The following is a 513,914-nucleotide window of genomic DNA, read 5'->3' on the forward strand; positions in this document are numbered from 1 at the left end:
AAGGGATTGTTTCAATTACCTACTGCATTAAAAGCATTCTTTTGGAACCAAACTATCTTTTAAAGGAACTAGTAAAACAAATTTTGATGTACCACCTAGGGCTGTGTTATGAAATACCATAGACTTTTGGGATTTCCCTGATGGATCAGGCAGTAAAGAATCTGCCTGCAATTCAGGAGACCCAGGTTCAATCCCTGGGTCAGGAAGATCCCCTAAAGAAGGGAATGGCAAGCCACTCCAGTATTCTTGCCTGGGAAATCCCATGGACAGAGGAGGCTGGTGGGCTACAGTCCATAGCATCACAAAGAGTTGGACAAAACTGAGTGACTTTCACTTCATTATAGACTATGTTTTTTTAAATGATACAAATTTATTGTCTTACAGTTCTTGAGGCTAGAAATCCAAGGTGAAGGTGTTAGCAGAACTGGTTCCTTCTGAGAGCCAAGAGGAAAGGATCTCACCCAGGCCTCTTGTAAATGGTGGTCTTTGTCTCTGTTCCCCTTTCTTTAAGGACACCAGTCATGTTGGATTAGGGCCCACCCTTATGACCTCACTTTAACTTGATGGTCAATGTGAAGACCATGTTTCACATTCTAAGTTACTAGGAGGTAGGATGCCAATGTATCTTTTAGGGGGAGATGCAGTTCACCCCAATACCCCGTACAATGGAATTCTATGCAGTCAGGACAAAGAAAGGAGTGTGTCTGCATGTGCTGAGACCACACATATTATGTGAAAAAGCCAGTCTTTATGTATTTATTTTATCGAAGTATAGCTGATTTACAATGTTGTGTTAATTTCTTCTATATAGCACAGTAATTCAGCTGTATATATATACACATACACATACATATACTATATATATATATATATATATATTATATTCTTTTCCATTATAGTTTATTACATGATACTGAATGTAGTTCCCTGTGCTATAGAGTAGGACCTTTGTTTTTGGAGGTGGGGTATCTGAGAGGTAATTAGGCTTAGATGAAGAAGTAGGACCTTCTTGTTTATCCATTCTATATATAATAGTTTGTATCTGCTAATTCCAAACTCCCCTTTCATCCCTTCCCCACTCCCCTCCCCCCTGGCAACCACAAATCTGTTCTTTATGCCTTTGACTCTGTTTCTGTCTCACAGATAAGTTTGCCTGTGCTGTGTTTTAGATTCCACATATTAGCAATATCGTATGATACTTGTCTTTCTTTGACTGACTTACTTCACTCAATATGACAGTATCTAGTTCCATCCAGGTTGTTGCAGATAGCATTACTTCCTTCTATTTATGGCTGAGTAATAGTCCATTGTCTATATGTGCCGCATCTTCTTTATCCATTTTCATCTATTGATGAATATTTGGGTTGTTTCCATGTCCTGGGTATTGTAAATAGTGCTGCAGTGGAAACTGGGGTGCATGTATCTTTCTGAATTAAAGGTTTGTCTGGGTATATGCCCAGGAGTTGGATTGCTGGGTCATATGGTAACTTTCTTTTTAGTATTTTGAGGAACCTCTATACTGTTTTCCATAGTGGGTACACCAACTTACATTCCCACCAACAGTGTAGGAGGGTTCCCTTTTCTCCACACCTTCTCCAGCATTTGTTATTTGTAGTATGTCTGCATATTTTGACCCCTCTGTAAAATATGTACAAGTGAGTGTGCGAGCACTGATATTGACACATATAAGTGTAGTTCTTTAATTTCTGGAAGGAATCAAGACAAGTTCACAATAGTTATCTTGTTGGAGAGAGACCTGAAAAAGAAAGGGAAGACTGACTTTTGTATTTTATTGACTTTCTATTTCTATACCATCTGAATCTCATGTGTAGATACACATACATATGTGTTGTGCATGTATAAACATATATATATATATAACATATATATATATATATATATATATATATATATATATATATATATATATATATATATATATATATATGGGCTTCCCTGGTGGCTCAGCTGGTAAAAAATATGCCTGAAATGCAGGTTCAATCCTTGGGTTGGGAAGATCCCCTGGAGAAGGGAATGGCTACCCACTCTAGTATTCTTGCCTGGAAAATTTGATGGACAGAGGAGCCTGACTATCTACAGTTCATGAGGTTGCAAAGAGTCGGACATGACTGAGCAACTAAGACTAACGTACATATGTATATATGAAGAGACTTCTTTTCTTTCTTACACTTTTCTATATTAACAATGTAAGCTATGTATTGCCATTTTAAAAAAATAATTTATTTCAATTGGAGGCTAATTACTTTATAATATTGTAGTGGTTTTTGCTGTACATTGACATGAATCAGCCATGGTGTACATGTGTTCCCCATCCTGAACCCCCCTGCCACCTCCCTCCCCTTAAATATGTGAGTTGATTTTTTCTCAGAAATAGGTTTTATATGTCAAGCATAACCTACACTCTGTGTATGTGTCTGTAGTGGTAAGCTCTTAAAACTTATGTTTCTTCTTGTCCTCATATGTGGTACTTAGCCAGAGCGGCCAAGAAATTAGGTCCTTTCTAGTGTTCTGGAGACAGTGATAGGGAGGATGATGGCAAAGGAAATCAAGGTTGGTCCTGGATTGGAGGCTGGATAGAACTGCTTCCTTGGACGATGAAATAAAGGCTTTTTTGTTAAATACCAGAGATTCATCCAGCAAAGCCTTGGAGTTGCCACAGGCTCTTACTCGATTCTGATGCCTGTGGTGTTTTTGAAGCTCCAAGAGAAATTTCCTTGGAAGGAATGAGAAGGCTGAGATGCAGTGCATCATTTTTTTTTTCTTTTTAAAGACCTCTTTTTAGGTCAGTTTTTTCTCAATCCTAGTTCCAGGAGACAAGTAGACCGGGTATTAAAAAGCAGAGACATCACTTTGCTGACAAAGGTCTATATAATCAAAGCTATGGTTTTTCCACTAGTCATGTATGGGTGTGAGAGTTGGACCAGAAAAAAGGCTGAGTGCCAAATAATTGATGCTTTTGAACTCTAGTGCTAGAGCATCTCATGGACAGCAAGGGGATCAAACCAGTCAATCCTAAAGAAAATCAACCCTGATTATACATTGGAAGGACCGATGCTGAAGGTGAAGCTCCAATATTTGGCTACCTGATGCAGAGAGCCAACTCATTAGAGAAGACCCTGATACTTGGAAAGATGGAGGGCCAGAGGAGAAGGGGGCATCAGAGGATGAGATGGTTGGATGACATCATCAACTCAATAGGCATGAGTTTGAGCAAACTTTGGGAGATAGTGAAGGACAGGAAAGTCTGGTGTGCTGCAGTCCGTGGGGTTGCAAAGAGCCAGATACCACTGAGCGACTGAACAGCAGCAGCAGCAGCAGCAGCAAAGTTCACAAACACACAATCACTTGTAGAGGATGCACAGACATGAGACACATGAACTAACTTAGATGATGAGACAAAGGAATGCACTTTGCATCTTTGAAAGTTTGCAACTTGAAGATTCATATGTAGGAGACTTACAGTAAATAAACCCAAGACTTCAAAAAAGCATCATTTGCTTCAGCCTGCAAGTTGAAAATAGTTTAATTCACAGAAGCAAGTGGGAAAGAAAGAAGTCACAGAAACGAAGGGTTGCACAAAAGAGCATCTGAAAAGGCTGGTTTCCATTTACCTTTTATATGAGGTGATCATTCAGGCAGCCATGTGCCTTTTATAAATGAAAGTTCACAGTTCTAATGGGTGAGAGTTGTAAATCACATAGGCACTTGCCAGACATCCAAATTCGTGTTATTTCCATAGCTAATGCCATTTTTATAATTGTCTCATTTCTGTTAAGTAGGTGTATGTAGTTTCTTCTGCTGTCAATACCAGCCACAGGAGGAAAGGCAGGAGATACTAAATAAGTTTCGAAAACATCTTCTTTTATATCTTTTGGGGACAGGCAGTTTTAATTTTTTCAGTTATGTGAGACAGCCTGTGGGGCAGGGAGCCTGGCTTGCGTTGAGATGGCTCTCTGCATGGAAAAAAGAGTTCTGTCCTCAGCCTGGCAGTGTCTGCCCTGACAACACTGACGAACAGTGTGTTATTGCAAAAGGTAACCCGAGCAAACTTGGGTCCTGTGACTCTGAATGTGAGGATGACATGCCCGTCAGGGAGGGAGCCTTAGATCTGTAACCTTCCGTCTGTCATGACCCCGAAGCCACGTGTGAAAAGACGAGGTGACTCTGGGTTTGGGGACAAAGATGTCTATTCACTCTGAATAGAGAAGAAATAACAACTTCCTCTAGGAAAACTTAATGGGTCTTCCCAGTTGAAAACTGGACAAAATTCTGCTGACTGTTAGGAATTTAGTATTAAAAATGGCCTTGCCACTAATCATCAGAACAGAAAATTACCATATGGAAAAGTTATCAACGTGTCCTTTTTGGAAGCAGGAAATCACTGCAGTATGTTCAAGCATCAAAAAAAAAAAATCCATTAAACATGTTTCTGGGCATTTTCCCTCCCATTGGCGGTGGGAATAGCATTCCCATTAATGGCAGAGTGAATATTCATGTTCTCAAAAGGGGCAGCACGCTGATTGCTTGCAAAAGGAAGGATATACATTCAGCTCAAGATCTGGGGCCCGGCTCTCACACCCATGCAGGCCCCATCCTATGGGTTCAGGCGCTCAGATGGAAGCTTTCCTTCTTTATTCCAGAAACCCTAGTGGGTAGCCCAGGCCCCGTGCATGGAGGGGCTGGATAACTATAATTTCCCAGCAGTGTCTGTAACCTTCTCCCAGATCTGACCGTCAGGGAGTGGGAGGAGCAGGCCGCAAGCGGTGGGGGTGCGAGTCAGGGTTTAAATCAAGCTTCATCTCTTGAAATCAGCCTTATTTTCTTTCTATGGTTCCAGGGCTTGGCAGGTCTTTTCCGCTGATCCTGTTAACAATTGTAGGTAAAGGGTCAAGGTGTGATACTTAATCATTGCTTCCTGGGGCATCTGTCAGGAGAGGGAGACTCACTGGGATGAGAGGCTGGGGTGGAGGGAGTGAAGGTACACACAGCCTGCGCCATCCCACGAGAGCGCAGCGGTAAGGGGCTGGCAGGCGGCTGTTCTGGGGTTTCGGGGTGAATGTAACCTTGACAGTCAGGGTTTCTGAGGGACTGGCGCTCTGCTCCTCCTGGGTCTTGCGTTGTTCCCGTTTCAGTTCTATTCTAGTGAAAACATGCAGAATGTCCCCGTTCTTTCCCTCCACGGGGTGATAAACGCAGCTGGGAGAGAGGACTGCTGGAAAAAATCTGGGAACAAAGACAGAAGGGGGCCCAGAGAGGGGTTCTGAGTGGGAAAGCCCTCCAGCCAGTGGCTCAGAACAGACGGCAGATAATTGACATCTGACGTCAAAGTCCTGCCCCAAGAGCCAGCATCCCAACTCCGGGTACCAGCTGGGCATGCTCTGCTCCGAGCTGAGAACAAGGCCTGGGCCACAATTCACCCCTGAATACCTAGGATGTCGAGGGTTTGTTTGGGTCGCATGCAAGCCTGAGATGCTTGGCCCCAGGGAAGGGACAGAATGTAGAATGATGCTTTCCAGCAGCTTGAGGGACAACAGTAGCTCTTGTTTAATGAGGATAGAGCTTCAGTTTGAGAAGATGAAAAAAGTTCTGGAGATGAATGGTGGTGGTGGTGGCGGCTGTACATCATGAATGTAGTTAATGCCACTTAAAGATGACTAAAATTGTATATTTTATGTTATACATATTTTGCCATGAAAGTGCTTCCCTGGTAGCTCAGTGGTAAAGAACCCACCTGACAATGCAGGAGATGTGGGTTGGATCCCTGAATCAAGAAGATCCTCTGGAGGAGGAAATGGCAACCCACTTCAGTATTCTTGCCTGGGAAATCCCAAGCACAGTGGAACCTGGCAAGCTACAGTCCACAGGGTCACAAAGAGTCCAGTGCAATTTAGCAACTAAACAGCAACAATAACAATGTGTATCTATGTATAATATATTTATAGGTATGAACTGCATGAAACCCTTTGCATTTGGATTGGGGTGACCAGGGATTTTTTAAAAGTCTTTATAGAATTTGTTACAATATTGCTTCTGTTTTTTGTTTTGGTTTTTTGGCTGGGGAGGCATTGTGGGATCTTACTTAGCTCCCTGATAGGGATTGAACTTGCATCCACTACATTGGAAGGTGAAAGGTGATGTCTTAACCACTGAGCTGCCAGGGAAGTCCTGGTAAGAGGTCTTTCAGCTGGGTCACTGACCCCCAATTTGTCCTCCTTCCCTACTAAAGAGGAGTTGAAGAATGTAGAAAGCCTTTGGCCTGACAACCAGACAATGGACCACTCAGGCCCACCCTGTCCCTTTTACAGACTCAGAGAAGTTAAGTCACCGGCCCACTGATCCCGGTGCTAAAAGGTGACATGGTAATAATGGGACCTGAAGCTATGCTGGTTTGCTTCTAAAGCACTTGATCTTGCCACAGGCTCTATTTGGCCCCTCAGGCAAAATATATCACCTCTCCTGAATTCTCTTGCAAGAGAACTCTCTTGCCATCATCTCCCCAAGAGCATCCAGAGTTCAAGTTGCATTTAGACTGAATCAGTAGCCTGTGTGACTACAGGCCTGAGTCATGCACTGCCTGACCTGCGCAGCTGACTGCTGGAGTCCTTGTTACCACTTTTAAGTTACTTTAGAAAGATAATTCAGGGACTTACCTGATGGTCCAGTGGTTAAGAATCTGCACTTCCACTGCAGGGGGCACAGGTTCAATCCCTGGTCAAGGAACTAAGATCCCACAGGACACATAGCCACAAACAAACAAACAAACAAACAAACAAAGGAAAGAAAGGAAATCTAGCAGTTAACCAATATGTTACCAGGATTCCTTTACAGCGGAAAACAGGGCCTGGCTTCAGCCGGACACTCCAAGGCCTCGGTGCCTGCTGTTAGGTCTGACATGAAACCCCCAAGTGGACTTTCCTGCCCCTTTCCTCTACCCACCCCCACTGGCTTCTCTTTCTCTCAATAATAAATACAGGACTTAAGCGGTGCCTTGGGGATTCCTCAGTTCATTCATTTATTTCAATACCATTTCCAAAAAGTGCTCCTTCTGCCCCCATCCCAAATCCTAGCTTTAGCGAATCTGAACCAGGACAGCCCTGATCACAGCTGGTGAACTGCTGGTGACCTGGGAGGAACCAGATATGGAGGGGTCGTGGTCAACCCCAGCTCCTCTAAAAAGGAAAACGAACCTCCCTGGAGACAAGTAAGGGGGGAGATACCCTGTGGAGGTTCTCAGACTGGGGAGGGGTCGTGTGGGCTGGTGCCACCAAGCCCCCCAGTCCCTGGGGCTTCAGAGGAAGAGAGAAAGACAGTGGACGAGCAGCTGAGAGGTGGAGGGGTGGTGGTGATGGTGTCCCCAGGGAGGCGGGGACCAGAACGCAGGGAGGCTGGGTGCCTGAGTCACACCCAGCTCCCGATGCCTCTGCTGTCCTGCATACATGGGGGTAAGCCGGGCAGTCACTCCTCCACTCCCAGTCTCAGCTTCTTGCCCACAAAGGGGAAATGCCCATTGCAGGAGGCAGGAGGAAGATTCAGTGAGAATATCCTAACACCTGGCCTGTAGCAAGAACTCAGGGATTCTTTTTAATTTAAAAAAATATATTTATTTATTTATTGCTCTACTGGGTCTTTGTTGCTGCCTCGGGGCTCTTTCTAGTTGTGGCAAGCAGGCTTTTCTTGTTGCGGAGCTCAGGCTCTAGAGTTCCAGCTCAGTAGGTATGCTCATGGGCTTAGTTGCTCTGTGGCATCTTCCTGGACCAGGAATTGAACCCATGTCCTCTGCATTGGCAGGTGGACTCTTAAGCACTGGACCACCAGAGAAATCCTTTAGGGATTCTTAAAAGGGTCTCTAGGTCTCCTCCATACAACCAGTAACCACGTGTATACTGCTCAAGGTCCCCTAGGAAAGGAAGTCATCCATTACTTCTCTGACCCTGAGACGCTGCAACAGGTCATTGAACCTAAACAAACTCTTAAGATCCTCAGCTCGGTGTCTAGGATATAAAATATGAGCTCTGATCTACTTGGAAACCCCTGACAGTGTGTTGGGATTTTTTTTTCCCCTCTTCTTACAACAGGGTATTAATTTTTACATGAAACATCTTTTCTGTCAGTTTGGGAAAGCTACAACAGTCCCTACTTAAATATATATATAGAAGAAGTTATTGAAATAAAATGTTTCACTCTCAGACACAGTACGCTTGCATCCCAAGAAGCACATGAGGTTTAATTTAAGATGAGACATTTAAGTATGAGCTGCGGCAGGAAAGGCTGTAAATTCTGCATCTTTGGGATGCCATCCTTTCCCTGCCAAAGCTGAGAGCCAGGACATTTCCTTTGCCAAAGGCAAAGAGGGGTGTGTAAGGCTCGAGTCACCACCTGGGCGCCATCGGCGGACAGTGGACAAGTAGACAGGACAGACAGTCGTATGCTTGGCTACAGGGCAGACTGGAGGCTGCGGACGCAGAGCTGTTTTGGTCCTTACATCCCAAGTAACCTTATAACAACTGGAAGATACTGGGTTATCAAAATTGAATATAGGCATCACCTGGTGGTCCAGTGGTTAAGACTCTGTGCTGCCAATGCAGGGGATGTGGGTTCAATCCCTGGTCAGGGAACGAAGATCCCATATGTTGTACAGGGCAGCCAAATAAACAAAAATTTAAAAAAATATGCTGTATGCAGTTTAAAAAAAAATTGATTGTAATAGTACATTCAATTAGGGGCTTCCCTGGTGACTCAGTGGTAAAGAATCCACCTGCCGATTCAGGAGATACAAGAGACACAGGTTTGGTCCCTGGTCCGGGAAGATCCCATGTGCCATGGAATAACTAAGCTGGTGTGCCACAGCTAGTTAGCCTGTGAGCTGCAGCTACTGAAACCCCGTGTCACAACTGCTAAAGCCGCACATCCAGAGAAGCCACTGCAGTGAGAAGCCCGCACGCTGCAACTTGAGTAGCCCCAGCTTGCCTCAGCTAGCGAAAAGCCTGCACAGCAACAAAGACCCAGCACAGCCAATAAATAAATAAATAAAATTATAAATTAAACATTAAAAATAGTACATTAATATACTATTAATATATATATGTATATGTATTAATACATATAATAAATACATAAAATACATAAAGTAAAATAAATATATAAAAAAATATATACATATATAAAATGCATATATAGCATATGTAAGAAAATATATATATATATATGCTTGTAAATGTCAGTATAATTTTTCTATGCACCTGACAATATCAGTGAGGAAGAAGGCCTCTGGGATGACTTTTTGGTAGCATACAAGCAAGACCTTGGTGGAGAGAAAGAATTTCAGCAGAGCAGGGAGAGAAAGGCGAAAACAGAATTTGATGTGGGAATAGCACAAGTCATAAACGGGTGGGAGTGCAGAGTAGGGAGTGATGTGAAATAGACCAGGGAGCTAGGCTGTGATCAGGTTAAGGCAGGTGGGTTCTGAGCATGCCAAGGAGTGTGGATTGGGTTTGGCGGCCATGGGAAAGCGCTGAAATTGAGGCCCAGTGGTGTAGGGTCGGAGCCACCTGGCTACATGATAGCATGGCCTTCTTAGGACCTCTGTGTGGTGGGGAGCCTCAGGCCATCCTGGGGAGCTACCGGGCCCTTGTGGGGGCAGTCAGGGGGCTCAGCACAGTGGCTGATTACCAAGGAGCGCAGACATAGTTTGGTATGTCCACCCCTGGTCTGGGCTTCCCTGGTGGCTCAGTGATAAAGAACCTGCCTGCCAAGAAGAAGATGTGGACTCCATCCCTGGGTCGGAAAGACCCCCTGAAGAGGGAAATGGCAACCCACTCCAGTGTTCTTGTCTGGGAAGTCTCATGGACAGAGGAGTCTGTTGGGCCACAATCCATGGGGTCACAAAGAGTCAGACACAACTTAGCGACTGCATACATATTCACCACTAGTCTAGATGTCCTCGTGTCCACTGGCCTAAGACAAGAATGCTCTCTAAACCCTCACCCTGGGCCATATGTGTCAATTTCCCCAAGATGAACTGCTTTGTTAACTCATGGGTTTCTTTCCAGGCCCCTGGGTTTCAAGTTATTTTGTCCAACTCTCTTGCAAAATCTCCTGCATGAAGTTCAGGGCAGAGTTTTGAAGCCCTTCCTTAGGTCATGACTAAGGTTCCTTTTCTTCCACAACTCATATTTTGTAGTTACTTCTGGCCAGTTAGAATAGTTAGAATGCGAGTGAGCCCTCCTAAATAGGACTGAACCACAGGAGAGAGAGACAGCAGGCCCGGGAAGAAAAGAAGAGTGAACGAAACACTAGGAGATGAGCATCCATCAGGCTGTCACTGAACAACAAGAGCAGATGAGAGAGGAAGCATCTCAAGACAGACTTCAGTTTTCAAGTGCAGGTAAGCGGAAGAAAGTCATGTCATTCATAGGACTAGGGCAGCTGGGAGAACGATCTGGGGTGGGGAGAAAGGGGGAAAGGAAGAATCAGAGTGGTTCCAGGCAAGTGAAGTGGGAAACATCCACACGGAAATATCGGCGGGCAGTTGGCAACCTGGCTGGAGAGCTGTCAGAACCTGAGATACAGATTTGAAAGGCTTTGAAATAAGATCCACAGAGTTGGATTCTCCCAAGAAAGAAGGAAAAGAGCAAGAGGGTGAAGAGAGAACCTTGGGGGCCTTGCTCACTTCTGGGGCCACAGGAAGATGTGTAGGAAGAGGAAGGGGGAGGGCTGTGGTGGGGAGAAGGCAAGATGCTGAAAGGATGGATGAGGCTTGAAGAAGGAAGAATTAGGCATATATTCTTAATGGATTTTTTTCTTTTTTTCTTTTTTAGTAATTTTACTCAGACATAACTCACAAACAGTACAATTAACCCACTTATTGTGTACAATTCAGTGGGTTTTAGTATATTCATAGAATTATATAGTCATCACCACAATTTTAGAACATTTCATCACCCTGAAAAACCTGTTCTCTTTATCCATGATATCTTAAACTCAAATGCCCCCTACAGAAGGCAAGTATATCTGCTTTCCACTTCTAGAGCTTTGCCAGTTTTGGAGTTTCATATACATGGAATCCTCTGTTATTAGTCATTAGTGACTGCCTTCTTTCACTAAGCATAATGTTTTGGAAGTTCAACCAAGTCATAGCACGCGTCAGTACTTCATTCGTTCTTATTCCTTGCCAAATAATATTCTGTTGTTTAGACAGAACACATTTTGCATAGCCATTCATCAGCTCATGGACATTTGGGTTGCTTCCTGTTTTGAGCTGTGGCTCCTCACGTGAGCATTCGTGTACAGGGTTTTGTGTACACACCTGTTTTCATTTTCCTTGTGTATATACTTGGGAGCGGGATTGCTGGATCAATGGTAACTCTATGTTTAACTTTATAAGGAAATGCCAATCTGTTTTCCTAAGAGACTGCACCATTTCACATTCCTACTAGCAGTCCAATTTCTCCACATTCTCACCAACACCTGTTTATCTTCATTTTTTGTTTTATTGTAGAAAATCACAGACTTATAAAATGAATTTATGGTTGACGGGGGAAAGGGAAAGTTAGGAAGTTTGGAATAGTCATATACACACTGCTATATTTAAAATGGATAACCAACAAGGACCTACTGTATAGCACATGGAACTGTGCTAAATGTCATTTGGCAGCCTGGATGGGAGTGGCATTTGGGGGAGAATGGATGCATATATATGTATGGCGGAGTCCCTTCGCCATTCACCTGAAACTATCACCTTACAACATTGTTAATCGGCTATACCACAATATAAAATTAAAAGTTCAAAAGCAAAAATAATAATAGCCAACCTAGTGAGTATGAAATAGTATTTCCTGTGGCTTTAATTTACATTTCTCAAATGACTCAGGGTATGGATTCTCTTTTCATTGCTTACTGGCCATGCGAATATCTTCTTTTGAAGAAAAATCTATTCAGATTCTTTGACTATTTTTAAAAATTGATTTATTTGCCTTCTAAGAGTTTTTTTAAAATAATATATTCCAGATATAGGTCCCTTATCAGATATATAACTTGCAAATATTTTCTCCCATTCTGTGGGTTGTCCTTTTACTTTCTTGATCGTATCATCACACGTTTTTACTTTTGATGAAGTCCAACTTGCCTATTTCCCCTGCCTTTAGTTGCTGGTACTTTTGGTGTCATAGCTAAGAATCCTTGGATAAATCCAAGGTCGTGAGGGTTTACCCCTATGTTTTCTTCTGAGAGTTTTATAGTTTTAACTCTTACCTTTATGCATTTGATTCATTCCAAGCTAATGTTTTATATATAGTGTGAGGTGGGGGTCCAACTTCATTCTTTTGTGTATTGAGTCCCTTGTTCCAGAATGATTTGTTACAAAAGACTATTCTTTCCCCATTGTCTTGGCCTCCTTGTTGAAATCAACCAAACTTAATTGTGAGGGTTTATTTCTAAGCTCTCAGTTGTTTTTCCTTAATGTTTTATACTTGCCATTCATGCACTGTCTTCATATTTTTATGTTACTTTAGAGTACAAATGTCTATTTCTTGACTGGTTGGCTCAGGTTAGTATCTTAGACCTTAGACCTCCAGCGCCCTCTGAGTTCAAACAATGCCTACAGACCCCACCTTGGACACCACAGGCACAGCTCTCTGTGTTTAACGGCCATCCCCGTCTTGAGTAAAGGGCATAGTAACTTAATGGTCCTCCCTGCCAGTTTTGCTTTCTCTAAAGACCACAATCAAGCCAACTGGCTTTCAACACAACCTGAAGTCACCAGGTATTGGCTCAGCTCAATGCTTCAGATTTGGCCAGGATGGACTCTGATGAAGCGCCAAATGGGAACAAAGTTAAAGATGAGATGTAATATTTTAAAGCAGTTTATTTCCATGGAGCAAGAGGTAGAGAGTGAGAGCGAGAAAGAAGAGATGACCAGAAGATACTGAGAGAAAGGGAAGGAATGAAGAAATAGGAAAATGGGGAGAAATCTTGAGGAAGGGGCTTATTCTCATCAGTCACCTGGGTGAATGTGCCCAAGGCCAGCAGAAGGGCAGGTGGTCAAAGCGTCGGCGTGGGCACCAGAGGCCCCCATTTCCACCCTGCCCTGCTCCCTGCTAGCAGCGGTACCTGTGCAATAATGTAACCCTGCCTGTCCCTGTTCCATCATCTGTCAAAGGGGATGATAAGAACACCACCCTCAGAGGGTGTCTTTGCTCAGTCACTCAGCCGTGTCCAACTCTTTGTGACCCCATGGACTGTAGCCCGCCAGGCTCCTCTGTCCATGGGATTTCCCAGGCAAGAGTACTGGAGTGGGTTGCCATTTCCTCCCTCAGGGGATCTTCCCGACCCAGGGATCAAACCCGTGTCTCTTTCATCTCCTGCACTGGCAGGTGGATTCTTTACCACTAGTGCCACCTAGGAAGATATTGATGCTGGGAAAGATTGAGGGCAGGAGAAGAAGGGGGTGACAGAGGAAGAGATGGTTGGGCGGCATCACCAATTCAATTGACATGAATTAGAGCAAACTCCTGGAGATAGCAGAGGAGAGGGGAGCCTGGCATGTTGCAGCCTACAGGGTCACAAAGAGTTGGACACGACTTAGTGACCAAACAACGGCAACAACAATAGGTTTAGTTCAAAATTTCTGAAATGCAAAAATACAGTCAAGCCCCATTGCCATGAAAAAAGCATTTATAATTTCAGGGCAAACAGTCCTTTGCCTTGAAAGGAAGAAATCCAGAGAGACAAGCAATAGCACATTTCAAAAACATCGAGTGAGGTTGTCTTTATTCAAGAATCATGCTCACTGTCAATGCAAGTGTTAGACCAAAGCCATTGAGAAAAGCTTCTTTCTCACCTAAACCTTGTAACAAAGCATACTGAGAAAATAATGCTTGTCCACACAGGAAATGCATCTCTTCTGCCTATTTGGGAGGGATTATAAATAGATCCTTGGAGAACATTTTTCTATCATTAGCTTTTCACTTCAAGTGAACTCTCTGTAATGAATTTCGGATCACTAAATGTTCTTCCTGGGCAAAGTACGTGGTAGATTATGATTATGCATCTGTTAGTATAGAAACTTAACTATTCCAACAGCATTGCGCCCAAGTCAGAGAATCTTAAAAAGAGACAGAAATGGAAATCAGTCTGAGAAATGAGCTGAAATGCCCATTTTAAGCAGACACATGTAGATACATTAAGGGGGCTTCCCTTGTGGCTCAGTGGTAAAGAGTCTGCCTGCCAATGCAGGAGACGCAGTTTTGATCACTGGACTGGTAAGATTCCCTGGAGAAAGAAATGGCAACCCGCTCCAGTTTTCTTGCTGGGAGATCCCATCAACAGAGGAGCCTGGCGGGCTACAGTCCATGGGGTCACAAAAGTGTTGAATATGACTTAGCAACTAAACGACAGATACATTAAACGACTTCTTCTTGTTGTGGTTCAGTAGCTAAGTCCTGTCCAACTCTTTGTGACCCCATAGACAGCAGCACGCCAGGCTCCCCTGTCCTTCACTATCTCCCGGAGCTTGCTTAAACTCATATCCATTGAGTCAGTGATGCCATCCAACCATCTCATCCTCTGTCGTCCCCTTCTCCTCCTGCCCTCAATCTTTCCCAGCATCAAGGTCTTTTCCAATGAGTCGGCTCTTTGTGTCAGGCGGCCAAAGGATTGTTGCTTTAGCTTCAGCATCAATCCTTCCAATGAATATTCAGGGTTGATTTCCTTTAGGATGGACTGGTTGGATCTCTTAGTGGAGTTCAATGGGACATGAGCTGAGAACAGTGAAAGACAGTGCCCGCTGTGTGTCAACACAGCTGTCTTTCTGCCCTGTTTAAAGGGTGTTTCCCACACAGGTTGGAGAAGCACGTGTCTCAACAGTGAGCCAGTCCCTTTGGAAGTGATTCCTTCTACCCTGTGTGTGCTTTAGCTCTGACTCTACAGTTGCTTCTGAAATCCACTCGGCTAATTGCAGGAGCTGAGAAACACCCCCCATTCCTTCTGGCGCATTTACAGCCCACCCACATTTGCATCCCCAGCACCTTCTGGCCTCCAGCTCCTGACACCCTGTACACAAAAGACTGTCTCTCCATTCAGTCTTCTGTGTCCTTTGAAGCCCCTGTTCCTTTCCCCATCTCCCACAGGCTAACCACTTGGTACAGGTGAAAGGTGTGTACTATGTAGTGCTGTGTGTGGTGCTGAGTCATGTCCAACTCTTTGCAACCCCATGGACTGTAGCCCACCAGGCTCCTCTTGCCCATGAAGTTTTTCAGGCAAGAAGACTGGAATGGGTTGTCATTTTTCTCCTCGAGGATATCTTCCCAACCCAGGTCTCCTACATTGGCAGGTAGGTTCTTTACCACTCGCACAACCTGGGTTGTTTTAAAACTTCCTGGGAGCAAATTTGAGCTGAGCATCTCCCCCCCACCCCACCTCCCAAAAAATCTAGTTCCAGTGAGAAAGGCTACATCCCCAGCCGCTGACGCTACCAGAAGGATGACCAGACATAACAGTTGAGCAAGGCCTCCACCTTGGATTGGCCCACCCTGGTCCCACTCTCATGGGCCAAGTGAAGGAAGCTTGACTGTCACTCAAACTCACTTTCATAGGACGAATCTGCTTTCATTCCCAACCTGTATAACCTAGAGCTGGTTTGAAGACCACACATGCTGACCAAAGGACACTCCCATCCAGGCCATCACCAAAGTTCAGACACTGCCTGCCCTTGATGAGATGCCAATTCGCCAGTAACACTACATATCGGCCCAGTGAGTTTCTTTCTTTCTGTGGCTTATCAGGACCAAGTGTCGCTCTTTTGCCAACCCCAAGCCTTCATCCTGGATTTCTATTTCAAGTGCTTGGAAGAGAGCTGATTCAAGAGTGGAGTGAAGATATATTAATAACTGATGTATTGAGAGTAGTACACGCCTGCTTTGGCACCAGTTCATTATCCAGCAAGATCTCACGGGGAGTGAATGATGCTGCAAATATCATCCTTGTGTTGGCATTTTGCACAGCCGAGAGCTAGGTCTGCTGGGAGGAAGGACCATGGGAGCAGCAGTCTTCAAGCAAGGATCAAACCCTGCTCTGCCACATATCTGCCAACACACTGAAGGTACCTGGAGCGGAAGTCAGATTTCTTCTCTGTTGCTAGGAAATCCTAAATCACTTTTTTATAGGGCCTTCTGAAATGAGGTCACGTAAATACCTGGCATATGTTAGACAAATGTTACCTGTTATTACGGAAAGCACTGTTTACTAAAATGTCAGCTTATTTTTCCAAGTCTCTTATTGAATTTATTACAATATGGCAATATGGCTCTGTTTCTTGTTTTTTTCTTTTTTTTTTGTTGGCCCTGAGGCTTGTAGGATCTTCGCTCCCTGACCAGGGATCAAGCCCACATCTCCTGCATTGGAAGGCGAAGTCTTAACCACTGGACTGCCAGGAAAGTCCCTAAAATACCAGTTCAAAAAACTTCTTATCCAGACAACATAATATTATTCTGTGCTGAAAAGAAATGAGCTTTATGAAAAGACATGGAGAAAATTTAAATTCATTTTAAGAAGCCAATATTAAAAGCTAGATATTGTGTGATTCCAACTATATGACATTCTAGAAAAGGCAAAGTTATGGAGGTAGTAAAAAGATTGGTGATTGCCAGGGTTTAGTGAAGATGGAGGGATGAGCAGATGGGACACAGGATATTCAGGGCAGTGAAAACACTCTGTTTGATGCTATAATGGCAAAGGCCCGTCATTATATGTTTATCTAAAGCCAATAGTCCACCCTGATGTAAACTATCAGTGTTAGTCGCTCAGTCATGTCCAACTCTTTGTGACTTCATGGACTATAGCCCACCAGGCTCCTCTGTGCATGGGATTTCCCAGGCAAGAATATTGGAGTGGGTTGCCATTTCCTCCTACAGGGGATCTGCTCCACCCAGGGATCAAACCTGTGTCTTCCTCATTGCAGGCAGATTCTTAACCATCTGAGCCACCAGGAACACCCTGAAAACTATAAATCTGGTGTTAACAATGTGTCAGTGGAGGTTCCTGGATTGGAGCGGATGTACCACTCTGGTGGGCAATGTTGACTGGGGGCTGGGGGAGGGGATTGGAGACTATATGAGAACTTAGTACTTTCAGATCAGTTTTGCTAATAACCTAAAACTGCTCTAAAATGAATTTGAGCAAACTCCAGGAGATAGCGAAGGACAGGAGAGCCTGGTATGCTGCAGTCCACGGGGTTGCAAAGAGTTGGACATGACTTAGTGACTGAACAACAATAAAACTGCTCTAAAATTAAAGACTATTTAAAAAAGATCCTCTTAGGAGAGGAATGGGACCTAAAATCAAACTTTTGGGCTTCCCAGGTGACATTAGTGGTAAAGAACCCGCCTGCCAATGCCGGAGACAGAAGAGACCCCGGTTTCATCCTGGGTCGGGAAGATCCCTGGGAGGAAGGCATGGCAACCCACTCTAGTATTCTTGCCTAGAGAATCCCATGGACAGAGGAGTCTAGCGGGCTACAGTCCATAGGGCCACAAAGAGTCGGACACGACTGAAGCGACTGAGCACACATGCAAAATCAAACTTTGAGACTAGGTATGTGAAGGGACTTCTTGGGGTGCTTAACTATAAGGAAAGATTATTTTCAAGTGCCCACATTATCAACAGTCTTCCCACCTCTTTTTCCAGAAGGGGTGTGTGTGTGTGGTGTTTGCACACTCGCACACATACCATTTCCTCCTGTGGTCTTGGAAGCACTGCAGTCAACTAGCGGGGATTAGCTGAGGCTTTGAGGCTTTGTCACCTCCAGACTCCGCCAGCCCAGATTTGTCCCTGGGCCCTCCATGCCAGCTTTGTAAGGAAATCTTACTGGGTTCTTTGGTTTGCCAACCACATGATCTAACAGGCAGCAATGCCAAGTCCAGTCCTCACTCTCCCAGGCAAGTTGCACAAGGCCTGGATTCTTTCCTGGGAGATCCTCAGGTCGAGCCTACTGCAGTGACTGAATCCCACCCAGCACTTTGCTCTCGCTGTGAAGCTTCTGCAGAAACAAGGCATTCACATTCTAATCTTGGCATTTCAAATTCAGGTGGACATTCTTGAATCCTTCTTCCCTGGGTGCTCATCAGCCCTGGCCTTTGTGTATTTGATTTCCAGTTATGGGCTCTGAGGTCTCTTCTTCATCCTCACTCTGACCCAACTTCCCCTTCTGCCTCAGTTGTAACCGTCTTCTTCCCTAGCATGATATTCTATTAAGTGATGCATAGAATTATGTTTTCTTTTAATTTTAAGTGAAAACTGCTACTTGGAGGTGAAAATCCATAAAAGGGCTCTGGGTATTCATTAAAAAAAAAAAATTTAAAGACCCTTCTATCTTACAATTAGTCCCCAAAAATGTAATTATATCATCTGGCATGGAACACGGTCCTTGGTGTTTTTCCTGAAGTGTGAGTTTAATTGACTGACTTTACATGTCTGGGGGTGGCACTTCTGGTAAAGAACCCACCTGCCAATGTAGGAGACACAGGAGACATGGGTTCAAGCCCTGGGTTGGGAAGATCCCCTGCAGAAGGGAATGGCAACCCACTCCAATAGTCTTGCCTGAAGAATCCCAAGGACATAGGAGCCTGGCAGGCTACAGTCCATGGGGTCGCAAAGAGTTGGGCGTGACTGAGCACGCACACACAACTGTATACATGTCTAATGTGGGTCCCAGATTTGAGCTAGTACTATAGCTCCTGTAATCATCCACATGTTCTCACCTGTGTGTAGTACCATATACAGATACTTCTACTGTATATATTTTGAGAATTTAATCAGCTAAATATTTTTAATCAGGAGATGCCACAACTTCTATGAGAGAAAAGAATATCTGATTAGACTGCAAAAACTTTAGATTGTTTCTCTGTTACCTTTAAAGATTGATATAACCAACTAGAATGAATCGTTTCCTCTCCCTCCCACCCATAAATAATCATTCTTTGAAAAATGGGTTTCCTGGGGTTCCTGGGATTCCTAGGGTTCCTGGATATATCACTGCAACATTCATTCATTTAATAAAGCCATGTTCTTTTAAAGGACAAACCAACTGAGACTTGTGAATTTCCCCAAATTGGCAATGCAGTTTTAAAATAGTTCCTTTTGCTCCAGGCTGTACATTTTGAATAATGTGCAGATTATGATCCAATGTGACTTTGTTATCTGGTTGGTGAAAAATCCTAACAGTAATGTCACTTCCTCCAGGAAGCCCATCCTTATTCCGTCTCTTGAACGCACGTCACTAGGTCTTTTGGCACTCACCCTATTGGCTTCCTCTTTATCCCTACCTCCACGCTGTAAACCCTTCTTGTCCAGACATAATCAGCTGTCAAGTTTCCCTCCATTGCTCACAGGACAGGCCTAGCCTGATTCATGACAAGCCTTCAACAAATACCAGTTAAAGGAACTGAATTGCCAAATGCAGAGAACGAACAGGAGGTAAACTTCCCTCTTCGACTCTGCTCGGGTTCTGACTGGGTTCTCTGCTGCAGATCCGCTCCCCTTTATGCTCAGACAGGTGGAATTAACACTAGGAGACAGGATGGCGTCTGGAGTAAGTACAACCACATATACAACATCTCCATGATCAGAAGGCAGGAGCCACACATTTAATGGGATATCCTACCAGGCAACAGGTGAAAACAGACCCTAGAGAAAATACCTGCTGCACTGTGGGGCTGTTTGCACCCGCTGTATTATTTCTGTAGGCCATTTGTTTTCTAAAAGATCATTTAAAGATTGTTCAGCTGGCTCCCAAAAGGGAGAAGGAGGAGGGAGCTGAAATCTCTTTCAAAGCAAGAAAGGAAGGGAGGTGACTTTAAATTTTGCATTAAATCCGGTTAAAAGCACATAACTTTATCCTTTAGTAGATATTAGTCATAGCCTCACTCTAAGGGCAGGGTGAAACCTACTTGCCCGAAGGAAAGGGAGGGGGTAGAAAAACAAAGCAACATAAAGTTTTCAAATGTTCTCCTTTTGGAAAGGGAGGGAGTTCAAAACCACAGCGTGCCAAATGCCTCCTCCTCCTCCTTGAAAAGCCCTACAAGCCTAAGAATAACAGCTTCTCGGGATGCGCAAAGCTCCTGAGGGCTGATTATTTTTCAGGAGGAGAATTAGACAAAAATAATGCAAGTGGGAAATAAAGAGAATGACCTACTTTACAGGGGGGAAAAGGGAGGTCTGCGTGAACGTTTTGATCTAATTGACGGTGCCGAGTTGCATGCCCAAATAAGGCGCTGTGGGTCGGGTCTGCGCTGGAGGGGATTTGTCTTGAGCTCGGAGAAAAAAAAGGCAGGGCCCTGGAGCCGAGTGGGGGACCCGTCTGATGTTCTGAGAGGCCTGAGAAGATAGTGTGATGGGACGGGACTGGTGGAGGCACTTTCCTCTAATTGTACAAAGGACTCAGGGACATCCGAAAAAGGCTGCTGGGCTCCAAGCGCTGCGCCAGGCAACATGCCTCTGTGAGGTCCCAGGGGGGACCTCGCGGGGATGGGAAGCCTATCGCCTCTTTGGGGCTTCTTCCCTGGCGCCGAGGATGGACAGGGGTTTATGAGTCTAGAGGAGCCGGGACACCGTTCCGGGCCCCGGCGGGGCGCGTGGTCTCTCTTTCCCACCCGACTCTGTCTTGGAGCCCCGCAGAGGTTGCAGCAGCAGCTGCAGGCTCCGCGGGCTGATGATGCGCACGTGTCTGTGTTCGCTGTTTGCGGGAACCTTGCTGAATGCCTCCTTGTTTTCTCCTGCACGCCGCTCCAGCTTCTTCTCTTTTTTTGGATTCTCGCCTGTCTCCTCCCACAGAGAGGGAAAAAAAAAAAAAAGGTCACGTATGTTTGGAAAAATATGTAGGTCAGTGGAACATTTCCTGCACTGGTGCAAAAGGAGAGGAGGGCAGCGGGGGAGGGGAAGGAGCCGCAGCTTGGAGCTCCGGGTGCGCGCTCCTGGCCGCGGCCCCCAAGCCCTATAGGAGGGGCTCTTTTCCATCCTTGACCCATTTTCCGGACCAGCTACGTTCGCCTCGGAAGAAACAGTGATCGTTCCTCCCCAGCAGGCGCCGCGGTCCTCTGAGCTCGCCGGCGTCTCCCTGATCCCCGCCCGCAGCTCTTCGGGAAAGCGCAGTGGTCGGCGCGCAGGGCCGCCCCACGAGGACGGCGTGCTGGGGGCCGCGGTGGCGCGCTGGCCCCCCAACGCACTGGACCGCGGGGTGGCAGGGAGCAGGGGAGGGCGATTCCCCGCCGCCCCCACTGACAACTTGAACGGGACCTCCACTGGCCTCTCCTTCGGACAGTTCCCCTCTAAGCACACCCTGTCCCCGCCCCGCACCCTCGGCCGGACCATGCCGCGCGCCCCCGGCAGCAGCCCTGCAGTGGCGGCCTTGGGGCGCGGGTGTCTCGGCCGCTCAGGGAAGCTGGGGGGTGGGAGGTGGGTCCAGGGTTTCATCTGCTTGTAGGGAGCGCAGGGTGCGGGTCCCAGGCTGGGTCGCGGCCAGGGTCCGGCGTGCGGCCAGGAGAGACCCGGCCGGCGGCGGCCGCGGGAGCGCAGGGAAGGAGGAGGAGGAGGAGGACCGAGAGGAGGCGGGAGGAGGGCGGGGGAGGAGGAAGAGGCGGCGGCGGCGGCAGCGGCGGCGGCGGCTCCTCTCCCCGCCGGCTCTGCGTGCGGAAGAGTTTGCCGCGCGAGCAGCCGGCCTCCCGCAGGAGCCTAGGGACGCGCGGCGGCGGCGTAGCTCTGAGACCCGCAGCCGCGGCGGCGGCGTCAGCAGCGAGAGCAGCGCCTCCCGCCGCCGCCCGGGAGGAGCTCGCCGCGCCCGCTCGCCGCCTCGGCTCCCAGCGGCGGCGGGAGGCGCGTCTCCCGGGCCCAGCCCGCGCCCGGCCCCGCGGGGCCGCCCCGGCCCGCTCCGAGGTAAGGGCCGAGCCCCGGGACGCGGGGCCCCGGGGTGGGAGGGCGCGCGCGCAGGGTCGTGGGACTTGATCACCTGCCTGCCGCTGCGGTGGACGCACGGAGCAGGGAGGGACGCCCCGGCCCAGGACTGCGCTTCGCGGGGGGCCGGGGGCGCAAGGCTGTTGGGTCCCCACCGCCAGCCCCTGGTCCTGCGGCGGGGACATCTAGTCCTGAGGGATCGCGGCGGCGGCCGGGCGGGTCGTCTCCGTGTGCGACTCGCCGTAGGAGGCAGAGGATGAGACACCCCGATCCGGGGTGCTCAGAGAGTACCGTCGGGGTGGGTGGAGGCCGTGCCAGGGTAGCAGCCTCGAAGGTCGCCTAGAGGCTTCCCTGAGCCCCATCGCGCGCTCTCCAGAGCGTGGGGCGCCGGGGACCCCCGAAGAGGGTGACATGCGCGCCCCGGGCCCACGATCTCGAGGGGTCCCTAGATCGGAATTGGTTCCGGGCCGTCATGGGTGCCGAGCCGGCCTCCTGGACACACGTAGCCGGCCCTGCTCGCCGCCTCGCTCCCCAGGTTGGATGCCAGCGCCTTGTTTTGTTGGAAGGTGTGCTCCCTCCCCCGAGCCGAGGAAGGAGGCTTACCTTTGACCTTTCCAGAGATCCGCACGGGGCGGGTAACCTGGGGGTAGGGCCGTGTACCGAAAGGCCAAATTAAAAACCAACCCCTCTTCTCTATCTGCCACTCCTTAACTGCTTAAGGTAAGAAAGTTTGTTTTCAGCCCCGTGATTCATAAATAATTAGTAACCAGCTCTGTTGATTAAGCAAGATGGAAACCTTAAAAATACACACGCACTTCCAGAAAGTCTAAAAGCTTCCAAGGTTGTATCCGGGAGGGTTTAGTCCGCAAAGTTGAAAGCCCCTGGGTTCAACAGGTGTTCAGAAGGGGTCTGGAAAGAGAGAGTTCGGTGAGTTTGGTCTTTAGTGCCTACTCCTTTGATTCATTATATTGATTGGCCTGTTTCTTTACAGCAAAATATGGAGTAGTTATTAAATTAACGTAATTAGCAGAGACGAACTGGTCATAATTGATCATTTAGAACCGGAACCTTTTTTCCCTTAATAGGAGGGTTTTCCCCGTTTGGACTTTGCAGTTAATTAGTTCTAAGGCAGTTCCTGGCAGCGTTCAGCTCTGTCCATCCCTGTGTCTAGGAGGCACAAACTAACTCAGTCCCTGATCAGTGAATTGACCAACTCATTATGAGGTGCATTAAAAACACAGCAAGTTTTAATTGTTCTTCCTTGGGAGGTGCAAGTTCAAAATTCAAGGGTAAGTTGTAACTCTGGCTTTCTGTTCAGATGATTTCTTAAAGGCGAAGTTTGCCAAAAATTAACCCCCAAATGTATTTAAAAATAACTCTGCAATAAATATGATGTTTAAAAGAGCTATTCAGGCTTGGACCACTATTTTGCAAAAGCAAAAGATCTGTTTGATTGCACAGCTAAAGTAGGACCGGTAGAAGTATTGGCGTTTCTCAGCAGTCTACTTAAAGATTTAGTTAAAAATAAAGTGTACGCAGCAAAGGCTTTCAATAATCGTCTTCCGTCTCACAGAGAGATGCGAAGTGTGGCTTAGAAGAATTGTAAGTATGCTGCTTTTAGCCATTTTCTCCTTGGAAATCGATGCATATATTTATCTGCTGATCTGTCCCACTGCAGCAGATGTAAAATCAGTTTGATTCTCACTGCTCCTGGTAGTGACTCCCATGGAGGCCAGAGAAGGGAATATATTCTAGAGGAAATATGTTACTAATAAAATGTTACCTCCCAAAGAGTTAAACATGCCCAGAAAAAAATCAAGTGAGGCTTCACTAATTAGCCAGTTGAAAAAAAAAAAAAAAATTGCCCGATTGGAGAAGTGAGTGTTCAGATGGTGGCTCAAGAATTCATCTTTCTGTAGAAAATAACAATTGTTTTTAAAGCTCATTTGATTCTTGTTAAGAGTTTGGGCCCTTTTTACTATTTCTGGCTATGTAATAATGAAAATGATAAACAAAATAATAAAAATAGTTTAAAATGACTCATATCATCTGTTATATGTCATGATGAAGTTGAATTCATCTTATTTTTTGGAACAGTCTTTCTTAACTCTTGGTAATCTTTATAGCTGGCTTGTTAGTACTGCTACTAGTTTTTAGGTTACACGTTCAAAATTAGTGATTTCTTTCAGATTAAAATAACAATGCATACATATGCTCTTTATATCTTTATATGATCCTTTATAATATAAATAGATGGGGAAACAGTAGAAACAGTGTCAGACTTTGTTTTTTTGGGCTCCCAAATCACTGCAGATGGTGACTGCAGCCATGAAACTAAAAGACACTTACTCCTTGGAAGGAAAGTTATGACCAACCTAGATAGCATATTAAAAAGCAGAGATATTACATTGCCAACAAATGTCCGTCTAGTCAAGGCTATGGTTTTTCCAGTGCTCATGTATGGATGTGAGAGTTGGACTATGAAGAAAGCTGAGCGCCAAAGAATGGATACTTTTGAACTGTGGTGTTGGAGAAGACTCTTGAGAGTCCCTTGGACTGCAAGGAGATCCAAGCAGTCCATCCTAAAGGAGATCAGTCCTGGGTGTTCATTGGAAGGACTGATGCTGAAGCTGAAACTCCAATACTTTGGCCACCTCATGCGAAGAGTTGACTCATTGAAAAAGACCCTGATGCTGGGAGGGATTGGGGGCAGGAGGAGAAGGGGACGACAGAGGATGAGATGGTTGGATGGCATCACCGACTCGATGGACATGAGTTTGAGTAAACTCCAGGAATTGGTGATGGACAGGGAGGCCTGGCGTGCTGAGATTCGTGGGGTCGCAAAGAGTCGGACACAACTAAGCAACTGAACTGAACTGATGGTCCTTTATGTGGTCCTCAGTATACCTATATATGGTCATTTCTTGGAAGCCTGGCTTTTGAACCTTAAGCCTCTAGAGGGCTAAGTCCTTTTTCTTAATTTTTAAAACAAGCATATATTTTATTCTTTCCATGAAAAGTTGGCTTTTCCATGGTGATCCGAGCACTGACTGTCCCATGCTGATCTCAAGCACTGAGTGGCATTTCTTTCCCAGGAGAGGTCAGATTGTGAGGTGCTGAAAATAGCCCAGTAACACCGTATTCTTGGCTTTCTTATGGCCACGTGGCTGCATCAAAGAAGCATCTGAAGGAATTTTGCATGTAAGTAGTGACAATGATACACATTACTTGCTTACAGAAATGTTTGACTAGCAGGTTCCTGATCTTTACTCTCTGTGTAGCAAAGATAGGAGGCCACATTCATATTCCATCCAGCATCTCATCCCTAGGAGGCCTTGTTCATCACTGATGCTCAATAATAAGTAGGTGTAGGAAACAGGCTGACTTGTGGATGACAGTTATCCAAAGGGTAGAAATTGCTGAATGCTAATGGGGTACTTAACTCTGAGTAATTCTAGTTTAATTCTGAAGATGATTAATAGCACCTTAGATCACTAAATAAACACTTATTAAATGTGAACATGTTTAAAGGGGGAACGTCTTTAATGCAGTCTTTAAGACACTACTGTTTCTCACTGAATTCTTTGAGGTTGGGGACCACTGGCATTTTAAGCAATCTCTTTGGGGAAGTTCCCCCAGAGATCACTTGAACTTCTGTGGGTCATAAGATAGTGTGTCATTTTCCATAAGATGATTCAGAATAGAAACGAGACTTTAATCTTCTATGTTGATGTGAAACAAAGCACAACAAAAATGTATTTAAAAAGAGGAGGGTACAGAAAGATGGTATGTCAAACTTTATAGTGTAGAGTAGCATTGATCGTCTGGGGACCTTGTGAAGGGCAGGTGCTGACTCAGCAGGTCTAGGTTGGAACCTGAGAGCCTGCATTTCTTACAAAGCTCCCCCGTGCTCCAGAGATGACACTCTAGAAGGTTCTGGAATATTCTCAGTCCAGTTCAGCCTGTGTAGCATCTACTGCATAGGAGGACCAGGTGATAGAAAAAGAAAGAACATGGGTCCTCCCTGCCCTCAAGGAACTGACACTGAGGAAGAGAGAATCTCTCTAGACGGAACTGAGGCTCTGGGACACTATTCTGCAGTGTGGTGGCAGCCTGAGAGGGGCCCAGCAAAGAGGTTTTTTCTGGTAGGGCTCCCATGCTGGCCACCCTTGACCTCTAGTTTTCATTGAGAAGCTCTGTGACTCACCAGGAAATAAAATGCAGATACTGAAATCAGACAGATCTGTGGTAGCCTTCTTGCTCAGCTACCGTGTGACTTGGGGTGACTTTTACTTTAACCTTCCTGAGCCTCAGTGTCCTGGTTAGAAGAATAGTGGGAATAACGCTTACCTCATCAAGGTAGGTAGGATGACCAGTGAAGGAGACACATCAGAAATAACAGAAAAGTGTGTGTTAGTCACTCAGTCATGTCTGACTCTCTGTGACCCCCTGGACTGTAGCCTGCCAGGTCCTCCATCCATGGGATTCTCCAGGCAAGGACACTGGAGTGGGTTGCAGTGTTGCTTTTATTACTGCTGATGGGAGAAGGGAGGCTTGCTAGGCATGGAGGAAGAAGAGGTTCCTAAAAATATTTTTGCACGTAGTTCAGCAATTAGAGATTCCATTTGGTTAATCAGCAAACCCAGGGCTGGCAGGAGAGAACCCGGCCTGGGGCTGGAGGGCGGGCAGCCATGCAAGGTAATGGATGCAAAATGGGATGGTGAGGAGCACCCACATCTCCACTCTTCTGCAGGACCCCGGCTTCTGGTGAGCCCTGATGATACCCTTCTAGCAATATATTTACCTGAGGCTGTTCCTGGCACTCAGCCTGTAGGTTCTGTTGATCAAGACCGACTGGTGGTGGTGGTAATCAGGCACGCCTTAATATGTTTCGTAGGGAAGGGCATTGGTGTATCCCTTGCTGGGCTCTTTTAAGGGTCAGAGCCATTCATCAGCCCTCTTCAGTTTAGTGGGAGTTCCCTGAAGGCAGTGCAGGATGAGTGGGAATTCACCACTCAGCATTTTATACTTCATGCTCTGAGGTGATTACTTCCTCCTGACTTCTGGGGAAGGCAGATGTTCCAAAGTAGACGTTTCCTTCACCCTGATTTTAGGGGGAGTCATCTGGATTTCCCATTTGGCACAAGTGATAAAGAACCTGCCTGCCAGTACAAGAGATGTAAGAGGTGCAAGTTCGATCCCTGGGTCAGGAAGATCCCCTGGAGGAGGAAATGGCAACCCATTCCAGTATACTTAGAGCCTGGAGAATCCCATGGACAGAGGAGCCTGGAGGACTGCAGTCCGTGGGGTTGCGAAGAGACGGACGCCACCAAAGTGACTTAGCATGCAAACTGGGTGGCCCTCAAAATACCTCCACCACTATTGCTCTCTTGTGTATGTTTGTGAGTTCTGCTTATTATTTACAAAGGAGACATCTCTGCTCCTATTCCCACTCCATGCTCCGCCAAAATAAACCTTGAAAACCAAGAGCGAGAGAAGGGCAATGGGCTTGTGACCCTGTGATGTATGTGAGGGAAGGACTGGTGATTGAACCCAAGGCCATGAAGTGGGGTTGAGGGGGAAGTGTCAGGGAATACTTAAAATGGAAACCAGAGCAGAGGCGGGACCAGAGGGCAGGAGAGACCCAGGGTTCCAACTCTGTGGATGTTGACACTTTACTGAAACCATGAAGGATTATGTCCCAGGTCACTGAAAATCATCCAGGCTTCCCGTGGACACAAGCCCCCCTAAAGGAAAGCGGGTGACTGAGCCCAGCTGAATGATCCTTCCAGCCTCTTCTGAACCAAAACCCATACAGGGCAATGTCATGAGGAATCTCTGTACCCTGTGAAAGTCATAGTATTGAGAACTGGAGAACACCATAAATATTACTATTTTTTCTGTTTTAAAAGTATACTTACTTTTTGGCAAATATAGAAAAGATTAAAGAAAGTGAAGATTACCCACAATCTCAAGGTGTATTATCCTTCAGTCTTTTTTCTATGCATTAAAATGCTTTTTTTAAATGTTAAATTTTAAAAATAATATAATCTTATAGAATTTTCACACAATCCAGAACCACTTCTAGTAAAAGGGTCCCCTTCACCCTCTGGCCCTACTAATGTTGTTCAGTCATCAAGTCGTGTCCAACTCTTCTTGACCCCATGGACTGCAGCACGCAGGGCTTCCTTGTCCCTCACCATCTCCTGGAGTTTGCCCAAGTCCCTGGTCCATTGAGTCAGTGATGCCATCCAACCATCTCACCCTCTGTCGCCCTCTTCTTTTGCCTTCAATCTTTCCCAGAATCAGGGTCTTTTCCAGTAAGTCAACTGTTTGCATCAGGTGGCCAAAGTATTGGAGCTTCAGCTTCAGCATTGGTCCCTCCAATGAGTATTGAGGGTTGATTTCCTTTAAGACTGACTGGGTTGATCTCCTTGCTTTTCAAGGGACTCTCAAGAGTCTTCTCCAGCACCACAGGTCCAAAGCATCAATTCTTCCACACTCTGCCTTCTTTATTGTCCAGCATCTCTTCTGCCTGGTAGAAACTTGATTTAGCTCAGGGCCTACTCTCCTCCACGTGTCTCGGGTAAATCCTGATTGACTGAGCAACTGCTGGTGGGCCTGCAGTCCCACCAGTGATTGGCTTAGGGTAAGCAGATGGCCCTCCTGTTCAATCAAACATGAGGGTAACTTAGTGGACAGCTTTCCTGACTCTTAAAAAAAGATGTAGTAGGAACCAGCTACTTTTTTTTCTTCTGGACACAATGCCTGTAAGTGGGGCAGCTGTCTTCCAACAGAATGGGCTGGGCCAGGTCCCAACTGACCTGCCAAAGAATGCAAAGCTGAAGAATGGGGCCTCCACAGTGCCCCTGACCTTCTGAATTACCCAAGAGGAAGCTCTGATTTGAGACCTTCCTAACCTCTTAAAGGAGGTCAAGTTAGGATTTTTTTGTTAGTTGTAACCAAAAGCATCCTAACTGACCCATCCCTCAGCCTTCCCCGCTATTGGAGAGTTGATTGGTGTTAACCATGCGGTGTAATCTGCTAGTCATTTTCACTGCATTTACATGTATACCATGTATGTACATTTTCTTTTTAAACTAACATAATTCATTTTGCACATTTTATTTAGTAGCTTTTGTGTGTGTGTGGCATGAGATTTGGGGAGGGTCATTTTTTTATATCTACTTTATTCTTTTTAAAGGTTACATAGTAATACTCAGAGGTATGGCTGACACATAATTGATTCAACCCATTCCCTATCGTTAAAACATTTATCGTTCTTTATTTCTTATCATTCAGTTGCTCAGTTGTGTCCGACTCTTGATCCCAAGGACTGCAGCATACCAGGCTTCCCTGTCCTTCACTAGCTCCCAGAGTTTGCTCAAACTCATATCCATTGGGTCAGTGATGCCATCCAACTATCTCATACTCTGTTGTCCCCTTCTTCTCCTGCCCTCAATCTTTCCCAACATCAGGGTTTTTTCCAGTGAGTCAACTCTTTGCATCAGGTGGCCAAAGTATTGGAGCTTCAGCTTCAGCATCAGTCCTTTCAATGAGCATTCAGGGTTGATTTCTTTAGGATTGACTGAGTTGACCTCCTTGCAGTCCAAGGGACTCTCAAGAGTCTTCTCCAGCACCGTAGTTTGAAAGCATCAATTCTTCAGTGTTCAGCCTTCACTATGGTTCAGCTCTCACATCCATGCATGAATACTGGAAAAACCATAGCTTTGACTGTACAGACCTTTGTCCGCAAAGTAATATCTCTGCTTTTTAACATGCTGTCTAGGTTTGTCATAGATTCTCTTCCAAGGAGCAAGCATCTTCTTTTAATTTTATGGCCACAGTCACTATCTATAGTGATTTTTGAGCCCCAAAAAATAAAGTCTCTCACTGTTTCCATTGTTTCTCCATCTTTTTGCCATGAAGTGATAGGACCAGATGCCATTGATCTTTGTTTTTTGAATGTTGGGTTTTAAGCCAGCTTTTTCATTCTCCTTTTTCACCTTTATCAAGAGGCTCTGCAGTTCCTCTTCACTTTCTACCATAAGGGTGGTGTCATCTGCATATCTGAGGTTATTGATATTTCTCCCGGCAACCTTGATTCCAGCTGTGCTTCATCCATTTCGCCTGATGTACTCTGCATATAAGTTTAAATAAACAGGGTGACAATATATAGCCTTGATGTACTACTTTCAAAATTTTGAACCAGTCTGTTGTTCCATCTCCAGTTCTAACTCTTGCTTCTTGACATGCATACAGGTTTCTCAGGAGGCAGGTAAGGTGATCTGGTATTCCCATCTCTTTAAGAATTTTCCAGTTTGTTGTGATCCACACAGTCAAAGGCTTTTGTGTAGTCAGTGAAGCAGAAGTAGATGTTTTCCTGGAATTCTCTTGCTTTTTCTACGATCCAGTAGATGTTGGCAATTTGATATTTGGTTCCTCTGCCTTTTCTAAATCTAGCTTGTACATCTGGAAGTTCTTAGTTCTTGTACTGTTGAAGCCTGACTTGGAGAATTTTGAGCATTACTTTGCTAGCATGTGAAAGGAGTGCAGTTGTGCGGTAGTTTGAACATTCTTTGGCATTGGCCTTCTTTGGGATTGAAATGAAAACTACCTTTTCCAGTCCTGTGGCCACTGCTGAGTTTTCCAAATTTGCTGGCATACTGAGTGCAGCACTTTCACAGCATCATCTTTTAGGATTTGAAATAGCTCGACTGGAATTCCATCACCTCCACTAGCTTTGTTTGTAGTGATGCTTCCTAAAGCTCGCTTGACTTTGAATTCCAGGATGTCTGGCTCTAGGTGAGTGATCACACTATTGTGGTTATCTGGGTCATTAAGATCTTTTTTGTACAGTCCTTCTGTGTAATTCTTGCCACCTCTTCTTAATATCCTCTGCTTCTGTTAGGTCCATACCATTTCTGTTCTTTATTGTGCCCATCTTTGCATGAAATGTTCCCTTGGTATCTCAAATTTTCTTGAAGAGATCTATTCTATTGTTTTCTTCTATTTCCCTGCCTTGGTCACTTAGGAAGGATTTCTTATCTCTCCTTGCTGTTCTTTGGACCTCTGCATTCAGATGGGTATATCTTTCCTTCTGTCCTTTGCTTTCCCTTCTCAGCTCTTTGTAAGGCCAGGACTGTTTCCCAGAGAACCACAACTTTATTTCTACTTCTTGACTGTTTTGAACATTGTAGTAACTTCCTGATCTGTATATTTTCAGATACAATTCAGATTCTTCTCTGGGATTACTAGTGGAGTATTCCCGGGTAAAGAGCTATAGCTCTTTGAAAGACTGATAGACCCTGCCAGGTAGATGACTAAAACAGTGTCAACGGGTGCTGTGTCCGCATGTTTTAAGCCTATTTGCTCGGTTGTGGCCAACTCTTTGAGACCCCGTGTACTGTAGCCCACCAGGCTTCTCTGTCCATGGGATTCTCCAGGCAAGAATACTGGAGTGGTTTGCCATTTCCTTTTCCAGGGGATCTTCCTGACCCAGGGATTGAACTCCCATCCCCTACACTGGCAAGCAGATTCTTTACCACTAGCACCACCTTGGAAGCCATGTCTTAACCAAAATCCAAATCATTGAACATTAAATGTTTATGTAATTTTAATGGCTACATAATAGTCCATGATAATTGTTGTTGAAGTGTTTCATTGGCTTATGAAGACACACAAGAGAATATTGAGATGGAGGCTATGAAAACTGAATAGACATAATTAACCTTGCTATAATCTACAGAGAGTCCTAAAGTGGTGTTAGGAGACATATTCCTCCAGTGATCTATATCCAAGAAAACTGGAAGGAGACAGCCTTCCAGACCCTTTTCAATACGGTCAGATGGTGGGCTGCCCAAACATCTTTCTTTTTTTAAAATTTTTTAAAATTTATTTTTAATTGGAGGATAATTACGTTACAATACTTAGTTGGTTTCTGCCATACATCAACATGAATCACCATAGGTATACATATGTCCCCTCCATCTTGAACCTCCCTCCCACCTCCCATCCCATCCCACCCCTCTAGGTTGTCATGCCCAAGCATTTCTAAGAAGCTTTGTTGTTTCTGGGATCCACAGAGTTTTTAACTCTGATAGGCATTTGTTCACTGAATAAACAGTAGTCATTTAAACAAAGATTTCATGCATTGCATGAAGCATAGCTGAAATATGAGTTTGCTGTATGAAATTTTCCAGTTCTGTAAGAGAAGAGTGGAAAGCAAATGGGATGGATGAAACTCATAAGACATGCTAATCACATTTTTCCACTTTAATGCAGAGAAGAAAATCTAATGTTTCAAGGAAGTTCCCAGGGACAGGGTGATTCCATTTCAAGTCTGGTGCCTAATCATCAGTCCTCCAGCGGGCCTATAGGTCTTTGGAGGTAGTGTCACTATAGCCCATCTCAGTGAAATTCAGATCTGTCTTTATCTAGAAAATCCCAGTACGTTTTCAATTTCAGTCTTGGTAGCTTCGATTTTCCTCTGATTTTCATTCTGCAAGGTTAAGGCCTACTTGGAAATAAGCAACATGATCAGTGTGTTCATGTCACCGTGTGAACAGTCAGCCTGCCTGTTGTCAGTGTGGGGGAGGGTCAGACATTGCTGAGCCACCCGAGAAATTTTTGTGAGGAGGTGGGTTGGAGTGAGACAGGGAAGAATCCATCAGGCTGTTGTGTTGATCCAACAAATCGTGTATCTGTTGCATCACCATCTCCATTTGTGTGAGTGTGAGTGTGTGTGTGAGTGTGTGTGTTTTGGGGGGGTGTGCACATGCTCAGTCATGTCTGACTCTTTGCGACCCCATAGACTGCAGCCCATCAGGCTCCTCTGTCCACGGAATTTTTCAGGCAAGAATACTGAAATGATTTGCCGTTTCTGATTCCAGGGGATCTTCCAAACCCAGGGATCAAACCTGAGTCTCTTTGTCTCCTGCCTTGGCAGGAGGATTCCTTACCACTAGTACCACCTGGGAAGCCCACTGTCTACAAAAGGCATGACCTGTGGGGGAGGGGTTGGAGTGAGAGATAGATTGGGAGTTTGGGATTGATATATACACCCTGCTATATTTAAAATAGGTAATCAACCAGGACCTGTATAGCACAGGAAACTCTGCTTCAGTTCAGTTCAGTTGCTCAGTCATGTCCAACTCTTTGTGACCCCATGGACTGCAGCACGCCAGGCTTCCCTGTCCATCACCAACTCCCAGAGCCTACTCAAACTCATGTCCATCACGTTGGTGATACCATCCAACCATCTCATCCTCTGTTGTCCCCTTCTCCTCCCAACTTCAATCTTTCCCAGCATCAGGATCTTTTCTATGAGTCGATTCTTTGCATCAGGTGGCCAAAGTGTTGGAGTTTCAGCTTCAGCATCAGTCCTTCCAATGAATATTCAGGACTGATTTCCTTTAGGATTGACTGGCTGGATCTCCTTGCAGTCCAAGGGACTCTCAAGAGTCTTCTCCAACACCACAGTTCGAAAGCATCAATTCTTTGGTGCTCAGCTTTCTTTATAGTCCAATTCTCATATCCATACATGACTATGGAAAAACCATAGCCTTGACTAGACAGACCTTTGTTGGTAAAATAATGTCTCTGCTTTTTAATATGCTGTCTAGGTTGGTCATAGCTTTTCTTCCAAGGAGCAAGCATCTTTTAATTTCATGGCTGAAGTACTCTGCTTGATACTCTGTAATAACTGAAATGGTAAAAGAAAAAGAATAGATCCATGTATATGTATAACTGAATCACTGTTGTACACCTGAAACTAACACAACACTGTTAATCAACTGTACTCCAATATGAAATTTTTTTAAAAGGAAACTGTGAAAAATAAAAGAGAATTCCTCAAAAAAAGGAAAAAAGGATGGAATTAACAAATTAAAAGACATGGCCCCCGGGGTCATCATCATTAACTACATAAGATACCTGTTTCCCTGGAGATCGTGTTTGAATAAAACCATGAAGAAAATGTAAAACCCCCAGTGTTGGTGTGTTTGTGGCAAGGCTAGAGTGTTGCTGAGAATGAGTTGTTGGGTAGCTCTGGACTGTCAGTTCCTCCAAAGCAGAGATTACTCTTGACCTCACCAAGGTTTTCTTCATGGTCAGGCAGGATTTTATTTCTGTGGTCTATCCTTGCTTACCTTTTGCAGGGATGGTCAGAGAGACAAACCCATTCACAGCAAATTTGCATGGCAGTATTTATAGAGGTTTTACGATCTCTACAGCTAGAGAAGTTTCTTCTAGTTCCAAACTTGTGGAGCCCTTGGCTGATAAAAAATCTCTGGGATTTATAGCTCAAGACAAACTGATGTCTTCTGGGGTAAGAGCGCTTCCGATTTTTCAGCCACTTCTCGGTCTTCCCCATGGCGTGTCCACTCTGGCCTGTGGCTCTCAGCTCTCAACGCTGAGAGGGTGTGGCGGCCCTGCTCTGTGTGGTCCCAGGATCCTGGAAGAACTTGTCACCCCTTCACTCCCTCTTGGAGAATCTGTTGCTCACTCCCAAACGCCAGGTTTACCAACAGAGGGTGGCAGCTCGGGAAAAAACCTCCCCCCTCTGACTGTCGCTCACCTTCACTTTGACTGGACCTTGGGGAGTCTCACTTTTGGAGACTGTGTCCAGGGGAATCACAAGACCTCTCAATTTTAGAGTTAAATGAAGGTGGTGGCCTTGGTGAGCACAGACCCCTCCCCTGCACCTCACGGCCTGGTCCTGACTTCTCCACTGGCTCAGGCCTACTTCTTCACCTCCGTGGCTGGCATTCACCCCTTGGCATGCTGACTCTTCGTTCCCAGAGCCCCGAGCCCTTCACTTGCTCCCAGGTGACTAGCAGGATACTTCCAGGCAGGGCTGCAGCCTTCACTGTCTTACAGTGTTTTGGACCTAGTGGTCAAATCACCGCCCTGGTCCACATGTATGCGTGTCATCTTCGTGACTGAGCCTGAGCTCTGACTGGTGTGTGAGCCCTCTGCACTCCGTACCACCCACAGGCTAGCAGATAGGCAATCAGGAGGCTCAGTGGGAGGAACAAGAGAAGACTGTTGACGTTGGTTCTTGGCTGCTAAATACGTCAGATGTGGTCGGCTCAGCACCCAGCTTCCTGCACAGGGGCCTTTGGCAGCTTGGGTCCTCTTCCCACCTCTGGGCACAACTCCTTCGTCTTCATCTTGGGTGTCTGGGTGCTTCCCTGGGAGGTATTTGAGGCTGGATCTGCCCTGGCAGCCCCTCCCCCTCCTTGGCCAGGGCCTCCATCCCTCATGCTCTGAGAGCAGACCCCCACGTCTGGACAGCAAGATGTCCACCCCATCTGTGCGCACGTAGAAGGACCTGACCCGCTGGTTCATGTGGAGTTATGGCGTGGGGGTGGTCTCTTTCTCCGCTCATCTCCCTGGGCCTCGACTGCAAAACCTGGGGATTTGTGGGGGCTTCCCTGGTAGCTCAGCTGGTAAAGAATCTGCCTGCAATGCAGGAGACCCTGATTCCTGGGTCAGGAAGATCTGGAGAAGGGATAGGCTAGCCACTCCAGTATTCTTGGACTTCTCCAGTGACTCAGACGATAAAGAATCTGCCTACAATGCAGGAGACCTGGGTTCAGTCTCTAGGTTGGGAAGATCCCCTGGAGGAGGGCATGGGAACCCACCCCAGTCTTCTTGCCTGAAGAATCCCCATGGACAGAGGAGCCTGGTGGGCTACAGTCTGTGGAGTCGCGAAGAGTCAGACGTGACCGAGCAACTGAGCACACTCCATTTTACAAAGAAGAATAGTTCCTTTTGTGATCCTAGTTTCTCTGAAGTGGTGCTGAGTTTGCACCAGTCAGCGTTTCAGAGAGCTCCGCCGCCTAACCTCTGCTCTTATGGACCAAAGCCCTGGTTTCCGTGGGCGCCACGTGGCTGTGTTCCTGTCTTTTTGTTATGCAGCGGAGACTGACCTACCGGGCGGTGGGGTGGCTTCGTTAGGATGAACTCACGTGAGGCTGTGTTTGTGTTTTCTAGCAGCTGGGTTGGCAGCTGTTATGTATGTGTTGTGGTCTGTGTACATGAGGCCCTGTGAAAGCCGGAAGCCGTTTCCTCCCACGTGGCGGCGCTGACCTGTGACCCGATTTTAGATCCCAGCATGGGAGTGGTCAGCGCTGTGTGGGTCAGCAAGCATTTCTTTTTCTTCTTTCTTCATGGGTAGCTGATGTATAATGTCATATGAGTTTCTGGTGCACAACAAAGTGATTCGGCCATACGTATATACAGATTCTTGCTCATATTCTTTTCGTTTATGGTCTATTACAGATTACTGAATAGAGTTCCCTGTGCTGGATCTGAGGATTCGGTTGTTTATCCGTCCTATGTATAGTAGTTTGTATCTGCTCATCCCAAACTCCCACTCCACCCCTCCCTACCCGCCTTGGTGGTCAGAGGAGTCTGTTCTCTCTGTCTGTGAGTCTGTTTCCATTTCATAGATAAGTTGATTTGTGTCCTATTTTAGATTCCATAGGTAAGTGATGTCATGTGGCATTTGTCTTTCTCTGTGTGACTTACTTTGTTTGATAGGATAATTTCTAGGCCCATCCATGTTGCTGCAAGTGGCGTTTTTTCATTCTTTTTTATGGCGAGTCAGCATCATTTGACACTGACTTCGTGAGGACAGTTTGTGGCCAGTAGCAGAAAGTCTTGACACTCTGACACAGTCGCGGTGGCCGACTGACCGAGGCAAGTCACATGCACCCCAGAGCCCCATCTGCTCATCTGAACAGGGAGGCATTGGCACTGAAGGCTCAGGGAAGAGAAAGGATCTGCCTGCCAAACAGGAGATGCAGGTTCGATCCCTCAGTCAAGAAGATCCGCTGGAGGAGGAAATGGCAACCCACTCCAGTATGCTTGCCTGGAGAATCCCATGGACAGAGGAGCCTGATGGGCTACAGTCCATGGGATTGCAAAGAGTCGGACATGACTTAGCAAATAAAGAACAACACTGATACTGAGTGGGGAGAACCAGGAGAAGAGAATGTTTATGGAAGAGTTCCATAAAAATGAAAAGTTTTAGTACTGTTCTTGCTACTCACTGCTGTGACCAGCTTGTCATTCAAGCTTCCCCACTTCCAGCTGGGTACATGCCAGCCTCAAGGTGATTGTTTTTTGAATGAAGTGCTTAGTTTGTTCCCCCTCCTCCCCGCACACACACACAAGGCACATGCTAGCAATTAAAAACACAATATAGGCCAGTGTTCTCTTGAAAGCTAACGTCATGGGAAAAAGTGAAATCCTTCAACTATGATGCCAGACACTTAGGTTGTCTTGGCAGTTGCTTGGCATTGCAATTTGCTTTCGAAAGCTTTTGCCATTTATAAGAACAAAGTAGCCTGATAACCTTTGGTGTCCGAAAATTCAAACTAAATCAAATAGACTCTGTGTATTCCCATGAAATCTAAGATTTTATGGGATGTGTGGGACATTTCACCATGATAAATGTGATATGCTGTTCTTGTGACCTTTAGTTTTCTTTTTTTTTTTTAATGTAATTTCCTGCAATTTTATTTATTTTTTAAATTGGAGTGTAGTGCTTTACAATGTTGTGTTAATTTCTGCTGTAATACATTGAGCATCAGCTATACACATACAAATACATATCCCTCCCTAAAGAGGGCTGGCCAGGGGAATTGGGGCTCAGCTCTGACCACCCTGGAAGGATCCTGTTACTTTCTTCCCATGGCAGAATTTGTCACTGGACCAAGGAGTGGGGTGGGTTTAGTCACTAAGTCGTGTCCGACTCTTTGAGATCTCATGGGCTGTAGCCCACCAGAGTTCTTTGTTTATGGGATTTCCTAGGCAAGAATACCAGAGTGGGTTGCCATTCCCTTCTCCAGGGGATCTTTCTGAACCAGAGAGCGAACCCACGTGTCCTGCAGCTCCTGCATTGCAGGCAGATTTTTTACTCCTGAGCCACCAGGGATGTCCTAACAGACTGAGACGGGGCCTCAAAGATCATCCAGCACAAGGTAGCTCACCTTTTTCCATATGAAAATTAGAGGTTCTGAAAGCAAATGGGACTCTCCCTGTTCCCAGAGCCCGGATCCCGCAGCCTGGCAGACCTGCTGACGCTTCCAGAAGTTTCCACACTTCCCTTTCTCCCTGAGACCTGAGGAGGTTGCTTCTCAGCTGAAACCCAGGCAGTGGCAAGGATGAGGCTTTCCCTGGCCTCCGCTGGCGGTCACTGCCCAGAAGTCCTGGGAAGGAGGAGGCCTGCAGCCCGGACGGCCACCCTCACCCCAGATCTGTCTTATCTCTCTGGGCGCCACACAATCTGCCCGGGACAGTCAGATAAGGGTGTCAGCGTCCCGGGCTGCCAGGAACAGGGAGGGACAGGCAGCGGCAGGACACGGGCCGTCCACTTTCACTTCTGGAGCCCGCTCTGTCTGGTAGCTGCTGACATCCGACTTCCTCCCAGATAAAAGCGCAGGGCTCACTCAGGACGAAGGGCGAAACGTCTGCTTATTTGAACAACTTCCCAAAGGGCTTCTCGGGTCTGGGCGGCGGGGGGCCGTGTGTGCCGACCATGGTACCTTCCCACCGGAGAGTCTCGCCCTTTACCTTTCTCACCTGCACCACCTGGGCCTTCGTTTATCCTGTGTGCTGGTCGCTTAGTCACGCCCCGCTGTTCACGGCTCCACGGACTGTACCTGCCAGGCCCCTCTGTCCGTGGGCTTCTCCAGGCGGGAGCACTGGAGTGGGTTGCCGTTTCTTGCTGACCCAGGGATGGAGCCCGTGTGTCCTGCGTCTACTGTGGTGGCAGGGGGATTCTTCTCTGCTGAGCCCCCTGAGAAGTGCCCTCCTCGCCTAAGTGCTCAGCCCCTCTGTCCACAGACCTTGGCTCCTCAAAGCATAGTCCTCTCTCTTCTCACTTCCTACCCCAACCTGTCCGCTACAGACTTTCTTCTTGTCTTAACCCTCTCCAGCCCGATGTTCCCGAGACTTTATGGGTTAGAACCTCGAATCCCAGATCCGCTATCTCAGAGAACATCGGGTGCCTCTGAAGTCACGTGTCCCGGCACGGTGGGAAAAGGAACACTGCGAACCACATCCATCAGGGAAGGTCACACGAGCTGGGTGGGAAGAGCACGTGACAACAGAAAGTCTGATTCCATGTTAGTTAACATGCGTGAGAATGAAAGGAATGAACCTTCTGTCAAATAGATGCACGGGGGTGGCTGATAGTGGTGGATGGACACAGTGCTTACAAGTCAGGGGTTAGGGTGCGGTCGTGCAGTCACGTCCGACTCTGTGACCCTGTGGACTGCAGCCCGCCAGGCTCCTCTGTCCATGGGGATTCTCCAGGCAAGAATACTGGAGTGGGTTGCCATGCCCTCCTCCAGGGGGTCTTCCCCACCCAGTCTGCATGACTGGGATTGGCATAGGGCTGTGTAGGGGACAGGCTCGACCAGTGACTGGTGACTAGGTCAATAGTCAGACTGACCCTGCAGAACACCACCTAGATGCATGCATGTGCACACACACACACACACACACACACACACACACACAGAGGATTAAGCCCACAGGTGCCAAGAAAACTGGCGTGTGGTCTCCCTGGGTATTTACATGCCCAAAGAGATGGGAAATATCTCAAGGTCATAAAAGCCCAGACACAGGAGACTCTCTGACTCCTGGAGATATTATATTTACATTCCTGTAGGTCAAGGTAAGGACCCAGAGTTCTTTCCCTCCCATCTCAAGGGAGCAAAGATTTCTTTGCCTCCTTCCTAGAGGCAGAGGGAAGCGCCTACTTCTCTCCTGCACATAAGTAGGCAGAATCCTTGGTTTCCCCTCCCACATCTCTGGGGTATCATCTGCATGTGCAGGAAGTTCCCATCAGCTCTCATCACTGTGCCCTGGAGTTTGGGTCTGGGGGTGGACACTGCACGATGGATACTCTGGCTGTTGGTCTATGTGTATCAGCGGAGTACCTCTTCCTGGCCCTGGCTGCCTCTCCCACAGTGCTCATGTATATAAAGCACAGAACTGGGAGTGGGCAACATCTTAGACCTTGTCCTGTTTGACAGGCGGGCCCTTATAAATGGGTGCTATGCAGGCCCAGAGAACCCTGAGTCCCTGTCTGTAGGATGTGACCAAGGACCGAGGGAGCTGGCTCAGCACATGGGGTACAGGTGGCTCCGGGTGGCCTCACCTGTGTTCTTTCTTTTACCAAAGAGACCCAGACAGCAGTAAATAGCCAGGTTTTACCAGTCATAGCTGGATTCTTTAACGGTAAAGTACAGGCCTAATGAAATGACTCTGTCCCAAGCTGTTCATGAAAGGAGTGAAAAAATGCTGGCGTGTCCTGCTGTTTCCATTTTTGATCAGCCTCATCTGGGACTTTAATACGTTTTCTGATCAAAGTCCAAAGTCTCTGCTTTGCTTCAGCTTTAATCTTTGGTTATAAAGACACACACACACACACACACACACACACACACACACACACACACACCCAGGTTACAGCCAAACTGATTTCATTTGGAGGGTTGGAGTGGTGGATAGGGAATACATATCTAGATAAAGAGGTCATCACTGACTTCATGAGGGGAAGGTATTTGGACAGTGCAGGTAAATGTTAACCATGTTTTCAATGTGAAGTATTTGGTATGTTTGAGATTATTTTATTCTATATACTGCATTTTATTCATTGTTGATGTTGCCTGAAGCCATATTTTCTGTTAATGCTTATGTCAAGAAAAAGAAGGAAAATAAATTAATTCAAAAGCTTTTCAAACTCCAATATTAACTTCTTTTAATTAAAAAAAAAATGTTTGTTTCCCTTAAGGAAGAAGGTGACATTTATAAAAAGGAGTCTAAAGGATCCCTTTACAAAGGAAAATAGATGGACTTATGAAGGACTCCTGTGTGGCTGAACTTGGGTCTCAGAGCTTCCTTTATCTCACCCATCAGTGAGTTGTTTGGACCAGTGGGAAGACAGAGCCCTGAGAAGCTGCTCCAGAACTAAACAAGTCCAACTTCAGGGTCCTCCCTTTCCCAGAGGGAGACAGAAGCAGATGGTTCAGGAGGTTAGATAACCCCCAGAAGAAGAAAGAGATAGTGGCCTGCCTGACCTGGCACGACCAGAGAGGGCCATGACATTCGGATAGACAGTCGCATCAGCTTCCCCATGTGCAAGCACAGAGCCTTGCCATCTAATCTTTCCTTTTGTTGTTGTTTAGTCCCTCAGTCATGTCCAACTCTTTTGCGACCCCATGGACTGTAGCCCACCAGGCTCCTCTGTCCATGGAATTCTCCAGGCAAGAAGACCAAAGTGGGTTGCCGTTTCCTTCTCCAGGGGATCTTCCCAACCCAGGAACTGAACCCGCGTCTCCTGAGTTGGCAGGTGTATTCTTTACCACTGAACCACAGGGGAAGCCCAAATTTTTCCTTTAGTTCTGACCTAATTAATGTATGGTGTGTGTCCTTAGGTCCGTAGTCAATACAGTAGTTTAACTACCCAACTCACCCAGCATTTACAGGTTCCCACTGTCCCAGGTGCTGGGGTACCCCTGAGGGTGGGCCCCCACAGGGCTGGGATGAAGAGGCTTGGTGCTCAGAGGAGCCTAGGATGCTTGGAGACTCAGAGCAGCAAGTATTTTGTTGTTGTTGTTTGGTTTTTAATTTTTATCGTGTTGGTTTCTGCCATACAACAAGACTTGTCAGCCCTCTAGAGCCTCCTTCCTTTCCCCCCTCCCTCCCCTCTAGGTCATCACAGAGCACCCAGACTGGGCTTCCTGTCAGTTTCTCTCCAACTACCCACTTTACACATGATAGTGTATATATGTTGATGCTACTGTCTCCATATGTCCCACTCTCTCCCTCCCGCACTGGGTCCACAAGTCCATTCTCTACATCTGTGTCTCCATTCTTTCCCTGCAAATAGGTTCATCAATACCATTTTTCTAGATTCCATCAGTTCAGTTCAATTGCTCAGTCGTGTCCGACTCTTTGCGACCCCATGAATCGCAGCATGCCAGGCCTCCCTGTCCATCACCAATTCCTGGAGTTTACTCAAACTCCTGCCCACTGAGTCGGTGATGCCATCCAGCTATCTCATCCTCTGTCGTCCCCTTCTCCTCCTGCCCCCAATCCCTCCCAGCATCAGGGTCTTTTTCAATGAGTCAACTCTTCGCATGAGGTGGCCAAAGTATTGGAGTTTCAGCTTCAGCATCAGTCCTTCCAATGAACACCCAGGACTGATCTCCTTTAGGATGGACTGCTTGGATCTCCTTGCAGTCCAAGGGACTCTCAAGAGTCTTCTCCAACACCACAGTTCAAAAGCATCAATTCTTCAGCACTCAGCTTTCTTCACAGTCCAGCTCTCACATCCATACATGACTACTGGAAAAACCATAGCCTTGACTAGATGGACCTTCGTTGGCAAAGTAATGTCTCTGCTTTTTAATATACTATCTAGGTTGGTCATAACTTTCCTTCCAAGGAGTGTCTTTTAGTTTCATGGCTGCAGTCACCATCTGCAGTGATTTTGGAGCCCAAAAAAATAAAGTCTGACACTGTTTCCCCATCTGTTTGCTGTGAAGTGATGGGATCAGATGCCATGATCTTAGTTTTCTGAATGTTGAGCTTTAAACCAACTTTTTCACTTTCCTCTTTCACCTTCATCAAGAGGCTTTTTAGTTCCTCTTCACTTTCTGCCATAAGGGTGGTGTCATCTGCATATCTGAGGTTATTGATATTTCTCCCAGCAATCTTGATTCCAGCTTGTGCTTCTTCCAGCCCAGCGTTTCTCATGATGTACTCTGCATACAAGTTAAATAAGCAGGGTGACAGTATACGGCCTTGACATACTCCTTTTCCTATTTGCAACCAGTCTGTTGTTCCATGTCCAGTTCTAAGTGTTGCTTCCTGACCTACATACAGGTTTCTCAAGAGGCAGGTCAGGTGGTCTGGTAGTCCCATCTCTTTCAGAATTTTCCACAGTTTATTGTGATCCATACAGTCAAAGGCTTTGTCATAGTCAGTAAAGCAGAAATAGATGTTTTTCTGGAACTCTCTTGCTTTTTCGATGATCCAGCAGATGTTGGCAATTTGATCTCTAGATTCCATAGATATGTGTTAATATACAATATTTGTCTTTCTTTTTCTAACTTACTTCACTCTGTATAACAGGCTCCAGGTTTGTCTACCTCAGTTCAACTGACTCAGATTCATTCCTTTTATGACTGAGTAATACTCCATTGTATATATGTACCACATCTTCTTTATCTGTTGATGAACATCTAGGTTGCTCCCTTGTCCTGGCTATTGTAAATAGTGCTGCTGTGAACACTGGGGTGTATGTGTCTTTTTCAGTTATGGTTTTCTCAGAGTATATGCCTTGTAGTGGGGTTTCCAGGTTATATGGTAAATTTATTCCTGGTTTTTAAAGGAACCTCCATACTGTTCTCCATAATGACGATCAATTTACATTCCCACCATCAGTGCAAGAGGGTTCCCTTTTCTCCGCTCCCTCTCTAGCATTTACTGTTTGTAGACATTTTGATGATGGCCATCCTGACTGGTATTAGGTGATACCTCATTGTAGCTTTGATTTGCATTTCTCTAATAATTAGTGACTTTGTGCATCTTTTCATGTGATTATTGGACAACTTGTCTTCTTTGGAGAAATGTCTGTTTCAGTCTTCCACCCATTTTTTGACTGGGCTGTTTGTTTTCCTGATATTGGGCTGTATGAGGAGCAGAAAGTATTTTGATATTCTCCTTAAACATATTTCATACTTGGAACACCAATTTTCTGAGAATTAGAAGCAATAGGCATGCACAAACTCTCCTGAAAAGCTCGCCTTTCTTCGCTCACTCGGGCTCCAGTGGGGCAGAGGAGCTGATGCTTCTGAGTCTTGTTGTGCATGATTCCTGTAGGTTTTACAGGTAAAAGCTGTTGGGTATCATGCGGCTGCACTCAGGCCCCAAGGTGCATTTTGAAACAAATCTGTAATATCTTTCCTTTTCATTTAGCTCTCATGCCTGATGAGCACAGAGGAAATTCCAGTTGCTCCAATTCTAGATGAATGAGAACTCACCACTGACGCGTTGCAGGAAGATTACATATGTGATTGGGAAGTGAGGAACGACTGTCTTGTGACTATGTAGGGTTCTGCAGTTGCACCATTTTCCAGGGCTATGGCTCACCCTTTCATGGAAATGTGTTTAGCCACCTTATGCCACTTTGATTGGAGAGGCAAGGATGAGTTTGCTGTTCATTGGGCAGGGCCAGCCCCATTCTGGCTTTTAATTCACCTTTGGTAGTGACCGGCTGTGTTCATCACCCAAGGATGCCTCTGAGAATAAAAGAGTCACTTATGTGTCATCTCAGCCCTGCTCTCAGTCATGACATGGCAGAGGTTTCTCTAACCAGGAATAGAGTATTTTAGATAGCTCTGGAATTTCTTTAGCAATTCCCTCCTTCTTTAGTCAATTTCTTGCCACTCCTGGAATGCCATGGAGTTTGATGCCATGACCTCCCTGCTCTGGGTGCTTTATCTGGCTTAAAAAAGATGGATTTATGCCAAGTGGCTTAGCAGAGTCCGTGCCAGGCTTCAGTGCCACTGCTCCATGCTGGCAGGCTGTGTGGGGTCCTCCAAGGTGGCTCCCCTGTGCAAGTTTTTTTGTTTATATATTTGATGTAATTTTGCTCTGACATTTATGGAAAACTCCTAGGTGGTGACATTATGGATAACCAAAGACAATCCTGGTTTCTTTGACTTTTCTAGAATTTAAGAAAAGAAGTTTTCAGACTATTATAACATCATTTTATATCAAATGTGTTTAAAGTATGCAAGTTTATAAAAAAACTCTAAAAATATTATGTAAGGTTTTTTAAAAGACATCTGCAGGTTTTGAAGAGGGGATGGTTTTAAAACGCATCTGTTCCCTTGCCTTTGTGTGTGTTTGCACTTTTAAATTAAATGACATCCTTTGAGTGGAGGAGTTAAGTCAAAGCTGTCAAGATTTTTTCCCTCCTAATAACAACTGTTGTACCATTGACTACCAGGAATAACAATAAGCCTTTTCTTAAGTTTAAAAAGAGTATTTATTTTTATCACTGAAAGAACAACAATTGTTCATGTCTTTAAGTTATTTAAAGTATTTTTGTGAATTCTGAGAATAAGTATTTGGAAGTTCAGCCACACAAAATGAAAATGCTTTAAATAAACAGGTCCTCTACCTGAAATATTTTGGTTGGTGGATCGTGGCTTTTCAATAATAATAGTTAGCTATTTAGGGAGGACTAGTCCATGACGTTCATTGTTGGATATGCTTTAAAAATATTAACTCATTTATTTCTCATTTTACCCTCACTTTATAGTTTGTACACTTAGGACCAGAAGGGTTCAGCCACGTGTCTGAGGTCATGCCTGAGGTCACACAGCCACGGTTTTGACTTCAGTCATCCCAGGTGGGGTTAGTGATAAACAATCCTCCTGTCAATGCAGGAGACTCAAGAGACACAGGTTCGATCCCTGGGTTGGGAAGATCCCCTGGAGTGTGAAATGGCAAACCACTCCAGTATTCCTGCCTGAAAAATTCCATGGACAGAGGAGCCTGGCAGGCTACCGTCTGTGGGGTCACAGAGTTGGACATGAGTGAGTGACTGAGCACATCAGACGTCTACCGTAAGCCTGTGTTGACCCTGGAAGGTTCCACCTGCACTCTATAAAGGCATTTAGTTTCTCTCTGTTTTTTCCCCAAAACATAAATTTGGAGGGGTAAAGAAACATTTACCATTCATGTGTTTAGCTCAGAAACCTCCAAGCTTTTGAAGTCTAAGAAATAATGATCATTAGACCTTTTCTTGAAATTTGGCCGAACCATCACAGATATAGTTGCTGCTGCTTTTTGCTATTTCTAGACCTAAATCTGAGAAAAGGCAAATGAAAAAAAGGAGGATGATGGTAATAAAAATAATTGAGGATCATCTTCTTATCTTGGAATTCTGTTTTTTAAATAAGTTTCTGGCACACTCAATATTTTTTATTGTGGCAAAATACTTAACACTACTGAACTGTGCACTTAAAAATGGTTGCACTGCCACAAAGACCTACCCTACAGCACAGGGAGCTCTGCTCAATGTTTTGTGGTAGCCTGGATGGGAGGAGAGTTTGGGGGGAAACGGATACATGTGTATGTATGGCTGAGTCCCTGTGCCATCCCTTGAAACTGTTACAACATTGTTAATTGGCAATAACTCAATACAAAACAAAAAGGGTTTAAAAGAAATAAAGGAACACAATTTATAAATGTGAATACAGTGACCAGAATTAATTTTGCACTATTACATGCATTAACTAAAAAGACATTAATTTTCTCCATCTTTTAAAACATTAAAACATCTCACAAAAAAATGGTTGAAATGATCAACTTTATGTTATACATTTTACATTTTTATCACAATAAATAAATATATTTAAAAATGTATTTTAATCAAACAAGCTCGTTGATGACTCCTCAATAAGGTGTAATGTCTGTAGGTCTCACGGGTTAAGTTGGCTGGTGTGAGATTTTCCTCCGCGTGTTACTATTCTGTCTTGATCTCACAAGGAATGAGAAAGCCTTTAGAAAAAAGCCAAGAATAGTGTAGCAATGCCTTCTTTTGGAGCAAGAAGTGGCTGATTTAGTAGCTTCAAGAACCACTTCATTTCCTGCTGTGTTTGGGGAGTTACAAGAGCAGATAAAGACAGTGGGAAGAAGTATCCTCCTGTGCCCACAAGAAGGAAAACAAAGCCTTACTGGAGAAGGGGACCCCAGGCCAGAATTTTAAATTTTGATGATCTAGTCTCTTTCAGAAGTGAATGTCTTTAAGGACTTTACTCCCCCAAGAAGGAAGCACAGGTTCAGAGAGGAAGACTGTATAGCCATGATGGGCCCAGGAGATCAGCTGGGCTCACGTTCTTACAAGGATTGTCAATTTTGTAAGATTCTAGTTAGTAAGCCCCATGGGTCCTCAGCAGTCGGTGCCCACCCTTTTTTTTCATAAGCCCTGTTTTTTCATAGGGTGCAGTTTTTCAGGATCACATAGATCATATTGTAGAAGAAACATCTGCATCTTACTTGGGAGGGAAATGCCATGAAAAGTTCTTATAGTAAAAGGGAAAGGTCAAGATCTGAATCAGGGCTTGAGTCATTGCCATTCTGGGCTCCAAGGAAACTCAACAGACAGTGAAAGAGAATTTCCAGAGCCTTAAATTCCCCCCTCCCCAGCTTGGCAAAGGGCTAAAGCAGGTCACCTTAACATGGTCATCTCCATATCTACAGCATATGCTATTTTCAAAAGCATCCTGGAGAATGATAGGCGTACACATGTGCCATCACGGGTTGAAAAGTGATCTTTTGCTCAAATACGTGGGTGTTTGAGAGAGTTACTTGTATAATCGGAGATCATGGAACTGGAGACACCCAAGGAGACAATTTATTCCACTCAGTGAGCATGTAGATTAGAGCTGGGAATTAGTTTAACACTCATGCTGTCAAGAAAGGTGCTCCTTTGTCCAATAAGGCTTTCTCTAGTTTGTTTTTTAAAACATTTAAAAAAATATTTACTTATGCATTTATTTGGCTATATTGGGTCTTAAAGTTGCAGCACTTGGGATCCTTGTTGCATCTTCAGGATCTTTGTCTGAGGGTTTAGTTGCCCTGAGGCATGTGGGATCTTAGTTCCCGGACCAGGGATCAAACCTGTGTCCCCTGCATTGGACGGTGGATTCTAAACCACTGGACTACCAGGGAAATCCCTCTGCTTAACTTTAGACTGGATACTGATAAAAAAAAAAAATTCTGTTGGGGAAAAGCTCGTCGTTGTTTGTCCCAAAGTGCCCTGAAACCCCTTCCCTTCTTTGAGTCATTTTGTCACAAGTCTGTGGGCTGGGCAGATGGCCAGCATACAGGGCCACCTGTGGCGGGACATCTGGCAGCCTTTCCCAAGGTTTTCAGGAATATGAGTTTCCTGTACATTTTAATCTAAGTGTAACCTGAGTTTTGAGACCTACTGGGAGAGGAACATAGGCAGCTTCCTTCCCCATCAGTTGTTACATGGTACATCTTTTCTAGGTGGATTCTTCTCAAAGCATTGCTTCTAGACCAGTGGGGTATATCAGCTGGACATATAAGCTCTCCTTTCTCTGGTTTGGAGGGTAGTTACATATTTTGGTTTTGTTTAACTGAGCATGTGGACAAAAGTAATTAAGAGATGTCTTTAGATAAACTGTCACCTCCTGCTTAACTGTAACCGCCAATAAGTTCTGGAAAGGAGGGGATGATGGCAGCAAGTCAGTGGGGGAACACAGTTGTAAGCAGAGACCAGCTGTGAATTCCAGCCCCATCTCCCATTGTGTTGTGCTTGGCTGCTCAGTCGTGTCTGACTCTCTGTGACCCCATGGACTGTGGCCCGCCAGGCTCCTCTGTCCATGTGATCCTCCAGGCAAGAATACTGGAGTGGGTTGCCATTCCCTTCTCCAGGGGATCTGCTCCACCAGGGTCTCCCACATTCTATGTAGATTCTTTACCATCTCAGCCATATGCTGCAGGAATTTGAGCAGCACATTGTATGTCTCTAGGCATCAGTTTCCTCATAGGGACTGAACTACAGGTAGATGATTCCGAGGGTCTCTTCAGCTTTAAAAATCTCTGCCTCAACTGTCATTCAAACCACAAGATTCTTAGAAAGTGAGAAACATGACTTCATAATATCTAATATAACAGACTATCTTTAAGAAGCATGATTAGTTATTAGAGTGCATTTCCAAGTCACATGTAGAAAGAAATCAAAGTTATTAAATGGTTAACTTTGCTTTCAAGCAAGGTTGCAGAACTCTTTGGGTACTGGGAGTTTTCACAAGGCTAAAAAAGAAAAGTGAAAGTATAAGTTGTTCAGTCGTGTCCAACTCTTTGTGACCCCATGGGTAGTACATGGAATTCTCCAGGCCAGAATATTGGATTGGGTAGCCTTTCCCTTCTCCAGGGGATCTTCCCAACCCAGGGATTGAACCCAGGTCTCCCACATTGCAGGCAGATTCTTTACTAGCCGAGCCACAAGGGAAGCCCAAGAATACTGGAGTGGGGAGCCTATCCCTTCTCCAGCGGATCTTCCCAACCCAGGGATTCAACTGGGGTCTCCTGCATTGCATGCAGATTCTTTACCAACTGAGCTATCAGAGAAGTCCAAGATCAGGACAAAAAGGTTTTGAAAACCTGGAGAGAGTCAGGCGAGACGGATAGCACACACGGTTCTACTTGCGTCAGAGGCCCCACTGTCAGCTTAGGGTACAAGAAGGATGTCAGCTTTAAATTCTGTCTTTCAAAATTTGTGACCACGCTCTCTCTCACCTACACAAAATAATCTGTCCCTCCCTCAATGTCTCTTGATGCCTCTTTTAGCCTCCATCAAATTCCCTTCTTTCTTTGTGGTTGTGCTGGGTCTTTGCTGTTGCACAGGCTCTTTCTAGTCGCAGTGCACGGGATTCTGATTGTCGTGGCTCCTGGGCTCGAGAGTGCAGGCTCAGTAGTTTTGGCACGTGGGCTTGGTTGTTCCTTGGCATGTGGAATCTTCCTGGGCCAGGGATCAAACCCATGTCTCCTGCACTGGCAGGCAGATTCTTATCCACTGTGCCACCAGGGAAGTCCTTAGCCTCCATCAATTTTACCAGCAGTCATTAGACATTTTGGAAAACAAAATTCAGCATTGGTCTCCTCCCTTTGCCCTAAATAGCCAACTTCAATTCCAAATAAACAGTGAAACTTTTTCGAAAAGCAGGTGAAAAATAGAAAAAGGAACCCTTGCAAAGCTCTGAGGGTAAAGAATTTCTAAGCTGAGAAGAGCAAAAAGAAGTCGCAAAAGAAAATATTTTCAGATTTGACTTGAACTCCTGTGCTTCATTAAAAAGTAATAAAAATGTAAAGATGGATACATCTGGAAAAGATATTTGCAGTAAAGAATGAAATCTTCAGTATAAGGAAAACCTGAGGAAGAGATTTTAAAGCTAGCCCTCTAATCCAAAATTTTGCCAATTCTGGCCCAAGAAACACTTGCATCAGCACTAATTAAAAATGTAGATTCCCATCATCTGCCAAATGCTCCCATCAATTTCCAATGCACTAAAGGGGTTCATTGCCCTGCAAAAAAAGAGGCACAAAAGAGAATGGTTAACAGGAAAATGGTCCCTTGAGAATTGAGGAAGTGCAAAGCAACATGATGAGATCATTTTCCTCAATCAAGTTATCAGAAAGTGCTAAAAGACAATCCCCTGGGAGGTGAAAAGGGTGTCACTTATGAGATGAATGCAAGGAAAGCCACCTGTAGGAGGAGTCAAGAGAAATCGACGTCTTCACACCTTGAGCCCTTCTAGAACTTCTCCTAAGGCAATAAGCTCGACAAGAAAAGCCGTGCTCACCACAGTGTGGTTGTGTTAGCAAGAAGTTGGAAACCAAAATGTCTGGAAAGTTGGGTGTGGTTCAGCCAACCCTGAGAAACCACGGGGTGGAATAAAATGCAACTGGTACAAGGGTTATTTCTGGGGATGACAGAGTAACAGGGGGAAACGCAAATCGTGTTAAGTGAGAAAAGAACTCTACCCCGTGATAGCCACAGTGTGATCTCAATTCTGTAAAATGCACCCAGCCTTAGGAAAATAAATGCCAAATGTTCATAGTAGTTATCATGGGTCGTGAATCCTTGGAAGAGTTGATCTTTACTTCTCTACTTTCCTGGGTCCTCCAGGTGTTTGAATGGGTACTCTTATTTATAGGGGAGGAGGTGGGAACACCCTCAAAAATGACCCTCACTGAAATGAGAGTGAAGAAGTGATGACCTGCTGCTTGCAAGTCAGTGGAGGAGGCAGTTCAGGGGGTCTTGCATTATCTTGGCGGGGAGGGGGGTGGTCCTTGTGTTATGGACCAGGGTTCTCCCCCAGTCAGTAGAAACCGACAGTGGGCAGACGAGAAATTCAGGCTAGACTTCCTAACTGGGGCCTCGGCTGCAACAAGGGGAGCAAGAATAAAGCAACAGGTTCCCTTGCTTGCTCACTCCCTGGGGGCGGGGGGCGAACTGTTTCTATATGGGGTGAGAGTGGGGGTGTGTCCAGGGGTCGGGCTGGAAGAGTGGCTTGGGTGCTTTGTCCACCCCTTAGGTGTTATTGTGTGCAGGGGCCATGCCCAGTACCCTGCTTTTGCTCCAGGCTCTTCAAAATTGGCAGTTGGGGTTTTTGGTCTCTGTATTTTTTGCCCGGAATTTGTCCCAACTGCAGTTAGTTTTAGTGGCATACAGTTTCTTGGTGTTTTGTTGCTCATGGATAGGTGTGTCCAGGTGCAAGCATTGCAACTCTGCAGCTCTTCTGGTTTTTGAGAGAGTAATCTTATTTATATTGGGGCTTCCCTGGTGGCTCAGATGGTAAAGAATCTGCCTGCAATGTGGGAGACCTGGGTTTGCTCCCTGGGTCGGGAAGATCCCTGGAGAAGGGAATGGCAACCCACTCCAGTATTCTTGTCTGGAGAATCCCATCGACAGAGGAGCCAGGTCCTTGAGGTCACAAAGAGTTGGACACAACTCTTTGAGCAACTAACACTTCACTTCTTCACAATCTTATTTATAGGGGAGGAGGTGGGAGCACCCTTAAAAATAACCCTAGGTAGGCCACAGAGAATGCAAAGGAAGAGGTGAGGCGAATTCTGGGGCTGCTGGATGCTCACTTGAAGACGAGGACTTTTCTGGTGGGCAAACGCGTGACGCTGGCTGACATCACAGTTGTCTGCACACTGTTGTGGCTTTATAAACAGGTTCTGGAGCCTTCTTTCCGCCAGGCCTTCCCTAACACCAACCGCTGGTTCCTCACCTGCATTAACCAGCCCCAGTTCCGGGCTGTCTTGGGAGAGGTGAAACTCTGTGAGAAAATGGCCCAGTTTGATGCTAAAAAGTTTGCAGAGAGCCAGCCTAAAAAGGACACCCCACGGAAGGAGAAAGGTTCTCGAGAAGAGAAGCCGAAGCCCCAGGCGGAGCGGAAGGAGGGCAAAGAGGAGAAGAAGGCGGCCGCCCCTGCTCCTGAGGAGGAGCTGGATGAATGTGAGCAGGCGCTGGCTGCCGAGCCGAAGGCCAAGGATCCCTTTGCCCATCTGCCCAAGAGTACCTTTGTGTTGGATGAATTTAAGCGCAAGTACTCCAACGAGGATACGCTCTCCGTGGCGCTGCCGTACTTTTGGGATCACTTTGATAAGGATGGCTGGTCCCTGTGGTACTCTGAGTATCGCTTCCCTGAAGAGCTCACCCAGACCTTCATGAGCTGCAACCTCATCACTGGAATGTTCCAGCGATTGGACAAACTGAGGAAGAATGCCTTTGCCAGTGTCATTCTCTTTGGAACCAACAATAGCAGCTCCATTTCTGGGGTCTGGGTCTTTCGAGGCCAGGAGCTTGCTTTTCCGCTGAGTCCAGATTGGCAGGTGGACTACGAGTCATACACATGGCGGAAACTGGATCCCAGCAGTGAGGAGACCCAGACTCTGGTTCGAGAATACTTTTGCTGGGAAGGGGCCTTCCAGCATGTGGGCAAAGCCTTCAATCAGGGCAAGATCTTCAAGTGAACACCTCTTGCCATCGCCCAGCTGCCTGCACCTGCCCTTCGGGGAGAATGAACCCTAGGTGAAGGAAAATAAGGATGTGATGAGCTGCTGCCCGCAGGCCAGTGGAGACAGCAGTTTTCCAGAGTGATCTCAGGTGTCCCTTCACAGCAGCTGAACCAGGGAAACAGTTGTGCTCCCACCTTGAAGACGAGAAAGTGAGACTCAGGCAGGGTAGATAATTTGCCTTGGGTTCCTTAGCAAGAAAGAGTTTTGTGGGCTCCCTCCCCTCCATCCCACCCTGCCCCCACCCACCGGCAAGGGATCCTCTGGCCATTTGGAGGCAAGAATTTTTCCCTTGGGTCTCTACCCACCAGTGTCAGAACAGAACCTAATTGGACAGATGTTTGCAACTTCAGAGATTTCAGGGCAGCACATGGTAGCCCATCATACCCACAACCTGCCATCGCATTCAAGTAGGTAAGTGGGAACCTGTGAGGGGACATAGCCAGGAGGACATTCAGACCTGCAAGCTACAGATGCAATGGGGAGACCGGGGGCCTACTCATGGCCCTATGCTTCACATCTGAAGGAAACAGCAAGAGCATCCATTTGTGGTCTGTTCTCTTCAGAAGCCTCCTGGTTAGTTAGGACTGGTTCCTGGCACAGGAGTTCAGTGATGCAAAAACAGTACTGGCTCCATAGGAATTTCACTCATGATTTTTGCATATCCCTTAAAATATTAAGCACCTTGAAGCATTCATTTGCTCATGGAACTTCCTACGAGGAATAGGAGTAATCTGATCTGTGAGTTTTAATTACTTGTCTTATAAACGCCTTCTGCCGTGTGGGGCAGAGAGAAGAGACCCTCATCTATACCCCCCGTGGGATTCAAATGATCCAGTGCCTCAGCTTTCTCTGAAACTTGCTTGGGAAAGGATAAAAACTAATCAGGAGGGAGCGTGAATAAGTACTTAGCTTAATGATGGTTTCTACCAGACTTTATCGAAGCAAAACTCACATAGGGTGCCAACTTCAGTTTACATTTATTAGAATTCTCTCAGTAAGTCATCCTCTACCATGGGGTCAAGGCCAAGCCGGGCTTCATTCCCATAGTCCCCCAAGAGGCTGTTCACTAGGGACCTACGTGGCAGGTCATCGCTTCCTGGTGACCGGGCTTGCTCTTATGCTGGGAATATCTGTGCAAATCCCATGCGTACATGGAGGAGGGATCGTCATCTTTGTGTTTATAACCTTTGGCCTGGAACCGTCTCCTTTTGTGGTCAGCTGATTCGAAAAGGCCAGTGCTTCAGAATAGGCTATTCACACAGTTCATGAGGAGGCCAGTGGGATGCTGTGGTAGAAGGCAAACCAGGATACCATGCTGCTTCTTGAGGCAGGATGCATGAAGAGGGAAAGGAAGGGAGACACAGACACGTGGAGTCTGGCCACTGGGCCCTTTTTGGCCTGGGATGTGATCTTGGAGCTGGCCCTTGGCACGTGGTGGGAGAATGTGGCACTGAGTCAGAGTTGTGGCTTGGCCTGGATCATGACTGTCTATTGAGAGTGACTGAAACACCACTCAAATTATGAGTGCAGATGAGAGCAAGTACTGGAAGGATGTGGGATAGATCCAGAACTCACATAAGAAAGATCCCCAAATCAGGGTCACAGGGCTTGCTTGCACCCCCATCCTAGACAGGCTTTCCCTGGGATGGGGAGAACCCTCAGATCACACCCGCACAGCCCCAGGGGAGAGAGAAAGGCCTTCTCTCTGGGTCCTGGATTCCAGTCCCAGAGAAGGATTCTGATTGGTCTGGCCTGGTCACATGCCTGTCTCTTGGCCCACGGCAGTGGTGTGAATTTTGATTGGAAAGCCAGGGTCATGGGCTCAGCCTGGGAGTCAGGGGTTAGGCACTATGAACTAAGCCTCATCAGAACCACATGGCATGGGACTTCCCTGGTGATCCAGTGGTAAAGAATCCACCTTCCAATGCAGGGGATGTGGGTTTGAACGCTGGGAAACTAAGATCCACATGCTGCTGGGCAGCTAAGCCCACATGCTTCAGCTAGAGAAGCCCCCGAACCCCAGTGAAGACCCAGCACGGCCAATAAATAAAGAAAATTGTTTTAAAAAAGCTCCCAGGGCAGGATTGGCAGAGGCTTGAATAGACCTAGAGACTGTCATACAGAATGAAAAAGTCAGGAAGAGAAAAATACCTATTAATGCTTACATGTTGAATCTAGAAAAGTGGCACATGTGCTTAGGCGCTCAGGTGTCCAACTCTTTGCAACCCCATGGACTGCAGCCCACCAGGCTCCTCTGTCCATGGGGAGTCTCCAAGCAAGAGTGCTGGAGTGGGTTCCCATTCCCTACCCCAGGGGTACAGATGGACCTGTTTGCAAAGCAGAAATAGAGACACAGATGTAGCGAACACACTTATGGATAGCAAGGGGAAAAGGTGAGGGGGAGGACTCGGGAGATTGGGGTTGACATATACACACTGCTGTGTGTAAAATAGAAAACTAGTGAGAACTTACTGTGAAGAACAGGGACCTCTCTTCAGTGCTCCGTGGTGACCTAGTGGAAAGGTAATCCAAAAAAGTGGGGGTCTGTGTATACATATGGCTGATGCACGTTGTACAACAGACACAACACAACATTGTAAGGTAATTACACTCCAATAAACATTAATTAAAAAAAAAAAACCCATATGGCAGGAACCCTAAGGAAGTAAGAAGCCAGAGGGACTGAACCCCCATAAAGGGGCAGGCCCCAAACCCGCGCCCTCAAGTGATGCTCACTATTTGTCCATCTGTCCTCCTGGGTCTGTGCTGACAGTATGTGGCCGTCAGCTGCCTGCATCTCTTGAGCCCCTAGAACGTTGTGAGTCCGGACTATGTGCTGTGACTGTAAATTGCACCCCGGCTGTCAAAGATTTAACAGGACAAAAAGCGTGTAACTTTCAAAAAAATTATTACATGTTGAAATGATAATATTTTGTATGTTGGCTTAAACAATGTATATGATCAAAATTACCTCCCTCATTTTACTTTTTCCAAAGTGAAGTATGGGCGATGCACAATATTATGTAAGTTGCAGGTGTACAATGTAGTGATTCAGAATTTTTTTTTTTTGATTTTTTAAAGGTTTATACTCCATTTGTAGTTCTTATAAAATATTGGCTATAGTCCCCGCGTTGTCCAGTGTATCCTTGTAGCTTATTTTACACATAAATAACTTGCACCTCTTATCCCCCAGCCCTTTATGGCCCCACCCTGCCCCTCTCCCCGCTGGTAACTGCTAGTTTGCTCTCTGTATCTGTGAGTCTGCTGCTTTTTTGTTGTACTCACTAGTTTGTTGTATTTGTTTGACTTTTTAAATGTGGCCACTAGACATTTTAAATGATGTAGGTGGTTCATGTTATATTCCTCTTGATGGCACTGTTGCAGACTGTTGTTCTTATCTCTATCTCGGGGTGGTTCATGTGACAGAATAGCAGTTAATCCTTAAACTTACCACCCACAGGTACTTTTATTTTCCTTGAAATTATCTCCTGAAACTTCAGTGTGTGCTTCCTATTTGAATGTTTGGGGGTTTTAGTGAGTAAGTCATTGTTTACCCTTCATGATTTACGGACAGAAGTCTCCCAAATTGTTTAGTCTGTCTCCCCATGGTCCAGACTATGGAGGAAGCTGGGACCTCATTGGATTCAAGGGAGTAACTGTGACTGACAGATGTCCCAACTTATGTACAGAATCTCATTCTTGGATCCCGTCAGCGAAGGCTTGCATCTCCATTAAAACCACTAGTATTCTGGGAGTTCCCTGGCAGTCCAGCAGTTAAGACTCTGAGCTTCCACTGCAGGGACACAGGTTCAATCCTCGGTTGGGGAACTAAGATCCCACCAAAAAATAGAAAAACAAACAACGACAACGACAGCATTCTGAGTTGCTTTGTTTTTGCTGTTACGATTTTTTTAACCTCCTCTGTTGAGTCACCTCTGTAATTTAGTCTGTAATCTCTGTATTTAGCCTATAATCCAAATGTAAGAAGATGTTTCAGAGTTTAATCACAGTGGAAGCTCTCTGCCTGCTTGTAGGTCTCACTCTTACCTCCCTCTGTCCACGCATCCTTCCATCCTTCCACCCATCCACTTTGTTCACAAGTGGTCACACCCCAGCTGTTGCTCAGGCACTGGGCGGCCTTCTGGGAATACAATAGGGAGCCAGCCAGGGCATTCCCCACCTCTGTTTTCCTTCACATCTGGTGAATCAGTGACTTGAAGCTGATTTTCCCCAAACCCTTTGCAGAAAAAATACAGTGCCTCTTATAGCTCAACTGGAATGGAGAAGGTGAGGATAAGGGGAGGGGTCTGGGCTGTGTGCATGCTCCATCGATAAGTTGTGTCCAACTCTTTTGCGACCCAGTGGACTGTAGCCTGCCAGGCTCCTCTGTCCATGGGATTTCCCAGGCAAGAATAGTGGAGTGGGTTGTCATTTCCCCCTCCAGGGGAGCTTCCTGCCCTGGGGATGGAACTCGAGTCTCTTGCATCTCCTGCATTGGCAGCCAGGTTCTTTAACACTGTTGCTACCTGGGAAGCCCTCTCCAGGCATGTTTTACTTATTATATCTTCCTGTGATACATTTTGATTAGATGGATTAGAGTTAAGATCCCTACCTAATTAAGCAAAATTAAGGAGCTTTCCTGAAATTGACATATTGAGAGAAATAGATCCCCAAACAAAACGAAGCAAACAAAAAATGGATCCAGGTCTGTCTGGGTTCTTTGGAATGTTTTCTCTAGGATAGGCAGTGGAGTTCAGATAATTCTCCCTCTGATATGTGAATAACAAATAAAAATCAGGCAAGACTGTAAGTTAGGATATCTTTTAAGTGACACACATTTATTTGGCTTGCTATTACTCATCTTTCTTCTCCTGGATTAAACACATAGTTAATTTGCTCAGGTGATGAGAAGTGACTCATTAAGCTGGTACCCACTTTGGGAGCAAAAGTTCCTGATGCTGTGTTCTCTGCCTGCCTTTCCCACGAACCCAGGTCAGCTATACGGATCCAATCACAGGGCACCCTTTCACCTACTGGTGGAGGAACATCCTTTGGTAATATCAATATATCCCATTTAGACATCACTTTGCCGACAAAGGTCCATCTAGTCAAAGCTATGGTTTTTCCTAGCCAGAGTTGGAACATAAAGAAGGCTGCGGGCAGAAGAATTGATGCTTCTGAAACATGGTGCTGGAGAAGACTCCTGAGAGTCCCTTGGACAGCAAGGAGATCAAGCCAGTCAATCCTAAAGGAAGTCAACCTGAATACTCATTGGAAAGACTAATGCTGAAGCTGAAATTCCAATACTTTGGCCACTTGATGTGAAGAGCCAACTCGTTGGAAAAGACCCTGATGCTGGGAAAGAGTGAGGGTGGGAGGAGAAGGGGATGGCAGAGGATGAGATGGTTGGATGGCATCACCAACTCAGTGGACATGAGTTTAAGCACACTCTGGGAGATGGTGAAAGACAGGGAAGCCTGGTGTGCTTCAGTCCATGGGTTGCAAAGAGTCAGACGTGACTTAGCAACTGAACAACAACAACCCATGCTTGCAGTTTTGGACAAGAGGTGGGGATTGAGTTATGGGGAGGTGGCTTATTTCCTCTCTTTCGCTACGTCTCAAAGCTGTGGCTGCAACTGACAGTACTTCTCACCATAAAAGCTGCAGGTCACTGGCCTCAGCCTCTGTCTTCCAGGGTCCAGGGTTCTGTCCACATTTAAAACCTGCAACCTAGAGAAAGTGAGATCTGGAGAAAGAACGTGATTTTCCGGGCTACCAAGTGGTGGTAGTCTTTGAACTTGAACTTGGATCTCTGCCTTTGTGTTTATTAAATACTGTCTCCATTTTGTCCTCCCCTTTAGACTTTTTTTAAATACAGAGAAAAACCTCCTATTTCCAAAATATGCTTTTGCATGTGTTAATTACTTAACTTCCTCTCTGAGCAAAGACACTGTGGTCACACTAAGGTTTAACTGTGGAGGTAGCTGTTCTTGGTTCTCTCTGCTCTCCCTTTGTTTGGGGGGAAGGCTGACCTGATGGGGGTAGCTGAATGGAAGAGAGAGGCTCCAGAATCAAGGATTCATTCTAGAGAAGGTGATGGGAACCCCAGGATGCACATAAAAATTAATTACAGAAAATACATCATTAACATCAGCTCTCACAGGAGGCCCCAGGGTGACTCTTATGTAAAATTAATTAGTCTTACTTATTTTTAAGCCATCTTCTCTGTACTATGAAGAGTCCTAATTACTGATATCATGCATGCATGCTAAGTTTCTTCAGTCATGTCCTACTCTTTGTGACCCCATGGACGGTGACCTGCCAGGCTCCTCTGTCCATGGGATTTCCCAGGCAAGAATACTAGAGTGGGCTGCCCTCCTCTAGGGAGATCTTCCAGCTTCAGGGATCGAACCCACGTCTCTTATGTCTCCAGCATTGTCAGGTGGATTCTTTACCACTGAGCCACCTGGGGGTGGTAGGAGTTGGCAGTCTTCTTGGATGAGGAACTTTTCTTCTCCCTATTCACTCATTCATTTGTTCCTTTGAATTAGTAAGATTTCAGGGATTCCTGTTTTACTTAGTAAATCATTTTTTTTAACATAGTATTGACTTTTATATGTGCTATTATGTACATTTTTTAAATTTATTTTTTATTGGAGGATAATAGCTTTACAATTTTGCATTGGTTTCTGCTGTTCAACAAAATGAATCAACCATAAGTATATATGTATCCCCTCCCTTCTAAGCATCCCTCCCATCCTAGCCCTCTAGGTTGTCACAGAGCACCGGGGTCACAGTTATTTTTATAAAAATTTACTTATGTATCTGGCCACACTGGGTGTTAACTGTGGCACTTGAGATCTTCATTGCAGCACTCAGGATTTCTGGTTGCAGCTTGTGAACTCTTAGTTGTGGCATGTGGGATCTAGCTTCCTGGCCAGGGATTGAACTTGGGCCCCCTCTGCCTTGGGAGTGCAGATTGTTAGCCACTGGACCACCAGGGAAGTCCCAATAAATTACAATTTGGCTGTTCAGATTGCCCCCACGTTTGATCCCAGAACCTCTGGAGCTGGTTTTGTACGTGTCCCCATCGATCTTGAGTATGTCTTACTTTCTGGCAGGATAAGCTGTTGCAGGCCCACCTCATCTTTTCTCTGCTGCCTTTAAGCCAAGAGCATCCCACTAAATGACCCTGAGCCGCAGATTGGCCTGATCTGATGGGCATTTTAAAAATATTACTGTGGCGACCTTTGAGGGCTGCTGTGAAGGGACAGAAAAGAGAATCGGGGAGGCCCTGGAGAAAACTCGACTGTCGCTCAGTCTGGGGGCTCTGGCAAGATCATGACAGTACAGGTGGAAAATGCAGATGGGTGGAAGAAAGATTTTAAAGCTAGAACTGACAGCTGATGGTGGGATATGGGGAGTGACCCAGAGGGAGAATGGAGGTACCCTTTCCTGGAATAGGAAAGATGGGGGGAGTTCCCTGGCAGTTCAGGGGTTAAGACTTTGCCTTCCAATGCAGGGGGTGCGGATTCCATCCCTGCTTGGGGAACCAAGATCCCACATTGCCTTGGGGCCAAAAATACCCAAAACAAAAAACAGAAGCAATGTTGTAACAAGTTCAATAGAGAAAGAAAGGAAGGGAGGAAGAAAGAAGGAAGGAGGGAGGGAGGGAGGGAAGGAGGCAGGGTAGGAGCCGCCTTGAGCCGGGAAGATCACACACAAGTTCCTGTTTGGGTCTGAGAACCCGGAGAGCTCTGGACAGCCAGGGGAGGAGGCAACTACTCACGGGAGCCTGGGACTCAGGCAAGAGGGAGAGGCCTGCGCTGGACTGGTGGATCTGAGACTCAGGAATTTTGGCCACATGTCTGAGGGCCTGGTGGGTAGGCTTTGAATCGGGGCTTTCTGGTTGCCTCGGCATCTCCCTCAGGCTTCAATCTGCCTCTTTCTCTCTGCAGCTCTGGGCAAGCACTTGGCATTTTCACAACGTGGTTCAAAGCCCAGCCGTCTGTTTTCTGAACTGGCCTTTGATCCATTTATCAAAAAAGAGGAGTATAAACAGATTTCCTCCCCTGCAGTTACTGGTGACAACCTGACCCCAAGAGACCAGGGAAGGCATGCACTGTAGTTGTCACATTTTGTGTGTTAAGGGAACTATATACGTATTAAGGGGGGAAAAAAGAATGTGTGTGTGTCTGTGTACACATATGCATATATATAGAAAGGAGGAAAAGTGGAAACAATGACAGGTTTTATTTTCTTTGGCTCCAAAATCACTGTGGATGGTGACTGCAGCCACGAAATTAAAAGATGCTTGCTCCTTGGAAGAAAAGCTATGACAAACCAAGACAGTGTATTAAAAAGTAGAGACATCACTTTGCCGATAAAGGTCCATATAGTCAAAGCTATGATTTTTCGAGTAGTCATGTATGGATGTGAGAGTTGGAGTATAAAGAAAGCTGAAAGTCTGTTCTATACATCTGTGTCTCTTTTTCTGTTTTGCATATAGGGTTATCATTACCATCTTTCTAAATTCCATATATATGTGTTAGTATACTGTAATGGTCTTTATCTTTCTGGCTTACTTCACTCTGTATAATGGGCTCCAGTTTCATCCATCTCATTAGAACTGATTCAAATGAATTCTTTTTAATGGCTGAGTAATATTCCATGGTGTATATGTACCACAGCTTCCTTATCCACTCGTCTGCTGATGGGCATCTAGGTTGCTTCCATGTCCTGGCTATGATAAACAGTGCTGCGATGAACATTGGGGTGCACCGTGTCTCTTTCAGATCTGGTTTTCTCGGTGTGTATGCCCAGAAGTGGGATTGCTGGGTCATATGGCAGTTCTACTTCCAGTTTTTTAAGAAATCTCCACACTGTTTTCCATAGCGGCTGTACTAGTTTGCATTCCGGGACTCTGTGGGAGAAGGCAAGGGTGGGATGTTTCAAGAGAACAGCATCGAAACATGTATATTATCTAGGGTGAAACAGATCACCAGCCCAGGTTGGATGCATGAGACAAGTGCTCGGACCTGGTGCACTGGGAAGACCCAGAGGGATCAGGCGGAGAGGGAGGTGGGAGGGGGGATCGGGATGGGGACCACATGTAAATCCATGGTTGATTCATGTCAATGTATGACAAAACCCACTGCAATATTGTAAAGTAATTAGCCTCCAACTAATAAAAAAAAATTTTAAAAAATTATTTTTAAAATGTTGGTTAAAAAAAAAAAGAAAGAAAGAAAGCCGAGTGCCAAAGAATTGATGCTTTCAGATTGTGGTGCTGGAGAAGATGCTTGAGAGTCCCTTGGACTGCAAGGAGGTCCAACCAGTCAATCCTAAAGGCAATCAACCCTGAATATTCACTGGAAGGACTGATGCTGAAGCTGAAGCTCCAGTACTTCAGCCACCTGATGCAAAGAGCCAACTCATTGAAAAAGACCCTGATGGTGGGAAAGATTGAAGGCAAAAGGATAAGAGGAAATAAATTTAAAAACTAAAAAGGAGAACGGGGTGGCAGAGGATTAGATGATTAGATACCATCCCTGACTCAATGAACACGAATGTGAGCAAACTTCAGTAGATAGTAGAGGACAGAGGAGCCAGGTGTGCTGCCGTCCATGGGGTTGCAAAGACTTGGACACAACTTAGTAGCTGAACAACAACAACAGATGTGAATATATGCAGTATCTAAAATGATTGCTGTTGTCAAAAAACACATTTTCTTAAAATTAAGCTTGACAAAGGATTACTGAAAAACAGAATGTAGATAAAGAATCCCTAATAAGAAGACTGTAATCATGACTTTACCACCACCCATCAGAGGGTGAAAGGAAAATATTGGAAGCAGGCTGCCTGCCAACCATGGGAGGCCAGTGTCAGAACTAACACTACATAGATGCTTAATTTGCAGACATATGGTGGTTTTGTCACTCAAGACTTGCTCCTCAGACCACAAGGCAGGGAGCTGGCTTTTCATGCACTAAGTTCAGTCATCCCAGCGGAGACAGATGCTGTTTGTTTTGGCATTTTTGCTAATGTTTATGGAGTTATTTTTGCCTCTAAATCAGAAACAGCTTGTTTGACTGATGTTCATGGGGCTGCTTTTAAGTTTGACTTTTGTCTGAAAAGTGAAATCGAGAACTTTCAGCTCCTCTTAAGTTAAATTTTACTTTAAAAATCAAGGACTGGCATTAACTTCAGCCTAGTAAGCTGGCATCCTGGCTGGAAGGCTATGGCCATGCCTTGGCCAGACAGTTAGTGGTCCATGGAGAATGCGTAGAGGTGGAGGGGGTCCTAGGGATGCAGCCCATGGCCCAGTGATCAACTCTTCTGACACTTCCTTATCGTGACCTCCTGAATCCTTGGGAGACTAGGAGGGAGGGTTTCCTATTTTGCTCAGATATTTTACGTTGTCCATAGGCATCCTTTTTTCCTTAGTGGCTCAGTTGGTAACAAATCTGCCTGCATTGCAGGAGACCCAGGTTCAATCCCTGGGTTGGGAAGATCCCCTGGAGGAGGGCAAGGAAACCCACTCCAGTATTCTTGCCTGGAGAATCCCCATGGACAGGGGAACCTGGCGGGCTATAGTCCATGGAGTCACAAAGAGTCGAACACAGCTGAGCAACTAATACTTTCTTTCATGTCGCTCTTTTTCGGCAAGTCACAGAGTTACTGCTTCTGTGCACGACCCCTGCGCCGTGTGCAGGGTCTGGTTTCTAAGTATATTGGTTTGACTGGAAGATCCATGGGGAAGGATGGAGTCAGTGTCTCATTTACCCTTCTTGAGAGCCTCCCTTTACGGGAGTCACTGTGTACAGATCCAATTTTGTCCCTGCACCAGCCAAGGAAAGGCTGCTGTCTGGGCCCCACGTGACTGTCTCCTGACGCTGCCTGTTAGCAGCATTAGTAACTAGGAACAGCTACTTGTCAAGTTGTCAGTGAGGCGGTATTATCAGGTCATGGTCGGGGTGGGGGTAAGCTGGGCCTTGGGTTGGGATGACATCCTCTCTATCGGGAAAGGACCTATATAACACTCACTTCTCTAGCTGGGACGTTGGCTCATTCCCAGCATGTCTGGTTGTCCTGATGCCCCTGAGAGCATACTCTGAAATAGCGCACACACACACACGCAAAACAAGAGTGGGGAGCAGGAGGGACTCGTTTGTAGCTCATAGACACTTAGCACGAAGAACAGTCACGTGACTGCTAGTCAGCCACACTGATCTTATTCATGCAGGAAGCAACCACCACTGGTTGGTTGGTTGATAGGTTGCTTGGTGGCTTGGTCTGTTGGTTGGTTAGTGGGTTGGATGATGGCTGAGTGGGTTGGTGGGAGGGTTGGTTGATGGCTGGGTGGGTTAGTTGGTGGGTGGGTTGATTGATAACTGGGTGGGTTGGTTGATAGCTGAGTGGGTTGATGGCTGGGTTGGTTGGTGGGTGGGTTGGTTGATGGCTGGGTTGGTGGGTTCGTAGGTTTGTTGGTGGGTTGGTTTGATGAAAACCCCATGTGTTTACCCACAAGCCCCTTCCTGGGTTACTCATTGTGTCTCAGAGGGAGAGACTCTGGCAGGTAGAGTTCACATAGCTGTGAGCTCTAATAGCTTTTGCTAATACTGGGGGGCAGGGAGGGTGGTAACAGCTCACCCTGCTGGTTTTGGGGCTGCCCGGGTGGCACAGTTGGTAAAGAACCCACCTCCCAATGCAGGAGACTCAGCAGACGCAGGTTTAATCCCTGGCCTGGGAAGATCCCCAGAGGAGGAAATGGCAACCCACTCCAGTATTCTTGCCTGAAAAATTCCGAGGACAGAGGAGCCTGGTGGGTTGAAAGAGTCAGACCCGACGGAAGCAACAGTGTGCGTGCAAGTATCTGATCCTTCTAGAATTCCCCACAATCTGCTCTGTAGTGTCGTCATTGCTATGCACCTCCCTCATAGACTTTACCCCTCCTGAAGGCACACTCTGGACCTAAAAACACGTCTTAATTTGTCACACTCCCCGATCTAAACCGAACACAACACAGCAGTGAGAAAATTGCCTGAAATGAATGAGTGACAATGTTTCTGCTACATTAAGACTAGTCTTGTTGTGAAAATGCTTTGCTGAGATGTTGTCAAGAAGGGGTATGTATTGCACTTGAAATATCAGAAACTAGATGCTTTTAGTGGGAGTTTGGCTCTTATATTATTATGACTTAGCATCATATTTCTTTGAAAGTTATAAATAATTCAGGGCACATATGCAACCCCTTTTATCTTTTCTGGCTTGTTGATTTGTGGGTAGTTATTATGCCTAATAAAATATGAAAAGAGGAATAAGAACTTATCTGAATGTCAACTCAACATTTTGTGGTTGTTGTCTGAGTAATTATCAAGTTACCTTAAATCCTAGAGCCAGTAGCCCATCAAGATAACATATTAGGGGTATATCTGAGCTGCTCGTAAATCTCCTTGATATTTCCCAAAATATTGTGATATAGTAAGATTCTCTGCTTCCTAGGAAGATATAAATAAAGCCTCTACAGCATCCAATGGTGATGAATTGAGAATTATGTTCCCATATGACCAGCCAACAACTCCCTGGAATAAGTAATTCCTTGAGGACCCTGCTTTAGAACACAGGTGCAAAGTGTCTGGCTTTAAAATTATGGAGCCATTTCTGAGACAAAAGGAAAATGACATTGAAAAATGGTTGCTGAGCCTTTATATTTCTTGTTCATCTGCATAGTCCAAAAAGGTAGCACAGCACTACCTTGTGTTGTAAAGAGATGGCTGTTTCAGGTAACTGTCAGGGCTTGTAACCAGGATTTAGTGAAAATATAGAGTAGCAGTTCTCAGATTTATGGATCTTGGGTTCCCTTTACAGTCTTAAAAGCTAGTGAGCATCCCAGAGTTTTTGTTTATGTGGCTTGTATCCATGGATATTTACCATCTTGGAAATTAAAACTGAGAAGAATTTTAAATAATTTTTAACTCAGTTAAAAATAGCAGTGATAAATGCAGTGTATTATAATGTAAGAATAAGGTAACTATGTTTCCCCAAATGATATAACTGAGTAAGCAGAGTGATATTGAGTTTTTGTAAATCTTTTTATTGTCCAACTTACTAGAAGCGGGTATCAGCTGTTAATATCCTTTGAGAGAGTCCATGCCACACTCTTAAGAAAAGGATATTGAAAAAGACAATTAATGTCTTTGTATTATTATAAGATAGTTTTGACTCTGTTGTTGTTCAGTAGTCACTAAGTTGTGTCTGAATCTTTGCGACCCCATGGACTGCAGCTCACCAGGCTCCCCTGTCCTTCACTGTCACCTTAGAGTTTGCTCAGACTAATGTTCATTGAGTCGATGATGCCATCCAACCATCTCATCCTTTGTTGCTCCCTTCTCCTCCTGCCCTTCATCTTTCCCAGCATCAGGGTCTTCCAATGAGCTCTTTTCCAATGACTCTTCGCATCAGGTGGCCAAAGGATTGGAGCTTCAACTTCAGCATCAGTCCTTCCAGTGAAAATTCAGGGTTGATTTCCTTTAGGATTGACTGCTTTGATCTCCTTACTGTCCAAGGGGCTCTCAAGAGTCTTCTCCAGCACCACAATTCAAAAGCATCGATTCTTTGGTGCTCAGCCTTCTATATGGTCCAACTCTCACATCCATACATGACTACTGGAAAAACTGTAGCTTTGGCTGTAACAGCCTTTATCGGCAAAGTAATGTCTCTGCTTTTTAATATGCTGTCTAGGTTTGTCATGAGAGGGTTTGACTCTGTGGATCCCTTGAAAAGATCATGAGCACCCAAAGTGTCATTGGTCTCCTTTTTGAAAACTGCTAACATAGAGTAATTAGTTGAACCAGGACACACACACACATATCCACACACACACACACACGGACCCTGAACTAATACAAAGTCTATTCTTTGTGCCAAGGTGTTGGCAGTCCCCGGGAGGAACTGTGCTGTGCTGTTGGCCAAAGCTGAGGGGATCTTTTGGACGCTTTCAAACTCCTCTCTGTCCTGCGGACACAGTCTGGCTGCCTGTCTGCTTAGGGTGGTGTGAAGGCTCTACTGACCTGCTCTTGTCCTCTGGGGCAGCTCACATGATTCACCTGGTTCCCCAACCATGGACCACTGACCTGTTCTACTTTGTATGACATTTCTGTTTGGCTCGGGTAACCTAGTCACACAGATCACCACTGTGACACCAGTTACAATCAGAAGGGGAACTCTCTTTTTGTCTTCTTCTTCTGGGACTTCTATGATTCAAATGTTGGGGCGTTTCACACTGTCCCAGAGGTCCCTGAGGTTGTCCTCATTTCTTTTGATTCTTTTTTCTTTTTTCCTCTCTGCTTCATTTATTTCCACCATTTTATCTTCTACTTCACATATCCTATCTTCTCTCTCCGTTATTCTACTCTTGGTTCCCTCCAGAGTGTTTTTTATCTCATTTATTGCATTATTCATTTTTAATTGACTCCTTTTTTATTTCTTCTAGGTCTTTATTAAACATTTCTTGCATCTTCTCAATCTTTGTCTCCAGGCTATTTATCTGTAACTCCATTTTGTTTTCAAGATTTTGGATCATTTTTATTATCATTTTCTAAATTCTTTTTCAGGTAGATTCCCTATCTCCTCCTCTTTTGTTTGACTTGGTGGGCATTTTTCATGTTCCTTTACCTGTTGGGTATTTCTCTGCCTTTTCATCTTATTTAGACTGCTGTGTCTGGAGTGGCCTTTCTGTATTCTGGTGGTCTGTGGTTCCTTTTTATTGTGGAGGTTTCACCCAGTGGGTGGGGTTGGACGATTGGCTTGTCAAGGTTTCCTGGTTAGGGAAGCTTGCATCGGTATTCTGGTGCGTGGAACTGGATTTCTTCTCTCTGGAGTGCAATTGAGTGCCCAGTAATGAGTTTTGAGATGGGTCTGTGTTAGGTGTGACTTTGGGCAGCCTGTATGTTGACGCTCAGGGCTATGTTCCTGTGTTGCTGGAGAATTTGCGTGGTATGTCTTGCTCTGAAACTTACTGGCTCTTGGGTGGTGGTTGGTTTCGGTGTAGGTATGGAGGCTTTTGGATGGTCTCTTATTACTTAATGTTCCATGTAGTCAGGAGTTTTCTGGTGTTCTCAGGTTTTAGGCTTAAGTCTCCTGCCTCTGGATTTCAGTTTTATTCTTCCAGTAGTCTCAAGACTTCTCCAACTATGCAGCACTGGTAAGAAAACTTCTAGGTTAATGGTGAAAAGATTCTCCACCATGAGGGACACCCAGAGAGGTTCACAGAGTTACATGAAGAAGAGGAGAGGGAGGAGGGAGATAGAGATGAGCAGGAGGAGGAAAAGGGGGACTCAAGAGGAGAGAGACAGATCTAGGCAGTACTCTATTCCCTAAGTGTTCTCCATAGCCCAGACACCCACAAAGATTCACAGAATTGGATTGGGAAGAGAAGGGGAAAGGAGGAAATAGAGGTGTTCTGAGGTAGAAAACGGAGAGTCAAAAGTGGGAGAGGGTAATCAAGACACTCCTGAATAAAAATGGGAACTGAATATTGGATTCTTAAATGTCCAAAATTTATATCACATACTGAAAAACAAAGATTAAAAATCTAGAGTAGAGGTTAGACTCTTAAAAATACAATATTAAAAACAAAAATGCAAAAATTTTAGAAATATATATGAAGTTCTGTTTAAAAATAGGGCTTCCATTATACAGAGTGAAGTAAGCCAGAAAGATAAAGACCATTACAGTATATTAACACATATATATGGACTTTAGAAAGATGGTAATGATAACCCTATATGCAAAACAGAAAAAGAGACTCAGATGTATAGAACAGACTTGTGGACTCTGGGAGAAGGCGAGGGTGGGATGTTTCAAGAGAACAGCATTGAAACATGTATATTACCTAGGGTGAAACAGATCACCAGCCCAGGTTGGGTACAAGAGACAAGTGCTCGGGCCTGGTGCACTGGGAAGACCCAGAGGGATCGGGTGGAGAGGGAGGTGGGAGGGGGGACTGGGATGGGGAATACATGTAAATCCATGGCTAATTCATTTCAATGTATGACAAAAACTACTGTAATGATGTAAAGTAATTAGCCTCCAACTAATAAAAATAAATGGAAAAAAAAAATAAAAAAAATAAAATTTTACACCCAAAAAAAAAAAAAAAGAAAAAAATAGGGCTTCTCTTTTTTTTCTTTTTTGCAAGGTTGTAGAAATGAAAATGAAAATTAAGGAGTAGTAGAGGAGTAATAGAGGACTTTAAAAGAAAATAAGAGAAAAAAAAAAGAAAAGAAAAAAAAACAAAAAATTTTTTTCCTAATTAAAAAAATCAAAAAAATATATGAAAATGAAAGTTAAGGAGTAATGGGGGAGTAATAGGGAATTTTAAAAGAAAATAAAAGAGAAAAAATAGAAAAGAAAAAAATTTTTAATTAAAATAAAAGGTAAAAAATATATCTAGGAATTTCTCTGGAGCTGTTGCAGTCAGTGTGGGTTTGGTTCAGTTTCAGATAGCTCCTCGTTCCAGCTTACACTTCTCGCTATCTATAGGCCCCTTCTGGTGTAGTCGGTGTTACCTACAGGGATTTTAATCTGTTGCACCGGCCCTTCTGAAGCAGTTCCCTTTGTTTATTTGGCTTCTGTTTGCCGTCTCTTCAGTGTCTAATTTCCGCCCTGACACAGGCGGGCTTTGCCATCTCTTCAGTGTCTAATTTCCGCCCTGACACAGGCGGGCAGAGGTGGTCTCTTGTTCAGGTTCGCTAGTTCAGTCCTGCTGCGGGGAGGGCGGGGCGCTGCAGACAGATATGGCTGTGTGTGGGTAGCTCTCACAGAGTTCTGGCCACACTGGGTTTGCCCCGCTCACGGGTGTGTGCTCTCCCCATCTACGCTGCTCAGGCTCCCGGCTGCTCTATATGGAGCGTGCCCTGCGTTGCATGCGGTTCCGGTTTTCGGGTACTCCACAAAAGCGCGGACTCGGTTGCGCCTGCGTTTTGTGCCTTCCCCGGCCCGAGCAGCCCAGGCAGCCAGGAGCTTGATGGGCGCATTCTCCCTGGGTGCGGCATGCCTTCTCCCCTCTGAGGCCCTAGCCTCAGTTTCCACCCGCGCCAGTCGGGTGCGTGCGCCTTGTGTTTAGCCGCGACCAGCCCGATGGATGTCGACCATCCAGAATCTCAGGAAGTCTTTGGTTAGAAACTGGAGGCCTGTTTGCAGTGTGGTAGGGGATGCCATCCTTGGGGCCGAGCCTGCCCCTTTCCCCTCCCCCCTGCCTCCTGCCTCCGGCGGGGCTGGGCCGGTCCGCAGCCGGCTAGCTCCTCTGGACTTGCTCTGTCCCTTTGTTCTGCAAAGGGCCGGCAGTGTGTTCGGGCCGGTTAATTTTCTCTCTCTCTTTTGCTGTCCCACAGTTTAAGTTGGTTTCTCACAAAAGCTCCCTCCGATTGCCCTCAGGGCACTCAGGCCCAGTCCTTACCCTAAGCAATGCCGCCCGCTCCTCTCCGTTCCGCCCCCACTTGCTGGTGGCGGATGCGGGCGTCTGGGGTACTTTTCTGCTGGGAGTTGCTTTTAGGCACGTAATCTGTGGGTTTTATTTATTTTTCCTCCCAGTCAGGTTGCCCTCCGAGATTGGAAAACTTCCCCCAGAACCGCCAGTGCAAGGGTTTCCTGGTGATTGGAAACTTCCTCTATTAAGACTCCCTTCCCGGGACGGGGCTCCATCCCTGGCTCTTTTGTCTCTCTTTTTATCTTTCATATTTTGTCCTACCTCCTTTTGAAGACAATGGGCTGCTTTTCTGGGCGCCTGATGACCTCAGCTAGCGATCAGAGTTGTTTTGTGAAGTTTGCTCTACGTTCAGTTCTTTCAATGAATTTGTAGGGGAGAAAGTGGTCTCCCCATCCTATTCCTCCGCCATCTTGCTCTTTGGTCCAGAAGGGGAGCTCTCAAACAGATGAACCTTAGTCAAAACCCCAGCTCTCAGACCGTGTCTCTGAGAAGAATATAGAAAGGAGGCCATTCCAGCTCTTGGTGCTGTTGACTGACTCTTCAACCAGCGTGCTCAAAGTCATGCTTCTGCTTGACTCAGCCAACCAAGGGCTGTCTGTCCAGGAAGGGCCACTGGCCTTTGGGGGAATAAGGACTGTCCCGTTTGGACCAAGACTTTGTTAGTTTTGAAACGCCAGACATGGAGCTGCAGAGGGGGACCTTGAGCTGCCTCCAGCTATAACTGTTGACCTTCCCAAGTGCTTGCCTAGACTCTGGGCCTGGTAACTGCTTATTCCTGCTTCTTCACTGACTTTAACTCCAGCTCCAACCCTCAGCCTTACTCCCCATGTTCCCTCTACACCCCTATCCACATTCACACTCAGTTCTTTACCTTATGAATGGACCATTTCTTTCCTCATTTCCTGCTGTCTAAACATACATTCAGCTGGAAGTGAGCTCTGCCATCAGCTGGGGCTAGAATTTTGGACCTGGAGAGAGCAGCATAACAAAGGAGTTGAGGCCAGAAAGGATGCAAGAGAACAGTTGGTCAGTGCAAAGTATTCTTGTTCATCATCTGCTTTTCTCCTTGGATGCTCCAGTTTGTCAAGAATAGGCCACTCATGAGTCACTTGTTTACTGTGTGATTTCATTCCCCTCCCTGGGAGAAAAACACTAGGCAAGTAGAGCTGAGTTCATTTTCCCTGTACCCAGCCCACTTTCTGCTTTTCCCAGCAAAGTTTACCGCCATTCCACATCCCAGATATTTCCATCAAGGAATCTCTTGGTCCAGCAGTCTCAGAGTTAACTTGGCTCACTGAGATGAACACAGATGCTGTGTGCTTTCTTTTTGAAAATCACGTCAGAACCTACAGGCAGGATGACTAGGCTACTCATTTGCCAAATGGAACATACACCGCAAAATGTTCAGGATTATCACAGTGCCCCAAGGAAAGGCGAGAGGACAGCTGGCAGTAGGATATCATTTCTGTTCATGTCTGTCCCCCGCCGTTTGAGCTTCTCAGGTGGCTCAGTGGTAAAAGAATCTGACTGCCAATGCAGGAGCCAAAGGAGGCTTGGGTTTGACCCTTGGGTTGGGAAGGTCCCCTGGAGAAGGAAATGGCAACCCACTCCAGTATTCTTGCCTGGGAAATCCCATGGACAGAGGAGGCTGGTGAGCTACAGTCCATGGGGTCGCAAAAGAGCCAGACCCAACCAAGCAACTAAGCACAAACATCCCATCATTCAAACATATTAACAGAGTGCCATGATGTGCCAGACATTGGTACATTGGTAAACAAGACAAAGATTCTTGCTCCCGTGCTATTTACGTTCTAGACAGTAATAAGTCATCATCCATCCAGAATTCTAGATGAAATACATCTTCTCTGTGGGTTCTCCATCATCATTTTGGTTGTTGTAGCTTTGATGCTGTTTCTTGTTTGCTTTGAGGGAGCTGAGTATGAGTGACGAGAACAGTGCTTGTTCTCTTCGTAACATCAGGTTTACAGATTTAGTCATTTTTTAACTAGTGTGGTATCTAGTCACCCTACAATGAGTTATATCTGAAATGGTTGCTCCAAATCTTCTGTTGAAAGTGAAAGTGTTAGTCGTTCAGTTATTTCCAAGTCTTTGCCACCCCATGGACTGTAGCCCGCAAGGCTCCTCTCTCCAGGCAAGAATACTGACTGGAGTGTACAGCCATTCCCTTCTCCAGGGGATCTTCCCAACCCAGGGATCGAACCTGGGTCTCCTGCATTGCAGGCAGATTCTTTATCGTCTGAGCTACCAGGGAAGCCCAAAATCTTCTGTTGGGAGCACTGAAATGCTCCTATATCTGAAATCATTTTGATATGAAATATCTGACTTTGCTGGTTACTGTTTCTACAAGTGGCCTTTTCCCTTGCACATTTTGTGAATTTCGACTGGGTTTATATTCCTCAGAGCTTGATCTGTGAAATGTTTTTGAAGCTTGAGTTAAAGTTACTTTCCTCAGAAGAGGATCCATGTTTGTTGTGCTCAGCACATGAGTCCTGTCAACCCCAAACTACTTGAAATTCTCTCTTGGGGATTTTCAAACCACACAGGGCCTGAAATCTGTTTGAAGGCCGTCTCCTGGTTATGACTGCTCGGGGGAGATTGTTTTTCTCCTTGGCGCTGAAAAAGGAAGACTTCTTGTCCATACTGTGTAATCCCTCTTGTTCCCATCCATGCTGATTAGAGCCCTCCTTTGAGATCAAGCATCACGGAAGGGTCTCCTAGTGGGTCTCAACATGGACAGGGTGTGCCACTTTCCTTCCATCTCGACCTGCATAGCATCATATCAGCGCTCCAGGTCGCCGGGATTCACCTCCTGGGACAACCTGACTTCAGCCTCATTTACTCCCAGGACCCCTGCCTCCACTGTGTGTTTGGTCTGCACAGACTCCTGTTGTCTTATCAGTTCAGTGATAATTCTGGTATTTTCTTTAATCCTTCTTTTATCCTTCATTTTAGTTGACTTTAGCAGAGGGTGGTCCAAGATGTCTGGGCGTAGAACCTGTATACAGGTAACCAGCGTTCTGTGAAGGCCGAGGGTCTCCCTCTGGTCTGTCACAGATGCCACGTCCACTGTCCAGCTGCTCGGCCCAAGGGTGATGTGGACAGGCCCCATCGTCTTCCACTTTGCCTCACCCAGGCTGGAGACATGGTCTCTGCTTCACCAGGGAAACTGGAAATTCTTATGCAGCAATCACAGTCTTCAAAGATAAAAATAAAGTAAGACATCAGTTTTCTGCAAGTTTTCTCACAGTCCTGTGGTGTGGTCAAGGCACAGAACGCCCAGAACCACAGGCTGGCTCCTAACCTAGAATTTTAGTTGCTCTAATACCAGGTTCCAGGCCGTGGCCCCAGGGAGGGGTGGTGGTGGTACAGAGTGGATGGGCCCTTGTGACTGTGTGGGGAGCCTTCTGCTGGACAATTTGTCAATTAAAATTGTAGCTATTGAAAATGAGTATGGAATCCTAGACATGTTGGCAGGTTGAAAAGAATTATTTTCATCATTTGTAGAATCAGAAACTTAAGCACATGTGCCAGGTACATGGAATATTTTTAAATTTTGTTTATTTTAATTGGAGGGTACTTGCAATATTGTGATGGTTTTTGCCATCCATCTACATGAATCGGCCATAGAAATACACGTGTCCTCTCCACCTGAACACCCCCCTCCCCACCATCTTCCTCCAGCCAGAGCACTGGCTTTGGTGCCTCTGTCATACATAAAACCCTCACTGGCTCTCTGTTTCACATGTGATAATGTGTATGTTTCAATTCTCTTCTCTCAAGTCATCCCACCCTCTCCTTCTCCCTCTGGATCCAAAAGTCTCTTCTTTATGTCTGCCTGCATGGGAATATTATGCAGCCATGAAAAGGAGGGAAATTCTGACACATGCTGCAGCACAGATGAACCATGAAGGCATTGGGCTGAGTGAGAGAAGCCAGATGCAGCAGGACAGTATTGCACAATCCCACCTCTGTGAGGTTCCTGTTTGTCAGATTCACCGAGACAGAAGATACAGTGGTGGCTGCCCATGGCTGGTGGGGGGAGGGGTGGAGAGTTACTGTTTAATGGCCACAGAGTTTCAGCTCTGGGTGCTGAAAACATTCTGGAGATGGTTGATGATAGTGATGCAACTGCGTGAATGTGTTTAATGCCACTGAAATATGCACTCGAAGGTTAAGATGGTAAATTTTATGTTATGTATGTGTGCGTGCATCCTCAGTCACTTCAGTGGTATCTGACCTGATTCTTTGCAACCCTGTGGACTATAGCCTACCAGGCTCCTTTGTCCATGGGGATTCTGCAGGCAAGAATGCTGGAGTGGGCTGCCATGCCCTCCTCCAGGGGGTCTTCTCGACCCAGGGATCGAACCCACATCTCCTGTGCCTCCTACACTGCAGGCGGATTCTTCACCTGCTGTGCCACCAGGGAAGCCCCATGTTATGTACATTTTACCACAATTGGAAAGAAAGCTTGAGATCACACACCCTCGATATTGTGGGGATCATGCAGGTGTGGTTACCAAACCTCATTACGTGGGTTCTCAGAACGGTGACCAGGGCTAGCCCCTTTCTCGAGGCTGGACAGACTCAGGCCTGTGTGACCCCTGGAAGTGTCTACACTTGTTGAGACTTGGAAGTGTGGGCAGGGCTGTGTTCTGCTGGCTTTGTAGACCGGGGGTCACTTACTTTGGCATTTTTAACAAAGATTTAAAGCTTAGGGAATTTGCCAGTTGGCCTGGTCCTAAGGCCCCAGTGAAGCTGCGTGTACTTGTTTTTTTTACTTAAATACAGAACAATAGCAGACGGCACAAAAGCTCTCCCAGGGCTGTTTTTCCCTTGAAGTAACACAAAGGAAGACGGATGCAGGAAAAAACACCCACATGGAATCCAATACCGCAGAAAACACATTTCACCCCGCATGATGTTACCACAGAAGGAAATGGAGACGGGTTAAAACCATGTGAAGTGCAGAAAGTTCAGGAGTGAGGGCACTTGAGCTATTTTTAGCATCAATGATGCTATAAATCCTGTTTTCCAGCGACACTCTGATGAATTGAATTATTCGCCTTTCTCTGCATTTGCTATACTAATTGTTGTGTGTGATGGAATCAGAGTGGGCCTGGCTGAGGGATGCTGACCCCAGGGGGAGAGACCTCCTTTGGGGTCAGCTGGGTATCGCGGGTCCACTGATACCATCTGGGTATCTGGTCCTTGGAGTGCCATACCGGACCCACAGGTGCGCTTTTCAGCATTTCACCAGGGCAGTTGGGACAATGGAAGTTTTTGAACCAAAAGATCCCCTGGAGGAGGGAATGGCAACACACTCCAGCATTCTTGCCTGGAGAATCCCATGGACAGAGGAGCCTGGAGGGCTACAGTCATGGGCTTGCAAAGAGTCAGACATGACTGACAGGACTGAGCATGCACGCACATGGTTGGTACCATTTTTGCCAGACCAGAATGTGCTGCCTGGAGAAGTGTGTGGTCTCAGGCTGGCCACGAGGGGTGTCTCTGCAGCTTTGGATGCTTGGTCAGTGGGGGTCTCTGCTTCCCTCCCTTCTGCTGAGTCCTCGGGGCATGTGGAATCAGGTATTGGCCTGGCCTCTTCCTTCCGAACCTGGCTCCCTGACAAGGCTCAGAATCTCTCAGGGACCCAGGACTCTGTATTTTAGTGGCTCTCCAGCTAGTTCCACTGCCAAGGGAGATCTGGGAATCACAGCTTTCATCAGTTCTTCTCCTCAGTGGTAATGAATAAAGAGCTTAAATGGGAAGCCGATGGGTGGTGGGTGGGGTGGAGTGGTTGGGAGTGGAGGGTGGTTACGGGGGCGGGAGCGGCCCGTGTGCTTCTGGCACAGCTCAGGTCTCAGCCCTGACATCCATCTCCTTGGCCGCCTCACCTGCCTGGAAGTGTGTTAGTCGCTTCAGTCATGTCCGACTCTTGGTGACACCATGGGCTGTATCCTGCCAGGCTCCTCTGTCCATGGGATTCTCCAGGCAAGAATAGTGGAGTGGGTTGCCATTTCCTTCTCCAGGAGATCGTCCAGACCCAGGGCTCAAACCCAAGTCTCCTGCATTGCAGGCAGATTCTTTACCATCTGGAACACACGGCCAAACAGATCCCAGGGTCACTTGCTGAGCTCCTCGGGCAGGCAGAGATCTCAGCATTGGAGGAGGCAGTCACCTGCTCAGGGAACAAGTGCTGCAAAGGTGGGCAGGGTGCCCAGGGACCAGAGAAGCTGATGGCAGAATAAAGAGGCTTGGAGTTCCAGGGACACTTGACTTTGTACTCAGTCACCAGCCAGGAGCCTACTCCCAGAATATCCCGTGTCACAATCATCTTGACGACCCTGGGCCGCCAGGTAGAGGTCACAGGTATGTTCACTTCATTCCTCGGAGGCCCACAGGAAGGTGTGGGATCACTGTGGGAATTGCTCCATACAAAAGGGATAAAACGAGAGAACTTTCTGCACCGGTTTGGCTCTGAGGGTTGTTCTCCTACACAGCTGAGCTTCGCAAGGGCTGGCCCGCAAAAAGCCATCAGCCTTCCTGGCCCGGGGGGCCCTGCAGCCCCGAGCCTTCCCAGCTTCTCATTCGAGACCAGCTGCAGCCACCATCTCACTATTTCACACGGAGCCACGTCTCCTGATGCTTCTACACCCTGTGACCATAGCTCCAGCCTTCAGTGGTGACTTATGTCATGAGCCTTGGTTCAGCATCTTCCTAACATGTCTTAGGGAGTGCCTTCAATTTACTTAAATTCAACTTTATCTTCAGTAGGTGAACCCTCCTGATTTTGCTCCATGAACCACCATGGAAGAACCTTAGGACAATACCAGAGACCAAGGAAAACGGATTTATTAAATGTGGCTGAAAGCCAGAGAAATGTGAAAACTCTTACAGCCAGGGGACTTCAGAATTTTTCAGTTAACCGGTGGTACAGCTAAGCCCAGAAACACTGTGTGTTAAGGCCCTCTGGACTCCTACACAGACTGCAAAATGTGATGACTCTTCAGAGTTACCTGGCGTCCATGGAAGGTTCTCTGGCAGCAGCTGAGAGGGGCAGCCCCAGAGGACCGTCTTCAGGAACCAGTTGAGTGCAAGTGGCTGTGCAGGTGTCAGTGGCCACTGGACTCCGGATGCTAAGGAAGGCTGAGCAGGAGGAAGAGAGAACTAGAGGACTGTCCCCGGAGCTCAGCTAGGAGATGGGAGCAAGAGAGGCAGTTTTCCTAACATTTATGCACGCTCAAGTGTTCTGCAGGCCGAGAGGAGGTGGGGTCACCTATGACAAAATGGGCATGCTTTGAAAACAGCTGAGAGCCCAGAAAACTAGTAGCTCATCTTTCCAACTCTGGGTGAAAACAAGAGATAGATCCACAGCCACCAGCTACTGGGAAAAAAAAAAAAAGCTACCTGTAAAACTGTAAAAAGAAGAAAGGAACAGATTTGGCTGCTGCTTTTCTTCTTTAACGATCACGTGGCTTTAAACATCATCTGAAATGTGCCTTAGGCTCCTTCAGTGATCCACCAACAGTGTCAAGGTAACTGCCTTGCTTTGTTTGTGAGAAATCTTTGCTAATGTTGTTGGTGTTGATTTTTGTTGATCCTCGTTGATACCCATCTGTAAGTGTTTACTTGTTTGAAATTTTTCTGAGTTCAAATGATGTAACCTGGGTTTTAAATGCTCGCCACTGACTTTTTTTTTTTTTTTAAAGGAAGGGATTGTGAATTATTTAGAGGAAAATGCCCTCTAAATCTTTTTGTGGAAGTCAATAGAAAATATCTCTGGGGCACATATGGATGGAGAGGAATAATTTGCTTCTTTGATGATACTGGAATTTTCACAATGTTGTGGATCATGTTTAAATGAATTTAAGTGAATTTCAGTTCAATTTAAAACATAATAGTCTGATCTGAGTGCTGTCATTCTGTGTAGCTCTTGAACACATAGAATTAATGAGTAGAAGGCCCGGGGCTTAGGGGGACGGGTATTTTGGCTTAACAGGAAGAATTTTCTAGTAAGTTCAACTAACAGGATCTAGCAGAGGCTGCCAGAGACCGTAGTGCGTCCTGTTTCCATGGAGACGGACGGCACTGGCTGGGATGCTGTGGGTGGCATTCAGTTTCCAGAGCAGGGGTTCTCCCCAGCAGTGGTTCTGGGTGCATGGGAATCACCCCTTGAGGGGAGAGGGTGGTAGAGTCAGGCAGGGCCCACCCCCAGAGGGCAATTAATGTTAATACCATTGGTCTGAGGCACAGCCTGGGGTTCCAGACCAAGGAGCCCCAGTGTCCGCCTGCTTTTGGTGGAAGCAGGTGACACTTAGCATCCCTCCTACCACTCATGCCCAGCAATCTTGATACACCTACAGCTTCATACCATGGGGAGCTGCTTAGGAATATAGAACCTCAGTCCCACCCAGACCTACCTGCTCAGAATTGCAGTTTAACAAGATTTCAGGTGATATGGGTGTCCATGGGCATCTGAGAAGCACTGCCATAGACCTTGATTTATAAAGCATTTTGGACTGCTTTTTCTTGTTTTTTATTTATTTTAATTAATTTATTTTTTGAGCCAAGCTGTGGGTCATGTGAGATCTTGGTTCCCTGACCAGAGATCGAAAATGTGCCCCCTGCAGTGGAAGCTCAGAGTCTTAACCACTGAACCACCAGGGAAGTCCCTGCTTTTTCTCATTTTATCTTGTGACGGTGGCGTTCATGGTAAAGAAACTACCTGCCAATGCAGGACATATGAGACGTGGGTTCAACCCCCTGGTGGAGGGCATGGCAACCCACTCCAGTATTCTTGCCTGAAGAATCCTTTGCGACCCCATGAACTGTAGCCCGCCAGGCTCCTCTGCCCGTGGGGTTTCCCAGGTAAGGATATTGGAGTATTCCAGGCTTAGGAGAGGGTTGCCATTTCCTCCTCCAGGGGATCTTCGGAACTCAGGGGTCAAACCCACTCCTCCTGCTTGGCAGGCAGATTACTTTCCGCTGAGCCCCCAGGGAAGCCCTTGCTATTTTACCTCTTCAATATTATTAATAAATTGCAGACAGACGGGTTAATTTTGTTCAATCCTAGTCCAGACCAAGACCCCCTGGGTCCAGATATAGTCCTCGGTGTCAGGGTTGATGCCAGGCCACCGGCACACTCGATCACAGGTGGCGCAGATGGGATCCCAGGACCAGACTGGGCTCACGGCCTAGTCCTCGCCGCTGATAGACCAGACGGCAGGTCTCTGACCTACGTCTGACTCAGCGGCAGAGAGCCGCAGACCTGAACTTCAGGCACTCCCTGTTCCAGAGTCTCAAGGATTTCCGTGCACAGTTAAGAGCAGAGCGGACTAGCACAAATTGTCCAGATGGCCACCATGGCACAGTCATGGACAGAGAACGCCGTCGTAGCCGGGCCTCCCCATCCTATCTCCTTGTCACCTGTCTGGACCCCGGGGCAGGTAATTCACACGCAGAAGGGCACATGGGCAAATTACTATCCTCAAGTAATCAGAAGACCACATTTTTTTCCTACTTTAAACTTTTTATTTTTCTATTGGGGGTCTAACTGATTAACAATATTGTGATAGTTTCAGGTTAACGGTGAAGGGACCCAGCCATACGTATAGCTGTATCCATTCTCCCGCAAACTCCCCTCCCATCCTGGCTGCCACACAGCACTGACCAGAGTTCCATGGGCTCTACCGGAGGACCTTGTGAAGACCACATTTTTAAAAGTTGAAGTGTAGTTGACTTTAAATGTTGATTACTTCAGTTTGTTGTTGTTTGGTCCCTAAGTCATGTTTGACTCTTTGTGACCCCATGGAGTGCAGCACGCCAGGCTTCCCTGTCCTTCACCATCTCCCAGAGTTTGCTCAGGCTCCTGACCATTCAGTCAGTGATGCCATCCAACCATCTCATCCTCTGTCGCCCCTTTCTTCTCCTGCCTTCATTCTTTCCCAGCATCAGGGTCTTTTCCAGTGAGTTAGTTCTTTGCATCAGGTGGCCAAAGTATTGGAGCTTCAGCTTCAGCATCAGTCCTTCCAGTGAATGTTCAGAGTTCCCTTAGGGTTGACTGGTTTGATCTCCTTGTAGTCCACAGTTTTATTTACACACACACACACACACACACACACACACTTTTTTATATTCTTTCCCCTTACAGTTTATCACAGAGTATTGAATAGAGTTCCCTGTGCTGTACAGTAGGACCTTGTTTATCCACTTGATATATAATAGTTTGCATCTGCTCATCTTGAGCTCCCCATCTGTCCCTCCCCTACCCCCACTGCCCACTTGGCAACCACAGGTCTCTTCTGTGTCTGTGAGTCTGTTTCTGTTTCATAGATAAATTTGTTTGTGTCATATTTCAGATTACACATAGAAGTGACTATTTTATTTGTCTTTGGCTTGCTTAGTATGATCTCTGGGGCCATTTATGTTGCTGCATATAGCATTATTTCACTCTCTTTGTGGCTGAATAACATTCTACTTTGTGTGTGTGTGTAGGGGGGTGGAGGGCCGGCCAAAAAGTTCATTCAAGAAAACCCGCATCATCTGAATATACCACATCTCCTTTATTCATCTCTCAGTGGATATTTAGCTTGTTTCCATGGAGAAGACCACATTGTATACAGTATTTTATTACAAAGTTATTTGTTATTCCGCCAAAGGAAGAAACCACAGTTGGAAAGAAAAGCAGGAGATTGCCTGAGGTCATCCAGCCTGTCAGTGATGGGGCCGACCCCAGAGTCCACAGAATCCTCTTGGTTCCACGTCCCCACTGACTGAGCCCCCCCCCCACAGAACAGTCTTCCTGTGTGGGCCTGGAGGGTGGCACGCAGCCCTCATCATTTTGTGGTTTGTGGGAGGCGGAGGGTCAGCCGCTGGTTCCATGGGAACACCCCCCCCCCAACTCCAGACTCCTCTCTGCTCATCCTCCCCGCTACCCAGGTCCCCATAAAACAGGCAGGCCCTTGAGAGAGCTGGATTCTCCTGGTTCTGGATTCCAAACCAACTCTGGTTACATGCTTGCTTTTCAGTAGAGAGAAGTCGCTCAGTCGTGTCTGACTCTTTGTGACCCCCAGGACTGTAGCCCACCAGGCTCCTCCGTCCGTGGGATTTTCTAGGCAAGAGTACTGGCGTGGGTTGCCGTTTCCTTCTCCAGGGGATGTTCCTGACCCAGGGGTTGAACCCAGGTCTCCTGCATTGCAAGCAGACACTTTACCGTCTGAGCCAACAAAGAAGCTTTTCAGTAAAACCATATTTTTCGGGCTTCCTTGGTGGCTCAGTGGTAAAGAATACACTTTCCAATGCAGGAGACTCAAGAGACACGAGTTCGATCCCTGAGTTGGGAAGATCCCCTGGAGTAGGAAATGGAAACCTGCTCCGATATTCTTGCCTGGGGAATGCCATGGTCAGAGGAGCCCAGCAGGCTACAGTCCATGTGTTACCAAAAGGTGTGTGTGGGTCAGCTGCTCGCTGCCCAAAAGCCAATTAACAGCCCAGATTGATGGAAAGGAAATTTGCTTTATTTTCAGATGCTGACAACTGGAGGGGAGGGGTGGCAGACGTCTGTCCAAAGGCCAACTTTCCCCCACCACTGGCAACCAGTTGGGCAAGAGATTTTATAGACAGAGGTGGGGCGGGGGGAAGTACATGCAGAAACAGCACAGTCAGCTCTGACAGTCAGCTCCAAATTGGTCATCGGTGGTTTGACCAGTGCCATCTTGGTTGTTTTAAGTACAGTTAATCTTCAGTTCCAGGGCCCATTTGTTCCCATTTCTTTGAGGTCACTTCTCTGAATTGTGGCAGCTTGTGCCGTGGGTACAGTCTGGTCGGCATGCAGTAAGCTCTCCACCTGGGGTTTCAGTCTCTGTAAGACAGCTCACAGGCTGTGGCTGAGAGTATTATCTATAGCCTTGAGAAGGAGCTGAACCCTTGAGAAGTCAAGGAGCTCCTTGACTATGCCTAATGACTACCTTGTGATTGTTTGGTCTCCTTTTACTGGTTTTCTTTGCATGTTCTCGTTTCTCTGATTAAACCTATAATTCGACTAAAGTTTTCCACGGACGAAAGGCAGGCTGAGAACATGGGGGTGGGGGCATGGTGGATTCCACCCTAGGTGGATTCCCTAGGGTCCTGCTCCATTTCACACGGGGTTGCAAAGAGTCGGACCCAACTGAGCACGCACGCACGCACGCACGCACACACGATATTTTTCAGTATTTTAAAGTTTCCATGTGTCTCTTCTTCCCGGATTCAGTTCCTTCCTCTCTAAATCCTTGTCATGCTCTCGCCTTCTCCCTGTGGACATATGAGGGCACTTAGGAGCTTATCAGAAAGCAAACAGTACCTCGGGAAGACAGAACGTTCCTTCATTGCCTTGGTTGCATCTGTTTTTCTGCAGCCAAGATAAAGGGACGACAGAAAGAGGAAAGCAGGTGCTCTGTGCAGCTCGTCAGAATCCTACCTCTGATCTGGACGTGTTCTTCCTGCCCCTGGGATTCTTGGCCTCACGGCGCTATGAATCCTACAGTGGTGCCGCCTTATCGTGTTGCCATGCAACGCTTATGAGCACGTGGGTGCATGCACACACATACACAAAACCACACATTGTTAAAGTCATAGCTGAGAAAGGCTTTGTTGTTGTTAATTTAATTTTTCATGACCTCAAAATGTTAGCATGTGCAGGGCTAGGAACAGACTACTCAGTGTGAGCTGGCCTGTCCCTCTGACACAGACGTGAACTTGACTTCTACTCTGGAACACGGCAGAGTAAACAGTCGAAATCACGTGAAGGAAGAAAAAATTTTGAATTTGAGTAATTCAGTGAGTATAGGGAAAAAACAGGCAATATTTCTAGAAGAAACAGTTCATAAAGATTTTTTTTATTGTTGTATATTTTAATACTTATATTTGTTGTTCAGTCACTCAGTTGTGCCCGACTCTTTGGGACCCCATGGACCACAGTACACCGGGCTCCTCTGTCCTCCTCCAGCTCCTGGAAAGAAAAAGTGTTAGTCACTCAGTCTAGTCCAACTCTGCAATCCCGTGGACTGTAGCCTGCCAGGCTCCTCTGTCCATGGAATTCTTCCAGCAAGAATACTGGAGTGGGTAGTCATTCCTTTCTCCAGGGGATCTTCTCAACCCAGAAATTGAACCCAGGTCTTCCTCGGAGTTTGCTCAAATTCATGTCCATTGAGTCAGTGATGCTGTCTAACCATTTCATCCTCTGCCACCTCCTTTTCAATAATGAACTGGATTTTACCTAATGAAAAATGACCTAAGATCTTGACTTTTTCATTCTGAAAGAAAGCAGGAAGAGATTACTATAAATATGCATTGCTTCTCCCTCTGAAAACAATAAGATAGCTTTTTAATATTTTCATGTAAACTAGACCATCTACTTTTGTTTCATTTGTTGGTTGGTTTCCTTTTCTCTCAAACAAACTTGTGAAAATGAAACGCATTTCTGTTTATGTTTATAACATTCCCAAATCTGAGTGTGGCCTTGGAATAATGATTTTGTTCTGTTCTAAAGAATCTGATAGTTTTTTTCATGGACTCAAGAATTTAGCATATTCTAAGGGCTGGAGACTGCATGACCCAGGTAAAGATAAGAATATAGCACCAGCATGGAAAAAGAATTTGAAAAAGTTTATACATATATATATATATATATAACTGAATCACTTGGCCATATACCTGAAACTAATACAATGTTGCAAATTAACCATACTTCAATATAAAATGAAAATTAAAAAAAAAAAACCAGTGCCTTTACAAAGAGTATAATACCAGTAAATATACTGAATTGCTTAGTTAAGTAATCAAGTCATTGGAACATGCTTTGTGATAAAACTGCATTGATTAGTACGTTTATTGAAGAGTAGTTCGTACTAACAGGGTCAACTGATTTGAAGAGCTTTCCACTCTTCCCTTTGCTAAATTTGGCTAAACATATAAAATAAATTATTTAAAATTTTTTATTTTTTTAATTTTTTTTTCATTTATTTTTATTAGTTGGAGGCTAATTACTTTACAACATTGCAGTGGTTTTTGTCATACATTGAAATGAATTAGCCATGGATTTACATGTATTCCCCATCCCGGTCAAAGTATCCAAACTTTCTTCCATTTTACCCAGGATTTCAAAGCTTAGAAGTTGTTAGTTGTGGCCTCATGGAAGCCAGGTGTGTGATAGTCTGTTAAAGAGACTAAGGGGTGGTGATGAGCTTTGCTTTGCAGAAGCTTCTGGAAGAAAGGGTGGGACTCGTGCTCCTCAAGCGGGTGGGCCGAAAGCCACTCACACATGTAAAGCATGATTCAGTTCACAGAAATGTTGTTTATCACCTGCTCTTTGGGGAAAATACTGTTATGCAAGCTGATATGCCTGTATGGGAACCTTTTGGATTGCAAGGGATGTTTGAAAGGGCTTGCCTTGCAGGTTCCCTGGGAGCTGGTAAATATGTTTGGAATTTGAAAATGAAGCTAATTGACGTCCACGGTTAGCATCTGTTACTGAGATGAGGGCCAGCACCTTTTGAAGGCTTCCTGGATTGCTCTAATAATCCCAGCCATCTGAGCTAACCTGCCTTGCCCTTCTACTCCGCAGCTCCCCATCTAGGTGTTTGACAGGTATTATGTCCTTAAATCTCAGCTGCCCTGTGAAGGTGAGAGACGGAGCAGAGAGAGGTTCAGTAACTTGCCTGAGGTCACTCGGCGAGTTAAACCACAGAGTCACATTTTGAATGCATTGGATCTTCACTGTCGGTTGGGGGGCGGGGAAGGGGCGCCAGGGCATAGCATATGTGCTGAACAAGCATGTGAACAAAGACTTGAGGACTGTGTCGAGGCCCAGTGATGTTCTGACCTCTGCCTTACTGTTCTTGAGAAAATTTTTCAGAGAAGGTCATGGCTGAGAGAGTCTGGGTGAACATTCCCGAAGTCGTGGGTTTTTAGATATGAACATATCTCACAATATTCTTGACAAAACCTTCTGACGCCTCTGTTACAGAAATGAAACATGGGGGAAACAATGACCAACATCTTACACATCTGTGTTTACAGACCTGGTTTCCACCGGCCACAAGGCCACTGCTCTGCTGGGAAACTTCCATGGTGCCTCAGTCTGACTTGGGTCTGCTCCTGTTCGAGGGGCACCAGTGAGGTTTTTCTGGGGGTGAGCTAGGAGCCCTGTCCTTCCTGGGAGCCCTGGGGAGCAGGATCTGGCCCCCTGCCTGGGGACCCCAGCATCAGCCTCCAGGTTTGTGCTGAGACTTCAGACACCAGGACCTGGAAGTAGACTAGATCACCCAGGCCCTGGGGGAGCCTCCCTCCCCATTGTTAGATGCTTCGTCCAACTTCTGAGCCCGAGAGGCCGAAGGGGTGGCCTTTCCATCTGTGCAGCTGCAGCCTCACTGAGCACAGGCATCATAGGGACACTGCAGGGCCTGCCCTCCGGCAGGATTCAGGGCCCACCGGTCTTGGCACCACTGACTCAAGTCCATCCTTACCCCTAGAGAGTGCCCAGAGATTATCAGTAGTGAAGGGTGGAGGGAGCCTGCTCCTTGGATGGCTTGCAGTGAATGGCTTGACAACTTGACAACGTATGCGTTGTCAAGAGGGCACACTTTGTCAGAGCGCAGGATGGTGTCTGTTAGGGCCGTTCAGGGGAAAAGCATAGGATGAGACAGTCATGATCAATTAAGCTGACGTGGAAAACGAGAAGCAGAGCTTTTGTTGTTGTTCAATCGCTCAGGTGTATCCTACCCTTTGTGACCTCGTGGACTGCAGCACACCAGGCTTCCATGTCCTTCACCATCTCCCAGAGTTTGCTCAGACTCATGACCATTGAGTTGATGATGCCATCCAACCATCTCATCCTCTGTCGTCCCCTCCTCCTCCTGCCCTCAGTCTTTCCCAGCATCAGGGTCTTTTCCAATGAGTCAGCTCTTAGCATCAGGTGGCCAAAGGATTGGAGCTTCAGCTTCAGTCCTTCCAGTGACCATTCAGGACTGATCTTTAGAAGTGAGTGGTTTGTGCTTCACCTGAAGTTTCCATCACTAACTCATGCCCCAGGTACCCAGCACAATGCCTCCCAAAAGATGTTCTGGGACTGCTCTCTCTCACCCCTGAGACCCGGCTGAGCATCCTGAGGAGAGGTCATGTCTTGCCTTCTCCCTGACCCCCTGAAGCCTCCACCTGGGCTTCAGAGCTGTGAGAGAAGCAGCTTATTCCACCACAATTTTGTCTTTGAAGGCAGGGAAGTCAGGGTATACACTGTTCTCTTCCTGCAGGTTTTTTTTTTTTTTTCCAAGAACCATTTTCTCTACACTTGCTTTGAGTTTTCCTCATTCCCAGGTCTCTGTCTGAACCCCCTAGGCAGTGCCCAGAGCCTCCAAGGGCCTGGGAGGGGATAACCTGAGCGGAGGAGGGCTGGGAGGCACTGACCCTCTCGCTGCGGCCCTGTCTTCGCGTCACTGGTTCGTCACCGGGGAAGAACCATGTTGCTGAGCTGACCTACTTTTCCTGTTTGCCGACAGCAGGCTAAGCCTGTTTAGCACGGTCCAGAGGGGCCAGGCGGAGCAAGGAGCTTTCTGAGTCGTGCAGATGGCAATCTTCGGAGGAACGTGATTTAATCTGGTTGTCCCGTTTTCCGCTAGTCTAAAGAGTTAGGACCCGCGGCCTGAGATGACCCAGGGCCAGCCCCCAAACACAGGGCCGCCCAGCTCTGGAGACTCTCACAGACAGAGGAGCCTGGCAGGCTGCAGTCCAAGGGGTCGCCAAGCGTTTGACATGACTGAGCAACTAAAACTTTCACTTTCAAATTTCATTTTATTGCAGTAGAGTTGATTTATGATGTGTTCAACGTTTGCTGCACAGTAAAGTGATTCAGTCATACATATACAGACATTCTTGTTCATATTTTCCATTATGGTTTATCACAGGACATGAAATAGAATTCTCCGTGCTCTACAGAAGGACCTTGTTCTGTATGTCATATTTTGTGTCTGCTAATCCCATCCTCCCGGTCCAGCTCTCCCTCATCCCTCTCCCCTCCGGCAACCACAAGTCTCTTCTCTATGTCTGACCCTGTTTCTGTTTTGTAGATAAGTTCACCTGTGCCATATTTTAGATTCTGCATGTAGGTGATATCATATGATATTTGTCTTTCTCTTTCTGACTTAGCATGTTAATCTCTAGGTCTATCCATGTTGCTGCAGATGGAATTATTTCGTTCTTTTTGATGACTGAGTCATATTCCATTGTGTGTTTATATATATATAATGTCTGTATCACATCTTCTTTATCCCTTCATCTGTTAATGGACATTTAGGTTGCTTCCATGCTTTTACTACTGTGAATAATGCTGCAGTGAACATAAGGAGACATGTATCTTTTTGAATTATCATTTTCTCTGGATGTATACCTAGGAGTGGGATTGCTGGATCATATGGTAGCTCTATTTTTAGTGTTTTCAGGAACCTCCATGCTGTTTTCCATAGTGGCTGCATGAATTTACATTTCTACCAACAGTGTAGGAGGGTTCCCTTTTCTCAGTGCCATCTCCAGCATTTGTTACTTGTAGACTTTTTCATGATGACCTGTCACACTTTTATTCTTAGCTGCATGTCACTGTATTGCTGCTTATGGGCACAGGATGGTATCTCTTAGGGTCAACCAGGGAAAAAATGTAGAATGAAATAGTCATGATCAAATAAGTGGACATGGGAAAACCAGAAGCTTAGCTTTACCTGTGGTTTATGTCACTAACTTGTGTATCACATACCCAGTACTTATTCAGTCATGTCCAACTCTTTGCAACCCCATGAACTGTGGCACTTCAGGCTTCCCTGTCCTTCACTCCTGAAGTTTGCTCAGATTCATGTCCCTTGTGTTGACGATGCCATCCAACCATCTCATCCTCTGTCACCCCCTTTTCCTCTTGCTTCCAACCTTTCCCAGCACCAGGGTCTCCTCCAATGAGTCAGCTCTTCGCATCAGGTGGCCAAAGTATTGGAGCTTCAGCTTCAGCATCAGTCTTTCCAATGAATATTCAGGATTGACTGGATTGACTGGTTTGACTGGTTTGACTTTAGGATTGACTGGTTTGATCTCCTTGCTGTCCAAGAGACTCTGAAAAGTCTTCTCTGGCACCACACTTTGAAAGCATCAATTCTTAGGTTCTCAGCCTTCTTTATGGTCCAACTCTCACATCCATACATGACCACTGGAAAAACCATAGCTTTGACTAGATGGACCTTTGTCAGCAAAGTAATGTCTCTGCTTTTTAATATGCTGTCTAGGTTTGTCATAGCTTTTCTTTCAAGGAGCAAGTATGTTTTAATATGCCTCCCAAAAGATGTTCTGGGCCTGTGCTTTCTCATCCCAGAGCCCTGGCTGAGTGTCCTGAGGAGGGGTCATGTCTTGCCTTCACCCTGCACCCTGAAGCTTCCACCTGGGCTTCAGAGCTCAGGCAGGAGGGGTGTGGGGCCGGTGGACTATTGCGCATCACTTGGTGTCACATCCAGAGATTGCTGTCCAGGGATGGATGTGAGTAAGGACAGAGGTCCTCTAACTTACCATTAACTTACACCGTGAATAGCCAAAGGTATAAAACTGGAGCTTTCCAATCCTCCTGGGTTGATCATTAAACGTGTGAAAACCAGACATTTCTGATGCTCCGCTTGCTTGGTGAACAGGACTGGATCCCAGCCCATGGCTGTCGTCCTGCCCATGGCAGGGTCATCTCAGCCGAGATTCTTCAAGTCCCCTCTCTGGGGTACGGGAGGAGAGGTGGTTTGCTGGGGATTTCCTCCCTGATGTACTGTTTGCCTCTGTTCTAGGTCTCATCTTCCCTTCATATCCAGAGGGCAGGCCTTTCTTTAGACTTTGTGCAAGGGATCTGCGAGTGTTAAGGAGAAATGCAGCTGCTGGGACATTTAGGGGCTACCTGCGACCCACCTGTCCCGCACGCCCTGGCGTGCATTTCATAGCGGTGGCCAGGGTTGGAGACACAGGGTACACAATGTTTCTGGGGAGCCCCAGGGAGACTCAGGCTATTGCTGTGCTTTACCGTGGGGACATTTGGAGGGCAGCATCCAGCACAAGAGGGGACAACATGCTTCCTGTGTAAACTGGCCTCTAACCAAAGCCTGTGGCACGTTCTAAAACATGACCATGGCCACGGGGCCTTCCTGGGATGGATCCTTCGTCTCACGAGCCCAGCTGTTCACTAGAGGGTGGTACCACCTCCCTCATCAGAGGCTGCTCCCTGCTGAATGGGACCAGGGCCCTGGGGACAATGTGTTAAGAGCAGCGTGACCCCCAGCAGACACTCCACCAAGCTAAAGGCATCCACCTGTTTGGTTTTTTTCCAGTACAGACAGGTCTGGACATCAGTCACCATGACCAGTTTCCCAACCATGAGCTCCAGATCAACCCAGACTCTCATATCAGGTGGGGAAGGGTGTCCAGGTGGTGTGGATGGACCCTCCTTCTCTCATCCTAGGGGAAAACCCCGCCCCAGGCAGCACTGCTTCCCCCGGGAAACTGGGCTCAGCTGAGTTGTATATCAGGAACTGACAGAAGGAGCGTGGGATGATCTAACTTCACGGGTTACCTGTGAAATGAACACAGAAAGTCACAGTAGAGTTGGGAGCATCAGGGGAGTGTTCTGTGGGGCCCCTGGGCTCGGAGCAGAGGTGGTGGGCTGGAGCACCTTGCCTTTGCCGGGAGGGCAGTGCTCTCTGTTTAAACCATAAAGAAAAGAAGTGATTGCAATGATGGAAGAAAAGAGAAGATGATGCACAATAAGGCTACTTGGTGCCAACCAGGTGTGTGGCAGCTGGTAAGTCACCTGTAACTCTAAAGATGCTGGCCTCACCCCAAGGTCACCATGGCTCACTGTGCCTTAGAAAGGGGGCAGTTCACCTTTCTCACCTGGCCCGCCCTCTGCTAAGTGCAGATGAGCCATCCTGATGTGTTCTTAGGAGGACAGTGAGGGCTTATCCCCCACTTACAGATGAGGTCATCACTCCCAGGTTCCATCTGGACCACGGTGCTGAGTGAAGGAAAGAGGCCAGAGGTAACACAAACATAGATCTTGTTAGCTCCAGACTAATTTTTCCTGCTTCATTGGAAGGACTGATGCTGAGACTCCAATACTTCGGCCACCTGATGCAGAGCTGACTCATTGGAAAAGACCCTGATGCTGGGAAAGTTTGAGGGCAGGAAAAAAAGTGGATGACAGAGGATGAGATGGTTGGATGGCATCACCGACTCAATGGACATGAGTTTGAGCAAGCTCCAGGAGCTAGTGAAGGACAGGGACGCCTGGTGGGCTGCAGTCCGTGGGGTCTCAGAGAGTCAGACACTATTGAGCAATTGAACAACAGCAATAGTTACAGCAGCATCCTATACCTTTATTTAATATTCTTTATTTGAAGCCCTGATATCAAACCGCAAACTCCACAGCCTGGGTGTTCAAAGCAAATTTGACTTCTCCTTTCAGAACATCTTTTTCCTGTGCTCTCTTGGCAAACTCAAGCCTGTTAGGATGAGCGCTTCCAGGCGTGAAGGAGCGTGAGGACCAACTGTTTGGTGGACGGGGGTGCCGGGCTGCTGCAGCGTTTTGTGGATTCATTTCCGTTTATCTGTCGCAGCTCCCAACAGAGGCTTTCACTGACTCAGTTCCGAGCATGACTCACAAATCTCCTTTCCCCTCTTGGTGATTTTTATAGGCATCTTTTGTCCACATCCTGACCACACACCGACACCCATCAGATTCTCTAGTCAAGTCTGCTTTATGCTGTGCAGTCTGAACTCTTTAGAGAGGCGCTCCTAAAAGGAACCGTCAGTGATGAGAACATAAGTCCCAAAGGTTGCAAGAATCGCATGTCATGTTAGGATGATCCTTTGATCCAGGTTTAGCAGTGATTTCTGTCTTGGAAAGTCTTTGCTAACTGAACGATGTCATTGCACATTTGCTTAATGACAGACTTTCTAACTTTCTCCTTCCATTCCTTCATTGTTTATGTCACTGTTGCCCTGAATAATGAATCATCAGACCCTTGGAAAAAGGAAAATGTGAAGGGAGCATCATGATCTTAATAGGCAGATGAATCCTCAGCCTTGACCTTAGAGAGGCTTGGGGGGTCATCCTCATGGGGTCATCCTCATAGGTCACGGGACCTCACTGAGTCGGGGGCTCTCCTCGGTTTTTCCTAGGAGTCCAGCTCTGTGAGGCCCTGGCCAGCTGGCCAGGAGGAGTGGGGAGAGCTTTGGTGAAAAGTAGACCCATCCACCTCAACTTTCCCAAGTCGCAGAATGTGAGGGATGGTGCTGAGAATGGCCCCGCTTGACAAGAGTTGGGGTTGTAAGAGTGGGTGGCTCTAGGTTGGCACCATCCATTTCCTTTAAAAGAACTATTTTTTCCCCCAGTGAATGAATCATTGCAACTGAAACAACATGCCCTGGAGAGGAAGAATTAAAGTGTAGAAATTATTTCCTAGCCTCCGCCAAAGGACAAAGGAAGACAAGTCTGCACTGCAGTTCATCAGCGACTGTTTTTCAGAGCCTTTTTATTTCTTAAATATAACGAGGAAAAGTCACTGCTGAGCTCCCACATGGAAGATGCAGATGTTAATCCAAGACGACACAAGGTCCTCTTGCCAGGCGCTGGCTGGGAGGGCAGACGGCACTCATGCTCTTGACAATAAATAAGTCCCAGCCAACCGGGGATATATCTTTGGGTTTCCACTTGCTCTTGTTTGCAGTAGTTTTTCTATTTTTAAAAATTTTGTTTTATTATTGGAGTTAATTGCTTTCTAGTGTTGTATTAGTTTCTGTTGTATAACAAAGTGAATCTGCAGTATTTTTTATTTTTAATAACTGAGAGCCATCAGGTTTGGTTGGTATAGTGAGGAGGAATATTCAGATTTTCCAGCTACCTCGGGGCTTGTTATTCAAACCATTTCTCCAACAATTTGAAAATATCATGATTTTAATTTTAAAAAACATGGACCTTGCAATGCAATAGGCCCAGGGTAGCCATTTCAGAGGGAATTCACCATGATGCAGAATGACCCACTGAACCTCTCTAGGCTGGCTGTATAAAGAGTTCAGGATTAAAAAGATACTGAAGAGAAAGCCTGAGCACTGATTCTAGGAATTCTGTCTCATCACCAGTTTGTTGTTACAAATAGTTTTATTGGGACACGGCTGCACCTGCTCAATGACACAGCTTTGCACTTTCACACTATGATACAGCAGAGATTGGATGAAAAGTGAAAGTTAACACTCAGTCGTGTCCGACTCTTTGCGACGCCATGGACTGTAGCCCACCAGGCCCCTCTGTCCATGGGATTCTCCAGGCAAGAGTATTGGAGTGGGTCGCATTCCCTTCCCCAGGGGATCTTCCTGACCCAGGGACTGAACCCAGGTCCCCCATGTAGCAGGCAGATTCTTTGCCATCTGAGCCATCGGGGAAGCCTGGCATCTAAAATACTCGGCAGGCGGCTCTTTACAGAAAACCCTTGCTTCAGGGACTGACATACCTTACCGCGTGGGATGTTCACTGCCTTCTCTGAGCCCCAGGGGTGAGCTGCCAGCCCCCAGGGGGCCCTGTCCCCTGTGTGATGCATCAGCCCGGCCTCCCCGCTGACACGCTGCGGGGCTCGGGGCAGGTGGGGCCTGAGAAAGCAGCAGCAGTGCTGCTTGCCGGTCCCTGTTCAGAGGCCAGCGTGTGATCCACAGTGTAGCAGGAACCCCTGGGAGGCAGGGATTGCAGCTCGGTCATGGCGATGTCATCTGCAGACCTCATTTGTGGTGTTCTGTTCAGTTAGAGTCACGAGATATTCATCGAGGGCGTCCTCGGTCACGTCCCACTGCGTTCCTTTCACGCTGTCTTCCCTCTGCCTCTCATCCTCAGAAGGACCTAAGGTTCTACTGAATTACCACTGGCTGCTTCAGGCAGCACCCCTGTGTGTGTGTCTGTCTGTCTGTCTTCCGTGAGCACACAGAGGTTTTGACAGTGACTAGTAGGCAGGCACAGTAACCCCACTCTGCCCGAAGGCCTGTGATGGGCTGAAGTACCAGTTCCTATGGCTGGCCTTCTAACTCATTGTCACGGATGACACTGTTTAATGGTAGCTGGAATCTGCGATGTTCTCTTTGTGCCAGGGACAAACGAGTCAGGGACTGCACCGCCCTGCTCGCTGGCAGCCACAGATGGTCTCTGGAGGGGGTCAGGGTGGGAGCTCTTGTCTGGTTCTGGGGCTGGAAAAGCTTCCTCCCCCCCATACAGCACTTCCTTCCCTGATCGGGAGCACCCGCCTCTGAAACCTGCGGTCGGTGCGACCCCCTTCACGCTATGGTGGTGTTCTCATTGGGCAGAGTGTGTTCATTAAGGCAGACAAGGAGAAAGATGGGCTGGAGGGGGGACCAGAACCACAGCAGGAATGTAGAGGTCAGGGTGATCACCTGGGGCAGATGTGGGTGAACAGGACTCTCCTGATGCTTCTGTGCTGCGGGGCACACACTGGCCCTCCTTGTTCATGGGCATCTCTCCTTTATGTCTGACACGTTTCTATCTGGTGGCCTCCCATTCGAATGAGGGAAACAGACTCATGAAGTTGCAGAGATTTGCTTAAGGTCATGGAACAAGTGAGTCTGACCTAAAATTGAAGTTGGTGTGACTCTGTGGTCAGAGATCCACACATTCTTAGCTGGCGATGGGTCAACTGAAGGATACACAGCCTGGGGTCCCTGGGCGGCTTGGCCTTCCTGATTCCTTTAGGAGTGGAGACTGTGGCCCATTCCACCCACAGAGCTGCATGGAGATGAGACGAGGGTTTTCCTGAACCTGGTGTTGGTCGAGGGTTGGTAGGGGAGCCATTGGCTTCTCTTGAAGGTGCTGGTTAGAGCGAGTTTTCTCTTTTGTCAGTAGCGTGTACCCTCAGATGTACCTAGTGCTGGTACCCTGGGTTTACCATGATCGCTGAGGGGTCTGTGGGAGTTGGTATTCGTCGGTGTTGTGAGGATTCAGACAGGGTTTGGTCCGGGCTGTGTCCTTCCTCTCCTCCCCCATGCCTCCCTCCCTTCCTCCCTCCTCTCCTTCATTCCTCATGTACGTCTTGAGCACCTGATGTGGGTCAGGAGCTGGGCTGGGCATCGCGGCCTGGGTAATGGGTAAAGGCGCTTTGTACCGAGCCCCTGCCACCCAAGTGGGGAACCAGATGTTGAGGGTCTGCTGTGGACCAGGCTTGTGCTGGCGCTTTCATACCTGCCAACATAATTAAGCTCTTGAAGAGTCACAGCTGGGGACTTCCGTGGTGGTCCAGTGGTTAAGACTTTGCTTTCCAGTGTAAACGGGCTGGGTTTGAAGCCTGGTTGGGAAGCAAGATCTCACATGCCTTGCAGTCAGACCATACAGCAGAAGCAGTGGTGTAACAAATTCAGTAAAGACTTTAAAAATGGTCCTCATCACAGCCTGGATGCGAGGGGAGTTTGGGGGAGAATGTTGTCACTCAGTCTCTCAGTCCTGTCCTACTCTTGGTGACCTCATGGCCTGCGGCACATCAGGCTTCCCTGTCCTTCACTCTCTCCTGGATTTGCTCAAACTCTTATCCATTGAGTCAGTGATGCCATCCATCCATCTCGTCCTCTGTCACCGCCTTCTCCTCTGCCCTCAATCTTCTCCAGGATCAGGGTCTTTTCTAGTGAGTCAGCTCTTCACACGAGGGAGAATGAATACATACGGCTGAGTTCCTTCACTGTTCATCTGAAACTATCACAACATTGTTAATCGGCTATACCTCAATATAAGAAAATTTTTTTGAATATTTGTCCTCATCAAAAAAAAAAAATCTAAAAAAAAGTCACAGCTGTAGGTGGACAAGCCAGTCCTCTGATCCGAACCCCCAGTGCCTTCCTGTGTCACTCAGAGCAGAGGCCAGCTCCAGCCAGTCTCCCTGGGTGTCTCCCCACACTAACCCCACCCATCACGCTGCCCCCTCCGCCCTGCCTGCCCCTCACCACCTAAGTGCCGTGGGAGCCTGGAGTCTCGGGGAGTATCTGTTGAATTGTAGAAGATTGCACATGGGTGTTATCTTCGTGCTTCAGTAAAGACACTTCGGTGTGTCTGCACAGAGGGATGCTCCGCGCATGAACCTCAGCATTGTTACGGATCAGTTTTTCCCAAACTGATCTTTAGAGTCAACACAGTCCCAATAAGCATCACAGCAGCCATTTTTTATAGGCATGGACAGTGTCGATTCTGAAACTTCCATGGAAATGCAAAGAACTAAAATAACTCGGAATCTTGACACAGAAGAATGAAGTTGGGAACTCTTTATGCAGTTGAGAAGCGTAGCTGTCACCCCTCTAACTTCTCCATGGTTCCTTTGACCTGACCTCATGGGGCTTGTCTTCTTCCCCTTGCCCTCTTCCCTGTGTGCCTTGGGCTTCTCTAGCTCCTCCTCATCACGAGGTGAAAGAGTGACTCAAAAATACAAGAGGGGAGGGATCCACATGTTTCTCACAACAGTCAACAGGTGCAAGCAACCCAGTGTCCATGGACAGAGGGTGGGTAAACGGAAGGTGGTCTATGCATACAGTGGAGTATGATTCAGTTTTATAAAGGAAGGAGATTCTGACACACGCCAAGACAGGATGGACCTGGACAGTGTTATGCTAAGTGAAATAAACCCATTGCCAAAGGACAAATCCTGTATAATTCCACCTATGTGAAGGCCCCAAAGAAGCGTGTGTGTGATTAGTTGCTCAGTCGTGTCTGACTCTTTGTGACCCCATGGACAGTAGCCTGCCAGGCTCCTCTGTCCATGGGATTCTCCAGGCAAGAATACTGGAGTGGGTTGCCATTTCCTCCTCCAAGGAATCTTCCCAACACAGGGATCGAACTTGTGTCTCTTGCATCTCCTGTATTGGTAGGTGGATTCTTTACCACTGAGCCACCTGGGGATGAAGGCCCTAGAGCTGTCAAAATTGGAGACAGAAAGTAGAATGGTGGTTATCAGGCGCTGAGGGAGGGGAAATGGGGATTCGGTATTTAATGGGAGCAGATTTTCAGTTTTACAAGATAAAAAGAGCTCTGGTGGTGGATGGTGGTGCTAGTTGTATGGCAGTATGAATGTATTTAATGTTTATGAACTGTACACTTTAAAATGGTCAGTTTTGTTATGTGTACTTTACCCTGATTGGGTTTTTCAATGTGCACTTTACTTGTTAATTTCATTTTATATTGGAGTATGGTTGATTTGCAGTGTTGTCTTAGGTTTAGGTGTGCAGCAAAGTGAATCAGCTATACATACACATATGTCCAGTGTTTTTCCGATTCTTTTCCCATATTGGTTATTACAGAATATTGAGTAGAGTTCCCTGTGCTGTACATAAGGTCCTTGTTGATTATCTATTTTGTATATAGTTGTGTGTATATTAACCCCAGCCTCCTAATTTAATCCCTCCCCTCCCCTTCCCCTCCCTCCCCCAAATAAGTCAATTTGTATCATTATTTGAGATTCCACATATAAGTGATATCATGTCATGTTTGTCTTTGACTTACTTTGCTTAATATGATAATCTTAGGTCCATCCATGTCATTGCAAATCTTAGGTCCATTGTCATATCATTCTTTTTTTGTGGCTGAGTAATATTCCATTGTGTGTATGTACAACATCTTCTTTATCCATTCCTCTGTTGATGGACATGAGGAAGGCATAGAAGACAGCACTAAACAGGATGTCAGCACAGAGTTTATCGGGCAGGTTCTTCCAGGGAACTTGGCTCAGGTGTGTTCTGTTTCCCCAGGTGCAGTGGAGCCTAAGGGTCAAGTGACAGGTATCAGGCAAGGAAATGGGAGGGACAGGAAAGAAGAGGAAGTGGGTGTAGAGCATCAGGGCTTTGTGCATTCAGGACGTGTTTAAGGACACAGAGAGAGAAATCAGAGCTGCCAAGGTTGATACAGAATACCTGTTAATCATTTGTAGAAGTTATGTGTATGATGTTCAGGCTGGTTTTAGAAAAGGCAGAGGAACCAGACATCAAATTGCCAACATCAGCTGGATCATCGAAAAAGCAAGAGAGTTCCAGAAAAACATCTACTTCTGCTTTATTGACTACGTCAAAGCCTTCAACTGTGTGGATCACAATAAACTGTGGAAAATTCTGAAAGAGATGGGAATACCAGACCACCTGACCTGCCTCTTGAGAAACCTGTATGCAGGTCAGGAAGCAACAGTTAGAACTGGACATGGAACAACAGACTGGTTCCAAATAGGGAAAGGAGTCGTCAAGGCTGTACATTGTCACCCTGCTTATTTAACTTATATGCAGAGTACATCATGAGAAACGCTGGGCTGGAAGAAGCACAAGCTGAAATCAAGATTGCCGGGAGAAACATCAATAACCTCAGATATGCAGATGACACCACCCTTAAGGCAGAAAGTGAAGAAGAACTGAAAAGCCTAAGAGGAGAGTGAAAAAATTGGCTTAAAGCTTAACATTCAGAAAACTAAGATCATGGCATCTAGTCCCATCACTTCATGGGAAATAGATGGGGAGACAGTGGAAACAGTGTCAGACTTTATTTTTTGGGGCTCCAAAATCACTGCAGGTGGTGATTGTAGCCATGAAATTAAAAGACGCTTACTCCTTGGAAGGAAAGTTATGACCAACCTAGATAGCGTATTAAAAAGCAGAGACATTACTTTGCCAACAAAGGTCCGTCTGGTCAAGGCTATAGTTTTTCCAGTGGTCATGTATGGATGTGAGAGTTGGACTCTGAGGAAAGCTGAGCGCCGAAAAAATGATGCTTTTGAACTGTGGTGTTGGAGAAGACTCTTGAGAGTCCCTTGGACTGTGAGGAGATCCAAGCAGTCCATCCTAAAGGAGATCAGTCCTGGGTGTTCATTGGAAGGACTGATGCTGAAACTGAAACTCCAATACTTTGGCCACCTCATGCGAAGAGTTGACTCACTGGAAAAGACCCTGATGCTGAGAGGGATTGGGGGCAGGAGGAGAAGGGGACGACAGAGGATGAGAGGGTTGGATGGCATCACCGACTCGATGGACATGGGTTTGAGTTCAGGAGTTGGTGATGGACAGGGAGGCCTGGCGTGCTGCGATTCATGGGGTCGCAAAGAGTCAGACACGACTGAGCGACTGAACTGAACTGAACTGTGTATGACGAAGCAACCTCAGTTGTCCAATCAGGATTTCAGATCCTCAGCAAAGCAGGCTGAAGCCCGCATCCTCCTGTGAATGTGCTCTGTCCAGGGGCAGCTGGGGAAAGGCATGCCTTTTACCCTTTCCCTGTGGCTGGAGCCTAACTCATGCCCTCAGCACACAGACACCACCCCTTTCCTTGGAGTGCAGACCTGGGTAGCACATCATTAAATGAATGGACCACATTTTCCATGTCTCAAAGCTTTGAACAGATTCCATATGGGAAACATTAAGCAGATGCCTGTTTGCAGATGTGCTAAGCCCACTTTAATTATGATACAAGCCTCAACCACCGAATGGCGTGTCTCGCAAATCTATCACTAAAATATGCCTGCCGAACAGGGCTTGTGCATAAACAGTTGAGCTGTGGCTGCACAATTCCTTTTCCTCTTTGGCTCAGATTGGTGTCTGGGCTCACAGCAAATGAACGCCACACAATGAAATTATCTCAGAGCAAAGATTCATCTGTTCCCATGAAGAATTGTTATTTAAGGTTATCATTTTTATACATGGTTCTATTGGATTAGCTCATGTTTGGTTTAGAATTTTTATAGCCATGTTCATGAACAAGCTTGGCCTCTAATAATTCTTTCTTTTAATGTTCTTGTCACCGCCAGTGGGAAGCTACTGTTTAACACAGGGAGCCCAGCTCAGTGCTTGGACAACGTAGAGTGGCAGGATCAGGCCCGGGGCGGGGTAGGGGAGGAGAGGGAGGGTCAAGAAGGAGGGCACATATGCATACATACAGCTGATACAGCCCCGGGTTTGATCCCTGTGTTGGGAAGATCCCCTGGAGAGGGGAGTGGTAGCCCACTCCAGTATTCTTGCCTGGAGAATCCCTTGGAGAGAGGAGCCTGGCAGGCTATGGTCCATAGGGTCAAAAAGAGTCAGACATGACTGAGCAACTAACAGGTTTTTTTCCAACATAGCTGGTATATGTACACTGATAGCCGTACACGCTGTTGTGCAGCAGAAACCAATGCAACACTGTAAAGCAAGCATCTTCCAACTAAAAAATAAAGGGACCTGAGCTTGCAGACATGATACTAGATTGGAGGAAGTAGCATCTGGGTAACTTTATTGTTAAAAAAAAAATTGCATACTGTCTTTTTCATGAAATGAGTTATTTTCATTTAAAAAATTGTAATCTGGAACTTGGAATTTCAAGAGTAGACTTTAGTGCATTTTCAAAGTGTCAATTCTGGAGTCCTGCCGTCAGACCCTCTGCTTGGAGACCAGAAGCACATGGACCAGGGTGCCTCCATTTCCACGTGGTCCCTGCCCGTGTCTTCATCACACTTTGCCGCATGTTCCTGCCTCCAGTTCACCTAACTCTGGCCTAGGACATCCTGATAGTCTTTCTACATGGAGGCCTGGCTGGAGGGGGAGCCCCCGAGATAGAAGGGACCCTGGGGGGGCATGTGAAGGAAAGGGAATCGGAATGTGGCTCCAAGGATCAGAGGCTTGTGTGGAGAAGAGGACCCCTGGTCAGTGAGAGGCTTCTAGTGAGTGGCCTGGGAAAGTGAAGGCCCAGATGATAAGGCCATCTCTGATGATTTGGGGCTGTGAGAACGTTCTTGGATTGGTACTTTTCACATCTGTGTGCCTTGACTGTCTGGGGAGTGTATATGCCTTTTTTTTTTTTTTTTTTACATTTTTTTTTCCATTTATTTTTATTAGTTGGAGGCTAATTACTTTACATCATTACAGTAGTTTTTGTCATACATTGAAATGAATTAGCCATGGATTTACATGTATTCCCCATCCCGGTCCCCCCTCCCACCTCCCTCTCCACCCTCTGGGTCTTCCCAGTGCACCAGCACTTGTCTCATGCACCCAACCTGGGCTGGTGATCTGTTTCACCCTAGATAATATACATGTTTCGATGCTGTTCTCTTGAAACATCCCACCCTCGCCTTCTCCCAGAGTCCACAAGTCTGTTCTATACATCTGAGTCTCTTTTTCTGTTTTGCATATACGGTTATCGTTACCATCTTTCTATATTCCATATATATGTGTTAGTATACTGTAATGGTCTTTATCTTTCTGGCTTACTTCGCTCTGTATAATGGGCTCCAGTTTCATCCATCTCATTAGAACTGATTCAAATGAATTCTTTTTAATGGCTGAGTAATATTCCATGGTGTATATGTACCACAGCTTCCTCATCCATTCGTCTGCTGATGGGCATCTAGGTTGCTTCCATGTCCTGGCTATTATAAACAGTGCTGCGATGAACATTGGGGTGCACGTGTCTCTTTCAGATCTGGTTTCCTCAGTGTGTATGCCCAGAAGTGGGATTGCTGGGTCATATGGCAGTTCTATTTCCAGCTTTTTAAGAAATCTCCACACTGTTTTCCATAGTGGCTGTACTAATTTGCATTCCCACCAACAGTGTAAGAGGGTTCCCTTTTCTCCACACCCTCTCCAGCATTTATTGCTTGTAGACTTTTGGATAGCAGCCATCCTGACTGGCGTGTAATGGTACCTCATTGTGGTTTTGATTTGCATAAAAAAAGGACAGCATCAGTATCTTACAGTTTTCTGAGTACAGGTCTTTTGCCTCCTTAGATAGTTTTATTCCTAGCTATTTCATTCTTTTTATTGCAGTGGTAAATGGAATTATTTCCTTAATTTCTCTTTCTGATCTTTCATTGTTAGTGTATAGGAATGCAGGAGATTTCTGTCTATTAATTTTATATCTTGCAACTTCACCATGTTCATTGATTAGCACCAGAAGTTTTCTGGTGGCATCTTTAGGATTTTCTATGTATAGTATCATGTCATATGCAAACACTGACAGTTTTATTTCTTCTTTTTCAATTTGGATTCCTTTTATTTCTTTTTCTTCTCTGCCATGGCTAGGACTTCCAACACTGTGTTGAATAACAGTGGCGAGAGGGGACGTCCTTGTCTCGTTCCTGACCTTGAAGGAAATGCTTTCACCACACTGTCATACCGAGTGAATTAAGTCAGAAAGAGTAAAACAAATGTCATATATTACTGTATATGATGTGGAATTTAGAAAAATGGTGCAGATGAACCTATTTGCAAAGCAGAAATAGAGACATAGATGTAGGGGTCAAACATATGGACCCCAAGGGGGAAGGGGTGGCTTGGATGAATTGAAAGATTGGAGTTGACACATATACACTATTGGTGCCGTGTATAAAATGAGAACCCACTGTATAGCACAGGGAACTCTACCGATGCTCTGAAGTGATGTACTCATGAAATAAATCCCAAAAAGGAGGGGATGTGTGTATATGTATGGCTGATTCACTTTGCCCTACAGCAGAAACTAAGAAAACAGTGTAAAGCAATTGTACTCCAATAGATTTTTTTTTTAAAGGGCAGCAATTATACTCATCTGGGGCCCCAATTCCTTCAGGCTGCCTAAGAGGAGTTTGTATATTTGAAGGAACAGATAAATAATGTCATGAGCAGCTTTCAGGTTTAAGGCTTGAAATAAACAGATGCTGCTTTGAGCTAGGTCCAGAAAGCAATTCCCAAAGTGTGATCTAGGGAACTAGGGGGTTCCATGAGATCAAAATGATTTTCCTAATGTTTGCATATCATCTGTCTATTTACTCCCATGAGTATGCAGGGGACTTTTCTTTTTATTATTTTTGTTTGTTTTGATGTGGACCATTTTTAAAGTCTTTATAGAATTTGTTACAATATTGCTTCTGTTTTATGTTTTGGCTTTTTGGCTGCAAGGCATGTGCGATCTAGTTCCTTGACAAGGGATGGAACCTGTGCCCCCTGCATTGGAAGGCAAAGTCTTAATCACTGGGCCACCAGGGAAGTCCCTATGGTGGACTTTTCCAGAAATGCCTTAACATCTGTCAGCTACATCTCCCTGATGCCTAATGGACAGCATGCTTGTATCTTTAAGATTTTTCAGTTTTCACCCACATACACAAGAGCTCTTCAGAGTCCTCAGTCATTTTTGAGCATGAAAATTGTTGCTGGAACCAGAAAGTTTGAGAAGCTATGGACTAAAGCATGTGGTTTAATAGATCAGCCCCAAATGATGCTTAGTAGTAAAGAATTTGCCTGCCAGTGCAAGAGACCTGGAATGGATCCCTGGGTGGGAAAGATCCCCTGGAGAAGGAAATGGCAACCCACTCCAGCATTCTTGCCTGGAGAATCCCATGGACAAAGGAGCCTGGCAGGCTACGTTCCATGGGGTAGCAGAGTCGGACACGACTTAGGGACTAAACAAAAACAACAGTAATGATGGCAACCAGAAAGACCTGGGAGAAAGGTTGAGAATCAGACAGTCATCATCTGTTCTTTTTTTTTTTTTTTTTTTTGGCAGGAAAAACTGCAGAGACAATCTAATGGATGAAGATGAGAAAGACAGAGCAAAGAGGTAAGAGACATTTAAACCTTGCTTGTTCTCCCTCTGCAGAGAAAGGCCCAGTCAGAGATGGAAAATACATGCCCCATGAAATACTCCAGGCTCTGCCCCCAGAATTCATACCAGCTACCCCAATTCTGTTCCTTACCCTGAAGTTACTCAGTGTCTAGGACTTGCCAAGTTGTTTGTAGTTTTCACATGTCCACGTAGTGACCCTGTTGACCCAGTCCTCTTTTTAAAGGCTTCTGGTTACTGCGTTTCCAGGATGGACATTCCTTGGCCAGGCGGCATGACTGGAGCCAGGCCAGCCTGGGTTCAAATCCTACTTCTGCTGTCAGGAAGCTGTTGGTCCTGGACAGTAATGGGCATAATCAGCAGTTCACACCGGACGTGGAGTAACCGTCCTCACTGGGCTGCACTCTTGCACATGTGGTGTCTCAGCTTCACCACGCATCACGGCCAGCATCACGGCCGCTTGGCACTGGTTTGGGGTTGACCAGAAACCCCAGCTTGGTTTCTGGCACATCAGTGCTGTTATAACCATGTCCGTGCTTGTCCCTTCAGTGGACATTCAGTGAATCCCTCCTGTACATGGGGAGTCATAAAGTGGATATTTTGAAGGCAAAGCCTAGTCGGATGTTATCAATTTCATAAAATCAGCCCAAGTTGGCAGTTACTGCACCAGGCTCTGGGGATAGAGAGATGAACGGTAGGTGTCTTGCCCATGAGGGGTCCCAGGCAATGGTGGCAATGGGTAGGTGACCACAGACCATCAGCTTGCACGGACATGAAATGTCCTGTCTCAGGACGGTCTTTGCTCATGCCCAGCGGACAAGCCTTCCTCCTCCAGGCTCTTTCCTCTTTTGTTCGTCCTGCCACCGCCTGGCTGGCAGGTCCCTCCCCAAGCCCCTGAAGCCCTCTCTTCTTTTTTTTTTTTAATATTTATTTGTTTATTTTTGGCAGCACTGGGTCTTTGTTGCTGTGTGGGATTTCTCTAGTTGAGGTGTGAGGGTTTCTCACTGTGGTCACTTCTCTCGTTGTATGGCATGGACTTTAGGGCATGCAGAGCTTCAGAGGTTGTGGTTCCCAGGCTCCAGAGCCCAGGCTTAGGAGTTGTGACCCATGGGCTTAGTTGCTCCCTGGCATGTGGGATCTTTCCAGATTAGGGATCGAACTCGTGTCTTTTGCGTTGGCAGACAGATTCTTTACCACTGAGCTACCAGGAAGCCCCCCAACAACCTCTAACACACCCGCAGAGCTGAAGGGTCTGTCCGCCTCCCCTCACAGAGCTCACTGCCCAACTGTCGCCTACAAAATCCCCTGCTTGTAAATGACGGAGCTCTCAGAGGTCACCCAGCTCTGCAGCCCCAGGGGAGGCTGTCCTTCCATCTTGCCTGGTGGTGGGGGGCGGCCTTGAGAACCATAAACCCCCAAGCACTCAGACCTCCAAGACCCAAATCACAGGGAATGTTTGTACTGTTCGTTCACTTCCCAAAGATTTCCTTAAAAACATCAGGGAGCAGGGAAGTGGCCTGAGTGTAGACAAACTCAGACTGCTGTGGGGTGAGGATCGTTGGGGGCTCAGCATTTTCTAAATCTCTGCTTTTCCATTCGTTTGCAAGTTGTTCTGTAATAACCATTTATTTTTTAGATTCTTTTCCTGTGTATTTTTTTTTTTTATTATAGTTGCTTTACAGTGCTGTCCTAGTTTCAGGCATACAGCAAGGTGAATCAGCCACAGGTATTCATACATCCCCTCTTCCTCGGATTTCCTTCCCATTTTAGTCACCGCAGAACAGAGTTCCCTGTGTTATACAGCAGGTTCTCATTAGTTATCCATTTTGTACGTAGTATCAGTAGTGTCTGTATGCCAATTCCAATCTCCCAATTCATCCCACCCTGCCTTCTTCCCTTGGCATTCATATGTTTGTTCTCTCTGTGTGTAATAGCAATTTAAACATTGGAACTCCCTTTAAACCTAAGGAACTCCTCGGATGAGTCTAACAGGCCCTTCACTTGGCACTGGGCACCATGGCTGTCTTGGGCCACCACCTACACGGGTTGTAAAATCCACACAGGTCCCAAACAGCATGTAAATGAATAGACCAGACCAGACCAGATTAGAGTCCTGGCACCCTGTCTCACGGGCAGGCTTCCAGCTCTCCACTCTGGGGCATCTTGCCTCTTGGTGGACTCCCAGGATGCTGTGAACAGAGAGCAGAGACCCGAGCCACATGCTTGGCTGACCCTGCCCCACCTGCTGGATCCAACAAGCCCCTTCACCAGATAAGCTTCCACTTTCTCAGATGCAACACATGGGTCATCATTTCTGTCCTGCCCTCCTCTCATGTTAAAATACACCAAGAAGCTCTTATTTTTTTTTTAGAAGTATTACTTGCTATCTGTGCTAACTTGCTTCAATCATGTCCGACTCTTTGTGACTCTATGGACTGTAGCCCACCAGGCTCCTCTGTCCATGGGGATTCTCCAGGCAAGAATACTGTAGTGGGTTGCCATGTCCTCCTCCAGGGGATCTTCCCGACCAGGGATCGAACCCGAGTCTCATGTCTCCTGTATTGCCAGGTAGGTTATTTACCACTAGCGCCACCTGGGAAGCCTCACCTATATGTGAAGATGAAGAACATTTTACAGTAACACATTTATAAGCTATTCCCATTAGCGATAATGACAAGGTCAGCAGTGCTGACCAGCGTTCACTGGGCATGTCCTGAGTGCCCTGTTCACTTCTGGGTGCTCAGCACTAGGCTCAGAACGTTTCTCTGCATTATCTCATATCACCTCCTCCACATTCCTTTGAGGTGTGTGACCCTGTTATTACCATTTTACAGATGAAGAAACTAAGGCCCAATAAGGTTAAGCAACTTTTCAGATACCCTAAAGCTGTAATAAGTAGCAGAAGTTAAAAACAGCCTTCCTAAATGCCAGACTCTGTTCTTACTCCCAGACCACACACATATCTCATCATATAACAAATTCACTCTCTCTGGCAGGTCCAGTCTGTGTCCTAATGTGACTGTGAGTCCACAGGAGTTTGGCTTTTGCCATCATTATTTTTTTTTAAATTTTTCTTGGCTGCCATAGATCTTAGTTGTGGCTTTTAGGATCTTTAGTTGTGGCATTCAAACTCTTAGTTATGGCATGTGGGATCTAGTTCCCCAACCAGGGATTGAACCTGGGGCCCCCTGCATTGGGAGCATAGAGTCTTAGCCACTGGGCCACCAGGAAAGTCCCATCATCATCATCTTTCATGTCACCCCCAGGCCCCCAGTTTCAGCCCTGTCTCTCTACTACATGGCTTACCTCGCAATCTGGAAGAGGTATAAATGCAGGATGGTATCACTGACTCGATGGACATGAGTTTAAGCAAGCTCTGGGAGTTGGTGATGGACAGGGAAGCCTGGTGTGCTGCAGTGCATGGGGTCACAAAGAGTTGGACACAACTGAGCAACTGAACTGAACGTGTCTTTGTATGGCTGAGTCCCTTCGATGTTCACCTGAAACTGTCACAGAATTGTTAATCGGATATACCCCAAGGCAAAATAAAAAGTTTGCAAAAAGAAAAAATGCATATTTAGGGTCTGCCATCCTCAGAGATCATCTGATGTAATCAGAGACGTTTCAATAAAATTGTGGCTAAAAACTCTTAGAAATAAATCCAATCATAGGCAGTTTCCATTTACTCCCATCCCCATTTGCTTTGAGCCATGGGCCCCCACTCCCCTAAATTGCCTATTCAGAAACCTCCCAGCACAGGCAGTGGGAAGCAAAGCTGCTGGTCCTCACCCCACTCTCATCCTCAGATTGGGAAACGGGTTTAGGCTGTTTGGGGATACCCCGTTCTCTTTGCCAGAATAGGAGCAATAATGCAGTATTCTTCATAACACCTGGGGGGACAAAAGGACAAAATAAACACAATTCTAAAACTGTGTCACTTCCAAAGTCTCTAGCTGTGGGGTTTTTTAGCTGCAACATGGGAAGCCCTTCCCTAATCCCACCTGGAGGTCTGATAGGAATTGTTTGCACTCCTGATATTTTTGATGAGATTAGTAGAAGTGCTGAGCTTCAGATCAGAACTCTCGTTGTCTCCAGAAAACATGAGCTATATTTGGTAAGGTTTTCAAAGCTTTGGGGAACTCATAGTTTATTTGGATTGTTTGATCGAGTATTCTAAACCAGGACACGGATCCACTTTCTTCTTTAAATTTCCATGTAAATCCAGGGGGATTAATTGCATGCCCTATTGTGTATACAGAATGATGTGCTATTTTCTCTAGTGGAAGATGTAAAAACATGGTCCTTGTACTCAAAAAAGAAACAGTTTGGTTGAGAGACATTTGGATCCCTGGATAATGAGACACAGTTTACCATTTTGTGTTCCAGTCTTAAACATGTCTTTTTAACTCTGATGTGACACAGTTTTGTGGGGTGGGTGTGTGTGTGTGTTTCATCCAGGAAGTAGTGCAGTGTGGCAGGAAGTACACAGGCTTAGAATCGGAAAACCCCAGCTTTGATTCTTACCACTTTTACTTTCCGCCTTTAGATGCGCTATTATGCTAAACCTCTCCTAGCCTCAATTTCCTACTCTGTAAAATGGGGGTGTAAATGGCAGTATAGTCAAAGCAAAGGTTTTTTCAGTAGTCATGTATGGTGTGAGAGTTGGACCATAAAGAAGGCTGAATGCTGAAGAATTGATGCTTTTGAATTGTGGTGCTGGAGAAGACTCTTGAGAGTCCCTTGGACTGCAAGATCAACTCAGTCAATCCTAAAGGAAATCAACCCTGAATATTAATTGGTAGGACTGATGCTGAAGCTCCAATACTTTGGTCACCTGACTTGAAGAGCTGACTCATGAGAAAAGACCCTGATACTGGGAAAGACTGAAGGCAAAAGGAGAAGGGGGTGGCAGAGGATGAGATGGTTGGATGGCATCACCAATTCAATGGATGTGAATTTGAGCAAACTCCTGAAGATAGTGAAGGACAGGAGAGCCTGTTGTGCTGCAGTCCATGGGGTTGCACAGAGTTGGACATGACTTAGCAACTGAACAACAACAATAGCCATACCCTCTTCCTAGGGTTTTTGGGGGAAATATTAATAAATGGAGCTCAGTGGAAGCCCCTAGCACAGTGCACGGTACACAGTGCTGATAAGAAAAGTTGACATTTATGGGACACATGCTGTGTGTCTGCAGCATTTTATTTAATTAACTCTAAACCTTGACAGGTTGTTTTTAGCTCCATCGTGGCTCAGATGGTGAAGAATCAACCTGCAATGCAGGAGACCTGGGCTCGATCCCCGGGTAGGGAAGATCCCCTGGAGGAGGGCATGGCAACCCACTCCAGTATTGTTGCCTGGAGAATCCCATGGACAGAGGAGCCTGGTGGGCTACAGTCCATGGAATCACCAAGAGCCAGACACAACTGAGTGACTATCACGCACATTACACTGGAGAAACCCAAGACTGAGCGGGCAGGCAGGGATTCACATTTAGGCATCAGTTTCTAAAGGCTGGACTCCTGGCAGCTTCTTATGACATGACTCACCCACGTGCCCAAGGGGTAGGGACAGAAAGAGCAGATAGGAATCATCACTTTCCAAAGAAAACAAGTTTTTCTATAACTTGGCAGTATCATAAAATACAGCCCACTGCATTTCTTTTTCTTTTATTTGCTTGTTTATGGCTATTCTGGGTCTTCGTTGCTGCATGCAGGCTTTCTCTAGCTGTGGCTGGTGGGGGCAGCTCTCTGATAGAGGTGCTGTCTCCTCGTGGCGGTGGCTTCTCTAGTTGTGGAGCAGGGCTGAGAGCGCAGGTTCGTAGCACAGTGCGCAGGCCCAGTGGCCCCACAGCGTGTGTGATCTTCCGGGAGAAGGCGGCAAACCAGCGTCCCCTGCGCTGGCAGGGGGACTCCCAAACACTGGACCACCAGGGAGGTCCTCACTCCATTTCTTGATAGAACTGAATGCTAAGAAGAAAGGCTTTCATGTGAGCCTCTTCCTTTAAGCCAATATTAAATGGTCAATTCATTGGCATTAATTAAATTTACATTATTGCCTATCAGTGAAGGCCCAGTTCCATAACCTCATGCATTTTTATGGAGAGAGGGAGAGGGGATGGTGAGGTTAGAATTATTCTGCCCCTGCAGGACATTTGGTCCTGTCCAGAATGTTCAAGAGATGCTTGGTCCACAAGGTGCTTGGTCCTTGGATGGCCAATAAACACATGAGAAGATGCTCAACATTCCTAATTATTAGAGAAATGCAAATCAGAACTACAATAAGGTATCACGTCACACCAGTCAGGATGGCCATCATTAAAAAATCTACAAACTATAAAAATTTAAAAAACTAAAAATAAGAGATGCTGGAGAGGATGTGGAGAAAAGGAAACCCTCTTGTCCTGTTGGTGGGAATGTAAATTGATACAGCCACTGTGGAGAATAGTATGGAGATTCCTTAAAAAGCTAGGAATAAAACTACCATATGACCCAGCAATCTAACTACTGGGCATATACCCCAAGGAAATCATAATTGAAAACTACACATGCACCACAGTGTTCATAGCAGCACTATTTACAATAGCTAGGATGTGAATGCAACTTAGATTGTCCGTTGACAGATGAATGGATGAAGCAAATATGGTACATATACACAATGGAATATTACTCAGCCATAAAAAGAACAGGTTTGACTCAATTCTAGTGAGGTGGATGAACCTTGAGCCTATTATATAGAGTGAAGTAAGTCAGAGAGAAACAAATATAGTATATTAACACATATCTAAGGTTCTATGAAGACCTACAAGACCTTCTAGAACTAACACCCAAAAAAGACGTCCTTTTCATTATAGGGGACTGGAATGCAAAAGTAGAAAGTCAAGAAACACCTGGAGTAAGAGGCAAATTTGGCCTTGGAGTACAGAATGAAGTGAGGCAAAAGCTAAGAGAGTTTTGCCAAGAGAACGCACTGGTCATAGCAAACACCCTCTTCCAACAACACAAGAGAAGACTCTACACATGGACATCACCAGATGGTCAATACCAAAATTAGATTCATTATATTCTTTGCAGCCAAAGATGGAGAAGCTCTATACAGTCAGCAAAAACAAGACTGGGAGCTGACTATGGCTCAGATCATGAATTCCTTATTGCCAAATTGAGACTTAAATTGAAGAAAGTAGGGAAAACCACTAGACCATTAAGGTATGACCTAAACCAAACCCCTTATGATTATACAGTGGAAGTGAGAAATAGATTAGGGACTAGATCTGATAGAGTGCTTGATGAATTATGGACAGAGGTTCTTGACATCATACAGGACATGGGATCAAGACCATCTTCAAGAAAAAGAAATGCAAAAAGGCAAACTGGCTGTCCGAGGAGGCCTTACAAATAGCTGTGAAAAGAAGAGAAGCAAAAAGCAAAGGAGTAGAGGAAAGATATACCCATTTGAATGCAGAGTTCCAAAGAATAGCAAGGAGAGACAAGAAAGCCATCCTTAGTGATGAATGCAAAGAAGTAGAGGAAAACAATAGAATGGGAAAGACTAGAGATCTCTTCAAGAAAATTAGAGGTACCAAGGGAATATTTCATGCAAAGAAGGGCTCAATAAAGGACACAAATCGTATGGATCTAACAGAAGCAGAAGAAGAGGTAGCAAGAATACACAGAAGAACTGTACAAAAAAGATCTTCATGACCCAAATAATCACAATGGTATGATCACTCACCTAGAGCCAGACATCCTGGAATGTGAAGTCAAGTGGACCCTAGGAAGCATCACTACAAACAAAGCTAGTAGAAGTCATGGCATTCTAGTTGAGCTACTTCAAATCCTAAAAGATGATGCTGTGAAAGTGCTACACTCAATATACCAGCAAATTTGGAAAACTCAGCAGTGGCCACGGGACTGGAAAAGGTCAATTTTCATTCCAATCCCAAAGAAAGGCAATGCCAAAGAATGCTCAAACTACCACACAATTGCACTCATCTCACACGTTAGTAAAGTAATGCTCAAAATTCTCCAAGCCAGGCTTCAGCAATACATGAACCGTGAACTTCCAGATGTTCAAGCTGGTTTTAGAAAAGGCAGAGGAACCAGACATCAAATTGCCAACATCTGCTGGATCATCGAAAAAGCAAGAGAGTTCCAGAAAAACATCTACTTCTGCTTTATTGACTATACCAAAGCCTTAGACTGTGTGGATCACAATAAACTGTGGAAAATTCTGAAAGAGATGGGAATACCATACCGCCTGACCTGCCTCTTGAGAAATCTGTATGCAGGTCAGGAAGCAACAGTTAGAACAGGACATGGAACAACAGACTGGTTCCAAATAGGGAAAGGAGTTTGTCAAGGCTGTACATTGTCACCCTGCTTATTTAACTTATATGCAGAGTACATCATGAGAAATGCTGGGCTGGAGGAAGCACAAGCTGGAATCAAGATTGCCAGGAGAAATATCAATAAACTCAGATATGCAGATGACACCACCTTTATGGCAGAAAGTGAAGAAAAACTAAAGAGCCTCTTGAAAAAGTGAAAGAGGAGAGTGAAAAAGTTGGCTTAAAACTCAACATTCAGGAAACTAAGATCATGGCATCTGGTCCCATCACTTCATGGAAAATAGATGGAGACATAATGGAAACAATGACAGACTTTATTTTTTCAGGTTCCAAAATCACTGCAAATGGTGACTGCTGCCATGAAATTCAAAGATTCTTACACCTTGGAAGAAAAGTTATGACCACCCTAGACAGCATATTAAAAAGCAGAGACATTACTTTTCCTACAAAGTTCTGTCTAGTCAAGGCTATGGTTTCTCCAGTAGTCATGTATGGATGTGAGAGTTGGACTATAAAGAAAGCTGAGCACCAAAGAATTGATGCTTTTGAACCATGGTGTTGGAAAAGACTCTTGAGAGTCCCTTAGACTGCTAGGATATCCAACCAGTCCATCCTAAAGAAAATCAGTCCCGAATATTCATTGGAAGGACTGATGTTGAAGCTGAAACCTCCAATACTTTGGCCACCTCATGCGAAGAGTTGACTCATTTGAAAAGACCTTGATGCTGGGAAGGATTGAAAGCAGGAGGAGAAAGGGACTACAGAGGATGAGATGGCTGGATGGCATCACTGACTCAATGGACGTGAGTTTGAGTAAGCTCTGGGAGTTGGTGATGGAGAGGGAGGCCTGGCATGGTGCAATCCGTGGGCTCGCAGAGAGGTGGACGCGACTGAGTGACTGAACTGAACTCGTGAAATCTATAAAAATGATATTGATGAACCTGTTTGCAGGGAAGAATTGGAGATGCAAATACAGAGAGGAAACTTGTGGACACAATGAAGAAAGGAGAGAGTAGAACAAATGGAGAAAGTAGCATTGATATATATATACTACCATGTGTAAAACAGATAGTTGGTGAGAAGTTGCTACATAACACAGGAAGCCCAGCCCTGTTCTCCGTGATGACCTAGCTGGGTGGGATGAGGGGAGGAGAGGGAGGCTCAAAAGGGAGGGGATATATGTAAAATTATGGCTGATATGCATTGTTGTACAGCAGAAACCATTGCAATGTTGTAAAGCAGTTTTCCTCCAATTAAAAAAAAAAGATGCTAGGTTCTATCCAAAACATCCATGAACATATTTAGTCCATGCCAAATGGTTTTGGACAGTGCTAGAACATCAAGGGCCTTCTGGCATGACCAGATGTCTCCCTGGACATTTTGAACAGACCAAATGTCTGCTAACCATGTTGGTTGTTTTTTTTAATAGAAGTATAGTTGATTTACAATGTTGTGTTTGTTGCAGGTATACAGCTAAGTGATTCAGTTATATATCTCTGTCTTTTTCAGTTCCAAATCTGTCTTTTTCAGATGCTTTTGACTTATAAGTTATTGCAAGATATTAAGTATAGTTCTCTGTGCTATGCAGTAGGTCCTTGTTGTTTATCTATTTTATATATAGTATGTGTATATGCTGCTGCTGCTGCTGCTAAGTCACTTCAGTCATGTCCAACTCTGTGCAACCCCATAGACGGCAGCCCACCAGGCTCCCCCATCCCTGGGATTCTTCAGGCAAGAGTACTGGAGTGGGGTGCCATTGCCTTCTCCGAGTATGTGTATATATTAATCCCCCAATCCTCCTTTATCCATCTCTCCCTTTCCCCTTTGGTAACTGTAGGTTTCTTTTCTGAGAGTCTGTTTCTGTTTTGTAAATAAGTCCATTTGGCTCATGTTTTGAGATTCGGCTTGTCAGGGACATCGTATGATATTTGTTGTTTTCTGGCTTACTTCACTTAGTATGATAACTTCTAGGACCATCCACGGTGCTACAAGAGGCATTATTTCATTCTCTTTGTGGCCTTTTGTTAATAAGGATTAAGAATGTCAGGCGAGAGTAGCTGGTTCTCACTACAGAGTGAGTGCTGGTTCTGAAACACAGGCTAGCCCAGTTTATTATTCTTTGACTCTCATCCTTAGTCTCAACACCAATGAAATGGTGCAGGCAAGAGAGAGGAGTTAAAAACAATAAATAAGAGGCCTTTCAGTGCAGTTTTGCAGTAGCAGGCTTCTCAGAAGGAAAAGCTTCCCTCTTGGGAAGCTGATTGTTACTTTCCGTCCCCCGGGGGCGTTGGTTGATGTGGACCAAGGGCAGTAGCCATTCGATCACCGTGGAATCATGATCAGCTAACTAAGTTCCTGAGCAAGTGGAAGGTACAGAAAGGGATACAGAGCCTAACCCTGCCCTCCAAGAGCTTTTCAGCAGGTTGGGAGCATCCTTGAAAAACATGCATGGGGGAGAAAGAATACATCCCCAAGAGGTCTGTGTTGGGCAGAGCTGGGATGATGATCAGAATTTGTGAGCTCTGCTTTCTCACCCAAGTGCCCGTTTGTGGAGAGATAACTTGGTTGCTAGGAAAGACTGACCTTGTTGTTTCATTTCTCTGGATGTAAATTCTGCACGTCTACCAGGAAGGGCAGGCCATCACCATGAAGATTGTAGTGAATTCAGATATTCTGCTCTGTGCACACTTGCTGGTGTCCCTGTGTGCAGGCTTGGTGCGGAGTGAAAAAGCCTGGCCCCAGGCAATGTACGCTGCCATTCCCTATTGGAGCCCATCCATCATGCTTTCCTTTCATAGGCTCTTGACTGCATGTTCTGTACATTATCATAAGCCCACACACAGGGGAAAATGGCAGTTAAAAAAATGTGAGCTTTCCTTTCTGTCTGTTTTATTTGGTGATGAAGGCAGCAGCAGGCATAGCAGCGTCAGGACACACAATTCATTTCTATTAGCCTGGAGTTTCCAGATGAGTGACTCTGTGTTCAAAACAAAGGGGAGACTAGCAATGTGCTTGCGGGCAGAATGCTAATTCTTACTGTGGCCCAGTAAACAGAGACGGGAAAGGGGCCTCCCTCCAACTGGGGCTCTTGGCTTTCACCCTGGTGGGGTCCCTTGGTTGGCCAGGAAGACTTGTCAGAAGGAGAAATGTGTTCATGGTAGACCTAGAAACTTGGGACCATCCCAGCTCAGAGAGACCCAGAACCTTTCTGGGGGCATTGAAGACAAAGGGCAATTTCCTAAACTCCCTTTCAATCATTTTAATAAATTTTTTAAAGTTTTTATGTTATGTTGGAGCAAAAGAGTCAGACACAACTTAGTGACTAAACATAACAAGAAATAGTTGATTAAAAATGTTGTGTTAGTTTCAGGTGTATTCCAAATTTGCTGGCATATTGAGCACAGCACTTTCACAGCATCACCTTTTAGGATTTGAAATAGCTCAGCTGAAATTCCATCACCTCCACTAGCTCTGTTCATTGTAATGTTTCCTAAAGCCCACTTGACTTCACACTCCAGGATGTCTGGCTCTAGGTGAGTGAGCACACCGTTGTGGTTATCTGGATCATTTAAGCCTTTTTTTTGGGTATAATTCTTCTATGTATCCTTGCCACCTCTTCTTAATCTCCTCTGCTTCTGTTAGGTCCTTGCCATTTCTGCCCTTTATTGAGCCCATCTTTGCATGAAATTTTCTCTTGGTATCCTTAATTTTCTTGAAGAGTTCTAGTCTTTTCCATTCTATTGTTTTCTCTGTTTCTTTGCATTGTTTACTTAAGAAGGCTTTCTTATCTCTCCTTGCTGTTCTTTGGAATTCTGCATTCAGATGGGTATATCTTTCCTTTTCTCCCTTGCCTTTTGCTTTTCTTCTTTTCTCAGCCTTTTGTAAGGCCTCCCCAGACAACCACTTTGCCTTGTTGCATTTCTTTTTCTTTGGGATGGCTTTAGTCGTCACCTCCTATGCAGTGTTATGAACCTCCGTCCATAGTTCTTCAGGCACCCTGTCTACCAGACCTAATCCCTTGAAGGGATTAGATGAGGTGACAAATGGTTGTCACCTCCACCGTATAATCATAAGGGATTTGATTTAGGTCATACCTGAATATTCTAGTGGTTTTCCCAACTTTCTTCAGTTTGAACCTGAATTTTGCAATAAAGAGTTCATGATATGAAACATGGTCAGCTTCGGGTCTTGTTTTTGCTGACTATATAGAGCTTTTCCGTCTTTAGCTACAAAGAATATAATCAGTCTGATTTCGGCTTTGACTATCTGGTGATATCCATGTGTAGAGTCACCTCTTATGTTGTTGGAAGAGGGTGTTTGCTAATGAATAGTATAGTGAAGTGATTACATATGTGTGTACCTATTCTTTTTCAAGTTCTTTTCCCATTTAGGTTATTACAGAATATTTAGCAGAGTTTTCTGTGCTAAAAAATAAGTCCTCATTGGTTATCTCTTTTTTTAGTGAATTTTTATTGAAGTAAAGTTGATTTACAATATTCTGTTAGTTTCTACTGTACAGTAAAGTGAGTCAGTTATACATACACATATATCTGCTCTTTTTTAGATTCTTTTTCTGTACGGGTCATTTCAGAGTTTTGAGTGGACTTCCCTGTGCTATGCAGTAGGTTCTTATTAATTGTCTACTTTATATACAGTAGCATGCATATGTCAATCCCAATCTCCCAATTTATCGCTCCCCAGCTTTTCCCCTGGTAAACATAATGGTTGTCTCTTTTAAATATAGCGGTGTGCACACTGCAGCCCCTCACGCCCAATCTATTTTTTTTAATTTTTGTTTTTGGCTGCACTTGGTCTTCATTACGGTGTCCGGGCTTCTCACTGTGGTGCCTTCTTTCACTGCCAAGCACAGGCTCTAGCACGCAGGCGTCAGTAGTTGAGGTTTACCCTGGCTTCGTTGCTCCAAGACATGTGGAATCTTCCCGAAACAGTGATCGAATCCATGTCCCCTGCATTGGCAGGCAGATTCCTGTCGAGTGGACCACCAGGGAAGTCCCCTCAATCTATTTTAAATTGAAAAGCATGCTCAGAAATCACTATCTTGAAAACGCAGCCCTTTTTTCAGATAAACATTCCTGTTAGAGTTTCAGTGACAAGTACCTAAGGATTGTGCTCCCATGAAATCCTCCCCTCGGGGAACCGTTAAGTCAGAATCACTAGGAAATGAAGCCAGCTTCCCCCTTAAACCCCATCATTTCCTGATAACTCTGGTTAAGAGTCAAGATGTCCCTGATACATCTCGAGATGAGAGAACAGGCTCAGTGGAGTCCAATCATGCCCCTAGTGCTTCAGGGGGGCTGTACCATAGGAAGCAGGTGGAGTGCAGAGGTTTCTCTAAGAGATGAGGGTGGCACCAGCCTGACCCATCCTGATCCCTGTGGGGTGACTTCCCTGCCACAACAGATTACATCCTCTCTCTCTTTTTTGTTGTTGTGCCCTACTCTTTGCAACCCCATGCCAGGCTTCCCTGTCCTTCACTATCCCCCACAGTTTGCTCAAACTCATATCCATTGAGTTGGTGATGTCATCCAACCATCTCAGAAAATACAATCTGTCACTGTTTCCACTTTAAAAAAAAAAAAAATCTTTGGCAACACCCCACAGCATGTGGGGCCTTATTTCCCCAACCAGGGATTGAACCCACATCCCGTGCATTGGAAGGCAGAGTTTTAACCACTGGACCACTGGGAAAGTCCCTTGATGTTCTGTTCTTAAACAGAATTGCTGAAGGCTCCTGGTCCTGGCAGTGCTCCCAAACCCTGCTGCCTTGGTGTGTAGGGATGCTGGTGGTTATGGAGATGAGGAAAGGTGACCCAGGCCTTACATGAATCTTGCTTTAACACCAGAGTTTCCCAAAACTTGTTTTAGGAAACACTAGTCCCAGGAAGTACCTTTGGAAACTCGGTGCTGCTGCTAAGTCGCTTCAGTCGTGTCCGAGTCTGTGCGAGCCCAGAGCTGGCAGCCCGCCAGGCTCCCCCGTCCCTGGGATTCTCCAGGCAAGAACACTAGAGTGGGTTGCCATTTCCTTCTCCAATGCATGAAAGGAAAAGTGAAAGTGAAGTTGCTCAGTCATGTCCGACTCTTAGCAACCCCACGGACTGCAGCCTGCCAGGCTCCTCCATCCATGGGATTTTCCAGGAGAGAGTACTGGAGTGGGTTGCCATTGCCTTCTCCTTGAAAACTCATTGAAACTGCACTATTTATTGCTTCTCCCTTTTGAAAAGTTTCAGAGCTTCTTAGCACATGAAAGGTGCTAGGGTTGCAATTAGCACATGAGCAAACAAAAGTCTGTTTCATTTTATGTCAGGCTGCATTGGAAAAAAAAATTATCTGGAAAAAACAAACAAAAAATAGTAACAACAAAGCAAACTTCTCTGGCTAGTCTTGTCTGTTTCTCCAAATAATTCATAATTTTCCATGGAAGACCCTTAGCTCAATACTGTCTTATGTAGTAGGTATGTCAATTTTATCCTAGTAATTTGGACTATGTTTTCTTATACATAAACAACACCAAAACAACACTTGAAAAATACTGAAATGTTTAAAGAGATAATCAAAGATGATCTATAATCATGCCACTTAGGGGTATAGATACTGTTAATATTTTGACATATTTTCCATCATATTTTTTCTACATTTCCATCAATTTTTAAAAACTTTTATTGAAGCATCATTGATTTACAATGTTGTTAATTTCTGCTATAGAGCAAAGTGTCTCAGTGATACATATATATTTTTTTCATATTCTTTCCCATTATGGTTTATCACAGGATGTGGAGTAGAGTTCCCTGTGCTGTAGAGAACCACCTAGTTATTTATCCATCCTGTTTATAATAGTTTGCATTTGTTAACCCCCTCCCAATCCTTCCCTCACTTCCCCCTTGGGCACCACGGGTAAGCCTGTTCTCTATGTTTGTGAATCTCTTTCTGTTTTGTAGATATGTTCCTTTGAGTCACATTTTAGATTCCACATGTAAGTGATATAAGGTATTTATCTCTCTCATTATCACTTTACTTCACTTAGTATAATGATCTCTAGGCCCATCTATGTTGCTCCAAATGACATTACTTCATGTTTTATGACTGAGTAGTATTTCACCATGTGTGTGTGTGTGTGTGTGTGTGTGTGTGTGTGTGCGTATACCTATGTATATGCACCACATCCTCTTTATCCGTTCGTCTGTTGATGGACATCTAGGTTATTTCCATGTTTTGGCTGTTGTAAAGAGTGCTGCTATGAACATAGGGATGCGTGCCTCATTTCAGATTATACTGTTTTCCATAGTGGCTGTACCAACTTACATGACAGGAATACTCTTATAAGATCTTGGTTAATGTGGCTGATTAGACTCTAATTTATTCTCCGTGGCAGTTCACATGCATGGACAAGACTCTTCTTCATGTAGAGGACACTTAAGGTCGATGCTACTTCTGTACGTTGTGCATCACAGTGGCCTGTCTGGACATTGACAGTGAGCCCATATTTGGCAGATTTCAGTTCTACATGAAATTTGAGTTCCTTCCGCAACCACGCCCTCTGCTTCAAAGGCTGCAAAAGAAGTAGAAGACCTAATCTGGAAACCTTCTCAGACAGGTTTCTTCTGCTTGGTTTATAACACTCAGATTTGGGAGCCTAGTCTAAACTCTTTATCAGTTTCTCTTTTTAGTCTCATCCTATAATGTGGAACCAGTTAGCCCAGATAAGAAATGCCAAAACTCCCACCTGGAAGAAACTTGGGCATCAGTGAGCCCATATTTTAAGCATTAACTATCTGGGTATCCCCAGAATTTACAAGATTAATGCAAAGGCATAATTTGCTTATGGCTATCCAGGCTGGATGGGGCTTGGCAGGAAGTGCTTGTCCCTGTTCCTTGTGGTCTCAGCTAGAGCCATTCAGAGATGATGGTCAGAGACTTTCCTGATGGTCCAGTGGCTGAGATTCTGTGCACCCAATGCAGGGAGCCCAGGTTCGATCCCTGGTCTGGGAACTAGATCCCCAACTGAGAGTTGCCATGCTGCAACTAAAGATCGCATGTGCTGCAACTAAGACTGAGAACAGCTACATAGGTAGACAGGCAGATAGATAAACAGAGAGAGAGAGATGGATGATGGACAGAATCATCTGAAGATGTACTTGCTCCCATGGCTGGTGTGGATGTTAGCTGTCAGCTGGGACAGTGCCTTTCTACGTGGAAGTGGAGGTGTGGCCTTCTTGTGACATGTGATTGGGTTTGAGGATGAGCATTATAAGAAAAATCTGGGGGAGAAGAGGGAGCCGTGTCTCCCCTTAGTACCTGGTCTTGGAAGTCAGGTAGGGTTACTTTTGCCACCTTCAACCCACTAGACACAAGTTTCTGAGATCGGCCAGTCATTCTCAAGGGAGGGGAATTAGAACTTATCTTTTCATGGGGTAAGTTGTAAAGAATTTTGACTTATCTGGTTTATAATGACTCTATCAACTCTATTTGATATTCTTTAATAACCTATATCAGAGAAGACAATGGCACCCCACTCCAGTACTCTTGCCTGGAAAATCCCATGGATGGAGGAGCCTGGTAGGCTACAGTCCATGGGGTCGCAAAGAGTCAGACACGAATGAGCAACTTCACTTTCATGCACTGGAGAAGGGAATGGCAGCCCAGTCCAGTGTTCTTGCCTGGAGAATCCCAGGGACGGGAGCCTGGTGGGCTGCCGTCTATGGGGTCACACAGAGTTGGACACGACTGACATGACTCAGCAGCAGCAGCAGCAGCAATACTCTATATGGGAAAAGAATCAGAAAAAGAATGGATATATGTATAATTGATATGTATAATTCACTTTACTGTATACCTGAAACTAATACAATATCGTAAATCAAATATGTGTTGTTTTTCAGTCACTAAGTCATGTCCGACTCTCTGTGACCCCATGGACTGCAGCACACCAGGTTTCCCTGTCCTTCAGTGTCTCCCGAAGTTTGCTCAAACTCATGTCCATTGAGTCAGTGATACCATCCAGCCGTCTCATCCTCTGTTGCCCCCTTCTCCTCCTGCCCTCAATCTTTCCCAGCATCAGGGTCTTTTCCATTGAGTCAGCTCTTCCCATCAGGTGGCCAAAGTATTGGAGCTTCAGCTTTAGCATCCATCCTTCCAATGATTATTTGGAGTTGATTTCCTTTAGGAGTGACTGGTTTGATTTCCTTGCTGTCCAAGGAACACTCAAGAGTCTTCTCTAGCACCATGACTCAAAAACATCAATTCTTTGATGCTCAGCTTTCTTTATGGTCCAACTCTCGTATCCATACATGACTTCTGAAAAACAATAGCTTTGGCTACACAGGCCTTCATCTGGATGTCTCTGCTTTTTAATATGCTGTCTAGGTTTGTCATAGCTTTTCTTCCAAGGAGCAAACATCTTTTCATTTCATGGCTGCAGTCACCATCTGCAGTGATTTTGGAGCCCAAGAAAATAAAGTCTGTTACCATTTCCATTTTTTCCCCATCTATTTGCCATGAACTGTTTCCAATGGTCATGTATGGATGTGAGAGTTGGACTGTGAAGAAAGCTAAGTGCCAAAAAAAGGATGCTTTTGAACTGTGGTATTGGAGAAGACTCTTGAGAGTCCCTTGGACTACAAGGAGATCCAACCTGTCCATCCTAAAGGAGATCAGTCCTGGGTGTTCATTGGAAGGACTGATGCTGAAGCTGAAACTCCAATACTTTGGCCACCTCATGCGAAGAGTTGACTCATTGGAAAAGACTCTGATGCTGGGAAGGATTGGGGGCAGGAGGAGAAGGGGACGACAGAGGATGAGATGGCTGGATGGCATCGCTGACTCGATGGACATGAGTTTGAGTAAACTCCGGGAGTTGGTGATGAACAGGGAGGCCTGGCGTGCTGCAAAGAGTCAGACACAACTGAGCGACTGAACTGAAGGAACTGGATGCCATGATCTTAGTTTTTTGAAGTTGAGTTTTAAGGTAGCTTTTTCACTCTCCTCTTTCACCTTTATCAAGAGGCTCTTTAGTTCCTCTTTGCTTTCTGCCACTAGGGTGGTGTCATCTGCATCTCTGAGGTTATTGATATTTCTCTGAGTAATCTTAATTCCAGCTTGTGATTCATCTAGCTCAGCATTTTGTATCCCCTCTCTCTTTGACTTTCCTCCCACCCTACCCCCACCATGTCATCCATCTAGGTCATCACAAAATACTGAGTTGAGTCCCCTGTGCTATATAGCAGCTTTGCACTAGCTATATATTTTATACATGTTAGTATATATATGTCAGTGCTAATCTCCCAATTTGTCCCATTCTCCCCTCACGCCCCTGTGTCCACATGTCCATTCTCTGTACTTTTTTCATGTTTGGTCATCCTAGGGTGACACCTTCATGCCCAGGGAAGGAGGACCTGCCCAATTTATCTGTCATCCTCCTTGTCCCCCCAAGAACTACCCAGAAATACATTTCCTCAAGAGTCTACTGTGACTATTGTCCAGCTTGACCCTGTATACTTTCCTGCTAAAGGGCCTGTTTTATTTTCAGACCCTGCCATCAGGCTTTCAGAACCTTTTGATTCCTGTGGGTCTCTTACATACTCATTTAGAAAGTGTGGGGAAAGAATGAAATGATGCCACTGCAGCAACATAGACAGACTTAGAGATTGTCAAACTGACTGAAGGAAGTCAGACAGAGAAAGAATACTATCACATGATATGCCTTATACGTGAAGTCTAAAACAAGGATACAAATGAATTTATTTTCAAAACAGGAGCAGATTTACAGGCATAGAAAACAAACTTATGGTTACTAAAGAAGAAAGGCAGGGAAGGGATAATTAGGAGGTTGGGATTAACATATGCACACTACTGTTTATAATGTGAGTTCGCTTGCTGGTTTAGAAAGATCTCCTGGAGGAAGAAATGGCAACCCACTCCAGTATGCTTGCCTGGAGAATCCCATGGACAGAGGCGCCTGGTGGGCTGTAGTCCGTAGGGGTTGCAAAGAGTTGGACACAACTGAGCACGCATGCACTATGTATATGAAACAAATAACTAATAAGGACCTACTATATATTACATGGAGCCCTCCTCAACACTCTGTAATAACTTATATGGGAAAAGAATCTTAAAAAAAGAATAGATACATGTGTATGTATAACTGAATCACTTTGCTGTATGCCTGAAACTAACACAACATTGTCAAATCAACTATAGTGCAATATAAACTAAAAATAATTTTTTAATGTAATGGAGAGGCATAGCACTAGAATTATCAAAATAATTTTGAAAAAGAAGACTAAAGCTGGAGAAATCCCATTATTAGTTTTAAGGCTTACTGTAAAACTACAGTAATCACACAGTGCCACTGGTGAAAGGAAAGCTCCATGGGTCCTTGGAACAAAGAGAGAAGAGATAACCTAGAAATTGAATCTCATAAACTTGATCAATTGATTTTTTTCAAGGGTGCAAAGGTAATTCAGTATAGAAGAATCTTTTCAAACCAGTGAGCTTGGAACAATTGAACAACCATATGCAAGCAAAGGGCTTCCCAGGTGGCACTTGTGGTAAAGAACCACCTGCCAATGCAGGAGATATAAGAGATGCAGGTTCGATCCCTGGGTCAGGAAGATCCGCTAGAGGGCATGACAACCCACTCCCGTATTCTTGCCTGGAGAATCCCAGGGACAGAGGAGCCTGGCGGGCTGCAGTCCACGGGGTCCTACAGAGTCAGACGTGACTGAAGCAACTTAGAACACACGCGCACATGCAAAGGTTAGCCTAAACCTTACATGCTATAAAAATAACTCAAAATGGATCCTAAGTCTAAACGCAAAATGTGTAAAACTCCCAGAAGAAAACACGGAAGAAAGTCTTCTTGGCCTGACGTTAGGCAAAGGGTTCTTAGATCTGCCACCAAAACACAATCCATAGAACAACCACCACAATATTGGAAAGTAATTAATCTCCAATTAAAATAAATAAGCTAATTTAAAAAATAAAAATAAACCCCCCAAAAATGATTAACTTGGGCTTCAATCAAAATTTAAAAAATGTTTGCTCTGTGAAGACACTGTTAAGAGAGTGAAAAGGCAAGCTGGCAAAATATTGATGAATCACGTGTCTGACAAAGGACTTGTATCAGAATACAAAAATACACTGCCTTACATCAACAGTAAGGAAACAAACAACTCAATTTAAAAATGGTGAAAGACATGAATGGATGCTTCACCAAAGAGGATACACAGATGGTGGAAAAGGACATGAAAAGATGTTCAACATCATTAGACATTAGAAAAATGCAAATGAAAGCCCAATGAGAATTGTCTACTGCCGAGTCACCTGGGAAGCCCTGCACATCTCTTTGACGAGCTAAAATTAAAAGTACCGACAATACCAACTCCCCTTGAGGATGTTGGAACATCCGGATCCCTCCTACATCACTTGTAAGAGGTAAAATGGTGCTCCTGCCCTGGAAAACAGTCTGGTGGTGTCTTAGAAAGTTAAACATCTGTGTGATCCAGCCATCCTTCTCCCAAGTTACTTACTACAGAGAGCTGACATCTTACATTCACACAAAAACCTGCACACAAATGTTCATAGCTGCTGTGTTTATCATGAAGGAAAATGGGAAACAATCCAAATTGCCTTAAGCAGGTGAACGGATAAGCCAGCTGTGTTATTGATATACCCATGCAATAGAAAGCTACTCAGCAGTGAGAAGGAGAAGGTATTAGTAGGTGCAGCAACTTGGATGAATTGGGTAGAAGCCAGCTCAAAAGGTTACTTGCTAAAAGGTTACCTGCTGTCTGATTGTGTTTGTACGACATTCCCGAAAAGAGAATGCAGTGATGGAGAACAGAACAGGAGCTTCCAGGAGTTACAGAGAGGGAGAGAGTGAAGGAATTTTGGAGGGAAGGGTAGAAGCGGGTGGGAGAGTGCAAGCGCTCCATAGCACAAGCAGACCTTCTCCACCACTTCCTAGTCATGAACTTCGGCAGTTGTCCATCCTCTGGGTACCTCAACGTCACCTGTGAAAGGGGAATGATAACAGATCACTGTGAGGACTAAAGGCATTAACACACATAAAGCCCTTAAAATAGTGCTATTACGTAGTAAGTGCCCAGACAGTGTTAGCGATGTCAACAGTGTCCCCTGGGAGAAACTAGAAAAGAGAGAAAGATCAGACTGGGGCTCACCAAGCCCTACAAAATCAAAGGTGGAGGCTTGTATCAAGGTGTGTTTAACACACACATACTCCTTCCCTTCCTCCCAGACCACCTCCCTGTCTCTTTTTCTCTTTCTGTTAAACTCAATAAAAAGAAAGTGGGTGGAAGATTTGAACAGACACTTCAAAAAGAAGGTATGTGAAAGCGCGTTAGACACAGGAAAATCTGTTCAATATCACTCGTCATCAGACAACTGCCAGTTAAAACCACAATGAGCAATGGATGCATAGATATAGAGAACAGACTTATGGACACAGAGGGGCGGAAGGAGAGGGTGAGACAAGCGGAGGAGGATGGAGACATATGCACTACCATGTGTAAAATAGACAGCCAGTGGATATTTGCTGTGTGGCTCAGGGAACTCAGATCAGGACTCTGTAACAACCTAGAGGAGTGGAGGGGGGGGGGGCGCGGGGCGGGGGGAGCTGGGAAGGGGAGGGAGGCTCAAGAGGGAAGGGACATGTGTATACCTGTGGCTGGTTCATGTTGATGGATAGCAGAAACCAACCAATATTGTGAAGCAATTATCCTTCAACTAAAAATAAATAAAAGAACAACCACAATGAGATAATGCTGCATGGCTAAAGGGAAGAAGGATTGGTAATGCTAAGTGCTGGCATGGATGTGGAGCAATAGAACTCTCATACACTGTAGGTAGGAATGCAGAAATAGGAGAGCCACTTTGTATAACTGTATAGTACTATCTTACAATGTTACACATACACTTAGCATGGGAAAGTCACTCAGTCATGGCTGACTCTTTGCGACCCCATTGACTGTAGCCTGCCAGGCTCCTCTGTCCATGGAATTCTCCAAGCAAGAATACTGGAGTGGGTAGCTGTTCCCTTCTCCAGGGAATCTTCCTGACCCAGGAATCGAACCAGGGTCTCCTGCATTGCAGGCAGATTCCTTACCAGCTGAGCTACCAGAGAATCCCTACACTTACCATGAAAGTGAAAGTGAAGTCGCTCAGTCGTGTCCGACTCTTTGCGACTCTGTGGACTGTAACCCACCAGGCTCCCCTATCCATGGGATTCTCCAGGCAAGAATACTGGAGTGGGTTACCATTTCCTTCTCCAGGGGATCTTCCCGACCCAGGGATCGAACCCAGATCTCCCACATTGGAGGCAGATGCTTTAACCTCTGAGCCACCAGGGAAGCCCAATAGGACCCAGCAATTTCACACCTGGGTATGTACCCAAGAGAGACATATGCCTATGTCTACACAGAGACAGGGAGATGGATGTTCACAGCAGGATTGTTCTTTTTGTTTAATTTTTATATGGTTTTTAAAGGTTACTTTCCACTTACAGTCATTTCAGAGTATTGGCTGTATTCCCCATGTTGTGCAATCAGGGCAGCATTACTTTATTAACTAATGTAGTTAATGGCTGTGCTCAGTCTTCATTGGTACGCGCAGGCTTTCTCTGGTTGTGGTGAGTGGGGGCTACTCTTATTGCTGTGCAGGCTTCTCATCTCGGCGTCTTCCCTTGTGGAACAGAGCTTCAGAACTCAGGGTCAGTAGCTGTGGCGCATGGGCTTGGTTGTCCTGAGGCATTGGGGATCTTACCACATCAGGGATTGAACACGTGTTCCCTGCATTGATGGGTGATTTTTAACCACTGGACCACCAGGGAAGCCCCCAGCATTATTCTTAATACCCTCAAACTGAAAACAGCCCAATGAACTATGAATCAGCAGTCAAAAGGAATGAAGTATTAATATATACAATAACATGGATGAATCACCAAAACTTTATGCTAAAGTCAACTACATTGTGCTGATTGCATTTATGTGAAATCCTAGAAAAAGGCAAAACTTCAGTGACAGCAGACCAGTGGTTTCCCAGGGCTGTGATCCAGGGGAGATCAACAACAAAGATGCAGGAGAAAACTTTTTAGGATGGAGGAACTATCTGACAGCTGAATTTTTGTGGTGCTTATGCTGGCTCAGCTGGTAAAGAATCTGCCTGCAATGCAGGAGACTTGGGTTCTATCCCTGGGTTGGGAAGATCCCCTGGAGATAGGAATGGCAACCCACTCCAGTATTCTTGTCTGGAAAATTCCATGGGCACAGGAGCCTGGCGGGCTACAGTCTGTGGGGTCACAAAGTCAGACACAACTAATACTTTCACTTTTCACTTTCAGGCAATTACTAAGATTCACCAAACCACACACATAATATGGATGAGTTTCACTGAACATAAATAAGGCCTCAAAGGACAAAACAAACCCTAAGCCTGCTTGGTTAAGTGTCTTTCAACCTGTTTTCCTGATGCCTTATGCCTGGTGGTCTTAGGGCCTGCTGAAACAGCCTCCTTTATCAGAAATAAGGTCATTTAAGGCTTTCTTTTTTTCCTTCTTGGCTCAGAGCTGCGGATCCAACTGACGCTGACCGATTTCCAGTGGGCACCATCGTGTGTCCCAGGCGGAGGCTGACAGAAACAAGCTTGTGTTCCTGTCACTAATGATATAAGCCTTCAACATCGGCTCTGCCAGGCTGTGTTCATTGTCATTACACCCATTGAAGAAGAGAACAGAGTTATAATGAGCCGGGTGTTATCCGCTCACCAATGATTTATAATGGGCAAACTAGGACAGGAATAGAGCTTTTTCTGGCTAAGGAGGTTGCATGTCACTCTTCAAATCTAGGCTGAGAATTTATTTATAATGCATAGACAGTCACTCAGAAAGTTAAAGGCCTCCTTTGTTCTCTCTCATGGGTTTGAACACTATGTGTTTTACCCTGGGCTAGCACAAAGGCCCCTCGGTGTCTTACTGTCACACCTGCAGTCAGCCTGTGATCGGGAGGGAGCGTTCCTGGGGATAGTGACTCGGCTAGAAATGAGGCCTTTGTAGAAAGGCCTAGAGGATTTCAGGCCCTCCCAAAACTCTGAGCAGAGACAGGAAGGAGGAAAAGGTCAGGAACAGGAAGAGACCCTTAGGTAACAGTAGCCACCTTGCACTTTAGGTGAACTTCAAAGAATTGCCTTAGAAGTTCTCAGATAACATCCCAAACTGAGATGAAATCAGCAAAAGGTGCTGTATGAACGGGTGCGTTGAAATCAAGACAGGTCGAGGGACTCCCCTGGTGGCCAGTGCAGGGTGCAGGGGACATGGGTGTGATCCCTGGTCTGGGGAGATCTCACACGCCGGGGAGCAACTCAGCTCATGTGGCACGGGTACTGAGCCCATAGGCCACAGCTACTGAAGCCCGGGTGCCTGGAGCCTGTGCTCTGAAACAAGAGAAGCCATGGCGGTAAGAAGCTGATGCACGCAACTGGAGAGTGGCCCCAACTCGCCACAACTAGAGAAAGCCCACGTGCAGCAGCAAAGACCCGGAACAGCCAAAAATTTTAAGAATAAAAAGGGCAGGTCGTGTCTAATTGGGTAGCAACAAGCAGAATGTTTATGACCATCACGGTGTCTAAGGAAAGGGTATTTGGGGCGTGTGCCTAGGTTTCCAAGTGCTCTTGGGGAAACCTGAATCTCCGTGGATCCTGACACCTGTGGATATTGGTACCTACCCCACAGCATGTGAATCCCTCTAAGGGGAACCCACAGAGTTGTCATAAGCCACCAGCACCCTCCAAATCACTGTAGATGGTGACTATAGCCACAGAATTAAAAGATGCTAGCTCCTTAAAAGAAAAGCTATAACAAACCTAAACAGCATATTAAAATGCAGAGATATCACTTTGCTTGACAAAGGTCCATATAGTCAAAGCTATGGTTTTTCCAGTAGTCATGTATGGATGTAACAGTTGGACCATAAAGAAGGTTGAGCACCAAAGAATTGATGCTTTTGAACTGTGGTGTTGGGGAAGACTCTTGAGAGTCCCTTGGCCCGCAAGGAGATCCAACCAGTCAATCCTAAAGGAAATCAACCCTGAATATTCATTGGAAGGACTGATGCAGAAGCTCCAGTATTTTCGCCACCTGATGTGAAGAGCCAACTCATTGGAAAAGACCCTGATGTTGGGAAAGAGTGAGGGAACAGGAGAAGGGGGAGGCAGAGGGTGAGATGGTTGGATGGCATCCCTGACTCAACAGATAGGAGTCTGAGCAAACTCCAGGAGATAGTGAAGAACAGGGAAGTCTGGCGTGCTGCAGTCCATGGGGTCTCAAACAGTCGGACATGACTGAGCAACTGAACCACGACAACACCCAGCATCCTGTCCTGGCCACACATTGGCCGGTGACCTCCTGGTGGGTGACGAGCCGCCCTGGCACCTTGGTCCTGGGCCCCAGGCTGCCTGGACCAGAAAGTAGACTGAGTTTGATGGGCCCTGCAGCTGTGGTCCCTGTTCTCTCACGAAACTGACTTTCTAGAACAAATTCATCTGGGCTGAATTTGGGAGGGCTGAGTCTGCCTTCCCAGCCCTGGATCAACTTTAAGTAAGCTGGCTGTGGAGGAGGGGCTTGACCTGTGGAGCTGAGAGCCGGCCCCAAGCCTGTGATGTGCTAAGGATCAAGGCCTCTGGGACAGCCCTGCTTCCCAGGCTGGTAGAGGTGGTTGGGGCGGTGTGGGTGGTGGGGGCGGGGGGGGCGGGGTCTTTGTTTAATAGAGCAGCCCCTGCAGCCATGGTTTCCTCTCCAAGTTCCCAGGACCCTGGGGTCCTCAGAGCCTCAGTGGGAAGACGCCTCAAACTGAGTGGCTCCACATTGATTACTTCTGTAGTTGTGTGGTATAGTATGTCATTTTTTTTTAATATACTCTATTTTTAGAACAGTTTTAAGTTCCAGCAGGATCGGGTGGAAGGACAAAGATTTCCCATATGCCCTCTTTTCCCATATGCCCTCTGCCTGTATATATGCACAGCCTCCCCTGTTATCAACAACCCCCAACAAGGGTGGTTCATTTGCTGCAATTGATGATGCCGCATTGACAGGTTATTATCCCCCAAAAGACTATAGTCTACTTTCGGGTTCACTCTTGGGATTGTACATTCTATGGGTTTGGGCAAATGCATGCACCATCGTGATATCATACAGAGCAGTTTCCCATCCCTAAAAATTCTCTGGACTCTGTGTTTTCATCCCTCCCCCCTCAACCCCTGGCCTACTGATGATCTTTTCACTATTGCCATAGTTTTCCCTCTTGCAGAGTGTCATAGAGTGGGACCCTTGAATATGGAGACTTTTTAGATGGGCTCTTTCACTTTGTAATGTGCACTGAAGTTTCCACTGTGTCATTTTTTAAATTAATAATGTATTTATCACTTTTGGTTGTTTCGGGTCTTTGCTGCTGTGCACGGACTTTCCCTAGTTGCAGCAAGCGGGAGCTATTCTTCCCAGGCTTCTCCTTGCAGGGGCCTCTCCTGTTGCAGGGCACAGGGTGTGGGGCACGCGGGCTTCAGTAGCTCCAGCTCTCGGGCTCGAGAGCACAGGCTGGATAGTTGGGGCTCATGGCCTCAGTTGCTCTGCAGCACTTGGGATCTTCTTGGATCAGGGACTGAATCCACGTCCCCTGCGTTAACAAGCGGACTCTCATCTACTGCACCACTGGGGAAGTCCAACTGTGTCATTTTAAAACGGGTCCAGATACATCTAGCGGCTTGTCAGTCACGTGCAATCCCTGTCACGTTGGCTCTGGACCATGTGTGGCTTGTGGATGGTTTTGTGGGGGTGTGCCTGGACCCCCCCAGTAGGATGATGAGCTCTGGGGAAGGGGACGGGCTTGTGCCCTGGTGGTACTGGCTCTCTACTGAATGCTTGGGGTGCCTGCCTATCCTTTGTGGCTTGGTACCAGAAGCTGGGTGCTCTGGGTTAGAAGGAATCTGGTTTGGGCTTGAGGATGGGCTGTTACAGCAAACCCTTCAGGGCTATTTATATTGATGAAGAGTATGTCGTTCGCTTCTGGAGTCAGAGCATCTGAGCTCTGACCGTAGAGCCCATCTGTAAGATTTTGCACCTGAGCTTCCCACGTGGCTCAGTGGGAAAGAATCCACCTGCCAGTGCAGAAGACAGCTCAATCCTGAGTCAAGATCCCCTGGAGGAGGAAATTGCAATCTACTCCAGTATTCTTGCCAGGAGAATCCCATGGACAGAGGAGCTTGGCAGGCTACAGCCCCTGGGGTCACAAAGAGTCGGACACAACTGAGCAACTGACTGACTGACTGACAGGACTCATTAATACTGTCTCTCTTTGTGTCCAGGAGTCTGGCATAAAATTTTCTCTGTCCCCATCACCCAGCTCGGAAATATGACAAATGCTCCTTTCCCTGAAAAATTTCTATTGTTTGTTTGTTTTTGTTTTTTTAATTAGAATCATTATTTGAATATTTGTTTTCACTTATGTGGCAGCACCGGCTCTTAGTTGTGGCTCTTTGATCTTACTTGCAGCATTCAAACTCTTAGTTGCATCGTGTGGGATCTAGTTCCCTGACTAGGGATGGATCCTGGGCCCCTGTGTTAAGAGCACAGTCTTAGTCACTGGACCACCAGGGAAGTCCCTCCTTGAAAAGTTTTGATCAGATAATCTCAGCAGAATACACTCTGACCTAAAGTACCTTCAGCCCATAAGAAAACCTCCTGAAAGTGGACTGTTCCAGTAACCTGGGCCTTTCCTGCAAAGTGGGAGACCTGAGTTCCATCCTTGGCTCAGGAAGATCCCCTGGAGGAGAAGATAGCAACTCACTCCAGCTTTCTTGCCTGGGAAATCTCATGGACAGAGAAGCTTGGGGGGCTACAGTTCATGGGGTCGCAAAGAGTCAGACACGAGTGAGAGACTAACATTTTCACTTTTTGTGTTGACAGAGCTTCCCGAAACAAGTCTGAGAAGAAGCGTCGGGACCAATTCAATGTCCTCATCAAAGAGCTCAGCTCCATGCTGCCTGGCAACACGAGGAAGATGGACAAGACCACCGTGCTGGAGAAGGTCATTGGGTTCTTGCAGAAACACAATGGTAACCATTACCCTCTTTCCGTTTTTATTTCTCTTCCTGCCATTTCCACTTGACAACTTTATCAAGTTGGCTTCCCTGGTGATTCAGACGGTAAAGAATCTGCCTGCAGTGCAAGAGGCCAGGGTTCAATCCCTGGGGTGGGAAGATCCAATGGAGAAGGGAATGGCTACCCACTCCAGTATTGTAGCCTGAAGAATTCCATGGATAGAGGAGCCTGGTGGGCTACAGTTCTTGGGGTCATAAAGAGTCAGACATGACTAAGGGACTAATACTTTCACTTTTCTCTCACTTTTATCAAGCTTGTCTTCCTGGTGTTCTCAGGTTTGGGGCTTAAGTCTCCTGCCTCTGCATTTCCGTTTTATTCTTCCAGTAGTCTCAAGACTTCTCCAACTATACAGCACTGGTAATAAAACTTCTAGGTTAATGATGAAAAGATTCTCTCTGGTGAGAGACACCCAGAGAGGTTCACAGAGTTACATGAAGAAGAGAAGAGGGAGGAGGGAGATAGAGACGAGCAGGAGGAGAAAAGGGGGGACTCAAGAGGAGAGAGACAGATCTACGCAGTTCTCTGTTCCCAGAGTGTTCTCTGTAGCCCAGACACCCACAACGATTCGCAGAATTGGATTGGAAAGAGAAGGGGAAGGGAGGAAATAGAGGTGTTCTGAGGTAGAAAACAAAGAGTCAAAAGTGGGAGAGAGTAATCAACACACTCTTGAATAGAAATGGGAACTGAATATTGGATTCTTAAATGTCCAAAATTTATATCACATACTGAAAAACAAAGATTAAGAATCTAGAGTAGAGGTTAGACTCTTAAAAATACAATATTAAAAACAAAAACAAAAACACAAAAAATTTTAGAAATATATTTGAAGTTTGGTTTAAAATTAGGGCTTCTCTTTTTTTTTTGCAAGGTTATAGTGAAATGAAAATGAAAATTAAGGAGTAATAGAGGAGTAATAGAGGACTTTAAAAGAAAATAAGAGAAAAAAAAGAAAAAAGAAAAAAAAGGGAAAAAGAAAAAAAAAGAAAAAAAATTTTTTTTCCTAATTAAAAAAATCGTAAAAATATATGAAAATGAAAGTTAAGGAGTAATGGGGGAGTAATAGGGAATTTTAAAAGAAAACAAAAGAGAAAAAAATAAAAAAGAAAAGAAAAAAAATTTTTTTAATTAAAAAAAAAAAGTAAAAACATATCTAGAAATTTCTCTGGAGCTGTTGCGGTCAGTGTGGGTTCGGTTCAGTTTCAGATAGCTCCTCGTTCCAGCTTACACTTCCCGACATCTATAGGCCCCTTCCGGTGTAGTCGGTGTTACCTACAGGGATTTTAAACTGTTGCACCGATCCCTTCTGAAGCTGTTCCCTTTGTTTATTTGGCTTCTGTTTGCCGGTCTCTTCAGTGCCTAATTTCCGCCCTGACACAGGCGGGCAGAGGTGGTCTGTTGTTCAGGTTGCTAGTTCAGTCCCGCTGCGGGGAGGGCGGGGCGCTGTAGACAGATATGGCTGTGTGTGGGTAGCTGTCACAGAGTTCTGGCCACACTGGGTTTGCCCCGTTCACGGGTGTGTGCTCTCCCGGCTGCTCTATATGGAGCGTGCCCTGCGTTGCGTGTGGTTCCAGTTTTCGGGTACTCCACAAAAGCGCAGACTCGGTTGCGCCTGCGTTTTGTGCCTTCCCCGGCCCGAGCAGCTCAGGCAGCCAGGAGCTTGACGGGCGCACTCTCCCTGGGTGCGGTGCACCTTCTCCCCTCCGTGGTCCCAGCCTCAGTTTCCACCCACGCCAGTCGGGTGCGTGCGCCTTGTGTTTAGCCGTAACCCTCCTGGCAGATGTCGACCATCCAGAATCTCAGGAAGTTAGAAACTGGAGGCCTGTTTGCAGTGTGGTAGGGGATGCCGCCTTAGGGGCCGAGTTTGCCCCTTTCCCCTCCCCTCTGCCTCCTGCCTCCGGCGGGGGTGGGCCAGTCCGCAGCTGGCTAGCTCCTCTGGACTTGCTCAGACCCTTTGTTCTGCGAACGGCCAGCAGTGTGTTCGGGCCGGTTACTTTTCTCTCTCTCTCTTTTGCTATCCCACAGTTTAAGTCGCTATCTCACAAAAGCTCCCTCCGATTGCCCTCAGGGCACTCAGGCCCGGTCTTACCCTAAGCAATGCTGCCCGCTCCTCTCCGTTCCACCCCACTTGCTGGTGGCGGATGCGGGCGTCTGGGGTACTTTTCTGCTGGGAGTTGCTTTTAGGCACATAGTCTGTAGGTTTTATTTATTTTTCCTCACAGTTAGGTTCGAAAACTTCCCCTAGACCCGCCAGTGCGAGGGTTTCCTGGTGTTTGGAAACTTCCTCTATTAAGACTCTCTTCCCGGGATGGCTCTCCGTCCCTAGCTCTTTTGTCTCTCTTTTTATCTTTTATATTTTGTCCTACTTCCTTTCGAAGACGATGGGCTGCTTTTCTGGGCGCCTGATGTCCTCTGCTAGCGATCAGAAGTTGTTTTGTGAAGTTTGCTCAGCGTTCAACTGTTCTTTCGATGAATTTGTAGGGGAGAAAGTGGTCTCCCCGTCCTATTCCTCCGCCATCTTGGCTCCTCCTCCAAGTTTGTCTTCCTGCTCGGTTCTCCCCAGCAAACCAGACCTCCTTGGTCATAGGTTTCCTCTTTCCAACATACTCCACCCTCCAGAAAAACCGCATCTCCAGTAGGTTTGGGGCAGGACATGCCCAAATTGCTTTCTCAGCCAGCGGGGCAGACTCACAGGTAACATCTAGCCAAGCAGGGCAGCACAAACTTTGGGAGCATCTTGCTTAAAAATGTCTACAGCAGTCCTTTTCATTCAGCCCTCCAGGCACCATGCCCAGGTATTAATTTCCCGTTGACTTAAACTGTACTGATGTCTCCATTCATTTCCACCACCATCACCCTGAAAATCCCTGGCCTTCTGATCAACACCATGGAAAAAAGTAATCAAAAATAATTAAATGACTTAATGTCAAATCTGTTTTTTCAATGAGATGTAACTCACATAGCATAAACTTCACAACTTTAGAGTTTATAGCTCTGTGGTTTTTAGTACAATCTTTTCATGAGGTTGTGCAAGCATCAATACTATCTAAATGTATTGTCCCTCAAAGAAACCCTGTGGGGATTCCCAGCTGGTACTAGTGGTAAAGAATCTGCCTGCCAATGCAGGAGATGCAAGAGATGCAGGTTTGATCCTTAGATTGGGAAGATCCCCTGGAGAAGGAAATGCCAACCCACTCCAGTATTCTTGCCTGGAAAATCTCATGGACAGAGGAGCCTGGCAGGCTACAGTCCATGAGGTTGCAAGGGTCGGACACAACTTAGCGACTAAACCCACTCCATACACATGGAATCATACAATATGTGGTCTTTTGTTTCCAGCTTTTTTCACTTAACATCCGTATGTTAGCAACTACCTGTGTTTCATTTCATTTTATGGCCAAACAATATTCTATTGTATGGATATACCATTTCATGTATCTGTTTATCTTTTGACAGATATTTGGGCATTTTCATTTGGGGGCTGTTAAATAATGCTGATGTGGTACACTCCTGTGCTTATTTTTTGAGTGAATATATATTTTCAGTTCTCTTGGGTATGTATCTAGGAGTGGACCTGCTAGGTCAAATGGTAACTTGGTGTTTAAATTTTAGGGAAACTGACAGACTTTTCCATAGCAATTGTACCATTTTACATTCCAAACAGCAATGTGTGAAGGTTCCAGTGCCTCCACATCTTTACCAGTACTGTTGCCAGGTGTGTGTGTGTATGTGTGTGTGTTTATTGTAGCCTTCCTAGTTGGTAAGAAGTGGTATCTCATTGTGGTTTTGGTTTGCATTTCCCTAATACCTAATGATGTTGAGCTTTTCATGGACCTTAATGGCAATTTGTATCATCTTTTGAGGATGTCTGTCCAAATCCTTTGCCCATTTTTAATCAGGTTATTTATGTTTTTACTGTTGAGTTGTAAGAGTTCCTCATACAGTCTGGATACTAGACCCTTACCAGATACGTAATTTGCAGATATATCCCTCATTCTGTGAGTTGTCTTTTCAGTTTCTTTTTTAAAATACTTATTTATTGCTATTTTTTGCTGCACTGGGTCTCTGTTGCTGTGCGTGGACTCTCCCCAGTGGTGGAGAGTGGGGGCTGCTCTAGTTGCGGCGTGTGGCTTCTCCTTGTGGTGACTGCCCTTGTTGCGGAGCACAGGGCTCTGGGGCACACAGGCTTCAGAAGCTGCTGCACGTGAGCTCAGTAGCTGGCGACCTGCAGGCTTCAGAGCGCAGGCTCAGTCGTTGTGGCCCCTGGGCTTCGTTGCTGCATGGCTTTTGGGATCTTCTTGGACCAAGGATCAAACCTATGTCACCTGCATTAGCAGGCAGATTCTTAAGCTCTGGATCACCAGGGGAGCCAGACTTGTATAATATTAAGCTATAATTGAAGCATTTAGATAGAAGCCATAAATTAAACATTTAGATAGTTCGTCCATTTTGAGTTACTCTTTTGTATATAGAAAAAGGGAGGGAGTCAGAATTTGTCCTTTGACCTAAGATTATCTAGTTATCCCAGCAGTCCACTTAAAAAAAAAACAAAAAAACTTTTTGATGCTTTGTAAAGGTATAACGCACATACAGAAAATACACAGTCAGAACTGTATGGTTGAATTAGTCATCACAGAGTGAGTGCAGCCAGGAAACCAACACCCAGGTCACGAAATAAAAGCTTCCCCCGTAGATGCCCCTCCTATTTAACTCTGCTTTCCCCAAAGATAATCTCTGACTGCTTTCTTTCTATCTTCCTTCCTTCCTCTCTTCCTTTTTCTTTCTTTCTTTGCTGGTTTGATGCTGCACACAGACTTTCTCTGCTTGCAGTGAGTGGGGACTACTCTTCATTGCAGTGGTTTCTCTTGGTGCAGAGCATAGGCTCTAGGCATGCGGGCTTCGGTTGGTGCCGTTCTCGGGCTCAGTACTGTGATGCACAGGCGTAGTCGCCCTGCAGCATGTAAGATCTTAGTTCCTGGAGCAGGGATTGAACCCATGTCCACTGCATTGGCAAGACAGATTCTTAACCACTGGACCACCAGGGAAGTCCCCTCTGACCGACTTCTAATACCAGAGATGGGTTTTTTCCTGTTGGAGCCTTATTCAGATGAAATCGTATGTTCTGAACATCATGTTTGTGTGATGAAGCCATGCTCTTCCAGCTCGATGGCTAGTTCTTCTTCCTTGGTACCTAGTATCCCATTCTATGAATTTACAACCTGAATCCATCCTTGAACTTACGTCTTTCTCAAAGTATCCTCTCTTCATTTTACTCCCCTTCAATCCTTTTACCTCTTGGTCTTCCCAGGTGGTGCTAGCGGTAAAGAGCCCACCTGCCAATGCAGGAGATTTAAGACACGTGAGTTTGATCCTTGGGTCTGGAAGATCCCCTGGAGGAGGGCATGGCAGTCCACTCCAGTATTCTTGCCTGGAGAATCCCATGGACAGAGGAGCCTGGTGGGCTACAGTCCACAGACTTGCAAAGAGTTGGACATGATTAGAACAACTTAGCACACATGCAAATCGTTTTCACTCCTAGCGTTGCCCACCGTACACTACCGCTTGCCTGTGGATGATACCAAAAATTTTAAGAACAGTTAGGAGGATTCAGGAACTATTAACAAGCAGGTAGAACAGAATCCTTTTTTTTTCCTTAATCATGACACCAAGCAACCAAGCATATTAAAGTCAGAAATGTCAGATTATTGAGGAGATAATTACAGTTCTTCTGTGCTTGCCATGAGGCTTCTCCTTCACTGAACAGTTTCCCAGACAAGATGATTTCATGGGAGAGGGCACAGCTGGGACACTAGAAAGTTTCATTATACTTGTTATTCTTTTATTATTCCTGTCATAATTGTATATACCTATTACAAATGTGACAGTAATGATATAGCCTCCTTTTTTGTCCCCCCTCCACCCAAAGTTGCCCAGGGGAGAGCAAAGAACATGTTAATTGCTTTTGTTAAAAGTTGGGGGAGAACAATCAAGCCGGGATTGGAATAAAGTTTTGCAGCAGCATTTGATTGCCCCTAATAGTTTAAGCAGAATGGTTATATGTCCTAACTGATGATTTAGCTAAATGAAAGAGCAGGTTGGTTTGATTACCAAGATATTTTGTGCAAATTACTCAAACCAGGTCAGTGTCACCAAGAAATAGGACAGCCGGGATCAAGTTCATCTGTGTGACATTTATGCTGGGCTCTGCCCACTGTGGAATTACAGAATTGTCAAATCTGGAACCTGGAGAGGATGGGTCAGCAGAAATTCAGCCTGCTACCACCCGGAGCTCCTGTGTCCACCTCACCTTTTTCATAAGACTGAGCCCTACCCCACACGACCCACTGAAATGCAGAATCAACCCCAGATCTCCCTCATCCTTATCCCATACACAAAAGAAAACAGAAAATCCATAACAGATTTTATGAAGAGATATAGCGGCTGGACCAAAATTTAGATTAAAGCAAAAAACAAAAAACAAGCAATAACTTAACTTATAATCCAAATGGTTGTGAACTCTGCAGGCATCTTCAAAGGAGCATGGTCTGCATTCATTTGGGGCTCACCCTGAGCCAGCAGGAGCTGCTTAAGGCCTCTGCAGAGTAACTTGTGAAAAGTGCCAGTCACTCAGTTGTGTCCAACTCTTTGCAACCCTCTGGACTGTGGTCCGCCAGGCTCCTCTGTCCATAGAGTTCTCCAGACAAGAGTCCTGGAGTAGGTAGCCATCCCCTTCTCCAGGGCGTCTTCCTGACCCAGGAACCGAGCCCTGGTCTCCTGCATTGCAGGCAGATTCACCTAATCTGAGCCACAAGGGGAGCCCCATAGAATAATTCACCAGGGTATAACTCATAGGAGCCTCATGGTGGCCCTTTGAGTTTGTACCATTTCACAGATGAGGCAACTGAAGTGTAAAGATGTTAGGTCATTAACAGACAGCCAGGAAGGCACAGAATCTAAACCAGGCTGTTCTGTCTCCAGAGCCCAAGTTTTTAACATTAAACCCTACTGCTTCTCTACGACAGGTGATGTATGAGACTCTCTTAGATACAGACACCATAGCCACATTATAGCAATTCATTGGTGTGGCCATTTATGTTCTTAATTTGCTTATTCATTCATTCACTTTTCGGTTGTGCTGGGTGTCTGTTGCACGGCGCAGTCCTTCTGCGGTGGCAGTGAGTGGGGGCTATGCTCTGTTGTGGTGTGCGCGCTTCTCGGGGCAGTGGCTTCTCTTGTTGTAGAGCACAGGCTCCAGGGCCCTTGAGCTTCACGGGCTTAGTTGCTCCGTGGCATGCAGGATTTTCCCAGACCAGGGGGGATTGAAGCTGTGTCCCCTGCATTGGCAGGAGGATTCTTAACCACTAGACCCCCAGGGAAGCCCCAGTGTGGCCATTAACTCTATTAATTCTCACCCCTGGTGGCCCCTTAGAATCACCCAAGAAGCTTTTAAAAATACTTATTACTGGGTCACACCTCACAGACTAACACATCAGAATGTCTAGGGATGGAACCCAGGTTGTGAGCTGGGGCCAGTTTGTACCAGCTTGCAAAAGATGATTGTTAAATTTTTAAGAGTTTTGCAAGCCAGCTGATATCATGTTGGCAGCTTGAAACCAGTGAGGGTCTGAGTATTTATACCCTAGAAATAGGCAAACATGACTGATGTGGGGATGGAGAGCCTTCCGCCAGATCACCCCTGGGTCAGGCCTAAACATCCATGTTTTTAAAGATGCCCGGGTGAAGTCAGCATACAGTCAGGGTTAAGACCTGTGGATTTATACATTTTCTAAATTTATTGTTGACTGCGCTGTGTCTTCGTTGCTGCGCAAGGGCTTCCTCTAGTTGTGAGCAGGGACTACTCTTCATTGCAGTGTGCAGGCTTCTCATTGCAGTGGCTTCTCTTCTTGCGGGCCACAGGCTCTAGGGCACGTGGGCTCAGTAGTTGATATGGTGGTGGTGGTGGTGGTTTAGTTGCTAAGTCGTGTCTGACTCCTGCAACCCATGGATTGTAGCCCACCAGACTCCTCTGTCCATGGGATTCTCCAGGCAAGGATACTGGAATGGGTTGCCATTTCCTTCTCCAGTAGTTGATATGCACAGGCTTAATTGCTTCATCGCATGTGAGATCTTCCTGGATCGGGGATCGAACCCGTGTCTCCTGCATTGGCAGGCAGACTTGTAACCACTGGGCCACCAAGGAGGCCCAGAAGTGTGGATTTTGGTGTGCTTTCTGCCTTCATCCTGAAGGGAGATCACATGATACTTGAGCTATGCAGGTAGTCATTAAAATAATTTAGCTCTTTCATCCATCATCTGCCAAGCATCCCTGTTTTCTCAGTTTGGGAGATAAACCTTGACCCTGGAATGCATACTTCTGGAAGTAATTCCAAATCAAAACGAGCATCTGACCATGTTTCTCCATCGGGAAATGTGTCATCAGTATCTGTTACAGGAGCATGCTCAGTCACTAAGTCACGTCCAACTCCTTGTGACCTCGTGGACTGTAGCCCACCAGACTCCTCTGTCCATGAGATTTCCCAGGCAAGAAGACTGGAGTGGGTTGCCAGAGCTATTACAGAAGAGACGCCTCTAAGTTATGTCAATAGTAGGGTGTAGTGAGCAGCCTTCTTCACGGCCATCTGTCCCTTCCACAGGACCAGGCTGACCTGTGTGCTTTCTTCTTCCTGTGTGAGTCTCAGCTAGCTTGATGGCATCTTCTCCCAACATCATATCCCAGTCCTCACCCTTGGCCTTCCAGATGTCTGCCTTAGAAGGCGGGGGTGGGGTAGGGAGGACAGCAGAGCAAGGAGACATGTCCCTATTGGGCAGGGTGATAGTTACCCCACCAGCCTACTTTCTGCCCCATTTTCTAGACTCTTCCTTGACCATATATAGCCCAACATTGTCCTGCTGGTTCCTGTGGAGCACGAGCTATTGGAAGGCAGGTGTTCTAGGGCATAAGTACAACCTACGCGATGGTAGGCTTTGGGGGCTCCACTGTTAATTGCAATGCTTCCCTTAAAACTTGCTCCCATATGGCTGTATTTCCCTTGCTATTTAGAAGCCACTTGGACCATATTGCTCTGCTCATCCTGCCCAGTCACCTACAGCTTGTAATGTTGGTCCCATCAAATGCCAGTGAAGACTCAATTCAGTTCAGTCAGTTTAGTCGCTCAGTCATATCTGACTCTTTGCAACCCAATGGACTGCAGCACGCCAGGCTTCCCTGTCCATCACCAACTCTCAGAGCTTACTCAAACTCATGTCCATCGCATCGGTGATGCCATCCAATCTTCTCATCCTCTGTCACCCCCGTTCTCCTTTTTATTTTTTAAATGTTTTTCCTCTTCTCCACTTGCCTTCAATCTCTCCCAGCATCAGGGTCTTTTCAAATGAATCAGTTCTTAGCATCAGGTGGCCAAAGTATTGGAGTTTCAGCTTCAACATCAGTCCCTCCAGTGAATATTCAGAACTGATTTCCTTTAGGATTGACTGGTTGCATCCCCTTGCAGTCCAAAGGACTCTCAAGAGTCTTCTCCAACACCACAGTTCAAAAGCATCAGTTCTTTGGCGCTCAGCTTTCTTCATGTTCCAACTCTCACATCCATACATGACTACTGGAAAAACCATAGCTTTGACTAGACAGACCTTTGTTGGCAAGGTAATGTCTCTGCTTTTTAATATGCTGTCTAGGTTGATCATAGCTTTTCTTCCAAGCAGCAAGTGTCCTTTAATTTCATGGCTGCAGTTACCATCTGCACTGATTTTGGAGCCCCCAAAAATAAAGTCTGCCACTGTTTCCCCATCTATTTGCCATGAAGTGATGGGAACTGATGCCATGATCTTAGTTTTCTGAATATTGAGTTTTAAGCCAACTTTTTCACTCTCCTCTTTCACTTTCATCAAGAGGCTCTTTAGTTCTTAGCTTTCTGCCATAAGGGTGGTGTCATCTGCATATCTGAGGTTATTGATATTTCTCCCGGCAATCTGGATTCCAGCTTATGCTTCATCCAGCCTGGCATTTCTCATGATGTACTCTGCATACAAGTTAAATAAGCAGGGTTACACTGTATAGCCTTGACGTACTCCTTTCCCGATTTGGAACCAGTCTGTTGTTCCATGTCCAGTTCTAACTATAGCTTCTTGACCTGCATACAGATTTCTCAGGAGGCAGGTCAGGTGGTCTGGTATTCCCATCTCTTTAAGGATTTTCTGCAGTTTATTGTGATCCACACAATCAAAGGTTTTGGCATAGTCAATAAAGCAGAAATAGATGTTTTTCTGGAACTCTTGCTTTATCGATGATTCATCAGATGTTGGCAATTTGATCTCTGGTTCCTCTGCCTTTTCTAAATCCAGTTTGAATATCTGGAAGTTCATGGTTCACATACTGTTGAACCCTGGCTTGGAGAATTTTGAGCATTGCTTTGAGATAGCGTTTGAGATGAGTGCAATTGTGCCATAGTTTGAGCATTCTTTGGCATTACCTTTCTTAGGGATTGGAATGAAAACTAACCTTTTCCAGTCCTGTGGCCACTGCTGAGTTTTCCAAATTTGCTGACATATTGAGTGCAGCACTTCCACAGCATCATTTATGATTTGAAATAGCTCAACTGGAATTCCATCACCTCCACTAGCTTTGTTCGTGGTGATGTTTCCTAGGACCCACTTACTTCACATTCCAGGATGTCTGGCTGTAAGTGAGTGATCACACCATTGTGGTTATCTGGGTCATGAAGATCTTTTTTGTATAGTTCTTCTGTGTGTTCTTGCCACCTCTTCTTAATATCTTCTGCTCCTGTTATGTCCATACCGTTTCTGTGCTTTATTGTGCCCATCTTTGCATGAAATGTTCTCTTGGTATCTCTAATTTTCTTGAAGAGATTTCTTGAAGAGATCTCTAGTCTTTCCCATTCTATTGTGAAAGTCGTCTCCCCATTCTATTTCTCTGCCATCTCAGAGAAAAATCAGAGATTTGATTATAACACTGAATTCTTGGGATTTCCCTGGCAGTCCAGTGGTTAAGACTTTGCCTTCTAAAAGTTTCAGGTTTAACCCCTGGTCAGGGAGCTAGAATCCCTGGAAACTACCTAAGTGTTCATTGACAGATGAATGAATAAAGAACATGTGGCACATATACACAGCAGGTGATTACTTAGCCATAAAAAAGAATGAACTAATACCACTTGCAGCAATTTGGGGGCTTCCCAGGTGGTGCTAGTGGTAAAGAACCCACCTGCCAATGCAGGAGATGTTGGAGATGTGGGTTCGAGCCCTGGGTCGGGAAGATCCTGTGGCAGAGGGCATGGCAACCCACTCTAGTATTCTTGCCTGGAGAATCCCATGGACAGAGGATCCTGGCAGGCTACAGTCCATAAGGCTGCAAAGAGTCGGACAGTATTGAAGCGAGTTAGCACACAGCGATATGGATGGACTTGGAGGGCATTATGCTAGGTGAAATAATTCAGATGGAGAAAGAGAAATACTGTATGATATCACTCATATAGAGAGTCTTAAAAATACAACAAACTAGTGAAAATAACAAGAAAGAAGCAGGCTCACAGATGTAGAGACCGAACTGGTGGTTAGCAGTGATGGGGCAGACAATATAGGGGTGGGGGTATGAGAGGTTCAAACCGTTGGGTGTGGGGCAGGCTCAGGGATGTGTTGTACAACGTGTGGAATATAGCCAATATTTTAAAATAACTGTAAGTGGAAAGTAACCTTTAAAAATTGTATAAAAATTAGGGACTTCCCTGGTAGTCCAGTAGTTAAGACATTAGCTTCCAATGCAGTGGGTGTGGGGTCCATCCCTGGTCGGGGAGCTAAGATCCTACACACCTTATAGTCAAAAAACCAAAACATAAACAGAAGTAATATTGTAACAAGTTCAGTAAAGTCTTTAAAAATGGTCCACATTAAAAAAAAAAAACTTTAAAAAATTATATAAAAATTAAAAAACAAAGCAAGAGCATTGTAGGTTAGTCAGTGAACAACAACAACAAAAAAAAAGGTGAAATGCCCTGAAATTTTACGGTTCTGCTAAGAAAGAAACTTGATTGGTGTTTTCCCAAACTTGACAAAAATGCTAAGAATTTACACAAAATTGCCAAGTTGTAAAGCAGAAAGAAATTCTTCTAAATCATGAATAGGAAAAAAAAAAAAACAATGTCAATCAACTATTATAAAGAGGAAAAAAAACCCACAAAAGGGCAGGAAAACTAGAGTGTTTACAGAGTCCTGTGTAGACCAGTGACTATTAGATTTACAAATACGAATAATGTCTTGCGAACAAGGTAGTTACTTGAAACAGGCAAAGTACAGATTAACCCCAGAAAGTTTTAGGAAAAATAAATTCTGGCCTTCAAAGCAACTAATAAGCAGCATGTATTTATATAACGAATTATACTTCAGTAACTGGAAATGCTGAAACATACATTGCAATCTGCACAAATGCAGTAGGTTAGGAACTTCGTTCCCTAAGATGTTTCTGGAATTTTTAAAATCCCAGCTTGCTAAAGTATTTTGTTTCGCCTTGGCCATGAAGAAGCAGCTTAAGGACATGCGTCTCTACCCTGTCCTTGTTGCCTTGATAACCGGAGTGAGTTGCCCTTTCCTTCTCTGGGGGATCTTCTCCACTCCGGGATGGAACCCCTGTCTCCTGCGCTGCAGGTGAATTCTTTACCAACTGAGCCACCAGGAAAACCCAGGTGGCAACTACCAAACTCCAGCCGCTGATGATGGGCTTTGTCATGTGAAATTCAAGGGCGAGGTGCCACGTGCTAATCACAGGCACTACACCCAGTGCAGAGGGTGGGGTGCTCTCTTCCCAGAGACCTCATTAAAAGTCAAAAGGAGAAAACAGCAAGAGTCCGTTATCTCCAATGTACCCCATCCATGGAAATCAGAGTAGCATATGCCCTTACATCAGCTTCTTTTATTAAAATACACATTTATACGAAATTGCATAAAAATAACACGTGTGTCATTTCCTAATTCCAGTTTCTAGGTGTCTTTTCATCTAAAAGCTTGTTTGTGTTCTTTTTTTAGAAGTCTCAGCGCAAACGGAAGTCTGTGACATTCAGCCAGACTGGAAGCCTTCGTTCCTCAGTAATGAAGAATTCACCCAGCTGATGCTGGAGGTGAGGTGCACACTTCAATCAGCTTGATGGGTTGCGGATTAAAATGTAGCTGCTTGTTTCTGATAAGACCATGTGCCTGAAGTAAACAACTGGTCTTGACCCTGAAAGGAAGGCTGGGAACAGACAGACTCTTGAAAAAAATCTGCCTGCTGTGGTGTGTGTTTTGGCTACCGAGTGGGGCAGGAAAAGCCAGAATCCCCAAACTCAGTGTGAATGTGTCCTGTTGCCATGGTGACTGCAGGGCAGACCCACTCCAGCCTCCCAGCCAGAGGACACCTAGCGGGGGAGCCAGGCAGGGACGGAGCCGGCAGTAGGGAGAGCCAGGGTATTTATGTGAAATAGATATATGCATATGCCTTGGGTGCTATTGTGTCCGACCCTCTGTGACCCCATGGACTGTAGCCTACCAGGCACCTCTGTCTGTGGAATTCTCCAGGCAAGAATACCGGGGTGGGTAGCCATTCTCTTTTCCAGGAAGTCTTCCTGACTCAGGGATCAAACCCTGGTCTCCCTCATTGCAGGCAGATTCTTTGCCCTCTGAGCCACCAGGGAAGCCCAATGCAACAATTACATATACTTGGTAGGACACATTTTGAAAGCAAAAGTCTTCTTTTAGAATTATGCTTTTAACTTGAGGGCCTGTTTCATCAACATGGTGTATGGTATCAATCATACATGGCTATGCCCCGCCCCCGCCCCCACGACCCCCGAGTGTGCCCTCCCTGTGCGGAGAAACTCACATTTCTTCCTCTGAAAAGTTGTGTGCCTGTGCCCATCTGCTGGGCTGGATTGGAGGCAGTCTGGCTGATCTGAGTGCCTGGCCTGCCTCATGTGTCTCTAGGGGTGAGACTTCTCAGGACAGATGACGATGTGCTGTGTGCTGAGTCATTTCAGTCATGTCCGACTCTTTGCTACCCCATGGACTATAGCCCACCAGGCTCCTCTGTCCATGGGGATTCTCCAGACAAGAATACTGGAGTGGGTTGCCCTGCCCTCCTCTAGGGGATCTTCCTGACCCAGGGATTAAACCCGCGTATCTTGTGTCTCCTGCATTGGCAGGCAAGTTCTTTACCATGAGCCACTGGGGAAGCCCAGACGAGGATAAGCCACTGCAAAAACATCCAGCTGGTTCTGACTTCTAAGCTAGGGATAAGTCTGGGAGTGTTCAGATACCATGGCGGACATAGAGAAAGCCTCAGAGGTGGTGTGTCTGAACCCTTGAAGTAGAAAAAACCTGGGGTGGATGGATTCAGTCAAAAGAAGTTAGATGCTAGCTGTGTCACTGGTTCCCGGCAGGGTATCAGAAGGTGACTCTTTGGTCTCCAGCTTTCTAGATCTCGTCTTATGTGCCTATATAAGACTGATATAAACTTTAATTTACATAGATTAACTGCAGAAAACAGAAAGTTACTCGAGTAAGAAAATGCCAGAATGAAGCTGTCCAAATATTATGAAATATAAACGCATTAATGAACATTTGCATGAAATGAAAGATACTTAAATCTGCATGTGAACTATATTTAAAGAAAATACAGAACTTTCTCCAGAAGCAATGCATTTTAAGTATGTTAAATTTAGAGCAGCTTGTGATATACAAGGTTGAATTAATGTATCATTATGCTATCTCACAGAAGTCATTTTATCTTCTAATTCTTAGGGAAAAGTAATTAAAACATAACCCTATAGCACATAACAGTCTTTAGAAGCCTGTGGCACATTCTACCCTCCCCACCCCCAAGGGAGTTTCACGGTATCAAAGGTGTTTGAGAAAATAAGACTTTTATAACAGTAAAAATGTAGTTTCTTGTAGTAGTCTCATGGTGGCCTGTGTTTCAGTGGAGTCAGTTGTAACTTCTTCTTTTGCATTTCTGATTTTATTGCCTTGGACCCCCTCCCTTTCTAACTTGATGAATCTGGCTAAAGGTGTATAGGTTTTGTTTATCTGTTCAAAGAACCGGCTTTTGGTTTCACTGATCTTTTCTGTTGTTTCCTTAGCCTCTATTTTGTTTATTTCTGCTCTGGTCTTTATGATTGCTTTCCTTCTACCAACTGTGGGGGTGTTTTGTTCTGTCTCTAGCTGCTTTGGGTGTAAGGTGGTTGTCGTTCAGTCGCTCGGCCACGTCCGACCCTTTGTGACCCCATGGGCTGCAGCACGCTGTGCTTCCCCATCCTTCACTGTCTCCTGGAGTTTGCTTAAACTCCTGTCCACTGAGATGTAAGGTTAAGTTGTTTATTTCAGATTTTTATTGTTTCTGGAGATAAGCTCATATCTCTATGAACTTCCCTCTTCACACTGCTTTTGCTGAGTCCCATAGGTTTTTAGATTGTTGTGTTTTCGTTTTCATTTGTCTTTGGGTATTTTTATTTCCTCTGTGACTTCTTCACTGATCCACTGGCCATTTAGTAGCAAGTTGTTTAGTTTCCCTGTATTTGTGTATTTTGCAGGGCTTTTTTTTCTTTCTTTCTTTCTTTCTTTTTTTTTTTTTTTGTAGTTGATTTCTGATCTCATAGCGTTGTGGTCAGAAAAGATGTTTGACAGAATTTCAGTTTTCTTAAATTTGCCGAGGTTCACTTTGTAGCCCAGCATGTGGTCAGTCCTGGAGAATGTTCCATGTGGCCTTGAAACAAAATTGTACTCTGCTGCTTTTGGATGGAGTACTCCATAATCACCAATTATGTCCACCTAGTCTAATGGACTATTTAAGGCTCGTACTTCCTTAGGTTTTCCATGTGGATGATCTGTCTGTGGATGTCAGTGAAGTGTTGAGGTCCCACTATTATTGTGGTACTATCCGTTTCTCCTTTTCTGCCTGTTATCATTTGCCTTCTATATTGAGGTGCTCCTGTATTGGGTGCATATATGTTTACACTTGTGGTGTCTTCTTGGACTGATCCCATGGTTATTATGTAATGCCCTTCCTTTTCTCTTATAACAGTCTTTACTTTAAAAATGAAAATTTTGGCTGAACTGAGATTTAGAAGGCTGAAATTTCTAGAAAAAGACTAGTTTAGATCTGTATGGATATGCATTATGCACTTTCCTCTGCTCCTAGCGTAGACTCTTTGAAGCCAGTCTAAAGGAAATCATGCTACATAAGTGAATTGGATGGACCCCAAATTAAGCCTGTACAACAAGCAGGAGTTCTGGGTAAATTGCATCTTTGAGACATCTGGGAGACCATCCAACTAGAACTTTAGATTTGTCTCTGACTGTCTTAGGCTCCTCTTCCACCCTTTTGCTCCTCAGGAGACACGACCAGGTGAAGGGTGACAGGAGCCTCCTGTGCCTTCCTTGCGATGGTCCCCATGGGATGATGCTCTCATTTTCCAGGATGCAGCTTCTCCATGGTATGCATCCCATCTCAGCTGCACATCCCCCTCCTTTGTTCAGAGCCACTTCAGGGAGCATGAGGAATCCAGATGCCATGTCTTCGTAACTAGGAGTTTCCTTTTTAAAATGAAGATGAAACCCAGGACAGAGCCCGTCAGACCCCAGGGAATGGCACTGCTGGTGTCTTCTGAGTGTGAATCCCTGCTTCCTTCCTCTTCTCCCAAAAAGGCCCCAAACCAGACTCCAGGAAAACTCATACCATTGTGGGACTGGAAAGAATGAAAGCGACTTGGTCTCAGCCAGCCGAGCTGGTCGAGTGAAAGCTGCCCAAGATGGTAGCCACAAGCGTTAGAACAAGTAAATTCAAAGGAAGGGACACTCTCATTGACAGGCAGTTACGGGATATGCAGTATTTATGAATTTTGTTCAGAAAAGCTACAGCCATCTTTTCTTTTAGACCAGAGGTTGTCCCAGAGAAGACAAGAAACATTCTGTCAGAACCAGGGATTGGCAGAGAGGTGTCATCTCGTTTCCCTCTGGTGTGTGGCAGGTGTGAAACTCGGGCCATTATGGAATCTTGGGTGTCCACTGAAGGTCCTGCCAGAGTCCCCATTTCAACAGGAGGGGCACGCTACTTTTTAACCATGTCCTGTTGAGTCACTCTCAAATGTTGCCAGTGGGACTTCTGAAACCATCACAAGCACTCTTAACGCAGTGACTCAGCGTAATCCTCATGCGTCTGATGGAAAATGCCAATGGGCTGATGAACGTTATCTTCCATCCATAAATACCTCCTGCTTTTTAACACCCACTTGCTTTATAAATTCAAGAGGGCATGGGCTCACTGTGCAAGAAGAGAATTTAGACTGCTCCTGCTTTTCCCAATATTTCAATCTGCTGTTTCCAAAACCGTCCCGCTGATGTCATCCACAATGCCTCCACCTCTTAGAAAAATTCACCTCCAGGAGCACTGCTAATATGATTTCTTTTAATTTAGAAAAAATACTTAAGTGGAAAAGAAATAAAGGTCACCAGAATATTGGGGCTTCCCAGGTGGCTCAGCAGGTAAAGAATCCTCCTGCTGATGCAGGAGTCGCAGGTGATGCGACTTCGATCCTGAGTCAGGAAGATCCTCTGGAGGAAGAAATGGCAACCCACTCCAGTATTCTTGCCTAGAGAAGCCCAAGGACAGAGGAGCCTGGCGGGCTACAGTCCATGGGGTCTCAAAAGAGGCAGACATGACTGAGCAACTGAACACAACGGCAGGATCTACTTTGATGTTCATGATGACTGGTAAATCTGGTCCAAGATTTCTCCACCTCAGCCCAATTAGCATTTTGGACCTGATCGTTCCTTGTGGTAGGGACATACTGTGTATTGTGGATGGGATGTTTCAAAGCATCCTTGGCCTCCACCCACTAGATACCAACAGTGCCCGCCCCAGAAGCAACAACCAGAAAGGTCTCTAGACATTGCCAGATGTCCCCAATGGGGCAGAGTTGTCCCCAGTTGAAAACCACAGACATAATCAAAGAGAATGGGGTCCACTTAAGAAATGTGCTTTAATAGATGTTTCAGTCTTAAATCCTGCAGTGTGTGCCGTGTGCTAAGTCACTTCAGTCATGTTTGTCTCTGTGCAACCCTATGGACTATAGGCTACCAGGCTCCTCTGTCCACGGTATTCTCCAGGTAAGAATACTGGAGTGGGTTGCCATTTCCTCCTCCAGGGGATTCTTCCCAACCCTGCAGAACCTAAGTGTTAAATAGTCAGTGACCCTAGTAGTAATTTTCCCAGTGAAAAGAACTCTCTCCCACGGTGGTGTGTGCCGATGGTGGTACCCTTCTCCGCACACTTCTGGACTATTTCTGGCTCCTGTTGCCAGGCACTTAGCCGCATCCTCCTACCCTGAAAGAATCCATGCCCTCTTGGCTGCACAGAAGATCAGCAACACCCTGGGAAGATCGAGCTGAGGGTATACAAAATGTTTCCAAAACTTTCTAAACACATACTTCACTTTGGGAATTTTTTTCCCTCAAAGTAGAAAAATCCACACATTTGTGCAAGATGCTATTTCAACAGTACAGTCAGTGAGGCAGCAGTGATAGTTTACAGCAACCGCCTGCCTGAGCATCTTATGTCCTCGATTATTTGTTTTGGGGGAGAAAGGTTTTGTTTTTCATCTCTTCCCTTTCCATGGCAGGCCAGTATTGTGAGTTGCCCGGATGACCCCGTTCTCTGCTGGACAGAGTCTGAGTTTTAGAAATCACCTTTCTGTGTGACTTATGAAAGCATTGTGAGCACCTGATTAGGAACCCGAACACCAAACAGCCGGTGGATCTGTGAGAAGACACGAGGGCCCGTATCTTTTCTCTCATGAGCTCCGAGGGCAGTGCATCTAACCCACGGCAGACACTCGGTCAAAACTTCTAAGCAAATGAATTTTCCAGACATGCTGAAATATGGTTGGCCTTCCATGTCTGTGGGTTTCACACCCACGGTTGGCTGAATCCCAGAATGCAGGGCCCATGGATACACTGGCAACTCTGGGGAACTTGAGCATCTTTGGAACTTGGTGTCTGCAGGGGTCATGGGACCAGTTACCCATGGACACTGAGGGATGACTGCTCTTGTGGATCTAGTCGAGTAACCCAGCCTTTCCCCATCTGCCCTTACTTTTCCCTTTGGTGGATTAATGTGAATGTTCTTTATAAAGAGTTCCTTCAGAAGGTCTTTCTGTGGCAATGGACCAGCAGGCACAGTTTCTGCTTTTAATGCCTCTGTGAGCTCGTGTGTGTGTGTGAGCCGCTCAGTCATTCTGACTGTTTTTCAACTCCATGGACTGTAGCCTGCCTGGCTCCTCTGTCTATGGAATTCTCCAAGCAAGAATACTGGAGCGGATTGCCATTCTCTTCTCTAGGGGATCTTCCGATCCAAGGATCGAACCCATGTCTCTTGCGTCTCCTGAGATGGCAGGCAGATTCTTTGCCACTGACACCACCATGGGAGAAGCCCATGAGCTCCTGTATCTTTTAGTAAATGCTTACCACTGAATTCACAGTGGTAATGGGGATGGAGAACAGGGATTGTGAACTCTTCACTGACACCTTTTAATGGCAATTGTGATATTTCTGATTCAGCCCAAATGCACACTTATCAGTAAATGTACTCAGGTAATTTCTACCGCTGAATTTATTTCATGATACCACAGGTCCCATTTTCCACTAGGCCCTTTCATGCTTTGCAACCATTTCATCTGGGTTAGACAAGTTCTATGTAAGAAACCCACTTGTGTGCAAGACAGAAAAAAAAGTGCTGTGAGGTTAGCCATGGAAATATTCAAAGAGTTATGAAACGAAGTCATTGTTGTAACCCAGGGTCCTTGGCTTCAGTGATCCCCTCCTGCATGAAAGCATGACGGAAGAGCCTTCACCTATTGCATTTTTCGCAGGCCTTGGATGGCTTCATCATCGCCGTGACGACAGATGGCAGCATCCTCTATGTTTCTGACAGCATCACGCCTCTCCTTGGGCACTTACCGGTGAGTTTCTGCCCAGACGGCCTTTGCCAGTATGTGTGATCCTCATTCCCATTCAGGTCTCAGAGTTGGGGCACTGTGGGTCTGCAGGGTCTGTGTGTGAGGAGGGTCGAGGAGTCCTGACCAGGCCAAGGCCTAGCCCCAGGTGCTTCCAGACAAAGGGCAGATGCAGGACTGTGTCGTCCTGGAGTGAGTAAGACCTGAAACAGGGGCCATGGTGAGTCCCCACCCTCCACTGTACCGGAAACCGCCTGGAAGCCACGCGCCCACGACACAGTTGTCAGAGCTCAGAGCCTCTGTGGTGGCTGATGGACACCTGCAGAGGAAGATAGGGTCCCCCAGGGGCAGGTGTAGGAGTGTGCACCAGATGGCTGGAGATGGGGCGGGGTTTGGGGATCCCTGGAGATGTGCCTGGGATGCAGTATGTGTGACACTTGCTGGTGGCAAGGGTTCAGTGACAGGGATGACTGTGGGGGTGGGGGCAGTGAAATACTCTTGGAAGATGTTGGACCAGGAGGACCTTGGGGGACAAGGAGGATCTGGGCAGAAGGGCGAGCTCTGCAGTCCAGGGAGCCACTTGGGGCATGGAGTGGGGCGGTGCCATGGGCACTCCTCGCTTCTCTCTCCCCCTCCCTCCTTCTCTCCCTCCCCTCTTCCTCCCTTCTTCCCTCATCCTCCCCTCCTCTCCTCCTGAGCCTCTCCGGCTCTCTGGTACCTGCATCAGGATGCTCTTACTCACAGAGCAGCACTCAACTGCTGGAGGGCCCCTGGGGGAAGGGTGTCCTGGCCAGCCTCCCACCTCCCGCCACACCATCGTTTATTCCCAGAGTCTGGCCTGGAAGTACGCTGTATCACGAGCATCCTTTGTGACTAAAGGATAAAATATCATCTCTTCTGTCTCCTCCCAGGTGGTTGTATGGCTAGGACACTGACGGGGGGTGGCGGGTAGGGGGGCGCGTAGCAGCCAGCCCTGGGGTTCTGGTCATGGGAAATCATGGGCTGGGATGATACTGGAGGACCGTGGTGGCCACTCCTTAGCCGTGCCTGCCCTGGGAGCGCCATGGCCTTGCTCTGTGGGCAGCTCGCCCCCCTGGGTGCTAAGCCCAGCTTTGCTAACGGTCAGAACCCCACATTGTCCTGGGTCATGCTTTTACTCAGAAGCCATTCCCCCTTCTGCTGATGATGCTGGGTGGAGACCAAAGCCACTGTCCATGATTTTCCTTTGCAGGTCACTGCGTGTGGTGGCCCAGCATTTTTCATTTTGCAAGGCAGATGCCTTTGTATCACTCCAAATCCGTCTGACATTGTGGTTCAGCCCATGTCCAGGGTGTATGAGACTGGGAGTTGTCTCCCCCGAGAGCCCTTGGAAGAGGCTGGTTCTCACTCAGCCCTCAGGAGTCAGGAATGCATTTTCATCTTGGTTTTTGGGTCAGGCTGGAGTAGTGATGTGTGTGTATGTGCGTGCGCGCATGTGCGTGCGTGCATGCTCAGTCATGTCTGATTCTTTGCAACCCCTTGAACTGTAGCCCACCAGGCTTCTCTGTCCATGGGATTCTCCAGGTGAGAATATTGGAGTGGGTTGCCATTCCCTTCCCCAGGGGATCTTCTCAAACCCACATTTCCTTATTGCAGGTGGATTCTTTACTCTCTAAGCCACCAGGGAAGGAGTGATGAGACCCAGTGAAATCTGCATGGTTTCTTTGGGCTGATCTGAGGAGATGGGGGGCTTCTTCGGAGGAAGTTGGGTTTTGTCTTGAGTGGACAGGATTGAGCAGTGAGAGGCGCTGATGGAAAGTAAAGACACGTTGCCTCCAGAGTGGCCTGGGGTTGTGCCCAGAGCCATTTGGTGAAACAGGATTTGCACTGTTCTGCTTTCTGCTCTTGGTAATATCTGATGACTGAGTTGCCATGTGTGTCAGAGGGGACTTAGTTGATTGGGAATTCTTCTGATTTGACATTATGGGGCAATTTAGAGTCATCTTTATGAATTATTTTCTTTTTTAAAAAAGGGTAGAGTTAATATTTTATTGTCACTTATCAGATGGCAGTTAGGTATATAATCTTTATACTTGATCTTTCCTTTATGTATAAAAGAATTGCAAGTTTTAAACAGTCAATGGCTAGTAATGTCTTCAGAAAATATGATTTGATTAGATTAATTCATGAATGGTGGCTATAAGTTTTCCCTTGTAACTCCAGAAAGTTCACCCACCTTCTGTCCCTTTTAAAATAACTGGAAGGTTGGCGTGCATTTGGCTTCACACTGTGAAGCAGCATCCTGATGGCCATTCACATCTGCTTTGAGGAACAGCACATTGGAACACTTTTCAGCGAGAGAGTGAGAGAAAGGCTTGATCATTTTGCAAGTCCCACTGTGGGGTTGGAAAAGACTCTTGAGAGTCCCTTGGACTACAAGGATATCAAAGCAGTCAATCCTAAAGAAAACCAATCCTGACTATTCATTGGAAGGACTGATGCTAAAGCTGAAACTCCAATACTTTGGCCACCTGATGCAAAGAGCCGACTCATTGGAAAAGACCCTGATGCTGGGAAAGATTGAAGGCAGGAGGAGAAGGGGATGACAGAGGATGAGATGGTTGGATGGCATCACTGACTCAATGGACATGAGTTTGAGCAAGCTCCAGGAGATGGTGAAGGAAAGGGAAACCTGGCATGCTGAGGTCCATGGGGTCGCAAAGATCCAGACACGACTGAACAACTGAACAGCAACAGTAATGCTGGTTGTACAAGTGAAAGCCCTGGCCAGAAGTGCAAGGTCAAAGTGGACTATGGGGTCAAGGTCCTGGGGCAGGGGCCACAGCAGGGTGAAGAGGTCACAGAGAAGGAAGACAGAGCACCTGACTCATGATACCACGAGATGCAGTGCTTTCGAGGAAGCGTCCCTTGGCCCTCTTTCTCCACCTCCACCTGCCCTTACCTGCCAGGAGAGTCCACCTGATCCAGGTCATCTTGTCTAGGTGGCTCCAGGTCAGGGTGGACCTGGGAGGGTGCCCTGACTAGACAAGGGCCCAGCAAGGAGGCGTGGCTGCCCATCAGACTTGATCCCAGGTGAAAAGGGTCCAGGGCAGCTTTAGACTTGTTTGACTTTTCTCTGCCTTTTGATCTGTATTTATCATGCATGCAGAAGTACGTGTAAAACATATATTCTGGTTTTAAACTAATGATAAGGTGAGTGTCAGCACACATGTACCAGTCCCCAGGGGTAAGACAGACAGCCCAACCAGGCCCACAGAAGTTCTTCTCTGCTCCTTTCCTGACACATCATCCACCATGTTGAGATGGCCACTTCCAGATCATCCTGTCCTTGTTCCTCTCTGCGGCTCTGCCAGCTTGTTTTTTAACTATTTATTTTGGGGTCTTTATTGGGGCACACGGGCTTCTCTTCGTCGTGGCTTCTCTTATTGCAGAGCACAGGTGATAGGTACACAGGCTTAGGTTGCAGCCCTCGGACTCTAGAGCACATGCTCAGTAGTCGCTGCATATGGGCTTAGCTCCTTCACGGCATGGGAGATCTTCCCGGATCAGGGATCAAACCCATGTCCCCTGCACTGGCAGGCAAACTCTCAATCACTAGACCACCAGGGAAGACTGTTCTACCAGCTTTTCTGTTCATTCGTCATTAACCACTGTCGCTGAGCATGACCTTTGGTTTATCTCCATGGAGACAGAGCCATGGAACGTGTTCTCCGGTGACCTCTCCCCTCGCTTAGCTTTGCTGTGGCTGTGGTGTGTTTGTCCATCTCACACCGTCCAGAGTGGCCGGCGTTGGTTTGTCGTCCTTGCTGTGGGCACCTGCTACAATCCCTGCCCCCAGGTCAGCGTGGAGCTCTGAAAAAGAGCGTCTGTGGATGTCTGACTGTGTTTCCTAATGGACATTTGTGGCGTCCCTCAGAGAGCTGACCGTGTATGAGATCGCTGGCTCGTGGGGTGGCGACCGGTCACTGTTACTGGGTGACGGCATCGCTGCACCCTGCATCAGCGGGGGTGGAGAATTCCTGCTGCTCCTTGTCACCAGCACTTGATACTGTCAGAGCTGTCAGTTTTTGTCAGTCTAGTGTGAGAAGAAATCTTGAAATTTTGCTTTTCCTCCTGTTGTTGGTGTGACTGTCTTCATGTACTTGGTCAGCCATTGACTTTCCTTTCTTGTGACAACCTCGTTCAAGTATTTGCTCTTTTCCGACTAGATGGTCTGGGTCTTCCGTGCAGTAATTTGTGAGCACTCGCTCCGTGTTCTGTCGGGTGCTGTTTTATTAATAATTGCCTCCTAGTCACTCTGCCCTAAGGTGACAGCGATGGCCAGACACACCGCACCCAATGCTGGACAAGTGAGGCTGACAGTGGGTCAGTCACACGGGCTCACAGTCCCAGGGAGGAGGGTGCTCCGCGTCGCGCAGGCACGCGTGGGGGCTGCACCGGGGAGCAGAGCAGGGGTGGTTTGGGGGTAACAAGAGGGGGCGCCCCTCAGTTCCCACACACGATGTGCCTGACTGGCAGGGCACTGAAGCCCACTTCCAGGATGAGCAGTAAGTGGCCTGGGGGCCCCCAGTAAGGAGGTTTGTTTAGTTCAGGGAACCTGATTGGTGGCAAGAAGGATCTGTCAGTTGGGGTGGTGAGAGGGGTTCAGGAGTCCGGTCAAGGCCCTCTCAATGCAGTTAGATGACAAGGCCACACGTCACTCTGAACCCGCATCCCAGACGCACACCAGAGATCTGTGCATTGCAAATAACTGCTCTGGCTTGCGATTCACCTTGCCCTCTCTTTAGAGTCTTTTGATGAAGAGAATATGTCTTTAGAGTTAGTCCTTTTTATACCTGAATTCATCCCTCACTCCTCCTGGGTGGAAGATGTTGTCTGTACTGTCTTCAGAGAGTCTTCCTGGTTGGCAGTTGTCAGTTGGATTCTGAGTCTTGTTCAGTCGCTCAGTCGTGTCTGATTCTTTGTGACCCCACGGACTGCAACACACCAGGCTTCCCTGTCCACCACCAACTCCCAGGGTTTGCTCAAACTCTTGTCCTTTGAGTCGGTGATATCATCCAACCATCTCATTCTCTGCTGTCCCCTTTTCCTGCCCTCAATCTTTCCCAGCATCAGGGTCTTTTCCAATGAGTCGGCCCTTCGCATCTGGTGGCCAAAGTACTGGAGCTTCAGCTCCAGCATCAGTCCTTCCAATGAGTATTCAGGACTGATCTCCTTTAGGATGGACTGATTTGATCTCCTTGCAGTCCAATGAACTCTCAAGAGTCTTCTCCAACACCACAGTTCAAAAGCATCAATTCTTTGCTGATTCTGAATCTAAACTGAATCAAATAAGATCACACATGCATCCCATCTGGAGAAGGAAATGGCAAGCCACTTCAGTATTCTTGCCTGGGAAATCCCATGGACAAAGGAGCCTGGCAGACCATGGGGTGGCAAAGAGTCAGACAGGATGAGCAACTGAGCATGCATGCCTCCCATGCCATGGTCCTCCTGGAGATTGAACCCCTGGCTGCTTTCTGAGCCCAGTCCTGCCTCTGCTCAACATGAGGCTTCTTTCTCACCAAAATCTCCTTCTCACCAAGGCTGTCACAGACCTCCAGCCAGAACCGCTGGGTCCCCTTGGGCACATCCTGAGCAGGGTGTCCACACAGCCCGCTTCCAGCCCAGCTGGCTGGTCTGTGCACTTCTGTGCTCACTTAATTTTGCTGGTGCAACTGTCAGCTCAGAGACAGAGGACTATGCTTTCTGTCTGGTCAGATCCTCCGCAGGCTGTCATGGGGCATAGGGGACAACATAGGAGAAGTGCTGCTGGGAATTCATGACAGGCATTTAAAGTGAAGCCCAGAAAAGGGCACGATTCTTTTCTTGTTGTTGTGTTTTGTTTTTTAATTTATTTTAATTGGAATATAATTGCTTTCCCTGGTGGCCCAGGGATAAAGAATCTGCCTGCCAATGCAGGAGAAAGGCGGGTTCGATCCCTGGGTGGGGAAGATCCCCTGGAGAAGGAAATGGCAACCTACTCCAGTATTCTTGCCTGGGAAATCCCATGGACAGAGGGGCCTGGTGGGCTACAGTCCATGGGGTTGCAAAGAGTTGGACGTGACTTGATAATTAAACAACAGCAGCAATACTTGCTTTACAATGTTGTGATCGTTTCTTCTGTCTAATGAAATGAATCAGCTATATGTAGGTATACATCCCCTCCCTTTTGAACCTCCCCACACCCCACCCCACCCCCCTCTCGGTCATCACAGAGCACGAGGCTGGGCTTCCTGTGTTACACAGCAGCTTCCCATTAGGTATCTATTTTACACATTTCTGTTTTGTCACTCAATCGTGTCCAACTCTTTGCAACCCCACGGACTGTAGCACACCAGGCTTCCCTGTCCTTCATGACCCCCGAAGCGTTTGCTCAAACTCATGTCCCTTGAATCAATTATGCCATCCAACCATCTTGTCCTCTGTCTTCCCCTTCTCCTCCTACGCTCAATCTTTCCCAGCATCAGAGTCTTTTCCAATGACTCGGCTGTTAGCATCAGGTGGCCAAAGTGTAGGAGCTTCAGCATCAGTCCTTCAGATGAACATTCAGGGTTGGTTTTACACGTGGTAGCGTATATATGTCAATGCTACTCTCTCTGTCTGTCCCCTTTCCTTCCCCCACTGTGTCCACATGTCCATTCTCTACGTCTGCCTTTCTGTTCCTGAAGGGCAGATTGTTGATAAAGTAGCCAAGGGCATAGCAGCAAGTTGGCATCAAGAACCTTCCATCTGTAACACATAAATGATGTTCCAGATAATGTGATTCAGCTATGGGCTGGCGCCTCCCCTCCCTCATCTCTGGAACTGCCACAATTTTAATAAACAGAGCTCACTCCATGCATTCAAGGGACAGTACCATTGCAGGCATAATTTACTCTCCTGTGAGCACTAGTGTTTAAATTCTCAAATTGTCATTGTTTGTGTTGGTTTCCAGCACACGGAAATTGCATAATAGAAATATAACAGCAAAGACCCAGAAAACTTGCTCTGTGCCGAGCATGTTCTGAGTTCTCCTCGTGTGTCAACCCCCCCACGGCTTACCTCTCCCTCCCGCCTCCAGCATTCATCTTTGTCCTGGGCACAGCCTGTACCCTGAGGTGCCCCTACAGCCCTCTGACCTGCCAGTCATCCCCTCAGGAATCGCAAGGCCGGGCAGCCCCCCACCTCGCACCCTGCCACCCCACCATCAGGGGTGTGGGCTTCCAGCCAGCCCTCCGAGAAAAGACCGTGCGGTGATGTAGCCATTGTTTTCAAGGATCCAGGATGTCTTTAAGAAGAAAGAGTACTGTCATCTGTGAGCGTGAGTCATGCTCCAAAAAACTAAAGGGAGTGGGCTTAAAATAGAATCAAGAACATCGGAAGGGACTCGGAGAAAGCCAGACTGAGAAGATAATGGCACAGTGAGTACTGTGGCTGCAAAGAGATGAAAACAGGAGCCTCTAAGTGGGGAGCCCAGGACACCCTGGAGCCCCTCCCTCCATCCCTGCCCTTCAGTGGCCACCAAGCCTGTCCTCCAGCCCTGGAGCCCTGGCTGCAGGAGGGCAGGGACTTGCCTACTTCACTGTGCTGCTGGAAGAAGGGGCCAGAACACGGCACCCTGAGCTGGTGGCGGGCAGGTGGATGATGACGTTGTCAACTGAGCCCTCTGGACCCGGCCCCTTCCTCCGAGCCTCCCCTTCCCCGGACCTGTTACAACCACCTGGCTTCTGTGCTCCCTCCCACCTCCAGCCGCTAGAGGGTCTGAAATAAAAGCAAAGTCCAGCCCACCTTTGTCCATGTCCCCCAGTGGATGCCCTGGTACACAGGCTCAGCCCTGACTCCCCCAGCGATGCGAAGGCCAGACCCCGCTGCCCTTCCCCTTCCCTCTCCACCTCTCCTCTCCCTTGCTGGGCCATCAGGGCCCCCATCCCCACATCTGTTTGGGCCTGGACCCCTGCCTGGGGCACCCAGACAGCCTGGTGGACACTGTCTTGTCCTCAGACACCCCCTCTACCGTGAAGACCCCTCCCTCTGGGAACCGTTCCGGGAGATCCCCTATCCCGTCGTTATGGACTCTGCACCCTGTGCTCAGCATTCTCCAGGCACCTCATTTTTATTTCTGTTATGGTGCTAGCCACATGGTTCTTTCAGTTCATCACCGTGCTTTTCTTGAAGGCCAAGCACCATCCAATGTCAGGGGTACGGGTGAGGCAGGCAGAGAACCCACGTCATCACTTGAAAGAAGGAGAAAACTTAGGGTTGTGTCTTGCGTGATTAACAAGCCACCATCCTGCCTGGCACCTGCCATGTGCCCTTATACCAGCAGCGGACTCAAATCCGCTCCTCTCACCTCACAGTCTCCTCATTCTTCAGTGGAGCAAACTGCAGCTTGGGGAGCAGAGCTGTGCTCACATCCCACCTCGGGGGCTCCCAGCTGCATCCCCCGCCCCATAGGCCTTACCCCCAGTCAAAGGTGTGCCAAAAGGTTGGTATAGTCAAAGCTATGGTTTTTCCAGTAGTCGTGTACAGTTGTGAGAATTGGAACATAAAGAAAGCTGAACGCCAAAGAATTGGTGCTTTTGAACCGTGATGCTGGAGAAGATTCTTGAGAGTCCCTTGGACTGCAAGGATATCAAACCAGTCCATCGTAAAGGAAATCAACCCTGAATATTCATTGGAAGGACTGATGCTGAAGCTGAAGTTCCAATACCACCTGATGCAAAGAGCTGATTCATTGGAAAAGACCCTGATGCTGGGAAAGACTGAAGGCAGGAGGAGAAGGGGAAGACAGAGAATGAGATGGTTGAATGGCATCATTGACCCAATGGACATGAGTTTGAGCAAACTCTGGGAGGTGGCGATGGACAGGGAGGCCTGGTGAGCTGCAGTCTGTGGGGTTGCAAAGAGTTGGACGCAACTGAGCAACTGAAAAACAACAAAGATGTGGCCTTCCCCGGTGGGTACAGATGACACGGATACAGTGGCCAGAGGAGTAAGGGTGAGACGCGGGTCCTGTTGAGAGTGCGGGGCTGTCACAGGTGCTTTCTCAGGGGAGATGACTTCAAAGCCAGGACCCAAAGGATGCGCGGGAGTTGCTGAGCACCAGGAGAGGGTACAGAATGTTCCAGCCTGAGGGAGCAGCCTGGAGGAAGTCCCAGAGTATGAGCACAGCTGGCAACCTGGAGAAAAGACAGCTTGAGGGGCTGGAGAAGGTCTAGGGGCGGAGGGTTTGCTGAGCGGAGCCTGATGAGTGAATCAAGGTATTTGGGCTTGTCCCGGGGGCGGTCGGACAGTCAGAAGCCAACGAAAGGATTTCAGCGAGAGGGTGACTTGATCTGATACAAGGCTTCGGGCAGAATACAAATTGGGCAGAGGACAGAGGTTGATGTGGGAAGACCAGTCTGGCCGTTCGCCAGAGATGATGGTCTGGATGAGGGTGGAGGCCATAGAGAAAAAAAGGAATGGATCTGACAGAAACTTTATTAACTTTTTATTTGTATTGGGGTATAGCCGGTTAACAATGTTGTGATACTTGCAGGTGGAAAGCCAAGGGGCTCAGCCATACATACACATGTATCCATCTTCCCCCAAACTCCCCTCCCATCCAGGCTGCCACACAACGCTGAGCAGAGTTCCCTATGCTGTCCAGTAGGTCCTTATTTGTTATCCCCTTAAAATATAGCTGTGTGTATCTGTCCTTCCCAAACTCCCTAGCTATCCCTTCCCCACATCCTTCCGGCAACCATAAGTTCATTCTCTAAATCTGTGAGTCTCTTTCTGTTTTGTAAATAAGTTCATTTGTATCATTTCATTTAAGATTCCTCCTATAAGAGATGTCATAGGATATTTCTCCTTCTCTATCTGACTTATTTCACTCAGCATGACAATCCCTTGGATCGGAGAGAATTTGAGGGAGGAAAATCTCACAACATTCGGATACTGGATGTGAAGATGATAGGGAGAGGTCAAAGATGCCAGCTGGGTGCCGGGTGTGGGCAGGTGACTGCCTAGCAACACTGCACTCGGGGAGAGAAAATACAGGGGGGGAGGAGGATACGGCATCGGGGTTGTGTGTGGATCCGGGGTCCCCAAGGGCATCTGGGAGGCAGTTGGAAGGTTAAGCCAGGACTCCCAAGAGCAAGTTGCCTGCCTGTACAAATGTGAGAGTGTGTACAGTCCGTGCTTGATGCTGCAGGTGGGGATGAGTTTAGGGAGGGATGGAGGCACGCCTGTCTCCTCTCTCTGCCCCCTGTACTGGCCACATGCTGTGCTGTGCTAAGTCACCTCAGTGTCCGACTCTGCGACCCTATGGACTGTAGCCCACCAGGCTCCTCTGTCCATGGGATTCTCCAGGCAAGAATACTGGAGTGGGTTGCCATGCCCTCCTCCAGGAGATCTTCCCAACCCAGGGATCAAACCTGGGTCTCTTAAATCCCTGCACTGATTGGCAGGCAGATTCTTTACCACAGCCACCATAAATTTAAATCACCCCATGTGCTCTGACCACATGGGGTTATTTAAATTCAATTAGAATAATTAAATACAATTAAAATTCCATCTTCGGGGGAATTCCCTGGTGGTCCATTAGTTAGGACTTAGTACTTTCATTGCCAGAGCCCCAGTTCAATCCCTGATTGGCGAACTAAACTCCCAAGGGGTGGGTACAAAAAAAAAAAAATATAATATATATATATATATATATATACATCAGTTCAGTTCAGTCGCTCAGTCATGTCCGACTATTTGCAACCCCATGAATCACAGCCCGCCAGGCCTCCCTGTCCATCACCAACTCCCGGAGTTTACTCAAACTCATGTCCATCGAGTCGGTGATGCCATCCAGCCATCTCATCCTCTGTCGGCCTCTTCTCCTCCTGCCCCAATCCCTCGCAGCATCAGGGTCTTTTCCAATGAGTCAATATATATATATATATATATGTCTTCAGTCACACTAGCCCCATTTCGAGTGCTCAGAAGCCATGTGGCTCGTGGCTTCCCTAGTGGCCAGGGCAGGTTACAGACCACTCCCGTCATCACAGACCACTCTAGTGGCCAGCACTGGGTTCAGGCTCTCTTGGATTTGTGTCCATGGGTGCCCAGGTCCTCAGAAGAAAAAGTACAATTCCCTAGATTAGCTACCTTTGAGAAGTCAACAGGCAGCTGTTGGCTGGCCTGAAGGTCAGAGGAGGAGCCCTGCACTCTTCAAGGTACTTTGCAGGAGTGGTTGGCCTCACGCTCGGGCTCCACGTCAGCCACAGGGCCCAGCTAGAACCTGGGAGTCTCGGCACACGAGGCTCCTCTTCATGTTTGTCTGACCTAAGTCTGAATTCTTTCTCGGGCCCATGGGCAATAGCATGTTTGCATTTGAGCGAGTAAACCCTTCTAGATGACAATTCATGACCACAGAGTCTCCACAGAGAATCAGATCTGGAGCTTCCATTTCAGAAGTCAGTTCTGAGTCATCAAAAAGGTTCAGTTTCTGCTCTTGCTTTTGTTTTCCATCTTCGTGGAGTGTGTACCTTTGTTCTTTTCTTTTCCAGTCGGATGTCATGGATCAGAATTTGTTAAATTTCCTTCCAGAGCAAGAACACTCAGAAGTCTATAAAATGCTCTCTTCCCATATGCTTGTGACGGACACCCCTTCCCCAGAATACTTAAAATGTAAGTTTAACTTCACTGGTTTGGCGAGAGAGAAAGATAAGGATCTTATATTAGAAAGGAAGGTTAAGAGTCTACAGCCATACCACTCTTAAGGCGCCCAATCTAGTCTGATCTCAGAAGCTAAGCAGGGTTGGGCCTGGTTAGCACTTGGATGGGAGAAAGGAAGTTAGAATGAATTAAGAAGGGAGGACTAATTTTAAAAATAATTTTCCTTATGACTCAGAACATTTCCAAGATCCTTAGAGGTATATTTTAAGTTTAAAGCTAAAACTGGAGTTTGGAATATGTAAGACATTGAACTTTTATGTGGAAATTTTGAAAAGCACAGAGGTTTAGAATAATAACTTTGTGTTGCATGTGATAACAAGAGATTACCTTTTTTTCATATGAGAGCCTTTTAGTAATAAAGGATACAAAAATCACTGAATAATCTGTTTATTTTGGAAGACGCTAGAAAACTAGATTTGTATGATACCAAGTAACCAACTAAAAACTGAATAATTAGGTCAAAACTCTCTTCTGAGGCTGTCATCTGATTATTTATATACATTTGCAGATTTTACGGAATTTTAAAATTTTTATCAAAATCAGCAACTCGGATAGAAAGCTGGCCTGGTCACTTAATGAAGTGCGTCTTTTGATGATGATAGCAACAGTGCCTTATACTTATTCAAGCCTTAGTTCATTTTGCATGAATAATTTGTCCTGTTGTACATCTGATTTTCCTTCAAAGCAAAGTGGAAAGATTAAATTAAAGAGAGCAGCTCTATGTGAGCAGCTTTATTTTAATATACCATATGAAAACGACCAGAACTAATCAATGCCGACAGAACCAACCGCAGACATCTGTGATTAAATTAAGACTAATTGGCTCTGAGTACGGGATGCAAACTATCTATAAACTATGGAGCGGAAAAACCTATGTCGCCAAGGTTATAAAACCATGTCCGAAAGTCAGCTATTAACGAGACAACTAGCCCAGCCATGTGTTGACCAAACCCTGTGAGTTTCCCAAGATGCCTCTTGTTTAGTCTAGAATCATTGGCGTAATGCTTTTATTCCCTTTCTCTCCTTTTTTCCCTTAACGGCCCAGCTGACAACGATTTAGAGTTTTATTGCCATCTTCTCAGAGGCAGCTTGAACCCAAAGGAATTTCCAACTTATGAATACATAAAATTTGTAGGAAATTTTCGCTCCTACAGCAATGGTAAGCATTCATTGTCACAAAGTTGTGGTGGTTGTGTTGGCTTTTCTCATGCAGACCTGCCCGGGGGCGAGAGTGTCGCCGTGGGGAGGAGCAGGGAGAAGATGTGCCTTCCACATTTGCACGCGGATTTCTGTGTTCCAAAGATGTGTTTTTGTTGCTCGTAAATGGGTATCGCCCATTCGGGAAGAACACACCCCCACACCTGTTTATGCCAGCGCATTAAGTGCCGCCAAAAGGCACGTTATTCATTTATTTATTTTCAGACTAATGGAATAGTTCTGTGCTGCGAGAAACAAACAGCAGTTAATAAAGAACAGGCTCAGCCTACACACAGCCAAACAGGGCTTCGCTGTGACACGAGGATGCGCGACCTTGGTGCCTGCATTTTTATCCTCCTTTATACAGAAGTGCCTAGAGCCTGTTTTCAGAGCTTCAGTCCACGGGCCTTCTGGGCTTCCCTGGACCTTCTGGGCTTCCCTGGGGGCTCAGAGGGTAAAGAATCTGCCTGCAAAACGGGAGACCATGTTTGATCTCTGGGTTGGGAAGATCCCCTGGAAAAGGGAATGGCTCTCCACCCTAGTATTCTTGCCTGGGAAATGCTATGGCCAGAGGACCCCTGGTGGGCTAGTCTGTGGGGTCGCAAAGAGTCAGACATGACTGACTAACTTTTCACAGGGTCCTCATGTTCAATCTGGACGTGGTCCTTTTATAAGGAGCTGCCCACCTCCATTAGATGAATTATCAAACTGCATCAGCCAAGCAGTAAAATGATGCTTTCTGGAATTACCCAGATAACTCATTGTATCCAAACTCTCAATTAGACTTAACCCTTCTGTTTTACTTTTGACCCCAAAATGAGAACACAGGCCTGATGCCAGAGATTCAGAAACACAAGCTCCAGAACACAGCCCCCACTGAGGAGCCCGGCTCAGAGTGACCAGTCCTCAAAACCCTATACAAGACACCCAATTTTGAAAGCTCTAGCATTTCATTAAACAGCAAAGATGGGGAGAAAAAACAGAAAGCAGTGTTGACAGGAAATGGTGAAAAGAGAGCAGAGGGAAGGAAAAAGCACATACAAATACAGAAAGATAAGGGCGATGGGAAGGACGGATGGGCGGGTGGGTGACAGGGGGACTGATGAAGACCCCCTGACTGGTGCCGCTTCGTTTGCTGTTGGCTCTGACCCATGATCAAGTCTATCACCCCCATCGAATTAGTCCCAGAGTTTCCAATAGAAGCAGCCAGAGTTGTGACCCTGAGTCCTAATGCTGGGCTCGCCAGGATGTCTCCTCCAGCCTCAGAAGACCCCTGTTGTATGTTATTTGCATAAACATACAGGATTTGCTTAAAAGGCTGCAACGATTTGCTGACAGCATAATCCTCCAGGCCCAGCATTCAGGGCTGATTCCTGGTTGATGGGCTCCATGGCCAATTTGGGGCCCTTCTGAGAAGCTCTCCCATTCCTAGAGCTCAGGGTGTTTGAGTGGTTGGAAGTGGTAGCAGGTCAGCCTTCCCCGGTGTGTGTGTGTTAGTTGCTCAGTCGTGTCCGACTCTTTGCAATGCTATGGGCTGTAGTCCTCCAGACTCCTCTGTCCATGGGATTCTCAGGCAAGAACACTGGAGTGGGTTGCCATGCCCTTCTCCAGGGGATCTTCCTGACCCAGGGATCGAACCCAGGTCCCCTTAATTGCAGACAAGTTCTTTATCATCTGAGCCACCAGGGAAGCTCCAGGGAACCCCTAAATCTGGGCAAATCAGGGTGAAGTCAAGGCTCGCCCACGTCTAACCTGACTCATCTGAGAGGCTTTCCTGAACCACATGGGACACAAGCATAATGAGCCACACAACTAAGTAAAGAAACTGACCCAAGAGGCGCCCCATGACAAAGTCAATTTGGTGCCAGCTTGGTGCCCGTGTTTCCCTGGGCAAGGGAGCTTGTTACCGTGCAGATTTCCTGGGTGTCACTGGAAGATTCTACTTCAGGAGACCTGAGGGTGGGGCTGGGACTGAGCAGAAGGAAAAGAGCCTTGGGGTTCTGATACAAAGGGACTTTGAGAAACTGTCCCATTGTAATCCTAAAGTCCATTGTTTGCATAGGAACTTTTAAAATTTATTTATTTGTATTGAAGGATAGTTGCTTTACAATATGGGTTTGATTTCTGTCATACATCAACATGAATTAGCCATAGATGTATATATGTCTCCTCCCTCTTGAACCTCCCCCCTACCTCCCACCTTTTCCCACCCCTCTAGGTTGTTACAGAGCCCTAGTTTCACTTCCCTGAGTCACACAACAAATTTCCATTGGCTATCTATTTCACATTTGATAGTGTATATGCTTCTATGCCACTTTCTCCAGAGGAGCCTGTCTGGCTACAGTTCATGGGGTCTTAAACGGCCAGACACGACTGAAGCAGCTTAACACATGCTTCCATGCTACTTTCTCCATTCATCTCACCCTCTCCTCCTCCCCTAACCCTTGTCCATAAGTCTGTTCTCTATGTGTACATCTCCACTGCTGCCCTGCTTAGGAATTTTAATGACACTCCTCTTGCTTACAGAGCTCTTCCAGGCAACTCTGTCCTTGAATTAATAGAAGTGTTGGCTTGGATGTTGCTTAAAATGTGTGCAGTGGCCATAATGCCACCTGCTGGGGTAGCAGCTTATCCCCATTGGTTGCATGCAAGGAAGCACCCCCAGAGTGCCAAGACTATGGAAATTATGGGATGCTGCTCCCATGTGTCTCCATGACAACAGCACACATGCTGCCTGAAGGGTACCAGGTTGTGATTGGCTGGTGAGCAGTGTTATCCTGTGAATTTACATTTCCACGACTCTCATTAAGATGCTACTGAACACTGCTTTGAAGCTTCCTGTCATTTATCACATTTTAGAGGGTTTCAGGGAAATAGCCTGGCTTCATTGAGAATACCTGAGACTTTTCATTTTTTTTAACTAACAAGGTTTTATTTTCAAGTTGAGACAATGTTTGTTTGCCTGAAACAATGTGTGGAAATCATGTGTGATTTTTTTTATTTTGAAACTGTTGCTGCTAAAAACACACAGCATGAAAAGTGGAAAATTTTAAACCAAGAATCTAAAACCAGCGTGTCTTTCCAGAGCCTGCTAAACAAACCACAGTTAGGGGGTCTTTCTGGAAAAAAGAGTCTCCCAGTGTAATTGTGGAAAAGCTGAAGTCTAATTCTTATTCAGATTAAAACAGCAAAATATGTCAGATGAATGAATTTCTGAGATGGAACCCTATGTGTTCACCAACATCCAGCCATTTTTTATCTCTCAAGTAAGGCTTAATGTAAGAAATCATTCAAATTTGGTTCTGTAGGTTTGCTTCTCAATAAACATGAAATAATGGAATAATAAAATCAGCTCACCTTAGAAAGGTTTCCTTAGCCCCTGGTTCTGAACTCAGTCCTGACACTGGTCATCTCATTGAGTCCTGGCAGCAGTCTCTTGAGATTGTCCTAATGACATTATCCTATCTTTTTTTTTTTAATTGAAGAATAGTTGATTTACAATGTTATATTAGTTTCAGGTGTACTGCACAGTGATTCAGTAATACATGTATGTATATATATGTACATCCCAGGTGGTGCTAGTGGTAAAAAATCCTCCTGCCAGTGCAGGAGATGCAAGAGATGCAGATTGGATCCCTGGGTCAGAAAGATCCCCTGGAGGAGGAAATGGCAACCCACTCCAGTATTCTTGCCTGGGAAATCCCATGGACAGAAGAACCCGGTGGGCTACAGTCCATGGAGTTGCATAGAGTCGAACAGAACTGAGGGACTGAGCGTGCATATGTATGTGCATATATGGATTAAATATGTATGTGTGTATATATATGAATGTCCAAAGTGTTAGTCGCTCAGTCACATCCAACTCTTTAGAATCCCATGGACTGTAGCTCACCAGGCTCCTCTGTCCATGGAATTCTCCAGGCAAGAATACTGGAGTGGGTAGCTATTCCCTTCTGCAGGGTATCTTCCCAACCCAGGGATTGAACCCAAGTCTCTCACATTTCAGGCAGATTCTTTACCATCAGAGTCACCAGGGAATCCCTATATATGAATATATATATATTTTTTCTTTCTCAGATTCTTTTCCCTTTTGGATTATTACAAAATGCTGAGTATTATTTTTTATGCTATACAGTAGGTCCTTGTTGGTTATCTCTTTTATATGCAATACTGTGTATATGTTAATCTCAAACTCCTAATTTATTCCTCCCCACCACCAGGTTTCCCCTTTGGTAACCATAAGTTTTGTTTTCTAAGTCAGTGAGTCTGTTTCTGTTTTGTAAATAAATTCATTTGTATCTTTTTCTTTTTAGATTCCACAGATGAGTAATATCATTTGATATTTGTCTCTGACTTAACTTCACTTAGTATGATAATCTCTAGGCCCATCCATGTTGCTGCAAATAGCCTTATTTCATTCTTTTTATGGCTGAGTAGTTTGTTTATTTGTGGGTTTTTTTTCTTTTTTTTTTTTGGCTGTGCTGGGTATTCATTGCTGTACTGGTTTTTCTCTAGTTGCAGCAGATGGGGGCCACTCTGGTTATGATACACGGGCTTCTCACTGCCGTGGCTCCTCTCGGTTGCAGAGTGTGGGCTCCAGGGCAGACGGGCTTCAGTAGATGTGGCATGTGGGCTCAGTAATTGCAGCTCCCAGGCTCTCGAGTGCAGGCTCAAGAGTTGTGGTACACAGCCTTAGTTGCTTCACATCATGTGGGATCTTCTCGGAACAGGGATTGAACCTGTGTTTCCTGCGTTGGCAGGCAGATTCTTTACCACTTAGCCACCAGGGAAGGCTGGGGTGTATGTGCCTTTTCAAATTATAGTTTTCTCCAGATATATGGCATTATTCCATCTTAACAAAGGAGGAAATTGATACAGAAAAGAGTTAAGTCTCAGGCGCACAGGTGGGACATGCGGGACCCACATTCAGAACAAATCTAACCCAGAACTCATATTCTTAATTTCAGTGCTTTGCTGCTCCCAACAAATCTAGCTGGAAATTGCACATTTAAATGCAAACACAGGCCTCTCCCTGGCACCTAACATCCTGTAGGTCCACAATGTTTGTTCTTGTGCACATCAGGCATCCTGGATGTTTAGGTACCAGGATGTTTAAGAGTGCCTTAGACTTAAGTCAAATACAGACACACAGACATGGAAAGGACTGTGATGAGGGAATAGGCTTATACTCACAGATCCCTAGACCTGCACACCACGAGAGGCTCCAGGGCAAGCCAGGGGCAGAGGGGGTTGATGAAATGTGGGTGAGGGCCTCTATCGTGGTTTCTGTGGAAAAGAGAAGGTGAGGCAGAGCTTGGGCTTGGCTGGTTTGAATAGTTTCAGCAGGCTTTGGGGTGTAAGGGACTTCCCTGGTGGCTCAGGGAAAAGTCTGCCTGCCAGTGCAGAGATGAGGGTTCAATCCCCGGGTTGGGAATCTCCCCTGGAGAAGGAAATGACAACCCACTCTAGTATCCTTCCCTGGGCAAGTCTATGGACAGAGGAGTCTGGTGGGCTATAGTCCTTTGGGGTCACAAAAGAGCTGGACACGACTGAGCAACTGAACAATAACTTGGGGTTAAGGGCTGTCCCCATTGCCTGGTCCTGGTGTGATCTGGGCAGGTGGAGAGCGGCTCAGAGTGTGAGAGCCAGATGGAGATGTTTGGGGGGTGTGAGGACTGCATGGGTTGGTTTGCATCTGAAAAGTACACCAGAAGTGAGTGGTTTACTATCTCTGGTTGTTTGACCCTGAGAGGAGCAGTCCCTCTAGCTCAGTCAGGCCCCAGAATTCAAAACATCAAATACAGAAAGATTATTATTACACAGGCCACCCCACGCAACTTTCCCAAGGTCCCAGGCAGGCGCAGGGTGACAGCAACATGTAAAGGGTAGGAGGGATGGCATCAGTTAGCATCAGTTTTATTTAATCAAATACCTGCTCATACTTTGAGGAACTATTAATATATAGGAAACCCAACGTGGGTCCATTACCGTGGAAAGTCCTATTATTTCTGTAGGGCTGACTAATTTGAGAAGCATTGTCTGATTCTATTTGGTTTTTTAAATTTTTATTTATTTATATGTTTATTTAATTTTGGCTGCACTGGGTCTTCATTGATGTGCGGGTTTTCTCTATTTGCGATGAGCAGGGGTCACTTTTCGCTGCAATGCCTGGGCTTCTCATTGCAGTGGCTTCTCTTGTTGCGGAGCACAGGCTCCAGAGCCCTGGCCCAGTAGTTGTGGTCCACGGGCTCAGCTGTCCCGAGGCATGTGAGATCTTCCCGGACCAGGGATTGAACTTGTATCCCCTGCATTGGCAGGCAGATTAGCAGCCACTGAGCCAACAGGAAGTCCCTGGTGAATTCTTTTTTGATGCCTGGAAAGAGGAAATACTGAATTTACTCACCTGTGGACTCATCACCACCCTTCCCGGGCCCACACAGTCCATACCTGGCACATATATAAGTGCCTGATAGAGGCAGATTGATGTAGACTGAGGCTTCAAGTCCTCGGCCCTGGACACACAGGTGGTGGGGGAAGAGCCAGGGTTTAGGCCAAAGACTTCTGACTCGAGGGGAGCCGAGGACAGAGTACTCCTTGACGGAGCCGAGAGTACCCTCCAGAGATGGAGGGCGGCTTCCTGGAAGGCTCTAGCCACGTCTTGGGCCTTAAACCCAAAGTGAAGTTGAGATTCACTTTCATGTGCGCTGGGCAAAGTGGAGTGTGTATCTTCCCGTGCCCTGTGAGCTGTCTACACGAGCAGGCCTCCTGAGTAGTGCTAAGTGGTCAGGGACGGTGGTCCCTGGCCTCCATTCACTCTCCATTGAGCTCCCTTCCCAGCTGGGCTCTCCAGGTGTTGGGAGGCCTTTGGCCCCCTTCCTGACATCCTTCTCGGGCCCCTCACTTGCCCCCCCACCCCACTCAGAGAACTGTCCCTGACACCCTCTCCCAGCCTAGAGCTTGTCTCACCAACCATCTGATGCAACCTAGGCCGACAGGTGCTGACTGCTTCCCCAGGCTTGTATCCACAGGAACCCTCGGGCCTCAAGGCAGAAGGCCCCAGTGACATGTGTGGAGTGCAGGGTCAGGGAGAGAGGGTGGCGCTGAACCAGAGAGGAGACCCGCACGTCATGTCGATGAAGATGCCATCTGCTTACCTGCTCAGATCCTCTGGCCCTGTGACCCTGGGAGGCTGGAAGAGGGGAGGACACACCTTGGCCTTGGTTAACAAGCTTGAACCCTCTCACTGGATGTTTCCAGGTTCACACATCAATTGTGCTGTGTTTCCCCCTACCCCCCACCCCTGGACACAAACGTACCAACTGTTGCCTAAATGTGCTGTGTGCTAAGTTGCTTCGTGTCCAGCTCTTTTGCGGCCCCATGGACTGTAGCCAGTCAGGCTTCTCTGTCCATGGGATTTCCCAGGCAAGTATACTGGAGTGGGTTGCCATTCCCTTCTCCAAGGGATCTTCCCAACCCAGGGATGGAACCCACATCTCTAATGTCTCCTGCGTTGGCAGGCAGATTTTTTTTTTCTGTTCTTTTTACCACTAGAGCCAGCTGAGAAGACCAAATACTTGAGCAAAATGGCATGTCTTGGTCACTCCTTGAGACTCCATAATTTGCCACAGATGTTCTAGGGGACAGAGGGCAGACAGGACTTCCCATCTTTAACCTAGATTTTTAATCACTGTGAAGACCTGTATGTCAGGAAGTGAGACGAGAAAGTATCAGTCATTTTCTGCGAATTGTTTCACCATGGGCAGTTTCTATCCTACTCTGTGAGAAGTTTCCAGAAGGAATCTGAGCTGGGCAGTAAAATTACTCGTCTCATCCTGTCCCCATAAAAAGTCCACTCTCTGACCCTGGCCATGTGGCTTGGAGCCCTGGGGTGAACTTGGTCAGAGCAGCCTCCAGGCCACCTCTGCCCTGCCCACTGTTTCCAGAATAGAGTTGAAAGAAAATCACTTCATCTGGAGATATCTTTGTCCAGACACAGATTTTTTTTTTAATTGCTTTCAAATAAATACCGCCCCCCAACCCCTAACCAAGTCCTGCTGCCCAGCCGCACACACTGATTAGGGAGGAAATGCCCAGGTAAGTTTCAAAGGTGTAGGAGCAGTCTTTGCTGGAAGGGGTCCTAAGAGGCAGGTCCCAGTTCCTGAAAGAACTTGACGCCAGGAAGTAGGCTGTCCTCCCTGGGAGCCCAGCCTCCACCCCCAGATTTGGATCTCACTGTGCTTCAGACTGAAATCCAGAAAGCAGTGTTTCAGAAGTGGCTGGTGCAGCTCCAAATAGGTCATCCTCAGCAAACATTCCACTCTGGGTTTTCCACAAACCACATGGCAGAGGGTGCAAATTTCCCTGCCCTCATTTCACCTACTCCCCTCTAATCATGGGGCTTCCCGGGTGGTGCTAGTGATAAAGAACTTGCCTGCCAATGCAGAAGACCTAAGAGATGCAGGTTTGATCCCTGGGTTGGGAAGATCCCCTGGAGAAGGGCATAGCAACCTACTCCAGTGTTTTTTGCCTGGAGAGTCCCCTGGACAGAGGAGCCTGGTGAGCTACAGTCCATGGAGTTGCCAAGAGTTGGACATGACTGAAGTGACTTGTCAGGCACCCTGGCTGCACAAAAAACAGATTTGAAACGCTGGCAGAAGTGGACGCTTCCCAGCTTTCGACACGATGCCGGTCTGTGCCGTGAGGTTTCTGTAGGTTGCCTCATTTTCTGCCTTTGGCGTTTGGAGATTTTCGTTTGTTTGTTTTTTGGTTTTTCTCCTGAGCTGAACTAATTGAGACATCTCAGTGAAGGCAACCAGCCACCTGCCTGCCAGACCTCACTGGTAGTGGGGACGTGCGTTTCACACTAAAGGACAGCTTCCTGGAGGGAAGTCTGATCTCTCTGTCCCAGGCCCCCAAGAGTAAGAAACAGTATCCCTTCCACCCACACAGGGATGTACAGCGTCCTTCTCCGGAAAGATCAGTGCTGCCAGATTAGATTGCAAAGGAAGCAGGTTCACAATCAAGAACAAATTGTTACCCAAGGACATCATTCTGTGTGAGCATCTAATAAGATGGAGTGGTGAGGAATGGTCATAACTGTTATCAACCCCATCGCTCTGCTTATTTCAGCCCTGACAGCAGGGAACTTTGTATGGGTTGTGCAATAACTGTGATTAAAACACACACAAGATATGCACTTGGAGGATGGGACAAGGGCCTGTTCACTTCCACAGGCACCCAGTGATCAGGTCAACCATCTGGGGGAGATCTTGTTTATGCCCTCACAAGTTTCTGGCCCTGACAAATATTCATTTTAATTGATGAATACCAGGAGAGAGGAGAAACTCAAGACTTGTATTTGCCCATTAGGGTGATTTTTTTTTTTTTCAGTCCAGCACATTGCAGACCCCTGGTTCCCTCATGTGGCTCTCAGTCTTTCTCTGATATCATTTTTCCACATGCCAGACAGAACTGGCAGAAGAAAAAGAAGAAACCCCACATTACCCCCAGCAAGCTGGGTGGCGGTCCAGGCTGAAAACCACACAGCATTCTTCTGCCGCTGCTCTCAGAGCCCAGTCCACTTTTCAGAACCCATCTTGGAAAGGATGCTGTGAAGAGAGAAAGAGAGTCTAGAAAGATCGAGTAACTAACAGGAGACGACTTCTCATGAAAGTGCAGAAATTTTTGTTTTCCCTTCACATTCTAACACTCTAGCCCAAACGTTGTGGATGTTCATCACAAATGAAATTTAGGGACCTCATTGTTCCTTTAACAAACCTCCTCATTGACTGTTTCACATCTTCCCAGACACCTACCAGCCTTTTTTTTCATTTGTTCCAAGAAGTGCAGGGAAAGCTATTTGTCACTCTGCTTGTGTACGTGTGGGCTTCCCTGGTGGCACAGTGCTAAAGAATCCACCTGCTGATGCAGGAGACACGAGAGACACACATTTGATCCCTGGGTTGGGAAGATCTCCTGGAGAAGGAGATGGCAACACACTCCAGTATCCTTGCCTGGAGAATTCCATGAACAGAGGAGGGCTATAGTCCATGGGGCTGCAAAGAGCTGGACACAGCTGAGCACGCACGTTTGTGTGCCATTGGGCTTCCTAGGTGGCTCAGGTGGTAAAGAATCCACCTGCAGTGTGGAAGACCCAGGTTCAATTGCTGGGTTGGGAAGATCCTCTGGAGAAGGGAATGGCAACCCACTCCAGTATTCTTGCCTGGAAAATCCCATGGACAGAGGGCTACAGTCCATGGGGTTGCAGAGAGTCAGACACGACTGAGCGGCTAGCACTTGTGGACTGCTACTGTGTTTTCCTACAGCTGCTGCAGCTAAGTTATCATCGGCAGGCCATCTTCCATCCAAATTCTCCATGGTGTGGGCCTGATGGCCGAACCGATGCTGAGGAGACAAGTGTCTCTTTCTCTCTTTCTTACTTGTTGGCTGACCCTCCCTGTCACCCACTTCCTCCATCTTGCCCTTTGGAAGCACGTTCTTGTCCCCCCTGAGGTCTCCCTGCCCCCACAGCATCCTCATCTCCTTGTCATGACTGATTTGGGGGGCTCACCTCTGTCATCGCAGACTGGGAGGACAACCCCAGATGCCAAGACATCATCATTCTTTTTGTAAAAAAAATTTTTTATTATTAATTGGAGGATAATTGCTTTACAATATTGTGTTGGTTTCCGTCATACATCAACATGAATCACTGTAGGTGTACATATGTGCCCTCACTCTTGAACCTCCCTCCCATTTCCCTTCCCATCCCACCTCTCTAGGTGGACACAGAGCACCGAGTTTGAGCTCCCTGCGTCCTACAGCACATTTCCCCCACTCTCTATTTTACATACGGTAGTGTGTGTGTTTGAATGCTCTTCTCTCAGTGCATCCCTCCCTCTCCTTTCCCCACTGTGTCCACAAAGCTGTTCTCTCTTCTGCGTCTCCCCTGCTGCCCTACAGGTTGGTTCAGCTTTCTAATCGCCCCGTGTATGCACTAATATGTCCTCCATTGAACCTTGGGGCTCTCTTGGTTTTGGAATCCTGAAAATTTGAACCCAAGGAAAAATTCTTTCAGGATCTCTGAAATCAGAGACTTCAGTGCTGAACGATCTGTGAGCAAAGAAGGGACTTGCTAACCCCTTGATCCTTTCAACATCCTGCATCTCCCCAAGCATGAGGCCCATGACCAGTGCTTGGCTGTTTTCCACAGAGCGGGGATGCCTGTGTGTGCTGGCTTGCGGCTGCTTCTCACCCAGGCGTCCTTCTGACCAGTGTTAATGCCTCAGAGGGCAGTGAGCCAGCCCGAGCACCCTAGGACCAGAACCATGTCCGTGGGCCAGCCTCCCACAGCCCACAGGCCACCAGCAGCAGCAGGCTAGGCTGCAGAAGGGAAGCCAACCAGGATTCTCAAGGTCTGCGCATCGGTTGCTGGTTGGGATCTGAAGGTCTCTTCCCAGACTGGACTTGAAGCTGTGGTGCAGTGTGAGGTGGAAGATCATCTCGAGAGAGAGTCATAAACACGTGTGGGCAAGCCTCCTGCTCAGGGCTGGAGACAGAACCAGCCCCACCCAACCCCCGCCACTGCCCCAGTTCCACTAGCTCTTCAGCTTTGGGTTTTTGATGAAGATCACCTCTTTTTTTTCTGATACTATAAGAGTTATTTATTCACTATACACAGAACACGTTGTTGTTTAGTTGCTCAGTTGTGTCTGACTCTTTGTGACCCCATGGACTGTAGCTCCCCAGGCTCCTCTGTCCGTGGGATTCTCCAGGCAGGAATACTGGAGTGGGTTGCCATTTCCCCCTCCAGGGGATCTTCCCAACCCAGGAATCAAACCCACATCTCCTGCCTGGCAGATGGATTTTTTTACACAAAGCCAGCAAGGAAGCCCCATACACAGAACATGTCCCCTGTAAAATGTACAGAAAATCACTAAAAAATATAATTTGGTGAACATGTTCTCAATTATAGAACGTACTGATACTAAATCAGTTGGGAATAATTGTTTCCCTCAAAATAATCTAGTTATAGCATCCAGAGTCTCCTTTACATCTGATGCAAAGTTCAGAGGGCCTTCCCTCCTAGCTCAGTTGGTAAATAATCTGTCTGCAGTGCAGGAGACCTGGGTTCAATTCCTGGATGGGGAAGATCCCCTGGAGAAGGAAATGGCAACCCACTCCAGTATTCTTGCCTGAAGAATTCCACGGACAGAGGAGTATGGCAGGTTACAATCCATGGGGTCAAAAGAATTGGACATGACTTTGCAACTAAACCCCCAAACCACCACCACCAAAGTTCAGTACTGATTTTGGGGACTATTTCCTAATGTGTTGTATGAGGAGGCAGAGTTCACAATTAAATATGACTCTAGTATATTATGCAGGAGACCTGGGTTCGATCCCTGGGTCAGGAAGATCCTCTGGCGAAGGGAATGGCAATCCATTCCAGTATTCTTGCCTGGAAAATTCCATGGACAGAGCAGCCTGGTGGGCTACAGTCCGTGGGATCACAAAGAGTCAGACACAACTGAGCGACTAACACTACTACTACTACTAGTATATTACAGTCCCTGCACACAATAAATCAGTTTGTTACAGATGAGAACAAATCATTCTTTGATTATTTGTGTTAATGGGATGCAAAGAAATACTGGATAATTTTAAAAGGCAAATAACCACAAAATGACTTATCTTTGACAGTGTACTGGGTTTTATTATTACACAGGATATAAATGGGATACAATATTTTTGTGAATAATACATCTCAAACGGAACAATGAAAATGAGGCCACCCTGTAATGATTCACAGGATTGTACTCAGACCGCTTTTGAGTAACTCCAGGATGCGGAGCAGGAATTCATCACTTTCATATCTGTCATCAGTTAGTGCTGTGTGTCTGTTGGTGGCAGGAAAAGGAGTCTGGAAAGGGTCAGAAATCTGGTAAGACAGGACTTTGCCTTCCTTGAGTGGTTAATCCTTCTGAGAGGCTCTCGAAGCCAATTTTAATTAGATCTATTTTTTCCTATGACTGAAGTTGAAACAACTAATTAAGTCCTTAATTAATGTTTTTCAACCACCTTGGGAAGTGCCAGAGAAGTTACTCTAAGTGTTCCCTATTACTCAGAGCTCCCTGGGCACAGCCTGCTCTTGTTGACTCTAGGATATGCGAGAAAGCTCATGCTGGGAGTACAAGGCATTTCAGAGGCAACAGACAAAATGTTGACAGTGTCTTCTTCCCCCTGGCTTCCCCCAAGGTTTTCTCCTTGCCCTCTGTTATAACTTGCAGTCTTCATTTTTCACTTTGCTCAACACTTCATCTGCTTAAGGCTTCTGGGGGTGGAAGCTTGTTTAGAAAGGGAGTTTGTTCAGTTTCAAGTCCCTCTGTAAAATATCCAACTTACCAAGTGCAGACTCTGAGCAATCATGAGATGTCCCTCCTGGGGTGCATTTTCTTCTTTAAAGCCTTCAAAGTGATAAAAGGACTGATAAAAACCACCTTGGGAGGCAGTCAGGCCAACGGCAAGGTCTGCAAAACATCCACAATTCCACGATCCGAGGCTCTACCCCTTGAAGGAGTTATCGGGGGCTGGTGTTCACTACCCCATCCTCCTCACAGTAAATCACCCGGGAGGTGCTTACTGATGTGAATTTAGCAATCGAAAAGATCACTCAAACTAGTTCGTGGTTTGTGTGTGTGTGTGCTTCTGTCTGACTCTGCAGCCCCATGAACTGCAGCCTTCCAGGCTCCTCTGTCCATGGAATTTTCCAGGCAAGAATACTGGAGTGGGTTGCCATTTCCTACTCCAGGGGATCTTCCCAACCCAGGGATCAAACCATGTCTCCTGGCCCAGGCAGGCGGATTCCTTATCACTGCACCACTGGGAAGACCAGGTCATGGTATAGAGACAGATTCAAGAGATTTTCTCTTAAATTCTTGGGATGTCCTCGGATGTTCGTTTGGAAGGTCTTGCTATTCTGAAAGAGTCGAGAGGATTTTATTAGGTTCTTATCAGGCAGGCAATGTCTCTAGATTCAGGCAGAGAGGATCTTTCACATCTGGGAAGTTTTTAAATGTCTTTTTTTTAATGACGCAGATGTTCACATCTGCAGACCCTTCCCTTGTGTGGGTTTGTTTTCCTTTCCCCTGGTGACTTCCTTGGCCTACCCGACAAATTAATCTGCAATGATCTAAGCCAGAGACCGACAGATGTAAATTCTCTCAGGCCCACTCTGTTTTGTTTTCCTCACTTTATATTCATGTTTGGAAACATTTATTAGTATTTATGTGAAGGCATTCAGAGACTATGTTTGGTAAAATGAGTGTGTTCCTGTTGGTGGGTAGCCGACCACTATAGACAGACGACCTAGTATAGATGGATTCACTTAGAAACCTTTAAACATGGAAAACAAAAAATTACTGGAAAGCCAAAGAGAGTCTTACAGGTTTCATTTTAGAAAACAGTTTTCTGATGCTTTTTATGTTCAAATTGGAAAACATAACTATATGTTAACTTACAAGCTCAGAAATATGCAGGATATAATCAACTACATTTCAAAAAGAAAGAGGTAATGTAGATTATCTAGAATAGTAATCCTCAACGCTGGCTGCATGTTAGTAAATTGGGAGAGGTTTTCTTGTTTTTTTAAAGAAACATTTTAGGGACTTTTCCTGTCCATGATTAAGATTTGACCTTCCAATGCAGGGCTGCAGGTTTGATCCCTGCTTGGGGAACTAAGATCCTGCGTGCCTCTTGACAAAAAAAAAAAAAAAATCAAAACATAAAACAGAAGCAATATTGTAACAAATTTAATAAAGACTTTAAGAAAATAAAGAAAAAAATTTATTTTTGTACTGACTTTTTAAGACCCAACTTTATTTTATTTTTAAAAAATTTTTGGCCGCATGGCATGTGGGATCTTAGTTCCTGATCAAATCCACGACCCCTGCATTGAAAGTGTAGGATCCTAACCACTGGGCCACCAGGGAAGTCTCTGGGGAGACTTTATAAAATGTTGCTGCCCTGGCTTCACCCCGAGTTTCTGAAGTAGCTGATCTGGGCTGGGGGCAATCACATATCTGGTTCTGGGGAATCTGGAGAGAATTCCGTGTACCTGATAGGTTGACATTTCTCCTATTTAACTTTTTTCCACCCAGCAAACTCCACCGAAAATAGCAAGACGTTTTCTCTGGAAGGTAAAGCTGTTTTTCACAGTCACCCTGAAGACAGGTGTACCGCTCCTAGGGAAACGGCTATTGATGCCAAGTGGTACTTCCCCCAGGTCTCTGGGGGCCTGGTCTCAGCATCATGGTGGGCAGGAGCCCAGAACAGCCCCCTCTCCGCCCTGTTAGAGCCAGGACTTGGAGTCCTAAGACCTGGGTGGAGGCCCTGCTGCACCATTTCAGCTCTGAGTGAGCTCAGTTATTATACACATGCCTCCTAGACCTCGGGTTCCTCATTTATAGGATAAGGAAAGCCAGCCTTCCCCACCTGTGAGAACACATAAGACACAGTGAATGGGTTTTGTCACCTGGGCAGTGAATTCTCTTGTGGATTCTGTGTAACTGGGGGGGCCACTGTGAATCCCGAGCTATCTCCTGAGTCAAGTCCTGCATCAGCCTGGGCTCTGAGGCGGTTCAGGGCACAATCTCCTGAATCCCAGGTAGGCCAATCCAGGGTCAAGACCCACTGGTTCCCCTGTAGCAGTAGCAGTGTTAGTTACTTAGTCATGTCCAGCTGTTTGTGACTCTATGGACTATCGCTCACGCTCAACCAGGCTCCTCTGTCCATGGGATTCTCCAGGGAGGAGTACTGGAGTGGGTAGCTCTTCCCTTCTCCAGGGGATCTTCTCAACCCAGGGATCGAACCTGGGTGTCCTGCATTGCAGGCAGATTCTTTACCATCTGAACCACCATACTTCCCCTGAGGGCATCAGTATCAGACCGTCTGATGATGCAGCTCACCCTTAAGACACAGGCTGATGTGCACGTCCAAACCCCCTACATCGTGGGGCCATCTGCTCATCTGGCAGAGGATTTTTTTCCAGCGCAGTAACCTCCGTGGCTACAAGACTTGTGGCAGTGGGACTTGTGTGTTGTTGTTTAGTCACTGCATCGTGTCCGACTCTGCGACCCCATGGATGGTAGCCCCTGCCAGGCTCCTCTGTCCGTGGGATTCTCCAGGCAAGAATACTGGAGTGGGTTGCCATTTCCTCCTCCAGGGGATCTTCCTGACCCAGGGATGGAACCCACATCTCCTGCATTGGCAGGTGGATTCGTTACCACTGAGCCACCCAGGAAGCCCTGGTTGTGCGTCGCTGACTTGAATTCCAGCTCTGTCTGGCTTGTGCCCATTGCTTCCCGGTCTGAGCCTCAGGCTCCCACACAGTGGCGGTGAAAGTAACACTTGACATCCCCAAGTAGCTGTGAGAATGAAACAGCTGAGGGACCCGAGGCCGCTCGGTGGTGCCAGCGGGCTGGCCCCGCACCAGCGCGGGCTGACCTGTGTCTCCTCCCCCCAGCAGTGCCCAGCCCCCCTTGTAACGGCTTCGATGGCGCCCTTTCAAGGCCCTGCCGAGTCCCCTTGGGGAAGGAGGTCTGCTTCATCGCCACCGTTCGCCTGGCCACACCACAGTTCCTAAAGGCAAGTACCCAGAGAGAACTTATCTTGCAGAACAAGTACCCCCGAGTCACCTTGTGTGACAGCTAATTCCTTGTCTTCCTGGGAGAGAAGATGATTTCCATGAGCTCATCACCGACTCTGAAAATGTTCAGTATCTGATTTCTGTACAGCAACAGCCCCACAGACTCTTTCCCCAAGCTTCAGTTTCCTAAAAATACCAGGGTGGGCAGCCATTCCCTTCTCCAGGGGATCTTCCTGACCCAGAGATCAAACCCGGGGTCTCCAGCATTCCAGGCACAGTCTTTCCCCGGAAAGCCCCTCTTGCAGACTCCATGGACTGTAGCCCGCCAGGCTCCTTTGTCCATGGGATTCTCCAGGCAAGAATACTGAAGTGGGTAGCCATGCCCTCCTTGAGGGGATTTTGTTTGAAGGCAGTGAATCACTGGGGCAGAGATGGGTCTTCCAGAACTCTATAAAGTTTCCTACTCTTCACATCTATGTTGACACCAATCAGCACAGCAGAGGTAAAACCTATCAGACAGAGCTCTGGACTCCTGTCTGTAATTTCTTTCCCTTGGATGGGGTGAATGTTAAGTTACTCATTCAAATTCAGATGAAAAGCCATTTTTCATGTGTTTACCACATGTCTAGATGATAGGAAGGGAGGGGTATGACATTTTGGCTCTCAGAACTTTTTCCCCAGCTCGTGAAATAAATTTAGCAGCCGCTAATACTGAAATTAGCTGCTGATGAGGAGTTTTGGTCCAACACAACTTGGAAACTTACTCTAAGTGCTTTTAACTTCTGTTGCCGACTGTGCGTTCTTGACACAACCGGGGGTCGGGGGGTGAGAATCTGGCACCCCGAGTCATATTTTCCCTCCCTTTCAATACAGGAAATGTGCATCGTTGACGAACCTTTAGAGGAATTCACTTCAAGGCATAGCTTGGAATGGAAATTTTTATTTCTGGATCACAGGTTTGTGAAAAGAAAAACACATTTGGGTTGGGTGCTTTTTCAAGCGCTTGTTTCCAGGAGCCAGGCTCTCCCCGCGGGACAGAATTCAGACCTGGTTCTCTCTTGTGGTGGGGAAAGTGCTTGCTGGCCAGAGGGCTGGGGTCTCCCTCCAATGCACTTGTCCCATCTGGGGATATGTCCTGGGTTTGGGTCGGAGCATCTCAGGAGAGCTACACACCCCCGTTGGAGACATCTCTGGGACACCCCCACCTGCCCCACCCCCACCCCACTTGGGACCGTCGCCAGCTCCCATTAGGGAAGGCAAGATATGAAGGAAGCTCTCATTTTATTTCCTTCAACACCCTTCGTCCCTTTAGACCAATCTTCTTTCTTTCTTGTGTTACATTTTTTCACAGTTGAAGAACTAACAATCTCCCCTTCCTGCCCTTTGATTTTTTTTTATGACACTTTAGAATTGGGCTGACTCCATGCATAGCTGTTTTTAATTATTCAGCAGCAATAACATTTATGATCACTGGGGCCAGTTTAGGTCGCAGGAACCAAGTGTCTAATGCCGAAAAATGTGAGCACTTTGGAAAACACCGCCTCTCTGGTTTTGACCATTGCCAAATGCTTTTTTTCTGCACTTACTCTTGAGAAATGAGGCCCCTGGGTTGATCATGAAACATGTAAACTGCCCCCGCCTGTTGGCCACTACAGGAAGCCCGCAGGGCTGGTGAAGACCCCCCCCAACTGTCCTTGCAGAGCCCCTCCTATCATAGGATACCTGCCTTTTGAAGTCCTGGGAACCTCGGGCTATGACTACTACCACGTGGACGACCTGGAGCTCCTAGCCAGGTGCCACCAGCACCGTGAGTACCCCTGCCAACCACCCAGCTCCCCTCCCAAGGACCTCCATCCTCTCCCTGCAGCCCTGACAGTGGGACCCGTAGGCTCTGCAAGTCGACTTATTACTCGGTTTCTTCTGAGGCCAAGAATTTGAACTTCTCTGAGATGATGAAGTTGTGGTCCTTGTTGGAGGTCCTTGTCTGGATTCCCCTGGAATTGACTTTGATCCGTGTGCTTCCTCCCCCAGCCCCTTCCCAGCTCCCCTCAGCTATGCAAACTCTTTGATCTTTTTTTTGCTTTTTAAGTAGTCTGATAACTATTACTTTATTTATTTATTTATTTTGCAGCTTTCTCGAGTTGTGGCAAGTGGGGGCTACTCTCTAGTTGTGGCGCTCAGACTTCTCATTTCGGTGGCTTCTCTTGTTGCAGAGCACGGGCTCTTGGGCACATGGACTTTGGTAGTTGCAGCACAGGCTTCAGTAGTTGCGGCTCGTGGAGCTTAATTGCCCCATGGCATGTGGAATCTTCCCAGACCAGGGATCAAACCTGTGTCCCCTGCATTGGCAGGTAGATTCTTAACCACTGGACCACCAGGGAAGTCCCACAAATACTATTTTATTGGCAGATTCAGTGCCTCCTTTTGTTGCTTTGGTCTCCTGGTTAGGCTTTCTCTTGACCACTAGCATGTAAAGAGCTGAATTCCAGGCGCACCCCAGCTGCTCCTCTTCCCTGGACCCGTGGCCCAGCTTTCTGCCCTGCCCAGGCCTAACCCAGCAGCATCTGTGTGTACCGGGTACCTCCAGGGAAGCCACAACTTAACCATAGGAGCCCTGTGTGGTGGTCTGAGGTGGAAGCCCCTGTGACTGATCCTCTGTTTAGAGCTGTGTAGACCAAGGATGCTCGGCTGACTGGCAGCCAGAGCATCCGTCCGTAGGCTGCTGGCTGTCAGTTCTGTTTTTGGTCCAGTTCTCCCAGCGTCTGGATGGTCTCTCCCACAACTGCAAAGACAGTTCCAGCTGCAGCAGGATGGTGAGCCCCAGGAAAACCAGGGCTTTTTTTTTTTTTAATGCACACTTCTCCAACAGATTTATTTCTTTAAAGGAATGGATTTTGAAGAGAAAAAACATGGGGCAGAGAGGTATGGAATAGAAAATAAATACAAATGTAAGATGTTTTGCTAATTGCTTAACAACCACAAACTAGTACAGAGAATGCCCTGTACAAAACACAATAAATGTTCAAAGATGGAGGTGTTCCCCGAGGCAAGGCTGAAGACCGCAGTCCCTGGTATTTGGAATTTAGGCTGCAGTCCTTGTTTTTGGATGGATCACTGGCTGTGTGGCACAGTCCATGCTTTTAACCAGATTTGAACAGGAGGATGGCCACTTGGCCCAGGTAGGAGTAGATGAAGTGTTTGGTTTCATGTGTCACATCACTACCGAAGTTCCTCCCCATGGTGCAGGGCCAGGTGGGGTTGTACTTCCTGTCAAAATCCTTCTTGACATGGGCCACAAATGTCCTCTACATTTCTCCAATGCCTGAGTAGCACACTCCACCGAGTCCTGTTGCATCTCCTCCGACATACCGGCATTTTCGATCGTGGCCTTTCGGTCACACGTGGTCACCAAGGAGTGGGGCTGGCCGACTAAGACGGTCCCCAGGGGAGGGGCTGGCAACGCTCACGCCCACATAGGGAGGCAGTCGCTACCAAAGCCCTGGCACATCGAAAACCATGGCTTCTTTTTAATTAAACTCCCAGTTGAAGAATCTGCCCAGATTTAAGGCTCTCTTAAGCTTTTGAGCATTTGGGGAAGCAGGAGGATCATCCCTCATTGTTTCAGAATTCATGACCATTTCCTGTGATCTTTTTTTAAATTTCTTTCTCAACTGGAGGGAGATTGCTTTGCAATGTTGTGTTGATTTCTGCTGTTCTGCAACTCGAATCAGCCATAATTATGTACATGTCCCCTCCCTCTCGAGCCTCCCTCCCCACCCCCATCCCACCCCCTTGGTCATCACAGGGCACCGAGCTGGGCTCCCCGTGTTATGTAGCAACTTCCCACCAGCTATCTACTTTACACATGGTGCTTGATGGTCACTTAAGAGCCGTCACTACTGGGGAAATGACTGTGTGCGGCACTGTCATTTTGAAAGCTGGTGTTGTTAAAAGTGACTGTGGGAGGGAAGGGTCCTTTTGTCTTGACGCTGCTTATACCCGACTCCATCTTCCATCACAGTGATGCAGTTTGGCAAAGGGAAGTCGTGCTGCTACAGGTTTCTGACCAAAGGCCAGCAGTGGATTTGGCTCCAGACCCACTACTACATCACCTACCACCAGTGGAACTCCAAGCCCGAGTTCATCGTGTGCACACACTCGGTGGTCAGGTGCGGGCCAGGGGCTGGGAGGGTGGGCATCGTCAGGGGTCCCCAGCAGGTGTCTCAGAGCCCCAGCATCCTCAGGGGTCCCCAGTTCTGAGGAGTGAGCCCCAGGCCTGAGTTCTGCAGCAGGACTCTGCTCTCAGTGAGCAAACTAATCCCAAGAAGCCAGCTCCTTCCTAGCCCACACCCAGCCCTGGCTTCCTAGGGCCCCGCCAGGCCCCTCTGACAGGCTCACTGAGCTCTTCCAGGCAGCCAGGATGCTCCTCCGTAAATTACTGCTTCAGTGACCTACTTACATATTTTCCCTCATCTCCATCCGGCCCCCAGCCTTCCCTTGTCGGTGGTAGGAAAAGAAAATTAAAATTTTGCCTCTGAATAACTCAGAGACATAATCCCTCCCCCTTGCCGCCCCCCCCCTCCCCGTTTTTTGAATGCTTCAGAAACTACCGGTGGCAACCGAGGCAGGGTGGTACAAGAGCCAGGCTGCTGATAGAGCGTTCCTGGTGGTTCCCTGACCTCAGGCAGAGGTTACCTACCCCAGCCCCATGTGCGTGGCAGGGCTTCCAGGGGAGGAAGCAGATCCAGTGTTTCCTAGACACTGCCTGTGTCACAGTTTCCAAAGGTAAAGGAGAAATGCCGTTTGGGTTTTCTTCCCCAAGTACAAAAATTTTAAGAACATATATTAGTTTTGAGCTGCTCTAGAGGAGAGCTTTTGAGGAGAGCAACGAAAGAAAGGTTAGAAGGATCATGTTATATATATGTATCAATACAGAACAGACAGATGATAGATAACAGATATGTGAAAGATCATACATACCTATTGTTATGTACATGTACATAAGAAATGAATGATTGTCAGCAGATAATGGGTAGTTAGGTAAATAGATCAATAGATGATAGATAGATGGATAGATAGATAGCTGATTGATAGACAATAGATGATTGGTTGATTGATAGATAGATAACAGATGGATGGATTGATACTGTCCATACACACATGCTTATCATTTGGATTGGGCAAAACGTTCATTTTGTTTTTTCCATAAGATCTCTTGAAAACCTATACAAGCTTTTTGGCCAACCCGATACACACACACACTCACACACGTGTAAATCCCTCCTCTTTAGTAAGTGAGGAAAGAGGAAGGATAAGAAATGCAGGTATTTCTTGGCCAGTGACCCTGATCATCACATATACGCCCACCCCCAGGGACCTGACCATGACTTCCCAGCCCACCCCTGGGCACGTCAGCAGCCAGTGTTTTCTGATTCCATGTCCAGCACCCCCCGCACACCTCCCCCCACTGCCTGGACCTTTGCCAGGGGGTCCTTTTGTCCCCAGGTAAGACTGAACATCGTCAGCACCTTGCTTCTCAGAGTCTGATTTCTGGTCCATCTTCTCAGATCCCAGAATGAGATTCTCAGAGAAGGTAGGGAGCAACCAAGAGAGAAATGAGGTCACAGGTGTCCCAGAGACCCAGAAGCCACCACCTCTCCCCTGGGCCCCATACCCCCCCATCTCTATAGTCGAGGCAAAAGCCACAGCTGGGTCACTCGGCCGCCACCACTCTGAATTGATTTCCCCATGCCATTCAAAAAGTGGCTCCATAGACTAATTGGCTGTCTGGGTCTGGCTAGTTCTAGGTTTGGTCGAAAGGACACTTCTGGAAGTTTCATAGTCTGTAATCATAGTCTGTAATTACTAAAAAAAAAAAGTTGATGTATCACTTCCTCCAGTGCATAGTCCAAACTGAGTAGGTCTCCAGAAAGTCTTCTAATTTTTTGAAGGCTGAGGCTCATCCTATTAAAGAAAATAGGTTTCTAAAGATAATTGTGTGAGGGGGTTTCTGGGTGGGATGGGTCAAGATCAGTAAAAAGAGAAAGGAACAACAACAACAACGAAAAGTGTAGGCAACAACAACATCCTGGTAAGGAAAATGTTGTTTTTTATGTGTTTAAAAAAAAATTTTATGATTTTTTTTTTCTTTGGCCGTGCCCCACAGCTTGTGGGGTCCATTCCCTTCTCCAGGGGATCTTCCGAACCCAAGGATCAAACTAATGTCTCCCACATTGCAGGCAGATTCTCTACCATCTGAGCCGCCAGGGAAGCTCCTTAGTTCCCTGAAGTGAAGTCACTTAGTCATGTCTGGCTCTTTGCAACCCCGTGAACTGTAGCCTACCAGGCTTATCTGTCCATGGGATTTTCCAGGCAAGAATACTGGAGTGGGTTGCCATTTCCTTCTCCAGGAGATCCTCTTATCCCAGGGATTGAACCCGGGTCTCCTGCATTGTAGGCAGACACTTTACCCTCTGAGCCACAAGGGAAGTTCCCTGACCAGGGATCAAACCCAGGCCCCCTGAAGTGGAAGCGCGGAGTCCCAGCCCCTGGATCACCAGGGAAGTCCCAGAAAGGAAGTCACTCTGAATGTCACAGTAGAAGTGACTCCTGTGGAGTGTAGGCCCAGAAGGAAACCCCATCCCCAAACAAGTAACTGGGCCAAGCTTGCTAGTGGCTGCCCGGGGAGAGGGTGTCACACAGCCCTCTTTGCTGGTGTCATCCCGGGACATCCCCGCTCCAGCTGTGGTCTCTTGATTTCCGGAGCAGTTACGCCGAGGTCCGGGTGGAGAGGAGGCAGGAATTGGCGCTGGAGGACCCACTGCTGGAGACCGTCCACCCTTCGGCACTGAAGGTAATCTGATCCCCAGCAGAGGAGGAAGGCAAAGTTCGACTGAGTAGAATCTTTCATGAGCTGTCATCATAAGAATGGTAATGCTGAAGGGGCAGGTCATGTTTCTTGAGCTCTTGCTATGTTCCCAGTACTGTTCAATGTAATTTTGGGGGTGTTTGCTTACTTGCCCCTCATGCGGTTCCTGCGAGGTGGGCACGGTCACTGTCCTTCAGGTGAGGCTGAGCGTACCGTGGACGCAGATAACGTCTCTGAGGTCACGGAGGCTGGGAACTCACAGAGCTGTGCAAGGAAGCAGCCTGCTGACTCAAAGCAGGGTTTGGGGAGCTTCCCGCCTCAGAAGAATGACTGTGCAGGCAAGCCTCGGAGATCCTGCAGCTTCCAGACCACCACAGTAAAGTGAACATCACCACAAAGCAAATCCCATTACTTTTTTGGTTTCCTTGTGCACATAAACGATGTGTGGACCCTATTCTGTAGTCTGTTAAGTGTGCAAGTGGACGTGTTAGTCCCTCAGTCATGTCTGACTCTGTGACCCAATGGACTGCAGCCCACCAGGCTCCTCTGTCCACGGGATTCTCCAGGCAACAATACTGGAGTGGGTTCCCATGCCCTCCTCCAGGGCATCTTCCCAACCCAGGGATCGAACCCAGGTCTCTCGCATTGCAGGCAGGTTCTTTACTGTCTGAGCCACCAGGGCAACCCAATTGTTTTTTTTTTTAATGGCATACTTTAAAAAACTTTATTGCTAAAAAACGGTAAGCAGCATCTAACAAGACAGGATTACCATAAACCTTCAGTTTGTAAAAAAATCACACTCTCCAAGAAGTGTGATAAAGGGAAACACAATAAAACAATGTCTGCCTGTAGGTAAGTCCACTCTGTATCTCCCACAGATGAAAAGCGGGGGTTATTGCATCATCCCATCGAGGTGGGGCACAGTCTGTGCATCCTGTCCTCCCCTTAGCCTAAGTGCTGTACCCTTCCCTCAAAAAAAGCACCCTATAAGCTCATTGCCCCTCACACCCTCTATGGTATCGCTGGTGGGGTGTACTTGCCGCTTCTGTGTCTGGGGGTCTGAGCTGACCCCTGTGTTGGAGCCAGCCTGGCATCAGGGAGCCCTGAGAGGCAAGGGGAGGTGTTTCTCGTCACAAAGCCCAGAGCTCTTTCCTCTCTACCCTGAGTCCCTGGCACGGTCTGGCCAGGCAGCCCTCATCTCTGACAACTCAACAGAAACTCACAAGCAGACCAGAACCCTGTTCCTCAAAGGTCATTCTTCAAACAGACACACATGTTGGGAGGAAAAAGAGAGAAAGCAAGAAAAGGAATGTTGTATTTCATCAAAGCTAAGAAGCCATCAATTGTAAGATCTATCTCTATCTTCACTAAGAAAGAGAGAAAGCTGTCAGTCTGTGAAGTCAGGATTTCTTATTGTGAGTTGAAGGACGTATCCCAATTTCATTTTATGTCAAAATGTGGGAGGGAAGTTCATCTTAGAATTGATGAAACGCAGTTCAAGTTCCAGCCTGCCCATGACCTAGAATCTAGAGTCTCTGGCCAGAAATTGACACAACAGCAATGGTCAGTTTATCTTTTCTATGCGCTCGGAAACAAACAAACAAAATTAATGTGATTTGCTTTATTGTGATACTCACTTTACTGCAGTCAGTGGACCATAGATGCATCTCTGGTCCATTAAGAACTGAGTTAGGAAGAGGAGGAGATCCCGTTTAGGGACCAGAATGCATTTGCATCTTTGCTGAGCCTCTCCCACTGACAGGCAAAGTGATGCTGCATTGTGCGGTGATTCCTCACCAGCACTGTGGTACGACACCTCTGTCATTGTTCATGGACGTGTTTATCACCCAGCTCTGTCACAGGAATGCATCATATGTCATGTCCAAGGCTGGGATTAAGTTCTTCATAGGCAGGTGTTCAACACAGCTGAAGATCAGGCACACTGTGTCATCCAGTCGGAAATTCATTATTAAGGTTTCCTTTCGTTGGGAATATTAAAGCCCAGTGAAACTTCTCATCAACATGCACTTGTGTGTAAACACACAGAGGACTCTTGAGAGTCCCTTGGACAGCAAGAAAATCAAACCAGTCACTCCTAAAGGAAATGAACCCTGAATATTCATTGGAAGGACTGATGCTGAAGCTCCAGTACTTCGGCCACCTGCTGCGAAGAGCTGATTCACTGGAAAAGACCTTGATGCCGGGGAGGATTGAAGGCCGGAGGAGAAGGAGTCAGCAGTGGATGAGATGGTTGGATGGCATCATCAACTCAGTGGACATGAGTTGGAGCAAACTCCAGGAGATGGTGAAGGCCAGGGAAGCCTGGCGTGCTGCTGTCTGCAGGGTCGCAAAGAGTTGGACATGACTGAGCAACTGAACAACAAACACAAATACACTCTCAGGCTGTCAGATTCAGAAGTCCCTTTTAAAGTCACAGCTCCAAGACCGTGCTTTTCAAACTCTCAGCAGTAATGGACGATTTGCATTTTTAATTTCAAATCCGTCACTGATGGATGCTCTATAAAATGCAGATTCCAATGCTTGGGTGTGATATACGGCAGATGGCTAGAAAAGTTTCTCAGCTCTTCCTCTCACTTCCTGCACTTACTTGTCTGCCGACCGGGCACACAGAATTCTCCTGGACCCCACTCTAAAAGGTGGGATTTGGGGAAAAGCACTCTTCTTGCTTGGTCACGTAAGACCCAGTGGTTACATAGGTTGTGAGAGCTGGACTGTAAAGAAGGCAGAGCACCAAAGAATTGATGCCTTTGAACTATGGCACTAGAGAAGATTCTTGAGAGTCCCTTTGACAGCAAAGAGATCAAATAAGTCAATCTTAAAGGAAATCAACCCTGAATAAGCATTGGAAGGCCTGATGCTGAAGCTGAAACTCCAGTATTTTGGTCACCTGATGCAAAGAACTGACTCATTGGGAAAGACCCTGATGCTAGGAAATATTGAGGGCAGAAGGAGAAGAAAGTGTCAGAGGATGCAATGGGGATGGCATCATTGATGCAATGGACATGAGCTTGGGAAAACCCCAGGAGATGGTGAGGGTCAGGGAAGCCTGGCGTGTGCAGTCCATGGGGTTGCAAAGAGTCGGACATGACTGGGCGACTGAACAACAACTTCTTGCCTGGAGAATCCCATGGACAGAGGAGTCTGGTGGGCTACAGTTTATTGGGTCACAAAGAGTCAGACACAGCTGAAGCGGCTTAGCTCGCACGCACACTGTGACCAAGCAGTAGGGTCTGAAAATAGACACTGAACCCAGCAAACCCAGACACACCCTGCGATTCCATTTTGCACAAAGGCCTTTGTGGCTGGTAGCAATCATTTCAGGCCTGTTTGGGCACACTAAGGGCCTCCACCCTCACTGGAGGCCCAACTCAAAGGACAGGACTGTCATATAGACTCAGACACAGGGATTTAAGACCTGAGGCCAGGGACACCGGCCTGTCCAAGCAACCCAGGAATCTCACCATCCTTCTGAGAATAGGAAGGAGCCCAGCTCAGGAGAGTAATCATTATGTTTCTTCTTTAGCTTACAAATCACTAGAGTCATCTTCTTAGGCTGATGAGCCAGGTGGCACCTGTGATAAAGAACCCACCTGCCAGCACAGGAGATGTGGGTTCAACCCCTGGGCCGGGAAGACCCCCTGGAGGAGGGCAGAGCAATCCTCTCCAGTATTCTTGCCTGGAAAATCCCACAGACAGAGGCGCTTGGCGGGCTACAGTCCACGGGGTCGCAAAGAGTCGAACATGACTGAAGCGACTTAGCACGCATGCACGCGTGACACCTGAGCCGATGCAGGGTGGCAAGGTGGTTCCTCAGGGCTGGAAAGTCACAGCTGCTTTCTCTTCGTGCCATGCTCTTGAGGCAGAGGCCCCCTGGGGGCCCAGCGACAGTTAGGATCCCGGGGTCAAGAATTGGAGACCCTTGCCCCTCGGCCTGTTCTGCACTCGGGTGCCTTGAGACTGCAGAGGAAGACCAGTGGGGAGATGGTGTCCAGAATGGTCCAAAGGCATCTGTCTGATTGGAGTATTTATTTTTTTATTTTTTAGATATTTGTTTCTTTGGCTGCATCAGGTCTTGGTTGTAGTACCTTCGTTGTGGGATCTTTATTGCAGGCTTCTCTAGTTGCAGAGCTCAGGCTTCTCTCTCTTAATTGGGGTGCACAGGCTTAGTTGCCCCAAAGTATGTGGGATCTTAATTCCCCAACAAGGGATGGAACCCATGTCCCCTGCATTGGAAGGCAGATTCTCAACGACTGGACCACCAGGGAAGTCCCAGCATATTTTTCTTTTTTTAGATTTTTTTTTTAATGTGGACCATTTTTGAAGTCTTTAATGAATTTGTTACAGTATTGTTTCGGTTTTATGTTTGGTTTTTGACTGGGAGGCATGTGGTATTCTAGCTCGCGAGGCGTGTGAGCAGGGATTGAACCTGCGCCCCTGCATTGCATTGGAGGGTGAAGTCCTAACTGGATGTCCAGGGAAGTCCCTCATTGGAGTATGAATAACCCAGTCGCACCAGCAACCTTATTTCTAGAATCAGTCTCTCCACCCGCCTTCAGAGAAAGCCAAGATTCTGGGCTGCTGCTGCTGCTGCTAAGTCACTTCAGTCACGTCTGACTTTGTGCGACCCCATAGACGGCAGCCCACCAGGCTCCCCTGTCCCTGGAATTCTCCAGGCAAGAACACTGGAGTGGGTTGCCATTTCCTTCTCCAATGTATGAAAGTGAAAAGTGAAAGTGAAGTCGCTCAGTCATGCCCGACTCTTAGCAACCCCGTGGACTGCAGCCTACAAGGCTCCTCCGTCCATGGGATTTTCCAGGCAAGAGTACTGGAGTGGGTTGCCATTGCCTGCTCCGAGATTCTGGGCATGAGGTGACAATTTTAAGGAAAAACAAAATGCCAGGTTAACTATGAAAATCTAAAATATCAAAATAGAAGGCAAGAAAGTGTAATAAACACTGCTTACAGGCTGAAAAAAACCTGAAACTCAGTTGCTCAGTCATCTCCTACTCTTTGCAACCCCATGGACTGTAGCCCACCAGGCTCCTCCGCCCATGGGATTCTCCAGGCAAGAATACTGGAGTGGGTTGCCATGCCCTCTTCCAGGGGATCTTCCCAACCCAGGGTTTGAACCCAGGCCTTCCACATTGCAGACGGATTCTTTACCATCTGAGCCACCAGGGGAGCTACCAGGCCCTCAAAGATGCTAGATTATATATTTGTATAAGTAGTCCTCCTGAATGAGTTTGGAATTCTCTCCAAGCAGCTATAGTATTTTTCTCAGCATCCTTCAAGCTTTCCTACGTATTTAGAGGACAACTAAAATAACATAGCTCATTGCCATGGTCTTGATGCTGAAACACGGACTCTGGGTGTGTGTGTGTGTTTCAGGACAAGGGCTCCAGCCTGGAACCTCAGCAGCACTTTAATGCACTTGACCTGGGCACCTCAGGCCTTAACACCAGTCACTCACCATCGGCCTCCTCACGAAGTTCCCACAAATCCTCGCGCACAGCCATGTCAGAGCCCACCTGTAAGTGAGACTCTGCAGAGGGCAGGGCGGCTGGGAGTATACACAGAGTCCCAGAGGGGCCCCACATTCAAGGAGAAGCAGGGCAGTCCGTGGCATGAAGCTGAAGTCGCCATCTGGTCCCCACTCCTTGCTTTCTTTCCCTCCAGCTTCCTCCCCCCGCCCCACCCCAGCCTGCTGCATGCTCTGGTTCCTCTGCGGCCCCACGAGGCCGACATACGGCAGGTGTCCTGCAGACCTGGGGAGCCGTGTGATCAGGCAGGCGGCTGAACCACGCGGCGCACCTAAAGCTTGTGGGTGCTCCGCTGCCATCCCCCGGTTCCCCAGGCGAGGCTGGAGGCTGGCAGAACTTCCGGGCCTCTCGGAACCACCCCCACTGCTGCTAGGCTTCCTTCATCAGATTCCAAGCAGGTCCATGTTTCATGCACACCGTGGTCACCCTCCCCCTCGTTTTAAAATTTTTATCTATTTATTTATTTATTTATGGCTGTGCTGGGTCTTCACTGCTGTGTGCAGGCTTTCTCTAGTTGCAGCCAGCGGGGAGTCCTCTCCAGTTGCGGTGCGCGGGCTGCTCATTGTGGAGGCTTCTCTTGTTGCAGAGCACGGGCTCTAGGGCTCTCAGGCTTCAGCCGTGGGCCCAGTGGTTGTGGTGCACAGGTATCGTTGCCCCACAGCCTGTGGAATCGTCCCACACCAGGGATGGAACTTGTGTCCCTTGCCTTGGCAGGATTCTTAACCACTGGACCACGAAGGAAGTTCTCTCTCCCTCTTTTGATAAGACAGCTGTTAAGTGTGTGCAAGTCTGCAAGGTGCCATGTTTTCTTGCAGCCACTCCAAGCAAGCTGAGGGCAGAGGCCAGCACCCCGGCTTTGCCCAGATCGGCCCAAGAGCTCCCAGTGCCAGGACTCAGCCAGGCAGCCGCGATGCCGGTATGTGTGTGACCCCAAACCGTCCCCCTAGACTGTGCTACAGCACTGCAGGGGCCTGCCCGGCCACGGGACTGCAGGCGGCATCTTCCTAGAGAACACGCTCTACTTAGAGACTGTGGGTGGCGGGTGGGGGTGGGAAGCTAAGTAGCTTAATTGGCAACTAATTTGAAACACTCTGATCCCAAAATTAACATGGATGTATATCCACAGATTGCAAAATCCAAAGGAGTTTTAAAGCTTGAAACTTCAAGCCTGGGGGGGTCCCATCCCCAGAACCTCTGGGGGTACATGATCAGGACCCTCCCATTTTGGACCCCTATTCCCAGTGAAGGTGTCTAAGAAGCTTGATGTCAACAAAAATGTCCCTTGGCATATATTGGGCTGCCCAAAAAGTTTGTTTGGGTTCTTCCATTTCATCTTATGTAAAAGCCAAGTGAACTTATTGGTCAACCCAGAATCAGGCAGCATCCTTCATACATGCCAGGCCTCTCCAGGACTCATTGGAAAAGACCCTGATGCTGGGAAAGATTGAGGGCAAGAGGAGAAGCAGAGGATGAGATGGCTGGATGGCATCACTGACTCAATGGACGTGAGTTTGAGCAAGCTTCCGGAGATGGTGAAGGACAGGGTGTGCTGCAGGCCAGGAGTCCCAGTCAGACATGAGTGAGTGACTGAAGAACAACCACTCCATGATGTCAGGGAACGTGGCCTCCTAGAAAGCACACTGGCTGGATGCAGAGTCACTGATGTACCTACCATACTCCAGTGATCCATCACAAGCTGCCAACCACACCACACTCAGTGGCATGAAGCTACCAGGATTTTCCATGTTCACGGATTCTGAGTCAGAAGTTCAGAAAGGGCACAGTGGGGGTGACTCCTCTCTACTGCCTGGTGTTGGAGGGCTCCCCATTCAGGGCTGGAAGGTCCACATCCCTGGCCTGTGCCTCCCCAGCTGAAGGTGGGCTCAGCCAAGAGCATCTTCTGTTGACCTGCATGGGCGTCTCCATGCCATCCTCCCAGCAAGGCTCCGGGTTCCAAGACAAAGACTCTGGAGAAGGACCGCCCACGAGAGCCAAACACAAGCCACCTGGCCTTCCGTGCCCTCCCCTTCAAGTCCCAATACATTACCTCCACCATCCCGCTCGGTCAGAGTAGTCACAAGCTCACCCATGGAGTGGGACACAGACCTTGCTTTTGAGGGGGGAAGTGTCCCCAAATTTAGGGCTCACATTCAGATAGTTGCCAAGTACCTTCTTCCCATCCCTGGCTGACATTTTGGAGATGGGAGTGAAGTCACTGGGCTTTCCCAGTGGCTCAGCAGTAAAGAATCCCCTTGCAATGCAGGAGTCACAGGAGACCCAAGCTCAATCCCTGGGTTGGGAAGGTCCCCTGGAAGAGGGCATAGCAACCCACTCTAATATTCTTGCCTGGGAAATCCCATGGACAGAGGAGCCTGGCAGGCTACAGCCCATGGGGTCACAAAGAGTCAGACACGACTGAGCAACTGAGCATGCATAAGGGGCCAAAAAACGTGAGAGTCTTACTGTCTGAGCTCCTGGTCCCTGGAGACCACCTCTTTTCTTGAACACCTCTAAATCTTTCTTCATGGGCTTCCCAGGTGGTCAGTGGTAAAGAACCCACCTGCCAATGCAGGAGACACAGGTTCAATCCCTGGACTGGGAAGATCCCCTGGAAGAGGGAATGGCTACCCACTCCAGGGTTCTAGCCTGTTAAATCCCATGGACAGAGGAGCCTGGCTGACTAAAGTCCATGGGGTCACAAAAAAGAAACAACATCGCAACTAAACAACAACAAACCTTTCTTCTAAAGTGCTCCTCAAATTTTCCACTTGTTCAGGAATACTGAAAATGCAGTACGCATAGTGAAGCAAAAAGGCTTGGACTCATGCCACCTGCTTCAAATATCACTCACTTCATCTATTTATTAACTGTGTGGCTCTCAATAAGTTAACTAACCTGTGTCTAGGTTTGGGAATAATCATAATACCTTCTAGCTTGAGAAGTGAGTGAGTTAACACATCAAAGAGAGTACCAGGTGGTGGCAGAGACTCTAGAAATGAGCCACAGCTAGAAACAGTGATAGATGAGGAAGCTGAAACTCAGAGAGGTGGACAGAAGAGCTGTTTGAACTCAGGTCATCCAGTTCCAAACCTGGCTTTCTAGCCACTCTAGCAAACTGGTCTTCTAACAGCTTCGGGTGGCAGGGTTCCTCCACCCAGTTGAGCAATGGAACAAAATTGGGAGAATCGGAACCAGCCCCTAGGACTCTCATTCAAAACAAGCTGCTCTGCCCCCAGTGCTGTCCTGGGGGGCAACCTACCATTGGACTTGCTTTTCATAGCCCCCAGGGCCTGGGGCAATGATGGAATAGCTTCAAAAGAATTTTTTACTTTTAAAAATTCTCAAGAGCTTCATGAAGCTGAGGGTTGCGTTTCTTGTTTCTACACATTGTTCTCCCCCAATTCTAGTCCATCCCCCCACAGCCCCCTGCCCACAAGTTCTGGGATTCAGCTGACCTTGCAGGACTCGCTCCACCAGATTCCAGCAGTGTCCGGTGAAAATGCAGCCACAAACAGTGCCTGGGCAAGGCAGTGATAGTGTGCCGGTGCATCTGTCCACGTTAGTGTGAGTGTTGAGCCGAAAGGCCACCCAGAGCCAACACTGGTTATGAGTTCCCATTCTTTCTGCTGTACAGCATCACTGAGAAAGTGTCAGTTTAGGAAAAGACCAACCAAATCCACCAAAAATGGAGCCAAGAACAGGAGGGGAGGGAGGGTGGCGTGACAATGCCCAGCTCCAGCTGGTGGTGGTGATTCTGCAGAAAACACCATGGTGGGAACGTCGGGCCTGAGTGGTCCCAGGACCCCCACCCATTACCAGCTGTGTGTCAGCTCTGACTCCATTCCCTGCAAGGGTAATAGCCTGTGACCCCACCTTTTCAGGGGAACATATACCTTCCAGAAGTGAGCGATCCACTCTAGGGCCGATCCTAGATCCTAGATCCACTTCAAGGGCCTCCTTGAAGCCAGAGAGCCCAGCTGGCTGAGAGACGGTGCCCCATCACTTCTGTAATAACCCCGAGAAGCTTATATGTATCAAAGCCACCCTCTCTCTCTCCCCCAGGCCCCCCTGCCGGCCCCGGCGTCCTGTGACCTCACACAGCAGCTCCTGCCTCAGACCATCTTGCAGAGCCCACCTGCCCCGGTGTCACAGGTGAGTCTGGGACTCAGGGCAAGGGCGACCCAGTGAGGCACTTCCTTGAGACAGGATGCTGAAATCCACTGGAGGGTGTGGGTGCACTGGTGCCAACATACAGGCTCCAGACCAAGGCCCCCAAAACGAGACTCTTTCTCCCCACGTGCAGGCAGGGCCTGTTGAGTTGTAGACCCCCCCCCTTCCCCTGCCTCTCCCCGCTGTCCTCATCTCCGTCCATCCTCCCATTGATCTTCCCCGGCACCCATCTCTCAATCCTGTCAGCAATCTTGCTTCGTCTCTTGGCCACTTTTCTGTGTTCCTCTCATTTTTCATGACTCCTGATCGATCACAATATTTTAGAGAAGGTCTGAGTTAGGACAAATGTCATAGGAAGACTCTACAAGGATTTAAAAGCTCTGAGTCCAGTACTACAAATACCACATTTTAAAAAAAATAAAGGATCAGGGCTTTGCGGAGTAATTCCTGCTTTGTTTCAACAACATTCAGTGAGTTACTATTTGGGTCAGTCAGGGAGTGAGTGTGAAGGAGGCAAGGATGCTTGTCACAGGGCCCTCGCTTTTGGACTCAGAGTTGAAGGGAGAGATACTCATGTGAACAGAGAAGCCACCATGCAGTGTGTGTTTTTATAGAACCAGTTTAAAAAAATGTATATATATATATATACTGCCTGTGGAACTCCAAGAGCAGTTGAGCCGACTGGTCAGGCCTCGGATTTCAATTCTTTTATGGGATATTGAACTTTGCCCCCTCCCTGGCCACAAGGGGGTCCTGGAGGCAGTCTATCGTCATGTGCCCCTGGCCATACTCTTGCTAAAATGTAGAGTCTGTCTTGCTGCCAACCTGGCACCACTGATGAAAATCTTTTTAGAACATATGCCTGTCCCATTAACAGTGGCCTCGTATGTTTTCCTAGAATAAGAAAGACACATGCTAGCATGTGCCTCTTGCTAGAGTCAGGCTTAAGGAAGGGTGTAAAACCAACCCATGCAGAATTGACTAACACGATCTCTATTCATCCTCATTAGGAAAAAAAGAATTATTTTTCTGTCTTCAAATTCCCAAGGCACATTTGGTAGAAAGTAACTTCTTTTACCCACAGGCCCTTGAAATGAGAATTCCTTCAACTTGTGAGTCTTCCATAGGAAAGAATGTCTTTGTTTTATAATAAGTCATGGTGTGATGAAGGCCCTTTTGGAATTCTAATTTTTCATATATTGAACCTCATTTTAATTAACACTAACAGTTCTTAGTCTCTTAGGCATATTATACTTAATAGCTATATTCTTTAAGAGGTTCTTGCATAATGTTGTCCTTTCATGTCAGTTTTTCTCATGCCTACTCATGTGAAAAATGAGATTCTGCAGGTTTATCTTTCCCCTCACTGATGTTATCACTGAGGGACCCCATCAGGGAAAGGGGAAGTATAAAATAAAATCCAAACTCTGAGAAATTGGCTATCTGGGTAAGTGATGCTTTTGCTTCATGGTGTGTTGCTAACGTGTCTCTAAGTTGGGATAAAACTCTTTATCAAAAAGGCCATGATCAAGAATATAACAAGACTGGAGACTGTTATACAGAGTGAAGTAATTCAGAAAGAGAAAAGCAAATATTGCATATTAACATATATATATATGTATGGAATCTAGAAGAATGGTACAGATGGACCTATTTGCAAGGCAGCAGTGGAGACACAGACTTAGAGGATGGACTTGTAGATACAACAGGAGGAGGGAGTGGGACGAATTGAAAGCGTAGGGTGGAAGTATATACATTACCATATGTAAACTAGATAGCCAATGGGAATTTGCTGTATGACGCAGGGAGCTAACCTGGTGCCTGTGACAAACTAGAGGGGTGGGATGGGATAGCAAGTGGGAGGGACGTTCAGGACAGGAGGGAACATGTGTGTACCTGTGGCTGATTCATGTTGGCAGAAACCAATACAACATTGTAAAGCAAGTATCCTCCAATTAAATGTAAATAAATTTTAAAGAAAGAATATAACAAGAGATTCGTGTTTGGGGATTCCTGGAATGCCTTAGGAAAATAAGAATAATACTAGAAGTAATTAACACTCATGAAATTTGGTGCTGAGCCCTCACTGATGACTGCCTCCAACCGCCTCATTGTTTCCCTTGGGAGCCAAGGGGCAGTCCAGAGCATCCTCTCTGGACTTGGGTGTTATAGCCTGGACAGTCTCCAGACTTTAGGGAACCCAGCGCAGGAGCTTTTGTCTTTTGTTGTCTTAACTGAATACCTGATAGACCTTTCCTTTCTCAATCGAATTCTCTTTCAAAATCCTAGCTTGGTGTTTTGATCAGTGAGATTTTTGTGATACGGTTGGTATAGAGCAGATATTTTTAAACAAATGTTTAGGAGCAGATGTTTTAACCAATATTTTTTATTGAAGTGTAGTTGATTTACAATGTGTTAATTTCTGATACGCAACAAAGCAATTCACTTATATGTGCGTTCGTGCTAAGTCGCTTCAGTTGTTGTCCAACTCTTTGCAGTCCTATGGACTGTAGCCTGCCAGGCTCCTCTGTCCATGGAATTCTCCAGGCAAGAATACTGGAACAGGTTGTCATTTCTTACTCCAGGGGATCTTCACAACCCAGGGATCGAACCTGCGTCTCTTATGTCTCCTGCATTGGCAGGCAGGTTCTTTACCGCTAGTGCCACCTGGGAAGCCCATATATGTATGTATATATTCACATTCCACACGAATCCCAATGCTGGCCCTCCCAGACTAACAGTGCATTAGCTCCTCTGTCCGTGGAATTCTACAAGCAAGAATACTGAGGTGGACTGCCATTTCCATCTTTCAGGGATCTTCCCAACCCAGGTCTCCTGTATTGCAGGTGGGCCCTTTACTGTCTGAGCCACATATATATATGTGGGAAGCCCATATATATACACAGTTTATATGAATCCCAGAGCTGGCCCTCCCAGACGAGAGTGCAATGAATTAGACCTGCAGGTCCTCATGGGCCTGAGAAAAGCTCACAGGGGAGTCCCAGGGCCACCCCTACCCTTATCCAGCCCGTGCCCATGGGCAAGCTCCCCAGCAGTGGGTCAGGGATGCTGCAAAGGGAGGGAAAGGCCCTGAAAGTGCACGGGCCACTCAGAGCAACAGCAATATCCGTCTGCATGGCTGAAATAGCGCGCTCACTGGGTTCTGTGTCTTGACCCCACCTTCAAGTTTTCAGCACAGCTCAGCATGTTCCAGACCATCAAAGACCAGCTGGAGCAGCGGACACGCATCCTGCAAGCCAACATCCGGTGGCAGCAGGAAGAACTGCACAAGATCCAGGAGCAGCTCTGCCTGGTTCAGGACTCCAACGTCCAGGTGATGCCCCTTACTGGGCCAGCGGTCCCCGGGCTCTGTGCTCCCCACCGCTGTGTGATGTGTCCTAATCCACCCTTTCAGCGCAGCCAGGACTCCCTCCAAGGTTCACTAGGCTGCCTTACTGTGCCCTGCCTCCTGAACAAACTGAAACCTCTACCAGTGAACTGCAAGTAAGGAACCCCACCGCCACCATCCCCAGCTCCAGGCCAAACGTAAAATTCACATGACGGCCTTTTCACTCACCCCTCACTCTGTTGGGCACACATTTCCTATGCTGCCTGCACTTTGTTTCATGTGTTTGGTGGTTAGTCACCCGCACAGACACCAGCCTCCCTGCCATGGAGTTTTAAACTCCCCAGCACCTGTGTGACTGCTCTCCGAGCACCCAACCCAGGCTGCTGACAAAGAGATGGTCTACTCTTTGCTCCCATCCAAAACATGAATGCAGGGAGACACGAATCTGTGCCCATTGCCCCCTGCAGGGGGGTGGCCCAGGAGCCAGACACTGGAGGTCAGCACCCTGGCACCCCCAGGCCACCCCCATTGCAGCATGGCAATTGGGGTGCCCTCTGACAGCAGCTGCTTTTAATTGGAGCCCACCCCACCCCAACCCCAGATGTCACTTCTTTGAATCCTATCTGGAGATTCCTTTCTGGAGGGAAAAACCTTATATATTGGATCTCTTTCAAGGTTAAATTATTTTTACCAAGTTTCATTTAAATCAGTCCAGGACTGTTTTTCTTTCAAAGAGCATTCTTTGGCCCTAGGCTTTGATTGTAAATGTAGCCAACTTGGAGCCTGCCCTGAGTGAGGTAAGCCTTGGCACCCACCTAGGCGGGAGCAGATAGAAGCAAAAGAGACCCCTGAGGGAAATGGCTAGGGCACTAACCCTGCCGTCCACTCCACCCCCCACACCCTCACGATCCACACAACCTCTCCTGTGGACATAAGAACACCTTGAACTGAGATGAACACAGGGTAGTCCAAAAGTGTTGGGCAGCCTGGAGACTCCTAGAGCCAGCCATCCTGCCTCCCTGGGTCCCCACAGATGTTCCTGGTGGGCTTTACCCATGCTCTAAACCCGGGGCTGCCCTCTCTGCCCGGCCTGGCCCCTCCCGTCCTTGTAGGCAGAGGAGCCCAGTCAGGCTCACCAGCTCGGGGCCTCGGGACCGGCCAGCCCCGCCCACAAGCCTTCGCCCCGCCCACAGCCCTGTGCTCCGCCTATAACCCTTCGCCCCGCCCACAGCCCTGTGCTCCGCCTATAACCCTTCGCCCCGCCCACAGCCCTGTGCTTCCCCCAGCCTCCTGAGTGGCATCCCCAAGTTGCCAAGGGACAGTACTGCAGCACTTATGTGAAGACACAAGGGGTCAACAAAGTGCTTTGATCTTGATCCTCACCAATCCAGGGTCCAGGGACTAGAATTCCTGACTCCAATGACTTGAATAGAATTTTTACTTTACCAGGAAGAGGGCACTGAGCCAGAAACTGCTAAAAGCAAGGTGGGCGGATGAACATCCGCCTCGGAGCCCAGACTTCTCTATTTTCAAAGCTGAACTCTGAAGTGACAGGGACACAAGGCTATCTCTTTTGCTCGCTGGTATGAAGCGTTATTATTTTTCTTCCTCCTGACAGTACATTTTGTTGACCCCCAAGGTCAAGCACCTGAGCTTTGTGAGTGATGACGTGGGCAGCAGGGCTCCACGTGTTATTCCGCTGGTTTCTTCCCTTACCTTATCTTTGCAGTGGAATTTTCCAATGAGCTTGGAAATCCACAGTTAAACCAGAGAACGAGTCCTCAAAGAGTCTTTTTTCATGTATTTTTGCACGTTTAAGGATTTAAAGAGATACGTTCCGAAATGTTCAGCCAAAATGTGATTAAAAAAAAAAAAATAAGTGAGTCAAGCATAAAAGATAAGCAAGTAAAAATTACTCCAATCCTCCCAAAAAAAGTGGGAGGATAGATTAAATAAGAGCAAAACGTGGATAATTGCTGAAGCCTAGCGTTGATATATGGGGTTTCATTATACAGTATCTATTTTCTGTACTTCTGAAATGTTCTGTAATAATAAGTCTGTGTAAAGCTAAGCATATAAGAACAATGAAAACCACATGTGAGCAGTAGGATTAGTTTGGTGGAAAATTAAAGTTTTTTTTTTTTCTCAGATGACTTTGCCCACTTGAATCAGGCTTTCTATAAAACTGACTCCAGAGCACTGTTAAGAAGTCATCTTCTTAAGCCATACAATTCTCCTTTACAGTCACTAAAGCAGGGGCATGGATATGCACAGTAGCAAATCCTACCCCTTCCCCACTCCCCCCAGGTCCATTATTCCCAACTTCAGTGGATTTTTTCCTACCTATTCCATTGTCTTGGAGCTTCATTGAGTCTATGTAGGCCTGAGATGCTTGCTAAGTATATATTTTTTTTCCAAAAAAGATTGGGTTATGAGGGAGACGTTCTCAGGATGTGGTGTTTGCACCTAGATGGGATCATGAAGGGTGCTACATAGAGAGCTGTTCAGCTGAAAAGCAGCTCTCCTCTGCGTCCTTGGGAGAGCACCTCTTAATTTATTTTTGAGAGTACTCATGCCCTCTACTGGTGATGCCAAGAAATATAGAGAAGGACACCTGTGGCGCTGGCAGATGTGTTCTCTGATTGGTTCTTTCATCCATCTTTCTATCCGTCCATCCTTCCACCCTTCTTTCCATCCCTCTGTCCACACATCTATCCATTCATCCACCATACATCCCCCCATCCATCCACACACCACCCACCCACCCCTCCACCCTGCCATCCATCCATCCATCTAGCAGACACCCAGTATGTTGCAGGCAATTGGTTAGTACTGTGGGGACACAGGAATAAACAGAATAAGGTTTCTGCCCTCAGAGAACATACATCAATGGGACAGAGTAGCAGACCCAGCAGTCTCTGCCTTAATACAAACATAAACATTCTCCCTTCTTTGAGCAAAACTTGATTTGTTTGTTCGTTTATTTATTCTATTCATTCACTTCTAAGTTTTTTTCTTTTTTTTTTTTAACTGTATCTTTGCTGTGCTCAGGCCCCTCTCTAGTTGCAGTACACAGGCTTCGTATTGCGGTGGCTTCTCCTGCTGCAGAGATGGGCTCTAGGGTGCGAGGGCTCAGAAGTTGTGGTTGCACAGGCTTAGCTGCTCCATGGCATGTGGATGGGACCTTCCCAGACCAGTGATCAAACCTGTGTCCCCTGCATTGGCAGGAAGATTCTTACTCACTGGACCACCAAGGAGGTCCTCAGATAGTTTTCGTATGCCTAAAGAGGCAAAGGAGCAAAAGGAACTCCTTTTTTATTTTAAATATTGTTATCCCCTAACATTTATTGAGCACCTAGGGTTATGCCTCAGCATAAATCCCATTAAATCTTTTATGAGGTATATGGTGTTAATGGTACTGTTTTATTAATGAGGAAACTAACAGTCAATTTGAAGTTTTTGAAAATAGCCCAAGTTCATACCACTAGTATGTGGTGGGGTTGGAATTTGAACTAAAGTCTGTTGGATTTAAGCTAGATGATACTGCCTATCATAAATAAAGGTTGCATTTGTCTGAACTCTAATCAGAAGGTAAACTGTATATCACCAGAAAAATGTTTGTTATTTAGTTTGAATACTGGGTTTTTGCTGTAATGTAAATTACCTCATGTGCTCAGCCAGCTTGCTGAGGTGGTGTAAAGCACTAATTCTGAACATTCGGGTATTGGATCTGAGAGGACGGAGAGCCAGAAAATTCTTCTTAACTTCTAAAGTGACAAAAAGCCTTCAGTCAAAATTGCAGGCTTTTCTGGTGGGTTGGGGCAGAAAGGAAAGTGGGGAGACTCGCCTGGTGGTGTGGCTGGAGGGGCATTAGATAGTCATCTTGCTCAGGGCTTGACATACCCTATGGTGCAGATGCTGGAACTAACTGATTAAGCATCTGCCTGGAGCGATCCCACAGCTGTCGTTCCAAAACCACCCTGTCACTCAGCACGTGTCAGCATGTCAGTTCCATACTGGGTGTGAGGTTATGCCACCCTGAATGCAGGAATTCGGGGTAAAGTTCTAGACGATCAGAGGGGAAAGTCTTTCAACCCTCGAAGCTAAGGATCTAAAAATGCAGTGGGATACAGCTTGTCAAGAATCTGATACAGATAATGGAAGTGAAAGTGTCAGTTGCTCAGTCGTCTCTGACTCTGTGACCCCAGGGACTCTAGCCCTCCAGGCTCCTCTGTCCATGGAATTCTCCAGGCCAGAATACTGGAGTGGGTTGCCATTCGCTCCTCCAGGGGATCTTCCTGAGCCAGGGACTGAACCCTGGTCTCCTGCATTCCAGGCAGATTCTTTACCGTCTGGGCCACCACACCAGGAAGCCCATAGTACAGATAATACCAGTTTTTAATGCCCAAGAGGAACTTTTGTTAAAAAGAGCTAGTCACAGGTCTTAAGTTTAAAGTATGATAGAAATTACTAAAGTTCTCTTTCTTAAACCTTTACAATCAATCCACAGATTACATTTTATTTACAAATCTACTGACATGGCCAAAAATACCAGTGCTTTTACTTGTGTTCACATTCAACTAGTTTATAAATTTGACACATGGTAAATAACACTCATTATGAAAACTGTTAAGTTACAAATTTAATGTAGCCTAACCTTTCAGACAGTTCATGTTCCTGGCTAGGCAGACTTACAAACCTAAGAAGTAAAGTCTTTCTGGGCCCTTAAGGAATTCTCTTTAAAAAACTTTTTATTTCTGTATTATTTCTGGCTTTTCTGGGGCTTTGTTGCTTCAAGCAGTCTTTCTCTAGTTGTGGCAAATGGGGGCTTCTCCTTGCTGGGGTGTGCAGGCTCCTCACTGCGGGGGCTTCTCCTGTGGAGCACAAGCTGTGGGTGCATGGATCTCCGTAGCTGTGGCTTGTAACCTCAGGAGTTGAGGCTCACGAGCTTAGTTACGCGACGAGGCAAGTGGCATCTTCCCAGACCAGGGATCGAACCTGCGTCCTGTGCACTGGCAGGCAGGTTCTTTACCACTGAGCCAACAGGGAAGCCCTTGAGAAACTGTTTTAAATTGGATACACCAAATTTATGAACAGAGTAGACCAAGGTTCTCATAGCCTTTTAAACACTCTACGAACTGGATCAAATTCTCTTAAACCTTTGCCATTAGAACCACCAGGCTGGGCTGGTGCACTGGGATGACCCAGTGGGATGGGATGGGAAGGAAGGTGGGAGGGGGGTTCACGATGGGGAACACATGTAAATCCATGGCTGATTCATGTCAATGTATGGCAAAACCACTACAATATTGTAAAGGAATTAGCCTCCAACTAATAAAAACAAATGAAAAAACTAAATTAAAAAAAAAAACTACCAGGCTGATAAAGCTGTGCTTGTTGAATGTCTGAGACATACTAAATAACACTTAGATATTAGTGTGGTGATTGTAAAACTTTTCTTAAACATCATTTTAAAGTTCATGGACTTGATGTTATGTCATCCTTTGGAGTTACCTGCATTCTTGGGAATGCAGAGGCACCTCGTTAACCAGGGCAGAACTGCCCTCTCAGCCGGGAGCTGGATGGATGATACAAACCATAGGATGGGTACAGATGGTGGTCACTGGTCAGAGATTCAAGCCCGGGCATAGGTCCTACTGCCAGGACGATGTGTCCCCCACCACCAGTCAGCCAACCCTCTGCCACCATGATTGTGTTATTCCTTCCATTCACAAGATGTTTCTCCTTCTAATAAGAAAGTGACAAGCCAGTACAGACTAAATGAGCATGTCGAGGGGCATACCTGGGTCTCAGCATCTTTCACACTGTTAGACCCGCGTCACTAGACCAGAGCCTTCTTGAGGGCCAGGTCAGCATCCCTGCCACCGGCTGCCCCTCTCTGGTTCACACACTCTGCGGGTGGCCTCCCAGGCACTCAGTATCTCCACGTCCAGTGGGTGAACCTTCCCAGGCAGGTCAGTGTGAGTAAGAAAGCTGCCATTGTGCCCAGGATAGGCAGGCCATACAAAGAAGGGGCGGGCCTGTGCGGGCAGTGATCACAGCCTTACAGCCTTTCTGTTGTGCTTCCAGATGTTTCTGCAGCAGCCAGATGGATCCCTGAGCTTCAGCAGTGCCCAGCGGTCAGAGACTCAGCAGCAGCTTCAGCAGAGGTCCGGCCCAGGTCCCCAGCTTGTGGCCAGCCCGCAGCTTCCAGGGCAGATAGCCTCTGCCCAGGTCACGAACCAGCACCTGCTAAGAGAATCGAGTGTGATATCGACCCAGGTAAATGTGCTCATCTCCAGACTCAGGCCATGTCACCAGCAGATGGTCTTCACCAACCAGAAATCTACTCCTATGACCAGAGCTGGATAATCATGACGGGGTTTTTCTTGTCTTTGTCACTTTGAAGTCCCAAGTTCTACTGGTTCCCTTCTGTGTTTTATCACTATATTAAAATGCTTTCAAGGCATCATGCAGCTAGAACATTCAGCTCTGATTCTGAGCTTGGCTGGAGGTAGAAATGGCCATCTCTGACATGCATGCTGAAAGCCACACATCCCCACATATGGGGACACACATGTGTCCTTGGTGGCCATTATTGACCCTGGCTTGGGCTTCACACCTGCCAGTGCAGGAGACATGAGACAGAGGTTTGATCCCTGAGTCAGGAAGATCCCCTGCAGGAGGAAATGGCAACCACTCCAGTATTCTTGCCTGGGACATCCCACGGACAGAGGAACCTGGAAGGCTACTGTCCATAGGGTCACACAGAGTCAGACATGGCTGAAGCGGCTTAGCATGCATGCACACATGTGAGAACAGTTATCTACTTCTGTTTACCATCCCTTTCTGCAGAGTCACCATGTGCCTCCTGGTCCCCCAGATTCCCTCTCAAGCCCTGCCCTCACAGTCATTACCACTTCCTGCAAGCCACCAGTGACCTTGCATCTGACAGGGTCACCCATCCATCAGTGGCACTTGAGCCCAATGGATTCAAGAAGTTCTGAGCCCCTGCTTCCAGACCATCACAGCTTGTAAGGCTGGATCTAGCTTTTCCTGAAGCCTCTTTTATTTATACACATAATCATGGATTTGGGCTTCCCTGGTGGCTCGGCACGGAGAAGGCAATGGCACCCCACTCCAGTGCTCTTGCCTGGAAAATCCCACGGATGGAGGAGTCTGGGGTCGCTAAGAGTCAGACACGATTGAGCGACTTCACTTTCACTTTTCACTTTCATGCATTGGAGAAGGAAATGGCAACCCATTCCAGTATTCTTGCCTGGAGAATCCCAGGGACGGGGGAGCCTGGTGGGCTGCCGTCTATGGGGTCGCACAGAGTCGGACACGACTGAAGTGACTTAGCAGCAGCAGCAGGTAGCTCCACCTGCCAATAAAGAATCCACATGCCAATACAGGAGACATGGGTTTGATCCCTGAGTCAAGAAGATCCCCTGGAGAAGTGAATGGCAACCCACTATAGCATTCTTGCCTGGGAAATCCCAGGCAAGAGGAGGAGGAGCCTGGTGAACTACAGTCCATGGGGTTGCAAAGAGTCGCACAGGACTTAGGAACTAAATAACAAACCATCATGGATTCAGTAATGGCATGCCTGCCCCAAGCCTGGCACTGTCTTTTAAATCCCAAAGGGTTTAAAGAATCCTTGAGATGTTTACAGTCCAACAGGAAAGCCAGTCATAACACCAAAACATCATAATGATGGTCCGTGGGCCCTAAATGTTCAGAAAGGCCTAAGCGGGTAAAAGAAAGAGGTTCTGGGGAGGTAACACCTGAGTTGAGCTGAAGGTTTTCCTTTCTTGTCTCAATGGTTGCTCCAGGGTCCAAAGCCATTGAGAAGCTCACAGATGATTCAGGGGAGCAGCCTGACACCTCAGTTTAGCAGCACCACCCCTGCGCTCCCGTCGGCTCTGAGCCTGACCACGCCAGCTTCTGCCTCCCAGGAGGCCCCCCAGGGCCAACCCAGCCCGGACTTCAGCCATGACCGGCAGCTCAGGTATAGACTCTGTCCTTTTTGGAAAGGTAACTGAGACATAGTTTTACACTGTTCATCTTGGCTCTCTGCTGAAGATGGAGGCAGAGTTTAGACAAATAGACTCTAAATCCACTGCAGTTTTTTAAATTGAATTTTTAATTTTGTATTGGAGTCCCTGGTCGCTCAGCTGGTGAAGAATCTGCCTGCCAATGCGGGAGACCCAGTTTTGATCCCTGGAGAAGGCAATGGCAACTCACTCCAGTATTCTTGCCTGGAGAATTCCATAGTCAGAGGAGTCTGGCAGGCTATAGCCCATGGGGTCACAAAGAAACAGATACGACTGAGCAGCTAACACGTTCGCTTTTCTCATGAAGCTGATTAACAATGTTGTGATGGTTTCAGGTGGACAGCAAAGGGACTCAGCCACACATACACATGTGTCCACTCTCCCCCAGACTCCCCTCCCATCCAGGCCGCCACGTGACATTGAGCAGAGTTCCTTGTGCTGTACAGTAGGTCCTTGTTGGTGATCTATCCTAAATATAGCCGTGCATACATGTCTATCCCCAACCCCCCAACCATCCCCTCATCTTTCCCCCTGGCAACTCTAAGTTTGTCCTCTAAGTCTGTGAGTCTGTTTCTGTTTTGTAAATAACTCATTTGTTAATCAACTCTACAATTGATCTCAGCTCATGAAGTGACAGGACAGGGCTGGGGTCTCGATGGCCAGAGGAGGAGACCTGCTGCCTGAAGGATCCTCTGGAACAGAGCGGCAGGGGTTCTGTGGGGCCAGCCAGAAAGGGGCCAGTGAGGCTCGGCAGGCGCGGATTGGCCGGCGGGTCCACAGCTTGCGTACTGATCACAGTTTCCCATTTCTCTCCTCGTTGGCTCCAAGGCTACTGCTGAGCCAGCCCATCCAGCCCATGATGCCCGGATCCTGTGATGCGAGGCAGCCTTCAGAGGTCGGGAGGACCGGCCGGCAAGTCAAGTAGGTGGCCCAGGCTGGGGAGGGGTGGGGCAGAGAGCCACACTAAGTGGTCTCAGGCTGCAGGGTTTCGTCTGCCTGGACCAGCCACCTCCCTGCAAGTCGGGCATTGCAGGGAGGATCCACATGTGCCCACGCCTTTCTAAAGGGCTCCTCCCCTTTGCTGTTCTTCCTCCATTTCCTGTGTCAAGAGAGAAAACTTCATGTCAGCTTTCCAGGCTGAGAACAAGACCTGAAGGAAACAATTCTTTACATGCTAAGTTCACCACTGTCTTCCCATCTCTGCAGGTCTAAGGGGTAACATCCCAGGTAAACGGAGTCTTACAGAGCCTTGTCCCCCTTCCCCAGGGCCCTTGTGCAGCTCCGGCTGGCCGCCCAATGCTGGCAGATTCCCCCACACGAGGTTCCAGGGATGGGCCCTGAACTGTGACCCTGTGCAGACGTGGTGCCCTCCTGTCCCCCAGACATGGAGCCTTCTCTTTCTTCTTACCCCGGGCTCTTCACTTGCCACCCCCAGTACCTGGAGCAGCCATGCTGAGCCGATTTCATTACGAAGGACAGAGGTTTACTGGAACCAGAGGACTGAATCCTTGAAAAGCCACTGGAAAATAGTTCCAAGCCCTTTGAAATAAAGCAGACACCGTGGTCATATAAACACTGGTTTCATTTGCGTCAGAGGTTCAATGGGACAGGGCTAGCTAATGAGGCCTGCTGTGCCCAGACGCAGGGGCCTTCCATCCGTGTCCTGGGGGCTGCCCGCCTGGAGGCCTTCCTGTGTCCTCCTCCAGTAATAATAGTAACAGTGATGATCACTGAGCATTTCTGAAGATTGGGGCCCATATCTACATCAATGAAAACTCTATGATGGTGGGGGTGGTGGCATTGGGGGTGGTGGGAGCTGTATACTGCAAGGAAACTGCCTTTAAACTCTTGATGATGCTCCCAGTTGCCTGGAGGGGTGTGCGGGATGTTGGTTTTGGTTTTGGACTGTTCTTTCTAAATGATCCAGATAAGTGGAAACACAGAATCTTGTGACATCACTTTCCAGAGATGTTTCAAATGCAGGAAACTAAGCAAAAACAGAAATTCTTTCCTCTGAAAAATCTAAACTGTCATTTTCGGTCAACCCAGTAATTTATACCATCCACATCTCCCTGTTCATCTCCTCCAGACATGACCTAAGACTCTGTCTTCTAGGGCAGGTCACATTCTGCCTCCCACACACACAGGCCCCTGAAATCTTGGAATCCCCAGTGCCTGTTACCATAAAACAACCCATGTAGAGATAGAACACTTCTAAAAATATAAATGGACTTCTCTATAGTATCTTTTTTTAAAAAGACTTTTTATATGTAGACCATTTTTAACATCTGTATTGAATTTGTTACAGTATTGCTTCTGTTTTGTATTTTGGTTTTCTGACTAGGAGGCATGTGGGATCTTAACTCCCGGGGCAGCAATGAAACGCGCACCTCCTGCATTGCAAGGTGAAGTCTTAACCACTGGACCACCAGGGAAGTCCCCATATAGTATCTTTAAATATCTATTTCTGGGCTTCCCTGTGGCTCAGATGGTAAAGAATCTTACTGCAATGCAGGAGACCTGGGTTTGATCCCTGGGTTGGGAAGATCCCCTGGAGAAGGGAATGGCAACCCACTCCAATTTTCTCGCCTGGAGAATTCCATGGATAGAGGAGCCTGGTGGGCTACAGTCCATGGGGTCTCAAAGAGTCTGACATGACTGAGTAGCTAACACTTTTGATTTCTTACCTGGTCTGGATTCCAGAGTTCTCCCAAATGGCATGCCCCTTGTTACTCGGCCATTATCATCAACTACTCTTTCTTTTTAAAAAAATGTATATTAAAATTTCCCATTTTAGCTATATTTAATGTACAATGCTCTGACATAAGTACATCCACATATTTGTGCAACCATCACCACCGTCCATCTCCAGAACTTTTGCATCATCTCAAATTGAAGCTGTGTCCCCATTAAGCTGTAATTTCCTATTCGCCCTGCCACCAGCCTTCTGCTTTTTGTCTCTCATCAATTTGTCCTCTCTAGGTACCTCATATAAGTGGACTCATACAGTGTCTGTATTTTGTGATGGGCCTGTTTCACTCACTGTAATGTCTTGGAGGCTCACCCACGGTGTGACCTGTGTCAGAATCTCCTTGCTTCCTAAAGCTGAATCATACTCCACCGTCTGTATACACTGCACCTTGATCATCTATCATCTATCAATGAACATGGGGTTGCTTCCAGGTTTTCACTATTGTAAATAATGCTGCTACGACCCTGGATGTACAAATAACTGTTTCCGTCCCCACCTTTCACTTCTACCCAAAAGTAGAATCGCTGGATCACATGGTAACGCTAAGTTTAACTTTTTGAGGAAACTTCACACTGTTTTGCCCAGCAGTTACACCATTTTACCCTCCCACCAACAGCGCACCAGAGTTCCAATTTCTCCACATCCTCAACAATACTTGTTATGTACAATTTTTTTTTCGATAATAGTATCGTGATGAAATGATACCTCATGTTGATTGTTTTGTTTGTTTGACTGTGCTGGGTCTTTATTGCTGCATGAGACGTTCTTTAGTTGTGGTGAGCAGTGGACGCTGTTGCAGTGCCAGGCTTCTCCGTGCGGCGGAGCACAGGCGCTAGGCTCACAGACTCCTGGCAGCATGCGGGCTCACGGGCATGAGGCTCAGTGTTGGCAGCACACAGGTTCCAGAGTTGTGGTACACTGGAGTGGTTTCAGTTCAGTTCAGTCCCTCAGTCGTGTCTGACTCTTTGAGACCCCATGGACTGCAGCATGCCAGGCTTCCCTGTCCATCACCAACTCCTGGAGCTTGCTCAAGCTCATGTCCATTGAGTCAGTGATGCTATCCAACCATCTCATCCTCTGTCATCCCTTTCTCCTCCTGCCTTCAATCTTTCCCAGCATCCAGGTCTTTTCCAATGTGTCAGCCTTTCACATCAGGTGGCCAAAATATTGGAGCTTCAGCTTCAGCATCAGTCCTTCCAATGAATAATCAGGACTAATCTCCTTTAGGATGGACTGGTTGGATCTCCTTGCAGTCCAAGTGACTCTCAAGGGTCTTCTCCAACACCACAGTTCAAAAGCATCAATTCTTCAGCACTCAGCCTTCTTTATGGTCCAACTCTCACCTCTGTACATGACTACTGGAAAAACCATAGCTTTGACTAGATGGACCTTTGTTGGCAAAGTAATGTCTCTACTTTTTAATATGCTGCCTAGGTTGGTCATAGTTTTTCTTCCAAGGAGTAAGCGTCTTTTATTTTCATGACTACAATCACCATCTGCAATGATTTTGGGGCCCAAGAAAATAAAGTCTGTCACTGTTTCCACTGTTTCCCCATCTATTTGCCATGAAGTGATGTGACCAGATGCCATGATCTTAGTTTTCTGAATGTTAAGTTTTAAGCCAGGTTTTTCACTCTTTTCTTTCACCTTCATCAAGAGGCTCTTTAGTACCTCTTTGCTTTCTTCCATAAGGATGGTGTCATCTGCATATCTGAGGTTATTGATATTTCTCCTGGCAATCTTGATTCCAGCTTGTGCTCCATCCAGCCCAGGGTTTCTCATGATGTACTCTGCATATAAATTAAACAAGCAGGGTGACAATATACAGCCTTGACATACTCCTTTCCCAATTTGGAACCAGCCCATCATTTCTTGTCCAGTTCTAACTGTTTCTTCTTGACCTGCATACAGATTTCTCAGGAGGCAGGTCAGGTGGTCTGGTATTCCCATCTGTTTAAGAATGGGAATACTCTTCCACAGTTTGCTGTGATCCACACAGGCTTCCCTGGTGGCTCAGAGGGTAAAGCATCTGCCTGTGATGCAGGAGACCCAGGTTCAATCCCTGGGTCGGGAAGATCCCCTGGAGAAGGAAGTGGCAACCCACTCCAGTATTCTTACTTGGAAAATCCCATGGACAGAGGAGCCAGGTGGGCTACAGTCCACAGGGTCGCAAAGAGTCAGACACGACTGAGCGACTACACTTTCTTTTCTTTACACTTCTTTACACAGTCAAAGGCTTTAGCATAGTCAATGAAGAAGAAAGTGAAAGTGAAAGTCACTCAGTCATGTCCAACTCTTTGCGACCCCATGGACTATACAGTCCATGGAATTCTCTAGGCCAGAATACTGGAATGGGTAGCCTTTCCCTTCTCCAAAGGATCTTCCCAACCCAGGGATCGAACCCAGTCTCCCGCATTGCAGGCAGATTCTTTACCCGATGAAATAGATGTTTTTCTGGAATTCTCTTGCTTTTTCGATGATCCATTGCAGATGTTGGCAATTTGATCTCCAGTTCCTCTGCTTTTTCTAAATGCAGCTTGAACACCTGAAAGTTCACGGTTCACATATTGCTGAAGCCTGGCTTGGAGAATTTTGAGCATTACTTTGCTAGCATGTGAGATGAGTGCAGTTGTGCAGTAGTTTGAGCATTCTTTGGCATTGCCTTTCTTTGGGATTGGAATGAAAACTGACCTTTTCCAGTCCCGTGGCTACTGCTGAGTTTTCCAAATTTGCTGGCATACTGAGTGCAGCACTTTCACAGCATCATCTTTAGGATTTGAAATAGCTCAACTGGAATTCCATCACTTCCACTGGCTTTGTTCATAGTGATGCTTTCTAAGGCCCACTTGACTTCACATTCCAGGATGTCTGGCTCTAGGTGAGTGATGACACCATTGTGATTATCTGGGTCATGAAGATCTTTTTTGTACAGTTCTTCTGTGTATTCTTGCCACCTCTTCTTAATATCTTCTACTTCTGTTAGGTCCATACCATTTGTGTCCTTTATTGAGCCGATCTTCACATGAAATGTTCCCTTAGTATCTCTAATTTTCTTGAAGAGATCTCTAGTCTTCCCATTCTGTTGTTTTCCTCTATGTCTTTGCATTGATCACTGAGGAAGGCTTTCTTATCTCTCCTTGCTATTCTTTGGAACTCTGCATTCAAATGGGAATATCTTTCCTTTTCTCCCTTGCTTTTCACTTCTCTTCTTTTCACAGCTATTTGTAAGTCCTCCTCAGACAGTCATTTTGCCTTTTTGCATTCTTTTTCTTGGGGATGGTCTTGCTCCCTGTCTCCTGTACAGTGTCACAAACCTCCATCCATAGTTCATCAGGCACTCTGTCTATTAGATCTAGTCCCTTAAATCTATTTCTCACTTCCACTGTATAGTCATAAGAGGTTTGATTTAGGTCATACCTGAATGGTCTAGTGGTTTTCCCTACTTTCTTCAATTGGGGCATAGGCTTGGATTATTGTGATACTGAATGGTTTGCCTTGGAAACAAACAGATTATTCTGTCATTTTTGAGGTTATACCCAAGTACTGCATTTCAGACTCTCTTGTTGACTATGAGGGCTACTCCATTTCTTCTAAGGGATTCTTGCCCACAGGAGTAGATATAATGGTCATCTGAATTAAATTCGCTCATTCTATTTTCATTCACTGATTCCTAAAATTTTGATGTTCACTCTTGCCATCACCTGTTTGACCACTTCCAATTTGCCCTGATTCATGGACCTAACATTCCAGGTTCCTATGCAATATTATTCTTTACAGCACCGGACTTTACTTCCATCACCAGTCATATCCATAATGAGGCGTTGTTTTTGCTTTGGCTTCGTCTCTTCATTCTTTCTGGAGTTATTTCTCTACTCTTCTCCAGTAGCATATTGGGCATCTACCAACCTGGAGAGTTCACCTTTCAGTGTCACATCTTTTTGCCTTTTCATCCTGGGTTCATGGGTTTCTCAAGGCAAGAGTACTGAAGTGGTTTGCCATTCCCTTCTCCAGTGGACCACTTTTTGTCAGAACTCTCCACCATGACCTGTCTGTCTTGGGTGGCCCTACACGGCATGGCTCATAGTTTCTTTGAGTTAGACAAGGCTGTGATCCATGTGATCAGTTTGGTTAGTTTTCTGTGATTGTGGCTTTCATTCTGTCTACCCTCTGATGGATGAGACTAAGAGGCTTGTTGAAGCTTCCTGATAGGAGGGACTGGCTGTGGGGGAATCAGGGTCTTGCTCTGATGGGCAAGGCCATGCTCAGTAAATCTTTAGTTCAATTTTCTGTTGATGGGCAGGGCTGGCACTTCAACTGAACCCAAGTTCCTTTCTCTTTGGCTTCCTCCTTTTTCTGATCATTTTCCTTCACACATTTCAGGAACCTGTCTCGGCTCTTAGAGTGCTTAATATGCTCAGTACACACATTAATTCTCTTGGCAAGAATCTTGCCCTAAACTTTGTTTACAATGATGCCAACAGCATGCTGTTGACTGGGTAACGCTGTTGACTCCCCCAGTTTTGCCATGGCAACATTTGTGGGGATTGGTTTGCCCCGTGGCATGTGGTATGACCAGGGACCGAACGTTTGTTTCCTGCATTGGCAGGCAGATTCTTATCCACTGTGCCATCAGGGAAGTCCTCATTTGGTTTTGATTTGCATTTCCCTAATGACTCTTTTCACGTGCTTATTAGCCATTTGTACCTTTTCTTTCCAGGATGTCTACTCAAGCCTTTTGCCCATTTTTTAACCAGGTTATTTGCATTTGTGGTGGTGGTGAGTTGTAGAAACTGTATTTACATACAGCTGGATATCGACCTCTTATTAGATATAGGACTTGCAAAGGTTTTCTGGCAGCTTTTTTTTTGTTTCTGGCAGTGTTTTCACTGCATGGATAGAGTGATGCTCACAAAGTTTTAGCTGTGATGAAGTCCATCTGTTTTTCCTCTTGTCATCCATGTCCTTGATGTCATGTCGATAGTTTTTATAAAGGTCTTTCTTCTGTGTGTCACCAAACAGGTATCCGCAGAGCCAGGCCGTGTTTCAGAACCCGGATGTGCATACCACCAGCAGCGCCTCCACCCCTGTCCTGCTGATGGGGCTGCACCCCAGCTTCCCCACCTCCCAGCCGTCACCCCTGAAGCCTGCACAGGCCCAGCCACAGCCTCCGCACTTTCTTCAGGTGGGGCTGGGCTGCGCCTGGGGAGGGGGAGGCAGGGCCGAGCCCCCAGCCCAGGCCTCATGGGCCCTTCCTTCTGTTCCGGGCTTTCAACGGGGTTCTAGGCGTCAGTATCAAAATAAGCCTCAGACAGATTCATATTTGAAATTTATCATTTCTAAAGTTTATCATGCTCCAAGTTGATAAAGTCTATGTATATACATGTGAGAAACAGAAGCAGTTATTTTGCCTCTTGTGGTTATGCGCTAGGAAGGTCCATTTTTTAAAAAGTAATTTTTATTATGGTGTCTACACTTTCTTAGAGCAAAAATCAGACACTGATTGCCATGTTTGTTGGACTTGTTGGTATGTTTATATGCAGTATCTCATACAAGTGGAAAATTTTATCAAATTTAAAGATTCATCAAACGTCCTTTAAATGAATGAGATAACATTGCATGAATTTGAGGCTTTCCAGGAAAATGTGGGGCATATTTCTTTGTGGTCACTTCTTTTTTTTTTAACGTTTTATTTTACGTTGGAGTATAGCTGATTAACAATGTTGTGATAGTTTCAGATGGGCCGCAAAGGGATTCAGCCATACGTATACATATATCCATTCTTCCCCAACTCCTACCCCCTCCAGGCTGCCACTTAACAATGAGCAGAGTTCCCTGTGCTGTACAGTAGGACCTTGTTGGATATCCATTTTAAATGCAGCCATGTGCACATGTTCATCCTTAACTCCCTAACTATCCCTTCTCTCCCTTCATCCCCCCTGGGGACCATAAGTTCCTTCTCTTTTACGTCTGTGAGTCTGTTTCTATTTTGTAAATAAGTTAATTTATATGATTTCTTTTTAGATTCCACATATAACAGATGTCATACAGTATTTCTCCTTCTCTGACTTACTTCACTCAGTATGACACTCTCTAGGCCCATCCATGTTGCTGCAAATGGCATTATTTCATTCTTTTTAATGGCTGAGTAATATTCCATTGTATATATGTAATCTTGTGGTCACTTCTTACTTTAAGCAAGTGCCACATGCACTGGAAGGAAGGGGTGTGAGCCAGTGGCTGGGGGTTCAGATGGGACAGAAGTATCTGCTCAGGGTCTGGCCTTCCCTCCCACACATGCCCATGTACCCCTTCCTGTCCCAGCTGACCTTGTCCAACGGGGCCTCCTCCACAGCCTCAAGCCCCTACCATAAGGCACAGTGTAGGTTTTGCTCCCCCGCCCCCGCCTGCCCCACTTGGGCATCCTTTAAGCAATAGGTGAATGTGCGGGGTGCCCAAGATGCAGAGTCCTCCTCGAGTTCTAGATTGTAATTGAATTTCAAAGTAGCTAAACCAGCTATGGCATAGTTTTCAGATCTCCCTGACACCACGTCTTAGTGGGAGTTAACGCTGAACCTCAGCTTTGCTCCCTGGTCAGCTTGCAGGACCCTGGAGTGATCTGGGACGGGAATTGATGAGGGGAGAAGCAGGGAGAAGTCAGAGGGAGAGCTGGAGGCCGCCCATCTGTTCCTTCATTGGGAGCCACCAGCGTGCTTGCAGGTGCCTGTTCCACCCAGATGCAGGGCTAAGGATGCAAGGAGCACTCAGGGGCCTTGAGCACAGGGGGACAGGGGACATCACAGAGGGCTGCCAGGTCTGGGTCAGCACCAATGGAGCAGTGGGGCTGGGGGGCCGAGGTCAAAAAAGGCCGAGGAGTGGGGACCGAAACACTCCAAGTGTAGGTGGCTGAGTGTGAGATGTCAGGGGGACAACGTTTCAACAACAGAGGCAGCCTGAGATGAGGCAGAGCGGCAGATGTGTCTTGTGCAGCTTTGGAAACGGTGGACTGGGTTCCTTGGAGGGGAGATTTCATGGCTGGGAATAGTGCGAGGTGAGACTGAAGATTCCAGAGTTAGTGTTTGACCAGCTGAAGTGTGTCAGTTGTTCAGTTGTGTCTGACTCTTTGAGGCTCTGTGGACTGTAGCCCCAACCCCAGGCTCCTCTGTCCATGGGATTTTCTAGGCTTCGAGGATGCTGGACTGGGTTACTATGCCCTTCTCCAGGGGATCTTCCCAACCCAGGTCTCCTGCACTGCAGGTGGACTCTTTACCAGCTGAGGCACCAGGAAAACCCACTGAGTTTCTGAGCTTCAAATTAGGATGCTTCCTGGCAGATGGGAGTATTTGGAAGTGATTCTGGAAATAGGAACCAAGTGAAAAGTATGTGGACTGCAGGCCTTTTTGGATGCTGTGCCAGCAATGATGTACATGTGGTGTCAGGTTCCAGCATCCAATACCACACAGGCTACATGGGGGCTCCTGTGCATGTGTTCAAGAAACCATTTCCTGCAGCCTAGGCCCCTGGCCACTGGACCAGGAGGAACCCCTAGTGCTGGCCTGAGAGCTGGGCTTTCTTTCCCCCAGGTCCCCAGGCGGGGGAGCTGCTATTGCTAAGTCACTTCAGTCGTGTCTGATTCTGTGTGACCCCATAGACGGCCGCCCACCAGGCTCCCCCGTCCTTGGGATTCTCCAGGCAAGAACACAGGAGTGGGTTGCCATTTCCTTCTCCAATGCATGAAAGTAAAAAATGAAAGTGAAGTCGCTCAGTCGTGTCGACTCTTGGCGACCCCACGGACTGCAGCCCACCAGGCTCCTCCCTCCATGGGATTTTCCAGGCAAGAGTACTGGAGTGGGTTAATCTGAGGAGGATTACATCACCACCCCAGCCATTTAGGGAAGGAGTCCCTGAATCCCAGAACCTTCCCTGGAGCTGGTTCCTTTCTTTCCAGGTGCAGGTGCCAACCTCTCTGCACAGTGAGCAACAGGACTCCCTCCTTCTCTCCACCTACTCGCAACAGCCAGGGACCCTGGGCTACCCAACGCCGGGGCCCGCGCGCCCAGCCCGAAGGGTCAGCAGCCTGTCTGAGTCCTCAGGCCTCCAGCAGCCGCCCCGGTAGTGGCCGGGCACCTCGGTTGGGTCACATCAGCTTTAACCAATGGACAGACGAGGGGGCGGGTGGCCAGGGAGTTGGGGAGAAGAGTTTAAAGGACACCCCAACTTCCGTGCACGCCGCATCCATTTCAGAGCTCCTGGGTGGTGACCATGTCCAAGGGCGGTGGCCAGCATGGACATGAGTGAGCAGGGAAGCTGGCCCTGTTTCCCTTTTTCCTGTGCTTCACAGCCACACTCTACAACCATACCCGGACAGACCGACCGCAGTCCCCAGCCGAGCGCATCAGTGCATCACGCGGTTCAGCTTAGAGACAAGCATCTCTGCTGGATCGCCCCTCCCCCCAGCGTGGACCAGTCTCTGCGCCACGTGCGCACGTGCTCATTGGCCTTCACTCTCCTGACCCTCTTTCCTCGGAGAAGCACCCGGTCAGCGATGTCTTGGAAGGAGAGAAGAGATGATTTTTTTTCTCATTATTTTTAGATGATCGTTTCTGTCTTAATTTGCACAGCTGCACAAGGAGATAACTTAGGCACTTTCCTTTTTTTTTTTTTTTTAAAAAATCAGGTTTCCTGATTTCACACGGAGACCCCAGTAACAAAAACAGCCCACCAATCAGATAGCAAAGCTGGACATTATTAACCAGACTGCAGCCCCCCACCTCCCACCCCCCAGCCAAAACCCTAATGGAATGAGATTCTTCTCCTCACACCGTTCTGGTGATTGGCTTTTTTTTTTTCTTCTCCTGAATGTAACACTGGACTGTTTCCTGTTGACTTCCAGCGATTTCAACTACAAAGGTGGACTCAACGCAAAGTACAATCCTGCAGGTGACGTTCTGGGATTCTGACAGGACTCAAGGACTGTGAAGGGGAAGGTCTCACAGGCCAGGCAGGACCCCAGGAAACCCCCCTCCCCCACATGCTGGCCCTCAGAGTGAGGATGCCGCAGCTTTCTACATATCTTTCCTGACCGAGACCCAGGAGTGGATTTTCCTTTTCAAAAATGCACTTTGCTTTTTTTGTATGTTTTGTTGAGATGTTTCTAAAGAGAAGATTTTATGTAATTATAAGACGAAGTGTAGTGAATTGTACAGCCGTTGTAATAAGGACCTATTTCTATATAAAATAAAATTGTATGGATTCTGTGTAAATTATTTTGTATCTGAGACACCAGTCCTTTCCCAAAATATAAAAGGATAAAAGTTTTCTTGTGTATTTCTGTGAGTGGACATTTTGTAATAAATTAACAAATTTGTACAATTTCCTTTTGAGGCAGTTTCTGTACCTTGTTTTTGATGCATTCATACCTCTCGTCAGTAAATTTTTTTAATTTCAACACGTTTCTAAGGATAATCAAAAATGCAGAAAAGGTGGGAGCGAGCAACCAATAATCTGGGTAATGGTCTTAGGTTTTTGAGCTCACATGCATCTCAGCCTGTTGGGATCCTGATCTTTATTTTAAAGATTGTGCCAGAAGAAATCAATGGTTCTTTTAGAAATGATAGCAGAACAAACTGACAAAACCAGAAAAAGTTCCTGGAAACATCTCTAACTTAAGAGACATCGGTAATCCATAGAGATGGCTTTGCCATTATCGACAGAAGCAGTACAGCCCGTAATTAAGCTCACCTGGGCTGGGCTTCCATGGCCTCTTGCTTGCCAGCTCTCACGTATCAGTGATGCGCCCAGGGTTTGTGTGTCTGTGTGGGAGACCTGTGCACACATCACGTGGGTAGGGGAGATACAGCAGACGGCACCCCCTATCCCATGAGGCTTCAGCATGCTGGCGTGAGGGTGCCCTGGCACGCTGAGACAGAATCACTGAGATGGCAATGCTCAGCAGAGCGCTGGCCCAAGAGAACCAAGTTCCTCTCCTTGTTCCATCGCTGGAGCTCCAGGTTTCCACCTGCTTCCCTGTAAAAGAGAGAAAACTCCTCTCCATTCTCTGGCCAGGATCAGTTTTCAGTGGCCTAAGAGGCTGCCAAGCAAATACATCAAAAGGAGTTTTAATTATTCACACAATTGTGATTTGAATTACCTGAAGGAAAGGTAAGTCTAAATATTTTGCATATCTTAGGATCATTTACTCTTTCAAGGAATCCAAAATGGACCCTCTTTTTAAAACAAAAATTCTATGTAACACTAGATTACCTGTTTTGTAATTTAACTGTTTGGTAAATTCAAAGGTTTCCAGATCTGATCTTTCTGTAAAAGAATTTGTATTTTAATTGGCTGTCAGAACTGCATTTCTAAGTAGAACAAGTTTTTAATGGAAACAGCATATTTGTGGTAGGATTTTCCAGCCGGAAGCCATTAGAAGAGGGTGGACTACGTCATGCTGCTGAGTTAATTTAGTATTGCTTAAACTTTACACATGTTCACAGTCTGGGTAAACTCAGAAAACTCTTGTTGAGTAAATTTCTTTAAACCCATATAATGTCAGGGGAAGTTTAATTCTTAAACTTCTGATTCATTTAATTGTGCTGATTAAAAGACTGTTTTGCAAACTTGTCATGACCTTTCTATTTAGAAACTATAAAATCTTGGCTCATGAGAAGTGACTGAAATATGAATTCTGAAATACACCAAGTTTTAGAATATTTTAAACTACATCCACTAAAATGTAATATCTTGTCTCTAATGGCAACTAATGTCCATTAAATTACTTTTTCGGTTGTTTATACCGGCAATAAGGTGAACTGGTCAACTGTGAGATCATGCTAAGCCATGATATGTTGGACTCTGGCTGGAAATTATCTGGTAAAACGTGGGTGTTCGGTAAAAAATTGCTTAAGTTTCTCTCTTCACTTTATGTGAAGCCTGGAGGTTTTAAAGTCAGCCATTAGTAACCAAGACAAACAACTAATTTGGGTCTTCCAGAGTAATGGCATGTGTGGCTTTTTGGATACACATTTATGAACTTCATACAATGCCTATGTGCAGTAGTACAAACAACAGCATACTTCTGTAAGCATGACATGGTTGACTGAATGGCTGAAACACACAGCCTTGTGGTAACTGTGAAGCACCTTTATTTTCCCAGGGGAAAAAACTCATTAGAAAAAAAAAAGGAAAACCTTCTTTAGGATTTTTTGTTTTGTTTTTCTTTTTTCTTTAGGATTTTTGTCTGTCCAGCCAATGTCTAGCTATGGGAGAAGCAGGGTAACCCATCAGCGCATTCAGTAAAATAATACGTGCCTTAAAATATATACTCCAACTTGGATAACCACTTTATACACACTTAAAAAGTTCCTGAATTTAATGTAGTTTAATCCTTGAAAACCACCTGCCGCTCCCAATGTCCCCATCTCTTTCAGTGCGGCCAAGACCCCACCCATCCAGACCAACTGAAAAACTGTATCCTCCATGCTGGTGAGTCCATTTCTGTCAGAGGGGATTTGGGACATGGAAAGATACAGTCACCACTAACTGTACGTCATTTAATGTCCAATTTACTAATTTATGGGGCTTTCCTGGTGGCTCAGACCGTAAAGAATCTGCCTGTCAGATGCCTTGGAGAAGGGAATGGCTACCCACCTCAGTATTCTTGCCGGGAGAATCCCATGAACAGAGGAGCCTGGCGGGCTCTAATACTTTCACTGTAACATTTCCCTTATTAATCATATGCTACTTAAACAACAAATAAATCAATATTTAGGAATTTACCAAAAAAAATCTACCCAGTGATGAAAAGAGATTAGATATTAACACTTGTTACTAAAGTGTTGTCTGATACAGATTTCTTAAAAGTTGTACAAGGACCCACAAAATACAACAAAACTGAGTATCTTTACATCAAAACTAGTTGCAAAATATGACTATCACAGAGCTAACTTGTGTTTTTCTCCAGGCTTATCCTAACACCTCAGTGCTCCAGTTTTTGTTTTTTTCTTTCCTAATTGGAGAATTCTTTATAATTCTCATTATTTTCATTTCCTTTTTTTTAAACTCTTAATTTTATATTGGAGTAGAGCCGATTCAAAGTATTGTGATAGTTTCAGGCAGACAGCAAAGGGATTCAGCCATACATATAAGTGCTCCAGTTTTAACATACTATTCGAGGGTTTCAGTAACTCAACCCTCAAAATTTCTACATCCTTCCTAGGTTGAAAGATTTTACCATGCCCTTGCCCCTCCAAAAGAGAATGCAGTTTCTGATCAGCAGACGGAAGGTCCAGAGTTCTGAACCCGTGGGTTTGGCATGGGGACACCGGACTTGGCCATGAAGTCTGTCAACCTCCTGGCTTCAGGTTCCTCCCTTTTCATTTTCAAGGTACCTATTTTACACCAGGTGTTGGATAAAAGCGCTGCTTCCATTGCTGTTATTGGGTCATTTTGTTGTGAAAGAGCTAAAAACATATTTAAGGTCACGAAATCATAGATTTATCCAATATAATAGACTGCACATAGTATTTTACTCTTTCTAAGGTGATTTAATCAACTACTGTCTCCTAAATTGACATTTCATATAGTCAGTTACAAACTGGCGCTTTTAACTTCGAAACGCTTCTTGTGCAAACCTCTGCTTCTCCTCCCTCGTCGCCCCTAGCCTAGGCCCCTCTGCACCTCTGCAGCTAGCTGATCGCTGCCGCCGGAAAAGGCTCCCGGCTCCCTCCAGGTCGGCAGCCGCGTAGTCATCTCCGGGCTGCCCACCAGGCACACAAGTTCAGGCAATGCTGGCCGAATCACTGAGCGAGTGGGAAAACAGAAGAGCATCTCCTCTCCCTACCCTGGCCCCCTCCACCTGGGGACCAGGATCCCGTTTTCTCTGAAGATTTAAACGCGAAACCGCAAACCCCTCCCCGCCTCGCTCCCGCGCAGGAGGCGGGGACCAGCGACAGAAAGCTGCGAAGGAGAGCGCGACTCCCGAGGTCCCGCTCCCGAGGTCCCGCCCCAGAGGCCTTCACGCCTTTCCCCCCCGGCGCGCGCTGCTCGCGTCACAGCAGCGTCTCTTCCTTTCCCCACCTCCAGGTAACCCGGAAGTTGTACTTGTGAGGCTACTTTCCTTCTCCCACAATCCTTCTCGCTCTTCCTTTCCAACCACGGCCCTGCAGGGTGAGTATGGCTGCTGAGTCTCGCCTGCAGTAATCCGACGCCATCCTCTACCTGGATTGTGCTGACCAGGACTGCAGGCTCTGTCCTGAGCTGACTTGGGACCCCGCGTCCCCGGCGCACGGGAATCTACGCTGCGTTTAAGGACTCCCGGAGTCTCAGAGGGAGAGAAGCCAGGCTTGGGGAAACCCGAGCTGCAGGGGTTTCCGGGGCGGGGGCACCGGACACTTGGGCCGCGCGGGCTAGCCGGCTTGTCTCTACCCATACCTGGGGCTTCAGGGACCTGGCCGGACTTTCTGTCCCCGGAAACCGTAACGAGGGCGGCTGCGTGAGGCCGGGCCGGGAGGGAGGCCTTGACTTAGGTTTGACTCACCTGCCCTGAGCTGCTTTGTCGCCTGGGTTTGTTTAGATGGCTCCCGCAAAGAAGGGCGGCGAGAAGAAGAAGGGCCGGTCCGCCATCAACGAGGTGGTGACAAGAGAATACACCATCAACATTCACAAGCGCATCCATGGAGTGTGAGTACCCCTGCGGCCTGCAGCTGGCCCTGCTGTTGGGGGCTCCCGAAATCACGGTCCGGTGGTCTCTGAGTCTGTCTAGCCTGAAGGCTGGGTGGGCCAGAAATTAGGCTTTAATCCTGCGAAAGCTCAAGTCTGTATTTCCATGGACCCTGTTTAAGGTTTATAGGGTTTAAAAGGTAATGCCTCAGAGGTTGATACCTAGAAACGGGACATAGAACAGCAAGGTTTCTGGGAGAGCCAGCTTGGGGAGATGTGGTAGTTATTAAACCATTCCACTCGTTGCTTTGTCATTGAATAAAACCCTAGCAGGCCTGAAGGTTGTGCGGGAGTGGACGCTGATGTGTCTGGGTCTTTGTAGTCAAGTTCACTAGTTAATTGAAGCCGGACCTGCCAAGAACACGAACGCTGTGATACAGTTTCTTTAGTTCCCTGACCCACACAGATGGGTACTGAAACTGGGAACGTCGTAATGCTGGGAGTGAAACCGTTGTAGAGACCACGAAAGGATGTGTCGGTGGAGTTATTTGCTGGGAGGACACCTGGAGGTTGTGGATTGGTGATACACAGGAATATTGGGGGTGATTTCCAATGTCCCGGTTCTTGGTGGTGGTCTCTGGAGGCTTGGTTGTGGTGCCTTTCTTCTCTTTTCTGCGCATGGTGCTGACCAGTGATACTGGAGACTGCATCTTTTCTTGAATGCTGCTGTTTGGAGTTCTTTTAACAGCAAACATTGCCCTGCAAAAATTTCTTGACTGGCTTGGTCGGTCTCCTATATCTGGACAGCTGACTTTGTGAGGGACATACATGTGGCAGCGACCCCGCTGGGCCTGGCACTTGGGGCCAGGTGTTGACCATGCGTGAGCCAGGGAGTATTGTGTTGGTGGAGTCTTTCAGTTTGGGGCCTGGTGGATTCATGTGGGGAGCACATAAGTCTATCTTGGGCTCTGCGGGTTCAACGGGGAACCAAAAGATCCTACCCACCTAGCTTAGGAGGAGGAGGTAGGCAAGCATCCGGAGGAAAGGGTGAAGAGTAAGTCATAGGCTGATGTTTTACAGGCGCACAGTTAACCAGATCTTAGAATAGAGTGGCTGTGAGCCAGCGCAGGTGGATGAGTTTTTCAGGCATTTTTGTTACAAAAGCCCTAAGTGAAGACCTTCACAGTGATAAATGAATGGGTCGTTTTTAGTTCTTGATGGGCAACAATTGGCAGTTCTTTGTTCATTCTTCATTTTACTCCCTAGGATTCCACATTCTTGTGTTTTTCTTGCCTCTGCAGCTGCTCCTCCTTGATCTATGTTTCTTCTCACATCCCATCCTTGAGTCCAGTACTCAACCCTTCTCTAACTATGCTTAGTAATAGCAACTAGTTTTAGGGCCTCATATTTCCAGCTGCTGCTAAGATGTATACATGTGTTTTTTAATAGGCATTTCAAATTTTACATAACCCTGAACCAAACTCTTTGTGTCCACGCTGCCCACACACACACTTTCCAGTTTCCCTGCAGCCTTCCCTTTTTGTTGGCAAGTGAGCACGTCCTCTTGGGTCTGCCTTCCTCAACCTGACTACACTGGTCCCACCATCAAGGAGTTTCCTTGATGGGCTCCTGGTTCCTTCCTCCACCCCAAACACCTGGACTGCTCCCAGGCCCTCCACTGGCTTCCCATGTTGCCATCTTGAGAGGCCAGAGTTCTGTTCTGATTCTACACGGGTTGGCCACTTACTTAATCATAGCTGGCAAGTATGTGATTCAGGGCAGCAGTTTGAGCTTAGCCTACCACCCCCATAATGCTTTTTCTCACAGGTAGCTGAACAGGCGCCCTCATCTTTGGATCTTGACTTCAATATCTGTGGCCATCTTAACTTTAACATGCAGCCCCCTTCGTTATTCCTCTCCTTTCTCTGTAGGTTTTTTTTTTCTGGATGGTTAAATATTTAAGTGAAGCGAGCTTGTTTGATGGGTAGAGCGGGGAGGAGGGGTGGATATGGTAGCCGACATGGCTCTTTCTGACATTCACAATCTGTTTAACTTTGGGTCTCTGCCCCACTGGAATAGCCTTCACTTAACCAACTGCTTAACCATTTCAGCCAGTAATAGAGTTCAGCTTTCTCACATTTTGTCTTTAACTGAAAGCATGAAATTCAAGGAATCTATGTATCCATATCTAAACAACAGGTTAATAGTGCCTGACACATGCTGAGAAATCCGTAGCACTAATTGTTGCCTTCGTTTTTTGAGAGGAAACCGGTCCATTTCAAGTCCTTTGTCTTTTATCATAGACCAAGTTAATAAGGAACCTGTAAATTCGCGTTGAATGATTGCTGAAAGCTGATGACGTGTTTATGTCATGTGCTTTGTGTTCAAGCATATTCTAACATTCTTTGATTATATATTCTCTCTGGCAGATGGTATCAGAGCTTGAGGGGGTTTTTGCTTTATCAGGAGAGTGTTGACCAGTGTATATATTAGCATCTTTTAAGGATCATAGACAGAGTCCTTGTTCTACACTATTGAAACTAGATTGTGTATAGAAGATTACCATTGTGTAATAGGCAGGCATGACATAGTGGTGAAGAATTGTTCCTGCGTTGTTAGAGGTTTAGTTGAGATTTGTTTTATGAAAACACACTGTATTATGTGTTTTATTTAATTTTGTACTCACTTCATTCACTCACTTTTGAATCTCAGGGGTTTCAAGAAGCGTGCCCCTAGGGCACTCAAAGAAATCCGGAAGTTTGCCATGAAGGAGATGGGAACTCCGGACGTGCGCATCGACACCAGGCTCAACAAAGCCGTCTGGGCCAAAGGAATCAGGTACTCGAGGTGTCTGTGTGAGACAGATTTTAGCATTCCACTCAGCTAATGCACGTGGAGGTATAAGAAGAAAATCGTGTAGCCGTGGCTTGGGGAGTAGGGTAGCATCTGCGGGAAGCCCTTTACCCTGGTGTGAACTAAGGCCTGAAGGAGTCAGCAGGGTGCGGGTCAGGTCAGCGCATCACACACAGAACAGACATGACCTGGGAACAGTGGCTGGTTAAAGTGGAGTAGACAGTGTGTGTGATTGGAGAACAGAGTGAGGATGGGGTGGGCAGCAGACAGACCTTGTAGGTCACAGTGTGGGGTCTGGCTTTCTCTAGACCGAAGGGCTGTGTCCACCGTGGGGGTGGCTATAGCTGTAAAGGACAGTTACGGGGCCAGGGTAGAAGTGGGACCAGCCAGGTGAGTGGTGCTGGCGGGGACTGGAGGGTTTGAGACAAGTGGGGTGGGGGGCGCTGTCTGATCTGGGTAGTCTTTCAACATTGGATTGGATGCAACAACAGGGACTTGAACTTTAGCCCTGCAGTGGGCTGTCATGGCGGGGAGTGTCTAATGAAGGAACTGTTTGTGGGCTCCCTTGAGATGGGGAGGGGGGTGTCCCATGAACTGAGAAGATTGGTGAGCCAGGAGGAGGACTGCGTGTGGGAGGCCGGGACACTGAACATTTAACATGTGCACGTGTTCGCCGAGTGCTGCCTGGGATTTAACATAGCTCTTATAGCCAACATTACACAGGGGGCGCTGACATTTCTGCTGAGGTCACTGCTGTGGCAGTGGGGGCTGCCAGCTGAGACAGGTACATTCCAAGCATGCTCAGTCATTTCAAACTTCTTGAGATCCCATGGACCCCTCTGTCCATGCGATTGTCCAAGCAAGAATACTGGAGTATTGTATTGGGTGCCGTTTCCACCTCCACATCCCAAGACACCTGTGTGTTCTGTTTTTCAGGAATGTCCCATACCGGATCCGTGTGCGGTTGTCCAGAAAACGTAATGAAGACGAAGACTCGCCAAACAAGCTCTACACTCTGGTTACCTACGTGCCCGTCACCACCTTCAAAAGTAAGGTCTACTTCATTTTTTAAATCCTTGGCCCTATTATAACCTGAGTTCATTTGTTCAATAAATACTGTTTACTTGTATCTCTGGATCCTTCCAGTAGGGTTGTACGTTAAGAGGCATAGTCAGTAAACCTTTTTGAAGTTGTGTTATGGTGTGGGAAAATGCAAAAGGATACAGAACGCATTTTTATCTGGGTTGGGAAGGGTATTCAGAATACCTGCCTAAGCCCTTGCAGAAATGGTTCTTGTGTGAGCATGGGATGGGGGCTGTGGGTGTGGAAGGTAACCGGCTATCACTTCTTTTGCAGATCTACAGACAGTCAATGTGGACGAGAACTAATTGCTGATGGTCCAATAAAGTTATTGAACTGCCTTCGCATCTTGATTTTCCTTTTCTAGTTGGAGGTAAAGTAGGCTTGTGTATCTTAGAGCATTTCCCAGCTGCCGTGCCTGGGCCCCCTCTCCCAGGAGTTTTAAGAGACTAAATTGGTAGCTTTTGAGGGTCTTAGATTTAATGAAAGAGATAGTTTGTCATTTTTAGCTCAATTATTTGGTAATCTAACAAGGTGTTTTTACTTCTGGTTTGTGCTCAGTTGTTCAGTCCTGTCTGACTCCTTGCAACCCCACTGGGCTCCTCTGTCCGTGGAATTTTCCAGGCAAGAATACTGGAGTGGGTTGCCGTTTCCATATAGGTAACCTTTCTTAAAAGGACTAACAAACGTTATGTTAAATTTAGCCCGAAACCAAGGTGTTGGAGGGATTATGTTTCATCACTGATGTGGGTTAAATGGCATAAAGAGGTGCCCTTTTGAAACCCTACTGATGATGGTAGTGGGGTTGGAGGCTACCTGGAGTATATGCTGTGAACATCACTGGCGGGGGTTCCTCCAGGTAGTTCCAGACTGGCACAGTCCAAACCTTAGACACTGAAATAAGATACAGACACAGACCAAGTCAATAGAAAACTTTGTTTTTAAAAAAACTTGGAGGCCAACATTTGAAAGCGTGGTTTTTTTTGGAAGGACAAAAAAGTGAATACAACCAAATACATTAACATGGTTTCAATTACCAGCATTGAAACAAAATTAGTGCAAAAAAAGCCAAATACAATTGCACAGATAGTGGCTCTCAAATCTTGAAAGTGAATTCTTTCCCCCGTTCAAGTGAAGGATGAGTGCTTGGGCTTCTCTCAACTTGGTTAGTATCACACATCTCTCACATTTTAGCTTCCAGCTGAGGACAGAACACTAGCTCTAGCACTGACAGTGTCTAAACAAATGCTGGGTGTTGCATCAGTGCCCCCCAGCCACAGTGTGTACCCAGCTTGTAAAGTACTCACGGTGAGCTAGACAAACCTGGCTTCCTGGGCCACACCCGGGGACCTGGTCTGTGCTTTGGTATGGAGATGGGTCTCAGCCAATCGCTGTCCTACGGGCTGCTCAGCTTGAGCTCAGGCTGTGACTGGCGGCTCATTTCACAAGTCTTGAGGCTGTACTGATTGAGCTTGGCGTTTTCAAGTTTGGATTTAATGTCCAGTGGCTTTTCAAAAAAGTTGACTAATGACTGTTCAGTCAGAAGTGAGGCTAAAATATGTTCAAGGGAGACGGTCCAGTCCCCTTGTGCCTCCTCAGGAAATGCCTGGGACTCCTGGGGACTCTGCCCTGTGTCCGCTTCAGCAAACACCAAGTCCTGCTCAGAAGAGGGGGAAGGAGCCGAGGCCTGCAGCTCCTCCCCGCCTTCCTGGGAGCCGCTCCCAGAGCTGCTGCCTCGCTGCCCCACCTCGCCGATCTGCAGCAGCAGTGTGGTTACTGTGGCGATGGCTTGGTACAGGTCATTCTCTTGCGGGTCTTCGTGGAACATACTGTACAAAGTCTTACAGAACTGGATAAACTCTCTCTGGAAATGTGAGGGGGGAATATCAAGTTCAACAATGGTGCCTGGTGTGCACTCAGGCTACACACCCTCCTGCCCAAATTGAGAATCTTTGTCACAATAGAGGTGGGACTTAGCTACAAGCTTCACGGTCACTCTAGGAACAGGAAATGAGCTACTAATTTAGCATTTAAGGTTCAAGAGAAATATCCATGATAACTAAGGTACAACTGACATGCTGAGATTTAACTGATTATATCCAGAGAGTAGAATGAATGTTTGAAAGCCACTTAGTAGAGTGGAGCAACACTGTTTCCTGATCAAAAGGAAAACTGCTAAATCCCACTCCTGGGAGCTCACAGGAGTACCAGAGGGATTTAAGTCCTATAATAAAGGGAAGTTTTCCACTTAAAGCCGCATCAGTACCCTGTAATATGTAGTTAGCTATTTTCAAGAAACTACTTTTTATATGAAAAATTCTGTGTCCACTGTCTCCCAAATAGCTTCTAGTGCTCTACAGAATGAATCTGCATCACAACCTGGTAAATGAGTTTGATAGAGAAAATTTGAGGATATGAAATATGTGCTAGCATCCTTTGAAGAGTGCTGAACATCTGAATAGCTGAATGGATCAAAATTTAATTTCCTATTTAAATGTCACAATGTTTAAAATGTCTTATTAAAGATCCTTTGATTATAGCTTAGGAGGTAAAGTGGGGGTCCAGCTTCAGTAAAAGGCCTACCACTGAAATTGCTTGCTAAAATAGTAAATTCTCTGCACAGAATAAAGTCCATACCTGGCTCATTTTTGGCAACTCTTTCTCAGTTTTGTCTTTTTCTTTGGCCAAATCTTTAATCATCTGCTTCAGCTGTTTCTGATAATCAATTGTATCACCTTGAGACAAAGGAAAGAATATAGACTTCAGTCAAAGTAAAAAATTTAAGAGATACCAAGGGAACATTTCATGCAAAGATGAGCACAATAAAGGACAGAAATGGTATGGATCTAACAGAAGCAGAAGATACTAAGAAGAGGTGGCAAGAATACATAGAAGAACTGTACAAAAAAAGATCTTCACGACCCAGATAATCACAATGGTGTGCTCACTCACCTAGAGCCAGACATCCTGGAATGCAAACTCAAGTGTGCCTTAGGAAGCATCACTATGAACAAAGCTAGTGGAGGGGATGGAATTCCAGTTGACTATCGCACAATTGTACCCATCTCATGTGCTAGCTAAGTAATGCTTAAAATTTATGCCAGGCTTCAACTGTATGTGAACCATGATCTTTTGGATGTTCAAGCTGGATTTAGAAAAGGCAGAACCAGAGATCAAACTGCCAACATCTGCTGGATCATCGAAAATGCGAGAGTTCCAGAAAAACTGCTTTTTGACCATACCAAAGCCTTTGACTGGATCACAACAAACTGGAAAATTCTTAGAGATGGGAATATCAGACCACCTGACCTGCCTCCTGAGAAATCTGTATGCAGGTCAGAAAGCAACAGTTCGAACTGGACATGGAACAACAGACTGGTTCCAAATAGGAAAAGGAGTATGTCAAGGCTGTGTATTGTCACCCTGCTGTTTTAATTTATATACAGAATACATCATGTGAAATGCCAAGCTGGAATGAAGATTGCTGGGAAAAATATAAAAACCTCAGATATGCAGATGATACCACCCTAGTGGTAGAAAAAAAAGAACTACTAAAGTGCCCTCTTGAAAGAGAGTGAAAAAGCTGGCTTAAAACTCAACATTCACAAAATTAAGATCATGGCATCCAGTGCCATCACTTCATGGCAAATAGACTGGGAAACGGTGAGAGACTATTTTCTTGGGCTCCAAAATCACTGTGGGTGGTGACTGCAGCCATGAAATTAAAAGACACTTGCTCCTTGGAAGAAAAGCTATGACCAACCTAGACAACATATTAAAAAGCAGAGACATTACTTTGCCAACAAAGGTCTGTCTAATCAAAGATACGGCTTTTCCAGTAGTCATGTATGGATATGAGAGTTGGACTCTAAAGAAAGCTGAGCACTGAAGAATTGATGCTTTTGAACTGTGGTGTTGGAGAAGACTCGACAGTCCCTTGGACAGCAAGGAGATCCAACCAGTCAATCCTAAAGGAAATCAGTCCTGAATATTCATTGGAAGGACTGATGCTGAAGTTGAAACTCCAATACTCTGGCCACCTGATGCAAAGAACCGACTCACTGGAAAAGACCCTAATGCTGGGAAAGATTGAAGGTGGGAGGAGAAGAGAACGAAAGGTTGAGATGGTTGGATAGCATCACCAACACAATGTACATGAGTGAGTAAGCTCTGGGAGTTGGTGATGGACAGGGAGGTCTGGCGTGCTGCAGTCCACGGGGTTGCAAAGAGGTGGACACAACTGAACTGAAGTAAATTCCATGAAAACAAAAGGAAAATGGAAAGGAGTGGTGAGGGGATGAGGGACTCCACTAAGCAAATCCCACATACAAACTGAAAAGCAGAGATCAATCAGATGGTCCGTACAAAAAGTGTCCACAAATAGATTATGACAGCTGAGTGACCTCTTGTTACAGGATAACCCCTGCAATATTAAAGAAATAAACATGGGGGGATAGAGGACAGACACCCAATACACTGCACCTTGGAAGGTTTTGGCTTCTGAAGCAGTGGTCTCAGTATTAGCTCCTAGGAGGCTGAGGAAGAGACACTCTGCTTCTAGGAATAGCTGTCCCAATCAGAAGGTAATGAAAAGAGGTACATACCATTGGACTTGCCAAAAACCAGGGGTCTTGATGTTGACAAGAGAGGATTCTTCAGTGGTGACTGGCTGTCTCGGTCATTTTCAGTGAGTGCTTTTTAAAAATAAAAAATGTTTTAAGTTAATTGGAAAAATTATTGTGTCTTAACCAAAATTAACAGTAATTTAGCTTTTTAGGTAAGAAAACTAAAGGCTAAGCTAGAAGCCCCTAGTCTGAGGGCTGCAGGGTCCTCCCTGGTCTGAGCCCTGTGTACACCAAGAAGTCAAAAGCATCTGACACACTCATGATGTCTTTTCCCTGATGTCTGTAGGTACTGTAATGACACAAATTCATAAGACAATGCTGATACTGACCTAGAAAAATGTCCATGCGGTTAAAAATGGATTTTTTTCAAATTATAAGTATGTATATACATACACACATAAATTCTAGAAATAACACCTCTGGATGATGTAATACTGGGTAATTGCTTTAAACTCTAATTTTTTTTCTCAGTATATCATGGTATACTTAAATAACTTATAGCAAAAACTAAAAACAGCTTTCCTGAATTCAAAGCCTGTTAAAAGTTTTCTGGAAATATACAAAACTCCAATTATATCAGAACTCTAATACACTGCTGGTATGATTATGAAATGGCATAGCCATTTTGGAAAACAGTTTGGCAGTGACCAAAAACTAAGTCATTAAGTTGCCATTTTTACCCAATTCCACTCCTAGGTATATGTCAGAAGGAAATGACAGCATTCCCACTCAGAACCTGTACACAAATGTTCACAACAGTATTTGTTACAAAGAGCCAAAAAGTACAGATCATTTACCAACTGAGCGATCAGGGAAGCCCCAAACAAACCCAACTAAGTATTCATCAGTTGAAATGAACAAGTCATGGCAGACCCGGGCAGTGTATCAGTTCAGCTGTTGAAAAGGAGTAAGCACTGGCGTCGACGTGGATGAACCCTGCAGACGTACTAACGGGGCGCAGGCAGACACGGGGTGCACACAGCATGGCTGCACATGCAGGAAAAGCCCGAGCAGACATTTGAAGGCAGGGAATGTGTGGGCCGGACAAGGAGTCAGGGTGCAGGCTTTTTGGGGGTAAAAATGCTCTAAAATTGTGATGATGGTTTGTAATGGCTATACGAAAAATCAGACACTATACACATCCAGTCAGTGAATTCTGTGGTATGTGGGTTATAAACCAATAAAGCTGTTACCAAACAAATTCTAAAAGGGACTGCAAATAAAGGATCCTCATTTTTTAAATGCTGAAGCTTCAAAATAGTAATCCATTCACTGAGAATAAATAAAAGGCAAAATTCTGTTGTGATCCAACAAATAGCCACAAGATGGCACTGAAGCCTTGATAAGCTACCCTCCTTCCTACTTGCAAAGTAGGTTTCCGGTGTTTGAAAGGTGGAGGATGCTTGGGGTTGTCTGTCTTTTCCATTGGTCTTTATTCACCACCCCCCTCCCCCCACCCATAAAGTTATTGAATCATTTCTTTTTTCCTACTTTTCCCTTTGCCCAAAACAAACTCTACGCAGTGGCACATGTGAGAATCCACTCCCTGAAAGTCGCTCCGTTGTGTCCGACTCTGTGTGACCCCATGGACGACACAGTCCATGGAACTCTCCAGGCCAGAATACTGGAGTGGGTAGCCTTTCCCTTCTCCAGGGGATCTTCCCAGCCCAGGGACTGAACCCAGCCCTCCTGGACTGCAGGCGGATTCTTTACCAGCAGGGCCACAAGGGAAGCCCAAGAATACTGGAGTGGGCAGCCTTCTCCAGCGGATCTTCCCAATCTGGGAATCAAACTGGGGTCTCCTGCATTGCAGGCGGATTCTTTACCAACTTGGCTATCAAGGAAGCCCACTCACACTGAATAGGAGGGAAATTACAAACACTGGATAGTACTTGAGGCAGTCACCATAGCTGTTGCTTCCTAGGTAACAGCCACTGGGATGTCAAGCATATACTAGATCCCTACCCTCAAAAGAGCTCAGTAGATAAACGTGTACAAAAGTCACTCTAGGAGGATGCTCTCATAAAAAAACAAATACACAAACACGGGAGCACAGAGCAGTGATTAATTTACAGGCTGGGTGAGCGTCCAGAGAGGAGGCAGGTCAAGCATCAACAGTGACAGGGAGCCGGAAAAGGCCAGCCAGCCTCAGAGCAGCGCTCAACAACCTCCCTCCCCTCCATCTCAGCAGTAAGCATCTGGACCCAGGCTGGACACCAGGGGACAGTGAAGGAGGCTGGGAGCTCACTGGAAAACGCTCATCCTGTTATCTCCTCTTTCAGAAATGTAAGCTACAGTGCATTAGGAAAAACAGTCCACAGAGTCTATACGATCCTTAAATGTTCTTTCAATCTTTTAAAATGAAATTATGAACTATCAATATAATCTTGTTTTGACATTCCAATATACCTGTAAATCACAGCTGAGCACTATACATGGATTAAGAGACAATCCTACTAATGCTTTCACTGTGTCTCACTTCACATTCTGCACAAATTAAAAGTCAGATGAAGGATTTGCATTTGGTTATCTGAAACTCCTGATCTCAGGTGTCTGTGTGACGGGCGGATAAGCGCATGGCTTCAACAGACAAACACCAGCACAGACGGCCCCCTGTGGCTTCAGGGACTATCATGAGTCGGGGCACACATCCATTCCCTGTAACACTGTCATCACCACTGCTATCTCATCACTTTCTAAACGGGATGCTTGTGGGGGGAAAACACCAATTCCACTGAAAGCTGCTTATCTCTGGCAGAGGAGGACACAGACTGCGTTCAACACTGTGTGGCCTTCAGATGCACTTGACGCTACAGTCATCAAAGTAATACCATTTTCCAAATGAACTTATGGTTGCTGGGGGGAAGGGATACTGAGTTTGGGATGGACATATACACACTGCTATTTTTAAAATAGATAAGCAACAAGGGCCTACCGTATAGTACAGCAGGAACTCTGCTCAATGTCATGTGGCAGGCTGGATGGGAACGGAGTTTGGGGGAGCGTGGATACATGTATATGTATGGCTGAGTCCCTCTGCTGTCCACCCGAAACCATCACAACATTGTGACTCGGTTACACTCCAACACAAAGGAGAAAGGGAAAGATATTCCCTTCTGAGTGCAGAGCTCCAGAGAATAGCACAGAGAGATAAGCAAGCCTTCTTAAGTGATCAGTGCAAAGAAATAGAGGAAAACAATAGAATGGGAAAGACTAGAGATGTCTTCAAGAAAATCAGAGATACCAAGGGATGCAAAGATGGGCACAATAAAGGACAGAAATAGTATGGACCTAACAGAAGAAGATATTAAGAAGAGGTAGCAAGAATATACAGAACTGTCAGAAAAGGTCTTAATGACCCAGATAACCACAATGGTGTGGTCACTCACCTAGAGTCAGACATCTTGGAGTGGGCCTTAGGAAGCATCACTATGAACAAAGCTAGTGGAGGTGATGGAATTCCTGAGCTATTTGAAATAGCTATTTCAAATCCTAAAAGATGATGCTGTGAAAGTGCTGTACTCAATATGCCGGCAAATTTGTAAAACTTAGTAGTGGCACAGGACTAGAAAAGGTAAGTTCTCAAAAAAAAAAAAAAAAAAAAGAAAAGGTAAGTTTTCATTCCAATCCCAGAGAAGGGCACTGCCAAAGAATGTTCAAACTACTGCATAATTGCACTCATCTCACATGCTAGCAAAGTCATGCTCAAAATTCTTCAAGCAAGGCTTCAACTGTACGTGAACTGAGAACTTCCATACGTAAAAAGCTGGATTTAGAAAAGGCAGAGGAACCAGAATTCAAATTGCCAACATCCACTGCATCATAAAAAAAATTAGAGAATTCCAAAAAAACATCTATTTCTGTTTCATTGACTACACTAAAGTCTTTGACTGTGTGAATCACAACAAACTGTGGAAAATTCTTAGAGAGATGGGAATACCAGACCTGCCTCCTGAGAAATCTATATGCAGGTCAAGAAGCAACAGTTAGACCCAGACAGGAACAACAGACTGATTCAAAATTGGAGAAGGAATATGTCAAGGCTGTCTATTATCACCATGTTTATTTAACTTATATGCAGAGTACATCATGCAAAATACCAGACTGGATGAAGCTCAAGCTGGAATCAAGATTGTTGGGGGAGAAATATCAATAACCACAGATATGCAGATAACGCTAATGGCAGAAAGAAAAGAGGAACTAAAGAGTCTCTTGATGAAGGTGAAAGGGGAGTGTGAAAAAGCTGGCTTAAAACTCAATATTCAGAAAACTAAGATCACGGCATCTGGTCCCATCACTTCATGGCAAATAGATGCGGAAACAATGGAAACAGTGACAGACTTTATTTTCTTGGGCTCCAAAATCACTGCAGAGGGTGACTGCAGCCATGAAATTAAATGACACTTACTCCTTGGAAGGAAAGCTATGACCAACCTAGACAGTGTATTAAAAGGCAGAGACATCATTTGCTGATGAAGGTTCGTATAGTCAAAGCTAGCTTTTCTAGTGGTCATGTATGGATGTGAGAGTTGGACCATAAAGAAGGCTGAGTGCCAGCGAATTAATGTTTTGAACTGTGGAGCTGGAGAAGACTCTTGAGAGTCCCTTAGATAGCAAGGAGGTCAAGCCAGTCAACCCTAAAGGAAATCAACCCTGCATATTAATTGACTGATGCTGAAGCTCCAATACTTTGACCATCTGATGCAAAGAGCTGACTCGCTGAAAAGATGCTGATGGTGGGAAAGCCTGAGGGCAGGAGGAAAGGGGGCAGCAGAGGATGAGATGCTCGGATGGCATCACCGACTCAACGGACATGAGTTTGAGGAAACTGCAGGAGATGGTGAAGGACAGGGTAGCCTGGCGTGCTGCCGTCCATGGAGTCGTAAAGAGGTGGACACAACTGAGCAACTGAACAACGACCGATACAAAATAAAAAGTTAAATAATAATACTATTTTCCATCATATTTTCTTCTCGCAAAAGCCAAACCGTGCCCCCCCCCCTTCACCTCTCCATGGTGGCTAGAAACAGCAATCAACTTCTAATAGCACAGACTTGGATTTGGTTCAACTAGGAATTCCAGTATACCCAAGTCATCAGTAAGATAGGAAGATCAACCAAATTCTCCAACTTGTGTCCCAGATATATAATCTAGAAAACCTCCTGAGCTATGACACATACTAGATACTCACTAGGACTACAAATCCAATCTTAGTGGCTCCTTGACAATTTGCATAATATCAGGGGTCTTAAGCACTTAGCTTTTCTCTTTTAAAAAGTTCAATGGAGGGGCTTCCCTGGTGGCTCAGTGGTAAAGATTCTGCCTGTCAATGCAGGAGACACGAGCTCGATCCCTGATCTGAGAAGATCCCACATGCTGGGGAGTAACTAAGCCTGTGAGTCACAACTACTGAGCCTGTGCTCTCGAGCCCGAGAGCTGGAGCTACTGAAGCCCGCGTGCCCCACACCCTGTGCCCTGCAACAGGAGAAGCCACTGAAACGGAAGCTGGTACATGGCAATAAAGGGTAGCCCCCTGCTTGCCACAACCAGAGAAAGCCCAAGCAAAAACAATGAAGACGGAGCACAGCCAAAAGTAAATAATAAATAAAAATAAAATTATAAAAAGTTCAATGCAATCTTTTAATTTCACAAAAGGTTCCTTAGGAAGTTTATATTCTACACTATTCATATTTTTCAAAACCCTCAAGTGATATTTTCAACTCAGGATCCCAATCCAAAGAGCAGACTTACATCTAACCTCAGCTGTCTGTCACCAAATCAAATGAGCCTGGCATCATTTCTGATGGACCTGGCATCAGTACTGCCTAAGTTATCAGATGTAAACTATCACTTCTGGATCCTGTGAGAAGTTGACCTTTGCAAGTTTCCGGAGTACAGCATCCGTTTTCAGAATCTGAGTCTTCAGACTGACTGTCACCAGTCTCTGAGGGAAGTTCTTGATCTTTCATGACTGGAGTCATCATTTAGTTCACATATTTCCATGTTAGCTGATAAGCCTTCTTCGTGTATGCCAGTTGGGTTATGTCCATTAATAATCTGATCCTTAGAGTGGTGTAACGATCCTTCAGTCCCTTGGATTCCAGCAGGTATTCTGACGTATCAGCACACTCTCAAGGGCAGGAGATTATAGATTTTATCTTCAGTATTGATTCTTCAGTCATAAGAAAAGGCTGACCAAAAAGTAAAGAACCAACATAGTGGACGTGACCTGGGTGCCACAACTTTTTTCTTAGAAAGAGTAGTTGTCACATGCCATGTGTCTTGATAGTAATTTCAAACACATGATTTCCCATTCCATAATACTACTCAGGTTGTCATCCACAGTGAATATTCCATGAAATCTATGGTTTTATACCAGTAGCCGTTGTTGCTGTTCAGGCACTAAAGTCGTGTCCGCCTCTTTGTGACCCTGTGGATGGCAGCCCCCAGGCCCCTCTGTCCATGGGATTTCCCAGGCAAGAATACTGGAGTGGGTTGCCATTGCCTTCTCCAGGGAATCATCCCAATCCAGAGATCGAACCCTGGTCTCCTGTATCTCCTGCACTGGCAGGTGGATCCCTTACCACTGAGCTATCCATTAATATATATGGGAAGCCCATATATATTAATATCAGTACTTATGGGTCTTATCTGCAGGTAGTCTGGACGAAGCAGACAATGTCATGCAAAGATTTCATGTATTTCAGTGTTGGTGGTAGAGCAGTGAGCATAGCTGCCTTGCAATGATCTAGTATATTTTCAGTTGTACTGCACAGACTTCGAAAGTGGAGACATTCTGTCAGTGGGCTTGAACTTCCAAGGTGCAGTCTTTAATCAAGGGCAATGGAACAAAATGCATTTTGCCAAGTAACAAAATGGGTCAAATGGTACTGAAATCTTAGCATGCTCAGGACTTTTTAATATTAGTTTTCATACTAATATTATATTGAAATGTCTCCATCAATTCCTGATTGGGATTTTTAAATAACAACCTCTTCAAATGGACTATCACTCTCACTGAGAAACTATTTGGACAAGAAGGTAGAAGCAAATGGCATTTTGCTGTACTTGATGGAAACTGCTTTCTTGCCGGTACTGAGAACTTGAATGGTTCAAATGTTTTTGTTTTACTTCAAGTGTATGATGATTTTCCCTTACTGACAAATCTGAGTTGTTGTGATAATATGGCTTCCTGAATTTTGGTTTCCTGTTTTTAGTATTTATTTATTTGCTGTACTGGGTCTTAGGTGCAACATGCAGGATCTTTGCTATTAGTTGCAACACGCAGAATCTAGTTCCTTGATCAGGGAAGTCCCATAATATGACTGAATTTTAAACCCAGCCATTTTTTCATATCAAGTATTTAAAAATTTATACAGATATTGATATAAACTTCTCATTTATATAGATATTGCTGTTTTAGTCTATAATTATACTTCAGGATTTAAATTACAATACTGACTAAACATCATTAATGAAGCATTTATAACCTCACATTTTCTAAGATGAATTTCTGCTTTGAATCCATACTTTGTCAGTGCACATTAATGTTTTCATGTGATCTTCAAATTTTCAATGAAGTTCACTCAGGTTTTCAACATTTTAAGTCCTTTTTAAAATAAGTATCTTTGGGACTTCCCTGGCGGTCCAGTGGTTAGGACTCTGTGCTTCCACTGCAGAGGGGTACAGGTTTGGTCCCCAGTCAGGCAACTAAGATCTGGCATGATGTACAGTGCAGCAAAATAAAACTATCTTTAATTAAACAGTAAATTGGAATCATTTATAACATTTTTCTTTTTAACTGAACTCTTTAAAGACATTTATTTTTGGCTGTAGTGGGTCCCCGCTGCTGAACAGGCTTTCCTCTCGTTGTGGCGAGTTACTCTGCCGTACACGGGCTTCTCGTTGTGGTAGCTTCTCTTGTTGCAGAGCATAGACTCCAGGTGCATGGGCTTCAGTAGCTGTGGCACGTGGGATCAGTATTCACAGCTCCCAGGCTCTAGAGCATGGGCTCAACAGTTGTGGCACAGGGGCTTAGTTGCTCTTGAGGCAGGAAGGATCTTCCTGGATCAGGGATCGAACCCATGTCTCCTGCATTGGCAGGAGGATTCTTTACCACTGAGCCACCTAACTCATCTCCTGAAAAAAACTCTTCTTTTGGACAGCAAATGCACTCTGGCATGTAAACAACCTCAGGAAGAAATCTCTACTGCTTCACCTAAAGCTGAACACAAAGACTGAAGCAGCTCCAATTTTACTTGAGTCAGCATTTTGAAAGCATCACTTCACATGGATCCAGAGCAGCAGGGACACCTCTGGGAGCCGCTCTGCAAGTCTGACAGTATATTCCCTGCATCCCAGAGTTCCCAGAAGGAACAGAGCCCACGCTGTCAGCTCTACTCTCAGCAGGCTCTCTTACAGGAAGCCTCCAATGCCTCATTCATTTGTCTTCATTTATGAATTCCAATACATCATTCTCAGTAACTGGTTTTGATGCTTCTTCCTAATGCATATAATGTTCTTCCAGGAAGTTGTCTTATGGAAGTCCAATTAGTGCAACTAGCTGAGTAAAATGACCAATACCTACATATCGATCAATTTTTTGCAATGAAAACTCCAGTTTTAGTAATCTTCTAGGATACTGTTCATCCCTGTATCATCTGATGTGGTATCAGATCATCTGGAATATTTCTCTTCCATTTGTTAAACAATGTTGTTATGTACAGTGGAACCCCCATAAGACTGAGCTGATTTTTCAGCAGAAGCTGCAGGCCAGAGGGAGTGGCACAATACTTTCCAAGTGCTAAAAGGAAAAAAAAGACTTCCAATCAAGAGTATTCCACCCAGCAAGGTTATTATTCAGAATTAAAGGAGAGAGAAACCATTTCCAAACAATAGATAAAGGCCTTTACCACCACTGAACCAGCCTTATAAGAAAGTTAAATGAACTTCTTTAAGCTAAAAAGAAAAAGCCCTAACTAGCAACAAGAAAACATAGCAGAGTCAAAATCTGACTGATAAAGGCAACATAGATATTGCTCAACCACCTACAAAGTTAGTAAAACAGTTAAAAGACAAAAGTAGTACAATTAAGTAGAGCATAATAGCCCAAAGGATATAAAAAAATAAAATATGTAAAACTTCACATCGAAAGTAAAATGTAGGAGGAGGGAGTAAAAACACATAATTCTTAGAATACATGTAAACATAAATTGCTATCAACTTAAAACAGACTGGTATAGATTTGTATAGATCTATGTATAGATATCTATATATATACATAGGCTGTCATATAGTGAAACTTGTGATAACCACACAGCAAAAACCTACACAAAAGATGAGAAAGACATCTAAATGTAACACCACAGAAGGTCATCAAACCACAAGGGAAGAGAGAAAAAAGGAAAAGAGAGGAACTACAACAAGCAATTAACAAGAAAGCAGTAAGTACAGGTCTATCAATAATTACTTTAAATGTAAACAGACTAAATTCTCCAATAAAAAAACAGAGTGACTGAATGGATGAAAAAACAAGACTAATCCATATGCTGCCTATAAAAGACTCACTTAGATAGTAGGACACAAACTCAAAGTGATGGGATGGAAAAGACAGTCCCTGCAAATGAAAACAAAAAGAAATCTGGGGTGACTATACGTATATTACACAAAATAGACTAAAACAAAAACTGAAATAAAAGACAAAGAAGGACATTACATAATGGTTAAGGGGTCAACCCAACAAGAAGATATAACATGTGTAAGCATTTATGCACCCAGGACAGGCACACCTAAATAAATAAGGCAAATATTAACAGACCTAAGGGAGAAACTGACAGCAATACAGCACTAGTTGGGGACTTTAAGACCTCACTTACATTAATGGATAGAACATCCAGACAGAAAATCAATAATGAAGCATCAGCCTTAAACCACACATATATACAACACATTCCATCCCAAAGTAGCAGAATACATATTCTCAAGTGCACAAGGAACATTCTCCAAGAAAACAAGTTTCAATAAATTTAAGAAGACTGAAATCATATCAAGCATTTTTTCCAACCCCATTAGTATGAAACTGGAAATCAATTACCAAAAAACAAACAAACAAACAAACTAGAAAAACCACAAATTATATGGAGGTTAAACAACCAGTAGGTCAAAAAAGAAATCAAGGAGAAAATTTAAAAAAATACCTTGAGACAAATGAAAATGAAAATATAACATTCCAAAATCTACAGGATACAGCAAAAGCAGTTCTAATGGAAATTAATAGCAATAAATGAAATAGAGATTTAAAAGACACTAGACAAAGTCAATAAAACTAAGACCTGTTTCTTTGAGAAAATCAAAAAAATTAACAAACCTTTACCTAGTCTTACCAAGAAAAAGAGAGCTCAAAGTCAGAAATGAAAGAGAAGTTACAACTGATATCACAGACAAAAGATCAGAGAAACTCATATGAACAACTGTACAACAAAATGAATAACCTAAAGGAAAAGGGTAAATTCCTAGAAACATACAGTCTTCTAAGACTGGATCATGAACAAACAGAAAATCTCAACAGATCAATAGTACATGATGTATGGCGAAAACCATCACAATATTGTAAAGAAATTATCCTCCACTAAAATAATTTATTTTTTTTATTTATTTTTTTTCCATTTATTTTTATTAGTTGGAGGCTAATTACTTTACATCATTGCAGTGGTTTTTGTCATACATTGAAATGAATTAGCCATGGATTTACATGTATTCCCCATCCCGGTCCCCCCTCCCACCTCCCTCTCCACCCGATCCCTCTCGGTCTTCCCAGTGCACCAGGCCCGAGCACTTGTCTCATGCACCCAACCTGGGCTGCTGATCTGTTTCACCCTAGATAAAATACATGTTTCGATGCTGTTCTCTTGAAACATCCCACCCTCGCCTTCTCCCAGAGTCCACAAGTCTGTTCTATACATCTGAGTCTCTTTTTCTGTTTTGCATATAGGGTTATCTCTCTCTGTTTGCAGATGACATGATCCTCTACATAGAAAACCCTAAAGACTCTACCAGAAAATTACTAGAGCTAATCAACGAATACAGTAAAGTTGCAGGATATAAAATTAACACACAGAAATCTCTTGCATTCCTATACACTAACAATGAGAAAACAGAAAGAGAAATTAAGGAAACAATACCATTCACCATTGCAACAAAAAGAATAAAATACTTGGGAGTATATCTACCTAAAGAAACAAAAGACCTATACATAGAAAACTATAAAACACTGATGAAAGAAATCACAGATGGAGAAATATACTGTGTTCATGGATTGGAAGAATCAATATTGTCAAAACGGCTATACTACCCAAAGCAATCTATAGATTCAATGCAATCCCTATCAAACTACCAACGGTATTTTTCACAGAACTAGAACAAATAATTTCACAATTTGTATATGGAAATACAAAAAACCTCGAATAGCCAAAGTAATCCTGAGAAAGAAGAATGGAACTGGAGGAATCAATCTTCCTGACTTCAGACTATACTACAAAGCCACAGTCATCAAGACAGTATGGTACTGGCACAAAGACAGAAATATAGATCAATGGAACAGAATAGAAAGCCCAGAGATGAATCCACGAACCTATGGTCACCTTATCTTCGACAAAGGAGGCAAGGATAGACAATGGAAAAAAGACAACCTCTTTAACAAGTGGTGCTGGGAAAACTGGTCAACCACCTGTAAAAGAATGAAACTAAAACACTTTCTAACACCATACACAAAAATAAACTCAAAATGGATTAAAGATCTAAATGTAAGACCAGAAACTATCAAACTCCTAGAGGAGAACATAGGCAAAACACTCTCCGACTTAAATCACAGCAGGATCCTCTATGACCCACATCCCAGAATTTTAGAAACAAAAGCAAAAATAAACAAATGGGACCTAATGAAACTTAAAAGCTTTTGCACAACAAAGGAAACTATAAGCAAGGTGAAAAGACAGCCCTCAGATTGGGAGAAAATAATAGCAAACGAAGCAACAGACAAAGGATTAATCTCAAAAATACACAAGCAACTCCTCCAGCTCAACTCCAGAAAAATAAATGACCCAATCAAAAAATGGGCCAAAGAACTAAACAGACATTTCTCCAAGGAAGACATACAGATGGCTAACAAACACATGAAAAGATGCTCAACATCACTCAGTATCAGAGAAATGCAAATCAAAACCACAATGAGGTACCATTACACGCCAGTCAGGATGGCTGCTATCCAAAAGTCTCCAAGCAATAAATGCTGGAGAGGGTGTGGAGAAAAGGGAACCCTCTTACACTGTTGGTGGGAATGCAAACTAGTACAGCCACTATGGAAAACAGTGTGGAGATTTCTTAAAAAGCTGGAAATAGAACTGCCATATGACCCAGCAATCCCACTTCTGGGCATACACACCGAGGAAACCAGATCTGAAAGAGACACGTGCACCCCAATGTTCATCACAGCAATGTTTATAATAGCCAGGACATGGAAGCAACCTAGATGCCCATCAGCAGACAAATGGATGAGGAAGCTGTGGTACATATACACCATGGAATATTACTCAGCCATTAAAAAGAATTCATTTGAATCAGCACTAAAATAATTTAAAAAGAAAAGAATATTGAGTCAGCAATTGATGTCGAAGCTGAAGCGCCAATACTTTGGCAACCTGCTGGGAAGAGCCAATTCATTGGAAAAGACCCTGATGCTGGGAAAAATTGAGGGCAGGAGGAGAAGGGGACAACAGAGGATGAGATGGTTGGATGGCACCACTGACTCGAGGGACATGAGTCTGAGCAAACTCCAGGAGATAATGAAGAACAGGGAAGCCTGGCGTGCTGCAGTCCACAGGGTCACAAAGAATCGGACACGACTGAGTGACTCAACAACAACAACAAACAAAACCCCAGGACCAGACAATTTCACTAGTGAATTCTACCAACATTCAAGATTTAATACCTAATATTCTCAAACTCAAAAAAAAACTGAAGAGAGAATACTTCAAAAGTGGTTTTTAAAGGCCTGAATTACCCACATATCAAAACCAAACAAGGATACCATAAAAAAAAAAAGAAAATTATAGGCCCATATCCCTAATGAAAAGAGATGTAAAAACCCCAAAGTATGAGCATATCTAATTCAAACATATATTAAAAGGATTATATACCGTGATCAAGTGGGATTTATTACAACAATGTAAGGATGTATCAACATCCATCCATAAACCAACATGATCCAACCCACCACATTAACAAAATCAAGGATAAAAATTGTATGATTGTCTCAATAGATGCAGAAAAAGCATTTGACAAAATTCAGTATACATTTATGATAAAAATTTTCAAAGTGGTTATTTAGGAAATGTTCAGTTCAGTTGCTCAGTTGTGTCTGACTCTTTGTAACCCCATGGACTGCAGCACACCAGGCTTCCCTGTCCCTCACCAACTTCCAAGAGCTTACTCAAACTCATGTCCATTGAGTCAGTGATGCCATCCAACCATCTCATCCTCTGTAGTCCCCTTCTCCTCCTGCCTTCAGCATCAGGGTCTTTTCCAATGAGTCAGCTCTTCGTAGCAAGTGGCCAAAGTATTGGAGTTTCAGCTTCAGCATCAGTCCTTCCAGTGAACATTCAGGGTTGATTTCCTTTAGGATTGACTGGTTTGATCTCCTTGAAGTCCAAGGGACTCTCAAGAGTCTTCTCCAACACCACAGTTCAAAAGCATCAATTCTTTGGTGCTCAGCTTTCTTTCGAGTCCAACTTTCACATCCATACCTGACTACTGGAAAAACCAAAGCTTTGACTAGACGGGCCTTTGTTGGCAAAGTAATGTCTCTGCTTTTTAATATGCTGTCTAGGTTGGTCATAACTTTTCTTCCAAGAAGCATCTTTTAATTTCATGGCTGCAGTCACCATCTGCAGTGATTTTGGAAATGTACGTCAATGTAATAAAGGCCATATGACAAATACAGCTAACATCATACTCAATGGTGAAAAGCTAAAAGCCATTTCCTCTAAGATCAGGAACAAAACAAGGATGCCTACTTTTGCCCACTTTTATTCAACATATTACTGAAGTGTTTGCCAGACAACTGGGCAGGAACCAGAACTAAAAGGCACCCATAGTGGGAAGGAAGGAGTAAAACTGTCACCATCTACAGATGCAATGACGCCATATGTAGAAAATCTTAAGCGAAAGTGACAGTCGCTCAGTCATGTCCGACTCTCTGCAACCCCATAGACTATACAGTCCATGGAACTCTAGTGGGTAGCCTTTCCCTTCTCCAGGGGGTCTGCCCAACCCAGGGATCAAACCCAGGTCTCCCGTATTGCAGGTGGATTCTTTACCAGCTGAGCCACAAGGAAAGCAGATGACATGATACCATATGTAGAAAACCTTAAAGGTTCCACAAAAAAACTGGTATATATGAACTCAGTAAAGTTGCACACTTGCATACATACACACAACAGAATACTACTCAGCCAGAAAAAGGAAGAAAATCTTATCATTTGCAACAATATAGATGGACCTTGAGGGCATTATACTAAGCAAAATAAGTCAGAGAAAGACAAATATTATACAATTTCAGTCACATGTGCAATCTAAAAAATCAAACAAACAAATGAAACTCCTTGATACAGAGGTCAGATGGTTATCAGAGGAGAAAGCAATTGAGAGGTGGGCAAAACAGGTGAAGGAGGTCAATTTTATGGTGACAAATGGTAATGAGATTTACTGTGGTGATCACTTTCTAGTGTATACAAAGACTGAACTATTATGTTTTACACCTGAAACTAAATACAATATTATATACCAGTTTTCCCTCAATGGAAAAAAAAAGAAAGAAACAAAACAGTAAGCTACAATAATCATCTATTGAGGCAACCAGGGTTTGTTTTCCCCCCATCCCACAGGCTGGTGGTTCTCAAAGTGTGGTCCTCAGACCTAGTCAATCAGAATGGGTAGGCAAGGCATCCTGTGTTACAACAGGCTGCCCAAATGATTCTGATGCACCCTCGGGTTTGGGAACCCCTGCCACAGACCACACAATACGGTACATCAAACCTGTCATCAGCCACTCCAAAGTAGAAATGTCTACTGCCTCGTTTGAATACGTTTAAAAAGAGAAGAACCTCAAGGTCGTGCTCAAAGTTGGTCCAGGCCAAGGCACAACAGGCACAATTCTAATTTTCTACTTAGACTTTCTTACCTGGAGGGATATGCAGCCGATACAACAGTTTAATCTTCTCATTCATTTCTCCATTATACATAATATCTGCAAAATTAAAGGGGAGAGAGAGACTGAGCAGAGGCAAACGGGTCAAATCCAGGTGTCAGGGCACAGAGTCAGCGCAGAGAGGACACAGTGAGGCCGGTGTTTGTGACCTGACACTTCACCTCCCACCTCTCCAGACACAGTGTGTGTGAAAAGAAAATGGGAAAAGAGCCACAAGATAACCTTGGGAATCTCGTCTGGCCTTATAGCTTCGGAAAGATTTTAATTTTAGCTGCAAGAGTTAGAAACGTGGGTAGTGGGAGGGACAAATGAGGAGGCTAGGATTAACATACACACCACTATGTATAAAATAAACAACCAGCAAGGGCTTTTTAAAGTCCCACAATCACATTGGGCGAGTCACAGATCTATTTCATTGAGTGGATGTGCCTGCTTCACTATCCCTTTGTCTTGTGTTCACAGACACACATCCCGTATGAACTACCTGCAGAAAAGACCCACAAAGTCATACCGAGGCAGCTCACAAATGCTTTGAATTCGATAAGGTGGTCCATGTTTTCATCCAGAAGCCTGAAAGTCCTTTCGGCAAGGATTTCCGTGTGGGCCCCACAGGTCCACGGCGAGACGAGCTGGAATAGGCGTGCAAACTGCTGGGCGTCTATGCGGTACTGCTCTGCGTAGGGCCTGCTGGGGTCGTGGCGTGGGGCCATGGGCCGGGGCTGCTCCCAGTAGCAGCTCATCATGTGTTCTCTCTACCAGGAAGGAGAGGGGCCTGTAAGGGGCAGTGGCTCCCCAGGGAGGCCACACACGTGAAGGAAGGCCAAAGCCAATCAGGCCTTCTCTCCTCACTTGCTTTGCAAAATTATTAAGTAGTAAATAAGCAACATTAAAACACAAAAAATTAAAAAACTAACAGTTTCATCACTCCCAACAAGACATGTAAAAGTTTCCGCTTATTACCCTGTAGTCCTTGCCTACATGAATATGTAATTTTGACATTTTTAAAATTAAGGTTTCTTTTTTTCACTGTAATTAAATATACTTAATCAAATTTACCATTTTAATAATTTAAAAAATTATTTTTCTATTTTTTGGGTCATGTGGCATGTGGGATCTTAGTTCCCTGACCATGGATTTAACCCATGCCCCCTGCAGTGGAAGCACGGTGTCTTAATCACTGGGAAGAACCCACTTTTGCAATTTTGAAATGTACAGATCAGCTATCATCGTTTTAATGAAAGAAGTCGTACAATTTTTATTCTGATATTTTAGCTTAAAATCATATTATTCAAAAGTTAAAAACTACTAGATAAATCTACAGGCTACAGAAGAAATTAGCAATGCTGGTTACCTGTGGGGATGGAAGACAGGGGCAGGCACCCAGATCAAGAAGCAAGCCTTTTTACTACATGCTTTTTTTATGTTGTCTGAATTTTTAACCACATGACCATATTAACAAGTCAAAAATTTTAAATGAAGAAAACAAAAGGACCATTTGAAGTCTTGGACATAGACTGAAAACTAAAGCAATCAACACTGGCCCCATCACTGATCACTGAGGACCAGTTAGGCTCTTTAGAATGTATCTTTTACACCTGTGCTAAATCATCTCTGGGGACATTTTGGCTCACTGACTTGGAATCCTTTCACAACATCAGTGCCCTCTGCCCATAAGGATGGCAGAGAAACAAGTACAGATGCCCTAATATCCAAGTGCCTATGCTCAGATGGAGACCAAAATGCCATTTATAACTTTACTGCATATTACCAGCAGCCATGGTCCTCAACAAGCCTTTGCAGAACGATGAGAAGTACTGTAAAAACTTTTAAGTGTAAAATGAAGGTCTCGTAAATTCCCATTTCTCAAAACCCAAAACACACTGTGAATTTGCATGTATATCTTTGTCAGCCTGTCATGCTAGCTAGAGGCCCTCAGAATCCTATCCAGAAGAACACAGTTATATAAGTTAAAGACCAGTGCAACCAATTTACACAGAATCCTAGAAGCCAATACAAAAATCAGCAAAGCATATGAAGAGATGATACAAGAAAGTAGACTATTAACCAATAAACTTTACAAAAGGGTATGCAACCTCACTAACGAGTATGCAAATTTAAGTTAAAATGAAATGCGATTTTCTGGGACTTCCCTAGTGGTACAGTGGCTAAGATGCTGGTACTCCCAACACAGGGGGCTCAGGTTCAATCCCTGGTCAGGGAACCAGATCCCAAATATTGCAGCAAGAGTTCGCATGCCACAACTAAAGATCCCGCATGCCTCAATGAACACTGAAGATTCCACGTGCCGCAACTAAGACCCAGTGCAATCAAATAAATAAATATTTTTTAAAAACTGAAATGCAATTTTCTACAAGGCTAGCAAAATTTTTAAATATCCATAATATTAAATGATAGCTGAGTGTGAAACATTAGGAAATGAACACTTTTAGACATCATCAGTGGAACTGAAATTTGAAAGATCTAGAATACTTTAGCAACAGTGACTGAAATTTGGTTTGAGCACCCCTAAGGAACCCATCCTACAAAACCAGCAGCACAGGTGTCTGGAGAAAGGCTCGAGGATGCTCTGCACAGCACTGTTTAGAAGCAGAAAATGCTCTGCACAGCACTGTTTAGAAGCAGAAAATGCTCTGCACAGCACTGTTTAGAAGCAGAAGATGCTCTGCACAGCACTGTTTAGAAGCAGAAGAAACTGGAGACAAGATAGATGTCCCTCAGCAGGTGAAAGGTGACTAAAGTCTGGTTCAGCCCTACCATCAAATTCTGCTGTCACTAAAAAAGAATGAGAAAAGATCTGCAGATACTGACTTGAGAAGAATGTCCATGGTAAAAACTGCAGGGACTTCTCTGGAGATCCAGTGGTTAAGACTCCATGCTTCCAATGCATGCTTCCAATCCCTGGTCAGGGAAATAAGATTCCACATGCTACATGGTGTGGCCATAAAATTTTAGAAACTGCAGACCACTGTGTGTAGTACAATCTCATTTCTATGTGAAAAAAAAAGTAAGAGTGCATTGCTTGTGTGTGTGTCTACAGAGGGATACAGTAAAAAGGGAAAGAAACCAGGGATGAGATTCACCATATACTGTTAACAGTAACTACTGTACACAGTGGGACTATAGGCATGGACAGGATATGACCCTTTAAATTTTGCTTAGTTATTTTTCTTTTTAAATAGTGAGTGTAGGTATTACTCTATATATTATATATATATTTTATATATATAGTATATAAATATATTTTTATATATATATTTTGTATATTTTTGTTTCAGTTTGTGTTTTTAAATTAAGTTTCAAAAATAAAAGTATTAACCAGAACACAGAATCAGGCAAAATAATATTAAACAAGCCAAATGCTCTCCATGGCCTGATAATCCATAAGTGAATAAATTTAGCTGAACATTAACAACAGCCAGTGAATCTCATTCCTGATTTCCTTCCCTTTTTACTGTATCCCTCTGTGGACACACACACGAGCAATGCAAGTGTGAGACAGACAGCTAGCAGGAAGCTGCCCCATGGCACAGGGAGCCCAACTCAGCACCCTGTGATGACCAAGGGGGTGGGGGGAGGGGGCCGTGTGCACAGACAGCCGGTGCACACTGGTACACAGCGGCAACTAACACAGGGGTGGGGGGAGGGGGCCGTGTGCACACAGCCGGTGCACACTGGTACACAGCGGAAACTAACACAGGGGTGGGGGGAGGGGGCCGTGTGCACACACAGCCGGTGCACACTGGTACACAGCGGAAACTAACACAGGGGTGGGGGGAGGGGGCCGTGTGCACACACAGCCGGTGCACACTGGTACACAGCGGAAACTAACAGAGGGGTGGGGGGAGGGGGCCGTGTGCACACACAGCCGGTGCACACTGGTACACAGCGGAAACTAACACAGGGGTGGGGGGAGGGGGCCGTGTGCACACACAGCCGGTGCACACTGGTACACAGCGGAAACTAACACGGGTCGGGGGAGGGGGCCGTGTGCACAGACAGCCGGTGCACACTGGTACACAGCAGAAACTAACACACGGGTGGGGGGAGGGGGCCGTGTGCACACACAGCCGGTGCACACTGGTACACAGCGGAAACTAACACAGGGGTGGGGGGAGGGGGCCGTGTGCACAGACAGCCGGTGCACACTGGTACACAGCAGAAACTAACACAGGGGTGGGGGGAGGGGGCCGTGTGCACATAGCTGGTGCACACTGGTACACAGCGGAAACTAACAACATAAAACACACTCCAGTTCTTTTAAAAAGCACACTTCTGGAATATATTAACACAAGGCACTGTTTCAGGTCCTGGGTGTGTCCCAGAGTAGCCCCTGACACCAAGTGTATGTTATATTGTTTCCGTCTCACTTGGAGAGACAAGACTGATAAAACTGTCCTCAGTTTCAGAGAATAAGGGACAGATGCCACCAACATGACCTAAAACACTGCTTTATAAATCTGGATGGGCCTTGAGGGCATTATGGTAAGTGAAATAAGTCCGAGAAAGACAAATACTATATGATCTTGTAAGTGGAATCTAAAACAATATAACAAATCATTCCAGTCATACAGAAGGATCAGATTCATGGTTTTACCAGAGGCAGGAGCTGGGGGTGGGTTGTAGAATAAGATGGTGGGGGTCAAAAGGTACAGATTTTCAGTTAAAAGACAAATGAGTCCTGGGGATGTATGTATGCCATGATGACTATACTTAGCACTGCTGTATGGTATATTCAAAAGTTGTTAAGAGAGCAGGTCCTAAAATTTCTCATCACAAGAAAAAAACCATTTTTGCTGTTTTGGGGTTTTTTTTTTTTGTATCTATATGATTATACAGTGGAAGTGACAAACAGATTCAAGGAATCAGATCTGATACAGTGCCTGAAGAAATATGGACAGGCGTATTTTAACACTGTATAGGAGACAGTGATCAAAACCATCCCCAAGAAAAAGAATGCAAAAAGGCAAAATATCTGTCTGAGGAGGCGTTACAAATAGCTAGGAAAACAAAAGAAGTGAAAAGTAAAGGAGAAAAGGAAAGATATACCCATCTGAATGCAGAGTTCCAAAGAATAGTAAGCAGAGGTAAGAAAGTCTTCCTAAGTGAACAACGCAAAGAAATAGAAGCAAGCAATAGAATGGAAAAGACTAGAGATCTCCTCAAGAAAATTAGAAATACCAAGGGAGCATTTCAAAGATGGGCACAATAAAGGACAGAAATGATATGGACCTAACAGAAGCAGAAGATATTAAAAATAGGCAGTAAGAATATACAGAAGAACTATACAAAAAAGATCTTCATGACCCAGATAATTAGAATGGTGTGATCACTCACCTAGAGCCAGACATCCTGGAATGCAAAGTCAAGTAGGCCTTAGGAAGCATCACTATGAAAAAAGCTAGTAGAGGAGATGGAATTCCAGCTGAACTATTTCAAATCCTAAAAGATGATACTGTGAAAGTGCTGCACTCAATATGCCAGCAAATTTGGAAAACTCAGCAGTGGCCACAGGACTGGGAAAGGTCAGTTTTCATTCCAATGCCAGAGAAGGGCAATTCCAAAGAATGCTCAAACTACTGCACAACTGCACTCATCTCACACGCTAGCTAAGTAATGCTCAAAATTCTCCAAGGAAGGCTTCAACAATACATGAATTGAGAACTTCCAGATGGTCAAGCTGGATTTAGAAAAGGCAGAGGAACCAGAGATCAAACTGCCAACATCCACTGCATCATAGAAAAGGAAAGAGACTTTCAGGAAAGCATCTGCTTTTGCTTAACTGACTATGCCAAAGCCTTTCTTTGACTGTGTGGATCACAACAAATTGGGAAATTCTTAAAGAGATGGGAACATCAGACCACCTTTAGCTGCCTCTTGAGAAATCTGTATGCAGGTCAAAAAGCAACAGTTAGAACTGGACATGCAACAACAGACTTGTTCAAAATTGGGAAAGGAGTATGAGAAGGTTGTATATCGTCACCCTGCTTATTTAACTTACAAGCAGAGTACATCATGACAAATGCTGGGCTGGAAGAAGCACAAGCTGGAATCAAGATTGCTGGGAGAGTTATCAACAACCTCAGATATGCATATGACACCACCCTTATGGAAGAAAGCAAAGAGGAACTCTTGATGAAGGTGAAAAGAAGAGAGTGAAAAGTTGGCTTTAAACTCAACATTCAAAAACTAAGATCAGGGCATCCAGCCCCATCGCTTCATGACAAATAGACGAGCAAACAATGGAAACAGTGAGAGACTTTATTTTCTGGGCTCCAAAATCACTGCAGATGGTCAGTGCAGCCATGAAATTAAAAGACGCTTGCTTCTTGGAAGAAAAGCTATGACAAACTTAGACAGCATATTAAAAAGCAGAGATATTACTTTGCCAACAAAGGTCTGTATAGTTATAGCTATGGTTTTTCTAGTAGTCATGTATACATGTGAGAATTGGACCATAAAGAAGGTTGAGTGCCGAAGAATTGATGCTTTTAAACTGTGGTGTTGGAGAAGACTCTTGAGAGTCCCGTGGACTGCAAAGGAGATCAAACCAGTCAATCCTAAAGGAAATCAGTCCTGAATATTTATTGGAAGGACTGATGTTGAAGCTGAAGCTCCAATACTTTGGCCATCTGATGCAGAGAGCCGACTCACTAGAAAAGATCCTGATGCTGGGAAAGACTGAAGGCAGGAGGAGAAGGGAACAACAGAGATGGATGAGATGGTTGGATGGCATCACTGACTCAATGGACATGAGTTTGAGTAAGATTTGGCAGATGGTGAAGGACAGGGAAGTTTGGCGTGGCGTGGGGTTGCAAAGAGTTGGACACGACTGAGCAACTGAATAACAAATGACATGATGGATGTTAACCTACTGTGAATCATTTTGCAATATATGTAATTCACTATGCTGTACACACTCAGTGCTGTATGTAGGTCAATTATATCTCAATGAAACAAAGAAAAAAAAAGAATTGTATTCAGGCAAAAAAGAAAGATGGCTTTAAATTCAGAATAAAAATGGATTTCACTAAGTACACAGTGTTCATCTTTAATAGGAAAGAGTCTGTAAAAGAGACAGTCAGAGAAGACTGTTTGCTGTTAACACAGAGAACAGTCACACCTGTTCATCCCAGGCTTAGGAAAGGATGCAGTGAAGTTAAGGCACAGACTCTTTAATCCTTAATGAGAACCTATCACATATTTACTCAATGATATAAGGGTATCTCTGTGTGGCCCTTTTCCTGGGAAAATGAACCTCTGGTTCAAAAGACAAGAGACACATTCAAAATCCAGCTAGGGAACCTTATACCTTGCAATGACGCAGAGGGATGGGATGGGGAGGGAGGTGGGAGGGGGGTTCAGGATGGGGAACACATGTACACCCATGGCAGATTCATGTCAATGTATGGCAAAAACCACTACAGTACTGTAAAGTAATTAGCCTCCAATTAAAAACAAAAACACAAGCATTAAGATATACGAAGTCAGAATGGATGTATGTATATATATATGGTTGAGTTGCTCTGCTGTCCACCTGGAACTACAATATTGTTAATCAGCTATAAAAATAAAAAGTTAAAGAAAAGATTACTCCCTAATAAACATCCTGAACACCAAAAAAAACTAATTAATTAATTAAATATATGAGGTCAGACTACAAAAGCCAAGGAAATTCAGAGAAGGCCGGGAGCAAGAGCTGAGGTGGGGGGACAGTCTGAGGGTTGTTCTGCGGGCGTGAGGATGACCCTGGTGCATGCAGGAGGTGCCTCAGGCTGTAGCACAGAACGAGACACCATGCCTACGATGCTGTTTCACTGAGATTTCTTCTGGAAGTGTTATCTTGAAACTGGCATTGTATTCACAGTTAACATTTGCAGTTAGCCCTACACAAACGAAGGGACTGCAGAGCTAACAACAAATACGAAAATAAATTTCACCCACATCATTCACAGAAAAGATAGAAATAGGAAACAGGAAATAGCTGTCTGTCTTTTTTAAATACTCGTGTATGGAAGTTTAATGATATGGTTAGTACTTAATGCAGTTTATTTTCATGATGAATTTAAAGCAATCTTTAAAGTTATATAAATTCAGATGTCTGATGTGTCTTATTCTCCCAAATTGAGAACCGCCAGCCCTAAAGAAATTAGACTCTTCATGCTAAATATCACCTCGGTTTACCTGCTTTTGTGTTTCTAGTATTCCCTGTTTTAACTCCTTGACAAAGAGAGGTGGGGCATGGGATACCAAGTCACCTTTGACTCTGTGTTTTCTCTTCATGCAACAGAGAAAACTATAAAACTTGAAAACCAATGATGTTTACAGGAGTCCTCATCACACATCCTGCTGATGGGGGGTGAGGAGTGCCAGCAACTGACTGAGCCAGCCTCATGTGTCAGTGACCACAGCAGTGACACAACAGCTACATGAGGGTCAGACCAGCTCTGTGGCTCCACTCAGAAGGACCTACACGCCGCCTGGGACTATTTCAAGTACCCAGCAATTCAAGTTCAGAAGCACCGGGGGCTCAGAGTCCCCACCGGAAGAGCTGCAGTGCCCGGGCTCCTCTGGGTCTGCCGCTGCTCTGGCTGGCCTGCGCTCCACTCTGCTCGCCTTCACCGCAGAAGCAGTCAGGAGTGGGTCCACGGTCTGCCTCTTCCCCATGTCTATGGACTGTTTCGAGCAAGAAAATTTCTAGGAAGGCACTTGAAAATGGTCTTTGCAGGATGATGTAAGTAGCAAGAGCTGGGAATCCACCTAAATACCCAAATATTCAAAATACGGTGTACGGAATTAAGTATTGGGGCTTCCCGAGTGGCTCAGATGGTAAAGAAACTGCCTGTAATGGGGGAGACCCAGGTTTGATCCCTGGGTCCAGAAGATCCCCTGGAGAAGGTAATGGCCACCAACTATTAAGCATTACCAACAGGACAAGTTGTAAAATGATTTAAAAATAAGATCAAATGGCAACATGAAAAAGTGTTAACAATAGCATCAAGGAAAACAGAACATAAATAAGCATCCAAACCAGCCTCACAAACAGAAAAATATGTATACACGTCTTGTAGGTGGTGTTATGAGTAAAATGTACATGAGGTGATACAGGAAACTATATTCAATACCTTGTAATAACCTATAATGAAAAAAATACATATATGTGTATAACTGAATCACTGTGCTATACACCAGAATCAAAGACAATATTTTAAATCAACTATACTTCAATTAAAAAAAATAACAACAGGGAAAAAAAAAGGATACCAGGAGACAGTTTAGTAAGAATCACTGTTGTGTCTGCGGCTGACTGGGAACTGCTGCTGGGCAGTGAAGGCTGCGTCCCCATCACTGAGGGCCTCTCGGCCGAGCGCAGCAGCATTAATACCCGGGATCAGCAGGCGCCGTCCAGCCAGAGCTGCTGGCCGGGGCCGCCCCAGCCTCGTGGCCGCTCAGCAGGCCCACGCTGACCCTTCCCCACCGCAGGTGGACAGCCTTGGCTGCGGCCTGACTCAGGGTCTGTCACTTCCTCACCCCTCAGCCTCCTACCTTGAATAAATCGTAGAGTTCCTCCAGGTCTTCGGGAAGGATGGAGACCTCTGGGATAACGACCCGGAGCTCGAGGAAAGAAAAAACAGGCATGCAGTGAATTCTCTGCCTGCCCTGGAGGATCAGGGGGCAAGAGGGCGCATCCTGCTGGAGTGGACACCAGGTACCCAGATGACCCAGAGACGGCTTTCTGGCGACTTTCTCAGGGCTTCATCCTCAACCTTTCTCATTCACACATCCACAACTCAGGACAAGCGTTTAAGTACTTGCAAAGGATCAAACACTAGCAAGGCTAGAGCTCGGGTGGCAAGTTCTGCAGCATAACCACCAGCGCTATAGGCCTGGACTTCCCTTCCCTGGTGGTCCAGCGGTTAAGAGTCAGCCTGCCCGTGCTGGGGACGAAGGTTCGATCCCTGGTCTGGGAAAGTTCCCACAGGCCACAGAGCAGCTAAGCCCGCATGCCACAACTACTGAAGCCTGTGCACCCTAGAGCCTAAGCTCCACAACGAGAGAAGCCACCACAATGAGAAGTCCTTGAACCACAACTGGAGAGGAGCCCCCACTCACCACAGCTAGAGAAAAGCCCACGCAGCAATGCAGACCCAGCACAGCCAAAAATAAATGAATACATAAATGAAATTTTAAAAAAGATTATGTCTGCTCAGTCCTGTCCAACTCTTTGCAACCTCACAGACTGTAGCCTGCCAGGCTTCTCTGTCCATGGGGTTTTTCTGGCAAGAATAAATAAATATTGGAGTGGTTTGCCATTTCCTATGCCAGCAGTAATGGCCCCTAAAAAACAAACAAAAGAAAGACTGCAGGCCCTCGGCACTGGGCAACTTCTATATTGTCCATTATTTAACCCCACATGATGAGTGTTGTTATCCTCATTTTACAACCAGGGAACAAAGGCTCACAGTAGTTAATTTGCTCACAGTCTGTCTGACTCTAAAACTAAATCCAGGCTGCTTCTCCACTAGCTCACTGCTGTCAAGCTGTCATTATTTGCTCAGTTGTGTCTGATTCTTTGCGACCCCATGGACTGTAGCCCCACAGACTCCTCTATCCATGGGATTTCCCAGGCAAGAATACTGGAGGGGGTTGCCTTTTCCTTTTCCAGGGCATCTTCCTGACCCAGCTATCGAACCCAGGTCCCCTGGATTACAAGCAGAATCTTTACCATCTGAACCACTTAGTTGTTAATTTAATGCAAAAAAAAAAAAAAAAACCCTGCTCCTCTCCTGTCAGGGGCAGCAGGAGACCCAGTGCAGGTCAGCGCCTGGCCGCCGGGATCCACAGCCCGGAGGCGGCGTCTACTCACCACGTTCTGCTTCGTGGTGTCCTCGTGGCCCTGGAGGACTCGGATCCTGTGCCTGCAGCGCATGTGCTCGATCTGAGCCACAGACTGGTCCCCGAATTTCTGCAGGGGAGGGGGGAATCACTCGCTCAGAGTCCTCTCTGCATCCAGACAGCAAACAAGCAGCAGCCCCGAACACCTCCCTGGAAGTTCACCTCCCGAGAGACCTGGGGGTGGGGGCCAGTGGGCGGGATGGGGCCCAGGCACCTCGTAGGAGTCGCGGATCAGGTCTGCAATGTCGGTCACGGGACACGGCTCCTGGTCGTCAGAGAAGAAGGCGTGGTGGCTGCCAATCGGGGGTCCCGGGCTGTCCTCGTTCTTGACGTGGTCCAGAAACCTGGGCACATCAGACACCAGGAAAGCACAGGGTTACCATCCCTTCCCCCACCCTGGGCACCTCGCAGCCCCCACCACCTTCACAGGGGCCCCAGACGTGGGCAGCAACTCTCAAACCGGCTCCCCAGTCTCCAGTCACCATGAGGAAGGCCAGGCCACTACAGCCACACTCGTTCTAGAGAAAAGGAGAAATGAGCGTGCAGACAGACGTGGCGACCCTGGAACCACAGGAGGGTTTCCAAGGTCTCTGGCTTCCCTGGTGGCTGAGACGGCGAAGCAGCTGCCTGCAATGTGACAGACCCAGGTTTCAATCCTTGGGCTGGGAAGATCCCCTGGAGAAGGGAATGGTACCCACTCCAGTATTCTTGCCTGGAGAGTCCCATGGACAGAGGGGTCTGGCGGGCTACAGTCCATGGGGTCGCAAAGAGTCAGACACGACTAAGGGACTAACACTGTCACTTTTCTGACTTTCCAGTGATGTAAATACTGTGCGTCCACAGTATTCTGAACAGGAACTTGTCATTTATCAGCCAGCTCGACCTCAGTTCCACATGTCCTCGGGCCAGCAGGCTTTGCCTTCACTGCCACACACCAGCCCCTATATGCACAAAACATCCACATCCCCCAGCCGGCTTCCTGAGGCCCACGTTTCCACGTGCCCCCCTGCCCTCCTTCCGTTCAAGGTGACCGAAGGTCCATCTAGACTTAGGAGACTTGAGCCTGTTCAGAGAAAGACACCAGTACCCTCACCTTCCAGCCTCTTGGTGGAGAGGAGCGAGGGAAGGTGGACAGGACGACAAGGTTGCCAGAAGGCTTGGCCCCAGGGCCCACAAGGTGGCAGAGTGGAGGGGAGCCCCACAGTGCCCACCCAACCTGCCGCCTGGCTCCCTGCCTCACCTGCTGAGGACCATCAAGGCCTGGCTGTCATCCTTGCTGCCACACAGGTCCTCGGCAGTGGCCTCCAGCACAGCCAGTCCTAGCTGGAAGATGGCCTTGATGCCGTCGTAGAAGAAGCAGTCGACCACGTTCACGGCACTCTCCAGGGGCATGATGCTGAGGAAGAGCGTGAGGAACCAGGACAGGGAGATGGACGCCAGGGCCGAGAGGTCGTGCATGTGCTCCGCCAGCTCAGGGAGCTGCTCCTTGATGAGCTCCTCGAAGACGGACTGGTCCACCTGGGCCCCTGGGGAAGGAGCCACGGAGACTGGCTGGGGAGGGAGTCACTCCCTCTCAGATTAGAGCTGCTCTGAGATACACAGAACCCTGACACAGGACGGGAGCCCAGGAAAGGACTCACACTTGGTTCACGGACTTCTGATGTTTGGACCGACGTGATTCAATGGGGGAAGGACAGTATTTTCATCTGGCATTTTCAAACACAGTGCTCCTATCTACAACAGCTAGGACATGGAAGCAACCTAGATGTCCATCGAAGTATGAATGGATAAAGAAGCTGTGGTACATGTATACAGTGGAATATTACTCAGCCATGAAAAGGAACACATTTGAGTCAGTCCTAATGAGGTGGATGAGCCTAGAGTCTATTATACAGAGTAAGTCAGAAAGAGAAAAACAAATATTGTATATTAATGCATGTATGTAGAATTTAGAAAGATGGTACCGATGAGCCTGTCTGCAGGGCAGCAATGGAGACCCAGACACAGAGAACAGACTTGTGGACAGAGTTGGGGAAGGAGAGGAAGGCACGAACAGAGAGAGTAGCCCTGAAACATACACACTACCATATATAAACAGAGAGCGAGTGGGATTTGCTATATGACTCAGGGAGCCCAGCTGTGCTCTGTGACACCCTAGAGGAGTAGGATCGGGTGGGAGGCAGCAGGGAGGGTCAAGAGGGAAGGGACGTATGTATACCTATGGGTGATTCATGCTGATGTACGGCAGAAACCAACACATTATTGTAAATCCATTACCCTTCAATTATAAATAAATAAAATAAAACAGTGCTGAACCAAGTGCCCACCTACGTGGGCTGGGGGGGCGGGGGGAAGGACCCCTCTTCCTACTTCAAACCATTCAGAAAAATACATATGAAATGTGTCATGAATTTAGGTATAAAAGCTAATGCTAAAAAAACATCTAAAAGAAAATACAGGCAAAAGGCTAAAACTTCTTAGGACACAAAAGCATTAACCGTAGAAAAATTATGAATCGGATTTCATCAAAATTAAAGACTGGCATTCTTCAAAAGAGACTATTCATAAAATGAAAATGCAAGCTTCAAACTCAGAGAAAATATCTGTGGCAACTATTATCTGACAAAGATTTTGTAATCAAAATAAAAATAAAGAACTGATGCAACTTGATAATAAGAAATCAATAAATCTTTTTTTTAAAAAAAAAGCAAAAGATTTACACATTTCTAAAGTGACAAATGGCCAATAAGCACAGAAAAATAGGTGCAACATCATTAACAATGATTAGAGAAATGGAAATTAAAATCACCATGATACACTACTCTCACCCATCAGAATGGCTAAAATTAAAAAGACAGAAAATTCCAAGTATAAACAGATATGGAGCAAGTGGAACTCCCATGCATAGCTGGTGTGAGATAATGTGAATACGTTTTGTCCATTTTGGAAAAATGACAGTTTCTTATAAAGTTAAGCATACATCTAACTATGACCCAGGAATTCTACTCCTGGGTAAAGCCTAAGAAAAGTGTCAATATATATTCCAAAAAGACTTATACACAGATGTTCATTAGGACTTAGAAATTGGAAACTCCAATGACTGGGATGAAAGAATCATGGTGTGAACGTACCATGAAATAGCACGCAGCAATGAAAAGGAACTGCTGATGCACCAACAGTATCTTGAGTGAAGGAAGGCAGAACATTCTCTACTATTACATTTATTCCAAGCTCAAGAACAAGCCAAGTAAACCTGTGGTGACAGAAATCAGTACCAGGTGTTGTGCGTGGCAGGGAAGAGGAGGCAGGGAGCTTTGTGGGTTGTAGAAATGTTCCCTGTATTGGGGCGGTGGTCCCATTATCATGGAGGGTCCCCTGGTCACTGCTGACTACCATCTGTCCCATCACCCAGTGAGGGCTTGGACAGCAGGCCTCCCGGTGACCTCGAGGTTCTGGTTACTCCTTGCTGCTCTGTACAACATTAAATACCTCCCTTGATATGAAGGGAAGAGGGAAGCAAACCAATTAGCCACTCAAATACAGGAAGGGGGCCAGGGAAGACGGTCAAAGGCCACCTCCTCCCAGCCCTCCCGCCCTCCCTCCCAGTGCTCATAATACTCCCTCAGTTCTTAGACCTCAGTCTTCAAGCCTCTTCTTCCTGCCTTGTCCCTACATCCAGTCCTTTGCAAATTCCATCTCAAACTGGTTCTTCTGTTTCTGATCCCACGGCTGCCACTCTAAGTTTAGGCCATTTCCACCTCTCATCCTGGATTACTATCAGGTGTCCCTAAGAGTATCGCCCGGCCAGAGCAATTTCCGTGTCATTTTCTCCACGAGGAGGTAGCTGGGTCACAGAGAGGGTGCAAATTCAAATCTCAACCACACGAAGGTCAGCGGCGGGCATGCCTGGGCAGTGAGGGGTCATACACAGGTTTGCCCAGAGCCCGGGTGGTCACAAACGCCCTTTCTTATCATCAGCCTGGATGAGGGAGGAGTTCTCCTCCTCTGCCCTTTACGTCGGGCCCCACGGGTCTCCATTATTGCTCAGCTCCCTGCATCTCCTATCTGCGCAAACTCCCTGGAGACCAAGAAGGAGAGCTCCTCTCTTTCCAGGCCTCAGCCATCAGTGAAAAACCTCTTTGGTTTTCACTTTTCAACTTGCTTTTTGAACCTAGGAATTTTTCTTTCCTCAAGTTCAGCTATTCACACAAAATAATTTGTTCTTTATCCAAAATCTGTAAGAGGGGACTTCCCGGGGGTTAAGACTGTGCTCCCACTGCAGGAGGCATGGGTTTAATTCCTGGTCAGAGAACTAAGATACCGCACGCCACACAACGCAGCCAAAAAATAAAAATCTGTAAGAGTTTGTGGCAAAAAAGCAGCTGGGTTACCACATTCCACCCTTTTGCCAAAACTGTGCTGAGAGTTACATCAGTTAGTTTTGAAGATTCAAGAGTCAGATGGTGCTGGTGCAGGGACTAGCCGAGTCTCTTTATAACCACTCCGAGTGACAGAGGGGAAGGGAGGAGACAGTTACCAATGACTCGGTGGTTGAAGTAGTCAGGCAGCATCCGCTCACACACGGCCACCAGCAGCCAGAAGGCTTCCTCCTCCTTAGCGTACAGCAGCAGAACGGAGGTCAGGATGTTCATGGACTGCTCAGGGGATTCACAGGGGAGCGGACAGTTACTGACCAGGTCACATGCACCACAGAGACATTCACCAACACACAAGCCCGTGATCCACAGAAGTCCAGACCACACAGATGAGAGATGCAGTATACCCAGCCAATCAAGACTGAGCTGGAGTGACCACAGTTATCAACGTGGGCCTCACAAGACCCACTGGGCTGAATCATCAGCCACTACTTCGTCCCTGGCCCCAGGAAGTGATGCTGGGCTGGGCTGTGGAGCACGCCTTAGGCTCAGAACCCACCCCCACCAATCTCTATGTCTATGTTTAGATTTAAAAATAATCCTGATGACTTCTGTACGGTTCAGAGGTAGGACGTTCCACAGCGGCTTCATCAATGCCATCCTGCGGTGGAGGCTGGGAGGCCATGAAGGCCGAATGGCCTCCTGAGGACAGGGGCCAGCTCATGCCACGCTCTCCTGGGCACTGGCAACACCCCTCCCATATCATCAGCTGGTCGGCCTCCACGAGGCTGACTCCCTCACAGGGCAGTCGTTGGTACAGATGGCTAAAAACATGGCACCCGAGGCCTGGGTGGTTGGCCTGAGACGGCCCTGCAGCGCACAGCTCACCTGGCAGTACCCGATCTTGGGGTTCCTGTGGGCGTAGGCCGTCAGGACTCTCCGCAACGCCGCGATGCCCGTTTCGTTTTGGAAGGCGGGGTGCTCCGGCAAGGAGCGGTGCAGGTCCCGCTCTATCTCCTCCGTCACCAGGCAGCACTTTCCCATGGACTCCTCCACCAGGTTGCCGTAGTAACCGGGATGTGCGGCAAGGTCCGTGACGGCATCTGGTGATTTACAAGTAACATTTCAATGTTATGTGGCAGCCTGGATGGGAGGGGGGTTTGGGAGAGAATGGATACATGTGTATGCATGGCTTAGTCCTTTGCTGTTCACCTGAAACTCTCACAACACTGTTAGTCGGCTCTTCTCCAATATAAAATAAAAAGTTTTTTTTAAAAATAACATTTCAAGGGGGGCTGATTTCTGGGAAAGAGTCCACATGGGGAGGGGCCTGTCCTGCCGGAGCACTTCAGTGAGGTCTCACTATCTAAGCAACACAAAATAGTTAAGACCCCACACAACCAAAAGGAATTTCACTTCTGCTAAAAACAAAAAAGAAAGGAAAAATGAAATAATATAGCTTTTCTAAGAATAACCTTGCAGAGAGAGGGGGAGAAGAGCTCATACTAAAAATAGCTTTATACTAATATACTTTTAATCAGTTGTACTCCTCAGGAACAGATGCATGCATGTGGCCTATCTGCCACAACTCGAGAAAGCCCGTGTGGAGCAACCAAGACCCAGTGCAACCAAAGATAAAGTACAAACTAATTAAAAACAAAAAGCTATGGAGCACATGTTACAAGGAACAAACAAGGAGCCCCAGCCTCCGAAGGCTCCCAGAAGGGTCTCCGAGGAAGGTGGAGCCCTGGCCGCCACCCTCCCAGCACACCCTGGACCGTAGGGCCTCCCTTCCCACTGGCGGGGCCCCGATCCTTCACCCAGGGGCACCACACAGCTCACAGAAGACACGTCCAGAGACCGTGGCCCCAAGCTCAGCCCACCCACCGGCGAGCGTCAGATGGGAGACGCCCCAAAGCAGCAGAGGGAGAGTCCCAGAGCCAGTGAAGCAGGAGGAGGATGCGGGCAGGAGAGAAGCCCCCTCGGCTCCGTGTGCATCCCCCGCAGCAGGGGAACCAGGAGGAAGTGTCCCCAGAGGGAGCTACTGTAAAGCATCTGAAGATGTTTTCAGGTCTCTAGACACTGCACATCCAGGGGGTTCTGAACAGAATTCTGAGGACGATGAAGAGACTCATAAAATCACTGCTAAAGGGGAGGCGATCCCTCTGCCAGACCTCACGCTGACCGGGGACCCCAGAGCCCAGAGGCTGCAGCAGCCTGGCCCCAGTCCCCACAAGAAGGTCCCAAGGTCCCGGCCGGGCAAGTCACAGGCCGAGAGGACCCATCTGCACGTGCGCACACACGTGCACAAGCACACACGCACACACACTCCCCGGCCCCCCGCCCCCACAGGTCAGGGCCTCTGTCCTGTGTCTGCTCCAGAAATGAAAGTTGGGCCTGGAGACCCCAGAAACGCTCACCTGAGAAAAGAAGCCAGAGTCTGCCGCGCAGGGACTCGGGGATCCCCATGGCCACCAGCTTCCGGATCTTCTCTGTGCGGAACATGCACACTGTCCTGCCGTACTCCGCGAAGTGGTCGTTCCAGAGGCTCACCTTGATCTGTTCCCTGGACTGGAAGCGGAAACACGCTCGGCGTACGAAGAGGCACGGTCCACAGCCCACCAGAGGGCGCTCCCTCGGCTGAGAGAGCACCCACCTGTGCCAGGCAATTCGCTGGGCAGGCAGCTTTGAACGTCCACCAGCATGCGGGATGTCAAGGTCACTAGCCCTTCAGGAATTCAGAGCCCCGTGGGAGACCTGACCTGAATCAGATGCCATTTCCTTGGCAAAGCTGACAGTAAGAGTGTGCTCGTCTGATCTGCTGCTGCTGCTGCATCTGAACTACTAAGGGAACGCAAAGCTGATGGAGGGGGGGCGCGGCGGGGGCGGGTGAGCCCCTCAGGATGTCCACACCAAACCGACAGGTCAGCCCAGAGGGCAGAGGGGAGCCAGGGGCTCTCGTGATTTGCCGGGAACTTCCTGACAGCCAGAGGGAAAACTGCCAACTGGAAAAAAATGACTCCATTCTCAGCAGCAGAGATGAGAAAGAGACATGTCTCTAGGCAACAGGAAATCCTTTCAGACTATGAATTTTGAAAATCCTTTAGAATTCCTAGCTGGCAGGAATGTTTCCGTGCCTTTTAAACAAGAAGTTTATGTATGCTCTTAATTATCTGTATTCTCCAGTCATGGGAGAGGTGCACACATATAGTCAATATTCTTACTCGTTTAAACAATGGGCATTCAGTGAGCATCTCTGAACAGCACATCAGAAGGCTTCACTCTGAATAAATAAAGCTAACAATCCGTGATACACCAGCCATTAAGTGGCCAAGGGGCAGATATCCTGTTCACAGCCACCCTGGTACTGGCGGTGCCCACGCAGCGTGCCTCCAGCCAGGGCACCATCTCACAGCTCAGCTTCCTAGTCTATTTACCATTGCCCACAGAGTCTCCCTGTGGAGGAGAAAACAATCACAAGTGTAACCAAGGTATTTTCAGTTTAGTAAAAGTAGAAAACATCAAGGGGCCAAAAAACCAGCGCTGGACCTAGGAGTCCCGCTGACACCACTGGATAAAAGGAGACAGACTTGTTCTGCACGTGGAAACCCCACCAGGAGAGCACAGATAGATGCTCCCTGAAGGGCGGGTGGAATGTCACTGCCCCCCGACGTCCCACCACATCCTCCACCCACCCGGAAGCGTTCAGGCCACTGGCATCTCTGATCCCTTCCACTTTTTGCCAATGAGGCGAAGAGGGCACGTCATCGGTGCCCAAGTTGCCTAGTAACCTGTGTCAGGCCCACCCCAGGAGGGGCCTGGAAGCCACGCCCCACCACCTCCACGTGTGGGGGCGGAGCCACGTCGCTCACCAATCTCGAGTCCGGGCTCTGGCTGCCCGACGGCCGGAAAGCCTCGGGGTACATCCGTGGGCTCGTTTCTTTCTCCCTTTCCTCGCTATTTTGCGAAGACACCATCTCAAGACCCCCAAACCTGTGGTTGCCACTGCACAAGCTTGTTGAATGAAACACAGGTGAGGTCTGCATGGGAAGGAAAAAAAAAAAGAATGACAGAGAAAGTCACTGCTTTAGTTACGGGGCGGTCTTTGTCTTTGGGTGTGTGAGCATAATAAACTTAAACATGCCTATCTGCTTGGGACTTACAGGAAAGGCACTCTAACACTAGACCCAACGGAGTGGATCCTCAAGAAGGAGCCTGGTCCACACGGGGCTTTCCCAGAGCATGGCCCCACGCAGGGCCAGGAAGGAGACATCGCACCCTCAGCATCTAGAACTGAGGACGGGCATCTGGAGAAAGCAGCTCTAGGGAACTGAAAGACCTCCTCTCCTTTCCTCCTGTCACTACTCAGATGAAAAGAGGTCCAGAAACAAGGAAGAATTAGGGACTAGGTTCAGCAGATCTGGACCTACTGTGGCAGCTGTCCAACCTTAAAGACAGTGAATCATCTCTTTGGGCAATTTACATCTGTCCCCAAATACTATAACATCATCCCCTCCAGTCTCAGGGGGATGAGGGCACTGACCTAATAAAGAAGGTGTCCACTCACCTGTGTGTTGATCCCCATCAATCCCTCCAACCTCTGAGAAAATGGCCTGTTGATCCCTGAAACCTGAGTGTATCCCCATCAACCCCTCTAACCTGTGAACCCCATGAGCCCCTCTAACCTGTAGGTGAGTCCCCTTCAACCCCCTCTAACCCTGCCATACCCACTCAGGACACCCAGCGCATTAAGGATGATATCAGATTGTCTGCTACCCAGGTCCAGCATCACTAACATTTTTCTGGTACCCAAGTGGGTTATCATTACATGCACTCCCCTTTAAAGACACCTGCCCTAGAGGTGCTGGGGGGGGAAAAAAAGGAATTTTCAGTTTACAGACTCCTGCTGTCTCCAAGGATCATACCAGGTCCTCATCCACAGTGGTGTCATAGCGCACAGGGTGGTCGGCATGCACCAGCTTCAGTCTCGCCAGCAGACCCTCCACCAGGCTGTCACGATCCCTGAGCTCAATGAACTGGAAGGCCATCTTACTCCGGATGCTGACGATGATGGGGTTTGGCAGCAGACTGGTGTCCTCCATCTTCTCGATGCTCACAACCTGTTGCAGACAGTCACGCACACAAAGGCACAGCAAAGGAGAAGAGGGGCAGGTGCTCAATTGCAGGTTCAGAAAACAGAGAGAGAAGGACAAACCCAATAACTGCAATAAGGAACCAATACAAAGTGAGAAAGGATGGGATGTGGCATAGTCACAACAGCCCAAAGTGGGAGTAACTCAAGTGCCCCTGGCTGGATTAACAGATGAGAACATAACCAAAACATGGGTCGACACAAAATGGAACATTATTCAGTTTTAAAAGGGATGTATATATATATATATATATATATATTTTTTTTTTTTTTTGCTGAACTATGTTGCATACAGGATCTTAGTTCCTAGACCAGGAATTGAACCTGTATCCCCTGCATTGACAGGCAGATTCTTAACCACTGGACCCAAGAAGTCCCAGAAAGGATGGATATTCTGACAAGTGCTGCAGTATGCATTCACCTTGAGGGCATTCTGCTAAGTGATACAGCCAGTCACAAAATGACAAATTTTGTAGGATTTCACTGATAGAAGAGACCTAAAGAGGTCAGGGCTTCCCAGGTACCTCAGTGGTAAGGAATCCACCTGCCAATGCAGGAGACGTATCAGACGCAGGTTTGATCCCTGGGTCGGGAAGATCCCCTGGAGGAGGAAATGGCAACCCACTCCAGTATTCTTGCCTAGAGAATTCCATGGTCACAGGAACGTGGCAGGCTATAGTCCATGGGGTTGCAAAGAGTTGGACATGACTGAGCACAGGGGAGTCAGGATTCACAGAGGCAGAAAGGAGGGTGGTGGATGCCTGAGGCTGGAGGAGAGGGATTTGGGGTGCTATTGTTTAATGGGGACAGGTGTCAGTTTGGAAAGATGAAAAAATTCTGGTGATGGTTGCACAAAATGTGAATGTACTTAATACCACTGAACCATAACACTTAAAAATGGTTAAAATGGTAAATGTCATGTATATGTTCAGTTCAGTTGCTCATTTGTGTCCAATTCTTTCAACCCCATGGACTGCAGCACGCCAGGCCTCCCTGTCCATCACCAACTCCTGGAGTTTACTCAAACTCATGTCCATTGAGTTGGTGATGCCATCCAACCATCTCATTCTCTGTTGTCCCCTTCTCCTCCCACCTTCAATCTTTTCCAGCATCAGGGTCTTTTCAAATGAGTCAGATCTTCGCATCAGGTGGCCAAAGTATTGGAGTTTCAGCTTCAGCATCAGTCCTTCCAATGAATATTCAGGACTGATTTCCTTTAGGATGGGCTGGTTGGATCTCCTTGCAGTCCAAGGGACTCTCAAGAGTCTTCTACAACACCACAGTTCAAAAGAATCAACTCTTCAGTGCTCAGCTTTCTTTATAGTCCAACTCTCACATCCATACATGACTATTGGAAAACCCATAGCTTTGACTAGACAGACCTTTGTTGACATAGTAATATCTCTGCTTTTTAATAAGCTGTCTAGGTTGGTCATAACGTTTCTTCCAAGGAGCAAGTGTCTCTTAATTTCATGGCTGCAGTCACCATCTGGAGTGACTTTGGAACCCCCAAAAATAAAGTTTGCCACTGTTTTCACTGTTTCCCCATCTATTTGCCATGAAGTGATGGGACCAGATGCCATGATCTTAGTTTTCTGAATGTTGAGCTTTAAGCCAACATTTTCAATCTCCTCTTTCACTTTCATCCAGAGGCTCTTTAGTTCTTTGCTTTCTGCCACTAGGGTGGTGTCATCTGCATATCTGAGGTTATTGATAACTCTCCCGGCAATCTTGATTCCAGCTTGTGCTTCATCCAACCCAGCGTTTCTCATGATGTACTCTGCATATAAGTTAAATAAGCAGTGTGACAATATACAGCCTTGACATACTCCTTTTCCTATTTGGAACCAGTCTTCCATGTCCAGTTCTAACTGTTGCTTCCTGACCTGCGTACAGATTTCTCAAGAGGCAGGTCAGGTGGTCTGGTATTCCCATCTCTTTAAGAATTTTCCACAGTTTGTGGTGATCCACACAGTCAAAGTCTTTGGCATAGTCAATAAAGCAGAAAAAGATGTTTTTCTGGAACTCTTGCTTTTTCAATGATCCAGTGGATGTTGGCAATTTGATCTCTGGTTCCTCTGCCTTTTCTAAGAACTAGCTTGAACATCTGGAAGTTCACGGTTCACATACTGTTGAAGCCTGGCTTGGAGAATTTTGAGCATCACTTTACTAGTGTGTGAGATGAGTGCAATTGTGCAGTAGTTTGAGCATTCTTTGGTATTGCCTTTCTTTGGGATTGGAATGAAAACTGACCTTTTCCAGTCCTGTGGCCACTGCTGTGTCTTCCAAATTTGTTGGCATACTGAGTGTGTAGCACTTTCACAAAGTCATCTTCCAGGATTTGAAATAGCTCAACTGGAATTCCATCCCCTCCACAGCTTTGTTCATAGTGATGCTTCCTAAGGCCCACCTGACTTCACATTATATGTATAGAATTAAAAAAAATAACTATATAAGGAATTCTTGCTGTGCTCTAAGGGTATTTGTAAAATGAAGTCATCAGATGCAGAAAAATGGGGGTCAATCACATGAATGAAAAAACTGAGTTTTTCTGAATATTGCTTAGTCTGTTTATTATAACAGCAAGAGTTTGGAAGTCTTGACATTTGACAGAGCTGTGGGTCCTGTCACAACAGACATGCCCCGAAATCACAGGACTGAGCTCAGAAGATCTCAAAGCAGACTCCACTTCCAAGAAGAGAACTCTGGAATTTTATAGCTGGAAAGTGAAAGTGTTAGTTGCTCAGTCGTTTCTGACTGTTTGCAACCCCACGGACTGTAGCTCACCAGGTTCCTCTGTTCATGGGATTCTTCAGGCAAGAATACTGGAGTAGGTAGCCACTGCCTTCTCCAGGGATGGTTCTGACTCAGGAATCAAACCCGGGTTTCTTGCATAACAGGCGGATTCTTTACCATCTGAGCCACCAGGAAGAGAAGCATTTTTCTGAATTTTTACATAAAATTCCAGAAGGATATACAAAGGAAGCAACTTGACATTTCTTTTCAAAAGGTGATTTTTTTTAATAGGTCACTTTTTTCTCTTCTGTTTTGGTGGGTGAAAGGGGAGGACTCCTTCCTAAGGGCTGTTGGAAAAGCTTTCATTGCTAGGCATGAACATTTTAATAACAGCTTTATCAGTAATGTGGAGGCCAGGGTGCCTGTTCTCACCATTCACATCTATGCAAATTTCAGGTTGCCAGGCAACAACAGAAAAAAAGCAGGGGCCCCTGGTCAACTCAGGCCAAGCATCTCTCTAGACTCGCCCATCCTCAGAGGCAGAGCCTTGCCCTGTGAGCATCCACATCCCCTCCGTCGCCCAGCAACCCCACCCCATGAGAGGAGGGCAGGTCTACCTCTCGGAGTGGTAGGATGACTTTGCAGCAGCCGGCCTCCTTGCTGGCAAAGCAGATGTAACTGTCGGAGGTGAACATCTGCCCGGCGGTGTGACAGCGGCTGAACGGGGTCCAGAGGGAACAGTCCAGGACGGCGTGCAGCTTCTCCCGCCTTGGCAGCCTGAAGAAGGCCCGGAAGAACTCGTTCTGTGCCCGAGCTTCCAGGTCCCTGGCAGAGGAGGGAGAAGGGGGAGAGGCAGACATGTGACTGAACTCACTAGATTATAAATAAAACACTTTTAAACCCCTGGCACAACCTGATATAGAAGGGGATGCAAAAAGGTGCGAGGCCCCAGTTCCTGCACCTCTCTAGCCCCTCACCACCCCACGGCCAACCTTTGGAGTGAGAACCAGAGGCCAAACAAGTCACCTCTGCAGAGAGGTGATGCAGCAAACACAGGCCAGGGCAAGTCTGCCTTCCTGGCTTGAGTACACCATGAATTATCACAAAGCAAATGTGTAAGAATCCAGTATGAACTCTCCTACTCTGTTGGTGGAAATGTAAATTGTTGCAGCCACTGTGGAGAACAGTGTGGAGGTTCCTTAAAAAACTAAAAATATGCTGATGTTTGGTAGCAACCAACACAATACTGTAAAGCAATTATCCTTCAACTAAAAATAACTAAACTTTTAAAAAAACTAAAAATAGACCCTGAAATCATATGACCCTGAAATCCCACTTCTGGGCATATATTGGTAAATGGAAATGGTAACTCAAAAAGATACATATACCCAAGTATTCACTGCAGCACTGTTTACAAGAGCCAGGACATGGAAGCAACCTCAATGTCCATCCACAGTTGAACAAATAAAGAAGATGTGGTATATATAACATATACAGCAGAATATTACCCATACATAAAAAAAGAATGAACTAATGCCATTTGCAGCAACAGGAATGGACAGAGAGAGAGTATCATATTAAATGAAGTAAGACAGAGAAAGACAAATACCATATCTATCACTTATTTGTAGGATCTAAAAAATTGTACAAATGAACTTATTTACAAAATAGACTCACAGACTTAGAAAACACACTTATGATTACCAAAGGGGAAAGGCAGGGTAGGGGTAAATTAGAAGTTTAAGATTAACACACACACACTACTATGTATGAAACAGGTAATCACAAGAACCGACTGTATAGCACAAGGAACTCTACTCAATACTCTGATAATCCATATGGAAAAAGAATCTTAAAAAGAATGGATACATGTATATGGGGAGCTGAACCACTCTGCGGGACACCTGAAACGAATACGGCATTGTAAGCCAACTACTGCGCTGCGCTCAGTCACTTCCGTCATGTCCTACTCTCTGTGACCCCATGGACTGCAGCCCGCCAGGTCCTCTGTCCATGGGATTCTCCAGGCAAGAATACTGGAGTGGGTTGCCATGCCCTCCTCCAGGGTATCTTCCCGACCCAGGGATCGAACCCATGTCTCTTGTCTCCTGAACTGACAGGTCTTTTCTTTACCACTGAGCCACCAAGGAAGTATCTAATATAAAATCAAAATTAAATTAAAAAAACAAGATCTAGAGAGAGAACCTTAAAGTGCCAGTGAAAAGCAGAAGCTGGCCACCCAAGGAGCCTGCACACATTTACTGGCTTCAGGGGCCCCAAGACTCTGTCCTGAGATGAATTGTGTGAGGTCCCCCTAAAATAGTGCGCTATCCTTATCTCACCCCATCCTTTACATCTTCAGAATTGATATTTCCTGGTGAAGTGTCAGGGCCACTCAACCTGTTCCTCGTTCCCGCCCTCTGGAAAGCCCCCTCCCAGGCCTCGCCCCGCTGGCCCCCTGTGGCCCCCTGGATCCCGAACCTGCATCAGGAGGGTCAGGCGGTCCTCTGGAGAGTCCTGCAGCCCTAACGTGTCTCAGGGACCCGGGGGACGGCGCCCCATCCCCTCCTCCCTGCTCCCCGGGGAGGTCCGAGCTCGCGCTGCTCTGTGCCCCGAAGTTCCAGGGGAGCACCCAAGCAGCAATCATGTCTAACCCGTAATCCGACCCTAAGGGCACCTTCAAAGCCAGGGTCTGGGAACGGAAGGAAAGCTACATCAACAAAAGGGGGAGGAGCATTCCAGCCCCACACTGTGCCCTGAGCAAGGAGAGCCTGTTTTCCTCAAGTTCAACCTGGGCTGTCCTGGCAGGATGTCAAGTTGACTGAGTCATTACCTGTTTACGGCCTCAGGCTGACGTCTCCAGGACAGAGAGCTCCAAGTGAGGACCTGCCAGGAGCTGGCGGGAACGACATGCCTTTCACTTTTGGAGGAAGTCCCTCAAGTGCAGTGACCGGCAAAATACACCACGGACCAAGACCCTGACGTCCACCTTGGGGCCCCAGACACCCGAGGGCCAGGCAAACCCACCAGTGGCCATCGCTGGGGTCCTTTGTGCCCCTTCTCTCCTCTCCTTTCTGCAAGTTTCCAGAACTTGGGGGTGGGGCCGACAGTCTTGTAGAATTCACCTGTTTCGGCAAGATTCTCAACACAGATGAGTTTTGTTCCAACATGGATGATGTCTCCTAAAGGGTCCTAAGTGCTACAAGCCTTCCATTTTCCTTTCCTTTGCTCATTTCTACCCCAAATTAAAAATGCCGCCCCTGGAAGTACAGTCATGATAGAACATCAGGAACTGTGTGAAGAATCGCCTGCGATCCCAAGCCCGTGGACAGACCAGAGCACTTCAGCTGTGAGCTGGCCTCCCCATCTGTGTGCAAACGTGGTGAAAGACGTCAAAGCTCTCCTTGGTGGTTTCCATGAGTGCTTTTCTTTCTGTTCACATTTATTTATTTGGCTGCACCCAATCCTGGCTGCATCATGTGGAAACTTCAATCTTCATTGCAGCATGCAGGACCTTTGGTTGAGGCATGGGACTCTTAGTTGCGGTATGTGGGCTCTAGTTCCCTGATCAGGGATCGAACCCAGGCCCCTGGCACTGGCAGCACAGTCTTAGCCACTGGACCACCAGGGAAATCCGTCCTTGAGCTCTTGAACAATGCATACAACAGGGATGGCTTTCTTCATTTTTAACAGATCTTTGTAAGCTGGACTAAAAACACTTAGGTATCAAATTAGAGACATTAAAGAAATATGGGAGAGAGACGACCCTCTGTACTGGGTGTCTTCTGGGTCCTGAGATGGAGCGGGACTCGGTGATGGGAAGCCTGGGGCCAGAGGTACAGAGAGGAGCTAGGGGCTGGGAGTCAGAAGACCAAAGGGTCCCCTTTCATAAGAGGGGTGAGCGGCATCCACACTCCACAAAGAGCTCTCAGATTATCGGAAATGACACAACAACGAGTGAAACTCAGTGGGATTTTACCCAAAACTCCACTTTTGTTTTCAAAAGTGATCAATTTACAATATACACATGGCAGGAAGTGTCTTTGAATCCTTTCCGAACACATGAAAACTCTTAGACACTGCCTGCCATTCAGACACCACTAATTAAAAAGACACACATTCCCCTAAATGCCCTAAATGTTCAGAGAAGACAGTAGACATTGTAGTCTGCCAGGCTCCTCTGTCCATGGAATTCTCCAGGTCAGAATACTGGAGTGGATAGCCATTCCCTTCTCCAGGGGATCTTCCTGACCCAGGGATCAAACCTGCATCTCCTGCATTGCAGGCAGCTTCTTTACCACTGAGGCATCAGGGAGCCCTTAAGCAATGTTAAGCAATGTTAAAAATAGATGAATGTTTTAAAAAAGCTTTAATGAGGAGTGGCTCCTAAAAAATTAAACTAGAATTACAATATGATCCAATAATTCTACTGGTGGGCATGTGTCCAAAAGAACTGAGAGCAGAGTCTTGATGAGGTATCTGCACACCCATATTCACAGCAACATTATTCAGAACAGCCAAAGGGAGAAGGAGCTCAGTATCCACTGGGTAAGCAAAACGCAGTACATATGTACAATGGAGTGTTGCTATTCAGTCTTAAAAAGGAAGGAGATTCTGACAATCTACAGGGTGGATGAACCTTGAGGACATTAGGCAAAGTAAAATAGGACAGTCACACACACACACCCCACAAACAAATTCTTTAGGATTTCACTAGAGGAGGCAGATCAGAGACACAGAAAGTAGAAGAGGGGGGTGCCAGGGACTTGGGGATGGGTGGGGAGTCAGTGTTGAATGCGGACAGAGTTCGATTTTGAAAGACGAGATCTCTAAAGATGAATGGTGGTGATGATTACACAGCAACATGAATGTACTTAATACCACCGAACCATAGGCTGAAAAATGATTAAGATGATCACTAATGATTAGGAAAATGCAAATCAAAACCACAATGAGACATCACTGGGCACAGGTCAGAAGAGTTGTTACCAAAACGAACAATAGCGATAAATGTTGGTGAGGATGTGAAAAAAAAAAAAAAAAAAGGGAAACCTTTACACTGTTGGTGGGAATGGAAATTGGTGCAGACACTATGGGGAAGAGTATGGAGGTTCCTCAGAAAACTAAAAGACCATATGACCAAGTAATTCCACTAAGATCACGGCATCTGGTCCCATCACTCATGGCAAATAGATGGGGAAAAAATAGAAAAGTGACAGACTTTATTTTCTTGGGCTCCAAAATCATTGTGGATGATGACTACAGCCATGAAATTAAGACATTTGCTTCTTGGAAGAAAAGTTATGACAAACCTAGACAGCATATTAAGAAGCAGAGACAGCACTTTGCCAGCAAAGGTCAAAGCTGTGGTTTTTCCAATAGTTATGTATGGGTGTGAGAGCTGGATCATAAAGAAGGCTGAGTGTCAAAGAACTGATGCTTTTGAACTGTGGTGCCGGAGAAGGCCCTTGAGAGTCCTTTGTACAGCAAGGAGATCAAACCTGTTGATCCTAAAGGAAATGAACCTTGCATACTCATCGGAAGGACTGAAGCTGAAGTTGCGGTGCTTTAGCCACTTGATGTGAAGAGCCAACTCACTGGAAAAGATCCCGATGCTGGGAAAAATTGAAGGCAGGAGGAGAAGAGGATGACAGAGGATGAGATGCTTGGATGGCATCACTGACTCAATGGACATGAATTTGAGCAAACTCTGGGAGATGGTGAGGGGACAGGGAAGCCTGGCATGGGGTCACAAAGAGTGGGAAATGAACTAGAGACTGAACAACAATTCCACTCCTGGGTATGTATCCCCCCAAAAACAGAAGCAGTAATTTGAAAAGATACATGCACTCCAATGTTCACAGCAGTGCTATTTACAATTTCCAAGATGTGGACACAACCTAGGTGTCCATCAGCAGATGAACAGATAAAGATGTGGTATGTATATACAACGGAATATTGTTCAAACATCTAAAAAGAGTGACATTTTGCCATTTAGCAACATGGATGGGATGGACTTGGAGGCCGTTATGCCAAGTGAAGTAAGTCAGAGAAAGGCAAATACCATATGATACCATTTATATATAGAATCTCAAATACAACAAACTAGTGAATAAAACAAAAAAGCAGACTCACAGAGAACAAACTAGTGGTTACTAGTGGAGAGAGAAGAGAGGGAGAGACAAAACAGGAGTGAGGGATTTAAAAAATGATTATTGTGGGATAATATAAAATCATATTGGGGACTTCTGTGGTTTCCAGTAGTTAAGACTCCATGCTTCCCTGCCTAGATATCCATCAACAGATCAATGTATAAGGAAGTTGTGGTATATGTATACAATGGAATATTGCTCAGCCATAAAAAGGGACACATCTGAATCAGTTCTCATGAGGTAGATGAACCCAGAGCTTGTTATACAGAGTGAAATAAGTTTATACATGTAAATCCATGGCTAATTCATTTCAATGTATGACAAAAACCACTGCAATGATGTAAAGTAATTAGCCTCCAACTAATAAAAATAAATGGAAAAAATAAATAAATAAATAAGAAAGAGAAAAACAAATATCAGGTATTAACACACATATATGGCATCCAGAAAAGAGGTACTGATGGACCTATCTTCAGGGCAGGAATAGAGACGCAGACACAGAGAACAGGTTTGTAAGCACATGGGGAGAGGGGAGGGTGGGATGAAGTGAGAGAGTAGCACTGAAACACATACACGAGGTGGGAGGGGGGATCAGGATGGGGAACACATGTAACTCCATGGCTGATTCATGTCAATGTATGGCAAAAACCACTACAATACTGTAAAGTCATCAGCCTCCAACTAAAAAAAATAAATGAAAGAAAAGAAAAGAAACATATACGCGACCATGCGTAAAGTAGGTAGCTGGTGGGAAGCTGCTGAATGGCGCCAGGAGCTCAACCAGTGCTGCGTGACGCCAGGAGGGGCAGGAGGGAGGCTAGGAAGGAGGGGACATACGTGTACTTACGGCTGAGCCACACTGCTGGATGGAAACCAACACAACATTGTAAAGCAATTATCCTCCAATTAAAAATAAAGAAATTTTTTAAAGACTCCAGGCTTCCAATGCAGGGGGCATGGGTTTGATCCCTGGTAGGGGAGCTAAGATCCTTACAGTGTGGCCAAAACATAAAAAATAAAATTAAAAAATCACATGTGTGACGCTTTTAAAACCTGTAAAGCACTGCAGAATTTAAAGACTTTCATTCATTTTCAAAAAAGTTTCAAAAAATAAAAATGGTTAAGATGACAAAATTTGTATCACGTGTCAAGAACTAAAATGGTGTGTGTGTTCAGTCATGTCTGACTCTTTGTGACTCCATGGACTGTAGCCCGCCAGGCTCCTCCGTCCATGGAATTCTCCAGGCAAGAATATTAGAGTGGGTTGCCATTTCCTCCTCCAGGGGATCTTCCTGACCCAGGGATCAAACTTACATCTCTTGGGTTTTCTGCATTACTACTAGCAACCAGCTGGGAAGCTCTGTTATGTGTATTTTACCGAAATAAAAAAATTTTTTTTAATGACAAATAGTATTCAGAAAGCAGTGCTGATTCTGTAACTACATCAAAAACATCCAGCCAGGGCAGCACTTTCTGGGAAACTTGCTTTTCAAAGGATTTACAAACGTGAACTCTTACAAAGGCATCAGCCCTACAGTTACCCAGTTAGAACCACGAAGGCAGAAATCAGAGTCAAGCTCAAATACCACAGTTTGAATCTGGATAATAAAGTCAAGCTTCTTTAAAGTGACAACTAATTCAAGCAACTACCTCAGAAGTCCTCACGTCCAGTATCAATGGGGAGCCAATGAATAACAAAATGTCGATCACACTCTTAGTAAGGCAGCTTTCTTTTCACACTGTTCATGGGTTTTCACAGCAAGAATACCGGAGTGGTTTGCCATGCCCTCCACTGGAGGACCACGCTTTGTCAGAACTCTCCACAGTGACCTGTCCGCCCTGGGTGGCCCCACGCATCAAGGCTCCACAGCCTCACTGAATTATGCAAGTGCCTTCACCATGACAAGATTGTGATCCATGAAGGGGATCAGCCTTCTTATGACAAATTGGTGGCAAAAACATCCAGCGGTTCTGAAATTGTCTTCTATAAAGTAATGTAATAGGAAAAAAAAAAAAAAGTCCCAGGCTGAATAGAATTCTATCATGAGGTTACCCATATTGCATTTCCTGGAATTTTTTTTTTTTTTTTACTGTGCCACACAGCTTGCAGGACCTTAGTTCCCCAATCAGAGCTCAAACCCAGGATCACAAGAGTGAAAGCTAGGAGTCTTAGCTATGGTACCACCAGGGAATTTCCTGGAAGTATTTTTTTATGAAAATCAGTTTTGAAATAATACCTGAAAAGAAGGAGAAACTGGATCCAGGCATCAAAGCCTACTGCATAAAGGAAATGAAAAACCATCACTGCCAATTATCATCTCTCCGTCCGGATTAACCACACGGGAAAAACGTGGATTATGTCACAAGGGAAATTTCAGTCTAACGCAGTGAAGCTAGCAGAGCACGTGCCAGGGGAAGTGGTGCGTGGGCCGTAAGCCCCGAGGGGCGAGGGGCACCCAGGGATGCAGGCTCCTACCTCTTGGTGATCTGGCTGGGCTCCTGCAGACCCGGGTCCAGGTCGAAGCCCTCATTGTCCAGCAGCCTCCGGAGCGTCACGTCGGCCAGCTGCTCCATGATCTTGAACACCTCGTCCAGGTTCAGGAACATGGAGAAGTCCCGCTCCTTGTTCTGGGTGGTGATGCGGATGGTGTCCGTCAGAAAGACGTTGGATGTCCGCTCCAACCTCTGGACGTCAACCCAAGGGACGACAAGTTTAACTAGAAGAGAAAAAGAGCAAACACAGATTTTACCCTCAAATGTAACCCAAATTTGAATGCATCGGTGCAAAGCTTTTCCTGCAGCGGAAATGCAAATACTTTTTAAGCCAGAGCAGGAAAGAGGAAGCGCAGAACTGCCTGGCAGCTGCTTTGTTAGAACCCAATTCATGTTCTAATCATTTTCTTCAAGATTTAAGACAAGCTGCTGGCTACTGCACACGTACAAGGAACATCGTTCTGACATACCAAGTTAATAACAGGGAAACTTTCCCCCAAATGGTTAAACTGAAATATTTGCAAAATATGCAGACATTTCTTGATCCACATAAATTCTGGTTTCAATAGCTGCATTCATGACATAAGCTATGAAAAAAATGGGAGGGCAAAAGAGGATTTGTGATCTGGTTTGGAGGAACCGGCCCAACATGTAGACTGTGTCAAGTGACAGGTGTCCAAATCTTGGAAAACAGAGTACAACTGCTTTCCATGGAACTCTTTTTAACGTAATACAGTGCTAACAGTACCGTGTACAAGCGTCCTGTTCTCAGAAATGTTTCCAGTGCCATGGCTGTTAGGCTTAGTGGCTGATGTGGAACAAATGGGGAGGGACATACAGAACAACTTAAAATGATCAATGTTATCAATTATTAGGAACCATTTCTTTTTTCCAAGTTTCACTGACTTAACAAAATCAGGTTTAGTGATGATGACTGATAACTGTTGGAAAATAATTCATTTTCTTTTTCAAATTAAAAAAGGGGACAATGAACTGTTTTCATTTCTCTCACTTCTCTCCATTTATCTTGCAATAAATGGCCAAAGAAGCTGAAGTTGATCAGTTCGATGAAGACCTACAAAACCTCCTAGAACTAACATCAAAAAAAAAAGATGTTCCATTCATCACTGGGGATTGGAATGCAAAAGTCAAGAGATATTGGGAGTAACAGGCAAGTTACAAGTCTTGAAGAACAAAATAAAGTGGGGCAAAGGCTAACTGAATTCTGCTAAGAGAATGCATTGGTCATAGCAAATATCCTTTTTCAAAAACACAAGAGACGACTTTAAACATGGTCGTCTCCAAATGTCCAATACCAAAATCAAATTGATTATACTCTTTGTAGCCGAAGATGGAGAAGCTGTATACAGTCAGCAAAAATGAGACCTGGAGCTGCCTGTGGCTCAGATCGTCAGTGTATCAGAGCAAAATTCAGTCTTAAGCTAAAGAAAGTGGGGAAAATCATTAGGCCAGCCAGGTACATCTTAAATCAAATCTCCTATGAATATGCAATGGAGGTAATGAATAGATTCAAGAGATTAGAACTTGTAAACAGTGTGTCTGAAGAACCATGGATGGAGCTCCATTGCTATACAGAAGGCAGTGAACAACACCATCCCAAAGAAAAAGAAAAGCAAGAAGGCAAAGTGGTTATCTGAGGAGGCCTTACAAATAGCTAACAAAAGAAGAGAAGCAAAAAGCAAGGGAGAAAGGGAAAGGTATATCCAACTAAATGCAGATTTCCGAAGAAAAGCAGGGAGCAACAGAAGACAAGCCTTCTTCAATGAACAGTGCATAAAACTAGAAGAAAACCACAGAAGGGGAAAGACCAGAGCCCTCCTCAGGAAAACTGGAGATATCAAGGGAACATTTTGCCCAAAGATGGGCACAAAAAAGGAAATAAATGGTAGAGACCTAGTAGATGCTGAAGAGTTCAAGAAAAGATGGAAAGAATACACAGAAGAGCTGCAGAAAAAAGATCCCGCTGAACAAGATGATGAAGACGGTGTGGTGAGCCACCCAGAGCAAGACATTCTGGAAAGCGAAGCCAAGTGGGCCTTAGGAAGCAATGCTGTTACTAAAGCTAGAGGATGTGACAGAATTCCAGGAGAACTATCCAGAACCCCAAAGGATGATGCCATCAAGGTGCTGCATTCAATATGTCAGCATATCGGGAAGACCCAGCAGCAGCCAAAGGACTGGAAAAGGTCAATCCTCATTCAAATTCCAAAGAAGGGCAGTACTAAAGGATGTGCTAACCATCGGACAATTGCACTCATCTCCCTTGCTAGTGAGGTCATGCCTGAAATCTTACATGCTAGGCTCAGCATTATGCGAACCAAGATCTTCCAGATGTTCAAGCTGAATTTAGAAAAGGAAGAGGAAACAGAGATCAAATTGCCAACATTCAATAGATGAAAGCTAGGGAATTCCTAGGGAATTCCAAAAACCATCTACCTCTGTTTCATTGACTACACCAAAGCCTTTGACTGTGTGGATCGTAACAAACTGTGGAAAGCTCTTAAAGAGGTGGGAATACTAGACCATCTTACCTGTCTCCTGAGAAACCTGTATGCAGGTCAAGAAGCAACAGTTAGAACCCTGTATGGAATAACTGATTGTTTCAAGATTGAGAAAGGGATAAGACAGGGCTGTCTGCTGTCACCCTATTTGTTTAACCTACATGCTGAGCACATCATGAGAAATGTCAGGCTGGCTGAGTTACAAGACAGAATTAAGATAGGTGGGAGAAACATCAACAACCTCAGATATGAAGATGATACCACTCTAATGGCAGAAAGTGAAGAGGAACTAAAGAGCCTCTTGATGAGGGTGAAGGAGAGTGAAAGAGCCTGCTTAAAATTAAATATTAAAAAACTAGCATCCAGCCCCATCACTTCATGGAAAATAGAGAAGGAAAGGCAGAAGTAATGACAGATTTCCTCTTCTTGGGCTCTAAAATCACTGCAGATGGTGACTGCAGCCATGAAATCAGAAGACACTTGCTTCTTGGCAGGATAGCTATGACAAACCTAGACAGTGTGTTGAAAAGCAGAGACATTACTCTGCAGACAAAGGTCCATACAGTCAAGGTTATGGCCTTCCCAGTCATCACGTTTGGTTGTGACAGCTGGACCGTAAAGAAGGCAGAGCACCAAAAAATTGATGCCTTCAAACTGCGGTGCTGGAGAAGACTCCTGAGAGTCCCTTGGACAGCAAGGAGATCCAACCAGTCAATCTCAAGATCAAACCAGCCAAACTGCTGGAAGGACTGATGCTGAAGTTGAAACTCCAGTATTTTGGTCATCTGATGCAAACAGCCAAGCTGTTCATTGGAAAAGCTTTTTCACTGGAAAAATCCCTCATGCTGGGAAAGACTGAAGACAGGAGAAGAGGGCATCAGAGGATGAGATGGCTGGATGGCATCACCGATGCAATGGACATGAACTCTGGCAAACTTTGGGAGATGGTGAGGGACAGAGAGGCCTGGTGTGCTACAGTCCATGCGGTCTCAAAGAGTCAGACACACCTGGGCAAGAGAACAACAACAACAATCTTGCAATACTGTTTCCAGTGCTTTGATCATTTAAAAGGCCACACTTCTACATCAGGGCTGAGAATAAGCTTCTTAAGACCCTTACATTTGCTTTTATATAGTCTTTTCACATACACACACTCCATCTACCCTTGCTTTCTCTCATTAAGCAACCACCTTGGGAAGAGCCCTGCACTTAAGAAGCTCATTCAAGTAGGAAAAAAACAGACCACTGACTTGACAGGACCCAAAACAGAGACACGAGTGCAGGACAAGTTACAAGGGGAGCAGCGAAGGCTTCCGAGAGATGAGAAAATCTGAACTGAATTTTGAAGGATGAACAAGAGTTCCCAAACAGGCCTAAGAACTGGGAAGGCAAGGAGAGACAGGGTGTTAGTTTTGAGAAGCATTTCAGAAACCAGAAAACCCAGAACGGTAAGGGTCAGGTGGGAGCCGATTCCAAGGGTGAGGAAGGCTGTGCACACAGGGGGCGTGTACTGGGTGTCAGAGCCCAGGGCCAGGGGTGACCACGTGCAGGACGCTGGCCACAGCAGAATGCAAGAGGAGCCCTGCCCACTGGCTCCACGTGAAATAAAAACAAACGCAGGAAGGAAAAACATATACATATATATAAATATAAACACAGCACACACACCACCCTGCGTGGGCACTTGAGACAACACTTGTTCCGGAAGAAGTTTCAATGGTCATGACTTTGAACATTTCTATATACCACTGACCCTGTGGCTTCCCTTTCTTACCTCGGAATCCTGTCGCCCAGGACAATGACTGTGGGTAGAAAAAATGTGTGAGAAGTGAACTCTTGCCTGGATCTCAGGGGGTCCAGGGTGAGGAACCCCCTTCTGCAAATACCTGCTATGCTCACACCTCAGAATTCTTCAAATGGCCCCCTGGGTTCAGAAGTACAGCTTGTCCTATTCCTTTAGAACTCCTGCGCCCTCAATTACAACACCATTTTCAAAGTAGCAAAAACTCTTCAGAAGGTGCATGAAGGGAGCTACAAAGAAAGGTTCCTGAAGGCAGGAGAAGAAATGAATTCTCCTAGAATCAAACCTCTGTGGATTGCAGCTGACATATACATATTACTATGTATAAAATAGATAACTAATAAGGACTTACTGTATAGCACAGGGGAACTCAGTTCTCTGAAATGGCCTATACACGAGAGGATCTAAAAAGGAGTGGATAGGGACTTCCCTGGTGGTCCAGCGGCTAAGGATCTGTGCTCCCAATGCAGGGGGCCGGCAGTTCAATCCCTGGTCAGGGAACTAGATCCCACGTGCCACAACTAAGAGTTAGCGTGTCACAACTAAAATATCTCAGAGCAGCCAAATAAATAAACTTTTAAAAAATAAAAAAGAGTGGATATATATATATATATATATGCATGTATTTCAGAAATTTCCTCAGATAACCTTAGATATGCAGATGATACCATTCTAATAGCAGAAAATGAAGAGGAACTAAACATCCTCTTGAAGAAGGTGAAAGAGGAGAGTGAAAACATTGGCTTAAAACTCAACATTCAAAAAACTAAGATCATGGCATCTGGTCCTATCACTTCATGGCAAACAGATGGGAGGAAAATGGAAACAGTGGCAGATTTTTTTTTCTAGGGCTCCAAAATCACTGCAGATGTTAACTGTAGCCATGAAATTAAAAGATGCTTGCTCCTTGGAAGAAAAGCTATGGCAAACCTAGACAGTGTATTAAAAAGCAGAGACATCACTTTGTTGACAAAGGTCCATTTAGTCAAAGCTGTGGTTTTTCCAGTAGTCATGTATGGATGTGAGAGGTGGACCATAAAGAAGGCTGAGAGCCTAAGAATTGATGCTTTCTAATTGTGGTGTTGGAGAAGACTCTTGAGAGTCCTTTCGACAGCAAGGAGATCAAACCAGTCAATCCTAAAGGAAATCAACCCTGATTTCCTGGAAGCACTGATGCTAAAGCTTCAATACTTTGGCCACCTAATGAGAAGAGCTGACTCACTGGAAAAGACCCTGATGGTGAGAAAGATTGAAGGCAGGAGGAGAAGCTAGTGAAAGAGGATGAGATGGTTGGATGGCATCATCTACACAATAGACATGGGTTTGAGCAAACTCTGGGAGATAGTGAAGGACAGGGAAGCCTGGTGTGCTGCAGCCCATGGGGTTGCAAAGAGTTGAACACAACGTATCTACTAAACAACAAAGTGTGTATGTATAACTGATTCACTTTGCTGTAGAATAAAAACTAACACAACACTGTAAATTAACAATGCTCCAATAAAAATTAAAAAAATAAAATCAAACCTCCTTAGTGGTACTCGTATATATAACACAATATGACTGTCTGCACAGGGCATTTGGAAATTAACCACATGCCAGCTGTTAGGTCTTGATCACTTATCTAAATCCTGCTGTCTAACTCTTCACCCAGTGACTGGTCCCGGGACCAGTGCTGAGCATCCCCGGAGCCAGCTCCACCGGGAGGGACCGCTCACGCCTGACTTACGCTCCTTGCCCAAGAAGAAGGAGTAGAAGCACAGGTGGTTGATGCTCAGGTACAGCCAGCCTTGGCGGGGCACGCGGCCCTTCCAGCAGCAGCAGGAGTAATATGTGACCAGCTTCTCGGCCTCGGGGAAGTTGAACCTGGCCTCGAACTTCACCAAGGCCTCGCGGAACTTCTCGGGCTCCTCCTCCTGCTCAGCCAGCCTGCTGCTCGTCTCCTCGGCAATCAGAGCCTGGCACACAGAAGGGGCCCAGGGTCAGGAAAAGCGCCAGGACCGTCGAGCACCGGCAGCCGTGGAGCCAGCCCCGCTCAGACAGACCCGTAGGATGGATGGGGATCCGGTCCACTCTCCAGAAACATGCCCGGAGGGAAGGAAGCAAGCTGGGGGGATCCTCAGACCAGTCTGTCTCTCGGCCGCTTACCAGCCGAGGTTTTGAGTGAGTTTCTGACTTCGAAGCCCCAGTTCTCAAATGGGTTACTACCTTATAATCCTCCCTGCTCCTCCCTCCAGAGATAGGAGGTCAAATGATGGTCTCAGGAGGTTATGCATCAACTTTGAAGCATCAGCCACACCAGGGTTTAAAAGTTAGTCCTTTCATACAAAAGAACACCTCTATGATATGAAACAGACTCACGGACACAGAGAACAGACCTGTGGTTACCAAGGGGAATGGGGGGAGGGATGGATTGGGAGTTTGGGATTAGCAGATGCAAACTATTATATATACGATGGACAAACAACATGGTCCTATTATAGAGCACAGGGAATTGTATTCAACATCCTGTGATCAAACATAATTGAAAAGGGTATTTTTTGTAAAAAAATAAAAAAGAATGTGTATATATAACTGAATCACTTTGTAGTATAGCAGAAATTAACACATTATAAATCCACTATGCATGTGTGCTAAGTCACTTCAGTCGTGTTTGACTCTTTTCGACCCCATGGACTGTAGCCCGCCAGGCTCCTCTGTCCATGTGATTCTCCAGGCAAGAATACTGCAGTGGGCTGCCATGCCCTCCTCCAGGCGATCTTCCCGACCCAGGGATGGAACCCGAGTGTCTGTCTCCTGCACTGGCAGGTAGGTTCTTTACCACTAGTGCTACCTGGGAAGCCCTAAATCAACTATATTTCAATCAAAATAAAGAAATAAAAGTTGGTCTTTTATAAAAAACTCGTAGCATCTTCCTCAATGAGTTAAAAAAATTGGGGTGTAAAGTTGACAACTGCTGCCTAAGTGACACTAGATGCATTCACTGCTGGCGTAACCCCTCGAGTCCTCTAAGGCAGGAGAGCGATGGGATGGCCGGGGCTCCTGAGGCTATCCACACCTCCAAAGCAAGGGGAAGGAGAATCTGAATGTACAGTTAGTTTTGCTGATGCCAAATGACAGTGAGGATACTCTCTAAATCTGGGGTGAAGGGGGAGAAGGGTCTAGAATATAAGATTGTGGCCTGATCCTAATGAGGACAAAGCACTGACATTATAAGAATCCTGATTCCCATTCTTGGGACCTCACTGCACATTTTTTTTTCATTTTTCTTCTCAGAGTTTCTTCTGTTTAAGAACTCCCAGGCCTTGGGCTTTAAATATGCTATTCAATTTTGAAAATACACTTGTAATTCTGTCTTTCTATTTATTTTTATTAGCATTTCCCTTCCTTTCTGTTCTTGCAGGGGTGTTTCATGAAAAGCTATAAGACCATTTTTGGGGGGCAGGGGAAGTGGAAGTGTCAGTCTTTCAGTCATGACTGACTCTTTGCAACCCGATGGACTGTAGCCAGCCAGGCTCCTCTGTCCATGGGCTTCTCCAGGCAAGAATACTGGAGTGCATTGCCATGCCCTCCTCCAGGGGATCTTCCTGACCCGGGGATCAAACCCGAATCTCCTGCACATGTCTCCTGCAGTGCAGGTGGATTTTTTACCTTCTGAGCCACCAGGGGATTGCTACCCAAATCTACACTGTGCGAGCAGTTTTAGAAAATATCCTGTACATTATCATTAAAATAAAAATATAAGTTAAAGTTTCTTAAAAAATAAATCTGAAGGCTGGTAAAAACCTCAAGGGATTTTCATTGCTCTCACGATGTTTTTCTTTATTTTCCAAATTTTATTCGCAAGACATTATAGAAGTTATAACTAAGAGTGGTATTTTATGTTTTAAAGATCCTTTTGATAAGGGTCATTTTTAAAGTCTTTACTGAATTTGTTACAACATTGATTCAGTTTTATGTGGTTTTTTTTTGGTGAGAGGCATATGGGATCTTAGCCCCCCAGCTAGGTAGCAAAGTATACCCACTGCCTTGGAAGGCACAATCTTAACCACTGGACCACCAGGGAAGTCGGGAGAGGTATTTTTTCAAAGTTATCTAATATGTAACAAATGCTGTGCATCATGAGCCGTGAAGGGGATTTTTAAGAGGCCTCTATAGCAGGCAGACAGTCACAAGGGCAGCCACACAGCTCCTGGTCTCTGTGATGGCCGAGTCAGCTCAACGCAGAGGCTTCCTTGAACGTTCCATAGAGTAAGTCGAATGGTCAGGATACAGGTAGGAAAGCCCCAACTCCCAGATGGTTTCAATCCCCCAGGACAAACAAAGAACCAACACCACATGGTGGCCCCGAAGACACAACCAACCTCTGACCAGCCGGTCCCCTCAGCCCCTGGCACCCACTCCAGGCCAGCAGCCTCCCTGGGACTTAAAAGGCACGTCTGCTGTGAAGTATAAGGGATCAGAGTGTGTGTGTCTCTGTGTGTATATGCATGTATGTGTATGTGTGTATGTGTGTGTCTCTGTATATCTATGTGTGCGTGTATGCATATATGTGTGTGTCTGTGTGTATATATGCATGTATGTATATGTGTGTCTCTGTATATGTGTGCGTATGCATATGTGTGTATGCATGTACATGTGTGTATGCATGTGTGTGTATGCATGTACGTGTGTGTGTCTCTGTATATCTATGTGTGCGTGTGTGTCTCTGTATATCTGTGTATGTGCATGTATGTGTGTGTATATCTGTGTGTGTATGCATGTGTCTCTCTGTGTATATGCATGTATGCATGTGTGTGTGTGTGTGCATGTATGTGTGTCTGTCTGTGTATCTGTGTGTGTGTGTCTGTGTATGCATGTGTGCTCAGTAGTGTCTGAGTCTTTGTGACCCTATGGTCTGTAGCCCACCAGGCTCCTTTGTCCATGGGACTTCCCAGGGAAGAATACTGGAGAGGGTGGCCATTTCCTTCTCCAGGAGATCTTCAAACCCCGGGATCAAACCCACGTCTCCTGCACCGCAGGCGGATCCTTTACCACTGAGACACCTGGGAAACCCAGAGGGATCGGTGTATGCCCCCTCCCCAAATATGCCACTTGGGCTTAAGAATTATTTTGAGCTAAAGACACTTGAGAAACAGCAGATGCCAAAAAAAAAAAGTTCTCTGCCCTTCCCCACTATTTACCTAAAAACAGGATACAAATCTCCATTTGTAAAGGTGTCTCCCCATCCTATGCCAGAAAGAGGAAGACAGCTCTTGGGCTCTGACTCATGAGAGACAACTCTGGACTCTGACCAGCATGAGGGGCACCAGACAGGAGGAGCCTACACGGCAAACCCAACTGGCGTGGCTGGTCTCGCTCTAGGATCCAGCATCCGGCGGCTTGCCACCCAAGAGCTCACACTCTTTGTTCCTTTGACTCATCGCTTCTCTGTAAACATGCTATTCTTCATTATGATGCTGCCCAAGCCCCACGTCCTAACCATCCCACTGAGCTATTCACTGTGGAGTTGTTCCCACCTTTACGTGCACTGCCTAAGCTGATAAACTCTGTTTTTCTCATTAAGCAATCTTCTGTTGGTTTAATTTCCAGGCCCCCAGCACAGAACATAAGAGGTTAGGGCAAAAGTTTTTCCCCCCCCTACTTCTGACTTTCCAAAAGTCACTGCAGCAGAAATGCATTTCCTTCCTCCTGATGAAGAGGAGAAACACCTAAATCAAAGAACCACCAGAACTAAGATGAGACCAAGAAAAGAAGGTAAATGTGAAAATAACTGTGAAACAGGTATTTCTGTCAGTGCGGCCTGACCTGGGGAACCACGCTGGACCACCCTGTGGGGGTAACACACGCGCTGAGAAAGACCCACTGGGACCCGCACCCATCTGCTAAGCCCACAGGCCACAGGGGACCGCAACAGAGGACGCCAGCCAACAGTCTCAGTCCTCCCGGCCGTCCTCCTGACCCCGTAATTATCCCCAGTCCCCGAAGGAAAACGATGCTCCTCTTGGCCCTTTCGAAATTAAGAATGTAGGGCTTCCCTAGTGGCCCAGCGGTTAAAAGTCCGCCTGACAGTGCAGGGACACAGGTTCCACCCCTGGGCCCCAGAGATCCTACACGCCTTGGAGCGACCAAGCCCGCGCACCGCACCACGAGCCTGAGCTCTCGTGCCCGGGAGCGGCAACTGCAAAGCCACGCGGCCGCAGCCACGGAAACCTGTGCGCTCCAGGGCCCGGGCTCCGCAACAAGCAGCCCTCGAAACACGGTGCGAGAGCAGCCCCTGCTCGCCGCCACCAGAGAAAGGCCGAAAGCAGCAGCGGAGACCCTGCACAGCCAAAAAGAAACAAATCTTTCCCAAAAAATGAGAATTTACTCTAAGACCCTTTACTAAAAGCCAAAACACTTAGGATACTGGAAAGGCAGACTTTTTAGAAAGAGCGAGGAAAAAAAAACATCAGTGGTCTGGGATGTTTTACCCTAAGGGATGAAAACGACATTACAGGCTAATATGTGAAACTGTTTAGTAAGAGAGTTAAAATTAGAATGAGAAAGGTTCTCTCCCTGCCTGTGAGGGTTTTCAAAGCACCAGTTACCAAGCCTCTTACTGCAATGAGACCTGTTACATAGGATATAGCTCACAGCAGGTAAGAAAGACCTCCCCCCAAACAGTCCTCTCCCTTCTCAAAACTTACTTGGTTTTCATTTCATTCAATTAACATGTTTTAAGAATAAATATCCACTTGCAGAAAGAGAAAAGTGCTAGCTGCAACTAAATAAAAGAGGGACAAAAATGTCACAGCTGCAAAGAAGTTGCTCATAACTCATTTCAGGAGACAAATAACATTGTTGCTATGCAAAAACATGAACCTGAACATTTTTTTCCCCTTGAGATAAACAGGGACCTTCACTTCTGTAAAGGATAAGGAAACCTTAGGCCCAAGAACTAGGGTTTTGTTCTGTTTCCATTGCGGGTGGATCCTGTCAGACTGACTCTTTAAAATTTGACTGATGACAAGTCAAACTCATTTGGTTTCAGTGCTTCCCTGGTGGTTCGGTGGTTTAAAAAAAAAAAAAAAAATCTGCCTGCCAGTGAAGGAGACATGGGTTCAATCCCAGAGTCAGGAAGATCCCCTGCAGGAGGAAATGGCAGCCCACTCTGGCATTCTTGCCTGGGAAATCCCATGTCAGAAGAGCTGTGTGGGCTACCGTCCATGGAGTCGCAAGAGTCAGACACGACTCAGTGACTAAACAACAACAATAATTAAGCCCAGAAGTTCAATTATAGTAGAGATACTGTTAAAGGAAAAGAATATGATCAAAAATGCTGCAGGGTCCTGAGTGTTATGCAGCCGTGATAACAGAGACGTGAAACTGGGAGAAACGTCGAGGTCAATGGACTTGGCTTCAGGACTTCCCTGGAGGTCCAGTGGCTCAGACTCCATGCTCCCAATGCAAGGGCCCAGGTTCAATCCCTGGTCATGGAACTAGATCCTGCATGCTGTACCTAAGAGTCCACAGGCTACAACTGAGACCCAGTGAAGTCAAATTTTTAAGACAGCCGGAGGGTGGGGTGGGTGGAACCTACCTTCACCTTCCCTTTGACAAAACTGGCAATGTCATCTTTATTATCAAAGACAGACAAGGTGTGGAGGAGATTTTGCTCCAGCCAGTCCCAGTGCTGGTTTATTTCCTCTAACGTGGCACCTGGGTAAGAACAGAAAAGGACACAGAGATTAAGAGACAGAACCAATGTCTAGAATACAAACTTGCTTTCCAAATAGGAGTCCTGCATTTATGTGGTTAAAACATTCCGGGTTCATGCCACAGTTTGCCAGCTGACACGGAAGGCACCCTGCACCAGGGCCACAGTCCAGCTGCCACACGGACGGGCCAGCCAACCCGCCGAGCTGTTCTGGGACCTCTCTGCAGGAGTCCTGCCAGCCTGGCTAACGGGTGGAACTCTGACTCCTTCCACTCAAGGGACCGAAACGTCTATAGTTACACAGCCATCCAGAGCAAACAAGCCCCAGGGTGGCCTGATTCCGATGGTCTCACAGAATTCCCCCTGCAAGCACAGGGGTCCCTCAAAAGGGATGAAAATTTGCCTTGAGGTGGCTCTGCCCGTGGCCCCAGGGCACTCCCTGCCGCTGGGACATTTCCAGGTTCACCCATTTGTCCTCTGTATGTTTTCTAACAAAATCCCCCAGAACACACATAAAAAGAGGTTTTACCGTACATGTTAAAACAAAACCACAGAAACATCCAGTGGTTATCTAGTAAGTTAATTTCTTTCAAAGGCAAGTAAAAACACAATCAGCCTATTAGTGAAGCATTCCACAACACGGTTATCAAAAAGCTTAGCTGTCTGAGTTGGCGTTAGTTCTCCAAAAGGAGCTCCTAGTCCTCCCCACTGGAGAGTGGACACCTTGGCCCGGGAACTGCGCCAGCCCCTACTGATAAAGTCCAGGACTTGAAGTAAGCTCGGTCCTGGACTAGAAGAGGCACCTGTGACTGGCACATCTGGCGTGGAAACAGGTGATCCCCCAGCTAGGAGCGCAGGTTTGTTCAAATGGGAAGCAGGAGACACCTTACCCTCAGGGAGATGAAGGCTAGAGGACAAGAGTGCCGAGCAGTCCAGCCAACGTGAGGGGCGTAAGGACCCACAGAGCCATGGGCCACTCACACAGAGATCAGACACGCTCTGTGCTAAGCCGACATTTCTCTCTATTATTTACAGTCTTGCTCTCCCCAGAGTGTGAACACTCGTGAAGACCTTATAAACACCCCCTGCGTTAAACTGCCAGGAAGAAAAGAAACAAGCAAAACTGCCAGAGAGCTCACCCTGGACCTGTGGTTTGGGGTGCCTATGGCGAGTTCTGACGTGCACCTTGGGAAGGAGTAAAAAGAAGAACCTAAGAGAATACTTCATAACGAAAAGTGAGACTTCAAACAGCGGTATTTCAGGATTTCCCTGGTGGCCCACAGGTTAAGACTCTGTGCTTCCAGTGCGGGGGATATGGGTTCAACTCCTGGTTGGGGAACTGAGATCCCACCTGCTACTTGCTGAGCCTCCCCCTGCCCAAAAAAAAACACACCTAAAACACAAAGGTATTTTTTTTCCCCTGTATTCTCCAAGTGTTAGGCATGGCATCACCAAAGCAACAGCCTCTGATCATCACTAAAGCAGACTCTCATCCTTCTGCTAAGGACACTAACCACAACATGGGGCCCCACCCTCATGACCTCATCTGAACTGAATCCCCTCCCAAAGGGCCCACCTCCAAATACCATCACACTGGTGGGGGAGGGCTTGCACACATCTGAACATGGGGGGAGGGGAAAGACACCATTCACCACCAGTGACCCCATGCAGCTCTCGGTGAGTCCACCTCTCCCCTCTTGCTCTTTCTGGATCATAAGCAAAAGCAGCAGCCCACTTGGGGTGAGTGGCCATATCTCCACTTCCTACCCAACCAGGAAGCCCCTGGCCCTACGGTCTCCCTACTCCTCTTACGGGAGGGCGAGACCACTGTGAAACAACAGCCTCAAGCCACACGTTTCCACCTTCTTGCCTTGTTGCAGCTAAGAAGCAACATGGACCACCAGCACCTCTATAGGAGCCACCAGAGAGAATCCGGCCGGGGTCTCACTTGGGCCAGCTCTGCTCAAACTGGCACGGTATGACCCAGAAACACAGCCTCAGTATGTGCCAGTGCCTCTGCTGGTACTCACAGGACATCAGCTTAAGTCGGATTAAGTGAACTTCCTTGACTAGGTCATCCAGGACGTCTGCTTTATGCAGATACAACGCTACCTCTTCGTATGTGCGTGCTAAATTGCTTCAGTCGTGTCCATCTCTTTGCAACCCTATGGACTGTAGCCCGACAGGCTCCTCTGTCCTACGGACTCTCCAGGCCAGAACACTAGAACAGGTTGCCATTTCCTCCTCCAGGGAATCTTCCTGACCCAAGGATCGAACCCATGTCTCTTTATTTCTCCTGCACTGGCAGGCGGGTTCTTTACCACTAGCAGCAACTGCCAACCCCCAGCTCTTCATGTACAAAAGTTTAAAGACTTGAACCTCCACAGAAGAAACAAACAAAAAAGCCCACGTATTTCCAGGCTCTGCAACAGGACTCTCTTGACGCCTCTAAACAATGTCCGCCTGAACTGAAGACCCACAGTGTCTGCCTGGCTCCTCACATTCAGCGCTGAGACACGTCTCATTTACTAGACTGGCTGCACTCCCACTGTCCATTCATTGTCTTCAGGTGGCAGCCATGCAGCTATCATTCACCAGGATACCTCCTAAGTCCCATGGGCTGGCAAACGGTGTCTTTGTGGGGAGGGGACCATGCCTAAGTTCATCTGTGATGAACAGTTCAACTGTGGGGACAGCTCATCGCAGGAGACAGCCTCGGGCCACTGCAGCCGATAAACATGTTCATGGGCTCCTTGATGGCCAGCTCTCCTCTCTTCTCCAGAACTTTAAGATTTTCTCTCTCTAGATCTTTTTTTATTTAATTTTCATTTCATATCAGAGTACCTTTGATTTATAATATGTGTCAGTTTCAGGTGTACAAGCTAAGTGAATCAGTTATACATATACCTATTCTTTTTCAGGTTATTTTCCCATCTAGGTTGTTACACAGTATTGAGTTCCCTGTGCTATACAGTACATCCTTGTTGCTTACTTATTTTATGTATAGTAGTATGCAAATGCTAACCCAAAACTCCTAATTTATACTTCCCCTTATAGATCTTTATTTAGCTTTTATTATCCATCATCGTAAAATCAACTAGTCAGAATATTTAAAAAACAAAACAAAAACAACAACAAGCAAAACAGGAGGAGGGATGAGGGGAAGTCAGGAAGTTTGGGATGGACATGCACACACTGTTCATTTCAGATGGGTAACCAACAAGGACCTACTATACAGCACAGAGAACTCTGCTCAATGTTACGTGGCAGCCTGGGAGGGAGGAGAGCTTGGGGGAGAATGGATAGATGTATTATGGATGGCTGAGGCCCTTTGCTGTCCACTGAAACTGTCACAACATGCCCCAATACAAAATAAAAAGCTCAAAAACAAAACAAAGGGTAAGGAACACATGGGGAAAAGAGTATCTGTATTGGTCTTCAGTCTTTTGCCGTATGTTTTCATATACTTCCTAATTTACCCCTCCTACACCCTCCCCAGAAAAAAAGAGAAACAACTCAGAGGACTGAGGAGGAACAGAGAGGGGCCAGGACTGGCTCTGCGATTTTCTGTTCCGGGCACAGCCTCACTGATGTCAAACGAAGGCTGTGCGAGGAAAGGGGGTCAGCTGTATCTCCAAGGTCACAGGTATCCGATGAAAGGCAAACCAGGGTGTGAGCTCACTCTCTGCGAACCTGAAGTACCCTGGGGTCCCTCCAGTAAGGAGCTGCATTTTCATTTTCAAGTAACACTTACGTCATCCTCTGGTCCAGTACTTCCTAGGTCTTGACACCAAAAAGGTTACTTTGTGCAGAGAGCAAACACTCTGCCCACCACTTCATCTTCCTGAGTCCGTCTTCAGGGATGCCATGAGACAGCTTTTCACTGATCCTGTTCCTAAGCTCGCAGGGCCAACTGTTAGCTGAGAAACCATGCGTGCCTTCCACCTGCTAACCACAGACAGCGTGGATAAAATTCCAATGGAGCCCCAACACAGTATATCACATGGAATTAAGACTTGAGGTCACATCATCCCCAAAACGAGACTTCCATCCCTTTAAAAACTTCTTCTGCCTCTCCAGGAGAAGACTTATGACAACAGAAAACCACTCTGGAGCAAAACTAAGCTCACACCTTGAGACAGAAAGCACACCCGAATGTAACATCTATCACCGAGCGGAGGTCAGGGGAGGTGGCGGTGAAGTCCGTCAGCCTGTCCTAATCTGACTCGGCTGTGCGTCTCTCCAGCAAAAACAAACACCATGCTGGAACTTTCCCACCCAACTGTCTTCTACTTCCTACAAGAGGTGCCAAATGGCAGAGAAATTTTCCGAACTCTTAATTTCCTCTGCAGGGAAGTCTTATGATGAGAGTCAAAAATACCGTAAACCACTGCAAGCCGACTGCACACCCGAGACCTCAAAGGGCCAAAAAGGAAAGTCACTTAACGTGTATCACATGGCAAAGCCTGGACCACATGTGGCACGTGTGCTTTTCAGCTTATGAAGTAGCCTATCAGAAATCAGCTATTTTTATAAACATGCCAATTTTTTGTTTGTTTTTACTTTTTTGGACTTCCAAGGAAGTCCCCATATCACTTTATAAGGGCAACGACGGACTTAGAACATATTTGTTAGAATTATGCACAAACACATAAATATATTCCTGTCTGTGGGTCAAGGTCAAAGAAAAGTTTGAAAGCCACCCGATTACAGACATAGTAGTGGTGAAAAAGAGAGAGGAGAAAGTAAGAAATGTGGGCTTTCCTGGTGGCTCGGTGGCAAAGAATCCGCCTGCCAATGCAGGAGATGTGGGTTCGATCCCTGGGTCAGGATGATTCCCTGGAAAGGAAAGTGGCAACCCACTCCAGTACTCTTGCCTGGGAAATCCCAAAGACAGAGAAGCCCGGAGAACTGCAGTCCAGGGCTTCCCAAAAGAGTCGGACACAACTTAGCGACTAAACAACAACAAAAGGCTAAATTAGGTCTACCTCTTAATTAGACAGGCCTGGGGTCCACCTAAGAAGAGGAAGAAACACTTGGATGCACCTACTGAGGCCCCACAAGGAGTGGGGTACCTTGTGGATGGTAAATAATAGATCCTTCTGGTCCCCAACCTTTTCAGCACCAAAAACCGATTTTGTGGAAGACATTTTTTCCATAGACCTGTGGGGTGGGGGGTGGGGAGATGGCTTGGGGATGATTCCTGTAAGGAACAAGCAACCTAGGTCCCTCATACGTGTCGTGCACAGTAGGGTTTGCATTCTGACCTGACAGGAGGCAGAGCTAAGGCAGTAATGCGATCGACGGCCAGAGGCTGTAAATATAGATGAAGCTTTGCTTGCTTACCCGCCACGCACCTCCTGAAGCCTGTTCCTGACAGGCTGTGGATGGACGCCAGTCCACAGCCCAGAGGGTGGGGACCCCCGGTTTAAGCCATCCAGGCTGTGACACTTTGTTAAGGCAGCCCAAGCAGGCTAATGGCTCCCCTGGTGGCTCACTGGTAAAGAATCCGTTTGCAATACAGGAGCCTCAGGAGACTCGAGTTGGAACCCTGGGTCAGGAAGATCCCCTGGAGAAGGGCATGGCAACCCACTCCAGTGTTCTTGCCTGGAAATCCCATGGACAGAGGAGCCTGGCAGGCTACAGTCCACGGGGTCACAGAGTCAGACACGATGAGGCAAGCTGGCACACATACGGTTTTCTAAAACCCAAAGGTGTAAGAACACTGTGGACTGCAACGGAAGTTCAATTAACAAGAGCATACTCTGTTTCATCGAGGCCCCTAATTTTACAGAAAAAGCCTCTTTTCTAAGAAAATTCAAGTTCAGTGGATCTTAAACATTACCTACACAAGAAGTCAAAAATCAGATCTGTAAACGCCTATGGCAACCCACTCCAATATTCTTGCCTGCAGAATCCCATGGACAGAGGAGCCTGGTGGGCTACAGTCCATGGAATTGCAAAAAGTCGGACATAACTGAGTGACTTAGCATAGCACCGCACATGCAAAACTATAGTCAAAAACTCTGGTTTTTCCAGTAGTCATTTAGGGATGGAAAAACTGGACCATAAAGAAGGCTGAGCACCTAAGAATTGATGCTTTCAAACTGTGGTGCTGGAGAAGACTCTTGAGAGTCCTTTGGACAGCAAGGAGATCAAACCAGTCAATCCTAAAGGAAATCAGTGCTGAATAATCATTGGAAGGACTGATGCTAAAGCTAAAGCTACTTTGGCCACCTGATGCAAAGAGCCAACTCATTGGGAAAGACCCTGATAGTAGGAAAGATTGAGAGCAGGAGGAGAAGCGGGTGACAGGATGAGATGGTTGGATGGCATCATCTACACAATGGACATGAGATTGAGCAAACTCCAAGAGACAGTGAAGGACAGGGAAGCCTGGTGTGCTGCAGTACATGGGGTTGCAAAGAGTCGGAGACAACTATGCGACTGAACAACAAATGCAAAACTAAAATACAGTGTCAGAAACATCAATTATGACCACAAAACAAATCACATCAATGGGTTTATAAATAACCAACTTGATGGTCTAAGAAAGAACAGCCATAGCTGCAGACACAGGACATTTTCCGAAGGCCTAGCATGAGTCAGGCACTTTGTTAGGTATCCTGTACACCTAACCTTATTTATCTTCATAAAAAAAGGATCACAAGAAAGGTAATGCTATTTCCATCTTCTAGGTGAGAAATCTAAAGTGCAGACAAGAGCAACCTGGAGGCTTGTTCTTCCAGCTCTTTCCGTGACATACAGAGGAGATGGGAGCCTGGGGCTCAAGCTGAGTCACTTTGAAATTCACACACTGTATTTATTCTCTTAGGTTTCCCCAGAGGTGTTTTCAGGAAATCAAACAAGCATTTCATTGTCTATACTTAACAGCCTCTGCACGAACACAGTCATAAATAACTCGACCCCAGCTTCAGTTTTAAAAAGTAACTGTTTCTCTCTGCAGAGTAAATCTCCAACCGAGTTAAGTTATCTTCTTCAGTTAAGTTATCTTAAGTTAACTATCTTCTTCAGCTCCCTGGATCCTAATTTACAATGACATGGGCATTGCAATGTACATCCTTCAGATTCATTCTTTTGCAATAGCTGAGGCTCAAAGGGGAGGGGATATATGTATACACAGAGCTCGTTCACAGCAGAAACTAACACAAGCTTGTAAAGCAATGATATTCCAATAAAAAAAATTTTTTTTTAAATAATTAACATTTCTCTCCTATCCAAACACTAAGAGTCTTCTCTCTAAATGCCTGGACTAAACGCCACACAGACCACAAAAGGACTAACTGAACGTGTAACAGTCCACAAGTCCATCCTTTATGGAGACAGTGCATGAAGAGAAAGTAGCAATGACGTGTGCACACTGCCAGTGTGAAACAGACGGCCAGTGGGAAGCGTCTGTGACACGGGGGCCCAGCCAGGGGCCCTGCGATGGCCTGGAGGGGTGGGTGGGGGAGGGGGGGAGGCTCAAGAGGGTGGGGACAGACGTTTAATTATGGCTGATTTGCGTTGCTGTAAGCAGAAGCTGTAACGCAATTTCCCGCAGGTAAAAATAAATGTAAAAAATTAAACAGTGTTAACAGTCAACGCAGTGTCATTCCCAAGCTCCACTTGACACTCATCCTACACAGAGAAACTCAGAGGCAAAGAATCTACTAAAAATCGCAAATGACAGTGGGGAGGTTAGGACCAAAGCTTTAGCTTTCAGAAATCTCACATTCTTAAAGTGAATGCTCTAATAATACCTAATCCACACTGTCTGAAGGAGTATCTTTATAGGAACAAACAAGAATGTCACATCATCATGATTTTTTTTTTAAACCTGTGTACATTTTTCACTATATAGTTTAAGAAAATAAGCTCTAAACCTTTCTTTTTACGTAATTTCTTTACCCCTTTCTGCCTTTAAATTAGAATAAGTCCCTAAAATTACTTGCAGTAAATGCAAAACAACTTCCTTGACACTGAAAATAGATTTTTAATTTACAATTGAAATAGTCACTAAAAAGTCCTGTACTGGTGTCATTAGAAACACTTCTCAGAAACAGAAGCAGGGGAAATTTCCTGGTGGTCCAGTGGCTAAGACTCTGTGCTTGCAATGCAGGGGTGTGGGTTCAATTCCTGGCTGGGGAACTAAAACCTCCCATGGTGCACAGTGTGGCAAAAATAAAAATTAATTAATTTAAAAAACAGAAGCAGGGATAGTAGCAAAGATGCAGGAAATTTTGACCTACATAAACAAAAGAAAAATAATTAGAAACAGAACCAGAAATGACACAGATTTAAATAATCGACAAAGATGTGAGAGCTGTTATACTTCATGAGCTCAAAAAGTAGAGGAAAGCATGAGGATGGTAAGCAGCTAAACAGAAGAGACAAAAAAGAAAATCCAAGTCAAACTTTTCGGGATGGAAAACAGTGTCTGAAATCAAAAATATGCTAATGAGATTAAAAGTAAATTGGACATTGCAGGGAAAAAAGGACACTTGATAGCAAATAAAAACTCTGCAACGAGAAACAGAAGAAAAAGGATGACCAAAAGCGAAAGGACAGGGCATCAGTGAACTGTGGGAACAGCAACAAACAGCCTGAAGTCCCTTTAACTGAGGCCCCAGGAAACTGGGGGAGAATAAAAAAAAAAAAAAAATTTAAGTATATGTGCTGCTGAAGCAAGCACAGAAAAAAATCTGAAAAAATAATGGCTAAAATGTTTTTCAAGTCTGATAAACAGATTCAAGATTCTCAATAAGCCACAAGTAGTAAAATCCTTAAAGAAAATTGCAGAAAAGCACACCATAAATAAACTGGTGAAAACCAGTGAAAAGAAGGAAAAAAAAACAATTTACAGAGGAAAAAAGGTAAGAATGATAGTAGATATCCCATCAGAAATGTTGCCAGAAAGAAGGCACAGAGGAAAGCTTTAGAACACTGAGAGAAAGAAAGTAATTTACAAGTAACTGAAGAAAACACTAGTGGATTCCTGAGTAACTTAATAAGGAAGTCTTCCAACCATAACTCAAAATCAGAAAGTATAAAACAAAGGAGTTCTAAATCCCACTACATGACAAACTGAGGAGAGACTCTGTCATTTCACACCTCAAATAAAGGGCTTAAATTCTTAGTACACAGACAGCACCTAAAAACTGAAGAGGAAAAAAGAACAATCCAATGAAAAGCTAAGTAAATGAGATTAGGAATAAATAGCTTCTAAACACAGTCCTTAAAATGAAAGATGTTCAACTTTTTCGTACCAAAAAGAACGCAAATTAAAACTACTGGAACAACACCATGTCTTACCTGTCAGGTTGGCAAAAACCTGGAAGTTTGATATGAAGACAAGTCTGAGAAAACAGAAACTTTCATCCATTGCCGACTGGACTTTTAAAAAATAATAATGTGACCCCAATGGAGAGAAGGGAGTTTAATAATATCTAGTTAAACCATTAATTAGACGACAGAGGATGAGATGGCTGGATGGCATCACCGACTCAATGGACATGAGTTTGAGTAAACTCTGGGAGCTGGTGATGGACAGGGAGGCCTGGCGTGCTGCGATTCATGGGGTCGCAAAGAGTCGGACACGACTGAGCGACTGAACTGAACTGAACTGAATTAAACCACTGATGCAACAATCCCATTTCTAGGAATCTACCAGGTTATTTATTGGGACATTATCTGTCAGGCTGAAGTTTGAAAACAACAGAAATATCCACCAGTAGAGAATAGGTTGAATAAATTACGGTAGTCCCAGGCAATGCAAGACTGGAACAAAGGAGAGAGAGAAAGAAAACAGAGAGCAAGTGGAAGAGGAAGACAGTCTCTGCTCTCTGACATGGAAAGATCTCTAGGCTATGCTGATGTGTGAAAAAGGCAAAGCACAGAACAGAATACATGTGACCTTCATAGAAAAGAAAGGCTGGGGAGCATGGCCTCGCTAAAGACAAATATTTTGTTTTCAGAGATTTATAGATCTGATTAATCACGAAAGTGTTTCGCATTTTTTAGTTGAGGTAAGCCATAAAACGAAAAAATACAATCCTTAACAATCAAAAATAAATTTCTGTTTATCAGGTTAGTAAAATAATTACAGATATGACTGCACAGAGAAAATAATTGTTTTAAACATGATTTTGACCACACGTGCATGCATGTTAAGTTGCTTCAGTCAGTCCAACTCTGCGATCCTACCACAGCCTGTCAGGCTCCTCTGTCCATGGGATTTCCCAGGCAAGGACACTGGAGTGGGTTGCCATGCCCTCCTCCAGGAGATCTTCGTGACTCAGAGATCGAAATCGAACCCCCGTCTCTTACATCTCCTGCACTGGGATTCGGGTTCTTTTACTACTAGCGCCACCTGGGAAGCCCATTTTGACTATACATCCATAGTTAAATATATTCTAAGGCCAAATAGAGCTGCAAAAAATTTACTTTCTCTCACTACTCTTATTCTTAATAGCAGTATTCATATTACTTAAAGACATGTGTGTGCCTGTACAATACATACAAAATAATTCTGTGAATATTGTTAGAAACCAAGATTTTCAGTGAATAGGAAGGGAAAAGCAGATATAAAATCAAAGCTACAACTATGTGGTTTTACAGTTGAATTAGAAAGCTAAGTATGAACTCACGATTTATTTTCCTTTTTCATACCTCTTTTTTCTTTTCTTTCACGTACTTCTTGGCTCATCCTATGTGAAGACCCTTAGAGGCAATGATAACCCAGTGACAATAAGCGAGCCCACACCCCAGACTGTGGCCCCCAAACACCATTCCCCATGCAAAGGAACCAGGGCCACTTGGAGGAAGAGCTGATTCCAGGCAGGAGGCAGGAAATGCACTGTTCAGTTCAGTAGTTCAGTCGTGTCCGACTCTTTGTGACACGGACTGCAGCATGCTAGGCTTCCCTGTCCATCATCAACTCCCAGAGCTTACTCAAACTCATGTCCATCGAGTCGGTGATGCCATCTAACCATCTCATCATCTGTCATCCCCTTCTCCTGCCCTCAATCTTTCCCAACATCAGGGTCTTTTCAAATGAGTCAGTTGTCGCAACAGGTGACCAAAGTATTGAGTTTCAGCTTCAGCATCAGTCTTTCCAATGAATATTCAAGACTGATTTCCTTTAGGATGGACTGGTTGGATCTTCTTGCAGTCCAAGGGACTCTCAAGAGTCTTCTCCAACACCACAGTTCAAAAGCATCAATTCTTCGGCACTCAGCTTTCTTTATAGTCCAACTCTCACATCCATCCATGACTACTGGAAAAACCATAGTTTTGACTAGACGGACTTTTGTTGGCAAAATGCGCTAGGTGAGCATTTAACATCTTGTTGGCAGAGAGCAAGGAATCACTCAAAGATGAATGAGGGGCTTCCCTGGTGGTCCAGTGATAAGAAATCCATCTCCCAATGCAGGGGATACAGGTTTGACCCCTGGTCTGAGAAGACCCCCCATGCCTCGGAGCAACTAAGCCCGTGCACCACAAGTACTGAGTTCTACAGCCGTGCTCCACAACGAGCGGCCAAGCACCGCAACCAAGAGTGGCCCTCACTCGCCACAGGTAGGGAAAGCCCTCAAGCTGCAACAGAGACAACTGTACTTCGTACGGTCAAAAATATTAATAAATAAAAAAAGGAGCAGGGCAAGTCACAGAAGACACAGGAAGGGGTTCTCACGGACAGAAGGGGGCACCATCTGAGTATAAAAACAGTCAGCAATTAACCAAACCCACAGAATGCTAAGGGGCTTCCCTGGTGGCTCAGAAGGTAAAGAACCTACCTCTAGGGCAGAAGACCTGGGTTTGATCCCTGGGCTGGGAAAATCCCCTGGAGAAGGGAATGGCAACCCACTCCAATATTCTTGCCTGGAGAACTCCTCACTGTATAATCCCTTCAACATTTCATCGAGTCTGGAAATTTGCATAATAAAGTGTTGGGAACGGGGAACATGAACTTTAAAATGACACTAAAAAGGGAGAAAAGAAGCAAAAGAGAAAACCAAACCAAGACCAAAAATACCTCCCTCACTTGTCACCACTGCAGACAGCCAGGGCACTTACCCTAGAGACAGGCAACTAAAGGGCGGAAGCAAGCATCCTTCCCCTCCCTTTCCTAAATGTTCTCAGGGCGAGCGGACAGCATTTCACAGACAATCTCAAACTGAAAGCTGTAAAAGTACTGATAAAATTAGAAAAGCATAATTTTGTGGTATGTAGAGAAAAATTATTTAGGCAATGATTTTAATGGTTGAAACCACTAGATGAAAGGCTGATGGGGAAGAATGCAATAGAAGCTGTCACCTCACCTTACCAATTTGTCTTAGCATCCCTGAGAATCAGACACCAGCAGACATGTGCTCCCAGGCAGGATGAAGGACAGCCGCTTGTTCAGGATTCTTCTTTCGAACCTGGATTCAACTGAACCTTTGTAACTACCATCTATTTCTCAGGAAATATGAAAGACCAAGAAATGGATGGGACGATACCTTGAGGACAGAAACAGATGAGTGGGACACTGCATAAAAACTGACCCAAATCTTCACCAGGTCAATAATGTGGGAGGTAAACAGTGGAGTGGGGATGGAGGGATGGAGACCTTCTTGACTAAAAAAGATAGAAGAGGGACTTCCCTGGAGGCCCAATGGTTAAGAATCTGCCTTGCAATGCAGAGGATGCAGGTTCAAGCCCTGGACAGGGAACTAAGATTGCACATGCCGTGGGGCAACTAAGCGTGCATGCTGCAACTACGGAACCCACATGCTTTGGGGCCTGAGCACCACAAGAAAGAAGCCTGCGTGCAGGCACCTAGAACCTGACGCTGCCGAACAACAAAACAAATACTTCTTTAAAAAGATATGAGACACAACAATCAAATGTGTGTTTCTGGTTGAACACATGAGAACAACCAGATCCACGGAGGATCCTGGAGCAGCCAGAAGCCCATGTCTGTACGGAGTGTAGCTGACAGCAAGTTCAGTCTCCTGTATCAGTTTAATGATGCTACTGCAGTGACAAGGAATGGCCCTAGATTCAGAGATGCTCATTAAAATACATAGGGGTGAAATATCATTATTTCCAGGATTTGCTTTAAAATACATCAGCAGGGGGAAAAAAGATTCAGAGAGTAAGAGAGAAAGCAAAGTGGGCAAACCTTGATCATAACATACCTGCGTAAAGGGCCTGCAGGATGTCATTACACCATTATAGGCAAACTACTTTGGGGGTATGTTTGAAAACCTTTAAAGATTTTAAAACATTTTAACAGAAAAGCAATGACAGAAGACCTAAATAGACATTTCTCCTAAGAAGACATACAGATAGCCAACAGGCACATGAAAAAAGGATCAACATCACTAATTGTAAGAGAAATGCAAATCAAAACCACATGAGGCACTACCTCATGCCAGTCAGAATGGCCATCATTCAAAAGTCTACAAATAATAAATGCTGGAGAAGACCGACTATAAAGAAAGCTGAGCGCTGAAGAATTGACACTTTTGAACTGTGGTGTTGGAGAAGACTCTTGAGAGTCCCTTGGACTGCAAGGAGGTCCAACCGGTCCATCCTAAAGGAAATCAGTCCTGAATATTCATTGGAAGGACTGATGCTGACGCTGAAACTCCAATACTTTGGCCTCCTGTTGTGAAGATCTAACTCATTTGAAAAGACCCTGATGCTGGGAAAGATTGAGGGCAGGAGGAGAAGGGGACGACAGTGGATGAGATGGTTGGATGGTATCACCGACTCAATGGACATGAGTTTGAGTTAAACTCCGGGAGCTGGTGATGGACAGGGAGGCCTGGCGTGCTGCAGTCCATGGGCTGCAAAGAGTCGGACACAACTGAGCGATTGAACTGAACTGAACTGAACTGGAGAAGATGTAGAGAAGAGGGAAGCCTCCTACACAGCTGATGTTAATGTAAATTGGTGCAGCTACTATGGAAAACAGTGCAGAGGTTCCTTAGAAACCTAAAAATAGGGCTGCCATGTGATGCAGCAATTTCACTCCCAGACTTATATCCAGAAAAGACAAAAACTCTTAATTCAAAAAGATACATGCATCTAGTGTTCATAGCAGCACTGTTCACAATAGCTAAGACATGGAAACAACCTAACCATTCATCAACAGATGGATAGAGAACATATGGTACATATATACAGTGGAGTATTACTAAGCCATAAAAAAAGAATGAACTAATGCCATTTGCAGAAACACGAATGGACCTAGAGATTATCATTCTAAGTGAAGCAAGTCAAAGAGAGAAAGATAAATATGTCTTCATTTTTATGTGGACTCTAAAAAACAATGACACGAATTAACTTATTTACAAAACAGAAACAGACTCACATAGAAAACACACTTACAGTTAGTGAAACAAGAAAGGAGGGATAAACTAGGAATTTGGGATGAGTAGATACACACTATAATATATAAAATAAACAATAAGGACCTACTTTATAGCACAGGGAGCTATAGTCAATATCCTGTAATAACCTATAATGCAAAAGAATCTGAAAAAGAATATATACATGCATTAACTGAATTAATGCTGAATTAATCCCTGATTCTTGGAAAGACTGAGGGCAAGAAAAGAAGGGGGCAACCATGGATAAGATTGTTGGATGGCATCATTGACTCAATGGACACAAGTTTGAGCAAACTCCAGGAGATAGTGAAGGACAGGGAAGCCTGGCATGCTGCAGTCCACGGGGTCGCAAGGGATCGAACATGACTTAGCAAGTGAACAACAAGAAAATTAACTGAATTACTCTGCTGTAGACATGAGTCACTGTACATCAACTCCACTTCAATTTTCGCCAAAAGGCATAAGTCTGGATAATCAATCTCCACCTATGCACATATTTTGTAAAATCAGAAGTGAAAGCAGGATAAGCAAATGGGGCAGAAAATTATACAGTCTCTAAATCTCCTTCATGTATTTTAAATGCAGATCACTCCCCAGCCCCAGACCACTCAGACATGCAAGGGTTCCAGCAGATGTCAGAGGGGTGAGCCCTCGGGGACAGTGACAGCTTCTGTTGTGGAAGTCAGCGTGAACTAAGGATGAGGGCATACGCAGACAGACCCCTAAGTCCCACAGGGAAGGAGCACTCTGGACTCCACGTGCGTCAGGAGGCTTCTGCTCTCCTGCTCTGCCGTCTCCATCGACCATCTAGGGATCAGTGAATAAAAATCATTTACCGAAGTCACCATACTTGGAAACTGAGCTGCCTCCATCAGCCTATACTCATCTACTAAAATGGAATGGACAGAACTGAAGGTTTGCTGAGATCCCCTCCAGATGGTTTCTGTTTTGTTTCTTCGGAGTAGAGCTGCTTTACAATGCTGCGTTCTGTTCTGCTGTAGGGCAAAGCGAATCAGCCATGCACACACATGGATCCCCTCTTTTGTGGGTTCCCTTCCCACTCAGGTCACCGGAGCGCTGAGTAGAGCTCCCCAGGCTGTGCGGGAGGTTCTCACTGTGTGTGCGCGCGAGTCACTTGCTCAGCCGCGTCCGACTCCTGCAACCCCGTGGCCTGCAGCCTGCCAGGTGCCTCTGTGCATGGGGTTCTCCAGGCAAGGATACTGCAGGGGGCAGCCAGTCACTTCTCCAGGGGATCCTCCCGACCCAGAGATCAAACCCAGGTCTCCTGCATTGCCAACAGGTTCTTTACCGCCTGAGCCACCGGGGAAGCCCTATTTGTCTATCTTATATATAGAATTGACAGTGTATATACGTCAAACCCAACCTCCCTATTCTCTGTGCAGAAGTTAGGCAACATGTAAAATCCTAGACAACAGTTTGATTTCAGGTGGGAGGGGGGGTTCAGGATGGGGAACACATGTAAATCCATGGCTGATTCATGTCAATGTATGGCAAAGACCACTACAATATTGTAAAATAATTAGCCTCCAACTAATAAAAATAAATGGAAAAAAAAAGTTTGATTTCCAGCTTAAAAACTTTATGTTTTTTGTTTAGGCAATATTTATTCTGAGGTATGTTAAATTAAAAAAATCAGAATTTTAAAGAAAGAATAAACTTTATGCAAAAGCATTATTACAAGAGGGAGAAAAGGGACTGTTTTTTTCTCCCAGTTTCATTGAGATATAATCAACATAAAGCACTATATAAATTTAAGATGCACAGCAAAATTACCTGTGTTACCTCTGGTTACATACATCATGAAATGATTATCACAAGTTTAGTGATCCTTCACCTCATATAGATACAAAATAAACTAGAAAAAGTTTTCCTTGTAACGAGAATTAGGATTTACTGTCTTTAAAACTTTCATCTATTAAATTTTTATATATTTCATATATTATCATTATATATAATGATATACATCATATTGTACATTACATCCCTAGTATTTATCTATCTTATAACCAAAAGTTTGTACCTTTGGACCACCTTCTTTCAAGGCCCCCTTCCCCCACACCCCCCACCTCTGGTAACCACAAATCTGATCTCTTTTCCCATGAGTTTATTTTTGAAGCATAACTGACTACAACACCATGTTAGTTCTTGTCATACAACAGTGATCTACTCTTTCTATACATTTCAGAAAAGGAACTAACCCAAAAGAGAAAATTCAGAAAACCGTAAGATCTCCAACAACCTCCCCAGTTTGAAAGCATTTTACAAAAACGACTTCACTAAGTCGGACAGTTAGACTCAGCACTTGCCGGCTTTTTTAAGTAACGATAAACACATCCCTAATGGAAGAACATCTTCGGGAAGTTTCATTATTTGAGCATAAGCAAAATTATTTCATTGGAAATTGTAAAAGCCTAGTGATGGACGCTTCCTATCACTAGGGCCAGGGCCCCCGTCAGTCACTTCCAAGTGTAAATCCGTATGGAGAAGGCCAGCCAGTGCTGTTCTCAGAAATCACAGGCAACCGAAACCAATCATGACCACTCATCCTGCGTGACCTTAGGAGGTGCACGCAAAACACGGTTCTGAAACTCTCCTCCTGCAAGGCTGCCTTCCGGGCTTGCCTGGAAGCGCACAGCGAGGTCTGTTCTTGAAAAACGACTTGGCTGGAGGCACTTCCTCGGCTGCCCTGGCACAAAGGTCACCCAGACACGAATCTGATCCACCCTGGAACATTTCCTCCCGTAATAAAACTCTCTCTTCAAAGACAAAGCAAACAGTGATGCAGAAGACAAGAAACCCAAATGCCAGCCACGGTCAAGGGCAGAGATAAGCGCCGACACGGCAGAAAGAGCACGGACAGAGTGTTCCGTTAAGAACCTGCACCTGGGCCACTGGGGGGGGTGGGGGGTGGCAGAGGGTGTGGTGTCCCCCTGACGTGAGACATGGCCCTGGCAAGTCATGAGGAGCCTGTATGTTGCATTTTCCCTCCCCAGAGCTAATAATTAATTATCTGTGGCTCAAATGAGGAACATACGGGAAAGGGATTTTGTTTAAACCGGAAAGCATCACACTTGTCATTCTCACTTTTTATAAAACACATCCCACAATTTGTTAACAAAAAATGTCACAGCTTCCTTGTTTTAAAATTTATTTTTAATTGAAGGATGATTGCTTTACAATACAAGTTTGATGTCTGCCATACATTGACATGAATCAGATATCGGTGTACACAGATCCCCTTCCTCTTGAACCTTCCTCCCACCTCCCACCCTTTCCCACCCCTCTAGATTGTTACAGAGCCCCAGTTTGAATTCCTGAGTCACAGAGCAAATTTCCATTGGCTATCTATTTTACATATGGTAGTGTATAGGCCTCCATGCTACACAGCTTCCTTTAATGATCCTTAAAATTTCAAAAATCAGCTTGTTTTAAAATTTTCCAAACCTAAAATATTTTTTTCCTCAAACTACACACACACACCTGCTCCCATGATGCAGAGGTGCCTCTGCCTACCTAGATGGGACCCCATCCCCGCAACCCCCATCTGCTGTGAAATCTACACTCCGACGGTGGGTGGGGCTGTCACAGCACCCCCTCTCTCACCTGCTACCGCTTCGCTCTGCTTTCTTCCATTTTCCTGCTCGCCTTCATTTCCAGACCTTGCTAGGAACACGGAACATGAAACACTGAAAGACGCTGTCATAATCTGTTACAACACTAGCCAGGCACTCTGCAGTCCAGATGCAGACCATCAGGACATGAGCATTATTTTTTTTTAATTTTTTTTTCATTTATTTTTATTAGTTGGAGGCTAATTACTTTACAATATTGTAGTGGTTTTCATACATTGACATGAATTAGCCATGGATTTACATGTATTCCCCATCCTGGTCCCCCCTCCCACCTCTCTCTCCACCTGATCCCTCTGGGTGTTCCCAGTGCACCAGGCCTGGGCACTTGTCTCATGCATCCAACCTGGGCTGGTGATCTGTTTCACCCTAGGTAATACACATGTTTCGATGCTGTTCTCTTGAAACATCCCACCCTCGCCTTCTCCCACAGAGTCCAAAAGTCTGTTCTATACATCTGTGTCTCTTTTTCTGTTTTGCATATAGGGTTATCGTTACCATCTTTCTAAATTCCATATATATGTGTTAGTATACTGTAATGGTCTTTATCTTTCTGGCTTACTTCAGTCTGTATAACGGGCTCCAGTTTCATCCATCTCATTAGAACTGATTCAAATGTATTCTTTTTAATGGCTGACTAATATTCCATGGTGTGTATGTACCACAGCTTCCTTATCCATTCGTCTGCTGATGGGCATCTAGGTTGTTTCCATGTCCTGGCTATTATAAACAGTGCTGTGATGAACATTGGGGTGCACGTGTCTCTTTCAGATCTGGTTTCCTCGGTGTGTATGCCCAGGAGTGGGATTGCTGGGTCATATGGCAGTTCTATTTCCAGCTTTTTAAGGAATCTCCACACTGTTCTCCATAGCGGCTGTACTAGTTTGCATTCCCACCAACAGTGTAAGAGGGTTCCCTTTTCTCCACACCCTCTCCAGCATTTATTGCTTGGAGACTGTTGGATAGCAGCCATCCTGACTGGCGTGTAATGGTACCTAGGACATGAGCATTATTAAAAGGTCACCTGAAATGCCCGTTGACTGATGAATACATAAAGAAGATGTGGTACATACATACACTGGAATATTACTCAGCCATAAAAAGGAATGAAAGTGGGTCATTTGTAGAGTTATGGGTGGACCTAGAACCTGTTATACAGAGTGAAGTCAGTCAGAGAAAAACAGATATGTGGATACCTGCATAAATGTGGAATCTGGGAAAACGGTACAGATGAAGCTATTTGTAGGGCAGGAATAAAGGTGCAGATATAAGAAGGCACGTGTAGGCACAACGGTGGGATGAACTGGGAGTTCAGGCGGACTTACACTACCAGGTGTAAGACAGGTAACGAACGGGAAGCAGCCTACAGCAGACGGAGGTCAGCTCAGGGCCCTGCGGTGACCGGCAGGGGTGGGGTGGGGCGGAGGAGGTCCGAGAGGGCCGGGGTCTCTGTCTGCACACGGCTGGTTCACTTTGTGGTGCAGCAGAAAATAACACAACACGGTAAAGTGACGACACCTCAACTAGAAAAGAAAAAAAGGCCACCTGGACAAAGGTTTGATGAGCTTCTCCTGAATGCTCCTGGCAGGACGGCATCCTAGGTGCCTCTAACCACAGCAAGTCCTCCGTCAGTCACCAGAAGAGACAGCCCGCCCCCAATCTCAATGAACTGACAGCAAAAGGAGTCAAATTCTTGCCCCATGGACTCAACTCCTGCAATAGTCCAGGCAGGTCACCAGAGTCTTGCCTGGATATCTTCCGTTTCCTAAAAACAGGCAAAAACCACTAACTCTATGTTTAGGGCCACAGTCAAAAATGAAGTGTGTGTGTGTGTAACACAGCCATAGCTCCAAGAAGCCCCTACCCACAGGGACATGGAATCATACATCGGTACCTCACAGCCTGGCGTGGCCTGGACTCATCACAGGACAAAGCATGGCCAGACCACCAGACACAGGGAAACAGCAGCACTGCCCGGCTCCTCCAGGGCCCCGAAGAGCTCTTCACAGCCCAGGCGTCAACTCAGAGGCTGACCCCTACCTGCAGGCTGGACCCTGCCCCCCAGTCTCCTCCGCCTGCTGTTTCCCTCCCCCCCCCCCATCTCTGACCAGGACCTGGATCCTGGCAGTCGCCTCTCCTGGTTCTACACACCACGTGCTTGGTTTCAAATCACCCGCCGATCACTCTGTATCTGACTCCAAAAAGAAAGCAGACACACACTATGCAGCCTCAAAAGGAAGGAAATTCTGATACACACCATGACATGAATGAACCTTTTTTTCCATTTTGCACTGTTAAATCATTTGCAGATAATTTCCTAATTTGTCTCCAGGTTCTGACATGGGTGAACCTTGAGGACATTATGCTCATAAGTCAGCCGGACACAAGAAGACACATACCACACGAGTCCACTTACATGAAGCTCCTAAGGTCATCAAAGTCCTAGAGACAGGAAGCATGATGGCTGTTTCCGGGGCCAGGGGGATGAAGGACGGGGAGTTAGTGTTTAATGGGCACAGTTTCCATCTGCAAATTCTCGCGATGAACAGTGGAAATGGTAGCACAGCAATATGAGTGTGCTTAATGCTCTGAACTGTTCACTTAATGGCCAAGCTGGGACTTCCCTGGTGGTCCAGTGGCTAAGACTCCAAGCTCCCAATGCAGTGGTCCCAGGTTTGATCCCTGGTCAGGGAACTAGATCCCCTATGCCACAACTAAGACCCAGCACAGCCAAATAAGTATTTTAAATATGGCTAAGCTGAACTATTCACAAAAGCCAAGATACGGAAGCAAACGAAGTGTCCATCAACACATGAATGATAAAGAAGATGTGGTATATATACACAATGGAATACTATTCGGCCACAAAAAAGAAAATGAAATAATGCCGTTTGCGGCAATATGGGTGAATCTAGAGATTATTGTACTAAGAGTTTGGGGTTAGCAGATGCAAACTGTTACATAAAGGATGGATAAACTACAAGGTCCTACTATATAGCATAGGGAACTATATTCCATATCCTGTGATAAACCATAATGGAAAAGAAAAAAAAAATGTTGAAACTAATCAATTTTATATTTAACCACAATAAAAAAAAATTCTTTTTAAAGACAGGAAGCAAGACCCTTTGCTCCAAGTTCTACTGTGCAGTGGTCCTGGGGGCTGGTTAGAGCTCAGACTCAGGCCCCGCACAGCCCTGGACTATCCCTGGCCTCGGCTTCTCAGAAAGGACCCAGGACACCTTATCAGTGATGACACGCGCCACCTCCCCTCCCCTCCTATGGACAGGGGTCTCGACTCCTGAGCCCTTGACCTTCTCTCACGTACTTGACCCCTCATTCACCCACATGCCAGACTCTGCCCTGGGCACTGAGGGTCAGTAGTGAGCACCACTCTGAGAAAACTATTTTCATTAGGGACCAAGCGCTTAAATAAAAGGGAAACACTACTAAAGCCAAGTGCTACGGGGACAAGGAAGCCAGAACTGAGGAGGCAGTTGGCAGGGGGTCCTGGGGAGGTCTATCTGGGCAAGAGGTGGACATCTGAGTTCTGATCCAAATGACAGGGCACACGCCTCTGCCAGCACCCTCGAAGAGCCCATAACGAGCCCTCAAATGTACCGTCTCTTCTGTCCACTGAAACCAGTAGTGATTATAAAGCCTTGGGCTCTCAGGCAACAACAACAACGCCTCGGTGGTCCAGTGTTCAACACTTCAATCCATGTAAGTTAACAAAGTAATAATAACAGGAACTTCTCTCTCTTCCCACACCATCCGCAGATCTCTGCTGCCAAGTAATGATCACGTTCACCCACAAAATTACCTACCCAGCTCTTCCACCTCTGCTTTAAAAAAAAGAGAGAGAGAGACTCTTATCCTCAGGAATCACGCCCCACCCCCTGCCCTGCCAGCAGCCAGGGACAAGTGAAGATATAAATCACCCCCCGCCGCCCCGGGCCACACTTCCTGTTCTGACCAGGTCCCGGTGCCGCCCAGGCCCTTCCTACAGCTCTCGTTTGTGCTTCATCTGAGACAGGAGGCCCTGGGCAGGGAGCCTTTCTCAGGGCTCAAGACACAATAAAATATTAAACATGGTGAATCAATATCACAGCACAAGATGCCCAAGGGGCTCCGGGAAAGAGGCCTGAGTACCTAAATCGATACCACGGGCCCGAGACAAATCTCCACCGCAGCGCCTCCTCCCTCACCCAAGAGAAGGGCACCCGAACGAACAACTGCTGACTCAGACCTTCAGTGGGCAAGAGGACAGGCGAAGGCAGCGCCTCTCTAACTCGCCATAGGTCAGGTCCAAGGCCAGCACCAGTCAGGTGGAAACCAAAGGAAGCAGACCTTTTTAAATTCATTTTTTTAACTGGAGTATAGTTGATGGATGCTGATGCTGAACCTCCAATACTTTGGCCATCTGATAAGAAGAGCTGACTCATGGGAAAAGACTGATGCTGGGAAAGACTGAGGGTAGGAGAAGAAGGGGACGACAGAGGTAAGATGGTTGGATGGCATCACTGACGCAACAGACATGAATCCCAGCTGACTCCAGGAGATAGTGGAAGACAGGGGAGTCTGATGTGCTGCAGGCCATGGGGTCGCAAACAGTTGGACATGACTTAGCAACTGAACAACAAATAGCTGACTTAAAATGTTGTGTCAGTTTCAAGCGTATAGCAAACTGAGTCAATTATACATATATGCTTGCATCTATCCTTTTTCAAATTCTTTTCCCATATAGGTTACACAGAGCATTAAGTAGAGTTCCCTGTACTATACAGTAGGTCCGTGTTGTTTATTTTATATATAGTAGTGTGTATATGTTAACGCCAAACCCCTAATTTATCTATCCCCCCTTTCCCCTTTGGTAATTATGTTTGTTTTGTCCGTGAGCCTATTTCTGTTTTGTAAATAAGTTCATTTGTATCACTTTCACACTGATGCTTTCAAATTGTGGTGCTGAGGAATGTTCTTGAAAGTCCCTTGACCAGCAAGGAGATCAAACCAGTCAATCCTAAAGGAAATCGACCCTGAATATTCACTGGAAGGACTGATGCTGAAACTCTAATACTTTGGCCACTTGACATGAAAAGTCGACTCATTGACAAGTGCTCGGGCCTGGTGCACTGGGAAGACCCAGAGGGATCGGGTGGAGAGGGAGGTGGGAGGGGGGACCGGGATGGGGAATACATGTAAATCCATGGCTGATTCATGTCAATGTATGACAAAAACTACTGTAATGATGTAAAGTAATTAGCCTCCAACTAATAAAAATTAAAAAAAAAAATGTCAATGTTGTATGGAGAAAGAAAAACTGAAGAACTATTCCAGATCAAAGGATTCTAAAGAAACATGACAACTAAATGCAATCTGTGATCCTTGACTGAAAGGGAAAAAATATGTAAAGTTTATCATTAAAACAACTGACAAAATTAGAGTCTGAATAGTATTGTAACAATGTTAATTTTTAAATTTGATAACTATACCAAAGATACAGTAAGATAATGTATTTGTTCTTAGAAAATATACACTAAATATTAAATAATAAAAATCACATTATCTATAAAAAAAAAAAAAAGTTGACTCATTGGAAAAGATCCTGATGCTGGGAAAGATTGGAGGCAAAAAGAGAAGGGGGTGGCAGGGGATGAGATGGTTAGATAGCATCATTAACTCAATGAACATGAATTTGAGCAAAGTCTGGGAGATAGTGAAGGACAGGGGAGCCAGGCAGTCTACAGTCCGTGATGCTGCAAAGAGCTGGACACAGCTTGGCAACTGAACAAGAACAACAACATATAAGAGCTATCATACGATATTGGACTTTCTCTGGCTTCACTTAGCATGACAATCTCTAGGCCCATCCATCTTGCTGCAAATGGCATTGTTTTATTCTTTTTATAGCTCAAGGAAGCAGATCTTGGTTCAAGAGAAAGAATGTTCCAGGAATTAAATGTGCTCAGGACAACTACAATGCTAGGGGGTAGGCAGCCAGTGTAAACTGCTGCAATCTTTATAGCAGGTAATTTGGGAATACATATATAAATGGCCTTATAAATGTATATCCACTGGAGGCAACAACTCCTTAGTACAGGCACACCCTAGAGATACTGTGGGCGGGGTTCAGACCACTGCAATAAAGTAAACATCACAATAAAGGGAGTCTCATGATTTTTTTTATTTTATGGTACCTATAAAAGTTATGTTTCTACTACACTGTAGTCTATTAAGTGTGCAATAGCATTATATCTAAATAAACAATGTACATGCCTTAGTTTAAAAAATACTTTATTGCTACAAAAAAGCTAACCATCATCCAAGTCTTCAGCAAGTCAGCAATCTTTTTATCAGTCACATCAAAGATCACTGATGACAGATCACTGTAACAAAATACAATAAGGAAAAGTCTGAAATACTGACGGAGTTACCAAAAGGTAACACAGAGACACAAAGTGAACAAATGCTGTTGGAAAATGGCACGGATTAATTTGTCCTACACAACAGCCATTGTTCAGTCCCTCAATTGTGTCCAACTCTTTGCAACCCCATGGACTGCAGCACGCCAGGCTTCCCTGTTCTTCACTACCTCCCAGAGTTTGCTCAAACTCAGGGCTTTCCAGGTGGCACTAGGGGTGAAGAACATGCCTACCAATGCAGGAGACAAAAGAGACGTGGGTTGCATCCCTGGTTTGGGAAGATCCCCTGGAGGAGGAAATGGCAACTCACTCCAGTATTCTTGCCTGGAAGATCCCATGGGACAGGGAAGCCTGGCGGGCTACAGATCATAGTATCACAAAGAGTCAGACACAACTAAAGCAACTTAGCATACATGTCTATTGAGTCAGTGATGCCATCCAACCATCTTAATCTCTGTCATCCCCTTCTCCTCCTGCCCTCAATCTTTCCCAGCATCAGGGTCTTTTCCAATGAGCCTGCTCCTCTCATCAAGTGACCAAAGTCTTGTAGCTTCAGCACCAGTCCTTCCAATGAATATTCAGGGTTGATTTCCTTTAGGATTGACTAGTTCAATCTCCTTGCTGGCCAAGGGACTCTGAAGAGTCTTCTCCAGCACCACAATTCGGAACTGTGTGATCAGCCTTGTTAACTGGCAAAAAATGCAACATTTACAGAGCACAGCGAAGTACAATGAAACGAGGTGTGCCTGTACGTGTGTTCCCCCGGGGTCCTGGCCTCTCTTGCGTTCCTTGCCCTGTTCCACCTGTCCCAGCCATTTCCAGGTTGGCTCTCTGATTCCCCATGGCCCAAGAAGGTCAGGGAGAGGAAACTGCCTCTCATACCCTCACCCAGGAATCCCAGCACCCAGCACAGGTCTGGTACAAAGATAAGCATCAACCATTACAAACGAGAGGACTTCAGGATGGCCTGAAATATTTAAGTGTCTGGATGCTCATTTAGGTTTATAAAATACATAAAAATCAGAGCCAATTAAGTATCTAATAAAAGGTCTGGATGAGTAAACCTAGCTACAGCCAAAGGCTGAACACTGTGTCACCATCAAGCAGGACACCCGTCACCGTGGAGCCCAGACTGGCTCCTGCGGACTTGCAGAGCTGTGTGGTCTCAGGACCCCAACAGGCTTGTGCACTAATCCCCCCACTGGTGACTCCCCAGAGGTCCATCTAGCAGGAGACAAAAATCCAAACGTTCTCATCAAAAGTCTCAAATCCTAGGGCAAGACCACCTCCACTGCCTGGGGCAGAGGAGAGGAATCCAGGGAGAATCAGGAGAGGAGGACAGGGTCTTGCCCCTCCCACCCCCCATCCTGGCCAGCAGCACACCAGCAGCCCCTGCTCATCCCCAAAATGCACATCAAAATGCCACGGTCACAGTATTAATGCTGACACAGTGGAGGAGAACCGCTTCCCAGCGTGAGCAAGAAAGGGAAGGAACAGCACAGCAACCAAGCCAAACCGCTGGCAGCAAGGGGATGGAGACGGAAGAACAAGGTGCTCAACGTCCTGGAGGAAGAGGAGGAGGAGGAGATGCCCACGGAGCCTTCACGCCCCAAGACGCTGTAACAGAAACGTGAGCTCAGTGAAACAAGCGCTCAAAGACGCGATGGTGAAATTACAGAGATAAAATGGGAGCCTGGAGACCTAAGAAACTGGCCTGAGGATCAAACCCGCTGACAACGCGGGGACTTCCCTGGGAGTCCAGGGGTTATGAATCCACCTTGGAAAGCAGCGGATGTGGGTTTGACCCCTGGTTGGAGAAGTAAGATCCTGCCTCCCGCAACTACCGAGCCTGCGTGCCACACCACCGCAACAAAATCGCGCGTGACGCAGTGAAGATCCCGAGTGCCACAACTAAGACACCACACGGCCAAATCACTCGCTTAGTTTTTTTTTAAAAACCACATGACAGCAAAATTAGTAGGTCAGTTAAAGGCAGCAGAGTCTGGGGAACACTGCCGAAAACAGAATTCCCTTAGAGGAAAGGGCCACACAACCAGCAGGCAGAGGGCAGCTGAAAAGGACAGATGAAGAAAAACACAGTATTCCCAGAACACTACTACACTGTGTGTGCTCAGTCGCTCTGTCCGACTCTTTGCGACCCCAGGGACTGTGGCCCGCCAGGCTCCTCTGTCCACAGGACGTTTCAGACAAGAATACTGGAGTGGGTTGCCATGCTCTCATCCAGAGCATCTTCCCAACCCAGGGATCGAACCCATGCCTCCTGCATTGGCAGGCAGATTACCACTGAGTCATTGCGGAAGCCCACGCTTACTGCACCTAACAGAAATACTGCCTTCTGTACATTCCTTTTTCTGCCCTTTAGTGCTGTAACCAGGAAATCTTACAGCATAACCTAACGCACCTAAGAAGTAAAAAGGAATACTGTGAAAGGGGGGTGTTCCTGTACAGTCAATTCTTTTATCAAAGATCTCTTTTCATCAAAAAAAAAAAAGAAAAGCAGAAATGAAAAACAGACAACAGCTGTCCAACAGAAAGTGTCCTTGAAGTGGGAAATCCAATCAACAGAATATAAAATGCATTTTTTACAATGTAAGACATACACAGAATGATATTAAGAAAGTTTCCTGAAATGATTAAAGAAATCAATCTTAAGTCCTGGAAGAGCACATGGGAGTTTCAGAAAAATGCAACACAAAGTGTTCCAGGGAGTAACAGATTTTAAGGGAGTTACTAAAGTGACTAATGTTGCGAAACCTCAGAGATAAAAAAAGCAGTTATACCCATGAAAAGCACATCACCCACAAGGCGCAGGGTGGTGGGTAGGGTGCATCAGGCCAGCCTGAGGTTTCTCCCCTCGCCACAAAAATACTGCAAGACCCAAAGTGATGGCCACCAAGCCCCAGAGACTGGTCAGAACCCATCATACCAACCAGGGCATGGCAACCATGTGAGATATCATTAGGGAAAGAAAACAGGAATACCAACAACTATGAAAGGAGCCAAAATAAAAGATGCTATGTTGGGAAAGCCATACCTGATGGAAGCACAGAATCGATTTACATAGAGAACTGAGCCAAATGATGTTGAGGAGCACAGTTACCGAACAGAATGAGAATCACAGCGTACAATTAATAGTAAAACTTCTTAAAATGAGAGCCTGGGGCAGCAGGGGACGGATGAGAAGACTGATAGCATCCTTGTCCTTTGGGAGGTGAGTCAGTGAACACTGAGTAGAAACACTGTCTTCAAAAGCTACAATTCTGACCCTGTCACACATTCCAACATCTATCCCCTTGACCTTCAAGGAACGGTTAGAAACCCGGCAATCAGTGTTCAAGGGATATTTCTTTGAAGTTTAACAGTTTTTTCATTTCACTTCAGCAGCTTTCCTTTTATTGAAATCCACTAAAAACAATATTTGTATTGTCAACTGGCACTTTTGGACAAGCTGCACCATCTACTGTTCTTCCCAACTATTCCTGGACTTGTGTAGATGCATTAGAAAGTGGTGCTGGGAATTCCCTGGTGGTCCAGTGGTTAGGACTCGGAGCTTTCACTGCCACGGTCCTGGGAGCAATCCCTGAATGGGGCAGCAAGCTCAGCATGGCCAAAAATACAAAAAAACAAAAGAAAGGAAGGAAAAAAGTCATCAACCAGTGTCGCGGGAGGTTGGTTGGCTAGGATGCTGGTGGCGGGGCAGAGCAGGGAAGAAGATATATTTTTTTCTTTGTATTTTCCAGGGCTAATTGATTATATTGAGCATGCATCATTTTATCACTTTATGCAAATACAGAATGATTTGTCCAAACAAACAAGCTGGGGAAAAAATGTTCCAAGATGTTAACAGTGGTTAGTAATAAATGGTGGGTATAAGATGACAATTTTCTTCTTTACCCTTTCCTGTATTTTTTCCAAGAAAAAAAGTAATCTGATGTCATTAGAGAATGTAAGGTGACACTGAAATTTGACAGTAGTTACTAAAATGCGGGCTTTCCTGGTGGCTCACATGGTCAGGAATCTGCCTGCAGTGTGGGAGATCAGGGTTCAATCCCTCAGTCAGGAAAATCCCCTGGAGAAGGGGATGGCAACCCACTTCAGTATTCTTGCCTGAAGAATGCCATGGACAGAGTAGTCTGGCAGGCTACAGTCCATGGTGTTGCAAAGAGTAGGACATGACCAAGTGACTGACACCTTCAATTGTTTAAGAGAGAAAAAAAAAACCACAACTGGAAACCTCTGTGTAGAAACACATGTAGACACAGAGTGATTACCCTGGATAAGATGTTATAGATGACTTCTTTTTCCTTCTTTCTCACCCATTTTCTAATTTCTGAAGTGTAAAGATTACTTGCGTAATTAAAAAGAGACATCTCACCGAGTGCCCTTTGAGCATCCCCGTGATGGTACTAAAATAGGGACTGGAGTTATCTGTCAACAGTGTGTAAGCTTGACTTGCATTTGTGTTAACTTACATGTCAGTAACAAGCCTGAGAGAAAAGGGCTTGTCCTGCCTCATTGGCACAGGTTCAGAAATCTCACATGGGTCGTGTGAATAAAGTTTCTGTGGTGTTTGGAAGATAAATAAAAAGACATATCTCAGGTTTGTTTTTTAACAGAAGGGGCTTCTCACGATGCCAAGATTCCCAGAGGACCTGAGTGTCCCGGCAGAGCGCAGAATGGTGCGTGTGGGAGCAGCTGAAACTCAGAGGATGGGAAGGTGGTTTCTAAACTCCTGCGGAGCCCAGCTGTCCAGGGATTCAGTGCACACGTGGAACAAGGACCAAGATGAGCCTGAGACAGACCCAGCCCGGGACGCTTCCCCTGCACCATCACGGCACACACTCGCACCTGGGACTCCTGTGTTATGTCAGACACAAGACGGAAAAGCAAACGGCTGGGTTCCTCCGGGAACCACACACCACTTGGACCGTCCGTCCAACCTGGCTGTCCACCCTTCGGGACCACTACGTGCTTCTGATGGTTGAGAGAAAGGAGAAAGCTCAGAGCAGTGGATGAGGAACGACGAGTTACCTTCAAGCATCACCAGCATGCAGATACCCATGCTCAGACCTCAAGGTGGGAACGCTCCACCTGGGGTGAAACTCACCCGTGGCCACGGCCCAGTAAACGTCCGATCCGCTCAGTAACTCACCACATGCTATGGGGGAATACACCTGGGAGCCGGGCACCTGGAGCAGAATTCGAAACGGAGCAACCCGGGCGTTGGAATCCAGCACCGCGTCCAGGGCACCCACCAGGCGACCTTCAAGAGACAAAAGGACAAGGCGCGTGTGAGCACTGGGACGGACAGCCAGCAGCCCGCCGGGAAGGCGGGGCAGTGACAGCACCAGCTGCCTTTTTTTTTTAAATTTTTTAAAAAATTGTGTTAAATTTTATAGAAGGATAGTTGGTTTATAATGTGTTCATTTACTCTGTACAGCAAAGTGATTCCGGTAGACATACATACACTTTTTTTTCATATTCTTCTCCATTATGGTTTATAACAAGATACTGAATATAGCTCCCTGTGCTATTCAACGAGATTTTGTGCACTTTTAAAATTTATTTATTTTTTGTTGGAGAATAATTGCTTTACAAGGTTGTGTTGGTTTCTGCCACACAACAAGAATCAGCCGTGGAGCCTCCCTCCTCCAACCCAGCCCCCTTCCCGCCCCTCTAGGTGGTCACAGACCCCAGGCTGAGATCCCGGTTTGACAATGACCTTCCACCAGCCATCTATTACATGTGGAACGTGTATCATATGTCAAGCCCACTCTCCAGGTCGGTCCCGCCCGCTCTTTCCCTCACTCTGCATCTACGTCTCTATTCCTGCCCTATCCGTTCCCTACAGTTTCCATCTGCTAGCCCCAAACTCCTAATCCCCCTCTCCTCCCCACCAACCACAAGTCTGCTCTCTATGTCTGTGAGTTTGTTTTGAAGATATGTTCATTTCTATCCCATTTTAGATTCCGCATATAAGCGCCACCATAAGATATTTCTCTTTCTGACTTGAAGTAATCATTTAGTATAGTAATCTCCAGGTCATCCATGATGCTGCAAATGACATTATTTCATTTCTTTGGTGACTGAGGAATATACTCCACTGTATATATGGACCACGTCTTCTTTAACCATTCAACTACTGAGGGACACTTAGGTTGCTTTCATGTCTTGGCTATTGTAAACAGTCCAGATTAACCATATACAGTAGAACCTTGTTATTTATCCATCCTATGTATAATCGCTGGCTTCTGCTAGCCTCAAACTCCCAGTCCAGCCCTCCCGAGCCCACCCTCCCCCTCCACGTCTGTGAGTGTGTCTCTGTTTCATAGATATGCTCATTCACGTCGTAGTTTAGCATCTACATTTAAGTGCTATAATATTTGTCTTTCTTGGATTTACTTAGTATGATAATCTCTAGGTCCATCCACGTTACTGAAAATGGCATCATTGCATTCTTTTTTATGACTGAGTACTATTCCATTGTGTATCTGTAGCACACAGAAGTCTTTCTGTTTGGAAAGACTCAAGACTCAGGAGCTTTTGCAATGGGCAGCAAGTTTTACACCAACACAGCCAACCTGGCCCCTTCACCTGGAAGAAGGTGGGAAGAGCAGCAGTTAAAAAGTGATGAGGGAACTTCTGGGTTCAGCTCTAACACTAGAATACTCTAAGCTTCTCCTTTAGGAAACTACAGAAAGAAGAGCAACATAACCCTAAAGAAAGCAGAAGAAACTAATAAAAACTTGAGCCAAAAAAAACCAACATAATTCAAAATAGAAAAATAATAGCAAAAAAAAAAAATTCAATAAAACCAAAATCTAATTATTTGAAAAGATCAATAAAAGTGACAAGCCTCTAGCTAGACTAAGGAAGGAAAAAGGAGGTAAGATACAAATTACCAATATCAGAAATGTTCCCTGAGATATTAAAAAAATAATAAAGGAATGTATGAACAATTCTATACTCACAAATTTGATAATTTACAGGAAGATGTACCAATTTCTTGAAAGACACAAATTACCAAAAAAACTCAAAGAGAGCTAAATCACTTGAATAGATCTGTATCTATTAAAGAAACTGATGAATCAATAGGAAGAAACAAAACTGCCTTTGTTCACAGATGACATGCTTGTTTTTACAGAAAAATCCCAAAGAATCATTAACCAAAAAAAAACAAAAAAAAACTTAAGTAATAAGCAAACATAGAAAGGCTGTCAGACAGAAGGGCAAATGACAAGTGCTTTCCCAAATACCAGCAATGAACAATTGGAATTTGACAAGAATGTAAATACCACTGACAATAGCAAAAGATGTTTTTATCAGGTAGAAATCCAAATATGTACAGGATCTATATGCCAAAAACTACAAAACTCTGATGAAAGGACTCAAAGAAGATCTAAACAAATGGAAACATAATCCATGTTCTTGGGCTGAAAGATTCTGTACTGTTAAGATGTCAAGTCATCCCAACCTGATCTACAGATTCAAGGCAACACAACCATAATCTTGGCAAGCCATTTTGTAGATACTAATAAATTGATTAAAAAGTCTACTTGAAAAGACAAAGACCCAGAGGAGTCAATAATAATACTACTGAAGAAGAACACAGTTGGAGGACTCATGCTATACAATTTCAAGACTTAACTAGTGTACCAAGCTATAGTAATTAAGACAGTGTGGTATGTGCAATAAAATACACAGGTCAATGGAACAGAATCAGACCTCACAAATATATCCTACAAGTACAATTAACTGATCTTTGACAAAGGAGCAAAAGTAATTCAATGAAGGATAGTCCTTTCAACAAATGGTTCTGAAACAACTGGACATCCATATGAAAGAATACAAACCTAAGACACAGATCTTATACCTTTCAAAGATTAACTCAAAATGTATCACATGCCAATTGCTGACAAGGATGCCAGCAACAGGAACTTATGCATTGCCAATGGGAATGCTTAGGTTAGTCACTTTGGAAGACAGTCTGGTTGTTCTTGATGAGTTACACGTAGTCTTATACCAGAGCAATCACACTCTTAAGTATTCATCCAACTGTTTTGAAAATTCACACCCACACAAAAACCTGCACACAAATACTTATAGAAGTTGTATTCATAATTATCCCAAATTGGAAACTACCAAGATGTCCTTCAACAGGTGAAGAGATAATCAAACTGTGGTACATAATTCAATGGAGTATTTTTCAGTGATGAAAAGAAGCAAATTACCAAGCCATGAAAAGAGAGACCTTAAATCCGTATCACTAAGTGAAAGAAGTCCTCCTGAAAAGGCTACATTCTGAACGATTCTTATTATTCTGGGGGGGGGGGGGGGAATGGGGAAGGGAAATACAGCAAGGGCAGAAAAATCTGTGATTACCAAGAAGGGGCTGAATTAGTCAAATGTGGGGGAATTTTAGGGTGGTGAAACTATTTTGTTTGATACTCTAATTGTATACACATGACACAGTGCCTTTGTCAAAATCCACTGATGTTTCCAGCATAAAGAATGAACTTTCATGTTTGCAAATTTTGAAAAAAAAAAATCATTTAGGAGGTCCAGGGGTTCCCAAGTGAATGCAGAATATGACCAAAAAAAAAAAAAATCTAATTGTATTACAAGTTATGAAATGAGAGTGAAGGGTATATAGGAAAAGGGTTTGACTTAAGTAACTGTGGAAATGAACAGAGTCTTTAGGAAGAAAGGTCAAAGAAACGTGCTTACATACTATACTCCACAGAGTCCACTGCTAACAATTCTGATACATTTCTGGAATACTAGAAACCAACAATTAAGAAAAAGGATGATGGAAGGTGACAGCCAGGTTCCTAACTGAGACAGTCATTTCCTAGGCAGGTCAATAAGAAGTCCAGGGGTCCCCAAGGAGAGAGGGGTCTGGAATTCTCAAGGAGGAAGAAAGGACAAGCTTTTTTTCCTCTACATTCCTTAGGATTATATAACAATAATGTATCCTGTCTGAGGACAGTCTCTGGATTAAACCTTCTGGCTAATCCTTTTATCTTAAAATGTAAATTATAGGAGTAGGTCTGGTCTTTACAAGGATTATATAACAATAATGTATCCTGCCTGAGGACAGTCTCTGGATTAAACCTCCTGGCTAATCCTGTTATCTTAAAATGTAAATTATGGGAGTAGGTCTGGTCTTTACAAGGATTATATAACAATAATGTATCCTGCCTGAGGACAGTCTCTGGATTAAACCTTCTGGCTAATTCTGTTATCTTAAAATGTAAATTATGGGAGTAGGTCTGGTGAGGTCTTTACAACCTCCAGACATTCTTTGGATTCACTGGAGAGTATATAACTCCATTGCTAACACAAGCAAGTGGGTAGTCTTTCTATCCCCTTCTGATGTCTATGTCCGAAGCTTTCTCTATCTCCTTTATACTTTAATAAAACTTTATTACACAAAAGCTCTGAGCGATCAAGCCTCGTCTCTGGCCCCGGATTGAATTCTTCTCTGGAAGCCAAGAATCCCGATGTCTTTTCGTGGATTCAGCAACAAACTTTCACTAACTGGAGTGGGAGTTTACAGGTAAGCAAGGCAAAGAGCCAAGAAATACGGTAATTAGGACTTCCTTGATGGACCAGTGGTTAAGAATCCACCTGCCAGTGCAGGGGACAGGGTCTGATCCTTGGTCTGGGGAGATCCCGTCTGCTGTGAGGCAACTAGGCCCCTGTGCCAACAGCTGCTGAAGCCCGTGCGCCTGGAGGCTGAGCCCCAGAACGAGAGAGGCCACCGCGGCGAGAAGCCCGCGCACGCCACCCGAGAGTGGAGCCCTGCTCTCCCGCCTGGAGAAAGCCCGCGTGCAGCGACGGCGATCACTGCCGCCAAATTAAAGATGCAGCACTTAAGAGTCAGAGACACAGGTATGAGTGACGTTTAGTCAACCACAGATACAGACGGCTACATACAGAAACACTTGCTGATGTGTGTATATGCAAAGGTTTGTGTGTGTATATACATAGATTTCCTTGCTCTGTTAGCAGAGACGACCCAGAAGCCAGGAGCACACACCCAGCACCCAGGTCTTGGTTTCTACCAACCTCCAGTAAAAGGAACTGGGACTCTTGGGAAAAATGGCTGATTCTAGATCTGGAGCAGGAAATATATAAGATGATCCTAGAGCACCTTGTAGTGGCTGAAAAGTTTAAAAAGTGCTCAAAAAAAAAAGAGAAAAAAAGAAAAAGTCCCACAGTATGGGAAGTGGAGGCAGTAACCTTTCAGTGGAGAAACTTGGCAAGCAATACCTTGGCCAGGTGATAAAGGTCAATTTCAGTCATAATCCTCTGACAGGATGCAATAAGAATAGCACTTTACCCCATTTCTCCTCCCAAACACCCTTAATTTAACCCCATTCGAGTCATGAGAAAAACTTCAGACAAATTCCAATTAAGGAACATTCCACAAAATGTCTGACCAGTACACTCCTCAAAACTGTCAGGGTCAAAACAAGGGGAAGTCTGAGAACCTGTTACAACCCAAATGACAACTAAATGTATCCACAGGCAGAAAGAAAACTAAAGAAAAGATGGACTTTGGTAACAATCATCATGTTCGTTTTCTACTGCTTCTGCACCAAGTTACCACATAATACCTTAAAACAAAAAAACGTATTGGAACTTCCCTGATATTCCAGTGGCTAAGACTTCACCTTCCCATGCAGGGGGTGCAGGTTTGATCCCTGGTCGGGAGCTACCATCCCACATGTGTCACAGCCAAAAAACCAAAACCGAAAACAGAAGCAATACTGTAGCAAATTCAGTGAAGACTTTAAAAATGATCCACACCCCAGAAAAAAGATTCCTCTCTTACAGTTCTGTACATCAGAAGTCTAAAGCTGATCTGAGCAGAAATCAAGGTGTCAACAGATGCCCTCTTTCTAGGGGCTCTAGGTGAGAATTCATTTGCCTGCCTTGTCCAGCTTTAAAAGGCCTCTCACTTTACTTGGCTCACGGCCCCTCCTCTATATTCAAAGCCAGAAACAGCCGGACAAGTTCCCCACGCTGCCATCTCTCTAGGTCTCTTTTCAGAGTCCCGCTTCTGGCTTTAAGAACCCTTGTGATAACGCTGCACCTACCTGGACAATCTCTCGAGTTTAAGGTCCACTGATGAGCAACCTAAATCCTACCATGCTCTTAATCCCTCTTGCCATGTGAAGGCCAGGTTCCAGTCATTATTCTGCCGATCACAGTAACTGATCAGTACCAGTTGGTTAACTGCAACTAAACACAGCAAACTAACATGTCAATAATAGTAGACACTGCGTGGGGGGTGTATGAGAACTCGATCTACTATCTTCTCAATTTTTCTCTAAACCTAAAACTAGTCTAAAAATAAAGTTTATTAAAAAGAAAAGGACATAGCGAGGTGGGAGGTGAGAGGGAGGTCCAAAAGGGAGGGGACATATGCATACCTAGAAAAGGAAATGGCCACCTACTCCAGTATTCTTGCCTGGAGAATTCCCATGGAGAGGAAAAAGTTCCCCCCAACAAAAGCAGGGCAGCGCTTGGGGGTTTTCTGGGGTCCCTGCTTCCCAGGCAGTTCCATGTGGCTCCTCTGGAGTTCCAGGGAAACCCTCCTGGGGTCCCATGAGCACAACACTCCTATCTTTAACCAATCAGAACAGCAACTCAGGCTGAGATAGCTACTGAGTGACAAATTTTATAATTAGGGCCCAAAGAGGGACGGAGGAAAAATTTGCTGCTATTCTTTCCTTCTGGCTGGATTCCACGCAAGTGGATGGAACCAAGTTTAAGATGAAATCATAGCCTCTGTCCTGGGAAAAAGAAAGAGTGCTTGGAGAAGGCTTCCCATGGCCTCCTGGCTCTCTAACCTCTATGCTGGGCCTGGAGACTTACTGCTGGCCACAGTGACAAACTTCTGTGCTCTTAGCAGTAAGAGCACCAGCGTGTAATAAACCCATTTTGAAAAACAGCGACACCCATCCATCACGAAAAGTATTTTAATGAAAGTCAGAAAACCAGAAAGCCTAAAGTCCTTTTTTCTCCTCCTGCATTAAAGAAAGCAGATCCTCTTGGTGGCTTAGGAACAATGTATCTGAGGGACTTACCTAGTGGTCTGGTGATTAAGAATCCACCTTCCAATGCAGAGGACTCGGGTTCAATCCCTGGTCAGAGAACTAAGATCCCACAAGCCCCAGGGCAACTGAGCCTGCCCACCACAGCTGCGGAGCCCATGAGCCACAACTAGAGAGACTGCTCACTGCAACCAAAGATCCCGCACAAGACAACAATGACCTGATGCAGTCAGATAAATTAATCAATTACTTAAAAAACGGGGAGGGGGGGGACAGGGGGACTTCCCTGGTAGTCCAGTGGCTAAGACTGCGAGCTCCCAATGCAGGGGGCCGAGGTTCAATCCCTGGTGGGGGAACTAGATCCCACATGTCACAACTAACAGCTTGCATGCCACAACTACGGCCCTAAGCAACCCCATGACAAACACTTCCACCTCTCCAGTAAAGGGCCTCTGACCACAGCACACAAGCTTCAAGGTCACAGCACACTCACCAGACACCAGCTCAGCACCCTAACCCCCCATCAGGAAACCGATCTGGGCTACATCTCTGTCTTCATGTCAGGGCTGTGTGGTTTGGCTGTTGTCCGTGTTTTGGAGTGGGGAAAGCAGACGAAGAACCAGAATAAAGGGGAAAACTCTGAGCTTTGAAAAGTGACAAATAACCATAAAGGAGTACATGAAGTTCTTCTGGGCTGTGCTGTGCTTAATCGCTCAGTCATGTCCGACTCTTTGCCACCCCATGGATGGTAGCCCACCAGGGTTCTCTGTCCATGGAGATTCTCCAGGCAAAAATACTAGAGTGGGTTGCCATGCAACCTTCCCCACTCAGGGATCAAACCCAGGTCTCCCACATTGCAGGTGGATTCTTTTACCATCTAAGCTACCAGGGAAGCCCCAGAATACTGGAGTGGGTAAGCTTATCCCTTCTCCAGGGGATCTTCCTGACCCAGGAATGGAACTGGAGTCTCCTGCATTGTAGGCAGATTCTTTACCAGCGGAGCTACCAAGGAAGTCTGAAGTTCTCTCTCCTGACTGTCAAAGAGGGAAGATGAAGGTTGGGGTATTTGCATTCTCAACATGAGGATGTTGAGAATTCCCCTCTTTGAAGTAAAATCCATAACCCAAATTACACAATTTCAATTTTTTTTTTACAAAGCATTTTATAGAAGTCGATACTCTTTTCATGTGGTTCCCTTAGGAGTCCACACATTTCCACTAAACCCAGGAGCTGCCGGTGCTATTTTCAGAGAACGCAGCAGCTCGATGGGCAAGGCCACAGGGTAACCATGATGGTCCAGAGAGGAGGGCTTCAAGGCCATCACAAGGGAGGGATTCCAGAGTCAGCTGTCGAAAACGGGGCAGGCAGCCACCAGGCCCTCACCTGCACATCGTGTCCCCGATACATGGGAGCAAGGCAGCCCACACAAGGACCCTCGGCATCTCAGGAAGCCAAGAAACGACAGAGCGTATGACAGTGGCTCTGTTCAGCTGCGGAGTCACAATGCCAGACTGGCTGCCCTGCTCACATTCATGCTGGAATCAAAAGGAGAATTTTTTTTTTTTTATTTTTATTTGGTCTTCACTCCAAAACTGAAAATTCTTTATTGGGTACAGGCTTTCAGCTTTCCAAGATGCAAAGAACTCTGGCATTGGATAGTAGTGATGACTGTCTAATGTGAATACACTTAATACCTACTGAACTGGACACTTAAAAACAGTTAAGATGGCCAATTTTATGTTACATGTTTTTTACCACAATTGTTTTAAACTATGAAAATGTTAATGGTCGGGAGTTTCTGCAGCTGGCTTCCTAAAGTAAGTATAGAAACTTTTCCTAACCCCATCCCCCAACTGACAAATCCTAAACACATTTGAACATAAATGTCCACCCTGCTGAACCCTGACATGTTCTTCTAGCCACTCCATAAATAATCCTTGGATGGGAACCAAGCCGTCTGCTTTGGCTCAAACTTAATGTAGGGATCCTGCCATCATGAACCTCCAAGCAGGGTGACGTAATGCTCAAAATACGTGACAGCAAGAATCCTGCTCTGCAACGCCACCATGGCAGCCAGTTCCAGCTCAGGGACTGCCCTACGTACAGCCATGTGTTGCTGTGGGTACGGTGAAACGCTCTTCTGAAAACTTCCCAGCATTTCCATCTACCTGGCCGTCCGTTTATCTGGCCTTTCGGCGTGGCAGTTGTGCACAGCGATTAGAATTAAGTTCTTTGAGAAAAGGGGTGATTCCAGGGTATGAAATAAAAGGGCAAAAGACACCAGGAAAGAAGGACAACCAAGACTCAGCAAAGGTGGGACTTCCCTGGTGGCCCAGTGGCTAATACTCCATGCTTCCAATGCAGGGGGCCCAAATTCGATCCCAGGTCAGGAAACTAGACCCCACATGCTACAACGAAAGAGCCTGCAAGCCGCAGCTAAGACCCTGCACAGCCAAATGGATAAATTAATAATAATAATAGTGAAAGCCTCAACAAAGAGCTTGGCTTTAAGACCTGATACAGTTGTCAAGTGAAACACCAGCCTCGAGGGCATCTGGGGTGCACAGGAAAGGACTGTTGCTCCCCCTCCACGGCCAAGACCAACAGAGTCCGGGGGGGGCACCCGGAACTCTTCCCTGGACCCTGACTCGGAAGTGAAATCTGTGAAATGGGACCCGACTGCTCCAGGACTGCCCACTCACCCGCCTGATGGGTCCATCCGTGTGCTAATCTGCTCTCCCCATGCTGCTTGGCTCTTTCTAGAAACCTGTCACCCTCTTTTTAACATACAGAAAGCTGTACATAATTAACATATGCAACAATGTTTCAAAGATAAGTATACACCCATGAAACCATCACCATAATCTATCCACAAACATGTCCAACACAAGTTCCCTCTCCGCCTTTTACTGGGTCAGCCAAAAGTTTCCATTGGGGTTTTTTCCATAAGATGTTATGGGAAAACCCAAAGGAAACTTTTGGCCAACCCAATATTAATACATATATACATATAATGGGGTAAGAACATTTAACATAAGATCCACCCTCTTGACAAATGTTTAAGTAGACAGATTGTTAACCACAGGCATTTGATGCTGTATGGTAGGCCTCTAGGACCTACTCACCTTGTATAACTGACACTTCGTGCCCTCTGACTAATATCTGCTCATTTCCCCACCCCCCAGGACCTGGCAACCAGCACCCCGCTCTCCCCTCCCCTAAGTCTGACGATCTTAGATTCATCACGTACGTGGTGTGTGGCTCGAGTCCTCCTGTGACCGGCTCTTATCACGCAGCGTAACGTCCTCGAGGCTTACTCATGTTGTTGCAAATGGCAGAATTCTCTTTTTTAACGCACTGTCACCCATTTCAATCCCGAACCTTCCCTCCTAATATTTCCTAATCCATGAAGATTCCCTAACCCATGAAGACTGGATCATCCCTAGTCTATTGAAGCCTAGAAAAAACAAGTCACAAAATTACATCATACGACTGTGTTGCAATCAAATATAACAGCAGCAGCCGTATTCCCTTGCTAGTTTCTGCTACTTCAAAACAACCAAATCCTCTGGCAAAACATTTCTGATCTCTCTAATCTGTGGAGAAACTATCTGCATTGGGTCAAGTATTTTAATAGCCTGATACATGTGGTGCCTGTAGACTGTAACAGGAGACTTTCCATTTGAGACAGAATAATTTATCACCTTTGATGACCCATGTTTAACAAGCCCAATGGGACCCCCAAAATCACATGAAGGGAACAGTTACAAAGAACAGCTTCTCCCAAAATCTTTCCCCCCAAAATAAGACCCAGTCTCAGTTTGTCCTCCTAAAGCTATCCCATGTTTTTTGGTTTTGATCCTCTTGATTACAAAATGAACACTTTTTTGTTGTAGAAATTTGGGGAAATTCACAAAAGCACAAAGAAAAAAATTAAACATCTCTCACATCTTGCCACATGACAATAACCCCTAGTCTATGTGCTCCTGGCGTTTTTTCTTAACTAATCACAAATTTAGACTATTAAGCTCCCACACTGGGGACAGTGAGGCTTGGGAGTTAAACAAGACTGAACATGAAACAAAGAATTCTCCTTTTGTGTTCAGAGACAGTTGCAGAAAGGCTGGTAAACTTGCTCAACAAGACTCCTAGGTGGTGCACAAACCAGTTTACCAACCGAATCCAATCACAAGTGCAGCCCGCTGCCCACCAGCTCCTTGGAGCTGCTACAGCCACAACCCGACCTGCAAACCACACTTTTGCTTAATGGCCTTGTACATCACTGAAGGCAGGAAGTGGAGCTTGGGGGCAGTCAAGGAGCACAGAGAAATAAATAATAAGACAAAGCAATAGTGCCTCCTTGGCAAAATGGAAATCAATAGAAGAGTCAAACGGGTCAGCTGGGCAAGACAGTTCCATCAGCTCAAGTTCAAAGTGAAAGACAGTACCCAGTGGATTCCAGCTCCTCACATGGAAAGTCAGCCCCCACCCCCCACCCCTGGGGAGCCTGTAAAACTCCTTTAAAAGGGATGAGCCTGCCTATTTCATCAGGCTTCTCAATACAGCAGCTCCTATGCAATTTTTAAAACACACTTTCACTGAACACCTACTACATGCAAGTATCGTCTATGCTTACAAACTGCAGCCAGTAAGGTCACGATGGGCTCCATTCAGCTTGCAAGTGAAGGCTGCAGGTGTATGGACCCAAAGATGTCAAGCTTTGCATGTCGGTATTCGGCACAAATGTTTTACATAAACCCTTACAACCTTCGCAAAAAAGCCCTTCCTTATTTCTCACTTTCATTTAGACACTTTCTGTCCTGGATCATAACACACTCTTTTCAGGCATCAAATTATACCTAATTTGCTACAACTAAGTATTGAACGTTTACAACCCACAGAATCCCGCTTGCTATTCAGGGCCTCTTTATGGGGAGACAAAGGGGCGGGCCAGAGAGCTTGCATCAGCTCCCAACCCCTGGTGCACCTGGCTCTTGGCCTCCCCTTAATCAACATCTGCCTGCTGAATCCTCAGGACAAGAGGAAATCCAAGGCATGGTTCCTTAAGCTTGTTGAGGGGACACTGTCCCCCATATGCCACGAGAAGCGGGCGTTTTGTTCACTGTGGACTCTGATCTCGCAATGCGATTATGCAAAGCCGGCCATCTGTCACCCCCTTTCAGAGCCTCATTAGGCTATCAACAGTTGCTGGATTCTCTTACAGAACTCTGCTAATCTTATCTGGGGCTAAGGCAGAAGGTAAGTGTTTCAGTAACTAAATTTATCCCAGGGACTAAGCCGGTTTTCTTGTTTTCTGTTGTGGTTGGAGGAAAACCGCTTGCAAGCCTTCCACTCTGCAGAGTCACACAGACCCAGACTCTGCTGCTGCTCAGCCACTAACTCACGTCCAACTCTCAGCAAGCCCGTGACTGCAGTCCACCCGGGGGCTGTCCGTGGCATTCTCCAGGCAAGAATACTGGGGTGGGTTGCCATTTCCTCCTCCAGGGGATCTTCCCAAGCCAGGGATCGAACCTGCATCTCCTCTATCTCCTGCACTGCAGGTGGAGTCTTCACCGCTGAGACTCAGATTAATGAACCATTAGTTCAAGAAAGCAGAAAACAGGCGGAGAGAGCAGGGCACACTGGAGGGTGAGGAGAACACACTCCCTCCCCAAGGAAATAAGAAAGTGGATTCATTCCATGGCCCATAATCAGCCTTCCCCTTGCTCAGTCGCTCAGTTGTATCCGACTCTTTCTGACCCCACGGACTGCAGCACGCCAGGCTTCCCTGTCCCTCACTATCTCCTGGAGTTTGCTCAAACTCATGTCCATTAAGTCAGTGATGCCATCCGACCATCTCATTCTCTATCACCCCCTTCTCCTCCTGCCTCCAGTTTTTCCCAACACCAGGGTCTTTTCCGATGGGTAGGCTCTTTGCATCAGGTGACCAAAGTACTGAAGCTTCAGCATCAGTCCTTCCAGTGAATATTCAGGGTTGACTTCCTTTAGGATGGACTGGTTGGATCTCCTTGCTGTCCAAGGGTCTCTCAAGAGTCTTCTCCAACACCACAGTTCGAAAGCATCAATTCTCAGGTGCTCAGCCTTCTTTATGGTCCAACCCTCACATCTGTACATGACTACTGGAAAAACCATAGCTAAAGTATGACAAACCCAGATAGTATATTAAAAAAAACATCACTTTGCCAACAAAGTTCCGTATAGTCAAAGCTATGGTCTTTCCAGCCTTCCCCAAGAGTGACATTACCACAGAACTGGTCTGTGGCCAATGTCTTTGGGTCCTCAGAAGGTCACGGGTCAGTCAGCCACATGTGGATCATGAGAGGGTCCACAGCAGAAAACGGGAAGCAAGGAGGAGACAGGAAAATAGTGGCCTGCCCCTGTCTTTAAGGCCACCACACATCCTAGGAACACAGGTCTCCTCATCCATCTTTAGAAAATCTTTCTCTCTGGACTCACACTGCACATCTGCCCACATCCACTGGCAGAGAACCTGTGGGAAATGCAAACATGGATCCAGGAATCAGAAAAATCCAATTAAAATTTAACTAGATGAAATGGGGGAGCCTTAGCAGCAGCAGCAATTGACTTCCTCAGACTCACGGACGCCTCTTTATTTCAGGGAGTTTTCCACTGGGAATTTTTTTTTTTTTTTTTTTTTTTTTCTTTTTCAGTGTAAGAGGGTTCCCTTTTCTCCACACCCTCTCCAGCATTTATTGCTTGTAGACTTTTGGATAGCAGCCATCCTGACTGGCGTATAATGGTACCTCATTGTGGTTTTGATTTGCATTTCTCTGATAATGAGTGATGTTGAGCATCTTTTCATGTGTTTGTTAGCCATCTGTATGTCTTCCTTGGAGAAGTGTCTGTTGAGTTCTTTGGCCCATTTTTTGATTGGGTCATTTATTTTTCTGGAGTTGAGCTGGAGGAGTTGCTTGTATATTTTTGAGATTAATCCTTTGTCTGTTGCTTCGTTTGCTATTATTTTCTCCCAATCTGAGGGCTGTCTTTTCACCTTGCTTATAGTTTCCTTTGTTGTGCAAAAGCTTTTAAGTTTCATTAGGTCCCATTTGTTTATTTTTGCTTTTATTTCTGAAATTCTGGGATGTGGGTCATAGAGGATCCTGCTGTGGTTTATGTCGGAGAGTGTTTTGCCTATGTTCTCCTCTAGGAGTTTGATAGTTTCTGGTCTTACATTTAGATCTTTAATCCATTTTGAGTTTATTTTTGTGTATGGTGTTAGAAAGTGTTCTAGTTTCATTCTTTTACAGGTGGTTGACCAGTTTTCCCAGCACCACTTGTTAAAGAGGTTATCTTTTTTCCATTGTATATCCTTGCCTCCTTTGTCGAAGATAAGGTGACCATAGGTTCGTGGATTTATCTCTGGGCTTTCTATTCTGTTCCATTGATCTATATTTCTGTCTTTGTGCCAGTACCATACTGTCTTGATGACTGTGGCTTTGTAGTAGAGTCTGAAGTCAGGCAGATTGATTCCTCCATCCACTGGGAATTTTGATCTTGAAATCTTCCTGTTGAAAGCCTGCCACTCGTCAAAGTCGCTACAGCCTACAAGACGCTGGGTCCCTGCAACAAGCCAGTACAGGGCACTTGCTGGCAAAACGCAGTGATATTCACTCTGCAGACACACGCCTGGTGGTCACCGTGGAACCAGGCCACACAACCTAACCCTTCCATCATGGGCCCTCTGGTGCTGTAGAAACCGCTCCCCAATAGGAACCGAGTTAAATCCTTATCATATAAGGCTGTCGACACAGGAGGATCCCAAGGGACAAGCAACTTTCAGCAGGGTGTTGGTTAGCCAAGCTCTAAAAAGCTCCCTTTGTACCATTTAAGAGAATGTTGAGCTGTTCATGAGGATGGGAATGGAAATAAAAATAAACATAAGAAAAATCCCCATGCAACCCCACCACCAAGTCAACAAATCAAGCTAACTTCTTGTTTCTGAGTTTCCTTCTGGTAAATGGGTGGTATCTTCTTTCATCCAGAAAGGGAAGGAGGGCAGGAAAGTGGTAGCTTAGTACTTAGAGCTGGGTACTGTGCCCAGTTATTGTTTAGTTGTTAAGTTATGTCTGATTCTTTGCAGCCCCGTGGACTGTAGCCTGCCAGGTTCCTCTGTCTGTGGGATTTTCCAAGCAAGAATACTAGATAGGGTTGTCATTTCTTTCTCTGGGGTATCTTCCCAACCCAGGGATCGAACCTAAATCTCCCTCACTGGCATGCAAATTATTTACCACTGAGCCACCTGGCAAGCCTAATGCCTCTAATGCCCTGAGAAAGCCCAGAAGACCAATGAACTTCATTCCACAGGAAGCCCCAGAGAACCCTCAGTCAGTCCAAACCAGGGAAGTCATATGTTGTTCTGGATTTGCAAAGTCCTGTGTTCAAATCCCATCACTTCACAGCAGATAGATGGGGAAACAGTGGCAGAGTTTATTTATGGGGGCTCCAAAATCACTGCAGATGGTGACTGCAGCCATGAAATTAAAAGATGCCTACTCCTTGGAAGGAAAGTTATGACCAACCTAGACAGCTATTAAAAAGCAGAGACATTATTTTGCCAACAAAGGTCCATCTAGTCAAGACTATGGTTTTTCCAGTAGTCATGTATGGATATGAGAGTTGGACTATAAAGAAAGCTGAGCACTGAAGAATTGATGCTTTTGAACTGTGGTGTTGAAGACTCTTGAGAGTCCCTTGGACTGCAAGGAGATCCAACCAGTCCATCCTAAAGGAGATCAGTCCTGAGTGTTCATTGGAAGGACTGATGTTGTAGCTGAAACTCCAATACTTTGGCCACTGATGCAAAGAGCTGACTCATTGGAAAAGACCCTGATGCTGGGAGGGATTGGGGGCAGGAGGAGAAGGGGACGACCGAGGATGAGATGGCTGGATGGCATCACTGACTCAATGGACATGAGTTTAGGTACACACTGGGAGTGAGTGATGGACAGGGAGGCCTGGTGTGCTGCAGTCCATGGGGTCGTAAAGAGTTGGACATGACTGAGTGACTGAACTGAACTGGGTTCAAATCCTGACTCTGTCCTGTGTGCCTTAGTTCCCTGTCCACTGAGGTCTGCATGGGCCTCATACAGAGCACCTAGACAACCCACCTGTCACAGGCTGAACTGTGTATGCCCCCCAAAGATGCTGAAGTCCTACTCCCCAGTACCCTAGGGTGTGACCTTATTAAAATAGGGTCACTGCATGTGCAATTATTAGTTATGATGAGGTCATCCTGGTATAGAGTAGGGTCCCCAAGCTAGCCTGGCTGGTGTCCGTGAGAAGATGGCCACATGAAGACAGACCCACGAGGAGAACACCTGAGGACGATGAAGGCACAGACCGGAGCAATGCAGCTGCAAGGGAGCCGCAAAGGTCTTCAGCTGCCACGGGAAGCAAGGAAGAAGCAAGAAAGGATTCCCCTGCAGCTGTCAGGAAGCTGGCCCGCTAACGTCTTCATCTTAGACTTCCAGATCCCAGAACTATTGTTCTTTTAAGCCACTTGGTTTGCGGGTCTTTGTTACAACAGCCCTAGGACACATACACACTGCCAACTCGGGGGGCTTCCTGGCAGCCCCTGCCCAGCTGCACGGAAAACGAGGCAGCCCCAAATGTGCCAAGACAGGGCCTCTGCCACACCCCCCCCCCCCCCCCGCAAATACACTGACCATCACATCCAACCATCTCTCTGCACCCAAAATGGATTTCACAGCCAAACTTTACTGACTAGTGGTTGACGTTTATTTCACCCACCGCCCTGACTATTCAATAATCTAAGTCCAGCAAAAGGCAAACTCATGGGAGGGGATGCCCATGCACTTCAAAATGCCTGGCAGTTGTTAGAGGGCAAATGTTCCTTTCCAGCCTTTAAAAGAGTGAACTCCAGGCTTCCCTGGTGGCTCAGTGGTAAAGAATCCGCCTGCCAATGCAGGAGACACAGGTTTGGTCCCTGACCCAGGAAGGTCCCGCAAGCCTTGGAGCAGCTAAGCCCGTGCGCCACAGTTACTGAGCCTGTGCTCTGGAGCCCAAGAGCCCCAACAAGAGATGTTACCGCAATGGGAGACCCGCACACCGCAAGGAAGAGGAGCCTCCGCTTCCAGCAAATGGAGAAAAGCCCGTGCAGCAACGCAGACCCAGCACAGCCATAAATAAATAAATAAAAATCATATTTCAAAAAAAAAGTGAGCTCCTTGGAATGTCACTGGAAGGAGGAGAGGGTTGAGGACCAGGCTACTGATCAATGTCAACACTAGAATCATTCGCTGAAGTTCCTGAAACAGCCAACATCACTTAACAGTTCTCACGGGTCACACACAGTGAGGACTGGGCCGACTTCAGTGGGGGGAGGAAGGCCAGGCCCTCCCTGCCTCCCCAGGCACAGCCAGGGACTTGCGCTCTCCTGGGCCAGGGTGGGGCCTGGCCTCAGGATTCCGGAGTCTCCCCAGGGGCCTCCCACGTGCAGGGAGTGGAGAACTACTGGCGCTGTGTGTTTTCCAGCCTCTGATCCAAACCCCACCACTCGGCAGAACCCACGGGGCCCCTGAGGGCTTCACACAGTCCCAGGTGACAGGGGAGCCGGGAAGGGGGCACGCAGAGCACTCGAGTGGCAGGTGACCGCCCGTCGGTCACCTGGTGGTGCCCGCTTCCCTGCCAGCCTCAGAAGGCACACGACCCCCTCCCTCTAAGCTCCCAAGCCCTCTCCTCCCGAACCTGGCTGCAGGAAGCACCCCCTTTCATCTCCTGTTGCTCCCAATCTTCGGCTTCAACGCAGAGTCATGAGGCTGGGAGCCTCCAGCAATGCCTACTCCCTTGCCCCCAAGCCTGGGTGACTGGTCCAGGGGGCTGCCTGGGCCCCCACACTGTGACGTGCTCCCCTGAGAGCCTGCCAAGCGGGGGAGACTGGGACCTGCCATTCAAGGACTTTCTCTTTCTTCCTGAGACTCCTGACCCTGTTTGCCTGGAGCTGTTACCTCCCTCCTAAGGTTACTTTCATCTCCAAAGTTACCAAAAGGCAGGACACGCCTGCCGCCCCCTTTCTTCTCTCCCCATCCCACCCTGCCTCCACCCCAACAATTCTCCTATGGATGCCCTGAAAAGACACTGGCTGTGTCCTTGGACTCATCACTCATTCCATTCAAGCCTTAGTTTTCTTATCTATAAAATAAGGACAGGAGTCCCTCTCTCTAGTCTCGGGAAGGACCAGATAAACGAGGTGACACAAGATGTCCCTCCTCCAGGCAACAGGCTGATAACTCAGATGAGCTGCTGTGGAACCCGGGCCGCTGGCTGCCCTCGGCCTCCCCTGTGCCTTCACGCAGCAGTCCGTCTCCTGCCAGAGCCAACAGCACGGTCAGGGCCGGGCTGGGGAAGGAGCAGGGCAGCCAGCAGCAGGGACGCGCCATCACCTGAGTGTTCGCTCCTCGGACCAGGACAGGGGTAACAGGAAAACCCACCTGCACAGCCTGAGGGTCACCCCGGCCAGCTGCCCTGCGTGTCTCAGGAGGAGCCAGGGTTATCCCACTGGTGCTCCACCCTGCCGGAGCACCGGGCTCACCTGTGGACAGTCTCTGAGCCGCACCTGACTCTTAGTGACCCTATGGGCTGAGCCCACCAGGCTCCTCTGTCCATGGGATTTTCTAGGCAGTAATACTGGAGCGGGTTGCCATGCCCTCCGCCAGGGCATCTTCCTGACCGAGGGATTGAACTGGAGTCTCCTGCATTGGCAGGTGGATTCTTTACCACTAGTGCCACCTAAGAAGCCCAGGGTCACCTGGGGAGCTTTCAAAACCCTAAGCCAGAGATGCGAGGAACCAGTGACATGGCCTGGGGTGGGGGCCACTGGAAGCGCTCCAGGATTCTGAATCACTGCTTCTATCCTGTTCTTTGAATAATTAAGCAGCACCCTTCATTATATGATGGAGTTGCCCAATAAAGTCTCCCTAAGAGGACATAAGTACAGGAGAGGATAAACTAACCCACCAGGGCCAAGACATGGAAACAATCTAAGCATTTATCAACAGATGATGGACAAAGAAAGATGGGGGTGGGGGGCGCGGATACAGACATAGACACACAGACACACAATGCAATATGATCCAAAGAAGGAAATCCTGTCATTTGCAACAAGGATGGACCTTGGAGGCATTATGCTGAGATAAGTCAGAGGAAGATAAATATCGTATGATCTCACTTACATCTGCAAAAGCCAAACTCATAAAAACAGAGAGTAGAATGCAGGTAGGGGCTGGGGGTGTGGGGAATTGGGGAGATGCTATTTAAGGGTACAGACTTGCCACTAGTAGATTTAAAAAGTCCTGGAGATCTAACCCACAGCATAGCAATTATAGTCAACAGTCCTGTGTTACAGACTTCACAGCTTCTAAAGACTAGATCTTCACTGTTCTCACCACAAAAAAATGATCACTCTGTGAAGTGACAGAGGTGTGAGTCAAGACCACGTGGTAATCACACTGCAACATATAAATGTGTCATATCAACATAAGTTGTAAGCCATAAACTTACAACATGTTCTATGTCGATTATATCCCAATAAAAAAAGAAAAAGAATAAACCAAGCCACATACAGGAGGAAACCACCTGTGAGTTTCCTTTGTTAAAATAACTAAACACAAAATCACAGGAGGCCCAGGCAAGATGCAAACAGACTTCAGGGTCAGGCTGGATAAGAAACAAAGTCCCAGGAAGCAGTGGGTGGACCCAAGGATGTGACGGGCAGCTGGTTCACATGTGACTCTAGTAAGAGTTTGCTCACAGCCACCCACCAGGGGATGGACTCAGGGCACACAGCCTTGGAAAGAAGGCATTCAGAGGGCGTGTGCACACACATACACACTCACGGGCCTGGAGAACTTTTAATGGGGCAGTGAGGCCTTCAAACTTAGAAAGTGAAAGTTTCAGTCGCTCAGTCACAGTCTGACTCTTCGCAACCCCACAGACTATAGCCTGCCAGGGTCCCTCTGTCCATGGGATTCTCCAGGCAAGAATCCTGGAGTGGGTTACCATTTTCTCCTCCAGGGATTTTCCTGACCCAGGGATCGAACCCAGGTCTCCTGCATGGCAGGAAGATTCTTTACCATCTGAGCCACCAGGGACGCCCTAAAGATTAGAAGCTAAATCCCTATTATTAAACGTCAGCAAGCCACTGAGGATTTTGTTTTAACTTCTTGGCCCTTTTGAAATTCAGCAGCCCAGAAATATTCAACCGTATTCCGGCCTTTAGAATATCGTTATCGGCTGTGCATATTTGAACATAAGTTACTTCAGTCTTATCCCCAACACCCCCTAACTGTGGACATAGTCACAACTGTCATCAACTAGCACACATCATACAAAGAGCATGTGATGGGGCCTGCAATGAACCTGTCCCTTAATTACCTCTGTTTAAGGCTCACTTCCGGAGAAGGCAATAGCACCCCACTCCAGTACTCTTGCCTGGAGAATCCCATGGATGGAGGAGCCTGGCAGGCTGCAGTCCATGGGGTCACTCAGAGTCGGACACGACTGAGCGACTTCACTTTCACTTTTCACTTTCATGCATTGGAGAAGGAAATGGCACCCCACTCCAGTACTCTTGCCTGGAGAATCCCAGGGACGGGGAGCCTGGTGGGCTGCAGTCCATGGGGTCACTCAGAGTCAGACACGACTGAGCGACTTCACTTTCACTTTTCACTTTCACGCATTGGAGAAGGAAATGGCAACCCACTCCAGTGTTCTTGCCTGGAGAATCCCAGGGATGGGGGAGCCTGGTGGGCTGCCGTCTATGGGGTCGCACAGAGTCGGACACGACTGAAGCGACTTAGCAGCAGCAGCAGCAACAAGGCTCACTACACCAAAGGTTAGACAGCATCACCGACTCAATGGACATGAATTTGAGCAAACTCCGGGGGAGAGAGTGGAGGACAGGGGAGGCCTGGCGTGCTGCAGTCCATGGGACCACAAAGAGTCAGACACAACTCAGCAGTTGAATAACCACCACCCTAAAGGTGGGCGTGGTTTTATCCCCAAGGCGCCGAGTGGTTATGCAGTTGGTACAAGGTCACACAGCTGGGATGGGCAACCAGGGAGGTCACCCCCCGACCAGCCTTACCCACGGTGCACGGACAGGCAGCCTGGGCTTCTCTGCGGACCCATTCGAGTTCCAGCTTGGAGCGCAGAGCAGCAACACGGCCCTGGCGCCAGCAGTCTACGAGCTGGAAGAGAGATCCCTGGCAGGAGTACCGGCAGCAGTGAGGCATCCGGCCTGGCACAGCGCCGGGCCGGGCACTTCACCGGAGGAGGGAAGGTGTCCCCAGGAGACTTCCGCATGCAGAGCCCGGGCCATCACAGAGGTCCTGACCCCGGGAGAGCCCCAGGCCGAGGGCAGCCCACACACAGCACCCACCACCGACAGGTCTGCCGGGCCAGGAGCACTCGGGCTGAACTGCAGCTGAGCCAGCAACCTGACTCATCAGCAGCCAAGCAAACCTGCCAATCTCGAGCTGTCTCTGCACGAGTGAATTTCACATCCCACCGGAAATGACAGAAAACAGCAACAGTGTCCTGACAAGGTGTAATGTTTCTGACAGGACCACAGAGAAAATCGACCTCCCTGCTGCCTGGGGAGTTCTCCGCATCGCCCAGGAATGTCACCACCAAGATGTTTGACAGGACAGCACCACATGCACTTTTCAAAGCTACACTCAGCATCGCTCCTGTCCTAAAAGAGGGAGCCAGGCATCCTAGCAGACAGGCAGCATGGACAGTGAGGACCACCGGACAGGAACTGGGGCCCTCGTTCATCGACATGTACGCCTTTCCTGAGCGCTGGACCGAGTCAGACTAAACAGGCTTTGCAAGCACCCTCTGCTGGAGTGCTGATGGTGAGAGAAGAGCAGGCTAGGGTTCGCCTTCTAACTGGAGGACCATCCGAGTCATGTTTAAACAGGTTGGTACAATCTAACACTGGACTACAAAGAAGGCTGCGTGCTGAGGAGCTGATGCTTTTGAACTGTGGTGTTGGAGAAGACTCTTGAGAGTCCCTTGGACTGCAAGGAGATCCAACCAGTCCTTCCTAACGGAGATCAGTCCTGAGTGTTCACTGGAAGGACTGATGTTGACGCTGAAACTCCAATACTTTGGCCATCTGATGTGAAGAGCTGACTCATTGGAAAAGACCCTGATGCTGGGAAAGATTGAAGGCAGGAGGAGAAGGGGATGACAGAGGATGAGACAGCTGGATGGCATCATCAACTCAATGGACATGAATTTGAGCAAACTCCAGGAGATGGAGGAGGACAGAGGAGCCAGGCATGCTGCAGTCCATGGGGTCACAAAGAGTTGGACACGACTTAACCACCTAAGTGTCAAGGAAAGTTGAGATGTGAGCAGGGATACAGGCTACCTCTCCAGTCCCAAGTTCCTCATCCAAAATACAAGGGCCTCACCAAGTCACAGACAGGCTTGAGCTAGGGCTGAAGAATGTTCTTAACACTGATGCTGACCTGAGGCCACTATGTCGGGTCCCCAGGGAGCTGGGTAGGTAAGAGGGGGGCATGATGGGGCATATACAGAAGGTAGATGCCAATGCAGGACCCAGCTGAAAGGCTGGAAATCATACACAAACACACAAAATACATGTGTGGCACATTTTCCAATGCTGTTATTCCATTAAGTGAAAAATAAGATATAAAATTGCAAAAACAGTGTGAAAAGTGAGTGAAAGTTGCGCTATCTTGTGTGACCGTTTGTGACCCCATGATTTACACAATCGAATTCTCCAGGCCAGAATACTAGAGTGGGTCACCTTCCCCTTCTCCAGGGGATCTTTCCGACCTAGGAATCGAAGCAGGGTCTCCTGAATTGCAGGCGGATTCTTTACCAACTGAGCCACCAGGAAAGCCGTAGACAGTATGAACTTGACCATATAAACAAAATTCACAGATAAAGCTTCAAAATCAATACAGAACAGTTAACTGTGGTTTTCAGGGTTTTTTCTTCTTTTTCCAATTTTCCACCATTAGCACTGACTTACAAGATCATGGGAGAAAGCATCCCTACAAAAAAGTATTTCTAATGCTTTCGGTTTTCTAACTTAAAGAACGAAATCATGATGGGAAATGGTCTTTTTAACACTTCTCTATTGGGACCTCCCTGGCTGTCCAGTGCTTAAGCTTTTGCCTTCCAACGCAAGGGATGTGGATTCAATCTCTAGTTGGGAGCTAAGATCCTACCTGCCTCAACAGCCAAAAGTCAAAACACAAACAGATGCAATATTGTAACAAATTCAATAAAGACTTTAAAAAAAAATCTACTCTATTGCGGAAGTTTTCCTTCTAAGGACAGCCAGAACTTGTGATAGCATATGGCATAATCACTGGTGGAACCAAGATGAACTTCCAGACCAGTCAAGATGCTAATTGCTCAAGGCTTTAAAATCAGTATTTAAAATAACACCCCCAGATTTCGAAGCTGGGTCCTCCTGGGTTTTCTGCCCATGTGCTATCACACCAGCCTGCCACAAGTCCTTCCCAGCAGGGCCAAACACTGCTCAATGTGTAACCAGTGTTTTGTTACAGCCAGGAATGTATACATACCCGTATGGTGGCATTTGTCAGGGAAAAACACCAGGCCAAGCAGGTCATGCAGCAATGAGACCTAGGCGGGTGACCTACAGCTGCAAATAAAAGGTGATGGGAGGTCTGGGGGAGAATGGATACATGTGCATGTACGGCTAAGTCCCTCTGCTGTTCACCTGAATCTATAACATCGTTAATCTGCTATGCTGTCTGTGCTTGGTCACTCAGCTGTGTCCGACTCTTTGCGACCCCATGGACTGCAACCTGCCAGGCTCCTCTGTCCATGGGATTCTCCAGTGGGTTGCCATTCTCTCCTCCAGGGGATCTTCGTGACCAGGAACCGAACCCAGGTCTCCCGCATGACAGGTGGATTCTTTACTGTCTCAGACACCAGGGAAGAACAAGAATACTGGAGGGGGTAGCGTATCCCTTCTCCAGGGGATCCTCCCGACCCAGGAATCAAACCGGGTCTCCTTCATTGCAGCCGGATTTTTGACCAGCTGAGCCACCAGGGAAGCCCGTTAATCAGCTATACCCCAATACAAAATAAAAAGTTTAAAGTTTGGAAAATAAATAAATATAAGGTGATTGGGGGGACTTCCCTGCAGGTCCAGTGGTTAGGACTCCTCACTTCTGCGGGTTCAATCCCTGGTCAAGGAACTAAGATTTCACAAGCTCGCCCCCCCCCCCAAAAAAGTGAGGGGCAGAGAAGAATGTCAGGGCAGTACCTGTATCCACCAAAATACGCAAGGTCAAGGCCTTGAGCGGCCGCAGAGCAGGGCATAAGGGTCAGGGACTGACGGACGGGGCGAAGGGCACTCAAGCCAGGGGCGTGTGACCCCAGAGCAGGGGTCAGCCATCCCCGAGGCTGACAAGGTCAGTGACACCCCAGAGGTGCCGGGGAGCTGCTGCTCAAGACGGCGATCTCTCCAGTGAGCTGGGAAGCGGTGCATAAGCCTGCTATGTTATGCACCTCAGTCTCAACCTGTCCTGTAACTCTCTGTGAAAGCTCTGCGGTTTGCAGCTGGTTGTAAAACAGGTTTTCATGCTGTGATTCCTTTTTTTTTTTTTAGATTTCTTTTTTAAATTGATGTGGACCATTTTTCAAGTCTTTATTGGATTTGTTACAATATTGCTCCTGTTGTTTTTTTATATATTCTGGCGTTTTGGTCATGAGGCATGTGGGATCTTAGTTTCCGACCTGGGATCAAACCCACAGCTCCTGCCTTGGAAGGGGACGTCCTCAGCACTGGACCACCAGGGAAGTCCCTCATGCTGTATTTTAACTACTATTCCTAAAAGAGAGCAGGTCGCCCTTCCCTGGGACTCACACTGTCCCCGCTATTGCTATACCTTATAAAAAAGAGGACCGTTCATTGGCTTAACAGACAGGTGGTTGTTTAGATGTGGCCAGGGGTGCAGAGAGTAAGCCCTGAAGCATTAAGCCCTCCACAAGCCAGAAAACACCTGCTTCCCACAGCCAGGGCCCCCCTCCTTCTAGAACCTGACAAGTGCACCTTCAGAAGCTGCCAGAAACAGCGGGAGGGAGGCAGGGGAGCAGTCACTGCAAAGCAATCTCCAACAAGGAAGAACAACTCAAACGCTCTCCCTCCTTTCTTATTTCTGGCTGCACTGGGTCTTTGATGTTGTGCAAGGGTGTTCTCTAGCTGCAGCGAGTGGAGGCTAACTTCAGATGCGGTGCCCTGGCTCCTCGCTGCAGTGGCATCTCTGGTTGTGGATGGGGGCTCAGGGCACATGGGCTCAGCGGTTGTGGTACACGGGCTTAGCTGCCCCGTGGCACGCGGGATCTTTCCGGACTAGGGGTCAAACCCCTGTTCCCTGCATTGGCAGACAGATGCTTAACCACTGAACCACTGGGGAAGTCCACCCTTTCCCTTTCTTTACACACATTTTTTAAAGTATTTGCATCATTACCTAAACACTGCATTTATTTTTTTATGAGTTTCTTTTTTTATGTTTTAAATTACAAAAGTATGATAACACATCTACAGGAGACTTGGAAAATACATAACAAAGTTACATGTATAAATATAGCATTTAAGTGTTGTGTATCTAGGGCTCAGTGGTAAAGAATCCACCTGCCAAGCAGGAGACGCAGGTTGGATTCCTGGGTCGGAAAGATCCCCTGGAGAAGGAAATGGGTACCCACTCCAGTATTCTTGCCTGGGAAATCCCATGGACAGAGGAGCCTGGAGGGTCCATGGGGTCGTAGAGTCGGACAATGATTTAGCAACTAAACAACATCTAAGGAAAGTGCATTTGCTATTTCAAGTCTCTATGAGAAATACTTTCAAATTTCCCAAGAATAATTTCTAGAGCGTTCTATAAGGGTTGTTTACAGGCTAACTGAGGTAAAAACAACCACATTTCTACTCCCTAAATCCAAAAATACAATAGAAAACAACTCTTCGAATATAAGGGGAAACCACACTAATTCAACATATATTCAGTTGGTGCAAGCAAATGAATAGGTTTGGCAAGGGTTTTATGTAACCGGTAGAGAAGAGCCAAGCTCAGGTTATTCCCCAAGAGAAGTCACCAAAGGCAAGACTGAATTTGGGGCCCAGCCTCAAAGTTTTTGCCCAAACTTCTTGAGTACAAACTTGTACCTTTTTTGGTTCACAGCCCAGACCTACCAGCTGCCTGAAGTACTCACAGATTATTACTTAGGAAGATGATGGGGGGGTGGGGGAAAATCCTACAATGAGAGCATCATGAAGGGCTGGGTAGGCAAGAATCCCCTCCCAAGCCCTTGAAGAAGGGACTTCCCTGATGGTCCAGTGGCTAAGACTCCAAGCGCCCAATAGGGGTTCGATCCCTGGTCAGGGAACTAGATTCCATATGCTGTGACTGAGAGTTTGCATGTCACAACTGAAAAAAAAAAAAAAAAAGCCCCTGGAGACGTGGTAGGACTTCCCTACAGAAGCAGACAGACAAATACGCCTCACCAAACAGGCTCTCGAGCACAGATTCAGAGTCCCTGCCTCAAATGTCTTAGAACTAAGCTCCTCAATCTGCAAACCATCTCACAGACAGACAACACAAGATCACCGAGGGACAGGTTCATGGCATTTGTGTGCGAATCCATTTCCTCTGAGCAAATGATATTTTTATGCCTGTTTAAAAACAAGCAGTCTCCCATGACAGATGCATTCATCATCCAAACAATTCAGAGGCCTTCCGGCCGCTCCCTCAGACCAGCATCTCTTCCCCGCCAACAAGTGCAGTTGGCAGCCCAGAGCCTCCGGAGCCCCCGGGCGCCCAGGGCCAGAGTTCATATTCTGAAAACACAGTCCCACATTCCTAAACCTGCTATTCACAGCCACTCCCTGCCAGTAGTAGTCAGGACAGCCAGTCAAGAAAAATTGTAGAAATCACCCCATTTCCCATGTCTTATGCTTCCAGGCCTGAACACTGCTGTTTTGACAGGTTTATTAAACATACAAAGTCAGGAACTTCAGGAAACATACACATAGACATTCAGAAAAGAAGAAAAAAAAAACCAAAGCTTCCTTCCAGAAGTTTTATTTCCATGTAGTATTAGTCGCTCAGTCATGTCCAACTCTTTGCAACCCCACAGACTGTGGCCCACCAAGCTCCTCTATCCATGGGATTCTCCAGGCAAGATTACTGGAATGGGCTGCCATTTCCTTCTCCAGGAGAGCTTTCCGACTCAGGGATCGAACCCACATGTCCTGTAGTGCAAGTAAGTGGATTCTTTACGATCTGAGCCAGGGTAGATTCTTATCTACTGCAATTTCATTTATTTTAAACATCTTATTTCTGTTCCAAAGAAGGTCCTGGGCCAGCCCATACCTTTCCTTCCAGAGGTCAACCCCCAAACCACCGGCCCTCAAGATGAGAAATGAGTCTAGAAAAACAACAAGCTCCTAATGTATAACATAGGGAACTATATTCAATATTCTGTAATAACCTATCATGAAAAAGAATCTGTAAAACAATATAATGGAGTCACTTTGCTAAACACCTGAAGCACTGAAAACAAACTATATAAGTCAGTTAAAAAATAGGAGGAAAAGGTTAGAAATAAGTCATGTTAGGCAATGTTTCCTGTCTTTACACCTAATAATAGTGTGAAATGGCTTGCAGAGATAAGCTATAGAAGCTTTTATGATAGACAGCCCAGAGGTTTAAGGTTATCTGAAACCACTGTTTAAAAACTGTCCCCTTTCCTGGGACCTCCCCTGGTAGTCTAGTGGGTAAGACCATGTACGAGGCCTGGGTTCAACTCCTGGTCAGGGAACTAGAACCCACATGTCACAACTAAAGATCCCACATGCCACAATGAATCCAAGATTCCATGCACCACAATAAAACCTGGCACAGCCAAATAATTAAAAAAAAAACAAAACTGACATAATTTAAAAAAGAAAAACACTATCCCCTTTCCCTGGGCTCCCCAAGCAGCTCAGCTGGTAAAGAATTTGCCTGCAGTGCAGGAGACCCAGGTTCAATCCCTGGGTCAGGAAGATCCCCTGGAGAAGGGGATGGCAACCCACTCCAGTGTTCGTGCCTGGAGAATCCCATGGAGGAGCCTGGCGGGCTGCAGCCCATGGGGTCTGAGTGACTAAGCACACATACACGGCATCTCCTTCTCCTAAAGCCAGCATCAGGCAGAACTAGTATTACAGTATTAAATTCAGACATCTCCAAACTATGAATTCACAGCACTTCCTTCATGCATCAGACATTTTAATTACTGGCCTTAATTACATTAATTAAATAACTACTTTAATTACAGGGAACAGACTTGAACTCCATCCTCTTCCCCTTAAGACCATATCAGGTCATAATGCCTTGAAGCTAAGAATTCTCCACCACGACCATCTCTGCTGGGCATATGCAGACTTACACACTTCCTGAGTGTTGCTGACTGCTCCCCTTCCTAAAAAGAAGAGACGGAGCCAGGGCTCTGCTCAGGTGCCACACCCACTTCAGTCTGCAACAGGAGGATGCCAAGCGGCCCCAACAAATTTTGTGTACACATTCAGTGAGGGAGAGTTGGTGAAACGTGCAATGCCATACACAAAAACACTGCAGTAATGTTGCTGTTATTTAGTCACTGAGTTGTGTCTGACTCTCTGCGGCTCCATGGACTGGAGCCCACCAGGCTCCTCTATCCATGGGAATTCTCCAGGCAAGAACGCTGGCGTGGGCTGCCATGCCCTTCTCCAGGGGATCTACCCAACCCAGGAATTGAACCCATGTCTCCTGCACTGCAGGCAGATTCTTTATCATCTGAGCCAGCTGGGAAGCCTTGCACTAAGAAGCAATCTTTCTTTAAAACAGGAAGATGAGAAGAAAAATGCGTCACAAGTTACATGCTGGTTGTTCTTGAAGAAAATGAAGACCGATCACTTTAGTAGAGTAATACAGAAGACAAGGGTTAACTGCAAACAACTGCCAAGTCTTGAAGTGGGCAGGGCAAGAGAGACTCTGCCCGATTCCGTGAAGATGATTTCACTCTATTTTGAGCGAGTGAAAATGATACCCACAGCCCCACTGACCTCCTCCTCATCCCTCTCTCCTCTCCCTGGGAAGGACTCTGATTCCCTTGCTAGATTTGGCCAGCCCCAGGGACACAGGAGCCTGAGGGCTTACTCTTCATGGGTATTTGGAATTTGGGGCTAGAGCCAGAAATCTGGCATCCACCCTGGTAACAGGAAACTCTGGATCCCACCAGGCCCGGAAGCAGCAGATCTTGAAATGCCAGAAATTCTCAGCTCACTTCAGACCCCTCTGACATGTCCACCACCTACATAAAATGGACTTGATTTCATGGAAAAGACAAAAAACTCCGCAGTCAAGCTGGGGGTCGGGGGTGTGAAATGGGTCAAAAGGTACACCCTTTCTATCATAAAATAAGTAAGTCCTGAGGATGTAACGTATACCAAGGGTGACATGACTATAGTTATTAAGACTGTATTACCTGTTTGAAAGTTGCAAAGACAGCTGATCATTCTTAAGACTTTTTTTTTTTGGATGTGGACCATTTTTAAAGTCTTGTTATTGAATAAGCTATAATATTGCTTGTTTTATGTTTTTGTTTTTTGGCTGTGAGGCATGTAGGATCTCAGGCTCCCTCACCCCCTGCAATGGAAGGCAAAGTCTTAAACTACTGGACCACCAGGGAAGTCCCACAGAGAATAGTCTTAAAAGTGCTCATCACAAGAAAAAAAAAAAAATGTTAACTCTGTGAGATAATGGATGTTCACTGACTGACTGTGATGATCATTTCACAGTGTATAAATATCAAATCATTATGTTGTACACCTGAAACTAGTATCTTGCTATAAGTCAATTATGCGTTTATATATATATGTACATATGTATATAAAGATCAGGCATAAACAGAATCCTCTGAAATCGCTGAGTCACAAGGAAGCACAGCGAGGAGAGGGACCAGCATCTTCATTTGGCAGGTGAGGGTCTGAGGCTGGAGGGAGCCGGGCAGGTGACCTGAGGTCACACAGCATGGGGAGTTCACTGCCTGTGTGAGGCTGGAACCCCGCATCTGGAGAAAACCATAATTTGAAAAGACACGTGCACGGTTGGTTACACTAGCCAAGGAACAGCAGCACGGTTTCCAGTATTGCAAGAGCCAAGACACGGAAGCAGCCCACATGTCCGCTGATGGGGGAGAGGATAAAGAAGACGTGGTACATATAAACACAACAGAATCCTGCTCGGCCATAAAAAATGCATAGTGCCATTCGCAGCAACATGATGGACCTATCCTACTAAACAAAGTCAGAGAAAGACAAACACCAGGTGATCTTACTCATATGTGGAACCTTAAAAAGATACAAATGAACTTATTTACAAAACAGAAACTGAATTATAGACACAGAAAACAAATTTATGTTTACGAAAGGGGAAAAGTGAGGGAAGGGATAAATTAAGAGGTTGGGATTAACAGACACAAAACAAAAGACAACTAGAACCCATTGTATAGCATAAGAAACTATACTCAATACTGTGCAATAACCTATAAGGGAAAAGACTCTTTAAAAGAAATCACTTTGTTACACACCTAAAACTCATATAATATTGTAAATCAACATTGCTTCAATTGAAAAAAAAAGTTGAGGACCACTATATACCCCCACATACAATTTCCATTTACTGCACAGTAACAAGCAGAGTGAGGGGACGTCTCTGGGGGTCCAGTGGTTAGGGCTCTGCACTTCTAGTGCAGGGGGCACAAGTTCAATCCCTGGTTGGGGAACTAAGAGTCCATGAGCCACGGAGCACCCAAGAATTTTTTTTAAGTTTTTAAATATTAAAAAAAAAAAAAAAGCTGAGACTAATACTAAATCCAGTGGCTGTCAAGCACAGTCCTAGTATCAAAACTTCAGATTCAAGTTTTTTCCCAATTACTATTATAATTAAAATGATCTGTGTTAGGTGAAAAGTACTAGCTCATTTTACAAGAGGAAACTTTAAGGCCCACGGAATAATACATGGAATAAGAACAAGATTTCTTTCCCACCTCCTCGCAGTCCTACTCTTTTCAACCCAACAATTAAGGAAATTAAATTCAGATGGAATTGAGGACATACTAGAACAATCCACCAAAACCAAATTAATGTTCATTATTCCACTCCATAGCTTAGCTATAAAACACAAAACTCCAAAAAAAAAAAAAAAAAAACACACAAAACTCCATGATATCCAAACAACCTAACAATAAACACGAAGACACTCCCGAAGTCAAATTCTAACTCCTCTCCATCTTCTTCGATGGACTGCCATGCCCCTCTGACTAACTTCACTTGTTTCCAATTCCTTCCTCAATCTTACCGGGAAGAGAAGTGAGGGTCTCTAGAGCCAGGCGGAAGGTGCTTGGGAAGCTGGGGATCCCAGGAAACTGAGTACAGTCCCAGCCAGATGGTCAAGTCCACAGAGGCTCAGGGAGATAGAGAATCAGATGCAAAAATCAAGTGTTTCCTCAAAAAATAAATATGGGATTACCATATGATCCAGCAATCCCACTTCTGGGTATACACCCAGAATAACTGAAAGCAGGAACTTGACAAATATTTGCACACTTATGTTCCTAACAGCATTATTCATGACAGTCCAAAGGCAGAAGCAGTTCAGTGTCTTTCAATGGATGAACAGGTAATCCAAGTGTGGTCTCTACATGCAGTGGAGTATGATTCAGTCTTAAAGGGAAAGAAGGTTTCCCAGGTTGCGCTAGTGGTAAAGAACCCACCTGCCAATACAGGACACTAAGACACAGACAAGACTAAGACAACGGCTAAGACTAGACTAAGACTAAGACAATGGCAATCCACTCCAGTATTCTTGCCTGGAGAGTCCCATGGACAGAGGAGCCTGGTGGGCTACAGCCCATTGGGTCGCAAAGAGTGGGACACGACTAACATGACTTAGCAAGCATGCATGCAAAGGGGAAAGAAACTGTGGCTACAATGTGGATGAACCTTGAGGACATTCAGTCAGTCAGTCAGTTCAGTAGCTCAGTCGTGTCCGACTCTTTGCGACCCCATGAACCACAGCACGCCAGGCCTCCCTGTCCATCACCAACTCCCAGAGTTCACCCAAACCCATGTCCATCGAGTTGGTGATGCCATCCAGCCATCTCATCCTCTGTCGCCCCCTTCTCCTACCCCCAATCCCTCCCAGCATCAGGGTCTTTTCCAATGAGTCAACTCAGAGTTGAGGACATTATGCTCAGTGAAATAAGCTAATCATGAAAAGACAAATACAAGGATTTCCCTGGTGGTCCAGTCACTAAGACTCCATGCTCCCAACACAGGAGCCTGGGTTTGATCCCTGGACAGGGAACTAGATCCCACATGCCACAGCTAAGAGTTTGCATGCCACAGCTAAAGACCCCACATGCTGCAACTAAGTCCTGGTACAGCCAAATAAATACAACGAACATTTTTAAGAAAAGACAAATGTTGTATGATTTCACTTACACAAGAGACCTAGAGGTAGATTCCTATGAGACAGAAAGCAGAGTGCTGGGTGCCAGGGGCTGGGGGCGGGAGGGTTGGGGAGGCGGGGTTTAATGGGAACAGAGTCTCCTCCTGGGAAGAAAAAGCAAGCTTTGGAACCATGCATTGGTGCTGGTTGCACAACAATGTGAATGCCCTTAATGCCACTAAGTGTTAGCCACTCAGTCATGTCCAACTCTTTGCAATTCCATAGACTGTAGCCCACCAGGCTCCTCTGTCTATGGAATTCTCCAGGCAAGAATACTGGAGTGGGCTGCCATTCCCTTCTCAGGAAATCTTCCCAACCCAGGGACTGAACCCAGGTCTCCTGCATTGCAGGCAGATTCTTCATCATCCGAGCTAACAGGGAATCCCAGGGAAGTCTCTGTAGGCTATTTTTAAATAAGAAAACGAAGCCACTTCGTTCTAGTCACCTACAGAAGGCTGCAGAGCTGATTCACCAGAGAGAGGAGGACCAGGGAGACGGAAGGTGCCCACACGTCACGGAGCCCAGGAGGGCAGGGCCCCAGCCATCCTGCGCCCGCGGCCCAGGCCAGCTCTGCTCACTGTAGTGCACCAGGTCCCTGCCAACGAGAAGGAAGCAGAAAGTCTTCAAGGGGGCAGGAGCTACTTCAGGTCTTTGGGCCCCAACAGAGAGCTTATAAATAACACGGATGCTGCAGCTCCAGTACTGTGGCCACCTGGCATGAAGGGACAACTCACTAGAAAAGACCCTGATGCTGGGAAAGACTGAGGGCAGGAGGGGAACAGGGCAGCAGAGGGTGAGATGGCTGGATGGCATCACTGACTCAGTGGACATGAGTCAGTTGGGCAAACCTTGGGAGATGGTGAAGGACAGGGAAGTCTGGCGTGCTGCAGTTCATGGAGTGGCAAAGAGTCACAACTTAGCAACTGAACAACAACAACAAAAAGCAGGAAAGAACCTCAGAGATTTGGCCCAGAGGCCCTAACTTCCTGGATTAAATATTTCAGTTTTTAAGAGCGAAACCTACGAAAGCCAACCCCTTACAGTGCAGTAGAAACGTCATAAAATGTTTTGATGAAGTGAATTTATAATGATGCCACAGTTAAGGGGATTTGCACGCACACTGGAGAATTCCAGTCTGAGGTTCATTACTAGACCAAGTAATTACTATAGCAGAGTTGTTCTAAATTACTAGAGTGATTACTAGAGCAGACTTGTTCTAGATTAATTGCTAGAGTAAGTAATTACTGGAACAAAGTTGCTCTAGATTAATTGCTAGAGCAAGTAATCACTTTAGGGGGCGACAGAGGCTGACATGGTTGGGATGGCATCATTGACTCCCTGAACGTGAGTTTGAGCAAACTCTGGGAGACAGTGAAGGACAGAGAAGCCTGGTGTGCTGCAGTCCATGGGTCGCAAAAAATCAGACGTGACTTAGCAACTGAACAATGACGAACAAGAGAAGAGGTGCTCTGGACTCTTCAGGAGAGCAGAGTACACCATGAGGCAGGACTTGGTCGTGTCCGCTGCCTGGAAGACAGCTGGGTGCCCAGAGGTATACAGTAAATACCTATTCAGCGAACTTCTTTCCCAAGAGCTTTATTCTCTTAAAACTCAACTGTCTACTGACCGCAACCAAGGCCTAACGTAACACAGAAACACATATGCGCATCATATTAAGAAGGCCTATGACAAAGCCACTTCAAGCCGAGGGTGGTGGGGATCCTACTACAGCCAACACCTATCCAGCTGCACATAGCAACAGGGACCCCAAGAAACCTCAACTTTTCAGGAACCAGGTTATACAGATGGTGGTTTCAATGAGAAAAGCAGAGGATGGTTAATTCCTACTCACAATAAAGTTATTTTTTCTGCAGAAACTTCCTAGAGGTGCTTAAGTTCTATTTTATATTTTGTTATTACAGGCTAAAAATACCTCTATCAAAGTGGATAAGTGCTTCCAGGTTGAAACTTAAACATATCTATTTAACTTTTTATTTGGAAATAACTTCAAGCTTAAAGAAAAGCGCCAGGAATTAAAACAGGACCGTTGACACCCACATACCCTTTGCCTAGAAACAGGTTCACTACTAACAGCTCACCCCATCTGCTCTAACACAGCTCTCTTTCATCTTCTCTTTCTCATGAGATATGACACGATGTCATGTGCTATGATATGATATGGTATGACATGATATGGGCTTCCCAGGTGGAGCCAGTGGTAAAGAATCCCTGCCAACGAAGGAGACAAAGGTTCGATCCCTGGGTCAGGAAGATCCCCTGGAGGAAGAAATGGTAATCTACTCCAGTATTCTGGGAAATCCCATGGACAGAGGAGCCTGGTGGGCTACAGTCCATGGCGTTGCAAAGAGTCAGACACAGCTGAGCACACACGTGGCATGATACAGTATGTTACGACATTAAATGATGTCATGTGCTGAATGATACAATGTGACATGAGACGGCATGCTATGATATGATGTAGTGTGCTTTGATATGATGTGATATTGAATAATGATATTTTAACACAATAACCTAGTTATCAACGTCACACAAATTAACATGTGCTGTGCTTTTATCGACTATCTGTATCCCAGTTGTGTTATGTGACCCAATAACACCCATTATAGCATTTTCCTCTCCAGTGTGGGACCCACTCTCGGGTTAGGTACCACATTTAGTGATCAGGTCTGTGCGATTTCCTTGAATTCACAGCCTTTCTTCAAGTGTGGCATTTTGAAGATAGAAGTCCCCATTGCCCTTTTTTTGTTTTTGACAGTTTTGATCCCAAAAGTTGTTTTTAGTTTGTAATAAAAATATTCTTGTACCTGAAATATTATCATCTCATTCAAATTTACAGATTTTTCTATAAATTTTCAGTAACTTACTCTGTTCTTAACATGTAGATCTCTCTAAGGCTGTAAGTAATGGGGAAATTGTCTAATTTATACAATTCTGATTCTAACTAAAACTCTGGAGGAATGCATGCTGCAATATTATAATGTAGCATACTAGAGCACATCTTCCCAAAGCTTCTGCAATTAGGATCTCCTGTCTTCCCTCCTTCCTTCCCCTACACATAGACTTTCTAACAATCTTTTGGCTATAAAGCAATGCTCACCTATAGAGATTCTGATCTTGAATCTTAGATTTCAGTCACCATCAACACAATTAAATCTCTGGCCTTGCTTACAGTTTTGAGTTCCTGTGTATTTTAATCCAAAGAAAGTAAATATGCTTATGATTATATGACTCCTTAACTTTTGCCTTTCAATATACAACACTCTATATTAAAAAGCAGAGACATCACTTTGCCAACAAAGGTCCATATAGTCAAAGCCATGGTTTTTCCAGTAGTCATGTACACATGTGAGAACTGGACCATGAAGAAGGCTGAGCACTGAAGAATTGATGCTTTTGAACTGTGGTGTTAGAGAAGACTCTTGAGAGTTCCTTGGACAGCAAGGACATCAAACCAGTCAATCCTAAAGGAAATCAACCCTGAATACTCATTGGAAGGACTGATGCTGAAGCTCCAATACTTTGGTTACCTGATGCAGAGTCAAGTCACTGGAAAGGACCCTGATGCTGGGAAAGATTGAAGGCAGAAGGAGAAGGGGATGACAGAGGATGAGATGGTTGAATGCCATCACTAACTCAATGGACGCAAGTTTGAGCAAACTCTGGGAGATAGCGAAGGAGAGGGAAGCCTGGTGTGCTGCAGTCCATGGGGTTGCACAGAGTTGGACATGACTGAGTGACCAAACAACAATTCAATGCTCAACCCAGCCTTCCAGGTCATACAGGAAGGTAAAATCAAGCAACGAAAGCAGCTCTTCCAGGGGGACACACAAGCCGTCAGAGAGAACGCCCCAGTCCTACAAGAGGCCTTCCAACCTTTCTTACCCTCCAACCTCCATGTTTTATTTGGGTGAATGAAGACAGAACCACCTCTGCTTGTTGCTGACTTTTTCACGGCAAACTGTTCATCAGTGGACATGAGGGCTGTACCTACAGGACACTCACCATCAACCTCACCTAACAGCAATCCCCAAATTAATGTGCCAGGTGCTTAGTCACTCAGTTGTGTCTGACACTTTGTGACCCCATGGACTGTAGCCCACCAGGTTCCTCTGTCCATGGAATTCTCCCAGCAAGAATAATGGAGTGGGTTGCCATTCCTTTCTCTAGGGGATCGTCCCGACCCAGGGATTGAACCCAGGTCTCCTGCATCACAGGCAGACCCCATGTCTACTGGCCTGACCTGCCCGCAGAGCTGATGCAGGGGCTCTGCTTCAACCAGTGGGTGGTGGTACACAGATACCTATCTCATGCGTAACTTACCAGATTCAACCACCTGGGCTTCCCTGGGGGTCCAGTGGCTAAGACTCTGAGCTTCCAAAGCAGGGGGTCCAGTTCAACCCCTGGTCAGGGAGCAAGATCCCACATTCTGCAACTAAGAGTTCACATGCCACAAATGAAGATCCTGCATGCCTAAAGGAAGACCCAGCATAGCCAAAAAAAAAAAAACCCCAACTACCTGCACTGGTCAATTTGAGCTCCCTGGGCAGCTGGAATCTCCCAGCTCCACTGAGAACCCCCCTCTTCCCCCCTCCCTGCCCTGCCTCCCCCACAGGAACTCTTTGTACCAGGAGCAGATTGATTACCAAGACAGGTGATCTTGCTGATTTCAAGGGTAAGTTTTACCACAAGCAATTTCTGTCTTCCGTGTTGATTTTGGAACCTAATCCAAACATTGAGAGCTCTAGTGTACTGGGATGAAACAATGTCCACTTAAAAACACACAGGCGTGCTATATACACACACACATCTACAGAGCACACAGTTTTGCCACATTTACCCAAATCTAGTCTCTCCAGCCAAATCCTTCCTATGATTGAATCCTTGATAGATGAGATCATAAGCTATATATTCTGAAAGCAATCTTACATTTTACGTTTACTTTTAATTATAACAGCAACTCTTGTGACCCCTTGGACTGCAGCCTGCCAGGCTCCTCTGTCCATGGCATTTCCCAGGCAAGAATACTGGAGAGGGTTGCCATTTCCTTCTCCAGGGGATCTTCCCAACCCAGGGATCGAACCCGGGTCTTCTGTGTTGCATGCAGATTCTTAACCATCTAAACCACCCAGGGAAGCACATCTGAGGTATAGTAGATGTAATAAAAATAGAAATAAAACGCACAATATACGTAATGGGCTTGAATCATTCCAAAACCATCACCCCCTGGTCTGAGGAAAAACTGTCTTCCAACAAAACTGGTCCCTCATAACCAAACAGTTGCTCCACAGGCCTTACTGGACAGCTCACAGCCTGTCAAACCTAATTTGTCCAAAGCAGGCTCTCGGGAGCCACAGGACTCTTGCACACGCTGTTTCCTTCATTCAGAAGGCTCTTTCTCTCACCCTGTAGTAGGTTAATACCATCCTATACACCTGCAGGTCTCAGCTAAGTTTACAGGTCATCAGAGAAACGCTCCCTGACACCCCAACCTAAATGAGCTTCCCTGTTGTTTTTCCCTCTCACTCCCCCTGCACTGACCACCCTTGGTAATTCTGTATTTCATGGTTTAATACTTCCCCCTTCCCACTAGTATCTTCACCCCTCGACTATATGTGTCATGAGAACGCATGGCCTGGCAGTGTTGCAGTATTCTCTTGGCTTTTCCTTCATCTTGGTATACAAATAATTAAATGGATCTTGCCAACATGATTGTAAAAGATGAGAGTTCAAAGTATAAACACTTCTTCCAAGCAATAACTATTTTTGTTGTTATAATTATTATCACTGCTTTGCAGGCAGAGAATCTGAGACCCCAGAAGGGATGGGATCCAGTTACAGCACCCTAGATCTGAGGCTAGGGAAGGGGCAAAAATGATACACGTATTCAGTTCTGTTCAGTCACTCAGTTGTGTCCAACTCTTTGTGACCCCATGAACTGCAGCACACCAGGCCTCCCTGTCCATCGCCAACTCCCGGAGTTTACTCAAACCCATGTCCATCAAGCAGGTGACGCCATCCAACCATCTCATCCTCTGTCGTCCCCTTCTCCTCCTGCTCTCAATCTTTCCAAGTATCAGGGTCTTTTCAAGTGAGTCAGCTCTCCGCATCAGGTAGCCAAAGTATTGGAGTTTCATCTTCAACAACAGTCCCTCCAATGAACACCCAGGACTTATTTCCTTTAGGATGGACTGGTTGAATTTCCTTGCAGTCCAAAGGACTCTCAAGAGCCTTCTCCAACACCACAGTTCAAAAGCATCAATTCATTGGTGCTCATTTTTCTTTAGAGTTCAACTCTCACATCCATACATGACTACTGGAAAAACCATAGCCTTGACTAGACGGACCTATGGCAAAGTAATGTCTCTGCTTTTTAATATGCTGTCTAGGTTGGTCATAAGTTTCCTTTCTAGAAGCAAGCGTCTTTTAATTTCATGGCTGCAGTCACCATCTGCAGTGATTTTGGAGCCCAAGAAAAATAAAATCTCTCACTGTTTCCCCATTTATTTGCCATGAAGTGATGGGACCGGATGCCATGATCTTAAGTTTTCTGAATGTTGAGCTTTAAGCCAACTTTTTCACTCTCCTCTTTCACTTTCATCAAAAGGCTCTTCAGTTCTTCTTCACTTTCTGCCATAAGGGTAGTGTCATCTGCATATCTGAGGTTATTGATATTTCTCCCAGCAATCTTGATTCCAGCTTGTGCTTCATCCAGCCCAGAGTTTCTCATGATGTACTCTGCATACAAGTTAAATAAGCAGGGTGACAATGTACAGCCTTGACATACTCCTTTTCCTATCTGGAACCAGTCTGTTGTTCCATGTCCAGTTCTAACTGTTGCTTCCTGACCTGCATACAGGTTTCTCAAGAAGCAGATCAGATGGTCTGGAATTCCCATCTCTTTCAGAATTTTCCACAGTTTATTGTGATCCACACAAAGGCTTTGGCATCGTCAATAATGCAGAAATAGATGGTTTTTTTGGAACTCTCTTGCTTTTTTGATACATGTATTATAAGTGTAAAATTCTAAACTGACTTCTTCTCTAGAGGAAAACAAATCCAGAATAGATATATTTTAATTTCAAATGAAAGATCTTTCTGCCAATGCAGGAGACACAGGTTCAATTCCTGGTCCGAGAAGATCTCATATGCTACAGAGCAACCAAGCCCGTACACCAGAGCTACTAAGCCCCTGCTCTAGAGCCCGGAAGCCGCAAACACTGAAGCCCTGAGCCCCTAGAGCCCGTGCTCTGCAAGAAGCCCAGGCACCGCAATGAAGAGTAGCCCTTGCTCACTGCAACTAGAGGAAGCCTGCAAGTAGCAGCAAAGACCCAGCACAGCCAAAAATAAATTTTAAAAATTTATTTTAAAAAAAATTTTTAAATAGAAAGGGAAAATTAGAAAGAAAAAAAAAAGTACCTGGTTCGATTAGATGCCTTTCTGAAAACAAGTTTTAAGCCTCTGTGAAACTGACATACCCCACATATCCAAGACACTTTGAAGGCTAAATATAGTTTACTGAGATGACAAATGTCTGAAGCACTGGTGGTCCAGGAATCACCGCCTATGAGGCACTCATGCTACACTGTTTCAATGCCTCTTCTGATCCTCCTAGCCAGAAAAAATGCCAAGCTCTCCCAAAGCTTCCATTCTGTCTTTTACCCAGGTTACACATGGATGGAAAGAAACATCTAATTACAGGAGGCTCATGAGAAATGCAGCAGCCCCCTCAACCCCTCCCCGCTGCCACTTCCCAGCTCCCAGAGAGCAGCTACTCCCAACTCTTTACTGGCTCTTTTCCCATGTACTTTCACTTCTCCAAGGAACAGGTGGGTACCACTACTATCCTTTTCCCTGTGGGCATCAGCTGGCAACTTTCAGAAACAAAGTGTGTATTAATAGCTCCCGTTCACTCAGCACCCCCACCTGCCATTCTACTCAGTTAGGCAACAGCCTGGGTTAGATCACCCTTGGATATTTACATTATTGTAAAGACAACTGAAACATTTGCATTATTGAAATGTTACCAAGAGCTGAGTTTTGCAGCAAGAGGATCAAACCTTTCCTACCCTACCCAGTTGTATAGTTTCCCTGGAACTGACAACAGTCCCGGGACTCTTGGCTGACTCCATTATCCGTGTGTCAAGAATTCAGCCACAAGCCCATCCCTGGTGAGCACATCCTCCTTCAACAGCGATGCTCTGTGGGGCTTCTGGGGAGCACATCCTCCTTCAAGAGCGATGCTCTGTGGGGCTTCTGGTGAGCACATCCTCCTTCAACAGCAATGCTCTGTGGGGCTTCCCGGGCAGCTCAGCGGTAAAGAATCCACCTGCCAATGCAGGAGACACAGGCTCATACCCTGGGTCGGGAAGATTCCCTGGAGAAGGGAATGGCACCCCACTCCAGTACTCTTGCCTGATAAATCCCATGGACGGAGGAGCCTCGTGGGCTACAGTCCATGGGGTCACGGAGAGTCAGACATGACTGAGCAACTGCGCGCACACACACATGCCCTGCTCTATCAGTTTCCCTTCTCGGAGTGGTCCTGGAGCCTCTGCCCTGCTCCAAACTGGACCAACGACTGGACTCTCATCTCAGGCATTTCTCTTCACTGTCATCCTGGACAGTCCTTTCCAAGGATTTCTTCTTAAACAAGTGACAAAATGCATAAACCATTACAGGGAAAGAACGGTACTGGCTGCGTGAAGATTAAGAATGTTAAAAGCTAGTGGGAAGATGCTGTGTGGCAGAGGGAGCCCAGCTGGGTGCTCTGTGACGACCCAGAGGGGCGGGGCTGGGAGGGAGAGGAGACATGTGCACATAGAGCTGATTCACCTCGGTGTACAGCTGAAACTAACACAATATTGCAAAGCAATTATGCCCCAATGAGAAAATAAAATAATAAAGAATAAAAAAAATTTTTTTAAAGAACATTGGTTCTTCAAAAGACCCATAATGAAAAAAAGCCTAGGCATAGAGAGATTTTTCAATACATATAATTGGAAACGAATACAAAACACATACAGACACGTGCATGCATACACACAGCTCCTGAGACACAAACCTTTCTCAAAAGGCAAGACAAGTAATTAATAAACACATAAAAAGATTCTTATTCCTATGAAGGAAATACCACCTCCATGGTTCTCAGACACTATTTTTTAATACCTACTAGATTGGCAAAAAATAACACCTCTGCCAATGTTCACAGCAGCGCTATTTGTAATAGCAAAACAACAACTAGAAACCCAAATATCAACCAACAGGAGAATGAATGAGTCAATCAATCAATAATGGTATATTTGTCCAATGAGTTACTACTCACCAGGGAAAATGAATGAATACAGCTACTGGACCAGACATCAGCATGGTTCAGTGTTAGAGAAACATAACTATACATGCAAAACTGTAACAATAACGTGGCGGGGGGGGGGGGGGGTGCAGAAAAACAAGCTTCAGTATGATTCCCCTTGTAAAGCATTTTAAAAAATATATACAGGGACTTCCCTGGTGGTCTAGTGGTTAAGATTCTGCACTTCCACTCCAAGGTCAGAGGTTTGATCCCTGTTCAGGGAACTAAAATCCCCCATACCAAGGCAAAGCCATAAATAAATATTTTTTTAAAAAAACATACAAAATTAAACAATGCATAGATGATTTTTTAAAAAGTGACTAATTACCATGCTTCAGCTAAGTGGAAAAAATGTAATGTAGCAACAATGTCTAGATGAGGGGTACATAAAAAAGTGTCAAAACTATAAAAGCATGGGCGGTACTAACACATAATTCAGTATATTAGTGTCCACAAGGGAGAGAGGGAAATATAATCAGAAAAACACACAAGGGATCTCTCAAGCACAGGAAACACTCTATTTTCTAGCAATAGCTGGTGGCTATTGTGTTACTTACACTTCACATCTGCATTATATACTCCTATGCACACAGAAGATTTCTATTGTAAAACTTAAGGCAAACTATCATCCCATTATATTTGAATATCCATTCTCTACTAGTAACTATTCACTTACTGAGAATATAACCCATCACAAAATATGGTACCTTCTCCTTCAGAGATCTTATTTTTGTTATTTAGTTGCTAAGTCATGTGTGACTCTTAAGCAACCCCTTGGACTGTAGCCCACCAGGCTCCTCTGTCCATGGGCTTTCCCAAGCAAGAATACTGGAGTGGGTTGTTTCCTTCTCCAGGGAATCTTCCTGACCCAGGGACTGAACCCATGTCTTTTGCCTTGGCAGGAGGGCTCTTTACCACTGAGCCACGAGGGAAGCCCAGCGAGATCTTCCTGGGGACTGCTGATTTTGCTGCTGATTTCTCTTTCCCTTTTTTTTTTTAAGTTGGGGGTAAAAAAGAAGGAAGCAGAGAAATAATAAATCTAGTGGTTACAACACACCTACCAAATATTCAAGAATATTAATGACCCCGACTGTGTGAGCTGGCTGGTGACGTGCGGGGAAAATCCTTCTGGGTCTTCATTTCTGTAGCGGTCACCACCAGGGAGTTCTCACGGCTGGGCTGGCACAGCTGACCAGCTACCACCAATCCTTACAGGCAGGCATGAGAAAGAGCAGTAACAACCCTCTGTATTACCTCTTCCTGTTTTCTGCATAATTTCCATGTTCAAGATGACAAAAAACATTTCTCAACCTCAAAGGCTCACAGCTACTGATCCAACTCGGGCATCCGTGGATTCACTAAATATGCATCAAGCGTGCTCCACTGACAGCGAGGACTCCAGGGCTGCTGGCGAACCAGGGACCTCCCTTCAGGAGCTCGAGGTCTGCTTTGCTCGAAACAGATAAAGCCACAGACAGCCAGGTCGTAACAAACGGCAGTCAGTGTTATAAAGCAAAAGTGAAGGGGGACTTCCCTGATGGTCCAGTAGTTAAGAATCTGACTGCCAATGCATGGGGTCATGGGTTCAATCCCTGGCCCAAGAAGACTCCACACACCTCGGGCAATTAAGGCCATCGCTGCAACTACTGAAGCGCCCAGAGCCGTAATCTGCAACAAGAGAAACCACCGCGACAAGCAGCTCGCACAGCACACCTAGAGAGGAGCCCCCAAGACTGCTGCGATCAGAGAAAGCCCACTCACGGTAACAAAGACCCAGCAAAGCCACAGATAAAAAACACATACTTTAAAAAAGAAAACCAAAGGTAGGCGGCAGGGCAGGACAAGATGGGAGTGGGGGCCCCACCTCTAGGCAATGGGGCTCAAGCTGAGACTGCAAGGGGAGCTGGGAGCACCCAGGCAGAGGACACAGCCTGTGAAAACCCTAGGAGAGGAAAGTGACCTACATGCTGCTGCGTCTTTTGCTCAAGAGCAGAAGGCGGAGGAGATAGGGCCTTAGAGGCAGTGCAGGGATAGTTTATCACACCCCAGGAGCTGTGAGAATGTGCTAGGGCTGCTCTTTAATTGTGTTGCTGCTGTTTTTCAGTTGTTCAGTTGTGTCTGAATCTTTTCGACCCCATGGACTGTAGCCCACCAGGCTCCTCTGTCCGTGGGATTTCCCAGGCAAGAATACTGGAGTGGGTTGCCATTTCCTTCTCCCGGGGTCTTCCCAACCCAGGGGTCGAACCCAGGTCTCCTACATTGGCAGGCGGATTCTTCACCACTGAGCCACCTGGGAAGCTTGCTCTTTGATAGATTAAAGTTTTACAAAATGAAAGGGGGAACATCTGTGCTGGAAATATGATCAGATTTACTACTTTCATTTTAAATTAAATCCCTCCCTTATCCAGTGCTGCCAGAATGTGGAGTTAAGATCATGAAATTCCTAACCCTTCACAGGGAGCAAATGAATTCTTCAAACGCTCCAAGCCTCTCAGTCATTTTCAGCTCTTCCTAAAGAACCCCAATTAGGCTGAAATAGCGTCCACCACTTCACCAGCCACACATTTGTACCTCATATTATTTCCTAGAGTGACACAACCCGGGCCTTGTTTGATTATCCAATTCCAAATGCATGGCCCTTGTTATGGTCCCATTAAACGCATCTGCTGGGGACCCCAGAGCTTTTGTTAACGGCTTATCAGTGCTTAGAGATACGCCCGTTATTTTACTTATAGGAACCTTCCGATTTACGCTCCTGGAGTCAAAGTACTTCCTTTGTTTGTGATTTCTTCCTTGTCCTGCTTTGGAAAAACAAAACCAAAGCATGTAAGACTCTAGGGCCAGTATCTGGGGAGCGCGCACCAAGAAACAGGGGCCCTGTGGAGCCAAAAGGCTCTTCTGTCGGTGGCAGAGAAGTAATCCACCACCAGCCTCGGCAGCCTGAGCAGGACTCCCGCTGATGTCAGAAAGACCACACGGGTGCCAGGCTTCACCATTCCAGCCATGCAACGCGTCACGCGAGCAAGCCTCAGGACCCTCCACGAGTCCCTAGATGACACTCTCCAGTCGGGGGCACGGTCCTGAAGGCAGGAGACAATTCACCCTGGCCACAGCCAGTCACACACACTCAGCTCCCTTTATTAACTAGGATTTAAGGGGGTCCAAGACCTCCCCATACCCAAATCCTGCTGGCACAAATTGCTATTTAAATAATTTCATCTTCTGGACTTCCCTCATGGCGCAGTGGATAAGAATCCGCCTGATGATGCAAGGGACTCCAGTTCAATCCCTGGTCCAGGAAGATTCCATGTGCCACAGGGCAACGAAGCCCCAATGCTGCAGCTACTGAGCCTGTGCTTTAGAGCCCAAGAGCCACAACGACTGAAGACCGCGGGCCCTGGAGCCCGCGCTCCCCGACAAGACAGCCACATCTCTGTAACTAGAGAAAGCCCGCACACAGCAACAAAGATCCAGCGCAGCCAAAAACAAAACTTAAAGAATAAATGTGAAGATTTTTTTTAAAATAAATAAAAAATAAAAAAGAGTTCCTCTTCTAATTACACTTAGTAAATCCTGCAGTAATGCATAAGTGAGTGCTTCTTACATCCTTCACCACAATGCAACTAACTTTTTTGGCAACATTTTTGCTCTAAAAAGCCCTCTTATTACTCAACTTTTTAAATGTCACTTTGCTTTTTTTCTTTAAAAGTACTAGGCGATGAGCACAACTAAGCTCTTGCTGTGTAATGTTTATTTTCATTCTACCCTTTATTATAATCAGAAGCCTTTCACATTGCTGATGGGGATGTAAGATGGGATAGTCAAGGTGGAAAACAGTTTCTAACCTTCTAAAGTCCGGTTCTGTCCCTGCCTTAAGGAAGAGTTATAACAAAGGCTCAAAGAAACCAAATAAACTAGCCCAGATTTGTACCCAGCAGACTTATCTTGACTCCAAACCCCCTGTTTTCCACTCCCAGCCCATACTTCCTCCCATGTCCCTAACCGTTAGGAAACTGGTTAGCCCATAACTGCTCCAAGTACAGTGACAGGAACAAGGGCCGGAGGGAAACACCCTGAAAAGCAGAAAACATCAGCATGGGATTCAAATGATAACTTTTAAAGTGCCGGCCTCTTTGGGGAAAGAACTGCAAGATTATACAGGAATGGACATAATAGAACACTGAAAAATAAATGTGCCCTTCAGAGGGGCACATACGGATGGTGACACTTGGTCTTTAAAGGTCCCTTTATGAGGCTCATTGTAAGTCCGTCAGAGAACCTGGCAGGGCGGGGGAGTGATGCTGGGGTCCTTCTGCCCACCACTCCCAAAGGCTAAGTGCCCCCACTCTCTTCTCCCAGGGCTGACTGCACTTTTACAAGAACTATTCCCACTGGCTGGAGATTGTATCCAAGAAAACACTGTAGAACTTCCTCCTTTCCAGGGCAGCAAGAGTCTCTGTCAGGGGAGATTTGGAAACATCTTAAAATACTGTGTTCAGTCACCAAGTTCGAACTGGAGGTGAAGGTCACTGCCTTCCGCCACCACACCAACCCCTCCTCCCCAGCCTGGGATCTGCTCAAAGCTGGTGCCTGAGGCTGGCAATAGAAGCCACCTAAGAGGCTGATGCCCCGCTCCTCGGCCCTCGAAGGAAGGAGCCACAAGAATAGGCTTCAATTCCCACCCACTCCCCCTAGCTTCCCGGGGGTCAGCTTGCAGGTTCACAGAAAGCAAAGGACACAGAGGGTATGCTATCTGTCCGTGTGGTCAGCTCAGGCTCAGCCTGAAAGCTGGGCCTTCACAGCCACCTAACTTGGAGAAGAACGTGGACTCATCCCTTCATCCATCCTACAAACGTTAACTGACCCTATGCTATGTGCTGGGCACCACCAGGGGTGAAATGCCTGCCCTCACAGGACAGACAGTTTCGTAGGGGAAACCATGAACACAACATGTAAGTGGGACAGATATCAGAAAGTCAAGGACTTCCCTGGTGGTCCAGTGGTTAAGACTCTGAGCTTTCAAAGCAGGGAGCACAAGTTCGATCCCTGGTTGGGGAATCAAGATCTCACATGCCACATGGTGTGACCAAAAAATAATAAAAACTATTTTAAGAAAGAAAAAGTGTCGGGCCTGGTGCACTGGGAAGACCCAGAGGGATCAGGTGGAGAGGGAGGTGGGAGGGGGGACAGGGATGGGGAATACATGTAAATCCATGGCTAATTCATTTCAATGTATGACAAAAACCACTGCAATGATGTAAAGTAATTAGCCTCCAACTAATAAAAATAAATGGAAAAAAAATTTTTTTTTAAATTGAAATAAAGACACTTCAAACAAATTAAAAAAAAAAGAAAGAAAAAGTGAGAAAGGGCTACGGAGAAAATAAAACGAGATGTGCATAGGGAATGTATTTGTGTAAGTCAGAGGATGAATTACAATCCTCAATGAAACAAAACCTCCTCTTTCTGACGGTGGGCAAGCTTTCAACATGTCAGATTACTTTAAAACGCCAACGGGAACCTCACGTTTAAGACTCTGCTACCTAATCTCACCGATGCAATGGACATGAACTTGGGGAAACTTTGAGAGATGGTGAGGGACAGAGAGGCCTGGCAAGCTGCAGTCCATGGGATTGAAAAAAGTTATACATAACTGGGCAATTGAACAACAACCACCTAATCTCAAATTCTGCATCACGCTTCCTTTTACGGCTCCTCCACCTTTTCTTTCCAAGCCTTTTAACCACCTGCTACTTGCTTCTCTCCAAAGAAGAGCCTAAAAACCAGTCAGAAGGTGCACCCATTATTTTCTTCGATCAGCTCAGCCTAAGCTTTAACTCTTTGAAATTAACTGCTAAAAAAAGTTGCTATATGAGAAGTCTGCGGTTCTGAAATCCATACCAACATGGAGCTGCTCCAGTGTCACATCAGTTTTGATTTCACAACATTCATAAGGCCCCAGTTAGACCAGATCACCGGTGGATGGGGCAACGGAGTTGCCTAATCGGCACAACCATTGGCTCCCGGCTGAATGCCCGAAGAGGGGGTGTCCACTGCTGAGGGGATGCCACCCTTTCACAATCAGAAGGAGGTTCTGTGTGCTCAGTTGTATCCGACTCTTTGCAACCCTGTGGGCTGTAGCCCGCCAGGTTCCTCTGTCCACGGGATCCTCCAGTCAAGAATGCTGGAGTGGGTTGCCATTTCCTCCTCCAGGGGATTTTCCCGACCCAAGGATCGAACCCCACGTCTCCTGCATTGGCAGGCGGATTATTTACCACTGAGCCAGCTGGGAAGCCCCTGAAAAAGGCTCTGTGTCTCCAAAAAATAAAGCAAAATGTCAGGGGTCTTTTTCTGGGGATTTTTCTTCCCTTTTTTTCAGCTGATTTACTTCCTTTAAGAATAAGAAAACTGGGGACTTCCCTGGTGCTCGAGCTGCTGAGACTCTGCGCTCCCAATGCAGGAGACCCAGATTCAATCCCTGCTCGGGGAACTAGTTCCCACATGCCACAACTAAAGATCCTGCAGGCCACCACTAAGACCAGGCACAGCCAAATAAATAAAAATATTTTAAAAGTAAGAAAATTGTGCATATTCACAGCAAGCCAAAACCACAGTCAAGCCCAAGTAAGACCAAAGGCACAGGCACTCTGATGTTGGAATGCAGTGGAAGAAGGAGCATCATTTTGAGTTCATCTAAGACAGACGGGGAATCCCACAGACAGACGAGCCGGGCAGGGGTCCATGGAGTCACACAGAGTCGGACACGACTGAGCAACTGGGCAGCAAGACCGACTGGACCACAAAGGAGGCTCTCCAGAAGGGAAGCGGTCCTGAACCTGTCTTAGGCACAGGACCATAAGCTTTGCCCTCTGGGTCTGGACCGTCTCCCCTGCCTGATGGTGAATAACCTGAAGTCTTTCCCAGCACAGCCACGTGTGGGAGGAGCATCCCACAGACAGCCTGCACCGAGCCAAGTTAACAAACGCCTGCTGAACCAATATTCCTCACGCTTCCTGTTTCAGGCTCTGTCCTCACCCTCTACTAAAGGGGCCCTTTGGAGGCCAGGTTCTGTGCTGAACACACCAAAGATTAAAGCTCCGCTGCGCTCAAAGGTCGAGGAGGGGACAGACCCCTCCTCCAGACTTTGCTCCTCTGTCAGCATCCCACCCCGCCAGGATGCCACTCACCTCCATTCCCCAGGAGCCCAGGCACTAAGAGCCAGTGTGCTGCTCACGGGCCCACCAATGACCCCTTTGACCTCTGATCTCCCATGCTAATTCCTTTACTCAGAGCCTCAAACAGTTCCCAGAGCAGGCCCACCTGCCGTCCACCTGTTCCCACTGACCACCACCCCACTGCCCCTTCCAACCAGAAATCCCACCAACTCCTATTGACACCCTGAGGCTCAGTGAAGTCTGCCGTTACCAAGGAATCTGGCTGCCAGCTTCCAGGCCTCCTCAGTCTAAAGCATGGGCAGGGTAAAGCAAGCCCTGGCACTTGGCTCTGCCCTTTCAGGATGTACTAATCGCATTTCCCCCATCGGGCCTGGAGGGCCTCCTCAGAATAAGCAGACAGTGGAGTCACCAACATGGAGCCCAGGGACCCAGGCTGGGCCCCTTGACTGCTCCCCCCGGCCTTGGTCTCCTCCTGGGTATAAGGAGGGACAAGATGGGAAGCTCTAAAGTTCCTTTTACTTCGATTCCAAAATGTGAAATTCCATATGGGTTCCCTAGACACACTGAGATAGGTTCCTATTATTCCTCCACTGACCTTTCAAACAGGTGTCCTCGCTGATGCAAACTGTCCAAATGCTTTATTTTCAAAGAGTTTTGGACATTGAGTTTGGGGGGTGGGGGTAATAAATTTTACAAGCCTGAGTTTGTTGTTGTTGTTGTTTTCCCTCCTTTCATTCCTAGAAAGAAAGTGAAACGGTGGCGATGGGGAGCTGACCCGCTCGGTTTTGCCGCTAGGATCACGAGCTCGGGATTCGCTCCACCTGGGTTTCTCCTCCCGGCTTGTAGACGGTGCGCGGCCCGCCCCGCCCGACCCGTTCATCCCCCCGACAGTCTCAGATTGCCAGGGCCTCCCGAGCCTCGTCTCGCCGCGGGTTGGTCAAGTGTCCCTACCGCGGCGCCACTTGGAGCCTCGGGCGCAACCAGATGGCCGGGCGGCCCCGCTGTCACCTGGCCCCACTCCGCCCGGCGCGGCCCCCGCTCCAGCACAGGTCTCTCCTCGGCTTCCCGAATCAAGCCTGGCCTCCAGGAGACCCGCGAGCCCGGCGGCAACGGCACCTGCCCCGCCCGGGGAAATGTACGAGCCCGAGAGTCCCTCCGGCCGCCACCTCGACGGGAGCGTACAGGAGAAACGCAGGAGAAAGGAAAACACGCCCGAGGCAGGGCCGACCCAACCCGGCGTCTCCCCAGAAACCGCCACCTGCGCCGCACGCAGCCCGGGACTGGGGCCGCGGGGCCCGGCGGGGAGCGAGGTCCGGGCCCGGCCAGCCGCCCGCCGCGGCGCGCCCCTTACCCGTGAGTCGGCCGCCCCCTTCGCCGTGCCCGCGGCGCCGCTGCAGGATGAAGTAGCAGCTGCTCTTCTGAGTCACCCAGAGCTTCAGAGCGTTCTTCAGCAGCACCTCCTCGGGCTTGAGCCACATCGCAGCGGTCCGGCCGCGCCCGCGGGCTCCGGCTCACATCGCCCCGGCCGCCGGGCCGAGCCCGCTCGGGAGAAGACGGCGGAGAGCGCAGCCTGCGGGGGCCCTGCGCTCCGAAGTCCAGGGAGCGCGGCGGGCGCAGCTCGCCCCGGCGGCCCGCGCTGTCCTCGTGCCGGCCCCACCCCGGGCCCGTCCCCCGGCCCGCCCCAGACACGCCCACCGCCTGCGCCCCGCCCACCCCGCCGGCTCCCGTGGGGACGTCCTGATTTCCGAGTCCTGGCGGCTCCAGGCAGTTCCGGAGTGGAGGGAGGAAGTCCGATCCCGGCTGCTCCCCGCCTCTTCTCCAGCGCTCGCGGGGGCGCCGGGGCCCCTCTCCTCTCCTCCGCCCCTGCGGAGAGGCAGTCCGGAGAGCAGCAGCAGCAGCACGGAGAGGAGGAGGAGGAGATGGGGGACAAGGCATCTTGTCACAGCTGCAGGTTGCCGACCTAGGGCCTTTATATTTTGGGGGACAGCATACACGCCATGAAACGCAAGTATGGCATTTAAAATAATAAGCGGGGCTTTCTTGGTGTCTCAGTGGTAAAGAATTCACTTGCCGTTGCAGGAGACAGGGGTTTAATCCCTAGGCTGGGAAGATCCCACGTGCCTTGGAACAGCTAAGCCCTGCACCACTACTGAGCCCATGTGCCTCAGCTACTGAGGCCAGCAGGCCCTAGAGCCCATGCTCTGCAACAAGAGAAGCCTCCACAAGGAAAAGCCACACAGCGCAGCTAAAGAGTAGCCCGGCTCTCCCCAAATAGGGAAAAACCCGAGCAGCAAGGAGACCCAGCACAGCCAAAGCTAAGTAAATAGAATTTATTTTAAAATAACAAGAAACAGGGACTTCCCTGGTGGTCCACTGGCTAGGACTCCAAGCTCCCAATGCAAGGGGCTAGGCTTCGATCCCTGGTTGGGGAATTAGAAGCCACATGCTGCAACTAAGAACCTTGGAAGCCAAATATATAAAAAATAAAGAAAATAAGAAACATTTTTACAAGTAACCAAAAAAATAGCATTAAAAAACTAAAACTTTTCTTCTGCTTTTTAAAAATGCTGAGTGTACGCTCTCGATGCTCTCAGGAGCTATCCCACGGAGCTGCTGAAGAGGCGTGATGCTGTAAGAATGTGAAGGCAGTGTCAGACCAAACTCAACACAGCACAACCCTCGTGGGCACAGGCGATGCCCGCGTGAGGACTTCCGTGCAGTGCCCCTACCCAGGACCAAAACCAGGCACGTAGGTTCTCAGAGAATTGAACAGCTGGGAAATATGGAGCAGGTGACAGTAAAGAAAAGTTGTAGGGAAAGTGGAGGTTGGGCTTTAAAAATGAGTATTTCCTCAAAGCCTGGTGGGAATAAACATGTGGTAGCAGTCGGGAAAGTCCCCTGGAAGTAGGAATGGCTATCCACTCCAGTATTCTTGCCTGGAGAATCCCATGGGCAGAAGAGCCTGGCGGGCTACAGTCTGTGGGGTGGCAAAGAGTCGGCAGGACTGAGTGATTAACACTTTCACTTTTCAGCTGGCCTTGAACAGTTTGGGGTGGGGGAGGCAGGGCTCAGAGCAGTCTCCTGGAGGAGGGAGTTAAATCCAACATCCTAGAAAGAGAGGAAAAGAAACTCTGTCAACATGACCCGTAGGTTTTGACAAAGGGACTCCTGACAAAATGTGACCGTTGATTAGGACGAAACTGAAAAGCAGAAGGAAAGCCCCCACCAGACTCCTGGGGGCTGAGTGGAGCTCCTTCCCTGGAGCCCGAGAATGTGTTCACAGAAGATCAAAGAGATCAGCTCAAACCGAACCTGACCCCGCAGGTGAGATGCCAGGTGCGAGGTCGTGCCCAGGACAAACGACCGCCCACCCAGGGGGCAGCCCTGCTGTCCAGAACCACACGCCATGGACAGATATCCTCTCAGCTCAAGAGGAAGGAAGTCAGCCGTTCTGCAGGGGGACTTGGGGACCCCAGAGCATATAAAATGGGCAAGCACAACTGAAAATATTCCTTCCAGAAGCAGTCGTTGACACTCCCGCAATTGGGCTTCCTTGGTGGCTCAGCAGTAAGAATCTGCTTGCAGTGCGGGAGAGCCAGGTTCAATCCCTAAGTCCAGAAGATCCCCCCAAAAAGGGAACGGCTACCCACTCCAGTATTCTTGCCTGGAGAAACCCATGGACAGAAGAGCCTGGAGGGCTCCACAGTCCCTGGGGTCGCAAAGAATCAGACACAACTGACAGACTGACACACAATCAGACGCAGGGCCAGGCCATGGAATTGCAGGGTGAGTGGGACAGGGCCCCCGCCCTGAAGGTAGGAAAGAGGCACAGGTGTTGTGGGATTCATGCTGGGGACAGTGGGGGGACACAGAATGGAGGGGCGGCTCCTCAGGGAGAGGATGAGAAAGCCCCACGCAGCAGCTGCAGTTTGACCAGGGCTAGGGAAATGAGTATGTTTGGCAGAAGTCAGGAGGGCAGGTCTGGTGAGCAGATCAGCAGGTGTGCTTGTGTGGCTTAGGGCACACTTTCAGGGACAGACTGCTCTAGAGACAGATCAAACCCCAATCTGGCTACTATTTCACCATGCAACCTTGATCTGGGCCATAACGGCAATCTCAGGAAGCCTCAGTCTACTCAACTATAAAGTCAGGATAATCATAGCACCTCCCTTATAGGTTCTATCCGGGGTATAACAGATTCAAGTACTTAGAACACACATAAGCACTCAGTAAATGTCAGCTGTTAGCACTAAATAAATGTAGAGCCATTCTTGGAAGTGAAACCATCCACATACACACTCACCCATATTTTAAACTTTATTAAGCTCTTACTGGGCTTCCCTGGTGGCTCAGTAGTAAAGAATCCACCTGCCAATGCAGGAGACATGGTTTGATCCCTGGGTCAGGAAGATCCCCTGGAGAAGGAATTGGCAGCCCACTCCAGTGTTCTTGCCTGGGACATCCCATGGACAGAGGGGCCTGGTGGGCTACAATCCGTGGAGTCGCAAAGAATAACAAATGACTGAGCGATTAAACCCACCTAGCACCAGGCTCTCATTATCTGCCAAATGGTAAATATAAACTATATGATATTACATCATGGAAAGCAACATGTGAAAGCAGCCGGGAGGGGATGGGAAGGGTCCTTTGGGTACGGTGCCCTGACCTCTCTCTCCTCCCACCCCCAAGGCTCCCGCCTGTGCCTCCCATTGGTGAAGTCCAATAGAAGGGAAAAGGCGGGGGAGCCCAGGATATGCCGTCTGCAGGGATCAGGCTCCTAGGCACAGGGCGAGGTGGAGGTGGTCAGAGAGGGGATCCGGAGGGGCCAGGGGAGAATACCCAGCCCAGGTGGATATTGTGATGAATGGATAGATGTATCTCACTGTCGCTCACCTCTGGGCACTTACGGTTGGTGTTAGAAGTGTCCCCAAAATTCATAGATTGAAGCCTTGATCCCCAGTACCTTAGAATGTGACCTTATTAGGAAATAGGGTTGTTGCAGATGTGATTAAGTTATATTGAGGTCTTTAGGGTGAACTCTAATGCAGTATGACTGATGTCTTTACAAGATGGGATATCTGGACACAGGGAGATGTGAAGACTGGAGTCACGCTGTCACAAGTCAAAGAACGACTCGAAGCCAGGAGAGAGGCCTGAACACACCCTCCCCTCAGAAGGAACCAACCCTGGGGCTTCCCCGGTGGTTCAGTGGCTTAGACTGTGTGCTCCCAGTGCTGAGGGCTGGGGTTCCGTCCCTGGTCCGGGAACTGGGGTCCCACACGCACAGCTAAGAGTTTGCACGTGTGCACGCTTGTGCTCAGCCTCTGAGCCACCTCCCACGCTTTGCGACCCCATGGATTGTAGTCCACCAGGCTCCTCTGCCCATGGGATTATCCTGGCAAGAATCCTGGCATGGGTTGCCATTTCCTCCTCCAGAGGATCTTCCTGACTCGGGAATCAAACCCATGTCTCTTGTGTCTCCTGCATTGGCAGGCAGATTCTTTACCCCTGAGTCACCTGGGAAGCCCAGGAGTTCTCATGCAGCAAATAAATTCCTGCATGCTGCAACAAAGAATGAAGAGTCCACATGCCTCAACTGAGACCCGCTGCAGCCAAATGAATAAAAATAAATATTAAAAACAAAATTATGGTCACCAGGGGGAAGGGATGTTAGGGACTTTGGGAAGGTCATGTACACACTGCTATATTAAAATGGATAACCAGCAAGGACCTACTCTACAGCACACAGAACTCTGCTCAACGTTACGTGGTAGCCTGGCTGGGAGGGGAGCTTGGGGGAGAATGGATACCTATGGATGTATGGCTGAGTCCCTTGCTGTTCACCTGAAACCATCACAACATTGTTAACCGGCTATACTCCAATACAAAGTTTAAAGTTACAAAACAAATATCAACAACAACAAAAAGGAACCAATCTCACTAACACCTTGATCTCAGATTTCCAGAAGTGTGTGACAGTGTCTGTTGTTACCCCACGTAGTTTATGGATGGTACACTGTTCAGGGAGTCCTAGAAAACACATACAGTTGGCTCCCTAATCTTGCCCACAGCTGTTCAGTTGCAGGTCTCTTGACCTGGGTTCCTGCAGGGACTGTGACTGATGCCAGGAGTGGCCCCAGCACACACAGTATGGAAGTCCTCAGTATGGAATTCTGGCTGGGCTACTTGCATATCTGTGCCTACACTGGGAGCAAGAGAACTGCGATCATCTGTGGCACGCAGTGGCCTCAGGATTATTCAAATAAGCACGGTGGTAGTGTGATGGGCAGAGGAAGGACAAGGCTTGGGGGGGCTCTTGCCTCTGGTACATTGGTTGCCATGGCAACAATGATAATTACAAGGCGTGTAGAGTGAGATGGCTATTTCTGACTACCCTGAAGAGTTGAATTTTTTTCTTTTAATAAGCATGAAGTTTTGAATTTCAATTTCAAGATACAGGTATAGTGAAATTCAAGGAAGCCTTAATCTGGTACAGCTGCAGGACAGACAAGGGTCATTCTCAGATCCTAAATACAATTGTTCAGAGAAGGAGGGATAAATTGGGAGGTTGGAATTGACATATACAGGGTACTATATTACACAGAGACCGCTACTCAATACTCTGATGGCCTACATGGAAAGAGAATCTAAAAAAGAGTGGATATATGTATATGTATAACTGATTTACTTTACTGTATGCCTGAAACTAATGCAACATTGTAAATCAGTTATACTCCAATACATTTTTTTTAAATTTTTAATGTTGTTCAGGTCATAGAGTTGTTGCAAAATTTTTTTTCTCATGTTTCTTTATTAAGCTATAATTGATTTACAACATCATGTTAGTTTCAGGTGTATAACACAGTGATTCAGCTATATATATGTATGTGTGTATATATATATATATATATATATATATATATATATATATACATATCCTTTTTTTTTCCAGATTCTTTTCCCTTTGTTGCAAAGTTTAAGTGTTCAACCTCAGCAAGTCTCTTGCTAAGATTAGGACATTGACAGGAGAGGAGCAGGACCTTAGACCGTGAAGGGAATATTTGGGTGAGGCAGAGACAAAGTGATAATTATGTGAGGCCATGAAGATGTTAGCTAATGCTACAATGGCTTTCATATTGCACCATAGTGTGTAACAGAGACAGCTAGTGTTACTTGCTCAGTCATGTCTGACTCTTTGCAACCCCATGGACTGTAGCTTGCCTGGCTCCTCTGTCCATGGACTTCTCCAGGCAAGAATACTGGAGTGGGTTGCCATTCCCTTCTCCATATTGCCATATAAACGTATCAGATCAATATATTTTATACCTTGAGCTTACACAGCATTTTCTGTCAATTATATCTCAATTTAAAAAACAGAAAGCGGAATGCAGAAACTCAGAAATAAATAGGAAACAGAGAACAACAGAATTAGAACATAAATTGACAAAATTATTCATAAAAGTATCAAAAAAGTTATTAAAACAAAAGTGCAATAGAGAAAATAGATAAACCCAAAAGTTGGATATTGAAAAATAAATACAGTCTCTAAAAAGACTGATCAATAGAAAGAGAAAGAAAAGGGGAGGGGGAGAAGATTCAAAATACAGCTTCATAAATACAAATAAAAACAAAATTGTAGATTCCAGAGATGCTGAACAAACTACTAAGATATTAATTTTTTTCAAAGTTGACTTCCCAATCCCCAGCCTCCCTTGCCTACAAAAAGCACCCGCTCTTCCCCTACTTGAGGAAATCAGCCATTGTATAGAAGGTTTCTCATCTGGGGCTTTTGCCTTCCATTTAGATGCCTGTTCTCAAATCCTGACCACTTGCCACCTCATTGGCTCCAGGGCCATAACAAGAATAAACTCCTAGCTGAGCCCAAGAAAACTTCGAGATCTGCTAGGGACGGGGTGGAGGTAAATTACACACCAAGGAAACTGGAACATCCTGTCAACATGAATTGAGAGGAAGCTGAGGTCATGGATGGGAATGGAGTCTACAGTGTTAAACCAAGAAGGATGAAATGTAAGGGTGGATTCAGCAAAATTTATAAACGTATGTTACACTCACCCAGGATCCCCAGTGTAATTGTTTTTTTTTGTTTGTTCATTAATTTTTATGAATTAATTGGAGGAAAGTTGATTTATAATGTTGTGTTGGTCTCTGCTGTACACCACTCAAATCAGTCAAAACTACACATGTATATATCTCCCCTTCTTCTTGAGCCTCCCTCCTCCCCACCCCCCACCCCACAGCCCTAGGTCATCACGGAGCACCACGCCGGGCTCCCTGTGCGGCAGGTTCGCACCAGTGATCTACCTTACACACGGGGTGTGTGTGTTTCAATGCTGCTTTCTCCATTCATGCCACGGTTGCCCTCCCTTGCTCTGTCCACAAGAGTCTACATCTGTGTCTCTATCCCTGCCCTGCATCATCATGCATTCATCAGTACCAATTTTCTAGATTTCATACATATGCATTAATATGCAGTATTTGTTTTTCTCTTTCTGACTGACTTCGCTCTGCATAGCCAGCTCTGTTATATTCAGCACATCTGAGAGGCTCTAAGGTTGGATCCCTTGGTTTGCTGAAGCCTGGATTTAACAATGGCCCATAATCAGGGGGCCTTCCCTGATGGCTCAGCAGTAAAGAATCTGCCTGCAGTGCAGATGTGGGTTCGATCCCTGTGTCGGGAAAATCCCCTGGAAGAGGAAATGGCAACCCACTCCACTATTCTTGCCTGGGAAATCCCACAGACAGAGGAGCCTGTCTAGCTACAGTCTGTGGGCTCACAAGGTCCGGTATGACTGAGTATGAGTGTGTGCATACACACACACTATCATAAATCAATGAGGCTGAGATGCCAAAACTTCCCTGGCATATTGTAGACTATGAGTTTAAAGGCTGATGAGATGAGAATATTTGAGTGGGTATTTTATTTGTAACCTACAACCTATACAACCACCACCCCACAACCATACCATACCCCTGGTCATTGGGATCACCACCCTACAACTACACTATACATCTTTATCAAGACCTTAAGAAATGTGGGGAATTTCTTCTTCTAGGAACGGCAGTTAAGGATCATTCCTCCTGTTGAAACAACCATAAATCTGGACAAAGTATTGTTTTTAAATCTGTTTATGGGTCATGAGGGGACAACGATGGCAGCAAGGACTTGAAGGGACAAGAATTTGGGGATATGAGCCAAACTTATTAAGTTCATCCCTTCTAGGTATTTATGGGTTTGTGAGTTAATGAGTTGAATAAAATTGTTGGTCCAATGTTCATTTTATGTTTGCAGTAAGAATTATGCTTTTAACTTTCTGAAAATTATATTTTAGCACTAAGAAGAAGGGTGACATCATTGGCCAGATGCTGAAATTATTTCATTATAGTATAAAAATGGAGGAGAGCCTGGCAACCCACTCCAGGATTCTTGCCTGGAGAATCCCATGGACAGAGGAGCCTGGTGGGCTGCAGTCCGTGGGGTCAGACAGACAGAGATACAACTGAAGGGACTTAGCACGCACGCACAGCATCACCTCTGGGTCTGGGCACACCTGTGACATCTCTTCTCTGCCTGCAGTTCTGAAGCTGCTTTCAGGTGGTGAACACTGGGGACTTGCCCCTGGCATTCTCTTAAGCACAGGGGAGCGTACAAAGCAGAGAAGACTTGGCTCATGTTTTAAATCCAGGAAAGGGGACTTTCCCAGGGGTCCAGTAGTTAAGAATCCACCTGCCAATGCAGGGGACATGGATTCGATCCCTGGTCCAGGAATATTCTACATGTCATGGGGCAGCTAAGCCCCTGCGCCACAACTATGGAGCCTGGGCACCCCAGAGCCCACACACTACAGCGCCTGAAGCCCACGCCTGGAGCCTGTGCCCTGCAACAAGGGAAGCCCGCACGCTGCATCACAAAGCAGACCCGGCTCATTGAAACTAGAGGAAAGCCAACTCAGAGCACAGAGACCCAGCGCAGGGGGAGGAAGGAGAGGGTGGGAGGTACGGAGAGAGAGACAAGGAAACGTACGTGACCATGTGTAAAATAGAGAGCCGGTGGGAATTACTGCATGACTCGGGGAACTCAAACCCGCTTAGTAACAACCCAGAGAAGTGGGACGGGGAGGGGGCTGGGAGGGACGTCAAGTGGGACAGGACATGGGTGGACCTTTGGCCGATTCATGTTGCTGTTTGGTAGAAACCAACACAATACTATAATTATCCGTCAATTAAAAATAAATTCAGAAAAACACAAAGACCTAGCACAGCCAAAAATAAATTTAAAATAATAATAATAATAGTAAATTCAGGAAAGGAGGTTAGTAAGTCACAAATGATGACCTATCCACACGAACCACTACTGAAAGATTCAGTCACTGTGGTCATATATAACTACTGCTAGTGTTAGTCACTCACTCGTGTCAGACTCCAGGTCTCTTGGAGGAGGACATGGCAACCCACTCCAATATACTTGCCTGGAGAATCCCATGGACAGAGGAGCCTGGTGGGCTGCAGTCCATGGGGCTGCAGAGAGTCGGACACAACTGAGCACGCACATACATATTGCTCATCACGTTCATGGTTTACCCTCCTTCTTCAGCCCCCCACCCCCCTGCCATGTGAGGCCTCCATCCTCTTATCTGGACTTTCCCAGCGACCTCCTCACTAGAAGATAGCAGGCACACCAAGACTTGCAGACCTGCATGCAGGGATCCGGCCGGTCCCCAACCTGCCGGCTGCTCAACCGAAACGCCCACCTCTCCCCAGCTGCCACCAGAGCTGCCTTGGATCTTTGCCCAGAACCGTCCAACCCCCACCTTTAGTAGGAATCAGCACGCATCTTCAAGTTCAAGGGTTCAAGGATTTCCCCAGCAGTCCAGTGGTTAAGACCCTGCCTCCAAGTGCAGGGGGTGCAGGTTTGATCCCTGGTCGGGGAACTAGGATTCTGCATGCTGCTTGGTGTAGTCAAAAAATAAATAAATAGATAAATAAACAAAAGGTCCAGAGATTTTAGAAAAGGAAGCTACAAACAAAAATCCCAGAGGGAACCAGCTAGGGCCAAGATGGTGATGAATCTGACCTCCAACAGACCCTGAGTCTCATTATATGTTAATTTTACCATGTTAGCATTATTCTTTTAATTAATTTCTTTGGCTGCGCTGGGTCTTTGTTGCAGAATGCGGATTCCTTTTAGTTGCAGCCTGTGAACACTCTGTTGCGGCATGTGGAATCTAGTTCCCTGACCAGAGATTGAACCCCGGGACCCCCTGCATTGAGTCTGAACTCAGAGTCTCAGCCACTGGACCACCGGGGAAAAGACATAACTGCCAGCATCCAGAATCAGACTCGAAGGACCAAAAAGGGGTGAAACAAGAGTGACAGCCCACTCCCTCAGGAAAAGCCCCACGCCTTCCCTGGCAGTCCATTGCGTGTACCTCCCCATCATCAGCCTCACCCCTCCTCCCTTTGTATTAAAGTTGAATCCCGCTTGCCACACACCTGGACGAGAAGTTGGTTCTGTGAACTGTTCCCGCTTCCCCAGTCTTCCGCCACTGAATACGGCTTGCGCTATGAGGACCTCAGCTCTGGTTTCGTTATTGGCCATTGAACCCGACCGGAACAAGAATCAGACTGCTGGCCGGACTAGGGCCCAGGCCTCATCCATAGGACTTAATTTGGTAACACAACCTTCATCTCTGTATCTGGCAAACTCCTGCTCGTCCTCAGCTTTATGTGACCTGTTCCAGGGATCCCATAACTCCACAAGGCGCTATCACTGTCCTGTCAGCTCCTGGAGGCAGGTCTGACCGCTGGACACTTATCTTCCTGGTGCCTCACCCACTGGCTACCCGATGTGGGTGTTTCATTTATTTATTTCATTGTGACTGTGCTGGGTCTTCGCTGAAGAACACAGTAGTTGCAGCGGGCAGGCTTAGTTGCCCGGAAGCATGTGGGATCCTCGTTCCCTGACCAGGGATCAAACCCGCATCCCCTGCATTGGAAGGAGGATTCTAAACGACTGGACCACCAGGGAAGTCCCCTACCCACTGCAGTGTTTCACAGATGAACAGGTGAATGAATGACAGTTTCCAAGTCCCTGGGGACCCTCTCTCTCCCCCTATGTGATGCTGTCATCCAAAAAGCCAGGGCTCTCTTCTCCAAGGCCAGCCCTCTGGCCCTGGCCCCTGCCCCTCTGTTCTGTCATTTCAAGTGCTCAGACACTAAGGCACAAATAATAGCATTAGGAGAGTTTCAAGGGCAGGATCATCAAGCCACTGAAGTTCCCCCTCAGCAGCATCCTCATTTCCTCCTCTGGTCTCAGTTCCCCCCGGCTGTTCATGCAGTTGGAGAAACATGAGGCAGAGAAGAGACAGCCTGACTTCACAGACGGTCTGAAACACGGGTACTTTCCAGTCCATCGGGTGTGGTGGTCTCTGTCTGCAGGAAGTCATCAGCGGTCCGGATGTCCCTCCCGTCCAAGGGAAACAGGAGGGAAGGGGGCAGGGGACACCTTTAAAAGAATGACATAGTCCTTGCGGACACAACAAACACTGGTTACAGAAGGACTTCCCTGGTGGTCCAGTGATTAAGAATCCACCTGCCAATGCAGGACACAAGGGTTCGATCCCTGGTCCAGGAAGTTTCCACCTGCCTCGGGGCAACTAAGCCCATGAGCCACAACTACTGAGCCTGTGTCCTGTCGCTCGTAAGCCCCAGCACCCCAGAGGCCATGCTCCACAGCGAGAAGCCACCGCAGTGAGAAGCCTGCACGCCGCAACCAGAGACTAGTCCCCTCTCACCGGAACTAGGGCAAGTCTGAGCACAGCAAGAAAGACCCAGGGCAGCCAAAATACACATAAATTTTAAAAAATGGTTAGAACCGACTAGGCAGAAGATGGTTCACGACTCGACTTCCAGTGGACCTGGAGCCTCATTACACGCCAGCTATAATACATTTGCTAAACTACACACCCACAGGTATGGCTCAGGGTGAAGAATCCACAGGCCAATGCAGGAGATGTGGGTTCAATCCCTGGGTTGGGAAGATTCCCTGGAGGAGGAAATGGCAACCCACTCCAGTATTCTTGCCTGGGAAATCCCATGGACAGAGGAGCTTCATGGGCTAGAGTCCATGGGGTCACAAAAGAGTCGGACACAACTGAGCAACTAAACAACAACAGCACACCCACAGGCACCGTGACAGTTCTCAGGTGGTAGCCCAATTCCTGGAAATCCCCACCCTGTCCTCCAAAATGGTTGGAATAATCCTCATTAGCCTATGAAGTTACCCAGCCCACAAAAACTAACCACTCCATATTTCAGAGCCTCTCACCTTTTGAGATGGCACACTCTATTTGTAGGGTATTTCTCCCAGGGCCATGCTCAGTTTCCAAGAGGACCCTATGCCCAGGGCCACTCTCACCTTTTGAGACATCTGCATTCTGTCCATGGAATGTGTATCTCTCTAAGTAAATCCACTTCTGGTCTATCACTTTGGAAGAAAAGCTATGACAAACCTAGTCAGCATATTAAAAAGTAGAGACATCACTTTACTGACAAAGGTCTATGTAGTTGAAGCTATGGTATTTACAGTAGTCATGTATGGATGTGAGAACTGGACCATAAAGAAGGTTGAGCACCAAAGAACTGATGCTTTTGAACTGTGGTGTTGGGGAAGACTCTTGAGAGTCCCTTGGACTGCAAGGAGATGAAACCAGTCAAGCTTAAAGGAAATCAATCCTAAATAGTCATTGGAAGGAGTGATGCTGAAGCTGAAGCTCCAGTACTTTAACCATCTGATGCAAAGAGCTGACTCACTGGAAAAGACCGTGATGCTGGGAAAGATTGAGGGCAGAAGGAAAGGATAGCAGTGGATGAGATGGTTGCATGGCATCTCCAACTCAACAGACATGAGTTTGAGCAAACTCCAGGAGATGGTGAAGGACAGAAGGACAGGGAAGCCTGGTGTGTTGTAGTTTATGGGGTTGCGAAGAGTTTGATGTGACTTAGCAACTGAACAATGAACAACAAAACCTATCACTTTGCCTCTGACTAAGTTCTTTCTGCACTGAGACATCAAGAACCTGAGCTTCGCTAAGTCCTGAGACCAGGTGTGTGATCTCAATTAAAAGACAGTTGGCTCAAGTCTCAGTCTGAGTCGCTCGGTCTTACAACCCCTCTGCCCAGTGGGCACAGGTAGGATAGGTTGGTAGCTCCCCAGCACTGCCTCCAGCCTCTGTGATGGTTACAGCGCTGTGAGCTGTGGGGCTGCCATGGCGACCAGGAGTCTAAGATGAGCACAGTGGTCTTGAAGCCTCTGATTTTCCGGGGGGCCACAGCATTCCTAAGGAAGCCACAGTGAAGGCTGCTGGGGCCAAACAAGAACCATAACCGCCTTATTCCAGCAGCATCCCCATGCTGCGCTGAGAAACTCCTGACCCCTTGAATCTGTGCTCCATGGAGGATGCTCAGTGATGGTTTACCTGGGAGAGGAGACGACACAGTCTGACCTACTCAGGAAAGTAGTAGAGAGAAACAGGGAAGGCAGACAGTTCACACAGCTTCGACCTACTGACCTACTCGATAGAAACGCCCCCTCCAGTGTCACTTAAGGCTGTTCCCTCTTCTTTGACCTCAGGGGTTTTTTGTTTTGTTTTGTTTTTTTCTGTTCTATAATAGCAAGAAGTTTTTATGATGTGAAACTGCCCATAAGCCATTTTTCCCAGGTCCCGTGGTTCTGCCGATCATCTGTGGGCTTGCAGCAAGTGACCGAGAAAGAAGTAGCTCAACAAACAAAACTCACTGAAAATAAATGCTTTTTTTATGGCAAAGAAATACAACAAAATCTAAGTGCTAGCTTTCTGAACGATCCACAGGAGCGGGTCATTTACAAATATTATTCAGAATGTGGAAATGGCCTATAGTTGAGCCTGATGAGTCAGCTTATGTTTATGCGAAGGGTGGGAGTGGGCTTCCAGGTGGTTCATGGTAAAGAATCCACCTGCCAATGCAGGAGATGTGAGTTTGATCCCTGGATTGAGAAGATCTCTTGGAGAAGGAAATGGCAACCCATTCCAATATTCTTGCCTGGGAAACCCACGGACAGAGGAGCCTAGTGGGCTATATTCCATGGGGTTGAAAAAGAATTGGACACAATTTAGAGACTAAACAACAACAACAAAGAGTGGGAATGTTAGACTTGGGGCTGAGAATCCGGAAACACAGGCGCCAGCTCAGCTCAACTGTGCCACCTGTTCTGACGACAAGGAGGCTGTATCCCCTATTGGATTGTTCCCTTCTCTGTTTAGGGGCCCTTTGCATTCTGAGGCCAGAGTTGTCCCCCAGGATGCATCCTGTGATGCTGTCCAGTGTCTCAAATTTACTATCAAAACCCAAACACTGATGTATTTAAATTCCTCAGGGGAAAAATATTTCTAAGACCAGCTCTTTATGCTCTGATTTCTTGTGAAAGTACTCCTGGACCTCCTTACCCCATATCCTGACCTTTCAGTATTTCAGTGGTTTCCCCAACTTCTCCTTTCCTCCCGAATCTTTCTGAAAAGTCTTCAACATTGAATCCCACGGTCATTTTAAGGTTATGTTTAGGATTATCTTACAGCCTTTCTTCAGCTAGTGCTTAATTCCGTTTTGCAGAAAAACACCCTTCCTCACTCCCCCACCACATACAACGTAGCCATAGCCAACAAAAGACATTTGCAGAATCATCAACTTTTAATGATTCTGTTGAAATCAGCCTCCTCGGAGGCGGCTAACGGGAAACGTGTGTCTGCTTTGACATTCCGAGCCCGTCCCCAAGGCGGCTCAGGTTCTTACCTGGCCCTTAGATCAGATCTGGCCATCCGACTCCTTGGATTGATTTCACTTGGGGCCCTGAGCGGAGGAAGCAATCAGAACAGCTTGGCTGAGGGCTCAAGGTGAGCTGAGAGCCTAGAGCCTGCACATGTGTTGCCAGGCTCCTTGAAAAGTTTTTAGTCCTAGAAAGAAATGGTATCAGCTCCAATATATGAAGAGACAATGGCAGAATCAAATGTTTATTTCTAACACCAAGTTGTAAAATCTTTAACATTTTTTTGTAGAAACATGCACTTATACTTCCCTCGTGGTTCAGTGGTTAAAAATCTGCCTTGCAATGCTGGGGACACAGGTTGATCCCTGGTCAGGGAACTAAGGTCCCACATGCCTTGGGGCACCTAAGCCCGTGCCAGAGAAGGCTGAAAACCTTGATGAAGAGCCTGCCTGCTGTGACTAAGACCTGACCCAGCCAAAAATAAACATAAATATTTACAAAAGAAAGATGCATGTAACATGAAATACTGGGTATCTTTAGACACGTTCCTGATGTGGTGTGGTGAGGGGAGCCCAGACCCGGGCAGTGAGAGGTCACCCAGGCCCCAGGAGGTGTTCAGGGCCCCTTTCAGCCACTGGAGGAGGCCCAGCCGGCCGGATTAGGGTGTGGCGGGCGAGGCAGCTGGGACCTGAACCCCTGACCGAGGTCTCCCCCAGCGTGGCCCTGCCTCCTTCAGGCGTGCACCCCAGGCAGCCCAGCGTCAGTCCTGGCTCAGTTTGGGGTTCCATGACACACCCCTGGATCCTTAGCATAAAGTCTCCCTTGGAAACATTTTTTTTTTAATTTGAAAGATGATTGTTTTACAGCACTGTGTTGGTATCTGCCACACTTCAGCTTGAATCAGCCACATGTACACTTGCGTCCCCTCCCTCTCGAGCCACCCTCCCACCTCTCTCCCCACCCCACCCTTCTAGGTTGTCTCAGAGCCCTGGGTTTGAGCTCGATGAACCACACAGAAAATTCCCACTGGCTATCTATTTTACATATGGTGATCTGTATGTTTTCATGTTACCCTCTCAATTTGTCCCACCCTCTCCTTCCCCCCCCCCACCTCGGAGAAGGCAGTGGCACCCCACTCCAGTACTCTTGCCTGGAAAATCCCATGGATGGAGGAGCCTGGTGGGCTGCAGTCCATGGGGTCGCTAAGAGTTGGACACGACTGAGCGACTTCCCTTTCGCTTTTCACTTTCATGCATTGGAGAAGGAAATGGCAACCCACTCCAGTGTTCTTGCCTGGAGAATCCCAGGGATGGGGGAGCCTGGTGGGCTGCCGTCTATGGGGTCACACAGAGTCGGACACGACTGAAGTGACTTCGCAGCAGCAGCAGCTCCTTCCCCCACTGTGTCTGCAAGTCCGTTCTCTATGACTGTGTCTCTATCACTGCCCTGCAAACAGATTCATCAGGATCAACTTTCTAGATTCCATATGTATGTATTAACAGACGATATTTTTGTCTTTCTGTAAAGTTCCCCTTTTTGCTTAATCTAGCTTCAGTTGGTTTCGTTACTTGTAAACAAAACTCTAACACAAGAATCCTGGGCTCCTTGGCCACCCTCACCTTTCCACAACAGGACAATCTGGTTAGTTGGTTAAAGAGAGCAATAAAACATCAAAGCCTTCAAACCGACCTCCACAGGTTTGGGGCATCTACTTGAATAATGCTTTTGTTGTAATTATGGAAATAATTTGCTGCCTATCATATCCGTTTGCATTTATTATGTTTGTCATTTAGGGTGTGTCAGTTTCTGTTGGCTTCCAGGCACAGGAGGGCGCTTTCCTTTCATCACCGCCTTCCCAAGTGTCTAGTGGGGGCTCCATAACTATGTCTCAAAAGAATGATAAGCACAGTCTTGGGGCTTCCCTGGTGGCCCAGTGTCTAGGACTTCACACTTCCATCGCAGGGGGCATGGTTCAATCCCTGGTCAGGGAACAAAGATACTGCATGCTACATGGCACAGTCCAAAAAAAAAAAAACAAAGAGCACAGTCTTGTTAGTCGCTAAGTCACGTCTGACTCTTTGCAACCCCATGGACTGCAGCACGCCAGGCTTCTCTGTCCTTCATTAGCTCCCGGAGTTTGCTCAAACTTATGTCCGGGAAAGAGTGAGGGCAGGAAGAAAAGGGGGGTCAGGGTAGAGGATGAGATGGTTAGATAGCATCACTGACTCAATGGACATGAATGTGAGCAAACTCCGGGAGGCAGTGAAGGACAGGGGAGCCTGGTGGGCTGCAGTCCATAGAGTCACAAAGAGTCAGACACGACTGAAGCAATTGAGCATGCATGCACACACACATATATGTATGTATATATATTTTTTAATTAAAAAAAAAAAACACAGGGGGCTTCCCTGGTGGCTCAGTGATAAGGAATCCGCCTGCCAATCAGTTCCTGGCCTGGGAAGATCCTGCATGCCGTGGAGCAACTAAACCCGCGTACCACAACTCCTGAACCTGTGCTCCAGAGCCCGGGAACCGCAGCCACTGAAGCCTGCATGCTCTAGAGCCTGTGCTCTGCAACGAGTCACCACCATGAGAAGCCCACACACCACAGTAGAGAGGGGCCCCCGATCGCCACAACCGGAGAAAAGCCTGTGCAGCAACGAAGACCCAACGCGGCCAAAATATATAAATAAATAAAATTATTATTTGTTTTAAATCTCCATTGATTGATCACTACCAAGGGGTGAATTTTCTTTCATGAAAGTCTGTTCTGCAGTCCTGGCTATCTGAGATATCTGGTCAAGACAGACTTTACTTGTGGGTACCTCCGGCTGGCGAATAATTTGGCACCTCTTCAAACTGACATTCTTTGCATGTTTTTCCAACATTTTCTTAGTGGGGGGCAGAAAGAACAGATTGTCTGCTAAGAAAAACTGTATACCTCTTTCTTCATGTTCAGAAGAAAGGATTTATTATATGCCTGTGGAAGACAAAAGTGCACTGGATAACTAAGGAGATGGTTTTATTTTGGCTTTTACAAGACAGAGAACATAATTAACGAGGAATGTTTGGATGTAAAGGAAGGGGGCCTGGTTTTAGGGAGGCGGGAGGACCAGGAGGCCCCAGATTCTATGCTTGTAGAACCTAGAGAGTGGACAGTGGATGTTATCTAAGTCAAATGGAGGAGACGGGTTCTTTGCATTTATGGTCAGTTGTTTCTCAGAGACCAAGCAAGTGGGGTGGGGCGGAGGTGGAATTTCAGGATACAAAAGGAGGAGCGTACTCCTTAAGAGTTCCTTTTTTACCCAGGGGCTCAGGGCTCAGCTCAAGCCCAGCATCGCCAAGCTGTAAATGACAACATCCGAACTGTCCTCTATGGCATCGTTTTCCCTGTTGCTTGTACCTGGGCAGTCTGCGTCACTCACCTTCCCACAGACCTGGCAAGATCATCTTCTGTGCTCTTTCTTCAGGCTTGTTTGTGGCCAGCCCTGCCCTGGTTGTCAGTATTTCTTGTTCTCCAGTTTTCCTTCGCTGTTTTCTGAATCTGGCAATTGTGCGGCAAAACTATTGAAGACTTTACAATGTAGATAATAAAAAGAATCATTAACTTCCAGTTATCAGCTCTGGACGTTGGACATTATCTTGGGTGACCCTCATCTGATTGGTCTGAGGTTCAGGGCTGAGCCTATGCAGACCTGTTCGGGACTGTTGGATACAACACAGAGCAAAAGCGCTCTGTGGAAATATGTTTGGGATGAACATGTACACACTGCTCTTGTCCCTGAGTCGTGTCTGACTCATCATGACCCCGTGGACTGTAACCCACCAAGCTCCTCTGTCCATGGAGTTTTCCAGCCAATATTGGAGTGAGTTGCCATTTCCTCCTCCAGGGGATCTCACCAACCCAGGGATTGAACCGTCATCTCCTGCGTTGTAGACAGATTCTTTATCACTGAGCCACCAGGGAATCCCAGGTACAGACTGCCGTCTTTAAAATGGGTAACCAACAGAGACCTGCTGCCTAGCCCAGGGAACGCCGCTCAAGGTCATGTGGCAGCCTGGATGGGAGGGGAGCTTGGGGGAGAGTGGACGCATGTATACGCATGGCTGAGTCCTTTTGGTGTCCACCAGAAACCATCACAACATGGTTAATCCGCTGTACTCCAATATAAAGTAAAAAGTAAAAAATTCTGAAAAAACAAAAAGGAAATCCACTGGCACCGCTGAGGGACGGCAACTGGCTGCTTGGATTTTGTTTCATGTTTGTTTGCTTTTTCCCCCCATGAGGACACTTCACATTTTGCCAGTTATGCGAAGAGTTCTGTATGCAAGCTGGCATTGATGGGCACCCTACTTCCCATTTATTCAAACGATTTCTTAAATCATTATTGAGATATAATTCAACAATCATAAAATTCACCCTTTTAAAGTGTATAATTGAATGATTCTTAGTATATTCACAAGTTTGTACAAGCACCACACCATCTAATTCCAGAACATTTTAAAACACCTCAAAAAGAGATGCACCCTTACCGCCATTCCCCATTGTCCCCTCTCCTCAGCTCTTAGCAACCTTTAATTTATTTTCTGTTTCTATAGATTTGCCTATTCTGGACATTTCACATAAATGGAACCATAGAATATGTGGCTTTGGGGTGTGTTTTTAAATTATTTATTTATTTATTGTTGACTGTGCTGGGTCTCGGAGAAGGCAGTGGCACCCACTCCAGTACTCTTGCCTGGAGCATCCCATGGATGGAGGAGCCTGGTGGGCTGCAGTCCATGGAGTCGCAAAGAGTCGGACACGACTGAGTGACTTCACTTTCACTTTTCACTTTCATGCATTGGAGAAGGAAATGGCAACCCACTCCAGTGTTCTTGCCTGGAGAATCCCAGGGATGGGGGAGCCTGGTGGGCTGCCGTCTATGGGGTCGCACAGAGTCGGACATGACTGGAGCACCTTAGCAGCAGCAGGGCTGGGTCTCCATTGCCGCGCACAGGCCTTCCTTAGTTGTGGCCGGCAGGGGCTACTCGAGTTGTGGCGCGCAGGCTTCTCATCTCAGTGGCTCTCCTTGCTGCGGAGTGCAGGCTCTAGAGTGCAGGCTCCAAAGCAAACAGGCTGCAATGGTTGCAGCAGGCAGGCTCTGTAGGTGTGCTGATGGGCTTAGTTGCTCCACGGCATGTGGGATCTTCCTGCACCAGGAGTTGAACACATGCCCCCTGCATTGGCAGGTGGATTCTTTACCACTGGACCATCAGGGAAGACCCAGTCTGTGTTTTTGACTTCTTCCACTTAGTGTAACACTTTATGGTTCAGCCCTGTTGTGGCATGTATCAGCTCTTCGTGTCTTTTTATTGCCAAATGATATTTCACTGTAAGGCTCTTCCACGTTTTATTTATCCATTCATTGGTTAATGGACATCTGGATAGTTTCCCAACTTTTGCTTATTATGAATAACACTGTTATGAACATTTCACTACAAGTGTCAGCATAGATATATGTTTTCATTTCTCTTGGGTGTACACCTAGGAGTAGCATTTCTGAGTCATATGGAAATTCTGTGGTTAGCTTTTTGGGGAACTGCTGAACTGTTTCCAAAAGCAGCTGTACTGTGTTACATTCCCACCAGCAACTTATCAGGGTTCCAACTTCTGCACCTCCTTGCTGACACTTACCACTGATCACCCTCTTCAGCACAGCCCCCCTAGTGGGTGTGACAAGGCATCTCACTGTGGTTTTGATTTGCATTTCCCTCATGACTCATAGGGCTTCCATGGTGGCTCAGTGGTAAAGATTTTGCCTGCAATGGAGGAGACACAGGAGATGCAGGTTTGATCCCTAGGTTGGGAAGATCCCCTGGAGGAGGGCAAGGCAGCCCATCCCAGTATCCTTGCCTGGAGAATTCCATGGACAGAGGAGCCTGGCAGGATGTAGTCCATAGGGTCGAAAAGAGTTGGACACGACTGAAGCGACTGAGCACGCATGCGTGCATGACTCATGACTTGAGCATCTTTCCCTGTGCTTCCTAGCCACCTGTATATCTTCTTTAAGGAAGGAGGTGTCTCATTTCTTAAACGAGCTATTTGTCTTTAGATTACTGTTCTAAGTGGTAAGAGTTCTTTATGTATTTTGGATATTAATCCCTTATTAGATATGAGGTGAAGTGAAGTGTTAGTCTCTCAGTTGTATCTGACTCTTTGCAATCCCACGAACTGTGGCCTACCAGGCTCCTCTGTCCATGGAATTCTCTAGGCAAGAATACTGGAGTGGGTTGCCATGCCCTTCTCCAGGGGATCTTCCCAACCCATACAATTTGCAAATTGTTTCTCTTATGCTGTCTCTTTACTTATTTATTTGGCTGTGCCAGGTCTTAGCTGCAGTACACAGGATCTTTGATCTTTGCAGCACGTGGCATCTAGTTCCCTGATCAAGGATGGAACCTGAGACCCCTGCATCGCGAGAACAGAGGCTTAACTGCTGGGCCACCAGGGAAGCCCCTGTCTTTTCACCTTTTTGATAGTGTTCTTTAATGCACAGTAGTTTTTTAATTTGGATGAATTTCAGTTTATCTATTTTTCGCTTTTATTGCTTGTGTTTCAAATGATATTTTAGTATCACTTGGAGCTTCTTGCCCCAGGCAGCTGGTTGGATTAATCTGCCCCAGGCCAAGGCCTTGAAAACTTTCGAAAACACCATTATGTAATGTGGACTGCTGCAATTACAGTCTTTATCCTCAAAGATGACATTGATGACAGCACCCAAATCCCAGAATCAGAAACCCCAAAGATGCATGGTACGTATGTGCATGTTCAGGGGCTAAGTCATTTCCGACTCTTTTGTGACCCCACAGAGTGCTGCACACCAGGCCCCTCTATCCATGGGATTTCCCACGTAAGAATACTGGAGTAGGTTGCCATGGAAATGTTGCCATGAAAAGATGCTCAAGTAGAAGTGATTTCAGCACACCAGGCTCCTTTGTCCGTGGGATTTCCCGGGTAAGAATGTTGGAGCGGGTTGCCATGGAAATGTCACCATGAAAAGATGCTCAAGTAGAAGTGACTGCAGCACCTCAGGCTTCTCTTTCCATGGGATTTCCCAGGTAAGAATACTGGAGTAGGTTGCCATGGAAATGTTGCCATGAAAAGATGCTCAAGTAGAAGTGCCTGCCGCGCACCAGGCCCCATGTCCGTGGGATTTCCCAGGTAAGAACGCGGAGTGGGTTGCCGTTTCCTCCCCCACAGACACACCATGGGACGAAGTGATGCCACCTCTTCCAGTTTGACATCTCAAAAGACCTTTACTATTTTCAATTCCCTGCTGCAGTATCTCCCCAAGAGAATTTTTTAGAAAGTTCTTCCCGTGAGATACCAGCAAAAAAAAGGGCCTCAGGGGTCAAGAGGGCTTGCCACACCTCTCTAGAAGATTCACAATACATGTTAGGATAATAATGTCTCTGAGAAATTTGGCAATGAATAAACCAGGGCAAACCAATGTTCCTCAAATTATTTGAGCAAGAAACTATTACAAACAAGGAACTTACCATGTTGTGCTTTTTTTTTTAAACGAGTATGCATTTGTTTTACTTCTTAAAATAATGCTTTTAATTTATTGATTGATTTTGGGTGTGCTGGGCCTTAGTTGCCGCTCAAGTTCTTCTCTAGTTGCGGTGAGCAGGAGCTACTCTCTACTTGCAGCGTGCGAGCTCCTCACCGCGGTGGCTTCTCCTGTGGACCAGGGGCTCTAGCGCACGCAGGCTCAGTAGCTGCAGCTCCCAGGCTCGAGGGCGCAGGCTCAGCAGTTGTGCTGCATGGGTTTGGTTGCTCCAGGGCATGTAGAATCTTCCCAGAGCAGGGATCAAATACTTGTCCAGTGCATTAGCAGGCAGATTCTGTACCACCGAGCCACCAGGGAAGCCCTGTTTTATCTTTTTTTAACAAAAAAAAATTTTTTTACCACCCCACATAGCATGTAGGATCTTAGATTCCCTGGCCAGGGATAGAACCCATGCCCTCTGCACTGGAAGTGTGCAGGTAACAGCTGGACTGTGAGGGAAGTCCCTGAGTACATCTGGATGGTCAGGAAAGGATAGGCTATACGGGGGGACCCTAGTCAAGCGACACAATGCAGCAACATCAGAGTGCAATGGGGGTGCCGGGGCCCTCCTCCCTCCTGTAGCCGCACCTCCTGGGACATGTGGTCTCCAAAAGAGCCAAGGCAGAGAGAACGTAGGAGCATGGGTGGGAGATGCCTGTGAGCCAGATCTGAACGTCGCCCACACCTCTTTGTCCAGAATAATTTCATTTCTCAAGATGTGCTGTGGTCTCTCTGTGCACTTAGGAGGAAAGGTGTGGTACTGGCCACACACTGTCTTGGACACTCTGCTTGACAGGCCCTCCTGATCTCAGCATGCTCATCCGTGTTGGTTGGGGGCACCAATCTGAAGAAGCCCCAAGCCACCTTGATCTTCACTCCTGATCCAGCTCCATCCTGCCTCTGAGCCCAGCCCTCTTTGTGGAGCCAGGAAGAGCATTACCTACCCTGTCCTGTACTTCTAGCACCATCAGTCATGTGTATTTCTGGAAAAAAAAAATGAGGAACATTTGGAAGATCACATACCAAGAACATTTTACATTTTTACTTCATCAGAAACCACATCTGATAGGAGCCATGGAGCTAGAATGCTCCAGTGAAAACCAGGTCAGCACAAGGACCTCCCTGGTGGTCCAGTGGTTAGGACTCCGCACTTCTAACGCAGGGGGTGTGGGTTCCATCCCTAGTTAGGGAACGAAGATCCCACATGCTGTGTAGCCCAGCCAAAAAACAACAACAAAAAACCAAAACCAGGTCAGCATCCAGCTCAGAAACAGACCAGATCATGTCCTGAAAACCTGATACATCTGCTGTATAAACATCCACACCTACAGCCATTATGACTTAGAGCCTGGACATACAATAAAAATGAGGAAAGGGAACAGAGGTGATGCTACTGGTAAATATTTGATGTTTTCCCAGAAAGAAAACCAGGTCCTGGTGCGGCATCAGACATCCTGAGCTCTGTGGTCCAAGGACATAAATAGCCTGAAAGACAAGTTAATATTTTACACCAAAAAAATCAATAACTCCTTCCTGAGCCCACACAATGCTATTATGCTTCATTAAAGTGTATTTAAAGCTTTTCCAGCATCAAGTGGTGTTGCAAAGGCAAGTAACAATCACTAGATATGAGGCCATGAAAAAAGAAGCCAGGAATAAGTGATGAACTGACTTAGAAAGATGCTGTGTGTGGGGAGCACCTGAAGTGCTTGGGAGGGCCTCCTGATATCTGTCCATCTACTGATCCGAGGTTGCTTAGCCTGCCCAGCGCCCCACACTGCAGCCAAGACCAGCCTGGGTCCTGCCCGACTGTGGGGGCTGTTGAGGGAGAACCCCAAAGGCAGGGTGGTCCTCAGCACCCAGACGGGAGGCAGAGCTTGCTTTCACGCAGTGTGGTAACCAGTGAAGGGTGGGGTGGGGGGCGCTTCCTAGGTGGCTCAGTCGTAAAGAATCCACCTGCCAGTGCAGGAGACATGGGTTCGATCCCTGGGTCCGGAAGATCCCCTGGAGGAGGGCATGGCAACCCACTCTAGCATTCTTGTCTGGAGAATTTCATGGACAGAGAGGAGCCTGGCGGCTTACAGTCCACGGGGTCACAAAGGTCAGACACGACTGAGCGACTAAACAGCAACCACCAGTGAAGAGCGCCCGCTTGGGAGCCACAACCTGGCTTTCCAGCTGTGGGACCCTGTGCTCGTCACCTCCTTCCCCCAGCCCCATCTCCCCATCTCCCTCCCCCGACCCCCTTGCCCCCCGCCCCCGCAAGGGCCCAGGAAGGCGGGGCCCGCTAAGCCCAGGGCAGGGTGGGGGCTCCGCGTGGTCTCCGCCGTCTGCCGGCCCCTCTCTTTCTCACTGAGGATCCCCACCCCTCTGCCAGTCCCCGCAGCGCAGCGCTCCAGCCCGGGCGTCCGCAGCGGGCCCTGCATCTCGCCGGTCCCCACCTCCGAGCATCCCAGCAGAGGCTTCCTCTTCCGCCTCCAGGGCTCCGCCCACTTACCTGAGAGGAGAAGCATCGCGTTTTCCAGTCACCTGAGCGGCTGGCGGGATGAAGAACAGGCCTGCGTGTGGGTGTGAGCAGAGTTTCTGGCCACAAGCTCACGAAGTACCAAGGGCTGTTGCTCATTACTCAGGTAACAGGGGGTCCCAGAACTAATAAGGAGCTGGTGATGAGTATTGTGTTCAGGGTTATGAGAAAGGAGAGAAAACACGTACCCCACGGCACTGGTTAGCGCCAGAGGACGTCTGTGTACAGCAGAGAGCAGCCCCAGGGCAGAATGTGGACCTTCCACAGCTTCCTTTTTCCTCCTACAAGTATTTCCCAAATAGCCCCTCATTTGTTGCAGATAGTCACAGTTTCCTCGCCCGAGGCTAAGCAGTCTTTTCCAGAGTGTCTGCTCAGCGACCTGGTATTTTCCTATCACTGCATAGATAAACCAGGAGGATACTTTTGAGGTTCAAAAAGTAATACTGCAAAAAAAAAAGTAATATTGCAACCCAGTCTGGTTCGGCTGCCACCCTACACCCTGAGGCCAAGGTTGCAGAACTGTACCTTGTAAAAACCCCACACCCACTGGAAAGCATCCACAAATAATGTGGATAAAGTTTCCAGGAAAAGAGAAGGCAAAGGTTCCACTCACACCAGAAAACATCAGAAAAATTCGCTGTAACATCTCTCACCCAAAGGTCCACTTCCTAAGGAGACAGTGTCTCTCTTCTGGTCCAGCCTTGCCTCCTCTGCTCCCCCATCGCCCCCTCTTCAGCCTCCCTATCCCTTTCTGCACACTCCTTGCTCCCTGCCACCCCAGCCCCACCCAGGATCTCTCTATACCCTCTGCTCATTTGTATCCAATCCACAACTCTGCTCAGAAAAACACATATACACATATTCCATGTGTAGAGTAGACAGCTAATTGAAAGCTGCTCTATAGCACAGGGACTCAGCTCAGTTCTCCGTGATGACCTGGAGGGATGGAATGGGGAGGGGGAGAGAGACCCAAGAGGCAGGGCTTCTATGTACACGTACAGCTGATCAGAAACTAACACAATACCATAAAGAAAGTATATTCCAATTTTTAAGAAACTAAAATAAATTGTTAAAAAGCAAAAAGCAAAGCTTCTACCTTGGGCTACACCCACAGGAAAGCAGGAAAGGAAAAATTAATCAAGGGGTGACATTTTCTAGTCATAAGGTAAAGGTAAATTCATCTTTAACAGTTTTTTGTTTTTAATAGGCTAAGATCTATTTTTCTCCTTTCTGGTAGCAAAGCAGCAAGACATGAAACTCTCCTGTCTGGTTAGGAAAATGTAATTTATTTACTGTTTCTCTCTAGGTAAATTCCTAGTCTGGAGAAAATATTCTCAGAATGTCTAAAGTGAAATTTAGTTTTTAACTTTGCTTTGAGCTAAGTAGCCTAGTAAAGAAAAACAGAAGCGTTGAATTTTATGGACAATGGGCTCAGCTGGTAAAGAATCTGCCTGCAATGCTGGAGACCTGGGTTGGGAAGATCCCCTGGAGAAGGGAAAGGCTCCCCACTCCAGTATTCTGGCCTAGAGAATTCCATGGACTGTATAGTCCATGGGGTCGCAAAGAGTCAGACACGACTCTGAGCGACTTTCACTCACATTTTCCTAAGGCTCCCATTTAACTTAAAATGCACATAGGGACTTCCCTGGTGGTCCAATGGTTAAAACTCCGTGCTGCTAAGGCAGGGGGCATGGTCAGGAACTAAGATCCACATGACACCTGATCAAAAGATTTAAAAAAAAAACAAAACTATTCAAATGTACAGAATTCAGAACTATAATAATTATAGAGGGTATTTTTGTTTAGCAGCTAAACTATGACAGTTCTCCCTGGATCTTGGTGAGCAAGGCTCTGACTACCTTTGTTTTGGGTCATCTTTCCAAGAATCTGAGTATGATGAACAGCGAGGGGAAAGGGTAGGTGTGACTAAAGCTGCCCTCTCCATCATAAAGGTCAGATAGGCCTGTTGTCTGTTATAAAAGCCCTGGTTCCATGAGCTCAGGGCTCTCCTCCTGCAGTGTCATTACTGAGATGCAGGGCTCACCTGCGGTCTCTGTGTGGCCCTGAGAGCTGGGGCCCCGGGAACGGGCACGGACGCTGCTGCTGCATCCTCCAGCTCTGACCCCGGAGTCCCCTTTCCCACCAGAACCATGAAACAGTGGTGGCTTCCTTGTAAGGCAAAATCTCAGACTCTTCACAGCTTTTGATCGGGTGATGCTCTCCCAGGGGACCTTGAGTAAACACACTTCGGGGATCCCCAGGCTCACTAGCTTGGATATGGTGTGTCTGAGGTCCCCACCCCGCTGCCCCGACCTGGACTCAGGGCCAGGGTCTCTGCCAGACACACAATCAGGGATGGGCCAGCTCCAGGCTGTACTCAGAGCTGCTGTCAGGAAGTTTGATGGACACTAACACTGCTTTCATTTACTGTGTTTTTAAGGCTAGCAGACTGGTCTCTTTAAGGCTAGCATTTGGTACCTTTGTCTGTTAAAAGGAATTCTGTGACTTAAACTTTCTCTACCTGGAGGCAGTCATGCCCATCATTGTCTGCAAATGAGTTAGCGTGGGGAGGACCTTCATCCTTGGAGTGAAGGAAGGAGAACAAGAGAGATGGAGTTGACCCTCTTATGATGGGAAATCTGACACAGAGCTTGCTATCTGGGAAGGAAGGGGATGGTCTGCCTTCCACTGGATGCTCCTGGCATTTTCCACGTGGGAAGATGCGTGCATGCACGTGTGTGTGCTCAGTCACTTCAATTATGTCCGACTCAATAACCCTATAGATGGTGGAGAAGGAAATGGCAATCCACTCCGGTATTCTTGCCTGGAAAATCCCATGGATGGAGGAGCCTGGTGGGCCATAGTCCATGGGGTCACAAAGAGTCAGACACGACTGAACGACTTCACTTTCACCAACGCATCACAGAATTATTGGTTCAAGTGCAACAAGATTATGTGGGAAAATAATGACACGACCTGATGTGTAGTGAGTGTCCTACAGGTGGGATGCTGCCCCCGCAGACCCTTCCCAATGGGACGTGGCAGAACACCCCAAGACGGGGAGGACCCACCGCGGTGGCTCTGCGGTTTCCCAGGCAGAGGGGAGAAGCCGAAGGACCAGATGCACTGCCATGCTGAGCAGAGGCAGGGGCACAGGCGGTGGCTCCGTGAGTGGGTCCCCAGGGGCCCCCGGTTCTGTGGGAGGCAGGCCAGGCCCTACAGCTTCCTGGGGCAATTGGTTAAAAACATTTTCCTAGTATTAAAATGGTTTCCATAACAACAACAACAACAAAAACAACCCTATAGATGGAAGCCCACCAGGCTCCTCCAAGGGATTCTCCAGGCAAGAATACTGGAGTGGGTTGCCACACCCTCCTCCAGGGGCTCTTCCAACCCAGGGATCAAACATGAATCTCTTACACTTCCTGCAATGGCAGGTGGGTTCTTTACCACTAGTGCCTCCGAAGATGATAACTAGGCAAATGCTAGGGAGAGATAAGACTTTAAAAATTGCTTTAAAATTAAAATAATAGACATACCATTTGTGAAACTGTCAAACGATACAGAAGCTTATTAAACACAGCATCTAAGTTCTGCCCGGCTTCCCATGGTTTGCTGGCTGTTTCATCAGGCCCTTTTCTGTGCCCATGTGAGGATGGGAGAAATGTGTCTGTGAGGGAGGAGATTGATGGCTCCCCAGGAACACCATGGAAGCAGATGGGAACTTCACACATGACCAGTTTGGACGGAGCCTGAGAATATCTCTGAAGAAGATCCCAGAGCTGCATATAGAAAGCAGACTCTAGGGCTTCCCTGGTGGATCAGTGGTAAAGAATCCACCTGCCAATGCAGGAGACATGGGTTCAATCCCTGATCTGGGAAGATCCCACATGCTGCGGAGCAACTAAGCCCCTAAGTCACAACTATTGAGCTTGTGTTCTACAGCCTGCGAGCCACCCACTGCTGATCCCCGTGCCACAACTATTAAAGCCCGTGCACCCCAGAGCCGGTGCTCCACACAGCAGAAGCCACTGCAGTGAGAAGTCCATGCGCTGCAGCAAACAGTAGCCCTGGATTGGCACAACTAGAGAAAAGCCCGCGCAGCAACAAAGTGCAGTCAAAGATAGAATGAAGTCGCTCAGTCGTGTCCGACTCTTTGCGACCCCATGGGCTGTAGCCTACCAGGCTCCTCCGTCCATGGGATTTTCCAGGCAAGAGTACTGGAGTGGGTTGCATTTCCTTTTCCAGGGGATCTTCCCGACTCAGGGGTTGAACCCGGGTCTCCCGCATTGCAGGCAGACACTTTACCCTCTAAGCCACCAGGGAAGCCTAAAAAATTAAATAAATAAATTTAAAAATAGTAAAAGTGAAAGTCGCTCCAGTCATGTCTAACTCTTTGCAACCCCATGGACTGTAGCCCACCAGGCTCCTCTGTCCATGGGATTCCTCCAGGCCAGAATACTGGAGTTGGCAGCCATTCCCTTCTCTAGGGGATCTTCCCAATCCAGGGATTGAACCTAAGTCTCCAACATTGCAGGCAGATTCTTTACCATCTGAACCATAGAACAGACCCTAAAACAGAAGGATTCCATTGATTTGTTCACTTGAAATGGGTGAATTATATGGCATGTGAATTATATCTCAATAAAACTGTTATAAAAAGAGGATTTCAGATCAAGTCAGGTTACTTGTACACTGTTTGTGGTGTTACCAAACCAAACCTGGGGCCACTCATCTGAGTTCAGTAAAGCCAGTTCACTGACATGGGATTGTGGTGAAGGAGAGTCAGCATCTATTGCAATGTTTATTATTTCGTCCAGGCAGCTAGTGCTTAAAAGACATGAACCCCATGGAAGCTTTCATGGGGAGGCTTTTAAAGACAAGGTGGGTGTGGGGGGAGGTTGGTTCATGGGGTGCCTGATCAGCTCGTGGACATTCTTCTGATTGGCTGGTGGTGAGGTAATCAGGAGTCAACATCATCAACATGGTTCCAACCTGTCTGGGGTCTGTGTGCTTATGGGCAGCATACAGTTACCTGCTTCCACCTTCCAGGGGTTTCAGTCTCTGCAAAAAGGCTGAAAGGACGTGGCTCAGAATATTATCTAAAGTCCTTGAGGAGGAACTTAATGGCTAAACTATTATTATTTTGTCGTTTGACTGTTTTCCTTTCTTTCTGCATTTTTTCACTTCTCCCATTAAAGATATTCTTTTATTTTAAAGAATTTTTTTTGATGTGGACCATTTTCAAAGTCTTTATTGAATTTGTTACAATATTGCTTCTGTTTTATGTTTTGGTTTTTTGGAAATGAGGCATGTGCGATTTTAGCTTCCCCACCATAAATCAACCCAGCACCCCCTGCACTGGAAGGTGAAGCCCTAACCACAGGGCCTCCAGGGAAGTCCCTAAATTTATCCTTAAAGTTTCTCTACAGACACGGGCACCTGCAGGATATTTGGAGGCGGCAGTGGGGGTGGCGGGTGTCCCATGGGGTCCTGCTTGGTTACAGTGGGAATGTAAACTGGTGCAGCCACTGTGGAAAACAGTATGGAGGTTTCTCAAAAAAACCAAAAATAGAACCACCATATGATCCAGACACTTCTGGATATTTATCTGAAAAATACAAGAACAGCAGTCTTGTCTTCGAAAAGACATATGCACCGCAGTGTTTGTAGCAGCATTACCTACAATTGCCAAGGTATAGAAGTAGGGTAAGTGTCCATCCATAGATGAATGGAAAAAGGAGATGCGGCACACACATACACACAATGAGAGACTACTCGGCCATTAAGAAAATGAAATCTTGCCATTTGTAGCAACATGGATGGACATTGTGCTTACTGAAATACATCAAACAGAGCAAGATAAATACTGTATGATATCACTTATATGTGGAATCAAAAAAATACAACAAACCAGTGAATATAATGACAAAGAAGCAGACTCACAGATATAGAGAATGAATTAGTGGTTACCAGTGGGGAGAGGGGAGGGGGAAGGCATAAGATAAGAATAGGGATATAAGTGGTACAAACTGTTGCGTATAAAATAATCTACAAGGATATATTATACAACACAGGGAATATAGCCAATAATTTATTATAACTGTAAATGGAATATAAGCTTGATAAATTGTGAATCACTATATTGTATACTTGTAACTTACACAATACTGTACATCAACTATACTTCAAGTCCAAAGATATTTTTTAATCAAGTCAGGTTAGTAAAAAAGAAAAGAGAGATTCTTTTAAATCCTGGATATAGGCTTATTTTTTTTTTTTTTTTGCTGTGTCTATTTTTGCTGTTATTGAGAGATTGTGTATATATGAGCTTACTCATCAATTTAGCCTTTTCACAACACGAGATGCTCCCCAGTGGTTCAGTCAGTAAAAAACCCTCCTGCAAAGCAGGAGATGCAGGTTCAATCCCTGGGTCAGGAACCAGTTTCATTATTCTTGCTTTGGATCCCATGGACAGAGGAGCCTGGTGAGCTACAATCCATGGATTCTCAAGTCAGACATGACTGAGTAACTAAACCATCACCACCACCACAATAGGAGAGGTGGAATAGGGGAAGAAGGAACAACCCCTGGGGATTACAACTGTACTTATTTCTGATTTCTTAGCCTGGGTTAACACTCCAGTGTTCTTGCCTAGAGAATCCCAGGGACGGGGGAGCCTGGTGGGCTGCCATCTATGGGGTCTCACAGAGTCAGACACGACTGAAGCGACTTAGCAGCAGCAGCAGCAGCCTGGGTTAAAGGCATATAGATACTTATTATGGTGATGTTGTATAATTCTTTGTATGCCTAAAGTGTTTTATTTTTTTTTTTAAGGGAAAGTGATTAGAACTAGCTAAAATTCATTCGGGAAAAAAATAATCTCACATACCATAGATGTATGGTATGTATGTATGTATTATTTTTATCATTATTTCACTTCCTTTTATTTTAAAATGAAGCAAAACCAGAAGATCTGCTGTAATTAAGAGTTATGGGATTACTCCCAATATAAACACAGCCCCAATCTGATCAAACAAACATACATCTATGGTGTGCGGCATTATTCTGTTGAGTGAATTTTAGCTCTTGGGTTTCCCAGGTGGCTCAGTGGTGAAGAACCTGCTTGCCAATTCAGGAGATGTGGGTTCCATCCCTGGGTTGGAAAGATCCCCTGGAGAAGGAAATGACAACACACTCCCAGAATTCTTGCCTGGGAAATCGCACAGACAGAGGAGCCTGGTGGGCTGCCGTCCACGGGGTGGCCAAGAGCGGGACATGACTTAGCTGCTGAGCATACACACACAAGGGCATGGGTTTTAGGTCTTAGCTGGTACCATCTGGGCGGTTTCTGGTGGCATCTAGTGGAAATGGCAGGTACTGCTTCAAAAGGGACTGCTCTGCAAGCAACCGACTCAGACTTGAAAATACCCCAGGAAGTTAAAAAAAGTACTCATACCTGGCCACCAGCCCCAGAGATTCTGCCTTGACTGGTCTTGGGTGTGGCATGGGGAGCAGGACTTTTTAAAAGCTCCTCAGGTGATAACAGTGCAAAACCGAGATTGAGAACCACCATCCTAAAATGAAAAAGAGAAACATTTAACGCCAGCGCTATATTGACAAGCCCTTCCTTTCCTCCTTCAGCAAATATTTATTGAGTACATATTATATGCCAGGCACTCTTCTAGGTCCTAGGAAAGTAAAGCAATTAAGACAGTTAAGATCTCTGGTCTTGGACTTCCCTGGTGGTGCAGTGGATAGGAATCTGCCTGCTGAAGCAAGGGACACAGGTTCAATCCCTGTTCTGGGAAGATCCCACACGCCGTGGAGCAACTGAGCGCCTGCCCCACAACTACCGAGCCTGTGTGTCGAAACCAAATACTGGAGGCTGTGTGCCTAGAGCCTGTGCTCTGCAACAAGAGAAGCCACTGCAAGGAGAAACCTGCTCACCAAAACGCAGAGTGAGCAGCCCCCGCTTGCTGCAACAGAGACCCAGTGAAACAAAAAGAAAGAGAGAAAGAAGTACAAATTAAAACATTTAAAAAAAGATTTCTGGTCCTATGGAACTTAGACTGTCTTGAGAGGAGAAAGGCCTGCATGCATGCTAAGTCACTTCAGCGGTATCTGACTCTTTGTGACCCCGTGGACTGTAGCTCACCACGTTCCTCTGTCCATGGGATTTCCCAGACAAGGACACTGGAGTGGGCTGCCATGCCCTCCTCCAGGGGATCTTCCTGACCCAGGGACCAAACCTGCATCTCCTACGGCTCCTGCATTGCAGGCAGATTCTTCACCACTGAGCCACCGGGGAAGCCCCTCTATGTTCATAGGTTTGGTCTTTTTCATCAGAAAGATTTAGAAATGCTTAAAGTTAATTTCAAGTCAGATGTCTTGAAATTATCTAAAGGCTGAAATGAAAGTTTTAATTGAATGAGGTGAACAGTGAAAGCTAATTTTTGGGGGAGGGGGTCGTTTGTTTGTTTTTGGCCACACTCCATGGCACATGGAATCTTAGTTCCCAGACCAGGGATCAAACCCACATCCCCTGCAATGGAAGCACAGATTCTTAACCACTGGACAACTTCTTAACCAGAAGTCCTACTAAAGATAGCTTTATGCCTAAAAATCCACAATCCATAAAAGATTAACTTAAAAAAAACAAAACCCACACAACTCTTTCTTCTCTTTCTCAAGAGAGGTATTTGAGGCAAGGGGAGCCCAGAAGAATGGCTCCCTTGCTGTGGGTCTTCTGTTCCCGGCTGTGCTGGGCTGGGCTGGGCTTCGTCACTCAGCTGTGTCCAACTCTCATGGACCATAGCCCACCAGGCTCCTCTATCCATGGGGATTCTCCAGGCAAGAATACTGGAGCGGGTTGCCATGCCCTCCTCCAGGGGATCTTCCCGACTCAGGGCTCAAACCCAGGTCTCCCACATTGCAGATGGATTCTTTACTGTCTGAGCCCCCAGGGAAGCCCCTGTTGCCCAGAAGAGGAACCGAGGCCCAGAGAGCCCCACTCGAGGCCAGTGTTACAAAGCAGGGGATGCTCAGCGCCTCCTCACCAGCCTGAAGGCTCTGCAAGAGCAGCGACTAGGTCTCCTCCATGTTGTCCGCCCACCACTCCGGCTCATGCTCGGGGCTCACAAATTGTGCTAGGGAGGGGTTTACTGAGCTGCATCCCGGTGGCACTAGTGGTAAAGAACCCACATGCCAATGCCGAAAACAGAAGAGACGCAAGTTCCATCCCTGGGCCGGGAAGATCCCCAGGAGGAGGAAATGGTAACCCACTCCAGTATTTTTGCCTGGAGAATTCCATGGACAGAAGAGCCTGGCGGGTTACAGTCCACAGGGTTGCAAAGAGTCGGACACGACTGAAGCGACTTAGCAGGCATGCACGGGCAGACCAGGTGAGCCTGCTTCTGTAGCTCTGCCAACCTCCCTGGCTTACACCTATTCCAGCTGAGTTGGTCACGTCATTTGAAAGCCCTGAATTGACAAGATATCCCAAATGACTGGTGACTATGTGCAGCATATAGAAGGGCTTTGGGGAGATTCAGAGATGGAAAGAGCTTTATGACACCAGCACACTCACAGGGGGTGACCGTTCATCTGATGGGCAGGAAATCAAAGGTTTCCACTGAGGCTTCCTTCCTCTTGTTTGCCTTTCCTGGTTTTTCTGGAAGAGCTGCGCAGGAGGGATAAGAAATAAACCAACTGCAAGCTCTCTTCGATGGCACCACAGGGGCATCTGCACTGCTCTGCCTTCAGTTTCACAGTGATCCACGTGGAACATGGATGGAAGCTGCTGGAACCTCAAAAAGAGGGAGCAGGTGACAGACCAGGAAGGAACACCTACCATCCCTTTCAGCTGGGGAGCGGAGGAGGCTTCAGAAAGGCCTTATGGGCAGAGGTCTGAGTAAACGCCAGCAGATCCCAATCACACACCCACAGTGGGTGTTTCCTGCCTTTCAATACAATCTTTTCCATCCTAAAAGGAATACATTTTATTCGGAAGTCACATCAATTTAAGAAGAAACAAAGGACCTAGAGATATTAAGTGAAGTAAGCCAGACAAAGACAACTATGGTATCACTCATTTGTGGCATCTAATAAAAACAATGTAAATAAACTTATTTCCAAGATAGAAGTAGGTTCACAGAAATAGGAGACAAATTTATGGTAATCAAAGGGAAGAGGGTGGGGGAGGGATAGTTTGTGATGAACATATAGATTCCTATATATACAATAGATAAATAACAAGGACCCACTGTATAGCACAAAGAGCCACGAGGCTCCTCTGTCCATATAATTTTCCAGGCAAGAATACTGGAATGGGTTACCATTTCCTTCTCCAGGGGATCTTCCCCACCCAGGGGTTGAGCCCATGTCTCCTGCATTTCAGGCAGATTCTTTATCACTGAGCCACCAGGGAAGCCAAATATATTCAATATCTTATAATTTATCATGGAAAAGAATCTGAAAAAGAATATATAACAATCATTTTACTGTACAGCTGAAACTAACACTGTAAACTATACTTCAATAAAAAGCTTTTTTTTTAAAGGAAAATATTTAAGAACAACCACTGTTTGCAGTTTTAAGCGTACATGCATGCACACACACACACACAGAGAAACACATTTATTTTGCTTTCTGCATTTAGCATTATGCCATAGGAATGTTGCTATATTAAAAAAAAAAAACTTTTTATTTTGAAATAACTGCAGGGACTTCCTTGGTGGTCCAGTAGTTAAGACCTAGCCTTCCAATGCAGGGAGTAAGGGTTCGATCCCTGGTTGGGGCGCTAAGATCCCATATGCCTTGCAGCCAAAAAAATCAAAATATAAGAGAGAAGCAATACTGTAACAAATTCAATAGTTTATTTTTTTTAAGCAAGTATTTTTTTTTTAAACAGAAGAAATAACTGCAGATTCACAGGAAATTGCAAAAACATGTAGGGAGAGTGCTACTTACTCTTCACCCAATTTCCCTCAATACGGTTGCATTTTGCATAATTCTAGTACACAATTGAGACCGGGAAACAAGCAATGTTACAATATATGTGTTCAGTTCTATGCAATTTAATCACATGTACACATCTGTGTAGCCAACATCACAACTAAGGTACGGAACTCTCCCATCACCACAGAGCTCCCCATGTTACCCTTTCAGAGCCAGACCTACCTCTCTGCCACCCCCCCCCCCCGCCGCCGACCCCCCCCCCCAATCTCTGGAAACCATTAATCTATTTTTAATCTCCAAAATGTGGTCTTTTCAAAAATGTTTTATAGGGTCTTCCCTCATGCTCCAGTGTGGGCTCCCAATGCAGGGGGCCCAGGTTCCATCCTCGGTCAGGGCACTAGAGTTGGCTACAACTGAGTGACTAACATTCATACTTTCTGGGGAAGGATGAAGTTTTAGTTAGGTTGGTGGTGTGACCTAGGAGAAGTGACTCCATCTGGAGCCTCTGGGTTTCTTTTTAACATCAACCTAATTTTGAAAATGCTCCTACAGAAAAAAAAAATTAGTTTATTGGGGCTTGGGGGGCACATAATGTTCAAATGTTTTGAAACAACTTTTAAAAAAAAAACAGTAAAACTGGACGCCCAGTGGTTCAGTGGCTAAGACTATGTGCTCCCAATGCAAGTGACTTGGGTTTGTTTCCTGGTCAGGAAACTAGATCTCACATGCCACTACTAAAGATCCAGCATGCCACAACTGGCCAGACCTGGAACAGCCTAAAAAAATACAAAAACATAAAAAAAAAAAAAAAACCAACTCTGCAGTACGAAAATAAAAAGACCAAACCCCAATAACAAACAGACCTCCCAAACACAATAAAGTTTATTTACTGTAGTAAGTAAGAATACCTTCAAGATAATTTTTTTTTTTAGCTTTTTTTTTTTAATTTTTATTAGTTGGAGGCTAATTACTTTACATCATTACAGTAGTTTTTGTTATACATTGAAATGAATTAGCCATGGATTTACATGTATTCCCCATCCCAGTCCCCCCTCCCACCTCCCTCTCCACCCGATCCCTCTGGGTCTTCCCAGTGCACTAGGCCCGAGCACTTGTCTCATGTACCCAACCTGGGCTGGTGATCTGTTTCACCCTAGATAATATACATGTTTCAATGCTGTTCTCTTGAAACATCCCACCCTCTCCTTCTCCCAGAGTCCACAAGTCTGTTCTATACATCTGAGTCTCTTTTTCTGTTTTGCATATAGGGTTATCATTACCATTTTTCTAAAGTCCATATATATGTGTTAGTATACTGTAATGGTCTTTATCTTTCTGGCTTACTTCGCTCTGTATAATGGGCTCCAGTTTCATCCATCTCATTAGAACTGATTCAAATGAATTCTTTTTAATGGCTGAGTAATATTCCATGGTGTATATGTACCACAGCTTCCTCATCCATTCATCTGCTGATGGGCATCTGGGTTGCTTCCATGTCCTGGCTATTATAAACAGTGCTGCGATGAACATTGGGGTGCACGTGTCTCTTTTTCAAGATAATTTAAATCAGTCTCCCAAGTTAGCAAGTTATGTCTGCTGTTCTTAATTGTCAGGACCTTTCTAGAGGGATAGCTAACAATTTTTTAAACTTAAAAAAAAAAAAAATTAAGCTGCGCCAGGCCTTTGTTGTGGCACATGGAATCTTCATTGCATCACGCATGATCTTAGTACCCTGACCTGGGATCCAACCCAGGCCCCCCTATATGGGGGGAACAGAGTTTTAGCCACTGGACCACCAGGGAAGTCCCCTCTAATAGTCAATTCAAAAAGTCTTCAGAATATGCATCCTCAATGACCAACCAGTTTCTCTTCTTTCAATTTTACTTTAGAACTAAGGAGGCACTGAACTAGAGAATTCTCCAGTTGCCAGCATTAGTTAGCTCACACAGGACTTCCCAAACTTGGGATTCCCAAATTCCCTGGCAGGAATCCCTGCAGGGTTTTGCAGGTCTAAGGGAGGAACCGAGCAAGTTTTGGTGGTTCCCACCTGGAACAAGCCCTAGTCACCTGGGCAGGTGTTTCTGCTTTCTGAAAACATTTTCCGGAAATTTTGTTAAAACTGCGTACAATAGCTCGTGTGCAGTATGACTCCATTTCTTCAAATAGTGTAGGATTGAAAATTAATTTTGGTTATGAGAAATGCGTGGTCTGTAGTTATTTGCACTTAAAAATCTTCTACCATGAATAGTCATGTGTGTTAATTAAGAGAGCTTTTCAGTTTCTAATATGCGTTTTTCCAGACATTTATCTGGACGACGGTTTTTCCCGGGCACAGTGCCCGGTGGCGCGCCTCTCGCTCGCGCACGCGCAGATGACAACTCAGCGCCGCGCTGTAGCTCCGCGAGACTTTCTCAGGGCGATATCCGGGCCCCGCCAGCGGCTCGGCCCCTCCTACAAGACCCGCCTCAATTTCCGGCTTTTTGCCCCGCCCGCTCGGCGTCTCGGGATCTTCTCCCTGGCCTGGCTCCAGCAGCCTCGCTCTGGCTCCGTGCTGCCCTCCTGTACTGCCGGCTGGGTTCCAGGCTTGTTTTGTTTGCGACGCTGTCGTGCCACAGCGCGCTTTACGGCCGCAGGGACGGAGCGAGCCGGCACAAGGGCCCCTCCGGCCGGGAAGCAGGACGGACGAAAGAGGTTAATGCCCGGCGGCGGGGCAAGCGCGGCATCTGGCCGGCTGCTCACCGCCGCGGAGCAAAGGGGAGCCCGGGAAGCGGTGGGGTCGGCGTCCAGGGGCGGCCCGGGAGGCTCGGGCTCTAGCGGCAGAGGCGGAGCGGGCGTCCCCGGGCCGGGGAGCGGAGGCCCGGGGGGCCCCGCGGGCAGGATGAGCCTGACCCCGAAGGAGCTCTCGAGCCTGCTGAGCATCATCTCGGAGGAGGCGGGCGGCGGCAGCACCTTCGAGGGCCTGTCCACCGCCTTCCACCACTACTTCAGCAAAGCCGACCACTTCCGCCTGGGCTCGGTGCTCGTGATGCTGCTGCAGCAGCCGGACCTGCTGCCCAGCGCGGCGCAGCGCCTCACGGCGCTCTACTTGCTGTGGGAGATGTACCGCACCGAACCGCTCGCTGCCAACCCCTTCGCCGCCAGCTTTGCGCACTTGCTCAACCCCGCGCCGCCCGCCCGCGGCGGCCAGGAACCCGACCGGCCGCCCCTCTCAGGTACGGCTGGGACCGCCCGCCTGGAGCTGCTGGGCCTTCACCGGCCCGGGAAATCCATCGTCTCCTTTTGAAATTCCCTCCCCACCCCCTCCACCAAGTACGGAGGAGTGGCAGCTTCCTGGCACCGAAAATTAACCGCTCCCCCCGCAACAGTAGGAGCCGTCAAACCGTGCAGCTTAGCGTGGGGCTTGCCGCTTTTCTGCCTCACGTGCGGTTCGTTCTCGGCTAGCCTGTCAGAGGTGTGTGAAGTTGTAAGTAACGACACACTTTATCTGCCCCCGGCTTTAAGTCTCAGGGGAGTCAATGAGAAGTCATCCAGACCCGGAAGACGTGGTTGAGCGGAGATACACATTACGCAGGGCTTCCCCGGTGGCTCAGTGGTAAAGAACCCGCCTGCCAATGCAGGAGACACGGGTTGGACCCTGGGTCGAGAAGGAAATGGCAACCCACTCCAGTATTCTAGCTTGCAGAATCCCATGGGCAGAAGAGCCTGGCAGGCTACAGCTCATGGGGTCGCAGAGTGGGACCCGACTTAAGCTAAACAACAAAGGACTATACTAGCCACCTTCTTGCTGTTAGGTGTCCTTGGTTAACACGATGGGGTCACAGGATAGAAAGCAGCCTCGAATTCACCGCCTAGATTAGAAAACTACGACTGGACATTATGTAAAAGGTGTGTTTTCTGCAACTTTGGTGAGACCGGTGGATTTGATGCGATGCTGCTTTTACTTGTGACTCAATAGATGGTTTATGAGACTTGATTTTAGAAGACCTGAAGCCAGGAGAGGAGAAAGGAACAGAAGAGATAGATGGTGAAGAGTATCTGGGAGACTTAGACAGGGACCGGTGTAGTGGGCAGAACAGATGGTCAGAGGTGGGAAGCAGCTTGATCTCATAGTCCTTAGGCAGTGAGGAAACCGGTAAGTCACTCCTTAGGAAGGGACTGCTATTCCGGGCGCCGGAAGGTGAAGGCAGAGGATTAATGTAATACTAGAGAATTTTTTCTCGCAGCAGAGGGCTTCCACAGGTAAGCTAGTCATTGTTGCTGCCAGCAATTCTTCTAGATCTAAAGCATCTTCTGATTGGTTTCCTGCCTGGCTCTTACCTAAAAGGGGCAACTTTTGTATTCCATGAGATGTCTGTAGGGTGCAGGTCCTGAACCTGACTTCCAGGAAGTTTGAGAATGCCCAGAAAAACAACTGCAAGATGTGTGTGTGTGTGTGTATGTGTGTGGTCTGGTCAAACCCACCACCCAAGATGGACAGAGACAGTGTGGGATTTGGGTCTGAGAGCTTCTGAATTCTGTAGGATGGATTAGGTAAAGGAACTGTGATTTATATAATGTTATTCTCAAATGCAATGAGTCTGAAACTGGATCTAGGCTGTTAACTGTATTGTAACAGATTTCCCAGTAAAGAAATCCATAGATTGGTTATTTTGCCTGTCTCTGCCTCAGTTTACTTGTTGGTAAGCTGAAGATAATAATTCCAAGCTGGCAGAGTTATTATCTACCTGCAAAGCAGGAGACCAGAATTTGATCCCTGGGTCAGAAAGTTCCCCTGGAGAAAGGAATGGCAACCCATCCAGTATTCTTGCCTGGAGAATCCCATGGACAGAGCAGCCTGGCGGGCTAGTCCATGACATGGCAGAGCTGCACATGACGTAGGGACTAACAAACAGAGTTGTTACGAGGAATAGAAGTAAGTGTTATCCACGATTACCGTTGGTAGGGATGGTGCTTAAATCCACAACAGAGGGACTGTCAATCCAAGGCTTATTACATTGTACATCAAGGGGAGTATATAGTGGGTATTTATATAGTTTTAATTTTTTAAAAATTAAAACTGGAGTGTAATTGCTCTAGAGTGTTACTAGTTCCTGCTGCGCAAGTGTGCATCAGCTGTGTGTACGAACATCCTCTCCCTCATGACCTCCCTGCCCCCCACCCCACCCCTTCAGGTCATCACAGAGCGCGGAGCTGAGCTCCCAGGGCCGTATACACAGCAGCTTCCCATCTGGTGGCTGTATGTTTTTTGAGCTTTTCAGGTGCCTCTGCTGCAGAACCAAGGTTGAAAATGTATCTGGATGCAAGTAGGAAGGCGTCTTCACACTCAGGAAACTTCAGTCTGGCTGAGGAAACACAAGCGTGCTTGTGACCCGACACCCAGGGCTGTGCTGGGTGGCACACACAGTGCCTCGAGGCATGGGGAACCACACCCGTGGAGCTGGAGGGACTTCAGAAGGACTGATGTTTTTGCTGGATGTTGATTAGAGGTGGTGGGGAGAGAAGGGTGCGGCCCTCTCAGGTGTTCAAAAGAGCTGCGTGTGTTGTATGCTTTGAAATCAGGAATCAGAGAAGCTGAGAGGTTTTGTAACTGGAATGTAGAACCAAGCATTGGAGGGGGAAATGGGATGAGGAGAGTGCGTCAGGACGAGATTCGAAAGGTCTTATAATGGTGCAGAGCTAGTGGTTGCTTCCTTGTCTCTTTACCTTTTACACAGTTGCTGGTCACAGCAGAGAAGAAAAGCATTTCTGAGCACTATAGTTCTTGATTTGTGTTGGTCTGTATACATAAGCTTATCTTTGCGGGAACTGAAGCATGTTAGAAAACAGTTCTTAATAGCTCCAGAAATTTTTAGTTCCATTGACATCACCACAGATCATAGTGAATCAGTTGAGATACAGTCGGCCCTGTGCATCTTCGGGTTCTGCATCTAAGGATTCAACCAGCCCCTTGGGGGTGGGGTGGGGGTGGGAGTTCCAGAAAGTTCCCAAAGCAAAACTTGAATTCTGGCGGCTATTTGCATATCATTTACATTGTACTTACCTAGCATTTACATTGTATTTACGTAGCATTTACACTGTCTTAGGCATTTTTAAGTTGGAAAAGGCAATGGCACCCCACTCCAGTACTCTTGCCTGGAGGATCCCATGGACAGAGGAGCCTGGTAGGCTGCTTCAGTCCATGGGAATGCTAAGGGTTGGACACGACTGAGCGACTTCACTTTCACTTTTACGCATTGGAGAAGGCAATGGCAACCCACTCCAGTGTTCTTGCCTGGAGAATCCCAGGGACGGGGGAGCCTGGTGGGCTGCCGTCTATGAGGTCGCAGAGAGTCGGACACGACTGAAGTGACTTAGCAGCAGCAGCAGGTATTTTAAGTAATCTGGAGATTAAAGTATAAGGAGGATGTGTGTAGGTTACTTTCAGATACTACAGCTTTTATGTATAGGATCCAGGCATCCCTGGATTTTAGTGTTTGCAGGTCCTGGAACCAGTCCTTGGGAATGATTCCTTAATTACATTTTCATAAATATGTGTATTTGGTTAAATGAATATTCAATTATAATTGTCTTTAAAGATACGTGAGATGTTAGTTTTATCAGGCTCAAGATAATTTCTAAAAATAACCATTAGCAAAATCATCATACATTTTTTGCTTCTGTGTTTACAGGGTTTTTACCTCCTATAACTCCACCAGAGAAGTTTTTTCTTTCCCAGCTGATGCTGGCACCCCCACGGGAACTCTTCAAAAAGACACCCCGGCAGATCGCCCTCATGGACGTGGGGAACATGGGCCAGTCTGTGGACATCAGCGGACTTCAGCTTGCCCTGGCTGGTAAGGCAAAGCCGAGGTTCAGGTACTCTTGGGTAGAGGCCAGTCTGCAATTCAGATGTCTTTACAGTGAGATCCAGGGACTACAGATATATTTATGGATGATGCAACTGTGTTTTCCTAACTTAAAGAAAACAAGGAAATCAGCATCAGTGACTACAAGGGACAGTTATAACTACAGTGTATATGCAGTAGTATCTTGTGTTTTAATAGATTTCCCCCTGGTTTCTACTGAGGTCGAATATCTTTTGAGGTGTTTATTGGCCATTCAAGCTTTTAAAGATAAAATACTCAAATCTGGCCCTCTGCTTGTATGTTGTAGACAAGTTTCTCCAGTTACTAGCTTGTCTTTTCACGCTCCTTGTGCCGCATTTTAAGTGTTTTCTGTTTTAATCTTTTTCAGAACGCCAGTCTGAGTTGCCAACTCAAAGTAAGGCCAGCTTCCCTAGCATTCTCAGTGACCCGGACCCAGACTCATCTAACTCTGGATTCGACAGTTCCGTTGCCTCTCAGATCACGGAAGCTTTAGTCAGTGGACCAAAGCCACCTATTGAAAGTGAGTAAATCTGATTTTATGTTCCTTTATATTCTTGGTTTTATTTTAGCAGAGTCCCCCTGAGACTCTGGTGTTCTGAAACATGTTGTTTTCGTTGATGCTGAAACATGAATCTTTTAAAAATTTTATGTCATTGAAATAGTTGATTTACAGTGTTAATTTTCACTGTACAGCAGAGTGATTCAGCTGTATGTTCTTTTTCATGTTCTTTTCCATTATGGTTTCTCACAGGATACTGAGTTTTGCTTCTGTGCTATATGGTAGGACCTTATTCTTTATCCATCCTCTGTGTAATAGTTTGCATCTGCTAATCCCCAAATCCCAATCCATCCCACCCCCATAGCAACCACAAGTCTGTTCTGTCTGTGAGTCTGTTTCAGTTTCATGGATAAGTTCATTTGTGTCACATTTTAGATCCCACATAGTGGTGATATATTTCTCTTTATCTATCTGGTTTACTTCACTAATGTGATAATCTCTAGGTCCATGTTGCTGCAAATGGCATTATTTCATTCTTTTTCTTTATCCGTTCACCTCTCAATGGACAGATTGTTCCCATGTCTCAGCTATTGTGAATAGTGCTGCCCTGAACATAGGGGTGCATGTTGTGTTTTTGAATTGCAGTTTTGTCGATGCAGGCCCAGAAGTGGGATTGCGTGATCATATGGCAGCTTGTTTTTAGTTTACTGAGAACCTCCATGATGTTTTCCGCAGTGGCTGCACCAGTTTACATTCCCATCAGTAATGAAGGAGAGTTCCCTTTCCTCCACACCCTCTCTAGCATGATATTTGTAGATTTTAATGATGGCCATTCTGACTGGTGTGAGGTGGTACCTCATTGTAGTTTTGATTTGCATTTCTCTAATAATTAGCTACATTGAGCATCTTTTCATGTGCCTGTTGGCCATCTGTATGCCTTCTTTGAAGAAATGTCTCTTTAGATCTTGTGCTCAGTTTTTGATTGGGTTGATTTTTTTGCTGTTGAGCTGGATGAGCTGTATGTATATTCTGGAAATTAAGTCCATGTTGGTTGCATCATTTGCAAATATTTTTTCCCAGTCTGTAGGTTGTCTTAGTTTTGTTTATGGTTTTCTTTGCTGAAGAAAACCTTGTAAGTATGATTAGGTCCCATTTGTTTATTTTTGCTTTTATTTCTGTTGCCTTGGGAGAAAAACATTGGTGGGATTTATGCCAGAGAATGTTAAACATGAATTTAATGAAAAACTTCTAGTATGGTGTCCAGAACATAGTAGATATGCTCAATAAAAGTTTCTTCTTTAATAAAAATACCAAGTTTTTTTATTACATACCTAAAACTATAAATTCCCCTGATTTTACTGAAATGAGCTTATTTTTGTATCTTATTACCTTTTTTTGTTTTATACTTCTTTATTAATCTCATCATTCTCCACTAAAGTTTTACTAATCTTACAGCTCTTACTTTAATTCAAAGAAAACACCTATTGAAGCTTATGGAACTGTATTCTTTGGTTTTATAGGCTTCTGTGTGGTTTTAATGATGAAGGCATGCTTTTTGCTTAGGGATAAGGTTATCTTCTCCAGACTACAGTGTTACCTTGAGTTTGAAACCTGCACTGTGACACTCTATGCCATTTGTAGCAGATCTTTGGCATAAACGGGTCTGGGCTAATCACAGTGTACGGGAGGGTCCAAGGCACACAGAGGTGGTTACTGATGCTCGCTGGGCACAGCTGTGACTGGAATGGGCCACTGGAGAGGGGTGTGAGAAGTAGACCGGTCAGGTATCAGGTCCGAGTCTAGCTGAACACCAAGCATCCTTACCTCATGGGAACTTTCTCTTGATCACATAAGTACTGCATCTCCTAAATTGTTAAAACACTTTCTCTTTGTTAACAGTCTGCAGAGATTCAGTGCTGGTTCTGGTGAAGAGATGGTATAGTTTAAGATAAAGGGATGGGGCTTCCCTGGTGGCTCAGTGGTAAAGAATCTGCCTGCCAGTGCAGGAGACATGGGTTCGATCCCTGGTCCAGGAAGACCCTACATGCTGAGGAGCACCTGAGCTTGTGCACCACATCTATTGAGCCTGTGCGCTAGAGCCCATGAGCTGCAACTACTGAAATCCATGTGCCTAGAGCCCATGCTCCTCTGCAATAAGAGAAGCTGCTAAAATGAGAAGCCCATGCACCGCAGCTGGAGAGTAGCCTCCACTCTCCGCAACTAGAGAAAAGTCCATGTAACAACAAAGACCTAGCACAACCCCCCAAAAAAGATAAAGAGATGATTCTTAGCCAGAAAACAGACATTTTCAATGAACTGGAGTATCCAAGTCTGAAACTTGACGGGGGCTTGGTCCATGGGAGGAGACAACCGTCTTAGGCCCTGTGTGAAAACCAAAGTGAGGGGTGAAGTTTGCCCAGGAGTTCAGCCAGTGATTGTTTTCATTCACTTAAGAGCATGTATATCTTAGGGATCAATCTTTATAAAACAGTTGAGGTATCGAGTCACTCCCCTGTCCTGTTTTTCTTTTTTTTTTTACTGTTTTATGAAAATGCTGTGGCATTTGTGAATTTATGGGTTTATGAAACTCCAGATTCATTTGAGAATGTCGTCAGCCATAGTTCTTACCTGCCCATTTTATTTGTACATAATTTGCTACTGCAAGGTTTTAAGATGCAAAAATAAAACTGGTACACATTATATAGTCTCTGAATAAAATATTGCTGAGAATAGGATGACTGAGATCAAATAGTGTTTTATTTTTCCCATCAAAAGACTTACCAATGAAGTAAGTGGTGTCCTTTTGCTACTGATCATGATTGAACCAGGACTTGTCAGGGGGTGGTATTGCTTGCCTTTGCTCTCTGAAGATAGATTTGGTCTCTGGTATAATAATTCTATGTCAGTGTTTCATTCTTTCATTTGTGTTCTGGGAAAAAACCTACTTTATGTCATTTCTGCTTCTGATTTTTGAATCAGTGTGACCGTGTTGTCCTTATTGAGAGTGTTAACTGCACTGCAGTAAGTGGCATCTGAGATTTTGGCAGCCCACTCCGGTATTCTTGGCTGAGAAATCCCGTGGACAGAAGCTGCCTGGAGGGCCACAGTCCATGGGGTCGCAGAGTCAGACATGACCAGGCACGCCCACATGCATAGACGTGGGGTTTATACGTGAGTGTCAGCCGCCCCAGAGCGGCAGTCACACAGGCTCCTCTGATTGCAGGCCATTTTCGGCCCGAGTTCATTCGCCCCCCGCCTCCGCTGCATGTGTGTGAGGATGAGCTGGCCTGGCTCAACCCCACCGAGCCTGACCACGCAATCCAGTGGGACAAGTCAATGTGCGTGAAGAACAGCACCGGCGTAGAGATCAAGCGAATAATGGCTAAAGCCTTCAAGAGCCCCCTGTCCTCTCCTCAGCAGACACAGGTATGTGTTTACCATCAGCGTTCTCCTGTAAGGAATTCACCAAGCGTTCTTGTTTCTCATGAAGTGATAAATGACCAGTGACACGGTGTCATCAACATGATCCACTGGTAGGAAGTGTCTTGGTCCCTGAAGCTCCGTTCGGCCTCCCCCTCTGCTGACTGCACTGTGGTGGGGCAGCGAGTCTGGTGCCCGAACACCTTGCAGCTTCTGCCTGCGATCAGCTCTACTCCGGGTGAGGGGCCTGAGGTGGCGCTCGCTCAGTTGGGGGCACTCTGCTCTGGCCCTGCTGCTGGGGGCTTCGTGTACACTGTTGCTAAGCTGAACGGGACTCACCGGAGGCTGAGTCTGCAGTGGCTCACATCTCACCAGGTAGGGAAGCCAGCGCCCATCACACAGCTGGTTGGTCGGGTATTCACAAGTCCCTGTGCCCGACGACGAGACTTCAGGAGACACAGGACGCTGTGGGTAGTTCCTGTTGGTGAATCTTACCCAGTTTGCACACTTTCCCATTAGAACTTGTCAGGAGGTACCTCTCCGATCCAGTGTACCACCTAACACCATCTTCAGAGTCAAGTTTAACAGCCTTGTTCATAGTTCACTTTGCTAACTAGTCAGTCTTGAAGGAGTATGTGTGTACATGCAGGTAGATGGGGACACAGCATAGAAAATGTATGTAAAGGAATGTACAAATTTGGCAAAATACATTATTTTTGAGGACACATACTTGAATCACAGTGTGCGTGTGACTTGCACTGCAGTGTACGCAGTCTGACCCCCTCCCCCCACCTCCCCCAGGTGCTGGGCAGGGCTTCAATTCCTGAGTTTCCTGATGACCTCGGTGGTCTGTGCTTTTCAGTAGTACTCACTGCTAAGATTATTTTTTATTATAACTGAAAACAAAAAAAGCCTACCTACAAGGGACGTAAGGATATTATTGTTAAAATCCAGACAGTATTGATTCTGGTTTCATGCCCAGGAGGCATCAGTGTTATTTATAAACTCTTGTGATGGTGCCTGGTTGTAATACCTGACAATTCAAATGTAAGTGTCAAAATATCAAAGCATGATGATCATGGGTTTGAGGGAAGATACTGATGAAGTTGGTTCAGTGCGGGTAAATTTTATAACATTTTAAAAACAAAATAGTTGGGTATTTTTATATGCAGGAAAGAGAATTTCTAATTTGACTTCTTTTTCTCTCTTTAAAAAAACTTGATTTTATTTAGCTACTTGGAGAGTTGGAAAAGGACCCCAAACTTGTTTATCATATTGGCCTCACTCCAGCCAAACTTCCTGACCTAGTGGAAAACAATCCTCTAGTCGCTATAGAAATGTTGCTGAAGTTAATGCAGTCAAGCCAGATCACTGAATATTTTTCAGTTCTGGTCAATATGGATATGTCATTACATTCGATGGAAGTTGTAAATCGGTAAGTTTCTGTACTTGATCAAATGCTGGGTGGGCAGTATATAGATCCTGATTAAATGATTAGAAGGGGAAAAACTTGCAACAGTTTTTTTTCCCTGACATTGTTAGTCTGAGAAAACCCATTAAATAATCTAAGCTTTAGTATTAACTGCATATAAATTTCGCACCCCCAAGGAAGAACTTGGAGGGTATTCTGAGCCTTTAATGCTATGTTAACCACTGGACCACGTGGGAAGTCACCATCTGTGAAACCTAATTGCTAAAGTTTATTTCCCTATGTATGGTTATATATTCTTAGTTCTCTGTGCTTAAGTCACTTGGTCATGTCTGACTCTTTGTGCTCCCATGGACTGTAGCCCAGCAGGCTCCCCTGTCCATGGGATCTTCCAGGCAAGGATACTGCAGTGGGTTGCCATTTCCTGTTCCGGGGATCTCCCTGACCCAGGGATCGGACCCAAGTCTCCTGCATCTCCTGCATGGCAGGTGGATTCTTTACCACTGCACCACCTGGGGAGCGTATATTCTTTCTCTCTACATAAATTCCAGGTGTTAGACTGTTTCTGTTATCAGGGAAGGTAGGGGCCGAGCAGCTGCAGCAGCTCCGAGAACGCCTTCCTGGAATCCCGGCGCTGCTCTCTGAGCCGTTCTTTGGTTTGGCCTCCTTGCTCTGCTGTCATCGACTGTCAGGGAAGCAACAAGTGGGTTCTCACTTTCTTATTTTGCTCACAAGTTAGTTTTAAATACCTCACAAACTTCACAGACTTGGAGGTTCGCTTGGGAACCTACTATTAAGCTGTTTATATGTAGTGTCGGTCAGAAAGATCCCCTGGAGGGGGAAATGGCAACGCGCTCCAATATTCTTGCCTGGGAAATCCCACAGACAGAGGAGTCTGGCGGGGTACAGCAAATGGGGCCACAGGAGAGTCAAACACGACTGAGTAACCGAACAACAGAGAGTGGAGCGGTATAGGCAGGCTTGCCTGGTCTGCTCCCGGTGTAGGCTTCTCATCCCCAACCGCCCCCCCCGTCCCCTGCACACGTGGTGTCCTGTTTCGGGGCTAAATGTGACGGACTTTCTGCTTACGGGGAGATCCATTCTGAGTGCCAGGCAGCTACAGTACAGTTGGAGCACTTTGTGGAGCGCTCGTTTGGGAGTCGGGGGTTACTGTTTCTAACCTATTTACAGCTGTACTGAGCTGGGACTCCCTGGCAGCCCAGTGATCAGGACTCAGCACTTCCACTGCCGAGGGCCCACATCCTCTCCCTTGGGCGGGGAGGGGCCACACGACTAAGATCCCAAAATCTGCATAGTGAAGCCCCCCCCCGGAAAAAGTCCTTTTAAGTTAATCGGCTGGTGGGAAAAGCCTAACTGAGAGCCCAAGGCAGGTGTGTGCTAGGGCAGGACAGGTCTGGGGAGGGAGAGAGGAAGCGTGTGGTTTTCAACCTTCATTTTCTGTCGCTTGCAAGACCGGTTAACCTGCTGCTTCTGCCGCCGCCTTGTTTGAGCCTTCTTCTGTTCGGGTCCTCCAGGCTGACCATGCTGAGTGCTCACTTACTGTCTAAACGAGATCATAGGCACTTTGTCCAAGGATAACTACATCCTTTTATCATAGTGTGGACATGTTTCAAGGGTGGGGTCTACTGTGGGAGCCCCACTCACCCACCTCATTGTGCATCACCCCATCCCACGTGTCACCAGCAGCCCATGGCTGCGTTTCCTTGGAGCCTTGTGGGAAAAAATTCTGTAGTCAAGTAAGTTTAGAAACGTGCCACGCCAACCCCCGATTCTACACTTTACTCAGATCATTTACTGATTTGAAGGAATACTTCTGTCTGTGGGTTTCAATTTAAGTCATATGCCCTGTGAAGCCTTTCCACTTACACTGCTCTTTGTGCTTCATGTAAGTACTTAGTCATGCATTGTGCTGTTCAGTTCCTACCACGCTTTCCTTCACAAGTGCTCCTTGCATAGCACTCCTGTGTAATCAGGTTGGTATTACTTACGTAGATGGAGTAATTGCCACATTGTCAGAGCCTGGATGCTGACTAGGAATTACAATTCAGCCAAGACCACACAGGGACATGGTGCTCAGCGCTTATTACACACGAAAAATGGCAGTGTTACTTATTAACGGGGGTGAGTGGGGTGGGTGGCGCTGATGTTTACTTGCATGAACCATTAATATCAGAATTTTTACTAAGTGACTGAAATTAACAGGCCTGCCTTTGTTTTTATGAAACAGACTAACCACAGCTGTTGATCTACCTCCTGAATTTATTCACCTTTATATATCCAATTGCATTTCTACCTGTGAACAAATTAAGGATAAATATATGCAGGTAAGTAACAATTTTTGTAACCTTTATAAATACCTGCCCTGAAAACAGACGCTAACACAGGTTCCTTTTTCAGAATCGTCTGGTGCGTCTTGTGTGTGTCTTTCTCCAATCCCTGATCCGTAACAAGATCATCAACGTGCAGGACTTGTTTATAGAAGTGCAGGCCTTCTGCATTGAGTTTAGCAGGATCCGCGAGGCTGCGGGCCTCTTCCGGTTGCTGAAGACCCTGGACACTGGGGAGACACCTGCCGAGACCAAGATGTCCAAGTGATGCCTCTTTGGGACTTCCTGTTCGTTGTTCAGCTGTGCTGTGCTTTCCTTTTTAAAACTGTCCAGACCCCAGTGATTGCTTGGTTTAATGCACATAAACATCACTCCCTCCACTTAAGAGTCTTGCCTCCCTGGGTGACTTTTCCCTTTAGATGAATTTTTGGTAAGAACCTGGAAGAATGCGTCCTGTAGGTGTCTTGCTGATGGCTATCCACAGGGAAAGGTCATCCCAAAGTCACTGCACTTGGGAGATGAGGCCATCAGCATTGAAGGCTTGTTTTTGCTTAAGATGTAAGTCACAGGCTTCTGATAAGGCTTTAGGGAGAGTAAATGAAGACCCTCTTTAAGAACATGAATTCCTGCCCCTGGGGCCTGGAGTCATCCCAGGATGGCAGTCTGACCCCTAAACCTCTCACTGGGCCCAGTGTGAGCCATGGACACACGTGTAACCTCATGCTTTCCTTTCACGGGGACCTAAGAGACAACAGAGTAAGCGCTTTTCTTGGGCTGCCTACCAACGTGGGAATTCCTAGAAACTGCTTTTGGGGACTGTAATAGCTGGTAGTTCTCTGGGCTTTCTCTCTTGATGTTTGGTGCTCTAGGAGGACGGTCCTGGGGAGCTGTCCTCGCCGAGTGGGGTGTGTGCCCCTCCTGTGGGCTGTTACCCCTCTTTTAACTCTGGACAACAGTGCCTTACATTAAAGTTTTCTATGAACTCTATTATCTGATGTTTTTACTTGAAGAAATCATGAAAAATCCCCCATCTACTGATGTACTTTCAAAGCATACTCTACAGAAACCTGAGTCACTCACTTTCTAGTCCAACTCTTAAGCAAAAGTTAAAGGCTATACCAAGCAGGGCAGGTTTTAAGATTAACATAAATTCCAGCCTTGTAATACTGGCAAAAGAGTATGCCTAGATGATGAGGAATTTTAGCTTAGGCATTCTCATAAAGGGAAGGGATTTATAAATATACCTGCTTCAGAAGGACCCAAACTGGTGTAACAGGTGTGCCTTCAGAAGTCATTTAAAAGTCATTAAAAGTCATTTTAATGATGGCAGTAATGGACTTTCCATACCTAACTTTTCTGTGCCCAGGGCTGACATGCAGGCATCACCATTTTACATGTTAGCACTGGGCAAAGAAAGTTTATTAGTCGGTACTCTCTGTGATGGTGAAGTTTTGACCACACTACTGCTGGAAGCCCCCCAACTCGGGTTCAGGCCCTTCCGATTCTCGGTAAGCGAGCGCTCCTGGCCAGCAGCCTGGATGCACACGTGAAGCTCACCTAACACACGTTTTGTCCGTAAGGCACCTCAGTCATGTTGCAGCCCTATGCCTAGGCACTGTCCCAAGCTATGCAATCACCAACTGAAGCAGCACAAAATGTCAGAGATGTGGCACCACGCTGACCACACAAGGACACCTGTTGTCAGTCTGACACTAGAAGACCACGTCCTCCTGTCCAGCCGCACCTGGGAACGCATGTGCGGGCAGCTGGGCACCTCACTGCCCCCGGAGCATCCATAAGTCGCCACCCATGCAAACACTGATTTGGGGCCACAAACGGGCTTTTGTGGGCAGATCTGCAACATGGCCTGTGACTAAAGACAGACCACTGCTCATCATTTCCAGGTTACAGTCCTGGTGTTTACTTGACAGAGGAAAGGGTTTCAGATGTATTTCAAATAAATAGCTTACAAAGAATAGTAGTTATATTTAGAGAACATTTTATGGGAGGAGAAGAAAAAACCCCAGATACATTTACAACACCAGCAAAAAGTTCTTCGTTAAACATGTTTAAAAGTAGAAGAAAGTTTACCTGAAATAAAAGGAACTATAGTCCTGGGATTTGATAACTGCATCAACTTTTAAGTTTAATTAGATGAGTTCATGTTTTTTAAAAACCACGTCTTGAATTCTCTGGACTTTCAGTTCCAATTTCTAGCTTTAATATCTTCAAATCACCTGTTTAAAGAAGACAGCAAGAAGACCTGTTAAAATGACATCTTAGGGTAGAAAGATGTTCAAAAAAGTATTTGTGATCCTAAAATATAACTATTTCAAATACCTTTATCAATACTGTTTACTTATGCAACTCTAAGAAAATGGTATCATTCAACTTTTATTCTTACAGAAATAGACAAACTTTCATAAATTTTAATGGACTCAATCGACATGAGTTTGTGCAAACTCTTAATGCGGAAAATCCTTAAGAAAAGGACTTCCAAAAGCCTGAGATTCAATAACTGTAATCAGCCTAACAGAAAGTGTAAGTGTTTTCCCAGGTTTCTCTTCATCCGTTGATACATGAGCCTCCAACGCGTCAAAAAGAATGGGTTGACTTTTTTTGTACTAGTCTTAAACTAATGTAATGCAAATACTTTTTTGATTTACAACTTATTTTATACTTTCCCATTAGGATGAGGGCACACCTTCTAGCTGCATGGCTGATGATGACATTGTTTTACTTTTGTAACTAGTAATAGATGTGCCAGTACTTTGGAAAATGAAATGCTTTTAAGTGTTTTAAAACTTCAAAAATGAAAATTAACTGGGAAAAGCATCGGTGGCTTTTCTAATTGGTGATCTCGTGACAGAAGCAGTGTGCAGAAGATGAACTCTGGTTCAGGCCAAAGTTCTGTGCTCTGTAAGTTGCAAATTAGAGTTTACACCAAGCCTGGAGAAATGCTTTTGACTAAAACATGTAAGTACCTCAGGTTCTAGTTAGCCATGTATATGGGCTGACTTACCCTCAGCCCACATTGACCATACGAGCTTTAATGTGCTCAGAAACAGAGACTATAGCTAAGCTAAGCCGTCTTACCGGGGCATCTGGTTGTGTTGGGCATTTTGTCCCAGTGAGAACGGCCTGGTTCTTGAATGTCTTGTGTGCTTCTGCGCTCAGGGATGTCTGACTCTGCAACCCCGTGGACTGCAGCCTGCCAGGCTCCTCCATCCATGGGGTTTTCCAGGCAAGAGTACTGGAGTGGGTTGCCATTTCCTCCTCCGGGGGATCTTCCCAACCCAGGCAAGGAGCGAACCCATGCCCCCTGTGTCATGTGAATTCTTTACCATTATGGTATATTACTATTATTATTGTTTTCATGATCCTAGTCACTAGTCTTTGATGTAGCAAGTATATCATAAAACATGCAGAAAGGTGCTTATTGCATGCTGAAGGCCCAAAGTTGCCCAGGGTTCACCAATCATCTCTTCTTAACAATGTCTGAGCTTGCTGGAAAGGCCCGTTTTGGAAACCGTGCCCCGACATTACTGAGGTCAGACCAGAGGTTCGCTTCAGGAGGTTTTGTCATCGTGCACCCACCGAGAGCCAACTGCCAAGGGACACACTGCAATTCGGCCTTTTAGTGTCATCACTCCTCAGTAACGAGGGGGCAGTCCCCCGGGAAGGGTCTGGGTGCCCAACATCCCCAGCAGGACCGCGGGGAGGAGCTGTTACCTGCTGCAGGTGCCGTGTGCGCATCCCTCCAGGCGGCATGGCTCTCTGAGCGGAAGCCCTGAAGCTGCAAGGCAGGGCGCTGGCATCCACGGGCACATGCTGTCCTCCACACACGACCGAGGCCCTCACAGTTAAAAAGAAAGAACACTGTCTCTACGTTATTTGTGAACAAAGCTTTCAAGACAACTGTCAGAAGGAAAGTGATTACTGCCATTCAGTAGTACAATCTGAACTAAACCTCTCTGCTTTACTAACCTTTCTTCATTTATATTCCCCAGATTCCCAGCATTTTATCAATGTTGTGTTTCAGCAAAAATTCTAGTAACTGACCCTTCATCACGTCCACCTAAGAAAATCCTTTTGAAAGGAAACATTTTCCTTACCAAGTACAGAAGAGTTTTCTGTCTGCTCTTGCAGATTTCTTTATTTGCTGTTAAAGACTTGTGCTTCTAGAGATGACAGTACTATAATTTTTCCAGTCTCTTATGTTTATAACTTAGGGTCAAAGTCTCTTTTTTTTTGACTGTGCCTCACAGCACAGGGGATCTTAGTCCCCTGACAAGGGATGGAACTCGTGCCCCCTGCAGTGGAAGCACAGAGCGCCAAACAGTGAACCCCAGAGGAGTCCCTCAAACTCCTGAATTAGGTAAAGCTCTAGTTGACAGCCGCTGATAAGAACTCACTGGCTCATAATCATCAAAAACAATTCACCCTGATCTGTCAAAGCATTCTTTAAAGTCAGCTTCAAAAAAAAAATAAAATAAATAAAAATAAATAAATAAATAAAGTCAGCTTCATTGGCTAATGGGAAGAATTAAAGCACTTTCCACTAGTATGTGTCTTAAAATACAAAGAGCAACCTACTTGGTATAGAATCAGGGACATATTTTCCTATCTGCAATGAATGACACAGAAGGCAAATTTCAAAGATAATGGCCATTATGGAAACCCACTGCAGTGTCTGCTGAAATTAGCACTCAAGAATAAGGCAATTTCTATCCCAATAGCTCTTCCCTTGGAGTCTGGCCTCGGTTGATATCAGTAACACTGTTGAATCACCTAGAGTTTCACTGAGTGGCTGGAATCAGAGTGTACTAAGTAACTTGAAAAAAAATAAATAAACTATATAAACTTTACGTCTTAGATACAGGTATAAGAATGAATTGTTTACACTTTAAAAATTATGTACTCTCATAAACATTTATTTTTACCATGAAATAAAGATGTACACAGTAAACAGTTTGGAAGCTACAAAGGACTACAACTTCAAGCCGTAAAACACTAACTTCCTCACTCTGGCCCTTCCACCTCTAAGTGCCGGCAGAGTGCAGTGTGTGTGCGTTTTTGTTGGTTTTTTGGCCACCCCTGTGGCATGCAGAGCTTCCCCAATCAGGGGTCGAACCTGCGTGCAGCCCTGCAGGGGGAGTGCAGAGTCTTCACCACTGTGTGTGTGTTTAATCACTTTTTCAACTTAGGGAGTGGCCCCCAAAGCTTCAGAGCAGCCTAATCCCCCTGCCTTCAAGGAAGAGCAGCAAACAAGAGTGAAAGGGAGAGATGATGAAACGAGTTCACTGTCATTAAGCTTGCTTTAAAATTAATCGAGAAAACTGGTTACTTGTTTAACAGCAACCGAAAGTCTGCATCTATCACCCTTTTAATTGTAAAGATTAAACTCTAGTTGAAATCAGTAAATTCATCATTTACCTAAAAAAAAAATCCACATCAGAGTCTGTTTACTCCATTTCCTTAACAAGCAATGAAGAACTTCATGCTCGTGTGCGATACAGAATCTTAGCTTTTTTTATTTGTAGGAAAAAAGGGACAAAACTTCCCTCCCCATCAAGGTTACTAGAAGAAATTAGGTAATAAAAGGGAGAAATGAAATTACTCAAGTCCACCAGTACTTTTCTCATAATTCCAAATTTAAAAAACAACAATGAAAGTTCTCTCAGGTTTGGAAATCTCTCTAAAATACAGAGGTGCAAGAAAGCAACAGATTTCTCTCATCACATTGACAAGTTTAATGTTCTAAAAAAGTCTTTCCTCCAGGGAAATTCACATGACCAATTACTGAATATAATCACACAACTCCATTTCAACTAGTGTAAAGTCAACGTGCTTAAGCTAGAACCATCCTTGAGAAGACAGAATCATCTTTTGATACATTTCAATAGATAAATATATCAAGACTAATCAAAAAGCCTCTTGAAAGAATAAAATAGCTCTTTGTATACCAAATTAGAACCTGAAAGGTAAAAGAATGTACATTATTTTCACATATACAAACTATGCACTAAAGTAAAAAAAATAGAGTGTCCTTTAAGTCGAGCCTAGGCTCTGTCCGTGACACGGTCCACAGGTCGCACACTAGCAGGTGGGTCCGTCACGCTGAGCGTCGCTCCTGCCTGTCTCTACAACAAAGCAACGGGAGCCAGTGTCAGTCGCTGGGCATATTCTGGGCTTTGGTTACATAAACATTGTTACATTTGGAGATCCAAGTTCATGAAACAAATTACAGAAATTTTTAAATAAAACTTACATGGAAAGACAGCACCTATTCCAGACAGAGAGTTAAGAAAATATAAAAACACCTTCTTCATATAGAGCATGAGAGGTTTTCTAGTCTAATCAACAAGCATGTGGTCAGCTCCGTGCAACAGAAAAGACGCAGGCTGAGCTGGTGGGATTAACTGGAGTGTGCTTTCAAACACGCAGCAATGGCATCACCACCCAGGAAGACAGCAGCTTGCATTTACCGGGCAATGTATATTGACCCTGCCAGCTAGAGACAGCTACATTGTTATCCAATCTAGAGACTGGAAATTGAGACACGGAGAGGTTCAAACTGGCATTTGAGTCCAGTCGGATGTTGCCAGGAAAGGAGAACAGAATAATTTTGGTGCAAAAGGTTTCTTTCAGGAGTACAGTACCTCCTCAAATATAGGAGAACCAAGCACTGTGAGTTCACCTACAATCAGACCTGAGGTCAAGTGGACTAGAGAGGAGCCCACTGGTGCAGACACCTTCTGCAGGGAGTGGGCTGCCCTAATAACCCCCACCTTCATCTCGAGAAAGTGTTAGCTTAGCTACTGGTGAAGTTACATTATACTCTGGAAGACCTAAGGTCAGCTGGAAAGAATTAACTTTTTTCCAGTGTAATAGTTCTCAAATGATGCTGTTATGATGGCAGGCTAGAAATAATATTAACACATAAATTACCTGTCAAATTTACTGGCGAACAAATACTTAGAAATTCAGGTTAATAATTTTACCTGTCCTGAAATATCTCAAGGGTAGTCAAGTAGTAGAGGAAACAAATTTCGTTTCCCATCTGGAGACTGAAGGAAACGGCAAAAATTACAATGGAATGCATCTGGGCTCAATGTAACGGAATTGCTAAAAACAAGGTAGTTCATTCCCAGCAGGAGACCCAGCTAGGAGAACAGGCTAGAAGACCTCCTATGTGATCCACCTTTCCACTTCCTAATTCTCTGAAACTCATTCTCCCTTATTCTTATACAATGCATTCTTTCTTCCTCAGGTTCTGCTTTAAAACTTCACTTCTCATGTTTCTATCTTTGCCTCCCAGATTCTAAAAATGTACAAAAAAAAAAAGACAAACTGATTCAGTTTGAATATTACCAATTTGGAAAAATATTTTCTTTTTCCAGGTTGGCAAATTCAAAATCAGAAGCATCAATTCTTCTCAGTTAAATCTATAAATTAGTTCAACTATAATAAAAATTTTCATGGTATTTTCTTATACATGGTAAATTGATTTTAAGATTAATCTTAAAAAATGAAAAACAGCTCAGAAAATTTTTAAAATAAGAAGATGAGGAAATTTGCCTTGCTTTGTGAATATCAAAACATATTATTCACAGGTAATGATCACTAAACAACTGACAAGTGGTTAAATATTTGGGAAAAATAGTTGAGTTAAATCTTTTCTGAAGCTATGTGCATTAAAGATTTAAGCATAAAATACAAAACCACAACTGATAGTAAAATGTAAGTTAATAACCCTGAGAAAGACTTTCCTAAGTTAGCAATCTATTAAAGGCAGAATCATGCAAAGTATGAGAAGGCTGGACCAGATAAAAAACAAAGACCAAAAAGTTCTTAGAATCAATATGAAAAAATTAGTCTTTCTATAGAAAAATAAATTAAGGATGAAATGGGCAACTCAGATAAGAAATATAAATAACCAACAAATACGAAAAGAAGGTAGTTGCATCAGTAACTTTAAAAATGCAATTCACTCTATTTTACCTATGAGAAGGGCACAAGATAGACAGGTGGTAAACACACACATGATCATCAGTGTTACTGATGATAAAAGTCCAATCCATCAGCAGGACGTGGTTTACAGAAACTATACTGAACCCAGAATGTACTAGTACCCAGCTGCACAAAATCACATGTCTTGTCTACGGATACAGAGTTTCGTACACCAAGAGGAAGAAGCGGGTTACCTGAGGGCACACAAATGATATTCTCTTCCTCTTCACACACAAACACAAAAAATTTGAGATATATTTATCAAAATGTTGAAACAGTATTGTATCTGCAGGGGTAAGATCATGGTTTTCATTTTTCCTTTATGTTTTTTCTGCACGTTATGGGCTTTTCCACTTTCATTTAAGCACTGATAACACCACTGTTTGCTAACTGGCGAGTGACTCACCCAGCAAGGCTGTGTTTTCACCTGCATCCTCTTTAAAGCTGGCGTCACAGGGTGGCACAGGGTCACTGGTAGAGGGCATCTCGGAGCTGCCGGTGTCACTTCTCTCGGCGTCTGCTACCATGAGACTAAGATCTGCAGCCGAGACGCCCCCAGGGGGGGATTCTGGGGCAGTCGCCTCCTGTGCGTCCTCAAGCTCGCCCTTGAGAGTCAGAGCAAAGAAACACCTTTTCTCAGTAACACCATCAAGCTTGTCTATCATCATCTGCTCATAATTCAAACAAACTATTTAAACATCAATATTGCAAAAAGCACATCAGTGTCTTCTTAGCATCACCAGAAAGCGAGTTACTTCTCAGTAAGTAGCTTTTCATGGCCTAAATGCTTTTCCTCCAAAAAACCATGTTTCCCTTGACACAAGCGATGCCACCTTTTAAACTACGTATTGACAGAAAGTGAAGCTCTGTCACAAATGATTGTCCTGACTTCCTGAGCAGCCTGGCTGGCTGATGAGCACTGAGACCAGGGTCCTGAGCTTGAAAGACCGCCGCAACCGCTGCCAGCGGCCAGCGCTCAGGAGACACGCAGGCCCCTGAGCATCAGGGGGCGCAGTGCCCGGCTCACTCAGAGAGCGCCGATTCTGCACCGGGTGTCTGTCTGCTGCCAGTGTGCCTCCACTGCCCCACGTGCTGCTTTAAAGAAGAAAATGAGGCCATGAAAGTGTGCACAGGAGACCCTACAAGCACCCCTGCATTGAGTCTCAAAACCTGGGGGCCATCCAGAAACCTTTTTTGATTAACGCCAGAGTCAAAGTTGTGATGGACGCATCTGCTGGTCAAAGACCGACTGGAGGGGGGGGGTGGGTGTCCTGTGAGCCCGGGCTGAGACTGAGCACCACACAGCCTAGCTGCCCGCTCCACTCCTAGGGTCCTCAGGACCAAAGGCACTGCTGCTCCCGCTGCCGGCTCCACCTGTGTTCTAGAACCTTCTTCTGACTCCTGGACCCCGCGTGGCTCACTGCCTTCCCACAGGCACCCCAGAGAAGACGCCTGCCACACCAACCACCAAGTGCTGCCGGGCTGCCGTCGTACCGCGCTCCCGCTCAGCCGGCCCTGACCTGTGTTTCCAGGTCCTTGTCTGAACACCTGCCAGGCTGAACTAGCTGCCCATCTCAGGCCCCACGTGGTCACTCGCCATTGACCTGTGATACGCAGAGCCATTAACACGCAGCTCAAATGTCCCTCCAGCAACCCCTCCCTGAGCTCCCCCATTGCTGCTGGCAGGGTCAAGGCTTCCCCCCTCTGTGCCCCCCACTCTCCAAACAGGCCTCCTGGGCCAGCGCGGTGGGGTGCATGCCTGCCCCCTGCCAGTCCAGATGGCGGAATCCCTGGGAGCCAGTGAGCAGAAGGGTGGAGTCCTGTCCAGCTCTGTCTCTCCAGAGCCAAGTCCAGACCCAGCACTGCACACCCCTGATAAGGGCTGACCCCGGGAGCAAACACGACAGTGACAAGAGGCATGTCAAAGTGGTCACAGCTGCAAAGTCGGGCACCACTCTGTGAGGGCCAATGGCTGCTCTCACTGTGGTCATTTCTCACTGTGGAAATTAGAACTAGTTACCACACGAGAGGAGAGTGTAAAACTCGCTACAACTCAATGCAGGGGGGTCAGCGGGTCTAAAGAAAAAGGCAGATCTGTCAAAGAATTAAAAAAATAAATAAAGGCAAGACAAGTTAATTTCTTAAGTGTGATTTCAAATTACTGTAGGTTTCTTCAGAACAGAAAACAACCTTTCTGGGAACACATATTCTAGCCTTCTGAAACATTCTGAAAGCAAGACAACCTGATGTAAAATGAGTCTTGATTTTTAACGTGTGAAATATATGTAGATACATTTCCAAAAACAGTCTCAATGCTAAGGTCAATGGAATGCCTTTTCCACAAATGTTTAGAAATGAAAAGCAGGTTTAAAGTTACCAACTAATGAAGACAGCAACTCAAAAAGAGTTTCAGAGTGCATCCACAGAAGGAAGAGGAGGAAAACTGCCAGGAAACCACCTGTTTAATCCCTGGCTTCCACTGTTTAAGACCGGTCCCAGCAGGGCTGGGCAAGACAGGAATGAGCCACGGTCACTAAGAAAGCCCAGGACACCAGCCAAGCTGAGGAGAGCCACCAGTTATCAGAGACAATCAATCAATGAACATTAGAGATTCTAGAGCAAAGACACATTTTCTAGACATCCAGGTGGGTAAGGTTCCAGTAAGACAGTTCTGCCTCCCTCTGTGTATCCACACTGAGGCCTCTGCAACTCACACTTGAACAGTGTTAATTCACAGAAAATCACCCTGGTTATTAAGACAGTGCGTGGTCCCCTAGCTCTCTTTTGAAGATATGCTGAGCTGGAAAACGAAAAATATTTTGAAGGGGGCCTGCAGCTTTGAGGGCTGATACAGTCACATAAAACCATTATCATAAAAAAAGTCTCTTTAGTAAATGCTGCAAAAACCTCTTATGTTTAGCAACCAGAATAATATTATCTGATATTTAAATTACTTCTCTCAAAGATCTCTGTTTCAAAACAATTTATATTTAACCAAGAGTATCTTGGGACAGTAACAGATTCTATTTAGACTCTAAAAAATATAACAATCTAGGAAAACCTGTTTTCCCTCTTTTTGGGTAGGAGGGCTTGGACCCTGGAATTAAGCAAACTTACACCTGAAAGCTGATACCCCATCACATCACTCGTGACTTTAGGTGAGCGACTTCTCGCTAAGCTCGTGTTTCTGGTTACTAAAGGCGGCTACTAAAGGTGGCTACTAAGGGCGGCTACTAAGGGCAGCTACTAAAGGTGGCTACTAAAGGTGGCTGCTAAGGGCAGCTGCTAAGGGCGGCTGCTAAGGGTGGCTACTAGAACAGTGCGCCCCTCCCAAGGGGCCAGGAGCCAGTGTCTTGACTCGCGCGAGTCATTCAGTGCACGGCTGCAATAACCTGCTCTCTCACTCCGCTCTCCTGGCTCTCTTCTCTGAGCGCGGTCCTGTGACCAGCCCAGTATGGCAAAGTGATGGAGCACGTTCGCTGCAGCAGGAATTTCCCCTGCGGCATCTGACTCTGAAACCCAGGTATCGGGCGAGCTCCTGTCCAGAGGTGCTGGCTTTTGCTCCCTTGTATGTAAAGTGTGCACCTGGCCCCTTGCAGGTCAGATGTTTTACACTCACTATTTCTAAGACACTGACCAGGATCTGTAAGACCCTGCAGAGTGTTACAACATATAGCAAAAATACCACTCTAAGTATGAACTTTAAGCATATACCTAGTGTATTATTTGATAACTCTGTAAGTTCATTGATTTGGGGGGAATGTCTTAAGAATTCACTTTTAATATAGAGGAAAATTTCTTTAGGAACCAGCAGAACCCTAGAAGGAGCATCTGGTTCACTCCTCCTGCCTCTGGTCAGGAACAGAATCAAATCACTCAGGGAGAATGGGGGCAGTGGGGTGGGGGAGCAGAGATTGAATATAAACAAAAACATAACAAACCCAATATCCCAGGGCTTTGATGACATCAAGTTTACACATTGGACACGTGCGGTGATCCAAAAGCCATGGGTCAATGCATATTCTATGAAAAATATGCCTAAAAAAATTAAGTACGTGTTAATATCTTAAAATAATTGCTTATACCTTATAAAGGAAATAACACATCCTACCAACTCATCTTCTTGTTTACAAGTCAAATGCCGTCATATCAAAATTCGAGTGTATCCACTTACCCTGGGTGGTTACCTGTTCTACTTTCCAAATTAAATGGAATTTGGCATTTAGAGGGAAATTCCCCCTTCACTGCATGAAAACAGCATGGTTTATTTCTGTATCATGCCGGAATGTATTTTTATGTGCCTCTGTTAGCCTTTTGGGAATGAATGTGACCTAAGAAACTGAAGAGTAAACTAACAGTAACAAGCTAATAAAAACTGATAGTATCTTATATAAAGTGACTCCAGTAGAAATACAACAAAATATCAATTAAAATATTAAAGTCATCTTTGGGCCACAAGTTAAACACTTATTTTTTGTCTTTATGTATTTTTGTAGCATCTACATTTTTCTAGAATGAACACATTAGTTTCAGAATTAAAAAAAGAAATCACATATGAATTTTCTTATTTTACTAATGTTTTCATTGGCTCACTTCCCCTCTTGGGTGATGAATCTACAGTTTATCTGTGCTGCAGGTAAGCGGGTGTGGGGATCAGAACCACACGGATTAGGCTCAGATGCCAGCTGTGTGATCAGATGCTATGACTCTGAGCTAGATCCTGAGGTCCCTCTGCACCTACCCCAAAAGCTGTTCTGAGGAGCAAACATGCCATGTGACTACTAGGGTAGTGGGCACTATAAATTCTCAGCAATTTTTCATTATTATTACTGTCATCATTGTCTAAAGACCTTTTCTCCAAAGGGAAACCTGTCACGGCAGTTAAAAACAGCAGCAGGTAAGGACGTAAGGTGGTCCAACCCAGCTTGTCTTGTGACCTGTCCATCCTTAAACTGAGACTGACCCACAGGAATAGTTTTGAGGAAAATAAAACAAACATGTTGGTTCCATCGGGAAATTAGTTGAAATAAATCACAGGAGAAAACTGGGGTGGGGTGGGGGCAGGAAATGAAAACCCTACTAAGGAGACCAGGATACATGCACATTCAGGATACACTCAGCTGTTTATGATATGAGTGCAAGTCCCAGCTCGGCCATCAGGAGCATCTCCATTTCCTGCAAAAGGAAATCTGGCTGCTCACTGTGTGGCATTCAAGGCAGAAAGGCTTGCCCTCAACCAGCCTAGAGTAATAATTCTTTTCTATTTTAATAATGTTCTACAGGACACCGTCAACTGACATGGACCCCAATTCATTAAGGACCCGGCACACCAACCCGCATGAACTCCTGTAGATTTAAGTTCACATCTTGAAGCAGGGAAATTAATTTTTTTATTCTGCTCCGCACTGCTTCCTGTCCTCTACAGAACTCCTGAGAACTTTATCTCCTATAAAGTACTGGTGTATACGCTGAACACTCACAAACATAAAGTGAGGCACAACTGCATAACAACTTGGGACCTGCTTCTAATCGGTGCAAAGCAGAACTTAAAATGACCAGTTTTAAAACATAGTCTCTGTACACCTTTCTGCTGACAAAGCAATTTTTAAAGAAAAGTTATCAAAGCACCTCATGATTAAAAAGGAAACATAATTTCTTATTGCTTAAAAAAAAACTAGTTAAATAAAGGAGGAGTATTTATTTCACACAACCCCAGAAAGAATTCAAACTCAGGGTGCAAGTAACAGCAGAGCCTAATCTAAGATAAAAGGCATCTCCATAGAAAAATAACAGATAAAAATACATAACCAGGAAATGTCTTTAAGGATAACATTTCTAATAAATGTCTGGGAAAAGTTCACTAGTTTAAAACATAAGAATTAAAATATTTAAAAGCTAAAAAAAAACCCAATGATAATAGCAGCAGAGCCTGAGCCAGGTCTGTTGACTGTCCCTGGCCCTCTCACCCAGGGCCTTCACCTGGCCAGCTTCAGGTTCCTTTCTCCCAACATGGCAGACTTTCTCCATTGATAAATGTACAGTATAGACCCCCAGGACCCTACTGAAGCCTCCTCGCCTATAAGATAAAAAGCCAATCTGTAACAAAATGAGACAGTGGGTCTTAATGGTCACCTAAAGTATTCAAGCAAAACAGTCTTAAAGTAAAACAGTACAAGAGGACCTTGAAGACTTTGAGCTTCTTTTCTAAGAGGTGAGATGATTGCAAGATATCACCTGATAGTAAGATTCTTCATATCCTGAAAGACATGTTCCCTATTTGATCAGAAACCTGAAATTTGTGAATTTTAACATCTCAGGAAGTAAGAGAACGTACTTGCATGGCAGAATTCTGATAACGTCCCTTCCTTTAAAATTTTCAATACACACTGCACAACTTTCAGCATCGACATCAATCCCCTGTGAAAAAGAAGAGCAAAGAATTTGCTGTATCCTTAGCAAATAGTATGTGCTTCCCTGGTGGCACAAACTGTAAAGAATCCCCCTGCCAATGCAGGAGATTTGGGTTCAACCCCTGGGTCAGGAAGATCCCCTGTAGGAGAAAATGGCAATCCACTCTAGTATTCTTGCCTGGGAAGTCCCATGGAGAGAGGAGCATGGCGGGCTACAGCCCATGGTGTTGCAGGGTTGGGCATGACTGAGCGACTAATACTAGTAAATAATATACTCGGTAAAACTCACTACAACAAAAACTAAACAAAAATGAAACTCACTACAACTCAACTAAAACAATGATGAATTCTAGTCTGCATTGGTACATCCTGAAATTAAATACAGATAGTTTCCACTTGGTATTTATTTTTACCACTATCAAAAAGATTTTATTTTTAAAAGAATTTGTCTGAACAGGAAAAAATTTCACTGTCTACCTAATCAGACATGCATGTTTAAATAAGAGGCTGTTCATTTTTTTAAGTGATCATATATTTAAGGGCTGTAGAAATGCAAATGCCTGTTTTATTATAAAAAAATTTTCAAATATAAAACTTAAAAGAGAATGAATATTTAATGAGATATATGTTTTCTGGAATCATTGGAAATATACAAAAGCAGTTTCATTAGAATATGCTAAAGAACAAAGTTATAACTTGCAGATGAGAAAATGCAAAGTTTTAACTCACAGATGAGAAAATACAAATGAGATACTTTCGGACTAAGTATCTGAAAATATTCACCTCACTAGTGATAAAAGAACCACAAATTAAAATAAGTTACCTTTTTTTTTTAAAGTCACTACGTCATGTCCAACTTTGCAACCCCATGGACTGCAGCCCACCAGGCTCCTCTGTCCGTGGGATCTCCCAGACAAGAACACTGGAGTGGGCTGCCACTTCCTCCCCCAGGGCATCTTCCCTACCCAGGGATCGAACTCACGTCTCCTGCACTGGCAGGTGGATTCTTTACCACTGGGAAGCTCGGGTTACTTTTTCAATACATCAAGTTAACAAAGGTAAAAAGAAACAAAAATTTCTGGGGAAGCAGTCTTGTGACACAATTTCAGCTTCTGAGAGTCTGCGGGTCATGACCTTTCTGGGGGTGTCAGCTCATCCCACTTTCCTGTGTACCACCTGGATCTGTCCACCTGGCTTCAGCCCATCAACCAAAATAATAAGCATGGCCGACCTGGTCACCTGACCCAAATTTGGCCGATGAGCTTGTCTCCTTCAGGACTCTGGGATAGGGACTCAGTTATCAGTGTCTATAGCTTTAGCAAGTTAATTTTATGGAACTCAGCTTCACAGTCATCATGTAATTATTTAAAAGTACCTTTAAGCACATGGGTCCCTTGTTAACAAGCAAGCAGTAAAAACTGATTTTATATGTGGATATTGCTATCAAAGATTGCACTAAAATTAACTTTGTTACTGAACTTAAAATTAGATGTTGCAACTAGACATTATCACCTTTTTTCACATGCCAAGAAAGAATGATGAAATCATTTTTACTTCCCTAATGGTCTGCAAGCTTATACAGTACTGTGATTGAGTCCATAAGAAAAACTAGGAAACAACCAGTCTCCGGAACTCGACAAGATGTAGATTTAAGAAAAAACACAGTCTTTATTTGCACAAATTAAACATGCAAGACTGCCAGAAAATCCACCTATATACCTCATGGATCATTTATGGAGACTTTTTTTAACCATTATTTCTGACAATAGTCTGTAGGAGCATATTTTCAAAATTGTTCTGTACAGGAAGAGGGTAATATCACTTGACTTATGTTCCCAAAGACGTCGTGCAGTAAATTACACATATTAATCTATGTCTTCTCATACTTAAGGACAGATTTCCTGCCAGAGAGCAGAAGTTACATTTCAAGAGGAACATAAAACTGTGCTTATCATGGAACTGCTAGCCGAATGCACAGCCTGTCTCAAGATACTTGCTGGGGACTCTCTCCCCCGGGGGGCTCTTCCCTGACAGCTCAGCTGGTAAAGAATCTGCCTGCCAATGCAGGAGACTTAGGTTAGATCCCTGGGTAGGGAAGAGCCCATGGAAAAGGAAATGGCAACGCACTCCAGTATTCTTGCCTAGGAAATTCTGTGGATAGAGATGCTTGGCGGGCTATAGTCCACAGGGTTGCAAAGAGCTGGACATGACTGAGCATGAAGCGTGCACCTCACTCACGCACGCACGCATGCACGCATGCACGCATGCACACATACACACATACACACACACTCTCTCTCTCCGAGCCTCTGCCAGAGACCCTTGTAATTTGTAAATCATATGTTAATCTTTCCATGAGTTGGGATTTTTTTTTTTTTTCACTTTTCCTTTTAAATACAGCCACATGGAAAGAAACCTGGACTCTGCACCAAGTCTGCAAATTCACTGTTACTACAATGTAAGGCATCTGGGAAAGAATGCAGCCAACAATATAATTCCTGGAGTATTCTAATGGTAAATATTCCATAGGAACCATCAATATCTGATCCCAAAGCTTTAAAATCAAAGGTCTATAAATGTAATGAGTGTTATTCTGAAGCTTTAATCCTTTAAGTAGGTCATAAGAGGAGATGTGAACCCAAGGGCACTTGGGGATTGGAGGCTGCAGTGTCAGCGTGGGCCAGGTCTCAACAACTCACGGAGGAAAAAAAGAAAACCAAAACGATGGAACCCACCCATAGCTATGTCACCTCAATGTTTCACAGCACTGAAAAGGACCATTAAAAGAGTAACTATTCTTGCATTAGCAACTGTTTTCCTTGTAAGGAACCTATCCTCTAAGAACAAGAGGTTCTGAGACTTAGGATTTATTGCAAAAATGCTCTGAACTCTGCTGAGTTTGGCCTTTTTGAGACTTCCCTAGTGGTCCAGTGATTAGGACTCAACATCTTTTCTCCTCTTCTCCATAAATCCCAGTCTTTTCTCCCTGTAATTAAGGGAGTCAGAGAGAACGGACAGAGTGTAAGATTTAACAGAGGTGGACTGAAGCCTCAGGGTCTCTGGTAGAGAGACTGGAGCTTCAGTGCGCCGTCCAGTCTGGTGGCAAGTAACCAGTGTGGCCACCTGAGCATCTGACGTGCGGCCAGGGTGACTGAGGAGCTGAGTTTTCAGTTTAATCCAGTTCATTTAAATTCAGACAGGCGTATGTGGCTAGGGGTACCTTCCTGGGCAGCAAGGTGCAGAAGGCTCTTCACATACACTGGAGTGTTTCAGTCAACTCTTCTTTAAAATGAACACATATGTCAAAATTAACAAACTAGCCAAAACTCCATGATCAACACTGTTAGATGAGACATACAAATGGATTGGTATTTTATATATATACATGTATTTTTTAAGATTTTTTTAAAAATGTAGACCATTTTTAAAGTCTTTATTGGATTTGTTACAATTTGCTTTGTTCTATGTTTTGGTTTTCTGGCTGAGAAGTATGTGAGATGTTAGCTACCTGACCAAGGGGATCTAACCCACGCCCTCTGCACTGGAAGGCAAAGTCTTAGGGATGTCCCCAGATTTATATTATAAACAAACAAAAAACAACCATGAAAATATTACCTTTTCTCCATGCTTTACAGTATGAAGAGGAAGCTGCCCAATAACTTTCTTTGTTTCTTTTCTATGGCTCTTAGGGAAGAAAAATATTACAATTATTATTGAAATGTTTAAGTTGCTATTTTAAAAATTCATATAGTGTAAGCAAGCTATGGAAAAAAAAGTCATAAAAAGCAAAAATTTGGTGACTACAATGAAATAACTTAAAAAACAACAACAAAACACTACCTTTTAAGCCCTAAGGTACAGAACAGTCATGTGTAACTTAAGAGCTGTTTGATCAAGAATACTTATATTCAATTCCATGCCTGAAGAAGGAACCAATCTTGTTTGATTATTGGTAAGAATGTAGTCAGCTGAGGACGGGGCTCCATACACTCATCTGTGAAGGCCCCTAAAAGGACAGAGGCTTCCTGATCAGAGGCAGAAGGTGACCCAGCAATGACCATCTGCTGCCTCAGCAGCCAGGAAGTGTGGTTCTCAAGACAACAGGTAACTGTGGGACCCACATGCTCTGCTGCTACTGAGCCAGCACCCCCACAGACAAATGGCTCTGAATGCAGCTCCACTGTGGAGACAGGCAGGCCCAGTTCTCTTCCGAAACACACCCATGTCCCCCCACCCCTCTCGACTTCATGCCTTTTGGTCATCCCTTTATGTCTGGAAAGGAGAGAGGATCTTTGCGGAGTGAGAGATGACCTGATTTCCTACAGCACATAAAGTTGAATATATTCTAATTTAAAACTTATTTAAAAAAAACTCCCACATATCAATACTTAAATATTATAAATGATAATGAAATTAAGAATATTGTCTAATAATTTCAAAAAATATACACAGGAAATATTTACAAACGATCTTTTAAAAAGCAAAGTTAAGAAAGACAGTTACCTGACTTCCGAACTGTGAGCCGGTGTATAGGAAGCGCTGTATGTAGTAAAATATTAGCCAGGCCAATGAGATAATCATCATGGTGATGAAGGCAATGGCTACAAAGACCACGGACTGACCGCTGATGTACTCCTGGACGTGCCGGGTGCCCACCCCGATGGTGACAGTGACTGGAATGTCCTTCTGCACAAGTTCCACAATTTCTCTTCCTTTTGGGTAGCTAACCATAATGACCACTATGTTTCCTGTTCCTTAGTAAAGAACAAAGCAATCAACACGAGAACACAAAATAAGACATGGAGACAGTATGGCTCCATGCACACGTGACCGAAAACTGTGATAAAACGGGACACAAGCCCAAGTAACCAACATGGGTGACCAAGGAGAACACAGACTGGTTACACAAGGAACAGAATAAACAGGGGCTTCTCTGGTGGCTCAGTGGTAAAGAATCTGCCTGACAATGCAAGACACTCAAGTTCGATCCCTTACCCAGGAAGATCCCACATGCCAGAGAAACTTAGCTGGATTTTTCCACAGCTAAACAAGGCTTACCCGTGACCTGAACACTAGACACCTAGCATTTAGTAAACAGCTTTGAAAAAGTGTCCAGTCAAAAACTATCACACAATTATACACAGCAGCTCTACTTTTAACAGCTAAAAACAAAACAAAACAAAAAGAATAAATCACTAAGAAATACCCTCTTGAAAGCAAGAGCCCCCTCACCTCCCCCATTCAGTTTCATTAGAGAATTCTACTCTCAAATCTTTAAAGAGCAACATATAAAGTGTTCCACAGCAGATTTTTAAAAAAAGAAGTCTTAAAATTATTTCTAGCATAATTAAACCAAACATGGTAAAAAAAAAAGAACAACACACACACAAATACCAATTTCACTTGTAAATATTAATACAAACGCCCGAGTGTGCCCATTAACTCAGGGAAGCAATCTGAGAATTCCTACTCTGTTCGGTATTATTTCATGTTGTTCTGAATGCATGAGCAGACAGGACAAAAAAGTAAGAGAAATAAAAAAGAAGGGATATAAATGCCAATTTTACATGAATTTATCTATAAATTGGGCTTCTCTGGTGGCTCAGATGGTAAAAAAAAAAAAATCTGCCTGCAATTTGGGAGACCCAGGTTCGATCCCTGGGTCGGGAATATCCCTGGAGAAGGAATGGCAACCCATTCTAGTATTCTTGCCTGGGAAACCCCAGGGACAGGGGAGCCTAGCGGGTTATAGCTGATGAGGGTCACAAAGAGTTGGATATGACTGAGCGACTAACACTTTCACTTTCCATCTATAAGTTAATCTTTAGAATTATCAATGGGATTTTAAAAACCCTAAGAATTCTGCTTCTAATGTTCACTTAGGGGAAAAATAATCAAGATTAGGAAAACTTTGTAAACAATAAAACTTGAACTAGCCTTTATAGTCAAAATAATTAAGAGTGTGGTAGTAGCATATGACAGCCCAGAAATTAGGCCCCAAAACATAAAAGAATTCGGTAAATGATAAAAGTGGATTTCAAATCAACGGGGTAAAATGGACTATGTAAAAAAAAAAAAAGAAAAAAAAAGTATGGGAGCAACTGAGTACCACCTAAGGATAAAAAAGATGAATCCTTTCTTCACAACTTAAAGCCAAAGTTAAATTCTAAAAAAATCCAAGATGTAAATATATAAAAAAGAAAAAACAGAGAAGAGCCAGAAGAAACATGGACATTAAAAAATAAATAATATTGAAGAAAAACCTTTCCAAGTGTGAAAAATAACCTCAAAACTTTTTAAAAAAAGATTTGAGCAACTGACCAATTATATAGCTTGCAGAAAACACAAATGGGTTTTGTCTTTTAAAAGGCAATTTTAGTGAGATATAATTCACATGCTAGAAAATTCACTCTCTTAAATAAGTGTACAATTCAACGTTTTTGTTGTTCAGTTGCTAAGTCATGTCTGACTCTGCAACCCCACGGACTGCAGCACGCCAGGCCTCCCTGTCCAACACCATCTCCCAGAATTTGCTCAAACTCATGTCCATTGAGTCAGTGATGCCATCCAACCAACTAATCCCCTGTCTCGCGCCCTTCTCTTCTTGCCTTCAATCATTCCCAGCATTACAGTCTTTTCCAATGAGTTGGCTTTTCGCATCAGATGGCCAAAGTTTTGCAGCTCTAGTATCAGTCCTCCCAATGAATATTCTGGGTTGATTTCTTTTAGGATTGACTGGTTTGACCTCTTTGCAGTCCAAAGGACTCTTAAGGGTCTTTTCCAGCACAATTAGAAAGCATCAATTCTTTGGCGCTCAGGGATCTTTACAGTCCAACTCTCACATCATATATGACTACTGAAAAAACCACAGCTTTGCCTAGACGAACCTTTGCCAGCAAAGTGATGCCTCTGCTTTTTAATACTCTGTATAGGTTTGTCATAGCTTTCCTTCCAAGGAGCAAATGTCTTTCAATTTCATGGCTGTAGCTCCCATCTGCAGTGATTTTGGAGCCCAAGAAAAGAAAATCTACCACTGTTTCAACTTTATCCCCTTCTATTTGCCATGAAATGATGGGACCAGATGCCATGATATTAGTTTTTGGAATGTGAGTTTTAAGCCAGTTTTTCTCTCTCCTTTTTGACCTTTATCAAGAGGCTCTTTAGTTCCTCTTCTCTTTCTGCCATTAGAGTACCATCTGCATACCTGAGGTTATTGATATTTCTTCTGGCAATCCTGAACTCAGCTTGTGATTAATCTGGCCTGACATTTTGCATGATGTACTTTGCATACAAGTTAAATAAGCAGAGTGACAATATACAGCCTTGACGTCCTCTTTTTCCAGTCCATTCTTCCTTGTCTGGTTCTAACTGTTGCTCCTTGACCTGCATACAGGTTTCTCAGGAGACAGGTATGGTGGTCTGGTACTCCCATCTCTTTCAGAATTTTCCAGTTTGTTGTGATCCACACAGTCAAAAGCTTTCGTGTGGTCCATGAAGCAGAAGCAGATGTTTTCCTGGAATTCCCAATCCCCCGGCATTGGAAGGTGAACTCTTAACCACTAGATCACCAGGGAAGTCTCTTTTCTAAGTTTTTGCTATCAAAATCTAAATGTCAATCAACAAGAAAACCATTATATAAATTATACTATGTGTACAGACTGAGGCAGCAGTTCTATTACTATTGATGGCAGTCAAGACAGAGGAGGGAAAAAAGTATCATGTAAAAAAAACTGCGTAGACAAGAGGTCTACGTGGTCATATCAGTACAGACACCCCTGAAGATCACACAAACACAGAGCAGCACCTGCCGTGGCGGAGGTGGTGAGGGGAGAAAGCTGGACACAGTAAAAATTCTCTAACCAGTGTACATATTATCCATTCAAAAACTAACCTAAAAAATACATTTAAAGATTGTTCTCCGGCATTACACTGAAACCACATTCTAACACTATTTTATTGTGGGGAGAAAATTTAATCCGTAGCAAATCCGCTGTGGCCCTCGACCGTGGGGATTTAGTTACTGAAACCCCAGAAGAGCAGCCTTCTGAGGTGGCTCCTGTCTAGAAGCCGATGCTGTGACCCGGCCCTAAAAGTGTCACTTGGCAAGTGCCGCGGCTGCCCGAGTGCTCGCACAAGCCTCTGCGTCATCCCTGGGGAGGCTCAATAAGAGCAAGGCATTTCCTGCCTTCAGGGAAATAAACAGCTAGTAGCTGAGAAAGACGAACACAGAAACAAGTAGGAGAACTATACCATGTACGATTACGGGGTGCCTTGTAAGCTGCAGACCCTTTTCATAAACCAAAAAAGTTTCCTTTAATGGAAAATGTCAAGCACACACTAAAGCAGGAAGGACAGTATAGTGAACCCCATGGACCCGTCTCCATGTTTATACACAAAACAAAAACGTTTCTATGCTATGGTTACAGGTACAATTTCTGTACTCATAGAACAATCTTTGGTTGCTAATGCAGAAACCAACTCTCAAGCATTTTCACGTCTGTATCATACTTCACTTGAGGCAGAAAGAGGCGAGTGATCATTTTACAGACCAGGGCTGAGACATCTTAAAGAGAATTGCTCAATGTGACGCAGCACCTGGAAAAGCCAGTTCCAGGGCCTGAAGACCCAGTTCCTGAGTGCACCTCTGCCTTTCCCCCTTGTGAGTGGGGGGTGAGGGAAGGGAGTGGGGAAACACAGGCTTCAGGACCACCAGGCTGGGCTCCAACCTTCCCCTGACAATTCATGTCTGGGTCCTCTGAGAGTATTTCTTCAGCTGTACAATGGAAATGACAATTTTTCTATTTTGGACTGTTGATTATTGAATGATAATGTGGAATAAGGAAAAGCTGCAGAAATGAGGTGATCATATTTACTGGGATGGGAAGGAACTTTCCCCTGGGCAGGGAGTGCATCTTGATGGACAGGAAGAGTTTATCAGGCAAAAAGAAGGGAGGTTTTCTAGGCGGTGTACCATCATAAAAGCATATTTGCATTGGTGACTGGTCTGGCTTGCTTAGTGACTCAATATACATAAACGTATCCTGTTTATCTCATTACTGCCAGTGCCCCATGCAGCTTGGCACATAGTAAGTGTTCAATGAATATTTGTTACCTAAATGAGTGAGGGATGGCGGATGAGCTGAGAACACCTGAAGCTTCAAGGGAGGGGCTGCAGAAACGCTCTGGCTATCAGAAGCACACCTGACCATCTCCAGCACTAATCTCAAGTTTTTCCCCTAAAAAATGCTTAGTTCACTAAGTTGTAAGAAATCATTAAGAAGTAATAACACTGTGCCTGGGCTGAGGGCTAAAATTTGCTACACTCTAAGTACAGAGGGTGCCTTGGACAGCAAGGAGATCAAACCAATCAAACCTAAAGGAAATCAACCCTGAATATTCATTGGAAGGACTGATGCTGAAGCTGAAGCTCCAATACTTTGGCCGCCTGATGCGAAGAGCCGGCTCACAGGAAAAAGACCCTGATGCTGGGAAAGATTGAGGGCAGGAGCACAAGGGGGTGATTGAGAATGAGATGGTTGGATGGCATCACCGACTCAACGGACATAAATTTGTGAAAACTCTGGGAGATAGTGGAGGACAAAGAAGCTTGGCATGTTGCAGTCCATGGGGTGGCAAAGAGTCAGACATGATTTAGCCACTGAAGCAGCAAGACTGCCTCTGTGAACTACTCTAGTTTTAAAATATTTACTTAACATTTATTTATTTGGTTGCACCGAGTCTTCGCTGCAGCATGTGGGATCTAGTTCCCTGACCAGGGATTGAACCTGGGCCCCCTGCATTGGAATTGATGAGTCTTAACCACCGGACCATCAGGGAAGTCCCTTCTAAAACTACTTTAAATCATGAAACTCAGAATTAAGACTTCTTCTATCCCATGACTGGCTTTTCTGGGACGTGTTGGGGGATGAATGGAGGCAGGGCAGTTGAGCTTAGGGTTGTTGGGTGCACGGCCCCCAGGGGTACCTAGCACAGGCCCCTGTCTGGCTCTGCCCCGTCCTCCTATCACAGCCTCCCTGGGCCAGTCTTAGAGCCCTGGTGGCCTGAGAGAGCAAGTCACAGCTGATTTCCAAACCAAACAGCTGAATTTCCTCACAGAAGGCAAAGACGCTCAAAGTCCGGGGACAGGGGAAGAAAAAACCCTTTGAATGTTTTTCTTCCCCAAGCCACACGATGCTACCAATCACCAAAAAAGGCTGTTATGTGCAATGCCCGCCCCTCCCTGCAACCAACCCCCAGTCACTAACTCTTGGAAGGCAGTTTGTTGTATTCCTAACTTAGATGTAACTCAAGGTCTTGCATAGAGCACATGACCATAAACCTTCTTGAAAAATAACAGTTCCTATTACCACCTTGTCAAAAACAAACAAAAAATGTAAAAAAAAAAAAAAAAAAAAACCTGTCTTGGTCTACAGCTTCAAAATTCTGCAGGGTCATATGAGTCTAGTGTACCACTTCTCCTCCCTAGGAAACTATTTAAAGTAGATTTCAACATTCTCTTGAAGGAGACAGGAACTACTAAAATATTTAAAGTGGCGGATTAGATTTCTGGTCTAGAAAACTGACGCAGGCAGCAAGAAATGCATTTTATCCCTTTGCTGTTCACCTGAAACCATCACAACACTGTTAGGGGTGTTTGTATATCCCGATACAAAATAAAAAGTTTAAAAACATAAGAATAAATAGCTTCCTTTGGAAGGAAAAATACACCAAAGATACCCAATGGTGAGAGGTTACTATTGTAATTTTACTTTAATATGCCAAAACATAAAAACTGGTATGCTTTCATAACTGTAAACTTAACAATTTGTAAATGTATGTAAATATGACTATAAAACTATTAAAAGTAAGAATTTTTTTTTAAAAAAAGCACTTTAAAGCTCCAGCATGAAAATCCCATGACCTTTTAGGTTTTCTTTTTTCCCAATAACATCCACAGTCTCTCCATCCTGCACCCAACATGGAAGAATTAAGATTCAGCACAGGTTCAACCTTGGTTTCCAGCATCCCCACACCTCTGTGTATACGACAGAGCAATGCCTCTTAAGTACACTTGTTTTTATTCACCTGCTATAGAATGTCTTGGGCTTCCCAGGTGGCGCTAGTGGTAAAGAACCTGCCTGCCAATGCAGGAGACCTAAGAGATGTGTGTTCAATCCCTGGGCCGGGAAGATCCCCTGGAGGAGGCCACGGCAACCCACTCCAGTTTTCTTGCCTGGAGAACCGCATGGACAGAGAAGCCTGTCGGGCTACAGTCCACAGGGTCACAAAGAGTCGAACACGACTGAAGCGACTTAGCACGCACACACACAACGTCTTTGTGAGTCCTTCCTCCTCACTAGGTGAGGACTACTGTTCTTATTCATTAGTTTTTGTAGCTCCAGCGTCATACAGGATGACCCAATAGAATGGTTTCTGTATGAATGAGTTGACCTGAAAAACTGGTTTCTCTTCTGGTTATTATCCTTGAACTGACCCAAGGGGAGGAGGATATCAGAGACTCTCTTTGCAGGGGAAGTAGTACATGGAATATGAATGGAATGGAAATGTCTCCAGAACGTGAGCTATCATGCAAAACACAAATGTCTTTATGGTTGGCTGGGATGAGTGATGAGGACTCAAAAATACATGCAATTCTTGTCTCAGAATTTCACATTTTGTTTTGGAGAAATCTGGCTTGCTCAAGAATATTCTGTATTTGTCGAGTACAGCACTCAACAATCTTTGCAGTTTTGCTAAATGCATTACTTCATCTCAGTCCTTCGGTCTTGGGCAAGGCCACTCTTGTCACCCAAAAGGTCCTACAGCTCCTCACATAGCCCCCATACCACATTCACCCAGAAACTCTCAACTTAAGCTGTCCTTCAAGACTCCGTCTGCCTGCTAGCTGGGAACAGTCTGAGTTAATCCCACCTGCTATGAGGCTGCAGGGCACCATCTCCTCCTAGGGCACCAAAATACAAGCTAAACTCAAATCTAAATGTTTAGCTCATTTGTGAGGGCAAAGCATTCAAGATCACTGAGCACCACTCACTCATAAAAGACCATTTCCCACGCTCTGCAAACACAGTGTACATCTCTCTCAAGCTAAGGGACTTTTCATCACGTGTCATCTCCCGCCACCCCCACGCTGGTCCCTTCCCCAAACACACCTTTCAGTCCTGCCAACACCTGGCCTCAGTAAACTGCTGACACAAGGAAAGTGCCGGTCTAAACAGCCACTCAAGACGTCAGCTGGAGGATTGGCCTGTAATTAACTAGCAGTCACCACATCAAGGCCAATCCTCTCTAAAAGCTTTCGTTTCAACGGCTTGACTTATATCAATTTTTACTCTTCTTGGTCAAAATAGTCTCTAATCACCTTTGCAGGACCTACATTGGATGCCTCTCCTTTATGCTTTCTAAGCACTTGGGCATATAATTCTGTTGAGGGCCCAACCATAGGGCCTGGAAAGGTCTGTTTATCACTCCACTACGCCGTGAACTCCTCAAAGGCTGGTATGTGTCTTAGGCATTTCTACCTGCAAGCAGGTGCCGTATGTGGCCCAGACTGGCCACTCTCCATTCATCTGTCAAAGGAAAGGGAACCAACCCTGGGCATTACAGTAACAGTCCTCACACTTAGGGCTGTTACAGTCCTGAATATTATCTTAAAGTGAGCCACAGTAAAACATTGACTTCAGTCCACGTCTTGTACTAGATCTTAGCGGTCAAGCAACAGGGTTTAGGAAGACTGCTGAGGGGCTCCCCTGGTGGCCCAGTGGTAAAGAATCAGCCTGATAATGCAGGAGACGCGGGTTCAATCCCTGATCGAGGAAGGTCCCACGTGCCAAGGAGAAACTAATTCAAGCCCTTGCCCCATAACTACTGAGCCTGTGCTCTAGAGGCTGAGCCCAGGAGCAGCAACTACTTAAGTCCGCGCCCCGCAAGAGTATGTGTGCATGGGAAGTCGCTTCAGTCGCGTCCAACTCTTAGTGACCCCGTGGACTGCAGCCCGTCAGGCTCCTCTGTCTATGAGATTCTCCAGGCAAGAATACTGCAGTGGGTTGCAATTTCTTCCTCCAGGGGATCTTCCCGACCCAGGGACCAAACCCAAGTCTCTTATATCTCCTGCTTTGGCAGGTAGGTTCTTTACCACTAGCGTCACCTGGGAAGCCCCCCCCCACAACAGAAGGCACCACGGTGAGAAACCTGCAACTAGAGAGTAGTCCCCGTTTGACACAACTAGAGGAAAGCCCGTGAAGCAGTGAGGAACTGGCACAGCCAAAACAAAGAAAAAAGAAAAACTGTTGAAATTCTGAGACTTGGGAGATCATCACAATCGGAGTTCAGGAGCAGCCACCTGATCTATGTACACAGACCCCAAGTATCACAGGAACATTGAGAACCATGGATCAGTAGTTTTTACTGGCTCCAGCCACATTCTGACAAAATAGGAAAAACTACAAAGTGTGAGCTGCTGTCAAGGTTCTGTGTAACCTTTAAAATCCAAGTCTGTCAAAGCCAGCTCCTCTTCTGACTTAGTTTCATTCACTCCATTCTTAACACCAATCCATTCTCAAAAAGACATGACACAGTTGTACCCTTGTCCCCAGCAGGACTGAGTTCTGAGAATGAAAGGGACCTTTTCCATTTCTAGTCACCAACACAGCACAGACCCTTATATTTCTGCTTGGACTAGCCAATGGACTAAGTGGATTTCAGCTTTTCTTCTGTGTAACCCACTGGTCTCCTTTTAAGTCAGCAGTTCAAATCCGGGATGTTACTGCCATCCTCTCTGCCCCCGGACATTTGGCAATATCTGGAGACATTTCTGGCTGTCACAACTGGAATCCTGTGGATACAGGCCAAGACAGGCCCCTGCAATAAAGAATTATCTGGCCATAGATTGCCTTGTTCCTGGGGGCCAGTCATTTCAATTCTTTGAACATCAGTCTCCTCATCTGTAAAATGGGGTTAAAGCACCTACCTCAAAGGGCTGTAAGCAGAGAACTGACTCTGCACTGGGAACTTTCACACATTTTTTTTAAAAACTGCTAATGCTGTTACTTTTGTCTCTTTCCTCAAACAGAATTAATCTTACACTGAAACAGACTAAAATGGACACTGAGAATGGTAACAGAAGCTTGCAAGAAGATTTAAAATGAGCATCAATGAGGGGCTTTCTGAACCTGGATAAATTATATGTCAGTAAGATAAGCAAGCAAGACTGCTGAACCATGGTTAGAAAAGTGCGATTAGCCTGGAAGGATGTTAGTGTCATTGCCAAAAAATGCAGTAAACACATTTAGAAAATTGTGGGATGGAAAAGAACTGCCATGGAAAAGAGAAAGCCCACAGGAAGCTGCAGACTCAAAAGTGAACGCAAGGACCCAGCATCGGAGAATCCTGGCACATTGCCCTCTCTTCTCCAACAGAACCCTGTCCACAGGATGCGTCTGGAATGCTCTGTGAACTCCAACAGCACTTCTCATGAGAGTCTTGCAGAAACAAGACTTGGGTAAAAAACAACTGGAATAACTGCACCAAAGGTGCTGCCTTGCCCAATGCCACCACATGGACATCTGCTCCCATTTCCTCCCCAAACCCACTTCCTCTCTGTTGCAATTGAGGAATTCCCCCCTCTGCTATCGGAGGTCAACCCCTCCAAGAATCCTGGACATAGCCGCCATCCTTCCCAAAGACCTGACTCTTTCAGTTACCTCTTCTTCACCATCCAACTTCAACATGCCTCACTCACTATGCCGTTCATCCCACCTCTCCCCAAGCTTCTACCCCATTGCTCAGCACCACCCCAGCTTCTACCCCACTGCTCAGCACCTCCCGAGCCCTCGCCAGCCACCGTCTTGAAAGCATCATTCTAACAGTCTCACTTCCCCACCTCTGAACTGACTTCCGTTCCATCACTCTGCTAAAACAGGCCAAGTCCAAAGTCACCCTTCTATCCTCATCTTACAGGTATTCTGAACTTTCATTTAAGAAGCCAAAACAGAACAAAAGTCAAAAAGTACAGGGGAAAAAGGATGTCTGACTTGCAGCAACAGAAACTAAAGATTTTGATCCCAGGAAGTTCAGAATGAGTCTGATCTTAGAAGGCCATCACACTCTGTATCAGTTGAATAGTACTTGGAATTTCAGTTCTGAGAATGATGTATGCCTGTATGCTAAGTTGCTTCAGTTGTGTCCGACTCTTTGTGACCTTATGGGCTGTAGTCCACCAGGCTTGTCCATGGGATTCTGCAGGCAAGACTACTGGAGTGGCTTGCCCAGGCCCTCCTCCAGGGGTTCTTCCTGACCTAGGGATCAAACCTGAGTCTCCTGCATTGCAGGCGGATTCTTCACCGCTGAGCCACCCAGGAAGCCCTTTCTGAGAATGAGAACCCTTGCAAAATAAACCTTTCAAACTCTCACAAGTGCTTGAAGATGTAACCTGTTGCCTCCGAAAACCGCCTGTGGGAAGGGTTGCCTAGCTAAGAACAAAATCTTTCCCTGCATGTTCACTTTAGAAAATTTCATCTAAACTCCACTCAAGGACTCTGACAAAGGAGCCAGTATTACAATCTTCTATTTAGCAAGTGAGAAAACATATTCAACTTAAGGCCGAGTTTTTGGACTCAGTTAAATCCAGACTGTCTCACTTTAAAGTTTAGAATATTGATGTACATTATTAAAGTGGAGAAACCACAGTGTCACCGAGCCACCGCCTTACATGGTGAAGGGACTGCCAGACCCGGCAAAGTCCTGGAAAAGAGCTTCCACTCCAGCCCCATCTGACTTTGGGAAACACTGGCAAGGGACTCCTGATTAAAGAGACTTTCCGCCGGTGAGAACCACAATCCTTCTCATGCGGGATTTGAAATCTTCCGTTCTCCCCACCGCCCTCCTTCCTGCACAGGATACCTATCATCTGAACGACCCGGGGAGAAGATGTAATCCTGTCCGGACGCTCGCCTCCCTCCTTAGAGCACCGGGGGGTCACACCGAGCCAAGCTGGCGCTACCCTTGCAGGTCCCGATGTCCGGAGCCCATCACCGCCGCCCCTCGGGGTCCCGGCAGAAGACCTCGCGGTCGGCTGGGACTCCGGTGCACGGCCGCCCCACCCTGCCCCGCCCGTGCCCGCGCGCCGGCGGCTCACCAGCGTGGGACATGGGCGCGGTGAGGTTGCCTTGGCGCTCCTCGTTGTACAGGACCACCGCCGAGGCGTTCCTCCGCGCCGCCGCCAACACCTTCTCCTTGAAGGTGCAGCCCCCGCGCGCCACCAGCGCGACCCAGGGAGCGGTGCCCCGGCCGCCGGGCACGAGGAAGCGAGTGCCGGCCTCGCAGCCCTCGGGGTCGCGGTCCTCCGCGCGCGGGACGCCCACCAGGCCCCGCGCGCCCTCCTTGGGCGAGCTGTCGCCGAAGCGGCCGCTCTCCGAGACGCTCCTCACGCTCCGGTTGGTCTGCGGGTCCACGTACTCGGTGCTCACCACAGCCGAGAACCACTCGTGAGCCCGGCCCCGGGCCCCAGGAGCGCACAGGGCCAGCGCAAGCAGCGCCAGCGCGCCCCGGGCCTCGGGCCGCCGCCGCCACGCCATGGACGCGCCGCCGGGCTGACCACAAGGAGACCGGCCGGGAGCCGGGCGACTCCCGGCAGGGGCCGGAGGGCGCTCGCCGACGAGGCCGCTGAGAAGAGCGGAGAAGTGAAGTCTCACTACCCAGCCAAGAAAGAGCGAGTCCGGTCTGCAAGCGGCGCCGCGGCGCACGCGCACCTGAAGAAGCGGCGACAGGGGGCGGGGCAAGGGCGGGGCTGGCGGGCGGGGCGGTGGCGCACGCGCACCTGACGGAGCGGCGGCAGGGGGTGTGTTGTTGCTGTGGGGGCGTGGCCTGCTCTGGCACCTCCCCTGCGCAGACCTTGGCGCCAGAATCGCGGGCCCAGGATCCACGAGTGTCATAGAGCATCTCGCTTTACCTAGCGGATCTCGAGGAGCGGGTGTGGGATATCACGCCGCGCCTTGCGCCACGCCGGGTCCCAGTGGCCAGGGGCCGAGCTTATGCAACAGGAGCTCCAGTGCCCAGAAACCTGGGGAAGTGACACACCCGCCCCCAACCGCACCCCGCCCGGAGAAACGGGGAACTTCGCGAGCCGGCCGAGAAGCGTGGGAGCGTGATTGTGTAAAATCACTGAGCGGATGTTTATGAAGAATTTACTGTGTAAAGCACGTGGCAAAGGCCTTGCTTGTCTAAAACACTGGAAAACAGATTAAAAACTCCAAAGCTGCACGAATTTTCCAGATCACTTTTGTTGCCGCTTTTCTAAGGCTAATTGATTTCGGTATTTCATGTAGAGTCTGTAGTTTTTAAGTTAGTGCATCAAACTACTTGTTTAGATGAGCATTTAAATGGTACAGCAGTAAATAAAAAGAGAAAATTACTGTTTGGAAATGAAAACTGGGTGATAGTCCATATGAAATTGCCCTGGAAAGGAAGCCTTACTGTTACAGGAAAAGAAGTTTAGAACACCGATTTCTGACTCATCTTCCTTCTTTGCACAAGAACCTATAATTGCAGGAAGTAGGTTGCTGTCACACAAAGCATTTTGTTGGACTTGACATACTCTTCTGGTGTCCTCTTTGTTGAAAGGCTTTCTTGGACTGCATTTTAAAACTCTGCTCCAAAATTCAGCCTACAACACAAGTTTTCCTTGAAGTTGGATCTCCTTTCCGTTAACCACTAGGATACTAGCCTTAAAAGCCTGAAAGGGGACTTCCTTGATGATCCAGGGGCTAAGACTTTGTGCTTGCAATGCAGGGGGCCCAGGTTCAATCCCTGGTATGGGAATTAGACCCTGCATGCCATAAGTAAGACTGGGAGCAGCCAAATGAATAAATAAATAAAAATAAATATTAAAAAACAAAAGACTTGAGGCCTTCCCCTTGTTCCAAGCCTAAAATAAAGGAAATAAGGTATGGTGGTCATGGCAGTGTAGGACCCCCACCATAAGCTCTACAAGCAAAAAAATACTTGTAATTCTCAGAAAAGGTGTTTATTGTTGCATGCTATGTCTTGCCACTTCATTTCCTTCTTCCTGAAGTCCTCCTGCTCCTGGCTCTTGTCCTGGAAAACACCAACTTCATCTTCAAAGTTTAACTCCCTTATCAGGGATCAGAACCTTGGTCCCTGCATTGGGAGCATGGCGTCTTAGCCACTGGACCACCAGGGAACACCTCAAAAGCTCTTTCTTCTGTGAAACCTTTCCTGGGTCCTAGAAGCAAAACTTGAGTGCTCCAAAGTTCCATGTTGCTAGTGCATGTTTTGCTTGCGCATCAATGTTATAGTAACCAGCAGTACTGCTTTTCAAACATAGTGTTTTGTCTTCTTAATAATACTGTGAGTTTCCTGAGGATCAGGGGTGTGTCTTTGCTGTTTTCACCAGCCTACAACATCATGTGTGTAATCCATGTTTGTTAAATAAGCAAAATAGCTCTTTTGTACTATTTGAGTTAAAACTCTTATGATTACTTACAGGCTTATTGCTCAGAGAAGTTTGCAGGCTAATAGGCACTTTCACTGCATCACCAGGGAAGACCCTCTGGTACCTACATTTTGACTTTGCCCCTTGAGAAATGATACAGTGCAGTGTTATTCCAGAGGACTTCCTTTGTGAGACCCCCCCCCCCCCACCCTGTTAGCTATAATATTCTTTTTTTTTTTTAATTTTTTGGCCATGCCCCATGGCATATGGGATCTTAGTACCCTGACCAGGGATCGAACCTGTGCCCCCTGTGTCAGAAGCATGGAGTCTTAACGGCTGGACGGCCAGAGAAGTCCCAATATAATATTATTCTTAAAGAAATTCCAATTCAAAGTTGTAATTAAGAGACACTTATTTAAATGTGTAATCTACCAACCAATTTTATTCACACCTGAGACTTTGGTTGTGTTACCAAGATAGCCTTTTTTTTTTGGCCTGTATCTGAATAAAGAAATTTTTTTCATGTCTGCAGATATTTTAACTTTTTCAGGATAGTATCAATCAGGAAAGACCTGGGTCTGCTGCACTGCAGGCAGATTCTTTACTGTCTGAGCCACCAGGAAAGCCCCAAACTCTGCCTCAGTTCAGTTCAGTCGCTCAGTCGTGTCCGACCCTTTGTGACCCCATGGACTGCAGCACGCCAGGCCTCCCTGTCCATCTCTAACTCCCAGTTCTTTTAATTCATTCTTCTTCATAGTTTGTAAAAAAAAAAAACCCTAATAAAGAAATACCTTAAAGGGTGAGGTTGATAAAAAACAGAAAGTATCATTCATTACCCCATTAAAGAATTTTGTATTCATTGAAATGGTTCTTTTTCTCATTTTTTGACTTTATAATGTATGTAGTGGGGAGGAATCTCAGGTTACTAATACAATTTTACAACTTCAAAGAATTCTTCACTTTGTTCTTTTTAATTGTTTAATTAGTCCACCTAATTGCTTGTCTAATTGCTCAAGCTAGGACTTCCAAATACTGTGTCAAGTAAAACTGGCAAGAGTGGGCATCCTTTTCTTGTTCCTGATTTTAGAAGTAACGTTTACAGCTTTTCACCTTTGAGTATGGTGTTAGCTAGGGCTTAGCGTGAAAGAAAAAGTTAGTCGCACAGTCATGTCTGACTCTGCAATCCCACGGACTGCAGCCTGCCCCAATCCTCTGTCCATGAAATTCTCCAGGCAACAGTACTGGAGTGTGTTGCCATTTCCTTCTCCAGGGGATCTTCCCTACCCAGGGATCAAACCCAGGTCTCCTGAATTGCAGGCAGACTCTTTACCAACTGAGCCACCAGGGAAGGGCCTTTAATATGTCGAGGTATGTTCTCTCTATGCCTGTTTTGTTGAGATTTTTTTTTTTTTTTTTTTTTTTGGATGCAAAGGAGACATCTTTTTTCTTTTACACTATAGAACAATATATAGTACAAAGTTAGGCTCTTTATTCAGACAGTAGAGTAAGGCACAGTAAAGTGAGAGGGCAACACTGTCTCCATGGCAACAGAAAGTCCTTGACTTCTGTCACGCAGACTCTTCTGGATCAGGAGAAGAAAGGTTTTGACTTGATAAAAACAAAACCGGGCAGCCTGGCTACACTGTGGAAGGGGGTCTGGCTGTATGCTCTCCGGTCAGGCCTTCTGGAAGTGCTTGGTGAGGACATCCAGCAGCTCCTGCTTCTTCAGCCCACCCTTCAGCCCGCACATCCTGCAGGCTTCCTTCAGTGCGGGCACGGTGAGCTTACCCAGCGTGCCCTTGCTGACGTGGGCCTTCAGCTCCTCTTCGGACAACTCCACCTTGGGCCTTTTGCTTCCAGAACTTTCATCATCTTGTTTTCGCTTGGTTACTTTTCCCTCGGGATTATAATCTGGTGGGTAGACAAGTTCCTTAAACTCATCCACGAGGGAGCCCAGTCTTTTATCCATCACTTCAGTCTTGGGCAATGTCAGGTCCACTGCTTGCTCAGGCTCCATCAAATCCAGCGCCAAGGCTTCCATGTTCCTGAAGTGCTGTTGCAAGACTGGGTTCTCAAAGCTGTCACATCTGTACTTGAAGCGGAGCTTCTGAACAATAGCCTTCATCTTGTCTACCTGCTCTGGGTTGGCCATGACTTTTTCGGTAAAGGGCACCTTCCGTTTGTCATCAGCATAGGGCAAGAAGACGAGCTGGAAGCCTGGGGGAGCCACCTGAATTTTCTGGTCATCCAGCTCCTCTTCCTGTGGCACCAAGGCCACAAAACAAGGCGGGACGTTCTGGCGTGGCGTGTATCTGCACACGGCCATGACCTCCTTCTCCAGGCACTTGGTGAGCAGAACACTGAACAGGGTTGAGCTCCCATTTATCAGGGACTCCTCGGGGTACACGAATAGCGAGGGCCTCAGGTAATGGTGCTTCTTCAGCATCATCAAGGGCTTGAAACCGACGAGAATCAAACCTGGGTCATCAAACCGCTTAAGCTCTTCTGTTTCCTCTTTCTCTAATACAATCTGGCGACACCCATAGATCTGAGACCTCTTGGTGTCACTAGGCAAAAGCAAACTGCCTGTATTTACATTAAATGTCCGGGTCTTGGTTTTCACTGGTTCATTGGTTTCACGATAAAGCCTCACTGGAGAAGGTCTGTAAGCCTTCTGGACCATATTATAAATGCCAACAGTGAGCGCTACATCTTTGTTGAGTTTAAGCTTCAACCTATAGAGCACACGCTTCCTGGTCTCCTTGGCGCGGACCTTCCTCAACAGGTTTTCAAGCTTGCTAGACTCCTCAAAGTGAATCCCTATGTCCTCATCCTCTGCTACGCTGATAATATCTCTGTAAAACAAGGAGATGTCGAAGCCTCCACGTTTCTTTAGGTGCATCAAGTCAAGGAAGATACCTGTGTCCCGGAGATCCCCAGCCTTGGTCCTGGCCCGGCTGGCTTTGGCACTGTCATCACCATGGGGGTCATCTTCATTGGTGAAAAGCATGATCCTCTTATGGCTCATCTTGAACTGGACGTCGCTGAAGAGGTTGGCACAGACCCATAGCACTTCACTTAAAGAGTAATCAGATCCATGGCCAATTTGGTCTTGGAAATATTTCTTCCCCTCCTGCCCCTTAAACTTGTCAAGCTCCTGCACTCGTTTAGCACCTGGATTATCTAATTCCTGTAAGACGTAAATATTTTTGAAATTCACTGAATTTTTGTCCTTCTTGGTACCATAGAACACCACTGCCAAGAGATCTCGATCACTGCTTATGATCTTATTGGTGTATACGCTCCGGATACACTGGATGCTCATGTCAAAAGGAGTCAACTCATATTCATCCTGAGATTCAAACATGGCTCTGGAAGCATCAACCAAGAAAATCAAACTATCTCTTCCTGAATATGAATAATCTCCACCTGCTTCAAGGCCCTCTTCTTGTTCTTCTTCTTCCTCATCACCCTGATTTTTGTAGTAAGATTCCCACCCTGACATGTTGTTACTGCTCACTACGTTGACCTCAAAGAAGCGATCCTGTTGAGATTTTTTAACATAAATGTTAAATTTTATCAAAAGCTTTTTCTGCATCTATTTAGCTGATTATCTGATTTTTACCCTTCACTTTGTTAGTGTGGTGTATCATATTGACTGCTTTGTGGATATTAAACCAGCCTTGCATCCCCAGAAAAAACACCACTTGATCATTGTGTATGCTCCTTTAATGCATTGTTGAACTTTGTTTGCAAATATTTATTGAGGAGTTTTGCATCTGTGTTCATCAGGGATATTGGCCTTTAATTTTCTTTTCTTGTGGAGTCCTTGTGTGGTTTTGATATCAGGGTGATTCTGGCCTTGAGCATGAGATATGGTTCTTTTTTTTGGGGAGGGGGGAAGATATCTCATGCTCAAGGATTGTTGTTGCTTGTTGTTGTTCGGTTCCTAAGTTGTGTCTGCCTCTTTGCAATCCTATGGACTGCAGTCCATGGGATTTCCCAGGCAAGAATACTGGAGTTGGGCCATTTCCTTCTCCAGGGGATCTTCCAGGCCTAGGGATCAAATCCAGGTCTCCTGTACTGGCCCGCAGATTCTTTACCACTGAGCCACTGGGGAACCTCAAGGACTGGAAGAATTAATATTGCTAAGATGTCCATACTACCCAAGGCAGTCAACAGAGTCAATGCAATCTCTATTAAAATACAAATGACAATTTTCACAGAACTACAATGAATAATTCTAAAATTTGTATGGAACCACAAAAGACAAGATTGCCAAAGCAATCTTGAAAAAGAAGAACAAAGTTGAAAGTATCATGCTTCCCAACTTCAGGCTATATCACAAAGATATACTAATGATATGATATTGGCAAAAAAATGTAGATCAATAGAACAGAATAGAGAGCCCAGAAATAAACCCACACACTTATGGTCAATTAATCTACAACAAAGAAGGCAAGAATATACAATGGAGAAAGGACAGTCTCTTCAAAAAAGGTGTTGGGAAAACTGGACTGTCACTGGAAAAGACTGTAACAGACACTGGAAAAGAGTAAAACTGGACCACTGCCTTATACCATACACAAAAATGAATTCAAGATAAAGACTTACACAATGTAAGACCTGAAACCATAAAAATCCCAGAAGAAAACACAAGTAGTAAGCTCCTTTACATAGGTCTTGGTGAGTTTTTTAAAAATCTGATACCAAAAATAAAAGCAACAAAAGCAAAAATAAACAGTGGGATTACATCAAACTAAAAGACTTTCACACAGCAAAGGAAACCATCCACAAAACTAAAAAGTAACCTATGAAATGGGAGAAAATACTTGTGAATCATATGTTTGATAAAGGGTTAATATCTAAAACAAATAAATAACTCAATAGGAAAAACAAAACACAAAAACAGGACTTCCCTGGTTGCCCAGTGGTCAGTGCCGAATGCAGGGGACATGGCTTCAATCCCTGATCTGGGAAGATTCCACACGCCCTGGAGCAATTAAGCCCATGCTCCACAACTACTGGACCTGTGCTCCAGAGTCTGGGAGCCCCAGCTTCTGAAGGCCAAGCGCCCCAGAGCCCGTGCTCCACAACAAGAGAAGCCACTGCAATCAGAACCCTGAGCACGGCAACGAAGGGTAACCCCTGCTCCTGGCAACTGGAGAAAGCTTCGCAGCAACCAAGACCCAGCTCAGCCAAAAATAAGTAAATAAACATTAAAAAGAAAAAGTCTGATTACAAAAAAATTCAGAAGTTCTGAACAGACATTTTCCAAAGAAGACTTACAGGTGCTCAACATGTACACGAGAAACATGCTCAACATCACTAATCATCAGGGAAACACACATCAAAACCACAGCGAGATATCACCTCAAACCTGCTAGGATGGCTATTACCAAAAAGACAACAAATAAGTTTTGGAGAGGATGTGGAGAAAAGGGAAGTCTGTGCACCATTGATGGGTATGTAAATTGGTGTAGCTAATGTGGACATTTGTATGGCGGTTCCTCAAAAATTTCAAAATAGAACTACCATATGATCCAGCAATTTCACTTCTGGAAATTTATCTGAAGAAAACAAACACCCTAATTTGAAAACATATAGCACTCCCATGTTCACTGCAGCACTATTCACAATAGCCAACCTAACACAATAGCCAACGGACATCAGATGTCCGTTGATGGATGAATAGATCAAAGTTGTGGTGTATACACACAATGGAATGTCATTTAGTCATAAAAAAAAAATCTTTCCATTTGCAGCAACATGGACCTTATCTCATTATGCTAAGTGAGATAAAGCAGACAGAGAAAAGAGTTTACTTTGTGTGACCTCTCCTGTGCTCATAGGTACAGAGAACAGATAGGTTGTGATTGCAGGCGTGGGGAGGGGTGGAAAAAAATGGATGACGGGGTCAAAAGTTAAAAAAAAATAATTATAAATTTACCTACCCAGCATTTCCATGTCTAAATATTTATCCTGCAAATAAACCTCCACATAACTGAAGGGATTAAAAAAAAAAAAGCTCAAGACATCAGGTTCAGGATGAGCAACTTAAGACATGCATTTTCTTTGCATTCCCAAATTGTAATAAACTTAACATTTTGAACCTCACCACACCTGTTCCTTGGCTAACCATGAAAGTATTTGAGTCTGTGGCCCCTGTTTTGAGGATTCTGTCTTGTTAGTGGGAAGCCCTGAGGCAGTTCTGTGGTCGGGAAATTTTGAGCCAGGTCAGAGTGACCTATGGTTTTTCCAGTTGTCATGTACAGATGTGAGAGTTGGACAAAGGAAATCAATCCTGAATATTTCCTGGAAGGACTGTTGCTGAAATTGAAGCTCCAATACTTCGGCCACCTGATGTGAAGACTCATCAGAAAAGACCCTGATCCCGGGAAAGATTGAGGGCAGGAGGAGAAGCGGGTGACAGAGGATGAGATGGTTGGATGGCATCACTGACTCAATAGACATGAGTTTGAGCAAACTTCTTGATACAGTGATGGACAGTCCAGCACTGGCGTACTGCAGTCCATGGGGTCCCAAAAAGTCAGACATGACTTAGTGACTGAACAACAGCAGCAACAGAGGGACCAGTTAACGAGCAGGATCACAGGTGGCCTTGCCCCGTCCTCCTTCCTCACCTTCTCCACGCCCTCTCTAACCCCGAGACCAGTTAACGAGCAGGATCACAGGTGGCCTTGCCCCGTCCTCCTTCCTCACCTTCTCCATGCCCTCTCCTAACCCCGAGACCAGTTAATGAGCAGGATCACAGGTGGCCTTGCCCCGTCCTCCTTCCTCACCTTCTCCACGCCCTCTCTAACCCTGAGACCAGTTAACGAGCAGGATCACAGGTGGCCTTGCCCCGTCCTCCTTCCTCACCTTCTCCACGCCCTCTCTAACCCCGAGACCAGTTAACGAGCAGGATCACAGGTGGCCTTGCCCCGTCCTCCTTCCTCACCTTCTCCATGCCCTCTCCTAACCCCGAGACCAGTTAACGAGCAGGATCACAGGTGGCCTTGCCCCGCCCTCCTTCCTCACCTTCTCCACGCCCTCTCTAACCCCGAGACCAGTTAAGGAGCAGGATCACAGGTGGCCTTGCCCCGCCCTCCTTCCTCACCTTCTCCACGCCCTCTCTAACCCCGAGACCAGTTAACGAGCAGGATCACAGGTGGCCTTGCCCCGCCCTCCTTCCTCACCTTCTCCACGCCCTCTCTAACCCCGAGACCAGTTAAGGAGCAGGATCACAGGTGGCCTTGCCCCGCCCTCCTTCCTCACCTTCTCCACGCCCTCTCTAACCCCGAGACCAGTTAAGGAGCAGGATCACAGGTGGCCTTGCCCCGCCCTCCTTCCTCACCTTCTCCACGCCCTCTCTAACCCCGAGTCTGCTTCTACAGGTTGGACTCAAGGCAGGAGCCCTGGCTCCGGGAGCCCAAGTGCAATTCCTCAAAGTGAGTCACAGCCATCACTCAGTCAGGCTGTGGGCTCTGTCCCCGGATGGGTGTTTCACCACACGGCCCTGCGGAATGCCGTGGGCTCCAAAGGGGTCCAGGACACAGGGCTGGGGGCCCAGGCAGGGCTCTGATAGCGGCCCACTGTGGACACTCTGACCTTCACGGTCAAGGCCTCCGGCGGTTCCTTGAAGTTCATTCACACCCTGCTTCCCTGCCTATCGTGGGGGGCAGGAGGAGGCTGGGCCGAGCCGGGGACCCCAGGCCACCTCGCCTGAGGCCTCAGCATCTTCCTGGGTCCCACCCTGGAGCCTGGCTCCTTTCTTCCCTCCTCCTGCCCTTTGTAACCTTTCCTCTAACACAGTGGCTCCCTCACCTTGGTACGTGTGCTCATCGCCTGAGGAAGTTCTTACAAGATTTCCCTGGGCTTCACCCGCACAGGTTCTGATTCCAGGGACCTGGTGGGACCCATGGGCTCACATTTATAACAAGCCCACAGCTCCTCAGAGGACCCCCTCAAAACATGAAGAGCCTTAGGACAGCTTCTGTTGTCTGCTCTGCAAACTTCCCAAGGCCAAGAAAAGCCAAGCCCTGGACCTGCTTGTGTGGGGGAGGGATGTGAGATGTGGTCACAGATAGGAGAACAAACTAGTATTTCACAACGTGCTTGCCTGCTAAGTCGTCTCAGCTGTGTTGGACTCTGCGCGACCCTGTGGACTGTAGCCCACCAGGCTCCTCTGTCCATGGGATTCTCCAGGCAAGAATACTGGAGTGGGCTGCCATGCTTTCCTCCAGGACATCTTGCCCATCCAGGGGTCAAACCTGCAACCCTTGTGTCTCCTGCATCGTCAGGCGTGCTCTTTACCAGTAGTGCCACCTGGGAAGCCACAAGTATTTCAGAACAGATATGACCAGTTTGAAATTATAGAATTAGGTTCCATGATGAAAGCATCACTTATCTGGATTTCTGTGTGGACTATATGCACATTAGAATTCCACTGAGATTTAAAGACGTTTCTAAAGAAGCTTAAAACCCCCTTTCCTAGACAAGGGAACTTCCTGATGGTAGGGGCTGTGACTTTGAGATTTGTGTACTTACAGTGGTGAATGAATGAATGAATCATAACTTAACTAAAATTCTACAAGACGCACATTCACCTTGACCCAACCTGAGTATGTCTGAGAAAGGACCTTAACGGAAATCACATAGTTGTTCATAGTAATTGTTTTCATGGTTGGTACTACTCTGAGTAAATTTTCTTTTTTTTTTTTGGCCATGCTGTGTGGTATGTGGGACCTTAGGTCCCCAACCAGAAATCGAACCCACGTTCCCTGCATTGAAAGCTTGGAGTCTTAACCACTGGATTGTCAGGGAAGGCCTTGTCTGAGTGAATTTTCTGGATTTAACTTTATGTCACTATGAACTTTTAAATTTTTATGGGCTTCCCTGGTGGCTCAGATGGTTAAGAATCTGCTTGCAGTGCAGGAAACCTGGGTTCCACCCCTGGGTTGGGAAGATCCTCTGGAAGAACAAATGGCAACCCACTCCAGTATTCTTGCCTGGAGAATTCCAAGGACAGAGGAGCCCAGTGGCCTACAGTCTAGGAGGTTGCAAAGAATTGGACATGACTGAGTAAATAACAAACAAACAAAAAAATTTGTAAAAAACTCTATTTTAGAACTTCTCTTTAATGCACTTGTCTGACTTCACTTTAATGCACTTTTCTACTTCAATGGTAGAAAAATAAATCTTAGAAACTTAAGTGAAACCTAGGTTTCCAGGTCTGCAAAGCCTTCCTGGTTTGGTTTGGGGAGTTAGGAGCACATCAAGGGAGCACAGAGCTCGACACCTGGTGGAACAAGGGCAGCACTTTGCTGGGCTCCCTGGGGCATGTGGCAACAGCTCTGCCTGCCTGACACCAGGTGGATGGTAGACAGCCCGGAGGCACACACCCCAGGGTGAACTTCTACTTGACTTCATTCAATCTGAAAACCCCTGGTGGCTTGTGGGGAGAAGAGATCTCTCTAGGCTCGTGCGTGCGTAAGTTGCTTCAGTCACGTCCAACTCTGGCAATCCTATGGACCGTAGCCTGCCAGGCTCCTCTGTCCATGTGATTCTCCAGGCAAAAATACTGGAGTGGGTTGCCATTGCCTACTCCAGGGGATCTTCCCAACCCAGGGATCAAACCCATATCTCTTGTGTCTTCTTCATTGGCAGGAGGATTCTTTACCGCTGAGCCACCTGGGCAGCCCATGATTCTCTAATAAATATTTCTAAACGGATCAATGGAAACTTTGCCTTACAACCATCTGAAAATTTAACACCAGTATATGAAACAGATAGGTTACCAGATGGTGAGAAATTGTGAGGTTGGATATTTACCAAAACACTTATAAACCTTTCTCTATCCTACTGGAGTAAGCAACTATGACATTCTATAAACTTCATAAATACATAGATTTATAAATGGTTGCTAAATGCCCACAAACAGGGGTGTATATAAGGCTTTGCTGCTGGTGCAGCCTGCAATTTGTAAGTTCTTAAGTGCATTCCTAATACTAGGTCATCCAATGATTATACCTTGTGTTAGCAGAGCCTATTATGTGATGTCATAGTTCACCCTGGTAAAATGTCTTCCATTCCCTCAAGCTTGTGGGTTGCACTGCTTTTGCGAAGCAAGTAGTACATTCATTCATTTATTTAATGAGGGGCTCTTCTGAGGACATTTAAAAGAAGAGGCAAGGTTCTTCAACTGTCCTTCATTAATCCTATTTAGATAATCACTTGTACCTTTAGGGGTTTCCCTAGTGGCTCAGATGATAAAGAATCTGCCTGCAATGCAGGAGACCTGGGTTCAATCCCTGGGTTGGGAAGATCCCTTGGAGTAGGGAAAGGCAAGCCACTCCAGTATTCTTACCTGGAGAATTCCATGGCCAGAGGAGCCTGGCAGGTTACAGTCCATGGGGTTGCAAAGAGTCAGACACAACTGAGTGACTAACACTTGTACCTTCAGAGGGGAACCTAAGAACAAAATGAAAGAAAGGAAGGCATCTAGGGACTTCCCTTGTAGCTCAGTGGATAAGAATCAGCCTGGCAGGGGACACAGGTTCGATTCCTGGTCTGGCAAGATTCCACATGCTGTGGAGCGCCTAGGCCTGTGCACCACAGCTACTGAAGCCTGCATGCCTAGAGCCTGCGCTCCACCACGGGAGAAGCCGTGCAAAGAGAAGCCTGTGCACTGCAACTAGGAAAGCCGGAGCAAAGCAGTGAAGATCCAGCAAGGTTAAAAAAAAAAAAAAAGGAGGCGTATGACAGGCTCACTTAACAATATTCAAAATGTTCTATCTCCTTCCTTAATTTTCAGTTAGTCTTTGAACATATGTGCTTATGGACGGGCAAATAAATATAGCAGCATTTTGTAGATAACTGTTATATTTGTCTTTCTGAGAATTTTTCTGTTTAATTTAGTTATCTATGCGACAATCTATTATGATTGTTCACAATATTCTCTTAGAACTCTTTTTATTTCTGAAAGGTCAGAAATAATGTCACCTCTTGTTCCTGATTTAGTAATTTGAGTTGATTTTCTCTGGTCAGTCTAACTGAAAGTTTGTCAGTTTTTTCTGCCTTTTCAAAGAGCCTATTTGCATTGATTTTCTCTATCATTTTCCCTATTCACTCTCTCGTTTATTTCTCTTTTAAGCTCCATTACATACTACTTTCTGCTTGCTTTGGGTTTAGTTTGCTCATCTCTTTTTAGTGAAAGTTTAGGTTACTGATTCGAGATTTTTTTTTTAATGAAGGCATTTACTGGTATAAATTTTAATCTAGGCACAGCTCTACCTGCATCCTGTTTGATATGTTTTGGGTATGTTTTATTTTTTATTTTCACTCATTTCAAATTATTTTCTAACTTTTCCTTATTTAAAAAAAATTTTTTTGACCCATAGGTTATTTAGAAGTGAGTTACCTAATTTCCACATATTTGTGAATTTCCCAGACTTATTTCTGTTACCACTTCTAATTTAATTCCACTATGTTTGGGGGGCACACTTCTCGTGATTTCAGTTATCTTAAACTTATTGAGAACTTTAAAAGTGTTCTTTCATTTCAATCTAATAGACCCTCTTTAAATTTCTTGTAGAGCAGGTTTGCTGACAAATGCATTCTCCTAATTTTTTGTTTATCTTGCAATGTCTTAATTGCTTCTACATTTTTTTTTGAAGTACAATTTTCCTAAATATAGAATCCTTGGGCTATATTTTCTGAATATTCATATTAATATTTTCTGAATATTGGTTAATGAATGGTCTGAGATTTTCTTAAGTGCCTTGAACCATTACATCTCCTAGCCTTTGCTTCAGGGCTTTGTGTACACAATGGGGCATGTTTTTCTTCAATGTTCCGGAAGACAGTTTACAATTCTGCCTTAATTTTCCTTTCTGAGTTGTGCAAAGCCTCAAGGTTATTGTAGGTGAGAGATCAGGACGTTCTCAGTTCTGTGCAGGCATGTACCTTTAGATTTCCAAGAATAAGATGGAGCTGGATAGGAGGGGAGTATGGGGGAGAATGGATACCAGTATAGGTATGGCTGAGTCCCTTTGATGTTCACCTGAAACTATCACAACATTGTTTGTTAACCAGCTGTCCTCCAAAATAAAATACTACAAAATAAAAAGTTAGGGGGGAGAAAACAGAATATGCTGGAGGTTTTCAAAGTCCCTATACTTTAATTCATCAGCTTTTCAAGTTTTTTGATCAGCTTCTCATTTGCTGCAACTATTAATACTACTTCAGTACAGTACAGTTCAGTCACTCAGTCATGTCCAACTCTGCAACCCCATGGACTTCAGCATGCCAGGCCTCCCTGTCCATTACCAATTCCCGGAGCTTACTCAAACTCATGTCCATCCAGTTGGTGATGCCATCCAACCATCTCATCCTCTGTCGTCCCCTTCTCCTCCTGCCTTCCATCTTTCCCAGCATCAGGGTCTTTTCCAAAGAGTCAGTTCTTCCAATCAGGTGGCCAAAGTATTGGAGTTTCAGCTTCAGCATCAGTCCTTCCAATGAATATTCAGGGTTCATTTCCTTTAGGATTGACTGGTTGGATTTCCTTTCAGTCCAAGGGACGCTCAAGAGTCTTCTCCAACACCACAGTTCAAAAGCATCAGTTCTTTGTTGCTCAATTTGCTTTATAGTCCAACTGTCACATCTACACATGACTACTGGAAAAACCATAGCTTTGACTAGATAGATGGACCTTTGTTGGCAAAGTAATGTCTCTGCTTTTTAGTATGCTGTCTAGGTTGGTCATAGCTTTTCTTTCAAGAAGCAAGCATCGTTTAATTTCAAGGCTGCAGTTACCATCTACAGTGATTTTGGAGCCCAAGAAAAGAAAGTCTGTCATTGTTTCTATTGTTTCCCCATCTATTTGCCATGAAGTGATGGTACCAGATGCCATGATCTTCATTTTTTGAATGTTGAGTTTTAAGCCAACTTTTTCACTCTCCTCTTTCACTTTCATCAAGAGGCTCTTTAGTTCTTCACTTTCTGCCATGAGGGTGGTGTCATCTGCATGTATGAGGTTACTGATATTTCTGCCGGCAATCTTGATTCCAGCTTGTGCTTCATCCAGCCTGGCATTTCGCATAATGTAGTCTGCATATAAGTTAAATAAGCAGGGTGACAGTATACAGCCTTGACATACTCGTTTCCCAATTTTGAACCAGTCGGTTGTTCTATTTCCCCTTCTAGCTGTTGCTTCTTGATCTGCATACAGGTTTCTCAGGAGACAGGTAAGGTGATCTGCCTTCCCATTTCTTGAAGAATTTGCCACAGTTTATTGTGATCCACACAGTCAAAGTCTTTGGTGTAGTCAATAAAGCAAAAATAAATGTTTTTCTGGAATTATTTTGCTTTTTTATGATTGAGTGTATGTTGGCAATTTGATCTCTTGTTCCTATGTCTTTTCTTTTTTTTTTTATGATTTTTTTTTCCATTTATTTTTATTAGTTGGAGGCTAATTACTTTACATCATTACAGTAGTTTTTGTTATACATTGAAATGAATTAGCCATGGATTTACATGTATTCCCCATCCCAGTCCCCCCTCCCACCTCCCTCTCCACCCGATCCCTCTGGGTCTTCCCAGTGCACCAGGCCCGAGCACTTGTCTCATGTACCCAACCTGGGCTGGTTATCTATTTCACCCTAGATAATATACATGTTTCAATGCTGTTCTCTTGAAACATCCCACCCTCGCCTTCTCCCAGAGTCCACAAGTCTGTTCTATACATCTGAGTCTCTTTTTCTGTTTTGCATATAGGGTTATTGTTACCATCTTTCTAAAGTCCATATATATGTGTTAGTATACTGTAATGGTCTTTATCTTTCTGGCTTACTTCGCTCTGTATAATGGGCTCCAGTTTCATCCATCTCATTAGAACTGATTCAAATGAATTCTTTTTAATGGCTGAGTAATATTCCATGGTGTATATGTACCACAGCTTCCTCATCCATTCGTCTGCTGATGGGCATCTGGGTTGCTTCCATGTCCTGGCTATTATAAACAGTGCTGCGATGAACATTGGGGTGCACGTGTCTCTTTCAGATCTGGTTTCCTTGGTGTGTATGCCCAGAAGTGGGATTGCTGGGTCATATGGCAGTTCTATTTCCAGCTTTTTAAGAAATCTCCACACTGTTTTCCATAGTGTATGCCTTTTCTTGAACATCTGGAAGTTCTTGGTTCACGTATTGTTGAAGCCTGGATTCATACAATACTTATGTACATACAACACTACTTCAGGCAGCTGACAAATATAAAAATTGTTGGTTATTTTGAACCAATATCCCTAAGGAAAGGCTAGTCCCACTAAACAAGCTCTGGATGAGGTCAAACAAAGATAAACTCTATTGTGTTTCCAGGGAACTTCCAGACAGCTCAAATAATGCAGTTCTTTTCGAATGGGGCATTTTTGGGAGCTCTGAGCCCATCGTGCTAGACTGGGCTGGTTGCTAGATCACTGGTTTTCATGATTATCACAATTGCTAGGCGGTTTTTGTTTTTTTTAACCTTTTGTAAATGTTCAACAGCAGATTTTTAAAATTTATATGGTACTGTGCTATGAGGCATGCGGGATCTTAGTTCCCCAACCAGGAATGGAACCCATCCCCCTGCAGTGAAAGCTCAGAGTCTTAACCACTGGATTGCCAGGAAAGTCCCAGACTGGTTTGGTTTTTTTTTTTAATGATTTATTTATTTAATTTTGGTGGCACTGGGTCTTCATTGCCGTGCTGGAGTTTTCGCTTGTTGTGGAGAGCAAGGGCAGCTCTCTGTTGCAGGGCACAGGCTTCTCTTGTGGAGCACAGGGTCTAGGCGCACAGGCTTCAGTAGTTACAGCAGATAGCCTCGGTAGTTGTGGCGCACGGGCTGAGTTGCTCTGATACAAGTGGAATCTTTTAGGACCAAGGATTGAACCCATGTTCCCTACATTGGCAGGCAGGCTCTTAGCCACTGCACCACCAGGGAAGTTCCCGAGGTTGGTTTTAAAGGTGACTGTGGAGCTGGGAAGCCGTGGATGGAGGCAGGGTATGTGAAAAAACCACAAAGCTTGCTGTTCTCATGGAGATTTGGCCATTTTTCTTGAATTAATGCCTTTCAGATTGTTGCAAAACTTTGGCTAACTTCCACAGATCTGAAAAGTTGATTTGGACTATTTCCTGGGAGTGTTTTTAGTGCTTTTGTGGAGATTTGGCTTTCAGAGGTCCTTAATTGGCTAATCCAGAAGTTTTCTTTCTCCGTGTATTACATTTGATAAACTTATCTTCATGTTAACTTGCCAAGATGAAAGATTCTATGTCAAGAAGCAATGAAAAAATTATTACAGGAAACTAATACAGATAGGGAACTAGCATGTGACACTAAGTGAAAACTAGTCAATAAGATGATCAATAATGACTTTTAATAGAAAGGAGTAAGACTGCCCAATAAGTTTGTACTTATTTAAAATATGTATGGGAAGATACTGTGTCCCAGGGCAGTCTTACCTGTATGTGGTCTGGTGCCAGTCAGTAAGCTGTTCGTCAATGGTCTGCCAAAGGACAAGGGGCTTGTGCCAGAGGGTAAATCAATCTACTGTTTCCCTTATCAAAAAAAAAGTTTTGATATAAAAAGAAAAAACCTCAGCTGAACTGACTAGTGTACTTAGTGATAGGGATCATACTCTGCATGAGGCACTCTATTGCTGTTGTTTAGCCGTTAAACCCCATGGATGGTAGCCCGCCAGGCTCCTCTGTCCATGGGCATTCTCCAGGCAAGAACACTGGAGTGGGTTGCCATTTTCTCCTCCAGAGGATCTTCCCAACCCAGGGATCGAACCCAGGTCTCCTTCATTGGCAGGCGGATTCCTCACCACTGAGTCACCCGTGAAGCCCATGAGGCACTGTATGGAAAGATGCAAAGAAAGATCAGATAGAAGATTATTTACAATTGAGTAGCAGGGATAAGATGCACATTTTTCTATGTCTCATTACTGGGTAAGTTGTAGTAGGTATCAGGGAAGCTCCAAATAATAAGAGAACTTTCTAGTGGAAAAATCTGGTGATGCTTCAAGGAAGCAGTGAATAGGAACTAAGATTTGAATAAGGCTGAAAAAAACTTTTAGGGAGAAAAATATTTGTTTTCAGGTTTATTGAGGCATAATTGACAAATGGAAATTGATGTATATGATGTACAATATGGTGATTCGAAATACATTGTGAAATAATTACCAGTCAAGTTAATATAATAATCTCACATAACTACCCAGGCTTCTCAGGTGGTGCTAGTGGTGAAGAACCTGCATGCCAATGCAGGAGACATAAGAGACATGGGTTTGATCCCTGGGTCGGGGAGATTCCCCTGGAGGAGAGTATAGCGACCCACTCCAGTATTCTTGTCTGGAGAATCCCATGGACAGAGGAGGCTGGTGGGCTACAGTCCATGGGGTTGCAAAGAGTTGGACACGACTGGAGCGACTTAGCACTCACCCACATAACTACCATTTTTAAAGCAATTTTCAAGTATTAAATACAGTATTACTCTTTCCACCATCTTGTACATTACATCCCCAGAACTTATTCACTTTATAACTGAGAGTTTGTGCTTTTTGACCAACATTTCCCTATTTCCCCTACCACTCAGCCCCTAGAAACCACCATTCTACTCTCTGTTTGTACAAGTTTAATTTTTTCCTTCTTTTTAATTCACTTTTTACTGGAGAATAATTGCTTTACAATATTGTGTTAGCTTCTGCCATACATCGATGTGAATCACCTATATGTGAATTCAGTTTTTTTAGGCTTTAAATATGTCATACCATATCTTCCAGTGCCTGGGTTATTTTACTTATCATAATGTCCTCTAGCTTCATTTATGTTGTCACAAATGGCAAAATGGTCTTCTTTTTTATGGACGAACTATGTATATTCTTTATCCATTCATCCATTGACAGACACTTGGGTTGTACCATATCTTAGCTATTGTGAATAGTGTTGAATGGATGAAGATATCTCTTCAAGATGTCGATCTCATTTCCTTTGGTTATACAAGCGGAAATGAGATGGCTAGACTGTATGGTGTGTGTGTGTGTGTGAGTCGCTCAGTTGTGTCCAACTCTTTGTGAGCCCATGAACTTCAGCCCACTAGGCTCCTCTGTCCATGGAATTCTCCAGGCAAGAATACTGGAATGGGTTGCCATTCCTTTCTCCAGAGGATTGTCCCAACTCTGGGATTTAACCCAGGTCTCCCACATTGCAGGGAGATTCTTTACCATCTGAGCTACCAGGAAAGTCCAGATTGTATAGTAGTTCTATTTTTAATTTTTTGAGGAAACTACGTAATGTTTTCCATAGTGGCTGTACCAGGTTACATTCCCACTAACAGGGTGTTCTTTCTCCACATCCTTGCCAACACTTATCTCTTATTTTTTGATAATAGTAGTTCTAACAGCTGTGAGGGAATATCTCACTGTGGTTTTGATTTGCACTTCCCTGATGATTAATCTTTTCATATACCTTTTGACTGTATGTCATCTTGGAAAAACTATCTATTTGGATCCTCTCCCACTGTTTAATTGGGTTGTGAGTGATGTTTAAGATTTTGATGGGGTTGATAAGGTGAAAAGACAAGGCATTTGATGTAGGACGTAGTATAAGAAAAGATTTGGAAGTGGGAAAATGAGGGTTGTGTTTGGAGCCCAGCAAGTAGCCAATTTTGAATGGTAAATAGGTATAGAAGTTAGAGTGAGGTAAGGTCAGAATGTATTTGAGGCCAAGTGACATAGGACTTGTATTCCATACTACAAAGTTTACCCTTCACTTGGTAGACAAGAGGGACCCACTGACATTTTCTGAACCAAGAAGTGATGTGATTCTACTTTGATTTAGAAGGTTAGCCTCATATCTTTGAGGAACAGACACCTAAAGAGGATGAGACTGGAGTGGAAGAGACTAAAGTGAAGTGAAGTCGCTCAGTCATGTCTGACTCTTTGCGACCCCATGAACTGTAGCCTACCAGGTTCCTCCATCCATGGGATTTTCCAGGCAAGAATACTGGAGTGGGTTGCCATTTCCTTCTCCAGAAAGAGACTAAGGGACTCTTTAAATAATAAGAGACCAATAGGATGGACTGAACGAGCATATTGGCAGCGGGATCTGAGAGGAATGACAGGGTATAAAGAGCTATGATTGAGGTGGTATTTATAGGCCTTAAAACTGCTCAAATAGGCACAACAAGGGAAAGAAAGGGTGCTTGGAAGGATGGCAGTGCCAACCAGAGGTGAGCAAGCAGCAGGAAGAACTGGTTTGGTGGAACAATGATGAGTTGGCTTGGACTGAGTTTGGGGCACTTGGCAAGCCACTCATGTAGAAATGTGCATTGGCGATGTAGGTCAGCAGCTAGAGACAGGTGAGGTCTAGCGATCCTAATTTGAGAAGTGACGGCATAAAGATGATGAGGGAGCCATAAGGACTGAAATCCCAGCAAAGGAAACTATTTGATATGAGAAGGTAGAAAACCTTGAGGGGAAGGAGGAGTAGTGGTCAGGAAGGGCAAGAGAATGAAGAAGAAGCATTGGAAGGAAGAAGACCCCAAGGATACTACTGACTGCAATACTGGGGGCTGTAAGTATAGACCCTTTTAAGTCACTTGAGGAGAAGCAAGGCTGGTAATGAGGGTTCGATCCCTGGGTCAGGAAGTTCCCCTGTAGAAGGAAATGGCAACCCACTCCACTATTCTTGCCTGGGAAATCCCATGGACAAAGGAGCTGGTGGGCTACAGTCCAAGGAGTTCAAAAAGAGTCGGACATGACTGAGCAACTAAACAACAAAGTAGGATTGAGGGAAACGTTTTCTTCCTTGGAGTGGGAGAGCTGGAAATGTATGTAGGCCGAGGAGACAGAACCAGGGGTGAGTGGAGATGAGGGTGGAGGTTAGAGTGAGTGAGTGATTAAAATTGCAAAAAGGGTGGGATTGACAAGCTTAGAAGGAAAGGGGGTATACACCTTCTCTCATCACAGGAGAGAATGAAATGGCAAGTTTGGATCCAAAGACAGATCAGGAAGCTGAAGGCATTCTCAGTGGGCAACTCACATTTCTCAAGAGGACAGAAAGTGAGATCACCAGAGACTGGGGTGGGGCAGGTGTTGGGTTTTGAGAGAAAGGGAAGAACTGAAACAGCTGCTGGGGAAGGAGACTCAGAGTCGACTGGATATGGGCAAACAGATTTCTGAAGACTGTTGGGAGCCCACCTGCAACTAAATCCAGGAACCCATGGTAAAACCAGTTGGCAAGGCTCATCCATGTGGGGCCCCTGGAGGATGAAGAAAAGAAAGCAGAGAGTGGAATCTTCTAGAGATAGAGTCTAGCCATTTATCTATATATTTTACATTATCACTGCAAGTGAAGAGCAAGCTCGTGCCTTACTCAGCACCGTAGTCCCAATACCCAGTACAATTGTCATGCTTATACTTAATAAATGTTTATTGAACAAATAAAGGAAAAGTGCAGCAAGATCAAAATTCTTCTTAAGTGGCTACCACAGAGCAGAAAGAGAGAAGTAGAGATATTATTATGGCTAAGTCAGTGTTCTGATGGCAGCCGCCCTATCTCCACTTGCCAGAAAGAAGATGCCAGAATCTTGGCTCCCTCTCCTCTGCAGAAGCTTTCCACACCTGCTCATGTCATCGCTGAGATCCAGAAAAGTCTCCCCACCACCTCCGTCTTCCTTTGTCATCAGGCTTACCTTGCAGTATTTCTCTCTAATTTGGCTTCTTCAGACCTAATAGTTCTAATATCAAAGCCAACGATTATGGTTTACTACAAATATTTTACTCTTTTAACATGAATAAGTTAGCATGACGGCTTATGAATCAGTTGCATGTGTATTCAGTTCATGTTGTTGTTGTTCAGTCAGTAAGTCGTGTCCAGCTCTTTGTGACCCCATGGACTGCAGCAGGCCAGGCTCCCCTGTCTCTCACTATCTCTTGGAGTTTGCGCAAACTCATGTCCATGGAGTCAATGATGCCATCCAACCATCAGATATGAAGAGATGACTCATTAGAAAAGAAAGATCCTGATGCTGGGGAAGATTGAGGGCAAGAGGAGAAGGGGACGACAGAGGATGAGAAGGTTGGGTGGCATCACCAGGTTCCCTCAGCCAGTGTCCTGAGGACAAACCCCAAGGCTGACAGGTTTACTGGCTCCTGGGAAGGGAGACTGCATTCCAGCAGAGCCTAAAGCATTTCATCAGTGAGAGAAAGAGATCAGGTTATTATGCGACATAGGGGAAAGGAGTAAAATTTAAATGAAGCAATGTTTGGGTAACCTCAATGAGGCAAACAGGGGCCAGCTTTGGGTCTAAACTGCAAAGTGGACTTAGGGCCCTGTTTCTTGGAAATGACAAGTCAAGATACCAACACAAGGTCTTTCCTATAAAGACTTATGTTTGAAGCCTGCACTAGGGTTGGAAATAGGGGATACTTTCTATGTTAAAGACATAGGTCTTCCAGGCAACGTGGAGTATTTCCTTCCTACTATAGAAAGATAAGGAGAAAAAGAACCAGAGTTAGCTTTTTTTTTGGCTGCTCCATTCAGCATGTGGGATCCTAGTTCCCCAACCAGGAATTGCACCCGTGCTCCCTGCATTGGAAGTGCCAGGGAAGTCCCCTAGATGTTGTCGTTTGACACAAGAGAAGCCATTTTAGGTCTTAAGTGTTTTTCGCTCAGTCATGTCCAACTCTTCATGACATCAAGGACTATAGCCCACCAGGCTCCTCTGTCCATGGGATTCTCCAGGCAAGAATACTGGAGTGGGTTGCCATTCCCTTCTCCAGGGTATCTTCTCAATCTAGAGATCGAACCTGGGTATCCTGTGTTGCAGGAATAGTCTTTAACGACTGAGCCACCAGAGAAGCCCCATTTTAGGTCTGAGTCATTAAAAAATATATATTTGGTCTTCTACTATTTTTTACTTTTTGGTTACACAATGTGGCAAGGAGGGTCTTCTTTGTTTTGCTTTTTCAACTTTTTTCTGTTTTTATTTATTTATTTTAGGATCTTAATTTCTTGACCAGGGAGTGAACTATGTATCTTGCATTGGGAGCTTGGGGTTTTAACCACTGGGCCACCAGGGAAGTCCCAGGTCTAAGCCATTTTGTGATCTAAGCCTGGTCACAACGCTTGCCCTTGAACAGATCTTAGTAATACCGATCTTACGGGAACAAAGAACAAGCAAGTGTTATCAGGCAACAGAAATAACAATAGCAAAGATAATAAATCAGTTGTAAAGACTCCGAGTTCTGTTTCAACGGTAAAGATTAACCTGAAGCTGTCTTGAGCTGTTTTGCAGAATTTAAACCCCTCCCTCCTTGAGCATTCAACCACCGGATCAACTGGAAACTCTCCAGCTTGTGGGTTGTCTGCTTGGCCTCTGTGGTGGGCTAATAGCGACCTTCTCCAAGAGGATTTATGCCACACGCTGCGCTTCCCAGGTCTGCTGCAGCCCGAGCCCCTGTCCCTGAGGCAGGCCACTGCTACCCATGCCTCTGCAGGAGACACTCCAAGGCAGGTCTGGCTCAGTCTCCTGTGGGGTCTCTGGGTCCTGGTGCGCACAAGGTTCTGGCGGGTATGGGCTTTGATTCTAAACGCAATTTTGCCCCTCCTACGATCTTCTTGGGGCTTCTCCTTTGCCCTGGGACTTTGGGTATCATTTTTTGGTGGGATCCAACATTCTCCTGTTGATGGTTGTTCAGCAGTGAGTTGCAATTTTGGAGTTCAGGATTTGCTCACAGGATAAGATGAGCAAATTTGGAAAACTCAGCAGTGGCCACAGGACTGGGAAAGGTCAGTTTTCATTCCAGTCCCAAAGAAAGGCAATGTCAGAGAATGCTCAGACTACTGCACAATTACCCTCATCTCACATTGGCAACCCACTCCAGTATTCTTGCCTGGAAAATCCCATGGACACAGTCCACAGGGTTGCAAAGAGTTAAACACGACTGAGTGACATCACTCACATGCTAGCACAGTAATGCTGAAAATTCTCCAAGCTAGGCTTCAACAGTACATGAACCGAGAACTTCCAGATGTTCAAGCTAGATTTAGAAAAGGCATAGGAACAAGAGATCAAATTGCCAACATCCATTGGATCACAGAAAAAGCAAGAGAATTGCAGAAAAATATCTACTTCTGCTTCACTGACTATGCTAAATCCTTTGACTGTGTAGATCACAGCAAATTGTGGAAATTTCTTAAAGAGATGAGGAGGCAGACCACCTTACCTGCCTCCTGAGAAACCTGTGTGCAGATCAAGATGCAACAGTTAGAACCAGACATGGAACAACCGACTGGTTCCAAACTGGGAAAGAAGTATGTCAAGGCTGTATATTGTCACCCTGCTTATTTAACTTATATGCAGAGTACATTATGTGAAATGCTGCATTGGATGAAGCACAAGCTGGAATCAAGGTTGCCAGGAGAAATATCAATAACCTCAGATATGCAGATGACACCACCCTTATGACAGAAAGTAAAGAGGAACTAAAGAGCCCTTGATGAAAGTGAAAGAGGAGAGTGAAAAAGTTGGCTTAAAATTCAATATTCAGAAAACTAAGATCATGGCATCTGGTCCCATCACTTTGTGGCAAGTAGATGGGGAAACAATGGAAACAGTGACAGACTTTATTTTGGGGGGCTCCAAAATCACTGCAGATGGTGACTGCAGCCATGAAATTAAAAGATGCTTGCTTCTTAGAAGAAAAGCTAGACCAACCTAGACAGCATATTAAAAAGCATATTAAAAAGGCAACAAAGGTCCGTCTACTCAAAGCTATGGTTATTCCAGGAGTCATATATGGATGTGAGAGTTGGACTATAAAGAAAGTTGAGGGCTGAAGAATTGATGCTTTTCAACTGGGTTTTGGAGAAGACTCTTGAGCGTCCCTTGGACTGCAAGGAGATCAAACAAGTCAATCCTAAAGGAAATCAACCCTGAATATTCATTGGAGGGACTGATGCTGAAGCTGAAACTCCAATACTTTGGCCATCTGATGAGAAGAACTGACTCTTTGGAAAAGACCCTGATGCTGGGAAAGATTGAAGGCAGGAGGAGACGGGGACAACAGAGGATGAGATGGTTGGATGGCATCACCAACTGGATGGACATGAGTTTGAGCAAGCTCCAGGAGTTGGTGATGGACAGGGAAGCCTGGCATGCTTCATTTCATGGGGTCACGAAGAGTCAGACACGACTGAGCAACTGAACTGATAGACTGATAGAACTGATGAAGTGATAGACGGAAGAGATGATGATGTTAACTTTTTCTGACCCTTGACTTTTATCTACTAAAGCTTGGACTCTGTTGACCTTTGTCCCAATTCTATGCTGAATTGTCCTCTACTCAAGCCCTTCATGCATGTGCATGTATCCTTTAGCTTAAAATCATCTTGATTTTGGGAGGCACTGCTTTGGGAAAGATCCCCAGTGTTTTCCTTATTTGTTGCAGGTAATAAATTCCTTCTTTCCCATCCTTCCTTCTTCCCATCTTTGGCTTGGTTGTGTCTTTTGGCTTGACACTCACCAAGAAGTGAGCCCAATTTTGCGGTAACATTACTGATTAGATTTCAAACATCAAAGTTTCTGACAGCTGCTGAATTTAGAACATGATTTCTCACTGAGAAATCAGAAGTCACTCAAAAAGGGGTTGGTTATGGCATTTTACAGTTGTAGCATGATCTTGGGAGAAATGCTGCCAGTTAAGTTTGCAACTGACTCTTATGTCTAGTGAGCCAGCCAGATTCAGGGCAAGGGCAGGACAGTTTTCCTTTCTCAGTATAGTGTCTGGAGAGAGAATTGAGTCTTTATTCAAAAATTAAAAAATCACCAGCTACATTCCAGAAGGATACCATGAGTACAATTTTTATTTAAAAATAACTTCCAGGGACTTCCCTGGTGATCCAGTGCTTAAGACCACCTTTTAATGCAGGAGGTGCAGGTTTAACAGCTGCTCTGGGAGCTGAGATCCCCCATGCCTCATGGCCAAAACACCGAAACATAAAAACAAAAACAATATTGTAACAAATTCAACAGAAGATTTTTTAAATGATCCACATTAAAAAAAAATCTAAAAAAAGAAATTTGTTGTTGAGTGGCTAAACAGTGTTTGAGTCTTTGCAACACCATGAAGTGCAGCATGCCAGGCTTCCCTGCCCTTTGCCATCTAAGAAACTACAAACATTTAAAAAACAAACAAACAAACAAAAGATCAAAACCCCGCTATGTTAAAAAACAAATAAACAAAAATCCCTGTTTTATTGTTTCCAGACACTTTCGGGAACTTTTTTAAGGTCAACTACAAAATCCTTTTAAACTGCCTATAAACAGTGGCATTCATATAAGTTCAGAACAAAGGTTTATTAAAATATTATATGATAAATTAGGAAATGTCAGACACAGTCATGACAGAACAAAGGCTTTTTTCTTGCATGAGAAACTCAGAGATCAATGCCACAAACATTTCTTTTATGTTGAAGTCAGGCAGCATTCAATCACTCCAGGTATTTCAAGTAAAGAGGGGTTTAATGCAGGGACTTGGTCAAGAAGCAGCTGGAAGATCTGAGGAAGTGGGAGGTTGGGAAGGTGGGGTTGGGGGCTGGGAAGATGGCAAAAGCTCCTACTGCCTGGCTGGAGGCTGTGAGTGCACACTCCAGTTACTGTTCTTGGACGTATTATTGAATCAAAATAAAAATGTGAATCACAGTTTGATACTGAAAAAGACACAAAGAAGCCTGAGGAAGCCTCCTGGGTGGTGGTTCAGAGCATGGACTTGAAGGTCTGGGCTCACGTGGGTGCCACTGCTGACCTAAACAAAGGTCAGTCATTTCTCCAGCTAAAAAAAAGGGGGGGGGGGGCGCGGATTAAGTGGCAACTCACTCCAGTAGTCTTGCCTGGGAAATCCCACGGACACCGGAGTCTGTTTGGCTATAGTCCTGGAGTCCCAAAGAGTAGGACACAGCACACGCAGGGATCAGCAGAGAAACGTAGTTTGGGGTCTGCGACCCTGAGGAGCCAAGTGCAAGTCCCTACACAGCACAGGAAGAACTCTTTTGGAGCGGGAAGAGGAAGCTGGGAGGGCTGGAGGAAACAAAGAACCCATGGATTTCCACTGGCTCAACTGTACTCCGAGAATTTTTTTCCTATCCCGTAAGGCAGCTTCCTCCCACAGCGTGAGAGCGCCCCCTTCTGGTCACCTGGCTCTATATAATTGAGGCTTCTGTTCAAGTTTAGTCGCTCAGTCGGGCCTGACTCTTTGCGACCCCATGGACTGCAGCCCGCCAGGCCTCCCTGTCCATCACCAACTCCCGGAGATTACTCAAGCTCATGTCCATCAAGTCGGTGACGCCATCCAACCATCTCATCCTCTGTCATCCCCTTCTCCTCCTGCCCTCAATCTTTCCCAGCATCAGGGTCTTTTCCAAAGAGTCAGTTCTTCGAATCAGGTGGCCAAAGTATTGGAGTTTCAACTTCAGCATCAGTCCTTCCAATGACTATTCAGGACTGATTTCCTTTAGGATTGGCTTGTTTGATCTCCTTGCAGTCCAAGGGACGCTCAAGAGTCTTCTCCAACAGCACAGTTCAAAAGCATCAATTCTTTGGCGCTCAGCTCTCTTTATAGTCCAACTCTCACATCCATACATGACTACTAGAAAAACCATAGCTTTGCCTAGATGGACCTTTGTTGGCAAAGTAATGTCTCTGCTTTTAAACATGCTGTCTAGGTTGCTCATAGCTTTTCTTCCAAGGAGCAAGCATCTTTTAATTTCATGGCTGCAGTCACCATCTGCAGTGATTTTTGGAGCCCCCAAAAATAAAGTCTGTCACTGTTTCCATTGTTTCCCCATCTACTTGCCATGAAGTGATGGGACCAGATGCCATGATTAGTTTTCTGAATGTTGAGTTTTAAGCCAACTTTTTCACTCTCCTCTTTCACTTTCATCAAGAGGCTCTTTACTTCTTCGCTTTTTGCCATAAGAGTTTCTGTTTAAGCATTTTTCATTGTAATTTTTTTGTTTGTTTCTCTCTCTGTTTTTGTTTTTTTTTTTTTTGGCTGCGCTGGGTCTTTGCTTTGCTCGGACTTTTCCTAGTTGCGGAGAGCGGAGGGCTGCTCTTTGCTGTGCTGTGAGGCCGCGTCCCTGCGGCGGCTTCTCTTGTTGCGGAGCACCGGCTCCGGGCCTCGGGCTCCAGCAGCTGCGGCTCCCAGGATCTGCGGCAAGGCTGGGGAGTTGTGGCACACCGGTGTAGGTGCTCCATGACATGTAGACTCTTCCTGGATTGGGGGTCAAATCCGTGTCCCCTGCATTGGCAGGTGGCTTCTTAACCACCGAGCCACCAGGAAATTCCTGTTAATGATTTCTTCTTTCATCACCGTTTACTAGTTGGGGGACTCTGTTCAGGTTTTCTCACTTGGCAATTAGAGAGAATTCTCTACATCCCGCGGCCGGTAGGACAACTAAACCACGTCCAGCTTGTGAAGCGCTAACAGAGCCCTTAGCAACTTGTCCACTGTCTGCGCACCTGCCCCTCCCCGAGCCTGAGGGCACACCAGGGCCAGCCACTCACCTGGGGCCGCGGAAAGAAGGCAGAGCAGAAAGACTAGAGACCCCCAGGCTCCCCTCCAATCCCCTCCCCGCCCACCCAAGCGTTGAGAAGAGGGAGATGGGTCTGGTGTCAGTCCTCAGATGGTCCTGGGGTTAGCACCACCGCGCCTCCTAGCTGGTCCGAGTTCCCAGGGACGCTGGCCCGAGAACTGCTTACTGAGCAGATTTCCCGCATAGAAAACTCAAGTTTTTTCCCTCCTTGCAGGGCGGATGTAAAAACTAAAAGAGATTTCTTAAAAAGTATATAAAATACCTAGCTCATAGGATGAGTTAAATTACAGTAACTGCTGCAATTAGCTAATTATTTATAAACAACTAAAATATAAATAAATAATTTAAAAATGAAAGAGTTAGTCATTCAGTCATGTCTGACTCTTTGGGACCCCAAGGACTATAGATCACCAGGCTCCTCACCAGGCTCCTCTGTCCATGGGATTCTCCAGGGAAGAATACTGGAATGGGTTGCCATTCCCTTCTCCAGGGGATCTTCCCAAATCAGGGGTTGAACCCAGGTGTGGATTTTTTACCTTCTGAGCCACCAGGTAATTAATAATTAATTATCAATGAAAATATCACTATCCAAATGTCAAAGTATTTGTGTTTGTCCTGCCATCACATGCAGGAAAACACTGTGTTCTCTAAGTGAGCGCAGAGCACTCGGTGTGCATAGCTGGTGCCTCTGGGAACTGGCCTGAACTGTATACATTCTAGGTTGTCCTCTGCCAGGATTCTGTTCTAAACAAGGGGAAGTTTCCAGATCTAGTCACCAGGGGGCGCGACGGTTCTTTACCGCGGCTGTTGGGAGCGACTAGCTTTGTCAGAGGCTCTGGGAGGGTGGGTCCGAGGCTCATCTGGAAATGGTCAGGAGGATGGACGACCTCGGTGAGGACAAGCAGGCTAGGAGGAGAGCCAGAGCTGGAGGAGGAGGAAAGAATACGTGTGACTGAAAGGTAGCGGCTCTGGCCCACAGCCCACAGATCATTTATCCACTTGCCAAGCGCTTAACCATGAGCCACGAATGGGTGGCGTGTTAATCAGCCCCAGCGGCTCACAGCCTTACTGAGGAGGCTGACACGTGGGCAGATGACCAACATGCACAGGAAAATAATGAGACATATGACGCCTTCATCCCTAGCCCTGGGTCCCCTGCATTGGCAGGCGGATTCTTCACCACTGAGCCGCGAGGCAAGCCCCTCAGTTTATGCCTTTAAGCCCCTACTCTTAAAGACACTCTAAACTCCCCCTTGTCTGAGCCTTCTCCAGGACGCTTGCTATGATCTCCCATAAACCTAGCCTTGCTCACACTTGCATCCAGAAAACCCACCGAGCTGCAGAGAGCATTCGGAGAGGGGGAGCAACAGAGGGAGAGACAATTCTGGGACTGAGGTGGTGTTTATTTGAAGGTTCTCCAGGAAGTACCCTTTTCTTTTTTGGCTGAGAGTGAGGAGGCTGAGGGGATGGGGCCCAGGAGCTGGCGACTGTGGAGGGCCCTGGAGACGATGCGTCTGAGCGCGGGAGAGAGCTTCGGGGAGAACCACGTCGGGGTCCCCGGGCAGCTGGAGGGCCGGTCAAGGATGAGGGGCCCTGATTTAAGGTGAGACCGCTCCTGGTGGTTGTGGCTCTTCTCTGTTACAAATGAAGCTGCAGAGATGGTCACGGAATTTATCCAGGACAGGGTCTGCTGTGTGGTCCCCACAGAAAAGCGTGGGGATGCTGAGGATCCTGACTAACGTGGTGGAGCCGAGTCCACAGACATTACCGGATCACCTGGCTTCAAACCCTGCTTGTTCACCTGTCGTTTACAAAACACCAGCTTCCTGGGGGCTGCACCTTCTTCTCCACTGTAATCCCACCACGTTGTCGGACGCCTGCTTGGGCAAGTGAGTCAGATGGTGTCAGAAAAGAGGCTCGGGGCTCCAGAGCAGGAAGAGAGGGCTGGGCGGAGGGGGAAGAGGTTGGAGGACGTGCCTGAATGTCCGGATGCATTTTCCGAGGTGGGCCAGCTTTGGAGATGACCCACTCAGGACCTGAAGTGTGAGATGGAGTGGAGGTAGGGTTACCGATCTGTCTTGGTTTGCCCTGAACTTTCTGACTTTACCACTGAAGGTCCTGTCCTGTGTTCTGGGGACACCCCCAGCCCTGGGTCACCTGGGCTGCTGGTCATGCTCTGCTTTGTCTCTAAGACAAGAGTGTCTCTGAGACGCCAGGGTGTCAGAGGGTGGTCTGTGAAAGCTGCAGGATTGGTCATGCTTGCAGGCATGTGTCATCTTTTGACCTAGGCTCAAGTGTGTGTGGGTGTGTATTCTCATCAGCAAAAGGGAGCTTTTTTTGGAAGCCCTGAATTCTAGGAATAACAACAATGCTAAAAATGGCAAAGATTTCTAAGAGTGGGAATACTGAAATGTGGTTATATCAGCATTTTCCAGTCTGCGAATTAACTGCATTGTACTCAGAGCTTTAAAAAAAATCATATCAAGGGACTTCGCTGGTGGCCCAGTGGTTAAGACTCAGTGCTCTTAATGCAGGGGGCCTGAATTTGATCCCTGGTCAGAGAAGTAGATCCCACACGCCAATCCCACACGTGACAACGACGTGTGCTGCAGTTAAATTAAAAAAAAAAAGGTAATATCAACAACAGTCACCCAGCTAGTTCTTTTCTTTCTGTTGGAAATGTAACTGCTGATTTATTATAATAGCATCTATTTTCTTATTAATCTAATAACATCAATTGTTAATATTCCATGAAAGGACTGTGTAGAAATATTATACATTTGTTTAATTGAGCATGGAAATGATATCTGGAATGAAATAATGTTTAATTAGATAGACATATCCAGTTTCAAAAATATATTTTACACTCCACATGCATTACATAGTGCAAACCATAGCTTCATTATAATTCCAATTTTTTTTAGCAATTGACTTGGTATAAGCAATCAAATAAGCATCAAGAAATTATTCTAGAGAATTTTTTTTTTCAGAACAGTATTTGATGGTTAAATTATTAAAAATGAAATAGAGACTTTCTGGAACAATTGTAGAAATACATTTCAACCCAAACCTCTTAGAATGAGTCAACATACAAGACTGTATATGTCATGTATGTATATGTATACATATACAAATATATATGTATATGCTGACATATAAAAGGCATATTGAAATAAGTCACATCAGAATTACACTATTTATGTCAACATCATAGATGTGTACAATCATGGAAAATAAAAATGTGTGGGGTAGGATATAGCTTATTCATAGAAACAAAAAAAGAATTCTTAGTGGAGGATGACTGGAAATACAGCTGTTTGCCATGAACATCAGTGGAGAGTCACTGTGCATGGACTTGGAGACCTATATATGCCTGTACCTTAATGTGTTTCTGCCAGAAACTGGAAGATTTCCTCTTCTAAGTGTCCCACATAAAATCTATACAGCAGATTTGTTGAACTCATACTAATTTTTATTCAGTATTAAGTTGAATACCTCTTGAAAACTTTGAAAGAAATATTCTCCCTCTTCCAAAAAGTGCATATATTAATGGCTAAAGAAAACAAACTGTCATCTGTTCTGCTAGGCTTTGGCACATAGATCAGTTCTTCACTTCATTAGGAACCAGTGAGAGGACATAAATGTCTTATTTAAGCTAAGCCTTAAATTTTGTTTATTAAACTTTTTACTCTGAGAGAATTGCTGACAATTGTAGATTCACAGGGAGTTGAAAGATTGAATAGGGAGATTCTGGGTGCCTTTTATCTATTTTGCCCCCAGTCTTGCAAAATGATACAGTATCACAACCAGGACTTTGACATTGATACAAACAAGCTAGAGAACATTTCCATCACAGTAAGTGCCTTTTTCATGGTCATACTCATCTCCTTCTCCACCTTCCTCCCTGGTGACCCTGGTCTATTCTCAATTTCTAGACGTTCACATTTCAAAATGTTCTATAAATGGAGTTACATGGTATGTAAACTTTGTGGATGAGCTTTTTCACTCAGCATAATTTTCTGAAGACTCATGCAAGTGGTTGCTTGTGTCAGAAATTAGCAGTTATTGCTGCATAGTATTCCATGGCTTGACTGTATCACAACTTGTTTCACCAGTCACCCATTATAGGACATCTGGTTGTTTACAGATTTGGAATATTATGAATAAAACTGCTTTGAACATTCATGTACAAGTTTCTGTGTGAACATAAGTTTGCACCTCTCTGGGATAAATGCCCAGGAGAGCAATGCTGAGTAGTATGACAGTCACTTGTTTAGCTTTGTGAAAAACTGTCAGTTGGTTCTCCAGAATGGCTGTTCCATTTGATTTTCCCATCAGCTATAGACTAATCCCATTGCTCTGCATCTTTGCTAACATTTGATGTTGTTACTATAATTTAGCAATTTTGGTAGGTGCCCCATTATTAGAGTTTTAATTTGCAATTCCGTAATGACTGATGATATTGAATATCTTTTCATGTGCTCATCTGCCATATTATCTTCAGAGAAAGTCTGTTCATGTTCTCCATTGTCTAATTGGATTTTTAAAAAACTGTTGAGTTTTAAGCATTCTCCATCTATTCCAGATGGTAGTCTTTTGTTGAATATGCCATTGGCAGGTTTTTCCTCCCAGTAGGTAGCCTGTCTTTTCATTTTCTTAACATGATGATCTTTTGTAGAATGAAAGTAAAATTTTGATGAAGTCCAATTTATCAAACTTCCCTTTTATGGACTTTAGGCCTTTGGTCAAGTCTAAGAAGGCTTAGCTTAGATTAGCCCTAGGTCTCAAAGATTTTCTATCTTTAAAAAAAGTTTTATGGCTTTACATTTCATGTTTAGGGTTAGGATCTGTTTTTTAAATTGATTTATATTGAAGTATAGTTGTTTTGCAATGTTGTATTATTTTCTGCTTTGCAGCAAAGTGAATCAGTTATGTTTACATGTATTCCCTCTTCTTTGGATTTCTTTCCCAATCAGGTCACCGCAGAGCATTGAGTAATGTTCCTTGTGCTGCACAGCCGGTCCTCATTAGCCATCTGTTTTACACATAGTAATGTATAGGTGTCAATCCCAACCTCCCAGTTCATCCCCTCCCCCCATCCATACATCTGTTCTCCTCTGTATCTCTATTTCTGCCCTGCAGTTAAGTTGATCTGTATCATTTTTTCTAGATTCCACATGTAACTAACATTATACATTATTTGTTTTCCTCTTTCCCACCTACTTCATTCTTAAGTCTCTTGGTCCATCCACGTCTCTTCAAATTGCACAGTTCTGTTCCTTTTTATGGCTGAGTAATATTCCATCATATACATGTATCACATCTTCTTATCCATTTCTCTGTTGATGGACATTTAGGCTGCTTCCTTGTCCTGACTATTGTAAACAGTGCTGCTATGAACATTAGGGTGTGTGTGTCTTTTTGAATTATGGTTTTCTCTCCTCTTGCCCAGGAGTGGGATTGCTGGGTCATATGGTAGCTCTATTTTTACCCTCAAATTTACTTTATTCTTCTATATTAGACATTGCTATTGTTAAAGAATGCTTTTGTGACTTGACTTTTGATAAATAAAGAATTCTGTGCATTTGACTATGCTTTTAAGAATAGGCACTTAAAAATATTTTGACAACTCAAACTCTCTTCATGTCTTAATTTTTTAAACAAAAGTGTAACAATAACACTATTATTTATTTTTTAAGTGAATATTTCCTATATTTTTCGTGTTGTGTTTTTAACGTTTATACAACATACCTAACCCACCAAAGAGGGTTTAGAGTCATTATAAAAAGGCAGAAAACTGGGTCTTGCTAGATCCCTTATAAATTTCAAATGTAAGTGGTCTCGAATGTGTACTCCTAGGTCCTTGAAGGCCTTAGGTATACACAAAGGTATGATTTGGGCACTCCTGTGTATAATTTGTAGAAAATTTAAAATCTAAAGTAATAATCAAATTTCAGAGACTTTTTCTCTTTTTTTGGTAGAAAATAGTAGCCGATCATCCATAGTTAGGTTAGTCATCGCTTTAAAGATTTTGCTGATTCAGTGACTGCCTGTGTATTTCAGGAACTCTTTGTCTTGTTCTTAGAACTGGACATTGTTTGGGCCCCACTCTGTCCACTGTGTGTGCCGTGCATGCTGGAGTCAGACCCTGGGATGCTGACTTCAGCTCTCTGAGCTTCAGTGTTCTTGTCTGAAAGTGGCAACGATGATGCATCTCCTTGGTTGTCAGATTCCAGTGAGATGATCCTGTCGAGGGCCTGGCCCACGGATGGGCAGGAAGCATGCCTTCAGCTACTGACTTCTTTCCTCCCTTTTCTTATATGTGGCCTTTTCTTCCTTTCCAGCCTCTCCTCTCCCCCTCTTCTCTCTACACCACAGACTGGGCACCACTCCCTGTGTCTAAGAGAAGGGGACGCTTTGTCACAGCACCAGGAGAGGGGGTCTGGGGAGCCTGATACCGAAGCTGCCTCTCCCTTAAGGCACTGTCATGACCTGACCATGACCTAGAACAGGGCTGTGCACCAAACTCAGATGTTCTCACGTGGTTTGTCACGTTGCAGGGGGGGAGAAAGCTTCATGAGTCTCCAGTACATTTTAGCAAGTGAGACTCAAGCATGCATCCGCCATTCAACAGAGGGATGGTAGTGAAAAAGTGAAAGTGTTAGTCGCTCAGTCATGTCCAACTCTTTATGATTCCATGGACTGTAGCCCATCAGGCTCCTCTGTCTATGGAATTCTCCAGGCAACACTACTGGAGTGGGTTGCCATTTCCTTCTCCAGGGGATCTTCTTGACCCAGGGATCGAACCTGGGTCTTCTGCATTGCAGGTGGGATTCTTTACCACTGAGCCACCAGGGAAGCCCAGGAGGATGGTAACCCATAGACAAAGATTCCTGCACCCTCACCCTGAGCCCAAGATGACAGCTGTATGATGCGTGTTTAGTTCTTCTGTGGTTGCAATGAGCTTAGAAGCAAGACACGGCTTTGGGCACAACGAGCAACAAACATATCTTATAATACAAAACAATCACGTTGTACATACAGGCAGAATTTTTGTTTGAATGGAACAGCAGCTGTCTCAACATGTCACTATAACAACCAACAATGCTCCACACAGGTGAGTCTGGTTTGAAAGCATGTGAACAGACTCTCTAGGAGGAGTCTCTGTGTGATCTGGGGATTTGCAAACGGCCACTTCACTCTCCTGCCAGCACAGGGGTCCCCGGTGACCTGCTCTCGTCCTGCTCGCTGTCAGGGTGACAGGCCTGCTGTGAACCCTTCCACAAAGAGACAGCAGTCAACCGCTGTCCGGCGGCGCTGCGTAAAAGGTTTCCATTTTACGCAAGCATCGAGGACTTTCTTCTCCCTCCATCAGGCCTTTCTTGGAACGGCTCTGAAGTACTCCTCCCTGGAGATATCGGCTACTCCTCCATACCATTTCTGAAGCCAGATGTGTTCTATCTTCATCTTCATGAAGAACCACTCATATGGCCGAGGCCACTTTCTCATCACTGGGTGTCTACGGAAATAAAGAAGTCATCATAGAGAAGTTTCCATTGGAGGGCGCGCCCTCTGGAGCAGAGGGCCGGACCTAGCCTTGGCCGGGCCACAGGGCAGACCCCAGGTCTCTTGGGCTCAGTCACTTCAGTCGTGTCTGACTCTGTGCGACCCCATGGACTGTAGCCCCTGCCAGGCTCCTCTGTCCGTGGGCTTCTCCAGGCAAGAATACTGGAGTGGGTTGCCACTCCCTTCTCCAGGGGATCTTCCTGACCCAAGGATCGAGCCTGCGTCTCCTGCATTGCTCTTTACCCACTGGGCTACGAGGGAAGCCCCCTCTGTGAAACCTGCTCAAACCAGCCAGAGGCCAAAGCCAGGGAGCCAGGGCTGGGGCCTGGGACCCCGAAAGGAGGGCAGGACGCTGTCATCCCCAGAGGGTGGTGGACAGCTCAAGTCTGGAGCCAGGCAATGTGGTTTGAACCCCAGTTTGGCTGCTGATAAACCGGGATGCCTCACAGGCTATTTGCCCTCTCTTCACTGGTCATGTGGGGTGAGAGGGACGCTGCTGTGATCACAGGGCTGCATGGGGAACAGACAGTGAGGCTCACAAGGAACCTGCATGGAGGAAGCATTCAGTGGATGTGGGTCATTGTTATCAGGAAGCATCAAGAAAGGCTTAAAATATCTCTGTATGAAATGTTAAAAGAATTTTGAGCCCTCTCTCTTTTTATCTTGTTGTTTAAAAATTGAGTATTTATTTATTTTCTAAATATTTATTGGGACTTCCCTGGCTGTCCAGTGGTTAAGAATCGCCTTCCAATACAGGGGTTTCAGGTTCGATCCCTGGTCTGGGAACTAAGATCCCACATGCCTCAGAGCAACTAAGCCCATGAACTATGACTAGCAAGAAGCTCCAGTGCAGCCAAAATAAATATAAATATATGTTGCTGTTCAGTTGCTAAGTCATGTTCAGTTCTTTGTGACCCCATGGACTGCAGCATGGCAGGCTCCCCTGTCATTCACTATCTCCCAGAGTTTGCTCAGACTCATGTCTGTTGAGTCGGTGATGCTGTCTAACCATCTCATCCTCTGTTGTCCCCTTCTCCTCCTGCCTTCAATCTTTCCCAGCATCAGGGTCTTTTTCAGTTAGTCAGCTCTTTGTATGAGGTGGCCAAAGTCAGAGCTTCAGCTTTAGCATCCGTCCTTCCAATGAACATTCAGGGTTGATCTCTCTTAGGATTGACTGATTTGATCTCCTTGCTGTCCAAGGGACTCTCAAGAGTCTTTTCCAACACCACAATTCGAAAGCATCAACTCTTCGGCACTCAGCCAAAGAATTATGGTCCAGCTCTCACATTCATACCTGACTGCTGGAAAAACCATAGATTTGACTAGGTGGACCTTTTTCAGCAAGGTGATGTCTCTGCGTTTTATTTTTTTGGCATGGTTGGCAGGATATCTCTGCATTTCAGCATGCTGCTTATTTATTTGGCTGCACCGGGTCTTGGTTATGATGTGCAGGCTCCGTAGTTGAGCTGCTTGGGTTTGGTTGCCCCACAGCATGTGGGATCTTACTTCCTGGACCAGAGATCAAACCCACGTCTCCAGCATTGCAGGCAGATTCTTTAAGGCTAAGCCACAGGGGAAGCCCCTTAAACCACATACCAACCTTGAAAACATGGCTTGCTTGGCGAATTCTACTTCTTCTGGGGACACGGCGACCATCTGACCAGTGAGCGCTAGCCGGGCACAGCGAGGGTCTTCTGGGTCCACGATGTTTTTCCTGCATTTGAAGGACATTTTCCAGATATTAAAAGGATGATAGAACATCAGTTGGACATATGGAGGATTTTACTAAAAAGAGAAAATAATAGTTACAATTGCTAGTTATATCATTTAGGTTTTTACATTTTTCTGGAATTACTTGAAAACACTTTGACACGTATGATCCAGAAATACCACTCCTGGGCATATATCCAGAGAAAAGCATATTCCAAAAAGATACACACACCCCACTGTTCACTGCAGCACCATTCACGACAGCCAAGACAAGGAAACAGCCTCATGTCCGTTGACAGACGGATGGGTAAAGATGTGGTCAGATGAGAGGTGCCCCTGGAGCTGTACAGAGCAGCGAGCTGACTCTGAACAGGGGCTCCCAGTAGGGCCGTGCAGAGCCCTGGCCTGGCCCGTGTGCTCTTGACTAGCACTTCCCAAGTCGTCTCCTGCCCCGAGGATGCAGACTGACATCTAGTGTCCACAAACACACCTGTCACGCTGCCTGTGTGAAAATATTTTAACTTTTTAATTTTATTGGAACACAGCTGAAGTACTGTGTTCCGACAAAATTACAGGAATGTTGTGTTAATTCCTGCTTACAGCCAAGTGCTTTAGTTTTAATATATAAAATAGTAAAATATTTAATATATTTTATTATTTAAAAAATATTCTTTTACATTATGGTTTATCATAGGATAGTGAATATAGTTCCCTGTGCTATACAGTAAGACCGTGTTGTCTATCCATTCTAAATGTAATAGTTCACATCTACCAGCCCCAAACTCCAGTCCGTCCCTCCCCCAATGCCCTCCTCCTTGGCACCCGCAAGGCTGTTCTCTATGTCTGTGAGTCTGTTTCTGTTTCGTAGATAAGTTCATCATGTCATAGTTTAGATTCCATATATAAGTGACATTATATGATATTTGTCTTTTTCTTTCTGACAGATGTGGTACCTATGTGCAATGGAATATTACTCAGCCATAAAAAAGAGTGAAATAATGCCATTTGCAGCAACATGGATAGACAGACCTAGAAGTGATCACACTTAGTCAAGTCAGAAAGAGATTTGAGGGGCTTGAGGTGTTGGGGAAAAGTTCTTTTTATTTTATATACTTCTATATTTTGAATATTACAATTATGTAATGAAGAAAAGTGGTTTCCAGGGGCTAGGAGCCAGATAGGGGGCTTGATAAAAGGGTATGAACTTGCAGCTATAAGATGAAAAAAGTCTGAGAATCTAATTATAAATTAGATTGCCATGTTATAAACATGGCAACTTTTGTTAACAATGCTATATTGTATAGTTGAAATTTTCTGAGAAGAGAACTTAAATATTCTCACAAAAAGATAAACATGAGGTGACAGATATGTTAATTAACTACGTGGTGGGATTTTTTTTTAGCTTTTTATTTTGCACTGGCATACAGCCAATTAACAAAGTTGTGACAGTTTCAGGGGACAGCAAAGGCACTCAGCTGCACAGATACATGTATCCCTTCTCCCCCAGACTCCCCTCCTGGCCAGGCTTCCAGGTAACATTGAGCACAGAACATTGTGTATCCTTGTGGGACAGTCCATCCTTGTTGCTGATCCATTTTAAATATAGCCGCGTGTACATACCCATCCCAGACTCCCTAACTATCCCTTTTCCCCTTCCTTTCTCCCACCCCCCCCCACAACCACAAGTTCATTCTCTGTGAGTCTCTTTTTGTTTTGTAAGTTCATTTGTATCATTTTTTCTTAGATACCACATATAAGGGATATCATACGATATTACTCCTTCTCTGACTTACTTCACTCACTAGGTCCATCCACGTTGCTGCAAAAAGTCATTCTTTTTAATGACTGAATAATATGCCATTGTATATATATATATATATACACACCACATTTTCTTTCACATCTTCTTTATCCATCCCTCAGCTGAGGGCCATTTAGTTTGCTTCCATGTCCTGGCTATTGTTAGCAGTGCTATAATGAACACTGAGGTGTAGGTGTCTTTTCAGATCATTTTTCTCCAGATATATGCCCAGGAATGTGACTGCAGGGTCATACGGTAGCTCTAGTTCTATTTTTTTAAGGAATCTCTCTATTCCTCTCCTTACTGGCTGTAAGGTGGTGGGAATTTTTGCGCAATGTGTATGTATATCAAATCATCAGGGTGTGTACTTTTAAATATCTTATAATTTTGTCAATTATACCCCAATAAAGCTGGGAAAAGACCAAAAAAATAGCGGTCATATACCATTATCTCCTGGTGGGCAGTGAAGGGGTAAGCCAGCAGACCTGGGTTCTGAAAGGCCTGTCTTCAGGAGGACCAACCCCTGACTGGTTCCTCGAAGATACCTCTGAGCCCTTGAGATGTCCTACTTCATAGGCATGTTTTTGTGCCTGAGGCCCTGGGCCATGCTGGGTCAGCTTGACCTCCTGGGCCCTGAGTCTGAGTAGCTAAGAAAAATCATGCAGATGTTGAAACTGCCAAGTGACTGGATTCCAATAAAAACCCTGGATACCAAGGCTCAGGTGAGCTTCCCAGGTTGGCAATATCTTGCACTTATTGTCACACATCATATGTGGGAGGATTAAGTATATCCCCATGTAATTTTAGTGGGAAGGGGCCCTTGGAAGCTCAGGCCTGGTTTTTTCTGGACTTCATTTCATGCACTTTTTGCCCTTGATGGCCTTGATCTGTATCCTCTCACTGGAATAAACCACGAGCTCTTGAGTCCTGTGAGTTATTCCACGGAGCCTGAGGGTGGTCTTGGGACCCTGGGTACAGCTGACCAAGGAGACTCTGAGGATGCTCTTTTCAAAAATGGTGTATATCACAAAACGGCGGCTTTGAGGCTCGACTCGTTAGAACTCATTCCTATCCATTATAACATTAACTTGAGAACAGTATATTTGTTAAGCAAAACATATATTTTGCTTATACTCAGGGAACTTGTTTTCACCTGCCTACAAGTTTTTCTTTATTACACACCCTGTTGAGTCATAACAAGAGAAAGAGTGGACACGCCCACAGGTTCAGGTAAATTGCTTCCTGTGAGAACATTGTGTACCATTTGAAAGTGTTACCATTCGCGGTGGTTTTGACACTGCAAAAATGTTGTTGCTGAATTGTGAATTTTTCCAAGATGAAAGAAGGATGGGAGGCAATCTACATAATAGCTGTAAACACTGAATTGACATTGAAGTTTGTATGAAAACCTGAGATGGATAGGAGAAAGTAAAAATAGTAAATGGGGATGAATTTACATATACCCGACAAGACTGTCATCAGTTGTATTGAATTTGTTTGCTATTAAAGCCATTTTTTCCCCATAACCTTGCTCCATCATGAAAGCAATGAAATGAGGATTCATAAGTAAGTCATGATAGGAGAACACACTGCATTTAAGAAGGGAGCAGTTTGCATCTCCACTGGTGGTGATTACACCAGCTGGAAAGAAGTGTGTGTGTGTGTGTGTTGCTTAGTCGTGTCTGACTCTTTGCAGCCCCATATACTGCAGCCCTACCAGGCCCCTCTGTCCATGGGATTCTCCAGGCAAGAACACTGGAGTGGGTTGCCATTTCCTTCTCCAAAAGGAACTATAGAAAAAAAGAAAGTGAAGTCGCTCAGTCGTGTCCGACTCTTTGTGACCCCACGGACTGTAGCCTACCAGGCTCCTCCATCCATGGAATTCTCCAGGCAGGAGTACTGGAGTGGGTTGCCATTTCCTTCTCCAAAAAAGAAGATAATGTGTTTAAATAGGTAAATGGAAAGCTTTTCATTTACACAATAGGTAACCCCTCTAAACATCATATAACTTCCTTCCCACCTATGATAGGCAGGATAATAGCCCCTCAAAAAGTCCACATACTAATCTTTGAAATGTGTGACTATGTTACCGTCTTTTTTTTTTAACTTTTAGTTTTATATTGGCGTATAACCAATTAACAATGTTATGATAGTTTCAGATGCACAGCAGAGCAACTCAGCCATACAAATACATGTATCCGTTCTCCCCCAAACTCCCCTCCCATCCAGGCTGCCACATAACATTGAGCAGAGTTCCTTGTGCTATAGAGTAGGTCCTTGTTGGTGATCCATTTTAAACATGGCAGCGTGTACATGTCCACCCCAAACTCTCTAACATGTCACCTTTCATGGCCAAGGCGAGTTAATCAGCTGACCTGGATTATCAACCTGGGATCAATGTGATCACAAAGATCCTTAAAAGTGGAAGAGGGAGGCAAAAGAGAAGGTTGGAGTGATGTGATGGGAAAAAGACTCTCCTGGCCATAGCTGGCTTTGAATATGGGAGGGGGTGCTGAACTCAGGAGACAAGAGAGCCTCTGGAAGCTGGAAAAGGCAAGAGAATGAATTTTCCCCTGAAGCCTGTCATCTGTTCTTTAGACAAAATATTACATCCTACAAGGATTATAGAGCAAAATAATGGAAGAGATGTTGCTGGTGCTGTTTGGAAGCCTTGAATGGCCTTGTTCTGTCTGGACTAGTCCAGAGTTTTCAGGGGCCCACTCCCCTACCTGGGGGTGTTGGCAGTACTGGCACAAAGGAACCGCCTGCTCTGCCTCCTTGAACCTCCAGAGGTCTTCTGTACTCCTCTTGTTTCCTGCTCAGCATATACACAGGCTCCCTAGTCTGAGACACCATCTGCTATACCTTCACCCCTGACTCTAGCTTAACTTCATTCCTTGGCTCCTAAGGGAGCAAGAAAACATCACTATTAAAGATTTTTAGCAGTGACTGCTGCCGATTTTGCATTTGTGCATCTCTGTGCATCTTTGAGGTTGAGGTGGAGTGGAGTGGAGCAGATTCATCTCAGGAAGGGTCACTTTTTCTTTTCAGATAGTCTTTTTTGTCATATCTTGGCCCAATTTGTGTATTTATATTATTTTTACTTTTTGTCATGTGGCATGTGGGATCTTAGTTCCCTGACCAGGAATCGAACCCATACCCCCTGCCTTGGGAGCACAGAATCTCAACCACTGGACCACCAGGGAAGTCCAACACTAATTGTTTTTTTTAAAACAGTCTGTTTTGGAAAAACTATGAAAGTTATTTGGGCTCGTCTGCAGGCCCTTCCAGCCTCTATTTTCTGAGCCTCTGAACAAGTTGGTCCACTTTCATGCTGTTGATGCCATTTCCACTCCTGTTAGATATTCTTATCCATGGCTGCTCTGCGTTTCTTGGGATGAAATCTTTGTCATTTGGAAGCCTTGGCCATGTGTCTTTGTAGGACAGGCTGCTACATTTCTGTGTGTGTCTTGGGCTAGGATTTTCTCTGATCCAGCATCAAGTCTTGTGATTCAATAGACTCCAGAGGGACACGTGCAGAGGGACAAGACATGCAAAAGGGGGGACTAGGTCCACTCCCAGGCAGGAGAGCAGCAGGGATGCTAATAACAGTTCACTCTAACGGGCAAAGCACGACTTCACAGGACTATCCAATTTACAACCCATTTGTCTGCAGTTCTCACCTTTCTGTATCATTTTGCCATGCTAAGAATATGTTAAAATTTATATTCATTGATTTCATATCACATGTGAGTCATTTTAATATCTATATTTAAAAAACAGGTATATTATAAATACGAACAATCATGACTCCCTCAAAATACCAATGAGAGCCTCAGCATACATCAGAATGAATTACCGTGTTTCTCTCCACACTCGCAAATGCCGTGAAACTGGTACATCCAGTGGGTTGAATAAAGCCTCCCTGAAAAGATGTCCACATCCTATCCCCCAGAATGTATGACTGTTATTTATACGGCAGTAGGGACTTCATAGATACGATTAAGTTAATGACCATGAGATGGGACATTTACCCTGGATTATCTGGATGGGCCCAATGTAAACAGAAGGGCCCTTCGAGACGGAGGCAGAAGGTCAGATTAGAGGACGTGTGCTCAGTCGCTCACTGAGTTACTTTGTGACCCTGTGACCACAGCCCGCCAGGCTCCTCTGTCCGTGGGATTCTCCAGGCAAGAATACTGGAGTGGGTTGCCCTGCCTTCCTCCAGGGGATCTTCCTGGCCCAGGGATCAAACATGTATCTCCTGCTTCTCCTGCATTGAAGATGGATTCTTTATCCATTGAGCCACCTAGGAAGCCCAAGAGAATACAGTGCAGGGTAATAGCATTCAATTAAATATGGCCTGAGATGGGAGTCAAGAGAACTGTACCAGCAAAAACATACATATATATATATTTTTTAAACATACATATATTAATAGATGAATGGAACAGAATAAGGCCTGGAAATAAACCCATACACCTATGGTCAACTAGTCTTTGACAAAGGAGGCAAAAATATACAGTGGAGAAAAGACAGTCTCACATAAATCAGTGAAGTTAGAACACTCCCTCACACTATACATAAAAACAAATTCAGAGTGTTTTAAAGACCTAAATAGAAGACATGAAGTCATAAAATTCCTAGAAGAGAACATAGCCAAGGCATTCTCGGATAAAAATTGCAGCAATTTTTCTTAGCTCAGTCTCCCAAGACAAATGAAATGAAAATAAAAATAAACAAACTGGGACCTAATCGAACTTAAAAGTCTTTTGCACAGCAAAGGAAACCATCAACAAAATAAAAAGACAACCTGTGGGCTGGGAGAAAATATTTGTAAATGATGCAGCTGACAAGCGGTTAATCTCCAAAACATACAAACAACTCAAAAAACTCAACATCAAAAAGACAAACAACCCAGTCAAAAAATGGGCGAAATAGACATTTTGTCAAAGGAGACATACAGATGGCTAACAGGCACATGAAAAGATGCTCAATATCACTGATTATTAGAGAAATACAAGTCAAAACCTCGGTGAGGTATCACCTCACACTGGTCAGAATGGCCACCATCAAAAAATCTACAAATAATAAATGCTGGAGAGAGCATGGAGAAAAGGGAACCCTCCTACACTGGTGGTGGGAATGTAATTGGTGCAACCACTACAGAAAACAGTATGCAGGTTCCTTAAACTAAAAATAAAAATAGAGTTACAACATGATCTAGCAACCCCACTCCTGGGCATATATTTGGAAAAGACAAAAACTCTAATTCAAAAAGATACATGTATGCTGAAGTTCACAGCGGCACTATTTACAACAGCTGGACATGGAAGCAATCTGTGTCTATCGACAGATGAATAGATAAAGATGTAGTACATATGTACAGTGGACTATTATGCAGTCATAAAAACAGTGAAATAATGCCATTTGCAGCGACATGGATGGACCCTGAGGGCATTACACTAAGTCAGATAAAGACAAATGCTGCATGATATCCTTATATGTGGAAGCTACAAAAGCCAAACACATTGAAACAGATTCAGTGGTGGTTATGAGAATCTAGGGGCTTGGGAACTGGGGAGATGTTGCTCAAAGAGCACAAGTTTGCAGTCAGAAGATGACTAAGTCCTGGAGATCTAAAGTCAGCAGTGATCATACTCAATGTTGTTGTCAACAACATTCAGTCATTCTGTCGTGTCCGACTCTTTGCGACCCCTTGGACCACAGCGTGCCAGGCTTCCCTGTCCTTCACCATCTCCCTGAGCTTGCTTAAACTCATGTCCTTTGAGTCATCGATGCCATCCAACCATCTCATCCTCTGTCGCCCCCTTCTCCTCCTGCCCTCCATTTTTCCCAGCATCTTTTCCCAGGGTCTTTTCCAGTGAGTCAGTTCTTCGCATCAGGTGACCAAAGTACTAGAGCTTCAGCATCAGTCCTTCCAATGAATATTCAACATTACTGTGTTATAAATGTCAAAGTTGCTAGGAGACTAGATCTTAAATGTTCTCACCACAAAAAAGAAATGATAATTATGTGATGTGATCAAGTTGTTAGCTAGGACTGTAGGGGTAACATATTGTAATACATAAATGTATCAAATCAACATGTCAATTATCACAATTTTTAAAAAAGCACTTCTGAGCTACATGCCAAACACATACATCAGCTTCGATGACAAGTTTTCAGGTTAAAGCTCTACACTTAATAAAGTTAGTTGCTCAGTCCTATCTGACTATTTGTGATCCCACGGACTGTAGCCCACCAGGATCCTCTATTCATGGAACTCTCCAGCCAAGAATACTGGAGTGGGTTGCCATTCCCTTCTCCAGAGGATCTTTTCAACCCAGAGATTGAACCTCTGTCTCCTGCATTGAAGGCGGGCCTAAATCACATATTAAGTGAAGTATTAATTATTAGGGGTCATTAACTTAATTATTAGGGATCATATTAACTATTAGGGATCAGGCATTATTTTTATTCTGAGAGGTAGGCGGCGCCCCCAGGCAGGGTCTCCTAGGCCATATTCAGGATTTTGTTATCTTTTCCTAATGAAAGAGTTTAAGCAGAAGAATCTCAGGATCGTGTGGATCTTGTCTGGGTTTTGAAAGATGCCCAGGTAGAGCACTGGGTCAGCTGAACTGCCTCTGGCTGGCTGGCTGGATCTCCATTGTCAGCTCCGGTCCAGGGGTGGGGGGGAGTGGGGAGGAGGGTGGGGTGGGGTGTAAGCGACAGGGCCTTATCCAGGCTGCATTTTATGGTGCACTGTTGCTCTGATTATTACTACCTCCCTCCCCCAAAGAAGTGCTTCCCTGGTGGCTCAGCAATAAGGAATCCTCCTGCAATGAAGGCGACTTGGGTTCCATCCCTGGGTCAGGAATATCCCCTGGAGAAGGACATGGCAACCCACTCCAGTATTCTTGCAGGATAATCCCATGGACAGAGGAGCCTGGTGGGCTACAGTCCATGGGGTCACAAAGAGTCAGACACGAGTGAAGCAACCGAGCATGCCCCTTAAGAACTGACATCTGTTCACTTAATATGTTTTTCATGCTTTGCATAAAGAAGTACAGCATTTTGGAGCTGGGAGGAATTTTACCTGAGTTCCTAAAGCATCACTACATTACAGGTGAAGACAACTGAGACTCTGGGGGTGAAGGCACTCTTCCGAGGTCTCCCTCCACCTCTGCTACTCCTGTGGGGGTGTCCCTCCTATGCACCCCCCCTCCAGAAGCTAGCTGGGTGCAGACATCTCCCTAGCAGCACCACATTTTTATTTCAGACAAAGGTGTTACAGTGTTCCATTTTTGCCTAACTGGCTTTTCTTTCAGAGAGGTTTTTTTTTTTTAAAGAAGTAACATTTATTTATTTTAAAATATTAATTTATTTATTCTGCTGTGCTAGGTTTTTTAGTTTCATCATGTGGGATCTAGTTCCCTGACCAGGGATCAAACCCGGGCCCCTTGGATTAGGAGTGTAGAGTCTTAGCCACTTGACCACTAGGGAAGTCCCTAGAAAGTTTTTGAGAAAGTGATTTTAGGGACTCTGGGTCTTCATTGCGAATACCTCATGGGGACAGGTAGAAAAACAATAAATAGACTATGCAGCATGGTCCTGGGGGACAAACCACTGGCTCTTCCTTCACTACCCTCTCCTCCCCACCTCCACCTTTGCCACCACAACAAGAGCCGTCCTTTACTCACCAGTGTTATGCAAGACACTCAAATCTTTCCAACCCTCCCCATAGGAGGTAGAAATTGCTATTTCCATTTCACAGATGAGGAAATGGAGGCTCCCAAAGTTCACTAACTTTGTGCCCCAAATCATACACCTCATGAATGGTAGAATTCTATTGATCTGATTCCATGGCTTATAATACATTCTTACAACATATGTTGCTGATGTATCTGGAACACACTGGCACTAGACTTTTATAGGTTTTTTTCTTTTTGGCCATGCCCCTTGGCATGGTGGGATCTTAGTTCCCCAACTGGGGATCAAACTGTAACTCCTGTGTTAGAAGCACAGACTCTTAACCACTGGACCACCAGGGAAGTCCCTGGCATTAGACTTTAAAACAATATATTTTAGAATATTTTATTTATTTGTTTATTTATTTGACTGTGCTGGGTCTTAGCTGTGGCATGCGGGATACATTTCCCTGACCAGGGATCGAACCCAGGTCCCCTGCATTGGGAGCTCAGAGTCTTAGCCTGTGGACCACCAGGGAAATCCCCCCAGCACTAGACTTTTAATTGCTTGAAATGATCTGTATTTTAAACCAAGATCAGCTTCACATTTCAGTTTCATATCTTCCAAAGGTGTGTCTTAGGGACATAAAACAGAAATATGAAAAACCATCAGGAAGCTGCCTGAGTGGTTACGATCATTGCTATCCTCAGAATAAAGTTGTTGCTTTGATAATTGTTTTCAAAACAAAAAAGAACCTTCAAAACTCCCTAGCTCATCACTTAATTCCATAGATGATGAAAGCAGCATGGAGACCCCAGTGCCTTGGCCACAGTCTTGGAGTCTGGTGAGAGCCAGAGCCAGGACCAGAAACAGCGCTGGCCGAGCGGCGAGGACACGGCTTTGCATCTCCGGGCCCCATGAACGCCACAAGCTCCCTGCGTTGTGCAGAGGAGCTGGGTGAGGGAGGCCAGGCCTTTGCCTACCTGCAGAACTCTCCCTCAGATTCTGGCAGCAGGAGCGAGGCCATGGGGTTCTTCATCAGATCGGCCACCAGGAGGTCCTTGGGTGTCACATAGAAGAAAGGAATCCCAGTACTGTTGTCGAAGGGGCCATCACTGATGGGCAGGCAGGTCCCAAATGGCAGGCCTGGGATCTAACAGACATCAAGGGAAAAAAAGACCTTTTCAATACAGGGCTGTGGACTGACTTGAGCTGGGAGCTAAGCCTGTCTCTCTGACCAGAAAACAGAGCCCTGGGATGCAAAGGCAGCATGACGTCACCACGGTTTTGACAGGTCATGAACCCAGGCAGAGTGGTTCCCGGTCTACTCACTTTACCCATTGATGGCTTCATGATTTCTATAGAGGAGCTTAGCAGTGGCACCTGTGGATGGAGGATGGTGAGGGAATTACTCTTGAAGCTTCAGAAAAACAGCAAACACACTGTATTGGGACTTCCCTCATGGTCTAGTGATTAGGATTCCGCTCTTCCACATGGGGGCCCAGGTTCAATCCCTGATCCGGGAACTAAGATCTCACATGCCATGTGGTATGGCCCAAAACAAACCAAAAAATTCAGGGACAAAATAAAAAACTAATTAATTTAAAAAACCACTCTATTAAATTGAAAGTTATTTGGGGGAAAGGCAACGAAATTCATGGAGGGGTGGAGGGTCACTAAAGACCTTTCTCACAAGCTGCCCCGGGAATCCCACTGTCTTCACCACCTGCCCCAAATTTTTGGCAACTCTGGGGATAGAATTTAAACCTCACCTCTTACCTGGTCTTTGGAATCCAGGAACTTTCTGTTATAGTTTCCTTTAGGGTTATACCACTTCCTCACTTCTCAGTCAAAATTTTATTGTAGTAAATAATATTTCAGTCATATAATTCAGTAACTTAAGAGAATTTGTTTCTTATCCTATTAGCTTCAAGGAAGACACAGAAGCAGGCAAAAGCAATTTCTGTTTACGATCATTCAGTACAGCAGGTGAAATTCTCAGACATAGACACAAATATTTCTCAGGTTTTTCCCAAGCCCTGCTGGGTCCAGCATCATGACCTTTACCCTTTATAGAGTGTGTTTCTCATTGTTACTTAGCTCAGCACTCGGGGCTGTCTTTGAAGTATCACTCAACAACAGTGTGTAGAATTGTGATAAGGGGTGGCTTTAACTTTTGAAGAAATTCTACAAAATGGTAACATGTCATTACCAGATCCTGTTTTTCAGCTGGTCATTCACAAACTTTGCGATGGGGTCGCAAATAGTCGGATACGACTAAGCGCCTGAACTGAACTGATTCACAAACTGGCTGGAATCATGCTGGGCACACACGCCAGGCACGCAGTACATGTTCTCTGAATTTATTGGATTTGGTGTAAATGTCGATAGTGGAAAAGGGAACTACTAACAAGGCTAAGAAAAGGGATGTTGAAAGTCATAATATCTTTGAATACTTTGGCCTTAGACTTTTAATTGCTGGAAGTGATCTATATTTTAAACCAAAATTAGCTTGATATCCTCTGAAGGTGTGTCTTAGGAGCATAAGATATTGCTGTGGAAAACTATTTGAAGGCTGTGAGAGACGTTAAGATCATCACCATCATCAGAATAAAGTTGTCATTTAGATTCTTTTTTTTCCTAAGGCATAAAAGGGCCTTCAGAACTACCTGCTGCGGCTAAGTCGATTCAGTTGTGTCCAACTCTGTGTGACCCCATAGATGGCAGCCCATCAGGCTCCCCCATCCCTGGGATTCTCCAGGCAAGAACACTGGAGTGGGTTGCCATTTCCTTCTCCAATGCATGAAAGTGAAAAGTGAAAGTGAAGTAGCTCAGGCATGTCCGACTCCCGGTGTCCCCACAGATGACAGCCCACTAGGCTCCTCCATCCATGGGATTCTCCAGGCAAGAGCACTGGAGTGGGGTGCCATTGCCTTCTCCCCAGAACTACCTAGTCCAATACAATTTCATCGATGAGGAAAGCGAAGTGAAGGACCCAGTGACTTAGCCACAGTTTCGGAGCTGGTGAGACCTGGATCTGGGCCCAGAAACTTCCGCCGCCCCCCACCCCATGACCTACAAACACCATAATAAAATAAAATTTTTTTTGCATTAAATAAATAGGGGTTCAAAGTATTGCCCTGTAATAAAACCCTCACAACTCTTTTGTAAAATTTATTAATTTATTTTAATTGGAGGATAATTACTGTACAATATTGTGATCGTTTTTGCCATATGTCTATCTCTTTTTTAAAGTTTTTTTTAAAAGTGGACTGTTTTTATTTACTGAATTTGTTACAATATTGCTTCTGTTTTCTGTCTTTTGGAACTCAAGGCATGTGGGATCTTAGCTGCCCATCAGGGATGGAAGCACACCCCTTGCACTGGAAGGCCAAGTCCCAACCACTGGACCACCACTGGACTCCTTGCATCTATCTCAACAGCCCTAAAAGCTTTATGGGGGGTGTTCATGTAGGAATGCTACATCCTCATCAAGTAACCATGTTATTTCAGCTTCAGGTGGAATCATGTCTAACAGGTGAATAAAATAACCTGTGAAATGAAGGATGACAGCTGCAACTGGTAACAGCGCTGTCACTCCAACACTCAGAGCTTCAGCACAGTAAGCCTCCTTTCCAGAACAATTCTCGAATGCCATTGTTTTAAATGTAAATTTCCACCAAAGCCGCCGTCCTGGTGTCAGCAGGTGACAGGGCAATTCCGGTAGGTGCGCGGGAATGGGGCTGGACGCGGGGAGGGGCTGGATGTGCTACTTAGTGATGCCAAAGGCAGCTCTGGCTTCTTTTGTCCAGGTCTCTGGTCAGGCGTGGTGATCTGCGCCCCCTCTTTGGCCATTTCAAGACCGCGCTTAGGTCCTCAGCCACCTGGCAGGAAGCCTGCTTGTCTGTCGTCCTTCCCCTCGCACCCGCCCCCCCCCCCCCCACGCCCCGGGTTTGCCCCGGTAACCGAAGCAGAAGCTGCTTTCATTAATTACATGCTGTCCACGCCAATCCAGACCCCCGCGCGGGTCTGCTAGACCTGGATCGGAGCACGGGAGTGGCCCCAGGTTCTCCGAGTCCCCTGGGCGCGCCAGGCACGCCCCTGCACGCGGCTCCGGCGGGGGCGGCTTACCTTCTCATGGGCGGACACCGTGGCCAGACAGCCCCAGGCGCTGGCGTGGGCCAGGAAGCGGGCGATGCCCGGGCGCAGCCTCGCGCCTCCCTCGCGCGGGTAGGAGAACATCCCGGGCGGCGCGGGGGGCGGCCTGGCGCGGGCGGCGCCCTCCGGGGGAGGCAGGTGTGCGTCCTCCTTGTGCGCCGAGGCCGGAAAGCTCCGCTGCCAGAGGCTGCCCGAGTCCCCCAGCAGCGCGGGCAGCGCCTCCTCCGTGGAGGCTCCGTCGAGCTCCTCGTCCACCTCGTTGGTGACGGCCCAGGACACGGAGCTCACGATCACGTAGCCCGCGGCCGGGGACAGCAGGGCGCCACACCACAGCAGCCAGGACAGGCGGGGCCCGGGCCGCCGGCCGCGGCGCCGCGACATCTTGCGGAGCGCGCGGGGCCCGGGGGACCCCGAGAGCGACGCGCCGCCCCCGCCGCAGGTGCCCGGGTGGGGCCCCGGGCGGTCCTCGCCGCCGCGCGCTGCGCTGGGAGGTGGGGCTCCGCACGCACTGCAGCCCCGGTGCGCAGTCCTCCCTGCGCGCCCGGCCGAGGCTGCGCTTCTTCTCTGAGTGGATGGCTCAGCGTTCTGCAGCCAGATGCGGGGCCGTTGAGGTCCAGCGCGCTCCTCCACTCACCAACTGTGCGGCCCTGCCGAGTCACGTAACCTCTCTCTGGCCTGTTCCTTTATTAGGAAACACAGAAAACAGTATTTACATCGCGGGGGTGAGGGATGGGAGGGTGAAAGCTGTTAATGTTCGGAGGCGTTTAGGCCAATGCGTGGCGTGAAGCGAGCGCTGTGTGCTGTGAAATAGACAAGAGGCAAGGGTGGTTGTGGTTTGGTCGAGGAACAAGCGTAGCGAAGGGGGGTGGTGAGATCCGTCTTACCAAGTCTTCCGAGGCCAAAGCCCTGTCCACTTGCTCTGTAAGGACGGTGGTCGTCTTACGTTTGGCTGTGACGGGAGAGCGTTGTCACCAGTTCATCTAAAACTCCAAGTAGTAAAGAACCCACCTGCAGGAGACTGCAAGTTCCATCCCTTGGTCAGGAAGATCCCCTGGAGGAGGGCATGGCAACCCACTCCAGTGTTCTTGCCTGGAGAATTTCACGGACACAGGAGCCTGGCGGGCTACAGTCCAGGGGGTCGAAAGCAATGAGACACGACTGAGCACAGGGCAGGGCATCTAAAATCACAATTAAAAAAAATTCACAATCAAAGTGCTCACTACTCACATGTTGTGTTCCGCACGGCAGGTAGGGATCGCAAGTGGTCGCTGCACAGTTTGGGGAAAAGAAACTAGAGACCGAATTAAAGTTTTAAAGATGGGACCGGGGACTCAAGACCTCTTGGGTCCAGAGCCCTGTTCCTCGGGCCCACATCACTTTTATTTAGTGTCTTGGCAAGCAGGTAATATCTGTTGTGCTACGATGAAGTCAACCTTCTGTGTCCCCGGTCACATCTCCCATTTTATTGATTACTTTAAGCTATTTTCTTGTACAAGGGCTATCACCTAGCTGGAGGTCATAAACCTGCATATGCCTTGGGAAAACATCTTAGTGTGTGCACAAGCAGTGTTCTGAACTTGTGCTGACCCGGTGTTCCAAGGTCCACGCTGTTTTTCTTTAGCTTAGCAGGGGATGACAACCCCAATTGATCAACCTGATGTATTTTTATTTGGCTTATGCTGTGTTGCTATATTTTGCTTTTATTCTTTTCCCATGGCGATTTTCTCAAGGCTTAGCCAGAGCAACAGGCGGCTGACTAGTAACCCCTGCACTTATACACTAAAATAAAGGTGAGGGGCTTTCCTGGTGGTCTGGTGGTTTGGACTTCCAGCTCCCATGCAGGGGGCCCTAGTTTGGTCCCTGGTTGAGGAACTGGATCACACATGCCTCAACTGTAAGTTCATATGCTGGACCGAGCATGCAAACTCTTGATTATCCCTCGTGGGTCAACTGAGACCCTGGCGCAGTCAGAGAGAGAGAGAGAGGGAGAATAAATGTCTGCACCCGGAGAGAATGTGGCCAGGATGGTGTGGCAGAGGATTGTATGAGACGACCACTATTTAAAAACATTCTCTGATTGACGGGTGGCATCACTGACTCAATAGACATATGTCTGAGCAAACTCCAGGGGACAGGAAAGCACAGGGAAGCCTGGTGTGCTGCAGTCTGTGGGGTCACAAAGAGTCAGGCACGATTGAGCGACTGAATAACAACAGCTGATGGGTGGGAATTTGACTTGTTTCCGGTTATAAAGTTTTGTGAACAGTCTTGTATGCCGGTGTGTCGGCGTCTTTTATGCCCTTTCTCACGTCTCTCAGCTCCTTTGTTCTCTCCGGGTGTTGCTGTGGTGACTGATGCATGGGGTACAGGCAGCCTCAGGTCCCCTCAGCGGTCTGCATGTTCCTTGCTTTCTGCCTCAGGGCCTCTGTGCCACCTGCCACACGGAACATCAGTGGGGTTCGGCTGAGCAACGTGAAAACACACAGTTGCAGAACATTAATCCCCACTGGGACAACCTTTGGCCAGTGGGTTTAGGAACCAGAGGAGGAACGCTCCCCACTTCCAAGTTGCAGGTGGATGACTCTGAAGGTCATGCTACACAGTTTCTTGGAGGGTCTCCAACAGGACTGAGCCCCGGTTACTCACAGTGGTAACCAACTCAGTGATGGAATGGCTTTCCTTCCTCCATATTCCCATAATTCTGGTCAGTCCCCTCACTTTGGTTCTGTAGGACCACATCCCAAAGCGAGTACCTATGTTAAGTCCTCTTCTTAGACTCAGTTCTTGGGAGGAAGGTGCACACACACAAGAGGTCTCTAGAGAACGTACCTTGCGGTGGAGTTGCAGGTCTAGGCCACGAGTGTGTTTTACTTTATTATATAACATCACACTGATTTCCTGACAGTTTATCACTACCGTTAGTGTGTGGTGGTTTCTGCTACTCCATATTCTCATTGGCATATTATTGTCAGGTTCTATGCCCGCCCCCTGCAATCTATAGATGAGTAATGATAATTCATTTTTTTTTAATGTTTGATTTTTGTTTTTTGGCTGTGCCACACAGCATGTGGGATCTTCCTTCCTCCACCAGAAGTTGAACTTGTGCTCCCTGCGTTGGGTGGACCCTTATCCCTGGACCACCAGAGAAGTCCCTGGTAACTCATTTTTATTTTAATGACTCATGTGGCTCATTGCCTTCTCATATATGTGTCGGTCAGTTGGATACTCTCATTTTGTGAAATGCCTGTTAATACCTCTTGTCCATTTTTATTGGGTTGTTTGTGTTTTCTTGTATTGATTCATAAGAATTAATTTTATGTCCTACTTTCCAGGTTTTGAGTGCTGTGTTACAAATTGTCTTTGGCCTGTGGTGATGGTTAATTTCATGTGTCAGCTCAGCTGGAGATAGAGATGCCCAGCTTGTTGGTAAAATGTTATTTCTGGGTGTATCTGGATTACTGGGAGAGATTAGCACTTGAATCAGGTTGAATAAAGAGCATCACGCTCACTGGTGCAGTGGGCATCATCCGCTGAGGACCTGAGCAGGACAGAAAACCAGAGGGAGGACTGATTTGCCCTCCGCCTGGTCGGGACATCCTTGTGCGGCTGCCCTTGGACACTGACGTGCTTGCTTCTGGAGCCTTTGGACTCGGGCTGGGACCCACTATATTGGTTCCTCTGTTCTCAGGCCTTTGAGTTGTCAGGTGTCAGGCTCGAGAGCCCACAATCCTCACAGACCAGCTGGGACCTGATTTTGTACTTGCCAGGCTCTAGAACTATGAGAAAATAAACTTCTGTTGTTTAAGCCATCAGCCTGTGGTATATTAGATGAATACCATACATACACTGAAATTGGCTTATCCACTCTCCCATGGATAGTTATTAGTATTGTTTTCAGGTGTTATCTATTAGGACTAAAGTTGCTATAAGCCCTCTTCTACAAGTCTTTTTGTGAATATATGTTTTCTTTCCTTTGAGTAAGTACTTAGGAATGAAATCATAGGGTCCTAGAATAGGCATATGTTTAATTTTATACAGAATTTTCTGTTCTTGTCTGAATATTTGTACCCAGCAAATTCATACGTTGAAGTTCTAACCCCTAATGGGATGGTATCTGGAGGTGGGGCTTTTTGAAGGTAATTAGGGTTAGATTAGGTCATGATGGGTTTAATGGCCTTATAAGAAAAGGAAGAGACAGAGTGCGCATACCCCTGCCCTCCTCTAGGTACCGGGGAAAGCCCATGTACAGACACAGCCAGAAGGCAGATGTTTGCAAACAGGAGGCGAGCCTTCATGAGAAACCCGACTCCTTGATCTGGGAACTTCCAGTCTCCAGAGGAGGAACAAATGTTTCTTTTCTAGGTCACTCAGTTTATGACATTTTGTTATGACAGCCCAAGCAGACAGAAACACTTTCAAACCATTTTCCAAACTGATTTGTGTGTGTGTGTGTGTGTGTGTGTGTGTGTGTGTGTGCCATGTTACAGTCCTGCTGGGAATATATGAGGATTCCATGAGGTCACTAAACGATGCAAAGGAGCTATTTGGAATTGGAGCGCAGGTACTTGGTTTAGTAACATTTCCCATAGATTTCAGATTTGTGTATTGTAAACAATCCTGAACCATCATGTATGTGTAGTTATAGAAAAGTATTCCCCTACTAGCAAATAATGTGAGGTTTGGTTGCCGGAAATTGGTCCTGGGTATATTTACAAGCAGATTTGACTAGTACTAGGAGAAATTAGATTGTAGGTCTGCTGTTTATCTATCACTTCCCATTAATGAATACTTTATTAAGGACAATGAGAGGCACACAGTCAAAGGTAACAACGCACAATTTAAAGTTTGGGGCTGGAGATTTATAAGAGGAGCCTGGGATGTTTTCTTGAGTCAAAAAAGAAAGAAAGAAAGAAAAGAAGCTGAACATGTCAAAGAGGCAACTTGAAAGTTCTTCCACTGGGAAAAGATGGAATAATTTAAGTATCAAAAAGAAAATGATGGCAGTTAAAAAAAAAAGTCTAAACTTACATTTACCAATTTACCATACTTCCCAGCAATTGCACTCCTGGGCATTTGTCTCAGAGAAATAGAAAAATGTTCCCCACAAAACCCTATATACACCACTGTTCATAGAAGCTTTATTCATGATAACCCCAAACTGGAACCAATCCAAATATCCCTCAATGTGTGAATGAACAGCAGTGTATCCATACCATGGGATACCCCTCAGCATTAAAAAGAAACAAACTATTAATACGTGCAACAACTTGGGTGGATCTTAAAAGCATCCTGCCGAGAACAAAAGCTAGTCTCAAAGGTTACATATTGTATGATTTCATTTCCATAACACTCTCAAAAGGACAAAATGGTAGGAGTGGGAAACATGAGTGGGTTGCTAAGGGTTCATGATGGTGTGTGGCTGTAAGAAGCTGTAATGTGAGCGAGCTCTCTGTGCAGAATCACAGCTCTGTATCTTGATTGTGGGGTTAGTTACCCACCGGCGAGAGAAAGTCCTAGAGCTATACACACGGACTGCACCCATGGCGAATTCCGGCTTTTGATGTTATAAAATAATTATGTAAATTAGTACTGGGGGAAACTGGGTAGAGAGTGCACACATCTCTGAGTTAATGATGATTAGAAACAACTGAAAACAAATCCTCATTAGTCATCAGTGGAAACTGTTAGGACATCCAATTTAATCTGAAAAAACTTTTTTTTTCAGATAATTATAAACAGTTAAAAATTTTACTTTATATTGGAGTTCAGTTGATTAACAGCGTGTTAGTTTCAGGTGTCCAGCAAAGGGATTTGGTTATACATATACACATATCTATGCTTTTTCAAATTCTTTTCCCATTTAGGTTATTACAGAATATTGAAAACAGTTTTCTGTGCTACACAGTAGGTCCTTGTTGGTTACCTATTTTATGTACACTAGTGTGAATATGTCAACCCCAAATTCCTAATTTATCCCTCCCCCACTTTTATTTTTTTAAAAGCAAAAATAATTCAAGCATTGATCCTGCCTTCCCTCTATGAATTATATTTCAAAGTAACCAAATTGTTCTGGAGAAGACTCCTGAGAGTCCCTTGTGCAGCAAGATCAAACCAGTCAGTCCTAAAGGAAATCAACCCTGAATATTCATTGGAAGGACTGATGCTGAAGCTGAAGTTCCAGTATTTTGGTCACCTGATGCAAACAGCAGACTCACTGGAAAAGTCTCTGATGCTGGGGAAGATTGAAGGCAGGAAGAGAAGAGGGCATCAGAGGATGAGATGGCGGGATGGCGTCACTGATGCAATGAACGTGAACTTGGGCAAACTTCGTGAGATAGTGAGGGACAGGGAGGCCTGGCATGCTGCAGTTCATGGGGTCACAAAGAGCTGGACACGACTAGGTGACTGAACAACAGCAACAACCAAACTGTTGATGAGGGAAAAATTTGCTTTCTATGTGAATTCCAGCGAATATGTCTAGACACAATTATAAGATTGAAAAAGTCATCATTTTGCAACATCTGTTGGATCATACAGAAAAAGCAAGAGAATTCCAGAAAAATGTCTACTTCTGCTTCATTGACTACCGCAGTCTTTGACTGTGTGAATCACAACAAACTGTGGAAAATTCTTAAAGATTTGGGAATTCCAGATCACCTTGCCTGCCTCATGAGAAATCTGTATGCAGGTCAAAAAAGCAATAATTAGAACCGGCCATGGAACAACAGACTGGTTCCAAATTGGGAAAGGAGTATGTCAAGGCTGTATATTGTCACCCTGCTTATTTAACTTATATGTAGAGTACATCATGAGAAATTCTGGGGATGAAGCACAAGCTGGAATCAAGATTGCCAGGAGAAATATTAATAACCTCAGATATGCAGATGACGCCACCCGTATGGCAGAAAGCAAAGAGGAACTAAAGAGCCTCTTGATGAAAGTGAAAGAGGAGAGTGAAAAAGCTAGCTTAAAACTCAATATTCAAAAAACTAAGATCATAGCATCTAGTCCCATCAATTTATGGCAAATAGATGGGGAAACAATGGAAACAGTGGCAGACTTTCTTTTCTTGGGCTCCAAAATCACTGCAGATGGTGACTGCAGCCATGAAATTAAAAGACTCTGGTTCCTTCAAAGAAAAGCTATGCCCAATCTAGGCAGCATGTTAAAAAGCATATTAAAAAGCCAACAAAGGTCCATCTACTAAAAGCTATGGTTTTTCCAGTAGTCATATACGGATGTGAGAGTTGGACCATAAAGAAAGCTGAAAGTGGAAGAATTGATGCTTTTGAACTGTGGTGTTGGAGAAGACTCGTGAGAGTTCCTTAGACTGCAAGGATATCCAACCAGTCCATCCTGAAGGAAATCAGTCCTGAGTATTCATTGGAAGGACCAATGCTGAAGCTGAAACTCCAGTACTTTGGCCACCTGATTTACTGGATGGACATAGGTTTGAGCGAGCTCCAGGAGTTGGTGACAGACAGGGAAGCCTGGCATGCTGCAGTCCATGGGGTTGCAAAGAATCGGACATGATTGAGTGACTGAACAGAACTGAATGAATCAATCAGTATAGGCAGCAATAATCAATATAAAAATTATTAAATGAAATGTTGATGTGGAATCCTATAATGGAAGGATCAGCCTGGTCCACATCACACCTGAGTCCACTGACCAATCTCAATTCTTAATGTCACTCAAAGTGGGACAAAGGGCTGTCTTAGTCTGGGCTGCTATAACAAAATACCATAGGCTAGGTGGCTCAAACAAAAGACATTTATTTTTCATGGTTCTGAAAGCTGGGAAGTTCAGGGTAAAGGGGCCAGCAGATATTTGGCGAGGACTCTCTTCTTGGCTTTAAATTCTTTTAGGTAGTCAAGGTTGTTGTTGTTCAGTTGCAAAGTGTCTGACTCTTTGTGACCCCATGGACTGCAGCACACCATGTTTCCCTGTCCTTCACTATCTCCCAGAGTTTGCTCAAACTCATGTCTATTGAGTTGGTGATGCCATCCAACCATCTCATCCTCTGCCACCCCCTCCTCCTTTCGCCTTCAATCTTTCCCAGTGACAGGATCTTTTCCAATGAGTTGGCTCTTCACATCAGGTGGCCAGAGTATTAGAGTCAAGTATAGGTAGTCAAGGGAGGGAATATATTTCTTTGAAGCCTGCAGGGCCCCCATGCCAAAGTGGAACATTCTGGGGAGGCTTGTTCTGAACTTCTTCATCCTCTAAAAGCAGGGAGATGCCTCTTTTGTTCATTGATGATCCCCCATATTTAAAAAGTACCTGGCAGAAGAATGCATGATAAATTTGGAACACATCACTCTACATTTTAGATCAAATTTCTGGTTTTGGAAAAATCCACTGACAGAGTGTTAGTGGGCCT

General features: G+C 45.9%; 7 protein-coding genes, 5 long non-coding RNA genes, 2 other non-coding genes and 2 pseudogenes across 32 annotated transcripts; 5 read left to right on the plus strand and 11 right to left on the minus strand.

Annotated features, from left to right (window-relative positions):
* Positions 1 to 19,629: 19,629 nt before the first annotated feature.
* Positions 19,630 to 22,105, minus strand: LOC139037771 (uncharacterized). The gene is made up of 2 exons (XR_011490670.1): positions 22,016 to 22,105; positions 19,630 to 20,828 (listed from the first exon to the last, which is right to left on the minus strand). It is a non-coding gene; the product is annotated as an uncharacterized lncRNA (long non-coding RNA).
* Positions 21,611 to 220,262, plus strand: NPAS2 (neuronal PAS domain protein 2). Of its 12 annotated transcripts, none has more exons than XM_070475071.1 (21): positions 24,749 to 25,161; positions 102,690 to 102,743; positions 131,078 to 131,226; positions 144,320 to 144,411; positions 151,192 to 151,281; positions 162,837 to 162,957; positions 164,051 to 164,164; positions 180,725 to 180,846; positions 181,721 to 181,803; positions 182,548 to 182,654; positions 184,869 to 185,016; positions 187,616 to 187,700; positions 193,125 to 193,266; positions 194,092 to 194,192; positions 197,339 to 197,428; positions 200,634 to 200,780; positions 206,886 to 207,077; positions 208,631 to 208,806; positions 209,681 to 209,773; positions 216,624 to 216,786; positions 219,556 to 219,809. In XM_070475071.1, coding segments are annotated over exons 1-21 (2,433 nt in total). In that variant the 5' UTR covers positions 24,749 to 25,159; the 3' UTR covers positions 219,718 to 219,809. The 12 variants fall into 12 exon arrangements, with proteins under 12 accessions (XP_070331182.1, XP_070331185.1, XP_070331209.1 ...); XM_070475080.1 differs by having other exon boundaries at positions 180,728 to 180,846; XM_070475064.1 differs by having other exon boundaries at positions 24,750 to 25,161; positions 180,728 to 180,846; positions 219,550 to 219,809.
* Positions 43,898 to 52,620, plus strand: LOC139031479 (elongation factor 1-gamma-like). The gene is made up of 2 exons (XM_070456805.1): positions 43,898 to 43,921; positions 51,631 to 52,620. The coding sequence occupies exons 1-2, from the start codon at positions 43,898 to 43,900 to the stop codon at positions 52,573 to 52,575; spliced, it is 969 nt and encodes a 322-aa protein (XP_070312906.1). The 3' UTR covers positions 52,576 to 52,620.
* On the minus strand, positions 183,922 to 184,355 carry LOC139031481 (dynein light chain 1, cytoplasmic-like; annotated as a pseudogene).
* On the plus strand, positions 213,607 to 213,678 carry TRNAH-GUG (transfer RNA histidin (anticodon GUG)). Its single transcript has one exon. It is a non-coding gene; the product is annotated as a tRNA-His (tRNA).
* Positions 219,547 to 224,606, minus strand: LOC139037769 (uncharacterized). Its single transcript, XR_011490668.1, has 2 exons — positions 223,251 to 224,606; positions 219,547 to 221,627 (listed from the first exon to the last, which is right to left on the minus strand). It is a non-coding gene; the product is annotated as an uncharacterized lncRNA (long non-coding RNA).
* Positions 224,607 to 224,669: 63 nt separating this feature from the next.
* Positions 224,670 to 229,540, plus strand: RPL31 (ribosomal protein L31). The gene is made up of 5 exons (XM_020908477.2): positions 224,670 to 224,768; positions 225,175 to 225,281; positions 227,973 to 228,098; positions 229,050 to 229,162; positions 229,470 to 229,540. Exons 2-5 carry the CDS (start codon positions 225,175 to 225,177, stop codon positions 229,499 to 229,501), a joined length of 378 nt encoding a protein of 125 aa, XP_020764136.1. The 5' UTR covers positions 224,670 to 224,768; the 3' UTR covers positions 229,502 to 229,540.
* A 575-nt stretch (positions 229,541 to 230,115) lies between these two features.
* On the minus strand, positions 230,116 to 373,275 carry TBC1D8 (TBC1 domain family member 8). Of its 5 annotated transcripts, none has more exons than XM_070475015.1 (20): positions 372,971 to 373,272; positions 322,552 to 322,662; positions 292,806 to 292,924; positions 286,953 to 287,181; positions 280,887 to 281,127; positions 272,876 to 273,083; positions 269,296 to 269,490; positions 268,243 to 268,410; positions 266,791 to 266,941; positions 265,259 to 265,473; positions 264,532 to 264,649; positions 261,235 to 261,520; positions 260,209 to 260,338; positions 259,966 to 260,064; positions 258,645 to 258,713; positions 249,592 to 249,832; positions 249,054 to 249,119; positions 233,798 to 233,887; positions 231,831 to 231,928; positions 230,116 to 231,057 (listed from the first exon to the last, which is right to left on the minus strand). In XM_070475015.1, exons 1-20 carry the CDS (start codon positions 373,095 to 373,097, stop codon positions 230,590 to 230,592), a joined length of 3,429 nt encoding a protein of 1,142 aa, XP_070331116.1. In that variant the 5' UTR covers positions 373,098 to 373,272; the 3' UTR covers positions 230,116 to 230,589. The 5 variants fall into 5 exon arrangements, with proteins under 5 accessions (XP_070331116.1, XP_070331105.1, XP_070331119.1 ...); XM_070475004.1 differs by having other exon boundaries at positions 322,507 to 322,662; XM_070475018.1 differs by lacking the exon at positions 322,552 to 322,662.
* A 660-nt stretch (positions 373,276 to 373,935) lies between these two features.
* On the minus strand, positions 373,936 to 388,347 carry LOC139037773 (uncharacterized). Its single transcript, XR_011490672.1, has 2 exons — positions 387,466 to 388,347; positions 373,936 to 374,727 (listed from the first exon to the last, which is right to left on the minus strand). It is a non-coding gene; the product is annotated as an uncharacterized lncRNA (long non-coding RNA).
* Positions 388,348 to 388,419: 72 nt separating this feature from the next.
* LOC139037775 (uncharacterized) lies at positions 388,420 to 406,447 on the minus strand. 2 transcript variants are annotated; one of them, XR_011490674.1, is made up of 4 exons: positions 405,018 to 406,447; positions 397,532 to 401,887; positions 390,865 to 396,017; positions 388,420 to 388,885 (listed from the first exon to the last, which is right to left on the minus strand). It is a non-coding gene; the product is annotated as an uncharacterized lncRNA (long non-coding RNA). The 2 variants fall into 2 exon arrangements; XR_011490673.1 differs by lacking the exons at positions 397,532 to 401,887; positions 405,018 to 406,447 and having other exon boundaries at positions 390,865 to 395,365; positions 395,623 to 397,227.
* Positions 406,448 to 411,049: 4,602 nt separating this feature from the next.
* On the plus strand, positions 411,050 to 424,066 carry CNOT11 (CCR4-NOT transcription complex subunit 11). Its single transcript, XM_020898429.2, has 7 exons — positions 411,050 to 411,729; positions 415,186 to 415,350; positions 415,751 to 415,903; positions 419,106 to 419,308; positions 420,535 to 420,737; positions 422,980 to 423,076; positions 423,150 to 424,066. The coding sequence occupies exons 1-7, from the start codon at positions 411,213 to 411,215 to the stop codon at positions 423,345 to 423,347; spliced, it is 1,536 nt and encodes a 511-aa protein (XP_020754088.1). The 5' UTR covers positions 411,050 to 411,212; the 3' UTR covers positions 423,348 to 424,066.
* On the minus strand, positions 422,994 to 426,805 carry LOC110140160 (uncharacterized). The gene is made up of 3 exons (XR_002314673.2): positions 426,176 to 426,805; positions 425,171 to 425,316; positions 422,994 to 423,661 (listed from the first exon to the last, which is right to left on the minus strand). It is a non-coding gene; the product is annotated as an uncharacterized lncRNA (long non-coding RNA).
* LOC139031745 (small nucleolar RNA SNORD89) lies at positions 426,624 to 426,737 on the minus strand. The gene has a single exon (XR_011484221.1). It is a non-coding gene; the product is annotated as a small nucleolar RNA SNORD89 (small nucleolar RNA).
* A 1,187-nt stretch (positions 426,806 to 427,992) lies between the features above and the next one.
* On the minus strand, positions 427,993 to 454,272 carry RNF149 (ring finger protein 149). 3 transcript variants are annotated; one of them, XM_070475162.1, is made up of 7 exons: positions 453,656 to 454,269; positions 442,006 to 442,250; positions 441,118 to 441,186; positions 437,427 to 437,509; positions 435,034 to 435,130; positions 431,499 to 431,697; positions 427,993 to 429,222 (listed from the first exon to the last, which is right to left on the minus strand). In XM_070475162.1, exons 1-7 carry the CDS (start codon positions 454,092 to 454,094, stop codon positions 429,179 to 429,181), a joined length of 1,176 nt encoding a protein of 391 aa, XP_070331263.1. In that variant the 5' UTR covers positions 454,095 to 454,269; the 3' UTR covers positions 427,993 to 429,178. The 3 variants fall into 3 exon arrangements, with proteins under 3 accessions (XP_070331263.1, XP_070331260.1, XP_070331269.1); XM_070475159.1 differs by having other exon boundaries at positions 442,006 to 442,256; positions 453,656 to 454,268; XM_070475168.1 differs by lacking the exons at positions 435,034 to 435,130; positions 437,427 to 437,509 and having other exon boundaries at positions 442,006 to 442,256; positions 453,656 to 454,272.
* Positions 454,273 to 457,438: 3,166 nt separating this feature from the next.
* On the minus strand, positions 457,439 to 459,511 carry LOC139037779 (X-ray repair cross-complementing protein 6 pseudogene; annotated as a pseudogene).
* Positions 459,512 to 489,587: 30,076 nt separating this feature from the next.
* On the minus strand, positions 489,588 to 506,264 carry CREG2 (cellular repressor of E1A stimulated genes 2). Its single transcript, XM_070475192.1, has 4 exons — positions 505,505 to 506,264; positions 502,357 to 502,526; positions 491,771 to 491,884; positions 489,588 to 490,123 (listed from the first exon to the last, which is right to left on the minus strand). The coding sequence occupies exons 1-4, from the start codon at positions 505,910 to 505,912 to the stop codon at positions 489,976 to 489,978; spliced, it is 840 nt and encodes a 279-aa protein (XP_070331293.1). The 5' UTR covers positions 505,913 to 506,264; the 3' UTR covers positions 489,588 to 489,975.
* Between the last annotated feature and the right edge of the window lie 7,650 nt (positions 506,265 to 513,914).

The sequence above is a fragment of the Odocoileus virginianus genome, chromosome 2 (assembly GCF_023699985.2).
Source record: "Odocoileus virginianus isolate 20LAN1187 ecotype Illinois chromosome 2, Ovbor_1.2, whole genome shotgun sequence".
Classification (NCBI taxonomy): domain Eukaryota; kingdom Metazoa; phylum Chordata; class Mammalia; order Artiodactyla; family Cervidae; genus Odocoileus; species Odocoileus virginianus.

Bases quoted from the DNA above. Each gene is read 5' to 3' on its own strand.
- RNF149 (XM_070475159.1), bottom strand. From the start codon at position 454,094: ATGGCGTGGCGGCGGCGGCCCGAGGCCCGGGGCGCGCTGGCGCTGCTT. The intron at 431,698-435,033 runs GTTTGTTATGTT...CTGACTCTCAAG, and splicing joins TCAAAGCCCTGGGATATTGG to GGCGAGCTTGAGGACGCACA. The intron at 429,223-431,498 runs GTGAGTCACTCG...GCTTTGTTGTAG, and splicing joins TGAAAACACAGCCTTGCTGG to AGACAGGCAGGAGCGACGCT.
- TBC1D8 (XM_070475004.1), bottom strand. From the start codon at position 373,097: ATGTGGCTCAAGCCCGAGGAGGTGCTGCTGAAGAACGCTCTGAAGCTC. The intron at 260,339-261,234 runs GTGAGGCAGGGA...TGATGTGCCCAG, and splicing joins GCCTTGATGGTCCTCAGCAG to GTTTCTGGACCACGTCAAGA. The intron at 249,120-249,591 runs GTATGACTTTGT...TTAATTTTGCAG, and splicing joins AGCATTTGTGAGCTGCCTCG to ATATTATGTATAATGGAGAA.
- LOC139031479 (XM_070456805.1), top strand. From the start codon at position 43,898: ATGCGGCTGCACTCAGGCCCCAAG. The intron at 43,922-51,630 runs GTGCATTTTGAA...AACCCTAGGTAG, and splicing joins GGCTGCACTCAGGCCCCAAG to GCCACAGAGAATGCAAAGGA.
- CREG2 (XM_070475192.1), bottom strand. From the start codon at position 505,912: ATGTCGCGGCGCCGCGGCCGGCGGCCCGGGCCCCGCCTGTCCTGGCTG. The intron at 491,885-502,356 runs GTAGGCAAAGGC...CTTCAAATGCAG, and splicing joins TCTGAGGGAGAGTTCTGCAG to GAAAAACATCGTGGACCCAG. The intron at 490,124-491,770 runs GTTGGTATGTGG...TTATTTCCGTAG, and splicing joins AAGCAAGCCATGTTTTCAAG to ACACCCAGTGATGAGAAAGT.
- CNOT11 (XM_020898429.2), top strand. From the start codon at position 411,213: ATGCCCGGCGGCGGGGCAAGCGCGGCATCTGGCCGGCTGCTCACCGCC. The intron at 419,309-420,534 runs GTATGTGTTTAC...GATTTTATTTAG, and splicing joins CCTCTCCTCAGCAGACACAG to CTACTTGGAGAGTTGGAAAA. The intron at 423,077-423,149 runs GTAAGTAACAAT...TTCCTTTTTCAG, and splicing joins TTAAGGATAAATATATGCAG to AATCGTCTGGTGCGTCTTGT.
- RPL31 (XM_020908477.2), top strand. From the start codon at position 225,175: ATGGCTCCCGCAAAGAAGGGCGGCGAGAAGAAGAAGGGCCGGTCCGCC. The intron at 225,282-227,972 runs GTGAGTACCCCT...TTTGAATCTCAG, and splicing joins CACAAGCGCATCCATGGAGT to GGGTTTCAAGAAGCGTGCCC. The intron at 229,163-229,469 runs GTAAGGTCTACT...CTTCTTTTGCAG, and splicing joins GCCCGTCACCACCTTCAAAA to ATCTACAGACAGTCAATGTG.
- NPAS2 (XM_070475043.1), top strand. The intron at 164,165-180,724 runs GTAAGCATTCAT...TCCTCCCCCCAG, and splicing joins TTTTCGCTCCTACAGCAATG to CAGTGCCCAGCCCCCCTTGT. The intron at 200,781-206,885 runs GTGATGCCCCTT...TTGTGCTTCCAG, and splicing joins TTCAGGACTCCAACGTCCAG to ATGTTTCTGCAGCAGCCAGA.